We start from the raw sequence: 576,716 nt of genomic DNA on the forward strand, positions 1-576,716 counted from the left end.
AATAAAAGAAGGGGAAAAAGGGGCACATAATAAGAAAAGTGGAAAGATAAGGGGTCAAAGGGGCACCTCATAAGAAAGAAAAAGATGATAAAAAAGGGGACAACATATATGTAAAAAGGGTGCAAAAAAGGAGCACTTAATAAGAAAGTATTAAAAAGAAGGCAGTTATTAAGATGGGGGGCAAAAGTGAGACATATCCTTAAAATATATGCCATTAAACATATGGCCAGGCTGGTGGCAACATCCAGAAAATTATCTTTGAAGTTAGATGTTGACTGGTTGTATAAGGTTAAGGAGGTGGAGAGTTTAGCACTAAATTCAAGCTCTCTCTGTCTCAGAAAGCCTCCTTCACTGTAATTGATGATTCTGCACCCAGATAAATCACTAACCAGATCTCCTGACGTCTGGTGCATGATGTAAGTCACGAGAGCAGTTGTTGACAGGCGTGGAGAGCTTGACTTCACTGTTAAACTCTCCACCTCCTTGACTTTATACAACCAATTTACATTTCTCTTTAAAGTTGATTTTTTGGGTGATTGAACTACTCAGCCATGCATCCCCCAGCCGTGTATGAGCAAACTTCCCAAAACTCACGTCTTAGGGTGAAAATTTAAGGGGCCGCCAGGACGCAGCCATGGGATGCTTCTGTGTTGCGTGATGCTATTTTAATTTTATTCATTATGAATTATCGGCACAATTCCTTAATTGAAGCGTCCAGGCACAGGCACAGACGCCTGGTATGTTCACAACCTATATTCACATTCTAGTCCTGTGCCAACCTCCCATAAAGGTCTATTGTGCCATCTGTGTGTGGTCCGTATTTGCAAATCAGTTTCTAGGTAACATAATCATTTGACACTTCAAAGCGTTGGGACAAACTGGTAGCATCATTTACCAGAATTCTGTTCTTTTCATGTGGATCCGCAAAAACAGGTGACAAACAAGGGAGACATTTACTAAGGGATATTCAGACTTGGCAAGTTCTTTTTAGCGCAATCTGCGTGCTCAGGTATTTAAGAAGTTCCTGTGCCACATTTGTGTCGCACGCAACCGTTTTGTGGCGCAACTGCAGTAGGCATCATGCGACGCAAATTTCTCCACTGAAGGTTGTGTTCCAGTTCTCCATCAGACCGTGCGCCAGATTTAAAATGAAAAGTCCAACAGAAATGTGTTGCACGCCCTATGTTAAAGGTGCACCAAAAAAAAGGTGGTGCCCTTGTTATACATTAACAAGGGAAATTGTTATAAATAATTTACATCAATTACTTACATTAATTACTTAAATTAATTACATTAATTTATACAATTATTAGGTATTTCATGTCTGAGATTCTACTTATTATGCAGTATTTGGCAGGCATGTAGTAAAACAATGTATACATAATAATAATAATAATAATAATAACCAGCATTTGCAATCTACAGAATCCTGATATTTTCACTATTCTTCAATACATCCCGATGTAACCAATACAAGCAGTAGCTCCCAGTGAGGGCAGAGTGTGGCACCTCCTCTGTTGGTGGTGGGTGCCCCTGTAGTGCACACAAGCTCCCTCTGCCTGTACTACAGTGTGCACAGCTCTGCACAGTCTGTCTCTTGTGTGCTGCTCAGGATCAAGGTCTGCTCCTGTCTCTTCCTCTCTGTCTGTCTCTTCAGCTCTCTCTCTCTCTGCCTTGCACATAGTCTCTCCCACCCTTGACCCAGTATTATAGGCTCTGGAAAGCGTAGAGCGCACTGCTCGGCACAAGAAGAGGCAGCAATAGCAGCAGTGACCCAGGATCCAGGACCTCCTAACTCCAGGTGAGCACCCTGCCCCCCACCCCCTGCTCTTCATCCATCTCCCTGCTCCTGCCTGTGATGTGCAAGCTCTGAGCCCAGTTATCAGCTCATCTCTCACGGCTTCTTGTTGCACGAATTGAGTTTCAAGAGGAAGGAAGGAAATGGGAGTTAAAAATATCATGAAAAAAGAACTTTGACTTGAAGCTGCAAACTGAGCTCTGTAGACAAGTCGCTGCCTTGTGCATGTGCTGGATCCTACAGCTCTGTCTTCTTGGGTGCAAAGATCGTCAGTAAATTGTACAGATAAGATCGTTCTCTGCCCTAGGTTAAGGAGTATAGTTCTGCTTGCAGGAAGACAAGGGGTGAAGGATGACCTGTGTGGACAGGTAAGGACTGGCTTATGTCACTTGGGGGTTCAACATCTATAAAATCCAGTTGTAGAATGAAGAGTGCCTGGGATTAAAAGCAGGGGGCGCAGGTGCCTGGAGTGCACATAGGGAGCACTGGTGTCAATTGTGTTTTTATAAAAGGCGCCCTCTGTCGGAATGTGTGGGGTGGGGGACGAAATGACAGTAGATATTGTGTCTACTTTTCTGGTAGAGGGAATATTTCTGATGATCTGATATGATAGACATACAAGACTCCAATGTTAGATGAAAAAGCAGCTGTAACTTGTACTACTCAATACTGCAGCTAGGGGGCAAAAGTGTCCTCCTGATTAAGATACAAGTGGGCCAATCAGCTCAGAAAGCTGCTACACTTCCTGTGTGCACCTGATGTGGGTTATAATATCTGGTACATAGTTACAGTATACAGTATCAATAGAATCTATAGGGTTCCCTTGTACATTGTGTTTTCTCATTAGCCCTTCCGGAAGAATTTTGCTATTATTTTGCGGTTTTAAAAAAGAGTGACATATTAGATCTTCCCACACTATAGTGTGTGTATTAAAAGATTTTACTTAGTGTTACTTACTCTAGTTACCTCTCTCTCTCTCTCTCTCTCTCTCTGGGCAAACGTCCGGTACACTTGCGTGCTATGGGCCCTCTCCATAGAAAAGAGAGCCACACGGCCGTTCTTATGTTCTATCATGTTCTATCTTTTTTGCTTATTACATTGTGCTCATCGAGACCGTCTCCATAGTGTCTATGGGAGATGTATATTGCGGTCCTCATACGTTTGTGTAAATAATCCTCAATACTGAGGTGTAATGTAGTATAAAAAGTTATAGTATAACATAGCAGTAAAATAAAGGTATTAAATAGCAATGTAATATAGTAGGATATCATAACGATACAATATCCAAGCAGTATTTCAATGTACATTGAAACCTCTCTAAAAGAAGAAGACCCCTCCCTAAAGACTGAATTTTTTTCAGTGTCCAATTCCCCTACCCCCTCTCATTATATTCTATGAAAGATGCCCTCTATGAAAGTGGCACCACTTTATTATCATAATATAACATAAAAACGAAAGATTGGGGTATGATAAAGAAAAATAAAATAGCAGTGTAATATTGGTATGCGTTATGTAGTTATAAGAAACATTTGCTGTATAATAAAGCAATATAATGTAACAATATATAAATATATATACTTTTAATACAGTTCCTATTATATCAGATGACATGTGAATACATTTATAGCTTAGTATTATGGTATTGCAGCCTTCTGATATACTGAATGAGGTCACCTGAGGTCCCAATATCATTTTGCACTGATGTCCCATAATGAAAAAATATGTATTTTTTGGTGATTATAGAAGAAAGTAAGATTGTGGGGCCAACTACTTGCAAAATGGGTGCTGACATAGAGGCTACAGATGGCATTTTGGTTTAAAGATTCCTTTTTGAGAAGTATATGACCATTTGGGGAGTTTCTATTCCTTAAGACTAACACAAGTCTGTAAAATTCAAGCAACAACTTTCCATAAGAAGAGCTGCAATTCAGGAGTCAAACTTGGTTGAAATGAGTTTTTGGAACTGTAATGGAAACTTTTTTGATTGAATCAGATACAGTAGAATTTTATCTCTTTTCCATAGGTCCTTAAAAAGAAACTCCCCCTCCATTGGTCTCATGCTCTAGTCAGAGCACCAACAATTATGCAGATGTGCCCCCAGCAGAATATTTAGTGCAGCTTTGGTGAATGATAAGTAATATCAGGGGGCACATTTACTAAGGCACATGCCTCAGTTTTATGACAGACAAACACACACTTCTGCACTGAAGGGGAAGTGCCGGTGCTCAGTGGGACCGTGCGCCAGATTTAACATACACAGTCCAACAGAAATGTGTTGCATGCCCATGTTAAAGGTGCACCAGAACAAAATGATGCACTCTGTTGGAGCACTGCAGGGGGCGCCAGATTAATGAAGAACTAGGTCAGAAATCCTGAATCTGGTGCCCTCTGCACCACACACAGGTAACTGCACATAGTACAGATTGCACTATTCTTAATAAATGTGCCCCAATGTATGTACACAGTGGCCCAGCCACTGCAGTTTTCTGTCTGACTTTGCACTAGAAAGAACGTGCAAACTGCTTGCACATTTATTAATAAAGTGTCTCCACCAGTTTTGTGTTGCGGGTGCACTGTGTCCACCAAGACAGAAAAAATGTGCACCTAAAGGGCCGTGTTGGTGCTTAGTTGGACTGTGTACCACAATTCTGTCCGCTGTGGGCCACAATTGTGCCTGTGCCACAATTCTGCCATATAAACAAAGTGTACCAAAAAAAAAGATGCACACTACCTGAGCAGTGCAGGTTTGCGCCAGATTCATTAAGAATGTGCGCCACAATTTGTGAATCAGTCGCACACTTCACTGTTCTTGATAAATGTGCCAGTGACTCCACTAGCCGAATAGTTGGTGCACCTCTGTAGTATAATACAAGATGAAACTAAGGATCAGTACAGGATATGTTATTCAATATATGAATAGAGATTCATATATAGAGATTATTACCCCTCCGGAGCCAACAGATACATCAGGAGGCTTAGGCCTCTAAATTTATCTGGTGGGATGGCGATGCAGCATATATTTCTATGCCAGTGTAACGTTTGTGCCAAAACGTTCCTCTATCCGCAGTTGGCAGGATAGGTGGCGTTAATTTGTGTGTGAACTGTGGCTTAGTGTTTGTGTTTGACTCCGCTTGTCTGTCTGTATCTGTTGTTCTTCAGTATCATTCATCTCCTAGTGTGACCCACTTTCCTGTCTGTCTCTTGTCGGTTTCTGTTACCAATGTGAACACTGGTCTATACCTGTATTCCGGTTACCTGTCCACTCCACCATCCAGCAGCTGCCAGACGAAGTCAGTTTTTCCATGTCACCTTGTAGGGTCACTCAGGGACCGTCAGTTAGGTTCCAGATAGCGGGTTCAGGGTGGTTTATTTGCTGCAGGTAGGGCCTTAGCCTGCAGGGACATTGCAGGGCAAGTTCGCCACCACTTACCTATTCTGACAGCTAGCGCCACCCTGGTTGTAGTTGCTGGGGAGGCACTCACAGCCAGGTCCTACTTGCCGTACAAATATGTCACAGCCTGCAAATTTTCACTTGACATGGAGCTGGAATAAAAGGGATAATAATTGCGATACCTAGCAGTTCACAATGCATTGTGATTATTATAGGGCTTCTATTCCAGTTTTCTGGTGCAGAGGCCCTGATAAATCTCCCCAAGTGACTCTAACAGCGTAATAGTGAGTGCTGATCTGGTGTATAATGCAGGTTATAATTCAGGATCAGTAAATGCTAAGTAATGTTTATGTAGTGACTTCTCCCGGAGAATCAAGAGTACACCTAAATAACTTTTGTGTATGTAAAATCCATATATTACCAGTAAAATAGTGGATAAACCTGTAGTACACCATATACAATTTAAAGTCATACCCTGGTATTGGCCCTCCGATTAATGACATCACTACGTATCAGTCATTTGCTTGTTGAATAAGCACATAAAATGGCTGACTAGAGTGTCCTATGAGACAGACATTATATTTCCCATTCCCCCATGTTCCGCCCTATCTTTGGCATGTGCCTTGTCAGCACAGCTATTTCATATGTATGAGTCTAGCTCATCCCTCAGCTCCACATCCAGGCTATGAAGAGACTCTTTCTTGTGATAAGGTTACAGATATAGACAGACATTTTCCTGAGATAATAACTGGACTTGTACGGCTGCTCGGCAACTAGTGATTATTTTATCATAAAATATACATTTACTAAACTTACAACAAATGAAGTAAAACAAGACCAACATTAGACTATCCTCACTTCTGTAGAGTGCATTAGGCCTGACTCACATCTGCACTACAGGTTTCTGTACTGGAGCATGAGCATGGTCTTTCTATGCGAGGCTATACACTTTCTGTGTTTGTGTTATGTATAATGACAAAAATAATATGGCTGCTGCAGAAGGGCAGATGTGAACTTTGCCAAAGTCTATGCAAGCCCAAACCGTTATAAGTATTCACAGCATCTTATATGTAAAATGCCATTCTGTACACAACATTTGCTAATGATAGAATGCTGTTTTGTAACAATGAGGTCTAAAACTGTACATGCCTTATTAAAGGTAACCTGTCATCAGGATCACACATTTTCACCTAATGACAGGTTCCCATGGTCTTTTTAATAATAATTCCCATTTTCTTTTATAATCAACATTACTGGCTCCATTCACTTTTAAAGTTATTTAAAGGTATATCTGGCTCCCTGTTAGCAAACTTGCCCAAGTCATGGGGCGGCCAAATGCCTGTGTCGTTATCTTCATTATCTCCTCCCTGCTCTGCTAGCTCTTCCTCCCATCCTTCTACTTCAAGCAGTCATGAGCTGAGATTTGCTTTGAGCATGGAGTCAGCTCACTTCTGCAGGAGGGAGAGGGAAGGAAGAGTTAGCAAAGTAGAGAGGGGATAATGATGATGACGACGACACAGGGACATGGAAGCCCCCATAACTTGATGCAGTTTGCTGGCAGAGAGCCAGGTGTGTTTGGTTGGTTGACCCAAACAGGGTCTCTAGTCTCTAGTCCAATCACCAACCATATTTGCCATTATTTTTGGATCATAACTGTCAGATGGATGGGGTCAGACAGACTGTTCAAGCATAGGACCAGGAGCGTAACTTGAGGGGGTACATAGGGTGCGGTCGCAACCGGGCCCAAGAGGTTTAGGGGGCCCATAAGGTGTCAATTTCTCATATGAGAAGACTAGTACTATAAACCAAACATTATAGTCAGGGGGCCTTGCACAGACTTTGCACTGGGGCCCATCAGCTTCAAGTTACGCCACTGCATGGGACCACCCATCTGACAATATCTTCCCTTTCTACTTCACCCACTCACTGATCTAGACAGGCTAACAAACCCACTTTCACACCCACTTAAGAAATCTTAAATCTTGCACACTCCTGATGCAAATTAGCTCAACAGGCCACAAAACTGTACTTTAAGAAAAGTTATTATTTTGTTCACAGTCTGCAACTCTGCAAAAATGGCTGCCCATGAACGGCTAAATTGTAAATTGTAAAGTCCAATATTTCCGTAATGTTAGCAAACAGATTATAATTTCACGTACACCGGGGAAAGCTCACCACATCCTGTAAATAGGTCACTGTTTGTTCTATGGGTGTGAATGTGTTTTTCACCGGTCTACACTTTGCCAAAATTAACTCCCACAAAAATGTAGATTTTGTCTGTAACAAGAGAGTATTTTTGCTTGCACTCTTGGGGGTGGGGGATGTGTCTGAAGAGTTTATTTTTTGTGAGCTGTGGGGAAACGAATCGTCACCTCAAGATGGGAATATAGCCAAACTCGGCACAAAAATATCTGTAGTGAGACAATATGACTATTCAAGATGATTTCATGCACTTCTGCTTAAGGGGCGCTATATACAGACAAGGGGCAAATGGCAGAACACATGCAGTGTGCTGATCAGTTTGTATGACCCTCTGTTTGTAGATGTATGGTAAAGATCTTTCTAAACCTGATTAGTTACTATAGGAATTTCCACTTTGCTCTAGTTTGGTAGGTCTCCTCTAAGTGAATCTTAACCACTTCACTGCTGGGATATTTTTGAGCTTTGAAACTAAATTCTTGTTAAAACTGTGATTGTCCTAAGCATCCTATGGAGCAACTGAAGTATTTGAGCTTCATTCACACAGTTGTCACAAACTAAAGAATAACAAAGAATAATAGTCAAATAACAATGGATCTCACGACTGTCATAGAGAATATGGGGACTGAAATGCACTTAAATGGTTTGTCTACTTTAAGGAACTAATTGTTGTTGTTTAATGGAAATGATACATTTGTTCATTATACTTTCTGTATTAATTCCTCATCAGCTTCCTAACCTTGTACAGGATTTGTACCATTCCTTTATACCCCTCCAGCTTATACACTTGATTAGGCCACATTCACATTCATGTTTTATGTTCAATGTATATACCATAAAAGTTCCATAGACATTTACTGCACAGTATACATCCCCATCATACAGGAAATAAAGGATGGAAAGACGTCTTTCCATCCTGCTGAGCGACGTATATGCTTGGTGGAGGCCATAATAGCCTATGGAAGTGATGGCAAAGCTTATTGCTCCCTGTTCTTCAACAACGTTCAGGCATACTGGCCTTCTGAGGACACCAACACAGTAGAAATAAAGATGGAAAATTTGCATCATTGTAACTTTTTTCCAGTGTCCCTCTGTACACAGAGAATCATGGGTCCAGCAGGAGGTCCTCCAAAGATAATTTGGCCCTGTCTATACATTCCCCTCTTCCTTCAGTCCCATGTAGCCAAGTACGTATCACTTTAAAATATGACTGAAAGCAGTATCTTTTAAGTTGTTTGGAACTGCAGGAAAATTCTTTGAGTCCTGTCTGGTGTGCTGGGGCAATAGCCCGGGTGCCCACAGAAAGAGCTTGGAGTGCCACCTCTGGCACCTGTGCCATAGGTTTGCCACCACTGGCCTATGGGTAAATGGGTAATGGATGCAACAGTATAGCATCCATCCACTGCCTATACTAAGCGTAAACTCTGGGAGGACACCAGTGATGTAACACCCGAACATCAGCAGTAACCAGTGATTGTTTTATTCACTTCTCCTCCAGCTTTTAGGGAGGAGGAGTGAAACAGGAGGATGGATGAACATAAAGTGCTATATACTGTAGCCCTCCATTGTAAGGGCACGCAGAGGGCTGTGAATGCAGCCTTATATAAAATACATAAAAAAGTGAAGTTTCTGATCCAGCTGTGTTAGAAGCAACTTAATTCTTTATTCAGGCAAATTGTTACAATCCATGGTGTGAATCTGGCCAACGCGTTTCGAACGGACTAGCCGTTCTTAGTCATGGCCGTTCTTAGATTCACACCGTGGATTGTAACAATTTGCCTGAAAAAAGAATAAAGTTGCTTCTAAAACGGCTGGATCAGAACATTCAAGTTTATCGAGCCTCAGCAGAGAGGTGATCCGTGCCGGACTTGAGCACACCCAGTTGCTTACAGGTGAGCTGGATTTCAATCCTCTCTTCATTATATAAAATACACACATACACATACATGCACATACAAGTAAACTCTGGTTATGTCTGCATTGGCGGCTCACAGTGTGTAGATGGCATAGGAGGGAAAATAGCCAGGAACAGCACCTATTTTAGGGCTTGTATGTCATAAAACTTGTGCACTAGTCCAAATTTATTCGCCCCTATTTCCAGCATTATCCTTAACTTGCCCTATGTTTCTTTTGTCCAAACCATTTGAGCAATGGTGTCCGATTTAGGCGAGATCAAGGCCCCATCCAATCATAGGCCTTAGTGCTGACCTCGGCACAAATGGAATATGATACGTAGTCGTTCCTGGATAAACCATTTGATCGCATGTATACTCTATGACACTCAATGCTGAAGTTGGTTTCTTATTTACCAGATAAATGTCTTCCTCATCAATGATTACACAAATAAACATGTTGAATACAACATTTGGACCAGCTCTCCAGTTTGCTGCAAGACTTTTTGCTGTGTAACACAAGCCATCTTTCCTGTGGCTCCCCGTGGCCTGACATTGTGTCACGTCTGGGTTCTGGCTAGAAGTGATGCAACATGTCTCCTTGTCTCTAAATTCGCCTGTTAGGATTCTCTTTTCTGATGTTTTAAAAAGTAAATACATATTAATACAACAATAATCTCTTGTTGTTCTGCTGGCAGTGACCATCTAAAGTTTTTAGGTTAGCCCAGAAACCCTAAGCAAATCTTGTGAAGACTTGTTAGTAGATCACCAGCATTTCTATCCACCCACAAAACATACACATGTAAGATGCAAATTTATAACACATTCTATTTTTAGCTCTTTAAGAATAGCCAGTGCTCCATTGTGACCACCACAATGTCCCATAAATGTCACATACGTAGTTTTCCACATTTATCCCATTAGCGTCCGGAATCCCTTATATATATACATTATTGTTTTATTTGGTAATCTAATGGTTCACAATTAAAAAACTTTCTCTGCGTTCTCTAGCGTTTACATGGAGCCAATTTCCAGGATCTGAGCAATGAATAATTCAATCTGCTCTGACTTCCTCTTCCTCTGCTCTTTGCAATTAACAACAATTTTGCTTAGAATAACCGTATCGTCTGCTAGGATGTGAACACACGGAGGATATTGGTCTTATTGCGAGGTTACAAGACACCCACATGTGATTTTCCATTGAATTAATATTGTTAGTACTGTGGAGTGAAAATGAAACTTTTGTTATATGACACCATATAGCACTACTATTAGTGTACAGTATGGCAATTTTACAGTATGCAGGGACTGTATTTTACTGTAATTTTAGTACCATATGGAAATAGTTTTTAATGGTGGTATTGATAGGGTGGAATTAATATTATGGACATTACAATACTATTACTTACCGTAAGTTCTCTAAGTGTACAAGTACATGGAAAGTCTGCACCCGATGAACATGTAAAATCCATCCCAAAATCTGCTTATGACTAAATGAATTGGTGTTTTGGTTGGAATGTATTACTTCATGGTCTTAGATCTTCACAATGTCATATTTATAGCATATCCCAATGCTTTTAAAAATGGGTCTCCCAAAATTTTGTCTGTCCTGAGATGTGTGCTTCATTTCTTGGAGAAAATACACAATGGGGCACAATTACTAAGATTTCAGGATTTCTGGTGCACTTTTTGCATGAATTTGACCAGTGCACCACTTTTTTTTAACATGGGGCATGCAACACAATTCTGATGGACTTTGCACGATAAATTTGGCGAACGGTCTGACTGAGCACCAGAACGCCCCCTTCAGTAAAGAAATTTGTGTCACATCGGGTGTAGTGCACCTGCGCCAGAAAATGGTCGCAACACAAATGTGGCACGGACCCTTCTTAATTATATTATAAGCCGTCTGCACTAGAAAGAACATGCAAATTCCGACAGAAAACTGATGCAAGGTACCTAGTAAATGTGCCCCAATATGCCCTGACGGCACATACTGGTTTTACTAGTGCTGTACCTATACTTGGGAAATCCTCAGACTTACTCAGGCTATGTGCACCTGACCGTTATTGTAGGCTGGCTGGCTATATACTGGGGCTGGCTATATACAGGGGACCGGCTGGCTATATACTGTGGCTGGCTGACTAAATACTGGGGATTGGCTTACTATATACTGAGGGCTTGCTATATACTTGGGGCATGGGCTGGCTGGCTATATATTGGGGCAGGGGCTGGCTATATACTGTGGGTTGGCTGGCTATATACTGGGGGCAGAGAACTGGCTGTCTGTATACCGGGGCTATGGGACTGGGTGGTTATATACTGGGGCAAGGGGTTGTCTTTCTATATACTGGAGGCAAGGGGCTGAATAGCTATATACTATGACTGTGACCAATGCATTTCACCTTGTGCTGGTCAGTTTCCATTGAGCAAGCACAGTGTGTAAGGTGTGACTGTTATAGTTACGCCGGAAGACAGGAAATCCTTGCATCATTTTTCTCTACCATGAAGGACTCCCCTCTGCACTGGTATGGCACAGTACATGACATGGGTAGTTATGGTAATATAGTGAGGCCCAGGGCATGACATGGCAAGGTATGATTATATAGTATGGCACAGAGTATGATGTGGAAAGGTATGACTATATATAGTGAGACACAGGGCATGACATGTTAGGGTATGGTTGTATAGTGAGACAAGGGGCATGAAGTGGCAGGGTATTGTTATGTATCTATTGAGAGCTTATGGCTATAAAGAAATATTGCATTCAGTGCCCTAAACTGCAGGAAAAAAAAATCAAACTAAAATACTCAAAAAAAACCTTGATGGTCCTAATGGTCGGTACGAGTAAGGACAGCATGTTAGACTAGGACCATTGCGGGGCCTGGAGCCGTAGGTCCAATGTAGATTTAATCATGACTGTTGTGATTTTTACATGTTACAGGCCTCAATGGCCTTTTATTTGACACGTGTGCTGTAGGATACTAAATAGGATAGGATAAAGTAGGAGAGTGAAAGATATTGAATATCTAATGTCGTCGTTGAACAATCTGAAGGTATTGAGCCCCAGATAATATCAGGTTACACATCACACACATCTGGGTACTTGATCCGCTGCATGGCAACTGATTTTAACTGATGGATTCATCTGAGATACGACCATAATTATTGTGACAAAGGATCAGCAGCGCAGCCCACATCATTTCTGGGATGAATGAAATGGCAGTATACCGGGGAAGCACTGCGAGTCTCTCTGGAGGCTGTACCTCATGGTGCACGGTAATTTACATGTCTTATCTCTGTATTTCCAGTGATGATTGATATTAATATAACCAATACAGGATTCCTTGTGCAGTAATGGGAAGAGATTTTACACTAGGATGGTGTTAATGTTGACTTGTTGTTTTGGGCTGCCTCGAGGAATAAAAATATTCCTTAAAAATATTTTTCCTCACAACGCGGGTTGTTACATATATTGTGGCACTACTTAAAAGTTGTATTTCTGGGCAGAAGCCCTTTATTAAGTCACTAATTTTGTTCTTTTCATGAAGTGGTTATTCATATTCATCTTAATACCACAAGAAAAGAAGGAGCCAATCAGTTCTGAAATATAAAATTACACAGAGAATTTATGCAATTATCATATAAAAACAAAATGATTACAATGGACATCCATTGTAATCATTTTGTTTTAATATGATAATTGAATTAAAATTCTCTGTGTAATTTTATATTTCAGAACGGAGTGGCTCCTTCTTTTCTTGTGGTATTGACTATGTTTGAGAGTAGTTCCGTATTTTGAAGGTGGAGGGCTTGATGCCCAGTCCTATTATGTAGCAAGATGAAGATGTGGTTTTTCATATTCATCTTAGTTGTACCATTGGATGTATGGCATCTGTCTTATGTGACCTAAGATATGCATACTGTTGTAGTTTGTACTTGATTCACCAATATTGCTTTGAACCTTACCAATTTCAATAAAGTTTATTGAACAGAAAAGTTGTATTTCACATGTTGTCATAGGTCAAGTTTTAGCAATGTAATTGCTCAGATTCAGGCAACTTAGAATTTTGGTTCTGGCATAGGTGTAATTTAAAGCTGGGACCCACCAACTACAATGTATGGAAAACAGGCAAATTATGGGTACATACAACTCCTAGGCTCAAGTGCAACCACAGTCTCTGCACTCCTATAAGTTATGCTCTAGTTTCTGGCTGCTTGTCCTCTACTTACAGTCTTGAATGGGTGCTAGACAGAGTAGTGTCATGGCTTTTCTTTATAGTAGAGTCATGAATACTTTGTCGCATCTGTATTCTGGTAGGCCCCAAATGATGTCCATTAGAGTTTCACAGTATGCCATTTTTGGTTTTACACATTTTAAGACCCCTTGTTAAAATATAAATGAGAGTGAGCAATGCCTAATGGAGTGTATTAATTTGTTGGACCCCATTAATCACATGTCTGAGAAGGGTCCTTACTAATTATTTTGGGTATGCCCTATGGGGCTGGAGGGGAGGGCCTGCTCAAACCTCTTCCTCCATTTCCAACAAGCTAAAACCCTGATGGGGCACATTTACTAAGAGCTTTGGGCCAGTTTTCTGATGGACTTTGCACTTTCTTTCTAGTGGAAACTGCTTGCACAGGTATTTAAAAAAGTGTCTGCACCATAAGTGTGTCGCACACAACCTTTTTGTGGCGCAACCTCAGTCAGAGCATGCGCCAGATTTATCATGCAAAGTCTGTTGCAAGCCCTATGTTAAAGGTGCATCACAAAAACATTGGTGAAGTGTTGAGTCAGTGCAGAGAAGCACCAGATTCATGATTTCTGTCGCATGTTCGTAATGATTCTGCTGCACCGAACATTATACACAGGCAAAGCACTTTTAGTGCAGATTCCTACATTCTTAGTAAATGTGCCCGATATCTTTATGTGTTACACCAGTGATTTTCAACCTGTGTGCCGCGACACATGGTTGAGTGTGCCGCGGGGAAAGTTCCCCGAAGCATGGTGCCCCCGTATTTCTGCGCCCATACTTACCTACAAGCCCCGCGTCGGCGATCCGCCCATCTTCTGTAGCTCCTGCACCGCGTGGCCCATGTCACGTGACTGACGCGACCTGACGTCAGGTCGCGTAAGTCACATGACCAGAGGCGCGCAGTGCAGGAGCTACAGAAGGTGGGCGGATCGCCATTAGGAGTGAAGGTACGCGGAAGAAGACATCAAGGGTAAGTATATAAGGTTATTATTTGTATAGGGAAGGAAGCTAGGGTCTTTTTTTTAATTAGTAAAGGGAGGCCTCTAGGGCCTTTTAATTAGTAAAGGGGGGCCTCTAGGGCCTTTTAATTAGTAAAGGGGGGCCTCTAGGGCCTTTTAATTAGCAAAGGGGGCCTCTGGGGCCTTTTAATTAGTAAAGGGGGGCCTCTGGGGCCTTTTAATTGGTAAAGGGGGGCCTCTAGGGCCTTTTAATTGGTAAAGGGGGGCCTCTAGGGCCTTTTAATTGGTAAAGGGGGGCCTCTAGGGCCTTTTAATTGGTAAAGGGTGGCCTCTAGGGCCTTTTAATTGGTAAAGGGGGGCCTCTAGGGCCTTTTAATTAGTAAAGGGGGGCCTCTAGGGCCATTTAATTAGTGAAGAGGGGCCTCTAGGGCCTTTTAATTAGAAAAGGGAGGCCGCTAGGGGCTCTTAATTAGTAAAGGGAGGCCGCTAGGGGCTCTTAATTAGTAAAGGGAGGCCGCTAGGGGCTCTTAATTAGTAAAGGGAGGCCGCTAGGAGCTCTTAATTAGTAAAGGGAGGCCTCTAGGGTCTTTTAATTAGTAAAGGGAGGCCGCTAGGGTCTTTTAATTAGTAAAGGGAGGCCGCTAGGGTCTTTTAATTAGTAAAGGGAGGCCGCTAGGGTCTTTTAATTAGTAAAGGGAGGCCCTTTAGGGTCTTTTAATTAGTAAAGGGAGGCCGCTAGGGGCTTTTGATTAGTAAAGGGAGGCCGCTAGAGGTTTTTATTAGTAAAGGGAGGCCGCAAGGGGTTTTTTATTAGTAAAGGGAGGCCTTTTATGACTGTTTTAGTGTCATTTTGTGCTATTTTGGTTGGTGGTGTGCCCCAGGATTTTCTAAGTATAAAAAGTGTGCCGCGGCTCAAAAAAGGTTGAAAATCACTGTGTTACACTACTAGCAGGTTGAGCAAGGAGAGATTCCACTACCACCTAATGTTTTATTATGTATGTTTATTGTTTTATTATGTATTCCTGTCACCTGGTAGCAGGATGGTATTCTTATTGGCTGTTCTCCCAGAACCCTTTAGAAGGAAGTACCAGGAGTTTATAAAAAATTATTCCCCCCTGGGCCTGATGTTGGAGTGATGTAGTGGAGTTGAAGTTATTCTGAATTCTATCTGAATGATGGGAGGAATAACATAATCTTAGAAAAGGCCACAGTGACCACCCAGTTAGGCCTTAGACTAAGACTACTCTGATCCTGGACAATAGCTCCCTAATCTATGTTAACCCTGGCTGGCATGTTGTATATGTCATAAAATTGTGTCTTCAAAATTAGTAGAGGACCCTCACCAATTAACAGTTAACAGGTGCTTCTGGTGCCCAAACTATCACAAACACTGGAGCCAGAAGCAAAGCTCAATTAAAATATTGCAGCTTTTACATTAATAAAAGCTGACCTTGCTTGGCCATGACAAGAGAATGGCACCAATCTTAAATATGGCATTAGAGACAGCCGAGAACATCTAATTTGTGAGAGTGCTGGGTGTTGGACTCCCACTGATCTGAAATTGATGATCCATGATAAGGATAATATCTATTACCCAGAAAACCACTTCAGGGCATATTGTTATAGTAATATACAGAGTCCCATGACAGTAAGACTATTTTCACCAACTCTCTCAATTCTTCACTGCATGTTTGTGCCTCAGTAACATACAGAGACACATAAAGTACTATGAAAACTGCCTATTGTAAGAAAATAGAGGTTCCTTGATCTTGTCATTGGAAGTGTCTTATCTGTCTCATCTGTAAAGTGACATGTGTTCTGTGTGGGATGTCATCTCCCTACATCTGACAGACTGTTCTGGAGAACAGGAAGTACTCATTGAAATGGACATTACAATAAAGCATTATCTAGACAAAATTACTGTACAACGTGATGGCAATGCTGTATAACCCACAGGCACATTATCTATAAGTTTGGAATCTTGAACTGCATTTTTTGTACCTGGCCCTGTATGTATTTGCTGCAGGCATCTATTTAAAGGATAATTCCATTACTGAAGACATTTTGCTGTTACAGCTACAGAGGATTTTGTGTAACCTTGTAAACACTTTGCTTTACTGTTTTTGTATTAATCAAATTCATGTTGTTTTTATGTACACATCCAAGGTCGATTTTAAAATTCTTCTGGTCAGTCCTGGATCCAAAAAGTGTTATAGCCGCACTGTCAGTTCAGCTCCCACTAAGCGATAATCTCTAATAAATACTAAATTCTAAAAAATAAATACTCTACCTGAAGATTTAGGAATAAACATGCTAATATGAATATAAATCATTTTGTATTGTTATTGTGTGGCCAAGTATACACACACAAGCAGACTGCTGTGAGCTAACATGTTTTTTTTAAGTTTACAGAAACAATAAGGGGATGGTGGGATGGGGTCAATACTAGGAGAAGGGCTCCAGAAAGTGCGGTTATAAGAGGCAACTTCTTTCCCTTTTTCCCATTTTTGAAGCGTTTGGATGCGTGCAGCTAGAAAAATAAATCCAACCTCTCCTGTCTCAGCACAGTATCACTACAGCACTCCACTGTAACAGCAGAAGCTGCTGATCCTCCCTCCTGTAGGCACTCACTGAAACTGCTACCTTTGATGAGGGACAGCCTGGGAAGAAGATAACTTCATATCCTTTCTTTCACCCAGTTGTGCTGCACCCTAAACAGTAATATGATCCTACAAGAAGGTGCTGACTGTTTTCTCTTCACTTCCAGATTCTTTACAGGGGAATGACTAAGCCAGAACTCTGGTTATGGACATAACATTACATCAGCATCCAAAAGTTCTGCATATGCCCTTATATAAAAAAAAACCCCAACCCAGAAAACCTCATCTGTTTTTATATTTTCTAGACAACCCACATTCCTCAAAAACATAAAGTCAAGGAGGCAGGGGAGATCAACCATGCAGTCAAGCTCCTTTCTCCTCCTTAGAGCTGTTTACTCTCCAACGTTCTCCGCCTTTGTCACTCTACTCCTTGTACTTATTCTGGCACATGCGTGTTCCTGTCCAGCTATGGAGGCGCACCGCCTATGTGCCACTACAGTGTGCACCACGGGAGTGATTATTAGTTAGCCTGCATGCTGAACACGCTGAACTCACTGGTGCACTGCAGACGTAATACTAATGCACATGTCAGTAAGTGGTTTAAGCTAAATATGTGCTGTAAAAACATTAATTTGGAGCAAAAGTGAAAGTGAACAATTTTTTAATGGCCTCTCTTGTGGTTAAAGGGAACAGATGGTCAGATGTTGGTGCACTGATATTTTTCAGAATGTTTTCCTTTGGTTAAAACGTTCTCTCCTATTATAGAAGTGAGGAGTATAATCTTTTTGTCTGTACAAAGAATCCTTCACAGTGGCGGAGGCTGACACAGAACATACTGTGGTACAATAACACAGAACACCGTCTGCCCCCTTATGCGCTTTATTGTGGTGAGGAACATTTAAGAAACAATAAAAAGCAGATTATAATAAGACATAATAACAAACACTTCACTGAATGCGGAGGTTCAGCCACATAAGGGGATCAGTGACATAAAGGGGAACAAATCCTGACCTATTTTAGGAGTGATGGCATTCATTGATACACATACCTGGTGTAATAAAAAGGTTGGGATGGTGGGATAGCTTGGGGGAGGGGTGGGGGTCAACTTTAAAATCTTTAATGGTAACCCCATGGTTTTTTTTGTAGATTCGACTCCCCAGGGAAAATTACATTGATCATTTTCATTGACAGATGATGCTATAATAGCAGACAATTTAGTAAAAAATGTATAAAAAATGGGGATATCTTGAGAAATACACAATGTTTCGAAGAACAAAAAAAAATTCAATGATACTTAAGTTGACATTGTATTTTTAATCCTCCCCCCACCCCTCTCCGAAGTGGGGTTGGGGAAATCAAATTTTTAATGTAAAAACTACATTCAGCATAACCCAGGAACAACGATGTGAAAGTAGCACTAGTAGTTATGTTTTCTTTTTGGTGTGGGATTAATGTGAGATAAATAACTGAAGTCTTCTATCCTCTGAAGATGGGATTTTTCTTGTTGCCTACAAAGTTTTAAATTAGCAAATGCTCTACATTAAGTGTTCGAAGTTGGTAACAGTGGATAGCGTTAAGAAAAATATTGCATACGTCTATTTTCAGATTTTGGATCTGATGTGTATTTATTATAATATTTTTTTCAACGTTTTTGCACATAAATGTTCAATTTTTGGCTATAACAGTGTCTATTATCTGTCACCAAAATTGAAAAAGACCTCGGCCAAATTAATGTCAGTTTTCCTGGGGAATACGAATCTGCACCAAAAATGGTTGTTCCCATTTAAGAATTTTAAGCTGCTCTGCCCCACCCCCTGGAGTAGAGGGTTAAGTTTGATATAATTGGATAGATTTTTGAAAAACATTTTACATGTATTTTTTTAGTTTTTCAATCCGATGTTTATTTTGCAAGATATTCTACTGTCCCAACCTTTTTGTTAGACTCTTATAGAGGGTGTATCTATGAAACCTCTTAAAGAGCTACACATGAATAAATTGATAACTGAGTGTTACCATATGTAGAGATAACCCAGTCAATTAACCAGAGTAGGGGAGAATTGGTTCTGGTAGAGTTAGTCACTGCCAACTGGGGCACATATATCATAGTTTTTTGGGTGCCACTTTTTCAAGTTCTCTGAAGTTGGCCTACTTAATGATTGCAATGTATCTTAAGTTTTTCACTGATATATAATATGATATGATGTTGATATATGATATATCAATATCATATATGTTGACATATGTGATGAGTTGCCTCTTTAGTCTCACTTCTGCAACTTTTTGTGATGTGTGACTTTTTAGCCCTAAATAGTAGCTCCCAAAGGTAAGTCTGGGGGAACATGTATCATAGTTTTTCAGCTGTCACTTTTTCAGGTTTCCTGAAGTTGGCCTACTTAATCATTGCACTGTATCTCAAGTTTTTTGTAATACATGTGATGAGTTGCCTGTTTAGTCTCACTTTTAGGACTTTTTGTGGTGTGCAACTTTTTAGTCACAAGTAGTAGCTGCAAAAGTAAGTCTGGGTCTACAATGCTCTGTTTTGCAACTTATTAGGCACAATAATGGGACAATTCGAAGCCCAAAAGCTGCAAATGCTGAAAAAACATCTGGGCTACAAATATATATACGACCACTGCATTAAATCCTGGAGGAAGCTAACTTTGGTACACTGCTTTGATTCATTGATTTAAATGGTTGCCATGTGATACTACATCTGGCTGCTGCAGAAGAAATGTAAAAAAAACCCTCATCCGTCACCACCAAAAACGTAAATATAAAGGAAATCAGTACATAAAAGATAGGGATGGCACAGCTGCTCATGCTGTGAGAAGAGGGAACTAAGTTTTGAGACTTGCCTTGGAGCAAACAAATGATCGAATGAGGTGGTACATTTACAGAAACCAGTCAACTGGAGTGGGAAGACCCAAAATCTGCAGGTGTATTAGCACTTTGACTGCATTTCATCTAATAACTTTCCATAACTTACTATGAAGGTGCTGACATCTCTTTTTTATTGAATTTATTTAAATACTAGAACAGATAACTCCAGTCTAATAGAAGGGGTTATGAAACTGATGTACTGATGAAAATATGGATAGTTTAACTTTATCGGCCCTTTAAGAGATAAACTATGACTTTGTCGCAATTGTTAATATTGATCGCTGCTGACAGACCAAGAAAATCCATTTTCCGAGGACAAGGACTGAGAGCTGAAGAAATACTTTTCCATGAGAGGCATCGACTGGTTGTGTGTTTTTCTCCGTCTCAGTGGGAAGTAGATCATTGCATCGATTACAATAGTATTAAATGTTCACAAAATGGCAACATGCTGCACTCTCATTTTTTTTTCTCTACAGTAGTAACTTACAGACATCTTTGCACTGACCTAATACTTTTCACAACTGTTCGGTTGTTACAATTGTATACAGTTTTGAAAATTCCTGGAACTATTTTCAGGTCCTGATGGTTTTTTACAATGTATCAGTGCAGGGAAAATGTGCCAATTTAGAGCTCAGCGGGGCACATCTACTAAAAATGTGGGGCTTGCCAGTGTAAAATAAGGGGTGCACCAGATTCATAATTTCTGGCATTTGTTCTTCATGAATCTGTCGCTCCCTGAACTGGCCCGACAGAGTGCACCACTTTTTTCCCGATCTGTGTCGAACATGGGGCGTGCGACACAGAAACGTGAAGTGGGACCGTTTTTTCAGTGGCTAACACATGTCCTCATCTACTTCTCCATGCCCATGGGCGTAGATTTCATTGCCATGTTTGGGGTCAACTTCCTGGGCCGCAAAAGACAGAGTTGGTCCTACTGCTGCTCATGTTTTTGGCTTGGGCTGTATTTTTCTATTCTTATTGTTGTGAGCGGCACTGACGGGAAGCAGAGATATTGAAGATGTTGATAAAAATGCAAAGTCATTGCGGAAGTTTTCATCATATAGGCCCACATTCTGTGCGCCAGTTTTCTGTCAGACTTTGCCTGTTCTTTTTAGTGCAAACTGCTTGCAAATGTATTTAAAAAGTGTCTGAGACACATTTCTGGCGCATGCAACACAATTGTGACGCAAGCTGCACTATACTGGATGTGACACAAATTTCTGCACTGAAGGGGGTGTTCCAGTACTTAATTGGACCTTGCACCACATTTGTCATGCAAAGTCTGACAGAATTGTGTCTCGCGCCCCATGTAAGGGGTGCACCAAAAAAAATGGTGCACTCTGTCGGAGCAGCGCAGGGAGCGCCAGATTCATGAAGAATGTGAGACACAAATCATGAATCTGGCGCACACTGCACACTACACAGGCAGACTGCATTTAGTGTAGTTTGTACTGTTCTTAGTAAATGGGCCCTATAGGGATTTTACAGACAACAATTTCAAATATTCTCCTTAAACAATTTGTAGGGGGATATTTTCACGTCAGTGGTGGGGTCCAGCCAGCCGAGTGGAGGGTACGGCTGGCCGGGAGTGGGCCATCGTGAAGCGTTACTGCGTTCAGTTCTATGCCCGGAAGGGCTGAGCAGGACACCACGGGATCCATCAAGAGGCCAAAGCCTCTCGATGTTTCGGGCTGTGCGAGTGCAGCGGCAGGACTATCACACGAGCACCGGTGTATGATAAATAATCTATAACATAGCATAACTCTATGTCAAGCCATATGGGGAGTGCATTGATGGCCATGATATTTATTATATTGCTATGTATCTCACTGTATTACTTTGCTTTTTCAATTTGTCTCAGTATCATGTGATGTTATAACTGACAGCAGCACGTCTGCAGTGAAGATCATGGCAGCTATACATCTGCTGCCTAATAACCAGCAGATGATACGATGTTTACGAGATAGGTTTAGTAAATGAGAAGTAAATAAGATCTAATTGGCGGAGACCCATTTTAAATTAGTCATTAGATGAGAAAAAAATAGTATAGTAGCACAAGCACGCGGCATCTGACTGCATGAGTTCTAGATCTTATGCTTTGACCTATATACATTCTAATATGATCCTGAGAAATGTACATCCTAAAGTGAATGTGCCTTACAGAGAACTGCTCCAAACCAAGCAGACATCTGGCAGAACTGGCAGAATTATTATTTGGCTATAATCTTCTACGTGTAAGGCAGTAGAAGAATTATTTTATTTGCATATAGATGAAAGTATTTGGTAGTTATATTCTTGTATATTGGGCACAGTATTATAGTAAATATAAGCTGGTACATAAAAGCAGTTGTAAATAGAGATGAGCGAACATGCTCGTCCGAGCTTGATGCTCGGTCGAGCATTAGGGTACTCGAAACTGCTCGTTACTCGGACGAATACTTCGCCCGCTCGAGAAAATGGCAGCTCCCGCCGTTTTGCTTTTTGGCGGCCAGAAACAGAGCCAATCACAAGCCAGGAGACTCTGCACTCCACCCAGCATGACGTGGTACCCTTACACGTCGATAGCAGTGGTTGGCTGGCCAGATCAGGTGACCCTGGGATAGACTAGCCGCTGGCCGCGCTGCTCGGATCATTCTGTCTCTGGATGCCGCTAGGGAGAGAGCTGCTGCTGGTCAGGGAAAGCGTTAGGGTGTTCTATTAGCTTACTGTTAGGCAGGAGTGATTCTCAAAGAACCCAACAGCCCTTCTTAGGGCTACAATAACGTTCTACTTTTTTTATTTTAATTTGCATCTTTTACCATTTTGTGAGGAATTAGCAGGGGGACTTGCTACCGTTGTGTTTAGCTCTTAGTGGCACACATATCCATAGCAAAGACCGAAGTGGGAAAATTCAGTAGGGGTTGGATTTCTATTAGGCAATAACTCAGTGTCATCTCATCTGGCATAGTAGTGTGCTTCCTTTGATACTTGGCTAGAAAATAGCCATAGGAGAATACAAACAGCTTCTTGAAGCCTACAGTAGCGTTCTATATATTTGATTTCTGGTTGATCTGCTGGTGGCTGTAGTTTCTGCAGTGCATGTACTTGCCAATTCTGAGCAATTTGTAGTGAGACTTGCGACCGCTGTGTTCTGCGCTTAGTGGCGCACATATCCATAGCAAAGGCCGAAGTGGCAAAATTCAGTAGGGGTTGGATTTCTATTAGGCAATAACTCAGTGTCATCTCATCTGGCATAGTAGTGTGCTTCCTTTGATACTTGGCTAGAAAATAGCCATAGGAGAATACAAACAGCTTCTTGAAGCCTACAGTAGCGTTCTATATATTTGATTTCTGGTTGATCTGCTGGTGGCTGTAGTTTCTGCAGTGCATGTACTTGCCAATTCTGAGCAATTTGTAGTGAGACTTGCGACCGCTGTGTTCTGCGCTTAGTGGCGCACATATCCATAGCAAAGGCCGAAGTGGCAAAATTCAGTAGGGGTTGGATTTCTATTAGGCAATAACTCAGTGTCATCTCATCTGGCATAGTAGTGTGCTTCCTTTGATACTTGGCTAGAAAATAGCCATAGGAGAATACAAACAGCTTCTTGAAGCCTACAGTAGCGTTCTATATATTTGATTTCTGGTTGATCTGCTGGTGGCTGTAGTTTCTGCAGTGCATGTACTTGCCAATTCTGAGCAATTTGTAGTGAGACTTGCGACCGCTGTGTTCTGCGCTTAGTGGCGCACATATCCATAGCAAAGGCCGAAGTGGCAAAATTCAGTAGGGGTTGGATTTCTATTAGGCACTAACTCAGTGTCATCTCATCTGGCATAGTAGTGTGCTTCCTTTGATACTTGGCTAGAAAATAGCCATAGCAATAGGATAGGATTGTTTGGTTTTAAAAACTCAAAAAAAAACAAAAAACACAAAAAAAAAAAAAACACAAAAAAACACAAAAAAAACCAAAAAGAAGTAAAAAAAAAAAAAAAGTTATAACTCTCATTTTAAAAATGTTTAACCCGAGGGCTAGGGGTAGAGGACGAGGGCGGGGACGTGGGCGTCCAACTACTGCAGGGGTCAGAGGCCGTGGTCCTGGGCGGGGTGAGACACCACCTGCTGATGAGGGAGCAGGGGAACGCCGCAGAGCTACACTCCCTAGGTTCATGTCTGAAGTTACTGGGACTCGTGGTAGAGCACTGTTGAGGCCAGAACAGTGCGAACAGGTGATGTCGTGGATTGCTGACAATGCTTCGAGCAATTTGTCCACCACCAGTCAGTCTTCCACGCAGTCCACCCATGTCACCGAAATCCCCACTCCTCCAGCTCCTGCACCTCAGCCTCCTCCCCCCCAGTCTGCCCCCTCCCAGGAAAATTTGCCATTTGAACCGGCATACTCTGAGGAACTGTTTTCTGGACCCTTCCCACAGTCACAAACCACTTGTCCGGTTGCTGCTGAGCAATTTTCCGATGCCCAGGTTTTCCACCAGTCACAGTCTGTGGGTGATGATGACCTTCTTGACGTAGTGGAAGTGTGTAAAGAGGTGTCCGACGATGAGGAGACACGGTTGTCAGACAGTGGGGAAGTTGTTGTCAGGGCAGGAAGTCCGAGGGGGGAGCAGACTGAGGGATCGGAGGATGATGAGGTGACAGACCCAAGCTGGGTTGAGAGGCCGGGTGAACACAGTGCTTCTGAGACGGAGGAGAGTCCTCGACCTGAACAGGTTGGAAGAGGCAGTGGTGGGGCCAGACGGAGAGGCAGGGCCAGAGCTGGTGCATCAGCGCCACTGTCAACTAGTGAAGCTCCCGTGGTGAGGGCTCTTGCGGCGAGGGCTAGATCTTCAGAAGTGTGGAGGTTCTTTAAGGAAACACCGGATGACCGACGGACTGTGGTGTGCAACATTTGCCAAACCAGGCTCAGCAGGGGTTCCACCACTACTAGCTTAACTACCACCAGTATGCGCAGGCATATGAATGCTAAGCACCCCACTCAGTGGCAACAAGCCCGTTCACCTCCGGCCGTGCACACCACTGCTCCTTCCCCTGTGTCAGCTGCTAGTCAGCCCCCTGCCCAGGACCCTGGCACAAAAACCCCATCGTCGCCTCCACGATCCTCCACAGCATCCACCAGCGTTCAGCTCTCCATACCCCAGACGCTGGAGCGGAAACGCAAATATAGTGCAACCCACCCGCACGCCCAAGCCCTTAATGTGCACATCTCCAGATTGCTTAGCCTGGAGATGCTGCCCTATAGGCTAGTAGAGACCGAGGCCTTTCGCAACCTCATGGCGGCGGCCGCCCCTCGGTATTCGGTCCCCAGCCGCCACTACTTTTCCCGATGTGCCGTCCCAGCCCTGCACCAGCACGTGTCAGACAACATCATCCGTGCCCTGACCAACGCCGTTTCTGACAAGGTCCACCTGACCACGGACACGTGGACGAGTGCTGCCGGGCAGGGCCACTATATATCGCTGACGGCACATTGGGTTAACTTGGTGGAGGCTGGGACCGAGTCTGACCCTGGGGCTGCTCATATACTGCCGACGCCGAGAATTGCGGGGCCTACCTCGGTCCAGGTGTTTCAGGCCTACTATGCCTCCTCCTCCTCCCACCCCTCCTCCACCTCCTCCTCCGAACTACCATCCGTGGGCACGGCGCCTTCAGTCGGTAGCTCTAGGCACAGCAGCAGTGCCGTCGCTAAGCGACAGCAGGCGGTGCTCAAACTGCTGAGCCTAGGCGACAAAAGGCACACCGCCCAAGAGCTATTACAGGGCATCACGGCGCAGACTGATCTGTGGCTGGCACCGCTGAACCTCAAGCCGGGAATGGTTGTGTGTGACAACGGCCGTAACCTGGTGGCGGCTCTGCAACTCGGCAGACTGACACATGTGCCATGCCTGGCCCATGTGTTAAATCTGATAGTGCAGCGTTTCCTCAAGACATACCCCAATCTGTCTGATTTGCTCACGAAGGTGCGCCGCATCTGTGCGCATTTCAGGAAGTCCAGCCCAGATGCTGCCACTCTCAGGGCAGCGCAGCGCCGCCTCCAACTGCCCGCTCACCGACTGTTGTGCGACGTGCCCACGAGGTGGAATTCAACACTGACCATGTTATCCAGAGTTTACCAGCAGCGCAGAGCGATTGTAGACTGCCAGATGTCAACTTCCACCAGAACTGGTAGTCAGGTCAGTCAGCTTCCTCAAGTCTACAATGAGGAGTGGACGTGGATGTCTGATATCTGTCAGGTGCTGAGTAACTTTGAGGAGTCAACACAGATGGTCAGTGGCGATGCCGCCATCATCAGCCTCACCATCCCGCTGCTTGGCCTGTTGAAAAACTCTCTGGTCAGCATGAAGTCGGAAGCTTTGCGCTCGTCACAAGAGACGGGGGAAGAATATTCCCTTGTTGATAGCCAAAGCACCCTGAGGTCTGTTTCTCAGCGCATATCGGAGGAGGTGGAGGTGGAGGAGGATGAGGAGGAAGAGGAGGAGAATGTTGGCGAGACACAAGAGGGGACCATTGTTGAGTCCTTCACTGTTCAGCGTGTATGGGCAGAAGAAGAGGAGTTGGAGGAGTTGGAGGAGGAGGAAATGGACAGTCAGGCCAGTGAGGGGAGTGAATTCTTACGCGTTGGTACTCTGGCGCATATGGCAGATTTCATGCTAGGCTGCCTATCCCGTGACCCTCGCGTTCAAAGAATTTATTCCAGCAACGATTACTGGGTGTTCACTCTCCTGGACCCACGGTACAAGCAAAATCTTTCCACTCTCATCCCTGCAGAGGAAAGGAGTGTGAGAATGCATGAATACCAGCAGGCCCTGGTGCACAAGCTGAAACAGTATTTCCCTTCTGACAGCGCTAGCGGCAGAGTGCGTAGTTCTGCGGGACAAGTAGCGAGGGAGAGTAGGCGAGCAGGCAGCTTGTCCAGCACTGGCAAGGGTACGCTTTACAAGGCTTTTGCCAGCTTTATGTCACCCCAGCAAGACACTGTCACCTGTCCCCAGTCTCGGCAGAGTAGGGCTGATCTTTACAGAAAGATGGTGAGGGAGTACGTAGCTGACCATACCATCGTCCTAAATGATCACACAGCTCCCTACAACTACTGGGTTTCAAAGCTGGACATGTGGCACGAACTGGCGCTGTACGCCTTGGAGGTTCTTGCCTGCCCTGCCGCTAGCGTCTTGTCCGAGCGGGTTTTCAGTGCAGCTGGTGGCATCATCACCGATAAGCGTACACGCCTGTCGACTGACAGCGCTGACAGGCTGACGCTTATTAAAATGAATAAAGGCTGGATTTCTCAGAATTTCCAATCTCCACCAGGTGAAGGAAGCTCAACCTGAATAATTGATCCACTCCTCCTCCTCCTCCTCATTTTCCTCCTTCTCCTCCTCTTTGTACAGTAAAGCAGAGGAAAATGGCTATTTTTTGACAGGGCCCGCTGGCTCTTGCTATAGTACTTCATGCATTTAATTTTTCTGGAGGGCCACCTACCCGGTCCTCTGTTTGAAACAATTTTTGTGAGTGCCACATACAGGCACTCAATCTATTCCATTTTTCTGGAGGGCCACCTACCCGGTCCTCTGTTTTAAAAAATTTTTGGGACTGCCACATACAGGCACTCAATCTATTCCATTTTACTGGAGGGCCACCTACCTGCTCCTCTGGTTTGAAACATTTTTGGGACTGCCACATACAGGCACTCAATCTATTCCATTTTACTGCAGGGCCACCTACCTGCTCCTCTGGTTTGAACAATTTTTGGGACTGCCACATACAGGCACTCAATCTATTCCATTTTACTGCAGGGCCACCTACCTGCTCCTCTGGTTTGAACAATTTTTGGGACTGCCACATACAGGCACTCAATCTATTCCATTTTACTGGAGGGCCACCTACCTGCTCCTCTGGTTTGAAGAATTTTTGGGACTGCCACATACAGGCACTCAATCTATTCCATTTTACTGGAGGGCCACCAACCTGCTCCTCTGGTTTGAACAATTTTTGGGACTGCCACATACAGGCACTCAATCTATTCCATTTTACTGGAGGGCCACCTACCTGCTCCTCTGGTTTGAAACATTTTTGGGACTGCCACATACAGGCACTCAATCTATTCCATTTTACTGCAGGGCCACCTACCTGCTCCTCTGGTTTGAACAATTTTTGGGACTGCCACATACAGGCACTCAATCTATTCCATTTTACTGGAGGGCCACCTACCTGCTCCTCTGGTTTGAAACATTTTTGGGACTGCCACATACAGGCACTCAATCTATTCCATTTTACTGGAGGGCCACCTACCTGCTCCTCTGGTTTGAAAAATGTTTGGGACTGCCACATACAGGCACTATCCAAATTAAATTGTCTCCATAGCAGCCTCCACACGTTGTCTCCATTGCTACCTCCAAAAGTCGTCCATATAGCTGCCTCCATACATCGTCCCTTTATCAAACGAGGTGTGTCAGGCAGAAATTTGGGTTGTTTTCATGGATTCCACATCAAAGTTGTTAACTTTGTCGCCACCCTGCTGTGTTATCCACAAAATATACTGGCAAACTTTTACCATTTAGGGATATTATTTCAGCGCTTCTTGCGCATCTGTTTACATTCCCCTCACCCGGCATATCCTAAACTTATAAGAACGCTACTACACTTGATCTTATACAAAAGGTTCTTAGAAGTGCTGTTTGGGGAGTAGCCTAGAGACAGGGGCTTGGATTGGCGAAAGCTCGCCTGGCAGCGGAACGCCAGCTCCATGCGCATCATGCGCTTCTTGCGCATCTGTTTACATTCCCCTCACCCGCCATATCCCAAACTTATAAGAACGCTACTACACTTAACTTGGTGCAGGCTGGGACCGAGTCTGACCCTGGGGCTGGTCATATACTGCCGACGCAGAGAATTGCGGGGCCTACCTCGGTCCAGGTCTCAAAGGCCTACTATACCTCCTCCCACCCCTCCTCCACCTCCTCCTCCTCCGAATTACCATCCGTGGGCATGGCGCCATCAGTCGGTAGCTCTAGGCACAGCAGCAGTGCCGTCGCTAAGCGACAGCAGGCGGTGCTGAAACTGCTGAGCCTAGGCGATAAAAGGCACACCGCCCAAGAGCTATTACAGGGCATTCCACATCAAAGTTGTTAACTTTGTCGCCACCCTGCTGTGTAATCCACAAAATATACTTGCAAACTTTTACCATTTAGGGATATTATTTCAGCGCTTCTTGCGCATCTGTTTACATTCCCCTCACCCGCCATATCCTAAACTTATAAGAACGCTACTACACTTGATCTTATACAAAAGGTTCTTAGAAGTGCTGTTTGGGGAGTAGCCTATAGACAGGGGCTTGGATTGGCGAAAGCTCGCCTGGCAGCGGAGCGCCAGCTCCATGCCAAGATCCAACTAACATAGTTTTAACTGCAGCACCTTTAATCTACTACTAGTTCACTGCCTCCATACATGGTCCCCTTATCAAACGAGCTGTGTCAGGCAGAATTTTGGGTTGTTTTCATGGCTTCCATGTTAACTTTGTCGCCACCCTGCTGTGTAATCCACAAAATATACTGGCAAACTTTTATCATGTAGCGATATTATTTGAGCGCTTCTTGCTCACCTCCTTTGGTTCCTCTCTGCCACCCATTGGTTTGAAGCCTGAGTCCATTTAGGGTATGTCGCCATGCCACTCTCTAGCCTGCCGCTGCTGCCGCTGCCTCTGCATGCCGTCCCCTATAGTGTCAGGGTCAATTATTGGATGTTTTAGATGCTATCTAGCTTCATTCTGTCACTCTGTCATGGCCATGCTGTTGCCCATAATTTTGGCATAATGGTGCGATTAGGCAGCCTCAGAGGCATCCATGCATGCTGCCCCTGCTGTTTCCTGTCCATTTCCGTGGTGTTTCCATCCTTTTCTGAGGTTCCCAGGTGTTTGGCCAAGCTTCCCTGTGCAGAGCCTTGGTCCCCTTGAAAAATGCTCGAGTCTCCCATTGACTTCAATGGGGTTCGTTATTCGAGACGAGCACTCGAGCATCGGGAAAAGTTCGTCTCGAATAACGAGTACCCGAGCATTTTAGTGTTCGCTCATCTCTAGTTGTAAAGCATGTAACTTTGTACATATAGAATAGTGTTATAGTACATATATATATACTATATACTATAGTACATATATATGTTCGCTTCTGTGTATATATGTAGTATTATAGTAGTTATATTCTTGTACATAGGGAGCTGTATTATAGTAGTTATATTCCTGTACATATGGGGGGCAGTATTATAGTAGTTATATTCTTGTACAGAGGGGGCAGTATTATAGTAGTTATATTATTGTACATAGGGGGCAGTATTATAGTAGTTATATTATTGTACATAGGGGGCAGTATTATAGTAGATATATTCTTGTACATAGGGGGCAGTACAATAGTAGTTATATTCTTGTACATAGGAGGTAGTATTATAGTAGTTATATACTTGTACATAGGGAGCAGTATTATAGTAGTTATATACTTGTACATAGGGAGCAGTATTATAGTAGTTATATTCTTGTACATAGGGGGCAGTACAATAGTAGTTATATTCTTGTACATAGGAGGTAGTATTATAGTAGTTATATTCTTGTACATAGGGGGCAGTATTATAGTAGTTATATTCTTGTACATAGGGGGCAGTATTATAGTAGTTATATTCTTGTACATAGGGGGCAGTATTATAGTAGATATATTCTTGTACATAGGGGGCAGTATTATAGCAGTTATATTCTTGTAAATAGGAGGTAGTATTTTAGTAGTTATATTCTTGTACATAGGGGGGTAGTATTATAGTAGCTATATTCTTGTACATAGCAAGCAGTATTATAGTAGTTATATTCTTGTACATAGGGGGCAGTATTATAGTAGTTATATTCTTGTACATAGGGGGCAGTATTATAGTAGATATATTCTTGTACATAGGGGGCAGTATTATAGTAGTTCATATTCTTGTACATAGGGAGCAGTATTATAGTAGTTTATTTTTGTACATGGTAGCATTATTATAGTAATTATATTCCTGTATATATGAGCAGTATTGTAGTACCATAGTTTTATTCTTGTACATAAGGGGCAGTTTGATAGTAGTTATATTCTTGTAGGTAGGAGCAGTATAATAGTAAATAAATGCTTGTACATAGGAGTCAATATTTTAGTAGTTATCTTTGTACTTAGAAGATAATATTAGAGTAGTAGTACTAAATATAGTCTTGTACTTGGTGAATAATATAATGGAAGTTACGGTATATTATTTTACATAGGAGACAGTATTATAGCAGCGTTATTCTTCTCAATTGATTCCAATGGATTTCATACTTGTCTTAAGAGCTTTCACTGCCTTTTATAAATATCAAATAAAAGTATTTAATTTTCCCTTTTATTTTCACTGTATGCAGGGGACATAGGGTTTAGGGGAGTGTAAACTAAATAGTTTGTTAACTTTTTTTTAGATTGAATATATGTATATTGTGTTGGTTTTGCACTGTGAAAAAATGAAAAAATGTATCTGCAATTAGGTCCATAAATATTTGGACAGAGACAACATTTTCTAATTTTGGTTCTGTACATTACCACAACGAATTGCTTCCTCGCAATCAGTGGGGTCTCAGCCAGAGATCGCATTAACAACTCGACAAGCATCTATTACGCACGTAAAATCATTTTTACTCCCGTCTCCAGACAGAGAGGGCTCATAACCCCTCTGGAGGGCCCACACACTGCCGGGTGGCTTGACGCTGAGGGGAAGGGGCTTATGCTGCTCTCTCCGTTAGAGCAGTTTACGAACCGATAGAAGGTCACAAGACCGTAGAGCAAATTTCTGGTCACATGACCTTTTGCAGCGGAGGGGAGTGAGCTCTGCATGTCCCATGGCCCAGTGTGTGCCCCCCCATCCCCTGTATACAGCGCTCATACTGAGTACTCCCACAGCAGATGGCTGTGATTGGCAGGGTGACCCACCTGGTCAGTCATATCCATGGCTTGTTGCAGGGGGTGTCCGGGGGGCACATACTCCTCCTCGGCTAAAAATACTCCTCAAAAATGTTTAATGGAGTATTATTACCCTTCTGGAAAAATGTTAGTGCGACCTCTGGTCTCAGAACTGAGACCCCAATGATCAGCAAGTTAGGCCCTATTCTGTGGATAGGGCCTAATTTGCCTTCGTGGGAAAACCCCTTTGAATAAAAAGATTGCATAAAAATGTGAGGAACTAAAGCATTTTTAAATACCATTCCTTCATTACAGGGGCTCAAAAGTACTAAATACTTGAAAATATGCTAAAACTAATTTCTAATACTTTGTTAAAACCCTTTGTTGGCAATGACTTCCTGAAGTCTTGAACTCATGGACATCATCAAACGTTGTGTTTCCTCCTTTTTAATGCTCTGCCAGGTCTTTATTGCAGTGGATTTTAGTTGATGTTTGTTTATGGGTTGTTTATGTTGATGAGTCTTTGGATTATAAATTGTACAATACGATTCCTGGGGAGTTCAGAGCTCTCAAACCCGGATTGTGCGTGCTTTTAAGTGTTTTTAACAGATTTTGTTATGTTTAATAAAGATTAGTTTTCTTTTCCGTATACATCTGTCTTTTTTCTCTTTCTTTTGGTTATATAATTTACAGATGTGGAATTTAATTTACCCCAACCATCTAATTTTGAAATTGTACAATACAACACCTTCAACAATATTTTTTTTATCCATCATTCTTAGAGGTTGATCTAATGTAGCCTTTTATATTCTTGAGGTTTATGTGTGGCTTGCACTATGCAGTTAACCCTCTGGCCCAGATTTACTCTGCGTTTTCTGTCGGACTTTGCACATGTATTTAAGAAGTCTCCAAGACACAATAGTGGCACATGCGGCACTTTGTGGAGCGGCTGCACTATAACCGACACAACACAAAATCCTGCACTAAAATGGGTGTTCCGGTTCTCAAACAGACCATGCGCCACATTAAACAAAGTCAGACAGAAATGTGTCACATGCCCTATGTTAGGGGTGCACCTATGCAAGGAGTGGCAGATTCCAGAAGAACGTGCGCCACTAATCCTGAATCTGGCGCCATCTACACACTACACAGGCAAACTGCACATAGAGCAGTTTGCACCGTCTTTAATAAATGTGGGCCTTTGCAATATTCTCTTTATGGTAGATTTGGATATTCCTTCACAGAGAGTGTTGTCCATTGGTTGAATGTTGTAAAGGCGTTTCTCTTCATCATAGAAATTAGTCTGCCATCATCCACCACTGTTGTCCTCTGTGGAAGTCCAGATCTTTTTGCATTAATGAGTTTACCATTGCTCTCATTCTTTCTCTTTTACTGAAGAACTCGGCTTACAGTGGGATATATTCTGTATTTGTAGCGTTCTAAACCTCAACAGTATGTTTTCTGTAAAAATTATTCCATTAACAATATAGTTTTAATCCTTTTAGACACCACTTGAATTGTCATGCACAGATAATTCAAATACGTAAGAAAATCTCTCTCTGGTTACATTCTCTTCTGTCTGTTCTAAGGGAAGTCGTAGGTGGTAGAACTATGAAATCAAGGCCAAATCTGAGCAAATAAATGAAGCTAACCCTCCGGCTTGTACGGTATAAATATTGCTGTGAAATCCCAGCTGGAGACATTAGGAGTCATTTTGCAGTTGTACAAAATGACAGAAGCAGAGGAGGTATTGGGGTTAAAGGTCTGAGATGTCTTCAGGTGACATATGTCATTCCAGGCAACCCATTAGCTGGCCAAGTTTCTTCTTACTTTCCAGGGTGTGTCCCTAATAACCTGCTTATTGTTTTAAATCTTTTCAGCATGACGGAAGTGATGAAAACGTGTGAACCTGGGATGGAAGACTTTATGCTTAGTGCACCATCTGGAGCTGAAGGTCATGCTGTTCAGGTATGGTTGATGCTTCGGGTTGGAGATCGGTAGTACCTGCATATCAAATGTTATAAAACAAAACACAGACTTAGGTTAAGTAGATGATTCCTTATATCGTGACAGACATAGATTCCTTTTGTAAGTGTGTTCCATGGCCCCCTATGGCCCATCCAGGACATGAAGGACCTAAGTAGTTTTTGTCTACATTCAACATTTACTTTTAGCATTGTTTTGTGTACTAAAGTTGTAGTGCTATAAGAGGATCATCGATCAGTGGAAATGAAGCATACCCAAACAGGAACTCATGTCTATTAACCTATAGCGACTGCATGGGATTCTTGTTTGGAACATATGCCCTTGATCCATGGTGCAGATATAGATACCAGGTGAACGTATTCCTTGTTATAGTTTGGGTGGCTAGGTCAACATCATTGACTACCATGGACCCCCGTACTGTAGACATATGTTTGGTCAATTCTATATTACAGTTGTATTCCTTACATGCCTTATAGTTTTGTTTGCTAAAGAAGAGAACAGAAAGTGATATTTCTGTCTAGATTTTATTTCCTAAAAGATGGAAAAATGTAAGTACCTTACTTTATTCTAGATCTTCCCAGACTCCCATGACAAGCACCCTAAGTTGACAAAGCGGTTACCATCAATAGTGGTGGAGCCTACAGAATCTGGAGATGTAGAGAGTGGAGAACTCCGTTGGCCTCCAGAGGACATCTCACCTACAGATGACAAACGAGAGGCAAAGAAATGCCAAGGATGTACAGGTGTTGAAGGTCAGAAATATAGTCTTACACTCACTGTCTTATAACAAAGTGGCAACAGTCATGTCCAATGCATATTTTTGTTTTGCAGTACTGCTGAAATGCATTGATAAAAAAGAAGAGTGTAACTGGTTGAAAATTCCTGTAGTGGCATTGCAGAGGAATCAAACATTTACTTTGATCTGCTTATTGGAACCCCTAAGTACACTTTACATTCGTGATAATCTGCAATATGAACAAAGATTATCCAAACCAGACAACTTTTTGAAGGGTTATCCAGGATGAGTCTACTAAACAAGTACAGGATGAGAAAAATATACCGTATATACTTGAGTATAAGCTCAAAACGTAAAAACCTCTCCTCGGCTTATACTCGAGTCAAGAAAAAACCAGTGTACTTACCTTCCGACGCCCCCTGGCAGGTCCTCTTCTATACAGCAATGCATGTGTCCCTGTGCCGTCCGTCCCAGGGATCGTGACATCAGCCGCTAGCTGACATTCTACTATGTGCGCCGGCATCAGCACACACGATGATGTAATTGAGCGAGTGACGTCATGGTGCCTGTGATTGACGGCGGAGGGACACGGAGCCGATGCCGGAGCATCGATTTATAGAATGGGGGGGCGTCGGAAGGTGTACACTGTTTGTTTTTTTCTTACAGGCATTATATTGGGGGCAGGGGCTGCTGGCAATATACTTGGGGGCTGGCAGGCTATATACTACAGGGTGGTGGCAGACTCTATACTAGATGGTCTGGCAGGCTACATACTAGAGGGTTTGGCAGGCTATATACTACAGCGCACTGGCTATATACTACAGGGGACTGACAGGCTACATACTACAGGGGGGTGGCAGTCTATATACTAGAGGGGCTGGCAGGCTATATACTACTGGGGGCTGATGGCTATATTCTACAGGGGGCTGGCTGTATATATACTACAGGGGGCTGGCTGGCTATATGCTACAGGGAGCTGGCAGATTATGTACTACAGGGGCTGGAGGGCTATATACTACAGGTGGCTGGCAGGCTGTATACTACAGGGGGCTGGCTGGCTGTATACTACAGGGGGCTGGCTGGCTATATACTACAGTGGGCTTGCTGGCTATATACTGGGGAGGCTGTGACCAATGCATTTCTCACCCTCGGCTTATATTCCAGTCAATAAGTTTTTCCAGTTTTTTGTGTTTTTCCAGTTTTTTGTATACTCGGGTCGGCTTACACTCGAGTATATACAGTAGCTGCTTTCTTTCAACAACCGAACCACACCTGTCTGTGGCTTGTGTATGGTACTGCAACTCTGCTTCTTGAAGGCTCTATAGTACTGGGGGCTGGCAGGCTATATACTACTGGGGGCTGATGGCTATATACTATAGGGGGTTGGCAGGCTATATACTACAGGGGCCGCAGGCTACATACTAGAGATGCTGGCAGGCTATATACTACTGGGGGCTGATGGCTATATACAACAGGGGGCTGGCTGGCTATACTGGCTATAAACTACAGGGTGATGGCTGTTTACGACAGGGGGCTCGCTGGCTACATACTACAGGGGGCTTGCTGGCTATATACTGGGGAGGCTGTGATGAATTAATTTCCCACCGTTGGCTTATACTCCAGTCAATAGGTTTTTCCAGTTTTTTGTGTTAAAATTAGCGGTCTCGGCTTATACTCGGGTCGGCCTATACTCAAGTATATATGGTAGCTGCTTTCTTTCAACAACTGAACCACACCTGTCTGTAGCTTGTGTATGGTATTGCAACTTTGCTTCTTGAAGGGAATATGACTGAGCTGCCACTAAAATGCCACTAAAAATAGAGTGTTCATACCCTTGTGACAATACACAAACAAAGCAATGTAGAGATAATATTTTTATAGATATGCTAAGCAACCTGCAAGTGCATTGGGGGCAGACCCCATTTACATGATTTGCTTACAAAGCCATGATGCAATCAGAAGCTAAAAATAGGAAATAGGGACAGTAATTCTAGATGAGAGCAATTTAAGTGCTTGCTGTATGCCCATTGGACCCGACTCTGGTGTACTTTTAGATCTCTTTAGGTCCATTTTTACATTGTTTATTGTAAACGAAAACCCGGAAATTAAGTATAATGGAAAGATTTTTCTGTGTTCCGCCGCTTTGGCTCAAAATTGTAAACAATTAACATTTTTTAGTAAATTTACTAATTTTGCTTAAAGGCATCTTAAGATGTGCTAAATCTGCATGCAGCCGATGCTCTTTTTCGTTTTTTGGATTTCAATTTTTTGCTCCCCTCTTAGGGAGCTTGTGTGGGCATGTTTTCTGCTTCCTAGTGTCAGTATTTAAAGGGGTAGTCCGGGAATATGAACGTCTGACACAAAAACCAATGATGATATAAATAAATGAATATAACAAAACTCAATGTCAGTCACAAAATTGAGTTTAAATAGTTTGATTTTATGATTTGCAAAATGTATGGGCTCTCTAAAGTATGCTGAATTATCACCAATATGGCCGCCACTGGAAACTACAAGTCCCAAGATCCTTTAGTTGTCAGTAACTCCTCCTACCTGTTATGCTCTGCTCCCAGTGATGATGTAACAGACTGTCCTGCTCTGTTACCATAGTAATGATGTGTAACTGCCATCACTACACATCACCATAGCACTGGTCATACTGGATTAACTGCAACCAACTGACTACAGCCAAAATTAGTGGTGATCACATGACCTGCCCCGGCAGGTGCAGGACATGGGATGGGAACATGTGACCAGTGGCCATCTTCTGTCCTGTGTCTTCTCCGCGCGGAGGAAATCAACCGACTGATTAAAGGGCCAGTAGCATATTAATTCTTCATTACAGTATATGTCCACAGTATTTTCTGCTAAGGGGAGCAAAATTTTAAATAACTAATTACATATTAGCTTATATTTTGAGTACCCATTTGTATATGAATTATGCTTATTCCTGGAATACCCCTTTAAAATTCCATGCTTTATACTGAGATGCAGGAAAACAATTCCAAATGCAGTGAAATTGATGATAAACCACATTTCACCATTTTCGGGTGTGTACTGTTTTTACAGCTTCCGATTTGTGCCCCACATGACACCTCATTTATTCTCTGGGTCAGTCCAATTATGGGCATACTAAATTTACATTTTATTAGGTTTTATTAGGTTTTCATAGATTTAAAAAAATAAAAACCTTTTGTGTAAATGAAATTTCAGTTTCGCTATCTTCTGACATCAATAACTTTTTCATACTTTAGCGTACTGTGTAAGGAGTACATTTTTGCAAGCTGATGTTTTTATTGCTACCATTTTGGGGACTATACGACCTTTTGATAATTTCTTATTCCAATTTTTCTGAGTTACAGTAAACGGAAATAACCGATTTTACATTTTGGTAGATTGGGACTATCCATACTCCTCTTGCTTCCCATTGACATAGCAAGGGGTTTAAAAGGAGCACTTAAATGGGTTTTTCCCACAAAACAAGTTTGGCCTATATCCTAACTTGCTGATCGGTGGGGGTCTCAGTGATTAAACCCCCACAGATCACGAGAATGGAAGGACTGATGTATCCTGGTCAGACCCCTTATCGCTCCCCAAGATGAGCGAAGTTACCGGGCGCACATGGCTGGGCTCCCCCATTCATCTCTATGGAGCTGACGGAGATTGCTGCACAAAGGGGCATTAGACTATAAAAGGGCCACAAGGAAGCATTATGTAGTTTAGGGACCACAAGGTGGCATTATACAATACAGGGGCCACAGGTTGGCATCATATAGTGTAGGGGCCACAAGTTAGCATTATAATGTGTAGGGGCCAAAAGGTAGCATTACACTGTAGAGGGGTCACAAAGGGGCATACCACTGTGTTGGGGGTCACAAGTGGGCATTATACAGTGTAGGGGTGACAATGGGTCATTATACAGCGCAGGGGCCACAAAGGGGCATAATATATTGTGGGACTTAGAACCCAGAGGACAGGATACAAATAACGAGAGCAAACCCTGATTACTGAATATCAGAGATTTTGGTTATGATGTCTGCTGAATAGCTGCATTTAAATGGGGAACATTTTATCTAGAGGAATCCGATGCTGCTGAGACTATTGACATTACAGTAATTGTATATTTTTGGCCAGGAATATAATTGCAGCATTGTCATGCAGTATATGGCAGCACACTGTACTGCGAGTGGTGTGTTCTCTCCACTGGCTGGCTTGCCAGTTAACAGTAAAATCTCTCTTCTGTATAACATATCTTACAATCCCCTCTTGACCTCCTTTTTCAGGCCAAGAAGACAGACTGTTTTTCAGCAATCCCACATTTTGTGAAATCGTTAAATCCTATAATCAGTGGTGTTTCTGCAAATCTTTTTTTTTTTTGCCTGTTAAAACTCAGTTGCTTTAATCTTCACAAGATCTCCAGCTCAATCACCACCACCTAAACCTTTATATATTACATGGCTCCGAAAGGGACCAACACACTGCCTGATAGGGGCAGGAAATCACACAGTTATTACCTATATTTCAGGCGTAGCACTAGCAGTTTCTTACTTTAGTAAGCAGCTTCTAGTGCGTTTTTTTAGGGTAACAGGTCCTCTTTAAGCAACTTTATTGCATCCTATGTTTCTATTGATTTCAGATATGATCCCAGAGCAATAGGAAACAAAGCATAATTGATTGCGTCCTTGGTATAATATTTCATGTAATTAGAATACTATATGATATCTCTGGCATAATGTCACATTTAGTAAGTACAATACCCCATATTCCAATCTCTAGAGTTTTGTCTCAAATCCTTGTTATAATATGGATGTATCCTATCCCTGGGACGATATTTTCTGCATAGAATGTCATATCTCTGGCAAAATATATCATATCCCTGCAGAGTATCTCATATTCCCGCAGATGATGTCATAATCATATTTAGATATAATATCCATGTAGCATATCTCATAGCTTAAACATTTTATATTCCCATAAAATACCAGTGTGTGAGATGTTATATCCCTTGCTGAATATATACTAACCCTGCAGAATATGTCTTATTCTTAAAATACCTCCTATCCCTTCTAAAGACCTCATATTCCATAATGATTGTGTTCTGTACCCCTAGCATAATATGTCATATCCTTCTGAATATCTCCCATTACTGCATAAGAAAATATGTAATATCCCTTTAAAATATCTTTAATATTTAGTTGCGGGGAGGACCTATCACCAACATTTTATTATCAAACAGCACACAGAGATACACCCCCAAAGTAAATAAAAGTTTACCTGCCCATTAGCTAGGATGAACTTTTTCCCACTTCTGGGAGTCAGAGTTCTTGAACATGTGGACAGCCTTAACACCATAGTGATCAGGGTTACACTAGCATCTAAATGGTTCTTCATTGTGTACAGGGGGATAGGTCTACTAAAGGTATACAATTATAGCTCCTTTATCATTCTGTACTTGGTACTTGATGACAGGATCACTTTAAATTTCAGTGTAAGAATTGAATCTACACTAAAGCACATATATATATATATACCTATATTATATAGGTATATATATATACCTATATATATATATATATATATATATATATATATATATATATATATATAGGTATATATATATATATATACAGGCAGTCCCCTACTTAAGGATGCCCGACTTACAGACGACCCCTAGTTGAAGACAGACCCATCTGCCCACTGTGACCTCTGGTGAAACTCTCTGGATGCTTTCCTTTACTCCCAGGCTTCAATGATCATCTGTAAGGTATCTGTAATGAAGTTTTAGTGATCATCCTTGGTCCCATTATCCCATTACAGCAAAAAGTTTATGCGCATGTGTTTATCAATGTCCAATGCTTCCATTATCCTGAAAAATGTAGTTATATCAATGGACAGTAACCAGTCAGGGTGGCGGGGTTCGAGTAACAGTAGGGAAGCATTCATCCACCCTCCTGGCTGCCTCGTCAGGTAACCAGCGTGGAGCTGGTACTGGCCCTGCCTCCTTGTTCTTGGTCGCCTCCCCGTCCTCCTGTGGACTTGTCTCAAAACTCGCCTATGTGCAGTGCGCACGTCATCTCCTTTCTGGCTCTGCACAAACCCAAAGGGAGAAACGCACACTGTGCATGCGCGAGTTTTGAGACAAGACCGCGGGAGGAGGGGAACGAGACCAAGAACAAGGAGGCAGGGCTGGTACAAGCTCCACACTGGTAAGGAAACGGGAGTTACCTGATGAGGCAGCCCAGAGAGTGGATGAATGCTTGACTACTGTTCCCGTACCCCGCCCCCCTGACTGGTTACTGTCCACGGATATAACTATATTTTTCAGGATAAAGGTAGCGTTGGACATTGATAAACACATGTGCAAAAAACAACAAAGTGTCTATAACATACATTTGCTGGTTTATAAGCGGTTTCCCTCGTGACAGGTTTCCTTTAAGTCCCCCAAGAAAGCTGGTTTCCCTCAAAAGACGAATGCAGGAGAGGACAGGGTAATGTGGAGAATCTCCATAGATAATTGTTTCAGCATTGAAGCTGGAATTACTCACCAGTTCAGCACTGAACAGGGTAAGGATCTGTCTTGCCATACAGTGTCTTGATGTTTAAGAGCATTCAGTGAAAGGTGGTGGAGGGAGTGTCATGGTTTAGGGAATGTTTTCTGTATGCATGAGTTGGACCTTTCTTACAGCTACATGGCAGAGAGAATGCAAGTGTGAATCAGAACCTTCTTTACCAACATGTAGTTCCTTTCTTGTGTTCTTTAGCCAGCAATTTTCATCCAGGACAGCAAAACAAGTAAAGCAGTTCCTTGAGACAGAAAACATTGAAACAATGAAATGAGGACTCTAGAGTCCTCTAAATCAATAGAAAAATAGTGGAAAATCCTTGGTGACCTGTGTGGGACCACTGCAGAAGAAAAAAACCCAAAAGATCTAAATGACTTCTGACCTATTGCACTCACATCCCACGTCCCATTGCATTTGAAAGAATACTCCTGTTCCACATGGAGGGGGGCCGGGAAGGTAGACTGGACCCTTTACAATTTGCATATAACAATAAAATGGTTGTGGACAATGCAGTGTTGTATTTACTGCACAGGACCTGGAATGTATCTGGAACAAAGGGGCAACATTCGAAGAGTAAATTACTTGACTTCTTAAGTGCTTTCAATACCATTGACACCGCACTCATGAGGTAAAAAATGACAAACCTCAAGCTACAACCCACAATCATCAACTGGATACTCGATTATCTTACTAATATGCCTCAATTTGTTCAGCTGGGCAATGTGAGGTCAGGTACTGTGATCGGCAATTATGGCGTACCCCAAGGAACGGTCCGATCACCGTTCCTATTTACACTCTATACATCGGATTTCAGCCATAACTTAGACCGCTGCACTAAGGATGGCAGTGAGGAACACTACAAACTCCTTTGTGAAATGGAGCGAGGATAATAATCTTTTCCTCAACACTGGGAAAACCAAAGAAATAATATTCGACCTACGCAGGAACAAAACAGCCCCTAGACCAATCACCACAAAGGCCAAACCATTGAACAGGTCAGGACGTATAAGCACCTAGGTGTACAAATTGATGACAGGCTGGACTGTGCAAAAAACTGTGACCACTCGGTCAAAAAAGTTGCCTCGAGATCCTACTTTCTCAGGAAACTCAAATCATTCAACGTGTGCAATAAAATCCTGAGAATGTTCTATGAGTCATCAATGGCGAATGTACTTTTCTTCACCGTCACCTGTTAGGGGGGCAGTATCAAACTAGGGGATAAGTGGAAAATTGCAAAAATTATTGGAAGGGCACAGAAGACAATTGGCTTACCGCTTACGCGTTTTGATGATGTTTGGCATAATAGATGTTCCAACAAATTTGCCACTATTACAAGCACAAATCACACCCATTGTTCCCATTCATAGCGAAGCAACTGAGCACCTTTAGTGAATGATACCGCAAAACTGCCGTACCAATAGGTTTCGGAAATCCTTTGTCCCAATAGCAATCGAAAGGCACAACAAATCAATTAGCTCCAACAAGACCAGATCTGCATCCTGCCACCATTAGCCCATGATGAGGAGGACATCTACCCCTGCCCCCATCTTATCCACATCAATTATATGCTTGTTTTCTGTCGTTTATATGTAGTCCAGGCTCAGACAGTTTATGTACAACCCAATTTCCCGAAAAAAAATCAATAAAGTTATATTGTATTGTATTATGACCCAGAAACCCACAACAGTCAAAACTGTGTGAAAGAGACTGAAAGAAGAGTGGACCAAAATCCCGCCAGAGCAGTGTGAGAGGCTAGTGATGTCCTGTGACCACAGATGTGCTGAAGTCATTCAAAGTGGAGGCCTGTACACTGCCTCCTGATTAGTGTAAACTTCAGAAAATTTTGTTATAACCTTTCTCTGTGATACAGTCATTGCTGTTATTTAATTCTGATCATCAATTTTTTTGCAAAATAAAGGTTTTATGCTGATATACTTTGGTGATTATGTAAAACACTGTTCTAGTGGCATGGCGTCCCCCTTACAAAAATCCATCAAATGCTGATCAGTGGAAATTACATTATTTCAGAAAAAAATCAAGTGATCATATATTGGTGCAGATGTGTCAATTGTTTTGTTTTAGTGACTTTTCATTTTGTCGCAGTAGTTTTGCGCCTAAACACCAAACTAGACCCGCTTCAAAAATAACTTTTGTGTTTTTTAATTTATCCCATCAATCCAGATGTCACTGAATACAGGCCTCTCACGTGAGGCAAGGGGGCGTGCACATTTAGCAGCCCGGTGCACTGGACATCTTGTCCCCGAGCTCCAGGCTGCTAATTATAGGTTCTTTTCTATAACTTTCACTTTTTCGTGGTTGATTTTCTTTAAATTAGTCAATTCACTTCTCTTCCTGGCTTTCATTTGTGTCTTTTTATACCCTTTTTGTACCTTTTTCCTCCTTCCATCAAAGACACTTGCTAATGCCATGGAATTTCTGTCATAGTTGTGCATCTTTTTTGTGCAAATGATGGTTTAGCAATTAAAAAGAAAACTATACAAATAATATTTTATATGTATTTTATATTTATTTGATCAATCTAATATTTATAGCAGAATGGACATTGCTACAATGTCCTTCTATGATATAAGCAGCCAGCAGTCGATGCTGCTGCCACTCAGCCACTCTGTTTGCATATCGTTCTCTGTATGTACCGAGCGACTTGCCTGCTTTCACAATTTCCATTTATTCTCCAGTTCAAATATTCAGAGAACCCTGACTGTGCGGCTAATGGGATGATCTGTGATTTAGGACTCTGATTCCTATTCTTCTCTGAAGCGGATAAAATGTATTTTCAAACATCAAAGATGTTTATGGCGTAATGGAAATTGTGTTTTATTTAATTGTATGATTATGCAACATTGTAACATTATTCCGCCTAGAATAGATTATGTAAATGTATTTGAAGTTCTCTAAACAGATAACTGGCCAGTTGTGAAGTTCTACACTATGGGGAACATTTACTTACCCGTCCTGACACGTTCCCTTAAAGTGCATTGTCCGATGATCATGCACTGTGCTGCGATTCACTAAGATTGTGCACCCAATATCCTACATGTGTCACTTCCCAACTCAGGTCCACCAGAGTTCACTGTCTTCTTCCTGGTGCATGTAAGTGCTTGATCTTGCGTCACAATTTGAAAGTTAAATCCCGCACTCAGTCGGAATCAGTCGGATCGCGTGCGACACAATCCCAAGTTAAATACCTGTCACAATGGTGCAAATCCCAAAACGTCAGAAAGTCTGGTGAAAGTAAATAAGCCCCTATGTATGGGAAGCAGGGGAGAATTAGTCTGGCAAGCCGTGCTCATCAGAAGTAGACCTCTCTATCCTGGGTGTCAGAAGTATACATATTTTTTGCTGTAATAAGGTCTCTCAATGGTTATTGCAAATAAAGACTAATTGATTTATCTTGAAAAGTCTTCCAATTACACAAGATCTTGCTGTCAGTAAATGAAGCTAAAAACCGATGTGGCTTGATGCTTGTCACAGATGAGATTGGCCACATTTCTGTGCAGTATAGAATGGTTTACATGAGCTAAACTTTTGCTACAATGTATTCAGGCTGTTGGCTTAAAGAGGTCTGTCTAGTCTAGATTTTCATTCAGAGGAAGGGCAGAGACAACAGTCACATCCAGGCCATTAGACATACCTGCTTTATAGAGAAGATACCTCTCAGCTGTCCCAGGTTCATCCTTATAGTCTCTCTTGCTGTTTTGGGCATTGGGAGACATGTCCCAGATTTCAACCCTATCTGTATCCGGGGGGCTATCAGCTCCCTGCTCTGGCACTCAGCCTCGGCGTCTGCTGTGTGTAGGTGCAAAATCATTATATAGCAGTGAAAAAAATGTAGGGTGCTGTTGGAAACAAAGAAATGATTTTTAATTGTACAGCAAAAAAGGGAAAGGTGGCATTAAAGGTTTATGTGTGTATGTCTATGTGTGGGGGGATGGGCAAGTTAAAAGGGACTATAGAAAAGAGGGTATTATAAATGTGGAGGCATTATACAATAAGAAGAGTTTTACAGAAAAGGAAGCATAATGGGGAGAGGGGTCAGAAAATAGTGAGATTATAAGTGATGGAAAAAGGAAGGGAGCCAGTCTAAGTAGGGATTGCTTCATGGGGAGGCATAATTAGCGTAACAAAAGTCCTCTGGGCCCCAGAGCAAAATTCCTTATGGGGCCCTCTCTCATAATCAAACCCAAGGGAGATTGTTATGTAAACAGTCCACTATATAAACCCAAGTGCCCCCAGCAGTACACACATACATAGATATATATCAAGATAGATAGATAGATAGATAGATAGATAGATATGTGTATAGATATATACACATAGATGCATAACAGATATTTATATAAATATATATATATTATATATATGTGTATGTATATATCTTATGCATATGTGTGTATATGTCACATATACACACACTTATATGCATAGCACAGGTATATACAGACATATATGTATGTGAACTGTATAGACAACTTTTAGACACTGTCCACTTACAGTTACAGTTATCGATGCGGAAGGAACAAAGCAGACTCTGGATGTTTGGGGTCACTGCATACCCCACCCCCTCTTGTTGGAAGCAGAGGAGTACAAGCTTCCCCACACTGCTTCCTGCTCCCAGCGCTGCATGTGCACTTCTTTTAAACATTTAGAGTGGGTTGGCCTTCTGACAGGAACGCTGACACTGGCCTGCACCCAGCTGGGTGCTGCATCAGAGGGGCCCGCGGTGATCGTGGTAAACTTCCAGATGCTGTTCTTCTAAACTGCGGGCCTCTCTTGGGGGGCCCGGTCACGGTTGCACTCCCTGTGACCTCGACCACCTTGCGTTGGTGGTCAACTTAAATTAAATATAGAGTTGACAGGGAGACATTATAAAGTGAGGGCCACAGGTATGAATGAATAGAGCAGACCCAATTTCACTGGAGTGGATTCGGGATAGGGAGCTCCTACCCACAGCTCCACCACATATGCAGACAATCAGATATCCACAAAAACACTATGGGGCAGATGTATTATTGTATATGCGCCAAAAAATCGTCAGGAAGTCTTTTTTTTTTCTGCGCAAACGTGTTGCAGATCATTTATAATGCGTTTGTGCCAGAAAGAACAGATGTTTCCAACTATCCCGACCTTTCCGTCTTTTTTGGGGGCAAGTGGGCATGGCCTATATTTTCCACATCATCCGCCACATTTATGTTGAGTTTGTCAGATTTTTAGGCACAATTTTTGGTGCAGAACAGACCAGGAAAAAAACAGGCTGAGATCAAAAGAAAAACAGGCACAGCCCGTGTAAGATTTTGGCGCACATCTCATTTGTGTCGGTATTTTTATGACGCCCGACTGATTGGTTCCGTCTGCGCATTACTTACTTACAGCCGTGGTCTACTTTAATACATCGGTTTATGCTTTTTTGTTGTCAGATCTCAGATGCCGACTGTTGAGGTTGCAACAGAATTAATATATGTGATGCGAAATATCTTTCTTTATCAAAGCATTTATATACAAAATGACACATACCAAAAACTGATACTGTGCATGAATGTAAAGTCCATTAGTAGTCCTTCAAAAGTCCATTAGATTGTACAGCAACCCTCTCTGGCTCACATGCCGATCTCATCCATGTGACTAGGTCTCTGCAAAATGTTTGGAGTTGATTGCTGTACAATCTAATGGACATTTGAAGGACTTCTAATGGACTTTACATTCATGCACAGTATCACCTTTCGGTATGTGTCATTTTTGTATACAAATGCTTTGATAAAGAAAGATATTTTGCATCACATGTAGTATTTTTGTGGATATGTGGTTGTCTGTCAGTGCAATGTAGTTACATCATCATGCCTGCATCTCAAAATCACTGGTATCAGAGAGAGGCAAATGGGCAGGAGGAGACCACTGAAGGGGCATAGTTATTGGGGGGGGGGGGGTACAGCATAATGCAGTGTAGGGGCCACAAAGAAGTGTTGCACCCCAAAAACTATGTGAGGACCACAAGGGAGGCTTATACAGAATGGTGCCAAACGTGGCATTGTACCATGTTGCGGCCACTCACTCTTAAAGTTATGATGCATGTAGAGACCATTATTATTGGCACATTGTTAGAAATGTTGCACAGCAAGCACATATTATAATTGTAAAGAGTAATTTGAATCATAAAACATAAAAGAAAATTGGAAAACTTTTTGCTATATATTTATAGAATGGTAAAAATAAATAATGCTAGGCAGTTGAAGATTTTCTACACTGGAGAGCCATTATGCCTTTTTCCAACAGATCTCTGGTGGAGAAGACACATAAATTTCCTCCTCCTTGTAAGTTTCCTGGCTTCTCCTTCCAAAATACCACTCTAGGCGTGTCAGGGGGCGGGGATTTCTGGCGTGAATGCTCCGCCAGAAAACTGGAAACACTAAAGCAGAAAACTGCCAAATAAGACCTACTAAAAGGCCGATCTCCGCTGGGGGGGCTTTGGGGGGTTAATGGGTGGATTTTAAGACTGACGGTTAAATCACCACTCTTAATGGATTACCTCCATTATACCTGACTGACCAGGGGAATCTACCATACCATGCTCACTGCAGGGCTTATAAGAGAGTGTTGTCTCGGAGCGGCACCCTCACATGTATTGGCTCTTACAATTATTCCCTATTTACATAGATTTGTCTTGTTCATTTTGTGGAAAAGGAGGAAAAACACAATTTGCATGTTCATTATTTGCAAAGATTAAACCTTGTGTGTTCTGTGTGGGGGAGTGGGTAAGTTTTGTTTAAGTAGAGCTGAATCATCATTGCTCCAAAAATATGTAGAAAAACACATGTTTCTGCAGCTTTGGCTTCTACTCTTGAAAGCATGATAAAGCTGGAGGGATTTAAAGAGAACCCGTCATGCAAAATAACCCCCCTAAACTAAATATATTTTCATAAACTGCCATTAGAGAGCATTGCCTCTATCCCTTCATTGTCCCTCTACATGCCTGTAAACCTAAGCAATGAGGTCCTAAAGCTGTATGCAAATGACCTGTGAAATGTCCAATGAAGCATTAGCATATTCAAGCTGTCCACCTTATTCATGAGTGGGAGGCACAGCCACACCCCCAGTGCATGACTGACAGCCTGTATAATGATGTGAGGCTGTATAATGATGTGCTTCCTGGTGCTGGTGGCCACGCCCCCTGCAGCCTGTGTGTGTATAGGAGAGATGCTATACAGCTCCAGGCAGCCATGTTACAGCAGAACATGTCAGATTCATGTGTAGCTGATGTCTGTGTCTCTCACCTGTATATTAGGAGGATGCAGCATGTCAGCAGATGCAGCACACACTAGCCATGCTTTACTATACATTACACACAGACATGAGCAGGGGGAGGAGAGGGGAGGGGTAACAGGGGTGACATCACTGCCTCTGACCATGTGACCAGCCTCATTTACATGATAAAAAATAGATGATATTACAATGATTAATGTATGAAATAACTAGATAAAGGCTGGGATGGGATCCTTGTGAGCTGCTCCAACAGGTAGTAGTGACAGGACTAGTGACACAGACCTGATGACAGGTGTCCTTTAAAGGGAAAATTTACCCATTGCACAAAATGGACTGATATCTAGGGTTTGACACCAGATGATTAAGGATAAGGGGTGAAGAAGTAGCTCCACTGCCACACAAAAAAATATTATTCATTGGAAGCCACTCCTCCTCCATTTATATATTTCCCATGAATAAATCGAATCCTTTTCCTATGTAAAAGCATCTGATTGTTAAACATCCCACTGATGACAAGAATAGGGGAACCATGAACCCCCTTTTTAGTGTAGTGACCGTGAAGCTCTATTCATCCAGACAACAGAAAACTTTTATCTAATTTTGCCAAACATTACTGGCACCTGTACCTCCTCATCTCTGAAGTCCATAAGGTATTGTTATGGTTTTGGATTCATCCCAAGGACATTAGTTGGTTTTCACGCTTTAACCCCTGTAAGGGTATATGACAGGATCACATGACAGCTGCCTCTGGTGGGAGCTGCCAAAAGCAGGACATGATCAGAGAGCAAACCAGGTTCAAAGTCCAATCATTAGGGAAGAGAATTGAGGTTCAGCACATGACAGCTTAAAGGAAACCTACCACTTGAAGTGGCAGGTATAAGAGGGAATAACCGAGCACCAGCTCAGGGTGAGCTGGTGTCGGAGCTTATTTTTGTGTACCTCCGTGCGCCGAAGCAGCTTCGGCCATAAAGTTTAAAAAGTGTTTTAAACCACGATACTGCAGTTTAAAACACTAACAAAAATAAGCTCGGTAGTTCCCTCTTATACCTGCCACTTCAAGTGGTAGGTTTCCTTTAAAGGAAATCCACTATCAAGATCCATCATGATAAACCAGGGGCACTTACTCCTAGATCTAGGCACTATGACTGTGGTAATTTTCTTATATTTGTCATCCATGGCCTCCTACCTTCTTAAATCAATGTTGAAAATTATGTTTATGAGCCAAAAGTGCAGTGTGGGGTGTTACCAGAGCCCCTCTGTTTGTAGCTTCATGCTGTTACACTGTCTCACGTCCCCCCTTTTTTTCCCAGTACTTCGCCCCTCCTTCTGCCTCATATAATTTCACTGCAGCAGAGAAAGTTTCGGCAAAAAAGTGGAAAGTGCTCCTTGCACACTGTAACAGCCAGTGAATCTGCAACACAAAGGAACTCTGGTAACACAACCAGATCCCTTCTGGCTCATTAGCATAGTTTTAAAAGTTGTTTATAGAAGGAAGGAGGCCATGGATGACAAATATAAGAAGATTACCACAGTCACGGTGCCTGGATCTATGAGTAAGTGTCCCTGGTTTATCATGATGGATTTTGATGGTAGATTTCCTTTAAGAAAAAGTGAATCCTGAATGCTGCTCTGGTTGTAACTGGAGTATAATGTATTGGATGGATAGTGTCTGTGGGATTTTTAGTTGGAGGTCTGGCAGCTGATTACCTGTCAGGAAGGATGGATAAGGTCACACAGCCTGGAGGGAGCAATGACTGTCAGGAGTGCTCAGCCCAAGAATGTCTAAAACTTGTAAAGCGCTGTCTTGAATAGTGGGCTCACAATCTCTTATTTAAGAGTCAGTCTCTTTACAGTCTCTGCCTTGCAGCAGATTGCAGTTGAACTACCTCCCTGGGGAACCTCGGTGATATTTTTGGCATATGCTGGATGACAGAGTAAAAGTTCTCTGGGAAATGTAACTAAACAATTGAGTACACTTCTATGTCACATCTAGGTATGTTTTTTTTTTGTTCACTCATAAAACGTCAAGCTTTGGCTTCCTTGAATATTCATTCCTAAACTTGTATTGGTTTGCTATGAAATGGATGCAATCTGTTGCTCTCTGTAGCCATTTTAGAATAGATAGACCCTGAATATTCTGTGTTTGTTAGCTTTGACAGTATAATACATTAGCCAAGAAAACTTCCCAAGAGTGGTAATGTGCCTAAAATTAATAATTCTTTATTAAATCACATTAAAATTCGCATAAATCACATAAAAAATCTTGTGAAATAGGAAAAAGTTACGGCAAAACTGTCTTTTTTTCTTTGTTGCGACAGATCCACAGAGATATAATGAAGACTTAAAACATATTGTACCTTTACAGCCGCAGTCCAAAATTGGTGATCCAGTAGAAATCAGTCTTACCGTGATTCAGACGCGCTGTATTAACAGTATAAGCGGGATTAGGGTATGCTCAGAGGGATGCTTTCCCTAATGGGTCCCCGATAGCTCCCTCTCTTACAAGAGCAGTACCCAGACTGTCCCTATAGCTTTACGCTTTCACCCGTCCGCATACGCTTCCCTAACGCATCTCATCAAAAGTTCGAAGAGGGACTTCCATACTGAGGTAGCTTAAATGGAGAAAGTGCACTAGTTTAAAGTGCAGTATGCAGTATACAATAACAATAACTAATTACTTCGCTTACTGTATTGTTGTATAATACATTAAGTGAAATCACTTGTTTCGTGTTGCTGCGACCATCCATCCGATAGTGATGAAGTACCGGAGACCACCACAACACTGGACCCGGAAGCTGGAGCTGTGTTATTTTTTTGTCTGTTACACCTGCCCCCCGGGAGTATAATAAAACTCTTTTGTACCGTCGTTCAATATCCTCTTGTAAAAGTGAATGTGATATAATCTGCAGTTTTTAGCTCATTTTCTGATAAAATTCCATGAATAGCCTTATGACTACTTCTATTCACTGACAGCAAGCAGAAAGCTTGCAAATTGTTTACCGTTAACACAATGTATATTATAGCTGAAAACTGTCGATATATGAATTAATCGAATTTTTCTGCTTTATTGCAGGTGCCGCCCATTTGGCTCATGAAGGGGAACATTACGCCGGATGCAGAGCGGGGGGAAACAGCGCTAATTAAAAGCCTTAAATATTGTGTGTGTCCCTCTCTCTCTCTCTGTTTTTTTAAGTTCTCATCATTGTGAGAATATGCAGAAATAGAACAGAGATCCATTCAGTATCAGTGGAGTAGTTAGAGCTTGTGAGCAGCAGGACTATATACTGATCTGTTTCTCCAGATTTCCAGGAAAGTGCTGGGGTCGCTTGGCACCGTTTATTCCGCGTAGCTTCTCCCAGTTTTGGATTGGAGTTTCTAGCGAGCTGATTCATGAGCAGAAGATTCCAACATGTACAATCTTCAGCCAAGCTGCTGAAAAGGCTTCAAATAATAGCAAAGCCCTGTCCAAGGCACAGATTAACCCCCAACAGGAGCAGCGGCTTAATAAATCTAAAATCAATTCCGAATCCTCCTACTTGTTGTCATATGATGTAACCTTCCAAGAATTGGAATCTCGTTCCATATGTATATAGCTTTCCGTTTAGAAGTCTTACTGTACGATAATTTACATTGAAGATGTGACTAAATACATATTCATTCTGGTTGCAAATGTAATGGCGCGTGTTATTATTTTACAGAAAATTGCTATAGGACGTCAACAAACACAAGGGATGTTTCTGCAAAATAGGCTGTGAGAATAGCACATTTTTTGTCACACGGATTCTAAAGTGGTGAAGGCTCACTAACGCTTTTTAGGAAATACATAAAATATGATTTTATACATATTGACTATTGCACTTTGTTTTTAGGACAGATTGTAGTGCACATGACATTACATATATACAGTAAATGCTCATTTGGCGATTAAACTATGACCATGTTCTTTCATTGACAAATCAAATCTTATAATTTCATGTTCCACCACTGAAAATTGGCTGCATGGGGCTAACTAGGGGGAAAAGCTCCTATACAGCCTATCCAGTAACTGGGAACCCAGCCATTACTAGGTGTCTACATTAGTGTGGATATAAAATCATATGTCAGACCTATAGAAGCTAAATTTGTCAAAATTCGAAGTAATTCAGGGATCAAAGGGTATGAAGATAAATTAATTATTTCATCAATTTAAAACACCAGGTTGAAAGACGCCGACCAACGTGTTTCAGTGCTTTATAAGTGAAGATTATTATTATTATTATTAAAGCTCAAACGTAGAGTAAGGCCCCTTCCACACTAGCGTTGCATTTCACGTCAGGGTGCAATGCGTGAAAAACTGACGTTTTTGGCTGCGATTTTATTCCATTTTTCCTTGGAGTCATTAGCGTTTGGCGTGCTGTCGGACGGTCTGACTGATTTGGACCGAGCGCCATATTTAACTTTCAAATTGTGTTGCACGCCCTAATGTGCCCCATGAAAAAAAGATGGTGAACTCTGTCAGAGGTGAGCAGGGAAGCGACACATTCATTATTTTAGGCGCACGATCTTAGTAAATCGCCACACGCATTATAGACGGACAATGCACTTTTTGTGAACTTGAGTGACCGGGTAAGTAAATGTGTTACTGTGTAAATTGTGTTACTTTAATGTGGCAGAGGGACCTGTGAGCCTCCTCAGAAACCAAGTTCTAGTGACAAGGACTATTTATTCACCCCTGATGCTACTTTTATTCACCCATTGTCACAAAAAGTTGGCACATAGGTTGTACAGTGAAATCATATGATAATCAAATGGATGTAGCTTGATTTGACCTTGGCAGAACAACAATATGAAGTAATTTAAAATATCACACATGCTCTATAACTGTAGTGTATGTGTTCAGGAATTAAGCCACACCCCAAAATTTTAAAAAATTGTAGTCCATAAGGGAAATATGGTGTTGAGAACGTGTATTATTTAGTCAACAGATTATTTTGTGCTTTAGATAGCCAGCAATTTCTTAACTTTTTTTATAGTCTACATAGTATCCTGAAATATTTCAAAACACCAGTACATTAAGTTCTTTTTTTTTATTCCAGACACATTTTTCTGGTTACCTTTGGAATTTAAAATACTGTGGCAGATTTCCTTACCCGGTCCATTCGCGATCCAGCGGCGCGTTCTCTGCGGTGGATTCGGGTCCGGCCGGGACTCACTAAAGTAGTTCCTCCGATGTCCACCTGGTGGCGCTGCTGCGCTGAAGTTCCCTGAGGCCCGCCGGAATGCACTGAAGTTCACCGGCCTATTCCTAGTGAAGGTAAGCGCGATTCCCGCGACACTTTTTTTTTTTAAAATGCGTTGGTTTTTCTGAATCTGTCGGGTTTTCGTTCGGCCACGCCCCCGATTTCCGTTGCGTGCATGCCAGCACCGATGCGCCACAATCTGATTGCGTGCGCCAAAATCCCGGGGCAATACAGGGAAAATCGGCGCAAATCGGAAATATTCGGATAACACGTCGGGAAAACGCGAATCGGCCCTTCGTAAATGACCCCTACTGTGTTCGCATTTAGTTTTCACCCTTCATTATAAGTATATGTTGGGAGGATCCACAAGTTATTATTACAATGGAAGGCTACAACATATTCCAATAATGGCTTATGCTCATACAGCGGGATACGTCCTCCTGTTTAACTCCTCCCCCATGAAATAAGGAGGAGGAGCAAACCTTTGCAGCAGGAAGTGATTTTCTGCTGCCGATGTTCAGGGTGTCTCCCTAAATAAACAGGCTTGGGATGGATGTTATACAGTAGGCCTCTAGTAGGCTGTTATAGCCTGCACTGTACACATATTTTATTAGAGGATGCATAGAATAGTCTATTGCACTTTTTCATCCCGTGTTTCCTGCTGTGTATGACTTGTACTGACCAGAAGGAGGCCTCCTTCTGACAGCATTTATTTGTGGAGATGTTCAGTGTGAGTTTTTCTGGTGCACATTCTAAATATGTCCAAAAGGGAACTTTTCAGCATAAATTGTGTTACCTTATGAAGCAGAATAACACCTTCCAGATCATGTTTATCTTTCTTATGGCTCATGGTGGTGGCATCATCTAGAAAATGAACTTTGAAGTGAGGTGTAAATTAGTTGTCATTGAGTCATGAAGGCAGAGAGTTTATAACTTAAAGGGAACCTGTCACCAGGGACCTAATTTTTCACTAAAGACAGGTTGCAGAAGCTTATTACACCTGCAGTGTAAATCTGCCTTTCTAACTTTTCTAAGCATTTGCATTACAATATAATTGTGTGTTATAACTTAGTCTTGTATCCTGACAAAATCCTGGGGTAGTCACAGGGGCTGGGCTTTGGTTTGGATGCATTTCAAAAAACAACATGTGCCTTGCCTGTGTTGTTCCTCAGAGATTGGCCCCCACCTTTGTGCTCCTGTCTAGCTCCTCCTCCTGCTTCTTCTCAGAGGTCACAGCCTGGTCAGCCTGACATCAGTGGGGGAGGGACAAGCTGTACAGGAGCACAAACATGGAGGCAGCCTGCAGCTCAGACAAGTCACATATTGTTTTTTGAAATGCATCTAAACCAGAGTCCAGCCTCTGTGACTACCCCAGGATTTTGTCAGCATGCAAGAGTAAGTTATAACACACAATTATATTGTAATGACAATGCTTAGAAAAGGCAGAAAGGCCTGTGTGTACTGCAGGTGTCATGGGCTTTTACAATCTGTCTTTAGTGAAAAATGAGGTCCCTGGTGACAGGTTCCCTTTAAGTCAAGCTGTCCATACCTCAGAATGTAATTTATATAATCCATAAGACTTCTGGAGAGCTAGCCATGATGTCCTTGGACACTGGTCCATCAAATACAACAAATTAGGCATTCTGAGGTAAGAAGAACTTGACTTCAACACTGAGCTCTCTTGACTTTATAGAACCATTTGACATCTTCCCTTTAAATGGGTCCGCTACAAACCTGCAATTTGTCCCGTAGAGAAAAAACACTCAGACGCCTCTCAAAATGGAAAAATAAGAAAAAGTTATGGCATTTGAAAGGCAAGGAGTAAAATACAATAACTGAAAATTCAGAAGTGTTTAGGGGTTTATCATGGTGTTATGTATATATGTGTATGTTTATACCATGTCTATCGCAGCGTGAAGTTCTGTTGATTGCGTCCCTTTGTATCAGGAGATACAGCAGCTCCACGAAGACATCATGAGCTCACTGTTTCTTCCTCACCATAGACTGATATCATTGTATGCACAGATAGCAATCTGACACTAGAGAAGTAGATTTGACTACTCAATATTTGTGTGTGATTATCTGCTGCTAAATTTAGTTCTTTCAGAAATATATATATATATATATATATATATATATATGTATGTATGTATGTATGTATATATATATATATATATATATATATATACAGGGCCGGCGCTATGGGTAGGCAAAGGTGGCAATTGCCCAGGGCCCCAGGGAGAAAGGGGAGAATCTCTTCTTTCAAATTAATCTTGAATTTTGTTTCTAGGTGCTATGGATCCAGAGATATTCAGGTTTAAAGTGAGAATATCAGGTGCCATTTTTATATATAAAAATCACTCCCATGGCAGTTTAACAGTTAATATCTCCGTTTTCCTACATTTTAGAAACATATTTAGATTCATATAAAAGAGGAGACTCTCTTCTTTCATAGGAAAAAAGAAGTAAGGTTCTATGTGTCACAGAGCCAGAGATACAGCCCTCTGAAATTAACCACCCCCCCCCAATCCAGATTCTTAGCCATCAGGCTTCAGGGAGCATTTGCTGCACACAGGAGCTGCTGCACCTCACAGATAATGGAAATATTCACTTTATATGTTACTACATTTTGAGAAGGGATAATATCAACTAATATTCATGTTATTAGACCTTCTCTATGCAGAACTATCTAAGAACACACTTTGGGCCACATGTACGCCTCTTCATTCAGGCGCACCGTTTTTGTGCCATTTTTGTGACTAAACGCCAAACTAGCTGCGCAGCAAAAATAACCAGCTTTCCCTCATCTATCTTACCAATCCAGATGTTTTTCTGCGCCTAATGATATTCATCACTTGCAACGCTTTCATTTAAGCGCAAAAACGGGCGCAAAAACACTCCAGCCCGAAGGTGGCGTTATCTGAGAAGAAAGCACTGAGCCCCTTTGCAGAACAGCTCATTTCTAGCAGCAAAGCTCATCCAGACACTGCAGACACTAGAACAGATAATACAGACACTGCAGACACTAGTACAGATAATACAGACACTGCAGACACTAGAACAGATCATACAGACATGAGATACTCTGCAGACAGGAGCTGCAGACTCTATTTACAGTTCATCACCTTCTATTTACAAAACATTCTGCAGAATCCTGAGCTCACAGCAAGAGAGAAGAGAACGTTACAGAATGTTGCACATAGTACTGACAAGAGTCCCCCGTGTAATTCTGCAGAGTATCACCAGTGTGTCTGAGGGGGATACTGTGCAGAATTACAGGGGTGCAGCAGGAGACCAGCACTGGGGGATCCCCTCCAGGAGAAGCCCCTGCTGAGGAGGTCGTTGGGTCTCACACACCTGGGTGCTGTTGTGAGTGTTATCTTCATGCTCAGCTGTGGGAGAAGCAGAGAGGAGCTTGTAGCAGGATCACATGTAAGTGCCTAACATTGCGCCTAAACTGCGCTAAAATTGCACCTAAACTGTGTTAAAGTAAAGTGATTAATAAGAGACAGGAAATTAACTTATCACAGATGGTTGTAGCTTGTGATAATTCTGGAAAACAGTGCGCCAGAATTTAGGCGTAACTACTACACTTAGGCGCACAAAAGTGATAAATGTGGCCCTTTCTCTCTTATTCCCTTTTATTTTGTGATAGTTATTTTTTGTTGGGAAAATTGACTGATACGATGAACATTCAATCCTCTTCGCCTAATGTGACTACACCGCGACCAGAACATGTCCGAAAAGTTATATGTAACACCAAAAACACACACATGTCCTGGAATAAAGTTTTTATTTCCCACCATCCTCCATTATTTACACCCATGTTATGAGGTTCTCACTCTCATTCTTATGAAGCGCGGAGGGTTCTGTTATTGTGCAGCTAATACAATGGCGCACATCTAAACGTGACTTTTATTATCTCATTAGAGAGGTTTATGGATATATAGTTATGTATTTGGGTTACCATTGTCTAAGGAACAGACAATGATAGATCTGTGTGAATTTTCTGCAGTTTCCTTTGCTGCATATTTTGGTGAATATACACATGTGGGGTCTGTATCATCTCCTCTCATCTTACTGTTTTAGGAAAGTAGATTTGCTTTATATAAGTATTCTGGATTTGTACATATTTTAGAGGAAATTTTGAATGTTAATTGCCAAATGCGTCACCTGGTTGTCTGCTTTCAAAATTATATAGGTTTTATGGCGCCTTTACTTTTTATTCTGTTTTATTGATATATTTTGCAGGTTGTGACTATCTAAAAATGTCTACCGTATATTCCGGCGTATAAGACGACCTGGTGTATAAGACGACCCCCCTACTTTCCTGTTTAAAATATAGAGTTTAAGATATATTCGCCGTATAAGACTACCCCTTTTACAACGCATACAAAACACCGGTAAAAATTTTAAAAAAAACTGATTTGAATTTAACATGGTCCTTTTTTTAATGTAAATTCATGCAGGTATATAGCAGGAAAACTGTCACTCATAAACATAAGGCATACAACAACAACATTACCATTACAGCACAGCCCCCAGTAGTATACAGCACAGCCCCTAGTAGTATACAGCACAGCCCCTAGTAGTATACAGCACAGCCCCCAGTAGTATACAGCACAGCCCCTAGTAGTATACAGCACAGCCCCCAGTAGTATACAGCACTGCCCCCAGTAGTATACAGCACAGCCCCCAGTAGTATACAGCACTGCCCCCAGTAGTATACAGCACTGCCCCCAGTGGTATACAGCACAGCCCCCAGTGGTATACAGCACAGCCCCCAGTAGTATACAGCACAGCCCCCACTGGTATACAGCACAGCCCCCAGTAGTATACAGCACAGCCCCCAGTAGTATACAGCACAGCCTCCAGTAGTATACAGCACAGCCCCCAGTAGTATACAGCACAGCCCCCAGTAGTATACAGCACAGCCCCCAGTAGTATACAGCCCAGCCCAGCATTAAAAAAAAAAAAAAACTTATATACTCACCCCCCGATGTCCGCGCGGCTCGTCTTCAGTGTTCCGCGCCGTCTTCTTTCTTCTGCCGGGCGCCGCCATTGATCTTCCCCAGCAGGCGCCTAGTATGACGCGCCGCTGCTGACGTCATACTAGGCGCCGTCCCGGGGAAAAGCATGGCGGCACCCAGCAGAAGGAAGAAGACGGCGCGGAAGACTGAAGACTGAAGACATCGGGGCCAACGGAGGGTGAGTATGCGCCCCGATGTCTTTTTGAGGCTGCCGCAAGCTTTTTGAGGCTGCCGGCAGCCATCGCTGTGCAAACACCCGCGATCGGTGTTTGAAGATTTTTCTGTCTTCAAAAGTCGTCTTATATGCCGGTATATACGGTAGTTGAAAAGCAGATATCTAGTTATTACAGTTTTAGTGATATTATGTGGATTTTTTTTATGTGAACATATCAATAGGGCACATTTGTGAACTCTACAAATGTCCAGGTATTTCATTTAGGAGATGTGAAGGTAAACATTTTCTGTTTGGATCAAATTTTTTGCCATCAAAGTCAAATTTTAAGTATTTTTAATAAAATGTTTCAATTTGAATCAAAATTGCATGAAGGCGCCTATGTCTATAAAATCTTTGATGCAATTTTGAAAATGGGGCAAGTGTCTGCTTTCAGAAAATATCGGTCCCTCTCCCCAATGGGCCTCACAGTCTAATCAACCTACCAGTAATTTTTTGGAGTGTGGGAGGAAACCGGAGGACCCGGAGGAAACCCACGCAGACACAGAGAGAACATACAAAATCTTTGCAGATGTTGACCAGCGCTGCAAGGCTGTAGTGCTAACCACTGAGCCACCATGCTGCCCATAAATCTCCCTGTCCTTTATCTATCTCCTATAAAATTCTCCCATATTACAGTTTGTTTTACCATACTAAAGGAGCCTCTTGCTGATTGTGACTGGTCATAAAATAGTTTTATTTTGGGGCCCCATTTTTAGTTTTGCCCAGGGCCCCACTTTGTCTAGAACCGGCCCTGTATATATATATATATATATTCTAACCCTATGATATCAAGTGCAGGGGCAAACAGTAAAGAAGCCTGACAGATTTATCAACAGCTGCAGTGGGTTTGCTCATGAATATTTGAAAATGAAGGCAATTCCAGTGTGTAGGCGGAAATGAAACAGCCGAAATTAGGTTTTCTTTGCATGTGAAAGCCCCTGCCCTGGTTCACAGACTGAAATGCTGTATTTTATACACTAATTCATTTGCAGCTGAGAGGTGGAAAAATTTCTATTCTGTAGGTTTTTCATGGATTAAATGGTTTGGACACATTGGGCCACATTTATCACTTATTTTTTCTGTTGTTTTTGCGCCTTTTCGTTTAGGCGCACCGTTTTTGCGCCATTTTTGCGATTAAACGTCAAATTAGCCGCGCAGCAAAAATAACCACCTTTCCCTCATCTATCGTTCAATTCCAGATGTTTTGCTGCGCCTAATGATATTCATTACGTGCGACTTTTGCATTTAGGCGCAAAAACGGGCGCAAAAACACTCCAGCTCAAAGGTGGCGTTATCTGAGAAGAAAGCACTGAGCCCCTTTGCAGAAGAGCTCATTTCTAGCAGCAAAGCTCAGCCAGACACTGGAACATATAATAGATACAATTAGATACACTGCAGACAGGAGCTGCAGACTCTATTTACAGTTCATCACTTCTATTTACAAAATATTCTGCAAAACCTGAGCTCACAGCAAGAGAGAAGAGAAGTTTGCACAAGTTTGCAGTAGCTTGCAGATACTAAAAACAAGTGTCCCCCATGTAATTCTGCACAGTGTCTGAGGGGGATATTGTGCAGAATTACAGGGGTGCAGCAGGAGACCAGCACTGGGGGATCCCCTCCAGGAGAAGCCACTGCTGAGGAGGTCACTGGGTGCTGGATGTCACACACCTGGGTGCTGCTGTGAGTGTTATCTTCATTTTGGGCTGCGGGAGAAGCAGAGAGGAGCTTGTAGCAGGATCACATGTAAGTGCCTGAATCTAACATTGCGCCTAAACTGCGCCTAAACTGTGTTAAAGTAAAGTGATTAATAAGAGGCAGAAAATATACTTATCACAGATGGTTGTAGCTTGTGATAATTCTGGCAAAACAGTGCGCCAGAATTTAGGCGCAACTACTACACTTAGGCGCACAGAAGTGATAAATGTGGCCCTTTACCTCATGTTTTTTGTATTGTGTGTGTAAGTGTGGGGGACAGGATATTAGGGGATTTACCAATGTACATCTAATAATATTTCTGCACTGGTGTGGTGTGGTCTTTCACCTCATAAGCCAGACATTCCTGTTCATAAAATGGCTGCAGATGGGGGGTCAGGTGATCTCTATCTGTCCATGAACAATCACCCTGCCAGTACCTTAAAGTGGTACGTAATAAGACCAATTGGTGGCCGGGAGGGGGCTGATTAAAAAAGTAAATATTTACTCTCTGTAAATACCCTCTGCAGTCCCTCCCGGCATCCCGATCTCCCATCACTGTGGTCTGTGCCCCATGTAAACAAATAGGAGCCTGAAGCTGAATGCAGCGCGGCTTCCGTGCCCCAGTTTGTTTACATGGGGTAGGGACCAGAGAAATAGCAGCGCAGGAAATTGTAAGGGCCTGTGGAGGTAGGTATATGTTTGTTTGTTTTTTAAACCAGCCCCATCTCGACCACCAATCAGATTTTTTATGCCCTCAGACAACCACTTCAATCTTATGTTCTTGAATACTATCATAGGGTCTCACAGGGTGACCATTCATGGACAGATAAGATCACATGACTCTCCATCTCCAGTCATTTTATGGTCATTAATGTCCGGCTGATGAGGTAAAAAAAAACAGGAGGCTTCACTTTACATATCAAGAAAGCAGTGGAGAACTATTAATAGATGTATATTGGTAAATTACCTAATATCCTGCCCCCCACACTTACACTACATTACAAAAAATGTGGTAAATTGGCCGACCCCGTTAAAGAGATGGGCATGAAAGCTATTCTTTGCCTCCTTATCAGGACCATTACTTAACATACTTATTTTTGTGAAAACAAATGCAAAATACTTGCTTTTTAAAACTCTATTGGACCCATGACAAAGACAGTAATTTAACAATACACAATAGGTATGGAAAGTATTCAGACCCCCTTAAAATTTTTCAAGAAATACTGAAATATCACATGGTCATAAGTATTCAGACCCTTTGTTGTGACACTCATATTTGATATTGGTCGTTTTCTTCTGACCCTTCATGAGATGGTTCTACTCCTTTATCAGAGTCCAGCTGTGTTTAATTAAACTAATTGCAATTGATAAGGAAAGGCACACACCTGTCTATATAAGACCTCACAGCTCACATTGCATATCAGAGCACATGAGAATCATGAGGTCTAAGGAACTATCCAAGTAACTCAGAGACATCATTAAATATATATTTATGTGTCTTCCAATGACGTGAATATTATATAAAAACTATCTCCTCAACATCCACCCAAACTCACGAATTGCAAAACAAAATCCCCTCTGTGACCATTCTTGACTGGCCCAGCCAGCGTTCTTACCTAAACCCAATTGAGCATCTCTGGAGAACATTGAAAATGCCTTTCACCAACGTTTACTGTCCAAACTGAAGGAACTGGAGAGGATCTGCAAGGAAGAGGCAGAGGATCCCCAAATCCAGGTGTGAAAAACGTGTTCCATCATTCCCAAGAAGACTCATGGCTGTACCGATTTAAAAGCTGCTTCTACTCAATACTGAGCAAAGTGGTTGAATAGTTTTTCTTGTTTAATAAATTAGCAAAACTATCTACATTTCAGTTTTTTCTGTCAAGATGTGGTGCAGATTGTACATTGACGAGAAAAAAAAATAACTTTTTTGATCTTACCAATTAGCTGCAATGTAACAGAGTAAAAAATGTAAAGGGCTCTGAATACTTTCCGTATCCACTGTAGGAACGGAGTGACACCTACAATGAAGACTCTTCAAGAGTCAGCTTCTTCGATGAGATATCTGCTCTACCTCATCTCCCCACACTATGTTATCGTAGAATTTTTTAGTTAAACTATAATAATAATAAAACTTTATTTATATAACACCATCATATTCTGCAGCTGCTGTTATATCCACAACTGAGAGAAAGTAAAATAGATAATTCATCACTATTTAAAGGAAACCTACCATTTAGAATGGTAGGGGTAAGCTGTAAGTACCGAACACCAGCTCTGGGTGAGCTGGTGCCGGTACTTACTTTCGTTAGTGTTATAAACCGCGGTATCACGGTTTTAACACTTTTTAAACTTTAGAGCAGAAGGGGCTTCGGCGCTGCGCGCGACCGTGCGCCCGCAACATCTCCACTATTTCCTATGTAGGCGCGCGCACGATCGTGCCCACGCAGCGCGGAAGCCTCTTCTGCTCTAAAGTTTTAAAACTGTTAAAACCGCGATACCGCGGTTTATAACACTAACGAAAGTAAGTACCGGCAACAGCTCACCCTGAGCTGGTGCTCGGTACTTACAGCTTACCCCTACCATTCTAATGGTAGTGAGTACATGAGGAGTGCAGCAAATGGGAGCTCTTGATTTTCTGATTAGGCAAGAGGGGCTAGAGGAGAGAGATACCATTCACAGTTCATTTTCTAGATGTTTAGTTATCGGACCTTTGATTTCCAACCAACTCCATGAGATTTGTAACATCTTAAGTATGAAGTACATGTTTATTATTCTTCATTCCAATGTTTAGTAGGAGAGAGACCTTAAAAACTACATAATGGACAACATACCAGAGGATCAGTGGGACCCAGTAAGTCGTTTAATTGCAGACCATGGGGCAGATTTACTTACCCGGCCCATTCGCGATCCAGCGGCGCGTTCTCTGCGCTGGATTCGGGTCCGGCCGGGATTTATGATGGTAGTTCCTCCGTCGTCCTCCTCCGCCTCCGCTGCTGCGCTGAAGTCCGCTGGAATGCCTCGAAGTACACCGGCCTATCCTGGATGAAGGTGAGTGAAATTTTCGCGACACAACTTTTTTTTAAATGCGGCGGTTTTTCCGAATCCGTCGGGTTTTCGTTCGGCCACGCCCCCCGATTTCCGTCGCGTGCATGCCGGCGCCAATGCGCCACAATCCGATCGCGTGCGCCAAAATCCTGGGGCAATTCAGGTACAATCGGCGCAAATCGGAAATATTCGGGTAACACGTCGGGCCCTTAGTAAATGACCCCCCATGTGTGAAGGTAGTGCAGTGCCCGGGTAAGCGGTGGCCCCAACACTATGCTGGGTCTGCGAGGCACTGATGAGGTGTCACCATGTGTTGCTGCTCTCCAGAAAGGATAGTAAGGCGTAATGCACCCCAATAGTAAATAAGTCAGTGTCTGCAGTGAACAGTTACCTTCTTTACTGAAGAACCAACACAAACAAAGCATAGGGCTGACTTCTCCAATTCCCTTCCTCCCAGGAATGGCTGAGGAAAGACCTGGGCTAGCTGTCCCTCTCTTTTTCAGAAGGCTGGTACACTGGTCACAGGCTAGGAGCCCAGGGTCTATGCCAGAGTATCCCCATCTCAGCTTCTTCTTCTGGTTGTTCAGATAGACTGGTCTAAACTAGTCTTCTCCTCCAAGCTGTGTTCCCTAACTGCAAGACACTATGCACTGGGACTATTCTCCTTAAATACATTCTACCTAGAGTAACAATGATAAAACATTTTCCCATAGACTTTCATTGAGTCCTCATAATTTTTTATGGCAGCAGGGTTCTACTATAAACAACTTTCCGGAGAACACCTGTCATTCTAAAGGTCAGGCTGTCTGCTTGCCTGGTAAACAAGTTTGTTTTTCTTCTGCAAAACAATCCATGGAAATCCATGGTCAATGTTCATTATCCCTTTCTACTAGCCTATACAGATACAGTAGGAATAAACAGAATGTATATAACAAAACACCAGATTAACGCAAGTTAACCCTTGATGTAAAAGGAAGTATGAAGTGCATGTAGAGGAAATATTCAAATGTCCACAAATGTCCAAAGTTCAATGCTACAGGGCACTACGTTAGCAGATAAAATTTAATCTTCTACAAAATGTGACATCGTTCAATCTAATAAAATGTAATCTTGTCATGAAATGTGTTCTCATTGCTATTAAACTAATATTTGGAGAAAATGTCTTTATCAACACTTTTATTGACTTTATCATTCCCACTTGTGATGTCACCACACAGCTTTTCCTTTCCTTGAGCACAGAAGACCAAGAGAGTGGCAGGCCTTGGGCATGCTGTGGGCACATTGTGGTGCTTGGTATGGGGACCGAAGGGCTGGCAGGTCTCCAGCAGGTGGTGTGTGCAAGAAATATGGAGGGGGAAGCTGATGTGCTGGTTCTCCCTGGGGCAACCCCTGAGTGTCTGTAAGATAAGTCCCTGGGTAATGGATGGGGAAGCCATATCCAGGGATCAGACATTGTGCAAATCAACTCACGGTTCTTTATTGAACAACAGGTTGCAGGCAATGGGCCTTAATGGTCAACAGCAGATACTGGTACTGGAGTGCTCATGGACAGTGGTCCTCAGGAATAGTGCACCAGCCTGGTAGTATATGCAGGCTGGGACAATTGAGATGGAGCTGTGTCCAAACTGTGGAAGCTGCAGCTCTGGATTAGAGTCTCCTGACTCTGGTCATGTGATTGGGTTCTGTGTCAGTACTGAAGGTGTACTGAACACTGTCTCTCAGTACACTCTCAGACTCCTGTAGTCTGGACTGGACCATGTGCTCTCACTGCACAGGGGTTTTATACTCCCCCTGGTCAGGTGGTAGCACCTCTCCAATCACATTCCAGTTTACAATACATCCACTTAATTGGATAACATTTTACACCCACTTAACTATTGCCTTCTTAAGAAGAGGTTACAGCTGCAATTACATAATGACCCAGTGCTAGAAACTTACTAGAGAGTTCATGACTCCCTTTGACGGCTCCCAACCTGGAGAGGGAGCTATTCGCAACTACCAGCATGCCTATGTATTGGCAGGGAGGGGTGTTGCATAAATATATTATAATAGCACAGCTGGCTACAACAAGAGCCAGCCATGGCTCCTTTTTACTGGACAGTACAGAAAGTATAAGCTAATATTCAGTTTACAAGCAATAACCAGGAACAGATCAGGAGAGTTGGAACAGGTTCTGAGTCAAGTATCCAGGCTCAGCGGTAACAGCCTGTGAATCTGCAACATGGAGGGGCTCTGATAACACCCCCAGAGCCCTTCTGGCTCATTAGCATAAAGTTGATTTAATATAAGGCGATAACCACAGTCATTGGGGGGATTTATAAACGCACTTGCACCACAATTCTGGTGGTTTTGCACCAAAAACACTGTCTAAAATACCTTGCACCACAGTTATCAAGGCTTTTAGACCATTTTTTGGCACTTTACCGACTTGTCCAACTAAAGGGAGAGGTGGGCGTGTCCTCATGAGAAAGGGGCGTGGCTTACTGGAAATCGTCCGTGCGCCCAAAATTCTGGCGCACAGTTTAGACCAACTAAAAGTAGGTCTAAAGTTGTAACTGACAGTATTATCCTGCACCAGAATTCATCATCACATTGATACATGTGGCGCAGCAAAAGACAAGTGTTTTCCAGTTATAGATTGTCGGAACATGAGACACATTGTTAAATCCCCCCAGTGTGTCTGGATTTATGAGGAAGTGCTTTACTCTGGTTTATCATGCTTGATTTTTATGGTAGATTTCCTTTAAAGTGTAACCGTCAATTCAAAAAACTTTTGATATGTTGTAGGGCAGGTAAATTTAAGCCTTTTTGCAATTGGATTAGTTACCCGAATCTTGCTCGTTCCTCTTGTATTCTGCAGACTTCCCCTAGATGTCAGCAATCTCACATACGTCTGTTGCTAAGCTCATCCCGTCTTCAGAAAGAAGCCGAGTCTACGGAGGGGAGACACGCCCCCATCTCTCTCCCTCCAATCAGCTGATTACCTCATATGTCACTGCCCCAGCCATCAGTCATGTGCAGGGAGAAGCCCTAACTAATGTAATAACCAAACACCTACATTCTTATCTCTCCTCAGCTTTCTCTACACTTGTGTATAACAAATAATCCACACAGACAGAAACTGCAGCCCACTCCTCCCCCCATCATCTCACACAAGGAAGTGGCAGGAGACACTCTGCAAGTATTCATGCTGTGCCCTCATGTGCTGTGCTGGAGTGTAACTTAGATAGATAGGTACATAGATAGATGATAGATAGACAGTCTATACATAGATAAGATACATAGATGATAGATAGAAAATAGATATACACAGATAGATATGAGATGGATAGATAGATAGATAAGAAGGAGAGTCTGAAGCAGCACAGGCAGGCGAGGGTGCAGCAGCCGTAGGACCCTTGGCTGGGGTCCGTCAAGATATTTGTAGGAAAGAGGCAGCACTCCAAAGTACGTGGAAAAGGGTGAAGCGTTTATTCCATGTGCAACGTTTCGGCGTTGTGGCACGCCTTTTTCAAGCGGGTTCATGCTTGAAAACGGCGTGCCATAACGCCGAAACGTTGCACATGGAATAAACGCTTCACCCTTTTCCACGTACTTTGGAGTGCTGCCTCTTTCCTACAAATAGATAGATAGATAGATATTATATAGATAGGATATACATGGATGGCTAGGAGATATAAAGATATTAGATAGAGGATAGATATGAGTAGATAATAGACAGATAGATAGATAGATATTAGATAGATAGATAGATAGATAGGATATGCATTGATAGATAGCTCTGGTCTCATTGGTCAGGCGCTTGTGATGAGGTGACAAGAGGCAAAATAGTTTGAGGAATGATTCCCAGGGACACCTGGAACAGAATTATGTATTTTAGTTTTTGCTTAGAATGACGGTTACACTTTAAAGGTAAGCACTCCTTGCAGGCAAGGAGGAAAAATAAAAATATGGAAGCAATGGCTCTAGGCAGGGACCTAAAATGTAGAAGTAACATCTACAGGAGAGTATGTGGGGTACACCTGACTGTTTAAGGAAGGTACCACTAGTGTCACAGTCTATGGGGATTAGTCCCTTAGGACTAAGTTAGTGGACTCCCGGGAGCGGAGTCCAAGTGAACTCCTGGTTCTTCTCCAGAGCCCGCCGCAAAGCGGGATGGTCTTGCTGCGGCAGGAGTCACCAGGTGTCACCAGGGGAGTCCGCGGGTGTGAATAGGCCTGCGGCGGCAGCCAAGGTAGGGGCATGGGGCCACGGGAAGGCAGGCAGGGCCACGGGAAGGCAGGCAGGACCTCGGGAAGGCAGGCAGGACCTCGGGGAAGGCAGGACCTCTGAAGGACGGCTGGCAGGACCTCTGAAGGACGGCTGGCAGGACCTCTGAAGGACGGCTGGCAGGACCTCTGAAGGACGGCTGGCAGGACCTCTGAAGGACGGCTGGCAGGACCTCTGAAGGACGGCTGGCAGGACCTCTGAAGGACGGCTGGCAGGACCTCTGAAGACCACTAGGATGCAAGACCGCCACAGGATCGCAGGACCGCCACAGGATCGCAGGACCGCCACAGGATCGCAGCACCGCCACAGGATCGCAGCACCGCCACAGGATCGCAGCACCGCCACAGGATCGCAGCACCGCCACAGGATTGCGGGAATCACGACAGGAACACGTGAATCACCACAGGAACATGGGAATCACCACAGGAAAATAGAGGCGTATGGAAACGCTCAGGAAGGCTTTCACTCCAGTAGAATGACCTGAAGATCCGGCAGGGGATGCTTGTAGTCGCCAGGCTATATAGCCGAGCCAGGAATGCCAGAGCCAATAAGATGGACGCTGGCCCTTTAAGGCTGGGAGAACTCTGCTCGCCCCCTCTAGTGGCAGGAGCACGCGGCTGCAGGGAAGAGGCATACACGCCAGGAGCCAGAGTACAGGCCGGAGCCAGGAGAGGTAAGTGCGGACAGGGGGAGCGGGGACTGCGGCAGCAGGCACGGGTGCACCTGCGTTCCGTACCGAGGATCGCGGGGGTAACCGTGACAACTAGACTGCGGGCTGGCGTTATTGGACGCAATAGGGTAAACGTATGGGTACTATTGCACTTTAATAGGGTTGGTGATCTGTGCCTTTCAGATGTGTTCTCACCCCTCCCCCGTTGCTTACCTCATAATGTCCAACCCTACGTGGAGGTATATATGACTGATCACTGAAGGTGATACTCAAGCGGACCCCCCCCCCCCCCTTCCTATGTTATTAAGATTTTATGTAATTTTGTAATGTTTTTCCTTTGTTTTTTTAGTTAATTTCAAGTCACAGCAGGCGGAATGGTGGAAGATTTGAGATGGTGGTTGCTAGGTTGGGAGTCCAGCTGGCAAACAGCTTCCAAAGCTCAAAAATGTGTAATTCTATTCCAATTGCCTGATTTTAAATATTACGGGTTTAATATATAAAATAAATAAAGCTGTGACCTAATTTTCCACCCCGCAAGAAGTGTCTGTCATATTTTGGAAGGTACTTATATAGTTACAGTTTACTGATATTTGTGTTATGGGTAATCAATTAAAGTGCCCTTACAGGTGGTTTACATAAGGTGTTCTGTTGTATGCCCTCCAGTCTACCCATGAAACACCTTGCTATTGACTGACCATCCCTCTTGACTTAGAGTCACCCTTTAGAGCAGATAAAATATAAAAGTTCTTGCTTTAATTAAGGATAAATGGCAATTACACCCCCCCAAAAAGCAGTTATGATGTTGATAGGGTTGACACAGCCCCTGACACGTTCTCATATTAGCATTCTCATAAAAACTAAATATCTTCCACGCGTCAACAAAGAAATAAAAACATTTTTTTGTTCTCATTGACAGCTTCTTTGTAGGAGCCTGAAAATTACATTTCATAATATCTAGTTAAAACCCAGAAATATGCATTATAAAAATAAACCACTGTGGAACATGCTGTGCAATTTTGTTATTGGGCTACGAAATATGTTAAGCTGCCTGCATTTCCAAATTCAGAACAATTAGGAGATTGGAAGAAAGACATTTTTGACAAAAAGTTCAACAGATTTTTTTCAAAGAAAGAATGACAGTAATGCATCTAGAAGCTCTCCAGATTGGAGGCACTTGTTAGTGTTTATACCTCCAACCCGGATCTGACGGGCCAGAGATGTAACAGGAAGTTTCTGAGGTCTCAAAATGTACGATTATAACACTAGAAAAACGAAGATAACTCAGCACTCATAGGACAGACTGGGATCTCTTTTAATGGATCTTCTTTATTCCAATATTAAGAAGCATACACTATACATGGTGCAATATTTATCAATGCGTTTTGATGATCTGCGTCATAATACTACACACAAGAAAACAAATGCAACACAGAGATGGTGGATCCATAGACTGAGGGGCTCGGGGAGCTGGCTAATCACTAACAGGTGACTGTGCTTTGCTTTTGCAGTTATAACACTAGTGTCATTTTACATGGCTTATGGTATCCGATCCTCTCATAGACCAGCTCCTAGAAATGCAATTATATGCCCCTAAGCCAGACCACTAGAAGGCCCTCTGGTCTGCACAGGATCTAACACAGATCCGGTGGGATTTATTAACGCACTTGCACCACAATTCTGGTGGTTTTGGCTTTTAGACCATTTTTTAGCACTTTCCAGACTTGTCCTATTAGGGGGGTGTCGCCTTCGGGAGACAGGTGTGGCATCACTATAAAGGGGCGGGGCTTGTGGTAAATCAGCCGTGCACCCAAAATTTTGCCGCACATTTTAGACCAACTAAAAGTAGGTATAAAGTAGGAACCTACAGTCATATACTGCACCAGAATTATTATTATCACGGTGATAAATCTGGTGCAGCAAAAGACAAGTGTTTTCCAGCCAGAGACTCGCGAGACACATTTTTAAATCCCCCCAATATTGTGGTCCAAAAGACCACCAGTAAAAAAAACTTATTTGGAGCTTACTTTGGAGAGCCCCCACTTGGGGGGAATTGAGTAATGTGTCTCAGGCTCCGACAGTGCAGAGCTGGTCACCACTAGTCTTGTGCTGCACCAGATTTTATCCTTGTAATAATGAATGTTTCGCAGTATAAGACTGTCAAGTTCTACTTTTAGATCTGCTTTTAGCTGGCCCAAACTGTGAGCCACATTTGAGTGCACCCTCTTTCATTTTTTGGCGCACTAAATAATTCCTGTATAGCCACTCCACCACACTCATTTATTGAGGCCATGCCCTTTTGTCAGGCTTGTTGCAAAATGGCCAAAAAATGTTCTAAAAGCCTTCCTAAATATGTTTTGTCTAGTCTAACTTTACACTGTCTAACTTTAAGACACTTTTGATAAATCTGCCCCTATTATTGTAGGGGCAATAATCCGTAAAAAAACCCTTAGAAATCTTGGTCAATACAAAACCTATTTTAAAAGAGAAAAAAACGAAGTTCTTCAACCATCAAGAGAAGATGAGAGTGGCTCTAAAGGGTATTTAGACATAGGGCCTAATTATTGAAAGAATCTGCGCCAGTATTCTGGCGTGGACTGCACATAAATACATGTGCAAACTGCTTGTACATATATTTATCAAGTGTTTCTGCCAGTACTGTTTCACGGCTGCTCTATGCACGCTGTAACACAATAATGTGCAGCTAAAGCGGCGTTCCGGGGCACATTTGCATTGGCTGCCACATTTATGTTGGAAGTCCTTAGATGGTGTGCCTGATTAATTAAGACAGTGTGGTGGTGTTCATTAATACCTTGAACTCTGCACGCTAGTGAGGCATCACTTTTAATAAATATGGCCCATAGGCTGTTTACATGACAACACCGTAGAAGACACTACTTACAGAAGATCTTTCCATCCCAAATTGCATACGTTTAGTAACAACTTCATGTTCAGATTTATTAATGCAGTCTAGTGGAAATAAATCATTGTGTAATATGTTGATGTGTAGTCCAGGTTCTTTTATTCCCAATGTTGGAATAATTTTGCATTCAGACCTTTATTTTTTCCCCTACTACCAGCAATCTACTCCATTTGGACTAGGTGCTTTTAATAAGCAGGAGACTACAAATCAGGTGCTCCATTTATCACTATTTTGTTATTAAACAAAATAAGTTGTTATAGTAACTCATCATGTAGATGGCAGAGATCAAAAAATTGAGTCATTCATATTTTTATATCTCAATGTGTTTGTCCTACATACCTAATGTATATTTATTGACCATAATGTTGCAATGGTCCATTTGTATCTTGGGTGAAGAACACATTGCATTTGGCTCATTGAATAAACAAACTTCTATTTGATTCAGTTAATTTGGGGGGGGGCTGTCTGGCTGATCTTTTGACCTTTACAATCTTGTTAATATCTTCAAAACAAAAGCAGCACAAACAAAAATTTGAACAGCACAAACGTAGCAGAATTGATTGGCACCAGTTTTTTTATTTGGGTAATGTGGGGGAGGGGGAGGCTAGTTGACCTCTGATGGCCTCTGGAAACTTTTATTAATATCTTAAAAACACCAGCGGTACAAACAAAAATTTCTGCTGCACAAACCAGCACAAACATAGCACAAACGCTTGACACCAATTTTGTTAGATTTGAACAAGGTAAGAAGGGGGCCACTTCACTGAGGTGGTTTGGATTTATCAGAATTCTGACAGGTCTCCATATTTTTGCACCAAATATACATGTCCATAATTGCGCCATTTTTGATCAAAAGCATGCTCATCAGATTCATTAGAGTGCTGATGACCCCCCTTTGTCTTTGTAGAGACATTGGCATCAAGGTAAAACACTTGTCTAATTCTTTCTTTCCCAGGGCTGACATCCACTAATCTTCTAATTGTTGGTGATATGTATTGGTTATGGTTCACCAACACTCTTGAAACTGTGAATTGAATGGGGTATCCCAGCCTATAACACTTACTACCTCTACAAAGGGTAAATCATACTTGATAGATAAGGATATGTGTTTAATATTGAATTTTACCTTCAAACCATGAAGTACCAGTAGTTGTATCCCTCAGGGTTTAATATTAATGACATACCAATCAAATTCCTGGATTAGAATCCTGGAAATATCAAATTCTGTGTGTATAAATTTTGTGTTTTGTGTATAAAATTTTTGCTCTAACTATACTTTGACAGTTTATATATAATTTAGTCTAAACGGATGCCTCAAATGAGTTCAACTACTAAAACAAAGGAAGTTTTCTTATTTCCTGTCTACTTTTGTGAAAACAGTTACAGCATTGTTATGTTGTGATACAGATCTCGTTCCATCATATTGACGTGGATAATAAGTATATCCTTGGCTTGTAGTATTTGAGTAATGCCAACACCTTAAGCAAATAAGAACAGTATAGTTTCCTGCTGTGACATGTTTAATAGGTCAGTGCAGCTTGGTCTGGATCATTTATCGTTCATGTATTTGTATCTGTGTACTTAAAGCCTTCACTTAAAATTTGAAGGAAGTTTTTAAAATCAACAAGATTAAAATAGCAAACGGCAAGACATCTGTTATAATATATACTTTAGTTTCATGCATTTTTACATATTTTACAATTTTATAGGCTTAATGGGGAGACCATTGTTCTAGAATTCTCATTTAAAGATGTAGTAAAGTCACCAGAACCTGTGATCAGTTGATATGAGTCAAATGGCTACACCAAGTATAACTATCCCCTTTCACCAGATGTGATAGTACTAATACCTTATTCGACATGGTCTGGGAATGTGCATCCATTGTGGATTATTGAAAGGACATTCATTCCTACATTAATAAGCGTTTGGGTCTCCCTGGTCTCCCTCCTCCGGCGTGTATCCTGGGTCTGGTAGGCGACATTCTTCAAGCTAGGTTTGAAGTGGTTTTCTTTTGTTTGCTAATGTTCTATGGTATAAAAGGTGATCTTACTTAACTGGAAACCCCCTAAACTCCCTACTTTTGCTAAATGGATTGCTCTGATTAATACAGATCTTCCAGTTTATAAACTTACCTTTGCTGCTTGGGTTACCCCAGATCGATTCTCTTCGATTTAGGATGTCTGGCTGGCGGTCCAGATGACCGCAAACGCGTAGGGAGAGTAGCTTTTGCACAATTGTTTTGTGTGTGTGTGCGGTTGTTTGAGTGTGGGTCTGCCGCCCTAGGGAAGAGGTGACCTTTGCCAGGAGTATGCTCCTCTCATGATTGTATTATGTACTCCCTTGTGGCGGATATTTGCTGTTTGTATGTTTTGTTTTAAAACAATCCTACTAAACCTTTAACAAAATTGCAATAATCAAAAGTGCAGATTATAATAGTAATGTAATGCAGGTTGTGGGAATGGAAGGTAACACAGAAACAGTGGCCCTTCCCAGCTGTCCCTACTAACTTTACTTGCTTACCCTAAGCAAGAGGGGACAACTAATATAATAATCTTTATTTATATAGCGCCATCATATTCCATAGCGCTTTACAAATCATGTGGGATATTTACAAATAAAATACTACATTACAGAGTACAAACTGTCATATGGAACAATACGAGTGAGGGCCCTGCTCACAAGAGCTTACAGTATCCAAGGTCAATGGGACTGCAGAGAAGCCTGGAGCTTGGTATCTATTTGGGGTTTGCCAGATATAAGACGGGAGAGGGACACAGGATGGGTTAGTAAGGAAAGTGACATCCCTGGAGCCATAAGCAAAAGAGGACATGACTTTGGTATGGGCGACATATAACGCTAGCATTTTTATGTAGCTGTATTGATTTAATAGGGGTACGTCTTCTTTAAGAGGGCAGAGTATGTAAGGTCTAGGGTGGTACTGTGAGCTGGGTTGGATGGTATGTTGGTGAAGCACAGGAGTAAGGATCTTTAATAGGGTCATTGGTGCCCTTAAAGAGGACTGGCTTTGCTTGAGTGACAAGCCAGAACACACCGCCCCTTTATTGCTGTCTAGCTGGGAATCTCACAATATGGGTGAATCCCATTCTAACAATTCACCTGACTCCTCCTTTAACTGGCTTTTTCTTGTGATTTAAATAAAGCTGTGACAACATAAAAAAAGTTTGTTATATTTATTTATACCAGACAGAGTGTTTCCTCTTGAAGTGAGGGTTCATCCTATATCCAAATTTTTAATGCAGAGACAAATGAAAAAAAATGAAAAAAGGCAGCACACCAGATTGTAGTGAAAAATACCTCAGTGGATTTATTTTGTCTCCAAACAGTGAGCCTTTCTCAAGTTGAATATCCATGATTGTGTACAGATATATAAACAAAATGGAGGAGGTCATGTGATCATTACTGACCAGTATAGACAAAGTATTGCTGCTTGGATCTTTTCTTACTGCAAAATTTCATGCAGTTAGCGAGTGTGATAGGCCTGCCTAAAGAGATGGGTTTGAATGAGCATGTTTGAAACTTTGGAGGTTGGGTATTAGTGCAAAACACAAAGACAAGAAACTTCAAACAAAAGAAAAATAGTCATCAGAGCCAGGCAAGTACCAAGAGGGCAAACGCTTGAAAAAATCGTGAAGGAAAAAAGATAGCTTGAATACAATCTAAGGGTACCAAAATACCAGAATACAAACTAGAGAAATGCCAGGATACCAGAAGCTTACTAAGAACTAAGTTTATGGCAGGCAAAGAACTTAGAGCATGCAGATCTGTAATGTGATGTCCACATGTCCCACCCCAGGGAATAATTGGATCAAAACCCTGAAATTCAGAACAGCAGGGGAGTAATGTGGGAGGAGGGAGAGTCTGTTAACTATTGATGAACTGGAGCAGAGCTACAGGAGACGCATGGGTGTGGTGCGAATCAATCAAGGCAACCAGCAAGTATAAACCAGTGTTCACACCAGCAAGGTCAGAGCAAAACACAGTTTTGATCAGAGACATAACAGATTAATGTAAAAGCAGGTTATTGGTAGAGAAGTATATGGGGGTGCAGCAGCGCTGAATTTTATTCTAGATGAATTGTTACCTGTTAGAGAGATGGGACACAATGATTGTAAGCTGCAAAGCTAAGACTGTTTCTATCTTGTATTTTCTTAAGTCATTCCAATACATTACCATAAGTTACTGGCAGAAATCAGGAGCTTCAGCAGCCAAGAAGATTAGTAATGAATCATGAATGCACCTCAGCTTCTGCTCCCCATGATTGGCATCGTAAATCAAACATGGACACCTCCGGAGTTACGAAATCAAAGGACCAGTCATTAATTTGATTGACACTTCACTTGGTGACAGACTCGCTGCTCTGTAATCAATTAAACCACAATTCATCAACAATATATTTCAAGTAGATTTAACCAGTGTTTTTTCTTGAATGTTGACAGCATATAAATACCTATAATCACTGACTCTTCATGGAATTCATGAAAAGACACAATTTAAAACCAATTCGAAGCCTGCAGAAATGTTAGCCATGGATGAGTTAGCAGACCGTGGTATGAAGGCTGCCAAATTTACATGAAAAAATTGTAAGTCTCAGCAATGGTATACAGCGAAAATAAATAAGCATCACGGAATCCAATGGAAGATCCAAATATTTTGCTGAACAAGGTACAAGCTTATGTATAACAATAAAGGGGACATCATGATATTGGTTACATTCTTGAACATAGGGGCAGTATTATATAGAAAACAGAGATGAAGAAGCAGTATATTCTTGTACAGGCAGTCCCCGGGTTACGTACAGGATAGGTTCTGTAGGTTTGTTCTTAAGTTGAATTTGTATGTAAGTTGGAACTATATATTTTATAATTGTAGCCCCAAACAGAATTTTTTTGGTCTCTGTGACAATTGGATTTTAAAAATGTTGGATTGTCATAAGAACCAGGATTAATAATTAAGCTTAATTTCAGACACCTTTGGAGCTGTTCATTGTAGCCTAAGGCTAAAGTACAGTAAATTACAAACATCCAGAGGTCCGTTTGTAACCTGGGGTTGTCTGTAATTCGGTGTTTTTAAGTAGGGGACCACCTGTATATATTCTTGTATATAATGTTATCTCAGTTATATTATTGTACGAATGAAGCAGTTTTATAGTAGTTATATTCTTGTAAAAAGGGGGCAGTATTATAGTAGTTATATTCTTGTAAAAAGGGGGCAGTATGTAAGCAATTTCTCTGTACATAGTGGGCAGTATTATAGACGATATTTTGAAGTAAACAGGGGAGCATTATTATAGTAGTTATACTATTGTACATAGAAAGCAATTTTGGTTTAGTTATATTCTTATACAGAGAGGGCAGTATTATATTAATTATTTTCATCTACATAGGGGGCAGTATTGTAGTAGTTATCTTCCTCTACATAGGGGGCAGTATTGTAGTAGTTATCTTCCTCTACATAAAGGGCTGGATTATAGTAGTTATAGTCTACTATATATTTTTTGTATATATAGTCATGCGAAAAAGAGTATCTTGCAAATCTATAGTCTTAAATAACAGGGAATAATAATAATATAGACCAGAGGTAGTGGCCTTCTAACTCATCTGCTGCTATATCCAGATCCCTGTATAGGGGCAAAAACTGGAGAGGCTCTTGGATAATACACTTAGGGTATATGCACACGAAGAGACACCAAACCGTGGGTAGCTTGCGGCCTGTAGGAGGTGGGAGGGTGAGTGTTTCTCTCTCTCACTTTCCCATAGTAGCTGGAAAATCATGCTGCAAATCGGGCAGAAATGGGAACCGCTCTATAATTTGCAGCATGGTTACACAGCTCGGTCTCAGTCCGGTGAGACACAGTGAGCTCACTGCACTGTGACTGTGCATAGCGCAAGTCAATGGCGTAAAGAAACACATATCACTGGGCCGGGAAGGAACCCCATTATGGGAGGCAAAAGTAGCGCCCTTGGCGATCACCTAGCCTTGCCCCGGGCCCTGGTTGTGTCCATATATAGAGAGGATGGGAGTGGTATTGCAATGCTGTGCCCATATATACAGGATAGGTATACTGTATTGTAGTGCTTTATTGTAGTGTTGAAATATGGTGTAGTGTAGAATAGGTGTAGTAATATTGTAGATAGAAACAGCAAACACAAAGAAACGCAGATACACAGAAAATAATATTTACCTGAGAAATGTCCTCAGGTTTCCCGTGGAGCGCTGCACAACCAGGACCTGTGGATTAGTGGTGGCTCGTTCACGCCTATAGCTCACTTAACCCCCTAATCGACTCACCACGCCCCCTTAAAATTGGGTTAAAAGTGGAGTGATGTGGGGTGACTGACTGGACTGATGTTCCCTATTATATATTTAAAGGACATCTAGCACTTGGATTGACACATATGGAGCATGGAGCTCCTCAGGCTCATTTGCATACAGTCCTTCATCCTGATGGTAAATACCCTTTAAGAGGGAGCCGTTCAGGAGACAGAAGTTGGCTCTTCTTAGTGAGTGAAGCCTAATGAGCCAGCTCACTAAGAAGAGCCGGACTTCCCATCACTACTGTGGATGAAGTCATCTCACAGGTCCTGGAAGTTCAAAAGCAATATATGTGTGTTGGGAGCCGGCAAACATGTATCACTAGAGAGAGTAGGGCTGCACTATCTGTGTTCCTTCTAGGTACAGACCGCTGTATGCTCCTCAGTGGGTCCCTCAAAGTCCAGGGCCTTGGAGCCACTGATCCCCCTTCCCCCTTGGTAGCTATCCCTCTGGGTGGATGTAATGTGATCTTTTTTTTTAAGAAAAATATCAGAACCTTTGGCATCTTGTTGTACTTGATTTATGTATTTGATTAATCATTTATAATGTCTGTGACAGTTAAATTTAATCTTATGTCAGGCTGGTAGAAGAGTCTCTAATTAAGTTCTAATAGAACATGAAATTGACTCATTTAATATATAGATTCGGTTCCCTGAGTCATGTTTCAGGTTTCCTTGTCTGCTCGATCTGAGGCTAATGAGCATACAAACACATGGCTGCAAACTGTAGCAGAAACTTTAGCTTTCTGCTGTGGATCAAAAGTATCAAAAAGTTAGACAGTGAGTAGTAACACTAGACAGTGTGATACTGCATCAGATTTACCAAAGTGTTCATGAATGTGACATAGTTTCAGGCTGTCAGGTCAAACATCGCACTTCTTGTTAGTTGGTTTAGTTGGGGCATTGGCATAATTTTTTACCTCCTTCCTTCCCCGGTAAGACATACCACCTTTCAGAGGTCATGCTCCTTTTATCATGTATTGCAAATTTTGTCCAAAATCATGTATTAAGTACCATGACTTTTCTGAAAATGATGGAAACCATGGAGTAGGGCAGTTTGTAGGTCACAGGGCGAGTATCAGAAAAGCATCTTCTGCAGCTCCTGCTCCAAGTAAGCCTTGGTGCATGTAAGTAAGCTGCCTGGAACAAGTAAGCCTTGGTGCATGTAAGTAAGCTGCCTGGAACAAGTAAGCCTTGCCTGAATGTACAGGTACAGGTACATATACATGCAGAAACCTGTCTAATGGAAGAGATTCATTGAAATGTGGACAGAACCTTTAACTGGGATCCATTTCTGTCATGTGAAGGATACATCCCAGTCTAGCCTTATATTTTCTTGTTCTTATAATGGGACATTACAAAGTAATGACACACGCGCCTATGGTGCGCCCATAGTGCACAGCTCCTCATACTAGAAGGTTCTGCAGTCCAATGCGAAATCTTTAGCGGACTCTTTTCTATACTTCAATGTAAGGAAAGTTGACAAAAATGTTTATATAATTCTTTTCTTAAAGACACAGTTACATAAAATTGACAAATTCCAGAAAATTACATAATTCCTCAAGTGGGTACCCAACAAACTTACATGGCTGAGCTTGGGGCCCAACCTAAAATACTAAAACTGATCTCTGGTATTCCCTATAATGCATTTGTGATCAGATTTTCGGTTTGGGTATTTGTTTTAAGATCTCAATAACAAAGCTATAGGGGACCCAGACAGTAAAAATAGAGTTTAGATTTTTGATATTGTTTTGTATGGCAGCCTCAGAGCAAGTCTGGATTATCTGAGCATGTTTGGTTCCAACAAATTTTGTAATTACCATTCTATTTGGACAGGTATATACTTTCTGTCCATTGACATGTCTACATGGCTTACCACAATTCATATATGATGACTAATGCCTAAAGTTACCAAGTACAGTTCTATTAAGTCATCATCATTTGTCTGTAGCACATGTAGAAACCAAGAGTTATAGAGTAAGTGGTATCACAAAGTATTCAAGAACGGAAAGGTTTGCCTAGAGGGCGGCCATTAAATCAGACAAGCTTTTATCCTGGCACTGACAATTAAATTACTGTATTTAACTTTTATCTCAATATTCTACAATCTTGTCTAATTCTGTTCAGATTTAAGCACATGAATGTCCAATTATCATCAAACTACTAAATAAAATTGTCATGGAGAATTTGTTTCACAGTGCACATTCAGTGGAAATTTATTTGGTTGGGGGAAGGGTTGCTAAAGTCACAAAGAATATTCTACATGACTCAATAGTCCAGAAACAAATAATTTCCAATGGCAGGGAAGGAGAGATAGGAATGGGGTAGGGTGCTATGTGCCCCACATACGGGGCTCCAGCAGACAACTTCAAGCCACCTCGCTTCATTAGCCAATCTTCTTCAGGCATTAAAAACGCAAAGGACGTGTTCAGAACTGCATCTATCATACTAAAACAAATCAAACAGCATGTAAGGTTCCCACAATGATATATGAAGGGATCTGCATGGTATTATTGAGCCATTTGGATTCCTCCATATATCTGAGGTTATTAACTTTTAACCTGTGTTTTTTCTACTTAATTTTCCTGCTCTTTTCTACAGTGTAAAGTGTCCTCAGCTTGGTGAAAGGGGGTAATTGGGTCAATTTTCTGACCTAAGGCCCCCTGTCCCGGCCCTCCATAGTGATCATTGGTCTGTATCTTTAGACGCAGGCCTTGCTGATCACTGGACGCAGACAGCAATACTACCACTGCTTGCGTTCATTGTCCAACCCAGGCACCAACTTACTTGCTTAGGCGATGGCACATGGGTCATAGAGAGATCTCTGAAAATCCCAGGAGCACAGGCAAGTGAGTATCATTTTATTTTTTATTTGGCTGTGCTCGCATATATACTGCTGGGGCATGTGAGGGGGCTACTATATAATGCTGGGGCACATGTAGAAGCTACTATATAATGCTGGGGGAACATGTGGGGGCTACTTTATAATAATAGGACATGTGTCAAGGCCACTATATAATGCGGGTCATGTGTGGGGGCCACTATATAATGTTGGGGCATGTGTGGGGGCCACTATATACTGCTAGTGCATGTGTGGGGGCCACTATATACTGCTAGGGCATGTGTGAGGGCCACTATATACTGCTGGGGCATGTGTGAGGGCCACTATATATTGCTAGGGGATGTGTAGGGGTCACTATTTACTGCTGGGGCATGTGTGTGGGGGCCACTATATACTGCTGGGTCATGTGTGTGGGGGCCACTATGTACTGGTGAGTCATGTGTGAGTCCAAGACCTGGTAGGAGCGTGATTCTGTGTGAGGAGGAAGGGGACAGACCTGGGCTGGAATTCTTTTTGTGGAGGGAGGACTAGACCCAGGGGGCTTGCTTTGTGAGACCTGTGAGAAGGGGAAGCAGATATGGAGGGGGCTACTTGAGTGAGGAGAGAGACAAGACCTGGGGAGGGGGGCTAGCTCTATTATAGTACAGTATATACTCGTACTGAAAAACCTCACCTCGGCTTATACACGATTCAATAAAAAAAATAAACTTACATACTCACCTCCGGCGCCCCAATGCTTGTCGTGGCCGGAGCATAGTGTGCGCTTGCCGGCAGATCGCATGGACGCGTCTCTGTCCGCTAATACAGCAGAGAGAAGACCGGAGAGGAGTCCCCAGGAGCCGCGTCGAGGATCGGGAGCTGCGACGAGCATTGGGGAACCAGTACGTACTGCGGGCTGGCTAGCTGTATACTACATGGGGCTGGCTGTCTGGCTGTTTACTACATGGGGCTGGCAGGCTATATACTACATGGTGGCTAGCTGGTTGTATACTATTTGGGGGCAGGCTGTATACTACTTGGGGCTGGCTGGCTGTATACTACTGGGGGCTGGCTGGCTGTATACTACTGGGGGCTGACTGGATATATACTACTAGGGGCTGGATATATACTGCTGGGGGCTGGCTATATACCGGGAGACTGTGACCAATGTATTTTCCACCCTCGGCTTATACAGTAGTTATATTCAGGTACATAGGGAGCAGTATTGTAGTAGTTATATTCATGTACACAGGGGCAGTGTAATTGTAGTTATATTCTTGTATGTAGGGGGTAGTATTATAGTAATTATATTCTTGTATGTAAGGGGCATTTTTTATTGTAAAAAAATACAATAAAACAAAACTAAAACAAGTTCATTCTTCTGTATATACAATTATCGTTCCAAACCGAATAAACTTAAAATAAATTTAACTTAAAGAGACCATAGCTGCTGCTGGAAAGGAAAAATTAAAACACAAAAATCAACACATTCCTCTATAATTTCCACTTTCTCTGTTTTTTTTTTAACTTCCAGTGATTTTATTCACGGAGCTCAGAAATGACTTAGGAGACTACAACCATGTAATTTTAGGCCTCCCTGTTCTAGCATGCCAGTGATAATATTTAATCACTGTTATTATCAGGTACATGGTTCCTGGATCAATATTACCATGTGGAGATGGGACGCCATCGATGATGTCTGGGTACTAAAGGAATTGCAGCCTTGTGATGTTCTGCCACAATCACACACTTTAGATTCCCTCTCACAAATTACTTTGCATATAGATACAACAAGTAATATCAAAGAAGTTGGGGGGAAAATTCTTCCCATCGATGAACCTGAGACGTTTCTGTAATGTGGTGGTTACACAGTCTTTAAGTGCAAGTGGACACTAAAAGAAAGAACTCCATATTCTGAGGTAAATGTCTCTTCTGGTGTTACTCATAATGTAGGACTTCTCTAGATTCTACATCCTGACACACCTCAGACCATACTCCAGTTACTGGAGGAGGAAGCCAGGAGTCCATCAACCACTCTTGAGACTGCCGCCTTGCACCCAAGACATCCAGTCCCTGATACTACTTACCCACCAAGCACTGTTTTTTGAGTCCAGGTCACCAAAATTTACTTTCAGAAACATGAAGTCAAAGAAAACTCATGGATTTAACATATCCAGTCCACCCTCTCTCCTCTGCAGGTAGGCAATCCCTCTTTTTACTGGGTTTAACCCAGTAAACAAAAGTTGGACAAATAAGCTGAACGATTCTAGTAAAGGAAAGACAACAGAAACGTACAGGAAGACAGGGACCAACCAAGTCTTCAGCAGAACAACCATTTCTCTATAGGTCAGCCTCCAGTTCTTTCATCGCAGAACCTTTGCATTTTCAGTTTCCAACTTATCTTCCCAATTTAGTTTGGCATCATCTTCCCTCACAAATCAACAAGGATTGGAAAAAGGTTTCTAAATTTCTTATAGAATTCTTCTGTAATACCATCTGGACCTGGTAACTTATTAATGGCCTCTTTAACCTCCTCCACCATTATTTCTACGGTCAGAGTTCAAATGCTTAGTGTCAGTCCAAGAACTGAGCCATTTTCTTTTTATCCAAAACCTTTTTCTGAAATAATTCAGCATAGTAGGATGTCACCACCCCCAGGATATCCTCCTGAGATTCATACAAAACACCCTGGGAGTCAGTGAGACCTGTAATCGATTTCTTAGCCACACGTTCCCTGCAATTCTCATACGGATCAGGAGCCCCTAAGGTCCCACAATCAACAATGTGTATCGACTGTATTGATACTGTCTTATTTCAGATTTCAGTTGCTCAATCTTTTGTTTTTCATCCCCACCTGCAGTGACTCTACTTCTTTGCGCATCTTGAGATATTGGCTATACTTACTGTTACCCTTCTTAATTAGACTGATAGTCTTTTTAAGAGGGACCTGATCTTCTCCTTGACATCCTCCCAACAGTCAGCTATGTGGTTATAGAAATTCACTCTCTCAAGTAAGTAAATTTTGGTTTCCTACTACCCTGTACAAACACATCAGATAAACTTGACTGTGTAATGATATTGTTCAAGACCTTAGAGTCTCTTGGTAGTAGTCTACCAGTCAGTCTATCGGTTTCTCCAGTGGCATTAAAGTCACCCGTCATCACCTGTCATGATCACAGGACCAGAAGTGAAGAGGTAGGGCTTTACATTATTAAAAAGATTCACCTTTTCAGTCACTGTCTGTAGACCATAGATATTAATAAATTGGAGTCTCCCACCTCAGATGGTAACCTCCAGCACCAGATATCTTTCCATCAATACCTTGGTTAGTCTATGTACGGTGACATTGTGGCTATTAAACAGTTTGGAGACCCCAGAACAAGGTTCCACAGACAGCAACCAGAAATATGGACCAGGGCACCATTCCCTCTCTGCTTCTCGTAAGAGACTAAGAGTCTTGAGATATGTCTTCTGTAAGAAAAAGACATCAACATCTAGATAGTGGAGATGTTCATACACTACATGTCTTGTCTTCCTTTCCCTAATGCTATTCACATTACTAGATTACTTTAAGGTGAAAATTCACCCTTAGAGTCATAATAAGAAGCAGAGAGAGTAACCCCATCATCATAAATCTGAATCAGAGACTGCCTGCAGTCCACCCATCTCCATGTCTGATTCAGACTCTGATCCTACTGCAGGAGGTTTCCATTTTGAGGGGGGATCTGCAGCTGGCTCATCATGATATTCTGACACCATTCTCTGAAGTTTCATCTCTAGTTCCTCATCTGCATCTGACAAGACACCTTATCTCTTTACAGTTATTATCACATAGGCGGTTCTGTCCACTCTTATCTTAGATAATTTTTGGACAATGGTCCACTCACACTCTGGCTTACGGCTGGCTGGATGTATCTTTCTTCCTTCTCTTTGTAGAAGTTGGCACTGGAGAAGGAATGAGCACTGAGGGTGCTACAACCTGTTGGACAACCACCATGTTCCCCTCAATGATTTGTATCTAGGGCTGGTCTGGTACTTGTATGGTAGTGCTCTGAGGCTGGTCTGGTACTGGTTCCAGCCCAGCCTGAGCTGACTCTGACAACAAAGCCTCCTCCTCTCCCATGTCATCTGCCCTTGTCAGTACATCTTCATCAGGAAAGGACAGTTGTTATACCAGGCAACAGGACATGCCCCATCTCTCCACACAGGTTACACCAGATGTTCTGGAAGTCCACATGACCGATGTCCCCACACAGCCTGTCCGGTGAAATGCGAGCCAGAAGGAAATGATGGTGCATCCCGGCTCCAGGTGTTACCAGAAGAGGCCTGTCAAGACCAGTACCACACTGTGACTGGGGGGAGCTGCTGAGCACCTACACTAGAAGTGTCTGCACCAACATCAGTAACTAAAGGGGGAAAGTCCTGAGCTTTGGACTGTGCTACCTCCTCCACTCATTTTTGGATGGCGCCATCCACAAGCACAGACGTGCAATACCACACAGCGCTTCAGACACAAAAATGCTGGACTTCTTTCTTACTTCCTTCTTATAGCGGTAGACGTATTTGAGAAAGGCTTATTTTAGCCGAAACGTTATACTTTGGATTACCGCAATAAAGCTTTGTTCATTAACTTCAACTTAAACTTTGTGTGACTGGATATTCTTTATACTCTTCTGGTTCCTGTAAATCTCAGCGAGGGGTCCCATCTGCTCCACTACAGCCTCAGTCTTGGTGATGTTGACAGCCAGCTCCTTGGCCAGTGTGGTCAGTTTCTTATCAAGCAGCTCATGTTTCTCGGGGTTTGTGACCTTCAGCTTATAGGTACAGTTTATCTTTTTCTGTAGCAGCAGTTTTTATTGTTATAGATTTTCCAGCATTTTCACCAGTGCTGGTATCTGGTCGGCAAGGTGGAGTTCTGATGCATTCTCGGTCACAGTGTTGGGAGTTTACAGATTAAGTTTACTCACCTTAGATAATGGTGCTCTGCTGGGTCCTGGCCTCTGTGCCACTGGTGAGCTCTGGTACACAATAGCCTGAGCCCTCTCTGCTGGTCTCACCTTGGACTCCACAGATCTCACACCTTTGCTCCCACCACTCCCAGAAGTGTTCTCTCAGTCCAGATCAGGACAGGCTACTGCAGGTTCTCCAGGATGGTCTGCCTCTCCAGAGATGTCCTACTGTGCCTGGATGATGGAGGTGTAGAATGCTCACCTGAGGCCTGCAATGGAGGCTCCCTCTGTTCCTGCACAACTTGTTACTCCCCACTAGATCACCATACTGCAACTTACTGCTGCCGATTCTTTCTTAACCACATTCTTCACTTCTGACTGGATTGGAGCCACTAACACTCTGCACTCTATTCACTTAACTAGTGACTTTAGGATTTTCATCCATTGTTTTAGGTGTTTGGGAGTTTTCTCCCAGAGAAGGCCTTGGACCCTGGCCTCGCCCTGGGCTAGCTCCAGACATCAGCAGACTTCAGGAGCTCACACTACACACATCCTCACAGCTTGCAGGAAGTATTATATAGTTATTTTCTTGTTCATGAGGGCAATATTTTAGTAGTTACATTCTTGTACAAGGCAGTTTAATATTAGGGGGGGCCGCTTTTCAGTTTTTACCTCAGGCAGCAAAAAAGCAAGAATCGTCCCTTTGCAGGAGATAATAATTAGGAATAACTGGCTGGCTGCAGGCAGGGCACAATTCTGGGGTCTATTAGGGCCCCTGCATGCAGCCAGTTATTCACAATTATTACCTGCTGCATGGGTTCAGACAATTTCCATCATCATTATTATCATCTGCTTAGGGTTGTATGTTACTCATCCAGTAACAATGTAGTAGTGGTTTCTGGGGGCCATTTGCACTGTACTGTGGTTTTTGGTGCTTCTAGGGTTTTGGTTAATAGTGCGGCCCCCTGAACGGTAGCGGTATGACAATGCGGCCCCTGCACCGAAAAAAGTTGTGCACCTCTGTTTTAACAGAATACAGAGAGGTCACGTGTTAAAGCCAAAATGTGTGTCTTCAGCATAACAGTCCCTTTAATTTTCATGTTTTTCACCAAAAGTTACCAAATTACCCTTATACTTTCATGTATTAGTGGAGTTATTAGTGTTCTTCCTATCAACTTGCTGAGTCCCTTTCATTAATCTTATCTATTATTAGCATGTACTAGCCAAGAGAGGCGTGTGCGCTTCCAACAGTTTAACCTTCTGTTTGCTGCTGCAAAAGGTTTTTACATTTTCCAAGATGCTTGAAAATATTGGAATGAGACATCTGGTTCAAAGGTCCTAATGGTGAGTATTAATAAAATGAGTGTACAAGAGAGGAACTGGTAGACAGGTTACTGTCAGTATGCTGTATACCCTCCTCTTCATATCACAGCATTGTGCACCGTTTTATACTGCACAGGCTCATTTACATTTTCCAGCAAGATTGGACAATCACAATTATTTCCTTAAATAGTCAGGAGTAGTGGATTATAATAAAGGTGCTTTGGCCAGTAGCCCAGGGCCCAAGCCTTCTAGGGGGCCCATGGCCACCCAAACCACCCAACAAATTTTATACTCAGAAGGACCTTTACCCATGAAATCCTTGTACATCTGTTCCAGCTCAAGAGCCATTGCAGGATATTGGAAGGTCCTCCAAAGGTCCTGAAATTACCAATTGAAAGCCAACAGAGACACATCCGCCATTCGCAAGAAGCTTGGTTCTAGTATCATATGTAGGAAGTGAGTTATAATATTCTTACAGCCAAGGGCCCATGGTAGTCTTAGATGCTACGAGCATCTATTGTATCTCCTTATATTTCAGATTTAATTAGGATTGTATACAGATTGTTTTTTCAATTACATTGCTAGAGTAAAATGATGGTCTGCTCTATGATACTCTGAATTGCTTCCAAAATTGAACTTAGCTCTATGTTTGTCATTGCATTACTTTTCTGAAAAACTTTGTGCTGTCTACTCTCTTGTTTATTAATAATTAATTTATCTGTTTTTAGAAATTTACAGCAGAAAGATAACTTAAGAAAATTTATTTAATGATCTATGATAAATGTGTCAAAAATTACACATCAAGATCAAGCATGATAAACTAGGTATACTTACTTTACTTAGTTATAGATCGAGGAACTGTGACTGCTGTACTCTTCTTATATTTGTTATCCATGGCCTCCTTCCTTTTAAAATCAACTTTTAAAATCATGCAAATGAGTCAGAAAGGCAATGGACGTGTTATCAGAGCCCCTCCGTGCTGCGGATTCCCAGGTTGTTACATTTTTAAGGAGCACTTACCCTCTCCCACTGTATGCTCACTGCTGCAGAGATTACAGAAAGTGCAGGGGGTGAGACCTGCTGCTGCAGTCTAAAAAAGGCTTCTGTTAAATGGCCATAGCCCTTAAGGCTCATTAGCATAATTTTTAAAACTTATTTTAGAATGAAGGAGGCCATGAATAAAAAAATATAAGAAGATTACCACAGTTACCGTGCCTGGATCTATGCTTAAGCTCTCCTGATTTATCATGCTTGATACTGATATTAGATTCCCTTTAAGGCCCATACATTACTAGTTAATGCAGCTGAAATTTAGCACTTTCATGGAAGATTTTCTTTAATAGGCTACGTAGCAGCCAAATGATCTTCATTAATTGATCATCACCAAATGTGGCCACCTCTACAAATGCAGAAGTTTTGGCAATTGGTAACACTGTAGCTTTCAACCATGCAATACAATGCTACATAGGAAATACATCAGCAATCTTAGAAAAGCATTTGCTGCTATCCATTAAGATTAATGGAGAGGTTGTAAGGTAATCTCCAAACAATTTGAGGTCCAGCAATCTACAATGAGAAAATATTTTGTGCAATGCTCATTGAAATAGGAAAGAATCAAAAAGTAGACACAAATGAAAAAGTCCTTTCCTTGGGAAGGGCTTTTCCATTTTGGTTGAGTTTTTGGTAAATAAACATTTAATAAGATTTGTTGTGTGTGGTTATGCACCCATGGTTGTTCTTCCTTACTTTTTAGACCTAATAAGGACCAGATACTTTTAAATATGTTAATCCATAAAATTCAAGATTGCTGACCATATGTGTACCATGGTCATTGAAAACAAAATGGCAAAAGCACTTGATGGTCATCTTCAAGATTGTTACCTCCTCTGTCTTATTCCTCTTTGAGAACTTTGCTTAATATGAATTATCCTTTGCTATGTGAGCATTAAAGAATAATTTGCCTCTTTAATCATTCTTATTGTACTGAGCAGCTTGCAGCCCACACAATGTCAGGAAAACTTCCCAGTGATTTGATATGAGCAAGCCAGAACATACTCATTGATAAAGAGACATAGCAGGCAGACATGTTTCCTCCTGCACTTTTGGCCCGGAACAGTCAGACACAAAGCGAAACTGTTAATAATACAGTGAGGGGGATGGAAATTAGTGGAAGTGGAAGGAGCTCCAGTAGCACAAGGTGGTTAATAGAAAAGTAGGCTTATCTAGCTGATAGTTCATCTAAAGAGAAGGATGGTGACAAGTGGTTAAGTTAAGAGAGAGGGGGTCAAAGATGAGAATTAGTAAGGTCCTCCAGCAGCACAGAGATTTAGAACTGACAAATTTCATGCATTAAAGACATTGAATTATTTTGTGCTCTTCAGATAGAGCTGCAGGTGTCTGGGAACGATGGGAACGATGTGGAGTCATTTGGTGTTCAGCACTTAGCAGCCCACGGTTCACATGACTCCCCCCCTGTCTTCTCGGGCTCATCTGGAACATATTACAGTCACATCACATAATTTTTACTCAATTTGTTCTATTCTCAGTGGAGACCAACTCCACACCTTGTCAGTCTCTTTGAAGGAAAGCACTCTAAATCAGATGGCCAAACCTCAGCTCTGTTATCTGTCATGTATGACCACAGAGTCATTATTTCAGGGCACCATTAAGGAATTTTCTACAGCTGTCAGAAAATAATAGAATAAAACTCTAAGATAATGTAATATCAGGTGTTTCAGCCCCGGCACATAAGACCTTAGGATGGACATATATCTGTTGTGCCTGGTCAGTTGCTCATTGTACATTGGCAGTCTCAGTGTCCCCAATGGTAGTGGCAGGCGCTGGCCCTTGTGAAAAAGAAAAGCCATAGTACCCGCCTAGCAGTGACTACCAAACTGCCCCCCTAATATTAACATCCACAATAACCATTGCCAATAACACTGCCTTCTCGACCTATAGGATACCAAAAGATGTGGGAACCGGGGGTCAGAGGCCGGTACACTTGGGGCCACATTTATCACTTGTTTTTTCTGTTGTTTTTGCGCCTTTTGGTTTAGGCGCACCGTTTTTGCGCCATTTTTGCGATTAAACGTCAAATTAGCCGCGCAGCAAAAATAACCACCTTTCCCTCATCTATCGTTCAATTCCAGATGTTTTGCTGCGCCTAATGATATTCATCACGTGCGACTTTTGCATTTAGGCGCAAAAACGGGCGCAAAAACACTCCAGCTCGAAGGTGGCGTTATCTGAGAAGAAAGCACTGAGCCCCTTTGCAGAAGAGCTCATTTCTAGCAGCAAAGCTCAGCCAGACACTGGAACATATAATAGATACAATTAGATACATTACAGACAGGAGCTGCAGACTCTATTTACAGTTCATCACCTTCTATTTACAAAATATTCTGCAAAACGCTGAGCTCACAGCAAGAGCAAGAGAAGTTTGCACAAGTTTGCAGAAGCTTGCAGAATTTTGCAGATACTGCAAACAAGTGTCCCCCATGTAATTCTGCACAGTGTCTGAGGGGGATATTGTGCAGAATTACAGGGGTGCAGCAGGAGACCAGCACTGGGGGATCCCCTCTAGGAGAAGCCCCTGCTGAGGAGGTCACTGGGTGCTGGGTGTCACACACCTGGGTGCTGCTGTGAGTGTTATCTCCATTCTGGGCTGTGGGAGAAGCAGAGAGGAGCTTGTAGCAAGATCACATGTAAGTGCCTGAATCTAACATTGCGCCTAAACTGCGCCTAAACTGTGCCTAAACTGTGTTAAAGTAAAGTGATTAATAAGAGGCAGAAAATATACTTATCACAGATGGTTGTAGCTTGTGATAATTCTGGCAAAACAGTGCGCCAGAATTTAGGCGCAACTACTACACTTAGGCGCACAGAAGTGATAAATGTGGCCCTTGGTTTCTTTTTTTGCCTACCCTCCCTTGGCCCTAAGGATTTTAAGGAATTTACCTACACTAGTTAGACTCAATTAGGTCTTTTGGGTGTCTGTTAATTCACACTTCAGTGGGTTCAGTTATGTTTGTTTTCTTGGTCCAGAGCAACAACGCAAAATATCAGAAGGAACTAACGGTGTGTGCACAAAGTCTTACATATTCCATTATTTATATATTCTGGTAGATATATACTTAAGTCTACCCCTTCTACAGAGTCTTCATGGCAGGCTGTCATATTTCTGTGCATAATAAATCTTCACATGTTTATAGCCTGTGTCTTCATGGCTTCTGGATGTCACTTTGTGTTACACCTTCATAATTGCATTATAATTACAGTTTTAATTTATTCTATTATTAGGTTAGCCGCCACACACGACACTCTGTTCCCTGACGAGATGATTAAAGATTTGCTATTTAAAGACTTTGCATTTCTCAGAATTGTATACCCCGTGTCTTCAGATCTGTACCTACGTGCTGCTAATTTATTTATTCCCTGAATACAGGAACCTATATATCATTCGATTATACACAACACATATGACTATGTATTCTCTGTTCTGGATTGCCATAGAAATACAGTGGTATGTAAAAGTATTTGCTCCCCTCTGATATACCCTATTATTGCCCTTTTTCTCAAGAGAGATATTTTTTGTACAAATGTTATTATTGAGCACATCCAACATAAGTGATGAGTGGATCTGTTGAAATTCATATTTTAAAAAAGCAGTCCAGGTTTGGGTACCAAACCCAGTAATACCCAGCACCTTTACCGAACCCACACAGCTCAGCTCTATCCAACAACCAAAACTCACACATATCACCATGTGCTAAAGTAACTGCCCTCCAAAAATGAAAGGCTTTTCCAGATTTATTCAAATAATTCGATTTTGTACCTTTTGAATATAGTTTATGTTTTTAGCATTACAATACCTACCTGCAGACTTTAAGTTCAGACTCTTGCCTCTAATAGTTACACCACTGCTGGGGGCTGTATATATTCACTGCTGGGGGCTTTATATATTCATTACTGGGGGCTGTATATTCATTACTGGGAACTGTATATATTTCTTACTGGGGTTCATTTTTGGGGGGCTCACCTTAACCTTGTATCTACTATATACAATACAATTCTAACTCGAAAAAGGAAGAGATGATCAAAATATTGTATTATTTTGGTTTGTTATAAATAGTATCAAATAAACCTACTTTTACTGTGAAGGTGAATGGTTATATCACACTTGAATAAAACGAAAAGAGAAAATTGGAGCAACTATCTGGGGTGCGTTGTGTTTTCATACTCTATGTAGTTGAACATGAGCACCACCCACTATTGAGACTACGGTACCCCTGTTCTATAAATACAATCCTGCAATCAGGTAGCGGTCTGGGAGTGCTGTGTAACCATACCTTTGGGTATTTTATTAGCAGCCACACGACTGCATACTTGGTGTCCCTTAATTTTGGAGCTTTGCATTAGTATCCCTGGTAATAAGAGGTTTGAGCCCCTTCTCCACATAATCATTTTACCCCTGCAGCTGTTGTATGCAGGCGCAATGTGATGATGTCATTCTGCCTGCTGGCCTCATAGCTGCTCAGAGCTGTGACAGAAGAAGAAGCAGGACTGCTGCAGAGGACAGGTGAGTAACTGATGTTCATTTTTTTAAATTTCACAGCAACAAGAAGAAGAGGAGGGGATAATGGGGCCACAATATGAGGGGGAAGTGAGGGGTCAGCAATATAAGCAGGCAGTGAGGGGGATAGTTAAGAAAGGTTAGGTAGGGATCCGAATGTGAGGTGTGTGGGGCACAATGTGTGGTGAATATGAGGGGAAGCTGGGGGTACAATATAAGGAAGAGGTGGCAGGAGCACAATTTAATGGGCAGTTGGAGGGAACAATCTAAAGGGGGAGTTGTGGGGCCACAATATGAGGTGAAAGTGAGGGGGAAAAATATGATGGGAAGGGGGTGAGGGGATATGTGAGGGGATATATGAGGAGGAGATGAGGGAGGCATAACGTGAGCTGAGGAGGGGCACAAAGAATAATATAAGGGGGAGGTGGGGGCAATATATGAAAGAGGGTTGTACACAAAGAAAGGCAATTTAATTTGGTGGATGATGGATAAATACATTATTTGTCATGTGTCAATAGAAAAGAAGGAATTATTAATGGGAGACTTTAGAAATTTGGGTATTATAATGGGCACTAAAATGAAACAGGGGCATATACAGGGAGGGATATCACAGGAAGAAGGGATTATACTGTTTGGGAACCCCTAAGGGGACATTACATTGTGTTGGAATATGGGCTTTATGTTGGAATATGTGCAATATATCTTGTGCAAAGTTGGAAAGTATAGGATTATAAAAATGCATTTATATTTGTGTACTGTAGCTTCCCAAGTGCAGCTGGGTGAACCCTTACATTGCTGTTCTCTAGGTTGTGCAAGGCACCCATGGCTGGCATGCAACAATCACTTGCTTGTATTGGAGGTAAGTGGCTATAGTGAAGCAGTACATTGACAATATACTGCACTGCAATTATATTGCACATTATTGAATAAAAATACATTTTAAAAAGTAAAAACAATTAAAAAAAAATAAAATCATCTCTTTTCCCTAGATTAGGTACATAATAATAACAAAAACCAAAATCATTTAACATGACCAATGCATCAAAATATAAAAATAATGATTCTATATGGTGAACGTCAAAATGGAAAAAAACAACCAAATGTCTGAATCACTGCTTTTTGCTATTGTGTACAACCATAAAAATGTATCTCTTTTCATATCATGGGATACATATACAGACAAAATAAGACCTCACAGAGCAATAACATGGTCAGGTGAAACAATAGTCTTTATCAAAATCTTCATCCAAAGAATCAAGGAGATGTCCCATAGAAATAAGGGGAAAGCTGTAGTAATAAGAAGAAGAATCAGCGCTTCTCCCTGCTGTATATGCTCAGCGGAGGCCATCATGTGGGATGGATGTCACTGTATTACATCCATCCACAGCCTCAGCTGAGTGTGTACTGTGTGTACTCCATTGATGTAACTGTCTCTATAAGGACACTCTGGAGACGCCCAGAAATTTGGCAGAAGATAATCACTGGCTGTTGCAGATGTTCACTTCAGGAGGCAGGAGCTGAGTAGGAGGTAGCTGCTACCCTCCGCTGTTAGGACACATCGGGAATCCTTCCCACATGTACTTACCTTGGAGGTAAAAAAAGATACAAATATAACGCAAGGGGTTATGGAAAGATTCTATATGATCCTTGTTCTGCTGATGGATAGTAGGAAATATCACACATTTTAGATGCATTATCCTCTTTGTCGAGTAAGAATTTGGGCTGCTTTGATTCCATTGCGACATAGATATCATGTATTATGCTTTGTATTATTATTTTATAGAGGGAGAGATCACTGTGAAACTTCCTCTCCTGACTGATTTGTGCTATGTAATGATCATGCTGACAACTGATGGATCAAAAATAGCAGTCCCCGAGCATCTGCTTCTATTCTGCATGATTCATAAAGGCATAAGACTTTGAGGAGGCTGGGTAATATATATGTTCTCCGCCAGCCACACATACAAAGTCAATTTGTCATTTTCTTTGTTACAATCAGAATACAAATCCAGCACTTAGTGGATGTAATTATACAAAATCATCAGGAGGAGGAAGACAAGCAGGGAATGGATTAACACACTGTATGGCAGATACCAAGACATATCCACACAATTTATCTACAGTATAGGGGCAAGAATGGACACATTCACTGCACTTTATTCAAGCAACAAAGAATCGTTTCCCAAAAACTGGGGTTGTGAGAACCTTGAGACTCATTCACACTAGTGTTTTACAGATCTTTATTCATGCATTTTTTTTTATTACAGCAAGGCTAGGACAACACAGAGGACTGTATTGCTGCAGGTTGTCTGCAGTTAACCCATAGTCATTCACAGTGACAACACAGCGGTTTGTTTTTGTCCACTATAAAGAGTTTTCATATTTCCATTTTATACACACTTATATTGTTGGTATGATTGATTTCAGTAGTTTTGACCATACACAGCTACAGACAGTGAAAGGGAGCAGCCCTGGAGAACTTTGTAACCAAACCTTTGTGTGTGTTGTTAGCAGCAGAAGCAAGTGGACCCCGAAAAGCACATTTATATCCCTGGATTGTAGCTGGACTTAGGCCCGTTCCCCACTTGCGAGTGTGATGCGATGAACTCGCATCACACTCGCAACGCAAGCTGCCGGGAACGCACGGCCTGAACGCTGCACCGCGGGAGTGAACTGACATGCTGAGTTCACTCCCGCGGTGCAGCGTTCAGGCCGTGCGTTCCCGGCAGCTTGCGTTGCGAGTGTGATGCGAGTTCATCGCATCACACTCGCAAGTGGGGAATGGGCCTTAGATTTCAGCAGTAGATTTAGTTGGTTTTCTGGTGTAGGCTATAATAAATATGCCCTGCTCCTTGTTATTTTTTCAACAAATGGCACGAAGAGTGAAAAACCTTCAAAAAGTCACAATTCCAGACGCATGGTTTTCCACGCCACAAAACTGGGCACAAGCTGCACTGACATTGACATGAAATGAGAATATATCATATTATGAATATATCATATTTTCTGCTGCTGTATTGTAGAGGCTTGTTGCTCTCTCAATGGGAGAGAAAACTGAATGTGCAACCATTGGCTCCTAAACCAGCAGCGTGTATTCATGCAGCTGGGTTTTAACCCCTTAAGGACCAGGCCCTTTTTTGTTTTTGCGTTTTTATTTTTCACTCCCCACCTTCAAAAATCTATAACTTTTTTATTTTTCCATGTATAGAGCTGTGTGGCGGCTTATTTTCTGCGTAACAAATAGCACTTCGTAGTGGTAGTATTCAATATTCCATGCTATGTACTGGGAACTGGGAAAAAATTCTAAATGCAGTGAAAATGATGAAAAAACACATTTGCGCCGTTTCTTATGGGCTTGGTTTTTACAGCTTTCACTGAGCGCCCCAAATGACAGGTCTATTTCATTCATTGGATCAATACGATCATGGGGATACCAAATTTGTATAGGTTTTAAAATGTTTTCATACACTTACAAAAATTAAAACCTCCTGTACAGAAAAAAAATTCTTCATTTTGACATCTTCTTGCGCTTATAACTTTTTCATACTTTAGTGTATGGATCTGTGGGTGGTGTCATTTTTTGCAACTTTTTGACGTTTTCAATGCTTTTATTATTAGAACTGTATGACCTTTTGATCACTTTTTATAGATTTTTTTTCTATTTTTCATAATGGCAAAAAAATGCCATTTGCGACTTCGGGCGCTATTTTCTGTTACGGGGTTAAACGCAGTGAAAAACGGTTATTATATTTTGATAGATCGGGCATTTCCGGACGCGGTGATACCTAATGTGTTTATGATTTTTACTGTTTATTTATATTTATATCAGTTCTAGGGAAAGGGGGGTGATTTGAATTTTTATGTTTTTTTAATAATTTTTTTTAATTATTTTTCAGACTCCCTAGGGTACTTTAACCCTAGGTTGTCTGATTGATCCTACCATACACTGCCATACGTATGGCAGTATAAGGGGATTTTTCACACCATCTATTATAATGCGCAAATCGCACATTGTAATAGGTAGCCTCGATCATGATAGCCTCGGATCTTTGTGTGATCTGAGGCTGTCATGACAACGGATCGCCGCTCCCCCATGAAGTCACGGGGAGCGACGATCAGAGCCAAGATGGCGGCGCCCACTGTTCACAGCAATGCCCAGTGACGGGAGATGCACCAAACATTGGTATTCATTCATGTCACACCACCATCTTACCAAATGGAATCTTGGGAATATGACCCCTGAAAACCTTAAAGGAAATATACTAAGAATCGTAAGTGAACCACAGCAGTGAATAATAATAGAGCTAGCAAATGAATTTTACCAATTATACTAATAAGCAGAAGCAGTGTTACCAAAGTCCCTCTTTGATACAGCTATACAGGCTGTTACACTGTGCAAGGAGCCCTTCCCACTCCTATCGTGTGTTGAATCTTCCTCTGCTGCTATGAGATTTCATCAATCAGAGCGAGTGCTGGGAAAGCAGGTAGGAGGGGGAGACAGTGTAACAGCCTGTAAAGCTGCAGCACAGAGGTGTTCTGGTACCTCCTTCAAGAGCTCTTTGGGCTCATTTGCTTAATTGTAAAAGTTGATTTTTAGAAGGATGAACTGCATGGATAACAAATATAAGAAGATAACCTGGATCTATGAGTAAGTGTCCCTGGTTTATCATGCCTGCTTTTGATGGTAGATATCGGCCTACTAGCAGATTTAATTTAACTACAGACCAGTGACTTTGTACAGTGTTCAATTACCGTAAACCTTTATACCACCCATTGGTTTGACTAGTTTGTGACAGAATTTTGACAGAATTTTAAGCTTACATCTTGATGCAATGCTGCAAAATATATATTTTAAGCCACATCTTCTTGAGGATCTGAGAAAAATGTGTTCTAAAACTAGATGCAGTATAATGTGCCAGACAGACTCCACATTTTGCACTACATTTTAGACTCATTTAGACAGCATTGTGAATTATGTAGCAGGCATGTGTGAGAGGAACCTCAGGAAGGAGAGATTAGAAGCAAAGGGTAAATTCTGCATTTTCTGTAGTTACAACTGTTAAAAATGTTGTTATTCATCAATTCTATGGTGACTAAATCAACGGGTAAATGGAGTCCCTGCTTGTATTGTGTACTTAGTCTCAGTACCTGCAGCACACGCCTGAGTCATAGTTCGCTCTCTTTCATGTAAATAGCAATATTCATCAAAGATAAAGTGCAATGCAAACTGTGGAGGAGGCTGTTCTGCTGGTTATACTCCACACTGAATGTACAGGTTCTTACACAGCAGTTTATTAGACTTGTCACATGCAACCAAATTTTATAAAAGTGGTCATCTTTCCTTATCATATCTGCTTACATGATGACATCTCTATCTTTCAGTTTGGGTTCACACACTGCAATGAAAACCGTATCACAGTTCACATCAAGTACAGGAGTGTAACTATGAGATGCAGGGTCCATAGCAGGTTTCTGAATCAGACCCTAAAGAATATACATATTTGTATAATAACACATGTGTGTTACAATCACACACAGTATATACACACCATATATACATACATAAAGCATACACACACATATATGCAGTACAGCATATACACATCACATATGCACACATACATAAGGGGATATTTATCATACGCCACCGCTCATACTAAAATGACAGATCAATGGGAAACAGAACAACTATAAAAGTTGTGCATTGAATACTTTATACAAAAGTTGATGGTCTTAAAGGGGTTTTCCCATGTAATAAAATCCTCACATCTCAATCTCCTAGTGATGTCAATACAATAAAGATCATTTTAACCCCTTACTTTACAATGTTACTCAGTTTTATTGCTGTTTTAGCTCCTATCACTCACTAGGCTGCTCAGTGCTAAATCCCAGAGTGTGGGCGGGGAATCTCTAAGCAGCACATTACTGTTTTATCCATCAAGTTCTGTGGGGGTGACAATGTGGTTAGATTATCAGGGTACAGGTGTATATACACTTTCATCTGGCTTCGAACATTGTACTAACACACTGACACAGAGAGAGATGAGACAGATCAGAGATGATGAGATGCCTATTACACAGAGGCTGACAGAATTTTACACAGTCAGCACTGCTAGATCTGTGTTCTCACAGATAGGTGCATGCCTCCCATTTTCCCCGATAACATATCTGCTTGTAGTTTGCAGCTTCTTTCTGCTCGCAATGTGGTGCTGGCAGGAAGTGGATCAGTGAGTGTCTGTGAGCTCCGTGCTGTACTGCAGAGGGTGTGGCTACATGCTCTGACCAGAAAGACACATAAACTCAGCAAGCACGGCCTCACACAGAAATTCAAAATGGCGGCCCGACCCTAAGTCAGACATTACAGGGTTGTGTCTAGGGGCAACTGAAATTGTGTACAGTAGGACTGATAGAGACGAGTTGGAATTATATCTGTGAAATGCTGCATTTTTGTTAATAACAGTGAATAAGAGAATGTGTTATTTTGCTATCCTGAGTACATATAAGAAGCTTGTCTTCTTGGAAATACCCCTTTGATGATGCAAATGTGATCCAGGTTTAAAGGGAACTTGCCAGCAAAAACTGCCCTAATAAACCAGTATATTGTCAAGCAGCTTAACTCCTTCAAGATCATGTTTCTCTAAATTTAAACTCAGATGTAAAATAGCTGAAGAAAATTACAGGGGTGGAGAGTTTATCGCTGAAGTCAAGCTCTCCTTGCCTCATAATGCCTCCTTCCCTGTAATTGAATGGTGCTGTCAAGGCAATGCAAGTTCTGTGCATCAAAAGCATGCGCACAACACGTATGTGAAAAACGCAAGTGTGGAAGGGGCCTTAGTCAGTCTATTACCCAGTGCTACACAGCACATAACATCACACAATAATTTAAACCATGTGGAGCTGTCACTAAATGGTCAATGATAAACCATAGCAAGGATCCTAAAGTGTAAGTACTCACCACTGGTTATGAGATAAATGCGTTTTATTTGTAAGAGGCTGGCCCCCACCGTGCAGCAGAGTCGCTCCATATTTGTTCTCATATATTTTTTTTTACTTATCAAGTACAGAAATCATTGAAGAGATTTAATAGAAATCAGTTACAGACATTAGTTACAGCTTTCAATGTGTTAGTCTAGGCAAAGATTGAATTTGTCTCTGTTCAAGAGCCCTTGACTCACATTTCAATTGCAGGAGAATAAATGAGGACACCTATGTACACACTCCTGACATGGACAGCGATAAATGTGGAAGAGATGGCGGCTGATAAGAGCTCTTGTCCTTTTTTTTTCATTAGAATCAAAATGTAGTGCAAGCAAGAAATCTCTGCCCAAAAGCCCGGGGAGCGATTTTGGAGTCATTGCAGGATATGGCTCTCATACACTAAGGTTGTTACTCACTCTGTATTTAAAGTAGGCCTATAACCAACATGAGGCTTTACAATTTCACTTGAACTGCCACCAGGAAGCTGATGGGGGCCACAAATATTTTGTAAACCTTAGAGTTTAGATTGTACTGGCAGCACACGAGCCAGATGCAGGATAGGAGTCCCTGTTCTGTCACTATGCACAGCACCGCTTCCAAGGCCGGCGGCGTAATGACGTCACTGTGTCACCAGGGTCCGGTGCCTTACTGCAGGACTGAAGAAACCACCTGTACTGTCATTTAAAGGGGAGGATGGAATGGGGACAAAGGAGAGGGGGCACTATAAATGAGGGCATAATGGATGGGGCATTATAAAAGGGGGTGTAAAGAGAGGAGGCATTATAAACAGGGGCATAATGAGAAGAGGAATTATGAACAGGGGTATTATGTATAAGTTAAAGGGGTATTCCCATTTCAGCAAATACATCTTATTGTTTGCATATTAAAAAAGTTACACAATTTTCCAATATACGTTCTGTATCAAGTACTCACAGTTATCTAGATCTCTGCTTGCTGTCATTCTATAGAAAGCTTCTATGTTTACTACTAGTGGACAGAAATCTGACCATGGTCACACATGTGCACGGCTAGTTAGTCTCACAGAGAGTAATCAGAGCAGTGTGATATAACGAGCTGTGCACCTGTGTGACCATAGGACAGATTTCTATCCACTGGTAGTAAACATAGAAACTTCATATGGAAGGACAGCAAGCAGAGATCTAGAAAACCTTTAATAATTAATACAGAAAGTATATTGTAAAATTGTAGAACTTTTTATAAATACAAACATTTATATTAATTGGTTAAATGGAAGTCTGGGCCTGTAAAACCATTCTAATTTCTCATTGTACTGTGGGATCACTGTGTGTATTATCCCTGTACAGTGACATCACTGTGTTAAATATTATTGTACTGTGACAACACTGTGTGCATTATCCATGTACGATGACATGATGGTGTATTATACTGGTACTGTGTCATCACTGTGTGTATTTTCTCTATATTGTGACATAACTGTCTCCATTATTTCTGTACTCAATGTAAGCATTTTTATTATCCCTCAACATCACTTAATGTATTATCTCTGTACTGTGACATAACTGTGTTTATATTTTTTTTCCATGTCCCAACAGCACTAAAGAGCAATTAACAACTCAGCAGTCTATCAAATAAAATATACCATCAAAATCAAGCATGATAAACCAGGGTTACTTACTGAAAGATCCCTGGAACGTGACTGTGTTCAAGCCCCCCCATCCTTCCTTGGTGCTGATACCAAATGTCGGTGTTACAGGTGGGAGTTTTGGGTTTGGGTTAAAGTACAGGTTTTGACAGGTCTGCTCATCACTAGCCATAGATGTATTATCAAACGGCCTTGTTGTTGTGGGTTGTGCACCTGACTGTTTGAGGAAGGTACTCCTAGACTGGGGGCTGACGTTATTAGATCCAAAAGGGTTAAAAATTTGGGTACTCTTGCACTTTAATAGGATTAGCTTTGCTTATTATTACCGGTAGTTCATACCACATTTCTCTTCCCTCGTATCTACCATTTTGGCGCTAACCAAAAAGAAAGACAATCATAAACACTGGTCTCCGGTGGCTGAAGAAGTTTTCTCTAAGCTGAAATCTGCCTTTGCCTCAGCTTCCGTTCTCACCCGGTGTGATACTGAGAAACTGTTCCTGCTAGGTTGATGCCTCATCTGTTGGTGCTGGAGCCGCTCTCACCCAGAAAGGGCCCCAAGGGCCCTTCTCGGCCGCAGAGAGAAATTATTCCATAGGTGATTGGGAACTTCTGGCCAAAAAGCTTTGGAGGAATGGCATTATCTTCTGTATCTACACCGACCACAGCAATCATCTGTATCTCCAGACTGCTCAGCATCTCAACAGGCTCGCTGGTTCATCTTCTTTTCTTGTTTCGACTTCTTAATTCACTTTTGTCCAGCTGAGTAGAATGTCAAAGCTGATGCCCTCTCCCACGCCTCTGATGTTTCAAGTCAGCAGGTCTGCTCCTGCCATTGCCGATACCCAGTTTCCTGTGGACTCACATAGCCATGGATTTTATAACAGATCTCCCATCTTCTTAGGCTAATACAGTCATCTGGGTATTAAAGGGAACCTGTCACTAGGAGACCCATTTTTAGCACTCCCCCAGTCCCCACAGAGCATAGTACATACACTGCCAAAGTGTTTTTGTATTAAAAATTGGTTTTACAGAAGAAAAGATATGTTATATTGTACCTTTCATTAGCATGTTCATGTGTGACTAGGCAGTTGTCAATTGGGAGGGGCTGGAAAGGAACAGTTCCCCCCCACCTTTGGGGAACAGCTACTCCATGTGACCTTTTCAAATATATGAAAACACCCATCACTGGGCTTAGCGACGCCCCCTGCTCCTCTACAGCCAATCCCGAGTGTGGGAAGTTATTCATATATTTGAAAAGGTCACATGTTTCCCAAGGGTGGGGTGGAACTGCTCCTTTCCAGTCCCTCCCAATTGGCAACTGCCTAGTCACACAGCAGATGCTAATGAAAGGTACAATATAACATATCTTTTTTTCTGTCAAACCTATTTTTTATACAAAAACACTTTGGCAGTGTATGTACTATGCTCTGTGGGGACTGGGGGAGTGCTAAAAATGGTGACAGGTCTCCTGGTGACAGGTTCCCTTTAACAGATTGGATTTCCAACATGTCCCACTTTGTTCCTCTGCCAGATCTGCTGTCAGCTCCACACTTTGCCAGTCTGTTCTTCCTCTACATCTTCCGGCTTCATGGACTTCCTCAGCACATCATCTCAGACCATGGGGTTCAGTTTGTTTCCAAGTTCTGATGATCCCTGTGCAGTCATCTTCAAGTGAAGCTGGATTCCTCCTCAGCGCACCATCTGAAGTCCAATGGACAAGTAGAGATAGTTTACCAGACTCTGGGCTGTTATCTCCGGCATTTTGTATCTGCCCATCAGGATGACTGGTCCACTCTGTTGCCGTGGTCAGAATTCTCCTACAACTCTCTTCCAGTGCCACTCCTTTCTTTGTTGCTTATGGACGACATCCACACCCACCTCTTCCTCTCTCCATGTCTGCTTATGATCCTGCCATGGAAGAGTTGGTACAAGACCTTAAATCCATCTGGGAACAGACTCATCAATCTCTACTTCGGGCATCCGCTGCACCAAAACTCTGGCTGATAAGAAATGAAGACCTTCCCCAGTTTTTTCTCCAGGTGATAAAGTGTGGCTCTCCTCCAGAAATGTCAGGCTGAAGATTCCCAGCTACAAACTAGGCCCACGTTTCCTGGGTCCATTCGAGGTGCTGAAGCACATACACCGTGTAGCGTATAAGCTCCGCCTTCCCCCCACTATGCACATCCCGAACTCCTTCCATGTCTCTCTTCTGAAGCCAGTCATCCTGAACCCCTTCTCCCTGCATCCTGAACCCCTTTCTCCCGTGGCGGACTCTGCCAATGTCTTTGACGTTAAGGAGGTCCTGGATACGAAGAGGAAAGCGGTTTTTCATTGTCGACTGGAAGGGGTTCAGCCCTGAGGAGAGATCATGTGAGCCTGAGGATAATATACTGGATCGTATTCTCCTGAAAAGGTTCCTTCAGACCAAGAAGAGAAGGTGGCCAGAAGGCAAGAGGGGTTACTGTCACGGGTGCCCCTGCGACCACACCTGTGCTCCTCTGTGTGTCCCACAATCCAGTGTGTCCCCGACTCCTAGTGCACACACACACCGGCTCTGGGAGATTTAAAGGGCCAACGCACTGCTAAATTGGTGCTGGCCATCTGGTAACTTAATGAATAGCCAGCCTCTTCCCTTATACCCCGCTGGGTCTTTGTGCCTCATGCCATTGAGAAAACTTGTTCCTGTATGCTCATTGGTAATATTGAGATTTCCTGTTGTAACCCCGGTTCAGTTCCTGACTATGTTCCTCTGCTGCCTGCTCTGACCTCCTGCTGAGTTTACTAACCTCCCATTATTATCAAGTAGATATGCCAGAAACATCAGGGATCAACTGGCTAAAGCAGATGTGGGACCACTGAAAATACTCTCACAAAGAGGTATCGGTTGGACCCACACAGAAGAGATGTTTTCCATACCGTTCATGTATTAATTGTAGGTACTTGATTAAGGGAAAGACATTTACAGTCATGGCCAAAAGTTTTGAGAATGATACAAATGTAAATTTTTACAAAGTCTACTGCATCAGGTTTTATAATGGCAATTCGCATATACTCCAGAATGTTCTAAAGAGTGATCAGCTTAACAGCAAATAATTGCAAAGTCAATATTTGCCTAGAAAATCAACTTTTTCCCCCAAAAAACATTTCAACTTCATTGCAGGCCTGCCTTAAAAGGAGCAGCTAACATCGTTTCAGTGATTGCTCCAGTAACACAGGTGTGGCTGTTGATGAGGACAGGGCTGGAGATCAATCTGTCATGATTCAGTAAGAATCAAACCACTGGACACTTTAAAAGGAGGCTGGTACTTGGCATTATTGTTTCTCTTCTGTTAACCATGGTTATCTCTAAAGAAACACATGCAGTCATCATTGCACTGCACAAACCTGGCCTAACAGGGAAGAGTATCGCCGCTAGAAAGATTGCACCTCAGTCAACAATCTATCGCATCATCAAGGAATTCAAGGAGAGAGGTTCCATTGTTGCCAGAAAGGCTCCAGGATGCCCAAGAAGGACCAGCAAGCGCCAGGACTGTCTCTTAAAAGTGTTTTAGCTTTCGGATAGGGCTACCAGCAGTGCAGAGCTTGCTCAGGAATGGCAGCAATCAGGTGTGAGTGCATCTGCATGCACTGTGAGGCGGAGACTCTTGGAGCAAGGCCTGGTGTAAAGGAGGGCAGCAAAGAAGCCACTTTTACTGATATTCTGCAAAGGTACAGGGAGTGGGCTGCTGAGGACTGGGGTAAAGTCATTTTCTCTGATGAATCCCCTTTCCGATTGTTTGGAACATCTGGAAAACAGCTTGTTCAGAGAAGACAAGGTGAGCGATACCACCAGTCTTGTCTCATGCCAACTGTAAAGCATCCTGCATTCATTCATGTGTGGGGTATCTTCTCAGCCAAGAGAATCGGCTCTCTCACAGTCTTGCCTAAAAACACATCCATGAATAAAGAATGGTACTAGAATGTCCTCCAAGAGCAACTTCTGCCAACCATCAATGAGCAGTTTGATGATCATAATACTCACTGTACTGACTGTGCTGGGACATGTGGATGCTCTGTCACTCTAAAAAAGAAGTAGGCCATGGAGGCCACAAACACGGTCCCAGGGTCTATGAGTAAGTGTCCCTGGTTTATCATGCTTGATTTTGATGATAGATTTCTTTTAATGGAAAAATTCTAGCTGCTACATCTGCCATGAGTCCAGTTGAATCTTTTTCTTCAGGCAGTAGTGAGCAATAATAAAAATGGGCAGTGTAAGTCCTGCTAATTAAAGCCTGGATTTTTATCTCAAACTTGTGCTGCTGCCTTTAATATCTATGACTTCTTAAAAATCCCTAAAAGCTCCTGAATGGCTCCTTTTTAAATATAATATATGGAGTCTCCTTTTAGGGGAAGAGTTTTTTAGGAGGTTAGCTGACAAGTAAAGTATAATTTTATTAGAAATAGAGAGAGAGGGACCATTCAGGTGGGAGGAGGAGAGACGCCTTTAAAGGTCCCATGCTTTGTCCTCCTGTGCGGTTTACTCCTCTTTAGTAAATTGTTCATCAGCTCTGCTCTCAGGACCCGTCTCCCATCATTAACTGAAAAGTCGCAAATGGCTCATCACTAGTTTGAATGGAGAAAAAGTGGGCTGGGGAGAGCACCTGTAGGCTGTAAGTATGAGGAGTTGGTTCTCTTTTGCACAATTACTATCCCAGTTGTGATTATTGTTGGGTTGCCGTTTACAGAGACGCAAGTGTCTAGCTGTCTCTGTCCCCATTGTTCATCTTGCTGGGCTCTGCCACTTCCTCCTGCCCCATCTTTACTCGTTTCCTCCCCACTGAAGCTGCCTGAGCTTGACCTGCTTAAGACAGGTCCCTAAACGTAGATGATCCTTGCAGCCTATGTATATAAGTATATTCTTGTAAACAGCGGGCAATATTATAATAGTTATAGTCTTAAACATAGGAGGAAGCATTATGTTAACTATTATGTTAAGTATTATGTTAGTTATATTCTTATACATCGGAACAGTATTATAGTAGTGTCTATACTCGAGTAGAAGCCGACCCGAGTATAAGCTGAGGCCCTTAATTTTACCACCAAAAACTGGGAGAACCTATTGACTTGAGTATAAGCAGAGGGTAGGAAATGCATTGGTCACAGCCTCCCACTATATAGCCATCAAGCACCCAGTAGTATACAGCCAGCCACTGACGGCTTCTGTATACACATACATCACATGCAGCCAATACATTTAACATAACAGTTACCGTATTTTCCGGACTATAAGGCGCACATAAAAGCCTTGGATTTCCTTGGAAATCCAAAGTGCGCCTTATAGTTCGGTGCGCCCTATAGGAGGGCAGCGGACCCTACTTACATAGGTCCCCGCTACCGGAGACAGCAGATCTCCAGCGGGAACTGCAGACCACGCGGCACAAACAACTTCTGCCGCGTCGGTCTGTAGTTCCCGCTGGAGATCTGCTGTCTCCGGTAGCGGGGACCTATGTAAGTATGCCATTCTCCACCTCCCCGCTCACCTTCCCCGCGTTCTGCGTCTCGTCTCGGCGTCGCGTCTCGTCCCGTCGGGTCTCCGCTCCACCCCCGGCCCTCCGCCACGCCCCCGGACCCTGCGCCTTATATATGGAATTATTACATATATAAGGCGCATCGGACTGATGCGCCTTATATTCCGGTGCGCCTAATGGCCCGGAAAATACGGTACCTTAAGTCCCACTCCAATTTGAAGAACATCTGTCATATCGCACTTGGGATAGTGGCTTCTCCCATTTATATCTGAACATATTAAGTGTGGATTACAGTTTTTACAAATCTCAATTTGCTATTTCCAATTTAAAGCCAATAAACTTAATTAAATTAAACCTGATAAACCCCCCTCCCAAGCCTGTATCAACAGATGACATTATAAGGGTTTTCTAGTTATATATTTAAAATTTTATTAAAAACTATAAAGAAAGGAAAGGAAATGCAAAAAAGTAAAAAATAATGAAAACAAAAGAGTCAATTCTGAAACCTCCTTGAAAAAAAGGAAAAACAAAGTTCAATTTGTAAGCCGAGGGACATCAAAACAAATTATCCACACATTTCAAAAATTTTGAAAACGTAAAGCAGACACATGGGTTATGTCATTCAGCAACTAATTTAGGTGGTAAAATGTTAAAATTATCTGCTGAAAACTGGATAATTGATGATAAAATTGCTTTAACAAGTAAGTGTTCAAAAGTTATAACCCCTTAAAGAGAGGCATGTCAGAATACAAAAAGTGGGGCAGAGCCTTAAGCTATAAACTGGCTACATCCTGAAGGGGTTACATTTGGTAACATCATAGTGATGCAACAGTGGTAAGGTTTGTAATTACATGAGCTTTGAGAAACTCGCCATTTGGATGAGGTAACACCTTCCCAGTACTGAGAGGTACAAGTTTCTCCTCTTTTCCTATTCATGAATGATTTTCAGATGGTGGGTATCTTTGAAGTAACTTAATGAGAGAACACAAAGCATCATGAGACATATAGGCAGGATGTAATTCACTCAGCTTGGGACAAAGAGAGTGAAGACTCTGCATGGTTCACTGCTGCTGAGGAAGACTTTTAACAAGTAGCTTCAGAACAGAAAAATACCATGACCCTAGAAAGAAACTGGTGATAATCACAATATGGGCCTCATTTTATTTGAAAGGGGGATCACATATGACAATTTGATAAAAATCAATATGATTCCAGAGTTAAATTTTAAAAATATTATTAAATGTCATCTGTTGGTATATGTATAGTATATAATATGGGAGTAGGGGGAACCATTTGACTTTTTGCATCAAGCAATAGAAAAGCCTGGTGCAGTCCTAAGGGATATCTCTCATGGTTCTAGCTGTCAGAGCCCCTCTGTGTAATGCTGTAGTTATCTAATACGTTACTATAATGGACAGAAACACACCTATATGTTAGTAAAGGAAAAAACTGGTTATATTTTTTTACCCAAAGAACAGAGCCATTCTTGTTTGTGTCAGGACCATTCAAGTAAATGCAGTACTAGGCACTGTAAAGAATCCAAGTTGAATTATTTTACACTTCTTTCATACAAAAAGACAGGTCAACGATCCAGCTTGTCCTGAAAAAGTCAAATACTTTACTAAAATGTCTTCATAGTTACAAGCAGATCACACTCTAAAAGAACAAATCCAACACATTTCTGACACAATATGCGTGACAATGATGGACTGTGGCTTTGGCAAGAAGTGGAACCTTGCTCCATAAGTTATTAACGTTCTGATGGTGAACTGGAGTCTTTGATCTTTTTATAACCTAACCTTCCACTCTTACTTTCTACCATTGCATAGACTTAAGAAAAGATAAATTAACCCCTTGGCATCACTGGCTTCAAATAATGAAATCATCTTTGGCTACATCTGTGTTGCTGCTTCATCATCCATCCGTCAACTTTTGCTTGAAGTATGAATTTCCTTGAAATGAATGATCCTTTTAGCTGGAGGAGGAGAGAACACAACATTCATCTCATACACAAAGAGTTCTCTTTTTTTCCTTCACATCATTCAACTCCACGAATATGTCAAAATCCTTTTACAGCTAATGTGGGAAATGGATGATAATATAGCGAGTGTAAAAGCTAGAGGAACTATAGGGCATATTCAAGGTAAAGCAGAGGAGGCAGGGGATGGAGATGGGCTCTTGAAACCAAGTTCAGATTCATTAGTCATGCATATAAAAATGGTATTCAAAATGGAAGTATGACTCAGATAATGCCTGAGCACTTTGCAAGTAACAGGGCATGTTTCCTTGGGATACACATAACAATAAGTTGACAATGTAGACTACATACTGTCCATATCATACACATGGGATCACAAATGTGAAATAATATCAGCTCCACTTACCACAACCTGTTAATTTATCCTCTTTCATTCATCATATACCAAAAGATGGTAAATAAAAACAAGTTTTTAACGTATAACTATTCATAATCATCTTTATAAAATTGTGATATGTGATTCCCCCTTTGAAAACAAATAGATTGATGACCATATTGTGCTCCTCGTCCTTTTCTATTCGTAGTTATGGCATTTTCTGTTCTTAAGATACTTGTCAGTGATCTTCCTCAGAAGCAGTGATATGGGCGACTAACCTCCAACTGTAAATCCACTGACCAATGTATAATGTATATATAGAACTAAATAGTGACTAGCCTGGCAGCTTTAATCACATGGAAAAGTACAAAGCATGTAATAAGTAGTAGAAACCAGCAGTGAAATAGTTACATTAAGTGTATAGTCTGTGGTGTGTGCACTAAGTGGTAGCAGCTTTCAAGCTGTTTATAAACTGTCCAGAGAGAAGGTGGGGGAGGTGACAAGCAGAGGAGTGCATGACAAAGATAGAGGTGCATAGAGCCGCAGAGAAAGTCTTATAAAATCACAGACCGGGGATGGAGGGACTGATAGAGAACAGGGGTGATCTTATACCTCACTATTCTGTGTAGGGGGCACACACACACTCAGCTCTCCTTTCAATTATGCACAAAAAACATAACGTGACCTCCATCTCCCCCTTCCACAGGGAGCAGGAAGAAGAAGCCTCTTCCCTCTGTGAAACTGTATCTTTTTAACAACTCTACAATATTACAGGGAAAATCAGAAGAGCCAAGATACCCAGCTACTGCAAGATTAGGCTAAATTGAGGAGGATAGCAGAGAAACTGCTGGACATAGATAATCAAATTGATAAGTTATCCTACATCGATTTTTGAAAAAAAAAATACTGTTAATGAGCTTTAAGTGATTGAAATAGGACACATTTGCCTGTTCTCTTTCCCATCTTACACAAGGGCATGCAAGTGTGCAAAAGAAGGTCAGACTTTGGTTTAATTACTCAATATAGGAGGTATATATCTTCGGGAGCAGTATTCAATCAGTACTTTGCTGCCAATGGAAATGAGTCACACATAGAATCCCACCATTACAGGACATACAGCTCTGTTTCCTCTATGATATTGTGTTGCAATTTGAGGAATCCTAAAAGGGCAAGTCAAAGGTCCTGTAGGGTCTCCTGTATACATGTATATTGGTAGCAGTTGTGCAGAGCACTAGACTGTACTATTGCCACTACATTTAACTCTATTTGCACCTTGAGTAGTAAGGACTAACATCTAACATCACTTAAGGCTGTAAGGGGCATTGTTATATGTGTATCCAGCAGCACTAGTTGTAATGATTGATTGAGGGTTGCAGAAATTGCATTTGCACATAGCCATATTAAATAGAACCCTTGTGTTATGTAATGATATCATTGGTGACTTGTGGTGAGCCCAGCAGTTTGCATCTCAAATAAGGTAAACAAACAATAAAGGTGGTATAGGGATCATTCATTTTTGTCCTGTCCCCTTTTGCAACAATTGTCATATGTGATTCTCCATTTCAAAACAAACAGAGACAGACCAATTCCCATATTGTGCTGCTCACTTTTTTCTTTCCAGAGCTATTTCATTTTTCTGTTCTAAGCTATCTGTCAGAAATCCTGCTGAGAAGCAATGAAGTAGGTGGAGACTAATCTCTTCCTGTCCTTTCCCTGAATTATTATCGGCACTCACTTCCTATGATGCTTTGTGTTCTCTTGTGAAGTAAGCTATCAATAAATCCAGTTAGATTCCTATCGGTAATCCACTGAGCTATGCATAGTTTACATACAGGATATATATAGTGGCACATTTACTTACCTGGTCCTGGAGAGTTCACGAAAGTCAATTGTCCAACGATCATGCATTGTGCCGCTTTTCACTAAGAGTTCACCTTCTTCTTCCCAGTGTATGTAAGTGCTTGATCTTGTGACACAATTTGCAAGTTAAATCCCGCGCTCAATCCGAATCAGTCGGATCATCCAACACCTCGCCGCCTGATTTGTGACGCATGAAAGCCAGCGCAGCCGTGGCACAATCCGGTCGCGTACGACACAATCCCAGTTAAATACCTGTCCCTGCAGCGCAAATCCCGAAAACATCAGAAAAAACGACAAAAGAGTGTCCGCAGACCCTTAGTAAATAAGTCCCATAATGTTTAACCTGGCAACTTTCATCACATGGAATATGGAGCATAGAATAAGTAGAGGAAACCAGCAGTGAAATAGTAACATGAAGGGTAAAATGTTCTGTGTGAGCTCTAAGGGTTAACATATCTCAGCTGTGTCTGGAAAGCAAAAAGTGGGGTATGTTTGCTGCAAAGAAGTCTATGACAAAGCTTGAGACAGGGAACAGAGGAGACATTCTACCTCACTATTCTTTCCAAAAGACTTCTACATGGACAGAGCTACAAACACAAGACTCTCCTGCTAGCTACACACAGAGAACATCACATGACCTCCCCCTTCTTCCAGAGTGTATGGGGTGAGGGCAAAAGCCCATTCTCGCCAGGAGTTAGAACCTGTTCAGTTTCTTTTGTAGACAAGCTGTGGTCTCACAGAAATAATCAACACCACCAGAGGAGACAGCTACTGAGGAGGATAGCAAAGAAACTGCTGAAAACATGTTGAAAGTAATAGGCCAAGTTGCGTTTATTTGTGGAAAAAAAATATCAGATTTGCGCAATACGGGGTAAGAAGAAAGCAGCTGGGAATACATAAGATGGCAGCTGTATGGAGCCCCATTTTGTTTTTTATTTCCCCATCCTCCATTGCCATACTGTAGAAATGTATCCATGGGCAATTGTCATCTGCAAGAGTGTAACAAAGCTGAGGGGTTAAATATAAATATGAGCATCACCTTAGGGAGCTCCTTTTAACATGAATGTAGGCGCACAGAGATGCAATGAAAATGAGGTAATATATATGGTAATTTATCATGTATGTACTTACATAGTGGTCAGCCTCAACAGGGACATAACCAGTCTAGCATCATAAACTTAATATCAATGTCTAGAAGTCTAGAAGATGTTGAACTCATCCTTGGTAAAAAAAAAAAAAAGTCAACGTGTGTCATCCTCATTAAATCAAATTTGGGGGTAACTTGCAAACATAGGGTCACATTTTTCAAAACTAGTGCAGTCTGTACGATGTGCAGTTTTTCTGTGGAGTGTGCAGAGTGCACCAGATTAATTAAAACTGGTGGACTCATACCTTTTGATTCTATTCACAGGAATGGCTAAATTCTGTGAATAGAATCAAAAGGTATAAGTGTGCATATGAGAAATGGTACAGAGGAGGAAACAAATTAAAAATTATATGGGACCAATGGAATCTATAATTGTTACATGGAGTGTAAACAAATAAATAAATATGAAAAAGAAACAACTAAATAATAATAAGCAAATTTATGCTATAGCAGGCACCAGCACAGGGAAGAAGAAAAAACAAAAAAAAAAACTGGTGGACGGTCTTCATGAATCTGGTGCATCAACTTTTTTTTGGTGCACCTCTAACACAGAGCGCACGACACAATTCTGTCGAGTCTCACTAATAAATTTAGTGCACGCTCAAACTGTGCCCTTTAAGTGCAGAATTTGACTTCGCCCCCTTGCTGTCATTTTAGCAAACTAAATAAACCCAAGTGAGTCTTTGTTCGCTAATCCACCTATAAAATACCTAATGGGGCACATTTACTTACCTGTGCAATTTGCCATCCCCAAGGTGCATTCCCAGGCGATGGTGCACTGTGCCGCGATACACGTAGATCCTTTGCCCGATATCCTGCATGTGTCACTCCCCGCTCAAGTCCGCCGGAGTTCACCTTCTTCTTCCATGTGCATGTAAGTGCTTGGCTTGCGACACAAATTTGAATGTTAAATCCCGCGCTTAGTCCAAATCCGGCCCGCCATTCGATTTGTGTCATGTGAAAGCCGGTGCAATTGCAACACGATTCAATGGCGTGCGATACAATCCCCGGCGCGATCCCTGAAAAGTCGGGAAACCCGGTGAAAATGCGGCTGCGGGACCCTTAGTAAATAAGCCCCAATGTCTTTGTTATTCCCTTTGATACCCTCTTACACTAGTAGTCAGTCATTAGACACAGACATTAGTGAACTCTAGAATGCCCCTAGCGCAGCGGGCGTAGTGCAGCTGTGACACATAACTGGCAAAGAAACTTTATAAATACATGTGCAAGCAGATTGCACGTTCTTTTCATTGCAAAGTCACAGAGAAAACTGGTTGCAAACACTTTAATAAATGTTGGCCATAGTCATTCTGCAAATTTGGGTAAATATCTCACAGAACTGAAATATTCTTAGTGGGTACTGATGGGCATAAGAAATGTGTGGTGAGCTTAGGCCATCTTCACATCACACTTGGAAGAACCATAAAAGCAGAGACAAAGAGCTCCACAAGACATCATTGAGCGAACAATTTCTGCCGGTACTACATCAAACCAGCAAGGGCAGCAGCCCCCCAATGGGCATAGAGGGGGGGGGGGGAGTTGGAGTTCCCGGCTCTGTGCTGGGAATTGTGCCCAATGCACGGCCTGTATGCCTGTTTTTAGGCTTTAAGCTGTGATAAATGTGGTCCTCATTGTATTACCACAATAAAAATAATTCTATAGTGTTCTGCTTTAGATAAGGCTTCAATGCATTTATTTACCCTGCATGCATTTCCCATCACTGAAACTAAAAGCAATTTGTTTCTTAAAAGTCATGAGAGCCTCTTCTCCAGCTGTGCAAATAGATATATTTCGATGTAAGATGAGAGCAAGCGCCTGACGCCGCCGTCCAACAGTGCGGTTCACTGGGGTCATCTACATGGAGATCGGGGGAGGGTGATTGCATGTGACACGCATATCAAACATGTGTAATTAATAAGTAGGGGGAGACAGATTTAATAGTGGCATCTGGCTGTTATTCAAATGAGATTTTTTTCCTAGTCATATTATGTGACACTCATCAAGTGCATCTCTGCCTGGTAATTGCGTTGATTAGCAGGTGTGCCAAGATTTTGCATATTAAGGAAATAGGAAATGAACATGAAGCAGCACATTGGTTATATACAGGTATGTCCTACTTTCATTTTCTGGATGGGGGATGGTAGGGGCAGGTGATGGCCATGTGCTCTATGCATGGAAACTACACACCTATTTATTAAAATGATGCATAGAAAAGGAAAGTAGAGCAACCCACAGAGGTGTAACTTGCAAATCTGCAATATGGATTGTACCAGAATACATTCCAATATCCTGATTTCTACAATAGCATCCAGAATCCTCGAATCACAAAATGTCAGAAGAAAAGCAGTCCATGACAATGGTGAATCCATTTTTTCTGCAGTCTTAGGGAATGCCCACTTGCCACTGTTACAGACCTTTATATGCTATAAGAAAGATATTGGGGCAGATTTACTTACCCGGTCCGTTCGCGATCCAGCGGCGCGTTCTCTGCGGTGGATTCGGGTCCGGCCCGGATTCACTAAGGTAGTTCCTCCGCCGTCCACCAGGTGGCGCTGCTGCGCTGAAGTTCCCCCGGAGGCTCATTGGAATGCCCTGAAATTCACCTGCCTATACCTGGTGAAGGTAAGTGTAATTTTCGCGACACATTTTTTTTCTTAAATGCGGCGGTTTTTCCGAATCCGTCGGGTTTTCGTTCGGCCACGCCCCCCGATTTCCGTCGCGTGCATGCCAGCGCCGATGCGCCACAATCCGATCGCGTGCGCCAAAATCCCGGGGCAATTCAGGTACAATCGGCGCAAATCGGAAATATTTGGGTAACACGTCGGGAAAACGCGAATCGGGCCCTTAGTAAATGACCCCCACTCTGTCTTTGTGTATACATTGTAATTACATCGCCCCCTAGCTGTCATTTTACCAAACTTAATAAACCCAAGTGAGTCTTTGTACACAAATCCACCTATTTAATACCTAACGCGGCATATTTACTAACCCGCCTGGAGGAGTTCACAGAAAGTGCATTGTCCGTCTATAATGGACTGTGCGGTCATTCACTAAGATCGTGCACCCGAAATCATGAATGTGTCGCTTCCCGGCTCACTTACAACAGAGTTCACCTTCTGCTCCCTGGTGCATTCAAGTGCATTGTCTTGCAACACTATTTAACCCCTTAAGGACGGAGGGTTTTTCGGCTAATTTCTCGCTCTCCAACTTCAAAAATCCATAACTTTTTCATTTTTCCGTGTACAGACCTGTGTGAGGGCTTATTTTGTGCGTAACAAATTTTACTTTCCTGTAATGTTATTTATTTTAACATGCCGTGTACTGCGAAGCTGAAAAAAAATTCCAAATGTGGAAAAATTGAAAAAAAAACGCACGTGCGTCACGTTCTTGTGGGCTCAGTTTTTACGACTTTCACTCTTCGCTCTAAATAACATGCCTACTTTATTCTTTGGTTTGGTGCGATCGCGGTGATACCAAATTTATATAGGTTTTATTGTGTTTTAATACATTTTCAAAAATTAAACGAATGTGTACAAAAAAGAAAAAAATTTTTTGCCATCTTCTGATGCTAATAACTTTTTCATACTTTTGTGCACGGAGATGTGTGAGGGGTCATTTTTTGCGAAATGAGGCGACGTTTTCATTGCTACCATTTTGAGGTCTGTGCGACATTTTGATAATTTTTTATTTCATTTTTTATGTTATGTAAAAAGGTGTAAAAGTCGCATTTCGGACATTTGGGTGCCATTTCCCGTCTCGGAGGTGACCGCCGGCCGTAACCGCTTTTATATTTTGATAGATCGGGCATTTTGGGACGCGGCGATACCTAATATGTTTGTGATTTTTACTGTTTATTATGTTTTATATCCGTTCTAGGGAAAGGGGGGTGATTTGAACTATTAATATTTTATTAATTTTTTTTATTTTTTAAACTTTTTTTTTTCTTTTTTTTTTCACTATCTTTTAGACCATCTAGGGTACATTAACCCTAGATCAGTGATGGCGAACCTTTTAGAGACCGAGTGCCCAAACTACAACCAAAACCCACTTAATTATCGCAAAGTGCCAACACAGAAATTTATACTCCCTGCTCTGTCACAATTTTCATTCATCTCAGCACCTGAGGACACCAATAGAGCAGAAAATAGTCCCAGGTAGAGCTGTCACTTTAAAATAGCTCTGTGCACAGCAAGTCCTGGGCTCTCTGGGACTTCAGGAAGATACCTGGAGTCATCTCTGGTGATGGCCTGGGTGCCCACAGAGAGGGCTCCGAGTGCCACCTCTGGCACCCGTGCCATAGGTTCGCCACCACTGCCCTAGATGGTCAGATCGCTGCTACCATATACTGCAATACTTCTGTATTGCAATATATGGCATTTTTGCAGCACATTCATTACAATGAGCCACTGGCTCATTGTAACGAATCTGCAGCTGCCAGATAGCCTCGTGTCAAAAGAAGACACGAGGCTACGATGGCAAACGATCGCCGCCCCCCGATGACGTTCGGGGGCTTGGCGATCGAAAAAAAGATGGCGGCGCCCGCGCGCCGCCGTCTTTTAAATGCCGCCGGCGACTTTGCCGGCGGCAACGGGGGGGTTAATAGCCGCGATCGGTGCTAGCACCAACCGCGGTTATTAGCGGTGGGGGTTTTATGCATTTTGCAAAAACCCCCACCTTTGTATGAAGAGGACTCAGCCCGTGAGCCCTCTTCATACATCCCTTATACCTCTGCGCCGTAGAGCTACGGCGCAGAGCGTTAAGGGGTTAAAAGTTAAATCCCACGCTCAGTCCGAATCAGTTGGATCATCCAACAGCACTACCCCCAATTTGTGCTGCATGGAGGCCAGTGCAGCTGCGCCACAAAAGCGATCACGTGAGCCAAAATCCCAGTGCAGACACTAGTTACATACCTGAGCAAACCGTTTTAGGGCGCTGTCCCACGTTGCGTTCGCAAACGCAGACGCAGACCAAACCGCGCCCACTGGGGCGGTCCGCGGTCCGATCGCATCGGTGTTTTTCTATGGAAACGCCTGCGATCGGGAACAAGCCGCGCTGGCGTTTCCATTGAAAAACACCGATGCGATCGGACCGCGGACCGCCCCAGTGGGCGCGGTTTGGTCTGCGTCTGCGTTTGCGAACGCAACGTGGGACAGCGCCCTTAGCCATGAAGAACGTGCACAGTCTAACTAAAGTACACAGTGCAACCCTTAGTAAATGAGCCCCAATGTCTTCGTTATTCCCTTTAATACCTTCTTACAGTACAGTCATGGCCATAAGTTTTGAGAATGATACAAATGTTAATTTTTACAAAGTCTACTGCATCAGGTTTTATAATGGCAATTTGCATATACTCCAGAATGTTATAAAGAGTGATCAGCTTAACAGCAATTAATTGCAAAGTCAATATTTGCCTAGAAAATCAACTTTTTCCCCCAAAGCACATTTCAAATTCATTGCAGGCCTGCCTTAAAAGGAGCAGCTAACATCGTTTCGGTGATTGCTCCAGTAACACAGGTGTGGGTGAGGACAGGGCTGGAGATCAATCTGTCATATTTAACCCCTTAAGGACGCAGCCATTTTGTAGCTTAAGGCTCAGCCCGATTTTTTGGATTCTGACCTGCGTCTCTTTATACGGTTATAACTTTTGAACACTGTTACTTATCAAAGCGATTCTGAGATAGTTTTTTCCCCACATGTTGTACTTCATTTTAGTGGTAAATTTTGGCAGATAAGTTTTGCGTTTATTTACAAAAAAAAAGAAAATATGATAAATTTTTGGAAAAATTTGCCATTTTCAAAATTCAAAATCATTGCGTTTTCAGGCAGATCGATTTACCACCTAAATAAGTTGCTGAATAACATTTCCCATTTGTCTACTTTACATTTTCATAATTTCTGAAATGTTTGGATAATTTATTTTGATGTCACGCGGCTTACAAATAGAATATCGCTTTTCCGGATTTTCAGAATTGACTATTTTGGGGATAAATACAGTTTTGAATGAAATTTTACATATTTAGCATCAAAACCCCCTATATAACCAACCCATTTTCAAATCTGCACCCCTCAAGCTATCAGAAACAGCTTTTACGAAGATTGTTAACCCCTTGAAATCTTCATAGTAATTGAATCAAAATGGAGGTGAAATTTAGAATGGTCATATTGTTCCCTTATACGTTCATTTAGCCCTAAAATTTACACATTTCCAAAAGATAAAAAGATAAAACCCACCATACAATTTGTTCTGCAATTTCTCCTGAGTACAGAGACCCCCCACATGTGGCTGTGACTTGTGTTATGGGGGCACAGCGAGGTGCAGAAGGGAAGGAGGGCGCTGCAGCTGCCAGGATTTTAGTTTCCTCGTTGACCCCTTTTGAAGGCTATAAAATTTTCGCTTTTTCGTTATTGGGGCCATGTGATGCCATTTTTTTTGCGGGATGAGATGCTTTTTCCAATGTTACCATTTTGGGGTTTGTATCACCTATTGTTGAAAATTTAGGAACTTTTTTTGAGGACAGGAGTAGAAAAGCATCAATTCTGTACTGGATTTTTTACTTCTTTTTTTTTTGGTGTTCACCGTGTAGACTAATAATCATGTTATCTTTATTCTATGGGTTGATACGATTACGGGGATACCAGACATGAATATATTTTCTTACGTTTTACTAAATTTGTCAAACAAAACCCTAATGTGGGAAAAAATCTATCATTTATGTATTGCCGTCTTCCAAGTGGCATAACATTGTTACTTTTTTGGCTACGGAGCTGGTTGATGGCTTGTTTTTTGCGGGACATGTTGTACTTTGCACCAGTATCATGTCGCAGTACATATGGTTTTTTGATCACATTTTATAGCATTTTTTGTGGGATTGAAAAGGTAAAAATCATAATTTTTGGAGGGTTTATAACAGTTTTTTTTTACGGCGTTTATCGTGCGGGTTCAATAATGATTTACTTTTATTCTACGGGTTGTTACGGACGCGGTGATACTATATATGTGGGGTTTGTCTTATGATTTAGACTTTTTTTTTGAGTTATATGTCTCTTTATATGTTTTGGGGGTTTGGGGCATTTTTAGTGATTTATGACTTTATTTTTTTATTGAATAACTTTTTTTTTTACTTTTTCACTTTTTCCACCATGGGACATGAAGAAGCAATCATCTGATTGCTTCTTCATGATAATATTCTGCAATACTGATGTATTGCAGAGTATTATCAGTGTCAGCCTATACACTTGCATAGGCTGGCACTGTGCCAGTAAGATGACGTCACAGACGCCATCTTACTGGCAATTCTTGCAGGTAACTCTGGGGTCCAGATCGGACCCCAGAGTTACTATAGCAACGATCGGCGCACCCCGAAAACGGTTCGGGGGGGCCGATCGTGGGGGAAAGACCCCCCAGATACATGTTAGATGCCGCGGTCGCGCTGACCGCGGCATTTAACGGGTTAAGCACCCGCGATCGGAGACAACTCCGATCGCGGGTGTTACACTGGGGTGCCGGCTATCAGCCACAGCCGGCACCCCGTGTTTCCCGATGCCGGTTCGGCTCAGATCTTGAGCTGAACCGGCATCAGCTCAGCGTCCGATATATCGGACGCTGAGCGCTAAGTCACTGCGCTCAGCGTCCGATATATCGGACGCTGAGCGTTAAGAGGTTAAGTAAGAATCACACCACTGGACACTTTATAAGGAGGCTGGTGCTTGGCATCATTGTTTCTCTTCTCTTAACCATGGTTATCCCTAAAGAAACACGTGCTGTCATCATTGCACAAAACTGGCCTAACAGGGAAGAGTATCGCCGCTAGAAAGATTGCACCTCAGTCAACAATCTATCGCATCATCAAGGAATTCAAGGAGAAAGGTTCCATTGTTGCCAAAAAGGCTCCAGGGCGCCCAAGAAGGACCAGCAAGCACCAGGACTGTCTCTTAAAAGTGTTTCAGCTTCAGCTTCAGGATCGGGCTACCAGCAGTGCAGAGCTTGCTCAGGAATGGCAGCAGGCAGGTGTGAGTGCATCTGCATGCACTGTGAGGCAGAGATTCTTGGAGGAAGGCCTGGTGTCAAGGAGGGCAGCAAAGAAGCCACTTCTCTCCAGAAAAAACATCAGGGACAGACTGATATTCTGCAAAAGTCACAGGGAGTGGACTGCTGAGGACTGGGGTAAAGTCATTTGCTCTGATGAATCCCCTTTCCGATTGTTTGTAACATCTGGAAAGCAGCTTGTTCGGAGAAGACAAGGTGAGTGATACCACCAGTCTTGTCTCATGCCAACTGTAAAACATCCTGCAACCATTCATGTGTGGGGCTGCTTCTCAGCCTAGGGAATCGGCTCTCTCACAGTCTTGCCTAAAAACACATCCATGAATATAGAATGTTATCAGGATGTCCTCCAAGAGCAACGTCTCCCAACCGTCCAAGAGCAGTTTGTTGATTAAAAATGCCTTTTCCAGCATGATGGAGCACCTTGCCATAAAGCAAAGGTGATAACTAAATGGCTCAGGAAACAAAACATAGAGATTTTGGGTACATGGCCTGGGAACTCCCCAGATCTTAATCCCATTGAGAACTTGTGGTCAATCATCAAGAGACGGGTGAACAAACAAAAACCAACAAATTGTGACAAAATGCAAGCATTGATTGTGCAAGAATGGACTGCTATCAGTCAGGATTTGGTCCAGAAGTTGATTGAGAGCTGCAAGGGAGAATTGCAGAGGTCCTGAAGAAGAAGGGGCAACACTGCAAATACTGACTTGCTGCAATAACTCATTCTGTCAATAAAAGCTTTTGTTACCCATAATATGATTGCACTTATATTTCTGTATGTGATAAAAACATCCGACAAACACACATAACAACCAGAGGGCAACAGATCATGTGAAAATATAATATTTGTGTCATTCTCAAAACTTATGGCCATGACTGTAGTAGTCAGTCATTAGACACAGACATTAGTGACCTCTAGTACCTTACAGGTGATGATCTGCTCCATCAGAAAGAGGACTTATTTACAAATTTTCCTGGCCTTGGTTTATCTCTGCTGAATTCACAGTCTACAACACACTGTGCCCATAAAAAACCCACAGTCACTTACAATATAATGAAGCATGTTCCTAATATATATTATCCTCACAACATGGCTGAACACACATTTCCCACATAGAGCATCCTTTATATTCCCCAAAATAATTTATAGTATCTACAGCTCCCACAATTTGTTATATATACCACACCCCTTGAAATACAGCACCCTGCTAATTTATATACACACCCAATTTATATACAGTTTCTCTAATTTATTTATAACAGCCCCCATATACATACTCCCAAATTAAATGATATACTCCATATAAGACCACCCAGTTTCATTAAAATCCAGTCCCTATATACAGATTCCCCCATAGACAGTATATAGAGCTAAATGAAGAAATCAACCATGGTTGATAAAGGCTCATAGTAGGAGCCGAAAACGCGTTCCCACTGATGTTCCTGCATTGATGTATGTCTTTCCTCACCATTAAAACTTAAGCATCAGAATCTGCGAGTGCCGGGATTTCTTCATTTATATTTACTTGGCTCTGTCCGTACCCGGAGCACCGCATATCCCCGGACGTGCCATCCATCTATTTACCTAGTATATAGAGCTAAGCCAACCCCAGTACCACACAGCACCCCCAGTATACACAGTCTACCTTCTGTTATGCACAGCCTACCCGCCCCCCAGTATACAGAGCCTCACCCCCCCCCCCCCGGAGTATACACAGCCTGTCCCCCCAGTATAGACAGCCTGCCCCCCTAGTATACACAGCCTGCCCCCCCAGTATACACAGCCTGTTCCTCCCCTCAGTATACAAAGCCTGACCCCCAGAGTAGGATATCTGGTGCCTTCTTTTTCTTCTTGCAATGGGCCAAATATATTATATTAAAAACACAGTGCAAAACACTTCTAAAGAAAACAGACCTAGAGCCACAAATCTATAAATTCCCTCTGTTGTGTTTTCACCTCTAGATCTAAATTAGTACTATTTTCCCCTCACTGACATCAAGCAGAGGTCTTAAAAATAGAAAGCCTATATATATATATAAATGTGTTAGAAGGTTGCAGCTGACTCATCTGGCTGGAGTAAGGCAAATACACACTGGTTAATAGTAAAAAAGGCATGGGTATCCAAACAAAAAAATGCTACATTTTGGGTCATTTTGAGGTCATTTCCGTGGAACATTTCTGTTGAAGAAAATTAAAATCAAAATTTTCAGTGTACATATCTGAAGCGCATCCTATGACATAATAGAACAGCTCAAACTCATTTTTGTGCTCTTTTGATATACAATATTACCAAGTTGTCTGTGGTTAACAAAATCACGGGATTAATCATCAGAATTTTGTTACTTTTGAAAAAGACTGTGCCTTTAACATGACACGTACCTGTGAAGTTCATACAGCACATGCAGTCAGTACCACCTGTATATACTTTTACAGTCCTCCATTGCACATATTCTCATGCCCGCACTCTGGAGACCTCTTCCAGCCATTTATCGTGTTACTATATGCTTATTGATTCTCAGCTGGAGTGTTTTTTTCCAGGAGTACAAAAGATCATATTCAGGAATCTTTTGTCTCTTTGCATGCATTGGGCCGGGTAGAGTATTAATTATTTTCTGCATACCAATGCACAGTAAACCAATTACAGCAGAGTGTATCCATGTCGGCGTACTCCACTGTGTGCACTCCCCCTCAGTTACTTCACCTTGCAGAGCTGAATATTCCATCTCTACAGAAACACTCCACGTTGGAGGAATTGAGCTCTACAATGTGTGTTTTCTTTGTTTGCCTGCACCACCCCCAGAGATTCGAAAGAGCGTGCACTGAGCAGGGCTGGGGGTCTTTATGTTGGAACAACTCGCATCTGAACGTGGCTTATTATACATGATGGGAGCAAAAATCTTCCATTTTCCTGGTGACAAAAGGCTTTCAGATCACACAGCTTGTAGCTCAGAAAAGTCACACAGTGCCTCTTGTGTTTCAGGGATTTTGGACAGTTTCATATAATTATAAGATAATGATGTATTACATTGAATTTATTCTATCACATAATTATTTATCTACTGTTATTAGTCCAACCTGTTACATCATGTTCTGTGCCCAGTGGTGCTCCCACTATAGTATTTCAACACACAGCTCTTACTGTCTAAACCAGGGGTCCCCAAACTTTTTACACAGGGGGCCAGTTTGCGGTCCCTGGACTATAAAAAAAAAACCATACTCCCCCAGATGCCGGATGTGGTACAGTGAATTAGTTAATTCTGATGACTAAAATCTTTATGCCCAAAATCCCCCCCCCCCCCCCCCCCGACACATACATGTCATCTGGTGCGAGTCTGCTCTAGCCATACCTATGACACATAGTGACTAGCAGCCAAGGCACAGGTGTAGCTGGCCTGGCACTGCCCCCTGCACCCTATCTGGTCCCCCAGCGCAGCACTCCTGTCTCCAATCTGGGTTGGGTACTCACTTGTGTCAGCTGTAGCTCGGCAGGTATGGATGGATGCAGGAGTCCTGGGTGCCCTGGAGGGAGGCTGCATCCCGAGGACCCCCAGGAGTATGGGTAGAGGGTAGCTATGATTTCTCCTGCCCACTATTTACAGCGTTACTATCAAACTGGGAGACTCCCTCAGACTGGGAGGTAGTAAACATAACTTACCTAACTCCACCTATAAGGCACTTTAGGTAAACACAAATACCCGTAACATCAACCACAGAGTTGTAAACTCTAATAACTGTAATGAATAAATGACACAAGGCTTCCTGCTGGGCAGAAAAGGTCACAGCTATTTATTAAAGAATATTTAACAATTCTCCAAAACAATTAAACAATTAAACGCCACTGTTGGATCTTTTTTTTCCTCTTGGTGCAAACCGTAGCTGCCCGAAGCGGTTTGCTCTGCCGGACTCTCAACCAGCACTGCTTCTTCCGAGCAAATCTCAAAGCCTCCATCAAAACTCCATCATCCCCACCAGTTCTCCTTCTTTTAACGCCAGCTGGGACCTCAAAATTCGCTAAAAAACAGAGATATCAAAACACAAACCCCCCCCCAACAACAATAGGGAGGGAGGGCGGGACTGCTTTAATGATGGCGCGGGGCAAGAGGAAGTGCCTCGCTCCGCGCCCAGCCATATATAATACCGCAAAGGGGAGGGGTAAGCAGCACAGAGGGAGGAACAAAGCAGGGGCCCAAGACGCCCCTTAAAGTGCGAACGACCCTGTAATGGATACAAATTAACTCTGACACCCCCAGTCAGAGGGCACCCTCCCTATGCAGTCGGGGGCACCCTACATGACAAGAAAAAACAAAGCAACAGAGTTGCCTGGGACGTACAATGGAGGAGCGAGAGGGCAGGTAAGCTTCTCCCACTCACTTCTGGGGAACCGGGGTCTAGATAAATGGCCTCAACAGGCTGCATGTGGCCAGTGGACCGTAGTTTGGGAACCCCTGGTCTAAACCAAGAAAGTGAGTCCAACCTTAAGTGAAAAGGCTGCGTTTTAGTGCATTTCAACTAGGTCTGCACAATGTATCAAAACTTGTTTACTTGGTACTTGTTCGATATCTTTATGCTCATAACGGTTCAATGTCGGGTTTTTGTCATTTTTGCTACTGAATGACTTCTGCCATTCTATTGTGCTGTTACATGCAAACTTTCAGTCAAGAATTTCCTGCCTTGTCCCAGCCCACTCCATCTCCCCCTTCACACCCCTCCATGCCCACTTGATGTGGAGATGGAGTGAATGGGGAAGTAATCGCAATTACTGGTGGTTCGCTAGTAATTTGCAATTATTTCAGCTCTTGTGTGCCAGAAAACTGATGTACAAGAAGTACAATCTGAAAGATAAATATTTCACAGTTAGTGAATAATGAGTGCAGCTCTGAAATATAATCTAAGTTGTAAGTACAGGATAAGTAATGTTACATATGTACCCAGTGACCAGGGGCATAATGGCTGGTAAGAGAAGGAACCAAACTATTTTTGTCATGCACTGGGATGTGGGAAGAGTCTCTGAGGCTAAAGTCAGTGGACTCCCTGGACCACCATGGGGGATAATGATACTAGCCGCAACCCGGGAGCAGAGTCTAAGTGGACTCCTGGTTTTCGCCAGAGCCACCAGGTCGCTCCATGGGTGCGACTAGGCCCACGGTGGCAGCCAAGGTAGGGATACCAGGACCACGGGAAGGAAGGACCTCGGATAGGCAGGACCTCGGATAGGCAGGACCTTGAATGACCACTGGGATACCGGACCGCCACAGGAACACCGGACCACGTCAGGATCACAGGACCGCCACAGGATTACAGGACCACGGGAACACCACAGGAACACGGGAACACCACAGGAAACGGGAATACCAAAGGAAAGGCATCTGGAAACGTTCAGGAGGCTTTCACTTCAGTTAGAATGACTTGAAGATCCGGCAGGGGATGCTGGAAGCCGCCAGGCTATATAGCAGAGCCGGGAATGCCAATTAGGAGGATGCTGAGAGTCGGATGCCCGCGCGCCCTAGTGAGGGGGGGGGGGGCACACGGCCTAGTCAGACAACAGGAGCGCCGCCACGGGATCAGAACGGAGCCAGGAACCGTGAGAGGTAAGTTGCAGGTCCGGGATGAGGCCGCACGTATCAGAGCATGGGTGTACCCGGGATCCGCAACATGGATTGCGGGGGGACCCGTGACAGTACCCCCCCTTTAGGGTCCCTTTTCTCTTCTTCTTCAGCCCGCTCTTCTTCTTTCTCCGCCTCCTCCAATTTTTCTTGGTGATAAGACACCTGAGGAGGAGAGCAGGCACCGCGAAGACTGGAGAAACCATGTGGCGCTTGGACCTGGCATGGAACAAGCCAAGGGCATCTTGAGGACGTCTTGAACATCTTTTGGCCGCAGGCTGGAGCGGCTCTGGGGAAGACGCAGGATGGAGCGACTCTTGGGAAGCCGCAGGTTGGAGCGACTCTTGGGAAGACGCAGGCTGGAGCGACTCTTGGGAAGCCGCTAGGGCAGCACTGGGAAGCTGCGGAGGCTGGGGAGCCACTGGAGCAACACTGAGAAGCTTCGGAGGCTGATGAGCCGCTGGAGCAGCACTGAAAAGCTGCGGAGGCTGGGGAGCCGCTGGAGCAGCACTGAGAAGCTATGGTTACTGCACTGCTACTTTAATAAATGATGGGGTACAGGGTTACATATATATTAATGGGGTATTGCTATGCTAAATATTAATGAATGGCAGTAAAAGCAAATTAATAAGAGGATGTTGTTGCTGTATAAAAGTTAGTAGGCGCCGTACATGAATTAGGAGATAGGATTTCATATACCGTATATAAGCCAACCCGAGTATAAGCTGAGGCACCTAATTTTAACACCAAAAACTGGGAAAACCTATTGAAAACCTATTGACTCGAGTATAAGCCGAGGGTGAGAAATTGTCACAGCCTCCCAGTTTATAGCCAGCAAGCCCTCTATAGTATATAGTTTGCCAGCCCCCAGTAGTATATAGCCAGCCGGCCCCCTGTAGTATATAGCCAGCCAGCCCCCTGTAGTATATAGCCAGCCAGCCCCCTATAGTATATAGCCAGCCAGCCCACTGTAGTATATAGCCTGACAGCCCACTGTAGTATATAGCCTGCCAGTCCCTGTAGTATATAGCCTGCCAGTCCCCTGTAGTATATAGCCTGCCAGTCCCCTGTAGTATATAGCCTGCCAGCCCCGAGTAGTATATAGCCTGCCAGCCCTTGTAGTATATAACCTGCCAGCCCCCTGTAGTATATAGCCTGCCAGAACCCTGTATCATAGGATCATAGTGTATACAGTTTAAAAAAGACACTTGTCCATCAAGTTCAACCAAGGAAGGGAAGGGATTGCATGAGGAAGGGATTTAGGGGAAACAATTCTGTATAGCATAACCATCAATGTTATTTAGGTGTAAAAAGGCATTTTGACCCTTCTTGAATCTCTCTGCTGTTCCTGCTGTGATCAGCGCCTGAGGCAGGCTATTCCACAGATTGACAGTTCTCATATTAAAAATGCCCTGTTGCCTCTGGGGATTACACCTTGTTTCCTCCAGACTGAGACAGTGCCCCTCGTCTTTTGATTTGATTTAATCTGAAATAACTTACCACCATATTTTTTGTATGGACCATTCATATATTTATATAAATTAATCATGTCCCCTCGTAGTCTTCTCTTTTCCAGACTAAATAAATCTAGTTGTTTTATTCTTTCCTCATAACTAAGACCCTCCATAGCTCTTATCATTTTTGTGACTCTACGTTGAACCCTCTCCAGCTCCAGGGCATCCTTTTGATGGACTGGTGCCCAGAACTGGACAGCACAGTCCATACCACTTTTGATACACGACAAGATCCTACTTGCCAGCCCCCTTTAGTATATAGCCTGCCACCCCCTTGTAATATATAGCTTACCAAACCCCTGTAGTATATAGTTTACCAGCCCCTTGTAGTATATAGCTTGCCAGCCCCCTTTAGTATACAGCTTGCCAGACTCCGGTTGAATATAGCCTGCCAGCCCCCGGTAGAATATAGCCTGCCAGCCCCATTAGTATATAGCCTGCCGGCCCCCTGTAGTATATAGCCTGCCCGCCAACTGTAGTATATAGCCTGCCAGCCCCCTGTAGTATATAGCCTGCCCCCAGTAGTATATAGCCTGCCAGCCCCTTGTAGTATGTAACTTGCCAGCCCCCTTTAGTATATAGCTTGGCAGCCCCCTGTAGTATATAGCCTACCATCCCCCAGTAGTATATAGCCTGCCAGCCCCGAGTAGTATATAGCCTGTCAGCCCCCTGTAGTATATAGACTGCCATCCCCCTGTAGTATATAGACTGCCAGGCCCTGTAGTATATAGCCTGCCAGCCCCTTGTAGTATATAGCCTGCCAGCCCCCTGCAGTATATAGCCTGCCAGCCCCCTGTAGTATATAGCCTGCCAGCCCCTGTAGTATATAGCCTACCAGCCCCCTGTAGTATATAGCCTGTCAGCCCCCAGTAGTATATAGCTTGCCAGCCCCATGTGGTATATAGCCTGCCAGCCCCATGTAGTATATAGCCTGCCAGTCCCCTGTAGTTTATAGCCTGCCAGTCCCCTGTAGTTTATAGCCTGCCAGCCCCCTGTAGTATATAGCCTGTCAATCCCCTGTAGTATATAGCCTGCCCGCCAACTGTAGTATATAGCCTGCTAACCACTGTAGAATATAGAGCTTGCCAGCCCCCTGTAGTATACAACCAGCCAGCCCCCTGTAGTATACAGCCAGCCCTCTTTACTCTACAGCCAGCCAGCATAAAAAAATAAACTTGCATACCTTCCAGTGTCTCTGATGCTCGTTGCGGCTTCCGATGCTCGTCGCAGGTCCTCTTCTGTCTTCTTTCCGCTGTAACAGCCGGCAGAGACGCTTCCATGGGATCTGCCAGCCAGCAGGCTGTTACAGCGGAAAGAAGACAGAAGAGGACATGCAACGAGCATCCAGGATGCCGAAAGGTGAGTATGTAAGTTTATTTCTTTTATTGACTCGTAAAGCCAAGGTGAGGTTTTTACATTCATTTTTTTGTGCTGACAGACTGCACGTTTACACTTTTAAGTTTAAGTGTAAACTGATGCACAGGTATTGTGTCGCACACAACCGTTTTGTGTTGCAGCTGCATTAGCCTCCATGTGACACAAATTAGGGGGCATTCCGGTGCTCAGTTGGACCGTGCGGCAGATTTAACAGGTAAAGTCTGTCGCACGGCGTGTTAAAGATGCACCACAAAAAAGTTGGTGAACTCTGTCGGCTAATGCAGGGAAGCGACAGATTCATGATTTCTGGCGCACAATCTTAGTGAATCTGGCGCACCGAGCATTATACACAGGCAGAGCACTTTTGGTCCAGTTTCCCACATTCTTAGTAAATGTGCCCCATTATCTAGGTTATCACTTCTACTGTATAAGTCACATTACAAAGAAGCTCTTGAAACAACCAGATCAGCAAATCATTTTATAATGAAAAAATGTTTTACATATATTTAAAAACATTTCGTTTTCATTCAAATCAATAATTCTTATTTGAAAGGATCATATGAGCTGTACCAACAGGTTTATAATTCATGTATGCACTGAAGTCCTTGACCAGTAGTGAAACTTCTACATCACTGAATGATTCATTGCTGCATTATTCAGGGAACCTTTTCTCTGTTTGCATGTGATAACATGATCATATATTTCATATTAAGACACATTGGGCCACATTTATCACTTGTTTTTTCTGTTGTTTTTGCGGCTTTTCGTTTAGGCGCACCGTTTTTGCGCCATTTTTGCGATTAAACGTCAAATTAGCCGCGCAGCTAAAATAACCACCTTTCCCTCATCTATCGTTCAATTCCAGATGTTTTGCTGCGCCTAATGATATTCATCACGTGCGACTTTTGCATTTAGGCGCAAAAACGGGCGCAAAAACACTCCAGCCCGAAGGTGGCGTTATCTGAGAAGAAAGCACTGAGCCCCTTTGCAGAAGAGCTCATTTCTAGCAGCAGAGCTCAACCAGACACTGGAACATATAATAGATACAATTAGATACATTACAGACAGGAGCTGCAGACTCTATTTACAGTTCATCACCTTCTATTTACAAAATATTCTGCAAAACCTGAGCTCACAGCAAGAGAGAAGAGAAGTTTGCAAAAGTTTGCAAAAGCTTGCAGAAGTTTGCAGATACTACAAACAAGTGTCCCCCATGTAATTCTGCACAGTGTCTGAGGGGGATACTGTGCAGAATTACAGGGGTGCAGCAGGAGACCAGCACTGGGGGCAGTGGCGTAACAACCGCCGTAGCAGCCGTAGCGGTTGCTACGGGGCCCGGACGTCTCAGGGGCCCGGGATGGACGGCGCAGAATTTATCATTGAGTGCCGTTATCCCGGGCCCTCTCTCCCTGATGACCGATACAGCACAATAACAGGCGCCCGCTCTCCACACTGTAATGGGGCACCGCCTGCTGTGCTGGTCATGCCTGCCCACCTGTACGGACCGAGCCCACTCTCTCGCCCGCCCACAAACTTCTCCCGCCGCTGGAACAGAATCCTGCCCGCCCCCGCTGCCTCCGGTACTCCAGTGATAAGTCCATCTCCGTGCTTTCGGCCGCTGGCCGACACTCCCACGCGCGCATACCTCCGCTCCCGCCCCCCACACTCTGCCGCTGCTCTCGCTCTCGTAGCTCCACTCCACCCAACCTAAGCTCCCGGCTCCGACTCCGCTCCCGCGGTCCTCGCTGCACTCTCCCCAACGAAAGCTCCCGCTCTGACCCCGCTCGCGCGGTCCTGGCTGCACTCCCCCAGCTCAAGCTCCCAGCTCCGACCCTGCTCCCGCGGTCCCGGCTCCAATTCCCCTAACACAAGCTCCAGGCTCCAACCCCGCGGCCGCGGTACCTGCTCCACTCCCCCCAAACTAAGCTCACGGCTTCGACCCCCTCCCGCGGTCCCGGCTCCACTTCCCCTAACACAAGCTCCAGGCTCCGACCCCGCGGCCGCGGTACCTGCTCCACTCCCCCCAAACTAAGCTCCCGGCTTTGACCCCCTCCCGCGGTCCCGGCTCTCAAACCCCCCCTTCCTCGCTGCTGGGCTGCTGGTTCCCGGCTCCGACCTCGCCTTCCCCCGCTCCCGACTCTCCCCCCCCCAACCCTCGCTCCGGGCCTGAAACCTCCACCGATGGACAAGGCAGCAAACTTACCAAGACCATAAAAGAAAGTTAATGGTATTTTATCTTTGCATTATATATAGATGTATGTATGTATGTATGTATGTGTGTGTATATATGTATGTGTGTATATATGTGTGTATATATATGTATGTGTGTGTATATATGTATATATGTGTGTGTGTATATATGCGTGTGTGTGTATATATGAATGTGTGTGTGTGTGTATATATATATATATATATATGTATATGTGTGTATATTTGCTATATGTATGTGCAGTGTGTGTATATGCTGTATCAACAGTTTGTATATGTGTATATATGCTGCATGTATATACTGTATTTGTAATATTAACCAGGACTTCTATTTTGTACTACATGGCGGTACGCTGTATGCATTTTATATTAGATGGGGGGGGGGCCATGTATGCATTTTATACTACATAACGGTATGCTGTATCTTATTCTACATGGCGGCAGGCTTTATGCATTTTATTCTACATGGTGCTACCCTGTATGCATTTTATTCTACATGGGGGTACGCTGTATGCATTTTATACTACATGGTGGTACGCTGTATGCATTTTATTCTACATGGCGGCATGCTGTACGCATTTTATACTACATGGCGGTACTCTGTATGCATTTTATACTACATGGCGGTACGCTGTATGCATTTTATACTACATGGTGGTACGCTGTATGCAGTTTATGCTACATGGCGTCACGCTGTATGCATTTTATACTACATGGCGGTATGCTGTATCTATCTTATACTACATGGCAGTATGCTGTATGCATTTTATACTACATGGCGGTATGCTGTATGCATTTTATACTACATGGCAGTACACTGTATGCATTTTATCCTACATGGCGGTACACTGTATGCATTTTATACTACATGGTGGAACACTGTATGCATTTTATACTACATGGCGATATGCTGTATGCATTTTATACTACATGGCAGTACGCTGTATGCATTTTATACTACATGGTGGTACACTGTATGTATTTTATACTACATGGTGGTACGCTGTATGCATTTTATACTGCATGGCGGTACGATATGCTTTATCTATCTTATACTATATGGTGGCACGCTGTATGCATTTTGCATTTCTTTATTTTTACACCAAACCAATATGATGGATCTGGTCCTGACATTCCCTGATATAATACTTATATGGGGGGGGGGGGGGGGGGCGTCTCTCTATGGCTCGCCTCAGGCAGCAGACAGGCTTGGTACACCCCTGTGTGTATATATGCCTGTATGTATGCATATATTCCTTTAAGTATGTGTATATATGCCTGTATGTATGTATATATGCCTGTAAGTATGTGTATGTGTGTATATATGCCTGTATGTATGCATATATGCCTGTAAGTATGTGTATATATGCCTGTAAGTATGTGTATGTGTGTATATATGCCTGTATGTATGAAAATATGCCTGTAAGTATGTGTATATATGCCTGTAAGTATGTGTATGTGTGTATATATGCCTGTATGTATGAATATATGCCTGTAAGTATGTGTATGTGTGTATATATGCCTGTATGTATGTATATATGCCTGTAAGTATGTGTATATGCCTGTAAGTATGTGTATGTGTGTATATATGCCTGTATGTATGTATATATGCCTGTATGTATGTGTATGTGTGTATATATGCCTGTATGTATGTATATATGCCTGTATGTATGTGTGTATATATGCCTGTATGTATGTGGGTATATATGCCTGTATGTGTGTATATATGCCTGTATGTGTGTATATATGCCTGTATGTATGTGTATGTGGGTATGTATGCCTGTATCTATGTGTATGTGGGTATAAATGCCTGTAAGTATGTGATTTCTGCATGGCCCCCCTTCCCCTTCAAAAATATATACATATTTGTACAGACATGATTATAAAATCACATGCATTTACACAGTCATATATACACACATTTATATATTATACACACACTGGTGCACATTTACTAAGGGCTGTGCGCCACTTTTCTGTCGGACTTTTCTGTGGTGCATTCTGTCAGGACAGTGCAGGGGGCACCAGATTCATGAAGAAATCCTGAATCTCACACCCCCTGCACACTACACAGGACACTGCACATAGTACACACTGCACTGTGCTTAGTAAATGTGCACCAGTGTGTGTATAATATATAAATGTGTGTATATATGACTGTGTAAATGCATGTGATTTTATAATCATGTTGGTACAAATATGTATATATTTTTGAAGGGGAAGGGGGGCCCCATGCAGAAATCCGCTATGGGGCCCAGCCTCTCCTAGTTACGCCCCTGACTGGGGGATCCCCTCCAGGAGAAGCCACTGCTGAGGAGGTCACTGGGTGCTGGGTGTCACACACCTGGGTGCTGCTGTGAGTGTTATCTCCATTCTGGGATGTGGGAGAAGCAGAGAGGAGCTTGTAGCAGGATCACATGTAAGTGCCTGAATCTAACATTGCGCCTAAACTGCGCCTAAACTGTGCCTAAACTGTGTTAAAGTAAAGTGATTAATAAGAGGCAGAAAATATACTTATCACAGATGGTTGTAGCTTGTGATAATTCTGGCAAAACAGTGCGCCCGAATTTAGGCGCAACTACTACACTTAGGCGCACAAAAGTGATAAATGTGGCCCATTGCTTTGCATGATGGATTCCTTTCCAGAGGTATTACACCTATGTACAATTTAAGCTGCATTCCTATGGGCATCCAACGAAAAAACCACAACAGTTCTGCAATTGTATGATTTAATTATATGTCACCAGGAAGACATTTCCCAACCCCATACCCAGAAAATATTTGACAGATCAAAATCTTCCTGGGGGCAAAGATGATGTGCAAGCTGTAATGATGTAACCATATGACATGACTGGTCATGGTAAATAACGACTTACCCAAATATACACTGAAGATCAGTGGGCAATACAGAAAAATGTTCTTTTATTGGCACTACTGTATTGCTTTTATATTTATATTCTTTAACATAGGGGTCAGTATTATAGTAATTATATTCCTGTACATAGGGGGCAGTATTATAGTAGTTATATTCTTGTACATAGGAGCAGTATTATAGTAGTTATATTCTTGTACATAGGAGCAGTATTATAGTAGTTATATTCTTGTACATAGGGAGCACTATTATAGTAGTTATATTCTGTACATAGGGGGCAGTATTATAGTAGTTCTATTCTTGTACATAGGGGGCAGTATTATAGTAGTTATATTCTTGTACATAGGGGGCAGTATTATAGTAGTTATATTCTTGTACATAGGGGGCAGTATTATAGTAGTTATATTCTTGTACATAGGGGGCAGTATTATAGTAGTTATATTCTTGTACATAGGGGGCAGTATTATAGTAGTTATATTCTTGTACATAGGGGGCAGTATTATAGTAGTTATATTCTTGTACATAGGAGCAGTATTATAGCAGTTATATTCTTGTACATAGGGGGCAGTATTATAGTAGTTATATTCTTGTACATAGAGAGCAGTATTATAGTAGTTATAGTAGTTATATTCTTGTACATAGGGGGCAGTATTATAGTAGTTATATTCTTGTACATAGGGGGCAGTATTATAGTAGTTATATTCTTGTACATAGGAGCAGTATTATAGTAGTTATATTCTTGTACATAGGAGCAGTATTATAGTAGTTATATTCTTGTACATAGGGAGCACTATTATAGTAGTTATATTCTGTACATAGGGGGCAGTATTATAGTAGTTCTATTCTTGTACATAGGGGGCAGTATTATAGTAGTTATATTCTTGTACATAGGGGGCAGTATTATAGTAGTTATATTCTTGTACATAGGGGGCAGTATTATAGTAGTTATATTCTTGTACATAGGGGGCAGTATTATAGTAGTTATATTCTTGTACATAGGGGGCAGTATTATAGTAGTTATATTCTTGTACATAGGGGGCAGTATTATAGTAGTTATATTCTTGTACATAGGAGCAGTATTATAGCAGTTATATTCTTGTACATAGGGGGCAGTATTATAGTAATTATATTCTTGTACATAGAGAGCAGTATTATAGTAGTTATAGTAGTTATATTCTTGTACATAGGGGGCAGTATTATAGTAGTTATATTCTTGTACATAGGGGGCAGTATTATAGTAGTTATATTCTTGTACATAGGGGGCAGTATTATAGTAGCTATATTCTTGTACATAGGGGGCAGTATTATAGTAGTTATATTCTTGTACATGGGGGCAGTAATATAGTAGTTATAATCTTGTACATAGGGGGCAGTATTATAATAGTTATATTCTTGTACCTAGGGGCGGTATTATAGTAGTTATATTCTTTACATAGGGGGCGATTTTTATTAGTATAAAACAAACAAATACAGAAATTCTTTTCCCATCAAAATAAATCATAGATCATTCATACATCATATCATAGATACATGTTCATAAAGTAGTTATATTCTTGTACATAGGAGGCAGTATTACATTCTTGTAGTAAAGCAGCAGTATTATAATAGTTAAATTCTTGCACATGTTCTCATTTGCCTTCCTTGGTGAGATTGCAAATGGATGGATGCTTTATAAATAGATGGTCAGTAGAGATGATGCTCGTTCGAGTATTAAGGTACTAGAGACGGCTCGTTGCTCGGACGAGTATTTCCCCTGCTCGAGATCGAGCATTTAATTAAAAAAACACAGTGAAGAACAATGAAGAATAGAATAAAAACAGTGAACACAGTGAACACAGGATCATTTAAGTGAAAAACACAGTGAAGAACACAGTGAAGAATAGATTACAGATGTTCGGCACGTATCGGAAGATACGCGCGGAACGGTGCGAACAAAATAGTATGTGAAGAACAATATATATGTGTGAAGAACACGGTGAGCAGCACAGAGACATGGGGCAGCGGCAGCACGGAGACATCAGGGAGCGGCACGGAGACATCGGGGCACGGAGACATCGAGGGGCACGGAGACATCGGGGCACGGAGACATCGAGGGGCACGGAGACATCGAGGGGCACGGAGACATCGAGGGGCACGGAGACATCGAGGGGCACGGAGACATCGAGGGGCACGGAGACATCGAGGGGCACGGAGACATCGGGGAGACTTCAGTGGAAGAAGAGCAGCGGATCCCGGGACAGCGTATCTCCCGACAAGTAAGCAGATGTGCAGAACATCTGCAATCTATTCTTCACTGTGTTTTTCACTTAAATGATCCTGTGTTCACTGTTTTTATTCTATTCTTCACTGTTCTTCACATCTGTTAACTTGTCGGGAGATAATATACGCGCGGAACAGTGAAGAATAGATTGCAGATGTTTGCATACATCTGCTAACTTATCAGAAGACATTCTTTTTCAATTAATTAACACATTTTATTCCCGAACCATGGTCCCTTTGAAAAATGCTCGAGTCTCCCATTGACTTCAATGGGGCTCGTTATTCGAGACGAGCACTCGAGCATCTGGAAAAGTTCGTCTCGAATAACGAGCACTTGAGCATTTTAGTGCTCGCTCATCTCTAATGGTCAGCCAAACTAACCCAAAATCAGCTGATTTAGCATGTTTTATCTTATGTGTGGTCGGCTTAACAATCTGGTTAAAAAGTTAGATTAACATATGTAGCAAACTTTAACGATTTTATTATCCTCCTTAATGTCCGCATTTGTGAGGGGTTTTTTTTGTACCAGGCTTAGTGTTATAATAATCACATTCTTAGATCTGCTTAGTTTTGGGTGTATATGAGCAGGTTACATACATGAAAGCAGCACTGTATGGTCATATAGCTGCTGGGGCAGTGACGCAGTCATTACAAGGGACAGTGATTCACTCCTCGCCCATTGTCTGATTTCATCCTTGAGCATATGACTGCATATGATGCGATTGCTGATTGTAGACACTGCCATCTAATTCTCTGGGTGTCACGACAATCACCAGGACATTGAAAGCGCAGGGGGCGGCTTGGGCTCCACAGCATTAGCAGCTTCACACTTCATATCCGAGACATCACAGATGCGCTACATCAGATGTATTCCTGTCTGACATTCTGCTTTTCCTTCTATAAATAGGTCTGCAGGTTTGTCATCATATGGAGGATGACAGATTGATACATCAGTGCTATGTTTACATTAAGATCCAGGAATAGTTAGAGGTAAACCCCATGCAGCGAACGCTAACATTAAAAATACATTTCCAAAAATTTACCCTTTCAGTACAGCCAGCTAAAAATCAAGATTTTATGAAATCCAGTATAAGTCCTGTCATGACAGACATTTTGGTGCATATGGGGGAGATTTATTATCCTTGTGCCGGTGTATGACACAGCCCCACCCCCTGCAGGCACGTCAGGTACATCATAAGGCTTTGACCTTAGGCGGACAAAACTATGCCAGGATCGACATTCAGCTGGGCCCCTACACGTCCTATCCACGCCCACTCGGCGTGGAGGTGGCATAGTTGCATAATTAATCACAATTTCTTGCACGTTGATAATTGAAATTGATAAATCTCCCCTATATCTGAACCTAATGATTGGGGCCCAAATAGTAATGAATTCCGCCGCTAGGCCATATAGTATACCACATCATGGGATTAGACTGTCTCCCCCTTCTCCCTCAGCACTTCTCTCTCCATCTGCCTGATGTAATCTCACTCCATCAGAGGAAGTTTAACACACAGTGGAAAGCGGAAATGACACCCCCCAGAGCTCTTGTAGATCATTAGCATAATTTTAAAAGTTAATTTTAGAAGGAAGGAGGCTATGGGTAGCAAATAATGTAAAGATTACCACAGTCACAGTGCTTGCATCTATGAGTAAGTGTCCCATGTTATTGCTTGATTTCGATGGTAGAATTGCTTAAAGACCGTATTGTATAGCTCTGTGAGCATGTCACTGTGCCTGTCCACTGCAGCACTTCACTGAAAGCAGAAGAAAAATAAATTTAGGGAATAAGGAGTCAACTTTAGGAGTTATAGGAAGGGGTTACAGAGAGGGAAGCAGCAATAGTGGGGACTAAAGGGTTTTTTATTGCAGCAATGAATAATGCAGGTAGTATATTGTACTTCATTCAGTAAAAAAGCCTCTCAGTGCCTTTTTCTGCTTCTTCTTTCTCCTATGGAGAGCAGTTTATTTGAAGTACACAGAATAAAGATACGGAAAAGAGGTCAATATATCGATATATCTGGGGAATATTTCACTGGATGATTCAGCTCTCTGAGGAGATTCGACTATTCAGTGACTCTCTGTAAAGAGTAAAGTCATTAGGCACTTTATCAGGTTCCTCTATCTCAGCTGCCAGAGGATGTATACACACTGCTAAAATAAATAGAGGTAAGGAAAAAAAACACAGGAACATATTCCTTTAATAAAATATATTATAAAGTTGTCTATTATCATCTGCGCTATTGATGTATGGAGTGTCTAATGTTTTTGTTACATATTTAAATAAGTGAGAAGGCTGGAAGTACAGTATAGGTAAGTGGGACATTATATACTGTATGGATTCCACACAAGGGTGTATTTTACAGTGGGGCAGTGCAATTTTTTCATAATTTGAGGTGGCCTTAAAGGGGTCATTATACAGTGTGTGGAAAACTAAAATGTGTAGTTTTCCACACAATTATTTGGAATAATAAAGATTTATTATAAAAAAAAACCCTTACTTGCCAATTAAAATCTCTATTATTTCATGATTGAGGGCTTGTCGCAATCATTTACCACTGTCTTTGTATACGGTGGGGGAATGTAAAAGGTTAAAATGAACTTTGGGAGAGAAAAGAACTGGACCGCACATCCATACATCATACAAATTTGAGGTTCTTAGTTATATTTGTTGTAAAAGGTTAAAATGAGCTACCCACAAGAGCTGACAATCATGCAAGAACACTTAAATCAAATTGTGATAAGACGATCCCTGTGTTATATAATGGCACCTTGCACATTGCTCGCTTACCTCAAACACATCAGAAGAATCACAGGCTTAAAATGGCAATTTATGAAAGCGTAACCTTCCCTCCTGTTGGGATAAATTGCAGGACGTGGTATGTTGTAGCCATTACAGTGCCAGAACATAAGGCAAAGGCGGTGTGTTATATCCACCTTGTAATGCATTGATACAAATAGAAAACTGGTTAAAGAGGTTTGTCCCACAGGATAGGAGAAAAGTGTCTGTCGCTGTATTGCACTCTGTACGACTAATGGAGATAGAAAAGCTCTGTTATATTCATAGAGATGAATGGAGTCTTATACCGCTGGATCTACTTCTGTCACTCAAAACAACTGCACTTGAGATTTCAGCTTTAACAAGAAGATAAAGGCAATAAAATGATTAATAGGTGTGAGAAATACTGTCAAGGATCCGAAGGCTTGTGCCAAGCACAGGTGTCCCTCTGTAAGCCATTTTATTGCTATAAGTTACCTCTGGTGGCCTTGGTATAATGCAGGGGAGTGACATGTGCACACACAAACAAAGACTCCATGTAAATGTAATAATTATTATGGCAGGTGATGAACATGGTATGAAATGTTACTAAAAACAACGGTGCAATTTTTGTTTCTGACTACAATTAAACCCTGCCACCTGCTGGCCAAATATGAGGACTGCTATCAGATGACAAAGTCACTCCTAAAGCACATGTTATCCTTTAAGCGTGGATAATTTTTAGGTTAAATTCATGCTCACTATACACTGAAATATTTTACTGCAGGAAAGCTATGTTACATTGCAAGAAATGGAAAGTTTCCAAATATATTTCCATGATATGGATCACTTCATGACTTCTTCATTGCTGTATCTCTGGGAATGAGTCTTTGCAGTCCAATGAGTGAACAACTAAAGACATTGGGGGAGATTTATCATTAGTCCTATGGAACTTCTTGGCATATAATTGTCGCAAATGTTTGCAAACATCGTTTTCACGGTTTTTTTTAGCAAGAAAAAAATGCAACTCTAAAGTCACGCAATGGCAGAAAAATTACACTACAGATTGTGCAACACCACATTTATCAACGGAGAATTTTCAAAAGAACGCAAATTTAATCGCAAAACTACACCACATAGGAGGTGGTGTATGTGGGTGCATTCCTACTACAGGGGGAGATTTATCTTAAACTTGCATAATTTTGAAGTTTTTGCTCAATGTTATGTTTGAGGTATGTGAGAATTTTGTGTGCAAAACCATTGCAAAAAGGCAGAAATTGAGCAGATGTTAAACATACGTGCGACTGGTGCAGTCTTTTTGCATAGAGCACACACAACTGATTAACATTGGGGAACATTTACTTAGATAAGTAAAGTTCACAGTGCATTGTCTGTCTATAATGCACCGTGCTGCGATTCCCTAAGATCGTGCGGCCGATATCATGAATGTGTCGCTTCCCCGCTCACGTCTGACAGAGTTCACCATCTTTTTAGTGGAGCATCTAAGTGCTAGGGCTTGCAACACAATTTTAAAGTTAAATCTCGCACTCAGTCCGAATCAGTCGGACTGTCTGACAGCACGCCACCTAATTTGTGTCGCATGGAAGCCAGAGCAGCTGCGCCACAGAAGGAATGCGTACAACACAATCCCAGCCCAGATACTTCTAAAATACCTGTGCAAGCCGTGTAAACCCCCAAAAAACGGTGCACAGTCCGACGAAAGTGCAGAGCGCAACAATTAGTAAATGAACCCCAATGGTTCATGTGCTCTTACATCTCCATTGAGGACACACGTATGATGCAGCAGACACTTACCTCTTATAGCTGTGATCATTGCAGTTTGCAGCTGTAAACCTGTTATATCCCGCCACCTGTTGAATACAACAATTGACAGCCAGGAGCCTCTCTGAGGCCTAGTCCAGAATTTAAAATATATGCAACATCCCCCACCTGACCTTTCTCAGTGGCTGGAGGACGCTGGGGTCCTGAACACCGGAGTGGCTGGCTGATGTGGCCTTGGGCACTGCGATAATCACTGGGCTTGGTATCAGGGAACAGAGGCCTTATCCACAGCCTGCACGTCTCCTACAAGAAAATGTAGGGGAAGGCTGACAGAGTAGGTTTCTCCCTGGGGAAACCCTGGTGTATAGATAGGGATCCCTGGGGATTAAGGATGGGGTGCCCGTGATGGTGTACAGGCGGATCCAGGGATCACTCAGAGGCACGTTGGTGAAGTATAACTTACAGTTCTTTATTGGAACAGGCAATAGCAGCAAAACTTCAGGTGGATGGAGGTAGGTGGTTGGAGCTCAGGTCCTCAGGAAGGTGTGGACACAGCCTGGTAAAGTAGCTTTAGGCTGGGCTGGTTGTGTATGGGTGAGGCCCCTTCCACACTTGCGTTGCATTTCACGTCAGAGTTTGCTCAGGGTGCGATCAGGGTTTGGTCAGTGAAAAACGCGCGTTTTCAATGCAATTTCAATGCACTTACCTGCGCGTGAAAGGACTCAGGACTGAGCTCTATCTTTACTATGGCAATTGCTGCGTGAAAAACGCAATGTTTTTTTGATGCGTCTCCATAGACTTGAATGGTGCGTTTTTCACGCGCGTGACTTGCAAAAGTAGAGCATGCTGAGATTTAAACGCACGTTAAAAAAAAATGTGCGTGTGCGTGTGAAAAAAAAATGCAAGTCTGAAAAGACCCATTGATTACAATGGGTCAGAGTGCAATGCAAGTTCTGCGCGTCAAAAGCACACGCAGAAAACGCGCGTGAAAAATGCAAGTGTGAAAGGGGCCGAAGAGTCCTGATGGTGGAGCTCTGCTTTAGTCTGGTGTCAGGTCAGCTTGCCTCACGCACGGCTTCTTCCTGGACTGGCTTCTGGACTAAGCCTGACCTCCTGGTCAAAGACCTCAGAAGAAAAACACTGGGAAAGACCTGGAACTTTCCAGCCACCAGGGGATTTATAACCACCCCTTGTGAGCTAGCAGCTCCCTTTTCCAACCAGCTTGCTCCTACCATCTCAGTAACTAAGAGCATAAGATTGCACAGTACAATTAACACTTCATCTCCCAGGCAGAGACTGACAGTTGTAGCCACAAGTTTTCATGCTGAAGACCTCCTAGTGAGTTGATCAGGTTCACCAGACAGATCCTGAGAGGGCGTTATGTTCATAACATCTATTAACCCTTTTCATAGGCAGGGGTGTTGCATATACATTTGACTAACTGTATAAAATTGAGTACACAACTACCTGCATTGACTATTTAGATAAAGATCTATATGCTCTCATATACAATCCCTTTAACACTAGAGATGAGCGAACATGCTCGTCCGAGCTTGATGCTCGGTCGAGCATTAGGGTACTCGAAACTGCTCGTTGCTCGGACGAATACTTCGCCCGCTCGAGAAAATGGCAGCTCCCGCCGTTTTGCTTTTTGGCGGCCAGAAACAGAGCCAATCACAAGCCAGGAGACTCTGCACTCCACCCAGCATGACGTGGTACCCTTACACGTCGATAGCAGTGGTTGGCTGGCCAGATCAGGTGACCCTGGGATAGACTAGCCGCTGCCCGCGCTGCTCGGATCATTCTGTGTCTGGATGCCGCTAGGGAGAGAGCTGCTGCTGGTCAGGGAAAGCGTTAGGGTGTTCTATTAGCTTACTGTTAGGCAGGAGTGATTCTCAAAGAACCCAACAGCCCTTCTTAGGGCTACAATAACGTTCTACTTTTTTTATTTTAATTTGCATCTAGTACCATTTTGTGAGGAATTAGCAGGGGGACTTGCTACCGTTGTGTTTAGCTCTTAGTGGCACACATATCCATAGCAAAGACCGAAGTGGGAAAATTTAGTAGGGGTTGGATTTCAATTAGGCACTAACTCAGTGTCATCTCATCTGGCATAGTAGTGTGCTTTGATACTTGGCTAGAAAATAGCCATAGGAGAATACAAAGAGCTTACTTACGCCTACAGTAGCGTTCTATATATTTGATTTCTGGTTGATCTGCTGGTGGCTGTACTTTCTGCAGTGCATGTACTAGCCAATTCTGAGCAATTTGTAGTGAGACTTGCGACCGCTGTGTTCTGCGCTTAGTGACGCACATATCCATAGCAAAGACAGAAGTGGGAAAATTTAGTAGGGGTTGGATTTCAATTAGGCACTAACTCAGTGTCATCTCATCTGGCATAGTAGTGTGCTTTGATACTTGGCTAGAAAATAGCCATAGGAGAATACAAAGAGCTTACTTATGCCTACAGTAGCGTTCTATATATTTGATTTCTGGTTGATCTGCTGGTGGCTGTACTTTCTGCAGTGCATGTACTAGCCAATTCTGAGCAATTTGTAGTGAGACTTGCGACCGCTGTGTTCTGCGCTTAGTGACGCACATATCCATAGCAAAGACCGAAGTGGGAAAATTTAGTAGGGGTTGGATTTCAATTAGGCACTAACTCAGTGTCATCTCATCTGGCATAGTAGTGTGCTTTGATACTTGGCTAGAAAATAGCCATAGGAGAATACAAAGAGCTTACTTACGCGTACAGTAGCGTTCTATATATTTGATTTCTGGTTGATCTGCTGGTGGCTGTACTTTCTGCAGTGCATGTACTAGCCAATTCTGAGCAATTTGTAGTGAGACTTGCGACCGCTGTGTTCTGCGCTTAGTGACGCACATATCCATAGCAAAGACCGAAGTGGGAAAATTTAGTAGGGGTTGGATTTCAATTAGGCACTAACTCAGTGTCATCTCATCTGGCATAGTAGTGTGCTTTGATACTTGGCTAGAAAATAGCCATAGGAGAATACAAAGAGCTTACTTACGCCTACAGTAGCGTTCTATATATTTGATTTCTGGTTGATCTGCTGGTGGCTGTACTTTCTGCAGTGCATGTACTAGCCAATTCTGAGCAATTTGTAGTGAGACTTGCGACCGCTGTGTTCTGCGCTTAGTGACGCACATATCCATAGCAAAGACCGAAGTGGGAAAATTTAGTAGGGGTTGGATTTCAATTAGGCACTAACTCAGTGTCATCTCATCTGGCATAGTAGTGTGCTTTGATACTTGGCTAGAAAATAGCCATAGGAGAATACAAAGAGCTTACTTACGCCTACAGTAGCGTTCTATATATTTGATTTCTGGTTGATCTGCTGGTGGCTGTACTTTCTGCAGTGCATGTACTAGCCAATTCTGAGCAATTTGTAGTGAGACTTGCGACCGCTGTGTTCTGCGCTTAGTGACGCACATATCCATAGCAAAGACCGAAGTGGGAAAATTTAGTAGGGGTTGGATTTCAATTAGGCACTAACTCAGTGTCATCTCATCTGGCATAGTAGTGTGCTTTGATACTTGGCTAGAAAATAGCCATAGGAGAATACAAAGAGCTTACTTACGCCTACAGTAGCGTTCTATATATTTGATTTCTGGTTGATCTGCTGGTGGCTGTACTTTCTGCAGTGCATGTACTAGCCAATTCTGAGCAATTTGTAGTGAGACTTGCGACCGCTGTGTTCTGCGCTTAGTGACGCACATATCCATAGCAAAGACCGAAGTGGGAAAATTTAGTAGGGGTTGGATTTCAATTAGGCACTAACTCAGTGTCATCTCATCTGGCATAGTAGTGTGCTTTGATACTTGGCTAGAAAATAGCCATAGGAGAATACAAAGAGCTTACTTACGCCTACAGTAGCGTTCTATATATTTGATTTCTGGTTGATCTGCTGGTGGCTGTACTTTCTGCAGTGCATGTACTAGCCAATTCTGAGCAATTTGTAGTGAGACTTGCGACCGCTGTGTTCTGCGCTTAGTGACGCACATATCCATAGCAAAGACCGAAGTGGGAAAATTTAGTAGGGGTTGGATTTCAATTAGGCACTAACTCAGTGTCATCTCATCTGGCATAGTAGTGTGCTTTGATACTTGGCTAGAAAATAGCCATAGCAATAGGATAGCATTGTTTGGTTTTAAAAACTCAAAAAAAACCAAAAAACACAAAAAAAAACAAAAAACACAAAAAAAAACAAAAAACACAAAAAAAACCCAAAAAAAGTTAAAAAAAAAAAAAGTTATAACTCTCATTTTAAAAATGTTTAACCCGAGGGCTAGGGGTAGAGGACGAGGGCGGGGACGTGGGCGTCCAACTACTGCAGGGGTCAGAGGCCGTGGTCCTGGGCGGGGTGAGACACCACCTGCTAATGAGGGAGCAGGGGAACGCCGCAGAGCTACACTCCCTAGGTTCATGTCTGAAGTTACTGGGACTCGTGGTAGAGCACTGTTGAGGCCAGAACAGTGCGAACAGGTGATGTCGTGGATTGCTGACAATGCTTCGAGCAATTTGTCCACCACCAGTCAGTCTTCCACGCAGTCCACCCATGTCACCGAAATCGCCACTCCTCCAGCTCCTGCACCTCAGCCTCCTCCCCCCCAGTCTGCCCCCTCCCAGGAAAATTTGGCATTTGAACCGGCATACTCTGAGGAACTGTTTTCTGGACCCTTCCCACAGTCACAAACCACTTGTCCGGTTGCTGCTGAGCAATTTTCCGATGCCCAGGTTTTCCACCAGTCACAGTCTGTGGGTGATGATGACCTTCTTGACGTAGTGGAAGTGTGTAAAGAGGTGTCCGACGATGAGGAGACACGGTTGTCAGACAGTGGGGAAGTTGTTGTCAGGGCAGGAAGTCCGAGGGGGGAGCAGACTGAGGGCTCGGAGGATGATGAGGTGACAGACCCAAGCTGGGTTGAGAGGCCGGGTGAACACAGTGCTTCTGAGACGGAGGAGAGTCCTCGACCAGAACAGGTTGGAAGAGGCAGTGGTGGGGCCAGACGGAGAGGCAGGGCCAGAGCTGGTGCATCAGCGCCAAATGTGTCAACTAGTGAAGCTCCCGTGGCGAGGGCTCTTGCGGCGAGGGCTAGATCTTCAGAAGTCTGGAGGTTCTTTAAGGAAAAACCGGATCACCGACGGACTGTGGTGTGCAACATTTGCCAAACCAGGCTCAGCAGGGGTTCCACCACTACTAGCTTAACTACCACCAGTATGCGCAGGCATATGAATGCTAAACACCCCACTCAGTGGCAACAAGCCCGTTCACCTCCGGCCGTGCACACCACTGCTCCTTCCCCTGTGTCAGCTGCTAGTCAGCCCCCTGCCCAGGACCCTGCCACAAAAACCCCATCGTCGCCTCCACGATCCTCCACAGCATCCACCAGCGTTCAGCTCTCCATACCCCAGACGCTGGAGCGGAAACGCAAATATAGTGCAACCCACCCGCACGCCCAAGCCCTTAATGTGCACATCTCCAGATTGCTTAGCCTGGAGATGCTGCCCTATAGGCTAGTAGAGACCGAGGCCTTTCGCAACCTCATGGCGGCGGCCGCCCCTCGGTATTCGGTCCCCAGCCGCCACTACTTTTCCCGATGTGCCGGCCCAGCCCTGCACCAGCACGTGTCAGACAACATCATCCGTGCCCTGACCAACGCCGTTTCTGACAAGGTCCACCTGACCACGGACACGTGGACGAGTGCTGCCGGGCAGGGCCACTATATATCGCTGACGGCACATTGGGTTAACTTGGTGGAGGCTGGGACCGAGTCTGACCCTGGGGCTGCTCATATACTGCCGACGCCGAGGATTGCGGGGCCTACCTCGGTCCAGGTGTTTCAGGCCTACTATGCCTCCTCCCACCCCTCCTCCACCTCCTCCTCCGAACTACCATCCGTGGGCACGGCGCCATCAGTCGGTAGCTCTAGGCACAGCAGCAGTGCCGTCGCTAAGCGACAGCAGGCGGTGCTCAAACTGCTGAGCCTAGGCGACAAAAGGCACACCGCCCAAGAGCTATTACAGGGCATCACGGCGCAGACTGATCTGTGGCTGGCACCGCTGAACCTCAAGCCGGGAATGGTTGTGTGTGACAACGGCCGTAACCTGGTGGCGGCTCTGCAACTCGGCAGACTGACACATGTGCCATGCCTGGCCCATGTGTTAAATCTGATAGTTCAGCGTTTCCTCAAGACATACCCCAATCTGTCTGATTTGCTCACGAAGGTGCGCCGCATCTGTGCGCATTTCAGGAAGTCCAGCCCAGATGCTGCCACTCTCAGGGCAGCGCAGCGCCGCCTCCAACTGCCCGCTCACCGACTGTTGTGCGACGTGCCCACGAGGTGGAATTCAACACTGACCATGTTATCCAGAGTTTACCAGCAGCGCAGAGCGATTGTAGACTGCCAGATGTCAACTTCCACCAGAACTGGTAGTCAGGTCAGTCAGCTTCCTCAAGTCTACAATGAGGAGTGGACGTGGATGTCTGATATCTGTCAGGTGCTGAGTAACTTTGAGGAGTCAACACAGATGGTCAGTGGCGATGCCGCCATCATCAGCCTCACCATCCCGCTGCTTGGCCTGTTGAAAAACTCTCTGGTCAGCATGAAGTCGGAAGCTTTGCGCTCATCACAAGAGACAGGGGAAGAATATTCCCTTGTTGATAGCCAAAGCACCCTCAGGTCTGTTTCTCAGCGCATATCGGAGGAGGTGGAGGTGGAGGAGGATGAGGAGGAAGAGGAGGAGAATGTTGGCGAGACACAAGAGGGGACCATTGTTGAGTCCTTCACTGTTCAGCGTGTATGGGCAGAAGAAGAGGAGTTGGAGGAGTTGGAGGAGGAGGAAATGGACAGTCAGGCCAGTGAGGGGAGTGAATTCTTACGCGTTGGTACTCTGGCGCATATGGCAGATTTCATGCTAGGCTGCCTATCCCGTGACCCTCGCGTTCAAAGAATTTATTCCAGCACCGATTACTGGCTGTTCACTCTCCTGGACCCACGGTACAAGCAAAATCTTTCCACTCTCATCCCTGCAGAGGAAAGGAGTGTGAGAATGCATGAATACCAGCAGGCCCTGGTGCACAAGCTGAAACAGTATTTCCCTTCTGACAGCGCTAGCGGCAGAGTGCGTAGTTCTGCGGGACAAGTAGCGAGGGAGAGTAGGCGAGCAGGCAGCTTGTCCAGCACTGGCAAGGGTACGCTTTACAAGGCTTTTGCCAGCTTTATGTCACCCCAGCAAGACACTGTCACCTGTCCCCAGTCTCGGCAGAGTAGGGCTGATCTTTACAGAAAGATGGTGAGGGAGTACGTAGCTGACCATACCATCGTCCTAAATGATCACACAGCTCCCTACAACTACTGGGTTTCAAAGCTGGACATGTGGCACGAACTGGCGCTGTACGCCTTGGAGGTTCTTGCCTGCCCTGCCGCTAGCGTCTTGTCCGAGCGGGTTTTCAGTGCAGCTGGTGGCATCATCACAGATAAGCGTACACGCCTGTCGACTGACAGCTCTGACAGGATGACGCTTATTAAAATGAATAAAGGCTGGATTTCTCAGAATTTCCAATCTCCACCAGGTGAAGGAAGCTCAACCTGAATAATTGATCCACTCCTCCTCCTCCTCATTTTCCTCCTTCTCCTCCACTTTGTACAGTAAAGCAGAGGAAACTGGCTATTTTTTGACAGGGCCCACTGGCTCTTGCTATAGTACTTTATGCATTTAATTTTTCTGGAGGGCCACCTACCCGGTCCTCTGTTTGAAACAATTTTTGTGAGTGCCACATACAGGCACTCAATCTATTCCATTTTTCTGGAGGGCCACCTACCCGGTCCCCGGTTTTAAAAAATTTTTGGGACTGCCACATACAGGCACTCAATCTATTCCATTTTACTGGAGGGCCACCTACCTGCTCCTCTGGTTTGAAAAATTTTTGGGACTGCCACATACAGGCACTCAATCTATTCCATTTTTCTGGAGGGACACCTACCTGCTCCTCTGGTTTGAAAACTTTTTGGGACTGCCACATACAGGCACTCAATCTATTCCATTTTTCTGGAGGGACACCTACCTGCTCCTCTGGTTTGAAAACTTTTTGGGACTGCCACATACAGGCACTCAATCTATTCCATTTTTCTGGAGGGCCACCTACCTGCTCCTCTGGTTTGAAAACTTTTTGGGACTGCCACATACATGCACTCAATCTATTCCATTTTTCTGGAGGGACACCTACCTGCTCCTCTGGTTTGAAAACTTTTTGGGACTGCCACATACAGGCACTATCCAAATTAAATTGTCTCCATAGCAGCCTCCACACGTTGTCTCCATTGCTACCTCCAAAAGTCGTCCATATAGCTGCCTCCATACATCCTCCCCTTATCAAACGAGGTGTGTCAGGCAGAAATTTGGGTTGTTTTCATGTATTCCACATCAAAGTTGTTAACTTTGTCGCCACCCTGCTGTGTTATCCACAAAATATACTGGCAAACTTTTATGATTAACCGATATTATTTCAGCGCTTCTTGCGCAGCTGTTTACATTCCCCTCACCCGCCATATCCCAAACTTATAAGAACGCTACTACACTTGATCTTATACAAAAGGTTCTTAGAAGTGCTGTTTGGGGAGTAGCCTAGAGACAGGGGCTTGGATTGGCGAAAGCTCGCCTGGCTGCAGAGCGCCAGCTCCATCCCAAGATCCAACTAACATAGTTTTAACTGCAGCACCTTTAATCTACTACTAGTTCACTGCCTCCATAATAATAATAATAATAATCTTTATTTATATAGCGTCATCATATTCTGTAGCGCTTTACAAATCATAGGAAACAAATACAAATGTAATGTAACAGAGCACAACATTTGTATGGAACAACAGGAGTGAGGTCCCTGCTCGCCAGAGCTTACGGTTTATGAAGATGATGGGGTAACACGAGGTAAAAGAATATTTAATGGTCAAGCCATTCTTCTTAGGGAATAGAACAAAATATAATAAATGGAATTGCTGTCGCTTGAACCACTCAGCCGTCATCTTATATACCAGGTCCAGGGTGAATGGGACTGCAGAGAAGTCTGGTGCCTGTTGGTTGCTGGATAACAGATGGGAGGACGACACAGGACGGGTTAGTAGAAGAGTTAAAACTTCATGCAGTTAATGAGTGTTATAGGCTTGCCTAAAGAAATGGGTTTTAAGACCACGTTTGAAACTTTGGAGGTTAGGTATTAGTCTGATAGTCCGGGGCAGAGCATTCCATAGAATTGGTGCAGCTCTAGAGAAGTCTTGGAAACGCGAGTGGGAGGTCCGCACTAGGGTAGAGGTTAATCTAAGATCACTGGCGGATCTAAGAGCACGGGTTGGGCGATAGACTGAGATAAGAGAGGAGAGGTAGGGGGGTGCAGCATTATACAGAGCTTTATGGATGAGGGTTATTATTATTTTAAACTGTATTCGAAAGGAGACTGGCTGCCAGTGCAGCGACTGGCATGAACTGTAAGCATACATGGTCCCCTTATCAAACGAGCTGTGTCAGGCAGAATTTTGGGTTGTTTTCATGGCTTCCATGTTAACTTTGTCGCCACCCTGCTGTGTAATCCACAAAATATACTGGCAAACTTTTATCATGTACCGATATTATTTGAGCGCTTCTTGCTCACCTCCTTTGGTTCCTCTCTGACACCCATTGGTTTGAAGCCTGAGTCCAATTAGGGTATGTCGCCATGCCACTCTCTAGCCTGCTGCCGCTGCCTCTGCATGCCGTCCCCTATAGTGTCAGGGTCAATTATTGGATGTTTTAGATGCTATCTAGCTTCATTCTGTCACTCTGTCATGGCCATGCTGTTGCCCATAATTTTGGCATAATGGTGCGATTAGGCAGCCTCAGAGGCATCCATGCATGCTGCCCCTGCTGTTTCCTGTCCATTTCCGTGGTGTTTCCATCCTTTTCTGAGGTTCCCAGGTGTTTGGCCAAGCTTCCCTGTGCAGAGCCTTGGTCCCCTTGAAAAATGCTCGAGTCTCCCATTGACTTCAATGGGGTTCGTTATTCGAGACGAGCACTCGAGCATCGGGAAAAGTTCGTCTCGAATAACGAGTACCCGAGCATTTTAGTGTTCGCTCATCTCTATTTAACACCCCATAAATACAAAAATGTTGTAAAAATTCCAAAGATCCTGAAGGTAAAACAAATACAACACTGAAACCAAGTTAAATACAGCCCCGGAACCAATATAATACCATAAATGCAGCCCAAAGAGCAAGTTCTATGCATAAATACAGAACCAGAACCAAGCCCAGTTTGTACAGTAAATACAACACTAAAGCAAAGTTCAGTACATAAATGTAGCACACAGAAACAGTCTCAGAACTAAGATCAATGAATAAATTTGGGTAATGATTGGAGAATTGTCAGCTCAATTGTCACTGACACTTGATATGTGGCACTGAAACCTCTTAAATACATGCGCAATCAATTTGCACATAACAGAACATGCAAAGTCCGACAGAAAACCTGCACAGGGCTTTAGTAAACCTGAGCCATAGTGTCTATCTCCAGTAGCCAATAGTCACAATCATAATCATAATCATAGTGCCAATAGTAATATACCCCGCCCACTGTAGCCAATAGTCAAAGTGCCTGCCCTCACAGCAGCCAATAATCACAGCTCCTCCCTCTAGTAGCCATTAGTGCCTGCCTCCAGAAACCAATAGTCATAGTGGCTGTTCCCAGTAGCCAATTGATAAAACGTGTAACTCCACTTACACTGTTTTGAGCCTGAGAATTTATTAATAGGTTTACAGTAAATCTTAGTGACGTTTTGTTCATACAAAAAACCTTCATCAGACACAATGGCCCACATCTACTATAGGCTGTGTGACAGTTGTCTGGCAGACTTTGCATTTTTATTTCAGTGCAAACTGCTTGCACATGTATTTAGTCCGAGACACATTTCTGGTGCACTGTTCTTAGTAAATGTACCCCAATATTGTTGTTAGAAGAAAAGATAAGGTTGCATATAGCGATGCCAGGTGCTTCTGGCTCATGTGGCGTGCACCCCTTTTAACCCCTTAACTATCAGGCCCATTTTTCACTCCCCACCTTCAAAAATCTATAACATATTTATTTATATATTTTATTTTTACATTTAAAAAGCTGTGTGAGGGTTTGTTTTCTGCATAACACATTGCACTTTATAGTGATGGTATTAAATATTCCATGCCCTGTACTGGAAAGCAGGGAAAAAATTCCAAATGCAGTGAAATTGGCAAAAAAACCCCACATTTGCACCATTTTCTTGTGGGCTTGGATTTTACAGCTTTCACTAAGTGCCAAATGACATGTCTCCTTTATTCTTTGGGTTGGTATGATCAGGGGGATACCAAACTTATGTAGGTTTTATAATGTCTTCATGTATTTACAAAAATGTAAACCTCCAGAAAAAAAAATTCTTCATTCTGCCATCTTCTGGCGTCAATAACTGTTTATACTTCAGTGTACGGAGCTGTGTGTGGTGTCATTTTTTGCAACTTGCAACTTTTCAATGGTACCCTTTTGTAAGGCACTGTAACGCACTTTGATCACTTTTTATTGAAGTTGTTTTGCAAAATGGCAAAAATGTGATTTTTTCGACTGGGCGCTATTTTCCGTTACAGGGTTAAACATTGGGAATAACTTACCCCTGAGGAAGTTGTCTGGAGGACAACGATACGCGTGGGGAGCCATTCGCCCCTTATCCTGCCTCGTCTTTACCTGTATGCCAATCCTATATGGAAAACTTTTTGCACTGGTATTCGCATACTCCTAGTGAGACTTTTTGGTTTGGTGGTGTATAGATGATCCTGGTTTACTTAAGCACTTGCACTTTTTCATTTATTGCACATTGCACAATTCATGTATTTGATATTGTTTTCAATTGATGATCTTTTGATCCAATAGGGATTGTGTTCAGAACTTTACACTGTTATACCTGGACTGAGATTTTGACTCTGTGTCATATTTATAGAATGAGGATATTAGAACACATGAAGGGGGTCATTTACTAAGGGCCCGATTCGCGTTTTCCCGACGTGTTACCCGAATATTTCTGATTTGCGCCGATTTCCCCTGAATTGCCCCGGGATTTTGGCGCACGCGATCGGTTTGTGGCGCATCGGCGCTGACATGCACGCGACAGAAATAGGGGGCGTGGCCGTCGGAAAACCCGACGGATTCGGAAAAACCGCCGTATTTAAAAAAATAATAAATTGGTCGCCATACTCACATGCACCACGATGAAGACGATGAACTCCGGGGCAGCTCGGCGGACTTCGGCGCAGCAGCGACACCTGGTGGACATCGGGCGCAGGACCTTCATGAATCGCCGGAAGACCCGAACGCTCGTCGGAGAAGCCGCCGCTGGAACGCAAATGGACCGGGTAAGTAAATGACCCCAAAGTGTTTGGACTAGGGGCGAGACATGGTGGACCCTTACCTGGGTCCCCACCCATGACATTCTTTGTATATTATATTTTTAAATGTTTTTAAATGTGTGTCTTGTGTGTTTGATTCATCCTGGAATACTAATAAATTGATTTTGTTGCTTATATATTTGTGCCTTACTTTTGGCCACTGTCTGTGCATTGCTTGGTTTTTTGGAGTATACATTGGGAATAACTGTCATTATATTTTGATAGATCAGACATTTTGGGACGCAGCAATACCTAATGGGGCAGATTTACTTACCCGGTCCATTCGCGATCCAGCGGCGTGTTCTCTGTGGAGGATTCGGATCTTCCAGCGATTCACTAAGGTACTTCCCCCGATGTCCACCAGGTGTCTCTGCTGCGCTGAATTTCATCCGATTTCACTGAAGTTCATCAAGCCAGGCCGGGTGCAGGTAAGCGCGTGTCAAGCAACACATTTATTTTTTTAAATACGGCAGTTTCTCAGAATCCGACGGGTTTTCCGACGGCCATGCCCCCCCATTTCCGTCGCATGCATGCCGCTGCCGATGCGCCACAATCCGATCGCGTGCGCCATAATCCCGGGGCAATTCAGGGAAAATCAGCGCAAAACAGTAAAATTTGGGTAAAAACAAGATTCGAGCCCTTAGTAAATGATCCCCAATAAGTTTATGATTTTTACTGTATATTTATATCAATTCTAGAGAGAGGGGGCTGATTAGAATTTTTAAATAAAATTTTTTTTTCTATTTTTCAGGCACCCTTGGGTACTTTAACCCTAGGTTGTCAGATTGATCCTACCATATATTACCATACTACATTGTGGCAGTATATGGGGATTTTACTATTCATTTATTACAATGTGCCACTGGCACATTGTAACAACCTCAAGAGCAAACACTCCGGGTATGGAAAGGGCTCAGCCTCTCCAAATACCTGCAGACAATGTGTGACTTAAATATACGCCACATGACATTAAGGCGTTAAAATACTCTCTTATGAAAGTTATGTCGGGAATATTATTAGAAGTTGCCTTTAATGTAAGGGCACGACTACACAAACGATTACGAGTGAGCCCCCACAGTAAGATATTCTTGGCACAATCCAGTGACACAAAATTGTTACATATGTGGTGTACCCATAATCTAATTGTATCTTATATAAGATACATCTGGATAGCATGGTCAGTTATTATGTTCAATGTCAACGTGGTAACCTACAAGGCGATCTCTTTCATATTACTAATCTGCGGTTACACTCAGAACTTACTCTACATGAACATTTTGTAAAGGGAAATATATTAGAAAATTGCAGAGCAGCCAAAAGGATTGTAAAGGTCAACTTAATGGTTCCAAACATGTAAAAAGGTAAAAATCACTAGTAAAATACAGGTTTCTCCAGAATGCAATTCTATGCTGTAACATTATAAATTGCATAGAAGAAGCTTCCAGCTTGGCTGAACATATTTCCAGCTAATAAATCAGCAGTATGATTTGGATAATTTCCTACATACTTCACAGGCAAACCTCTTATACTTCAAAATATGAATTGCCTCTTACCACCACTAGGGGGGTAATTTGTACACAGCTCCTATACAGGATGAAAACCATAGACAACCATTACTTTTCTCTGTGTTTCTCCTTTTTTCTTGGCTTATCATTTGTTCTCTTTGTTTTGGGATGTTTTTAATATTTCTAGAAAACTGTGGATACTCAGTATGAGTTTATGTATTAAATACAGGAAATTATTTATTTCATTTACATATGTATGTTACCATATACAAATGGGGCATGACTAAGCTCGCGGAGATGGCTTAGATTATAACGTAGCTCAATAGAAACCATTGAAAAAAAGGTGAAAAGTTTGCTACAACTTTGTATTTAACAAGTTAAGAGTTAAATAGAATTTTACTAAATTGGTATATTAAAACTCCTGTGCAATAAGAAACATGGCTACACACTTATGTCCACAAGCTTTATAATAAGTAAGCTTTTTGAAGAGAGAGACTGATATCAGTGACATTAAAGGGGCCATCAGGTTTTGACCTATCACTTATTTCAGGTTACATAACTTACAACAGCCAGAAGCCATCCCTATTTCTTCTCTAAAATGTTTTCTACCCTGTTTAATAGAAATTAAAGCTTAAAAATACACCTGGCTGCCTGAAAAGATGACATCTAGTCATGGGGGTGATCCATGGGAACCCCTATGACTAGAGGTCATCTCTGAGTCATCTTAATTATTCCTAGCATATCCCTCCTACCCCCCTCCCTTCTAATGATGTACTTGGCCATGCAGAGTGAGACAGTGATACCAAGGTGTATACTCAGCTCACATGTCAGGCAACAGTTTTGAACATTGCTGAGAAAGCATACATCACTTGAAGGGAGGGAGTGAAGAAGGTGATTCTATGACTCAGGTTTTTTGTTGGAAAAGAACAAGGTGCATTTATAAAATGTATTTTCTACACAATGGAGCAGAAGACTTTTTGGAGAAAAACTGGAATGGTTTCTGGCTGTTGTAAGTTATAGGAATCTGTCATCAGGTTGATAGGTTAATACCTGATGTTCCCATGTTCCCTTTAACAGTGTGCACTCAAGTTAAGAAAATGTAAAAAATATGAACTTTAGGATTAGCGTCTCTTAAATTGCCTTGCACTAGTTAATGATTGAAGGTACTTCCCTAGGAAGGCAGTAATATTATACCTGGCTTCTGAAAACTGAAAGTGCAAGTAAAGGGCGCCAGGTTGGATGCATCTGTGTTGTAACCTTGTGTATCTGCGTTGTGGAACATATAGCAAAGGAGAGAAAACCTACAGGGGACAAAATCCTTCTCCTCTTCTAGCCAATGGTGAGTAAATGTGATGACCCTTATTTTATGCTTAGTAAACTTTAAGGGGGCATTGAAAAGGTTAATGCCTAAGTTTCCTGTGCCCGAATCTGCATTTGCAGAAAAAAAATGCAATAACTGTCTCTATGGAGGAACATGGAGTTGCTACATCTGCAGAGGAAAAAAAATGATGTTCAAGGTTTGTGCTTGTTGTGAATTACAACATACTTAAAGGGGTTTTCAGTACTAGCAATTGGGGGACTGGGCTTCAAAGGTTAAAAAAATCCATAAGAACTTGTACTCACCTCTACTAATCTCCCAACTGCTGCTGTGTACCTGGTATTCCCCTACAAACATGGCAGGGAATTGCTGCTAATCTCTAGGCTGAGGAGGGTCACCTTTCACCTTCCACAGCAGTGGGCTATAGGTGAAGGAGAGTGTAAGCTCTTTAGTTTTTTTTTATACCTATTTGAAACCCCCTTTTGAAACCTCAATGAATTCCAGTATGTAACGAAATGCCTTTTCCTAGTGGAAAATCCCTTTCGTTACTAGTATATTCCGTCTAGACAATCCTCAAATAGCTGGGACTCTAGTCTGCGACATTGAAAAGCAGTAATATTTAGCAGTGTTGTGCTTTTTACTGTAATGGTTAATAAACTTTCACCCTACATAGTACTCGATAACATAAAGCAAATGTCTGGACTTCTGATAAAGAGGCAGTTGGACACTGATAGCATTATTGGTACCTAGATGACAGGTTACAACATACAGAACCCATAATAATGCCTCCTCCCATGGTGATGGTCCATGCTATACTCCCAGAGGAGCAGAAGTGAGTGTTTGGTAGGTATTCCAGTGTCCTGCAACCTATCTGATATTAGGAAAACACGTAAACATTTGTAGAGTTCTGGTTCTAAGAAAAATCCCCTCTGTTTCCATGACTTTTGTTTTAGCAGGTATAGTCCTGGAATTTGTGGACAAGAATGGAGACGTCAGTTAACGGATCCAAATCAAAACCCACAGAAGACAATCCACCACATGATGTAGATAATCTGCAGAAGTCAGTGGAAAAAAATTCTGGTCTTCTGAAAAAATTTGAAAGTCTTCGATTAAGTAAAAAAAGTCTTAAAAAAACGAATGAAGTTGGGGAAACAACTTCCCCAGAAAGACATTCGCCTTTTGGAAAGGACCTGAATACAAGAGCATTCCTAAAAAGACAGCACCACATAGATGAACCTGAATTTGCACCAAAGATTGAACATTTTGGGTCATTGGTGTTGAGACTAAGTAAGAGGAGCCCACTCAAACTGGAAAAGAAAGAAGATCACAGATTGCCTGAGAGTAAGGAATCACCAGAAGGAACCAGTTCTTTGGTGGACAAATTGAGGAGAAGCATGAGAGCAAAGAAAAAAATAGACTTTATTGAAGCTGAGAAGATCTCTACACCAGAGGAACCAGTGCCTGAAGATCAAGAGGAGGAACCTCAGATGTTGTCAGGTAAGATGGATCCGGCCACCTATATTGCTAGGACTTTCTGATGGTGTAGTGATCTGTACCGGGACCCCACAGCTATATTGTATCCTTAATAGTACTGGTGTAGGGTAAGAAATACCTTATTGGGGTCTTGAAAGCTGCTGTGCCCACATACACACACACCTGATTTTATTTGATGTCATAAATGATGAACAAAGTGAATGGTGAGTTTGTATCTAAAACATACCTGTACTTCCTAACCATCCCAAATTCAGCAGGACAGTCCTGGATTTGGGCACCCTGTTGTTATATGAATCCAGCGTAAATTGAATTGGTGGAAAATGTGTTGGCCAAAGTCTACTGCTGAATAGAATGGGCCCCTAAATGCCAACATTTCTTTTGAGGCAGAATTTTATAAGGAAACCTGTCAATGGCTACCTAACTAGTCAAATGTCCCTTACCCCGCCTGTATTGAGATTTAAGAGCTAGTTTTGTGCTAGGTTGTTAGCTTTGACCTTGGTTAATAGCTGTTAAAAATACCTTTTTTTTACACATACTTTGCATTCCACATGTCTTTATAGCTATACAGATCTATGAAAAACACTGCCTTCCCCTATTTAAAAACAGCTCTTTAACATCTTACACAAAAAAATCAATAAAGTTTACCTTTGAACAGGATTTTTACTGATATAGTCGCAAATCTCAAATCAAGTAGCAGTATGTAACCACAGTAAAGATTCATGTAACTTTTTTATGCTAGTCTCATGTACTGAAACCTTTATGTTCTACCAGTTCAATCCATACCATTAACCCCTTAAAGACCAAGCCTGAAAAAGCTTTAATGACTGGGCATTTTTGGTTGAAGAGCTATAACTTCACATTTCACATTTAGATGTTTTCTTCCTGTGACACAAAGGGTTTGTTTAAAAAATCTTTTTTTCATTTTTTAGCAGTTTTTTTGCTGTGTTTTTTTCTGTGACACATAGGGTTCGTTAAAAATTAACTTTTTTTCATTTGTAGCTGTTTTTGGGGGTTAAAATTACAAAAAGTGTAATATATATGATATATTTTTTTATTTTTCGAATTAAAAACGACCAATATAAATTAATTCCCTAATTTGTGGCTATATAGTCTAGAGCCAATGGGGCGACTATGGCAATGTTTTTTATAGGGTAATAATAATATTTTGTCATGGGAGCCCCTGCGATCCATGTCACGCATTGCGGGCACACCCGTGCCCCTCTGTGTGGCACTGTGCCCCCCTGGCCCGCACTCCCCTCTCCAAGCTCCTGCTCCCATCCCGACTAGGCTGCGCGTACATCCCCGCTCCCTTGAGCGCACACTCGCCCGCACTCGAAGATTTAAAGGGCCAGCGCACTGCTGATTGGTGCTGGCACTTCCGGGTTTCCCATCACTCCCCACCAGATCTTTGCGCTCATTAGCCATAGTGAAAGCTTCCATGTGAGTTCCCCGTGTCCCTGTTCTTCTATGCTTGATTCCCTGTTGCTGACTTCGGACTACCTGCCTGTGCCTGACCTTGAGACTGGACGCTGATTCTGTACCTCGATCTTGTCTGCCACCATAAGCTAGTCGCACCTGTGGAAGGACCTGGTGACACCCTGTTGCAGCAAGACCAACATGCTTTTCGGCGGGCTCTGGTGAAGAGGAGGTGCCACTTAGATTCCGGTCCCAGGTGTCAGGTAGTACCATCCCCCGCAGTGGTTCTTGGGGTTCACTGACCCCGAGCCCTGACAGTAAGATACGGCCATGGACCTCACCAAGGTGCTGCTTCCGATACTGGCTGATCTTACCAGGGTTGTTGCCCAGAAGTCCCAGCAGTCCCAGCAGATTGCTTTGCAAGGAGAACTGCTTGGCCAAGTCACCGCCACTGAAACAGCGCTGCTGAACCTACATCAAGGGGACTCATCCGTAGGTGAATATGCTGTCAAGTTCCGTACGCTTGCGATTCATGGAGCATGCTGAGGAGTTGCGTCAGGAGCATGTACAAGCTCAGCTGCACAGTCTGCAGAGGAGCCTATGGAAGTGGACAAGGTCTCTGCCAAGGAATGTTCCAGACGTTGCAAGGAACATCTGTTCTAGTCCTAAGCACTTCATTGGGGTTTGTCATGGTGGTCTCTCTACCTGTTTTGACTTCCACTGTGACTCCCACGTCCCTGGAGGGCCTACCAATGTGTTACCAGGACTAAGCAGATGTTTTGCCTCCACACCCTACGATTGCCCAGTGGATCTCCTGCCGGGAGCCTCTCCTCCTAGAGGCTGTGTCTACCCTCTCTCTGTTCCTGAGATAGCTGCCATGTCCGAGTACATCAAAGAGAACCTGCAAAGCGGTTTTATACACAAGTCCTCCCCTCCGGCTGGTGCAGGGTTCTTTTTTGTCAAAAAGAAGGACGGCTCTCTGTGTCCCTGCATAGACTATCGTGGGCTGAGCAAGGTCACAGTTAAAAACCGCTACCCCCCTGCTGTTGATTACAGAGCTCTTCAACCGTCTTTGCGGTTCCAAAGTGTTCTCCAAGCTGGACCTTTGTGGGGCCTACAACCTTGTCCAGATCTGCAAGGGAGACGAATAGAAGATGGCGTTTTACATTCATGAAGGACATTTTGAATAGTTAGTGATGCCTTTCGGACTCTGTAATGCTCCTGCTGTCTTCCAGGAGTTTGTGAATAATATTTTCAGGGACCTTCTGTATACGTGTGTGTCGTGGTTTACCTGGACAACATCTTGGTGAATTCTCCAGACCTCGAGGCCCATCAATCACACATACGTCAAGTTCTTGGCCGTCTACGGGCTAATCATCTCTACGCGAAGCTTGAAAAATGTCAGTTTCACCAGCAGAGCCTTTCTTTCCTCGGCTACAATATCTCCGATAGAGGCCTCCAGATGGATCCTGCTAAACTTTCTGCAGTTCTACAGTGGCCATGCTCAGAAGGTCTACGAGCCATACAAAGGTTCCTGGGTTTTTACACTCTGTTTTCTCTCATCATGGCACTTACCAAGAAAGGTGCCAATCCCTGTGCCTGGCCCTCTGCAGCTGATGAGGCCTTCTCCAGGTTGAAATCCGCCTTTGCCTCAACTCCTGTTCTCGCTAGGTCTGACAGTGAGAAACCCTTTAATCTAGAGGTGGATGCATCCTCATTGGGAGCTGGAGCAGTGTTCACCAAGAAAGGACCTAAGGGCCGAACTCTTACATGCGGTTTCTTTTCCAAGACATTTTCTCCTGCAGAAATAAATTATTCGATTGGTGGTAGAGAACTGCTAGCCATCAAACTTGCTCTGCAGGAGTGGCGTTATCTACTGGAGGGTGCTCTCCATCCCATTTGTATGTACACCAACCAGAAGAACCCACTGTACTGGCAGAAAGCCCAGCACCTGAACCCCAGGCAAGCCCATCAGTCTTCTCACGCTTCAACCTGTTGAACAATTTCAAGGATGTCAAGGTTGACGCCCTCTCCTGTTCAGATGTCGTTGGAGAGGAGCCGGTCCCTCGACATATCATCCATCCTGAACAACTTGTTGTTGAAGCTCCGGTGGATCTTCGGCAGCTAACTCCCAGCAAGGTATGTTAGACCGGCACTCCGGAAGAGGATTCTGCCTTCGTGATTGGCTGGGTGCTCAGGGGTTAACGTTCCGTGGCCCTCATCTCTTGCTACTACTGGTGGCTAGACCTGGTCAAAGATGTTCGGGATTTCATGGGGTCCTGCTCCTCCTGTGCCCGTAACAAGGCCTCCTATCTTAAACCGGCTGGACTGTTGCTTCTGTTGCCAATACCCAGTCGCCTGTGGTCTCACGTGGCTATGGACTTTGTCAGTGATCTTCCTCTCTCCTCTGGCAATACCGTCATCTGGGTGGTGACGGATCAGTTTTCCAAGATGTCCCATTTTGTTCCCCTTCCAGGTCTTCCGTCTTCTCCATGGCTTGCCAGTTTGTTCTTCCAGCATATCTTCCAGCTGCATGGACTTTCCCTGCACATTGTGTCCGACTGTGGGGTTCAGTTTGTGTCCATGTTCTGGTGTTCTTTGTGTAACCAGCTGCAAGTTAATCTGGACTTTTCTTCTGCTTACCATCCTCAGTCGAATGGTAGTGTAGAAAGAGTGAATCAGACTTTGGGCTGTTACCTCCACCACTTTTTCTCAACCCATCAAGGTAACTGGGCTGATTTGCTTTCATGGGCTTTTCCTATAACTCTTTGGACTCTGGGTCTGCTGGGGCAGCTCCTTTCTTTGTGGTCTATAGATGAATCCCTCATCCTACTCTTCTGCTGCCCACTTCCTCCGCTGCTCTGGTGCAGGACCTCAAATCCATTTGGGAACAAACCCGCCTGTCTCTTCTCCAACCACTGATCGCACCAAGACTCAGGCTGATAAGAAACGTCGGACTCCTCCCGTCTTCTCTCTGTGGTTATCTTCCAGGTACGTCCGGCTGAAGATACCTAGCTACAAGCTTGGTCTCCGCTTCCTTGGTCCTTTTGAAGTAATCAAGCGCATCAGCCCAGTGGCCTACAAACTCCGCCTTCCTCTATCTATGCGCATCCCTAACTCCTTCTATGTCTCCCTCCTGAAGCCTGTCACCTTGAACCACTACTCTCAACATTCTCCTGCTCCTGAAGCTGACTTTACTGATGTCTACAAAGTTAAGGAGGTGTTGGACATGAAGACTGTGAGAGGTAAGCCGTTCTTCCTTGTAGACTGAAAGGGGTTTGGGTCTGAGGAGAGATCCTGGGAGCCTGAAGAAAATATCTTGGATCAAAGTGTTCTCCAGAGGTTTCTTGGGACCAAGAAGAGGGGGAGGCCGAGGGGGGCGTAGAGTGCCCCTCTCCATGACACTGCACCCCTGGCCCACACTCACCTATCCATGCTCTTACTCCCATCCCAGCTAGGCTGTGTGGGCGTCCCCGCTCCCTAGGGCGTGCGTGCACCGGCACTCAAAGATTTAAAGGGCCAGTGCACCGCTGCTTATTGCTGGCACTTCTGGGTTTCCCATCAAGACCGGTGGCTCCCATCACTCCCCGACAGATCTTTAGCAATAGTGAAAGCTTCCTTGTGAGTTCCCTGTGTTCCTGTTCTTCTACGCCAGATTCCTTGTTGCTGACCTCGGACCTGTACGCTGACCTTGCATTTATGCCGCCTTCCCTGATTACCTGCCTGTGCCTGACCTCGAGCCTGGACGCTGATATTGTACCTCGATCTTGGCTGCCAACATGGGCTAGTTGCACCTGTGGAACGACCTGGTGGCACCCTGCCACTTAGATTCCGGTCCCAGGTGTCGGCTAGTACCATCTGCCGTGGTGGTCCAGGGAGTTCACTGACCCCGAGCCCTGACATAATAATAATCTTTATTTATATAATGCCATCAAATTCCGTAGCACTTTATAAATCATAGAGAGGGATTTTTTAAATTTTATTGTGAAATATTTATTGGGTTTATTTCAAAATATTTATTAAGATTTTACGTGTGGGTGTTTTTTTACTTTACATGTACCCCATGAGGTCATAGGCTTTGGGTTTCCGAATAGTCAATGGACGCGTCAAGAGGTAATAGGAGTGGGAGGGGTTGTGTATAACATGCAATGACAATACAATGCAAAGGTTGGAAGACAAGATTGAGGGGCAAATGTCTGAGGCAGAGCTCTGCTTGCACCTTGCAGATCTGGTGATCACCTGGCTGCCGAGTCTATAGATCTACTGAATAGCACATCCTCAGGGTTATGCAGTAAAGAAGAAAGGAGAAGGTAGTAAATTACTTCTACCTTCTCCCTAGGGTTTGATCGAGTCCTGCTCCCACAATCATGTTTCCATGTACAAGAATACAACTACTATAATAAATGAATGAATCTTTCATGCAAATGATATTAATAAATCTGAATATTCTTTCTCCAGTGATGGAAATAAATGGTCTCATTCAAAGCAAAGAACTGAAGAAGGCATTTACAAATATAAAATTAATGGAAGAAAAACTGTTAGACGAATGTAGCACCAACAATTTTTATGAAAACGTTACAGAGTATACCATAAAGGCAAAAGATGTGGACCTGCTTTATGGATCCCTGTTCAACATGATAAGATCAATCGTAAAGGAATCTCTTGACTATGTGGATGAATCGTTGATCTCCTCCATAGTCTACATCATTAATAAAGAAACTGAAATCCACAAATATCCAATAGTGACCCCTGCAAATGCTGAAATTCCCCTTCTAGGAAAACCAAAATTATGGAAAAAATTATGGAAAGAGGCTGTAAAAGACAGTGTTATCAAACGAATAGAGTCGGTGCCCCTGGGAGAAGAAGATATTGGTTGGCTTGCTAAACATCTGGCAAGTCTTAAGTCAATAACTGTGGAAGACTTGAAAAAAGTCAAGAATTCCCTCAAATCTCTCTACCCTGAGGACTTTGATGTGTGTGGAACCTACGTGAGAAGCTTTCACAAAGCTCTGGCTTCGCACCTGCAGACACATTTGATACCTTTAGCCTTGGAGTTTAGTCAATTGTACTGTCTACTGGACTGGATAATGAATCAATATAAAAGGTAGGACAACAAACTCTAAGTATTGGCAGGAATCATATTAAGTTGAATAATGAAGATCAAATAATAGATGTCTTCTACTGTTGATATCTGCCTCTGAACAAAAACCTGATGATGTAGAGTATGCAATAAATCTACAAATAAAGGGATAAAAAGGGCAAGGGTGTAGCTATAGGGGTGTAGAGGTAGCAATTTCACCTGGCCATTGGTGACTGATATGGTCCCGCAATATCCCACTGCCACATTAGAAAATATCTGCATTGTAAATGACACGAGCAGGTGGAAGGCCATGTTACGTATTGTTTATTGGGACCAAGACGCTTCCTGTAATGTCTCTGGTGTCTGACATTACCTGTTTTTATAACCATTGTCAGAAGGTCAGGAGAATATTTTTTGGAATAAGGGTTGGTCAGACCAATGTTACATTGGCATCTTCTACCAACCTATAGACCACTCCACCCACCATGCAGGTTTTATAAATGTTCCACCAAAAATCCATCTAGTGTAAAGCAAGTAGTACAGGGGGGAAATAAGGAGAGAAGAGGGGGTGGTGCTGCAGAAAGTGTGGAGCTGTAAGATTTGCCCATAATGTAGAAGGAAGAAAGGATATTTTCAGCAAGAAGTCAAAGATATCTTCTTGTTACTACAATGGCAATGCTACTATTTATTGACAGGGTGTTTATTCTACACTACATTTCCAGCAGGACACAGGAAACATTAAATGAAACATACTATCGTAATTCTACCTAACATATTGTAGTCCTAGCTCTTTTTCAGCTAATAATTTAGTTCCCCAGAACATTAGAAATTTTTTATCTGATCAATATGCAAATTTTCTTAAGAGGCTCCTGGGTAGCCTCTTTGAATCCCTCCTATCCTTCTGTCATCAGTGCTTGTCTGCAAAGCAGGAGTTCTGCGCATACACAGTAGCTCCAGCTGCAGAGCTGAGATCGCACAGCCGCAAGCCTATGCTCTGTATAGACCGGCTTTGCAGACAAACTGAGGACAGGAGGGTACGAGGGATTCAAAGAGACTACGCCCCTGTAGCCTCTTAAGAAAATTTGCATATAGATCAGATAAAAGATTTCTTATGTCCTGGGGCACTAAATTATTAGCTGAAAAAGGGCTCGGACTGCAATATGTTAGAGGAACTTGTCACCGGATCTACCTCATTAGGTAGATCTATGATGGTAGGTTTTCTTTAAAGAGCTCTACAGTGAAGACTACATGCAGTAGTTTACCTAAATAATAACCCATAGTCGTTATGCGATGTTACTAGCTTAATATTATAAAGTGAGGGTTTAGAATTAGTAAGATATACAATATGTGAACAGCTCCTCCAGATTCCATTTGGCTGTTTTGTGTTACAGAACTTCAATTCCTCTAGTATAGTGACATAGTGATGACCTAATACATCATCTAGTATTGGCTTCATAGATAGTACACTGATCTATCAACACACTTTCTACTAAGTCAATAGTACAAGCAAATATAAGAAATTTTGCAACATTCTCATATAGGAGACTGACTTTAGGAGCTTTTCTCTTCACCTATAAGACTTTTCTTCTTCCTTCCACTTCCTAAGCTACTCACTTGCTAGTAATTCTGTGCAGGAAAAGTCAGTGAGTGTACATCTTACTTTACTGCGTAATGAAGCAATACATAATCTTCTTAACTTCAGTTACACACAAAGCTTCTACAAGACTCATGGCTCTTCTCTGGCACAATAAAAAGTAAATTAGAATAAATGATTAGGATTAGGATAAGCTGTTTTGTGTTCCTGAATATCAGCAGCATAAAGGGGATCCCAAATCTAGTGACAAGTTCACTAACAAGGATGACATGACTGATATAGACTAGTTTACGCTGTTACCCCTAATGGCATTATTGCATACTGAGCTTTAAGAAGCCCAAAACGTAGCTCACCTTTTATAGTAATTATATAAATTTATATGTAGCTCCCCCTAGTGGAGGCCACACCTGTCTAGAATTTTATTAATCAGCTACATGAGAGAGCACCACGAAAGCTCTGTAAAACAAAAATGGAGCTCTGAAAGACAAATTATGCAATTTAACTGTGAGTTCACCTAAAGATGTGGGTGTTTTTCACAGTTTGATATCAATGGCAGTAAATATAACAAGCATAACAATACATACTCCTCACATGAAGTACATGCAACCTTAACTTCTCCACCCCTAAGGAATTTCCTTCATTTCTTTGATGGATATTAGCAGTAGAAACCCAAATGTAGTAACGGAGGTATCGGATGTTAGTCGCGTTAGGGCATGCAAGATTCTTCAGTCATGCTTCCGTTAAGTAGTTTATTACAACGCGTTTCGGCTCAGGATCCGAGCCTAACGTCAAGTATGAATTACAATGTACAATCACTTTACTTAAATATATTAGGGATTTGTTCAATCAGGATGACTATTAAGGATTCAAAGGTGCAATTTTTCTCCATATGTAAGTGTTTGGAAAGACTGTGGGGGTCATTTACTAAGGGCCCGATTCGCGTTTTCCCGACGTGTTACCCGAATATTTCCGATTTGTGCTGATTGTACCTGAATTGCCCCGGGATTTTGGCGCACGCGATCGGATTGTGGCGCATCGGCGCTGGCATGCACGCGACGGAAATCGGGGGGGCGTGGCCGAACGAAAACCCGACGGATTCAGAAAAACCGTCGCATTTAAGACAAAAAATGTGTCGCGAAAATTACACTTACCTTCACCAGGTATAGGCCGGTGAATTTCAGGGCATTCCAGCGCCACCTGGTGGACGGCGGAGGAACTACCTTAGGGAATCCCGGCCGGCCCCGAATCCAGCGCAGAGAACGCGCCGCTGGATCGCGAACGGACCGGGTAAGTAAATCTGCCCCTGTGTTTCAGAAAACCATGTTAAGCCCTATGTCTATGGCCGTTCAAGCGGACTCTAAGGGTCTGTACCGTTCGTCCTATGTACTGTAGACCACATGTACCGGTTATCACATAGATAACAAAATCTGATTCACAGCAAAGATCTTGCCTAATCATAAATTTCTCGCCAGTGGAGGTAGATGTTAGCATCTTAGTTCCCGCACTGATATTCTCGCAACAAAGGCATTTTGCATGACCACATTTTCTTACACCCCTCTTCTTATTGTTAGATTTTGTTTCTGCATCCACCTTTCTTAGCTTGCTTGGGGCTATAATGTTTTTTATGGTGGTAGATAGAGATCGGCGAATTTGTTAAAATTCGTTTCGTCCCGATTTGCCGAATTTTTCGAAAAAATTAGATTCGACCCGAATCGAATCAAAACGAATCACGTTAAAAAACAGGCATTTCCTGGCTGCACAGAGACTGTAGGGTGTTGTAGAACGTTGTGCCATGCTTAAATATGCATAGGGAGCGTGGTTTGGTCTTCAAACAATGCTGTGTTTTAGCATGACACGCACATGACAGCCGCGGCTCTTAGAATCGCTTCACTCTTCACTTCCATGTGCACTTACAAAGGCCAACTTCCCCAAATAAGGAAAGCGGGAACGCAGCCTGACAACGTCTGTGCCAGCTCGAAAGGACTGAGCTGAGGGCCAAGATCCCACTATAACATCAAAGAGTGCACTCTTTTTACACTGAGTGGCACAATGATATAGTGTGAAGGTGGCATCAGAAGCGGCAAGAGCGGCAGAGTGGCACAATGATATAGTGTGTTGGTGGCATCAGTAGCAGCAGCAGCAGGAGCCCGCAGAGTGGCACAATGATATAGTGTGAAGGTGGCATCAGAAGCAGCAGGAGCCTGCAGAGTGGCACAATGATATAGTGTGAAGGTGGCATCAATAGCAGCAGGATCCCGCAGAGTGGCACAATGATACAGTGTGAAGGTGGCATCAGAAGCAGCAAGAGCAGCAGAGTGGTATAATGATATAGTGTGAAGGTGGCATCAGAAGCAGCAGGAGCCTGCAGAGTGGCACAATGATATAGTGCGTTGGTGGCATCAGTAGCAGCAGCAGCAGCAGGAGCCCGCAGAGTGGCACAGTGATATAGTGTGAAGGTGGCATCAGTAGCAGCAGGAGCCCGCAGAGTGGCACAATGATATAGTGTGAAGGTGGAATCAGAAGCAGCAAGAGCGGCAGAGTGGCACAATGATATAGTGTGAAGGTGGCATCAAAAGCAGCAGCAGGAGCCCACAGAGTGGCACAATGATATAGTGTGAAGGTGGCATCAGAAGCAGCAGGAGCCCGCAGAGTGGAACAATGATATAGTGTGAAGGTGGCATCAGTAGCAGCAGGAGCCCACAGAGTGGCACAATGGTAAAGTGTGAAGGTGGCATCAGAAGCAGCAAGAGCGGCAGAGTGGCACAATGATATAATGTGTTGGTGGCATCAAAAGCAGCAGCAGCAGGAATCCACAGAGTGGCACAGTGATATAGTGTGAAGGCGTCATCAGTAGCAGCAGGAGCCTGCAGAGTGGCACAATGATATAATGTGAATGTGGCATCAGAAGCAGCAGGAGCCCGCAGAGTGGCACAATGATATAGTGTGAAGGTGGCATCAGTAGCAGCAGGAGGAGCCCACAGAGTGGCACAATGATATAGTGTGTTGGTGGCATCAGAAACAGCAGGAGCCCACAGAGTGGTACAATGATATAGTGTAAAGGTGGCATCAGGAGCAGCAGCAGGAGCCCTCAGAGTGGCACAATGATATAGTGTGAAGGCGGCATCAGAAGCAGCAGCAGTAGGAGCTCGCAGAGTGGCACAATGATATAGTGTGAAGGCGGCATCAGAAGCAGCAGGAGCCCTCAGAGTGGCACAATGATATAGTGTGAAGGCGACATCTGAAGCAGCAGCAGGAGTCCGCAGAGTGGCACAATTATATAGTGTGAAGGCGGCATCAGAAGCAGCAGCAGCAGGAGCCCGCAGAGTTGCACAATGGTATAGTGTGAAGGTGGCATCAGAAGCAGCAGCAGGAGCCCGCAGAGTGGCACAATGATATAGTGTGAAAGTGGCATCAGAAGCAGCAGGAGCCTGCAGAGTGGCACCATGATATAGTGTGGAGGTGGTGGACAATTCCAGTCCCTGGTAAAGATGGTAGGAGGCAGATGGTGCAACTAGCAGCAGATGTGTGGCATCAGGGGGGTGGCAGCATCAGAATAGTAGCTGAGGCAGGTAGTTAGAACCCAGACTCATTTCTCAACGTTTTGAGGAGGCGTCATGGTTGATCTAATCTGATGCATTAGGCATTGGTGAGTTGAAATCCTGGCTGATCCAAGCCTGATTCATCTTGACAAAGGTCAGTCTCTCCACATTACGGGTGGACAAGCGGGTTCTCCTGGGGGTAACAATGGCCCCCGCCGCACTGAACACCTGCTCTGATGCCACACTACTGGCCGGGCAGCTTCTCTACTGCAAACTCTGCAAGTTGCGGCCCCGCATCAAGTTTGGCTGCCCAGTAGTCCATGGGATCCTCTACCTCAGGTGGTAAAGTGCAGTCCAAGTAGGCAACCACCTGCTGGTGCAGGGTTTGCTTCATGTTCTGCTGCTGCTGGTGGCGGCTACCCTCCTCACTAGGCGGGTGAAGGAAATTGCTCATTAAAGAATCCAGACTTAAGCGACTGTTGATGGAACTGCTACTGCTCCTACCCCCCCAGTTCCCCACAGCAGCCGTGTTAGTAGTACGTGAGCAATGACTGCCAGGAATCCCCCGATCAGACTTGACAGAGGATGGACAATGGCGCATATAGGCAGCGGCCAACTGTGTGCTTAGTATTTCTCTATAGTATGCCAGTTGTTCCTTCCTCTCAGCAGCAGGAAAAAAGTCACCCATTTGGGACCGGTAGCGAGGGTCCAAAGAGGGCGGAGAGCCAAAAGTCATCCGTATGCCGGATGTTGACTATTCGGCTGTCACTAGTTAGGCAAAGCAGCATGCTGCGGGCCATCTGCACAAGTAACTCTGAGGGTCTCCATATCCACAGTATACTGCCACGGTGCTTCTGGGTCATCTGCCTCGTCTTCTACCTCCTCCCGATGCTCCTGCTCCTCCTCTCCTGTCACCTGAGTAGGAAAACCACAAATTGCACCAGACTCTGCTTGTGCTCCAATGTCCTCCTCCTCCTCCAGTTCAGCCCCCAGCGGACTCATGTGGCCATGAGATGTAGTCTCCACTTCTCCATTGCCCTGACCAGACATATTTTGCAGCATGAGTTCCAGGACATGAAGCAGTGGAATGACGTTATTCATCCCGCAGTCCTGGCGACTGACAAATAAGGTGGCCTCTTAAAAAGGCCTGAGCAAACGGCAGGTGTCACGCATGAGCTGCCAGTGGCTGACATCAAAGTTACACAGGGGAGTACTACGGTCTGCTTGCATCATCAAAAAATCATTAATGGCTTTTCTCTGTTCATACAGGCGGTCTAACATATGGAGGCTGGAATTCCAACGGGTGGAAACATCACATATCAGACTACGTTGGGGTAGGCAACTCGAGGAGGGTTTGCTTGGCTTTGTAAGAATGGCTGAAGTGCGTGCACAGTGTCCTTGCCATTTTTAGAATGTCTTGCAGATGGGTGTAAGACTTCAGGAACTTGTTGACTACCAGATTGAACACGTGCGCCATCCCTCCTCGGTGCAGCGCGGACACCATGTTCCTCCCATTGTCTGTTACCATGGTTCTGATTTTTAGTTGTCGCAGAGAAAGCCACACATTGATTTCTTCTTGTATGACGCGGAGCAGTTCCTCCCCTGTGTGACTTCGTTCGCCCAGGCAAACCAGGTGAAGAACTGCGTGACACCGCTGTGCCCTGCACATGTGGTATGATGGAGCAGCACTTGTGGAGGATGAGGTGGTGGTGGAGAAGGAGGAGGCGGACACTGGCGCAGGAACAGCAGTTTGACAACGTGGAGGAGAAAGCGCTGTCTCTTGTTGAAGTTGTTGGTGTGGCTGGGCGGGAAGCACAATCACCCAGTGGGCAGTAAAGGACATATACTGGCTCTGACCATAATTACAGCTCCACACGTCCGCGCTGCCATGCACCTTGGAAGAAACTGATAAGCTGAAAGACTGGTCCACCGTCTGTTGTACATATTGGTGAAGGGCTGGCACAGCTTTTTGGGGAAAAAATTGCGGCTTGGAACTCTCCACCTCGGTTCGGCACAACCCATTAGTTCTCTGAAGGGTGCAGAGTCCACGACTTGGAAAGGGAGAGACTGCAGTACCAACAACTTCGACAAGAGCACGGTCAGCTTCTGCACCTTAGGATGGTTGGACGCATAGAGTTGTCTTTTTGTAATCACCTCGCTCAATGACTGCTGGCGCGATGCGTAGCGAGGAGCAGGAGCATCTGGACCGGGAGATGATGTCAAAGACAAACAGCTGGAGCCTTGACTTGCTGAAACAGCATGTGTGCCGCTAGGTGCTGCTGCTGTTACTGCGCCTGCAGGATGGACCGCATCTGACACCCGTTTCTCCCAGGCCATTGGATGGTGACGCTTCATGTGTTGGCGCAGGGCCGTGGTGCCAAGGTTAGCTCCCTGGCCACACTTCACTTTCTGCCTCCAGATACAACATATACCCACGCTCGGCTCCTCTGGTGTCTTTACAAAAAACTGCCACACCGCTGAGGTGATAATTTTACCTCCAACACAGCACTGAGCGACTACTACCGCCGCTGCCTCGCTGAGCCCATGTGCCACTGCTTATTTGGGCCTGCGAATCGGGATTTGTACCCCGCAGACGTTTGGCTCCCGTCCTCACACTGCTGCCACCCTGCTGACTCACAGCCACAGTAGCGACTTTCTGCCTGCTCTGCAAGCTGACACTCTCTTCGCCCGATATGCGTTTCCCGGTCACTGCTACTCTCCTCACCGATGTCAATATGCACAGCCTGCCTACTGCAGGAACCAGCGGAAGTCTGCCCCACCTCTTCACTGCAAAGCAACTGTCCTCAAACACTTCATCCTCACTGAATAGTGGCGCTGAGCTCAGACCACCTAGTAGCTCTCTGGCTGCGGGAAAGGAACAGGACAGACCCTGGTTGAGGACAGGTGAGGGCCGCTGACCTGCTCCTGGGCCATGCTAACTAATTGTTGTATCAGAGGAACCTACGGACTCTTGGCTGGGGTTGTCAGATGTTATATTTGAGGAATTGGATGACCTAGTCAACCATTCAACAACCTTTGGGTTGTTCATCAGCACACTGCCACTAGATGACAACGGAAGTTCTGGCCTCACAGAGTCACCCCTGCTGCGACATCCCCTTACTGTGCTGCCACCTCTGCCTGCTCCACCTGCCACCTTTCTGTCTGACATAGTGGTTTATAAACTATGTGGATTTGACACGTAAATCTGGCTGTAAACTAGAGCCCCCAAAAGGTATTAGAATGTGCGTTATACAGATACCCCACAACTGACAGTGTAATTTCAGCGAATATCACTGTATAAACTACGTGGATTTCACACGTAAATCTGGCTGTAAACAAGAGCCCCCAAAAGGTATTGCAATGTGCATTATACAGATAACCTACAACTGACAGCTCACTACTGCAGATGCATGAATGTCAAACAGATTTCTTCCTATTCGATTTTGTAACTAAATAGAACTGCTATTTGGGGTATACAGATCCCCCTTAATGAACAACCAGGGATTATTCCACCAATCGCTACTGCAGATGCATGAAAGTCAAACAGATTTCTTCCTATTCGATTTTGTCACTAAATAGAACTGCTATTTGGGGAATACAGATCCCCCTTAGAGAACAGCGAGGGATTGCAGCAAGAATCGCACAGTACAATAGCAGCAGCTGGACGCTACAACATGAAGTGTGAAGTGCTGAGATAGAAAATGCCTGGATTTTATAGGGCTGTATGACTGTGTGACTGTGCTGATTGGCTTACAGGTGGGGGGTGTTCCTTTCTCCTTCCCAGAGTTCTCTGCCCCATGTAACACGTTGTTCTCGTGCCCATTTAGCAGAAACATGAGGGGGAAAAAACAACTTCGTTCTCGCGAATCAGCATAAACTTCGGCTTCGTGGCAAATCGAATTTTTCCTGAAATTCTAACCGAAGTTAGAATCATTAGAATCGATTCGCCCATCTCTAGTGGTAGACTTTCGGAATATGATCATTGGCTTGTCAGGGATCACATCTTTGAGGAGGGGATCTTTGAGGAGGATTCCCCAGTGTTTGTTTAGGATCTTACGTATTGCTTTGTTCCCTTTATCAAAGGTGGTGATTAAATTAAAGCTATGGCATTTTGTTTTTTCCTCCTGTTTTCTCCTTTCTTGGTATTATCAGTTCTTCTTGTTGCCGACCCAAATTAACCTGATATGCCTTATTAATGAATTTTTTTGGGTAATTTTTTTTTGTAGAAACCTGTTCTTCAGCACGGATGACTGTGCCTTATAGTCCTCCACTCTCGTGCAGTTTTTTCGAATGCGGTGGTTTTGAATACGTTTTTGAGCCATTTTTGGTAATGGGCACTTTGATTTTCCAGGAAGCTATTCGTGTCTACTGGTTTAAAATGGGTTTTTGTTACCAGTCTTTCCCCTTCATGCCCAATTCCAGAAATTCCAGAAATACAATCTTTTCTTTACCAATATTCATAGTAAACTTAATCCTCCACTCATTGCTGTTCAAGAATTGTAAAAAATTAACAGCATCTTGTTCCGTCACTAGGGGGAAAAGGTTATCAATGTAACATTTATATTATTTGATCCAATGCGACCATTGGCTGGCTGTGGAGATGTAAAGGGACTCAAACCGCCCCATAAACAAGTTGGCATATCATGGGGCAGCCCAAGTCCCCATGCCCGTGCCTTTCTTTTGGAGGTACCATTTATCCTCAAAGGTGAAGGCGTTGTGTTCCAAGATGAATCTCAGTCCCTCCATGAGGAACGTTCTCTGTGGATTCGGAACAGAGCTTCTATGAGCCAAGTACCGTTTTATTGCTTCCAGTCATGTTGTGTGGTATATTTAAATATAACGATGTTATATCCAGCGTAAGGAACCATAGCTCTTCTTCCCATTTTATCCCTTTCAAATCCATGATGAGGCTGGTGAAATCCCGTAGGAAGGACGGTAGTTGGGCGACCATCGGTTGCAAAAACAGATCGATGAAGTGAGATAGATTACAAGTCAATGAATCTATTCCTGATATGATCAGTCGTCCAGGAGGATTCTTTACATGCTTATGCATTTTCGATAGATGGTAAAAAGTGGGAATCGCAGGATGGTTCACTGAAAGGAATATTTTTCTCCCATGTATATCTGATGAGTGTTATATTGTGCCAGATGTTCTTTTAAAGGACTTTCTTAAGGGGACATAGAAATTCTCATCCTTCAGTTTGTTGTAGGCTTTGTTTAGATAATCGGAACGATCCTAAACCACAATTCCTCCCCATTTATCAGACGATCTTATACCTATAGAAGTATTCTTCTTCAAGGGTTTCAAGGCCGCTTCTCTAGTTAAATTTTTTCCACAGGTCTGTGAGATCTTGATGGACTTCAGTTCTTCGGTGACTAGGGATGAGAAGGTCTCCAAGTAGTGGCCGTGGTGTTGTAGGGGATAGAAAGCAGATCTTAATTTCACGTCCTAATGTGTAAATGTTTCCTTAGGTGGAGGGGGACAAATTTCGGTATTCAAAGAGGATTCGATCCGTTTTTTTCCCCCGTTTCTCTCCCTTTTTTCGTGAAGTATCTTTGTTGTGTTAACTTTTTCACAAACATATTTACATCCACGAAGAGATTGAAATCATCTGTTACCTTGCTGAGGCAGAAATTCAAGCCAGAAGATCTGTGTCCTGTTTATTTATGACGGTGTCTTGTGTGTGAGAGAAGAATGTGTCGTGTATCGTGAGGTTAAAGGAAACCTACCACTGGAAATGGTAGGTGTAAGCTGCAAATACCGAGCATCAGCTCAGGGTGAGCTGGTGCCGGAACTTACTTTCGTTATTGTCCTAAACCGCTGTATCGTGGTTTAAACACTTTTTAATGTTTATATCTGAAGCACCTTCGGCGTACCAAGCGCACGACCACACACTTGGTGCGCCAAAGCTGCTTCAGATATAAACATTAAAAAGTGTTTATCCCCTTAATGACCGCCCTATCGGCTTTTTACGGCGGTCAGTAAGGGTACTTCTTCTGACGCGTACGCCTTTCTACGGCGGCGCGTCAGAAGAAGATTTCGGGACACCGGGTCAGTATAGTGCCGGTGTTGGGCTGTGATATCACAGCCCAGACCCGGCACTAACACCCGGGATCGGAAAAACTCCTGGGTGTTTAACCCCTTACAAGTGTGTGTCCCGTGGATCGGACCCCCCCGGTGTGCTTACCGGGGGATCCGATCCCTCCTGCCTCAGCCCCGGGTTCCGACGAGTGACCCGGGGCTGTCGGCTCCTCTCTGTGCCGGGTTCCGCCTCCTGGCAGGACCCGGCTGTGTGTAACTGAGCATGCTCAGCATGCTCAGTTACTTACAGTATACACTGCAATACAAGTGTATTGCAGTGTAAAGGCTTGAATAAGTGATCGGATGATCGCTTATTCAAGCCAAGAAGTAGAAAGTGTAAAAAAAGTTAAAAAAAAAATTAAATCTTTTTATAATATAATTAAATAAATAAAATAAAAGTCCCATTATCTCCCCAGTAACACATAAAATGCAAATAAAGTAAATAAAACACAAAAACACGTACATATTTGGTATCACCACGTCCGTATTAATCTGTACAATAAATCTAAATCAATATTGAACCCGCTCGGGGAACTACGTAAAAAAAAAAACTCGAAAAACTTCCCATAATATACAATTTTCCATCAAACACCATCACAAAAAATGTTCTAAAAAGTGATCAAAAAAAGTTATGTTCCCTAATATGATACGACTGAAAAGAACAACTGTTTTCGCAAAAAATAAGCCCTCAACCAGATCTGACAACAGAAAAATACAGAAGTTATGGCCCTGATTTTCTCCAATATTGGTTTTGCTCAGGAAAATTGAGCAAAAATAAGAAAAACTATATAAATTAGGTATCACCGCAATCGTAGTGAACCAGAGAATAAAGATAAAATATTATTTTTACGTTACGGTGAGCGGGGGGAAAAAAATGCTAACAATCCAAAATAAAAATTGATGATTTTGTTTGTGTCCCCCTTGAAATAGTTAATAAAATCTCATGAATAAGCTTTAGACTCCCAAAATAAATTATCTATACATTGTATCTCATCCCGTACATAATAAGCCCTCATATGTTCGCATTACCAAAAAAAAAAAAATGTATAGGTTGTACAATGTGACAATAGAAATCTGCTGTGAATGGCGCCTCCATTCATTCTATACTCGGCCGTGCGCCCCTACAGCAGTTTACCACCACATATAGGGTATCAGTAAACTCGGGAGGAATTGGGCATCAAGCGTTGCAGTGCGTTTCATCATTTAATTTATTCTGAAAATGTCAGTTTTGGCCTAAATGAATGTATTTTCCAAAAAAATTCTATAGTTTCTAAATCGCAGGTCCATATTTTTTAACCCATGTGAAACACTTAAAGGGTTAATAGACTTAATAGAAGTTGTTTTACATATGTTGAGGGGTGAACTTTCTATAGTGGGGTAATTTATGGGGTTTTACTATTATTTAGGCCTCTCAAAGTCACTTGAAAGCTGAGTTGTCCCTCAAAATGTGAGTTTTGGCAATTTTCATGAAAATAAGAAAAATCGCACCTAAAGTTCAGCACCTCATAACATCCTAGAAAAATGACCGGAAGCATAAATTATCATCCCAACATAAAGCAGATATTCTGTAAATGTTAATTATCAAACTTTTTGGGTAGTTTTACATCTTGTCTGGAAACCAGAACATTTCAAACTTGGAAAATGAAGAATTTTTACAAACTTTTACCAAATTTTCCCTTTTTTTCAGAACGAAACGCAAAACTTATCACTTAAATTTTATAACTAACATGAAGTACAATGTGTCACGAGAAAACATTCTCAAAATCACCCGGATATGTAAAAGCGTTCCGAAGTTATAACCAATTATCGTGAGACATGTCAGATTTGAAAAATCGAGTCTGGTCATTGAGCTGAAAACTAGTGTCGGTGATAAGGGGTTAAACCACGATAAAGCAGTTTAGGACAATAACGAAAGTAAGCTCCGGCACCAGCTCACCATGAGCTGCAACTCGATATATGCAGCTAACACCTACCATTTCAAGTGGTAGGTTTCCTTTAAGTAAACTAGATCAAAATTGATGGGACTGAGAGGGATTACTTTATCATTGGTGTGATTTGATACATTCTTCCTGTTATTTGTAGACATTCTATGTGGTCTATATTAAAGAGGACCCGTCATGCAAAATAACCCCCCTAAACTAAATATATTTTCATAAACTGCCATTAGAGAGCATTGCCTCTATCCCTTCATTGTCCCTCTACATGCCTGTAAACCTAAGCAATGAGGTCCTAAAGCTGTATGCAAATGACCTGTGAAATGTCCAATGAAGCATTAGCATATTCAAGCTATCAGGCTTATTCATGAGTGGGAGGCACAGCCACACCCCCAGTGCTTGACTGACACTATAATGATGTGAGGCTGTATAATGATGTGCTTCCTGGTGCTGGTGGCCACGCCCCCTGCAGCCTGTGTGTGCATGTGTGTGTGTTTAGGAGAGATACAGCAGCTCCAGGCAGCCATGTTATAGGAGAACATGTCAGATTCATGTGTAGCTGATGTCTGTGTCTCTCACCTGTATATTAGGAGGATGCAGCATGTCAGCAGGTGCAGCACACACACTAGCCATGCTTTACTATACATTACACACAGACATGAGCAGGGGGAGGAGAGGGGAGGGGGAACAGGGGTGACATCACTGTCTCTGACCATGTGACCAGCCTCATTTACATGATAAAAAATAGATGATTTTACAATGAATAATGTATGAAATAACTAGATAAAGGCTGGGATGGGATCCTTGTGAGCTGCTCCAACAGGTAGAGGTGACAGAACTAGTGACACAGACCCGATGACAGGTGTCCTTTAAGAGTTATGTATAATTCTCGAATTGTTAGGACTAGAGATGAGCGAACATGCTCGTCCGAGCTTGATGCTCGGTCGAGCATTAGGGTACTCAAAACTGCTCGTTGCTCGGACGAATACTTCGCCCGCTCGAGAAAATGGCAGCTCCCGCCGTTTTGCTTTTTGGCGGCCAGAAACAGAGCCAATCACAAGCCAGGAGACTCTGCACTCCACCCAGCATGACGTGGTACCCTTACACGTCGATAGCAGTGGTTGGCTGGCCAGATCAGGTGACCCTGGGATAGACTAGCCGCTGCCCGCGCTGCTCGGATCATTCTGTGTCTGGATGCCGCTAGGGAGAGAGCTGCTGCTGGTCAGGGAAAGCGTTAGGGTGTTCTATTAGCTTACTGTTAGGCAGGAGTGATTCTCCAAGAACCCAACAGCCCTTCTTAGGGCTACAATAACGTTATACTTTTTTTTTTTATTTGCAGCTAGTACCATATTGTGAGGAATTTGCAGGGGGACTTGCTACCGTTGTGTTTAGCTCTTAGTGACACACATATCCACCTCAAACACCAAAGTGGGAAAATTTATTAGGGGTTTGATTTCAATTAGGCACAGTCTGCCATTTACTTTTTATTTTACGTTTATTTTTTTAATAACTCAGTGTCATCTCATCTTGCATAGTAGTGTGCTTTCATACTTGGCTAGAAAATAGCCATAGGAGAATCCAAACGGCTTACTTACGCCTACAGTAGCGTTATATATATTTGATTTCTGGTTGATCTGCTGGTGGCTGTACTTGCTGCAGTGCATCTACTAGCAAATTGTGAGCAATTTGTAGTGAGACTTGCGACCGCTGTGTTTTGCGCTTAGTGACGCACATATCCATTGCAAAGACCGAAGTGGGAAAATTTATTAGGGGTTGGATTTCAATTAGGCACAGTCTGCCATTTCCTTTTTTATTTTACGTTTATTTTGTTTAATAACTCATCGTCATCTCATCTGGCATAGTAGTGTGCTTTCATACTTGGCTAGAAAATAGCCATAGGAGAATCCAAACGGCTTACTTACGCCTACAGTAGCGTTATATATATTTGATTTCTGGTTGATCTGCTGGTGGCTGTACTTGCTGCAGTGCATCTACTAGCAAATTGTGAGCAATTTGTAGTGAGACTTGCGACCGCTGTGTTTTGCGCTTAGTGACGCACATATCCATTGCAAAGACCGAAGTGGGAAAATTTATTAGGGGTTGGATTTCAATTAGGCACAGTCTGCCATTTCCTTTTTTATTTTACGTTTATTTTGTTTAATAACTCAGCGTCATCTCATCTGGCATAGTAGTGTGCTTTCATACTTGGCTAGAAAATAGCCATAGCAATAGGATAGCATCGTTTGGTTTTAAAAACTAAAAAACACAAAAAAAAACAAAAAAACACAAAAAAAAGTTTTAAAAAAATAAAGTTATAACTCTCATTTTCAAAATGTTTAACCCGAGGGCTAGGGGTAGAGGACGAGGGCGGGGACGTGGGCGTCCAACTACTGCAGGGGTCAGAGGCCGTGGTCCTGGGTGGGGTGAGACACCACCTGCTTATGAGGGAGCAGGGGAACGCCGCAGAGCTACACTCCCTAGGTTCATGTCTGAAGTTACTGGGACTCGTGGTAGAGCACTGTTGAGGCCAGAACAGTGCGAACAGGTGATGTTGTGGATTGCCGACAATGCTTCGAGCAATTTGTCCACCAGTCAGTCTTCCACGCAGTCCACCCATGTCACCGAAATCGCCACTCCTCCAGCTCCTGCACCTCAGCCTCCTCCCCCCCAGTCTGCCCCCTCCCAGGAAAATTTGCCATTTGAACCGGCATACTCTGAGGAACTGTTTTCTGGACCCTTCCCACACTCACAAACCACTTGTCTGGTTGCTGCTGAGCAATTTTCCGATGCCCAGGTTTTCCACCAGTCGCAGTCTGTGGGTGATGATGACCTTCTTGACGTAGTGGAAGAAGTGTCTAAAGAGGTGTCCGACGATGAGGAGACACGGTTGTCAGACAGTGGGGAAGTTGTTGTCAGGGCAGGAAGTCCGAGGGGGGAGCAGACTGAGGGATCGGAGGATGATGAGGTGACAGACCCAAGCTGGGTTGATAGGCCGGGTGAACACAGTGCTTCTGAGACAGAGGAGAGTCCTCGACCAGAACAGGTTGGAAGAGGCAGTGGTGGGGCCAGACGGAGAGGCAGGGCCAGAGCTGGTGCATCAGCGCCAAATGTGTCAACTAGTGAAGCTCCCGTGGCGAGGGCACTTGCGGCGAGGGCTAGATTTTCAGAAGTCTGGAGGTTCTTTAAGGAAACACCGGATGACCGACGGACTGTGGTGTGCAACATTTGCCAAACCAGGCTCAGCAGGGGTTCCACCACTACTAGCTTAACTACCACCAGTATGCGCAGGCATATGAATGCTAAACACCCCACTCAGTGGCAACAAGCCCGTTCACCTCCGGCCGTGCACACCACTGCTCCTTCCCCTGTGTCAGCTGATAGTCAGCCCCCTGCCCAGGACCCTGCCACAAAAACCCCATCGTCGCCTCCACGATCCTCCACAGCATCCACCAGCGTTCAGCTCTCCATACCCCAGACGCTGGAGCGGAAACGCAAATATAGTGCAACCCACCCGCACGCCCAAGCCCTTAATGTCCACATCTCCAGATTGCTTAGCCTGGAGATGCTGCCCTATAGGCTAGTACAGGCCGAGGCCTTTCGCAACCTCATGGCGGCGGCCGCCCCTCGGTATTCGGTCCCCAGCCGCCACTACTTTTCCCGATGTGCCGTCCCAGCCCTGCACCAGCACGTGTCAGACAACATCATCCGTGCCCTGACCAACGCCGTTTCTGACAAGGTCCACCTGACCACGGACACGTGGATGAGTGCTGCCGGGCAGGGCCACTATATATCGCTGACGGCACATTGGGTTAACTTGGTGGAGGCTGGGACCGAGTCTGACCCTGCGGCTGGTCATATACTGCCGACGCCGAGGATTGCGGGGCCTACCTCGGTCCAGGTGTTTCAGGCCTACTATGCCTCCTCCTCCTCCCACCCCTCCTCCACCTCCTCCTCCTCCGAATTACCATCCGTGGGCATGGCGCCATCAGTCGGTAGCTCTAGGCACAGCAGCAGTGCCGTCACTAAGCGACAGCAGGTGGTGCTCAAACTGCTGAGCCTAGGCGATAAAAGGCACACCGCCCAAGAGCTATTACAGGGCATCACGGCGCAGACTGATCTGTGGCTGGCACCGCTGAACCTGAAGCCAGGCATGGTTGTGTGTGACAACGGCCGTAACCTGGTGGCGGCTCTGCAACTCGGCAGACTGACACATGCGCCATGCCTGGCCCATGTGTTAAATCTGATAGTTCAGCGTTTCCTCAAGACATACCCCAATCTGTCTGATTTGCTCACGAAGGTGCGCCGCATCTGTGCGCATTTCAGGAAGTCCAGCACAGATGCTGCCACTCTCAGGGCAGCGCAGCGCCGCCTCCAACTGCCCGCTCACCGACTGTTGTGCGACGTGCCCACGAGGTGGAATTCAACACTGACCATGTTATCCAGAGTTTACCAGCAGCGCCGAGCGATTGTAGACTGCCAGATGTCAACTTCCACCAGAACTGGTAGTCAGGTCAGTCAGCTTCCTCAAGTCTACAATGAGGAGTGGACGTGGATGTCTGATATCTGTCAGGTGCTGAGTAACTTTGAGGAGTCAACACAGATGGTCAGTGGCGATGCCGCCATCATCAGCCTCACCATCCCGCTGCTTGGCCTGTTGAAAAACTCTCTGATCAGCATGAAGTCGGAAGCTTTGCGCTCGTCACAAGAGACGGGGGAAGAAGATTCCCTTGTTGTTAGCCAAAGCACCCTTAGGTCTGTTTCTCAGCACATATCGGAGGAGGTGGAGGTGGAGGAGGATGAGGAGGAAGAGGAGGAGAATGTTGGCGAGACACAAGAGGGGACCATTGTTGAGTCCTTCACTGTTCAGCGTGTATGGGCAGAAGAAGAGGAGTTGGAGGAGTTGGAGGAGGAGGAAATGGACAGTCAGGCCAGTGAGGGGAGTGAATTCTTACGCGCATATGGCAGATTTCATGCTAGGCTGCCTATCCCGTGACCCTCGCGTTCAAAGAATTTATTCCAGCACCGATTACTGGGTGTTCACTCTCCTGGACCCACGGTACAAGCAAAATCTTTCCACTCTCATCCCTGGAGAGGAAAGGAGTGTGAGAATGCATGAATACCAGCAGGCCCTGGTTCACAAGCTGAAACAGTATTTCCCTTCTGACAGCGCTAGCGGCAGAGTGCGTAGTTCTGCGGGACAAGTAGCGAGGGAGAGTAGGCGAGCAGGTAGCTTGTCCAGCACTGGCAAGGGTACGCTTTACAAGGCTTTTGCCAGCTTTATGTCACCCCAGCAAGACACTGTCACCTGTCCCCAGTCTCGGCAGAGTAGGGCTGATCTTTACAGAAAGATGGTGAGGGAGTACGTAGCTGACCATACCATCGTCCTAAATGATCACACAGCTCCCTACAACTACTGGGTTTCAAAGCTGGACATGTGGCACGAACTGGCGCTGTACGCCTTGGAGGTTCTTGCCTGCCCTGCCGCTAGCGTCTTGTCCGAGCGGGTTTTCAGTGCAGCTGGTGGCATCATCACCGATAAGCGTACACGCCTGTCGACTGACAGCGCTGACAGGCTGACGCTTATTAAGATGAATAAAGCATGGATTTCTCATAATTTCCAATCTCCACCAGGTGAAGGAAGCTCAACCTGAATAATTTATCCACTCCTCCTCCTCCTCATTTTCCTCCTTCTCCTCCTCTTTGTACAGTAAAGCAGAGGAAACTGGCTATTTTTTGACAGGGCCCACTGGCTCTAGCTATAGTACTTTATGCATTTAATTTTTCTGGAGGGCCACCTACCCGGTCCTCTGTTTTAAAAAATTTTTGGGAGTGCCACATACAGGCACTCAATCTATTCAATTTTTCTGGAGGGCCACCTACCCGGTCCTCTGTTTTAAACAATTTTTGGGAGTGCCACATACAGGCACTCAATCTATTAAATTTTTCTGGAGGGCCACCTACCCGCTCCTCTGGTTTGAAAACTTTTTTGGACTGCCACATACAGGCACTCAATCTATTCCATTTTACTGGAGGGCCACCTACCTGCTCCTCTGGTTTGAAAACTTTTTTGGACTGCCACATACAGGCACTCAATCTATTCCATTTTACTGGAGGGCCACCTACCTGCTCCTCTGGTTTGAAAAGTTTTTTGGACTGCCACATACAGGCACTCAATCTATTCAATTTTTCTGGAGGGCCACCTACCCGCTCCTTTGGTTTGAAAACTTTTTTGGACTGCCACATACAGGCACTCAATCTATTCAATTTTTCTGGAGGGCCACCTACCCGCTCCTCTGGTTTGAAAACTTTTTTGGACTGCCACATACAGGCACCCAATCTATTCCATTTTACTGGAGGGCCACCTACCTGCTCCTCTGGTTTGAAAAGTTTTTTGGACTGCCACATACAGGCACTCAATCTATTCCATTTTACTGGAGGGCCACCTACCCGCTCCTCTGGTTTGAAAACTTTTTTGGACTGCCACATACAGGCACTCAATCTATTTCATTTTTCTGGAGGGCCACCTACCTGCTCCTCTGGTTTGAAAACTTTTTTGGACTGCCACATACAGGCACTATCCAAATTAAATTGTCTCCATAGCAGCCTCCACACGTTGTCTCCATTGCTACCTCCAAAAGTCGTCCATATAGCTGCCTCCATACATTGTCCCCTTATCAAACGAGGTGTGTCAGGCAGAAATCTGGGTTGTTTTCATGGGTTCCACATCAAAGTTGTTAACTTTGTCGCCACCCTGCTGTGTTATCCACAAAATATACTGGCAAACTTTTATCATTTACCAATATTATTTCAGCGCTTCTTGCGCATCTGTTTACATTCCCCTCACCCGCCATATCCTAAACTTATAAGAACGCTACTACACTTGATCTTATACAAAAGGTTCTTAGAAGTGCTGTTTGGGGAGTAGCCTAGAGACAGGGGCTTGGATTGGCGAAAGCTCGCCTGGCAGCGGAGCGCCAGCTCCATGCGCATCATGCGCTTCTTGCGCATCTGTTTACATTCCCCTCACCCGCCATATCCCAAACTTATAAGAACGCTACTACACTTGATCTTATACAAAAGGTTCTTAGAAGTGCTGTTTGGGGAGTAGCCTAGAGACAGGGGCTTGGATTGGCGAAAGCTCGCCTGGCAACGGAGCGCCAGCTCCATCCCAAGATCCAACTAACATAGTTTTAACTGCAGCACCTTTAATCTACTACTAGTTCACTGCCTCCATACATGGTCCCCTTATCAAACGAGCTGTGTCAGGCAGAATTTTGGGTTGTTTTCATGGCTTCCATGTTAACTTTGTCGCCACCCTGCTGTGTAATCCACAAAATATACTGGCAAACTTTTATCATGTACCGATATAATTTGAGCGCTTCTTGCTCACCTCCTTTGGTTCCTCTCTGCCACCCATTGGTTTGAAGCCTGAGTCCATTTACAGTATGTCGCCATGCCACTCTCTAGCCTGCCGCTGCTGCTGCTGCCTCTGCATGCCGTCCCCTATAGTGTCAGGGTCAATTATTGGATGTTTTACATGCTATCTAGCTTCATTCTGTCACTCTGTCATGGCCATGCTGTTGCCCATAGTTTTGGCATAATGGTGCGATTAAGCAGCCTCAGAGGCATCCATGCATGCTGCCCCTGCTGTTTCCTGTCCATTTCCGTGGTGTTTCCATCCTTTTCTGAGGTTCCCAGGTGTTTGGCCAAGCTTCCCTGTGCAGAGCCTTGGTCCCCTTGAAAAATGCTCGAGTCTCCCATTGACTTCAATGGGGCTCGTTATTCGAGACGAGCACTCGAGCATCGGGAAAAGTTGGTCTCGAATAACGAGTACCCGAGCATTTTAGTGCTCGCTCATCTCTAGTTAGGACCTATTTGTTTCTTTTTCATATTTTTAGATGATGTGGTGTCTTGAGTGGGGCGACTCTTACTATCCCTTTCATTGGTGGTATTTTTATTCCTTCTTTTATCAGGTGTGTTGGGGTTTTCTTGTGATCAAAAAGAACCTCAACTCCCTGGACGTGATTTTAGTTTAGTTTTTCTTTTGTGCGATCTCTTCCTCTAGATTTTTTAGTCGGGTTTGTATGTTCTCATTAATTGTGTCAAAATCTGCATGATCCCTAATGTATCTAGTTTCCCTAAAATCTCTTGGATTACCCTAGTGAGCCTTTCGCATTCCGCTAACCTTTTATTCATAATTCTAGAGATTAAAGCTAGTGAGCAGTCTTGTAAAAATTGATGCCACTCAGTGGTGTATCTAGTGTCATCTGGAAAGGCTGAAGGTACCTTTTAAATCCAAACCCTTTGGTATCATATCATATTTAATATACAGCTCGAGGAACATAACATCTAAACTATGGGGCATATTTATCAGGACCTCTGCGCACCGCCAGTGGCGCAGAGGCCCTGAAATAATCGCAAATGCTAGCTTATTGCTAGCTTTTGCGATTATTTTCCCCAATCTGCCACCTTCACACCAGTGGGGCGTGAAGGGGGGGCGCGGCCGGACAGGAGTTACTGTCCCCGCGCCTGCGCACTCGCTGCTGCCGGCGACTTTTCATACATGAAAAGTCGCCGGCCGCGTCTTTTTCTACGCCAGGCCCTGCCTGGCGTAGGCTAAACGCTGCGCTACTGGCAGCCCGATACATCAAGAGGCAGAAGCCACTGAGGAGGAGACAGGCAGATCAGTGATAAAGTCCATTGCCACGTGAGACCATGGGCAACTGGGTATTGGCAACGAAAGTAACAGTCCAGCCGGTTTGAAATGAGAGGCTTTGCTGGCACAGGAGGAGCAGGATCCCACAAATTCCCGAACATCTTTGACCAGGTCTGGCAACCAGTAGTAGCGGGAGATGAGGGCCACAGAACGGAGAATGTCCCCAAAACAGAATCCTCTTCCGGAGAGCTGGTCTAACATATGTCTTGCTGGGAGGTAGCTGCCGAAGATCCACCGGAGCTGCAACAATAAGCTGGTCAGGGGAAATGATATGCCGAGGAACTCGTTCTTCTCCAACAACATCCAAAGCATGGGACAGTGCATCAGCCTTGACATTCATGTTTGCAGGACGGAAATTAATCAGCAGGTTGAAGCGAGAGAAAAACAATATGAAATAATTTCAGTCTGCGGGAGAAAAAGTCTTAGAAAAGACTCCGCATGTGAGAGTTTGGGGCTTAGGCCCTTTCTGGGTGAGCACCGCTCCAGCTACTACAGAGGATGCATCCACCTCGAGATGAAAGGTTTTGTCTGTGTCAGGCCTAGTGAGCACAGAAGCCGGGGAAAAAGCAGACTTCAGCCTGGAGATGGCCTCTTCAGCTGTAGGAGGCCAGACACGTGGATTGGCACCCTTCTTGGTGAGTGCCACGATAGGAAATGCAGAATAAACTGCTGATAATAGTTTGCAAAACCCAGGAACCTCTGTATGGCTCATAGATCTTCTGGGCATGACCACTGTAGAACCGCAGACAGTTTTGCAGGATCCATCTGGAGACCTCTGTAGGAATTCATGTAGCCAAGGAACGGAAGGCTGCGTTGGTGAAATTGACATTTTTCTAGCTTAGCGTAGAGATGGTTGGCACAGAGCCGGCCAAGAACTTGACATACTTGTGCCTGATGGGACTCAAGGTCTGGAGAATACACCAAGATGTCATTGAGGTAGACCACAACACACGTATACAGAAGGTCTTGAAAAATGTCATTCACAAACTCCTGAAAAACAGCAGCGGCATTACACAGTCCAAAAGGCATCACCAAATATTCAAAGTGGCCACGGGTGTTAAAGGTCGTCTTCCACTCGTCGCCTTTGCTGATCTGGATGAGGTTATAAGCAATACAGAGATCCAGCTTGGAGAACATCCTGGAACCGTGCAGGCGATCAAAGAGTTCTATAATCAACGGCAGGGGGTAGCATTTTTTAACCGCGACCTTGTTCAGCCTACAATAGTCAATGCAGGGATGTAGGGAGCCGTCCTTCTTGGTGACAAAGAAGAACCTTGCGCCATCTGAAGAGGAGGACTTGCGTATAAAACCCCTTTGCAGTGTCTCCTTGATGTACTTGGACATAGCAGCCGTCTCAGGAACAGAAAGAGGAAAGACACAGCCTCTTTGGGGAGAGGCACCTGGTAGGAGATCCACAGGGCAATCATAGGGACGGTGCGGTGGCAAAGTCTCTGCTTGTTTTTTGGAGAAAACATCCGCAAAGTCCTATCAACAAGCTAGCAGACCCTCCAGAGATTTGGGAGACACTGAGGAAGTCAAAACAGGTAGTGGTGCCACCATGCAACGTGAGTGGCATTCAGGGCCCCAGCACCATTTTTTCAGTTGAGGACCGGAGCATGGAGTTGCAGCCATTGAAGACCCAGGAGAAGAGATGATGTGGAGCATGGCAGGACATAGAAAACCATCCTTTCTTTGTGTAGGGCTACAATTTGAAGATGGTTAGGCTGAGTGCGGTACTGGACCAGATCGGAGAGAAGCTGTCTGCTGACCGAGGAGATGTGATGCTGGGAGACAAGAAAGGCATCCACAAAGTTCCCTGCGAAACCAGAGTCCAAGAATGCTGAGGAGCACTGGAACGGTCAGGCGTGGAGAAGCTGAATTCACACCAAGGGACAAGCTGGAGTGACTTGAGAAGTCGCCGGAGCCTGATGCCCCAGCAGTCTAGCAGCTGTGGAAGCATGGCAGCAACCTGTCCTAGTAGTTCTACTAGAGAAGCAATCTGTTTAGACTGCCAGGCGCCAACGCCGGAGAGATCAGCCAGTATCACGGATCACGGGAACACGGGTGGCAGAAACACGGAACAGGAAAGCAGGAACAGACTGGAACACGGGAACGGGAACACAGGAATGGGAACACAGGTACGGGAACACTGGAGCAGGATCACAGGAACACAGGAGCAGGAACACGAGAACACTGGAGCAGGAACTGGAATGCAGGAACACAGGAATTCAATGAGAGACTTTCACTTCACAAGAAGGACTTGAAGATCCGGCAGGAAATGATGGGAGCCGCCGGATTAAATAGCAGACCTGAAAGTGGCCAGTGCCAATCACCTTTGCGCTGGCCTTTTAAATCTCCATTTGGCGGCATGCGCGCGCCCTAGGAAGCGCGGACATGCGCAAGAACCTAGGCCAGACGGGAGTGGTAGCGTTTACTGTAGGGGTAAGTTGGGAGCGGGGCCTGAGGCATGACATGGCTCGCGGGGGCACCCATGACAAGTGGATGCTGATGTGAACAGGGGCTAAGGGGCATTCAGTGTGAATTGTGGGGCTGTTCTATATTTCTGACATTATTCCTTTTGATTTAAGATCTTTTTGTGGCTGCATTAATTTCCTGTTTTCCCCTCGCAGTAACAAATAACACAAAGGTTGGGTAACGCTGCTAATCCTACGCACTGTGACTAATTGTTCAGCCGAGGTACCTCATGTTCTACAAATAAAGCAATTTTCCTGAACGCTTAACTTGTTTTTCACACAGTTACCAGTTTGTGCTTCGTGTCGGCACTGTGATGTCACCCACTATTATGGGAGCCCGAGTATAGTATAATGTATACATTATCTAGTGTATAGATCCACAATATCTGCACGCAGTGGAGGACAAAAGGGTCATAGCAAAGCAATGAGTCAGAAATCTGTTCTATTAATCGAAGATGCATGACCTATAAATCCAATAGATTACATCTTTTCTCCAGGTAAAAATATAAAATATATCAACTAGACTGCTAAAATTCTGACCTAGGATTTTCCCTTTTCTACTTTGGATTTTTCAGGAATAAAATTAAATCTATCATAACTTCAGGAAAGACTTATAATAAAAAGAAATGTGTCACATAAAATACTCCAGTCATTTTTTATTGATGTGAATTGAGCATTTAGTACTCCCCAAAGGGTCCTTTGATATTTATTTTCTGTTTCTTAAAGGGGTTGTCTGAGTTTTGAAAATATTTATATCGGGCTAGGGGGCTGCGAAATAAAAAAAAAAACTAAGTGTACCTTCTCCAGTGCTCATGTTGTGTTGTGCTACATGCATTGATCTGAAGAAGGAGATGGTGCGTCTCCGAAACGTGTCATCAATAAAGCAACATTTAAACCAATACTCATCGAGTGTGGACACCTTTCCTGGGTGATTACCATCCAGCTAGCGCTGTTCAAGTCACCCCCCAAGTACTAGCCACCGAGTGCAGTTTATGAACGGTATCTGACTGTTGGGCAGCTCCTCCTGGATGTTACCAACATACAGGTAGGACGGCACTCCTCGTTTTTGGTTGTGGTGCACGAGGACAGGCAGGTATCCGCCAGGTAACGTAGAAGAAGGTATCCCAGCACTACCGTGAGTGCTGGGATACCTTCTTCTACGCCTCCTGGATGTTAAACCAAGACTTTTATAAAGTAAACCCCCACCCTAATAGGGATAAATAGGGGTCTACACCATTTGATTGTGTTTTATCTACCTTAGAGGAGCACAATCTCGCTTTTGTATTTCCTAATACTAGACTCTGTTTACAAAGGCAGGTGCTTCGATCCACTATCGATTGTCGGATACTGCATTGAATCTAATGCTGTCTCTGGTCTGTGGCAGTGGACGGGTGGCCATGTCTACCTCTGTAAACAAACAGGGACACGGCACTGTTGGGCAGCAGCTAGGAACCGCGGGAGCGCTAGAAAAGGTATGAATAATTTCTTTTTTGTTTTCTTAGCCCCCCCAGGCTGGATATATTTTTTTAACCCCAACAACACCCAACACCCTTAATACAGTACATAGATGATGCTCTCTCTAATTGCCAACAGTAGTATATATGCATCACCCCTGCCAATGCATGGGATCAGTAGGTGTTCCGTAAATGTCTTTTTTCATGCCAGTAGCTACCTGGTGAGATTGATCACCTCACTAGGAGTTCTGTAACATGGGAAATGAAGTAATTGCAGCGTGAAGCCACCGCCTGGTAAGGCAAGAGTTAACATGTGAAACTTTATTAACCAATGATATTCTTTGTACTATTGTGAAGCAAACTGGAAGCTGAGTGAAGAGTGTTACCACCTCACTAGGGGAGTATAAAACCCCTTGTGGGTGGGGGAGCACATGGTTCCTGACTCGGTCTTGGAGCACATGTTAGTTCCAGTAAGCAGAGTGAGAAGCAAGGTCTAATAGTAAATTTGTGGATCTGGTGTCTTTACATACATATTATCACAATGGCCCCAGTTTTATGTATCATGTTGCAATATATTTATTTAATCCCATTGTGTATACAGCTCCAGTGCAGGTTTTACTGTTCTCATGTTTAAAGGTCATATAAAGTATATCTACAAAAAGGTCTGCACGCCAAATCTGACCCATGGAGAAAAAGGGTCATCATAATTACTTTTTTTCTGTAGACCACTCCTTTTAAGGCCCCCTTTATGTGGCCTGTTCTTACAAGGATAGGGCTACAGAAAGAGGTCACTATAAGCAGGAGGATACAGAAAATACTATGACAATTGGCTACTGTGGTGCAGACACCATGACTATGGGTTATTGTGGGGCAGACAATGTAACTATTTGCTTCCGTGGGGCAGGCGCCATGAGTATTTGCTACTATTGGGCAGGCAAGGTGAATAATGGCTTCATTGGGCAGTCACTGGCTAATCACTGGCTAATGTGGGGCAGGCACCATGACTATTGGATACTGTGGGACTGGCACCATGACTGTTGGCTACATTGGGGGCACTTTGCCTATTGGTTTTTTAACAATATGTTCAGCTTTGTGGTTGCCCTCAAATGGCTTATTGTAATGTTAATACTGTATAAATGTAACCACTAAAGAGTTTGCATAACTATTAAGGATTAGATATATTTATACACCAATAAAACTACATTTGGCCCTTTTGTTTGATACACCTGCTCTACCCTTTCTTCACAGAAAATAGAAGACAAAGCAGGGGCAAGATACATAATTGCAGGACGAGCCTTCAAAAAGCTTGTTTGTAGTCTGTTACTATGGAGATACAGATTGGTAGAAATGTTTTAATCAGGATTATTAATTTATTATTTTAGATAAATTCAAACACCAAAATATGGATGTAAGAGTGTACACAGTCTGAGCTTTATTGGATTGTAGCTGTAGTCTTCTGTCTAGTTCCTCCTTTCCCCAATAACTTGAGGGTTAAGATCTGTGGGCTGGATGTGATTACATTGAAAATCTCTTTAAGGAATGTTTTAATCTGCATGTGTCATAGTTGTTACTTCTCTATACAGCAGCGCACGGCATCATATGCTGCATTAAGTGCCTTTCTCCATACCTGTAATCAAAGCCCTGGGGCATTCAACATTTATAACCTACCGCCGTGAGGAAAGTACATTTATCAGCATGGTGCTGTATCAGGGGTATATGAAGGAACCTTGAGAGCACACTTCCAATATTCGCATATTGGTTAAGTGTCCTTCTGAGAGAGCTTGTGTGTCTAAATCGGAGCGTAACCCTGAACGGTCACCATGGAAACAGATCTGCCTCCATCTCTGACAATTTGATATCTCAAGAGGATAATATACTGATGCAAAAATCAATTTACTTAAAGAGGACCTATCACTTCTGTGATGTGACTGCAGAGTGTTGAGAAGTTTCCTAGAGAACCCTTTCCTCTTGAAAGGAACTTCTGACATTGGAAATTTCAGTTATTTATAGTCCTAAGAAAATACTGTATAGGTTAATATAGTAAGGCTACTCCTGGAGGGTTAGTGACATCTTGTGGCTTTCCAGCTGAAACTATAACTCCTAGCATGCCCTAAAAGCTGGAGGGTTGCAGATAAGTGAAGACTGATGGGCCACTGAGCTTGGTGGGCACCATGCCCTGTATGAGCTGTGCAGATCGCTCACAGGATGTCATATAGATATTATTCATCATACAGCATTTCAATGACATATACTATAGGGCAGTGATGGCTAACCTATGGCACTGGTGCCAGAGGTGGCACTCAGAGCCCTTTCTGTGGGCACTCAGGCCATCAGAGATGACTCCAGGTATCTTCCTGCAGTCCCAGACAGCCCAGACTTGCTGTGTACAGAGGTATTTTAAAGTGACAGCTCAACCTGGGACTATTTTCTGCTTTGTTGGTGTCCTCAGGGTGCTGGTATCAATGAAAACTGTGACAGAGCAGGGAGTATAAATCACAAATTAAATTTCTGTGTTGGCACTTTGCGATAAATAAGCGGGTCTTTGTTGTAGTTCGGGCACTCGGCCTCTAAAAGGTTCGCCATCACTGCTATAGGGGGAGATTTAACATCGGGTTTCCAAAAAGTTGCAAGGAGTATTTCATGGTAATCAAACACAATCCGACAAAATCCGACAAATGTATCATTCTGTTGGTTAGTGCAAGGCAGATTGAAAGGAAATCAAAATCAAGCATGATAGACCAGGAACACTAACTCATAGATCCAGGTACTGTGTGTCTTCTTATATTTGTTGTCCATGGCCTCTTTTCTTCTAAAATCAACTTTTAAAATGATGCTAATGGCCAGCTGGGTTTTGGGGGAGTTGCCTGATCATCTCCAAGCTCTGGCTTAACAAGCTCTCACCCTCCCCCTGCTCCCTCGGCACTTTTTCCCTCCCTCCACCTGCTATAATTTTGAGTGGCACGAGGCACAGCCTACGCAGTTAAAGCATGGAAGCGCTCTGGTAACACCACTCATAGCACTTCTAACTCTTTAGCATAATTCTAAAAGATGATTTTAGAAGGAAAGAGGCCATAGATAATACATATAAGAAGATCAGGGCGGCACGGTGGCTGAGTGAGTAGCACTTCTGCCTTGCAGCGCTGGGGTCCTGGGTTCGAATCCCACCCAGGTCAACATCTGCAAAGAGTTTGTATGTTCTCTCCGTGTTTGCGTGGCGGTCCTCCGGTTTCCTCCCACACTCCAAAAACATACTGGTAGGTTGTTTACATTGTGAGCCTCATGGGGACAGGGACCAACTTGACATGCTTTGTGCAGCGCTGCATAATCTGTGTGCGCTATATAAATAAAGAATTATTATTATTATTAAGATTACCACAGTCGCCCTGCCTGGATCTATGAGTTAGTTTCCTGGTTTATCATAGCTGGGTTTTTATGGTGGATTTCCTCAGTTCTGTTATGTGCTTTTTTAAATGACGATATATTTGGAAAAGCATTACATATCATAACAATTTTTAATTTGTTTGTTTTTTATGCCACGTGAGACTTTTAACTTAGTAGGAAAATTTTATTAATCACATGTATTTTACTTTAGATGATAAAAAATTAGACAATAACTAACTATAAATGTGAAAAAATAAGCTTTTATATAATGTTTCTGATTACATTTTTTAATAAGTAGTAAAAGTGAATAAACCTTTATCAAATTATGTTATAAATATGTTTCAAATACTAATATCTTCTGAAGATTGTGTTTGGATGTTTCACAGAAGCAAGATATCCAGTGTTACAGTTGTAAATATAAAGCAGTATACTGTATAAAATCACTTTTTTTCCTGCAAATTTAACAGTGGATATCTCAGGTTCTGTGAAGCATCCACACACAATCACTATGTTATATGAAAGGGAAGATTATCCTGTTTAAAATTAGTTTCTATGTGCCAGGGTTTAGGGCAGTGATGGCGAACCTTTTAGAGCCTGAGTGCCCAAACTTCAACCAAAAGCCACTTGTTTATTGCGAAGAGCCAGCACAGCAATTTAAGCAGTAATTTATTTCTCCTTGTTCTTTGACAACTTTCAATCATTCAGCCTCCTAAAGACACCGACACATTTAAAAGGAGGAGGGCAAATTCGTCTATCATTGTAGGAAGATTCTGTAGGAAGATTCTTTGAGTCCTGTCTGGTGAACTGCATGCTGGGGTGATGGCCTGGGTGCCCACAGAGAGGGCTCCGAGTGCCCCCTCTGGCACCAGTGCCATAGGTTCGTCAACATTGGTTTAGGAGATATAGCCATTTGAGTACTGTCATGACATTTATAAACTTGCCATTTGTAAAGATCAAAAATGTTTTTTTTTTTGTGCTCTTAAATGTATACTCTGCAGCTTATCTTGACAGAAAAAACATACACGAAGATATTTTTGCAAGCTTATTAAACTAGAAAAACTGAATATGGTCATAAATATTCAGGTCCTTTGCTCAGTATTGAGTAGAAGCATCTTTTCAGCTAGTACAGCCATGAGGCTTCTTGGGAATGATGCAACACACACCTGTATTTGGGGATCCTTTGCCTCTTCCTTGCAGATCCTCTCCAGTTCCCTCAAGTGGGATAGTGAACGTTGGTGGAAGCCATTTCTAGTCTCTCCAGAGATGCTCAGTTGGGTTTAAGTCAGGGCACTGGCTGGGCAAGTCAGGAATGGTCACAAAGTTGTTCTGAAGCCACTGCTTTCCCATTTTAGCTATGTGCTTAGGGTCACTGTCTTGTTGGAAGGTGAACCTTTGGCTCAGTCTGGAAGAGGTTTTCTGGATTAATGTTGTCCTCAATCATCTTTTCCTCAATTGCTACCAGTCATCCTGTCCCTGCAGCTGAACACCACCCATATCATGATGCTTCCACCACCATGTTTCACTATTGGGATTGTTTTTGGCAGGTGATGAGCAATGCCTGTTTTTTCCACACATACGTTTAAAATTAACACCAAAAACTTCAATGGGTATGTGCCTTTCCTAATGAAGTCAAATGAGTTTAATTGAACACGGCTGGACTTTGATGTAGGAGTAGAACCATCTCAAGAAGGATCAGAAGGAAATTCACAGCATGTGAATTAAATATGAGTGTCACAGCAAAGCATCTAAATACTTTTGACCATGTGATATTTCAGTTTTTCTTGTTTAATACATTAGCAAAATATCTATTTTTCAGTTTTTTTCTGTCAAGATGGGATGCAGAGTGTACAAAGATGGAAAAATTATACTTTCCATACCCACTGAATAGCTGTAAGGCAGTTGTGAAGGGGTTAAGCTCTGCATCCAGGACCAATTAAAGGGAGGGCACCAGGGATATGTTCCCAGGGTCCCCATAAGTAAGCAGGAGGTGAGGGTCCCCACTAACCTGCTCACCCCCATTCCCGCAGTAGGATCAGCAGTACTGGTATCCTGAGGACACTGATACTGTTGATTCTGATGAAGTACAGAAAATCTCCCAGTACATCCTTCATCCTGTTCCCAGTCCAAGTCTAGCAGCTGAGTGTCAGGAAGGGGACAGAGCTTTGCGGGTTAAGGGGCTTGTCCTCCAAGGGCTGTCAGTACCATGGCAAAAGGACAAGTGGTGTGAGAGGTAAGAGAGCAGCTGCACTGTCTTAGTATTTATTTAATGAATGATTCGGGTCTGAAGAGACAGCTGGATCATGTCCTTGGGGAGGGGAAGGTAAGAGCATAGAGTGATTTTTCTTATGCATGGGCATGTTATTAGGCTATTTTAGCCTGTTATAAGAAAAGGAGTGTATTTCATTTGACCTATTCAGCATAGCATGCCAATATTGATGGCCTCTGTTTGTATACAGAGGTTGGCAGTGATGTCCTGTCCACAGTGAGTGAGATGGCTTCTGCCTGTAACTGCTGCTGTAGTGGGTGTACAGCAGTCTGTATACAAACAGAGACCAATTGTAATGGGCGTGACCACGCTAAATGGGAAGAGAGGGTGATGTGCTATTTTTTATTTTTCTAATCCATATAAGCCCATATATGTGAACAAAATACTATAAAAAAAACCCTTTTAAGAAGGCGTCTCCCGTCACTGCCGGTCTATCTGTATGCAGAGGCTCAGTGGTGATGTTGTATCAACAGAGTACTGACACTACAGTACAGGCCTCAGCCACCAGCTGTTGATATGACGTCAGCGATGAGTCTCTATATACAAACAGAGACCTTTGTTGAAAGAAGACACTGCACAGGACTGGAGATAAGTAATAAGATGAGTATAAGTTGTAATTTTCACTCCACTTCGGGCCCATAAATATAAAATTCTGAACCCCGACAATACTTTGAGGCTGCATTCACATGTTGCATTTCAACTGTGTTTCTAAATACAGTGTAAGCAGAAAGAGGAGGAGCTTTTCCCACTCACAGGCTAAAAGCCTTTGGGAACGCTAAACAGGTGTTTTGCTTGTAAACGATGCAAAACTTGTGTTGTTTGTTCTCGACTGCAAACATTTCAGTGGAAACATATCTGGGATCAGGACTAGCCCCTCTTATTGCCTTTCAATTGCATTTCAAAATTCAATACAAACTCTGCATGTGAACACAGCCTCAAAAAGCTGAGGTGTGCATTCTGATGCTCTACAGCAGCTGAGGTGTGCATTATGATGCTCTACAGCAGCTGAGGTGTACATTCTGATGCTCTACAGCAGCTGAGGTGTGCATTATAATGCTCTACAGCAGCTGAGGTGTACATTATGATGCTCTACAGCAGCTGAGGTGTGCATTCTAATGCTCTACAGCAGCTGAGGTGTACATTATGATGCTCTACAGCAGCTGAGGTGTGCATTCTAATGCTCTACAGCAGCTGAAGTGTGCATTCTGATGCTCTACAGCAGCTGAAGTGTGCATTATGATGCTCTACTGCAGCTGAGGTGTGCATTCTGATGCTCTACAGCAGCTGAGGTGGACATTCTGATGCTCTACAGCAGCTGAGGTGGGCATTCTGATGCTCTACAGCAGCTGAGGTGTGCATTCTGATGCTCTACAGCAGCTGAGGTGTGCATTCTGATGCTCTACAGCAGCTGAGGTGTGCATTCTGATGCTCTACAGCAGCTGAGGTGTGCATTCTGATGCTCTACAGCAGATGAGGTGTGCATTATGATTCTCTACAGCAGCTGAAGTGTGCATTATGATGCTCTACAGCAGCTGAGGTGTACATTATGATGCTCTACAGCAGCTGAGGTGTGCATTCTAATGCTCTACAGCAGCTGAGGTGTGCATTCTGATGCTCTACAGCAGCTGAGGTGTGCTTTATGATGCTTTACAACAGCTGAGGTGTGCATTCTGATGCTCTACAGCAGCTGAGGTGGGCATTCTGATGCTCTACAGCAGCTGAGGTGTGCATTCTGATGCTCTACAGCAGCTGAGGTGTGCATTCTGATGCTCTACAGCAGCTGAGGTGTGCATTCTGATGCTCTACAGCAGCTGAGGTGTGCATTATGATGCTTTACAACAGCTGAGGTGTGCATTATGATGCTCTACTGCAGCTGAGGTGTGCATTCTGATGCTCTACAGCAGCTGAGGTGGACATTCTGATGCTCTACAGCAGCTGAGGTGGGCATTCTGATGCTCTACAGCAGCTGAGGTGGGCATTCTGATGCTCTACAGCAGCTGAGGTGTGCATTATGATGCTCTACAGCAGCTGAGGTGTGCATTATGATGCTCTACAGCAGCTGAGGTATACATTATGATGCTCTACAGCAGCTGAGGTGTGCATTCTAATGCTCTACAGCAGCTGAGGTGTGCATTCTGATGCTCTACAGCAGCTGAGGTGGGCATTCTGATGCTCTACAGCAGCTGAGGTGTGCATTCTGATGCTCTACAGCAGCTGAGGTGTGCATTCTGATGCTCTACAGCAGCTGAGGTGTGCATTCTGATGCTCTACAGCAGATGAGGTGTGCATTATGATTCTCTACAGCAGCTGAAGTGTGCATTATGATGCTCTACAGCAGCTGAGGTGTACATTATGATGCTCTACAGCAGCTGAGGTGTGCATTCTAATGCTCTACAGCAGCTGAGGTGTGCATTCTGATGCTCTACAGCAGCTGAGGTGTGCTTTATGATGCTTTACAACAGCTGAGGTGTGCATTCTGATGCTCTACAGCAGCTGAGGTGGGCATTCTGATGCTCTACAGCAGCTGAGGTGTGCATTCTGATGCTCTACAGCAGCTGAGGTGTGCATTCTGATGCTCTACAGCAGCTGAGGTGTGCATTCTGATGCTCTACAGCAGCTGAGGTGTGCATTATGATGCTCTACAGCAGCTGAGGTGTGCATTCTGATGCTCTACTGCAGCTGCAGTGTGCATTCTGATGCTCTACAGCAGCTGAGGTTTGCATTATGATGCTCTACAGCAGCCGAGGTGTGCATTATGATGCTCTACAGCAGCTGAGGTGTGCATTATGATGCTCTACAGCAGCTGAGGTGTGCATTATGATGCTCTACAGCAGCTGAGGTGTGCATTATGATGCTCTACAGCAGCTGAGGTGTACATTATGATGCTCTACAGCAGCTGAGGTGTGCAATCTAATGCTCTACAGCAGCTGAAGTGTGCATTCTGATGCTCTACAGCAGCTGAGGTGTGCATTCTGATGCTCTACAGCAGCTGAGGTGTGCATTATGATGCTTTACAACAGCTGAGGTGTGCATTCTGATGCTCTACAGCAGCTGAGGTGGGCATTCTGATGCTCTACAGCAGCTGAGGTGGGCATTCTGATGCTCTACAGCAGCTGAGGTGTGCATTCTAATGCTCTACAGCAGCTGAAGTGTGCATTCTGATGCTCTACAGCAGCTGAGGTGTGCATTATGATGCTTTAAACAGCTGAGGTGTGCATTCTGATGCTCTACAGCAGCTGAGGTGGGCATTCTGATGCTCTACAGCAGCTGAGGTGTGCATTCTGATGGTCTACAGCAGCTGAGGTGTGCATTCTGATGCTCTACAGCAGCTGAGGTGTGCATTCTGATGCTCTACAGCAGCTGAGGTGTGCATTATGATTCTCTACAGCAGCTGAAGTGTGCATTATGATTCTCTACAGCAGCTGAGGTGTGCATTCTGATGCTCTACAGCAGCTGAGGTGTGCATTATGATTCTCTACAGCAGCTGAAGTGTGCATTATGATTCTCTACAGCAGCTGAGGTGTGCATTCTGATGCTCTACAGCAGCTGAGGTGTGTATTATGATGCTCTACAGCAGCTGAGGTGGGCATTCTGATGCTCTACAGCAGCTGAGGTGTGCATTCTGATGCTCTACAGCAGCTGAGGTGTGCATTATGATGCTCTACAGCAGCTGAGGTGTGCATTATGATGCTTTAAACAGCTGAGGTGTGCATTCTGATGCTCTACAGCAGCTGAGGTGGGCATTCTGATGCTCTACAGCAGCTGAGGTGTGCATTCTGATGCTCTACAGCAGCTGAGGTGTGCATTCTGATGCTCTACAGCAGCTGAGGTGTGCATTCTGATGCTCTACAGCAGCTGAGGTGTGCATTATGATTCTCTACAGCAGCTGAAGTGTGCATTATGATTCTCTACAGCAGCTGAGGTGTGCATTCTGATGCTCTACAGCAGCTGAGGTGTGTATTATGATTCTCTACAGCAGCTGAAGTGTGCATTCTGATGCTCTACAGCAGCTGAGGTGTGCATTCTGATGCTCTACAGTAGCTGAGTTGTGCATTCTAATGCTCTACAGCAGCTGACGTTTGCATTCTGATGCTCTACAGCAGCTGAGGTGTGCATTATGATGCTCTACAGCAGTTGAGGTGTGTATTAAAAGGATTTGCAACAGCAGAGATGTGTATTATGATTCCCTTGAGCAGCTGAGTTGTGTATTAGGAAGTTCTGCAGATGCTAAGGCATATATTATGAGATTTGGTAGTAGCTGAGTTGTGTATTATGAGGTTCTGCAACTGCTTTGGTGTGTATTAAAAGGTTCTGAAACAGCCCATGTGTGTATTACAAGGTTCTGCAGATACTGAGGTGTAGATTATGAGGTTGGCAGATGCTGAAATATGGATTATGAGGCTTTGTAGTATGTGTGCGGGTAATACTATAATCTGGGATGTATAAAGAAGCACTATTTTTTCTGGGGGCAACATTTACGTCATCAAAAAAAATTGTGGACCCCCACATATTTATCGCCCTTTTAGAAAGGTGGCATAAAAAGTTGTAAGCCCCATTCCGGTCCCCTTTTGGCAAATGTTAAAAGCTTAAGTCCCCCAAAATTTTCCTTTTTTATGGGACTTCTTTTAGAAATCACTGCACAAAGTGACAAAGCCACTGGAGCTAGAAAGACAGACTTTGATGGAGATTTATCAAGGCTTGTACAGGCTTAAAACAAATTCCACTCCCCTCTTTGACTACCTCCGCACCAATTGGTCAGGGAGGTGCGCCTTCCTGGCGCAGTTTATTGCACAATTCTATACCAGGCAGGAAAGGTGTAGAATTTGCTGAATGCAGGGATGTGTGCCTCATATTCTAAGAGGTTGGAGCACCCTGATATAGGTGGCATGACCTTTGGGTTAGGGATAGATGTAATTAGTAGTCCCAAGATGCCAGCCTAATGATAAATGTCCCCCCATAATGTCTGGCCAACTGCAGTCCTTCCTCACTGGGCACCTCAATCACATTGTTGCATCTTTCTACTGCCTGAGGCCTGCTACTTAATGAGCATGTTTTCCTGGCTGACAGAGCTAAGAGGGCAAAGGCCTGTCAGCACTTTACTGACAAGGCTCCAAGGACCACAACAATCCAAGTCAAGGGGTACAAAGGAAGCTGCGAGTCAGCTATGTTTAAGTAATTTGTCACAACTATCAGGTAACAATTGCAGGCAGCTGTACAGTGGTGAGCCCAATAAAAAGATTTCACTGGTGGGCCATAGGCCCAACACTCAATACATGCTGTGTATTTGGGTCCCCAGGAGGCTAAACAGGCTCTCTACTGTCAGACCTTGTAATGTACTATATCTTACAAAGATGTCTTATTACTATGTAGATCAATTATTGTATTTATACCAGAATAGATTGATACATCTTTCACATGTACCATATATACTCATGTATAAGCCGAGTTTTTCAGCACAAAAAATGTGTCAATAATAAAAAAATTAAACTTACATACTCACCTTCCGATGTCCCCGATGCTTTTCTCAGCTTCCCGATGCTCGTCGCAGGTCCTCTTCTGTCTACTCTCCGCTGTAATAGCTGGCAGAGCCGCGGCCATGCGATCTGCCTAAACGCTCATACTATGATGCAGCCGTGATGTCATAGTATGCGCCGGCCGGCAGATTGCATGGATGCATCTCTGCTGGCTGTTACAGCGGAAAGAAGACAGAAGAGGACCCGCAACGAGCATCAGGAAGCTGCAACGAGCATCAGGGACACCGGTTTATTTTTATTTATGTAAGTTTATTTTTCTATGCGGGCTGGCTATATACTAAAGGGGGCTGGCTGGCTGTATACTTAAGGGGGCTGGCTGGCTCTATACTTAAGGGCTCTGGCTGGCTGGCTGGCTGTATACTTAAGGGGGCTGGCAGGCTATATACTAATGGGGGCTGGCTTTATACTCCAGGGGGCTGTCAGGCTATATACTACTGGGAGCTTGCTGGCTACATACTGGGGAGGCTGTGAGCAATGCATTTCCCACCCTCGGCTTATACTCGAGTCAATAGGTTTTCCCAGTTTTTGGTGGTAAAATTAGGGGCCTCGGCTTATACTCGGGTCGGCTTATACTCAAGTATATACGGTGACATGAGTGATAAACTTGTCTGCCTGCAGACGCCACTAGGGGGAGCTGAATACAGATTTCACTGTATTCAGTGTAAGCTGTGAAATTATCTGTGTATTGAACTCTCCTAGTGGCATCTTCTCGGAGATGTAATACTTACTGTTGCCAAGAAATAAAATATTAGGGCAGGACCCCTTCCCCAAGCTGTCCAGTAACAGTTACTTGGTAGTTACACTTCTGCTTATATGTGTTGTACATCTATGGTTACTTGAAATTCCTGTCACTAAGTAGCATGTGCCATTTCTGTGTATGTACTTGTACAGCGCTTTTGTTGTGGCTTCCACTGAATAACCTTCACGGATGATTGCACAAATGTGTTTTACCATTTTATCATGTGAACACTACCTTATAATTACACTTCTGCCTGTTCCTCCTGCTATTCTGTATAGAAATGTAGAACTGATACACCTTGTCTATTTAACTCTTGCAGTGAGGATTTTCTGGGCAATCCTGATCTTCTAAGTGAAATGCACCCTCTAAGTCTTGAACCTCTGTTAGATGGAGAATGTCTTCAAACATTGATAACAGATTATAATCGCGCTTTGCAGGTAATAATTCCATTCCTTATGTATTGGGGGCTTCTATGTGGTTGAGAAGAATAGGCTCACTTGATTTTTTGGTACAAAGTTTACCTTTTCAATAGTCATGGTACCCAACAATGTAACTTAATGTAAGAATATGTATATAAAAGCTTCCTCTAGTGGTTGCTGCAAGGAAACCCCATGAGTACCTTACCCTAGTGGTAGTGTTACTTCCCCTAGCAGTGGCTGGAGTATCTAAGCTTCATTCTCAACAATGGCAGTGACCTCACTGAGACTGCTGTATCTCAGAAGCCAATGGTCCTACATTGAACAATAGGCCACACATGTGCTTCTTTTGTAAATACAGTCTTGGTCTATGCATTAATATCGCTACCCTATATAATTGACAAATTTGCCATAATTATATGATGACTCTAATCATGTCCTGAATGCCCTCCTAGAAAACAATCAGAATGTATCTGAACAATATACTAGAAATAGAGAAGAAGAATTGGGAAAAAGGAGAAGAGGTTGAAGAATCTGTCTTGGCTGACAGCTGCCACTTACCCATTTACACAGACATTGAGGAGGTAAGTCTCCTGACTATAATCATTAAGATGCCCCTTGACTAGATCAGGTCTTCACTGCTTTCTAAATGATGTGTTTTGAGACCATCTTTATTAGAACCAAGACTGATGTTAAGTTCTTGTTAAGGTCAGAGTTGCCTCTTGATCATTACGGTAAGGTGTACGATTTTTACCAGAGGAGATAGGGGATCCCTGTCAGAGGCATCTTGGTGCCCTGGGCAGACAAGCAAAGTTTCGCCCATCCCCCCAACAATCCTAACTGGAAAAATGAAATGTCCTCCATTAAAAATTATAAGAAAGAAATCTAAGTGGCCATTTGCCATGGGAACATCTACAATAAGGCCTCTCAGCTGTAAATATAGCGTAAATAGAAAAAAATGTCCCTCCAGTGGAAATATCTGCAATGCTTATACCAAAAAGAATGTAGCTAGCTCTTAAATATATATTGGAAATGAATATACCGAACACATACATACCGATGACTAGGCCGCACATATAAATAATGACCAGCAATGAATAAACAGCACTTCTCCATCAAGTAGGGGACATCATGAAAACTTCTCCTGGCCGTGACTTATCTCTGCAGAATTTGTCACCTGGGTGACTTTAGCCGCTGGGGAACATCTCCACACCCCATCCCAAAAAAAATCACAGTCAATATAATGTTCCCTAGATAACAGCTAAGTGCCCCCTGCATATACAGATAATGGTAATAATTCTTTATTTATGCAGCGCCTACAGATTACGCAGCGCTGCACAAGGCATGCCAAATTGTCCCTATCCCCATGGGGCTCCCAATATAAACAACCTACCAGTATGTTTTGGAGTTTGGGAGGAAACTGGGGACTTCCTTACACCAGACGCGGGCTGATCACTGACCATGGGTAGGTGCAATACACTCCTTCTTGCACTATGTATTTAGACACACAGCAATGATATTGGGCATGTGCAATATGTTATAGCACATTATTATGTAACAGATCTTACCAGATCTAAACATGTGTTCTGTCTACAAGTAACATATTTAACAGTGCAATATCGGTGGACGTTATCTGGGAACCATAGAATCTGTGCATATTCTCAGCACCTTATTCAAAGTACTAGTATAATCTCCCTGATATCGGTCCACTTACGCATCCTGCACTTTTTGAGCTGTCTTTGATGTCTTTTGCAGTCCCATGTATCACCCCGGATCATCTGGTTGTAATTTTGTATTTTTCTTGTAGTGTCCTTGTTTCCCTTAAACTATTATCAGCCTGCCAATAGTTTTTAAATGTATGTTTAATATGTGTTTTCTTAATAAAATAAAGTTACATTATCACATAGAAGTCGGGCAAAGTGGCTTTCTTTTCTAAATAGGTTTTGCATGTAGTTTTAGCCATACCGTATAATTGTAATTAGAGCATACCACATGGGTAGAGCACAGGCACGGTCAATTCCACCTGTATTATTAGTGTTGGAAACTGGAGGATCCAGAGGAAACCCATGCAAACACGGAGAGAACATACAAACTCTTTGCAGATGTTGACCAGGGTGGCCAGCCTGGGTGACCCCTGTAGTATATAGCCAGCCTTCCCCCCTGTAGTATACAGCAAGCCTGCCCCCCTATATTATATAGCCAGTCTGCCCCCCCCTGTAGTATATAGCCAGCCTGCCCCCTGTATTATACAATCAGCCTGCCCCCTATAGTATATAGCTAACCTACCCCCTGTAATATATAGCCAGACTGCCCCCCTGTAGTATATAGCCAGCCAGACCCCCTGTAATATATAGTCAGTCTGCACTCCCTGTAGAATATAGCCAGCCTGCCCCCTGTAGTATATAGCCAGTCTGCCCCCTGTGGTATATAGCCAGCCTGCCCCCTGTAGTATACAGTCAGCCTGCCCCCTATAGTATATAGCCAACCTACCCCCTGTAATATATAGCCAGCCTGCCTCCCTGTAGTATAAAGCCAGGCTGACCTCCTGTGGTATGTAGTCAGTCTGCCCTCCCAGTAGAATATAGCCAGCTTGCCCCCTATAGTATATAGCCAGCCTGCCCCCCTGTAGTATAAAGCCAGCCTGCCCCCCTATATTGCATAGCCAGCCTGCCCCTGAGTATAACCCGAGGCACCTAATTGTACCACACAAAACTGGGAAAACGTATTTACTCGAGTATAAGCCTAGGGTGAGAATTTCAGCCGCCACTCTCTAATAAAATGTCCAGTGTTCTCCCCTCATAAATGAAATGTCCACAGCAGCCCCTCCAATTAATAAAATGTCCAGCAGAGTGCCCCATTAATGTAATGTCCATCAAAATACCCGCATTAATGTAATGTCCAGCAGAGCGCCTCCATAAATGTAATGTCCAGCATAGTCCCCTCATTACTAAAATGTCCAGCACAGTGCCCCCCTTAAAGAAATAATGCTGAACCCCATCATCCTCTTTTCCTGGCAGCACCTGTTCAGGTTCCCAGCCAGGCCGCAGATGGACGTCAATGCGATAGACACTGCCGCGTCTTAGTTTCAGTGCCAGCAGATTGCATAGACACACCTCTGCCGACCATGCTGGGAATCTGAAAAGGTGCTTCCGGGAGAAAAGGACGCTGAGTCAGCGCTGGAGGGGGAGTACTATATTCACTTTATTTTTTTAACGTGAGTGAAGTACCCCACTCACTTTATAAGTCGAGTGGGAGCTTTTTTAGCACAAAAATTGTGCTGAAACTCTTGACTTATACTCACATATATACAATGGGGCAGATTTACTTACCTGGTCCATTCGCGATCCAGCGGCGCGTTCTCTGCGATGGATTTGGGTCCGTCCGGGATTCATTAAGGCAGTTCCTCCGACGTCCGTCGGGTTTTCGTTCGGCCACGCCCCCGATTTCCGTAGCGTGCATGCCAGCGCCAATGCGCCACAATCCGATTGCGTGCGCCAAAATCCCGGGGCAATTCAGGGGAAATTGGCGCAAATCGGAAATATTCGGGTAACACGTCGGGAAAACGCGAATCGGGCCCTTAGTAAATGACCCCCATTATCTCCATCAGTCCCATAGAAATGAATAGATCAATCGTATGCAATGCTATTTATTCACACAGGAGTTAATAGGAATTTCCCATAGCAAATGTGTATCAATTAACCCCAGTATAGGTGATAAATGGCAGATCACTGGAGGATCATGACGAGAATGCGAGTCTCCAAGGCTCATATGCAAATAAAGCCGCTTTGCATACATGTGACCACTTCTTTATTAATTTAATAATTATTATTAAATCATCAGGTGTGTTCCTATTTCAGCAAATCAATGTTAGGCCCGTTCCAATGTTAGGCCCGAACTCGCATTACACTCGCAGCGCAAGCGGGATTCGTTCCTGGCAGCAAGCGTTGCGAGTGCGATGCAAGTGTAGAACGGGCCTTATTGTCTGAATAATGAAAAGTTACCATACATACTTGAGTATAAGCCTAGTTTTTCAGCACAAAAAATGTGCTGAAAACCCAAACTCGGCTTATACTCGAGTAAAAAAAATATATCAAAACTCACCTTTCCCCCGCTGCTGGCTATGGTATACAATTTTCCAATAATCTTTCTGTATCAATGCCTCACTATTTTCTAGATCGATACAGAAACTATATTGAAAAGTTGTATATTTTTTCATAATACAAAAAATAACATTAATTTGCTGAAATGGGAACAACCCTTTAATTTCATGGTGCTAAACATATGAAATAAGGTTCACATACAAACCCAAATCAGTATAAGACACAAAACAAGACTAGAAAATTGAATGAAGTGCTAGTTACACATGTGCCCTAAGACTCCATGCACACAAGATTTCTCATAACAGCTATAATAATAATAATGCTAGAAATTTTACATATATCCACTATTCTGGTAAATGTAATAAATATTATTCAAGGGATGTTAAAACTTATTTAAAGGAACAATACACTTAATGGGATATTTCTGATATTTTCTAAAATAGAGTTTAAAATTCTATTCAAAGATTTACCTACAGTAAAGGTTAATATATCAGGACTGGCAATATCATGGATCATGTCCATTGAGACTTCAATGATGATGATACAACTTTGCTGACTATGCACCTTCTCTACTGAGATGACTCTATTATTGATGTCCCAGTCTACACAACACAGCTGACAAGTGATATACAGCCTGTGTGTGTAGAAGTGTAAAAACTGGGCTATTTTATAATTTTTTATGGATAGTGACACAAAATCTGAAAACATTCAAAATCACATTGTGATTATACATCAGTTTAAATAATGAGCATGGTAGTTATCCCCCTTTGCTTGCACTACATTGATGAGTTGCAACCAGGCTCATACCAGTCCTCATGCACAGAGCCGTCCTAGAATTTTGGTCTTCACACATGTAGCGTACAAATATTGTGTCTTTCCACAAAAAGCACAACACACAGTTTTTGTTTTACTGCAACATTGTGACTCATGTGAACGTTGGGAGCATTTACAGCCGCTTCCTGGCAGAACGTGATAGATGGGGGATTTTGAAACTGCCATTTCAGAACCATTTACATTTCAATGGCTGGTGCATTGGCATCACAATAGCGAATATGCCAGCGTACAAAGTGTTTTAATTGTTGGAGTCGAGGAATTTAAATATCTGACGCCAGATACACTTAACCCCCTCCGTGCAGCACTTGGTTCTGTGAAGGGGGCGGGGGTAGGGTGTTATGACTACTGTACTATGTAAGAAAATGCTGTTTTTACAGTATAAAAAATTAAGATCTCTCGTATTCTGTCAATGTATACCTATGTGTCTAAATGGTTACAGAAGCTCCTCTCTAGGCTGTCAAGAAGAAGAGGCAGATGAAGTGGAGTAGCACAGGACTGCAGGATTTGTTTGTAGTCTTTGAGCATGTAGCTATATAGCACTAAAGAGAAGCTTTAATTAAAGGGGTATTCCCACAAATGCAAGATTCTTCAGGATAGCAAAATAACACATTCTCTAATTCACTGTTAACAAAAATACAGCATTTCACAGATATAATGAAACCCGTCACCATCAGTCTTGATGTACACAATTTTGGCTGCTCTGGCATCCGACCGTAAATCTTCTGACTATGGTTGGGTAGGGCAAATTCTACGTATGAATAGCTTCTACTATCTGCACACTGCAGTGCTCTCTAGACACTGACACTTCAGCCAGCAAGCACAGTGCAAAGCCTTAGTCTACAAACTACAGATAAGATCTCATCATCTCATCGTATCTTTTCCCTGATCTGTCTCTTCTTCTCTATTTGTATGTGAATGTACTAGTGAATGTTCATAAGCTAAATGAAAGTGTATATAAACCTGGACCCTGATAATCTAAGCACATTGTCACTGAGTGATAGGAGCTAAAAAAGCAAGAGTAAAATTGTAAAGTAAGGGGTTGTAAATGATCTTTATTGTGTAAACATAACCAAAGGAATAAAAAGTTGAGAACTTGGACATGGACAAACTTCTTTAAAGGGAATTTACCACCAGGAAAGTCTGTATGCAAATGATCCTGCAGGATTGAGCAGCGCCATAGGAATGGGGAAAGAGCATGTTCTGTCTTTTCCCCGTGTATGATTTAGTACGGTGCCGCACGTGTGTGGCACGGTATTGCCACCAGGCACCTATAGCCTTCTGCGGGGACGTATATACGGCCACAAACTTGCATAAATGGGGCCTTAACAGCAAACTAATGTGTATTGTCCAATGTGACCATGTTGATGCCGTAACCTGACGTAGCAAGTTTGGCATAGACATATTGGGGCATATTTATCACGTCAGTGGCGCAGAGGCCCTGAAATAATCCCAAAACCTAGCCGGACAAGCGGAGGCCGTGGCCGGCTGGGAGTAGGCTAGCCCGGGGCGTTACTGTCCCCACTCCTGCGTACTCGCTGCTGCCAGCAGGGCCTGGCATAGAATAAATGCTGCTCAGCAGCCTGCCCGATACATCAAGAGGCGGAAGCTACAGGCGCACGAGCTCTGGCGAATGATAAATATCTCCCCATTACTTTATTAGCCGTTACATTCAAGTGATGGATACTCTGTATTATCTGCAACACCCCTGCCAATACATCGTCAGAGGGGTAGTTGCGAACACTGCCCTCTCCAGGTTAGGAGCTGACAGAGGGAGCTGCAAACCATCCAGGAAGGTTCCAGACCTGGTCATCATGGGTTAACAGCGGTAGATTCTGCTTGTGCAGGCAAGGGTTAACTATGCTAAAGTTATCATCCAATTGTATTCCTTCCTGTGAATTGGAGTGTGATTGGAGAGTGAGCCACCACCTGACCAGGGAATAACAAAACCCCTGGACAGAATGGGGCAAGCTCTCTTGGAATCTAGCTCCTGATATAGGAGCATCTCTCTTACCAGCCACCTCTTACCAGAGAAGTCAGCTCTCTTGAGTTCCAGAAACCTCTGAGAGCACAAGCTCTTGGAACCCTAGAGAGCACACCATCCATCAGAGCATACAGAGAGAGAGACAGTGTAATTACCCAGGAAGTATGGGTCAGAAGTAGAAAAGAACATCCAAAAGAGAATATGACAATATTAAAGGAAAGCGGATGCCCATAAGTAGGTGAGGAAGCCAGTTGGTGCAGGCGAAATGCGTGGGGATTATTGCCCCCAGTGCCCAACACTGACATCCTTTATCCAGGTAAAAGAGTGGCTATCCTAGCACCTTCTATATTATATACTTACCATACCAGATTTTATGTGATATATTGCATTGATGGTGCCTCATAGATGAATATTGCAACCTGAATACATGTATTGAATTGCTTATCATTGTGCACTGGGGACAAGGGTATATGTAGAGCACCTAGGGTGCTTTTTTAATTGTTTTTATCCTTTTTTGTATCTGTGAAACTAATAAAATTATTATATTCACCTACTTATGGGCATCCGCTTTCCTTTAATATTGTCAGAGACAGTGTGACGCACACCTTGAGTGCCACACACAGAACACCCAGGACAAAGCCTGGCTCTACCAGGCTGGTGAATAGTCTCCTGAGGATCACTCTCCATGACCACTCCAGTAATCCGGACTCTCCAGTAATCCGGCATCTGTATAAAATCGTTTGGCCCGTTGCCTGCAGTTGTTCTAATAAAGAACCGTGAGGTATTTTGCACAACGTTGCCTCAGTCTGTTCCCTGGATATGGCTGTATCACCATCACAGGCACCCCATTCCTTACCCAGGGACATATACTACGGACACCAAGGGGTTGCCCCAGGGAGAACCAGTACCTCAGCCTCTCTCTCTCATATATTTCCTTGCACACACCACCTGCTGGAGACCTGCCAGGCTGTAGGACAGCCCTCCGGTCCCCATACCAAGCACCGTGACATTAGCGTGCCTAGGCCGCAATTGCCAGCCACTCCAGTATTCTGGGCCCAGGCTGCCTCCAGGCCCCAAGAAAAGGCTAGGCCCCAGTGGGGGATGTTGCATATCTCTAGAGTTGTTATCAGGTTTTTACTCTTGAAATATTCAAATATTAGCCTTCCATTCACTGCCCTATACCACCAGGGTTTCAAACATCACCCCTCCACTGCCCAAGAATAACAAGGACTTTATGCTCAACTCCATTAAGGCTCAAGATCATCAAAAGCTTCACTGACAAAGACCATCATAAATTACTGTCTACAGTTTAGCTATAAGGGATTACTAAGTACTGGAATTTACTCTTGACTCATGCACTGACCTACATTGTCAGGAATGTATCCCTTACACTGCACTTGATCACTGTCATATTGTTTACAGGGAGTCTTCTGCCTCCACCGTTATAATCTACTAGCAAAAAGCAGTACAGAAAAGCCCTGTGATTTCAACATACTTTTACTAGTTCTGTCCATTTTGCTTCTTGTTTTTTGTTTCTGAGGTTGTCACAGTTTAATGATGTAGTTGTGGTGCAGAGGTCTTGTCTTCTGCACCCAGAGCGCTGCTTTTCCAACCGTTCTTCTTCTTCCAGTGTGGCCCAATACTTTTTTACAAGGCAAATCTCCTCCTTATCTGAAAGTCCAGAAAGGAATCGCAGTTTACCAACTACCTCATTAGCATATGGATTAAAATGTAGATTTATCAGAAATGGCATTATGAAAATAACCATAAAGGTATAATAGTAATCATAGTGCATTTCTCTATAATAGGATGCCGACAGATCATACTGCTGTGGGAGATGGTAGACCCCCATTAAGCATTGTATGATGGTATTAATTTGGGAATTAATGGATGTATCCAATAAGAGGATTATATGACAATGTATGGCAATATTTGAATGCTTGTATTTGGGTATTGTGCCAGTCTATACGTAATAGTGAGCAGAGGTCCTGCATAGCTTCTTGCACATGGATCCTTTTATTTGTTATGAACTGTCTTCCATTCTGCCTGCCACAATCACCCCCATTATATTTTCTCTTTTGTAGATTATAGGAACTCATGTCAGAAATTCTGCAAAACTATCTGGCGAACTGGAGATTTCTACATCCAATGCATGTATAGAGGAATTGGGAATGTTCATCACAAGGTAAGTCATTAAACAGAAATAACACAACGTCCATGTGTTCCTTAGTAATAATAATAATTCCTTTATTTATATAGCAGATTATGCAGCGCTACACAGAGCTTGCACATTCCTCCTAATTTACATCTGCATTTTACACCAAGATCAGCAGTTTGGCCCCAGACTAGCTCAGACTATCAAAAGAAGGACGAATCTGAGCTAAGGCTCCCTCTCTCTGGACACCTCTCTGTGTGCCTCAATTAAAATATGCCATCATTCACATTGCATGTTACATTGCAGGTTTCTCATGCATTTATATCAGTTTATCATCGATTATAACAGGTATCTGTCTTATTCTTAGACTGCAAGCGGCCTTTAAAGAATGTGTCGGCACCAATTTCAGCGAATTGATTGTTCAGTACACAGTTGTCTATGTGAATAGTTTCACCAAACTCAGGTGAGTGAAAGATCCATAGATTTCCAAGATCCATAAATGTATATATACAAATATATATATATAAAGCAGATATTGCATATACTGTACTATAGCCCTTGTACTGCAGTCTTCTTATGTGACAGATGGACATTTGGCAAGTTAAGCCCCTTAGGAACCAAGTTGTACAATTCTCGCAGGGCTTGTATCACAAACCAAATTGAGTGACAACTAGAGATGAGCGAACATACTCGTCCGAGCTTGATGCTTGTTCGAGCATTAGCGTACTCGAAACTGCTTGTTGCTCGGACGAATACTTCGCCCGCTCGAGAAAATGGCATCTCCCGCCGTTGTGATTTTTGGCGGCCAGAAACAGAGCCAATCACAAGCCAGGAGACTCTGTACTCCACCCAGCATGACGTGGTACCCTTACACGTCGATAGCAGTGGTTGGCTGGCCAGATCAGGTGACCCTGGAATAGACTAGCCCCTGCCCGCGCTGCTCGCGTCATTCTCTGTCTGGATGCCGCTAGGGAGAGAGCTGCTGCTGGTCAGGGAAAGCGTTAGAATAGGTGTTCTATTAGAATAGTGTTAGGCAGGAGTGATTCTACAAGAACCCACCAGCCCTTCTTAGGGCTACAATAACGTTTTATTTTCCTTTTTTTTGGTTTGCCTGTGGCTGGGCTTGCTGCCATTAGTAGTGCAGCTAGTACCATATTGTGAGTAATTTGCAGGGAGACTTGTGTTTAGCTCTTAGTGACACACATATCCACCTCAAACACCGAAGTGGGACAATTTATTAGGGGTTTGATTTGAATTAGGCACAGTCTGCTGATTTATTTATTTTTACGTTTATTTCTTTTTAGAACTCAAAGTCATCAGGCACAGCACAAATCCAGTTGTGTGCTGTCAGTGTAGGTTAGAAACTAGCCATAGCAATAGGATAGCATCGTTTTGTTTAAAAAAATAAAAAATAAACACTTTAATTTTACACTTTAATTTGGAAAATGTTTAACCCGAGGGCTAGGGGTAGAGGACGAGGGCGTGGACGTGGGCGTCCAACTACTGCAGGGGTCAGAGGCCGTGGTCCTGGGCGGGGTGAGACACCACCTGCTGATGAGGGAGCAGGGGAACGCCGCAGAGCTACACTCCCTAGGCTCATCATGTCTCAAGTTACTGGGACTGGTAGAGCACTGTTGAGGCCAGAACAGTGCGAAGAGGTGATGTCGTGGATTGCGGACAATGCTTCTAGCCATTTGTCCACCAGTCAGTCTTCCACGCAGTCCACCCATGTCACCGAAATCAGCACTCCTCCAGCTCCTCCACCTCAGCCTCCTTCCCCCCAGTCTGCCCCCTCCCAGCAAAATTTGGCATTTGAACCGGCATACTCTGAGGAACTGTTTTCTGGACCCTTCCCACAGTCACAAACCACTTGTCCGGTTGCTGCTGAGCTATTTTCCGATGCCCAGGTTTTCCACCGGTCGCAGTCTGTGGGTGATGATGACATTATTGACTTCGCCTCCACAGTATCCACCAGCATTCAGCTCTCCATACCCCAGACGCTGGAGCGCAAAAGGAAGTATAGTGCAACCCACCCACACGCCCAAGCCCTCAACGTCCACATCTCCAAACTGCTTAGCCTGGAGATGCTGCCCTATAGGCTGGTAGAGACCGAGGCCTTTCGAAACCTCATGGCGGCAGCCGCCGCCTCGGTATTCGGTCCCCAGCCGCCACTACTTTTCCCGATGTGCCGTCCCAGCCCTGCACAAGCACGTGTCAGAGAACAACATCCGTGCCCTGACCAACGCCGTTTCTGACAAGGTCCACCTGACCACGGACACGTGGACTAGTGCTGCCGGGCAGGGCCACTATATATCGCTGACGGCACATTGGGTTAACTTGGTGGAGGCTGGGACCGAGTCTGACCCTGGGGCTGGTCAAATACTGCTGATGCCGAGGATTGCGGGGCCTACCTCGGTCCAGGTCTCAAAGGCCTACTATGCCTCCTCCTCCTCCCACCCCTCCTCCACCTCCTCCTCCAAATTACCATCCGTGGGCATGGCGCCATCAGTTGGTAGCTCTAGGCACAGCAGCAGTGCCATCGCTAAGCGACAGCAGGCGGTGCTCAAACTGCTGAGCCTAGGCAATAAAAGGCACACCCCCAAGAGCTATTACAGGGCATCATGGCGCAGACTGATCTGTGGCTGGCACCGCTGAACCTGAAGCCAGGCATGGTTGTGCGTGACAACGGCCGTAACCTGGTGGCGGCTCTGCAACTCGGTAGACTGACACATGTGCCATGCCTGGCCCATGTGTTAAATCTCATAGTTCAGCGTTTCCTCAAGACATACCCCAATCTGTCTGGTTTGCTCACGAAGGTGCGCTGCATCTGTGCGCATTTCAGGAAGTCCAGCACAGATGCTGCCACTCTCAGGGCAGCGCAGCGCCGCCTCCAACTGCCCGCTCACCGACTGTTGTGCGACGTGCCCACGAGGTGGAATTCAACATTAACCATGTTATCCAGAGTTTACCAGCAGCGCAGAGCGATTGTAGACTGCCAGATGTCAACTTCCACCAGAACTGGTAGTCAGGTCAGTCAGCTTCCTCAAGTCTACAATGAGGAGTGGACGTGGATGTCTGATATCTGTCAGGTGCTGAGTAACTTTGAGGAGCCAACACAGATGGTCAGTGGCGATGCCACCATCATCAGCCTCACCATCCCGCTGCTTGGCCTGTTGAAAAACTCTCTGGTCAGCATGAAGTCGGAAGCTTTGCGCTCGTCACAAGAGACGGGGGAAGAAGATTCCCTTGTTGATAGCCAAAGCACCCTTAGGTCTGTTTCTCAGCGCATATCGGAGGAGTTGGAGGAGGAGGAAATGGAGAGTCAGGCCAGTGAGGGGAGTGAATTCTTGCGCGTTGGGACTCTGGCGCATATGGCAGATTTCATGCTAGGCTGCCTATCCCGTGACCCTCGCGTTCAAAGAATTTATTCCAGCACCGATTACTGGGTATTCACTCTCCTGGACCCACGGTACAAGCAAAATCTTTCCACTCTCATCCCTGGAGAGGAAAGGAGTGTGAGAATGCATGAATACCAGCAGGCCCTGGTGCACAAGCTGAAACAGTATTTCCCTTCTGACAGCGCTAGCGGCAGAGGGCGTACTTCTGCGGGACAAGTAGCGAGGGAGAGTAGGCAAGCAGGCAGCTTTTCCAGCACTGGCAGGGGTACGCTTTACAAGGCCTTTGCCAGTTTTATGTCACCCCAGCAAGACACTGTCACCTGTCCCCAGTCTCGGCAGAGTAGGGCTGATCTTTACAGAAAGATGGTGAGGGAGTACGTAGCTGACCATACCATCGTCCTAAATGATCACACAGCTCCCTACAACTAATGGGTTTCAAAGCTGGACATGTGGCACGAACTGGCGCTGTACGCCTTGGAGGTTCTTGCCTGCCCTGCCGCTAGCGTGTTGTCTGAGCAGGTTTTCAGTGCAGCTGGTGGCTGACTCGACTGACAGGCTGACGCTTATCAAGATGAATAAAGCCTGGATTTCTCCGGATTTTCATTCTCCATCAGGTGAAAGAAGCTCAACCTGAATAATGTATGCACTCCTCCTCCTCATTGTCCTCCTTCTCCTCCTCTTTGTACACTAAAGCAGAGGAAACTGGCTATTTTTTGCCAGGGCCAACTGGCTCTAGCTATAGTACTCTATGTATTTAATTTTTCTGGAGGGCCACCTACCCGGTCCTCTGTTTTAAACAATTTTTGGGAGTGCCACATACAGGCACTCAATCTATTTAATTTTTCTGGAGGACCACCTACCTGCTCCTCTGGTTTGAAAACTTTTTTGGACTGCCACATACAGGCACTCAATTTATTTAATTTTTCTGGAGGACCACCTACCTGCTCCTCTGGTTTGAAAACTTTTTTGGACTGCCACATACAGGCACTATCCAAATTAAATTGTCTCCATAGCAGCCTCCACATGTCATCTTTTTAGCTGCCTCCACACGTTGTCTCCATTGCTACCTCCACACGTCATCGCCATAGCTACCTCCAAAAGTCGTCCATATAGCTGCCTCCATACATGGTCTCCTTATCAAACGAACTGTGTCAGGCATAATTTTGGGTTGTTTTCATGGCTTCCACATCAATTTTGTTAACTTTGTCGCCACCCTGCTGTGTAATCCACAAAATATACTGGCAAACTTTTATCATTTACCGATATTATTTCAGCGCTTCTTGCGCATCTGTTTACATTCCCCTCACCCGCCATAACCCAAACTTATAAGAACGCTACTACACTTGATCTTATACAAATGGTTCATAGAAGTGCTGTTTGGGGAGTAGCCTAGAGACAGGGGCTTGGATTGGCGAAAGCTCGTCTGGCAGTGGAGCGCCAGCTCCATCCCAAGATCCAGCTAACATAGTTTTAACTGCAGCACTTTTAATCTACTACTAGTTCACTGCCTCCATACATGGTCCCCTTATCAAACGAGCTGTGTCAGGCAGAATTTTGGGTTGTTTTCATGGCTTCCACATCAAACTTGTTAACTTTGTCGCCACCCTGCTGTGTAATCCACAAAATATATTGGCAAACTTTTATCATTTACCGATATTATTTCAGCGCTTCTTGCGCATCTGTTTACATTCCCCTCACCCGCCATAACCCAAACTTATAAGAACGCTACTACACTTGATCTTATACAAATGGTTCTTAGAAGTGCTGTTTGGGGAGTAGCCTAGAGACAGGGGCTTGGATTGGCGAAAGCTCGCCTGGCAGCGGAGCGCCAGCTCCATCCCAAGATCCAACTAACATAGTTTTAACTGCAGCACCTTTAATCTACTACTAGTTCACTGCCTCCATACATCGTCCCCTTATCAAACGAGCTGTGTCAGGCAGAATTTTCAGGTGTTTCACCAGATACATAGTGGAACTCGGCCCATCTGTCGCCGCCATGCTGGAGACCTGAAGTTGCAATCATAGCAGCGCAATATGGATGCCCCATACTGTCGCTCTTAATCATGCAACCATTTCTGTAAAAACAATTAAAAATAGAACCACTATGCTATACCATTATTCCTAGGTGAAATATTCAAACGACCCGGCCTGCTTTGAAAATTATAATTTTTTCAAAGTAAACGCTTCTGGCCCCCAGGCCCATTTTGGGTGGGGAGGAGCCGAGAGACAGGGGCTTGGACAGGCGAAAGCTCGCCTGGCAGTGGACCACCAGCTCCATCCCAAGATTAGGCAGCCTCAGAGGCATCCATGCATGCTGCCCCTGCTGTTTCCTGTCCATTTTGCCTCCACGATCCTCCACAGCGTCCACCAATGTGTCATTTAAACTCTCTCTATACCCCAGACGCTGGAGCACGAGAGGATATGCAGCACATCATCCCCTTATCAAACGAGCTGTGTCAGGCAGAATTTTCAGGTGTTTCACCAGATACATAGTGGAACTCGGCCCATCTGTCGCCGCCATGCTGGAGACCTGAAGTTGCAATCATAGCAGCGCAATATGAATGCCCCATACTGTCGCTCTTAATCATGGAAGTCGTCTCCATGGCTGCCTCCACATGTCGTCCCCTTATCAAAAGAGCTGTGTCAGGCTCATTTTTCGGGTGTTTCACCAGATACGTTATGGAACTTGGTCACTATGTCGCCACCATGCTGTGTTATCGACTAAATATACCGTCAACCTTTTGTTCACATAGGAAATCATTTCAGAGCTTCTTGCTCACCTCCTTTGGTGAAGCCTGAGTCCATTTAGGGCAGGGGTCGGGAACCTATGGCTCACGAGCCAGATGTGGCTCTTTTGATGGCTGCATCTGGCTCGCGGCCAGGGCCGCATCCAGGGATCGTGTTCAAAAAATATACTCATTTAAAAAAGCCCCAAGTGTATACATGCGCTTGGGGCTTCTCTCCTCCCTCAGTCCTGGCAGACACTTACGGTGCATGGATGGTCATGTGACCGGAGCCAGTAATTGTGTACATACCGTTGTTGCTCTGGTCACATGACCACGAGGTCTGCCGGGATTGAGTCTCGCGCTGCTGTAGCTGTCCCTCACCCTCTCCAGCAGCCGACTGTGTGAGGAGGGGGGAGGGGCTGAAGCTCAGCTTCCTGTGCAGCCTCTGTACATATCCCTGCACTGATATCCTGGGGGATTTGGGATCTATTCAGAAGATGTAAGTGTGTAGAAGTAACTGTCAGTGTGTGACATGTATTGTACTGTGTGTGTGCAGTATCAGTGTGTCATATGTATTGTACTGTGAGTGTGTGTGTGTGTGTGCAGTGTCAGTGTGTCACATGTATTGTACTGTGTGTTTATGTGTGTGCAGTGTCAGTGTCTCACATGTATTGTACTGTGTGTTTATGTGTGTGCAGTGTCAGTGTGTCACATGTATTGTACTGTGTGTTTATGTGTGTGCAGTGTCAGTGTGTCACATGTATTGTACTGTGTGTTTATGTGTGTGCAGTGTCAGTGTGTCACATGTATTGTACTGTGTGTTTATGTGTGTGCAGTGTCAGTGTGTCACATGTATTGTACTGTGTGTTTATGTGTGTGCAGTGTCAGTGTGTCACATGTATTGTACTGTGTGTTTATGTGTGTGCAGTATTAGGCCACATGCACATGAACACGGGTGAATTTTGCAGTGGGTTGATAACATCTGATAACAGTGGGGTGAATGGTACTTATCTCGCCAATGTCCATTGTAAGTGACTGTGTGGGTTGCAAAGACAGCAGGTCTTACTCCTGCCGTCTTCGCATGTATGAGGAGGTTCTGCAGCAGCTGAGGCTTGTGCGTAACAGTGTTCCTCCCTGCTGTACTAAGCCACCACTGGACCAAAACAATGGTAATTACCTGTAAAATAAAAACTAGATAATTTACACTGGAACCTGTGATGCTTGAAAACTCTTTCAGGACTCTGGCTTCTTCTTTTTAATGGGCATAACTAGATTTGGCTTCTTCCCACCTGATGAGAGATGCCAGCTTTCAGGCGTGCGCAGAAGAAGGAAGAGTGCTGGACGAGATGTTATACATCACAAGCGCGAATGTAAATTATCTATTTTTTTAGTTTAAAGGGAATTACCATTGTTTTGTTCCAGTTGTGACTTAGTACAGGGGGGAGGAACACTCCTTGCTGTACTAATGACTACTGGAGCGATTGTTCTGTCAGTGTCCCTTTAAACATATTGTACGGCTCTCGCAGAATTATATTTTAAAATATTTGGCGCTCATGGCTCTCTCAGCCAAAAAGGTTCCTGACCCCTGATTTAGGGTATGTCGCCATGACACTCTCTAGCCTGCTGCTGCTGCCGCTGCCTCTGCATGCCGTCCCCTATAGTGTCAGGGTCAATTATTGGATGTTTTAGATGCTATCTAGCCTCATTCGGTCACTCTGTCATGGCCATGCTGTTGCCCATAATTTTGGCATAATGGTACGATTAAGCAGCCTCAGAGGCATCCATGCATGCTGCCCCTGCTGTTTCCTGTCCATTTCCGTGTTGTTTCCAACTTTTCTGAGGTTCCCAGGTGTTTGGCCAAGCTTCCCTGTGCAGAGCCTTGGTCCCCTTGAAAAATGCTCGAGTCTCCCATTGACTTCAATGGGGCTCGTTATTCGAGACGAGCACTCGAGCATCGGGAAAAGTTTGTCTCGAATAACGAGTACCCGAGCATTTTAGTGCTCGCTCATCTCTAGTGACAACCCATTATTGAATATTATGGCACCCAATACAAGGCAGTATTCATCGCCTCCTTTCAGATGGTTTGTATAAAATGTTTAGCTTTTTATGGCTGAAGTGGAGGTCATTTGCCACAATTCGACATGTGAAATGTTGACCTTGATAAATGCAGCGCACAACTTTTCCACCTAAAGGAAACCTACCACTGGTAATGGTAGGTATTAGCTGTAAACACCGGGCACCAGCTCAGGGTGAGCTGGTGCCAGAGCTTATCTTTGCTAGAGTTTTAAACCGCTATATTGCGGTTTAAACACATTTTGATGAACAGACCCGAAGCAGCGCAGCGCCGAAGCTACCTCGGGTCTGTTCTTCAAAATGTGTTTAAACCGCAATATAGCGGTTTAAAACACTAGCAAGGGTAAGCTCCTGCACCAGCTCACCCTCAGCTGGTGCCCGGTGTTTACAGATAATACCTACCATTAGCAGTGGTAGGTTTCCTTTAACAAGACAAAATGTACTTCCAGTGTAGCATGGTGCAGCTTCCACCCAAAATTGTCAAAAACGGCCCTAAAAACATCTGTTCTACGGCTGATGGCTGGTTCAAGTAGCAGAGTTTTTTTTTTAATTAAATTATTTTATACTGTTCCATTATAAAGAATGTCTGGACCATTATACAAGCTCTTATACCTCCTGCTCATAGGGGCATATTTATCAGGACCTCTGCGCACCGCCAGTGGCGCAGAGGTCCTGAAATAATTGCAAATGCTAGCTTATTGCTAGCTTTTGCGATATTTTCCCCAATCCGCCACAGGGCGTGAAGGGGGGGGGGGGAGCGCGGCCGGCCGAGCGGGGGGGGGGGGGAGTGCGGCCGGACGGGAGTGGGCTGGCGCGGGCGTTACTGTCCCCGCGCCTGCGCACTCACTGCTGCCGGTGACTTTTCATACGTAGGATAAACGCTGCGCCACTGGCAGCCCGATACATCAAGAGACAGAAGCCTCTTGATGTATCGGGCTGCGAATTTGCACGAGCGCCAGCGTTTGATAAATATCCCCCATAGACTGTAAGCTCTTGGGAGCAGGGCCCTCACTCCTATTGTTCCATATGACTGTTTGTATTCTGTAATGTAATAGTATATTTGTATATGTCCCCCATGATTTGTAAAGCGCTATCAAATATGATGGGCCTATGTAAATAATAATAATTATTATATACATTAATTATCCCTGCCCTGCAATCCATTGCACAGAGCCCCTTCCCTCATGTTACTGTTACCCCAAAGGCCCCATGGAAGATTTTTGGCCTCAGTAAAACATCCGTCACTGTTGGTTTGCAATAATGGCAATTGGCATTCCTTATAGGAATAAGTAGTTACAAACCTCTTTAAATGATCTGTATCGTTACATATATTATATATCTGTTTGCACTGGCTCCTTGTTAACAGGCAGTAATAGGGTGCTGTCACACATAGCACTTTGACTTCATTTAGAAACGAAAACAAAGGGGATGGGGACGTTCCTGGGCCTGATCGCATATCCCTTTCTATGGGATCATTAACCATCGCCCAGTGTCTTCTATTGTTTAAATACATGACACCTGGTGCTGGTTACCGATCTCATGCGTTTACATAGAAATGCATATGTGATCGTGCCGTGGCGTCAAAGTACTGCTTGTGACCGCACCATTATAAGAAGGGAACTTCTTATGGAAATTCTTGCTTACCATATTTATAGCCTAACCAAGGAGGACACCTAACCTCAGAAACATGCAACAGCTTGTAATGTCTTTTATGTTGGCTTTGTAGCATATCAAAATGCTACAGTGCCACACCAACACGTAAAAGAGAGGGGAAAACCTAATGTGACACAATTGAATATTAAAAGTCACTTTTTTGAGCCAAATCTGATCTTAATGAATTTAATTAGCAATATATATCTGTTAAATATCTACCAAGTGTGCTGGGAAGGAAGATATTCTGTGAATTAAAGAAAACCTACCATTTTATTTCATGCATTATGAACCAAACTTAGCCTGAGAATGCTGTAGCTACACGGATGCAGAAACATATCTTGTTTAATCCCTGTGCTGAGTGGTTTTGCTGAGAAAACAATTATAAAATAATGATAATGAAGCTCTCTTAGTTCTGTGCCTGGGCCCCATGCTTATACTTTCACATTAGTAATACTTTCACATTAGTTATGCACTACACCAAAGGATGATGCAATCACTGTTGTCCCTGACAGGCAGATTAATCAATTGCTGCACCATCCCCCAGCTGCTGTGAATGAGTGATCCAGCTCAGGATGATTAGTCCTGTCTTGGCTGTTCAGAAAGCTCAGGTGTTTATGTAGGTACCCTCCTTTCCCAAGGCCCTGAATATACACTGCATCAGTGTATATAGCGCATTCTCAAGGTATGTTTGGTTAGTAAAGCATGAAATCCAATGGTAGATTTTCTTTGATAAGCTTATACTGTATGAGAGCAGCCTGTCCATAGTTTGTCAGTGAGGACTCTTACTTCTATTGTTTTAAACCCCAGAGTTCTGTATCTCCAAGTCACATGCAACTAAAGCTATCCACGAATGTGGATTTAAAAGTGCACTCATGCAAACAGCCACCAGGTGGCACTAACAACCAAAGTTATAAACCAGTCCAAAAATCTAGAACTAAAACTAAAATTAGCATTTTCCCATCATAAAACTCAATCATACAATAGCACATAGCAAAGTATAGCACAATATATAACAGTCCGTAGCACTATATATATATATATATATAACACAATAGACAGCACAATATGTTACATGAGTTTGGGGAACATCTTTTCCCCTATTTTATCTCTTTGTACTCTTCAATCCTGTTTTGGATTGCCTTAGGGCAAGTCTGAACTTGCCTTAAGGCACATACCAAAAGCCCAATTTAAAGTAAATAATTTATTTAAGATTCTGTCCATCAGAAAGACTAAATAGCTAGCCTCTTACACCACAATTCTTGTACCATAAAGTCAAAAATATTTTAACATACGGTATATGGCCTGCTTGTGCAAATATTTAGCAACTTTCATTGACATCTCATTATCCCATTAGTTTACTGATAATAAATAAGAACATGACTGTGTACACTGCACATATGATCAAGCAGGTAAAACAGAAACATTTATACATATTGGGATTTTATAACGTTTTACACAACACTTTGTCAAAATGTGGCCTTGTATATTCCCTATATACCACATATATCATTGGGACTTTGAAAACATCACTAAATGTGTTGCTAGCTCATCTGAGTAAGAGGATGGCAGGGAAACTGGAGTCACATTTTAGAACAGGCTTATAGAAAAGACAAATGTATCATATTTATGTTATATCTCATTTATTATAGGGGATAAGTATATAGATAGATGCTAAGCATATTCCCGTGGGCATTTAACCTAGGAGTATTAAAGGAGCAATATATCCTATGCCCACAAAAGTCCACATGCAGGGGGCCCCATTAGGACAGGGGCCCTAAACAATTGCCCAGTTTGCCCCACCCCCATCCCCCTGACTCTGGGTGCAGCATTAGCATCATTAGGATCATTGCCTGACAGAACCCTAAAAATGTGGTCTTTTCCCTCCCCCTCTAAAATACATCTGCATTCGGAAATAGAATTTCAATAATACCTTATATACTCGAGTATAAGCCGACCCGAGTGAAAGCCAAGACCCCTAATTTTACCACCGAAAACTGGGAAAACCTATTGACTTGAGTCAATAAATAAGCCGAGGGTGGGAAATGCATTGATCACAGACCCTCCCAGTATATTGCCATATAGTCCCCAGTAGTATATAACCAGCCTGCCCCCAGTAGTAAACAGCCAGCTCAGCCTGCCCCTTGTAGTATACAGCCAGCCCAGCCTGTCCCCAGTAGTCTACAGCCTGCCCCCTTAAGTATACAGCCAGCTCAGCCTGCCCCCTGTAGTATATAGCCAGCCCAACCTGTCCCCAGTAGTATACAGCCAGCCCCCACTAGTATACAGCCAGCCCAGCCTGCCCCGTGTAGTATACAGCCTGCCCAGCCTGCCCCCTGTAGTATACAGCCAGCCCAGCCTGTCCCCAGTAGTATACAGCCTGCCTCCTTAAGTATACAGCCAGCCCAGCCTGCCCCCTGTAGTATACAGCCAGCCCAGCCTGCCCCCTGTAGTGTATAGCCAGCCCAGCCTGTCCCTAGTAGTATACAGCCAGCCCCCACTAGTATACAGCCAGCCCAGCCTGCCCCTTGTAGTAGACAGCCTGTTCCCACTAGTATACAGCCAACCCAGCCTGCCCTGTGTAGTATACAGCCTGCCCCCACAAGTATGCAGCGAGCCCAGCACTATAAAAAAATAAACTTATATACTCACCCTCTGGTGGCCCCGATGCTTAGCGCTGCTCCCCCGATGTCAGTGCGGGTCCTCTTCTGTCTTCTATCTTCTTATGTCTTCGGTAACATCCTGCAGGGCGCCGCCATGTTCTTCCTGGCCGGCAGGTGCTTAGTATGACGCGGCCGCTGCTGACGTCACACTATGCAGCGGCCGGGAAGAACATGGCAGCGCCCAGCAGGATGTTACCGAAGAAAGAAGACAGAAGAAGATAGAAGACAGACGAGGACCCGCGCGGGGGAGCAGCGCGGACATCGGGGGAGCAGCACTGCGCATCGGGGCCGCCGGAGGGTGAGCATATAATTTTTTTTTAAAGTGCTGGGCTGGCTATTGACTCGTGTATAAGCCGAGCTGAAGATTTTCAGCACATTTTCAGCTTATACACGAGTATATACGGTACATCTTTTTTTTAAAAGGCAGCATTGATAGAGGAGCTCGGTCTTTGTCAGGAGAATGCCTTAGCAGCTTAGTGAAGGCAACTTGGTTCTTTATAAGATGGATACCTATATAATGGCAGCTGTATGTATAGTAGATATCTCTATGATGACAGCTTCGGTATAATGGCTCAGCTCTCTATACAGTAGACACTCCTATAATATTTTGTTTTATACCAGCTGTACATGGTTAGAAGTGATTACTCTCGAGTAGTCTCAGTTAGTTTGGTTAGGTAAATTTTGGTCGGGCTCAGACTGGCCCACCGGTGTACTGGGTAAATGAATGGTCCCCTGACTCTTGTTGACACTGCCACCCTGACGCCACACTGTCTGGGGTGGCAAGAAGTATTTCCTGGCACTTGATAAATAATGATGACGCAGAGAGCATTTCCATGATCTCTAAGGGTCCTGCCTGTATATACTACCTATGGCAGTGATGGCTAACCTATTGCACTGGTGCCAGAGGTGGCACTCAGAGCCCCTTTCTGTGGGCACTCAGGCCATCACCAGAGATGACTCCAGGCATCTTCATGAAGTCCCAGGCAGCCCAGGACTTGCTGTGCACAGAGCTATTTTAAAGTGACAGCTGTACCTGGGACTATTTTCTGCTTTATTGGTGTCCTCAGGGTGCTGGTATCAATGAAAACTGTGACAGAGAAGGGAGTATAAATCACAAATTAAATTTCTGTGTTGGCACTTTGCGATAAATAACTGGGTCTTTGTTGTAGTTTGGGCACTCGGTCTCTAAAAGGTTCGCCATCACTGACCTATGGGGTGGGGGCTGTCTATATATACACTCACCGGCCACTTTATTAGGTACACCATGCTAGTAACGGGTTGGACCCCTTTTTGTCTTCAGAACTCCCTCAATTCTTCGTGGCATAGATTCAACAAGGTGCTGGAAGCATTCCTCAGAGATTTTGGTCCATAATGACATGATGGCATCACACAGTTGCCGCAGATTTGTCGGCTGCACATCCATGATGCGAATCTCCCGTTCCACCACATCCCAAAGATGCTCTATTGGATTGAGATCTGGTGACTGTGGAGGCCATTTGAGTACAGTGAACTCATTGTCATGTTCAAGAAACCAGTCTGAGATGATTCCAGCTTTATGACATGGAGCATTATCCTGCTGAAAGTAGCCATCAGATGTTGGGTACATTGTGGTCATAAAGGGATGGACATGGTCAGCAACAATACTCAGGTAGGCTGTGGCGTTGCAATAATGCTCAATTGGTACCAAGGGGCCCAAAGGGCGGCACGGTGGCTGAGTGTGTAGCACTTCTGCCTTGCAGCACTGGGGTCCTGGGTTCGAATCCCACCCAGGTCAACATCTGCAAAGAGTTTGTATGTTCTCTCCGTGTTTGCGTGGGTTTCCTCCGGGTACTCCGGTTTCCTCCCACACTTCAAAACATACTGTTAGGTTGTTTAGATTGTGAGCCCCATGGGGACAGGGACCAATTTGATATGCTTGTGCAGCGCTGCGTAATCTGTGTGCGCTATATAAATAAAGAATTATTATTATTATTATTATTAAAGAGTGCCAAGAAAATATTCCCCACACCATGACACCACCACCACCAGCCTGAACCGTTGATACAAGGCAGGATGGATCCATGCTTTCATGTTGTTGATGCCAAATTCTGACCCTACCATCTGAATGTCGCAGCAGAAATCGAGACTCATCAGACCAGGCAACATTTTTCCAATCTTCTACTGTCCAATTTCGATGAGCTTGTGCAAATTGTAGCCTCAGTTTCCTGTTCTTAGCTGAAAGGAGTGGCACCCGGTGTGGTCTTCTGCTGCTGTAGCCCATCTGCCTCAAAGTTCGACGTACTGTGCGTTCAGAGATGCTCTTCTGCCTAACTTGGTTGTAACGGGTGGCGATTTGAGTCACTGTTGCCTTTCTATCAGCTCGAACCAGTCTGCCCATTCTCATCTGACCTCTGGCATCAACAAGGCATTTCCGCCCACAGAACTGCCGCTCACTGGATGTTTTTTCTTTTTTGGACCATTCTCTGTAAACCCTAGAGATGATTGTGCGTGAAAATCCCAGTAGATCAGCAGTTTCTGAAATACTCAGACCAGCCCTTCTGGCACCAACAACCATGCCACGTTCAAAGGCACTCAAATAAACTTTCTTCCTCATACTGATGCTCGGTTTGAACTGCAGGAAATTGTCTTGACCATGTCTACATGCCTAAATGCACTGAGTTGCCGCCATGTGATTGGCTGATTAGAAATTAAGTGTTAACGAGCAGTTAAACAGGTGTACCTAATAAAGTGGCCGGTGAGTGTACTATCTAATGGAGGGTCATGTCTGTATATACTATCTATGGGGGGCCCTGCCTGTATATATTATCTATGGAGAGTCCTGTCTGTATATACTATCTATGGAGGGTCCTGTCTGTATATACTATCTATGGGGGGCCCTGCCTGTATATACTATCTATGGAGAGTCCTGTCTGTATATACTATCTATGGAGAGTCATGTCTGTATATACTATTAATGGGGTGTCCTACCCATATATTAGCTAAGTGTGTCCTGCCTGTATATACTATGGGGGGTCCTGTCTGTATATACTATCTATGGAGGGTCATGTCTGTATATACTATCTATGGGGGGCCCTGCCTGTATATACTATCTATGGAGAGTCCTGTCTGTATATACTATCTATGGAGGGTCCTGTCTGTATATACTATCTATGGGGGGCCCTGCCTGTATATACTATCTATGGAGAGTACTGTCTGTATATACTATCTATGGAGAGTCCTGTCTGTATATACTATCTATGGAGGGTCCTGTCTGTATATACTATCTATGGGGGGCCCTGCCTGTATATACTATCTATGGAGAGTCCTGTCTGTATATACTATCTATGGAGAGTCCTGTCTGTATATACTATCTATGGAGGGTCCTGTCTGTATATACTATCTATGGGGGGCCCTGCCTGTATATACTATCTATGGAGAGTCCTGTCTGTATATACTATCTATGGAGAGTCCTGTCTGTATATACTATCTATGGAGAGTCATGTCTGTATAAACTATTTATGAGGGAGGTCCTGCCTGTATATACTATCTATGAGGGTGGTCCTGCCTGTATATACTATCTATGGGGAGGTGTCCTGTCTGTATATACAAACTTTGGGGGGGGCGGCACTCTGCATAAACTACCTTTTGTGGGCTGTTTGTTTGTATGCCATCTATGGGGTGCCCTGTCTGTATTTACCATGGTGGGGTCCTGTCTGTATATACTATCTATGGGGGTCCTGACTGTATATGCTACCTATCGAGGGGGGCGTCTGTACATACGATGTATGGATGGGTACAAGCCTGTATATACTACCTATGGGGGTGTCTGTGGGGCTGTTTGTATATACTATATATGGGGGACTGTCTGTATATTCTAACTATAGGGGGAAATGCCTGCATATACTAGCTATGGGGTGTCCTGTCTGCATATACTAGCTATGGGGTGTCCTGCTAGCATATACTAGCTATGTGGTGTCCTGTCTGCATATTATTATTATTATTATGTACTAGCTATAGGGTGTCCTGCCTGTATATACTAGCTATGGGGTGTGTGAGGTCCTGCCTATATATACTGTGGAGTAGTCCTGTCTGTATATGGGGAAGGGAGTACTGTTTGTATATACTTTGTAATACTAATATCTGTCACTGACTAAACTCTTAGTGTGTAGCATCAGTATGTGTAGCGTCAGTCACAGGGTGTCATTGATCTGGTGGCTCTGTTTGGAGATGTTATCAATTGTTAGGTTGTAGATGCTTTTTATAGATTTGCCTGAAAGTTTGGTGAGCCAAAGCAGGGGATCGGGGGTGGGGGTGGGGGTGGGGCTCATTTCAGTTTTTGCCTCAGGCAGCAAAGAGGCCAGAATTGCCTCCGAATACCAATGCTTAGTTACAACGTGTCCTACAAATAAATGTATTTGTAATATTTCACTGTGGCAGTAGGTGGGCGCCAAGGCCTCCCCTGTTGTGTCATAAATCTCAGGGCACACGTATTGTTAAAGGTTGAGTAAAGCTGAACAAGGAATGTGAAAGTCAATTCCATGATATGCGAGGAAATACCGTATATACTCGAGTATAAGCCGACCCGAGTATAAGCCGAGGCCCCTAATTTTACCACCAAAAACTGGGAAAACCTATTGACTCGAGTATAAGCCGAGGGTGGAAAATGCATTGGTCACAGCCTCCCAGTATAAAGCCTTCTAGCCCCCAGTAGTACATAGCCAGCCAGCCCCCTTGAAGTATACAGCCTGCCAGCCCCCTTAAGTATACAGCCTGCCAGCCCCCTTAAGTATACAGCCTGCCAGCCCCCTTAAGTATACAGCCTGCCAGCCCCCTTAAGTATACAGCCTGCCAGCCCCCTTAAGTATACAGCCTCCAGCCCCCTTAAGTATACAGCCTCCAGCCCCCTTAAGTATACAGCCTCCAGCCCCTTTAAGTATACATCCTTCAGCCTCCTTAAGTATACAGCCTCCAGCCCCCTTAAGTATACAGCCTCCAGCCCCTTTAAGTATACAGCCTCCAGCCCCCTTATGTATACATCCTTCAGCCCCCTTACGTATACATCCTTCAGCCCCCCCATGTATGCAGTCTCCAGGCCCGTTCGCCAAGCACATTAAAAAAAAAACTTTCATACTCACCTATAGGCGGCTTCCTGATGCTCCGTTCCGCGTGGCTGGATTCCGGTCTCCGGTCTTCTCTGTGTTGTATCAGCCGGCAGACACGCGTCCACGCGATCTGCCGGCTGGTGCACAATATCACATGGCGGTGTCGCCGCTGATGACGTCATCAGCGGCGACACCGTCACGTGATATTGTGCGCAGCCGGCAGATCGCGTGGATGCGTGTCTGCCAGCTGATACAACACAGAGAAGACCGGAGACCGAAGACCAGCTGCAGGGAAGACAGAAGAGGAGCCGCTGAACATCGGGAGCCACGCGGACCATCGGGCCTCCGGAGGGTGAGTATGGAATTTTTTTTTTGTTTTATTGACTCGTGTATAAGCCGAGGGGAGGTTTTTCAGCACGTTTTTTGTGCTGAAAAACTCGGCTTATACACGAGTATATACGGTAGCTAACTTACTTCTTAATATAGCTTCTGTATACATATATGCAGCTTGTATTCAATGTAACATTTCCTGCTTAACTCTATAAACGTGCAGTAAGAGTTACCGTAATAACAAAACCTTTACATTACTTCTCTTCTGTACTTCCACTGGAAGTCTATCTAGGTCAGGAGACTCCAGAGAATTTTAGAATTTTTTCCAATAAATCTTGGAGAATATAAAACATGGCTAAGAATGTATTCTAGCTAAAAGTCATGCATTAGAGATGAGCGAGCACTAAAATGCTCGGGTGCTCGTTATTCGAGATGAACTTTTCCAGATGCTCGAGTGCTCGTCTCGAATAACGAGCCCCATTGAAGTCAATGGGAGACCCGAGCATTTTTTTAATAAAACTGAACAGTAAAAGAACAGTGCAAAAAAAAAAAATTCCAGATGTTTGCAGATGTTTTACTTGTAAGAACACATTGAAATAACACTATTCTTCACTTTGCAGGTGTTCGCGCGTGTCTCCCGCTAAGTTAGGAGATGTGCACGAACATCTGGAATGTGAAGAATAGTGTTCTTTCAATGTGTTCTGCACTTAAATGATCCTGTGTTCACTGTTTTAATGTTTTAATTCTATTCTACACATTGCAGGTGTGCGCGCGTGTCTCCCGATAGGTTCGGAGATACGCGCGCACAGCTGCAAAGTGAAGAATAGAATTAAAACATTAAAAACAGTGAAAACACGAACATTTAAGGGCAGAACACATTTAAATAACACTATTCTTCACTTTGCAGCTGTGCGCGCGTATCTCCGAACCTATCGGGAGACACGCGCGCACACCTGCAATGTGAAGAATAGAATTAAAACATTAAAAACAGTGAACACAGGAGCATTTAAGTGCAGAACACATTGAAAGAACACTATTCTTCACATTCCAAATGTTCGTGCACATCTCCTAACCTAGCGGGAGACACGCGCGAACACCTGGAAAGTGAAGAATAGTGTTATTTCAATGTGTTCTTACAAGTAAAACATCTGCAAACATGTGTAATATTTTTTTTTTTACAATAAAAATACTTTTATTCAATTTATTTTATTAATTTACTGCTCGATCTCGAGCCGGCGAGATACTCGTCCGAGTAACGAGCCGGTCCGAGTATACTAATACTCGACCGAGCAGTATACTCGGACGAGTATACTCGCTCATCTCTATCATGCATTTATTTTGCAGTTTTTCAGCCACTTAGTATGGGCCATGAAGAAAGACAGTTAACGTGTCATTAACCCCTTAAGGACGCAGCCAGTTTATAGCTTAAGGCTCAGCCCCATTTTTGTATTCTGCCCTGCGTCGCTTTATATGGTTATAACTTTTGAACACTGTTACTTATCAAAGCGATTATGAGATTGTTTTTTCCTCACATGTTGTACTTCATTTTAGTGGGGTTTAAAAGAATTTTTTTTAGAATTTTTAAATTATTGCGCTTTTAGGGAGATAGATTTACCACCTAAATAAGTTGTTGAATAACATTTCCCATATGTCTACTTTACATTTTCATAATTTTTGAAAAAACTGGATAATTTATTTTGATGTCACGTGGCTGACAAATCGAATATCGGTTTTCTGTATTTATAGAATTGACTATTTTGGGGATAATTTATCTTTTGAATGAAATTTTAAATATATATAACGTTTAAAAAAAACCTAATGGGGTCATTTACTATTAGCGTTTTTGCGAAGGGTTAACCGAATTTTTCAGTTTTGCAGCGATTTTCCCTGTATTGCCCGTAAAGAAACCAGACGGATTCGGAAAAACCGCCGCATTTAAAAAAAAAAGTGTCGCTCGACACGCGCTTACCTTCACCTAGGATAGCTTGGTGAACTTCAGTGCATTCCGGTGGTCTTCAGCGCAGCAGCGACACCTGGTGGACGTCGGAGGAACTACCTTAGTGAATCCTGTCCGGACCTGAATCCACCGCAGAGAACGCGCCACTGGATCGCAAATGGGCCGGGTAAGTAAATCTGCCCCTATATATCAACCCATTTTCAAATCTGCTCCCCTAAAATCAGAAACAACTTTTATGAAGATTGTTAACCCCTTGAGATCAAAATGGAGGTGAAATCTAGAATACAGTAATCAAATTTTGTCGGCTGTGTGTTTATTCAGCCCTAAAAGTTACACATTTCCAAAAGATAAAAAAAAAACCCATCTTACAATTTGTTATGCAATTTTTCCAGAGTACAGAGACCCCCCACATGTGGTTGTTACTTGTTTTATGGGTGCACAGCGAGGTGCAGAAGGGAAGGAGAGCCCTGCAGCTGCCAGGATTTTAGTTTCCTCATTGGGCCCTTTTGTAGGCTATAAAATTTTAGCTTTTTCATTATTGGGGTCATATTTTTATGAGGAATGAGATTCTTTTTCCAGTGGTACTATTTTGGGGTTGGTATCCCCTACTGTTGAAAATTTCTGAACTTTTTTTTGAGGGCAGGAGTAGGAAAGCATCAATTCTGTACTGGATGTATTACTGTTTTTTTTTGTGTTCACTGTTTAGCCTAATAATCATGTTACCTTTATTCTATGGGTCGATACGATTACAGGGATACCAGACATGAATATTTTTTCTTATGTTTTACTAAATTTGCCAAATAAAACCCTAATGTGGAAGAAATCTATCATTTGTTCATTGTTGTCTCCCAAGTGGCATAGTATTTTTACTTGTTTTTTTGCGGGACATGTTGTACTTTGCACCAGTATCATTCTGGAGTATATATGTTTTTTGATCACTTTTTATTGCATTTTTTGTGGGATTAAATAGGTAAAAATCATAATTTTTGGTGGGTTTTTAACAGTTTTTTTTACAATGTTCATTGTACGGGTTCTATAATTATTTACTTTTATTCTACGGGTTGTTACGGACATGGTGATATTCTATATGTGGGGTTTGTGTTATGATTTAGACTTTTTTGTGCATTATATGTCTCTTTATATGTTTTGGGGCTTATGGGCATTTTTATTCATTTATTAATTTATTTTTTATTTAATAAATTTTTTTTTACATTTCTTCCACCATGTGACATGAACAAGCAATCATCTGATAGCTTGTTCATGATAATACTTTGCAATACTGATGTATTGCAGGGTATTAGCTGTGTCAGCTTCCCTGGGAAAGGTGTGTGGTATAAGTTGCACTGAACAATTTGATCTACTTATTGATCCCCAAACTTGGACAGAAATGGCAGCTACTGTGTAATGTAAGGCTCAAGCAGTTGACTTGTACATGGGGATGTGGAAACCGGGGCTATGTGTATGAGCCCATAGAAATACATGGGTAGATGTGTAACCACTGAAACAACAGCTAGCACAAGGCCAAACACTCTCCTGATGTTGTTGAGAAAACTGTCTTTCGGAGAACTGAACTTGAGTTTTGCAAGAGTTTGATGAAAGTGAAGTAAATTTTTCTGTGAAGTATACATGACATCTCAGATCCTATTTTTAATGAAATGCCAGTTCTGACACCTTTTGACCTCATAGGTTTCTATCCAGACATAAAACTGTGTTCATAGTTGTATGGGCCATTATTGGAGAGGTGGTGTATGCTTATGTGCTGTTGCGATTATTTTACTCTACTTACAATTTAAAAAAAAAAAAATCCTAGAGAGATTTAGTAAAGGGCCACTTAAGAAATCTGAAAAGCAGCGGAACACCGAAGGCAGACATAGAACTATCACAAGGATCCTAGCTAATGATAAATCTCTCCCTATGTGTATATATACAATAGCAAGAGCAGCACTGCACTACATACATACACTTCTCACTACCAGGGTGCCAGCCAACAAATTAGAGCAGACTTGAACAGCTTTCGGCTTCAGTACTAAGAAGCCCGAAACATAGCCATGGAATAAACCCACCCACTGGAAACCACTTGACTATTAGGACGATCGGTTGTTTTTCACTGTCGGGCCTGGGATCACGTACTGTTCATCCCAGAGGACAATAGGAATGGGTCAAAGTGTACTCAAACGATTGGGATTAGCTTTTATTTTCACGGAACTCCAAAAAAACACTTTTTAACTTCTTGTTAGAGAAAGCAGAAATGCATATATGCACTGCAGGTTCTCTTTAAGTCCAGTACTTCTGTCTCGAGATGTTACTTCTCTTTTTCCCAAACCGAATTGCGATTGTGACAAGTACAGTAGGAATCAGATGTTTCTTCCGTATTGACACCAGTCATCATACCTTACACTGTAAAACTCACCCATTTTAATAAACCATCATGAATAAAGACTAAATATATTAAGCAATTACTAATATTTGATTGCTTCAGGCAGAGGCCTTACTGGTCTGAGCGTGGGGAGAAAGGAGCAGGTCTTAATTCTATACCTACACTAATAATCCATGGGAAATATTTAACAGCTTTATCTCAGTTTTCCCGAATGATAATTTGCATTTATTCCTTTCCTTTTCCTTTAATTCAGTGGATTCCTGGCAGACACCTTTGGGCAGCTTGTAAAAACTTGGTTTACTTTGATAAAACAAAGGCAAGTGTCTTAATCATGACTCACTGGGGAGGAAGAACTGCATAATAAACCTTAGCTGCCAGAGCAGGGCTCAACTTGGGAGCAGAGATTTAATATGTTAAACAAGAGATCATGCTGAGCTGGAATTCCCTGGATCTCGAAATCAGCTATTCCACCTAATACAGCAGGAGCAACAACTGAATATTACTGTTTACCCACAGCAGGCTTTTCCCGATCTTTAAATATTATATTAAAAATATGACATTTGCATCATTTTTCCATTGTGTTAAATTAGCATGTGTCTGGGAGACCCATGTGGCATCCATACACAGACATCCATGGTCTAGAAATACATGGTCTAGAAATTCCAGGAAGAAAATCAGCATGACAGTATTGAAGACAATCAGTGACACATATTACATATTAGTCCCATCTCGGGGATAATTTTGCTTTCTTACATCAATTCCTGACTGACAGATTGAAGGTCCATTCACCAATATTATGTGTAAAAGGACCCTTAGCTAACTTCTAGGACTCCTACTGATAATTAAAATTCTGAATCTCCTGACCTCTAGCGTTACAGTAAATGACAAAGGGTTGAGCATGTGCTCCGCCAACCTACAGAAAGTCTATACATTGCATTTGGAAACTTTTCAGATACTTTCATATTCATATTTTGGTATGTTTTAGCCTTATTTTGACAAAAAAATATATAGATATTGGGGGAGATTGATTATCGCTTCTATGTCAGTTTTTGACATGGGAGCACCAATATAATTAGCAGATTTTTGGGCACTGCAAGAATTTGAGACTATAACAGCGACTACGGCAGAGGGGCGTGGAGGGGCCATAGAGAGGAATGGCGGCTGGCTGAGTAGATGGGCACAGGGCATTCCTGCCCCATGCTTGCATACTTAACCTGTGAACAGTTTTGACCAGCGTCGCTGACATCCACCTGATACATCGAGAGGCGTAAGCCTGTGGTATCAGGGGGTGGCTAATGTCAAATTCATCTAAAAAATTTTAAAAAAATCATACCTCCCCAGTCTTAGTTGTTGATGCTGAACCCCCTAACCCAGTCCTTTCTGGTCTCTGCTCATATTCTTTGTACATGTCCACACAGAAAGGGCCAGTGTGTCTTACTAATGTGCAGAGTGTGCCAGATTATGGAATGCTGGTGGATAGTCTTCAATAATCTGGTGCACCCTGCACATGCTGATCATGTTTAAAAAGGGTTTTTTTGGTGCACTCAGTTAAACGGGGTTGCGCCACATTTCTGTCATGTCACTGTAGTAAACATGGTGCACAGACCGGATCGGCACTGGAGTGTCCCTTCATGTACAGAATTTTGTGGTCACAAAATTAGCGCATAGACTTCCTAAATACATGTACAAGCACTCTCCACATTCTTTTCAGTGCAAAGTACGACAGAAAACAGTAGCCCAAAGTATACATGACAGGCGGTTTCCCCACTGCATGCGCACCTTATCTCTCTCTCTCTCTCTCTCTCTCTCTATATATATATATATATATATATATATATATATATATAATGGAGAGTTCAGAGCAGCACAGCAACTTGGTTGGGTGCAAGGTCCATAAGCACTCTGGCTAGAGCGCCCTCAATATAGATCTCCACAAACAGGCAGCCCTCCGAGATAGTGTTCAAAAACGGTAGGGGTGTCTTTATTCCATCTGCAACGTTTCAGCTCACGTAGAGCCTTTATCAAGCAAGCCTTTATCAAGCCTTTATCTATATATATATATATATATAGTGTTGTGCCATGCTCAAATATGCATAGTGTGGTTTGGTCTTCAAACAATGCTGTGTTTTAGTATGACAAGCACATGACAGCCGCTGCTCTTAGAGTTGCTTCACTTTTCAATTCCATGTGCACTTACTGAGGCCAACTTCACCAAATAAGTGAAGCGGGAACGTAGCCTGACAAGGTAACGTCTGTGCCAGCTCGAAAGGACTGAGCTGATGGCCAAGATTCCACTATAACATCAACGAGAGGACTCTTTTTACACTGACATCAGATGATTCCATAGATAACGACAGAACCTGTTCTGTTAAACAGAGATACATGTAGAAACCCCCTAAAGGAGTGGAGAGGGTGTCGGCAGTAATTTTGCATTGACGTCACTGATCATTTTGCCCTTTTTTTCATCCGGCAGTATCCGCTTTCAATAATCCATCAGTATGGTTAAAGCGATAAACAAACAGGAGTGCATCCAAAACAGAGATGACCAGTAAATGGGATATTTGCATTTCCTCGGTGTTCTGTATCCACTCCTCCTTCTGGCTATCAATCCTGAGGCTTTTCATTCCTTCTGACAGATGAAATGAAGGGGAAAACCAAACATAGTGGCAACATCATAGAGTGGTGGAGGGTGAAAACAGAATTATGGAAATCACAGGGCGTTCCAGGGAGACAGCGGTCAGTTGGTAGCAGCATGAGTAGGCCGCAGAGTGGCACAATGACAAATTATGGAGGTGGCAGAAACTTGGTGAAACTAATTTGAAGTTTGAAACAAATTCAAAGTTTGAAATGAATTTGAAGTTGAAATTTTCAATTTAAATTTGAATTTGAAGACTACAGATGCCACATGCATCCTTCATTACAATTTTTCTGAAAATATCAAGTCATTGCCAAAAAAGAACTGCAAAGGTGGCAGGAGCATGAGGTCAGAGAGTGGCACAATGACAAATTCTGGAGCTGGCAGCAACATGGGAGGCCACAGAGTGGCACAATGACAGAGTGTGGAGGTTGCAGCAACATGGTAAGCCACAGAGTGGCACAATAATAGAGTGTGGAGGTGGCATCAGCAGACTTGCAAGAGCCCACAGAGTGGCACAATGACAGAGTGTGGAGGTGGCAGCAACATTGTAAACCACAGGGTGGCACAATGATAGAGTGTGGAGGTGGAGTCAGCAGCAGCAGCAGGAGCCCACAGAGTGGCACAATGACAGATTGTGGAGGTGGTGGACAATTCCAGTCCCTGTTAAGGATGGTGGGAGACATTTGTAGCAACTGGCAGCAGATTTGTGACATCATGCAGGTGGCAGCATCAGAATAGTGGCTGAGGCAGGTAGTTAGAATACAGACTAATTTTTCACTGTTTGGGGGAGGCATCATGGCTGATCTAATCTGATGCATAAGCCATTGGTGTGTTGAAATCCTGGCCGATCCAAGCCTGATTCATCTTAACAAAGGTTAGTCTCTCCACATTATGGGTGGACAAGCAAGTTCTCCTTGGGGTAACGATGGACCCCGCTGCACTGAACACCTGCTCTGATGCCACACTACTGTCTGGGCAGGACAGCTTCTTTACTGCAAACTCCGCAAGTTGCAGCCATGCATCAAGTTTGGATGCCCAGTAGTACAGGGGATACTCTACCGGGGGTGGTAAAGTGGTGTCCAAGTAGGCCACCACCTGCTGGTGCAGGGTCTGCTCCATGTCCTGATGCTGCTGGTAGCGGCTACCCTCCTCACTAGGTGGGTGAAGGAAGTTGCTCATTAAGGACTTCAGACTTAAGCTGCTGCTGATGGACAATGGTGCACAAAAGCAGTGGCCAACTGTCTTTTCAGTATTTCTCTATAGTACGCCAGTTGTTCCTCCCTCTCGGCAGCTGGAAAAAAGTCACCCATTTTTGACTGGTAGAGAGGGTCCAAGAGGGTGGAGAGTCAAAACGTATGCCAATGCCGTATGTTGACTATTCGGCTGTCACTAGTTAGGCAAAGCAGCATGCTGTGGGCCCTCTGTGCAAGTGACTCTGAGGGACTCCCGGCCTCCATCTCCACTGTATACTCCATGGTGCTTCTGGGTCATCTGTTTCGTCTTCTACCTCCTCCGGATGCTCCTGCTCCTCCTCTCCTGTCACCTAAGTGGAAAAACCACTGATTTCATTAGACCCTGCTTGTGCTCCAATGTACTCCTCCTCCAGTTCAGCCCCCATCGGACTCATGTGGCCATGAGATGTAGTTGCCACTTCCCCAGAGCCCTGACCAGACAGATTTTGCAGCATGAGTTCCAGCACATGACACAGTGGAATGATGTTATTCATCTCGCAGTAGTCCTGGCGAGTGACATCAAAGTAACACATGGGACTACTCCGGTCCGCTGGCATCATCAAAAAATCATTAATGTCTTTTCTCTGTTCATACAGGCGGTCTAACATTTAGAGGTTGGTGTTGTTGGGTGGCTGGGTGGGAAGCACATTCACCCAGTGGGCCTTAAAGGACATGTACTGGCCTTGACCGTAGTTACAGCCCCACACGTCCGCCCTGCCTTGCACCTTGGATGAAACCGATAAGCACAAGGACTGGCCCACCTTCTGTTCTACATATTTTTGAAGGGCTGGCACTGCCTTTTTGGAAAAAAAATTTCAGCTTGGAACTCTCCACCTCGGTTCGGCACAAGCCATTAGTTCTCTGAAGGGTGCAGAGTCCACGACTTGCAGTACTAACAACTTGGACAGGAGCATGGTAAGCTTCTGCACCTTAGGATGGCTGGATGCATATAGTTGTCTCTTTGTCTCTAGGCCTCGTGCAATGACTGCTGCCGTCATGAGTGGTGAGGAGCAGCAGCATCTGGACCAGGAGATGATGTCAAAGACAAACATCTCCCTTTGGCCTAAGTGCTGGAGCCTTGACTGGCTGAAATGGCATGTGTGCCACTAGGCGCTACCGCTGTTGCAGCTGCAGGATGGACCTCCACATCTGTTCCACCATTGGATGGTGACGCTGCATGTGTTGACACAGGGCCGTGGTGCCAACATTAGCTCCCTGGCCATGCTTCACTTTCTGCTTGCAAATTCTACATATACACACACTCTGCTCCTCTGGTGTCTTAACAAAAACTGCCACATTGCAGAGGTGGTGATTTTACTGCCAACTACTAATGCCGCTGCCTCGCTGAGCCACTTCTTATTTGGACCTGCGAAGCAAGGTTTGTACTCCGCGTCCATTTGGCTCCCGTCCTGACACTGCTGCCACCCTGCTGACTCACAGAGTAGCGACTTGCTGCCTGCTTTGCTGCCTGACACACAAGCTGACACTCTTTTCTCCTGACGATGATTAATCACTGGCTTCAACCGGCTCCCAAGTGCGACAGGCTAAATCATCATCGATTTTTTGTTTCCCTGTCATTGCTTTTCTCCTCAATGGTTTCAGTATTCACAGCCCGACTACTTGCAGCTGTAACATAACCCCCCGTGCCACTCTCCACATCTCTACTTTCCCACCTACTGCACAAGGCAGGGGATATCTGTCCCACCTCTTCTCTGCCAAGCAGCTGCTGACTGTCCTCAAGGAGTTCTGCCCCGCTGTATAGTGGCGCTGAGCCCAGACCAGAGTGAAATGAACAGGACAGAGGCTGTTTGTGGACGGGTGAGCGGCGCTGACTTGCTCCTGGGCCATGCCAAGTAAGGGTTGTATCTAACGAACCCACGGACTCTTGGCTGGGGTTGTGAGATGTCATCTGTGAGGAAGTGGATAACCTAGTCAACCAATCGCAAACCGTTGGGTTGTTTATCGACACACTGCCGCTAGATGGCAACAGCAGTTCTGGCCTCACAAAGTCACCCTGCCGTGATGTCCCCTTACTGTGCTGCGACCTCTGCTTGCTCCACCTGCCACCTCTCTATCTGACATACTGGTTAATCAACTATGTTGATTTGACACGGATCTACTTTATGCACCAAAAAAACTTTAGGGTATTTTTGAAATTTAGGGTATGCAAAAGCACAAGAACTGACGCCCTGGAATAGGAGCAGAAATCACTACAGAAAATATGTGGATTTTACACAGAATTCTTCCTATTCACTTCAGCAACAAAATAGAACTGCTATTTGGGGTATACAGATCGCCCAAAAACGGACACCTTGGGATTGAAGCATAAATCACTACAGAAAGTATGTGGATTTTACACAGATTTCTTCCTATTCACTTCAGAAACAAGAATGAACTGCCATTTGGGGTATACAGATCCCCCAAAACGGACACCCTGGGATTGGAGCAGAAATCGCTACACCACAGTACAGTACAAACAGCTAGATGCTGGAGACAGAGCATGCAGTGCCGTGATTGGAAATGGCTGCCTGTTTTTAAAGGGCTGTGTGACATCACATAAGCCTGCCGGTCGCTTATTGGCTAATAGGTCTGCACATGTGATCGAGGGTGTTCCTTTCTTCTTTGACGATTTAAAGCTTTCCTGAAATTCTAACCGAATTCCGATTTGTTACAATCGATTCGCCCCCATCTCTAATTGTAGCTGTTTGTAGTATTAGTCAATATGTCTGCATAGTCATACACATGTTGCTGATAGATTTGCTTATCCGGCTTCCTCTGCCTCTCCTTTATGATTTACCATCACAATGCCTATTTTCCTGTCTTCCTAAATGCTGTCAATGGGATTAAAAGAAACAAAAAGTCCTTGTGACTGTATATGTTGAAGTAATTGTTATATATTAAATCATTTCCTTTCCGTGGCAGGTGGTTCCATTTTCCCATGCTGCACGTTCTGCTTTTTTGCTAAATTCATTCTTCTGAAGGGAAATGTGGTTCATTTCTGCAGCAATATATGGAATGGTTTCCATCACTGTAAACAAATGAAGATATTCCATAGGGGATAGTAGTAAAGATGATTTGCAACCTTGTTGGAGATGACGTGTTGTCCATACGTGTTGTGTCTCATATTGATTTATTTGGAATTTTTAGTGTTTTAACCTAATTTCCTTCTGAAATACTTTCCTTCTAGACACAACACAACACAGTCTGATGCAGAGCAGTACAGATGCGCAGAAAACAAACTGGAGGAGGCGATTAAAAATCTAAAAGATCTTCTCCTTCATCTACTTACAAATGATACAAAGGTGAGGACAGAAACTCATGAAGCTTTTCAAAAGCTTCAATAATATGTGCATATAAAGGGGTATTTTGGCAATTACTAGTTATTCATTATACACAGGATATGGGTTTGACTTTCTGTGTGTGACCCCCAGCTTGTTCCTGTGCTACCTGGACCACCACATTGCCACCTCTCCGCAGCAAAAACAAGATCCCTGTACAGGGGTTAAAGGGGGAAAAAATCCAGCAAGTCCAGGGATAATGACCTTAGTGTGTGGCCCAAAGTCAAACCAGTGGGATAGCATAGTGGGTTCACCCATAAAGCACTCTATGGTGCTCACCGCAACTGCACAGTGATTTAACAAAGTCAGAGTGGTGCATACACCGTACCTAAAACACATGCACAATAAATCTATTTATGTACGACAGCGGCCTCAGGCATGGAGATTACCAAGATAAGTTTATGCGTTTGTTTTTTTTCTTTGCGGGCACAGAGGGAAAAATTAATGTGTGAAGTGGGAAACTACCAGGCCATAAGAACATGTCTGTGGTTTAGTGTCCAAAATGTCCGTGATAGGCTTCCTTTAATAAAGCTTGCCTGAGACCTATGTTGGTCCTTAAAGGCTCCACGAATGGGATTTTTAGCTGGTGACAGGTTCCAATAGCTTATGATATGCTGATTTTAAAAATGTCTTTGTCAGCATTCATTTCAGAATCATTTCGGTAGTTTATAATAGGCTTTTTTTACATTACCTGGTTTCCTGCAACAGCGTGTGGCGAATCCCAAGGGGGCAGTTAAATAAAATGCTAGTTCAAAACTGAACAACTCTAATATTTCTCTTTTCCATGTGTGTTTTTCATCTATAGCCACATTTTCAGAAGCTCATCACAAAAAAATGGCTTACAAAGAATACAGCGTTCAACACCATAATGAAATCAACAGGAATCCTGTGTCGATTTCTAAAATATTTGCTTCCACCACATGACAAGGTATTTTTGGTTTCCGTTTATGTGAACCATCAACCCCTTCACTACGGTTACAATTACAAAAATGTGTAAAAATAAAAGTTATGTAATGATAAAACAACATTAGGTGTTGGGTTTTGACTAGTGATGAGTGGACCCGAACCTGCAATGTTTGTATCTGTGCCGATGATCGCAGTCAGAAGTCCAGGTTCAGGTAGGGGTTCAGTCTAATCCCCTTAACACCCCTGCCCTGCCACAGATCCCATGATGTTTTCATTGGCACAAAAAAAAAACGCAAATGTTGAAATATACTTCTGAATGTCAAATAGTCTCAGATTCCATGTCTTCTGTGAGAGGGCCATGGTCGCACAGAAAATTAGGCAAGACTTTGTATCTGGCACAGTGGTACTGTATCTGCTACTGTTAGGAGAACACTGAAGCTGAAACTGTTATAGGGGTGGTGTTGCTGGCATGGCAAGACCAGTGAATCATGGACCGTTTACTGTACGGATTTCCCAGACTGACCACAGTGCTTAGGATAGGGCTCTGTACATTAATTTGATATATGATACAAGGAGTACCAGTGGAGTTCTTCATTAATGTTTACAGTTTGTAGCTGCTGTTCTGCAGGGAAGCAGGGACTCCATACATCATATATCACCATGAAAGGTGGCATCCCATTTTCGGCACTATGGTCGGCACAGCCAGGGAACAGTCCATGATTTATTGAAAAACTAGTTGACACTACTATATGGGCACTGGTTTTTGTTAAGGGAAACCCTTGAGCTTGCACCAAAGAAAAAGGTGATTTGTACTGTCATTGCGGCATCTGATGGTCTCTTATGGGGACACTGTAGATTGTCCATCTGGGCACCACTGATATTCATTTATGGGCATTAATAATGACATTTTATAGGATGCTATTTTATGTTAATCTGAATTTTTTAAGTCAACATCTGGCCAATCCACCATTATGTTTCCCAAATAGACGCTAATCTGGTATAATTGTGCCCCCTTCCCCTCTGTATGGTATGGATTTTGAATGAAGCTGAGAGCAGATTGATGGTTTTCTGCAGGTGTGCTACATTCATTTTCTCTTCCATATACAGTGTGCAAGGTTGTAGGGTATAGAGGATGCAGCTGTGGAGGGAGGCGTAAAAAACCCACACACTGTATTTGCCAACAAAAGCTATTTAGTATCTTAATGAATGTACATTTATCACACCCGCACGGTTCTTTTCAGATTGTGATTGCTTTTTTTCTACTTTTAGAAATGTATTTTACTGAATATTTTTTTTTATAATTTCCTCTTGAAAAGCTTGTCAGTGCAAGTTAGATGGAATATCCCTGGCTTATAATCAAACCAGTTCAGGTAGACCTAATACAGGGACAAGTAGGAGAGGCTGGGACCTCATAGCAGACTTCTGCATGGGGCCCCCCTTACCCTTAAAGGAAACCTACCACTTCTGATGGTAGGTATGAGATGTAAACACCGGGCACCAGCTCAGGGTGAGCTGGTGCCGGAGCTTACCTTAGCTAGTGTTTTAATATCGCGGTTTAAACACATTTTGATTCACAGCCCCGAGGTAGCTTCGGCGCTGCGCGCGGCCGCGCGCCCGTGACGCCTCCGGCACTTCGAATGGAGGCGCGCGCAGCGACGAAGCTACCTCGGGGCTGTAAATCAAAATGTGTTTAAACCGCGATATAGCGGTTTAAAACACTAGCTAAGGTAAGCTCTGGCACCAGCTCACCCTCTCATGCCTACCATCAGAAGTGGTAGGTTTCCTTTAAGCATGACATATGCCACTGTAACTAAATGCATTAAACAGAGTACCTGTGGAGCCCCAAACCTACACAATGGACATTGATATCTGCTTCCATCACATGCTCACCTATCTCATAGTGATTTCCTGTGCTAATATTAGTAATATTCTGTATACATTGCTGTATACACAAGTATACATTGCTGTCTATACACACATACACACATGTATACACTGCAGTATACACATACACACACTGCTATATGCACACATACAGATGTATACACTGCTATATAAACACACATGTATACACTGCTATATGCACACACACAGATATATACACTACTATACACTAGTATACAAAGCTGTATAAACACACACACGTATACACTGCTATACACACACGTAAACACTGCTATACACACACACATACACGTATACACTGATATACACACACAAATACTCACCTACTCTTCCCTGGATAGCTGACTATGGGGTCAGGTGTCCACATAGATAATAAAGCAGTAGCAGTAGGCTCATCGAGCAGGCAGAAAGCAGGACTCTATAGGAAGCTTTTTGGTCTTGCTGTGCTGCCATCCTCTTCCCCTCCCCCAGCATTTCTTCACTGAGCATTCTGCTCTGAGAATAGTTCAATAGAGGGCCCGGCCAGGCACCTGACATCCCACACCAAAGAATGGAGGATGTGCTGTGCAGTATCACATGTGCCCGCAGTCGCTTATACTGCGGGGCCTGGTAGCAGCTGCTATGGCTGTAGTTAGCCTCTGACCTAATACTTTTATTTCCTTTTAACAGTCAGGCAATCAGGCAGGTAACCCCACCTCCTTGCTCCATGCTAGGAGCCGCGTGAGATCTCCAGCTAGCCGGAGAATGACGTTGCACTTAGAAGGCAGGACTGGGATGCCAGTTGCATGGAGTAGACAGAGCAAACTGACTGCAGGAGGTGGGGTTACCTGACTGCATTGTACAAAAGAATAAACTTTCATTTTATTCATGCTGCAACCTAGAAATATGCCAACAAGACCTCCAGGGGATGCTACAGAAGGAGATACTATATGTGGGCTTGGGGGTTTAGTGTGATGACAGGTTTCCTTTAAGAAAGGAGAAATAAATGGTCATCCACAAAAGTTCTGACTATATAACCTGATTCTGGTGATAGTAATACAGCCGCATCATAGTATTTAAATTATAGCAACACAGCTTAGAACCAACCTTCCCCTGAGGTTCAGATGAACTCAATTTCGATTTCTATATTGGTCTTTCACACTGGATGATGTCTTGGTATAATTCTGGAGTAGATCTGGGTTGGATTAGCAAACTTTTTGGATCTTTTGAGGGTGCGCTAAATGACTTTTATTGTCTTAGAAAAACCATGAAAGAGCCCAGGACATGTAGACTTATTGTGTGGAACTAATTTTATTAGTTTTTTGCTTATTTTCTGCTTTATCCTGTTCCATCTGCTGCTGACTGAGCGGTAACATCACCAATTTCCTTTTCCCTGTGCTGAGTGCTCCATTTCCTTCCATAAAGTGTCAAATGCAAACCTTGTCCAACACATCAGAAAAAAGTATGTTGTAAGCATGTAATGGGTACTGGCTATAATGTGGGTCATAGCCGACACCTGCTAACTGTAAGAGGGACAGATGGGATGGTGTTTATGTTCAATAATAAGCAAGAGAGGCAGGAGAGTCAGGCTCACAGCTTAGTATACCTGGCAAGATTTATGATAAAAATATATGAAATTTGTGGAGACTGTGGGGGACATTTATCATATGCCGGTGCTTGTGCGATGTAGTGACACAGGGCAAATTTGAAAATTTTGTTGTGTCGTTAAGGCCAAAATGAATCCTGAAGGAGCAATAAGAAGGGTCCGAAAAAAATACCAGATACATAAGTATATCAGTTTCATCTTCCCCTTTTCTGAATGGCACCAAGAAAAGTTGTATGATCTATTTTATATGAAACATCACAGATTTTCCATTGGCAACAACCACAATAAAATCCCTATCCCATTGAAATCAAAGAGAAGCAGAAAACACAAGCAACATGCTCTATGTTGGGTGCTCTATAGGGTGGAAGGTGTCCCTCAGATATATAGATCATTTTGGTTAAAATCTTTACTGGAAAGCCCGGTCAAACAACACTGTGTGCACTGACCATTACTCAATGGTGAATTGCAGATACAATGGCCAATTTTGCTTTGTAACATCTATTTTTTTCTTGCTTGCTTGTTACAATTGTGATTCTTGCTCAGTGAGAGTGTTTACAAGGGGGGATACCTTATTGTTGGAAACTTTCCCCAAAGCCATATAAGCAGTTGTTACTATAGCTTTATACATTTTGTAATATTGAGGTTTTCTGAATTTGGGAAATTCCTTTCTGAAGCTTCCTCTAAATATATGGTGTTGATGTATTTGTGAATTTCATTCTTGGAACAGCTTTTTCTACATTTACTTTCATCATTCAGTGGCCAAAATGAGGCACTAGTTGGAAAGTGGAAGGTGAAATGGTTAGCGGGGATCTGTTTTTGATCAGAAAAATAGGTCACAGATTGCAGTGAAAAACAAAGTTCTTAGCGTTAAGTTTTTGTCTGCTGCCTATCATTCTTCATGTGTGATGTACACAAAATGTATTCACAAAACTCTTCTAATAAGATACAGTATGAAATAAATTCCCATGTTCCACTTTTCACTAGGACTTAGCACATGGAATTCACCATTACCTTGTGAAAGAATATATTACTCAGATTATGAAGCGGAAAATGCGTCTGAATAATTTAAGAAGAAAAAAAGCAGCGCAGAAAATGAGAGAGGAAGGAGATTTAATAAATAAGGCAGCAGATGACATGGTATGTATAAGGGGTTATACTAAGCTATTTGAAAGAGTTAAGGGTTAAAGAAAACCTGCCATGAGGATTCTATCATCAGAAGTAGATCTGATGGTAGATTCCTCCTGCCTGCCTCTGCCCTAATCTGTAATATAATAATCATGGAATATAAGCTAACTTGTTAAAAACTTTATTTTAGTAATATGTAAATTAATTGCAGAGGCTATTGGGGCTGGTCAGTACAGTAGCTTCTGCAGTTAATTTACATATTTCTAAAATAACATTTATAACTAGTTAGGTTAAGTTCCAGGATTATTATATTACTGATTAGGACAAAGGCAGGCAGGAGGATTCTACAATTAGATCTACTTCTGATAGCCTGAGTCATCATGGAAGGTTTCCTTTAAACTACAACACATTGCTAATTGAAGACTTGCAGAACCCTGCATAGAATTGTCTGGCAGCATAGCCGCCCACAGGATATTTCAGAAGACCCGAACCTCTTAATAAATGCAGCACATGCAGGGGGCGAGTTTAACATCATGCATTCACACATGATGTGCCAGTGTGTGATAAATCCCCTCCATACACTAAGGCAGTTGTATTCTGTGTGAGATGAAACAGTATCACCCAATGAGATAAACCTGGAATGGTCTAAGACTGTTTGTCTAATTTTACAGCACTTATTAGTTAGCTTAGTTTACATTGGAAAATGTACCAAATTTTGGTGCTTTGTGTCATACTAAACCCTATCCCTATTGAGTTTTAAATAATGTCTGAACCCATTAAAGGAAACCTACCACCAAGGATCTACAATAATAAGGTATATCCGTAGGTAGGTGCATCTAACGAATGTAAGGATAGTCCTTTTAAGGGCTAACCCCTTACTCCACTCTATGTCTTATAATCTTTAACATTTTCTAAAGAGGCTACTACTCCACGCCCCAGTAGCCTCTTTGATGCTCCTACCTATATATCTTCAGCGTGCGGCTAAGAGGACCTGCGCCTTTGCTGACAAGTGCGCGCAGCTCCTCGTTGCTGCACGATGAAGATATCTGGGTAGGAGGTTCAAAGAGGCTAATGGGGCGTGGAGTAGCTGTGCTGTGTAACTTTAGCTCGGCTACTCCACACCCCAATAGCCTCTTTAGAAAATGTGCATATTACCCACATAAAAAATTATAAAAGATAGTGTGGAGTAAAGGATTAGCCCTAAAAAGGGCTATCCTTACAAACGTTAGATGCACCTACAGCCAGATCTACCTTAATAGGTAGATCCTTGGTGGTAGCTTTCCTGTAATAAAGTTGTATACTGCATATAGGACCCTTTTTGGCACTAACTATTCCAGAATTGGCACAGTTGACATCAATGTTTTTTATTATTGGTATAGCAAAGGTCAACATTTTGTTTAAATGAATATACCTAAGCCATTATACTATTCCTGAATTTTGTATGCAAAACTAAAAGATTATCTTCATCAACTAGAACAGAGAACCCCACTTATTTCAATAGACAGTTAGTTAAGATGGTTCCATACAGACTCTCAGTATTCAGTTAATCATAGGCAAGTAAAAAAATTATTATTGTGTTGAAAATTATATATTGTGATATTTTTGTTTAAGGGATCTGAACTGAAAATTTTGCATCATGCAATTCATATAATTTCTGAAATCATTGGTGCCAAGAAGAAATATGACATTGAACCTAAGCTGGATGAATTGTTTAACCTGTATCCAGATATCAGGTACGGTGAATGTGAAAAATGCAATTACTACTACAAGCCATGTTCTCTTATACCTTTATTTATGATCAAATTTTGTCATCTTTCTAAGCTTTTGTATTGACATGTTGCCTTTTAAAGATATTGCTTATATATTTTATATAGTTTCTGGTTTTCTTAAATGAGCCTAGACTTTTTGGCAGGACAAACCATCATAATGAAAACAGTTATAATTTTTCTTGTTACATTCATGTGGTACCGCAGTGGGGTTTCCATCAATGCCATTGATGGTCACATAGCAATCATTATGCAACACTCATAATGGAATTATTACAGTATTATCTTCTTTAGTTTAAAGGGTGTAATACCGCCACTATGCACACTGCAAGCACATTTAGTGTTTTCCATGTGGTACTGCAGCGGGTTTATATAATTGCAGTTTCTGATGTTGTATGACAAATACATTGTGATACTCATAATCTGACTGTTACAATGGTTAGTGACATAAAAAATTGACAGGTGTTTACAGGAAAGAAGAACCAGCTTTGGATGGTAGAGTGCTTTTTTTTATATATCATTGATATTTATTAAAGATATTAACACTAATCATGAGGGACCCCCCAAACCCACCAAGACTTAACATCTACCCAACATTGTAGTGCAGATAACCTTGTTGAGAGTCATGAAATAGAATATTCCGAAGGGTTGTGATCAGAGATGAGTGAGCATACTCGTCCGAGCTTGATGCTTGTTCGAGTATTAGCGTACTCGAAACGGCTCGTTGCTCGGACGAGTATTTTGCCTGCTCGTGAACGAGCTTTCACTTAAGGAAACAGTGAAGAACAGTGAAGAACACAGTGAACACATGATCATTTAAGGATCATTAAGGATCATTTAAGTGAAGAACACAGTGAAGAACACATTGCAGATGTTTCCATACAGCTGCTAACTTATCAGAAGACATTAGTGCAGAAAGGTGTTCTTCACAATAGTATGTGAAGAACACATTGCAGATGTTTAACACAGGTCATTCTCCTTTTTGAAGTTCTACGAATATTCCATTGAATAAAAAAACTAAGAAACAGGACTGACTTCCTTATTTCTCAATAAAATGACACATTTTATTGGTCCCCTTGGTCCACTTGAAAAATGCTCGAGTCTCCCATTGACTTCAATGGGGTTCGTTATTCGAAACGAGCACTCGAGCATCGGGAAAAGTTCGACTCGAGTAACGAGCACTCGAGCATTTTAGTGCTCATCTCTAGTTGTGATCATATATGCCAGTTGATTATATTATATAATATGATTAGTAAGTTGAATGGTTTTAAAACACAGTATGCACTGATCCTGCACATAACTACCGTAATAAATAATAATTATGTTTTTATTCCTGCATTTTTTTTTTTCAGTGAGGATCACATTTTGTGCATCTTACATCTTCATGGCATTGGAAATAATAAGAAACTTCTTGAGCATTTTCAGAAATTGCAAGAAGACTCCTCAATATCAGACAGTTCGATACCAAGATTATTTTCAGAAATTCCATATTCAGCACAAGTGGCTTGTTTTAGTTTCTGAGATGGAGCCACATTTCAAAAGCTGCCTAATGGTTACTCTTCAATTTTTGTCTGCGAATATCGACCAAGTACCAGAACTTAGACTAAACTTTAATTAGTAGCAGCAATATGGTGCCTGAAATACCTGAAATATAATATAAATATATATAGGCTGCATATTTTACATGATTTCTTAATTCTTAGTATAATTGTCTTTTTCAGCCAAGTTGTTAAAAATTATATTCATTTCCTCCGCAATACAATGTCCAGTACTGGACAGGAGTGCCTTTTGGCCTTCCAGTAAAATCGTTTCGTGGGGCCACCACTGTGCAGCTACATGAAAATTGCAACATTTCTAGCCCCTGCCTTGGACTGTTATGATCCTAGGAGCCTTGTCAGTAACACACTTACTGTCCTTTGCCCTTTTAGCTCCTTGAGCCAGGAATACATTCCCATAAAGTACCAGGCATCAGGCAGTAGAAAAATGCAGCAATATGATTGGGATTCGGAGTGTTATTGAGAGGCTCAGGGAGGAAGAATACTGTCTTTCAATGCATCTACAGTATCTAAAATATACTGGGGAGTTTGGTAGATAATCTACCCATATTATGATAGGGTGGTTGAGATGCTGCATGCTGCATATCAGTACGACATAATGTCAGGATCCTGCAGAACTCATATAGGGTCTGTGGTCCACCAAGCTCAAGAGTCCTCCGGATTCACCTGTGGGACAATCCGAGCCTGGAAATGTCCCTCTTTAGTAGACCCTGAATTTCCGGTATCATAAGGCCACAAATCATTATAAATAATTTCAGTATTTTATATAAGTTTGATTCACATAACCTGGCTCCCTGTCTTTTCATGTATTCTTCCTCTCCTCCACACCGTTCCCCTACCCAAACATGGCAGGAAGTGGTGAGGCGTGAGGGAGCTGCATGAGTGTGGAGGAGAGAAGACTGACACAGAAACATACAGGCTACAGTGCCCCTTTTCCCCAGGACTCATCATACAAGGCTGGCAGGTAGACAGGTAAGTAAACTTACATAATGGGGCACATTTGGTAAGGGTCCGAATCGCGTTTTTCCGCCGGGTTTTCCGAATTTTACCGTTTTGCTCCGAATTGCCACGGGTTTTTGCCACACGCGATCGGATTGTGTCGCATCGGCGCCGGCTTGAATGGGGAAAAATGGGGGCGTGGCCGTTGGAAAACCCAAAGGATTCGGAAAAATCGTGCTATTTTTTTTAAAAAAAGTGTTGCTTGACACACACTTACATGCACCAGGAATAGGATGCTCAGTGGACCTCGGCGCAGCAGCGACACCTGGTGGACATCGGGCGCACGACCTTAGTGATTCGCCGGAAGACCCGAATCCTCGCCAGAGAACGCGCCGCTGGGTGTCGCGACAGGACCGGGTAAGTAAATGAGCCCCAATGTACTTAAATTATTCAGAATGATGACAAAGGAATTTAGAATTAAAATCAGCATAGCATAGGCTATTGGAACCTGTCATTCCTGGGGACAGGTTCACTTTAATGAGTTGTAGTTAAACCATGCTGTTTGAGTATCCAGTAATGAGAGCAATATTGCAGTCACCCAGTGTCTTCCCAACACTTTTTACACACTCTCCTGGTGCCAATACAAGGTTTTATAATGCACCCACCTTAGTTGCACACATCCGCAGCAGGTTTTATTTGTTTATAGAGTGCACCTGTTACACAATAAATGACTGTTCTTGTGTGGCAGTGTTCCCTGAGTTATCTCATGAATCCAGATGTAAAATGTAAAAAGGTCCAGTAGTAGAAATTAACTTAGAATGAGTTGCGAGTTTTGGAAACTTTCTGCGACTTTTGTTTTAAAAAGTTGCAAAATAACTAAAGACCAAATACCACATGTATTAATAAGGAAAACCCACTAATATACATGTGACCAGCAGAAAAGCCAAGAAAAGTGTCAAAAAACAGACGGACAAAGCCAGACTTATGATACATGTGCCACTGCACAGTTGCCATATACTGTTATTTGCCTAAAACTAATGACCTACATAGGTAATCAGTATATAAAAGGTGGAACCCCCATTAACAACTTGGTAAGATTAATTTTTTTATTTGCCACAATGCAAACACTGTGATGCACAAATTCTATGGACAACTTATGTCTAATGAGAATATAACTGTGAAAAGGGTTTAGAGCTGCTATATCGCAAAGTTACTTCACTGCCAAAGCTGAACTTCACTGCCAAAATGTTTGTAATTCTCTATTATAATAAAATATGTAATGTATATATTTATAACATTCCATTCAAAAGCTATATATGAGAAATAATAAACATCTGTGAAATGACTTGATGGAAATATAAATATTCTAACCCTAAAATACATCAAGCTCAGTATCTAAGGTTATGTCATTAGCTCGTTTTATTTTCTTAAAAATATTAAAGGGATTGGCTGGGCAATATCCATTAAGGCCATTCACAGGATTAGTTATTAATAGGTGATAATCTCACTGGAGACTCCACTGTTATTGAATTGAAAGAGGCACTAACACAGTGATGATGATTGGGCATTCTACCACTAGTTTACCAGGAACTTGGGAGATATCAAGAACAAATAATATATCCAGCAGAGAGTATGAGCCACTTGGACATCCTGAAAGATGCACAGAGAAAGAATGTGAATTCCCTACAGTGCTTCTCTGCTACCCCACTGTTTTTTTCATGAGTTGCATGAATTATTGGTCCCAAAACTGGCAAACAAACAGCAGTGAACAAAGTGGAGGTTTTTTATCACTTTACCACTTGGTCAACAGGGTTTCCGAGGAAATAAGAAGAACATTTGACTCAGTCCAGAGATATCAGTCATGCTCAACTAGTTATACCAGTCTGGTAAAATTGGTTGAAGCATAGTCTTGGGCAAGGGTCTTTCTAGCCACTTTACTGCCATTGGTGAGACTTTGTATTGGAAGAAGGGACATTTCCGATATATCAAACAGTCCGATTGTGGAGCAGCACAGCGAGTATAACGGATCAAGTCCAATGGTGGGTGCAAGCTTTCAACAAACCCGATCCATCGGTTTGTAAGGTCAGATATCCAAAAAAATGCAATGGGACAGCACTCCAGTAAGTACAAAGGTGATCTTTATTCACCCATAGCAAAATAAGGTGCAATGTTTCAGCTCATCCATAGAGCCATTACCATTATCATGTAATTCTTAATCATTACATGGATTGGATGCAGTGTCTTCCACTCGTGTCTTAAATGTTCCTGTATTCACTGTTTTTAATGTTTTAATTCTATTCTTCACATTGCAGGTGTGCGCGCATGTCACATCTGCAAAGTGAAGAATAGAATTAAAACATTAAAAACAGTGAATACAGGAGCATTTAAGTGCAGAACACATTGAAAGAACAATATTCTTCACATTCCAGATGTTCCGAACATCTCTGAACCTAGCGGGAGACACGCGCACACACCGGCAAAGTGAAGAATAGTGTTATTTCAATGTGTTCTAACAAGCAAAATATCAGGAAACATCTGTAATATTTTATTAAACACTGTTCTTTTACTGTTCTGTTTTAGCAAAAAAATGCTCGGGTCTCCCATTGACTTCAATGGGACTCGTTATTCGGTACGAGCACTCGAGCATCTGGAAAAGTTTGTCTCGAATAACGAGCACCGGAGCATTTTAGTGCTCGCTCATCTCTAGTGCTATTGCTTTGTTTGCTATTCTATGTATCCAACTTCAGCTATGTGTTTGATCCACCATTCTATTGCTATACGATTCTGTATGTTTGTCACCATCTTGGTTTTGACCTGGTTCTGTCCGACTCCGCTTTATGTAACTGTTGTTTGTTCTTTAGTATCGTGTATCTCCTGATGTGACCCGGTCTATCTTTGATTTCCTGATACTTGTCCGCTCCACCATTCACTGATTGCCATATGAAGTAAGTTTTTTCAATGTCTCCTTTCAGGATCACTGAGGGTCCATGAGTAAGGTTCCTGAAATCAGGGCGTTTGTATTTGCTGTAGGCGGGGCCTTAGCTGTCAGGGACGTTGCAGGGTTAGTTTGCTACCACACACCAGGTCTTACAACTAGCGGCAAGTTTGGTTGTGGTTGTGCTGTTGCTGGACTGATTCTTGTCAGTAATCTTAAACCCGTTATGACATTTTTACATATCAAAGTGACTCCACAGCAGTGGATAATGAATAATGACGCTCATAGTGCACCTGGTGTTGTTGTAAAAGCAAAATTATAAAGAAGATATTTATATGTAAATGTTTGGTACTGTACCTTGTACACTATCTCTGCCAGAAATCACACCCTTAAAGTGTTTCCTTTTCCTCACACTCATACTATGACCCCCTGTGCCCCCACTGTGGTTTATAACGGTGAAAAGTGTAAAACTGTGCCTAATTGAAAGTATAGACCTGCCCCCGATGCTTCATTAGGCTCATGACAGGTACAATCCAGATCCTGGGCAGGCATTCAGTAGCATAGGTGATTTTGTGGATATTACTTTAACATAAACTACAATGAGGACTATGCATTTTTTTTATAGAGAAGTATAGAAGTGGCTATGACGTATGTCTGAGTATTATTTAGCTCTTCAAACAAAGAGAGGGAAGTCCCACAATACTTAAGTGAAAGTAGAACTGTATTTTCCGACTTTCAATATTTTTCACAGATATGAGATATGATTATAATTATTAAAAAGGGGAAATGTAAAACTTCTAGTGAATTCATCCTTCTGGTATATAATGGAACTATCCACCATATTCTCTTGAACAATTGATACAGATTACAGCCCCCACTTCATACATCCAGTGTACACCACAATTCACAATTGTGCCCTGGAGCAGAGGAGCATTGAACTTTGGAAATATGTGGACATTAAAATTTTTTCCCTATGCAAAATCAGTACTTCTTACTTTACTTTACATCAAGGGTTAACTTGCATTAATCTATAGTGTTTTGTTATATACATTCTGTTTATTATTACCGTGTCTGTACAGACAATACAAAGACAATCTTTGAGACAATCTCAAAGAAGCCGGTCATTTTACACAGATTGTTTTGCAGAAGAAAAACAGACTTTCTTACCAGACAAGCAGGCACTCTGACCTTTAGAATGACAGGTGCTGTCTGGAAACTTGTTTAAACTTTCAAATCCTGCTACCATAGAATATTATGGGGACTCAATGCAAGTCTATGGGAAAACACCTTATCATTGTTTTTGTGCTAAAATGCAACCACTCTTCCCCTGGTAGAAAGTTTATAAGTAGAACGATCCAAGTTCTTAGTGTCTTGCAGTTAGGAAACAGAGAAGGCTGCTAGTCTGCCTGAGCAACCAGTAGAAGAAGCTGAGACAGGGATACTCCATGCCATAGACCCTGGGCTCCTAAACTGTGACCAGAGGAGAGCATAGCTTCTGCAGGGGAAGAGAGGTGTTTACTTTTTGTTTTTACTAAGCAGCAACAAGGAAAGGAGGAGGTGAGGGGCACAGGATAAGAGGTAACTGCTGGGGGAGCCATTATATGAGTTGGAGCTGCTGGGGACTTATTATGGGGGAGAGCTTTTGGGCAGCCACCATATAAGGGGGAGCTGCTTGGGGAGTATTTTGTGAGTGGGAGCTGTTAGTGAAGGAAATTATAAGAGGAAGAGCTTCTGGTTGGGAAGTATTAGGAGGGGGAGTTGCTGGGGATGGTCATTATATGAGGGGAAGGTGCTGGGGGTATTATATGAGGGGGGCTGTTGGGAATGGACATTATATGAGGGGAAGCTAGTAGCAGCTACAATATAAGAGGGAACTGCTGGGCATAATATGAAGGGGCCACAACACGACAGGTAGCTGGGAAGCAAAAAAAGACAACGCTGTGCACTATTCTCCATATTTGTCCCTTTTCCAACGCTGTGAAAGTTGGGAGGTATGCATCTATTTTGGTTCATTTGGAACTGACATTTTCTTCCTATTTGGCAACTTTTTATACTGTACTGTGATGCATATTGTTACTCCAAATTAAGTTTTTTATGTGTTCATCACAGATGAGGTTGGTTGTGGCCCATGCACACAGTCAAAACATGGTGTTGTACAATATCAGAGTTGCGCTAGGCTGAAAAATAGTGGTCATACAAGTGTTTGAGCCGTTCTAGAACCTATGCTGTATGTATGGAGGTAAAATATAATATTGCATTTAGAGAATGTGTAAATATTTAAAATATATAAACGAATCAAGCATTTTTCTTCTCAAGAAGAGCAGTTCTGGATTATTCATCCATCTTTATTTAATTGGATTTTTGCCCACAACCAAAGGGGGAAAAGGATCCTTGACCTCTTACAGAAAGTCTGATTGGAATTAAGCCACAGGTGATTTTTAAGGAAGGCAAGTCTGTTTTTTACAATTATCGGACTGAATGTATAGAATATATATCTATGTTTACAGCACTATGGCCATAAATTAGTGTCTTTGTATTGTGTTTTCCAGACTTTGTTGTGCATGTTTCCTAAAAAAGTTTGGAGAGATGTACTCCACTATATACACCCAAGATCAAGTAAGGAAGATGCAAACACATTGGGGGTCATTTATTAAGGGCCCGATTCGCGTTTTCCCGACGTGTTACCCGAATATTTCCGATTTGCGCCGATTTTCCCTGTATTGCCCCGGGATTTTGGCGCACGCGATCGGATTTTGGCGCATCGGCGCAGGCATGCACGCGACGGAAATCAGGGGGCGTGGCCGAACAAAAACCCGACGGATTCGGAAAAAACGCCGCATTTAAAGAACCGGAAGTGTCGCAGAGCTTGCACTTACCTTCATCCAGGAAAGGCCGGTGTATTTGAGTGCGTTCCGATGCTCTTCAGCGCAGCAGCGCCACCTGGTAGACGTCGGAGGAACTACCTTGATGAATCCCGGCCGGACCTGAATCCACCGCAGAGAACGCGCCGCTGGATCGCGAACGGACCGGGTAAGTAAATCTGCCCCATTTAGTTCCCTCTTATATTGTAGCTGCTACTAGCTTCTCCTCATATTTACTTACCCAGGTCCGTTCGCGATCCGGCGGCGCATTCTCTGCGGTAGATTCGGGACTTCCAGCAATTTACTAAGGCAGTTCCTCCGCCGTCCACCAGGTGTCGCTGCTGCGCTGAATGCACTGGAGTTCACCAAGCCGGGCCGAGTGAAGGTAAGCGCGAGTCCCGCAACACTTTTTTTTTTTTAAATGCGGCGGTTTTTCAAATGCGTCGGGTTTTTGTTCGGCCACGCCCCCCGATTTCCGTTGCGTGCATGCCGGTGCTGATGCGCCACAATGCTATCGCGTGCGCCAAAATCCCGGGGCAATTCAGGAAAAAACGGCGCAAATCAGAAATATTCGGGTAACACGCCGGGAAAACGCGAATCGGGCCCTTAGTAAATGACCCCCATTATCTATGCATCCAGTGATACCATCAAAAGAGCAGCTCACTCTACATCAATTTTTAAAGCCTAGCCTAGACATAACATGCGATAAAAGCTGAACTGGTGTATCTATTCCAAAAGAAAAAGACATTCAACTTCAGAAAAATGCTGTGTCAATATCATTGCAAATTTTTAAAAGTACAGTTTAGGACACTGTTTAGGTAGGTGAGAGCCGTAGATATGGGCAGGAAGGAATTAATTCTCTTTATGGAGATTGTCTGTGCAGCCCCCTGGAATCTACTTATTATTTATTGTGAATAGTAGAAAAAAGTTTTAATGCAGCTCACCCACTCGTCACACTTCTTAAGGAGGGAGTCCACACCGAAGAGATTCATTCAACACGTATAGTTTGCCACGTGTGATGGAGTGCGATCGCGTCCCACCGCTTGGACTACGGGTAAGGTTCACAAACTTGGGAAGAAGGAGCAGACGCGGCACATCCTCTAAAACGTTGATCTTTATTGGAACATGTTAAAAAGTTACGGCAGGTAGAGGTATTGCCAATACCTCTACCTGCCGTAACTTTTTAACATGTTCCAATAAAGATCAACGTTTTAGAGGATGTGCCGCGTCTGCTCCTTCTTCCCAAGTTTATTATTTATTGTATAAAGGCTCATTACAGCAGTAATGTTAAGGAATGGAGAATTTGCCTATGATATCATGAGATGCCTAAAAGAAGAAGTCTGAAATGTTGAAATTTCCATGTCTGGAAAGCTGGCTCAGCAGCGCTAGCACCCTCCTCCCAGCCTTCATATGCAGTCAGCTGACTTTTTAGAACTGAAGAGGTTGCTGCATATACATATTAGATCAGCTGTGGGCTGCCTCAGGGAGTGTGACATCTGACAACACCCACGAGCATAATTTGTTTTTCTTGTTCTAGGTCTGGCATTTGTCAGCATGCAGTCACGACTTTCTCTATGCAGAAGATGTGGGCAAGAGGGCAAACACTAAAAGACTAATAACATGGCTAAACAGGCTTAGTAATATTTAGCCTGCCATATAATGGAAAGCAAAAGGGTCACTAAGGCTCCTGGGTTTAAATGCAAAATGTTGATGTTTTCAGCTTAAATGCTCCCTCCATTATGCCCTTGATTTACAGAGCCCCTTCTCCTTATGTCCTCTTTTATAATGCCCCTTTTCCTTATGCCCCCTTTTATAATTCCCCCTTTCCTTATGCCCCCTTTTATAATGCCCCCTCTCCATATTCCCACATTTATTTTGCCCCCATTTATAGTGCACCCTCTCCTTATGCCCCAATTTATAGTGCCACCTCCACCTATGCCTACTTTTATTATACACCATTTATAGTGCCCCCTCTCCTTATGGCCCCAGTTATAGTGCCACCTCTCCGTATGCTGACTCCATTATGCCCCTTAGTACAATGCCTCCTCTCCTTATGCCCACATTTATTTGGCGTCACTTTAAAATGCAACCTCTCCTCAAGTCTGCATTTATTATGCTACCATTTATTGTGCCCCCTCTACTTATGCCCTCATTTATAGTTCCCCTTCTCCTTTTGCATCCTTTTATTATGCCCCCATTTATAGTGCCTTCACTCCTTATGTCCCCATTTATAGTGCCCCCTCTCCTTATGCCCCATTTAAAGTTCCCTCTCCTTATGCCTCCTTTTATTCTGCCCCCATTTATAGTGCCTCCACTCCTTATGCCACCACTGATAGTGCCCCCTCTCTCTATGTCCCCTATTCCATCATCCTCTTCCTAGAGCAATGCAATACTCACCTTTCCTTTTCCGTGTCTTCTGTCCTGGAGTAAGGTGCCCAGCTCTTATGACACAGTGACTCAATTGTGTTGGTTGCTGTGCTGTGCATAGTGTCAGTACAGGGGGTGTATTACTTTCTGCTCAGATACGGCACAAGCACAATCAGCTGTAGCAGCGCACAAGCCAGAAGCACGGAAACATGGAGCATGCATGTGGCTTGTGTGCTTTGTCACCCCTGCATGTAAGTATTTCTGACCAGTCAATGTGACAGTCCGACACGCTTGCAGTTGCAGAAGATGCTAGATGGCAGCCGGGGACTCGGGCCGGTCAAAAATCCATAATGTGGCAAATGTGGTCCATGGGCTGTATAATACCCCTGCACGTTAGCTTGACTGTACCTGCAATGCAATGTATAGTAAATACTAGAAAGTTCCTTCCCCGCCTCATGTGCTGTGTAGAAATATAATAATAAGGAAACATATAAAAGACTCTCTAAATCATGTATTTATTAATTATTGGCATATTTATTTATTTTGTTTGGTTGCTGCGCCATGCCTGCAATATTTCCGATCTGTTTTGGCGCCATAATTTTGCTTCTTTTCCAACACTCTGGCCTTTTTTTGTCGCATTTTTGGTGCAGCTTTTGAATCCCAACACTTTTTTTTGCAACTTTTGGCACATAATTAGACCAACAAAGTTCTATTTTACCTTCATGAATGTTTAGTCATTTAACGCAATTCTTGGTTATGCACCAATTTATTAATCCCTTGGGACACAATCTGTAATGCAGATTTACATTTAGGATTAGAGATGAGCGAACATACTCGTCCGAGCTTGATGCTCGATCGAGCATTAGCGTACTCGTAACTGCTCGTTGCTCGGACGAGTATTTCGCCCGCTCGAGAAAATGGCAGCTCCCGCCGTTTGGCTTTTTGGCGGCCAGAAACAGAGCCAATCACAAGCCAGGAGACTCTGCACTCCACCCAGCATGACGTGGTACCCTTACACGTCGATAGCAGTGGTTGGCTGGCCAGATCAGGTGACCCTGGGATAGACTAGCCGCTGCCCGCGCTACTCGGATCATTCTCTGTCTGGATGCCGCTAGGGAGAGAGCTGCTGCTGGTCAGGGAAAGCGTTAGGGTGTTCTATTAGCTTACTGTTAGGCAGGAGTGATTCTACAACAACCCAACAGCCCTTCTTAGGGCTACAATAACGTTATACTTTTTTTTTTTGTTTGCTTGTGGCTGGGCTTGCTGGCACTAGTAGTGCAGCTAGTACCATATTGTGAGGAATTAGCAGGGGGACTTGCTACCGTTGTGTTTAGCTCTTAGTGACACACATATCCATCTCAAACACCAAAGTGGGAAAATTTATTAGGGGTTTGATTTCAATTAGGCACAGTCTGCCAGTTTCTTTTTATTTTACGTTTATTTTTTTAATAACTCAGTGTCATCTCATCTTGCATAGTAGTGTGCTTTAATACTTGGCTAGAAAATAGCCATAGGAGAATCCAAACGGCTTACTTACGCCTACAGTAGCGTTATATATATTTGATTTCTGGTTGATCTGCTGGTGGCTGTACTTGCTGCAGTGCATCTACTAGCAAATTGTGAGCAATTTGGAGTGAGACTTGCGACCACTGTGTTTTGCGCTTAGTGACGCACATATCCATCGCAAAGACCGAAGTGGGAAAATTTATTAGGGCCCGGGGTTGGATTTCAATTAGGCACAGTCTGCCATTTCCTTTTTTATTTTACGTTTATTTTTTTCATAACTCAGCGTCATCTCATCTGGCATATTAGTGTGCTTTAATACTTGGCTAGAAAATAGCCATAGGAGAATCCAAACGGCTTACTTACGCCTACAGTAGCGTTATATATATTTGATTTCTGGTTGATCTGCTGGTGGCTGTAGTTGCTGCAGTGCATCTACTAGCAAATTGTGAGCAATTTGGAGTGAGACTTGCGACAACTGTGTTTTGCGCTTAGTGACGCACATATCCATCGCAAAGACCGAAGTGGGAAAATTTTTTAGGGCCCGGGGTTGGATTTCAATTAGGCACAGTCTGCCATTTCCTTTTTTATTTTACGTTTATTTTTTTCATAACTCAGCGTCATCTCATCTGGCATAGTAGTGTGCTTTAATACTTGGCTAGAAAATAGCCATAGGAGAATCCAAACGGCTTACTTACGCCTACAGTAGCGTTATATATATTTGATTTCTGGTTGATCTGCTGGTGGCTGTAGTTGCTGCAGTGCATCTACTAGCAAATTGTGAGCAATTTGGAGTGAGACTTGCGACCACTGTGTATTGCGCTTAGTGACGCACATATCCATCGCAAAGACCGAAGTGGGAAAATTTATTAGGGCCCGGGGTTGGATTTCAATTAGGCACAGTCTGCCATTTCCTTTTTTATTTTACGTTTATTTTTTTCATAACTCAGCGTCATCTCATCTGGCATAGTAGTGTGCTTTAATACTTGGCTAGAAAATAGCCATAGGAGAATCCAAACGGCTTACTTACGCCTACAGTAGCGTTATATATATTTGATTTCTGGTTGATCTGCTGGTGGCTGTAGTTGCTGCAGTGCATCTACTAGCAAATTGTGAGCAATTTGGAGTGAGACTTGCGACAACTGTGTTTTGCGCTTAGTGACGCACATATCCATCGCAAAGACCGAAGTGGGAAAATTTTTTAGGGCCCGGGGTTGGATTTCAATTAGGCACAGTCTGCCATTTCCTTTTTTATTTTACGTTTATTTTTTTCATAACTCAGCGTCATCTCATCTGGCATAGTAGTGTGCTTTAATACTTGGCTAGAAAATAGCCATAGGAGAATCCAAACGGCTTACTTACGCCTACAGTAGCGTTATATATATTTGATTTCTGGTTGATCTGCTGGTGGCTGTAGTTGCTGCAGTGCATCTACTAGCAAATTGTGAGCAATTTGGAGTGAGACTTGCGACCACTGTGTTTTGCGCTTAGTGACGCACATATCCATCGCAAAGACCGAAGTGGGAAAATTTATTAGGGCCCGGGGTTGGATTTCAATTAGGCACAGTCTGCCATTTCCTTTTTTATTTTACGTTTATTTTTTTCATAACTCAGCGTCATCTCATCTGGCATAGTAGTGTGCTTTAATACTTGGCTAGAAAATAGCCATAGGAGAATCCAAACGGCTTACTTACGCCTACAGTAGCGTTATATATATTTGATTTCTGGTTGATCTGCTGGTGGCTGTAGTTGCTGCAGTGCATCTACTAGCAAATTGTGAGCAATTTGGAGTGAGACTTGCGACCACTGTGTTTTGCGCTTAGTGACGCACATATCCATCGCAAAGACCGAAGTGGGAAAATTTATTAGGGCCCGGGGTTGCATTTCAATTAGGCACAGTCTGCCATTTCCTTTTTTATTTTACGTTTATTTTTTTCATAACTCAGTGTCATCTCATCTGGCATAGCAGTGTGCTTTCATACTTGGCTAGAAAATAGCCATAGCAATAGGATAGCATCGTTTGGTTTTAAAAACTAAAAAACACAAAAAAAAAAAAACACAAAAAAAAGTTAAAAAAAAAATTAAAGTTATACCTCTCATTTTCAAAATGTTTAACCCGAGGGCTAGGGGTAGAGGACGAGGGCGGGGACGTGGGCGTCCAACTACTGCAGGGGTCAGAGGCCGTGGTCCTGGGCGGGGTGAGACACCACCTGCTTATGAGGGAGCAGGGGAACGCCGCAGAGCTACACTCCCTAGGTTCATGTCTGAAGTTACTGGGACTCGTGGTAGAGCACTGTTGAGGCCAGAACAGTGCGAACAGGTGATGTCGTGGATTGCCGACAATGCTTCGAGCAATTTGTCCACCAGTCAGTCTTCCACGCAGTCCACCCATGTCACCGAAATCGGCACTCCTCCAGCTCCTGCACCTCAGCCTCCTCCCCCCCAGTCTGCCCCCTCCCAGCAAAATTTGCCATTTGAACCGGCATACTCTGAGGAACTGTTTTCTGGACCCTTCCCACAGTCACAAACCACTTGTCCGGTTGCTGATGAGCAATTTTCCGATGCCCAGGTTTTCCACCAGTCACAGTCTGTGGGTGATGATGACCTTGTTGACGTACTGGAAGAAGTGTGTAAAGAGGTGTCCGACGATGAGGAGACACGGTTGTCAGACAGTGGGGAAGTTGTTGTCAGGGCAGGAAGTCCGAGGGGGGAGCAGACTGAGGGATCGGAGGATGATGAGGTGACAGACCCAAGCTGGGTTGAGAGGCCGGGTGAACACAGTGCTTCTGAGACGGAGGAGAGTCCTCGACCAGAACAGGTTGGAAGAGGCAGTGGTGGGGCCAGACGGAGAGGCAGGGCCAGAGCTGGTGCATCAGCGCCAAATGTGTCAACTAGTGAAGCTCCCGTGGCGAGGGCTCCTGCGGCGAGGGCTAGATTTTCAGAAGTCTGGAGGTTCTTTAAGGAAACACCGGATGACCGACGGACTGTGGTGTGCCACATTTGCCAAACCAGGATCAGCAGGGGTTCCACCACTAATAGCTTAACTACCACCAGTATGCGCAGGCATATGAATGCTAAACACCCCACTCAGTGGCAACAAGCGTGTTCACCTCCGGCCGTGCACACCACTGCTCCTTCCCCTGTGTCAGCTGATAGTCAGCCCCCTGCCCAGGACCCTGCCACAAAAACCCCATCGTCGCCTCCACGATCCTCCACAGCATCCACCAGCGTTCAGCTCTCCATACCCCAGACGCTGGAGCGGAAACGCAAATATAGTGCAACCCACCCGCACGCCCAAGCCCTTAATGTGCACATCTCCAGATTGCTAAGCCTGGAGATGCTGCCCTATAGGCTAGTAGAGACCGAGGCCTTTCGCAGCCTCATGGCGGCGGCCGCCCCTCGGTATTCGGTCCCCAGCCGCCACTACTTTTCCCGATGTGCCGTCCCAGCCCGGCACCAGCACGTGTCAGACAACATAATCCGTGCCCTGACCAACGCCGTTTCTGACAAGGTCCACCTGACCACGGACACGTGGACGAGTGCTGCCGGGCAGGGCCACTATATATCGCTGACGGCACATTGGGTTAACTTGGTGGAGGCTGGGACCGAGTCTGACCCTGCGGCTTGTCATATACTGCCGACGCCGAGGATTGCGGGGCCTACCTCGGTCCAGGTGTTTCAGGCCTACTATGCCTCCTCCTCCTCCCACCCCTCCTCCACCTCCTCCTCCTCCGAATTACCATCCGTGGGCATGGCGCCATCAGTCGGTAGCTCTAGGCACAGCAGCAGTGCCGTCGCTAAGCGACAGCAGGCGGTGCTCAAACTGCTGAGCCTAGGCGATAAAAGGCACACCGCCCAAGAACTATTACAGGGCATCACGGCGCAGACTGATCTGTGGCTGGCACCGCTGAACCTGAAGCCAGGCATGGTTGTGTGTGACAACGGCCGTAACCTGGTGGCGGCTCTGCAACTCGGCAGACTGACACATGTGCCATGCCTGGCCCATGTGTTAAATCTGATAGTTCAGCGTTTCCTCAAGACATACCCCAATCTGTCTGATTTGCTCACGAAGGTGCGCCGCATCTGTGCGCATTTCAGGAAGTCCAGCACAGATGCTGCCACTCTCAGGGCAGCGCAGCGCCGCCTCCAACTGCCCGCTCACCGACTGTTGTGCGACGTGCCCACGAGGTTGAATTCAACACTGACCATGTTATCCAGAGTTTACCAGCAGCGCCGAGCGATTGTAGACTGCCAGATGTCAACTTCCACCAGAACTGGTAGTCAGGTCAGTCAGCTTCCTCAAGTCTACAATGAGGAGTGGACGTGGATGTCTGATATCTGTCAGGTGCTGAGTAACTTTGAGGAGTCAACACAGATGGTCAGTGGCGATGCCGCCATCATCATCCTCACCATCCCGCTGCTTGGCCTGTTGAAAAACTCTCTGATCAGCATGAAGTCGGAAGCTTTGCGCTCGTCACAAGAGACGGGGGAAGAAGATTCCCTTGTTGATAGCCAAAGCACCCTTAGGTCTGTTTCTCAGCGCATATCGGAGGAGGTGGAGGTGGAGGAGGATGAGGAGGAAGAGGAGGAGAATGTTGGCGAGACACAAGAGGGGACCATTGTTGAGTCCTTCACTGTTCAGCGTGTATGGGCAGAAGAAGAGGAGTTGGAGGAGTTGGAGGAGGAGGAAATGGACAGTCAGGCCAGTGAGGGGAGTGAATTCTTACGCGTTGGTACTCTGGCGCATATGGCAGATTTCATGCTAGGCTGCCTATCCCGTGACCCTCGCGTTCAAAGAATTTATTCCAGCACCGATTACTGGGTGTTCACTCTCCTGGACCCACGGTACAAGCAAAATCTTTCCACTCTCATCCCTGGAGAGGAAAGGAGTGTGAGAATGCATGAATACCAGCAGGCCCTGGTGCACAAGCTGAAACAGTATTTCCCTTCTGACAGCGCTAGCGGCAGAGTGCGTAGTTCTGCGGGACAAGTAGCGAGGGAGAGTAGGCGAGCAGGCAGCTTGTCCAGCACTGGCAAGGGTACGCTTTACAAGGCTTTTGCCAGCTTTATGTCACCCCAGCAAGACACTGTCACCTGTCCCCAGTCTCGGCAGAGTAGGGCTGATCTTTACAGAAAGATGGTGAGGGAGTACGTAGCTGACCATACCATCGTCCTAAATGATCACACAGCTCCCTACAACTACTGGGTTTCAAAGCTGGACATGTGGCACGAACTGGCGCTGTACGCCTTGGAGGTTCTTGCCTGCCCTGCCGCTAGCGTCTTGTCCGAGCGGGTTTTCAGTGCAGCTGGTGGCATCATCACCGATAAGCGTACACGCCTGTCGACTGACAGCGCTGACAGGCTGACGCTTATTAAGATGAATAAAGCCTGGATTTCTCATAATTTCCAATCTCCACCAGGTGAAGGAAGCTCAACCTGAATAATTTATCCACTCCTCCTCCTCCTCATTTTCCTCCTTCTCCTCCTCTTTGTACAGTAAAGCAGAGGAAACTGGCTATTTTTTGACAGGGCCCACTGGCTCTAGCTATAGTACTTTATGCATTTAATTTTTCTGGAGGGCCACCGACCCGGTCCTCTGTTTTAAACAATTTTTGGGAGTGCCACATACAGGCACTCAATCTATTCAATATTTCTGGAGGGCCACCTACCTGCTCCTCTGGTTTGAAAACTTTTTTGGACTGCCACATACAGGCACTCAATCTATTCCATTTTTCTGGAGGGCCACCTACCTGCTCCTCTGGTTTGAAAACTTTTTTGGACTGCCACATACAGGCACTCAATCTATTTCATTTTTCTGGAGGGCCACCTACCTGCTCCTCTGGTTTGAAAACTTTTTTGGACTGCCACATACAGGCACTCAATCTATTTCATTTTTCTGGAGGGCCACCTACCTGCTCCTCTGGTTTGAAAACTTTTTTGGACTGCCACATACAGGCACTCAATCTATTTCATTTTTCTGGAGGGCCACCTACCTGCTCCTCTGGTTTGAAAACTTTTTTGGACTGCCACATACAGGCACTCAATCTATTCCATTTTTCTGGAGGGCCACCTACCTGCTCCTCTGGTTTGAAAACCTTTTTGGACTGCCACATACAGGCACTCAATCTATTTCATTTTTCTGGAGGGCCACCTACCTGCTCCTCTGGTTTGAAAACTTTTTTGGACTGCCACATACAGGCACTCAATCTATTTCATTTTTCTGGAGGGCCACCTACCTGCTCCTCTGGTTTGAAAACTTTTTTGGACTGCCACATACAGGCACTCAATCTATTCCATTTTTCTGGAGGGCCACCTACCTGCTCCTCTGGTTTGAAAACTTTTTTGGACTGCCACATACAGGCACTCAATCTATTTCATTTTTCTGGAGGGCCACCTACCTGCTCCTCTGGTTTGAAAACTTTTTTGGACTGCCACATACAGGCACTATCCAAATTAAATTGTCTCCATAGCAGCCTCCACACGTTGTCTCCATTGCTACCTCCAAAAGTCGTCCATATAGCTGCCTCCATACATCGTCCCTTTATCAAACGAGGTGTGTCAGGCAGAAATTTGGGTTGTTTTCATGGATTCCACATCAAAGTTGTTAACTTTGTCGCCACCCAGCTGTGTTATCCACAAAATATACTGGCAAACTTTTATCATTTACCAATATTATTTCAGCGCTTCTTGCGCTTCTGTTTACATTCCCCTCACCCGCCATATCCTAAACTTATAAGAACGCTACTACACTTGATCTTATACAAAAGGTTCTTAGAAGTGCTGTTTGGGGAGTAGCCTAGAGACAGGGGCTTGGATTGGCGAAAGATCGCCTGGCAGCGGAGCGCCAGCTCCATGCGCATCATGCGCTTCTTGCGCATCTGTTTACATTCCCCTCACCCGCCATATCCCAAACTTATAAGAACGCTACTACACTTGATCTTATACAAAAGGTTCTTAGAAGTGCTGTTTGGGGAGTAGCCTAGAGACAGGGGCTTGGATTGGCGAAAGCTCGCCTGGCAGCGGAGCGCCAGCTCCATGCCAAGATCCAACTAACATAGTTTTAACTGCAGCACCTTTAATCTACTACTAGTTCACTGCCTCCATACATGGTCCCCTTATCAAACGAGCTGTGTCAGGCAGAATTTTGGGTTGTTTTCATGGCTTTCATGTTAACTTTGTCGCCACCCTGCTGTGTAATCCACAAAATATACTGGCAAACTTTTATCATGTACCGATATTATTTGAGCGCTTCTTGCTCACCTCCTTTGGTTCCTCTCTGCCACCCATTGGTTTGAAGCCTGAGTCCATTTAGGGCATGTCGCCATGCCACTCTCTAGCCTGCCGCTGCTGCCGCTGCCTCTGCATGCCGTCCCCTATAGTGTCAGGGTCAATTATTGGATGTTTTAGATGCTATCTAGCTTCATTCTGTCACTCTGTCATGGCCATGCTGTTGCCCATAGTTTTGGCATAATGGTGCGATTAAGCAGCCTCAGAGGCATCCATGCATGCTGCCCCTGCTGTTTCCTGTCCATTTCTGTGGTGTTTCCATCCTTTTCTGAGGTTCCCAGGTGTTTGGCCAAGCTTCCCTGTGCAGAGCCTTGGTCCCCTTGAAAAATGCTCGAGTCTCCCATTGACTTCAATGGGGCTCGTTACTCGAAACGAGCACTCGAGCATCGGGAAAAGTTTGTCTCGAATAACGAGTACCCGAGCATTTTAGTGCTCGCTCATCTCTATTTAGGATATATTTTTCTCCTTACTGATGAAGAACAAGTTTCCAGCTATGATTCTCCTTCTCAGGTCATTGTGAACACCCAGCTTTCCCAGATTTCTTTAGTATTGATTGATCTGAGTCTGAACCTGAGGATGCGTTAACACAAGAGCTACGTGACCACACCCTTAGTTGGAACAAGCAACCAGTTTACACCACAATTGGCAAGCTTTTACGACAGATGTAAAGCATTTCTAAAATGACATCAGCCAGCCAGTGTGCTGTATTTATATATCCCAGTACAGGTCTGTATAATTACATTTTGGAGAAATCGAAAGCTACAGAGTCTTACTGGAAATCAGATGCTCTATGTTATTCCCAGGATATTGGTACAGATGACTAAAACTAGACCATGCATTAGCTACAAAATTCAACATAACACTGCTCCACTGATCTGCATCCTGTGGCTCTCAGAACTTCATTGCTTGTAGTATCATGCTGGGAGTTGTACTTCTAAAAAGTAGACAGGTTCACAGGTTCACATAAGGCACTTATCTGCTCCTCAACATTCAGTAAAAGTACATAATTCAGGGAATTTATTATTGGCTTTCTGCCAGTATTTTGGCAGATTTTTTTTTGTTGCTTTCCCATGTGCTCAATATTTATGATGTGTAGATACCACAATTTAGCTTATTTTGCATACAGCTTTTGAATCTCAACATTTTTCCTGCAGTTTCTCACCTTACACTTTTTGGGGCATAATTAGACCAACAAAAAACTGGAAAACCAAGTTCTATTTCACCTTCATGAATTTTGAGTCATTTCAGACAATTTTAGTCATGCACAGCATCGGACTGGCCCATCGGAGGACTGGAGAACCTCTTGTGGGCCCTGACCCAACTGTGATCTTCAGGTCACAGTCGATTAGCCTAAGTGCTATTTTAATAATATGGCTACTATGGTAGAATGGGGGCACTTGACTTCATGTATGCTTGGGGGGACGGGGGTGGGGTATTACTATATAAGCTTTCATGGGAGAACTGAGAACTTTTTTGACTGCTGTGGGGGCCCCTGACTTTATGGGACTGTGACTATCTTGTCTACATAGGGGCTATATGACTATTTTAGCTACAGTGGGGCTCCTATGATATAATTGCTTTGGGAGTCCCTGTTAGTATATTGATAACTGTTGGGATTACTTTTACTACATGGGTCCTGTGGAGACACCATTAATATATTGGCTACAGTTGGGGCCATTGTTACTTTATTGGCTACTTGGAAGTATGCAAATAGGTTTTCCAAAGTGTTAAATGGAAAACAATGCCTCCTTTTGCCTCCTTGAAAGGAGGCATTGTTTTCCATTTAACACCTTGGAAAACGTATTTGCATACTTCCCAGAATTCCCTAGTGGAGCATCTATGGCTTTAAGTCTCCACATGCCTTCAAGGTGGCCTTAATTGGCAATCTCTTTATAAGGAGAACACCTACTGTCTGACCCTTGGCTATCATACATGATATATCTCAAGATCAGTACAGGAAACGTAATGTCATCTGTGTACAAAGTGATTCCTCCAGCAGAATAGGGAGTGCAGGTCCGAGTATAATACAAGAGGCATTTATTATTTTTGGCGCTTGGTGGTGTTTTTTTGTAGGGTACCCCCGACTGGATAGGGAGGGTGCACTCTGACTGGGGGTGTCCAGGAGTTGCACTTAAGAATTTTTGTGGCGTTTGCACTTTAAGGGGTGTAGTGCTCAGTTGTTGGGTTCTCCTCCCCCTCCCTGATGTTTCCCCTCCCCTTGGGTTTATAAGCTGGTGCCTGGGCGTGCTGCTTCCTCTTGCCCGCGCCACCGGTGAAGCTGTGGTGAGCGTGTATTTGGGTTGTGTGCCTGTGTACTCCCTGCCAGGTTTGCTCATGGGCGATCCCCTGATAGAGGCGCTTCGCGCCCGCATAAGGCTGGAGGGAGAGGGCTGGCTGTCTCAGGTCCTCTCTCCCTCCCAGCTGTCATCCCCCGCTCCCCCCCCCCGGCGCCTTCTCCTGTACATTCCCCGGCGCCGGGTTATCGTCCTCCCCCTCCTCCTTGTTCGCTCCCTCCCCCTTCTTTTCTCCCTCCCCCTTCACCTTCTTTCCTCCCTCCCCCAGCTGCACATGTAGTAAGCCGGCGGTCCGGACGTGTGTCACGGCCGCCGGCGCGCCTGAGTGAGGACTCAGCCCTGCTGGCTGGTCCTGGCTCGTGCGCCCGGGCAGGGGGCGTCCCTGCCTCTTCTGCTGCGGCGCGCGGCCTATCAGCGACTCGATCCCGCCCCCACACCGCACTTCCGGCCGCCCGCGCTGTGGAGGCCTTAGCTCCGCCCCTTCCTTCCTCTACAGCGTTTGCAGCACGGGCGGCTAACATTTCCAGCATGGGATGAACGCACAGCTCCCCTGCCTCCTCCTCCTCCGAGGCTTCGGCCTCCAGCCGTCAGGTTAGGGCTGCCCCGGTGTCCGAGGGGCGGCAAGAGCTCTTGGCACCGGTGGCAGCAGCTGCTGCGCCTATAGCAGCGGAGGCTAGTGTTCCTCTGCAGGCCCCCTCACAGCCTCTGATTGACCCCCCTCAGGCCTGTGTGTCCCAGCCTGTAATGGCCCCCGCACTGCCCCTGGTGGCCCCTTCTCAGCCCCTGGTGGCCCCTTCTCAGCCCCTGGTGGCCCCTTCTCAGCCCCTGGTGGTCCCCACACAGCCCTTTTCTGCTCCTTCTCAGCCATTTGCAGGGTTGTGTCTGCAGCCCGTTCCCCTTGTTCCATCTCTACCGCCTCCAGGACCGTCGGCTACTGCTGGGTCCAGGCGCAGCAGGTCCTATTCTTCCTCGCCCGCCCGGGATGCACGCAGGCGTCGCCGCCGCGGCTCTGCGGTGCATCGTGACAGCAGTGGAAGGTGGTCCCGCTCCTCTCATCGGGAGAGGAGATCCAGGTCGTCCAGATGGCGTTCCCCGTCTTCATCAGGCGGTTCATCGGACGCCTCGGCGATGTCTGGTCAGAGGAGTTGTGGACGACGTGGGAGCAACAGGAGCCGTTCTGCCAGGGAGACCAGCCTGGTTCCACCGCCGATGCCATCGGCCACCATTGCGACGCCTGTGGCTCCGGCCACAGGTGCTACTATTCCTGGCAAGTATCCTTTTGTGGGAGCTTGGGCGGGGGCGGGGCCTAGTGGGGTGGGTTCAGAAATATTGTCTTCCTTGAAGCAGATTGTGGATAAGTTGCCTTCTTCTGTTACTCCATCTGTAACGCCCCCTCAGGTTCCCGTCCCTTCTACTACCGCTGCGCCTGCGTTAGCTGGGGTCCATAAGGACGCTGTGTATTGTGCTGTCAGCCCCTTAGGGGATCATTTAGACATTGCGGTTAAAGAAAAGATTTGGTCTAATGCGTACATTGACATCTGGTCACTAGTAACGGTAGACCAGCATACAGTGGATAAGGAGCGTCGGGTTTGGTCTGAGCGGCCCCAGGATAGGAAGCCCCGGGTGGCCAAGACCATTAATAACTGGGTCCAGGCCTTTTTTGTTTTGGGGGGGGTCATGGGGCAAAAGCACCCGGAACGGTGTTCCGAGTTGTTTATGTACATGGACGGTATTTATTCTTCGTATAAGACACATGGCGGCTCCGCATGGTGGAAGTACGATGAGGATTTTCGGAAGCGGTTAGCTCTGCATCCGGAAATGGGTTGGGGTGTAAAAGCGACGGATGCGTGGTTACGGTTAATGGTATCACAAAAGCCCTCTTCCTTTCCAGCCGCGGCCGCCTCCCCCGGAGCAGTCAGTGCTTCAGGGGCGGTGGCCGTTAGGCGCCCGGGAGCCTGTTGGCTCTTTAATGAAGGACACTGCCGTTTTTTCGGCCTTTGCAAGTACAAACACGAGTGCTCGTCCTGCGGAGGTCCTCACCCCTTCTCCCGCTGTAACAGGGCGGCGGGCAAGCAGCCGCCTAAGCCCTCAGATCCAAAAGACCCCGGTGAGCGTGGACGCGATGCAGCCGTGGCTCGACGCTTACCCCAATAGGGAGGCGGCCGAATCCCTATCTCTCGGTTTCCGTGACGGTTTTTTCATCCCTTTTTCGCTGTCCTGGGAAGGGTTTTTCGCGGATAATTTGAAATCGGCCAGGGAACACCCCGAAGTTTTACGGGAAAAAATTGCGAAGGAGGTCGCTTTGGGCAGGATTGAGGGCCCTTTCAGTCACCCCCCGTTTTCTAATTTGCGTGTGTCCCCGCTTGGGGTTGTTCCTAAGAAGGAACCGGGCAAGTATCGCTTAATCCATCACCTTTCCTTTCCTAAAGGTTCGTCGGTCAATGATGGTATTCTGCCGGAGGAGTCCTCTGTCTCCTATGTTCCCTTCGATAGGGCGGTCGCGTTGCTGCGCGTTGCAGGTCCTGGCGCTCTTATGGCGAAGTCTGATATTGAATCGGCTTTTCGGCTGTTGCCTATACACCCGGATTGTTATCACTTGTTAGGGTGTTGCGTGGACGGGGGTTATTATTATGACACTTGTTTACCTATGGGATGCTCCATTTCCTGCCGTTATTTCGAGTTGTTCAGTTCCTTTTTGGAGTGGGTGGTTCGGTATGAAACGGGTTTCAATTCCGTCATCCACTACTTGGATGATTTTTTGTTTATTGGCCCGGGAGGTTCCCCTGTTAGCACCTTTTTGCTGAAGACTTTTCAGTATTTTATGCGTTATTTTGGTGTTCCTTTGTCAGCAGAAAAGACAGAGGGTCCGTGCACGGTTATCACCTTTTTGGGCATCGAGCTTGACTCGGTGGCTATGGTTTTTCGCCTTCCTCAGGACAAGTTGAGCAAGCTCATTGGTTTGGTTGAGGGGTTTTGCGCAGCGAAGAAGGTTACTTTGCGGCAGGTGCAATCTTTGCTGGGCATGTTGGTTTTTGCCAGCAGAATAATGCCCATGGGGAGGGTTTTTTCGAGGTGCCTTTCTTTGGCCACGCGGGGTGCCACTAAGCCGGCGCACCACATCCGGGTCACCTCTCAGCTTAGGGCTGATCTCCAGGTGTGGCGTGTTTTTCTGTCCTCTTACAATGGGCAGACGTGTTGGCCTTTTCCAGAAGTACCCAGCCATGAGCTGTCCCTTTTTACTGACGCGTCGGGGTCTATAGGTTTTGGGGCCATTTTCGGGTCAGATTGGTGCGCCGCCGAGTGGCCTTTGGCTTGGCGTGATGCAGGTTTGTGTAGGAACCTGACCCTTTTGGAGTTGTTCCCGATCGTGGTTGCAGTAGAACTCTGGGGGCCTTCTTTGATAAATCGTAAGATCTGTTTTCATACCGACAACCTTGCGGTCGTTTTTTGCATCAATAGATTGACGTCCTCATCTCTCCCCGTGTTGTCACTTTTACGTCATCTGGTCCTTTGGTGCTTGGAGTTTAACATTGTTTTTAGGGCTCAACACGTGCCTGGTTGTGTTAACATTGTTGCTGATGCTCTTTCCCGTTTTCAATGGCAGGAGTTTCGGGAGTTTCTTCCTTCGGCCGCCCAGGAGGGGCGGGAATGCCCCTCGTTCCTGTGGGACCTGATCCTCAATTGATGTCGCTGGTCCAGTCCTCTCTTGCCCCTTCGACATGGCGTCAATATGGTAAGGCGTGGGAGTCGTGGTTGGCCTTTGCCGGTGACAGGCCTGTTTTTTCTAGCTCGTCGGACAGGGTCGAAGTGACTTTAGCCTTTTTATCCTCTCTCCGCTCCCGTGGAGCTTCCGGGGCGGTTGCGCAAAAATGCCTTGCTGGCTTGGCATTCCATTTTCAGTTGCGGGGCTGGCCAGATATTACGAAGGGTTTTCTCATTAGACAGATCCTTAAAGGTTGGAAAAGGGAGGCGGTGACTACGGAGTTGCGACGCCCAGTCTCCTTCTCGCTTTTGGGGTCTCTGGTGTCAGCTTGCGGGTCGGTTTGCTTATCTGAGTTCGAGGCCTTGCTGTTTTCCTTGGCTTTCAGTCTTGCATTTTTTGGGGCTTTTCGTATCGGGGAATTATTGCCGGCGTCCGCCTCTTCATCTGGGGGTTTGCTTAGGCAGGACGTGGTTTTTGGCCAAGATGTTTTGCGGATTAAGGTCCGCAGGTCCAAGACGGACATTTATGGGAGGGGTTCATGGATTCGTTTGTGCGCTGTACCCGGTCCGTTTTGCCCTTTTATGCTGTCCCGTAGTTTCTTATCCCTTTCTCCTCAAGGGGATCGTTTTTTGGTGCATGCTGACGGTACGCCTCTTACCCGTTTTCAATTCTTGTCTGTTTTTCGTGCATGTTTGTCAACTTTGGGACTTGTCCCGTCTGAGTACGGTACTCATTCATTTAGGATTGGCGCTGCCACTGAAGCGGCCAGGGCGGGTTTACCTTATTCCGATGTTATGCGTATCGGGCGCTGGCGCTCTGGTTGTTTTGCTCGCTATGTCCGTCCTGATCTTCTTCAGTGAGTGTTTTTGCCAATAATTTCTTTGTTTTCTGTTACAGGTTCTTCTGCGCTGCGTTCGCGCCCGGCTGTGTGGATACTGGGGCGTCCCAAAGGGCGGAGAGTCGGCCGGGCGGGAGGACCCTGGGCTTCCATGGTGTGGATGTTTTCTGGCGCGGCATAAGGGGTTTGTTATGGTCCCAGGTCTTGACTGAGGTGGTGGACATCAGTCGGGTTTGCAATTCCCCGGTAGTGCTGGTGATACATGCTGGCGGTAACGACCTTGGTTCCCTTAGGGTCGCAGAGCTGCTCACGGTTATGCGATCGGATGTGGACAAGTTGTCTGCATTCTTTGCGGATGTTGTTATAGTTTGGTCGGAGATGGTCCCTAGGGTTGCTTGGCAGGGTGCGAGGGATGTTGGGGCTATTGACCGTGCTAGGCGGACTATAAATGCCAGGATGGCGTGCTTTGTGAGGTCCAAGTTTGGTGTGGTGGTTAGACACAGAGAACTGGAGGGGGATAATTCGGCTTTGATGCTGGATGATGGGGTCCATCTGACGGACATTGGGCTTGACATATTTTTGTCGGGCCTGCAGGACGGCATTGAGCAGGCGCTTTTCCTGTTGGGTGGCGGTCGGAGCTCCGTGTAGGGTTACACGGAGCTCCTGGTGGCGGTAAAAAGGAAGAGATTGGTGGAGATTTGAGAGATGGAACGAGATTTGCCCGGAAGACGCAGTGTTGGCCGGGAGTCCGGCCGAGCAAACCGCTTCGGGCAGCTGCGGTTTTGGCACCAGAATGAATATCATAACATTGCCATTTAAGTTTTGGAGTTTTGTTAAATTGTTAAAATGAATAGCTGTGACCTTTTTACACCCAACAGGAAGCCTCATTGCCTTTTATTCTGGTGGGGATGTTTGTTAGAGTTTATAACTCTGTTTTATATTATGGGTCTGTTTTAAAGTGCCTTATGGGGAAATTTAATGTGTTCAAGTTTACTACCTCCCAGTCTGTAGGGTACCCCCGACTGGATAGGGAGGGTGCACTCTGACTGGGGGTGTCCAGGAGTTGCACTTAAGAATTTTTGTGGCGTTTGCACTTTAAGGGGTGTAGTGCTCAGTTGTTGGGTTCTCCTCCCCCTCCCTGATGTTTCCCCTCCCCTTGGGTTTATAAGCTGGCGCCTGGGCGTGCTGCTTCCTCTTGCCCGCGCCACCGGTGAAGCTGTCCCTCCCTCCCTCCCTGTCCCTCCCTCCCTCCCTACAGTTACTGTTTGGTGTTTTTGATGTCTCTCTTTTGTATTCCATACTGTGAAGTCACAGCTGGCGGTAAAAAGGAAGAGATTGGTGGAGATTTGAGAGATGGAACGAGATTTGCCCGGAAGACGCAGTGTTGGCCGGGAGTCCGGCCGAGCAAACCGCTTCGGGCAGCTGCGGTTTTGGCACCAGAATGAATATCATAACATTGCCATTTAAGTTTTGGAGTTTTGTTAAATTGTTAAAATAAATAGCTGTGACCTTTTTACACCCAACAGGAAGCCTCATTGCCTTTTATTCTGGTGGGGATGTTTGTTAGAGTTTATAACTCTGTTTTACATTACTGGTCTGTTTTAAAGTGCCTTATGGGGAAATTTAATGTGTTCAAGTTTACTACCTCCCAGTCTAGCTGTGATTTGCACTGTGCAGTAATTAGATATTGTGATGCACGGCTTTAATTTTTGATGCGTCGTAAGGAACAAATGAATGTCAGAAATGACAAATCACATTGATGAAGGGGTTTAGAAGTTGTCAAAATTGTGTTAAAAAAGTGTCCAGAAATTAGGAATGCAGGAGAAGTGTTGGGATTCAATAGTTGCGCCTAAATTGAGTGACAGAAAAAAAGGCAGGTATCAGAGAAATATCAGAAAATGGCGCACACAGCACAGAAAGAACAAAAAAGGATTCCTGTGCCATTCTTGTCTTTTCTAGTTACAGCACTGATCCCAAAATTGCGGAGAGCAGCTGATGACATCCCCATCCCTCCCAGTCTAGATAGTACAGGTCAACTATTCCTTCCTCTCATAACTTTTATGTGGCAGCGCTCATTCAAGAGATGCTTTTTATCATAGGTATATGGAAGTGAGGTTCTTAAAGTGTGAGATCTGCATCATGCCCACCAGGGCTAAGTGTCCTGCACACAGCAGTGCCAGGAGGAGGGGGTGAATATCACTACAAGAAAATTTGTTAGCAAGATACATTTGTACATTACTGATGAATTTTGATTTCTAAGGCAACCTGTAATATGTTTTACCTTTAAAACAGAAGGCTGCATAGAAATGCCTTGGAAATCCATCACCCATTGATGCATATAATGAATCAACAAGTGATATTACTATGTTAATCTCGAACATTGATAACCTTGTACGATCCTAAATTACGTCCTGTATTTTGAAAACAAAGACTTTTTTTGACAGATTTTACAATTACTAGCATCATCGTATCCTTTCACATAATACTCAGCTGTGAGTTCACATCTTCCCTGACATTATTCAAGGATAGCCAGGGGCTTTCTATTCAGGATGAGTTGTACTGGGGAAGGAAAAAAAAGATCCAACACTGTCAAACTGCACTTGGAAGGCATCCGTATATACAAACCCTTAAAAAAACAAAAGTGTTTATACTGGAAACCGAAGTCACATCCCAGTTATAAGTTACAGAGCAAGCACCTCAGAATGAGACAATTGAATAGTCTTGTTTTCTAAAAAATTGAATAGCAAAGCCTTGACCATACAATCTGATACTGCATCTATGTGAAAGAATATAAGAAATATAATTGCCCCTTTTAAAGATCTTTATCTAGGGCTCAAACAGCAGTTCTACAATTGTAAGGTGATTGGCAAATTTGTAGATCTTGCCAGCCAGTGTGCAAGCTAAACATGTCCAAAACATAAGGTGTGCATGTAACCCATGGGAGTTGATGGTTCATAAAAGATGTTGTACACGGTCTGCAATGCATATGTACTGAATTCTCAGTAGAGTCAACTCTTTGTATCCCCCCCACATGGCAGTACATATCAAATATAGTACATATAACAGCACAGAAAATACATAGGAGATCCCTACTTGTTAGATCCAGTGATAGAAGATGCAGTGTCCTTGGATTGTTCTTCACACCCACCTAACAACGGCCTCTCAATGTGGCCTGAAATTAATACTGTTCATGAGAATACCCCTTTAAAACCCCTTCAATGTCACCCCCATTAATTCCCTATTGCTGTAACCCTCACCCAGTAATGCCCCCTGAATTTTACAACCGCACTGCATAATACCCCTGCACTTAATGTCCCAGGTTGTGGCCCCCACCTAATACCCACACTGAATAATGCTCCCACATTAGTAATGCCCCACAAAAGTAAAACCCCCACACTAATTATGCCACCATTCCAGTAATGCCTCCTTGCAAGTAACAACCCCACACAAGTAATGCCCTACACCTGTTTTCCGTCAACACCAGTATTACCTCCCCACTAATTGTGTGAATTATAATGTCAATTATAATGTCCCCACATTAAATTTGCACCATATCTGTATTTCCCCCACTTTAATTTTGCCCCATGCTAGTAATGCCCCAAACTAATTTTGTCTCCACACTAATTTTGCCCCCATGCTAGTACACTGACTTTGTGCTATGCCCCCTCACTATTAGGACCCAGTAATGATGTATCCATTGGAGGGCCACACCTGATGTAGTTTTGCATACCTCTCCTCTCCACAATATTTTCCACGCCCACATGCCGTAGAGGTGGCGTGGTCCCAAAATAATCACAATTTCTTACAGTGCTCAATAAATTGTGATAATTTCAGTGCTTCTGCATCAGAAAACCGGCGTAGAAGCACCGAGAAATGTCCCCCTTTTACGTGGTGTTTAGTATCCCCAATCCACAATTAGAGTGATGGAGCCAGCTACAGCCCTGAACATTTCAATTACAACATCTTTGATTGCAATCACTGTGACAGCAAAAATTGTAGGAGTGACAACATTAGAAAACATAATGAAACCACTAGCAAAAATAGTAACAAAAATAAACCCTTAACTAGAAAATTACATTTATCACGTGGGAAAGTCCTGTATGAAGACAGACAGACTGTTTATTACAGCTGGTTTAAAAAGGAAATTCTGCTTGTAAAAACACACAAACAACAAACAATAAAGTAAAAACAGAAACAAACAGTAACAGTGCCCAACATTGACCTTCCCATTGGGCCCGTTGCATGACCCCTAGTAGAAGTCACTGCTGATGAAATGGACCAGATGCACCTAATTCCATCAAGGCCCAATAGATATATCCGATTTTCTATTCTAATATGGACTCTCCTTTTTACATGCACTCTTTTACGTTAAAGGAAATCTACAATTTTTTTCATGCATTATGAACCAAACATACCTAGAGAATGTTGTTGCTACACTGAAGCAGAAACATATCTTGTTTAATCCCTGAATTGAGTGGTTTTGCGGAAAAAAAACAATTATAAAATTATGATAATGCGCTTTCCCCCTTAGATTAGTTATGCACTGCTTCAGAGAACGCTGTAATCACTGTGTGGACTGGCCCTAAGATGCACCACTGGATATCCTGGTGGGTCGACTAGTCTGGGGCTGGTCTTGTACTAGTGGGGCTCGGTCGAAAAATAATAACCCATGTTCTTAGCTTTCCGACAGTCCCCGGCAGCTCTTCTGATGCAGTCCGTCTGACAGTAACAGCTCTGTGTGCGCCGGCGTCCCACAGACTATGACTTCGGCAAGAGGCTGTTGTCATATCCTGTGAGCCGCTGGCGTGCATGGAGCTGTCACTGCCAGCTGGACTGGGGCAGCGGGGGAGCATCTCAAAGGTGAGCACATGGTTTATTATTTTTATGAGCTGGGCGGGGGACTGGCTGGCTGTATACATGGGGTGCAGGCTGGCTGTATACAAGGTGAGGCAGGCCGGCTGTATACGGCGGGGGGGGCAGGCTGGCTGTATATAGGGTGAGGCAGGCTGGCTGTATACAGGGTGAGGCAGACTGGCTGTATACAGGGTGAGGCAATCTGGCTCTATACAGGGTGAGGCAGGCTGGCTTTATACAGGGTGAGGCAGGCTAGTTGTATACTGGGGGGGGGGGGGGGGGGGTGATGCAGAAACACATGTTTGATCCCTGAATTGAGTGGTTCTGCTGAAAAAAAAAACATTTTCAAAATCATGATAATTCCTGGCTCCAGGGCTTTTCCTCTTACATTAGTTGTGCACTGCTTCAGAGAGCGCTGTAATCACTGTGTTGTCCCTGACAGGCAGAAGAAGTAAATCGCTGCACCATCCCCCAGCTGTACACAGGGTGAGGCAGGCTGGCTGTATACAGGGTGAGGCAGGCTGGCTCTATAAGGGGGGGGGTGTTGGGGGCTGGCTATAAATTGGGGAAGTGCTGGCTGGCTATATACAGTGGACTGGATGGCTATATACTGGGGGGGACTAGCTGGCTATTTACAGGAGACCGAGTGACAATGCTATATGGCATAGTAATTATATCTGTATTCCCTAGGAGGCAGTAATATAGTAGTTCTATTCTTGTACATAGGGGGCAGAATTATAGTAGTTCTATTCTTGTACATAGGGGGCAGTGTTATAGTAGTTCCATTCTTGTACATAGGGGGAAGTATTATAGTAGTTATATTCTTGTACATAGGGGGCAGTATTATAGTAGTTATATTCTTGTACATAGGGGGCAATTTTTGTTAGTAAAAACAAACAAAAATATACAAATACATTCTGGTCAGAATGAACAAACAATTATTTAACAGAGATCAAACACATCAGAAAATAATACATTTAGAATAACTTCAAATTAAAAAGTCCATCACTGGCAAAAAAGAAAAAAAAGGAAGAAATAAACAGAACCAAATAATTTTGCTGGGAGTCTTGGACTATTGAGGAACCATTTACTTTCCTGCATGGTAACTGTCGTGCAGTCCCTAGAGCTGGTTGTAAGACACTCGTATAGAGGTCCTTCCTCGTCTTACTCTCCAGATATGTCTTCTCTATTCTCCACTTTTTCATGCACCTGAGACCATACTCCAGATACTGGGAGAGGAAGACAGGAGTCTATCAACCCCTCTTAAGACTGCCGCCTCACACCCAAGACTCTGCAAAAGGCAATATCCAGTCCATGACACTACCTTGGATTTAACATATCCAGTCCACTCTCTCTCCTCTGCAGGTAGTTGATCCATCTTTCACTGGGTTCAACCTGTTCCCCCATAAAAGCTGGAAGAACGGGATAATAAGCCTAGCAGAGAAAGATTCTGGCAAAGCAAAGACGACAGTGACGAACAGGAAGACAGGTACCAGGTAAGTCTTCAGCGGAGTAATCCTTTCTCTATAGGTCAGCCTCCAGTTCTTCCATCACTGAACCTTTGCATTTCCAGTTATGAGCTTCTCTTCCCAATTTAGTTTGGCATTGTCTTCCCTCCGGAATTTGACCCCCAAGGATCTTAATATGGGGGGAGGCCTTGGCGAATTGTGGCAGAACAAAGCCAGGAACAGAACTCAAAGTCCAGAGAGCTTGACTCTTCTCAAGGTTGACCAGAGACCCGGTGGTTCCTGAGTAACTTGAATTGGTTTCAGATAACATCTCCACCTCACAAGGCTCAGATATCACCACAGTTACATCATCTGCATAGGCAACAACTTTCAAAGGCAAGCAATGGGGGACTGGCCCCATGTCTCTACTTCAAAAGTGTCACCCTGCCAACCATTGATGAGGGGAAAGTTATTTGGCTGAGAACTTTGTATTGAGAAGCAATCTATAAATTGTCCAGGAATACTGTACTTTGACAAAGTGGCCCATGTATAATCGGGATCAACCCTGTCAGCCTGATCCAGACCTACAACATATTTCCCACACCTCAGAGCTTTACCTCTCTCAATTATCTCTCTTATGGACTGAGAGACTGCTCCTGAGATGTTCCACCCTTTTACAGTGCCATTCTGACAGCCTGACTACAGTGCTGGGGACAAGAGGGTGATCCGTGTCCAGTTCTTGATGTCGCTAAGCTCCTTAACTTTAGACTGCAGAATAAGGGAGGACACTCTCATGGGTGGAGGCATCAGGTGATTCTCTAGACAATAAGTAAACACATCCACACGGATCGGGGCTAAGAGGTTTCTAAATTTCTTATAAAATTCAGGTGTCATCCCATCAGGACCTGGTGCCTACTTCAGACGTAACTTATCAATAGCCTCTTTAACCTCCTCTTCTGTTAGAGGAGAAAAGTCCACATTTTTTGTGTCAGGGCCTAGAGTTGCCTCCAAGATTTGAGCCATTTTCTCTTTATCCAAAACCTTTTTCTGAAATAATTCAGCATAGTAGGATCTCGCCACCCCCAGGATATCCTCCCGAGATTCCTGTTAAACACCCTGGGAGTCAGTGAGACCTGTGATTGATTTTTTAGCCACACGTTCCCAGCAATTTTTATACAGATCAGGAACTCCTAGAGTCCCTTAATCCCGTTCTACAAAGAGGGATGTGTAGCGACTGTACTAATACTGCCTTATCTCAGATTTCACTCAATCGTTTGTTTGTCATACAGTGACTCCAATTCTTTACGCAGCTTGAGATACTGGCTATACCTACTCTTACCCTTCTTCACTGACAGTCTCTTTACGAGGGACCTGATCTCCTTCACGTTCTCCCACCAGTCAGATATGTTGTCATAGAAGTCTGCTCTCTGGAGCTGGTCCTGAAAAAGGCAGTAGACACAGTTCTGAACATAGACATCATCCATGATGCTGGAATTAAGTCTCCAGCCAATATCAGTTAGAGGCTCCCATGGCAAACAATAGGGCCAGATGATCAGAATATGGGACAACCTTCTCCTCCAACCCTGGGATGGCTCCAAGGGTCAAGCTCCGAGGAGGGTCAAAAGCTCACACCACACACAACCTCACATCTAAGAGGCAGGATTATTGTAGTTCTATTCTTGTACATAGGGAGTAGTATTATAGTTATATTCTTGTACATAGGGGCAGTATTATAGTAGTTATATTCTTGTGCATAGGGGTAGTGTTATAGTAGTTATATTCTTGTAATAGGGGGCAGTATTATAATAGTTGTACATAGGGCGCAATATTATATTATTTATATTCTTGTACATAGGGACAGTATTATAGTAGTTATATTCTTGTACATGGGGGCAATATTATAGTAGTTATATTCTTGTACAAAGGGGCAGTATTATAGTAGTTATATTCGTGTGCATAGGGGGCAGTATTATAGAAGTTATATTATTGTATATAAAGGGCAGTATTATAGTAGTTATATTCTTGTACATAGGGAGCAGTATTACAGTAGTTATATTCGTGTACATGGGGCAGTATTATAGTAGTTATATTCTTGTACATAGGGGCAGTATTATAGTAGTTATATTCTTGTACATGGGGGCAGTATTATAGTAGTTATATTCTTGTACAAAGGGGGCAGTATTATAGTAGTTATATTCTTGTACATAGGGGGTAGTATTATAGTAGTTATATTTTTGTACATAGGGTGTAGTATTATAGTAATTATATTTTTGTACACAGGGGAAAGAATTATAGTAGTTATATTCATGTATATATAATGCAGTATTATATTATCTTGTAACAGAAAGAAAATACGTCACTTGCCGGCTTGTTAGTGGGAACATTTCTCTTATTCAACACAAGTGACATGCACAGGGAGGGTGCTCGCCAAGGCACGTCACTTCTATCGAATAAAAGAAATGTTCCCACGAAGAAGCTGGTGAGTGCCATATTTTCTTTTTGTTATGATATATACATGCTCGGATTTTCTATTGAGCACTGCACGTTGTGTGGATTGGGACTTTGTACCCGCTGATCGTATAATAGTATAATATATTTTACTTAGGGGCAGTATTATAGTAGTTACATTCTTGTTTATCGGAGAAGGTATTGTAGATGTTTTTTTTTTTTTGCTGGACCTTATCCTTACCAACAGACCTGATAGGGTATCAAAACTACAGGTTGGGGGGAACCTGGGGAATAGTGATCATAATATCATTAATTTTGTATTACGCTTTACTAAGAGCGTTAGTGAAGGGGCAACCAAAACTCTAAACTTCAGGAGGGCAAATTTTCATCAACTAAGGGAAGACCTTAAAGGCATAGACTGGGATAATGCTCTCAAAGACAAAAGCCCCCCCCAAAAATGGGACTTTTTCTCATATATTCTGAAAAAGTCCTGTGAGAAACACATACCTTATGGGAAAAAGCATAAAAGAAACAAGAAAAAGCCTATGTGGCTAACTAGTCTTGTAAGGAAAGCAATAAGCGAGAAAGATAAAGCGTTTAAGGTGCTAAAACGTGAAGGTAGCGATGAGGCATTACAGGATTATAGAGAGAAAAATAAATCCTGTAAAAAGCAGATAAAGGCCGCAAAAATAGAGACTGAGAGAAATATTGCCAGGGAGAGCAAAAATAATCCCAAATTATTTTTCAAGTATATAAATGATAAGAAATTAAAAACAGAGAGTGTGGGTCCCCTTAGAAATAACATGGGGGTCATGGTGGAAGGAGATGAGGATAGGGCCAATCTACTGAATGTCGCCTTCTCAACTGTCTTTACCCAGGAAAATCCCCTGGTGGAAGACACAATGAGGAATAATGTAAATTCTTTTTATAATGTCAACAGTTTAACCCAGGAAGAGGTACGGCGCCGCCTCGCAACCACTAAGATAGATAAATCACCTGGGCCAGATGGCATACACCCCCGGGTTCTGCATGAATTATGTACGGTGATAGACAGACCGTTATTTTTAATATTTGAAGATTCACTGAGGACTGGTTATGTTCCACAGGAATGGCGCATAGCAAATGTGGTACCAATATACAAAAAAGGATCAAATAGCGATCCTGGAAACTACAGACCCGTAAGTCTAACTGCTGTGGTGGGGAAAATATTTGAGGGGTTTATTAGAGATGCTATCCTGGAGTATCTCACTGTGCACAACCTTATAACCTAGCGTCAGCATGGGTTTATGAGAGATCGGTCCTGTCAGACTAATCTGATTGGTTTCTACGAGGAGGTAAGTTCAAGACTGGATCTGGGGGACGCTGTAGATGTTGTATATCTGGACTTTTCAAAGGCATTTGACACCGTGCCACATAAAAGGTTGGTATATAAAATGAGACTGCTGGGAATAGGAGAAAATCTGTGTATCTGGGTAAGTAATTGGCTTAGTGATAGAAAACAGAGGGTAGTCATTAATGGCACATTCTCAGATTGGGTTGATGTTACCAGTGGAGTGCCACAGGGGTCAGTATTGGGGCCACTTCTTTTTAATATTTTTATTAATGACCTTGTAGTGGGTTTACACAGTCAAGTTTCAATATTTGCAGATGATACTAAGCTGTGTAAAGTAATAAATACTGAGGTCGATAGTTTAGCATTACAGAGGGATTTGTGGAAGCTTGAGGGATGGGCAGAGAAATGGTTGATGAGGTTTAATGTAGATAAATGTAAAGTTATGCACTTGGGCCATTGAAACAAAAAGTATAATTATGTTCTAAACGGTCAATTACTTAGTAAAACTGAAGCTGAAAAGGACTTGGGCGTATTGGTGGATGGTAAACTTAATTTTAGTGACCAGAGCCAGGCGGCTGCTGCTAAAGCAAATAAAATAATGGGATGTATCAAGAGAGGAATAGATTCTCATGATAAAGACATAGTTCTGCCCTTATACAAATCCCTGGTCAGACCACACATGGAATATTGTGTACAGTTTTGGGCACCAGTGTATAAAAAGGATATAGTAGAGCTGGAACGGGTGCAGAGGAGAGCAACCAGGATTATTAGGGGAATGGGGGGACTAGAATACAATGACAGATTACAAAATTTGGGATTATTCAGTTTAGAAAAAAGACGACTGAGGGGAGACCTCATTACAATGTACAAATACCTGAATGGACAGTACAAGGATCTCTCCAAAGATCTTTTTATACCTAGGCCTGTGACCAGGACGAGGGGGCATCCTCTACGCCTAGAGGAGAGGCGATTTTACCATCAACATAGACAAAGGTTCTTTACTGTAAGAGCAGTGAGACTGTGGAACTCTCTGCCGCAGGAGGTTGTAATGGCGGACTCTATGTACATGTTCAAGAGAGGCCTGGATACCTTTCTGGAGAGAAAAAATATCACGGGTTATGGGGATAAAACATTTATTTAATTCTTGAAGGTTGGACTTGATGGACTTGAGTCTCCTTCCAGCCTTATATACTATGACTATGATACTATATATACGGCAGTATTAAGTCACTTTCTTTTAAAAAAAGAAGCTTTATTCCTGTATAAGGGAGGCAGTATGAGTCTCTTTCTTTGCGCTGTACATGTTGATTTAACCCATCTATAAACAGTTTGTGTGAAGTTTAGTAACTACACCCACATCACATGGTACCGCCTACTTGTTTTGACCCTATCCACAGAATTGGGCCACTTTTACAGTTTTTCCAGGGCCACTTTAAATTCCCAGTCTGCCCCTGGCTCTATGTAATGTGTATATGAATGGCAGTCTGCATGCAACCCAGCTTTCCCAAGCTCCTGAGTTTTATAGTTGTTTTTTTTAGCAAAACCACTGGAATCATGGATTAAACCAGATATGTTTCTGCATCAGTGTAGCTGCAGCATTCTCAAGGTATATTTGGTACAATTCATAAAACAAATGGTATATTTCCTTTAAACAACTTGTTTTCCAATAACCTAGTTGAGACACATGATAGACATGTAACCAGAGCCCCTGACCTTGATGGGAGCCACAACACAGCTGTCGCTTTCAGTTTCGACTGCACCAAATACTGCGTGTACCCAGTCTTCTCAAAAAAGTAAATACTTCCATGCGTGTAAGACAATGCTAACCACGTTCTTAAAAAGGTGAGTAAGATCATTTGAACAGTTTGGTGATCACACATACATATTTCACACATACCGGCTCTCTATGTAGCTTATGTTGCAAATTTCTTACACATCACCACATTTTTATTTGAGTTTAATGAAATGTATTTTTTATTTTTGTGCAGGTTTTTGTTACCTTGGTATGTTTTGTGTATACATGATCTGATATGAGTGGGGTTATACCTGCACAGCACTTCAGGGCACATAGTCTAAGGGTTATGTAGCCAATTTGAGATATTTTCATTGCTAGACATTGTTTTACACAAACCTCTTTTGTTTTAAAGTAAGTAGTAAGAATTATGCATCGCTTCCTCGGACAGGAAATACATGATGGTGCTTATCTTGGTGTTAGCGTGAGGACAACAACTTAGAAATAGACTGACACTTTACTTGCCGTGCCTGGCTAGGATTTCACGGTGCTGCTGCCTGCTATGATAGATCTGATCACAGGTGGTCATGTGGGCATCTGTATATTCACAATGGATATTAAGTGAATATGATTTAAATAAAATGCTTTTGAAACTTGCTTTCATAGATTGCAATACATGGCTGACACTATCAGGGAAATTTAACATGTGTGGCTGCCCTACCCCGCCATAGCTACTACAGTCTATTGCTAAAAAGCTACTGCCAGAAAGCTATCACTAAAATCTCCACCTGACCTTGTCTAACCTGGTGGAGAGCGACGGGGCACTCATCCATATATACACAGCTGTGGCATTCAGTTTGCAGTTAATACGTCATTCTTAATAGATTACCTCCATGTATTGTGTTTTTAAAGGACATCTACCACCAGGATCAAGGATAGTAAACCAAGCACACTGACATACTGGTGTGTGCCCCCAACTCTTCTTTTAGCTTCATATGCCCATAAATGTTAATGGAAGCCGGAGTCTCTCAGGCTCATTTGCATATTTCTTCTAAACTTTTTTTGTAAAAATAAAAACATAGGAAGCTAAAATAAGATCAGATCCTGCCAGAGGTTGCACACACCAGTATGTCAGTGTCCTTGGTTTACAATCCTGCATCCTGGCTTTATGGAAGGCAGTTTTCCAGGCAAACCATTCTAGCAATCTGTCACCTTAAAGAGAATTCAGCTTTTGTTTTGCAAATGAGCCGCTGGGTGCACCAGGGGTGTGGCAATGATTGCTGGTGCACACATTTGGTTTTTCTACCATACTTATACAGCAAACATTACTCTTGTAGTGTATCTATGTAGTCAGCTTCATTCTTGCATCATATCCATATAGTCATCTTGATTCCGGTACTTTGGTACTTTGCATATACAGTAATCTGGGTTATTGCATTGTATCTTCTTAGTTTGCTTCTTGCATCATATCTAGTTGGTACCTGATCTATGTAGTAAGTTTGGTTCTGCTACTATATCTCTGTAGTAAGCTTGGTTCCATTACTGTATCTATTCAGTAGGCTTAGTTTCTGTTCCGAAATTGACTTCATGAGAGATCAGCAGATCAAAGAAGCTACATCCGATCTACTGCAGGTCTTTCCAGCAGTGCCTGGCTCTTTGTCCCAGTTGCAACAGAAATTCTGCAAATCCGAAAATATTGAGATTCAATTCAGTACCTGGAAATCGCATTCATGCGTGTGTCTGATTTATAGTGTGAATTTCTCTTTTGTGGTATTTTATTTGAAACTGTAGTGCAATATACATTATCTTAAAGGGGTTGTCCGATTGTTTATAAAATCCTGCAGGCGGTCTGGGGAGGGATTTTTAAAAAAACAAACCTGTACTCACCTCCTCCAATGCAGCAGGTGTCTCACACTTCCATCTCGGCTGTCCATACCCCTGTTTGTTTACAGGGGCAAGGCAGCTGCTTTGAGGTCAGCTTCTGGCCTGCTGAGCGGTTGAGGTCTGCTAAGCCCTAATTTGTATCTTTTATATTGTTTTATCATTGTATTATATACCATGCTGTCCAAATTGGCTCAATAAGAATAGCATCTGCCTCCATAATAGCCATATATTGAGCCATATCATTTTAATTGCAAATGACAAATAATGTTTTCTTGCAAAAGTGGTTATTTTAAGGAGGTAGACAACAGAAAATATGCCATTTTAAGTGGTGGTACAACAGAAAAAGGGCTTTATAAGTAGAAGGCCACATCAACATGGGGTTATTGAAAGGTGGGTTATAAGTTTGGGTTAAAATGAAAGAGGCAATAGAAGGGAGGGAGACTACAGGTTAGTAGGCATGATTTGTCAAAGGGCACATTATTATATTAGTATTATATATGGGGGTCACAGGAAGGGCGTTGTACAATTTAGGGCAGTGATGGGCAACGTTTTGAGCTTGGTGTGTCAAAATTCCCCAAAAAACCGAGCATAACTCGAGTGGTGTGTCACCTTGACAAAAAAACATAATTTTGTTATATTTATAGTTTAAATAACTATATGTATGTAATATGTATAACTATTTAACTTCTAGGGTTCTTTAACCGTAGGTTGTCTGATTGATCCTACCATGTACTGCCATACTACAGTATGCCAGTATATGGGGATTTTCCACATTATCTATCGCACATTGTAATAGATCGGTTACAATCAGACAGGTGTGGAAATGCTTAGTAACCTGCAAACTTTCAGTCATGAAAGTTCACAGGTTATAGCGAGGGCGCAGGCGCCGCTGTCCACATCTCCTTCATAAGGAGCAAAATAATCACAATGTCTGGCGATTTGCAAGGCGTTGCGATTTTTCAGGGCTTGTACGTCACAAAACTGACACACAAGCCCTGATGACTGTCTTCTATCATACAGTGCACTGACCTTACTCACTGTATGATGGGAGTGGTTGTCCTCCCTCATCCCTGCTGTGGAGATGGTCAGTGTAGAGGTGGCAGAGGTACAGTGAGGTACACTGACAGAGGTGGCAGAGGTACAGTGAGGTACACTGACAGAGGTGGCAGAGGTACAATGAGGGACACTGACAGAGGTGGCAGAGGTACAGTGAGGGACACTGACATAGGTGGCAGAGGTACAGTGAGGTACACTGACAGAGGTGGCAGAGGTACAGTGAGGTACACTGACAGAGGTGGCAGAGGTACAGTGAGGTACACTGGCAGAGGTACAGTGAGGTACACTGACAGAGGTACAGTGAGGTACACTGACAGAGGTACAGTGAGGTACACTGACAGAGGTACAGTGAGGTACACTGACAGAGGTACAGTGAGGTACACTGACAGAGGTACAGTGAGGTACACTGACAGAGGTACAGTGAGGTACACTGACAGAGGTACAGTGAGGTACACTGACAGAGGTACAGTGAGGTACACTGACATTACTCACTGTATGATGGGAGTAGTTGTCCTCACTGGTCCCTGCTCTGGAGCTGGTCAGTGTAGAGGTGGCAGCTGCTGGGACATCACACATGGCAGCAGCAGTGTAGCCTCTGTCTGTGCTGCCACCCTACCCCCTCCACAACACAACTAGGAACTGCAGAGGAGTCTGCTATGGCCGGGTCACCTCTCCTGCTGTGCCCCGTTCTGATACCTGGAGACAGGAGGCACAGCTCACACAGGGGGGAGGGGCCAGCCGGGGGAGGAGGAGGAGGGGGGAGTGCTGACAGTCTCTCAGCCTCCGCTACTGCACCGCTACTCAGCTGTGTAGGAGCCGAGGATGAAACTCCCAGGCGGCCGCGTGTCAGTGAAAATGGCTACGCGTGTCATAGGTTCGCCATCTGTGATTTAGGGGGTGACCGAAGGACAGGATGTATTATTCAGTGGAAGCTACACTTAGAGTGGGTAACCCACAGTAAATTACAAAATTAGGAGGTACGGTGACCCTATGACTGTTATATTGGAGACATGGGCTATTAAGTTTATGAAGTAATGTGTCTATGTATATGTGATGTGTATAAGAAGGTAGTTTTTCTATAAGTAGGAGGACATGTTAGCTAAGGTTAGCATACTGCGCCCCCATGAGATCCCCTACATACGGTGCCCCCCCAGCAGTACCTCCCCTCATACTGTACTCCCCTCAGCTGGTAGCAATCTTGTTCTACCTTCTATTCCAAATGCTGGTGCTGCAAATCTGCTAGGAGGTGGGACACCACTAGTACTTATCTGAGCAGGAAGGTAGGTGCTGTTCCTGCACATTTCTGCATTCCACATTCTGGTCCTGAGTGTCAGCACCGGAAGGCAGGAAGCACTGGGGAAAAACCATGACAAACACCCAACCGTCCAGAACTGTTGGGAGCTATTTAGCGAATCTTATTTTGGCTGCACTCAGGCTGACAAGGTTATCGTGTTTAGAAGAAAACTGACATTTGTGTCGGCAAGCATAGACACAACACTTAAGAATACAGTTGTCTAAATAGCCAAGAAGAGAGGATGAAGCAGCACTCCAGGAGTAGTGAAAAAAGTGAATATTTATTCCACCATAAATGCAATGTTTCGCCTTGTCTATAAAGGCATTCTCAAGCATAGTGAGAGTCAGTGGTCAGCTGACTTAAATAGGCGGCGCAAACATCGCCGGTACACGTGACCTCACATAAGAGACATAAAGTGTATAAACATAAGTACAATAAGATAAAGAGTAGTGACTTGTATCCTCAATAAATATGGTATAAAATATTGAATACATAAAGTAATCCACATTTTAGCCCTAGGAACAGCCATAGCGCTGAAGTGGCGTATATTACAATCAATCAAATCGTGTCTAGTTAAAGTGCATAGTGAAAGTTAAAAACAAGGCATGACAAGAATCAGAAATGCAATACAAAAATATCAGTATAAGCGTATAAGTGGACTCAGGGGTAAAATAGTGAATCCGTCTGGTACAGACAATCAGAGTCCAGAATGTGCGCATGAGTATAGAGGGGAAAGTCCACATTGCGGCCATCTTTCTTAAGGGAAACCCAACATTCAACTCAGGCGCAGCTAGGACCTCACGATTGGACTATGACGAACCGAGCGGGACATTGCCGGGTGAAGTACGGGAGGATAACCCAGGGTCCAAGGTAAGTCAAGACAACAGGCTCAAGATAGCATTTCATGCCATATAACTTTAGCCCGTATTTGCGCACCATCCGGGATCATTTATCTCATCCGAGGAGTCCACCGGTTCCAAAGATTCCCGATCACCTAGTAGTCACCGCCAGCCGGAAAGTCAGATATGTCCACGTATCAGTCCAATTGCTGCTGTAGAGAACAAGAATGAGAGGATAAATTAATAATTGGCCAATGTGGTCCCCTTAATATAGCCTAAATAGTCACACCTTGTAAGATTCAAATAGAGCATTAAACAATAGCATAAAAATTTATTTCAATATGTCATACTTTGCGGAGCAGGTTATCAAATGAATCGGATCCCATAGGGGACATTGATTTCGGACACAATACATCAAATAAAGACATTGAGAGAAAAGTCTCTATTAAGACCTGAGGGGTGCAAAGAACTCAAATTGTGTATCCATTGCACCTCCCTACGTTTCAATAACAGTTCTCTATTGATTGTAATATACGCCTCTTCAGCGCTATGTGCTGTTCCTAGGGCTAAAATGGGGATTACTTTATGTATTCAATATTTGCACTGTTTTATACTATATTTATTGAGTATACAAGTCACTACTCTTTATCTTATTGTACTTATGTTTATACACTTTATGTCTCTTATGTGAGGTCATGTGTACCGGCGATGTTTGCGCCGCCTATTTAAGTCAGCTGACCACTGACTCTCACTATGCTTGAGAATGCCTTTATAGATAAGGCGAAATGTCACATTTATGGTGGAATAAATATTCACTTTTTTCACTACTCCTGGAGTGCTGCTTCATCCTCTCTTCTTGGCTATATCTGGTGGGTCATGTCGGACCCGCTGTGAAGACCTGCACCAGCTCCTCACACGGTGCCGTTCCACAACCTTTGTAAATACATGTTCTGATCAGTTCCCTCCCATGTAGGTAAGCACATGTCTTCACTGACTAAACAGCGCATGTCTTTAGGCAAAAATAAAGACAATAAAACGATAAGATATAAGTAAATAATTGCTCCACTTATGACTGGGGTTATCCTACATATTGATATTTTTACTTTCTGTGCCCGCTACTAATCCTGCGAAGTGGACCAGCAAATGAGAAGCACTGGGTGACTCACAGGGAAAACAAAGGATCAAGGTGAAAAGAAGAGCACTAAAGGAGAGGAGGCGAAATATAGGAAATTCCTGACCATACATAACTTGAAGAAACGATCTGAATGGAATAGATGACGGATAGCAGAGGGGGCTGCACCGTCATCTCTGGAAATTCCATAACTTTTTTCTGTCTCTTTAAGACTAATGGATATTAGCTAAGATGCACATTTATTTTAATAATTAACAGTAAACTTAAAAGCTCCTTCTACTGCCCAGTAGTTAATCATTGGTGCAGTTAATCATTGAATAAAAAAGGATTTTTAAAATATATTAAGGCAATGTGAAAAGCTATTTCCCTGTTCCCTGTTAAAAAAAGGCTAGAAACTGTCCAGTGTGAACTGAGTTTTATAGATATATAAATAATACACAGGCAGAACATTGCTGCTTTCTTCAAAACAGCATCTTACTGGGTAAAAGCATAGAATAATAGAAAAACATCTGTATAATACAGAATATACAATGTATAAATGTCATAGAACTTCCATTTATGCAAGTAAAATATCCAGCTACTGTATGAGGATCACTTGGAACACTTGTGTCCGATGTTTCTAGTTTAGGAGAGTGTAATGGAAAATAAAGAGCAAAAGTGAACAGAATGGGGCACATTGGGGCACATTTATCAAGCTTTCTGAAAGTCAGAATATTTCTAGTTGCCCATGGCAACCATCACAGATCAACTCTTATTTTACCAGTGCTCATGAAAATGTTAAAGGGGAGCTGTGATTGGTTACCATAGGCAACTAGAAATATTTTTTATGGCATTTGATAACGGATGATGTGAACTGAACCTAAGCCACTAAAATATTGTTCTTCACCTGCTCGGTTATTACAGCTGGATGGAGCCAGGTGTCCCTATCTGTCTTTATAATGATATACTGTACTGTAAATCTGTGTAATCATCCAGCAGGTGCATTGAATGATACATCAGTCCTGCAACATTGTATCACTGAACAAGAAGAAGGCTTGATCATCACTAGAGATGAGCGAGTATACTCGTCCGAGCTTGATGCTCGTTCGAGTATTAAGGTACTCGAGACGGCTCGTTGCTCGGACGAGTATTTCCCCTGCTCGAGATCGAGCATTTAATTAAAAAAACACAGTGAAGAACAATGAAGAATAGAATAAAAACAGTGAACACAGTGAACACAGGATCATTTAAGTGAAAAACACAGTGAAGAATAGATTACAGATGTTCGGCACATCTGCTTACTTGTCGGGAGATGCGCACGGAACGGTGCGCCCAAAATAGCATGTGAAGAACAATATATATGTGTGAAGAACACGGTGAGCAGCACAGAGACATGGGGCAGCGGCAGCACGGAGACATCAGGGAGCGGCACGGAGACATCGGGGCACGGAGACATCGAGGGGCACGGAGACATCGAGGGGCACGGAGACATCGAGGGGCACGGAGACATCGAGGGGCACGGAGACATCGAGGGGCACGGAGACATCGAGGGGCACGGAGACATCGAGGGGCACGGAGACATCGAGGGGCACGGAGACATCGGGGCACGGAGACATCGAGGGGCACGGAGACATCGAGGGGCACGGAGACATCGAGGGGCACGGAGACATCGAGGGGCACGGAGACATCGAGGGGCACGGAGACATCGGGGCACGGAGACATCGAGGGGCACGGAGACATCGAGGGGCACGGAGACATCGAGGGGCACGGAGACATCGAGGGGCACGGAGACATGGGGGAGACTTCAGTGGAAGAAGAGCAGCGGATCCCGGGACAGCATATCTCCCGACAAGTAAGCAGATGTGCAGAACATCTGCAATCTATTCTTCACTGTGTTTTTCACTTAAATGATCCTGTGTTCACTGTTTTTATTCTATTCTTCACTGTTCTTCACATCTGTTAACTTGTCGGGAGATAATATACGCGCGGAACAGTGAAGAATAGATTGCAGATGTTTGCATACATCTGATCACTTATCAGAAGACATTCTTTTTCAATTAATTAACACATTTTATTCCCGAACCATGGTCCCTTTGAAAAATGCTCGAGTCTCCCATTGACTTCAATGGGGCTCGTTATTCGAGACGAGCACTCGAGCATCTGGAAAAGTTCGTCTCGAATAACGAGCACTCGAGCATTTTAGTGCTCGCTCATCTCTAATCATCACCTTTCTACAAGAAGTAACAGATTATTCAAAAATTCCAGAGCAGGTTATGTTAGATTCTAGTAAATCTTTACTAATGAAGGTTTTAGGCTAATTACATCAATCTGTCCTTTAGTCATTTCTAACATTTCAACAACTTCATATTTCCCTTTTCTTTTCCTGCTGAGACACAGCGGTCAATATGAAACCACAGAACCTCTGATTAGACGATCCATCGATTTAAGACTGCTATAGCCATCAATAGGTTGTGCAGCTAAACAGGAGACGCTGATAGTAGGGAAGCGTCTCAGTGGAAATGTTGTCTGACCTACTGATTTGAGAACCCTCTGTTTATCTCATTCAGATTTATAAAGAAATGATCTACCGGTACTAAAGAAATTGGATTTTTGTGGATCATTACCAAATAATGGCCTGGTATTATTATGAGGTATTAATGAGGGTTATAAATAAATGTAATTTAGGATTTACAGTAAATATTTCTTGAATTAGGAATACTAGATCTATCCATTATACCCCTTCCTCCCCAGTAGCTAATCCACATCAGTTTCTATATATATATTGTATAAGTAGTAGGTCTTTATATCTTTTTTAAATAAAAGGCAACAGGCTATATGTCACTTTTTAGGGTGAGGACATTTTTTTAGTTGAGCCAATCCTGCACTGAAGCCAGCATAGTGGTATGGAAAGTAACACAGTAGATGGGTATGTCAGTTCATTCTCAGGCCCTCCTATGTAAGGTGGCACAATAGACAATTGGGACCTATAAATATGGTGACATAGTAACAACCACTTTGCACGCGGTGCGTTCCTTGTCCACACATCAAAGGTTGAAGTGGTTTCCATCCCATGTGTAAGTGAGTGGGAACATGTTTCCTGTAGAGCTCCAGTACAATGAAGTGTTAGATTGTAATATGCTAACAATAGACCTCCTTGCGGTAACCAGTTTGTTTCTTACGTGACTGTGATGGCACATGTGATTGGCTTCTCCTCTGTCTTCACTGTGCAGCCATGGAGTCACATGGAGTCTTATACCATGGATGGGCAGTACAAAATGCACAAAGAGTCCCAACCTTTGTCCTGAGCTGTTACTAAAGCATAAACTGAAAAACTCCACTGGGAATCGCTTTGGATATAATTTCTTATAGGGTTTGGTTACTTGTTCCTCTGTATCTAAAATTAAACATAACCAATGTCAATTCCATGTATCCAAGCACAGTTTTAAATCTTAGCTTTGGAGGTGCAATTTCACTATTCATCTTGGTCCTCCTGGTTCACAAATACAAGGCTATAAATATAGCCTACACTTGCAGTTATACAAATATAGGACAGTTTACAAAGGAACTTTCTTTAAGGACAAACATAGTATGGTGTAAGACAATTTCATAATCACTGTTATATTTACTCGCAACACAATACCACAAGCTTTATATAAAGTACATATTGGTTACTCAACCGTGGAAAGAAACTTCTTCTTTTTTGCTGTTATGTATTTCGTGGAAATTTAAACTATGTGGAAAAAACCCCAGCAAGGAATTCCTCAATATTAGTACATTCAGGGGCCCTAAAAATTATATACTCGTGTATAAGCTGAGTTTTTCAGCACAAAAAATGTGCTGAAAAACATCCCCTCGGCTTATACACGAGTCAATGCACAAGTGAAAAATACTTAAAAAATAATAAACGTATATACTCACCCTCCGGTGGCCCCGTTGTGCAGCGCTGCTCCCCCGATGTCCGCGTGGCTCGTCTTCTGGATTCCGTGCCCGTGTTCTTTCTTCTGCTGGGCGCCGCCATGTTTTTCCCAGTTTCGCCTAGTATGACGTCAGCAGCGGCGCGTCATACTATGCGCCTGTCGGCCGGGGGAGAACAATGGCGGCGCCCAGCAGAAGAAAGAAGACGGGTGTGGAAGCCAGAAGACGAGCCGCGCGGACATCGGGGGAGCAGCGCTGCACACCGGGGGCCACCCGAGGGGTCTCGGCTTATACTCTGATCGGCTTATACTCGAGTATATACAGTATGCACAATCAGACAAGGAAATCCTACTCAGGATATGTTTTTCTGCTGATATGTTCTCATAGACAACCCATTTTAATAACTACCCCTATTACAATGATATAATATTTTTGAGAATTATTAAAGCTGTCTTGTAATCAAGAATATAAACCTTCAGGGAAATCAATATCCCCAGTCCTTTCAGTTAAAGGTAGCCCTTCACTATAGCTACGCGGGTAAAATCACAGGTAACATCAGATTCAGACAGGGGGTTTGAGAGTTTCTTAATTGGAAATGCTGCAACTTTCCGCAGAAACCAAGGGGTCCAGTAACCAAGAAATGTGTCTGCTGTATAGTTGCTACTTACCTTGCTCGGACTGATTGATAGGTCTTTCCATGTTTGTGATAGTGTCATAACCTCTACCAAAACCTTAAAAGAAGACTCCCTGAGAGCATTAGAATAACGACTACGGTTAATGTGAGAAGAGAAGATCCTCTCATCTTTCTGCAGACTGAACATACCCATCAGGTTATTCTCAAAATTACATTTTCGGTTCATTCATTTTCTTTAGCTGTTACGTATTGGCCTTTCTGGATGGAATGTATATTAGCTGTTATAGGGGTAACACCTCATGCTACAGGAGTGCAAAAGATCAGCGGCACACAAGTAGCTGCTAATCCTTTCTGCCAGGTACCATAGTACAATGTAGAGATAAAGAGTGTAACTTTTCTCCTCTACCAAGGAGTGTTGTGGCTTTTTGTTTTTCATTAGACTTTGGGACCAGCATTGAGAGTTTTAAGGACGTGGATGCTTTTGGCATCTCTGGGTCATAAGGATCTATATAGATTGGTGGACATATGTGAATGACAGGAAGAATGATAACATGGACTATGCATTGTATTTCATTGCTCTCCTCCTAGTGCTTTTATCCTCTCTGTATAAGAATTCCTCTCTATGGAGACTATTTAACTCTTTCCTGCCATACTTCACTTTTAAACAAACATTCTTGAACTCCTGACAGTATAAAGTGGCTGGAAAATAAAAGTAAATTCCCAGAGTATCTAAACATGCAAGCTGCTTGGCAGTTATACATAACAATTGTTCTGTGTCTATTTTTGCTTCCAAGAATAAGGCTTTATTCACCCGAACGTGGCCACGCCATACCGTAGCATAGCAGGCACACGTCGGCACCCGGGAGAGGAGGAAGGAGGAAGGGCTCAGCCCCGTCCCTCTCTATAGAGAAACATGGTGCATGGTGCCGTATTACGGGGGAAAGATAGGAAGTGTTCTATCTTTTCCCCGGCAATGAAACTGTACGGTCCCGAATATGTGCTACTCTGTACGGCATTTAGTTTCAAAAGTTTTCCTAAGACTATAAGGGAATGTAAATCTTTATATAATGACAGGTTCCAATAGCCTCTGGCATTTTGATTTAAAAAAATCTTTTGTTGTAATAATAATTCCTTATAAATTCTTTCATATAATTTTTGTGCTTTGATTCCCAATTATTACCTAAAGAAGGTTTTTGCCCCAGTTGTCAGCATTGTCTGACTTTCTAGCAGAGATTTCGGTGTCTTTAATTGTGCCATCTATTGAACATAGTTTTCTAGTTACATTGGAAAAACCGATCAATGTAACTAACTATGCTTAGAAATGGAAATCTTAGACTAGAGCTTTAACATGCTATGAGGGCCTCCAACAAATGCAAGCTGCAGACGAGTTAAAGGAGTCATAACAAAAGTTTAATAAAGATGGACTCACACATATAAAATGAAACTAAGCTCTCTTCCCCTCCAGCTGTTTTGCAGCCTGAAGAAAGTATTATTTATATCTATTCTAGTATGGGATAACACATCACTTTCCCACTGCTGCCCCGGGTTACTGGAAATTCCAACAAATACTATCATTACTTTGTATTTCCATAAATTATTGGCTCATGTCTACGCTCTAGTGACTTGATGATAGCTGAAGCTGAAAACCTTCAACTAGATGTTAGATCTGGATTAATGTAGAATGTTAAAAACTTCAGATCCAGTTTTACTATTATTAAAAGAGGCTAGGGTGGTATCTAAAATACTTTAAAATATTATTTTAGAAGGAAGGAGGACAGATAACAAATATAAGAAGATTACCACAGTGCCTGGATCTATGAGTAAGTGTCCCTGCTGTATCATGATGGATTTTGATGGTAAATTTCCTTTAAAAGACATCTACCATCAGTTTGCACTAATTGGAACAGTTTATAGTGTATAAAAAAGGGCATATAAGCTCAGAAATATAAAAATAAAATATGTAAATGAGCTAGAGGTGCTCAGGCTGATGTCGCCCTGAGCACTTGTCTCCTTCCTGAGGTTTTAATTTATCCCCCCCCCCCCTTTCCTTTGCTGTAAGCCTCCTCCTGCTTCCCGCCGAGGAGCTAGAAGAGAGCGCGCCTATCCATGACCTGACTCTGCCATCACCGGCCAGCTCCTGGCTCCTCGGCTGGGAGCAGGAGGAGGCTTACAGCAAGGGCGGCGGACTAAATTAAAACCCGGGGAGGACGAGAGGTGCTAAGGCGACATCAGCCAGAGCGCCTCTGGCTCATTTACATATTATATTTTTATTTTCTGAGCTAATATGCCCTTTCTTTATACACTATAACGTGCTCCAATTGATGTATAGAGAATACAGCATCTATTTAAAGGGGTATGCTTATGAAGACAAGTTTCTTAAATGAGGCCTGGCCTCTCCTTGCATTCCAAGGTGGAGCTCTCACTGATTTTCTCTCTCTCTCTCATCTCAAAAATCTTATCATCTCATCTCTGATCTGTCATGTCTTTCTATGTGTCAGATACTAGTATAATTTTCAAAAGGTATATGAAAGTGTATATAAACCTGTACCATCATAATCTAACCAGATTGTCAGCTGATAAACCTAGATGAATTATGAAGTGTCTGTAATTCACTAGAGGATACAAATTTTCCTTCATGGGCAAACCCCTTTAAGTATTATTGGCTGTTTGAGTTATAAAGAAAAGTTACTAAAGTCTGTAGTCAAGTACCTTTGATGGGTAGATTTAGTTTGGTGGCTGCTGATTTGCCCTTGCAACATCATTAATTCTGCTATTACCTTAAGAGGCATTGTGAGGTTGGCCTTGTCTATGGCTCTTGCTGGGCACATAGCAATTCCTGCCTGATAAGAAATTCCATTGTATGAAAATACATTTAGCAGTTATACTACGTGACACTAAATATATCTTGTGGTCCATTACAAATCACATTCCATCTTGTTCTCACCCAATGATCTTTCTATTTAGGAAATGTCCCATAGAGATAGCTAAAGCATGAGAGGCCACATGCATGGTGTCAGTGGAATTCATAGCATGCAATTAAGCCTTCTATATTCAAAGTATGGATCCTCAAATCATCAAAGATCTGTTTTCCCATAGGAATTTTGTATGAATTTACTATTCAGGCAAATTATAAATTGATAATTGGAAGACATTACAGGTTTTCTATTGTATTAATAAAATATGTAAGCCCTCCATTAGAAGGTTCTTCCTTGCTTTTCTTGTCTTCCACTCACCTTGGGACATTTATCAGAATACTGGGGGTGTATAGTAGCCTAAGAGCGCTGTGGGAGAGAAGGCTACTCCACGCCCATAGTAGCCACTTCACACCCACCTCCAGGCTCGCCTTTAGATTCATTTTGTGCGCAAGCGCAGTAGCTCCTTCTCCTGTGCCGGAGACACACCTCTCTGCCTTCCTGCGGCGACTAATGGGGAGGCGGGTATGAAGAGGATACTGAAGGCATGGAGTAGCCTTCTCCCCCAGTAGCCTAATTTGCAAAGTATGCTATTAAAGTTTATTTTGCCAGCAGCTGCATCCAAGTTTAAGACAAAAATGGGCTGCAGCGGTTGCAGCCATAGGCAAACTTCATCAGGAACTACTTCACAAAGTAGTTTCCCGATAGTAGGTTTCTTTTAAGCTACTAGTTGCTTCATTTTGGAGCTCCTTACACACTTGGGGACAGACTTCAACTTCTGCAACTCCTAAAGTTTCTAAAGTAGTAGTCCCTTGTCTTCGTACATATTGCTTCTAGCTACAGGGGACATGATTAGCTGTTGAAGGGGTCCCTCTGCCCGTATCAGATACTAAAAGATGGGCATAAAGTAGTATGAACTAAGTGAGTTAACGTTTTAGTAAGGTAAAAAGGTCTTTTTAGCAAGTTTTGGGATTTTTTATTTCCTTCATAAAAGAACATAATGAATGGATTCCCTGTTGATATAAAATTAATGTAGAATCTTGGGCAAACTACTTTGATGTTTTGCATTACTGTGGGAGGCACATTTTTAATTTATGTTTGGCTAAATATTCAGTTATGTAAGTGATTGTCTTTTGTGAATGTATATGTCTACCATGAGGCCATAAAAGGTTGTTTGCACTATTCAGACTTACTTTGCTTTTTTTTTTGTGTAAAAATTACAAGAGGAAAACTGCCTCTTCTGGTGGTAGAGGTCTGGGGCAGAATTTTTCTGGGTCTGACCCAGTAGCTCAACTCTTGACTGCCAGCGATCATTTGATCCCAAGGTCGAATAATGGATGCTGCTGCATCTTTTACATAGCTCTAGTTCAGTGCTGTCATGGTTACACCCGCAATCCTCGGTACGGATCGCGGGTGCACCCGTGCCTGCTGCCGCGGTCTCTGCTCCCCCTGCCCTCACTTACCTCTCCTGGCTCTGGTCTGTACTCTGGCTCCCGGCGTGTAGGCTGCATGCTTCTTCCCTGCAGTTGCGCGCTCCTTCTCCCAGCCTTAAAGGGCCAGCGTCCTCCTTATTGGCTGTGGCATTCCCGGCTCGGCTATATAGCCTGGCGACTCCCAGCCTCCACTGCCAGATCTTCAGGTCATTCTACTGGAGTGAAAGCCTTCCTGAGCGTTTCCAGACGCCTCCGTGTTCCTGTGGTGTTCCCGTGTTCCTGTGGTGTTCCCGTGTTTCTTTGGTGTTCTCGTGTTCCAATCCTGTGGCGATCCTGTATACCTGTGGCGGTCCTGTAATCCTGTGGTGGTCCTGTTATCCTGTGGTGGTCCTGTTATCCTGTGGCAGTCCTGCAATCCTGTGGCGGTCCTGCAATCCTGTGGCGGTCCTGTAATCCTGTGGCGGTCCTGTAATCCTGTGGCAGTCCGGTATCCTAGTGGTCTTCCGAGGTCCTGCCAGCCGTCCTTTCGAGGTCCTGCCAGCCATCCTTCCAAGGTCCTGCTAGCTGTCCTACCGAGGTCCATTCATCCCGAGGTCCATTCATCCCGAGGTCCTGCCATCCCGAGGTCCTGCCATCCCGTGGTCCTGCCATCCCGCGGTCCTGCCTTCCCGTGGTCCTGCCTGCCCCGTGTCCCTACCTTGGCTGCCACCGCGGGCCTAGTCGCACCTGTGGATCGACCTGGTGGCTCCCCGCCACAGCAAGTCCATCCCGCTCTGGCGAAAACCAGGAGTCCACTTAGACTCCGCTCCCGGGTTGCGGCTGGCATCGTTATCTTCCAGGTTGGTCTAGGGAGTCCACGGACTTTAGTCCCAAGGGACTATTTCCCATAGACTGTGACAAGTGCCATGTTGTGTAGAAAGGTAAGGGCAGAAGAAGGGACAAAAGCTTCTGTTGTATTATCATGCCCTTCTCCTGTGCAGAAGAAGGAGAAACTGCAGTGACAACAAACTTTAAGATCCAAGTCCTGCACATTTAAATCCAGCACTTGACCAAGACTTGTTTGTGTTTCAGAGAAGATAACTATTTTCCCCTGTCTGTGGTGTTGGAGCAAATGCGGTTCTATCTTATTGCCTGACTTTGGAGTTTTCTATGTGTTACGGATAGAAACTGTCCCATCTGAGGTATGTCGGATGGTCAACTGGTTTGTGGTACAGTGATGTTTCAATCTGTTTGTTCTATCCAGAAAATTAATTTCACTGAATGAGTAGTTGAAGGATGAATTTTGTGAACCTTACCGCAGAATCGGGGAGAATGACGCCATGTGAGTTTACTGCAAAGGGGCCCACTAAGGCTCTGTCACCCAAAGACCTACAGGAACCTGGATCCGACTATGTCTTTCCTGTAGATAGCTGGTGTGCCCTTCACCAGAGGCTTGAGAATGCCTTCCACATATCCAGAAATAGGTTCTGTGAGGGTGCCAACTCATGAGATGATGGGTCTCCCTGGGTTACCAGGTTTGTGAATCTTAGGGAGCGTGTAGAATGTTGATCAGACAGACCCACTATTAGCTCTTTCAGCTCCTTGGTAATTTCTTTTTTTGGGTCAGCCTCAGAGATCAGGGAAAGCTGAGTCGTAAGTTGTAATAGAGCTGATGTTACCCATAGAACATATAGAAGGCTTGTATAGAATGTTAACAACTTGATAAACTGGGATAGAAATACACATATAAAAGAGCTTATTTTGTCAGATGTTTCTTGGCTGAGTTTATCATTTGGCACACGGTATTATTGTCTGTGGATTTCTAAAGAAACAGAACCCCCTAATACATTATCTCCTGAGGTTGTGCATTATTTTAGGGTTTTTTCGCTTTGCTAATGCTTTGGCTGCTTTTAGAGGAAATATAAATTCATGTGCAGAGGAACACATTTATCTGTAGACCCTTCATGTTGGGCTAGGACGAGACCTGTGGGGTTTTCCAAGCACATGGGAAGTTTTGAAAGTGATGATGATTTCTTCAGTGTGGGTGTAGCCAGAGGAGACTCGCATACATAAAAGCAGCAGCATACGGCATGGAGCTCAGTCAGCACCAAGCAGAGGGTAACTAGCGCAGCCACAACCCAGCAATAACTGCTCTCACAGGTAAGGAAACACATTTTGGACTTTACAATTGATAATAACACACAGACATCTTTTTGAAGGTATTTCTTTAAGCTGACGTAGTGATGCAGTAGAGCTGCACGTTCCTATGATAGCAATGAGTTGCAGTTTGCTGTTGCTGATGCAATACAATGGCTCTTGAACACACCACTTTTTCTTTCGTTTTAGTTTTTCTTTAATGCTTTGTCATGTAGTTACTTAGCTGGTAGAATTGCTATATGTAACAGTCCAGAAAGTCAGTCTGCTGTGCATGTTAAACAATCTATTATTCCCTGTTATCAGCCATTTCATAAAGGAATCTTCTAGCAGCAGTGATAAGAAATCCCAACCCCTGTGATCTGTACTGTATGTTTCATAGTTCCAGCGCTGAAAATGTCCAGATACATTTACAAGAAAAATCTGGCACAGTGACATAGTCTTTGTTTCCAAAATTTTTACCATTGCAAAATATTGTATATCTGCAAAACAAAGATCACATGCTTCAGTTTAATCACAGATATGTTGTAAGGACTCTAAAACATCATCTATTTAAAGGAACAACTTCTCTTTTGGACCTTTGGAAACTTTGGAACTTGTTTATAACTTTTTATTTGAGATTGCTTTAGTTAACTCTGTGCCATAATGAATAAAGATGTTTAGGTACCTGGAAACCATCAGCAAGCATGATTTGTTATGATGCCTTTATTCATATTGTGGAATGTTACATTAACAACAATGACCAAATAGAATTTGCAGTATAATGTATGGACACCTAATGCTTGAATTGGGTATTATGATAGAAATTATCCAAGTAGACCTTTAACTTATTTACAACAGCCCCCAGTGTAATATATCTATCTATAGCAGCTTGTTGATGGTTTCAGTATCTTTTTCAGAATTGTTAGATCTATGTAATTAAAGTGTTTTGTAGGTTGGTTCCCTTCAGGATCAGTCTCCCTACGCTGGCAGTGGACACTATCATATTTTAGGGCTTCGGTTAGCTATATTGCCTTGCATTATCCAGTAATTGCAGGATCACTATCTCCTGACTGTGGGGAGGGTGACCGAACAAGTGCGTCCACCAGCACTCAGTTCTATAAGTGGTTGTGCCCCCTGCTATACACCCTTAACACTAGGTGGCACAATTCTTCATAAGCAAATGTCATACTTAACTGTGCCATTGTTTAGCCTTAAAATAGACTGGAATTTTTATTTAGATTAATTATACAGTATTATATTCAGGATTAACCGGTTCCCCTACTTTCCAAATATCACATTAACTTAGATAAACATTTCGTAAAACATACTTTCATGTTCATCAATTGGTCTCCTACATCTGCAGGCAGCAAGCTATGAACATGTATCCTTTCATTAGAATAGATTCTGGCAAATTATTGCTATTTAATCACATTTTTGAAACAGGTTAGAGGTATTGGCAGATGTGCAAGTGTCAGACAGCCGCAGGTTATGTCAGGTGGTGGTGTGTATCCGGAAAGGAGACAGAACACATGTAATACTGGTGTATGAATAAGACTCCATAAAAGCAGAGGTCCAACATTGTAGCTTTGGCTTACACTCTCCCTACCACTGTATGCTTAGTATCCCAGGACAAGTGTGCACTTGGTGCCCCACACCCATGTAATTTGAAGTTCTGGTGGAGGCAGCAGCCCTGGAGGATGAATACAAAGTGATCTGAAGCTTTCTCCTCCATTGAAGTTATTATGGTATTTACATACTTGAGACATGAGGACATTATTAAGAGCATGCTAATGTTTGTTCCCAGCTGAAATGTTTATATAGAATAGCACGCAACAGTCACGCACATAACATCTAAATAAGGCATTTCTGTCCAAAAGAATCCATAGATAGAGAGACATTGAAAGACATAGGGGTTATATTTATCATTGATTTTTCTTGGCAAAAAGTCAAAATAACCAGCAGTGCAGCAGAAGACTGCAGACAGATTGGGCCAAAGCCACTTTAATGAATTTGCGGGGCGATAAAGCTGAAAAAATGGTCACATGGAGCCTGCCTAATATTTAATGAAACCCATAGTTGGAAATGCAGATAATGACATAGTGATAATTCCCAACTATTCATTTCAATACCTGCATCTCTGGATCTTACAGAACCAACCACTGCTGATCATTAATATGACACTAAAAGCATGTTTATAGATATTGTAGAACCAAAGAAAGGATTGTCTGAAGTGACACTCCTCCTGCAGCCTCTAAACTTGACTCATTTCAGGCGAAACTCGATTATTCTCATTTTTGCATGACTTTGGAAAACATTTGTTAAAAGTATATGAGTGAAATTTCACAATAAAGAAGGGATTTTAAGGGAGACTAGTAGTTTAATGGGGTAAAATCTGGTGACAGGTTCCCTATAAAACTCCAGTTCTGTCCTAATACAAATATAAAAAGCTTTTTGTAATACTGTTATTCTTTAAACATTGGGGCCTGGGTCTAATTGCTATTTGTGCATTTCCAGTAGCTATTCTCATATAGATATTGCTGTTTTTTGGCTCATATTGTGGAGGTCACATATTTGGTTCTGCTGTCTTATTAGATTGTAATGTCACCTATGCAGCACTCTATGGGAAGACTTGCTGTGGTTGAGTACACCCAGAGGAACATAAGTCCACAGAATAACATGGAATACAAGGTGGAGCTGACCATAAACTATGCAGGGTCCAACCACACAAAGATCTGATACCCAGGCCATAAGGGATCATCATCATATCTGGTTTCTCTAGTGAATACTTGGATTGCTTGGTGACAATTCAATGACGTTTGTGTAATACAGGGTGGGGTCTGAAAAAACAGCTAATTATATGAAAGAAACCTAAAATTTTTATAATCATAATGTATCAGCAAATATCTCCAGCATATCTGTAATTATCTGTATTTACTAAAGCTAAAATACTGTACTAAATATGAATCATAATTTAGATCTTTTCATCTCTATTACACACTTACACACACTGATACTGACACTTACAGAAATTTAGAACTGACCCAATCTCAGAATTCACATTGAAACTAAAATATCTGGTGGAAGAAGGAGCCAATCATGGTATTATACCTGATACTCAGGGTAGGTTCTTTTGTCCAGACTATCCAGTCACTATTTTCCATGGTCTTCTTAAAATCCATAAGCAAACTTTTCTCCCCACCCTAAAATCTATTATTTCTGGGATTGATTCCCTTAATGTGAAAATTTGTGAGTGGCTGGATGGGTCTTTACTAGAGATGAGCGAACACTAAAATGCTCGGGTACTCGTTATTCGAGACGAACTTTTCCCGATGCTCGAGTGCTCGTCTCGAATAACGAACCCCATTGAAGTCAATGGGAGACTCGAGCATTTTTCAAGGGGACCAAGGCTCTGCACAGGGAAGCTTGGCCAAACACCTGGGAACCTCAGAAAAGGATGGAAACACCACGGAAATGGACAGGAAACAGCAGGGGCAGCATGCATGGATGCCTCTGAGGCTGCCTAATCGCACCATTATGCCAAAATTATGGGCAACAGCATGGCCATGACAGAGTGACAGAATGAAGCTAGATAGCATCTAAAACATCCAATAATTGACCCTGACACTATAGGGGACGGCATGCAGAGGCAGCGGCAGCAGGCTAGAGAGTGTCATGGCGACATACCCTAAATGGACTCAGGCTTCAAACCAATGGGTGGCAGAGAGGAACCAAAGGAGGTGAGCAAGAAGCGCTCAAATAATATCGGTACATGATAAAAGTTTGCCAGTATATTTTGTGGATTACACAGCAGGGTGGCGACAAAGTTAACATGGAAGCCATGAAAACAACCCAAAATTCTGCCAGACACAGCTCGTTTGATAAGGGGACCATGTATGGAGGCAGTGAACTAGTAGTAGATTAAAGGTGCTGCAACTATGTTAGTTGGATCTTGTGATGGAGCTGGCGCTCTGCAGCCAGGCGAGCTTTCGCCAATCCAAGCCCCTGTTTCTAGGCTACTCCCCAAACAGCACTTCTAAGAACCTTTTGTATAAGATCAAGTGTAGTAGCGTTCTTATAAGTTTAGGATATGCCGGGTGAGGGGAATGTAAACAGATGCGCAAGAAGCGCTGAAATAATATCCCTAAATGGTAAAAGTTTGCCAGTATATTTTGTGGATTACACAGCAGGGTGGCGACAAAGTTAACAACTTTGATGTGGAATGCCCTGTAATAGCTCTTGGGCGGTGTGCCTTTTATCGCCTAGGCTCAGCAGTTTCAGCACCGCCTGCTGTCGCTTAGCGACGGCACTGCTGCTGTGCCTAGAGCTACCGACTGATGGCGCCATGCCCACGGATGGTAATTCGGAGGAGGAGGAGGTGGAGGAGGGGTGGGAGGAGGTATAGTAGGCCTTTGAGACCTGGACCGAGGTAGGCCCCGCAATTCTCTGCGTCGCCAGTATATGAGCAGCCCCAGGGTCAGACTCGGTCCCAGCCTGCACCAAGTTAAGTGTAGTAGCGTTCTTATAAGTTTGGGATATGGCGGGTGAGGGGAATGTAAACAGATGCGCAAGAAGCGCATGATGCGCATGGAGCTGGCGCTCCGCTGCCAGGCGAGCTTTCGCCAATCCAAGCCCCTGTCTCTAGGCTACTCCCCAAACAGCACTTCTAAGAACCTTTTGTATAAGATCAAGTGTAGTAGCGTTCTTATAAGTTTAGGATATGCCGGGTGAGGGGAATGTAAACAGATGCGCAAGAAGCGCTGAAATAATATCCCTAAATGGTAAAAGTTTGCCAGTATATTTTGTGGATAACACAGCAGGGTGGCGACAAAGTTAACAACTTTGATGTGGAATCCATGAAAACAACCCAAATTTCTGCCTGACACACCTCGTTTGATAAAGGGACGATGTATGGAGGCAGCTATATGGACGACTTTTGGAGGTAGCAATGGAGACAACGTGTGAAGGCTGCTATGGAGACAATTTAATTTGGATAGTGCCTGTATGTGGCAGTCCCAAACATTTTTCAAACCAGAGGAGCAGGTAGGTGGCCCTCCAGTAAAATGGAATAGATTGAGTGCCTGTATGTGGCAGTCCCAAAAATGTTTCAAACCAGAGGAGCAGGTAGGTGGCCCTCCAGTAAAATGGAATAGATTGAGTGCCTGTATGTGGCAGTCCCAAAAATTCTTCAAACCAGAGGAGCAGGTAGGTGGCCCTCCAGTAAAATGGAATAGATTGAGTGCCTGTATGTGGCAGTCCCAAAAATTGTTCAAACCAGAGGAGCAGGTAGGTGGCCCTGCAGTAAAATGGAATAGATTGAGTGCCTGTATGTGGCAGTCCCAAAAATGTTTCAAACCAGAGGAGCAGGTAGGTGGCCCTCCAGTAAAATGGAATAGATTGAGTGCCTGTATGTGGCAGTCCCAAAAATTGTTCAAACCAGAGGAGCAGGTAGGTGGCCCTGCAGTAAAATGGAATAGATTGAGTGCCTGTATGTGGCAGTCCCAAAAATGTTTCAAACCAGAGGAGCAGGTAGGTGGCCCTCCAGTAAAATGGAATAGATTGAGTGCCTGTATGTGGCAGTCCCAAAAATTGTTCAAACCAGAGGAGCAGGTAGGTGGCCCTGCAGTAAAATGGAATAGATTGAGTGCCTGTATGTGGCAGTCCCAAAAATGTTTCAAACCAGAGGAGCAGGTAGGTGGCCCTCCAGTAAAATGGAATAGATTGAGTGCCTGTATGTGGCAGTCCCAAAAATTTTTTAAAACAGAGGACCGGGTAGGTGGCCCTCCAGAAAAATGGAATAGATTGAGTGCCTGTATGTGGCACTCACAAAAATTGTTTCAAACAGAGGACCGGGTAGGTGGCCCTCCAGAAAAATTAAATGCATGAAGTACTATAGCAAGAGCCAGTGGGCCCTGTCAAAAAATAGCCATTTTCCTCTACTTTACTGTACAAAGAGGAGGAGAAGGAGGAAAATGAGGAGGAGGAGGAGGAGTGGATCAATTATTCAGGTTGAGCTTCCTTCACCTGGTGGAGATTGGAAATTCTGAGAAATCCAGCCTTTATTCATTTTAATAAGCGTCAGCCTGTCAGCGCTGTCAGTCGACAGGCGTGTACGCTTATCGGTGATGATGCCACCAGCTGCACTGAAAACCCGCTCGGACAAGACGCTAGCGGCAGGGCAGGCAAGAACCTCCAAGGCGTACAGCGCCAGTTCGTGCCACATGTCCAGCTTTGAAACCCAGTAGTTGTAGGGAGCTGTGTGATCATTTAGGACGATGGTATGGTCAGCTACGTACTCCCTCACCATCTTTCTGTAAAGATCAGCCCTACTCTGCCGAGACTGGGGACAGGTGACAGTGTCTTGCTGGGGTGACATAAAGCTGGCAAAAGCCTTGTAAAGCGTACCCTTGCCAGTGCTGGACAAGCTGCCTGCTCGCCTACTCTCCCTCGCTACTTGTCCCGCAGAACTACGCACTCTGCCGCTAGCGCTGTCAGAAGGGAAATACTGTTTCAGCTTGTGCACCAGGGCCTGCTGGTATTCATGCATTCTCACACTCCTTTCCTCTGCAGGGATGAGAGTGGAAAGATTTTGCTTGTACCGTGGGTCCAGGAGAGTGAACACCCAGTAATCGGTGCTGGAATAAATTCTTTGAACGCGAGGGTCACGGGATAGGCAGCCTAGCATGAAATCTGCCATATGCGCCAGAGTACCAACGCGTAAGAATTCACTCCCCTCACTGGCCTGACTGTCCATTTCCTCCTCCTCCAACTCCTCCAACTCCTCTTCTTCTGCCCATACACGCTGAACAGTGAAGGACTCAACAATGGTCCCCTCTTGTGTCTCGCCAACATTCTCCTCCTCTTCCTCCTCATCCTCCTCCACCTCCACCTCCTCCGATATGCGCTGAGAAACAGACCTCAGGGTGCTTTGGCTATCAACAAGGGAATATTCTTCCCCCGTCTCTTGTGACGAGCGCAAAGCTTCCGACTTCATGCTGACCAGAGAGTTTTTCAACAGGCCAAGCAGCGGGATGGTGAGGCTGATGATGGCGGCATCGCCACTGACCATCTGTGTTGACTCCTCAAAGTTACTCAGCACCTGACAGATATCAGACATCCACGTCCACTCCTCATTGTAGACTTGAGGAAGCTGACTGACCTGACTACCAGTTCTGGTGGAAGTTGACATCTGGCAGTCTACAATCGCTCTGCGCTGCTGGTAAACTCTGGATAACATGGTCAGTGTTGAATTCCACCTCGTGGGCACGTCGCACAACAGTCGGTGAGCGGGCAGTTGGAGGCGGCGCTGCGCTGCCCTGAGAGTGGCAGCATCTGGGCTGGACTTCCTGAAATGCGCACAGATGCGGCGCACCTTCGTGAGCAAATCTGACAGATTGGGGTATGTCTTGAGGAAACGCTGCACTATCAGATTTAACACATGGGCCAGGCATGGCACATGTGTCAGTCTGCCGAGTTGCAGAGCCGCCACCAGGTTACGGCCGTTGTCACACACAACCATTCCCGGCTTGAGGTTCAGCGGTGCCAGCCACAGATCAGTCTGCGCCGTGATGCCCTGTAATAGCTCTTGGCCGGTGTGCCTTTTGTCGCCTAGGCTCAGCAGTTTGAGCACCGCCTGCTGTCGCTTAGAGACGGCACTGCTGCTGTGCCTAGAGCTACCGACTGATGGCGCCGTGCCCACGGATGGTAGTTCGGAGGAGGAGGTGGAAGAGGGGTGGGAGGAGGAGGAGGCATAGTAGGCCTGAAACACCTGGACCGAGGTAGGCCCCGCAATCCTCGGCGTCGGCAGTATATGAGCAGCCCCAGGGTCAGACTCGGTCCCAGCCTCCACCAAGTTAACCCAATGTGCCGTCAGCGATATATAGTGGCCCTGCCCGGCAGCACTCGTCCACGTGTCCGTGGTCAGGTGGACCTTGTCAGAAACGGCGTTGGTCAGGGCACGGATGATGTTGTCTGACACGTGCTGGTGCAGGGCTGGGACGGCACATCGGGAAAAGTAGTGGCGGCTGGGGACCGAATACCGAGGGGCGGCCGCCGCCATGAGGTTGCGAAAGGCCTCGGTCTCTACTAGCCTATAGGGCAGCATCTCCAGGCTAAGCAATCTGGAGATGTGCACATTAAGGGCTTGGGCGTGCGGGTGGGTTGCACTATATTTGCGTTTCCGCTCCAGCGTCTGGGGTATGGAGAGCTGAACGCTGGTGGATGCTGTGGAGGATCGTGGAGGCGACGATGGGGTTTTTGTGCCAGGGTCCTGGGCAGGGGGCTGACTAGCAGCTGACACAGGGGAAGGAGCAGTGGTGTGCACGGCCGGAGGTGAACGGGCTTGTTGCCACTGAGTGGGGTGCTTAGCATTCATATGCCTGCGCATACTGGTGGTAGTTAAGCTAGTAGTGGTGGAACCCCTGCTGAGCCTGGTTTGGCAAATGTTGCACACCACAGTCCGTCGGTCATCCGGTGTTTCCTTAAAGAACCTCCACACTTCTGAAGATCTAGCCCTCGCCGCAAGAGCCCTCACCACGGGAGCTTCACTAGTTGACAGTGGCGCTGATGCACCAGCTCTGGCCCTGCCTCTCCGTCTGGCCCCACCACTGCCTCTTCCAACCTGTTCAGGTCGAGGACTCTCCTCCGTCTCAGAAGCACTGTGTTCACCCGGCCTCTCAACCCAGCTTGGGTCTGTCACCTCATCATCCTCCGATCCCTCAGTCTGCTCCCCCCTCGGACTTCCTGCCCTGACAACAACTTCCCCACTGTCTGACAACCGTGTCTCCTCATCGTCGGACACCTCTTTACACACTTCCACTACGTCAAGAAGGTCATCATCACCCACAGACTGTGACTGGTGGAAAACCTGGGCATCGGAAAATTGCTCATCAGCAACCGGACAAGTGGTTTGTGACTGTGGGAAGGGTCCAGAAAACAGTTCCTCAGAGTATGCCGGTTCAAATGGCAAATTTTCCTGGGAGGGGGCAGACTGGGGGGGAGGAGGCTGAGGTGCAGGAGCTGGAGGAGTGGGGATTTCGGTGACATGGGTGGACTGCGTGGAAGACTGACTGGTGGTGGACAAATTGCTCGAAGCATTGTCAGCAATCCACGACATCACCTGTTCGCACTGTTCTGGCCTCAACAGTGCTCTACCACGAGTCCCAGTAACTTCAGACATGAACCTAGGGAGTGTAGCTCTGCGGCGTTCCCCTGCTCCCTCATCAGCAGGTGGTGTCTCACCCCGCCCAGGACCACGGCCTCTGACCCCTGCAGTAGTTGGACGCCCACGTCCCCGCCCTCGTCCTCTACCCCTAGCCCTCGGGTTAAACATTTTTAAAATGAGAGTTATAACTTTTTTTTTTTTTTTACTTCTTTTTGGTTTTTTTTGTGTTTTTTTGTGTTTTTTTTTTTTTTTTGTGTTTTTTGTTTTTTTTTGAGTTTTTAAAACCAAACAATCCTATCCTATTGCTATGGCTATTTTCTAGCCAAGTATCAAAGGAAGCACACTACTATGCCAGATGAGATGACACTGAGTTAGTGCCTAATAGAAATCCAACCCCTACTGAATTTTGCCACTTCGGCCTTTGCTATGGATATGTGCGCCACTAAGCGCAGAACACAGCGGTCGCAAGTCTCACTACAAATTGCTCAGAATTGGCAAGTACATGCACTGCAGAAACTACAGCCACCAGCAGATCAACCAGAAATCAAATATATAGAACGCTACTGTAGGCTTCAAGAAGCTGTTTGTATTCTCCTATGGCTATTTTCTAGCCAAGTATCAAAGGAAGCACAGTACTATGCCAGATGAGATGACACTGAGTTATTGCCTAATAGAAATCCAACTCCTACTGAATTTTCCCACTTCGGCCTTTGCTATGGATATGTGCGCCACTAAGCGCAGAACACAGCGGTCGCAAGTCTCACTACAAATTGCTCAGAATTGGCAAGTACATGCACTGCAGAAACTACAGCCACCAGCAGATCAACCAGAAATCAAATATATAGAACGCTACTGTAGGCTTCAAGAAGCTGTTTGTATTCTCCTATGGCTATTTTCTAGCCAAGTATCAAAGGAAGCACACTACTATGCCAGATGAGATGACACTGAGTTATTGCCTAATAGAAATCCAACCCCTACTGAATTTTCCCACTTCGGCCTTTGCTATGGATATGTGCGCCACTAAGCGCAGAACACAGCGGTCGCAAGTCTCACTACAAATTGCTCAGAATTGGCAAGTACATGCACTGCAGAAACTACAGCCACCAGCAGATCAACCAGAAATCAAATATATAGAACGCTACTGTAGGCTTCAAGAAGCTGTTTGTATTCTCCTATGGCTATTTTCTAGCCAAGTATCAAAGGAAGCACACTACTATGCCAGATGAGATGACACTGAGTTATTGCCTAATAGAAATCCAACCCCTACTGAATTTTCCCACTTCGGCCTTTGCTATGGATATGTGCGCCACTAAGCGCAGAACACAGCGGTCGCAAGTCTCACTACAAATTGCTCAGAATTGGCAAGTACATGCACTGCAGAAACTACAGCCACCAGCAGATCAACCAGAAATCAAATATATAGAACGCTACTGTAGGCTTCAAGAAGCTGTTTGTATTCTCCTATGGCTATTTTCTAGCCAAGTATCAAAGGAAGCACACTACTATGCCAGATGAGATGACACTGAGTTATTGCCTAATAGAAATCCAACCCCTACTGAATTTTCCCACTTCGGCCTTTGCTATGGATATGTGCGCCACTAAGCGCAGAACACAGCGGTCGCAAGTCTCACTACAAATTGCTCAGAATTGGCAAGTACATGCACTGCAGAAACTACAGCCACCAGCAGATCAACCAGAAATCAAATATATAGAACGCTACTGTAGGCTTCAAGAAGCTGTTTGTATTCTCCTATGGCTATTTTCTAGCCAAGTATCAAAGGAAGCACACTACTATGCCAAATGAGATGACACTGAGTTATTGCCTAATAGAAATCCAACCCCTACTGAATTTTCCCACTTCGGCCTTTGCTATGGATATGTGCGCCACTAAGCGCAGAACACAGCGGTCGCAAGTCTCACTACAAATTGCTCAGAATTGGCAAGTACATGCACTGCAGAAACTACAGCCACCAGCAGATCAACCAGAAATCAAATATATAGAACGCTACTGTAGGCTTCAAGAAGCTGTTTGTATTCTCCTATGGCTATTTTCTAGCCAAGTATCAAAGGAAGCACACTACTATGCCAGATGAGATGACACTGAGTTATTGCCTAATAGAAATCCAACCCCTACTGAATTTTCCCACTTCGGCCTTTGCTATGGATATGTGCGCCACTAAGCGCAGAACACAGCGGTCGCAAGTCTCACTACAAATTGCTCAGAATTGGCAAGTACATGCACTGCAGAAACTACAGCCACCAGCAGATCAACCAGAAATCAAATATATAGAACGCTACTGTAGGCTTCAAGAAGCTGTTTGTATTCTCCTATGGCTATTTTCTAGCCAAGTATCAAAGGAAGCACACTACTATGCCAGATGAGATGACACTGAGTTATTGCCTAATAGAAATCCAACCCCTACTGAATTTTCCCACTTCGGCCTTTGCTATGGATATGTGCGCCACTAAGCGCAGAACACAGCGGTCGCAAGTCTCACTACAAATTGCTCAGAATTGGCAAGTACATGCACTGCAGAAACTACAGCCACCAGCAGATCAACCAGAAATCAAATATATAGAACGCTACTGTAGGCTTCAAGAAGCTGTTTGTATTCTCCTATGGCTATTTTCTAGCCAAGTATCAAAGGAAGCACACTACTATGCCAGATGAGATGACACTGAGTTATTGCCTAATAGAAATCCAACCCCTACTGAATTTTCCCACTTCGGCCTTTGCTATGGATATGTGCGCCACTAAGCGCAGAACACAGCGGTCGCAAGTCTCACTACAAATTGCTCAGAATTGGCAAGTACATGCACTGCAGAAACTACAGCCACCAGCAGATCAACCAGAAATCAAATATATAGAACGCTACTGTAGGCTTCAAGAAGCTGTTTGTATTCTCCTATGGCTATTTTCTAGCCAAGTATCAAAGGAAGCACACTACTATGCCAGATGAGATGACACTGAGTTATTGCCTAATAGAAATCCAACCCCTACTGAATTTTCCCACTTCGGCCTTTGCTATGGATATGTGCGCCACTAAGCGCAGAACACAGCGGTCGCAAGTCTCACTACAAATTGCTCAGAATTGGCAAGTACATGCACTGCAGAAACTACAGCCACCAGCAGATCAACCAGAAATCAAATATATAGAACGCTACTGTAGGCTTCAAGAAGCTGTTTGTATTCTCCTATGGCTATTTTCTAGCCAAGTATCAAAGGAAGCACACTACTATGCCAGATGAGATGACACTGAGTTATTGCCTAATAGAAATCCAACCCCTACTTAATTTTCCCACTTCGGCCTTTGCTATGGATATGTGCGCCACTAAGCGCAGAACACAGCGGTCGCAAGTCTCACTACAAATTGCTCAGAATTGGCAAGTACATGCACTGCAGAAACTACAGCCACCAGCAGATAAACCAGAAATCAAATATATAGAACGCTACTGTAGGCTTCAAGAAGCTGTTTGTATTCTCCTATGGCTATTTTCTAGCCAAGTATCAAAGGAAGCACACTACTATGCCAGATGAGATGACACTGAGTTATTGCCTAATAGAAATCCAACCCCTACTGAATTTTCCCACTTCGGCCTTTGCTATGGATATGTGCGCCACTAAGCGCAGAACACAGCGGTCGCAAGTCTCACTACAAATTGCTCAGAATTGGCAAGTACATGCACTGCAGAAACTACAGCCACCAGCAGATCAACCAGAAATCAAATATATAGAACGCTACTGTAGGCTTCAAGAAGCTGTTTGTATTCTCCTATGGCTATTTTCTAGCCAAGTATCAAAGGAAGCACACTACTATGCCAGATGAGATGACACTGAGTTATTGCCTAATAGAAATCCAACCCCTACTGAATTTTCCCACTTCGGCCTTTGCTATGGATATGTGCGCCACTAAGCGCAGAACACAGCGGTCGCAAGTCTCACTACAAATTGCTCAGAATTGGCAAGTACATGCACTGCAGAAACTACAGCCACCAGCAGATCAACCAGAAATCAAATATATAGAACGCTACTGTAGGCTTCAAGAAGCTGTTTGTATTCTCCTATGGCTATTTTCTAGCCAAGTATCAAAGGAAGCACACTACTATGCCAGATGAGATGACACTGAGTTATTGCCTAATAGAAATCCAACCCCTACTGAATTTTCCCACTTCGGCCTTTGCTATGGATATGTGCGCCACTAAGCGCAGAACACAGCGGTCGCAAGTCTCACTACAAATTGCTCAGAATTGGCAAGTACATGCACTGCAGAAACTACAGCCACCAGCAGATCAACCAGAAATCAAATATATAGAACGCTACTGTAGGCTTCAAGAAGCTGTTTGTATTCTCCTATGGCTATTTTCTAGCCAAGTATCAAAGGAAGCACACTACTATGCCAGATGAGATGACACTGAGTTAGTGCCTAATAGAAATCCAACCCCTACTGAATTTTCCCACTTCGGTCTTTGCTATGGATATGTGTGCCACTAAGAGCTAAACACAACGGTAGCAAGTCCCCCTGCTAATTCCTCACAAAATGGTAATAGATGCAAATTAAAATAAAAAAGTAGAACGTTATTGTAGCCCTAAGAAGGGCTGTTGGGTTCTTTGAGAATCACTCCTGCCTAACAGTAAGCTAATAGAACACCCTAACGCTTTCCCTGACCAGCAGCAGCTCTCTCCCTAGCAGCATCCAGAGACAGAATGATCCGAGCAGCGCGGCCAGCGGCTAGTCTATCCCAGGGTCACCTGATCTGGCCAGCCAACCACTGCTATCGACGTGTAAGGGTACCACGTCATGCTGGGTGGAGTGCAGAGTCTCCTGGCTTGTGATTGGCTCTGTTTCTGGCCGCCAAAAAGCAAAACGGCGGGAGCTGCCATTTTCTCGAGCGGGCGAAGTATTCGTCCGAGTAACGAGCAGTTTCGAGTACCCTAATGCTCGACCGAGCATCAAGCTCGGACGAGCATGTTCGCTCATCTCTAGTCTTTACAACCCATAAGGGCACATTTACTTAGCCACTCCCTGCGCGATCCCCGATCCAGACTGTCTGACGAGGATGAACTCTGCCACGATTCATGAAGATCGTGTGCTCGATATCCTGCATGTGCCGCTTTCCCGCTCAGGTCAGGCGGAGTTAACCTTCTTCCTCCCGATGTATGTAAGTGCTTGGCTTGCAACACAATTTTTAAGTTAAATCCTGCGGTTTGACCGAATCCTTCGGATCGTACTACGGCCCGCCCCACTATTTGTGTCGAATGAAAGCCGGCGCATGCACCAAAAAACACTTTTAAATCCAAAAAACATTGATGCTAACTTTATTATTGTCAACATCATTTTCAACAGGACGGAGTTATTTTTATGAATGTAACTGCCCTGCCCTCACCTATCTGGATATATATCATTATTCAGCAATACTGGGCGCATGGAGCCCCCCCCACTAATATATACTGGATATCAGCCAAACAATGCTACAGGTTCAGAGGCTATAATCTATTTTCTTCAGTCATTTACTGTTTAGGTTACAGACACACAAGGGGTACACTTCCTTAAGTTACTGTAATCAATTGTATTGTCCTTTTGTTGTAGTTGCACTCCTATACATGAAGAAAATTAAATCCACAATGGCTGCTGTGGCACAACTAGCCACACCTGATAATATAACTATGAAAAAAAGAAACAGCGAAGATAAAGGTCAAAAGAAAAATGGCATCTTAAAGGGCATGATCAAAACCTTTTTGCCCAATAGATCTAAAGGACATCGTCCTGAACCAGTTGAGACAAAGAAGGAGCCAACAGGTAGGTCAAAGCCAAATACCTGGTCTATACCAGCAGGCAAAGTTTTCTGGATTTCTTTGGGGGTGGTATTCTAAAGTTTAATAAAATAGGATATGAACCCACAAAGATGGTAGGATGCGGGCATTCGCTTACTTTCTGCTATATACACAGATGGAGTGCTATTTTCCAACAGGGAAAATATGATATAGACAGACATTAGTTTTACCGATACCTTCAGCTACCACAGGCTCTGTCAGCACAATTCCCTAATGAAACCTTCCCCATTTCTAAGTATGCGCTGATAGGTATATATAAAACACAAGTGCCAAGAGGTCTGGTCTCAATAACATTCACACATCTGATATCAAAGAGGGTTGAGCATACTCCACTGTGGGCAAAGAGTTAATGGAAGGAACTCATCCCTACTCTTCAGGATGAGATGGATGAAGATATTCTTTCCTCTCATCTTAAAGTATCCCCATCAGTAAACAACAGGATGACACAACTTTACATAGTGGACCAGGCTTATATAGCCACAGTACGTTTACACAGAATGGGACGCGCACCCAACACGGCCTGTCCGCGATGCGGCTCCCTGAAAGCCAACTTCTAACACATGTACTGGGTGTGCCCTCCTATTGCGCTCTTTTGGGAAAGGGTATAAACCTTCCTATCGGACTTGCTCTCACTGAAAGTGCCTTGCACACCTGAGATATGTTTACTAGGGCCACTGTCTGAAGAAACCTGGTCTCACTACCACATAATATTCTCACAAGAATCAATATTTATGGCCAGGAAATGTATCGCTTTTAAGTTGTATGACCTCAATATGCCCACACTGAGGATGTGGAAATCCAATATTAATCAGATGTTGCCTTACAAAACCCTGATATTAAAACACAGAAATCCCCAGTTCAATCATATATGGAGAGTGTGGTGTGAATCTCCCCGTACCAATTACTCTCCTCGCAGGTACCAAGATTCACTCTCTAACCTCAGTTACCACAAAGACCAAATGTACACTAAATCACCTTGCTCACATATCCCTTGGGGCCCAATGGCATTGCCGGAAGTGGGGTGGGGTGAGGTTACCCCAGGGTAGTTTTCAGGAGGAAAGGTGACATAACATCAATGTAACTGTTTGTTGAACACATTTATTTTAGTTGTTAATCAAAAATCTGAAATACTATCAGTTTCACAATACACAGAACTTCCATCAAAACATATATTTAAGGCAACAATTTTGAGAATACATTGATATTTGGAACAAGGGCTGATTATATACTTGTGATACTGGAATGCTAATTATGACTTGATTGCCCTGTGTAATGTTTGTACTTTAATAAAAATAGTTAAAAAATTATGACCAGAAAAAGGTTATGATCTACAGGTATTTTTCTTGAGAAGTTTTCTGGGACATATTTTTATTTTCCTCTTATGGTATAACTCCAACTCTTTTGTTGTTTCAGTCGAAGACATAGCAGAACAAATTGCGAAATGTCAGTTAATGGAAGCAAGCAAAAACTTAATTGATCTGGAACAGAAGATAAGCAGAGATCCTCTATTACAGGACAAAACTGAGGACCTTGAAACTCTATATAAGAAGTTAGAGAGTTCAGTTTTTCAAGTAATTAAAGACTCAATCACTGAAAAAAATGGAGATTTGCTGGGTGAAGCTGTAAATGTCATTGTGGAACAAGAGAAAGAAGACGCTAAATGTGTTTCAGACAATGACCCAACGAATGGCTTACGGCCAAAGCGATGGAAGACAAAATGGGAGAGCTACGTCAGTTTGTCTGTGGCTGAACGAATCGGTAATTTGTCTGATGTTTCAGCCAATGTTTCTACTTCTTCTACCTCATCTTCTACTTCATCTTCTTTGTCTCAAAGTTTTATTACTGTGGGAAAGACTTTCAAGAAAGACTTAATCCATGTGGTAACACACCTGAAAGAGCATTACCCTGAGGACTTTGATGTGTGCAATACTTATGCCCAACATTATCATCGCTTCCTGGTATCACAGATGGATTTTGCAGCAGAATTTCAACTGGGAGATGAAGATAATTATTATCTCCTGTGTTGGATACATAACTACTATCCAAAGTAAGTAAGGCAATAATGGTTTACATTAGTCTATTTCAGTGGTGGTAAACCTATAGCAAAGGTAAACCTATGGCACTGTTGGCACTCAGAGCCCTTTCTGTGGGCACCCAGGCCTTCACACCAACACAGATTTTGCTAGACGGGACTTAAAGCTTCCTCATGTGGTCTAAGACAGCCCAGGACTGCTGTGTTCAGTGCTTTTATAAAGTAACACATCCTTGGTCCAATTACTCACCTCGTTTGTGCTGAGATGAGTCCAATAACAGAAAGTGAATCATTTCTGTTAGGCTGAAGAGGATTTCTGAGGAGTGAGGAGCAGGTGAAAGAGAGGCAATATCTTGACTCCCCTACATCATTAACCAGTTCCTCAGGAAGGTGGCAGTTGAGAAAGAGGCTGGCTATATGAAGATTAATCAACCTTCCTTCTCACCCATCCCTCAGGAATTCTCTTCAGCCAAATTAGTGGTGTCAGCTCCAGTGAGGAGGGTTGGGTATCTTGACTGTATGCTACAGCTGCCCATCTCCATGACTGGAACAGCGGACATCAGTAAAAGTTCATTTTTTAAGAATGGTGGCTCTAATCTAGTGGATCGGGGAAACATGAAGACATCTTTAAAGACATCTTAAAGGTTTGTGGGGGGTTGCCAGTGACATATTCCCTTTAATATTGACAATAACCAAAGCATCCTTGAAGTCACTGGAGATAGAAGAACTTCCTGATCTAGTCACCAAAGAAATGACTTGTACAAATGGGCAGACTTAGATTTTCATGGCTATCCTCAGTAAATAAATTATAACTATAACATGAACTTCTAAACCAATCCTTGGTAAAGACAACTAATATGACCCTCTCCTTTTCAGCATGATTCTAAAGAACCCAACACTGGCTGGACATATTGATGACTTCTACCTAAACAATCTTCTATCTCCTGATGTCATCCGTCAACTTGAAGTCAATTATGTTTTGCATGAAATAGTAAGTACAAATGTATTTTCCCCCTTTGATGTATTATTAACAGATCTTCTGGTATGTGTGGTTATACACATTAAAGAAAAGCTTTGTATGCATATTTAGGACCTTGATTAATTACATTAAAATGAGATTACTTTTGTTTGTTTAGCTTAAATCCTTATACATGAGGACCCTCAACTTAAATAACCCTTCATGACTCCCCACAGGACCACTGGTATTGTCACCCCCCCCCCTACTCTTATTTTCACTGTCTACAGATTACTTGGTCTAAGGGTGTTACGATTGTATGATGATCCAAACTGGATAGAACTGAATAGCATTCATTCATCAATATTTGCATTTCTGGTCAGTAATATTCATTATGCATCAATGAAGGTAACCTTACTTTCTATTTATTCTGTAAGGATTCTGTGAGAAGATATATGAACAAAAGTTTGGACGTTGAAGTGGAACGCTGGAGAAGTGAGAAAGAACCGGAGATACTGGGAGATTGCTACCATTCTGAATTACACATTGATGTAATCCAGGTAAATAGAGTCTCTTTGTAACTTTAAAGGAAACCTACCATGAGAAATCTACCTCTTAAAGTAGATCTGATTGTATGTTCCCACTACATTCTAAACCCTAATCTACACTGAACACAGTTTTTCTAACTAATATGTTAATTTGTGTCAGAGGCTACTGGGGCGTGGATTAGCCTCTCTGGGCTTTGGGAGCAAAGGCTACCCGACACCCCAATAGCCTCTGCTGTCCCTGGCTACTTGCTCACCCCTGGGCTCTGACTCCCTGTTTCCCCATCCACGGCACTTCAGGAGATGTTATGCGTGTGCGCAGACTCATATCTATGCAGAGCACATGTGTACATGGTGCCCTGTCGGTTCTGAGGCTAGATATGAGTCTATCCCCCTCCCTTTCCTGCTCAATACATATGATCAGAAGTGAGGAGGGGGAGGCAACTGGATGAGTATGGAGGAGAGGAAGTATTCATGAGGAGACTGAGCCACAGGCAAACAGGCTGCTGCAGATGTTGCCTCCCCTTTCCTGGGACTCGCCACATGCTGCTGGCAGGGAACCAGGTAACCATGATTCTGAATGCTCAAAGGCATTTCTACAAATCAGCATAAGCTATTGGAACCTGTCACCAGCTAAATTTGACATTCCTGGTGACAGGTTCCCTTTAATGATTGGGTGCATTTATTACCAGATCTACAACGGAGGAATCAAGAAAGCGCAGGAGATAAAGAAGGAGATGGTTGAAAAAATATCTTGCTTACTTCCTCATGAGATAAAGGAGTTTTTCAAGAGGTAAAGATTTATTAAAAAATAGCGAAAAATCAACTTAACCTTTAAGAAACTGGAGGCCCTACTACTCATAATCTAAGTACTGAACTTGTTGGGCAGTTTTGGTGGCTATGCCCACCAGGACACTTTATCTAAAGATCATTACTATTTTTTTTCTATACTTAGATATAATTCCAATCTTGAGGAATTCCTGGAGAAAAATAAGACTCATCCCTATTATAGAGAAATAGTTATCACCCACCTAAACTGCTGCTTTCACTTCAGGTACAATTAATATTTTTTATTTTATTTTATTATTATTATTCATTCTGATCATTGTAATTATTATTGGTGTATTTTACTAGAAATAAAATTGTATTTCTTATTAGTGGTATTATCTATTTTACTTTTAAAAAATTATCAATGTTTTAATTCCTTTTGCTAAATTAAACTTTCTGAACTTTTTGACTTCCTAGACAAAGTCAAATAGTGTTATGCTTATAGTCTTATGTGCAACGCAGGTACAAATGTACCAGTATCACGGACGCTACTACATATTTTTCAGTTTAGCCTAGGAATGAGTTGTCTACCAAATTAGATTTTTCTTGAGTCCTAGCATACTAGCAGGAAGTTATGGCTGGCAACCACTTGTCATAGTTATAGTACCAGACTTTATCTCAATGTTAAATTTTTGGCTTATTTTTTAATTTATTTCAGGGAATTTATTGAAAGAAAAGGCACCAAGTTTGATGTAGCGATGCAGCAGCAGATGTCATCCATCATTCTCCAGTGTGAAGATCTTCTGTATGCTGCTTTGTTTCTGGAACTTTTTGTGGAGTTAAAGGTAGAAATCGACGAAAGCATGATAAATTAATAAATTATAATGATTTATTTAAAACTTACATTTTGAATTTATAATTTGTTTTTGTGCAGGCACAATTCAGAAAAATGTCTCAAAGCAGCTCTCTGTTTAGCCACCAGGCCATGCAGGACATTATAAAGATAGTCCAGATAACTGTGTCTGGCTATAAGATGTTGTGTTCATCTAGCTACAAGGTAGGATATTCTATCCTTTCTACCCATTGTACTCTTTAAAATTACTGAACATATTTAAAGGGATTGTCCAGCTTGTGTATCAGTTCTCAGTTTTCTAGATTTTTGGTTGCTGCCATTCTATAGGAAGCTTCATTGTTACTTCCTGCGGATAAAAATCTGCCCTGGTCATGTGATGTCACACAGGTGCACAGCTTGTTATATCACACAGCTCTGATTACTGTCTGTGATATAAGGAGCTGTGCATATGTGTGACATCACATGATTGCTACACACTGGAAGTAAACAATGAAGCTTCCTATAGTATGCAAGCAGAGACAGCAAGCAGAGATCTACAATGATCAACAGCGAGGGATTGTGAAATTTTACATTATACCAGCAAAAGCATTTATTCGATTAAAATGAGCAACCCCTTTAAACATTACAAAAGAGTTTTCGACAAACCGAAGCCAATGACTAATTCTGCCAAGTTTTTAAATCCTCCAACTATTTCTGAATGCTCGATGAGAAACCATATACTGTAGTCTATTACTGAGCGAAGTTTCCTAGCATCATACTGATTGGAAAAAAATGCAATGTCCTCACCTGAGTTTTTAGATTGCTGCAGTATTTAAAATATTAATTATTAATCAAATTATTAGCGGGAAGTAGTCCAGTCATATAATGTGACCATCATCATTTCCTACACAGTGATAAGCTACAGCCAAGGGTACACTGCCAAAAGAACACTTGCCATTTTCATACACCAACCAATTTCATATTGATACAAATTATGATACAAAATCACTTTAAGTTGCAATCTACATCACGCTACCCACTGTAACAAACTATTTTCTTGGCTAATGGTTTTCCTTATTCATCTTAGGATATGATTGGGAGGATTCATAAGCATCTGGTGAAAGAATATCTTATAAGGCTCCTAAAAAGAAAAGTCAGTTATAAAACTTCATTACAGCTGCAGGCCATTGCCCATCAGATCAGAGAGAATGGCAATCTCATCAATGACTTCTGTCATGCTCATGTAAGTAATGTATCCATATAAAGTTATTCCTTTTCCAAGAGAATACAGACTTGGAAACAGATTATTATTACTGCTCCTGCACATCTAAAACAATAAAATAAGCAATTTTTCAAATAGCCCAGTAGAATACGCATCTATTCTTTGGCTTGTAGTCAAGTCCTATGTTTGTATGTACCCCTTAATAACTGGCAGGTAGTAGAGGATGAGGCAGAATGAAGAGGGTAACACACAACATTGATTCAGCTATTTAAGACATGTTTGTAGCCCTTTAGCATTCTAACATATATTTGCATAGGAGCTGTGTACACAAAAAAAGTTGGCCAGATTTATCAGGGCTTGTAAGCAATGAAAATGCAGCAAGTAGCCATGAATGGGGCGGCCTGGCAGAGATGGGGGTGTTCCAGTCCTGTGACTGGCGCAGGCTATAGCCTGTAACTATTTAGGTACAGACTAGGCTGTGATTCTACAGCAAGTAGGACTTTCTCATAAATCTTGTGGGTATCAGGGGGTGGGGTGCCAGCATATGATAAATGTGCCCCAGAGACTTGTAATCAAGACTATCTGAAAAGTTGCTTCTTTATTTTTTTAGGCACCGAAGTAGTACAAGAAAATGATTGAAGGGGTTTTCACAGTGTTTTGAGGGGTTTTGGGTAAAATATATTGAAACCTTGTGATAGCCCCTTAAATCAGTGTGTATCCCTATTGTGACCCAATCCCATTCCCAGGCTTTGATACAAGGCGACACACCTCACGTCTGCCAAATCTATCGGAAACTGCATAGTATCTAAGACATGTGGTGCAACTTTACGTGTAGCAATTTCTATGGCACTTCTTACTGGAGTGAGATCGCCACAGTGTTTGCAACATTTTTATAGTCGTTTTTGATAGTTTGGTTGACATTATCTCCCCAACTAACAATGTTCCCTTTATGTATTTTTTAATTATTAATCTATCAAATCACCTCCAGATAATGTGAAAAGTCATTTTGTTTAAATTAACCCAAAAAGTCAAAATTGTAAAGTGCAGGGCTAGGCAGCAGGCAGGGATCTTGGAAGGTGATAGGAAAATAGAATATTATACAGCAATTGGTTGTATTTGTGCAAGACTGCATTGCTCTACTACCATTTTCCTGACTTACATTCCATTCATGATTGTCATTCTTTACTCAACAAAGAGACACTCTAAGTATGCAAGTGTTCCCCCTGCTTCCCTGCCAGTCCGAATTTATGAAAGGCTTTAGCCTCTTGATAAATTTGACAGGCGGCTATGCTACATCAGAGGGGCAGTACTACACCAGATCCGGATGGATGTAGAATTGCACTATAGCCTGCGCCTGAACGGGTGCCGGCTATAGCGAGTGCGCAGCCCACTCCGCTGCTGGCCATGCCCACTTCTCTTGGAGGTGACATAAGGTGGGGAAATAAGATGGCTGTGTGCCAGGAATTCCACCTATTTTACAGTTTTACACTAAATTTCATAAAACTCTTGATAAATCTCGCCAACCGGGTTCTGAGTGTCAGACAGTACGAGCTCTGATCAATGATCTTTACATAGGCCACTACTACCATTGTCATTCCTACTTCTCCAACTAAATACAGTAAAGTTTTCCTAATCCAAATTAATGTATTCCACGTTATCAAATATTCCAGGTTATTCTGTTTTCTATTTTGTGAGGTTACAAATTCAGGGTTATTGGATTTCATAAAGAATGAATTATTTCTTATGGCTATTCCATTAAATGTAATGTAACAATGTTTCCATCTATGTATCCAATACACTGTAATGTAATGAATATTTATTTCGGTCCTTTACAGAAGTCAGAAGAGGAATGGTTAAAACCAGTAATACCCAAGGTGGCAGAAATTATACGGCTCCAGGACGTGAGCGCCATTCAGCTTGAAATAGCGACGCTGGTTAGAGACTATCCTGATATACGGTGAGAATAAAATGCCATGATACTTGCTGATTAATGTTATTTAGGAGTATTTCAGAAGAAATGTGCATTAACAATACTCACAGCAGCAGCACAGAGTATTTCATAGAAGGAGTACAGCCAGGCAGGATAACCAGCGCTACATCTTGTGAGGGAGCCTTTAGTAGCACATAACATTTCTGGAGTGGGGTCTACAGATCAGTTAGGAGGTGACTCTCACAAACTGACATTAAGGCTACATTCACACGGCCGTATAGGGGACGTATATACTTCCCCCATTGACGGCAATGGGCACACGGCGCCATACAGGATCAGTACGGTGCGACACACGTGTGGCACCGTACCGTAGCCGGGGAAAAGTTACGACATGTCCTATCTTTTCCCATAATACGGCGTTGTGCGCCATATATCGCTATGGAGAGGGAAGGGGCAAGCAGCGCTCACCCCCTCCTCTCTCCGGCGCCAACGTGTGCCCGGCTTGCTACGGTACGGCGGGCACAATGTTGTGTGAATGTAGCCTTAGGCTGCATTCACATGGACTTATGCCCGACCTGCTCTCTCAGGTGAATGGAGTGGGGGAGAGGTTGAGTGCTGTTCACCCATCCCCTCTCCACAGAAAACAATGCAGCACAGCCATTATTATGGTCGTAGATAGAGCATGTTTTTTTTTTGCAGCCACGGCATGGTAACAGTGAGTACTGTATTTAATAGTAAGAGAGTGTAAATCGTGTAGGATGTCACAGACTAAAAGTGAAAGTACATGTGCTGGAGCTTTTTGGGAATATGGTCACTCCTGATAATGTTCACACAAACAAGACTGTTCATACTTGTGTAAATCTGTAAAAACAGTAGCACAGAGTATTTCAGGGGAGATGTCTGCCACTAATATCAAAATCTTCTCCCTTTAGATTACAGCGGTTACAATGTAATGTGCTGTATATTAACCTCATATAAGAAAGTCTTCCAAGTGGCCACTGGAATGAATACAGATTATCTGGAATGCCTGTAAGCTGTTCCAGATGGTTTTGCAATCACACAATGCAGAAGCTAAGCTTTTTCCGGAAGTCGTTCTCTTGGAAGTAAAACATGAAGCAATATTCCCAGGAATTTGTAAATGACTCTCCTCCTCCCTAGCAAATAAATCATATCCAAACTAACCATCACATTTGCATTCATGCATTACATCCAGAGCTCACGTCTACTGCTGCTTGCCCAATTCTCAATTAAGAAATTGTAAGGTGCGGCTCCGCCAAGTTGATGACAGGAAATTCCAATGACCTTCAAAAGACCTTGGAGCCTCTGGCTGAGATTTCCAGTTTTGATCACTATTGAGTTCTTGAACCCTTGGGATTGAAATGTGCAAATATTTTTCCAGGGTTACTTTTCCCTTTGGAAGAGATGTATTGCATTTTGAAGAGACTATCTGGTCATGTGACTAGGGTTCTTGAAAGTCGCCACTGATTTAGAGGGATTTGACCTATTTAAGGTGACATTTTAGGCATAGTTTTCCTTTTTGTCACCCTAGAAGCCTTATTGCATATTCCTTAACCAGAATCCTAGTCCTAAACCAACCATTGGGATTAGTAGCAAAGGACTCACTGGTTGTCACCAAGTTTTCTCAGAGATAGATATAATTAAAGTAATTAATACATATGAACAATTTAATAGGAAACTTGGTATAAAAGGAATATTCAGTATATAACATAATACATAATACAATAATCATCTCTGTATCATTTACAGGAACAAGCAAATTGAAGCTATTTTATATATCAAGGGGAACCTTTCCAGACACGACATTAAGTCTATACTGAAGGTGGTTGATACCATTGAACGACAAACTTCTAGTAAACCTAAACTTTTTGAATTAATCAAAGCTTCGTGATACAAGCAACAACCATATCTGATATGACAATGAGAGACTTTTCTTTGAGGTATCCAGTTTACATGGCTCGGGCAGGGGGCCTGAGATGTCTTCCTCATTACCTTCATGGTCAGAATTTCAGTCTGGTACTGGACATCAATCACATCTCTTATTGGACCTTTTACATTTCAATGTATTGGCCTCTTCCTGAGAGTACCTAACTCCATATACTGTACAGGTCACTGCATTGTCTCAATGGGACCTAGGAGGCACTGAAGAAGAAGCTAATTGGACAAATATTATTTCATTGGTGTTTTTATTACCTAGTTTTGTTAGATTTTTATAATTTTTTTATATATTATCTTAATGATATGTACTGTAAGCATGTAAGACTGCAAACATGTTCATATGGGTTGCATAAATAGTACCCCCTACTTGAAATAGTACAATGGTTTTGATTTCTAATATTTGCACTTCTTCTTAGTTGTAGCTTTTATACATTTGTATTGAACCAACTATGCATTGTGCTGTAATCAAGGAATGGTTAAATCTAATGTACAGTATTTAGAACAAAGAACACAGTCAAAGTAAATGTAATATAAGGATCTATAATACAAAGTCATTGCAGCAAGCAGCATTAAGTTTATCATTGTGGGCCAACAGTACTGTGAGATCAAGTAGCCTAAATCCCAGGCAAAGATCTTCTTTCCTTTAAGTTAACATTAAGTTTGTTGTTCACAGTACACCCAGGGTTTGATGATTTGCTGGATATTTCTACTATATAAAAATGTAAGAATTGTTACTTTTAGGACAATTAGCATTGCAAATGCCTTAGGGTATGCTGCATAAGACAACGGGATACTGTAATGCTGATGTAAGGGGACAGAAACACATTCAAAAGTAGAACAGGTACAGACAATGAGACTTAAAGCGAGACCCCCCAGTGATCCCTATCTAATTCCACATCCTACCCTGCGCCAAAGTGAAAACACTAAGACGCCAGTAGGACAAAACAAACACAGAAGAATAGAGGTATAGATAGGGATAAAAAAGAAGAGGACAATGCAGTACAGAATCGAGAGACAAATGGATAGTCAGAATACTATCCAAAATATAAAATAAAAAGAAGACATAACAAGCACTGGGAAATGGGTAAACAAATCTCTTCTAAGATATCAGGCTTCCTGTCCATAAAGTGATTGGCGGAGGCATCTGTCCATCATACCTAGCTTAGACAGAATGCAAACTAGATATAAAATTACAGTCAGCAACGCTCCTTCTGTCATACTTTATGGGCAGAGGATGGTGCTGAAGCCTGCACAGGAACAGGTCTTTTGGATCCTTATAATATGCAGTGGGAAAAACCTTCTTGTACAGGTAACATTTACAAAGTTGAGTGTAATATTATTATGCTATTCCGCATGTATTTTATGTGTGTTTTGGTTGTGTGCTGTATTATTTTTTTATTTTAATTTCATTCATATTGTATGGTTTTTATGAATTGTTTTGCAATAAACTTAATTGTTTTTAACTCTTTAGGTATTTATGTATCTTATGAAAATGTGTTATAATTAAAAATAAACGTAATATATAAGTAATAATACTATATAGTTATCCAAAGATAACTGGAGAAAGTTGATTTTTAACAAGATTAGGCTTATAGGTTTCACTGGGTATAGTATATGATTAATGGTTTCAGGTCCTAAAGTTGTGTCTGAATCTTAAGTTATAGGTTCCCAGAAGCAGCAGGTGAAAGCCCTAGCACAGAGATCAGCAAAGAAATTTTATGAAGCCAAAAGGGCTACCGATGTTCCGGCCAGCAGGACCTAAAGAGAAGGTCAACAGGACCCAGAGGGAATTATGATAGGGTCTGGAGAAGATAGAGAGCACAGGCAGGAAGCATGGAGTGTGACACCAACCTGAGCCATGTCTGTATGTGTATTGTGATACTTATCACAAGTCTGTCAGCTTTGTGCTTGGCCCGTAGAGGTACAGGGCTGTATCTGCAGTAGGTTATCAAAACTTACAAAGGTTCTATTATACATCATATTCATAAAACAATGGATATAATTATTCTCCTGAGAGGAAGTGGAAATTACTCCTGGTGAACTGGACTGTCTAGGCTTTATGTTTCTGTGTCATAAATTGATGGTTATTCTGCAAAATATTCAGTAAATACAATTCCCCAAGGTCTAATACGGGAATCTCCAGGACTTTTTTTTTGGCAAGAACTATTATTGACTTTCAGATAAAAGACTCAGGAACAAGCGGTGAATTAAGTTTATTTACATGGCAGTGAGCAGGAAATAATACACAAGTTATTATGACTATGTAACTAATAGAAAGCATCTAGTGGCGCTATAGTCTATGCCACATAATACCAGGATGGAGGTGGTGGCCAGCTTCAGGGAAAAAGACTTGACACACTTCCCTCCAGTTTCTATAAACTTCCCAGTTAAAAAGTTAATGGTCATGGAAAATTAATTGTTGTGAGGAAGTGCCTTGAATAAGATACACAGATGGGAATAGCTAGCATTCAGAATGGATGAAACATGAAGGTTTTGGAGTAAACAAAGAAGTTGAGATGGGCTGAGCATAGACTCCCGGGACTAGTTGACAAAGGTTTATCAATCAGCCACAGTAAAAAGAAGACCTGTCTACTCTCTTGACATGGTTCTTTTAGTTAATTTGTATATTTCTTATGCAGAAACATTTATAGAGCATCTTTTCTTAAAGCACAACTGTATTTATGTTCATGCTATAACTTTTACTTAAAGGGAACCTGTCATCACCTCCTCTCACCCCTAAAAGTTCCTTATTGATAAGTATTCAAGTATTCATAACATGTTTTTCTAGATGGCCAATGTTGTAGCATGCCTCCAAAAAGTACTTTGATTCATCTCCTCTTCTCCGCATGATAAAGTCAAAGTGCAGGGGAAGCTCGCCTATGAAGTTACACAAGCACATTAGGGGCGGTGCAACTTGACTGTATTGTCGAGCTTTCCCACTTCCTTGACTTTATCTTATGGAGGAGAGAAGTCGAATAAAAGTACTTTCTGGTTATGGGATCCAAAACCTGTCTCTTAAAGGGGTATTCTCACAAAGACAAGATTCTGAAATATACTCAGGATAACAAAATAACACATTCTCTAATTCACTGTTAACAAAATTACAGCATTTCACAGATATAATTCCAACATGTCTCTATCAGTCCAGATATATACAATTTCAGTTTGCCTGGGATCCATCCGTGAGTTTTCTGACTTTAGGGTCAGGCAGGACAGAATCTTCTCATGAATAGTTTCTCCTGTCTGTGCAGTGTCTTTGCATTGCCCCTCCATTCCTGCATTCCAAGATGAGCTCAGACAGACACATAGGGGCACATTTACTTACCCGGTCTCTGCTCGATCCCCGAGGTGCGATGTATGACCAGGATGAAGTTTGTCGCGATTCACTAAGATCGTGGGCCTGATATCCTGCATGTGCCACTTCCCCGATCAGGTCCGCCAGAGTTCACCATCTTCCTCCCGATGCATGTAAGTGCTTGGCTTGCGACACAATTTGTGTCGCATGAAAGCCGGTGCGATTGCGCCAAAATCTGATGGCGTGTGCCAAAACCCCTTTTAAATCCCTGTTCCAGCCACGCAAAATGGAAAGGAAATCGTCGGGATGTCTGAAGAAAGTGCGGTCCACGGGGCCCTTAGTAAATGAAGCCCATTGTCCCACATTTCCTGCTGGCAAACAACAGCGTGAGGGGAGTAAATCTGCAAGCTACCGGTAAAATAAGATCTTTATATCAGGGGAAGGAGGTACAGCAGAGCTGACTGTGTACATAATATAGCCGGGTTATAGCAGCGCTGGAGCAGTGCTTGAGAGTTTCATTGTGTGTTATATCCATCTCATGGATCTCATCATCTCTTCTCTGATCTCTCTTTCTATGTGTCATATACTAGTGAATGTTCCAAAGCTAAATAAAGTGTATATAAACCTTTACCCTGATTATCTAACCACATTGTCAGCACACAGCATCTCATATCACAGAGGAATCATGAAGTGTCTTAGAGAGTCCCCACTCAAACTCTGAGCATCACTGAGTTATAGGAGCTAAAACAGCAATAAAACTGAGTAAAATTGTAGAGTAAGCGCTAAAACTAATACCTGTTGCCTCTACAAATTCCCCCTCAATGTGACCTGCCCTAAATCATACCCCTTCTACACCCCTACACTTAATGTAATCTAATTTCTCCAGCTTGTTAGGGTGATATCTTCAAGTCGTTCTCGTTCATTGATGGATTAACAATTTCATTATTATCATGTTCTTATACTAATAGCTGTAAAACTTATTTAGGACAATTATAGTATAGTTACAGGAACATTTATCCCCATGTGCCCTATCTCTGCAATAATGCTGCCATCTAGTGCTCAAATAATGGAATTGACAATAAAATAGCATTTTCCTTTCTTCATTAAAGACTATGGGCCACATTTATCACTTTTGTGCGCCTAAGTGTAGTAGTTGCGCCTAAATTCGGGCGCACTGTTTTGCCAGAATTATCACAAGCTACAACCATCTGTGATAAGTATATTTTCTGCCTCTTATTAATCACTTTACTTTAACACAGTTTAGGCGCAGTTTAGGCGCAGTTTAGGCGCAATGTTAGATTCGGGCACTTACATGTGATCCTGCTACAAGCTCCTCTCTGCTTCTCCCACATCCCAGAATGGAGATAACACTCACAGCAGCACCCAGGTGTGTGACACCCAGCACCCAGTGACCTCCTCAGCAGGGGCTTCTCCTGGAGGGGATCCCCCAGTGCTGGTCTCCTGCTGCACCCCTGTAATTCTGCACAATATCCCCCTCAGACACTGTGCAGAATTACATGGGGGACACTTGTTTGTAGTATCTGCAAAATTCTGCAAGCTTCTGCAAACTTGTGCAAACTTCTCTTGCTCTTGCTGTGAGCTCAGGTTTTGCAGAATATTTTGTAAATAGAAGTGATGAACTGTAAATAGAGGCTGCAGCTCCTGTCTGTAGTGTATCTAATTGTATCTATTATATGTTCCAGTGTCTGGCTGAGCTCTGCTGCTAGAAATGAGCTCTTCTGCAAAGGGGCTCAGTGCTTTCTTCTCAGATAACGCCACCTTCGAGCTGGAGTGTTTTTGCGCCCGTTTTTGCGCCTAAATGCAAAAGTCGCACGTGATGAATATCATTAGGCGCAGCAAAACACCTGGAATTGAACGATAGATGAGGGAAAGGTGGTTATTTTAGCTGCGCGGCTAATTTGACGTTTAATCGCAAAATGGCGCAAAAACGGTGCGCCTAAACGAAAAGGCGCAAAAACAACAGAAAAAACAAGTGATAAATGTGGCCCTATGGACACAGTGGGGTAATTTATCATCAGGTTTTTTGTCTATGTTTGTCGTTTTTGTGCATTTGTGGTACGAATGCACATAGGACTTTGCTAAGTCACTTTGACATAGATCCTGCTTGCGCCAAATTCATTATTTGCATTGACTAGTTTTCACAATAGGACTGAATTCATAATATGTGACTTTCCGTTTAGGCGCAGATTTACGCCACTTAAGGACACAGCCTAAAATGGCCTTCAGAACACGAGCTTATTTTTCAGACCTGACATTTATCATTTTGTTTGGTAATAACTTCAGAACACATTAACTTATCTATGTTATTTTGAGATTGTTTTTTCATGACACATTGGGCCATATTTACTTATTTTTCATTACTTCATATTTACTTATTAATTTAAAATGTAAACATTCTTACATTTTACTAGGATGTTAGCAGACTTACAATAGCAATTTTTAGGAAAATTTTGAAAACCGTGTTTATGGACTATAACAATTAAGAAAGGGCTTTTAAAAAGACTTTGCAATAAGAAACCATCATAAATCACTCCATTCTCAGAAATGGGCCCCCATCCAGCTTTTCAAAACCACTTTTAGAAGGTTTGTTTACCCTTTCAGTGTTTCACAGGAATTAAAGCAATATAGAAGTAATATTTTGAATTTTTTTTTTCACTAATATGTTAATTTAGGCCTAAAATAAACAAATTTACAATGGGTTGTAGGAAAACACACCCCCTAATGTATTGCACAATTCCTCCACATGTGGGTGTAAACTGCTTTTAGGGCATATAGCAGGGCACAGAACAGAGTGAGCACCATTTGGCTATGAGTGGGTAGATTTTCCTGAAACTGTTTTATGCCACCATCATTCATTTACAAAGACTCTGGGGAATGGGAATAGTTAAAAACCCCAACAAGTGACCCCATTTTGGAAACTAAACCCTTCTAGGCTTCCAGGATAAAGCAATAGTGACTTATAGGTCCTATTCCACACTTATAGTAGATTTGAGCAAACAGAATAATTTAACACCACCATAAGTGAACCTTATTGAAAACAACACCCAGAAAGCTGAAATTATTCATCTAGGGCAGTGATGGCAAACCTATGGCACGGGTGCCAGAAGTGGCACTCGGAGCCATTTCTGTGGGCACTCAGACCATTGCTCCATAACAGAGTTCAACAAAATGACCAAATCCACCAAACCTTCCTGCAGTCCCAGGCAACTTAAGAGATTTGCTCTCAATGCTATTTTAAAGTCACACTTCATTGTCTGTTTTGAAATGCGGGAAAAGTGAGAAGGTGTGGACAGGGCTCCATAATCTTTGGAGGTCCTCCTGCTGGACCCACTGTTTTTCCTGTACAGAGTGACCCTGGAGAGAAGCTATAATGAGAGTCTGAATTTGCCCTCCTTCTTTCAACTGTATTGGTAACCTCAGGGGGCCGATATGATTGAAAGATGTGGAAGAACAGGTAGCAATAAGTTACTTCTTAAAAGCCATGTTGGCACTTCATGGTTATACGTGGATCTAGCTTGTAGTTTGGGCACTCGGTCTCCAAAAGGTTCGACATCACTGATCTAGGGGTATAATGAAAGTTTTTGGGGCTAGTAAAATCAAATCCAGGCAAAATCTATTTGCACATGTTGTGAAGAACACTTGTTCCTTCTGTAATCATCTAGGGCAGCGGTGGCGAACCTATGGCACGCGTGCCAGAGAGGGCACGCAGAGCCCTCTCTGCAGGCACGCGTACCATCTCCCCGGTCTCATCAAAGTCGGAGCTCCGGCAGCCTGAAGCTGATCGGCTCTGCTCTCACTAGTGATGCCTTAGTGAGACAAGAGCAGCCGATCAGTGTCAGTGCCCGCCCCTCCTCCTCTTCAGCCCGAGAAACAGTGGGAAGAGAACGGAGCTGACAGCAGCAGAGCAGTGATAAAAGGTCAGGAGCTGCTGGGGCTGCTCACACACATGTGCACACTTACAGAGTTCCTGGCAGGTGACACTAAACCAACTATACATACTTGTGGTTTAGTGTCCCAAATCCCCCTGTATGACAGCTGTCTGTGTCCACATTGCCTGTACCTGAAGTGCTCATCACCTGCACAAGGCGGCCAGTGAAGCCAGGACAACCCCACAGTAAGCACCCTGTGCACAATGTAACCGGGTGCTATGCTGCATCACTGGCCGGGTCGTGCAGGTGATGAGGGCTGTGGGCAGAGGCAAGTGTATATGTGGCCACGGACAGCTGTCATATGGGTGATCCCAAATCCACCTGTGCCTCCACCCCACAACAACCACTTTGCCCTTCAAACCACCACTTTTTTGCCATTATGCAACATGTAATAAAATGTTATGAAAAGTGGTCAAATGGTTGTACAGTCCTCAAAATGGTAGCACTGAAAGCGCATCTCATACCACAAAAAATCACACCACACACAGCTCCGTACACCAAAGTATGAAAGAGCGCCCAAAAAATTCGCACCAGAAGATGGCAAAATGACTTTTTTTTTTTTTAGTACATGAGGTTTTAATTTTTGTAAATGTATACAAACATTATTAAACCTATATAAATATATTATCCTTGTGATCGTACTGACCTACAGAAAAAAGTAGACATGTCGTTTGGGGCGTAAAATCCAAACCCACAAGAATATGTTCCAAAGGCATTTTTTTAACCAATTTTACTGCATTTGGAATTTTTTACCACTTCCCAGTACAGGGAATTGGATACTAAATACCATCACTATGAAGTGCAATTTTTTACGCAGAGCTCTTTCACGGTGGGGAGTAAAAAATGGAAACGCAAAAACAAAAAGGGGGTAAAGATGGCAATATTTGGTCCACGAGCAAGCTAACTTATCACAGTCCCCCAGTCCCTGCATCTACTCAGGACTACTGTCACTGTATGGGGGTAATGATAATCAGTATATGGCGGTAATATTCCTCACTGAATGGCAGTAACATGATATTCATCGCTATATTTGTATAGCATAGTATAGCAATATTATTGGAAACATTGGCCTTTCTATAGTCTTTATTACCAGAATGATGCTATTCATGTGGTTGTAAAGGTGGCAGCATCATATGGCAGTATTATTTGTCTTATTGTTAGGTGGTATTGTGGTACCATTGGGCTAAATTTCTGTGTTGGCACCTCGTGATAGAAACGTTGGCTTTGGTTTGCAGTTTGGGCACTCGGTCTCTCAAAGGTTTGCCATCACTGATCTAGGGTTATAATAACATGAAATGTGGTTTTAGATTTTAGGTATAATATCAATTTGTAAATGGCCAACATTGCAATGAAATTTTGGGCATGTTTGTTCAGGATCATGTAAAAATAACAAAAATGACAAAATAACAATAAAATTAATGTTCCAGGGAAGTATGGTAAACACAGAAAAAGTCTTTGATGCACAACCCTGGCTTATCTGGGCAAGTGTCTCATTGATAACCCGTATCCTTGCGTGTTCCCTAATTGTAGCACACACAGCATTTTTTATTTATTTATTTTTTTTAAACATTTTTATTGAATTTTCATACCATAACAAAAGTATTAACATACAAGGTACACGACCCAGTGGGCCACAATTCGTTATCTACAAATGAGCTGCAAACGAAATTCAGCCGGGGTATACAGTTCACAGTTTTCTTGCTAGTTAATGTTGCTCATTTGTTCCAGTCCCAATAGGGTCCCTTTCAGGTCATGGGCAAAGGGGCCAGTGAGACTGCAAGAGCTGTAATCACATGTTCTTCTTTAGCCCAAGGGGCTTATGGGTTACATTGTTGTTAACCTAAACCTTAACTTAATTAGACAGTTAACAGTTTTTAAACACGTAAACAAACAACAAGGTCTAAAGACAATTACATGTTATACCTCATTCTTGATAATATGGACTTTGTATCCACTTGTCCCATTGAAGTTGGAATGTTTTTGTTTTGTTTGTTTGGGTAGCTATAGCCTTTTCATACCCACAAGTCCTATTCACTTGGGTGGTCGCACACGGCATTTTTTGTATGGTCGTCTTTTCTTTTCCGTGGGGGGATCTCAGATGGATAATGTTGTCCCGGTACAATTCTGCTGGCGTGACTAGCATGGGATGTGCTCGCACCCTCTTCACCCTCTGGGAACAGTAATTGCTTTATTACTTGTTCTTGGTATGCCAAGTATGTTACTTGTTGGCAGGTCTTGCGGTAAATGATAAAGAAATTATACAATGCAGTTTGCACTAAATGCACTGCAACCTTTTTGTACCAACTGCGGGACTTGCGAATCGCATTATATGGCTGTAGTATTTGATCGGCTAGATCATCCCCTACCATGTGTTGGCTGCACTCCTGTATGCAGACTGGCTTGAGGACTGTGGCGTTGATTCCTCTAACAGAGACAGGGGTGCTGTAATATGCATGGATAGATGGGAGGACAAACACAGCTCTCTTGTCCTTATATTTTGTCAGCATGATGTTACTCTGACACAAGGACTTGCTTTCACCCCGTCTCAATTTAAGGTCCACCAGATTTTTTGGAAGGCCTCTTTGATTCCTCCTTATTGTTCCGCAGGCCACTGTTCCTTTTTCAAGGAGGCACTGAAAGAGAGGGACACTTGTATAGAAATTATCGCATCAGGGGGAATAAAAGATCCCATACAATTTTACCGCTTGTGGTTAGGACAGGGAGGCACTCAGGTGGACAGATCTGGGAGTCCTTTCCCTCATAGATACAGAATTTGTAGGTGTATCCGCTTTCACTTTCACAGAGCTTGTAAACTTTGATCCCGAATCTAGCTCTTTTGCTTGGCAGATATTGCCGAAATTTAAGCCTACCTCTAAAAAGTACAAGTGACTTGTCAATGGCTATATTTTTGTGGGGTGTAAACTTCCATAAATTTCTCATTAACCCCTTAACGCTCTGCGCCGTAGCTCTACGGCGCAGAGGTATAAGGGAAGTATGAAGAGGGCTCACGGGCTGAGTCCTCTTCATACAGAGGTGGGGGTTTTTGCATTTTGCACAAAACCCCCACCGCTAATAACCGCGGTCGGTGCTTGCACCGATCGCGGCTATTAACCCTCTAAACGCCGCCCGCAAAGTCGCGGGCGGCGTTTAAAAGACGGCGGCGCGCGGGCGCCGCCATCTTTTTTTCGATCGCCACGCCCCCGAACGTCATCGGGGGGCGGCGATCGGTTACCATGGTAGCCTCGGGTCTTCTCTTGACACGAGGCTACATGGTTTATGCAGGTTCGTTACAATGAGCCAGTGGCTCATTGTAATGTAAGACCTGCAAAAACGCCATATATTGCAATACTGTAGTATTGCAGTATATGGTAGGAGCGATCTGATCATCTAGGGTTATTGTACCCTAGATGGTCTAAAAAATAGTGAAAAAAAAAAGAAAAAAAAAAGTTTAAAAAATAAAAAAAATTAATAAAATATTAAAAGTTCAAATCACCCCCCTTTCCCTAGAACGGATATAAAACATAACAAACAGTAAAAATCACAGACATATTAGGTATCGCCGCGTCCCAAAATGCCCGATCTATCAAAATATAAAAACGGTTACGGCCGGCGGTGACCTCCGAGGCGGGAAATGGCGCCCAAATGTCCGAAATGCGACTTTTACACCTTTTTACATAACATAAAAAATGAAATAAAAAATGATCAAAATGTCGCACAGACCTCAAAATGGTAGCAATGAAAACGTCGCCTCATTTCGCAAAAAATGACCCCTCACACATTTCCGTGCGCCAAAGTATGAAAAAGTTATTAGCGTCAGAAGATGGCAAAAAATTTTTTTTCTTTTTTGTACACATTCGTTTAATTTTTGAAAATGTATTAAAACACAATAAAACCGATATAAATTTGGTATCACCGCGATCGCACCGAACCAAAGAATAAAGTAGGCGTGTTATTTGGAGCGAAGAGTGAAAGTCGTAAAAACTGAGCCCACAAGAACGTGACGCACGTGCGTTTTTTTTCAATTTTTCCACATTTGGAATTTTTTTTCAGCTTCGCAGTACACGGCATGTTAAAATAAATAACATTACGGGAAAGTAAAATTTGTTACGCACAAAATAAGCCCTCACACAGGTCTGTACACGGAAAAATGAAAAAGTTATGGATTTTTGAAGTTGGAGAGCGAGAAATGAGCCGGAAAACCCTCCGTCCTTAAGGGGTTAAAATGAGTCACTACTGGCCTAATTTTTTACAATCGGTCTTGGGCATGGTCACCAGCAGCAGGACATTGACTATTATCACTGTAATGCAGAAATTTTAACAGTGCCTTAAAATGTGGTCTTGTCATTACAGCCCTGTACATTGGAGTGTGGTATAAAACATCACTGGACCAGAATGACCGGATGAAAGGCTTTTTAACAAGTCCCATATTAAGAAAGAGTCCCCAGTTTTTTAATTCTGTGGCATTAGTGGGGTGCCAACTCTGGCTTCTAGCATAATAAGATATGGGGTGACCGGCCAGACACTGTTCAGCAGGCAGATTTGTCTGTGTAACCATTAGGTCAGTGGTGGCGAACCTATGGCATGGGTGCCAGAGGTGGCACTCTGAGCCTTCTCTGTGGGCACCCAGGCCATCACCCAGCACAAAGGTCACCATTCAGGACTCCTCCTCCTGCAGTCACAGGGAGCCCAGAACGTGCCATGTTCAGCACTATTTTAAAGTGACTTGAAGTACAGGAGAAGCAAGGAGGAGTGGGCAGAGCTGGATTATCATTGAAGCCCCTTCTCAGGGCCTGTGATTCATCCTGTCAGAGGGACTTTAGAGGGAACCTACAATAATAATCTGCATTGCTCCATCTTTGTACTGTATTGGTGTCTTCAGGACGCCAATACATTCGAATCTGTGACAGAGCTGGGAGCAATAAGTTACTTTAAATTGGCATTTGGCACTTTGTGAAAAATGTGTCGCTTTTGGTTGTAGTTCGGGCACTCAGTCTCTAAAAGGTTCGCCATCACTGCATTAGCATACCTCCCAACCGTCCCGCTTTCGGCGGGACTGTCACGCTTTTTAACCCCAGTCCCGCCGCCCCGGGAGGATAAGGGAATGTCACGCTATTCCCCGCATTGTCCCGGGCCAGGAGACTGAGTCCCGTCTCCTGGTCCCGGGACCAGGGTCCGACTTGCCTGGCTGAGAGTAACCGCGGTTACCGCGGACGCGGTGACCGCGGTAACCGCGAGGGGGGGGGGCGGGGGGTTCGGGTGGGCAGGGCACACCTGCTGGCTGCAGCACACACTACCTCTGGGGATCATCACAGCAGTGAATGTGGTCAAGGACCTTCGATGAGGTCATGACCATGTGATGCCTATGTGGGAGGAGCTACTGAAGACCCCGGTAGAGGTTGCTGCCATGCATGCCGAGGTATGTATGAGAAGTTATACAGAAGCAGTGCAAGGAGGTGAGACAGGTATATAATGTGGGGGTGGGGGGCAGTGTGACAGGTATATAATGTGGGGGTGGGGGGCAGTGTGACAGGTATATAATGTGTGGGGGGGGCAGTGTGACAGGTATATAATGTGTGGGGGGGGCAGTGTGACAGGTATATAATGTGTGGGGGGGGCAGTGTGACAGGTATATAATGTGGGGGTGGGGGGCAGTGTGACAGGTATATAATGTGTGGGGGGGCAGTGTGACAGGTATATAATGTGTGGGGGGGGGCAGTGTGACAGGTATATAATGTGTGGGGGGGGCAGTGTGACAGGTATATAATGTGTGGGGGGGGGCAGTGTGACAGGTATATAATGTGTGGGGGGGCAGTGTGACAGGTATATAATGTGTGGGGGGGGGCAGTGTGACAGGTATATAATGTGTATATATGTGATCTAGTGAAAGGGGGTTGCTTTAAAATTTTTCTTTTTTTTCAATTTTTAAAAAAAAATGTTACCATTATTTTAGACTCTCTAATATAATATACTGGAATACTAGTGTATAGCAATATTACTGCTGATCTCTAATAGCCTCTCATCTGCTATTAGAGATCATTACACATGGCAGGCCTACTAGTCTCAATGGGACTTTAGGCTACCATGACAGCCGATCACCAAGAGGAGGAGTTTGGGAAATCAGGAGGCTGCTGGAGGAGGAGGCTGGGGACAGGAGGAGGAGGAGGCTGGGGACAGGAGGAGGAGGAGGCTGGGGGACAGGAGGAGGCTGGAGCAGGCTGGGGAGCAGAAGGAGGAGGCTGGAGGACAGCAGGAAGATAGAGGATGGAGGGGCTGGGGGACAGGAGGATGCTCGAGGCGGCTGGGGGACAGGAGGAGGCTGGAGGACAGGAGGAGTATGCTGGAGGAGGAGGCTGGAGGACAAGAGGAGTATGCTGGAGGAGGAGGCTGGGGGACAGGAGTATGCTGGAGGAGGAGGCTGGGGGACAGGAGGAGGAGGCTGGGGGACAGGAGGAGGAGGCTGGGAAATCAGGAGCAGGCTGGAGCAGAAGGAGGAGGCTGGAGCAGAAGGAGGAGGCTGGAGGACAGCAGGAAGATAGAGGATGGAGGGGCTGGGGGACAGGAGGAGGATGCTGGAGCAGGCTGGGGAACAGGAGGAGACTGGGGGACACGTGGAGGAGGCTGGAGGACAGGGGGGCTACAGGAGGAGGCTGGAGGACAGGGGGGCTACAGGAGGAGGCTGGAGGGCAGGGGGGCTACAGGAGGAGGCTGGAGGACAGGGGGGCTACAGGAGGAGGCAGGGGGGCTACAGGAGGAGGCTGGAGGACAGGAGGAGGCTGGAGGACAGGAGGAGGCTACAAGAGGAGGCTGGAGGACAGGAGAAGGCTGGAGGACAAGGGGATACAGGAGGAGGCTGGAGGACAAGGGGATACAGGAGGAGGCTGGAGGACAAGGGGATACAGGAGGAGGCTGGAGGACAAGGGGATACAGGAGGAGGCTGGAGGACAAGGGGATACAGGAGGAGGCTGGAGGACAGGGGGATACAGGAGGAGGCTAGAGGACAGGGGGATACAGGAGGAGGCTGGAGGACAGGGGGATACAGGAGGAGGCTGGAGGACAGGGGGATACAGGAGGAGGCTGGAGGACAGGAGGCTACAGGAGGAGGACAGGAGGCTACAGGAGGAGGACAGGGGGCTGGAGGCTACAGGAGGAGACTGGAGGACAGTCTATATGTTTTACATGTTACAGAGTTGCATTAGGGGATATTATATTGGTCCACGGGAAGGGGGGCAAATTAAGGGGCGTTGTAGCATTTGGGGACCATCAAGTTCGATATTATACTATGCTTGAGGGTTGGACAATGGGCGTGGCTTAGAAAAAGGGGGAGGAGCTTTGTGTCCCTCTTTCTCTTCTCCAAAAGTTGGGAGGTATGCATTAGGTCTACAAATTACTCTGCAAAAATAAAAAAAAAATCAAGTTCCTTGTACCCATCTGTATTTATATTTATTCCTGATTTGGAACTGAATGCTGGAATTTGGGGAGAAAACATATTTTCTCCCCAAATTCAGTCACTTGACTGCTCTTCACTCTGTCTGCTGCACCTTTGTGAGGGTTCATCACTATCACTAGAGGAGGACATTAGAAAGTGTTCTTCATCACTTGCAGTGTCTGTATCTGAACACATGTAGGCATAGGCCTCATCCGCAGAATACACCCGTTTAGCCATGCTAGAAACTATATATTTTTTTTAATGTTTTTTTTAGTATTTTTTCAGTATTATTATAAAACAAAAAACAGTAACTGCAACATCAGCGCAGGAAGGGATACAAAACTGAAGATCTGTGTAGGTGTAAGTATATGTAATAATGTAGCCTTAATCAGCAGCACTGACCACTATCCCTAATCAATAACCCTAATTACTAGCCCTAATCACTAGACCTAATCGCTATATATATATTCAGCAGCCCTGATGACTAGCCATGATCACTTATATTCAGTAGCCCTAATCACACATACACACACGCAAAAAAAAAAATTCCACAAAAAAAATGACAGCTCCGGCTGTCACACTGAATAATGATGAGGAACAGGGGTGTGGAGGGGTTGGTGGGTTTTGGGGGGTATTTGGATGTGAGGGGGCACTCTGAATACACTCAGGGGACAGAACTTTGGTTCACGTCTCTGATCCTGTCACTTCCGTCACGAAATATGACAGAATCAGACCCAGCTCTCCCCTCCCTCTTGAACTGGGATTGGTAAGGCTGGATTCGCTGACCAATCATAGTGATCATCGGGCAGGGATGGCTGTGATTGGTCCCTGGTCCGATGTCAGTGACGATCAGCTGTCGGTGATAGCTGTTGTCACAGACTTGTCACCCTGTGTTTACACATGGTGAACCTTTCAATGTATGACGATATAGATTGTCTTTTTGCGCAAGGTACCCGCTGAAAAAGACGATCTATATGGCCTTGCGATGCTAACGTGTTAATAACTGTAAAACTTATTTAGGACAATAATAGTAGAGTTACAGAAACATTAAAGGAAACCTACCATTTAGAATGGTCGGTGTAAGCTGTAAGTACCGGGCACCAGCTCAGGGTGAGCTGGTGCCGGTACTTACTTTCGTTAGTGTTATAAACCACGGTATCACGGTTTTAACACTTTTTAAACTTTAGAGCAGAGGAGGCTTCGGCGCTGCGTGCAAACGATCGTGCGCGCGCCTACATAGGAAATAGCGGAGATGTTGCGCGCACGCACCCTGAGCTGGTGCCCGGTACTAACAGCTTACACCAGTGATGGCTAACCTATGGCACTGGTGCCAGAGGGGGCACTCAGAGCCCTTTCTGTGGGCACTCAGGCCATCACCAGAGATGACTCCAGGCATCTTCCTGCAGTCCCAGACAGCCCAGGACTTGCTGTGCACAGAGGTACTTTAAAGTGACAGTTCTACCTGGGGCTATTTTCTGCTTTATTAGTGTCCCCAGGGTGCTGGTATCAATGAAAACTGTGACAGAGAAGGGAGTATAAATCACAAATTAAATTTCTGTGCTGGCACTTTGCAATAAATAAGTGGGTCTTTGTTGTAGCTTGGGCACTCGGCCTCTAAAAGATTCGCCATCACTGGCTTACACCGACCATTCTAAATGGTAGGTTTCCTTTAATCCCCATGTGCCCTATCTCTGCAATAATGCTGCCATCTAGTGCTCAAATAATGGAATTGACAATAAAATAGCATTTCCAAATCTTCATTAAAGACTATGGACAAAGTGGGGTAATTTGTCCCCGTTTTTTTTTCTATGTCTGTCGTTTTTGTGCATTTGTGGTACAAATACACATAGGACTTTGCTAAGTGACTTTGATATAGACACTGCTTGCACCAAATTCATTATTTGCATTGACTAGTTTTCACAATAGGACTGAATTCATGACATGCCACTTTCTGTTTATGCGCAAGTTTTTGCATAGATTTACGCCAGTCCCTACCCTGGTCTATGTGTTGCGACTTTTTATGTTTTGGGGACAAACTAAAAAGAATGAAGAAAAGGAATAAAGAAAATGAATGAACATTTCTGCATGCTTCCTAGATGGGGAATGAACATGTTTTATATGAAGATTATATTGGAATGAAGATATATCACACATATTAACTTGTTTACAGGATTCCCTGAGCTTCCTAGATGGAGAATAAAAATGTTGTATGTGTAGATAATAGGCTAATGAACATATATTACACATATTTAGATGTGTACAGGATTTCCTTAGCATTCTAGATGGGGAATGAACAGGTTATATATGTAGATTAGTGTGGAATGAACATATGTTACACATATTTAGCTGTGTACAGGATTTCCTGAGCTACCTAGATGGGGAATGAACAGGTTTTATATGTACATTATAGTGGAATGAACATATATAACACATATTTAGCTGTATACAGAATTCCTTGAGCGCCCTAGATGGGGAATAAAAATGTTGTATGTGTAGATTATAGTGAAATTAACATTTTTATTCTGTTATTCTGTGCACAGCTAAATCTGTGTTATATACCTTCACTCCACTATAATCTACATATATAACCTGTGCATTCCCCATCTCGAACACTCAGGGAATCCTGTACACAGCTAAATATGTGTAATATATGTTAATGCCACTATAATCCTCACATATAACCTGTGCATTCCCCTTCTAGAGTGCTCAGGGAATCCTGTACATAGCTCTTTGTGTGTAATATATATAAATTAAAATATTACCCACATATAAAACATGTTCATCCCTCTTCTAGGAAGCATGGGAAACTCATTATAGCTCTTTATTTTTATTAATTAGTTTTAATGTTCATTCTTTTTCTTCATTCTTTTTAGTATGTCCCGATGTTTTTTGCAACTTTTCATGCGGCTGTCACAAACAACCCACATGGCATAAGACACCTCCGGCAGATCTATCAAGGGCTAAAGCAATTTCAACGAATCTGACAGCAACGAAACTCCAAAAACAGACCAACCTCCAAAAAAAGAGAACCTTTATGTCACTCTCCTACACTGCCCTTGGGCACTCACACACTGCCCTGTCCATCGCTATCTACCAAACAACCTTTGCCTCTTTGGAATGGGTTTTGCAAACCATGCACCTTTTTAGACAGCAACAAGCCCACATTTTCTGGGATTGTCTCTGAGAATTATAGAATGTCTTGGCTATTTTGGAAAAGTTGGAAAGCATTTTTGTGGGGGGAGGACATGCAGGTAGCCCACAAGATGAGAGGCCGGAAGAAGTACAGCTAGCATGAAATGGCCATAGCCTCTTGTGGGCTACCTGCATGCCCCCCACCCAGCACCCAGGTCCTAATTGTGAGTCTAATTGGAATTGCCAGTCTCTTTTCCTCTTCTCTACTTTGCCATTACTGAATGCTGGTTTTCAAGATTGGAGCACCCCATACGACAATTTATATTTACTAGTTGAAGCAACCCATTGAAGATATAGAACGTTTGTTTTTTCAAGCAATTAAATATATAGTTAGTGGTAGTGCCACTATTCTCTCTCATGTTCTCCTTTATATATAATATAGACCCGGCTGTGGGAGGTGGGGGGGCGACCTTGCCGCTCTGCTGTCTGAGGTAAACTACAGATAGAAGCCTCCAAGCTTCCCCTTCCCCCACCTACGGTCAAGTATAATTATATACTGTGCAAATATTCAATTGAGACCCCCACAGATCTAAAGGATGGGGTTCGTTTTATTGCAGATTAAAAGAGCAGCTGGTCACACATGCTCCCTGCTGTTTTTCCCATCTCTATGGCAGTGGAGGAGACAGCTGAGCACCATATTTGTGTGTCTCCATCAGTGTCATAGCCTCCTGATAAGTTCTGGGTGATGGAAAAATCGTAAGGATGATGGCCGGCTGTTAAGGGGCAAAGGTCGAGCTCAGATTTTTTATTAATATATAGAAGTATAAGATGTATACACTATAGTAGTGTATACAGGGCCGACGTCAGCAATTGGCATACCCGGCAGGTGCCGGGGCCCACAGCTGCTGGGTGGACCCACATTTCCGTCCCTGGCTGTGCCTGAGTGCTGGCACCGTAAAGCGGCTGTCACGGGTGCTCCCGCGATCCATGTTGCGGATCGCGGGTACACCCGTGCTCCGCTGCCTGCCGGTCCCTGTCTCCCTGCCCTCACCTCTCCTGGCTCCTGTCTGTGCTCCGGCTCCCGGCGTGTAGGCCGCACGCCTCCTTGCCTGCAGTCGCACGCTCTCACCACTAGAGGGCGCACGTGCGGACTTCTCTAGCCTTAAAAGGCCAGCGTCCACCTGATTGGCTCCTGCTAATCCGGCTCGCCCTTATAATCCGGCACCTCCCTTCTCTCCCTGCCGGATCTTCTCCTAGGATCTCCTATGGTTTCCATGCCAGGCTTCCCTAAGCCGTTCCTGTGGAAGAGAAAGCCCATTAGCGTTTCCAGACGCTTTCCTGTGTTTCTTTGTGTCTCCAGTGTTCCCATACGCTCCTGGTGTGTCCTGTCTTCCAGCGTTTCCAGACGCCTCCGTGTCTCCTGTCTCCAGCATTCCCATACGCTTCCTGCTGTGCCTTCCAGGGTTCCAGTCCAGCGGTGTCTGCAGTCCGTGCCAGCGTTACCAGTGTTCCTCTGTGTTGCTGCTGTCATACCAGGCTTGGACTGTTCCCTGCACATCCCTGTACCTTGGCTGCCACAGCGGGCCTCATACCATCTCCTGCGGTGGTCCAGAGGGTCCACTGGTCCACAGACTCCTCCCTCCGGACTCTTCCCATAGAGACTTTTAGTTCCGTTGTCTGTGTGACCCGTTACAGCAAGATCCGGCCATGGACCCCGCCAAGGCCATGGATCCTGTCAAGGACATGGATTGTTCTAATGACTCAGACCAATTGCTGGCAGAGGTCCTCACCCAGCAGTCTCAACTGATTTTTTCTTGGAGAAAGGATCTGAGCGGGGTTACCACCCTGCTCCGACAGCTGCTAGACTCCCGGCTACCGCAGACTCTACTTCCGCAGCTTCCCAGTGCTGCTCCGGCTTTCCAAGGGCCACTCCAGCTTGCCTCCATGCCTCTGCTGCTGTTTGATTGCCAGCAACCTCAACTCCGGCTTCCATGTTGGCCTCGCTTGGCTCCGGTGTTCCAAAGGCCGGCCGCCGTGCTTCCTCAGCTTCCAAGCTCTATTACGGTTTTCCAAGAACCACTCCAGCCGGCCGCCATGCTTCCACCGCTTCCAAGTTCTCCTCCGGCTTTTCCAGAAGCCACTCCAGGGCCTCCGGCCTTCCCAGAGGTCGCTCCAGTGTCTCCACCGGCCTTCCCAGAGGTCGCTCCAGTGTCTCCGCCGGCCTTCCCAGAGGTCACTCCAGTGTCTCCGCCGGCCTTCCCAGAGGTCTCTCCATTGTCTCCACCTGTCTTCCCAGTGACCTCTCCAGATTCTCCGGCTTTCCTAGAAGCCACTCCGGCCTCCGGCTTCCAAGAGCCGCTCCAGCCTCCGCAGCTTCCTAAAGCTGTTCCAGCTTTCCAAGACACGCTCCTGCCTCCGCGCACGGACTTCTCTAGCCTTAAAGGGCCAGCGTCCTCCTGATTGGCTCCTGCTAATCGCCCTTATAATCCGGCACCTCCCTTCTCTCCCTGCCGGATCTCCTCCTAGGATCTCCTATGGTTTCCATGCCAGGCTTCCCTAAGCCGTTCCTGTGGAAGAGAAAGCCCATTAGCGTTTCCAGACGCTTTCCTGTGTTTCTTTGTGTCTCCAGCGTTCCCATACGCTCCTGGTGTGTCCTGTCTTCCAGCGTTTCCAGACGCCTCCGTGTCTCCTGTCTCCAGCATTCCCATACGCTTCCTGCTGTGCCTTCCAGGGTTCCAGTCCAGCGTTGTCTGCAGTCCGTGCCAGCGTTACCAGTGTTCCTCTGTGTTGCTGCTGTCATACCAGGCTTGGACTGTTCCCTGCACATCCCTGTACCTTGGCTGCCACCGCGGGCCTCATACCATCTCCTGCGGTGGTCCAGAGGGTCCACTGGTCCACAGACTCCTCCCTCCGGACTCTTCCCATAGAGACTATATGAAAATATGTTTTCTACAACTCTAGGATAGTATAATAATTACTATTAGAACTACTATATAATAAAAATTATATGAAGTACAAATATTTTTAACAACAAAAACTAAAATTGTTGGAGATGTTGTGCAACCCAATTCTTCTCCCTCTGTCCCAGTCAAATGGTCTATATTATGACTGCTACCTCTGTACTCCCCCCATAGTTATGACTCCGTCCCAACTTCATCCAACAGCTCTAAGGGTACATTCACACGCGGTATGCCCCCCCCCCGTGCGGGCATACCGCGGCCGCTGGAGGTGAGGAGGAGGTGACCCCTCCTCCCTCCATAGGAAATAGCGGCACACGGCCGCACATCCGCCAAAAGATAGAGCTTGCCGATCCCCGCCGTGCCGCTATTGCCGTCTATGGGGACGTACATGCGGCCCCAAATTTGGCGGCCGCATGTACGGCCCCGCAGACAGCAGTGTAAATGAGCCCTAAATCTGCATATCAGGTCATTATTAGCATATATTATTTGACACAGATTTATTTTCTGTCTGGAAAACCCAAGATTCCGCTCCCATTGTCAGATACTTTCTGGTCTTTTTTAACATTAGTGAATTCTGCTAGAAATATAAGGTATGTTATTCAAAATCCAGGTCCTAAAGCCCCACAGTGGATTATGAGAATTTGACTTTTCTGCGAGAAAATCCATATGAAGTGTGCATATACACTTATAATAACCTGACCTCTTCACAATAAGATCTGCACTGTAACTACTGGATGCACACATACCCTTACAGTTAGCTCCTATAATACATTGCACTCTGTAGCAGAGCGTTGTTAGGCCCGTTCCCCACTTGCGAGTGTGATGCGATGAACTCGCATCACACTCGCAACGCAAGCTGCCGGGAACGCACGGCCTGAACGCTGCACCGCGGGAGTGAACTCAGCATGTCAGTTCACTCCCGCGGTGTAGCGTTCAGGCCGTGCGTTCCCGGCAGCTTGCGTTGCGAGTGTGATGCGAGTTCATCGCATCACACTCGCAAGTGGGGAACGGGCCTTAGAAATGTAGCTGTAAGTTATGAATATAGATTGAGTCCTGCCATAGTGATGTTACATTCTGCAAACTAATCTTCATAACTAATGAAGATTCACCAATAAACTGCACTGAGCCTTTTGATCACTGGATGTCAGTAGAGGCTCAGGATTCAGACCACATAGGTCCATTTCCACAATTACCAGTTACAGAAACTAAGAGAAGAGTTTTGCTTGAATTATTTTTACTTTTCTAATGGAAGAAATAGGTTTAAAATGTAATGTATAAAGCTATGTGTATGTATAAATATGTGCGTGTGAGTATGTCGGCTAAAGGAATCTGCACCGTTGCATTTACAATGATGAAATTCTTCACCGCGGTCTGCTGTGTTTCAGGGAAGATAATTGACTATGGGGCACATTTACGAAGTTTTCTGACGGACTTTGCACATTCTCTCTGATGGAAACTGCTTGCACAGGTATTTAAGATGAACCAAAGGTAAATTTGCAGCATTGGCTCTGTAAAGTTTAACCAGCTGCAGTTTCCTGCTTACAGACTGAGACAAAACTAGGAAAGCCTTGGCCTCGTACCAAAATTATGGCTAGGCCCCCTCCAGCCTGAACTTACAAAGAAACTGATATCTACATCACTGCATGTGGGTTTATTGCAGTCGAGACACAATTGCGCAGACCCTTTATAAATACATGTGCAAGCAGTTTGCAATGAAAAGAACTTATAAAGTCAGACTGGTGCCAATAAATGTGGGCCACTAAACTAAAACATGTTAAATAGAAAGGATCATCGGATCAAATACCTTGAAGCTGAGTGTGGACAATGACTTAGTTTTAGTAGTATTTTCAGTTTATGTCCTACATTTTGGTGGACATGGATTTGGGGGTGCAGTATCATCTTGTTTTGAATTTGCTGTTCATGGTGGATTCTCAAGAATAAGATGTTTGTGGACATCAAAATAGGGTATTTTCAACACAGACCATAAATTGATACCACTGTAGATGATATCAAATATGAGTTTGCACATTGGAGTTTCTCTAGATAAAAATAGGGATTCCACAAAGAATCATAGCAGCTTTACAGTGTACAGTAGAGAACATCATTTGGCTCCATTGTGCATTATACAGCATTCCAACTAAACTAGAACTCATGGACTAAAAGTCTATTAATGGAAGGAACTGAGTGGCCAAGCATTAGGTAGAAACTGGAGAATGTCTCTTGTGTTGGTATAAAATGTCATAATATTGAGACCTAGCAATATCCCTCCTCCATATCTTGTATACTTAAAGGGGTATTCCCACTTCAGCAAATTAATGTTATTGTTTGAATATTGAAAAGTTATATAAATTTCCAATATACTTTCTGTATCAATTCCTCACTGTTTTCTAGATCTCTGCTTGCTGTCATTCTATAGAAAGCTTCTATGTTTACTTCCAGTGGACAGAAATCTGACCATGGTCACACAGGTGCACGGCTTGTTATATCACATAGCTCTGATTACTCTCTGTGATACTAACGAGCTGTGCACCTGTGTGACCATGGTCAGATTACTGCCTACTGGAAGTAAACATAGATTTGTATAGAATACAGCAAGCAGAGGAAACTGGAGAGGAATTGATACAGAAAGTATATTGGAAATTTGTATAACTTTTCCTTATTCAAACAATAGCAATTACTTGTTAAAATGCGAACACTCCTTTAAACTAAGTTTTTTATTTTTACTAGATTATTGGAGCCCAACTTCTCTGGACACCCCCCCCCCCCTTAAATTTTCTTAATTGCAGTCATTACCAGGCATAAATACCTCTGTCTATTATCTCCAGTCTTACTATGGTTCCAAGTCCCCTATAGCAAAGGTTTCATTATCGACTTTAGTAATATACACTAATTATGTTGTCTTTTTAATGTGTTTGCATCACCCTGGGCTCCTTGTGCTGCATAATACGCTGGAAGGAGCCTTTTAATGAAATGCTTAACATTTGCTCACACATATGGAAGATTTTGGCTTTGGATTTGTAGACACAAAGTCTGCAGGCATCGACAGTTGCTCCAAAGCCAAATTAAATCTGTGTTCATTGAAGATAAAAATTTCTGGAGTACCCAAGTATCCTGGTTTTCAATAAATGACAGCTATAATTAGCAGTGCGGGGAGGCCTATTGGTTGCTAAATGTACATTGTCCCTGCGGCCACACTGCACCAGCAAGGTAATGCGGGGCCTGACTGTTTGCAGATGCTACATTTCTTTGACTGCAGGAAAAGTGGCTTTCCAGCTGTTCATTATATCACTGTGATTATTATTGGCATTAACATGTATTTGCCAGTCGGCATTGGAATAAGTTATAATTCCACAGATAAACTACCAGGAGGACGTAGCATTTGTTATACTTAACATCTCCTACATAACCAGCTTGCAATATTCTCTGTACTCTGTTAATTGTATTGTCACTGCAGATCTTATAATAGTTGCCATTTACGTAAAGGGAACCTGTCATTAGAAATTGGCCAAATAAACCACCACCAGTATTTTATCAAGCAGCTGAGAAGCTTATAGGTTATGTTTCTTTTTTGGCCTTGTGTGGTTACATCAACCAGAAAATCAACTTTGAGGTGAGGTGTAAATCGGTTTTATGAAGTCGAGGAGATGGAGAGTTTAACAATGAAGTCAAGCTTTCCCTGCCTCAGAATTCCCCATTCACTGTAATTGATGATCCTGTGTCCACAGACATCATTAACCAGATCTCCTTGGGGAGCTTCTGGCCGGCATGGATATGGCGGCAGATGGGAATGGCCAGGTCGTCTGGGACATAAGTACAGACGGAGGAGGTGAGTACATGTCTATTATTTTTTTAAAAAGCCTGCCCCAGCCAGTCCCTCATTTATTTATTAATCTGGGATAACCCTTTTAAACTCCCTCCCTGACGTTGAACACCTATGTTCAAAGTTAATAATAATAATAATTCTTAATGTATATAGCGCACACAGATTACACAGCACTGAAGAGATTGTCAGATCAGTCCCTGTCTCCAATGGGGCTCACAGTCAAATTGATTTTCTTGATGATGCCACCGCATTGGGCCATGAAATAAATATGATCGAGAAGCTGTTCAGCTGGTTGACAACATTCTGGTAATAGTTTAGTAGGCCAATTTCTGATGACAGGTTTCCTTTAAAAGAACAGTAAAGTAAAGGATTAAAGTAAATGAAATATAAAATATGTTATGTCCTAGATTAAGGCCATAGCGAATACACACCTGGTGTTCAATGCTAAAGGGACCCAGTGGAACTGACCACTCCACTGAGGTTATCAGCAACTTAAGTTCACCAGTAAGTTCACCAGTACACCAGTAAGTTCACCAGTAAGTTCACAAGTCCACAAACGTTATGGCCAAAACTCGGGTAATTATTGCATTTTCTCCACTCTAGTGAGGCTGCATGGAGCAACACCATCACCTAGTGATGGAAATGGGTATACACCTATGCAATGCTTTTACATATACTGCTGTGACCTGAAAGAGTTAATATTTTTACAAAATATATCATCTCTATGGTAACTCAGACTGTCATTGTTTGTAACATCAGAGTATGTAACTAATGACCAAAGTGATATAAAGACCTGGTCTGCATTGTTAGCCAGAACCAAGTTTATCTGTGGAGACACTGCTACAGACTGCTGCTACAGACACTATCCAGACATTACTAAATTGCTGATGCAGCAGAGCCAAACAGGCTCCCAAGGCCACAAGCCTGACTAATGGAAGCAGGGTTGTGGAATTAAGCTGTTCACTCAGGCCACCCTAAACGCCGGTGGGGTAACGTTATACATATATGCAACCTTTCATCTTCATCTGGCAGTAGGTCTCCATGAAGAGGTAGCGTTTGGTATGTCTCGTCTGGACTTCGTTGCTTCGGCTGCAACCAGTTTTCTTACAACCATGACTGATCTTAGGTTTAGGTTAAATGAAAAAGCTGACTCATAAATTCAATTAAATAAGAAAAATGTAAAATGAAAAAGTGTTGACTTCAATCTGGAATAGATACAGTCATCTAAGAGTTGGCAACTGAATGAATGCCTCAGCAAAAATGTGTTATGCACACAGGCAACTTATAGACAACAACTTAGATATTTTCAATATCTCTTATGATCCCTTTACTGAGCCTTGATGTTAAAGGGGTTGGTCATGAGTAGAGATGAGCGAGCACTAAAATGCTCGGGTGCTCGTTACTCGAGCCGAACATTTCCAGATGTTCGAGTGCTCGTTTCGAGTAACAAACCCCATTGAAGTCAATGGGAGACTCGAGCATTTTTCAAAGGGACCATGGTTCGGGAATAAAATGTGTTAATTAATTGAAAAAGAATGTCTTCTGATAAGTTAGCAGATGTATGCAAACATCTGCAATCTATTCTTCACTGTTCCGCGCGTATATTATCTCCCGACAAGTTAACAGATGTGAAGAACAGTGAAGAATAGAATAAAAACAGTGAACACAGGATCATTTAAGTGAAAAACACAGTGAAGAATAGATTGCAGATGTTCTGCACATCTGCTTACTTGTCGGGAGATACGCTGTCCCGGGATCCGCTGCTCTCCGTGCCCCGCTGCTCTCCGTGCCCCGCTGCTCTCCGTGCCCCGCTGCTCTCCGTGCCCCGCTGCTCTCCGTGCCCCGATGTCTCCGTGCCCCGATGTCTCCGTGCCCCATGTCTCCGTGCCCCATGTCTCCGTGCCCCATGTCTCCGTGCTGCCGCTGCCGCTGCTCTCCGTGCTGCCGCTGCTCTCCGTGCCCCGATGTCTCCGTGCCCCGATGTCTCCGTGCCCCGATGTCTCTGTGCCCCATGTCTCCGTGCCCCATGTCTCCGTGCCCCATGTCTCCGTGCTGCCGCTGCCGCTGCTCTCCGTGCTGCCGCTGCTCTCCGTGCCCCGATGTCTCCGTGCCCCGATGTCTCCGTGCCCCGATGTCTCCGTGCCCCATGTCTCCGTGCCCCATGTCTCCGTGCCCCGATGTCTCTGTGCCCCATGTCTCCGTGCCCCATGTCTCCGTGCCCCATGTCTCCGTGCTGCCGCTGCCGCTGCTCTCCGTGCTGCCGCTGCTCTCCGTGCCCCGATGTCTCCGTGCCCCGATGTCTCCGTGCCCCGATGTCTCTGTGCCCCATGTCTCCGTGCCCCATGTCTCCGTGCCCCATGTCTCCGTGCTGCCGCTGCCGCTGCTCTCCGTGCTGCCGCTGCCCCATGTCTCCGTGCTGCCGCTGCCCCGGTGTCTCCTAGCTGCTCCCCGGTGTCTCTGTGCTGCTCCCTGGTGTCTCCGTCCTGCTCACCGTGTTCTTCAATGTGTTCTTCACACATATATATTGTTCTTCACATACTATTTTGTTCGCACCGTTCCGCGCGTATCTTCCGACAAGTAAGCAGATGTGCCGAACATCTGTAATCTATTCTTCACTGTGTTCTTCACTGTGTTTTTCACTTAAATGATCCTGTGTTCACTGTGTTCACTGTTTTTATTCTATTCTTCATTGTTCTTCACTGTGTTTTTTTAATTAAATGCTCGATCTCGAGCAGGGGAACTACTCGTCCGAGCAACGAGCCGTCTCGAGTACCCTAATGCTCGACCGAGCATCAAGCTCGGACGAGCATGTTCGCTCATCTCTAGTCATGAGTTTTTATAATCAGCACATACTCAGGATACGCCATTAATAATGGATTTTTGGGGGTGACACACAACCCCCACAACAAGAGCTGTTCAGTGCAAGCAGTGGGCCCAATGTCTCTGTCGGAGATGTCAATGCAGCTGGCAGTTATCATTAAAAGTTAATAGGAGCTGAAGATTTAGTATCAGCTACAGGTTACACCACATACCTAAAAGCAACTACCTCCGAATCCCCACCAATGCTCATTTAATTTTGGTGTTTCCTGCATTTGAATAGTAAATCCCCCTTTAACCCTGCTGCTTTTGATAAAACACAATGCATAAAGATTTCCAGAAGGAACCCACCTATACCAACTCTTTCTTTAATAGACTAATAGACATCACTTGATTGATCCCTCTACACTTTTGCTCTAGTTCCTGCCATCCCTGAGAAATAAGTGTGTATATTGTCAGGTGGGTGATCTTGGGTTGGGGTAGACACCCCGAAACCGCTTAACTGGCAGTAGACAATATTAGGTGTCGAAACTAACAACTTTGGAGAAAAAAATCCAACAGTGCTAAAATCAGAAGGAGACAACTACTAAGCAATGCAAAGAGTTTTAGGTGGAGTTGGTTAAAAGTCCTCTAGGGGGGAAGATACCATTTTTTGGAGGTTTCATTGATGTATGCTGGCTATTATACACCCTTAAGCAAAAGGTTGAATGAAACGGATAGATTTTTAGTTTCTTGCATAATGCACACCCTTTTGGCCATGCATTATGTCCTAGCTAGAGATGAGCGAGCACTAAAATGCTCGAGTGCTCGTTATTCGAGACGAACTTTTCCAGATGCTCGAGTGCTCGTCTCGAATAACGAGCCCCATTGAAGTCAATGGGAGACTCGAGCATTTTTCAAAGGGACCATGGTTCGGGAATAAAATGTGTTAATTAATTGAAAAAGAATGTCTTCTGATAAGTTAGCAGATGTATGCAAACATCTGCAATCTATTCTTCACTGTTCCGCGCGTATATTATCTCCCGACAAGTTAACAGATGTGAAGAACAGTGAAGAATAGAATAAAAACAGTGACCACATGATCATTTAAGTGAAAAACACAGTGAAGAATAGATTGCAGATGTTCTGCACATCTGCTTACTTGTCGGGAGATACGCTGTCCCGGGATCCGCTGCTCTTCTTCCACTGAAGTCTCCCCGATGTCTCCGTGCCCCGATGTCTCCGTGCCCCTATGTCTCCGTGCCCATATGTCTCCGTGCCCATATGTCTCCGTGCCCATATGTCTCCGTGCCCCGATGTCTCCGTGCCCATATGTCTCCGTGCCCATATGTCTCCGTGCCCCGATGTCTCCGTGCCCATATGTCTCCGTGCCCCGATGTCTCCGTGCCCATATGTCTCCGTGCCCATATGTCTCCGTGCCCATATGTCTCCGTGCCCCGATGTCTCCGTGCCCATATGTCTCCGTGCCCCGATGTCTCCGTGCCCCGATGTCTCCGTGCCCATATGTCTCCGTGCCCCGATGTCTCCGTGCCCATATGTCTCCGTGCCCCGATGTCTCCGTGCCCATATGTCTCCGTGCCCCGATGTCTCCGTGCCCATATGTCTCCGTGCCCCGATGTCTCCGTGCCCATATGTCTCCGTGCCCATATGTCTCCGTGCCCCGATGTCTCCGTGCCCCTATGTCTCCGTGCCCCGATGTCTCCGTGCCCCGATGTCTCCGTGCCCATATGTCTCCGTGCCCCGATGTCTCCGTGCCCCGATGTCTCCGTGCCCCGATGTCTCCGTGCCCATTTGTCTCCGTGCCCCGATGTCTCCGTGCCCATATGTCTCCGTGCCCATATGTCTCCGTGCCCATATGTCTCCGTGCCCATATGTCTCCGTGCCCCGATGTCTCCGTGCCCATATGTCTCCGTGCCCCGATGTCTCCGTGCCCCGATGTCTCCGTGCCCATATGTCTCCGTGCCCCGATGTCTCCGTGCCCATATGTCTCCGTGCCCCTATGTCTCCGTGCCCCGATGTCTCCGTGCCCCGATGTCTCCGTGCCCCGATGTCTCCGTGCCCATATGTCTCCGTGCCCCGATGTCTCCGTGCCCATATGTCTCCGTGCCCATATGTCTCCGTGCCCATATGTCTCCGTGCCCATATGTCTCCGTGCCCATATGTCTCCGTGCCCCGATGTCTCCGTGCCCATATGTCTCCGTGCCCCGATGTCTCCGTGCCCATATGTCTCCGTGCCCCGATGTCTCCGTGCCCATATGTCTCCGTGCCCATATGTCTCCGTGCCCCGATGTCTCCGTGCCCCTATGTCTCCGTGCCCCGATGTCTCCGTGCCCCGATGTCTCCGTGCCCATATGTCTCCGTGCCCCGATGTCTCCGTGCCCCGATGTCTCCGTGCCCCGATGTCTCCGTGCCCATTTGTCTCCGTGCCCCGATGTCTCCGTGCCCATATGTCTCCGTGCCCATATGTCTCCGTGCCCATATGTCTCCGTGCCCATATGTCTCCGTGCCCCGATGTCTCCGTGCCCATATGTCTCCGTGCCCCGATGTCTCCGTGCCCCGATGTCTCCGTGCCCATATGTCTCCGTGCCCCGATGTCTCCGTGCCCATATGTCTCCGTGCCCCTATGTCTCCGTGCCCCGATGTCTCCGTGCCCCGATGTCTCCGTGCCCCGATGTCTCCGTGCCCATATGTCTCCGTGCCCCGATGTCTCCGTGCCCATATGTCTCCGTGCCCATATGTCTCCGTGCCCATATGTCTCCGTGCCCATATGTCTCCGTGCCCCGATGTCTCTGTGCCCCGATGTCTCTGTGCCCCGATGTCTCCGTGCCCCGATGTCTCCGTGCCCCGATGTCTCCGTGCCCCGATGTCTCCGTGCCCATATGTCTCCGTGCCCATATGTCTCCGTGCCCATATGTCTCCGTGCCCATATGTCTCCGTGCCCCGATGTCTCCGTGCCGCTCCCCGATGTCTCCGTGCCGCTGCCCGATGTCTCTGTGCTGCTCCCCGGTGTCTCTGTGCTGCTCCCCGGTGTCTCCGTCCTGCTCACCGTGTTCTGCAATGTCTTCTTCACACATATATATTGTTCTTCACATACTATTTTGTTCGCACCGTTCCGCGCGTATCTTCCGACAAGTAAGCAGATGTGCCGAACATCTGTAATCTATTCTTCACTGTGTTCTTCACTGTGTTTTTCACTTAAATGATCCTGTGTTCACTGTGTTCACTGTTTTTATTCTATTCTTCATTGTTCTTCACTGTGTTTTTTTAATTAAATGCTCGATCTCGAGCAGGGGAAATACTCGTCCGAGCAACGAGCCGTCTCGAGTACCTTAATGCTCGAACGAGCATCAAGCTCGGACGAGCATGTTCGCTCATCTCTAGTCCTAGCTCAACCTGGTATAACAGTTCTTGTATTCCGCAGAAGATAATCTGGCCACTTGTCGCAGAGGAAGGTTATTATGATTGTAGATTGCATTGTGTAAATGGAATGTTCCTGTATTATTATGAACAGTATATTAAAATCTAATCTCCGTGGCTTCACAGCAAGTTTGCAGCTTGTAATCTGTCATATAACATCGAGCACCAACTGTTATTACTTCATGATTACATGTTTAGATTGGGCGATGATGGCAGCGCCAGCGGAATTAGCTGCCATTTATATAACACAGATGAGTTAGAAGACCGCCTGTTCTGCATCTGCAGGAGATATACCTTTTTTTTTTTTTAAAGGAAACCTACCACTTGGAATCATGCTAAGCCGCATCTAAGCCACAAATACCGTGAACCAGCTCAGGGTGAGCTGATGCCGGCGCTTATCTTACTTATGTTCTTAAACAGATGTAAAGCGTTTAAACACTTTATTAAACTTTATATAGGAAGTAGCTTCACCACACCGTGGTGTGCGTCTGAATAGAAAGTGGTCCCGCGAATGGTGCGCCGAGCGCGGACCACAGTGTGGTGAAGCTACTTCATATATAAAGTTTGATAAAGCGTTTAAACGCTTTGCATCTGTTTAAGAACATAAGGAAGATAAGCGCCGGCATCAGCTCACCCTGAGCTGGTGCACGGTATTTGTGGCTTAGAAGCACGATTCCAAGTGGTAGGTTTCCTTTAAGGAATATATTTCAAAAGAGGGGTAAGTACCCTTCCTATGTTAACGTATACTGTTACTTATTTCCCCATAACACCTTTGGGGGAATTTATCACAACTTTAACAGGTTTGATGTACATGTTTTTCGCAGCAAAAACAAGAACATCAGATACATCAATTATAAGCTTTGTGACTGGTTCTAGTAATAACCACCCGAATAGTGAATGCAGCTCTGGAGTATAGTGTAAGATGTTATTCAGGATCAATACGGTATAAACAACGCAATGTATGTATACAGTCACTCTACCAGCAGAATAGTGAGTGTACTTCTGGAGTATAATACAGACTGTAACTAAGGATTAGTAGAGGATCCAAATTTATTGATGTTGTATATAGGCAGATCACAAAACGAGGGGTCCGATGGGGTCCCACTTTTCGGGAGAGTAATGGAGCAGACGACCATGCTTGAACGTTCTGCTCCATTCACCTCTATGGGGCTGATGGAGATCGCCGAGCACCACACTCGGCAATTTCCATTGGCTCCATTGAGGTGTGCTAACAGATTCCAGATGGTAACTAGTAAAATTGTGAATGCACTTCTGGATTTGACTAGAGGATGCAAATTAAAGGGGTTGTCCACTTTCAGCAAATAATTGATATTGTTGTATAATAAATAGTTCTACAATTTTCCAATATACTTTCTGTATATGTTCCTCATGGTTTTCAAAATTTCTGTTTGCTATCATTCTATAGGAAGCTTCATTGTTTGCTTCCAGTGCATAGGAAATAGACCATGACCAACAAGCAGAGATCTAGAAAACCACAATGAATTGTTACAGAAAGTATATAAGAACATTGTATAACTTTTCACTACACAAACAATATCAATTATTTGCTGAAAGTGGACGACCCCTAATATACAGTAACTTCAGATAAAGGCAAGCAAAGCAATCACAAGGTAACTACGCTAAGATCATATGTAGGTAAGTTGTAAATTGATATTTAACAGCAGTTTACATGAGTTTACTTCCAGCGACTGGATAAAGCTATGTACAGATAGAAATATTCTCATGAAATGATTTGTGGTTTCTCTTCCGATCCTCATTGTATCTCAGCCACATATCAGGTCACTGCTGCTAATGAGAATCCAATACTTCATTACACTCTGCCGCCCTCTTCCATGATGACATGAGGTGATGCACAATATTTTATTGACTGATCAACTATGTATTATTATGGAAATGTCTCGCCATATTTCATCCCTCCAGAAACAGATGTCCAATAAGAAAGCAAGGTGACAAACATTATGGCTAATACTAAATCTCTTAGATAGCTTGTCAGATACAGATAAACCAATATGAACTCCACTTAAATACTGCAATGGATTTCCCATTGGTGGGGTCTCCAAAGTGTTGCTTCATTATATGTAAATTAGTCAGTCTCAACCCCAGATGTGCCAAGAGGGACCATGTGACTGCCATAGAATACAGAATAAGTTTATCATTTGGAGAATAGTGGAAATTAAAGTTGAAAAAAACTAAAGTTTTTAAAGGGGTATTCCCACAAAGAGAAGTTTCTTAAATATACAAAATAACACATTCACTAATTCACTATTATTAACAAAAATACAGCATTTCAGAGATATAAGTCTTACCTGTTCTATCAGTCCTGGTGTATACTATTTGAGTGGCCCCTGGTTCCCGACCATGGATCTTCTGACTTTAGGGTTGGCAGCCATCTTGCCTGACACTGTGGAGCCGAGCTCTTCTCTGCTCTCTGCAGCGTCCCCTCCGCTTGCAGTCCAGGACAAGCTCACACTGATACACACTGACCTCTTTCCAGCAAACAACAGCAGCAAAGAGAGGAAAGCTACAAGCTACTGGCAGATAAGTCCTTTATTCGGGGAAGGGGGGGGGGCTTATCTGAACAAAGATGTAGCAGAGCTGACTGTGTAATATGCATTCCATGGACTTCATTATCTCATCTTTGATCTGTCTCATCTCTCTTCCTATGTGTCATATACAAGTACAATGTTCAGAATGTAAATGAAAGTGTACATAAACCTGTACCCCCTGATAATCTAACCACATTATCAGCACACAGCATATCATAGCACTACAGGGATCATAATGTGTCTGCTTAGAGAGTCCCCACCCACACTCTGGAATCTTACACTGACCTAGTGATAGGTGCTAAAACAGTAAATAAAACTGTAACTGTAAGAGTAAAATTGTAAAGTAAGAAGTAAAACATTTTCTTTATTGTGTAAACATTGCTAGGGGATTAAAATTTGAGAATTTTTTTTGTGGACAAACCCCTTTAAGTCTTTACCATGGTGCCATGAACTTTTTTTTTTACTATTATGAAATAAAGTATGTTTTTAATCATCAGGGATATTTTTCTAAGGACTTGGCCCACTGCTGGAAATTTTGTCTGTGCTTCTCGAAATGAAAGAGGGTGGTTGCAGTCTTTCCTATGTTCTGGGTGGTACATGACCATAACAGTTGCTGGAAGATGACGTTCCTTTGTCACTGGCTTGATGCCTACATGATGGAAACCATCAGGTAAGTGATTACATCATCTATCTACACCGTCAAAATAGAATAAAAAAAAGAGATTAAAAGTGAAGTATGTAATATAGTTTAACGTTTACAACTGTATGTTTCTGAGTGCATTTTCTACAGGGGTTTGGCATGACTCATTACAGTCTGCAGATGAATAAAGTTCCCTACAGAGACATTAATGGAACTGAAGAAAAGGGGAATTGTGACATCATTGCTCTCAGAGGAGGCCACATCAATGCAACAGTAGACGTGAAGGCCGACCAATATCTTCCCTAGTGATTCTACAAAGTATAGGAGAGCTGTAATGGTTGACAACAGGGCCTCATGTCCCTCATGTTTCTGGGGAACAATATTCTTATTATCTCCCTATATTTTTTCCAGGTTTATATGTTAACTCTTATATGCTGGTAAATCATTTATATTCCTTCCGATACTCTAGACTGATACCTTGGAATCTGCTGTATATACGGGGGTGTTACAGTTAAAAAGGAGTCCCAACACCCTGGGGGCCATGGTCTATCTATTTGCATAAGGAAAAAAATTCTGAAAAAAACATTAAAACTTTAGCACCTTGCAAATGTTCCGTGAATAGACAGTGTTTTATAAGTGACTCCGTTGAGATTCAGCCAATCTGCCCATTAGTATTCAGAACGTACAAGGCAAACATCTCAAGTTTAGCTTCATCTGCCTTTTTTAATGGATATTTTTTAGTCTCCGCTACTATAAACTCCCCATTATATGCTTATCCCTGATTTACTTCCTCTGCTTAATACTATGAAGCTTGTTTAAGACTTGGCTTAATTCAGAACACGGCATTTGCTGCTCCAGCCCCGTATTCATCTGCTGAAACTATCTTTTGTCTGGATGAATAGCTGAACTTTAATGAGATAACTAAGGAGAACTGGTCTTCAGGCGCCAACTTGTTACTTAAAATGGCCTTGAAATGTGAATGTATCCCTGCAGATTCCTGCCTTATAGGGATATTACTATTCCAGGAAACAAATATAATTCTTTGTATGATGAAAATGTCCCAATAAATTAACCTTTTAGTTCACCCTTTAGAGCTGCCAAGGTTACATACATAATTTAATTCCAGTCTGTCCTAAGCCAGAAAAAAATCCCATGGGTCAGACCTAAAATATAACTTTTTTTCTATATAATGAAGTGATCTTTAGTAGATTGTCACTCCAATAAATTAAAAACAACGGGGCTCATTTACTTACCTGGGCCCTGTCGTGATCCCACGGTCCGCCTGTGTTCCTGCATCCCTCGCTTCTGCGCTGAGGTCCGCCGGAGTTCACCTTCTTCTTCCTGGTGCATGTGAGTGCTTGATCTTGCGACACAATTCTGCAGTTTATCTGAATCCGTCGGGTTATCCGACGGCCCGCCCCCTGATTTCTGCCAGGTTCAAGCTGGAGCGATGCGCCAAAATTCGATCACGTACACCAAAATTCCAAGGCAATTCCGTGCAAAAAGGAAGTCGTCGGGAAACCCAACGATTTTGCGTCCGATGGACCCTTAGTAAATGAGCCCTTTATGTGAAAGAAACTGCCTCTAACTGTCTCACATGTCTTACTGTCCCTAAATTTACTCCCCAGTATAAAATGAAAGTGCATCTCTGCAGCGCTTACACTTTAAATGAAAGTAGCTCTGTATGAACATTTTTAAAAACTTTTTCCCTAGAAGTAGCTTAACATGTAAACTTTTTAAAACTTTTTCCCTTAAAGCCCGCTAGAAGGGCGACTGCACAGATTTCACAGTATGCCAGTTCTTGCATCATGCAGAAATACATATTACAAGAACTAGCTGCCTGCTGGGCGAACTTCATCACTGATACCAATATTATTTTTTTGCATAATGTTTTTGTATGATGCAAGGACTCCCGTCCTGTGCAATGTGTGCAGTCTGTGGGATCAGGTCAACATACGGGCTACTTATGTTCATAGCTGCCGGCCTTAAATTGTAAAGGAAAATCTAGCTCTGGCTTCCTGGTATAGAAAAAGAATCTCAGAACTGCAGCTGACATTTTATTTGAAATGACAAGGCTACCTACGGTAATTTTGTTGTGAATATACATGAAAGCATTTGATTGGACACTGAATAGTTAATCACTTAAGAAGAATGTTCTGTACCTTTGCTTTTAGTAAGAGTACTGGTGTGATGGTAACTGCGGGTAAGTGAACCCCCCTGCACCCGTTGCTTAGCAGTTCTCAACCTTATAAGGGTTTTATAAATATACACCATTGTCTTAAAGCGATCTACCTGCAGCACCTACCCAGCTCACTAATACCCTGCAGTGATGCTGAAAAGGCTGTAACATACATTAAAGGCAGTGTAATCAAGTCTAAGCTACAGATGCTGCCCCCGGTGCCAGTGTGTGCCCCCATACACTAGCACACAGACCTCTCACCCACTGTTTAACCCTTCGGTGCTACAGCTGTTAGCTGGAAATCTTGTTTTTCGCTTCCTTTCATCCACTATGCTGGATGCTCTCAATTCCTGATATTTCATCTGCCGCAGTGTTTTTGCCTCTGGTTGAATAACAGGAAAACGCATGTTTTAGATTATTTATAATTAATCTGATCATCTTGTTCATTCATTATCTTTTTTTTTAGATAAACTGATGGATAGATCTTTTCAACCATCATAACCTACCTACCACATTCTAGCTACTTGTAAATCATATATATCCATCTCTTACTATATGTATCCATCAATCTACCTCAAATTCATATGGCATATAAAAGTTCTTACATAATAGCATGCACATGAACATTAACACCAACTTGAACCCGAGCCCCATGGGAATCAATGGGGACCCAGATTTTAACACACAGAAATGGCCGTAAAATGCAGGTAGTAAGGAACGGGGGGATTTAAAAATTGTGGGAATAACAGGGAAGATGCCCTTCCAAAAATAGGCAATGCAATGTATTTAAAATAATGTAAAAAAAAATTATAGAAAAAATTGGGCCGAGTGGGCCAGTGTGGGGCGTTACTGTCCCTCCGCTGGTGCACTCGCTGCTGCCGGCTACTTAAAAGGCCCTGCCAGGCATAGAATAAACGAGAAGCAGCCTCCTGCCCCGATACATCAAGAGGCCTCTGCCTCTTGATGTATGCAGCTGCAAACATGCACGAGCGCCAGCGTATGATAAATATCTCCCAGTGTGTCTATGTTGGAATTTGCGGAACCACAGTAAAGGGAGAGTCAAGCTATTTGTTCCAGATGGCATGGTATATGACAGTCTCTTTAAGATTTTGATGGAAATTCAAGCTATACTGCTACAGCACCCTTAAGATTTTGTTGGAACTGCAAACTATACAGCAACAGCACCTTTAAGATATTTCTGGATTATGCTGTAAATGCTAATAGTCTGGTCCTGCACTGTAGCAGTAGCTTAACCCCTTCCCGACGCGCACCGTACTAGTACGGTCCCATGGTCCCAGTGCATGGAGAGGGCTCGCGGGCCGAGCCCTCTTAGCCAGTAAGCCTTTGCTGCATATTGCAGAAAAGGCATACCTGTAACACCCGCGATCGGTGCTAGCACTGATCGCGGGCGTTTTCACCTGGATCGTCACCGGCAATGCTGCCGGCGGCTTCCAAAAGACGGCGGCGCACAGGCGCCGCCATCTTGCCGCGGATCGTCGCTCCCTGATGACGTCAAGGGGAGCGGCAATCCGTCGCCATGGTAGCCTCGGGTGTTCCGAATAGCCGAGGCTACTTCGTTTTAACCAATTCATTCACCAATGTGTTAATTGCACATTGTAATGCATGGGCAGTAAAATCCACATATACTGCCATACTGCAGGGGGTGCCAGATGGTGGAAGAAATAGGCCTGGTATCAGGATATGTGATTCTGCCTCTTATACAGCAAATCATAGCCTTCCCAGTATGTGAAAAGCTGTTTTCCCACAAACCTAGATCTTTATGTCTAACTAAAGTTCGGGTTGGGTCCATGAACCCTGAACTTTTAAGTTTGCATTCGCTCATCACTACCAACCACACATCAAACAGGTTTGTGTATCTTTTAAAAAAATGGCAAGGCTTAATTTTATCCCATTCCTAGCCCCAATAGTTATATGCAAACCAATTTTAACAGTAAAAGTAACACTGACTAATATTCTATATGCTTGGTTTATAAGGGATCAAATCATCAATTGATCGAATTATCAAAGATCAACTTATCGACTTACCGTATATACTTACCGTATATACTCGTGTATAGGCCGAGTTTTTCAGCACAAAAAATGTGCTGAAAAACGTCCCCTCGGCTTATACACGAGTCTATAACAAAAAAAATTACCCACTTAAAAAAAAAATAAACTTAAATACTCACCCTCCGATGTCAGCACAGCTCCCTGATGTCGGCACGGCTTACCTATGTCCCCGATGTCAGCGCGTCCTGTCTTCTTTCTTCTCCGCGGCTCCTCTTCTTTCTTCTATCTTCCGGCATGGAGGCGGCCATGGTTTCTTAGTGGCCGCACATACTATTACGTCAGCAGCAGCCGCGTCTTAGTATGCGCCTGCTAGAAGAAGAGATGTCCGCGTCCATGCCGGAAGAATGAAGAGGAGCCGTGGAGAAGAAAGAAGACGGGACGCGCTGACATCGGGAACATCGGTAAGTCGCGCCGACATCGGGGAGCCGCGCTGACATCGGAGGGTGAGTATATAAGTTTATTTTTTTAAGGGCCGTGGGGGCAGGCTGGCTGTATACTACTAGGGGATGATGTATACTTCTAGGGGCTTGCTGTATACTACTAGGGGCTTGCTGTATACTACTAGGGACTTGCTGTATACTACTAGGGGGCTGCTGTATACTACTAGGGGGCTGCTGTATACTACTAGGGGGCGGCTGTATACTACTAGGGGGCTGCTGTATACTACTAGGGGGCTGCTGTATACTACTAGGGGCTGCTGAATACTACATGGGGGCTGGCAGGCTGTATACTACTGGGGGCTGGCAGGCTGTATACTACTGGGGGCTGGCAGGCTGTATACTACTGGGGGGGTTTGACCAATGCATTTCCCACCCTCGGCCTATACTCGAGTCAGTAGTTTTTCCCAGTTTTTGGTGGTAAAATTAGGGGTCTCGGCTTATACTCAGGTCGGCTTATACTCGAGTATATACGGTAACTAAAATCCCAGTGGGGCTAATTGGCACCCCGTATGGACAGCTGGTGGTTTAACTTCACATGGATGTGACATGGAAAGATGTGCTGTCTTTGGCAGCTTTGTGTGTATTGTGGGTTATGTTGGTGGTTCATTTACAGGTGGGGTTGGTTTTCTTTGTAGTGCATTACAATGGTTTAAGGAACCTGCATACCAGTAGTAACATTGCAATAGATTGTGAAGATTATTACATTGCAAGAAAATACAAAAGTTTACAGGTTGATATTAATGATATGAATCACATATAGAAAAACTTTTCCTACAATCAGTTGGTGGGTTTCAATTGGATAAACTGGTGATTTTCAGAACACATGAAAGCTTCTTTGACTGAGAAGTCCTTACAAAGTGTCTGAATTGCTTCATGTTTATTTTGGATATTTTGTTGGAGACAAGCTTAAGTGCCTTTATTGTAAGGTTTATGTGAGTCACCTCACTCATTCTATAAGTAGTTATTTGTGCTTTGTTCCCACTTGTTACAATCTATAACAATGTCTCTTAAGTGGTCTGGCTGCTTGGCAGCTTTATAAATTCCTATATATAAGAATAGAAAATAGACTCCAGATGGTCACTGTACATCCTGCACATCAAGAAATCATTGTACAACCTATATTTTTCTTAGGCTTAATATACAGTTGAATATTCTTTGTACCTTTTATACAATATAATGTATGTTATCATCCATTCTTTGTTGAATGTACCTAGGGGTAGTAGGCTCAGACATAGGGCAGCAAAATCTTCAGCTGTGTTTATGAACCCATAAAAATACATGAGGACTAGAGATGAGCGAGTATACTCGTCCAAGCTTGATGCTTGTTCGAGTATTAGCGTACTCAAAATGGCTCGTTGCTGAGTATCTCGCCTGCTCGAGATCGAGCATTTACTTAAGGAAACACAGTGAAGAACTGTGAAGAATACTATGAAAACAGTGAACACAGTGAACACAGGATCATTTAAGTGAAGAACACAGTGAAGAACACAGTGAAGAACATATTGCAGATTTTCCGTACATCTGCTAAGTTATCCGAAGACACGCGTGCCGGACGGTGTTCTCACATAAAATACTCGAGTGCTCGTTACTCAAGTCGAACTTTTCCCGATGCTCGGTACTCGTATCGAATAACGAACCCCATTGAAGTCAATGGGAGACTTGAGCATTTTTCACTGAAAGAACACATTGAAAGAACACCGAAGAACACATTGCAGATGTTTGCAGATGTTTTCACTGAAAGAACATAGTGAAGAACACATTGCAGATGTTTCTTCACACATATTGTTCTTCACATACTATTGTGAAGAACACTGTATGTACACTCACTGGCCACTTTATTAGGTACAACATGCTAGTAACGGGTTGGCCCCCTTTTGCCTTCAGAACTGCCTCAATTCTTTGTGGCATAGATTCAACAAGGTGCTGGAAGCATTCCTCAGAGATTTTGGTCCATATTGACATGATGGCATCACACAGTTGCCGCAGATTTGTCGGCTGCACATCCATGATGCAAATCTCCCGTTCCACCACATCCCAAAGATGCTCTATTGGATTAAGATCTGGTGACTGTGGAGGCCATTTGAGTACAGTGAACTCATTGTCATGTTCAAGAAACCAGTCTGAGATGATTCCAGCTTTATGAAATGGCGCATTATCCTGCTGAAAGTAGCCATCAGATGTTGGGTACATTGTGGTCATAAAGGGATAGACATGGTCAGCAACAATACTCAGGTAGGCTGTGGCGTTGCAACGATGCTCAATTGGTACCAAGGGGCCCAAAGAGTGCCAAGAAATTATTCCCTTATTAGTCAGGCCTAAAACATAACTTCTTTTTTGCTTATAAAAGATTCAATCATAAATTTGTGACACACTTAGTTAAAAACCGCAAGTGTGAGGCTGTAGACTGTCCTAGTCTAATAAGTAATCCTGGGTGTGAACTCAGCCTATAAGTATCTATCTCTGGGTCCCTGCAGCGGCCCGTTGATTAAACAGCCTCAGACTTAGCTAGCCCCGATCCCCTGATGACGCTGGTTCTCCGGCGAAACATGTCGGGGGGGCTATTGTTTGGCTTTTAATTTGCTAAGTCTGAGGCTGTTTAATCAACGGGCCGCTGCAGGGACCCAGAGATAGATACTTATAGGCTGAGTTCACACCCAGCGTTGGACCCGGGAGAAGCCTCTCCAATGATCCACTGCTAGCATTAGAGACATAAACTGGTTCAGGTTGCATTCACGTGATGCATTTGCATTGTGTTTTTGAATGTATTGGCCAAAATGTTTAATCACATGTAAATACATTTTCTTAGTTGCAACATGCTTGTAGTGTGACATTGTTAGTCATCATTATTAATATTAAAAGACAAAACACATGTTACTACTTACTATACACATACATGTTTTGTGCATTATACCTAATGCATTAGAATTGCAAACACATTTTTAGAATGCGGCCTCCGGCTTTGTTCACACTCTGTACTTGAATTACATTTAGGAAGGCAATTCCAGCAAAGTAGGGCTACCGACCCATCAACATATACAGAGTGCCATCCATAATTAAAAGGGTTGTCCTAACTGAGGGAATGGGGGGCATCAAAACAAGAAAGCAGTTGTACTTACCCCCTCCGTTGCTCCGGTCCAACACTATGCCTCCCATCAGTGACATCACAACCAGAGCAGCAGCCACATACTTCCCAACCTTGACTAGAGAAAAAAGGATAAAAAGCCCCTCTCTTTCTTCAGAAACAATGGCCATTATCTTGCTTCTTGCCACTCCCTACATAGTATAATGACCCATTTCTTTGCCCCGCCCCCTCTCAAGGACCTATGTAATACTACCTAATGCAACTCAGCCAGCAACATATGATACCCCTCTCTAATTTTATCATCTCTTTACTTTTGTGTCCTTCTGCCCTCTTCCATTTCCCCTCATATTGTGGCCTGCTGTCCCCCTTCATCTCCCCTCATGTTGTGGCCTCCTCTCCCAGTCTATCTTCCCTCATATTGTGGCGTCCTGTCCTTGTCCATCTCCCCTCATATTGTGGCCTCCTGTCATCATCCATCTTGCCTTATATAGTGACCTCCTATCTTCCTTCATCTTCACTCCACTCATATTGTGGAATCCTGTCCTCCTTTATCTCACCTCATTTAGTTGCCTCCCTTCCTCCTCCATCTCCACTCATGTAGTAGCCTCCTGTTCTCCATCTCCACTCATAAAGTAGCCTCCTGTCCTCCTCCATCTCCCTTCATAAAGTGTTCCTAGGTATTAAACAAAAAACTTTGCTACTTACCTTTCCTCGTTCTCTCACAGTCTTATCCAGTCTCCCTAGAGCTCTGAGATGATGTAGGAGGGAGGCAGGACCAGCCAGAGGAGGTGCTACCTCCACACATCACTGCTGTAGCATAGCAGAGACGTTTTGAGGTAGCAAGAGCTGATCCCGCTTCCTGGTGCCTGTTCTGCGGCTTTATACACACGTATAAATACATGAGTACATAAAAACAGAACCAAAACTAAGCTTGGTGTTGTGTATTGAGTGGACATTTGTGAGCTAATGTGTAATACCAGCACTTACTGTAAATCTGGCAACACACACATGGTTTCTTGGGTTACATGAATTCTCTTTCTGCTTCTTCTATCTGGAGGATATGGAGAAATAATAAAGAGAGAGATTGCGCTCCCAAGAAGTAGTAGGTGAGAGTAAAATCTGGTGTACTAGCCCACAGATGTGCCGAATCCCAAGGCGTGGGGAATTACCTGAATTAGGCTAAACAGTATGCCTAATTGCCTATAGTTGTGGCTGCACTCTGTCCTTTTTCCCAAATACTTCATAGAATAGGGTACAAAAAAGGACTTATTGTACATATACAGAGGCAGGAGTATTTAATAAAATAAAAGTGTACTTATACAAAAGTGACAAGTGTATGATAAAATTTGAAAATCATTATAATAAAGTCATGATTAAATAAAAAAAAATAATGAAAATACTTATAGTGGTGGAATAATAAATATTGGATTAAAGGGGGGAGAATAGAAGATAGAATTATCGAATAATGGAGGGTATGAAAGAGTTCATAATTAAGAATATATACTGTAATTGATTCAAAGTTAATACTGTATAAGTTTATCGTATATATAGTTATCTATCATAGGGAAAAGGGATAAGGATTTGTTACTGGTTAGAATATATATTAAATTACAAGTTTGTATAAGTTTATAAAGTATATATTTCTTATAGGAAATAAGGGGAAAAAATATTAACCCCTTAACGCTAAAGCCACTTTTCACCTTCCTGACACGGCCCATTTTTTCAAATCTGCCCTGTGTCACTACAAGTGGTTATAACTTCGGAACGCTTTAACATATCCAAGTGATTTTAAAATTGTTTTCTCGTGACACATCGTACTTCAGGTTATTTGAAAAATTTTGGTGGTATGTTTTGCATTTATTTATGAGAAAATCAGATATTTGGTGAAAATTTGGAAAAATTTTTGATTTTTGAACTTCAAAATGTTCTACTTTTTCCATACATAGTCATAACCGCAAAAAAACGTAATAACTAACATTCACTAAATGTCTAATTTATGTGGACATGGTTTTTTATGCATACTCTTATTTTTGTAGGATGTTATGGGCCTTTGAACGTTAGGTGCGATTTTTCACATTTTCATATAAAACGCAAAATCCTGCTATTGAGCGACCTGCTCAGGTTTCAAATCACTTTGAGAGGCCTAAATAAAAGTAAAACCCCATAAATTACCCCATTATAGAAACTACGCCCCTCAACGTACGTGAAACAACTTTTATGAAGTTTGTTAACCCTTTAATTGTTTTACAGGGGTTAAAACAAAATCGGATGCAATTTTGAAAGTAAAATTTTTTTGGCTAAATTAATGTTTTTCAAAAAATGTACAAATTCTCAGTGGATAAAATACCAAAACGCTCCACAAAATTTGATACCCAATCTCTCCTGTGTATAACAATCCCCCATATGTGGTGGTAACCTGCTGTATGGGCACACGCCAGGACATCGAAGGGAAGCTGCGCCATTCAGAGCAGATTATGCATTGTCACATTATAATGGCTATACAATCTTTATTTTTTTGGCAATTTGGACATACAAGGGCTTATTTTCTGCTACATGAGATGCACTTTACAAATACTTCATTTTAGTGGGTCATTAGCTTATTGATGAGATTTTATTAACTCTTGAATGTATGGGTGAAAAGAAAATTGTCAATTTTGGTTTACTTTCTTTTCGTATTTTTTGGGGGTCGTACACCGTACACTAAAAATATTATATTATCTTCATTATATAGGTCACTACGATTACGGTGATACCTCATTTATATAGTTTTTCATTTATTTTTACAATTTTACTGGATAAAAACTAATATAGAGGAATTCTCATTTGTTTTTGCATCGCCATATTTTCGGAGACGTAACTTTAATATTTTTTTGTTGACAGAGCTAGTTTAGGGCTTATTTTTTACGTGTTGAGTTGTTCTTTTCAGTGATACCATTTTGGCGCACATAACTTTTTTTGATCACTTTTTAGAACATTTTTGTGTAGAGATCCTGGGTCCAATAATGTTTCTGAGTTATTGTACGGATTGTTACGGACGCTGCGATACCAAATATGTGGGGTTTTTTGGCGATTTTGTGTTTTTTTCACTTTATTACATGTGTATAGGGAATATTTGTGTTTAGGGGACTCTAACTTTATTTAATTAATTATTTTTATTAAAAAATTATTTTATGTAATGTTTTTAACATTTTTATTAACTTTTACAGGTTAGCTTGAACAATTGATCCACTGATCACTTGTTCAAGCTTGTGCTGCGCATGCTCAGTGTGTTACAGCCGGGTCCTGTCAGGAGGCAGGGACCCGGCTACAGGAAGGAGGATCGCGCAGCCCCGGGCACCGGCAGTCCCGGGGCTGCGATCGGAGCAGCGGACCCCCAGCTCCGTTCAGGAGCCGGTGCCAGAAGCATGACGTAATAGTACTGCATTTTGCGGGAACGCACCTCCCGCGATGCAGTACTATTACGTCAAATGTCGGGAAGGGGTTTAGGTAATGAGGGGCATATTTTGCCCATACCGACATGTGAAGTACTATTACATCACATGTTGGCTGCTGATGTATGGCGAGGGCTCATGGGCTTGAGAGATGGTCCTGGAATGGTCAAAGGTTCTTGAAATTAAAGAACAAAGATATTTTTTTTTGGCTTGGAAATGTGTTTTAAGGAATGAGGACTGTGTTTGAAAATCTTTGTCTTTTGTACAGTTTTTTATCACTCTTTGAAATTGATTAAAAGGGATATTGGTTAACCACTGATGGTAGTGGGCACTGGGGAATTCTTTGGTGAAAATGTGTATGGAATCATGAAAGAGGGAGAGAAAATCAATGGAAAGTTGGGACCAGGTGGATGTAAAAGATAAACCTAAGTTATTTGAGTTGAGGGATTTTACAAAAGATTGTATTGCTCCTTCATCGCCACCCCAAATGAGTATCACGTCGTTGATCTACCAATTATAATAGATAATATGGTGGTGAAAAAGAGGTTTTTAGAGGCAGGTCGCGGGTGTTAGAGGCAGGTGTGGGCTATAATATATAGCTGACACCTGCAGCTTCTGGCACGAGCTCCGTTCAGGAGCCGGTGCCAGAAGCATGACGTAATAGTACAGCATTTTGCGGTATTGCTCCTTCATCGCCACCCCAAATGAGTATCACGTCGATGATGTACCAATTATAATAGATAATATGGTGGTGAAAAAGAGGTTTTTAGAGGCAGATCGCGGTTGTTAGAGGCAGGTGTCGGCTATAATATATAGCTGACACCTGCAGCTTCTGGCGCCAGCTCCGTTCAGGAGCCGGTGCCAGAAGCATGACGTAATAGTACTGCATTTTGCGGGAACGCACCTCCCGCGATGCAGTACTATTACGTCAAATGTCGGGAAGGGGTTAAGGTAATGAGGGGCATATTTTGCCCATACCGACATGTGAAGTACTATTACATCACATGTTGCCTGCTGATGTATGGCGAGGGCTCATGGACTCACGTGCTGCTTGAGAGATGGTCCTGGAATGGTCAAAGGTTCTTGAAATTAAAGAACAAAGATATTTTTTTTGGCTTGGAAATGTGTTTTAAGGAATGAGGATTGTGTTTGAAAATCTTTGTCTTTTGTACAGTTTTGTATCACTCTTTGAAATTGATTAAAAGGGATATTGGTTAACCACTGATGGTAGTGGGCACTGGGGAATTCTTTGGTGAAAATGTGTATGGAATCATGAAAGAGGGAGAGAAAATCAATGGAAAGTTGGGACCAGGTGGATGTAAAAGATAAACCTAAGTTATTTGAGTTGAGGGATTTTACAAAAGATTGTATTGCTCCTTCATCGCCACCCCAAATGAGTATCACGTCGTTGATGTACCGCTTATAATAGATAATATGGTGGTGAAAAAGAGGTTTGTCATGGATGTTAAATGATTTAAAAGCTCCTATATACAAGTTTACATAACTTGTAGTGAATGTAGTCCCCATTGCAGTACCGCAAATTTGGTGGTAGAGTTTTTGTTCAAAGCAGAATAAGTTCTGGGTTAGAAGGGAATGGCATCAATGATAAAGGAGATATGGCAGTGTGGCAAGGTAGAGTCAGATGTAAGGGATTGATGGCTTTTAATCCAAGATCATGAGGAATGTTAGAATATCATGCTGCAACATCCAATGTGAGAAAGTAATAATTTTCTTTCAATGGCAAGGTGCTGAGTTCTCTGAAAAATTGAGTTGAGTCTTTTAGTTAAGGAATTGGTACCGATGATGAGAGGTCAGCCAGGAGGGTCATTTGTTTTTTTATGGATTTTGGGCAAGTGGTAAATAGAGCTGTTAATGTATCAGTATCTAAAATGTAGTTATGCTCATCTTTGGAGATAATATAGTTTAAGAAAGCAAGTTTTATGAGAAATATACTTACCTCTCTCCTCTTAGATTTGGCGGACATGTCATCACATGTTGTCTGAGCCACATGATTACTCCATGTCTCACACACTCTACACCCCCACATAACATCCATGTCACACTGCAACCCCATATTATATCCATGTCACACAGCAATCCATATTCTCCCTTGCACCCCAACATTACATCCATGTAACACTGTACCCCACATTCTGCTCCCCTGCCCTCACATTACATACATGTCGCACTGCACCCCACATTTACATCCCCCTTTACATAGGCTGCCTCTGCATAACTTCCAATACATTGTTTCAGCGACACATCAACCACACTTTACTCAGGATCTTCCTTGGGACCACTACCAGCCTACGCCGACTCCAGTGTAAGCAGGCCCAGTATGGACTTTAGCAAGGGTCCATGCTAGCTAAACTAACATGAACAATCAGAATACTTCTACTTACCATATGTCTGCTTTAACCCATAGGCTACTGCAGACAAATCCAGGGTTTTTACCAAACACCCTTCAACTGCCTGTACGACAGAAAGCTGTCCTTCTAAACTACGCCCCTCATTTTGTCACACACCATAACTCTACCCTCCAGTCTTCCCACACAGTATTATATCCTCCTTAGTATAAAGCCATCCTTACTTGCCCCAACATGGTCTAATGCCCTTTTGTCATGTGTTTCCTTTTCCCCTTGCCCCGTCTACCTATAATATCCTCCTTCCTGTGACCCAGCAACTGAATGTAATCTTGATTTTGACTCCCATACATATAGTGTACCCCTATTATGACCCAATCCCCTCTCTTTTAATGTCCAACATTTGTCCCCCACACTGATGAATCCAGTGGCAGTCACAATCTGAATGGTGGATGGAGCAGGGAGCTGATGGTCCTGTCTAATCACTATGTTCCATGCTATATATGTCCTCTGTACTCAAATTTCGTTGAATTCAGGAATGTACCACTGGATTTGGAAGTTTTATTGTGGCCTGGATTCATTTAGAAGGGAACTGAATGGGGACTATGCCAGGAATAAGTGAGTTTTCATTAGAATTTCTCACCCGGTTAGACTGCATACCCATTTAAATCTTTACTACTCTATAGCAGGAGGTATATGTCCTACCCCTCTGTTCCCTTTTACTTATTGCTTTAGGAGAGTCTATAGTTTTATTACCTGTATCTATTTTTCCCTTCTTTTTTCATCTTTTTTATCAGTTTGCTACAGCTTCACAAATTGCTTTTACTGAAAGCAACCCGGAGCTTGTTATGACCTGACCCACACGTCCTCTTAACATAGTAATCGAAAGTATGTGGGCTTTTTTTCTCACCTGGGAAAAAGAAACATAAAGGAATAAAGCTGAAAATAGATCAGTGTTATCTGTGAAAGAACCAAAGGAAAAATATCATAAAATTCAGCTACAAAAATGTGAATTGTATGTTGCTTCCCCATCAGTTAAATTTGTTGATCTAATTAAAGGGATAACAGCTACAGGTGCCCTATGCCGACAAAAAATATTGTAGTCTTAGTTATGTGTTCAAGAAGGGATTGCTTTCCTCATATAACCTATGATTTGTAAAGGGCTACATAATATGATGGAGCTATATAAATAAAGTTTTTTTTTATTATTATTATTATTAATGACAGCACTGTGTGTCCATACAACATCATCCAGTCAATCACTGGCAATGGAGCACATTTACTTACATGCCCGCCGGAGTTCACTGAAAGTGCATTGTCCGTCTATAAAGCACCGTGCCGCAATTCACTAAGAACATGTTCCCAATATCATGCATTGGTCGCTTCCCAGTTCAGGTCTGATAGAGTTTACCATCTTTTTATTGGTACATCAAAGTGTTAGGGCTTGCGACACAATTCGAAAGTTAAAACCCGCGATCAGTCCGAATCAGTTGGATCATCCGACGGCACCCCCTTAAATTGTGTTGCATGGAAGCCAGTGCAACTGGACCAAAAAAGGATTGCACCAAAATCCCAGTGTAGATACTTCTTAAATACCTAGTTAAGCTGTGTAAGCCGTGAAAAAGGTGCACAGTCTGATGAAAGTACGTAGCGCGCCCATTAGTAAATGATCCCCAATGTCCTCAAATATCCAGTAAAGACATAATTTCTTAGCTGTATTCTTCTGTTGCTCATGGAAACCCAACAATTTTGGCTAATTCTAATACTGACCATTGGTTACCTATTGTTATGTGTTATGTGTCATATATTTCATGTCAGTCATTATAAGAAAAAGCATGTAGTTGCTTGGAACATATCACGCTCTCAAAAAAGTGTATGATTGCTACATCATGAAGATGAAAAGTCTTAAACAGATTATAGCCATTTAGAACTATGAAGATGCCAAAATGAACTAGGGCTGAGTGTGAGTGAATTCTGAGCTCAAAACGCTTACATTAATTATTAGTTTTCAAAGTAACAATGTAAGCAAGTATGTAATGTCCCGCAGTAGGGTTCATTACTAAATTCAGCTCTGATTAGTTTTCTAGTTTGTTGTAGAGGGTCTGGCAAGGTTCCATTGGTTTAACAACTAATTCCTGCTATTGCTATCCATTGGTGATTTTTGTTGCCATCTACTGCCCAAAAAGAATGTTTCTGTATTCTATCATGCTTGCCAATGAGCAGTTAATGTGATATTTATATTGTGTGAAACAATTGTACTATGCAGAATCCCAGGCTGCAATTGTTTGGCAGTTCAACATGCTTTGAAATGTGCTCTGAATCTATAAAAGGAGCTCATTGCAAAGTTTGCAAGGTTTTGGGTCTCTTTCTTGAGCTAAGGGTCAAACTTTTGAGGGTTCGTCAGTGAGATACATTTTTGCAAACTGATAGCCTTATAGCCAACCTCGCACCTTTGGATATAACTGCCAGTCTCCTGACCTCTGGTTCAAGGTTGTGGTACTCCCAAACTCTTGCTTCACAACGGAATCAGGGCCGCATCTGCCATGAGGCGAGATGAAAATCTCGCCTCAGGCGGCAGAATGCGGGTCCCTGTAAAGGGCGGCGAAATTTGCCACTCTAAAGTGGGCGATTCGGGCGTCCATTAACGCCCGAATCGCCCACCAGCTACATAAATCGCGCCTGTCTCTTTAAGACACAGGCGCGATTTATATGCGGAGCGACGCAGCGCCTTTCCGGCAGCTGCGTCGCTCCGTCCTAAGCAGTGACACGCGCCTGTGTCACTGTGCGGAGCCGCGGCACACAGGAAGACCGGAGTGAAGGCCGCGTGAAGACGGGACCGCGCGCCGAGGGAGCAGCTGCCTGCAGGTGAGTATGATTTTATTATTTTTCATGTACTTTAATTAAATGTGGGGAGGTTTTATGTTATACTGGGAGGGGGGGGTATTATATAGGGCTAGAAAACGTTTACTACTGGAGGAGGGGGGGGACGCTATAGATATCATATGGGGCCATAATTATTTTATACTAGGGGGGGGGGGTGCTATATGTATTATTTGGGGCCATAATTATTTTATACTAGGGGGGGATGCTATATGTATTATTTGGGGCCATAATTATTTTATACTAGGTGGGGGGATGCTTTATATTATTTGGGGCCATAATTATTTTATACTAGGGGAGGGGATGCTATATTTTATTTGGGGCTGTAATTATTTTATACTAGGGGGAGGGGATGCTATATATATTATTTGGGGCCATAATTATTTTATACTAGGGGGGGGGGATGCTATATGTATTATTTGGGGCCATAATTATTTTATACTAGGGGGGGATGCTATATATATTATTTGGGGCCATAATTATTTTATACTAGGGGAGGGATGCTATATATATTATTTGGGGCCATAATTATTTTATACTAGGGGAGGGGATGCTATATGTATTATTTGGGGCCATAATTATTTTATACTAGGGGGAGGGGATGCTATATTTTATTTGGGGATTTGGGGCTATAATTATTTTATACTAGGGGGGGATGCTATATATATTATATGGGGCCATAATTATTTTATACTAGGGGGGGGGATGCTATATGTATTATTTGGGGCCATAATTATTTTATACTAGGGGGGGGGATGCTATATATATTATATGGGGCCATAATTATTTTATACTAGGGGGGGGGATGCTTTATATTATTTGGGGCCATAATTATTTTATACTAGGGGGAGGGGATGCTATATTTTATTTGGGGATTTGGGGCTATAATTATTTTATACTAGGGGGGGAATGCTATATATATTATATGGGGCCATAATTATTTTATACTAGGGGGGGGGGGATGCTATATGTATTATTTGGGGCCATAATTATTTTATACTAGGGGGAGGGGATGCTATATTTTATTTGGGGATTTGGGGCTATAATTATTTTATACTAGGGGGAGGGGATGCTATATTTTATTTGGGGATTTGGGGGTATAATTATTTTATACTGGGGGGATGCTATATATATTATATGGGGCCATAATTATTTTATATTGGGGGGGATGCTATATATTATATATCACTAAGCTGGGGGCTGTATATGGGATATATGGGTATATGGGATACAGTATATTACTAAGCTGGGGGGATGTATATGGGATACAGTATATTACTAAGCTGGGGGATGTATATGGGGTACAGTATATTACTAAGCTGGGGGATGTATATGGGATACAGTATATTACTAAGCTGGGGGGCTGTATATGGGATACAGTACATTACTAAGCTGGGGGGATGTATATGGGATACAGTATATTACTAGGCTGGGGGGCTGTATATGGGGTACAGTATATTACTAAGCTGGGGGCTGTATATGGGGTACAGTATATTACTAAGCTGGGGAGGATGTATATGGGATACAGTATATTACTAAGCTGGGAGGGCTGTATATGGGGTACACTATATTACTAAGCTGGGGGGCTGTATATGTGGGGCAAGATTTTATTTAAGCTGTAGGGGATCTGTATATGGGAGCTGTATATAATTTAATTGGGTGGTGAATAACGAGGCCTTTAAATATATGAGAGCAGGGATAATGAAGGGATGTTTTATGTGTGGAGTGTGTGGACAGTTGTGTTGTGAGGGGTATATATTATTTAGGAGCGCAGTGTTGTTATCCAGAAGACTTCATACTGTAAGTGACTGTGGTATTTTTAGGGACGCCGGGTGGAGATGCTGCACAGAGCTGAAGATATCTGGTAGTGAATTCAGCAGTGATACGTCATGGATTGGAGAACCCGGAATAAAGTCCTCCTGATGGAAGAGATTGTCATCTATAAGGTAATAGATTCCACTAATGCCTCTCAGATCCTGTAGTCAGTCACACAGTGTCAGGGAGCTGCCTGTAGGGTTGTTAATTGTTAGTAAAGTTTAAGGATTTACTTAACAGGGAGCGGGGGGGGGGGGGGGCAGCATTTTAATATTCGCCTCAGGCAGCAAATATGCTAGAATCGGCCCTGAACGGAATCATCCCCAAAGGCCAACCAATCCACTACCTTGTGTGCCTACGGGAAGGAAAATGTTACTTGCTGCTATGTGGACTGTGTCTGCCATGAAATAAACATTCACATTGTCCAGTGTGGTCCCTGGCCTGCTTCTGACATCACAGGCCTCCCTTTCACCATCTGCCTGGGATCTGTTACCCCACACATTGGGAGTACCGTAGGGGGATCCCTATTTACATCGTGGCCTACCCCTCTTCTTGCTTCTCCCTGCTGGCCCTGATGGTCATGATCAAGGCATGTTCCCGTGGACCAAGCCACTGCAACACATTAGGGCTCATTTACTAAGGGTACATCGGACACATTTTCGTTGGGTTTCGTTTTGCGCCGAATTGCCCACGCAATCGGATTTTGCCACATCGACGCCGGCTTGCATGTGACAGAAAACGGGGGGGGGGGGGAGGGGCAGAGGGTTACTGTCGGACAACCCGACCGATTCGGACAACGAGCGGGATTTAAGGATTAGAAATGTGTTGCAAGACACGCAATTACAAGCACTGGAAGAAGTGAAGGATGCAGGAACTCGTTGGCATGAGCTACGTGAATCGCGCCGGACCCAAATCCTCTTTGGACATAGCACCACGGGATCGACAGGACTGGGTAAGTAAATCTGCCTCATTATGTTGCTAGACCACACTACAGTTAATAATACAGTAAGGAAGTGGTAACCAATCTTAAATTGGTATCTTTATGTATTGTGATAATGGAGGAGAGGGGGACCTAGTCATCTGTCCCACATGAGTGATGGTTTATATGCATTTGATTTATTCAGTTATCACATCTAAAATGACACAGTCTCTGCAAATTAGGGCTCTTTCACATTGGCGTTGATGTTCAGCTTCAGTTGCGCATCCGTTTTGGCTTCCGTTTAGTCTCCATCTCTGCAAAAATAACTGAAGGTCTAACTTTGCTTTTAAAACATCACACCTGGTTTTTAAAGCCTCATCAGTAAAAAAAGCGGATGTTTCACCCGTTTTTTTTTACAGACCCATATTGCCTTTTGTGATCCTCATCCATTAAAAAAAATAGGACAGTTTAATTTTTTTTCAACGGACAACGCCAATGTAACAACATTCATAGAAATCAATGGCTTTGTGAGGCATCCATGGAAATAACTGTCCACAGGCCTGATAAACAAAGCAAATGTGAAAGAGCCCTTATATTAAAGGGGTATTCTCGTCTGGACATTCACATTCAGTTTCATTAATCTGCCATACATAAACATTTCTTCGATTAGATGTAATAAAAAAAAATGTTCCTGTGTGAAGATAAATTTCCCTTAGAAACAAGACTGTGTCCTAAGGTACGGCCACCTCTGCTAGAGTAATTCCTCAAAGAAACAGAAGGTTTTTGTATATGAAATGTCCAGGAGATACTGCAGGTCCCACAGCCGTCCTGTGGTAATGAATCCAGGAGGTCAGACAGGGCTCAATAGCACATGTCTGGCCACCGCTGCCAGAGTGTGACGTGGTCGTATCCGAGGAAGCCATCTAGCCAAGGGACAAAATGGCTACATTTATGAGAAATTATCTTCACACAAGAACATTTTTTTTAATAACATTCAATTGAAGGAACATTTACTTTTGGCATATGTATTAAATTAAATGTGATTGCCCAGATGGGAAAACCCCTTTAACTTATAAATATAACATAGCTATGCTACATAATATTTAGGAAATAAGTATGTAGGAAAAAGATATATACTTGCCTTTCTGGATGATCTGTGCACTCCAGCTGTCTTAACATGGTACATGATGTCACTTCAGGTTTTTTTTCCTCCTAAAATGGAAAACCCACTTATCTGCTTATCTCAGAATGCGGATAGTGGATGCCTGCACAGATCCTTAAACCGTTGCCATTTGACAACACACCATATAAAAACATGATTTATCACACTGTTCAAAGGAAATCTACCATCAAAATCAAGCACGATAAACCAGGGACATTTAGGCCTAAAACCCACGAATGAGTCTGATGCGAGTAACTCATATCAAACTCGAATTTTGTGCTGGCTGTAATGGCCAACCAGAATGCTCAGAGACCTGAACTGAACTGACGAGCTGAGACGCTCGTGGGTTTTAGCTCTTACTCAAAGATCAAGGCACCATGACTGTGTCAATCTTATATTTGTTATCCATGGCCTCCTTCCTTCTAAAATCAACTTTTAAATTTATGCTAACAAGCCTGAAGTGCTATGGGTATGTTACCAGAGCCCTCAATGTGCAGATTTGCCCTCCCCACCTGCTTCCTCAGCAATCTCCCTTCCTTCACCTGCTGTATTCTAACAGCGACAGAGGAAGTTTTAGCACACAGAGAGGAAAGTGTAACAGCCTGTGAAGCAAGAGCATGGAAGACCTCTGGAAATTTCACCCCCAAGCCCTTCTAGAAAATGTGATAATTAAAAATAATTAATAAACTAAAAGTTATTTTACAAGGAAGTGTGTAAGTGTCTCTGGTTTATCATGATGGATTTTGATGGTAGCTTTCATTTATTGTCTTTCTTGACACTGAATAAAGGTTTTAGACAGTTTTTAGACAGTTTTTGAAAAGTGGTATAGTGTTGTAAAAGGGGACATGGATTTGCAGGAAAAAGAATGTGTGGCAAAAATTTGGAAAATTAACCCCCAATTTTTGCCCAGTTTTCTGGCCTAAACAAAGAGAAATTAATAGGAGTTGTAAAGTACAACAAGACTAGACAAACTTATCTGGGTACTTACTTTGTGACACTTTTGATAAACCTTAATAGTGTACTATGCACCTGGAGACATGTAATCCTTTTTTAAGAAACTAGAGAAAGATTTGAAAGGCAGCCCAGAACACTCCATGTAGTAGAAGAGTGTCCGCTCACACTCTATATCAACCTGTGGCCGGATCTCCTCTCTGCATGAGGTATTAGATTCCAAAAAAGAAATGAACCTCAATCCAGCATCGGTGAAAACTGTGCCTTGCTTTATTTTTAAGTGCATGTTCAGCATATAGAGATGAGCGAATGGATTCTAACGAAGTGAAAATCGTTTAGAATTTCAGGAAAACTTCGGTTCTGCACAAATCCAAAGTTTACAGGGATTCGTGGGAACAAATCCCCCCCCCTTCCTTTATTAGCAAAATGGCCACGAGCACAACGTGTTACATGGGGCAGAGAACTATGGGAAGAAGAAAGAAACACGATCATATGTGCAGACATGTAAGTCAAACAGTGACCGGCAGGCTTATGTGATGTCTAAGCCCAATAAAAATAGACGTCTACTTGCAATCTCATAATTTCACACTGCTTGTGCTGTTTCTAGCATCTAGCTGCTTGTACTCAGTAGCTGATGGAGTGATTTTTTCTCAAAGTCCAGGGTGTCCGTTTTGGGGGATCTGTATACATTGCTAAACTTGATTTCAAGAAATCTGTGTCATATCCACATAGTTGCTGCACATTGTGCCACTCTGTGGCCTACCATTTTGCTGCCACCTCCAGAATTTGTCATTGTGCCACTCTCTGACCTCCTGCTGCTGCTGCCACCTCCACACTCTGTTATTATGCCACACTGTGGCCTACCATGTTACTGCCATCACCAGAAATTGTCATTGTGCTACTCTCTGGCCTCATGGTGCTGCTGCTGCCGCCACCTCCACCCTTTGTTATTGTGGCACACTGTGGCCTACCATATTGCTGCCACCAACAGAATTTGTCATTGTGCCACTCTCTGGCCTCATGCTGCTGCTGCAACCTCCACACTCTCTCATTGTTCCACACTGTGGCCAACAATGTTGCTGCCAGCTCCATAATTTGTCATTGTGCCACTCTGCAGCCTTCTCATGCTGCTGCCAACTGACCGCTGTCTCCCTGGAACACCCTGTGATTTCCATAATGCTGTTTTCACCCTCCACCACTCTATGACGTTGCCAATTTGTTTGGTTTTCCCCTTCATTTCATCTGTCAGAAGGAATGAAAAGCTTCAGGATTGATAGCCAAAAGCAGGAGTGGATACAGAACACACAGGACATGCAAATATCCCATTTACAGGTCATCTCTGTTTTTGATAAACTCCTGTTTGTTTTTGGCTTTAGCAATACTGATGGATTATTGACCGATTGAAAGCAGATACTGATGGATGAAAAGAAGGGCAAAATGATCAGTGACGTCAATGCAAAATTACTGTTGAGACTCTCTCCACTCTTTTGGGGGATTTCTACATGTATCAGCTTTTAACAGAACAGGTTCTGTCGTAATCTATGGAATCATCTGATGTCCGTGTAAAAAGAGTGCACTCTTTGATGTTATAGTGGGATCTTGGCCCTCAGCTCGGTCCTTTCGAGCTGGCACAAACGTTACCATGTCAGGCTGCGTTCCCGCTTCGCTTATTTGGAGAAGTTGGTCCCTGTAAGTGTCCATGGAATTGAAGAGTGAAGCGATTCTAAGAGCGGCGGCTGTCATGTCATACTAAAACACAGCATTGTTTGAAGACCAAAACACGCTCCCTAAGATTTTTGAGCATGGCACAACGTTCTCCAATACCCTACAGGTTCTCTGCAGCCAGGAAATACCTTATATACTCGAGTATAAGCCTAGTTTTTCAATACAAAATTTGTGCTCAAAAACCCTAACTCGGCTTATACTCGAGTCAACTAAAAAAATAAAGTCAAAACTCACCTTTCTGACATCACCTGTAGGTCCTCTTCTGTCTGGGACAGTCTGAGACAGAAGAGGACCTATGGGGGACGTCGGAAAGATGAGTACAGTGTTATCTTTTTTCCTACTACAGGGGCTGGGCAGGCTGTATGCTACAGGGGTTGGGCAGGCTGTATGCTACAGGGGCTGGCAGACTATATACTGGGAGGCTGTAACCAATGCTTTTCCTACCCTCGGCTTATACTCGAGTCAATAGGTTTTCACAGTTTTTTGTGTTGAAATTAGGGGTTTCGGCTTATACTCGGGTCGGCTTATACTCGAGTATATACGGTACCTGTTTTTAAATGTGATTTGCCAAAATTCACCATGTCATGATTAAGGGTGGTTGCAGTGCCTGAAACGCGTAGACCCCAAATCTGTGTGTATATGCTGAACATTCACTTTGAAAAATGAAGCAGAGTTTTCATCGATGCTGGATCGTGGTTCATTTCTTTTTTGGAGCCCAGAACACTCTCATGACTAAATCTGTATTACAGATGAGGCTGGACATAATAGTCCTTAGACTTGTCGGAGTGGTAAAGGCTCTCCAGTGCTAGTTTAGCATTACGAGTGAGGTCACAGAAGCAGGGAATTATATTTTCAGCTTAATCCATTTACATTTTTCAGTAATAAGCTTTTAAAATGATGGTATTTTGGGCAAAGGATTTACTCTGTGAAACTTAAATGCAATAAACCCTCAAGACTGATTGAATTCATCTTTAAGGAGGGCATATAGATTCTTTCATCTGGACTGCCAGAGTTGGTGTTCTAATTAAGAACAGATTTGTTTGTAAAACTCCTCAATGTAATGCACATTAAAATCATTTACATGAATGATATAAAACCAGCCATTGTATGTTGTTACTCACTGCACTCATTAGAAGCTAATTAGCGGAATTGCCAGCTAAAAACAGCCGCACCGCATGCAATAAACCGACGTCATTGATTCTTGTACAAATGGTAATTACATTGTAAATAATGACACTAATAGGTGGTAGAGCTGCAGTAGTTCAGCAAAATAGACCATTGAGAAAAAAACAGGAGGTTGATTGTAACATTGTGAATGCCGGGGGTATCGCCATGTGCGCTCCACTCCGAAGACTGGTAATTTGATCAATTATTTAATATAGGAGATAAGGCATAAGGGCATGCATTGGCTGCCATGGGCTACAAAAATAATTATAACAAATTATAGAATTCTTCTTGGTGGTGTGGGGAATCGCTCTGGTAGACAAAGGTAGTAGTGCAGGAACACACACAGGGTATATCCAAATCAAGTGTTTTACTTGAACATGTAAGTCAAACAACCTAAATTCAGCCTCAGCATAGGCATAAAAAAACTAAACCTACCCGTCTGAGTACTGTCCAATACAATTACAGGACCCTGTCTATATACACCTGGCTGGGACACCCTCTTGGCCAGCGATATGTGAAGTTACATTCGCTGTATGAACACAGTCCAGCCTTCATCTCTCCAGGTAGAGCCTCCCCTTTTGATTCAGGCCTGCAGTCTAAATCAGGCTATAATGAGTCCCGTGACCTGCACCTGTGGGCGATACAAAAACCAGGAATGAAGCCTGAATGGAGTCGGCGTTCCACTACCAGACAACCCCTACTCCATAACAAGCAGGCCAAGGACGGACTTTACAAAGATGTCTATGCTAGCCAGACCAATATAGACCAAACCAACTACTCCTGCTTACTACATGTCTGCATTAACCCTTAGGTTGTTGCACTCTTCATCTGTCCGTATTACTGATACCGGTCCTCCCAAATAACACCTCACACAGTGGTTACATACAGAGTAGGGATGCAGTCAATGAAAGGTAGGGCCTAAATTAACGAAAGGATCTCACTTGGTGTGAACTTCCCTAAAAACCTTGAATGCTCCTGTCAGAGCTGCTGCAAGGGCTTGCTCTGCTAATTAAGTTTCTTTGGTTGAGCACCATGCCTGATTTTAATGCTCATGGAGGGCTGGGTGATTGACAGCAGACTTTCTCAGCTGGGAATGCGTGTTCACAAGGTCCTGTGACAGTGCTTTAGCATCAGCATCTGGGCCAAATTCAAGACACTCCATACAACTTAATAACTTCATACACATGTATGTTATAGACTTGATTCTGTGTATACTGCTGTGTGTGTTTGTCTGTCTCTCATTTTGTGCACTAATCCATGGTAGGGACCGCCACCCAGTTGTTACCCTTGATTTAGTGCAGGGTCAGCAAGTAGACGGGATAGGTATTGGGGGAAGCGTAGAAGTCGTTTCCTGTATTCGCAAATCCATCTCATAAACCATTACATGGGTTGCAAGACTTTACCATATTTCCACTAAGCTTAAACCGAAAGACTGTGTTATTTTGTTGGCTCTTCTTTCAAGTAACCATTTTGGAGTCAAGTAACGTCATTTGGAGAAGTCATTGGTCCCCACCACCCACAAATTAAGTAGTGACTGCAATCTTGCTTGTAATGGTACTGCCAACATGGGCTTCATCCAGTTAGAGTTATCCATTACCCTTTGAAACATCTTCCTTAGTAGACTACCTCAAATGTCTTGTTGGTGATTTTATGTAGACACTGGGAATTGTATGGCACTATGATGTGTAGGTGTTGACCATATAATAAGACTAATATTTTCATCACATTTATTGATGCTTTAATTTGGATACATTTCTTTTGACCCTTATCTGCCATGCAAACTAGAGCACTCCTAGGTTCCAGGTATTTTGTGGGTGCTCTTACATCATAATGCCTGATCTGCCATGCAAGCATTCAAGCACTCAAGCATCTTATGGGTGGTCTTATATTTATTCAAGTGCACTAGTTGAGCGCTAAGAAGAAAGCAAATTCATGCATCCATGGAAGTACATGATTTTACATCCGCTTTAGTATACAGGGAGACTGATTTCTAAGGGCTTCACTTTTTGGTCTGATCTCATACAGCAAAAAGGTTTTTTGGTACTCCTTATGCTTAGTTTCTTGACCCCAATATCTCTAACTAAAGCTTATATTATTTTTTAGTGCTGTTACTGTATTTTGAATATATCAAATTTTACAATGATGAAGTCACAGATCCATCAGAAAGGAGCAGATTTCCGAAGTAAAGGTCTTTGATTTAGTGCAGCATGCACAAAACATTCCAATGAATCTGTGATGACTTGGTCCTTGCAGAGAAATTGGATTAGTGACAACAGCAGATTCCATCTCCATTTTGTTGATGGAGACCTCACAGATGCTTCATGGGTGCTTCAATTTTCTGCATATACTTTCTCCAGAGCTGCCAAATTATATTTGCTGATATGATTATTCCTGGATGAAAGGTACAAGATTGAAATCAAACAACATAATAAGAAATCAGCTGCTAAAATGTAAATACAGAATGAGAAGAGACATCTGACCTTGTTACTGTAGGACTGGAACATTCTGCAGATGAATACCTAAAATGTGGTACTGAAAGAAAAAAACAGTTTGGTACACAGAAATAAGTTTACACATCATCTCTCAGTATTTAACAGGTTAATGCCACCCAATATAAAAATAAAAATTCTCCTTGTAGTCTTGTATCAGTTTTGAAACTGTCCCCATCTACTGTATTTGTTTATCCCTGTAGCTCACTGTATAAACGTTCCCAGTCTTATCAGCTGTGAATACTAGTTTGTGCACAGGCGTATGATAAAGATCATGCCCCCCTTTGTCCCGGTGAATATACCCAGAGGCTTATTCTGCCATATATACACACAGAAAGTATGTATACACTGCATACATGCAAAGGAGGGAATTTATCACATGCTAGCACACAATAATGGCCATGCTGCCGCATGTCCCGGTGGTTCCATCAAGAGGCTTAGGCAAAACTATTTTCATGAGCAGAAATTCCACTCAGTCTGAAGTTTTGTTCAAAGAAGGATGCGATGCATAATATGTGATGCTGCACATCCTACATTCTTCTGCGTCTCTGCCAGGTTGGGTGGCTGGGCCCCCTGATACTGCGGACCCCGTAGCAGCTGCTGTGGATACTACAGTGGCAATTACGCCACTGTGTAGTTTGCAAATCTGTTCACCATATTAGCCTTGTGTATGGTGTTTGTTTAGTGTATCCTGAAGGCAATTAAATATCAGAATTTAGCCTGTGCTGTTACTTGCATCATGAATCCATTCATCTGTGTTCATGGTTTGGCTTCTGGCCCGACATAATCCCTTTACAGACCAGGCTTGTATCTAACAAGGATTAGCTTCTAAAAGTCAGTCCTTTGTATATGTCATTTATTCTTTGATCATTCAAGGCTTAGAAGTCCAATTGATAGCCTTATTCAGTGGTTGACATCTATGGCTTCATAGAGTATGGAAACACGACTCACACCTAATCGCTTTAACTCTTTTTCTTTTGTTTTATTCAATAGGGCACATTTACTTACCCGGTCCAGTTGCGATCCCGCGGCGCGTTGTCCGACACTGATTCGGGTCTGCCTGGATTCACTAAGGTTCGTGCACCCGATATCCAACAGGTGTCGCTGCTGTGCCGAGGTCCACCGGAGTTCATCTTCTTCGCCCCGGTGCATGTAAGTGCTGATCTTGCGACACAAATTCCTTTTTAAATTTCCTTTTTTCCTTTTTTCTTCCGAATCCGTCGGGTTGTCCGATGGCCACGCCCCACGATTTCTGTCGCGTGAAAGCCGGCACCGATGCGACACAATCTGATAGTGTGCGCCAAAATCCCGGGGCAATTCGGCGCAAATCGGAAATATTCAGGAAACCTGATGAAAGTGTGGTGTTCTGACCCTTAGTAAATGAACCCCATTATTTAGCTTTCACTGAAACAAGTTGTTTATATGTTTATTAGAGATGGGCAAATTTTTCGAAATTCGGTTTGACTCAATTCACCAAATTTTTGATATTTGCATGTCCTCTGTTTTCTGTATCCACTCCTGCTTCTGTCTATCAATCCTGAGGCTTTTCATTCCTTCTGACAGATGAAATGAAGGGGAAAACCAAACATAGTGGCATCGTCATAGAGTGATGGAGGGTGAAAACAGCATTATGGAAATCAAAGGGTGATCCAGAGAGACAGCAGTCAGTTGGCAACAGCATGAGTAGGCTGCAGAGTAGCACAATGACAAATTACGGAGGTGGCGGAAACATGGTAGGCCACAGAGTGGCAAATTGACAGAGTGTGGAGGTGGCAGCAACATGGTAGGCCCCAGAGTGACACAGTGACAGAATGTGGAGGTGCCAGCAACCTGGTAGGCCACAGAGTGGCACAATGTGCGGAGGTGTCGGCAGAAGCATGAGGTCACAGCTGACATAATGACACTTTCTTTAGGTGGCAGCAACATGGTAGGCCACAGTGTGGCAAAATGACAAAGTTTGAAATGAATTTGAAGTTTGAAACGAATTTGAAGTTTGAAATGAATTTGAAGTTTGAAATGAATTTGAAGTTTGAAATGAATTTGAAATTTGAATGACAGAGTGTGGAGGTGGCGGCAACATGTTAGGCTATATGGTGACACAATGACAGAGTGTGGAGGTTGCAGCAACATGGTAAGCCACAGAGTGGCACAATAATAGAGTGTGAAGATGGCATCAGCAGGAGCAGCAGGAGCCCACAGAGTGGCACATTGTGGAGGTGGCAGACAATTCCAGTCCCATGTAAAGATAGTGGGAGGCAGATGGAGCAACTGAATAGTTGCTGAGGCAGGCAGTTAGAATCCAGACTCATTTCTCAATGTTTGGGGGAGGAGTCATGGACAATGTAATTTGATGTATAACACATGGGTGAGTGGAAATCCTGGCCGATCCAAGCTTGATTCATCTTGACAAAGTTCAGTCTCTCCACATTACGGGTGGACAAGCGGGTTCACCTTGGGGTTACAATGGCCCTCACTGCACTGAAAATCTGCTCTGATACCACACTACTAGCCGGGCAGGACATCTTCTCTACTGCAAACTCTGCAAATCTGGCTGCCCAGTAGTCCAGGGAATCCTCTAACTGGGGAGGTAAAGTGCTGTCCAAGTAGGCCACCACTTGCTGGTGTCTGCTCCATGTCCTGTTGCTGCTGCTGGTGGCGGCTACCCTCCTCGCTAGTGAAGGAAGTTGGTCATTGAGGACTCCAGACTCAAGCTGCTGCTGATGGAGCTGCTACTTCTCCTACACCCCCATCTCCCCACAACAGCCGTGGCAGTAGTACATGAGCGATCACTGGCAGGAATCCCCTGATAGAGGATGGACAATGTCGCACAAAGGCAGCGGCCAACTGTCTTTTCAGTATTTCTCTATAGTATACAATTTGTTCCTCCCTCTCAGCAGCTGGAAAAAAGTCACCCATTTTTGACCAAGGGTCCAAGAGGGTGGAGAGCCAAAATTCATCGCTATGCTGCGGGCCATCTGCGCAAGTAAATCTGAGGGACTCCTGGCCTCCTTCTCCACTGTATACTGCCACGGTGCTTCTGGGTCATCTGCCTCATCTTCAACTTCCCCGAGTGCTCCTGTTGCTCCTCTTTTGTCACCTGAGTGGAAAAACCACTGATTTCACCAGACTCTGCTTGTGCTCCAATGTTCTCCTCCGGCGCGTTCTCTGCGGTGAATTCTGGTCCGGCCGGGATTTATTAAGGTAGTTCCTCCGCCGTCCACCAGGTGGTGCTGCTGCGCTGCAAAGCATCGGAACGTGCTGGAGTTCAGCGGGCCGGGCTGAGTGAAGGTAAGTGCAAGCTCCGCGAAAGATTTTTTGTTTTAAATGCGAATCCGTCGGTTTTTTGTTCAGCCACGCCCCCCCCCGATTTCCGTTGCATGCATGCCAGCGCCGATGCGCCACAATCCGATCACGTGCGCCAAAATCCCGGGGCAATTCAGGGGAAATCGGCGCAAATCGGAAATATTCGGGTAACACGTCGGGAAAACGCGAATCGGGCCCTTAGTAAATGACCCCCCATGTTCCACCCATTGTCTGTCATCATGGTTCCGATTTTCAGTTGTTGCTGTGAAAGCCACAGTTCCTCCCCTGTGTGACTTTATTTGACCAGACAAACCAGGTGTAGAACTGCATGACACCACTGTGCCCTGCACATGTGGTGTGATGGAGACTTGTGGAGGCTGAGGTGGTGGTGGAGAAGGAGGCGGCGGACACTGGCGCATGAGCAGCAGTTTGACAACATGAAGGAGGAAGTGGCGTCTCTTGTTCAAGTTGTTGGTGTGGCTGAGCGGGAAGCACATTCACCCATTTGGCCGTAAAGGACATGCACTGGCCCTGTATGTAGTTACAGCTCCACACATCCGCGATGCTGTGCACCTTGGAAGAAACCGATAAGCTCAAGGACTGGCCAACCTTCTGTTCTACATATTTGTGAAAGGCTGCCACTGCCTTTTTGGAAAATTAATCTTGGAACTCTCCACCTCGGTTCAGCACAAGCCATTAGTTCTCTGAAGGGTGCTGAGTCCACGACTTGGAAAGGTAGGTACTGCGGTACCAACAACTTGGACAGGAGCATGTTTAGCTTCTACACCTTAGGATATCTGGATGCATACAGTTGTCTCTTTGTAATCACCTTGTGCAACGACTGCTGCCACCATGAGTAGCGAGGAGCAGGAGCATCTGGATCGGGAGATGATGTGAAAGACAAACAGCTCCCTTCGGGAGAGGTGCTGGAGCCTTGACTGGCTGAAATGGCATGTGTGCCACTAGATGCTGCTGCTGTTGCTGTGGTGCTAGGTGCTGCTGTTCCATGTTTCTCCCAGGCCATTGGATGGTAGCGTTGCATGTGTTGACGCAGGGCCATGGTGCCACCATTAGCTCCCTGGCCACTCTTCACTTTCTGCCCGAAGATTCTACATATACATACGCTCGGCTCCTCTGGTGTCTTAAACTGCCACACCACCGAGGATGGTGATTTTACTGCCAATCCTCTGCACTGAGTGACTACTAACGCCGCTGCCTCACTGAGCCCCTGTGCCACTGCTAACTTGGACCTGGGAGCGGGGTTTGTACCACGCGGCTGTTAGCTTCCCGTCCTCACACTGCTGCCAACCTTCTGACTCACAGCCACAGAAGCGACTTGCTGCCTGACACCCTCTTCTCCTGATGATGATGAGGAATTCCTGGCTTCACTCGGCTCCCAAGTGTGATCGGCTACATCTTCATCCATTTGTGTTTCCCTGTCACTGCTATTCTCCTCAACGGTCTCAGTATGCACAGCCCGGCTACTTGCAAGTGCAACATAACCTCCCGTGCCACTCTCCACATCTCTACATCCCCACCTACTGCACAAAGCAACGGATGTCTGCCCCACTTCTTCACTGCCAAGCAGCTGATGACTTTCCTCAAGGAGTACGTCCTCGCTGTATACTGGCACTAATCCTAGACAACCTAGTAGATCTCTGGCTGAGTGAAATGAACAGGACAGAGGCTGGTTGAGGACAGGTGAGTGCCGCTGACCTGCGCCATGCCAACTTAGGTTTGTATCCTAGGAGCGCACGGACTCTTGGCTGGGGTTGTCAGATGTCATCTGGGAGGAAGTGGATGACCTAGTCAACCAATTGACAACATTTGGGTTGTTTATCAACGCACTGCCTGGATGTCCCCTTACTGTGCTGCAACCTGTGCCTGCTCCACTTGCCACCTGTCTGACATATTGGTTAATCAACTATGTTGGATTGACACAGATCTACTTTATCTACAAACCCCCCCTGAAATTAAGGGTATACAAAAGCACAAGAACTGACACCCTGGAATAGGAGCAGAAATCACTACAGAAAATATGTGGATTTTACACAGATTTCTTTCTGTTCACTTCAGCAACAAAATAGAATTGCTATTTGGGGTATACATATCCTCCAAAACGGACACCCTGGGATTAAAGCAGAAATCACTACAAAAAGTATGTGGATTTTACACAGATTTCTTCTTATTCACTTCAGCGACAAAATAGAACTGCTATTTGGGGTATACAGCTCCCCCAAAACGGACACCCTGGGATTGGATCAGAAACCACTACAGAAAGTATGTGGATTTTACACAGAATTCTTCCTATTCACTTCAGCAACAAAATAGAACTGCTATTTGGGGTATACAGGTCCCCCAAAACTGACACCCTGGGATTGGATCAGAAACCACTACAGAAAGTATGTGAATTTTACACAGAATTCTTCCTATTCACTTCAGCAACAAAATAGCAACAAAATAGAACTGCTATTTGGGGTATAGAGGTCACTGACACCCTGGGAATGGAGCAGAAATCGCTACAGCACAGTGCTGTACAAACAGCTAGATGCTTGAGAAATGTTGTAATTGGAAATGGCTGCCTGTTTTTATAGGGCTGTGTGACATCACATAAGCCTGCCGGTTGCTGATTGGCTTACAGGTCTGCACATGTGATAGAGGGTGTTCCTTTCTTCTTTCCACAGTTCTCTGCCCCATGTAACACATTGGGACAGATTTACTTACCCGGTGCATTCGCGATCCAGCGGCGCATTCTCTGTGGTGGATTAGGGTCTTCCGGCAATTCACTAAGGTAGTTCCTCCCACGTCCACCAAGTGTCGCTGCTGCGCTGAAGTCCGCCAAGGTCCGCCGGAGTTCACGATCCGTTGCTGGGTGCAGTGTCCAGCATCACTTTTTAAAAAAAGCGGCGGTTTTTCCGAATCCGTCAGGTTTTCGTTCAGCCACGCCCCCAATTTTGCGTGCATGCCAGCGCCAATGCGCCACAATCCGATCGCGTGCGCCAGAAACCCGGGGCAATTCATGGAAAACTGTCGCAAAACTGAAAAATTCGGGTAACCCGCAGTAAAATTGCGATTCGGGCCCTTAGTAAATTACCCCCATTGTGCTCACAGCCATTTTGGTCATAAAAGAGGGGGAAAAAATTTGTTCCCACGAATCACAGTAAACTTCAAAGTTTTCCTGAAATTCTAACTGAATTCCAATTCGTTAGAATCAATTTGCCCATCTCTAATGTTCATATATAGAGATGAGCGAACATGCTCGTCCGAGCTTGATGCTCGGTCGAGCATTAGGGTACTCGAAACTGCTCGTTGCTCGGACGAATACTTCGCCCGCTCGAGAAAATGGCAGCTCCCGCCGTTTTGCTTTTTGGCGGCCAGAAACAGAGCCAATCACAAGCCAGGAGACTCTGCACTCCACCCAGCATGACGTGGTACCCTTACACGTCGATAGCAGTGGTTGGCTGGCCAGATCAGGTGACCCTGGGATAGACTAGCCGCTGCCCGCGCTGCTCGGATCATTCTGTGTCTGGATGCCGCTAGGGAGAGAGCTGCTGCTGGTCAGGGAAAGCGTTAGGGTGTTCTATTAGCTTACTGTTAGGCAGGAGTGATTCTCAAAGAACCCAACAGCCCTTCTTAGGGCTACAATAACGTTCTACTTTTTTTATTTTAATTTGCATCTAGTACCATTTTGTGAGGAATTAGCAGGGGGACTTGCTACCGTTGTGTTTAGCTCTTAGTGGCACACATATCCATAGCAAAGACCGAAGTGGGAAAATTCAGTAGGGGTTGGATTTCAATTAGGCACTAACTCAGTGTCATCTCATCTGGCATAGTAGTGTGCTTTGATACTTGGCTAGAAAATAGCCATAGGAGAATACAAAGAGCTTACTTACGCGTACAGTAGCGTTCTATATATTTGATTTCTGGTTGATCTGCTGGTGGCTGTACTTTCTGCAGTGCATGTACTAGCCAATTCTGAGCAATTTGTAGTGAGACTTGCGACCGCTGTGTTCTGCGCTTAGTGACGCACATATCCATAGCAAAGACCGAAGTGGGAAAATTTAGTAGGGGTTGGATTTCAATTAGGCACTAACTCAGTGTCATCTCATCTGGCATAGTAGTGTGCTTTGATACTTGGCTAGAAAATAGCCATAGGAGAATACAAAGAGCTTACTTACGCGTACAGTAGCGTTCTATATATTTGATTTCTGGTTGATCTGCTGGTGGCTGTACTTTCTGCAGTGCATGTACTAGCCAATTCTGAGCAATTTGTAGTGAGACTTGCGACCGCTGTGTTCTGCGCTTAGTGACGCACATATCCATAGCAAAGACCGAAGTGGGAAAATTTAGTAGGGGTTGGATTTCAATTAGGCACTAACTCAGTGTCATCTCATCTGGCATAGTAGTGTGCTTTGATACTTGGCTAGAAAATAGCCATAGGAGAATACAAAGAGCTTACTTACGCGTACAGTAGCGTTCTATATATTTGATTTCTGGTTGATCTGCTGGTGGCTGTACTTTCTGCAGTGCATGTACTAGCCAATTCTGAGCAATTTGTAGCGAGACTTGCGACCGCTGTGTTCTGCGCTTAGTGACGCACATATCCATAGCAAAGACCGAAGTGGGAAAATTTAGTAGGGGTTGGATTTCAATTAGGCACTAACTCAGTGTCATCTCATCTGGCATAGTAGTGTGCTTTGATACTTGGCTAGAAAATAGCCATAGGAGAATACAAAGAGCTTACTTACGCGTACAGTAGCGTTCTATATATTTGATTTCTGGTTGATCTGCTGGTGGCTGTACTTTCTGCAGTGCATGTACTAGCCAATTCTGAGCAATTTGTAGTGAGACTTGCGACCGCTGTGTTCTGCGCTTAGTGACGCACATATCCATAGCAAAGACCGAAGTGGGAAAATTTAGTAGGGGTTGGATTTCAATTAGGCACTAACTCAGTGTCATCTCATCTGGCATAGTAGTGTGCTTTGATACTTGGCTAGAAAATAGCCATAGGAGAATACAAAGAGCTTACTTACGCGTACAGTAGCGTTCTATATATTTGATTTCTGGTTGATCTGCTGGTGGCTGTACTTTCTGCAGTGCATGTACTAGCCAATTCTGAGCAATTTGTAGTGAGACTTGCGACCGCTGTGTTCTGCGCTTAGTGACGCACATATCCATAGCAAAGACCGAAGTGGGAAAATTTAGTAGGGGTTGGATTTCAATTAGGCACTAACTCAGTGTCATCTCATCTGGCATAGTAGTGTGCTTTGATACTTGGCTAGAAAATAGCCATAGGAGAATACAAAGAGCTTACTTACGCGTACAGTAGCGTTCTATATATTTGATTTCTGGTTGATCTGCTGGTGGCTGTACTTTCTGCAGTGCATGTACTAGCCAATTCTGAGCAATTTGTAGTGAGACTTGCGACCGCTGTGTTCTGCGCTTAGTGACGCACATATCCATAGCAAAGACCGAAGTGGGAAAATTTAGTAGGGGTTGGATTTCAATTAGGCACTAACTCAGTGTCATCTCATCTGGCATAGTAGTGTGCTTTGATACTTGGCTAGAAAATAGCCATAGGAGAATACAAAGAGCTTACTTACGCGTACAGTAGCGTTCTATATATTTGATTTCTGGTTGATCTGCTGGTGGCTGTACTTTCTGCAGTGCATGTACTAGCCAATTCTGAGCAATTTGTAGTGAGACTTGCGACCGCTGTGTTCTGCGCTTAGTGACGCACATATCCATAGCAAAGACCGAAGTGGGAAAATTTAGTAGGGGTTGGATTTCAATTAGGCACTAACTCAGTGTCATCTCATCTGGCATAGTAGTGTGCTTTGATACTTGGCTAGAAAATAGCCATAGGAGAATACAAAGAGCTTACTTACGCGTACAGTAGCGTTCTATATATTTGATTTCTGGTTGATCTGCTGGTGGCTGTACTTTCTGCAGTGCATGTACTAGCCAATTCTGAGCAATTTGTAGTGAGACTTGCGACCGCTGTGTTCTGCACTTAGTGACGCACATATCCATAGCAAAGACCGAAGTGGGAAAATTTAGTAGGGGTTGGATTTCAATTAGGCACTAACTCAGTGTCATCTCATCTGGCATAGTAGTGTGCTTTGATACTTGGCTAGAAAATAGCCATAGCAATAGGATAGCATTGTTTGGTTTTAAAAACTCAAAAAAAAAAAAATAAAAAAAAAATAAAGTTATAACTCTCATTTTAAAAATGTTTAACCCGAGGGCTAGGGGTAGAGGACGAGGGCGGGGACGTGGGCGTCCAACTACTGCAGGGGTCAGAGGCCGTGGTCCTGGGCGGGGTGAGACACCACCTGCTGATGAGGGAGCAGGGGAACGCCGCAGAGCTACACTCCCTAGGTTCATGTCTGAAGTTACTGGGACTCGTGGTAGAGCACTGTTGAGGCCAGAACAGTGCGAACAGGTGATGTCGTGGATTGCTGACAATGCTTCGAGCAATTTGTCCACCACCAGTCAGTCTTCCACGCAGTCCACCCATGTCACCGAAATCGCCACTCCTCCAGCTCCTGCACCTCAGCCTCCTCCCCCCCAGTCTGCCCCCTCCCAGGAAAATTTGCCATTTGAACCGGCATACTCTGAGGAACTGTTTTCTGGACCCTTCCCACAGTCACAAACCACTTGTCCGGTTGCTGCTGAGCAATTTTCCGATGCCCAGGTTTTCCACCAGTCACAGTCTGTGGGTGATGATGACCTTCTTGACGTAGTGGAAGCGTGTAAAGAGGTGTCCGACGATGAGGAGACACGGTTGTCAGACAGTGGGGAAGTTGTTGTCAGGGCAGGAAGTCCGAGGGGGGAGCAGACTGAGGGATCGGAGGATGATGAGGTGACAGACCCAAGCTGGGTTGAGAGGCCGGGTGAACACAGTGCTTCTGAGACGGAGGAGAGTCCTCGACCAGAACAGGTTGGAAGAGGCAGTGGTGGGGCCAGACGGAGAGGCAGGGCCAGAGCTGGTGCATCAGCGCCAAATGTGTCAACTAGTGAAGCTCCCGTGGCGAGGGCTCTTGCGGCGAGGGCTAGATCTTCAGAAGTCTGGAGGTTCTTTAAGGAAACACCGGATGACCGACGGACTGTGGTGTGCAACATTTGCCAAACCAGGCTCAGCAGGGGTTCCACCACTACTAGCTTAACTACCACCAGTATGCGCAGGCATATGAATGCTAAGCACCCCACTCAGTGGCAACAAGCCCGTTCACCTCCGGCCGTGCACACCACTGCTCCTTCCCCTGTGTCAGCTGCTAGTCAGCCCCCTGCCCAGGACCCTGCCACAAAAACCCCATCGTCGCCTCCACGATCCTCCACAGCATCCACCAGTGTTCAGCTCTCCATACCCCAGACGCTGGAGCGGAAACGCAAATATAGTGCAACCCACCCGCACGCCCAAGCCCTTAATGTGCACATCTCCAGATTGCTTAGCCTGGAGATGCTGCCCTATAGGCTAGTAGAGACCGAGGCCTTTCGCAACCTCATGGCGGCGGCCGCCCCTCGGTATTCGGTCCCCAGCCGCCACTACTTTTCCCGATGTGCCGTCCCAGCCCTGCACCAGCACGTGTCAGACAACATCATCCGTGCCCTGACCAACGCCGTTTCTGACAAGGTCCACCTGACCACGGACACGTGGACGAGTGCTGCCGGGCAGGGCCACTATATATCGCTGACGGCACATTGGGTTAACTTGGTGGAGGCTGGGACCGAGTCTGACCCTGGGGCTGCTCATATACTGCCGACGCCGAGGATTGCGGGGCCTACCTCGGTCCAGGTGTTTCAGGCCTACTATGCCTCCTCCTCCTCCCACCCCTCCTCCACCTCCTCCTCCGAACTACCATCCGTGGGCACGGCGCCATCAGTCGGTAGCTCTAGGCACAGCAGCAGTGCCGTCGCTAAGCGACAGCAGGCGGTGCTCAAACTGCTGAGCCTAGGCGACAAAAGGCACACCGCCCAAGAGCTATTACAGGGCATCACGGCGCAGACTGATCTGTGGCTGGCACCGCTGAACCTCAAGCCGGGAATGGTTGTGTGTGACAACGGCCGTAACCTGGTGGCGGCTCTGCAACTCGGCAGACTGACACATGTGCCATGCCTGGCCCATGTGTTAAATCTGATAGTTCAGCGTTTCCTCAAGACATACCCCAATCTGTCTGATTTGCTCACGAAGGTGCGCCGCATCTGTGCGCATTTCAGGAAGTCCAGCCCAGATGCTGCCACTCTCAGGGCAGCGCAGCGCCGCCTCCAACTGCCCGCTCACCGACTGTTGTGCGACGTGCCCACGAGGTGGAATTCAACACTGACCATGTTATCCAGAGTTTACCAGCAGCGCAGAGCGATTGTAGACTGCCAGATGTCAACTTCCACCAGAACTGGTAGTCAGGTCAGTCAGCTTCCTCAAGTCTACAATGAGGAGTGGACGTGGATGTCTGATATCTGTCAGGTGCTGAGTAACTTTGAGGAGTCAACACAGATGGTCAGTGGCGATGCCGCCATCATCAGCCTCACCATCCCGCTGCTTGGCCTGTTGAAAAACTCTCTGGTCAGCATGAAGTCGGAAGCTTTGCGCTCGTCACAAGAGACAGGGGAAGAATATTCCCTTGTTGATAGCCAAAGCACCCTCAGGTCTGTTTCTCAGCGCATATCGGAGGAGGTGGAGGTGGAGGAGGATGAGGAGGAAGAGGAGGAGAATGTTGGCGAGACACAAGAGGGGAGCATTGCTCAGACCTTTACTGTTCAGCGTGTATGGGCAGAAGAAGAGGAGTTGGAGGAGTTGGAGGAGGAGGAAATGGACAGTCAGGCCAGTGAGGGGAGTGAATTCTTACGCGTTGGTACTCTGGCGCATATGGCAGATTTCATGCTAGGCTGCCTATCCCGTGACCCTCGCGTTCAAAGAATTTATTCCAGCACCGATTACTGGGTGTTCACTCTCCTGGACCCACGGTACAAGCAAAATCTTCCCACTCTCATCCCTGCAGAGGAAAGGAGTGTGAGAATGCATGAATACCAGCAGGCCCTGGTGCACAAGCTGAAACAGTATTTCCCTTCTGACAGCGCTAGCGGCAGAGTGCGTAGTTCTGCGGGACAAGTAGCGAGGGAGAGTAGGCGAGCAGGCAGCTTGTCCAGCACTGGCAAGGGTACGCTTTACAAGGCTTTTGCCAGCTTTATGTCACCCCAGCAAGACACTGTCACCTGTCCGCAGTCTCGGCAGAGTAGGGCTGATCTTTACAGAAAGATGGTGAGGGAGTACGTAGCTGACCATACCATCGTCCTAAATGATCACACAGCTCCCTACAACTACTGGGTTTCAAAGCTGGACATGTGGCACGAACTGGCGCTGTACGCCTTGGAGGTTCTTGCCTGCCCTGCCGCTAGCGTCTTGTCCGAGCGGGTTTTCAGTGCAGCTGGTGGCATCATCACCGATAAGCGTACACGCCTGTCGACTGACAGCGCTGACAGGCTGACGCTTATTAAAATGAATAAAGGCTGGATTTCTCAGAATTTCCAATCTCCACCAGGTGAAGGAAGCTCAACCTGAATAATTGATCCACTCCTCCTCCTCCTCCTCATTTTCCTCCTTCTCCTCCTCTTTGTACAGTAAAGCAGAGGAAAATGGCTATTTTTTGACAGGGCCCACTGGCTCTTGCTATAGTACTTCATGCATTTAATTTTTCTGGAGGGCCACCTACCCGGTCCTCTGTTTGAAACAATTTTTGTGAGTGCCACATACAGGCACTCAATCTATTCCATTTTTCTGGAGGGCCACCTACCCGGTCCTCTGTTTTAAAAAATTTTTGGGACTGCCACATACAGGCACTCAATCTATTCCATTTTACTGGAGGGCCACCTACCTGCTCCTCTGGTTTGAACAATTTGTGGGACTGCCACATACAGGCACTCAATCTATTCCATTTTACTGCAGGGCCACCTACCTGCTCCTCTGGTTTGAACAATTTTTGGGACTGCCACATACAGGCACTCGATCTATTCCATTTTACTGGAGGGCCACCTACCTGCTCCTCTGGTTTGAAAAATGTTTGGGACTGCCACATACAGGCACTCAATCTATTCCATTTTACTGGAGGGCCACCTACCTGCTCCTCTGGTTTGAAACATTTTTGGGACTGCCACATACAGGCACTCAATCTATTCCATTTTACTGGAGGGCCACCTACCTGCTCCTCTGGTTTGAACAATTTGTGGGACTGCCACATACAGGCACTCAATCTATTCCATTTTACTGGAGGGCCACCTACCTGCTCCTCTGGTTTGAAAAATGTTTGGGACTGCCACATACAGGCACTCAATCTATTCCATTTTACTGCAGGGCCACCTACCTGCTCCTCTGGTTTGAACAATTTTTGGGACTGCCACATACAGGCACTCAATCTATTCCATTTTACTGGAGGGCCACCTACCTGCTCCTCTGGTTTGAAAAATGTTTGGGACTGCCACATACAGGCACTCAATCTATTCCATTTTACTGCAGGGCCACCTACCTGCTCCTCTGGTTTGAACAATTTTTGGGACTGCCACATACAGGCACTCAATCTATTCCATTTTACTGGAGGGCCACCTACCTGCTCCTCTGGTTTGAAAAATGTTTGGGACTGCCACATACAGGCACTCAATCTATTCCATTTTACTGGAGGGGCACCTACCTGCTCCTCTGGTTTGAAACATTTTTGGGACTGCCACATACAGGCACTCAATCTATTCCATTTTACTGGAGGGCCACCTACCTGCTCCTCTGGTTTGAACAATTTTTGGGACTGCCACATACAGGCACTCAATCTATTCCATTTTACTGCAGGGCCACCTACCTGCTCCTCTGGTTTGAACAATTTTTGGGACTGCCACATACAGGCACTCAATCTATTCCATTTTACTGGAGGGCCACCTACCTGCTCCTCTGGTTTGAAAAATGTTTGGGACTGCCACATACAGGCACTCAATCTATTCCATTTTACTGCAGGGCCACCTACCTGCTCCTCTGGTTTGAAACATTTTTGGGACTGCCACATACAGGCACTCAATCTATTCCATTTTACTGGAGGGCCACCTACCTGCTCCTCTGGTTTGAAAAATGTTTGGGACTGCCACATACAGGCACTCAATCTATTCCATTTTACTGCAGGGCCACCTACCTGCTCCTCTGGTTTGAAACATTTTTGGGACTGCCACATACAGGCACTCAATCTATTCCATTTTACTGGAGGGCCACCTACCTGCTCCTCTGGTTTGAACAATTTTTGGGACTGCCACATACAGGCACTCAATCTATTCCATTTTACTGGAGGGCCACCTACCTGCTCCTCTGGTTTGAAAAATGTTTGGGACTGCCACATACAGGCACTATCCAAATTAAATTGTCTCCATAGCAGCCTCCACACGTTGTCTCCATTGCTACCTCCAAAAGTCGTCCATATAGCTGCCTCCATACATCGTCCCTTTATCAAACGAGGTGTGTCAGGCAGAAATTTGGGTTGTTTTCATGGATTCCACATCAAAGTTGTTAACTTTGTCGCCACCCTGCTGTGTTATCCACAAAATATACTGGCAAACTTTTACCATTTACGGATATTATTTCAGCGCTTCTTGCGCAGCTGTTTACATTCCCCTCACCCGGCATATCCTAAACTTATAAGAACGCTACTACACTTGATCTTATACAAAAGGTTCTTAGAAGTGCTGTTTGGGGAGTAGCCTATAGACAGGGGCTTGGATTGGCGAAAGCTCGCCTGGCAGCGGAGCGCCAGCTCCATGCCAAGATCCAACTAACATAGTTTTAACTGCAGCACCTTTAATCTACTACTAGTTCACTGCCTCCATACATGGTCCCCTTATCAAACGAGCTGTGTCAGGCAGAATTTTGGGTTGTTTTCATGGCTTCCATGTTAACTTTGTCGCCACCCTGCTGTGTAATCCACAAAATATACTGGCAAACTTTTATCATGTACCGATATTATTTGAGCGCTTCTTGCTCACCTCCTTTGGTTCCTCTCTGCCACCCATTGGTTTGAAGCCTGAGTCCAATTAGGGTATGTCGCCATGCCACTCTCTAGCCTGCTGCCGCTGCCTCTGCATGCCGTCCCCTATAGTGTCAGGGTCAATTATTGGATGTTTTAGATGCTATCTAGCTTCATTCTGTCACTCTGTCATGGCCATGCTGTTGCCCATAATTTTGGCATAATGGTGCGATTAAGCAGCCTCAGAGGCATCCATGCATGCTGCCCCTGCTGTTTCCTGTCCATTTCCGTGGTGTTTCCATCCTTTTCTGAGGTTCCCAGGTGTTTGGCCAAGCTTCCCTGTGCAGAGCCTTGGTCCCCTTGAAAAATGCTCGAGTCTCCCATTGACTTCAATGGGGTTCGTTATTCGAAGACGAGCACTCGAGCATCGGGAAAAGTTCGTCTCGAATAACGAGCACCCGAGCATTTTAGTGTTCGCTCATCTCTATTCATATACAATAAAAGATATACAATGCACAATTTAAGAAAAGTTACAATGTTCTTGTCATCCCAACCAGATGTGATGAATATCCATTTCTACTGCCTCCAGATCATGGTCTACTGCCTCAGCTGGCAGTATTGTTTCATTGAATAGTACTTTGTGCAGGACCTGAAGGGAGCAGCATGACTCCAGGTTCTAGCAAGGTTCTAGGAATACAACATGAGTACAACATGAACCATTCACTGAATTACCTTTGACTGGAGCATTCCTTTAATGTTACAGGCTAGGTTAAAAGAGGCTACAGCAAAATTATATACAAGATTAACCATTTACTGAATTACCTTTGAATGGAGCATTGCTTTATTGTTACAGGCTAGGTTAAAAGACGCTACTGCAAAATTATATATAATTTAGCTTCTGACTATATACTGGGGCAGGGGACTGGCTATAAACTGGGGAAGGGGAGTGTTATATACTGCAAGATATGGGCTGGAAGGCTGTGTACTGGAGGGCAGGGGCTGGCAGGCTATATACTTGGGAGGCTGTGACCAATGCATTTCCCATGCTCGGCTTATTCTCAAGTCAATAGGTTTTCCCAGTTTTTTGTGGTAAAATTAGTGACCTTGGCTTATCCTCCGGTGGTATAATCTGCCACCGGTATATGAGGTTTACTTACAGGTGGTGTGCTGCTGATCCTGGAACATATTGTGGTAAGGCACAAAAATCTTTGCTTTTATCAAAAAATCTGCATTAGATGACATTCATATGAACCTCAGATGTTACCTCTCGCACTTCTTTCGCATGTGCATTATGTACTACACTCAGACGGCTGTACGAGTGTAGTATATAATGCGCATGCGCGAGAAGTGCCGAGATGTGCCTGGCTAACATGGCTTGCCTTCTTCTGCATGTTCTGGACTGGATTGGGGAGAAATCCTTATCTTCTCATACAGAACTTGAGAGGGGACTGGTATGACCTAAACTGCTCAGGGGAAGTCTACTCGTGACTGATACCCTAGCCATGTGGAAGGCCTGCGGGAAACTGCTGTGCCTGCGTTTTTTAGCAAGTAAACACCTGCCCCCATGGAACCATTTGGAATTCCCTGAAGATAGGGACCATGCCTTTTTTAGACTCTGGAAGGCCAAAGGGATAAATGTAGCTGGTGACCTCTTACACCTCGAGACCCGAAGACTGTTAGCATTCCAAGAACTGGCAGTTAAATATGATCCAACCTCAGTAAACTTGCTAGCATATGAGCAGGTAAAGAATTTCTTACTTGACAAACTTAGGGAATGAACGAAATAGCACAGTCAAACCTTAATAATAATAATAATTCTTTATATATATAGCGCACACAGATTACGCAGCGCTGCACAAAGCATGTCAAATTGCTCCCTGTCCACATAGGGCTCACAATCTAAACAACCTAACAGTATGTTTTGAAGTGTGGGAGGAAACCGGAGTACCCGGAGGAAACCCACGCAAACACGGAGAGAACATACAAACTCTTTGCAGATGTTGACCTGGGTGGGACAAACCTTAGATGATTTTGCTGAATCCCCTAGGGCGGTGTATTCCATTTCCTCCCTGTATTCTAAATTACATAATAGACAGGTAGGACAGCAAGATAAGGTATTATTTCTGAAATAGGAGTAGATTCTTGATTTCCCCCCAGATTCTGTATGGATGGGGTAGGGTGAGAAAAGCTCTGATTTCAGAAAGATGGAGGGACACCCATTTCAGATTCATCCATAGGCTGTGATATATTGACCAGTAATATTGGCACTGTGTTGTATACTATTTTTGGGGGTTCAAAGTGAAAAATTGTTTTTTTTTTTAAATTTATTGTATATATATATATATATATATATATATATATATATATATATATAATTTTCAAATTCACTCAAAATGAACATTGTCAATGAATTCCCTGTTTTGTTTTGGTCATTTTGATATATAATATGTATAGCCTGCACCAGTAGCAATTTCTGCCCCCAAGTACTCATAGTGCCGCCCTCATGCCCCAGTAGTCACTATGCTGCCCCATTGCCCCAGAAGTCACTGTGATGCCTACAGGAGCAAGTAATTAAAAAAATCAAAACATACTTACCTTGCTTCTCACTGCAAACTTCTTTGGAGCTCCATCGCAGGGTAAGGGCAGGCTCCTCCTTCCCCTTGTCTCCTGATCACTGTAGTTTTGTATTTGCACTTGTCTTCATGTAATGTATGTGACCCCTTACTGATCGTACAGCACCCTGGTATTAATGGTGCTCTATAAATAAATATATGCATTACATGTAAATATATACATTACAACCATTAAGCTGTTTGTCACTTGCACATTTTTTGAATCCAATGAGATAATTGCTTCTTCATGGGTGAAGCCTTGTTGAAGTTCCTCTGCTGTGTGTTAACCCCTAGGGGACTCAGCCTCTTTTGGCCTTAAGGACGCGCTCCCATTTTTCAAATCTGGCCTGTGTCACTATAAGTGGTTATAGCTTTGGAACGCCATGAGATATCCAGGGGATTTTGAGATTGTTTTCTCGTGAAACATTGTACTTCAAATTAGTTTAAAAATTTGGATGAAATCTTTTGCGTTTAGTTATGAAAAAAAACAAAAATTGGCAAAAATTTGGAAAAATTCTTTATTTTCAATGTTCTAAATTCTCTACTTTTGATGCAGATAGTCATAGCACCCAAATTAATTCATAACTTACATTTCCCAAATGTCTGCTTTAGGTTGGCATGGTTTTTTAAGATTCCACATATTTTACTAGAATGTTATGAGGCTCAGAATTTAGGTATCATTTTTCACATTTTTTGTAAAATCACCAAAACCCGTATTTAGATGGACCTGCTCTACTTCTAATTGACACTGAGAGGCCTAAATAATAGCTAGACTCATAAATTACCCCATTGTGGAAACTACACCCCTCAACGTATGAAAAACCACTTTTAAGAAGTTTGTTAACCCTTTAGGTGTTTTATAGGGGTTAAAACAAAATGGAGGTGCAGTCTGCAAATTGTAATGTTTTTTCACAATACACTCATTTTGGGTGGAAAATTAAACATTTACAATGGATTAAATGAAAAAAGGCTCCACAAAGTTTGATACCCAATTTCTCCCGAGTACACGGATACCCCATATGTGGTGGTATCCTGATGTATGGGCGCACGGCCGGGCATAGAAGGGAAGGAGGCGCCATCCAGATCAGATTTGCTATGTCACATTGTACAGGCTATAATTTTTTTCTTTTTTTAATGAGGACCTATAGGGGCTTATTTCTTTTGCCACATGAGATGCACTTTTCTGGTACGTAATCTTGGGGAATCTATAGCTAATTGGTGAGATTTTATTAACTCTTTGTTGGTGGAGGAAATGAAAATCATCAATTTTTGGGAATGTTTTTTTTTTGGCCGTTAACCATACCATAAAAATAGTATATTATTTTTATTCTATGGGTCACCACGATTACGAAAAGACCTCATTTATATAGATTTTTTATTTTTTCCGATTTTTACTGAATAAAAAGTAATTTGGCAAAAATTTTGTTAATTTTAGCATCACCGTCTTTCATATGCATAATTTTTTTATTTTTCGCCTCACAAATCTGGTTAAGGGCTTATTTTTTGCTAGAAGGATTGTTCTTTTAAGTGGTCTTATTTTATAGTGCATAACATTTTTTAAATTACTTTTTATAGCATTTTTTATAGGGTATTAATTGAAAATTATCTTTTTTTTGGAGCTTTTTTGGGTTGTTTTTTTTACGGGGTTCACTTTGCAGATCTAATAACAATTCTGTTCTATTATGCAGATTGTTACGGACGCAGGGATACCAAATATGTGGGGGTTTTGTGTATTTTATTCAATTGTACTGAATAAAAACTAATTTGGAGAAAATCTTGTTCATTTTAGCATCACCATCTTTTCATATGCATAACTTTTTTATTTTTTGGCTGACAAATCTGGTTAGGGGCCTATTTTTTGCAAGAAGAGTTGTTCTTTTTAGTGGGCTTATTTTAGAGTGCATAAAATTTTTTAAATCACTTTTTAGAGCATTTTTTTATAGGGTATTAATTAAAAATGATCTTTTTTCGGAACGTTTTTGCAGGTTTTTTCCTCCGGCGTTTACCGTGTGGGTCCAGTAATGATTCTGTTTTATTATACAGATTGTTACGGACGCGGCAATACCAAATATGCGCGGGGGGGGGGTTGCGTTTTTGTGGTTTTTATACTTTATTAAGTGTTTTTATGGGAAAGTGACATTTTAGGGGCTTATATTTTAATGTATTTATTTTTTATTTATTATAATGTGTAGTGTTTAGTGTTTTTCACTTTTTTTACTTATACTTACTTGAACTTGAACCAGTGATGCTCTGATCACTGGTTCAAGTTCAATACACTGCTCTACAATACTATTTTATTGTAGAGCAGTGTAAACTGTCTGAGCATGCTTGCGCATGCTCAGACACTTTACAGTCAGACCCGGAAGGGGTCTGGCTGCCATGGAAACCGGGCAGCTCCGGGGCACATGCCAGTCCTCGGAGCTGCCCAGAAGTGGATCGGATCCCCCGGTAAGCGGCACGGGGGATCCGATCCACAGCGCAAACACCCTTACACGCCGCGGTCATGCTTGACCGCGGCGTGTAAGGGGTTAACACCCGCGATCGGAGTCGGCTCCGATCGCGGGTGTTAGCGCAGGCTGTCAGCTGTGATAGACAGCTGACAGCCGCTGCTTCTGGTGCCGGCTCCGTTCGTGAGCCGATGCCAGAAGCAGGACGTTATAGCACGTCCCCGTGCGTTTAACATGTAGCCACGGGGACGTACTATAACGTCCTGGTGCGCCTAGGGGTTAAAATATTGCATATTGTACATTATGGATTCTCTTTGGACCAATCCAACCTTTGTAATAATACTTTTTTTAAGCACATCTACCACCAGTATGAAGCACGGTATGCAAATGAGCCTGAGGGGCTCCAGAAACCATTAACACCTATGCTCATTTGCATACAGTCCTTCATCCTGGTGGTAGACGCCCTTTAAGTGTGGTAAATGAGCTAAGTTATAGCTAGAAGCATCACCTGAAGCCCCTTTAACATCTTTGGCGGCACATCTTAATCACAGCTGGTTGTGTCAACCTGTGCTTTACGGGCTAATTGGCATTCTGTGATTGTGCAGCTCTCAGGGTCAATCTACTATGTATATAATATGTCTTCAGCAGTCAGGATTCATTCATGTGATCCACCAAAGATTCCCCTGAGGTCAGCACCAAAAAAAGCAACAGGGATTTTCTCTTTGAACAAGGCAAAAAGAATATTTTCAAAGATAAAGCTGCAGACGCAGGAATGAATAGAAAAGAGTTTAAAAATCATCAAGGTTATGTTTAGGAAAAAGAAAGGTCAGATTGCTGTCTTTTGTTATTGCCAGGGAGTCTGACCCTCTGCATATGTTGTAGGAATATGGAAGATATCAAAGGGAACACTATTCAAAATGAGGAAGTTTCCACAGCAGCACAGAGTAGTGCAGCAATTTCAGGGATAACCTCGGCAACGTAGCATTGTAGAACAGTGACTCCACACCTGAGTTAATGAAATTCCACTTGATTGAGCAGATGATTTGTTACATGTCCTGCTTCTGCAGCCAGTTGTCTCTCGGGACACTGTACCAAAATGCTCTGCTTTGCTGATTTTTCCAGTTGCTTATTTTCAAAGTGCCACCGAGAAGGCAATTACATGAAATCGATATATCACAGGAGTTATATAAAAGGAGCGGGAAGAAGTGGCAAAGGCCATGCATTTTAGGAATACTTGATAGCTCCACTTAGGTCATCCTAAGACATAAGTGCACAATGAAGAGGCAAGACAAGTTAATGTTCTTTTTGTTTAGTTCAATTTCATTTACTTTTTGCTCTTCTTTAAACTTCTTGTGCCCTGTTTTTTTAAAGGACATTTAAAATTATGCAAATGAGCCTGAGGGGCTCTGGGCTCCATAGGTGTTAATTGAGCCTGGAGCTCCTCAGGCTCATTTGCATAAGTTTAACAGTCTTTTTTTGTAAGAAACCAGGGCATAAGCTAAAATAAGAGCAGATCCACACGAGCATGTCTGTGTGCTTGGTTTACAAGTCTTCATCATGGTGGTAGATGTCCTTTAAATGAATTGTTTTCCACAGAAGAGGGATTTTTCTGGTATGATATTTAGTAACAAGGGTCATGGTTATTGGATTCAAGCAATAGCCTATTGTTCTTCATCGGGAAAAATTCTTAATTAATCAGATAATATCTGTATATCAGTACATGTGACTGGATGTTGGCATTAGATACACACATAGCATATACAGGGAAGACAGACATTGTCTTCTTGGAACCTGCTTTGCCTGTTGCTTCTCTGTAGGTAGAAACTGACAAGTCACAGTTGCTGGATGCCAGGGCATGGGATTGTTAACAAATCATTTTACCATGGTCAGAGAATTTAGAAACAGGACAAGGATAATGACTGATAGTGTCTCAAAGATGCCAATTTATCTTTTGACATGTGGTGGCCATCTTTGGCTATTGGTGGTCCAGCAGGTTCCAACTTTAAGACCCAAAAATAAAATAAAATGTTTCATATTAAATGAAGTTACAAAAAACAAGGGTATGGGAAACATGGGGCTCACAGTGCATTGGATCATAGGCTCTTTGGTGACATGCATCTCACTTGGAAGGTATTTTACAAGTGAATAAAATATTCATGTAAAGATACTTAACATAGGTACCTAACATTACAAAATGTTTCTTACCAGCCTCACCCCTCCACCATGCCCCACTGTTCTGGTCTGGAAATGCTTACATAAACCTAACTCATACTGAGTGGTCGCCTGTGATTGCCACGGTTGGCATCTCCAACCAAGAAGTAAACTTCATTGGGGACAAAGCTGTCAACTTGAATGGACCAACAGGTATAGAGGGTATGTGAGTAATGATTTATTATGTAAGAGCCCTGAGTTTGGCCATTATAGGAATTTGTTTTTTAAACACACAGACATTTTCCAAGTTTGATCAAAAATGCAGTAGGATTGCTATATATCAGGCTAAAAGTGCCACAACACCATTTTCTCCAATATAACTACATAGGAAAATACACAGAAGCCCCTCCAAGGGGGAGATTTACCACAATAATTCCCTTCTACAACATCCACATAACCACTGGGTCATGAGTAAATTCATCTTGAAGAGTCTCGTAGAAGGCTTGGATACACTCACATGATTACAGATTTTTTAATTTATGGCATCTTCTAGCTTCTTTCTTCAATAGCATACAATACTTGACTCTTAAAAACTTAGACTTGAGATGTCAAGACTCCATTGTGTCTCTGGCCAACGCACGTTACACATGAAATGAGATACAATAATGTTTATTGGGCAAGGTCTACGGCAAGCATGGTGTATTGTAATTATAATGTGGTAATTGGCTGTCAAAGTTATTGCCCATGTTATTGCTGCTATTAAACACAAGACAAGTCTTAAAAAAAGGAGGACATTGATCTGTTTATTGTTATGCACTAATTAACACCAAACCGACAGAAACAGAAGTTTATAACAAGATTAGGTGGGTTGTGATTTTCAATTATCTTTGTGTTCGTGGAAAATAGCTGAGAAGTAAGGATGGATAAATTCTTCTAGGGGAATGCGTAAGCTATAAAAAATGAGAGGAAGAAATTGCATTCCCTCCTGTAAACCAATTTGGGTAAAATAAAGGAGAGAAAGTAGCCATTATTCCACAATTGTATCACTGACAAACAACGCTTCTACGATTTTCTAGAGAATGTGAGAAAATATTCTGATGATTCATTACCGGAGTAATAACGAAAAAAGCCTTCTTTGTTACTAGTTTTAGATTGTCACTATAGGCCCAAAGCAAATATTTCTCCATATATATCAGTTGAGGCAATGTTGTAGAACATAATCATAAAGATAGGTTTGGAATCAATATCAAAATAATTTAATTAAGAGAACTTGAGATTTTGGGTGAAAATATTTGGAGACTTCCATCTTTAAAGCGTAACTGTAAAGTTATAATGATTTTACCAAATTATTAAATGTGATTCACCCTTTAAAAACAAACAGAACAATGCCTACTTTGTGCTGCTCACCCTTTTCTTTCCCATAGTTTTGGCATTTTCTGTTCTGAAACTGTTTGACAAAAATCATTCTCACTAGTGGTGAAAGGGGCGTAGATTAATGTCTGTCTGTCTATGCCCTCAAGCTGAGGCCAGTTAGCTTGCCCATAGATCCCATGATGCCTTGTGTTCTCTCTCAAAGTTTTTTAGCATTAAATTCATTTGGTTCTCTTCAAGTAAATCCACTGAACATATTTTTACTAAAGAACTCTATATTATTCTACTATTTTCACTGCACTTATACTGACTTTTTTTTTTTTTTTTTTAAAGATCCCTCTTAATAAACTAAGAAAAAGCCTAGTCACTGGTATAATCCCATATTCATACTCCCTATGTGACTATAAGTTTGAATTGCCTGCCTGTTCTTCTCCATCCAATCGCTATCTTAGAACAAAGACACCCATTCATTTTCCATCTATGGGTTAGTCACATGATGTTTTGCAATGGTGTTTTAAGGGACAGTGGAGGCACGGCATATAGCTATATAAAAAGAAATATATATTAGTGTTCATCTACTGTAATTTAAACAATAAATAAGAATTTACAAGTGCTTCCCAATAAATCAGAAAAATATATACACTCACCGGCCACTTTATTAGGTACACCTGTCCAACTGCTCAATAACACTTAATTTCTAATCATCCAATCACATGGCGGCAACTCAGTGCATTTAGGCATGTAGACATGGTCAAGACAATCTCCTGTAGTTCAAACCGAGCATCAGTATGGGGAAGAAAGGTGATTTGAGTGCCTTTGAACGTGGCATGGTTGTTGGTGCCAGAAGGGCTGGTCTGAGTATTTCAGAAACTGCTGATATACTGGGATTTTCATGCACAACCATCTCTACGGTTTACAGAGAATGGTCCGAAAAAGAAAAAACATCCAGTGAGCGGCAGTTCTGTGGGCGGAAATGCCTTGTTGATGCCAGAGGTCAGAGGAGAATGGGCAGACCGGTTCGAGCTGATAGAAAGGCAACAGTGACTCAAATCGCCACCCATTACAACCAAGGTAGGCAGAAGAGCATCTCTGAATGCACAGTACGTCGAACTTTGAGGCAGATGGGCTACAGCAGCAGAAGACCACACCGGCTGCCACTCCTTTCAGCTAAGAACAGGAAACTGAGGCTACAATTTGCACAAGCTCATCGAAATTGGACAGTAGAAGATTGGAAAAGCGTTGCCTGGTCTGATGAGTCTCGATTTCTGCTACGACATTAGGATGGTAGGGTCAGAATTTGGCGTCAACAACATGAAAGCATGGATCCATCCTGCCTTGTATCAACGGTTCAGGCTGGTGGTGGTGGTGTCATGGTGTGGGGAATATTTTCTTGGCACTCTTTGGGCCCCTTGGTACCAATTGAGCATCGTTGCAACGCCAACCTACCTGAGTATTGTTGCTGACCATGTCCATCCCTTTATGACCACAATGTACCCAACATCTAATGGCTACTTTCAGCAGGATAATGCGCCATGTCATAAAGCTGGAATCAGCTCAGACTTGTTTCTCGAACATGACAATGAGTTCACTGTACTCAAATGGCCTCCACAGTCACCAGATCTCAATCCAATAGAGCATCTTTGGGATGTGGTGGAACGGGAGATTCGCATCATGGATGTGCAGCCGACAAATCTGCGGCAACTGTGTGATGCCATCATGTCAATATGGACCAAAATCTCTGAGGAATGCTTCCAGCACCTTGTTGAATCTATGCCACAAAGAATTGAGGCAGTTCTGAAGGCAAAAGGGGTCCAACCCGTTACTAGCATGGTGTACCTAATAAAGTGGCCGGTGAGTGTATATATATATTTTTTTGTAATCAATTCTAAAAGGAAACGCATATATTTTCTAGAGTCATTGCAAACAGAGTGAACTTTTTCAAGTGGAAATGTCCTAAAACAGGACTTTTAAATTGTGGTCCGGACAAATTTAATGGGTTTGCTCATCCTTAGTTATAGTACAAATCTACCCATGGAATAATATATATCTACTACTTAACACTAATTCTTCCATCCAATATAAACTCAGCCTGTATTTTATACATGCAGATACCTAATGATCGGCCAATCATATTCATGCCTACTTGTCTCAATGATAGAAACGGTGCATATACAAGTTACCTCAATATCCCACTTTAACCAACTTCTAGCAGAAACAATAATTTTATATAATTATTGAACTAAACCACCTTGGTTTTCTGATTTTTATATTTCCTATATTATATACAACTGTATTCTGTAGAAATTTGCACATATTTGTGCAAATATTCTGTGCTCCAAATGTAATTTTTTCCTTTATTCTTTCGGTAAGTATGATCACAGAGATACCAAATTTATATAGGTTTTAGTAGATTTAAAAATATAAAGATTTTGGTGTACGGACCTTTGTAAGGTGTCATTGAATGGATACATGGATACACTGAAATTTTAAATTATATCAATTTGGGACCTATATGACTGTTTGATATTTTTTATTCATATATATATATATATATATATATATATATATATATATATATATACAGATGGAAAAATGGTGAAAAAGTGGGGATTTGGATATTTGGCATACTATATGCTGCAATACTACTGTATTGCTGATCTCTAATAGCCTGCCAGAGCAACCAATCGGTGGCCTATGATAACATCACGGGGGCTGTGATCAGCCATTCAAGATGACGATGCCTATCAGCATCTCTGTTAGGTGCTGCAATCGAACCGACAGCGGCAGTGTGTCAGCTGTGTTATACAGACAACACCTGCGGTGTATGGGGAGAGTTCTGGGGTTAAACATCCAAATGGCCACCTTCACAATGTTTTCAGAAAAGAGTGGTAAAGAAGTTCAGTAGATTATATTGGAAACTCCATCTACCTATCTGTGTATCTAAATTGCACCTAATGCCTATCTATCTCTCTGGCTATCTAAATATTATCAGTAAACTTATCTGCTTACCCCATAATCTATTAATATGTTTATCCATCCATCTATATGTTATATACCAATACTTTCACCCACACATCATCCATGTTTTTTATCATTTGCATCTATCTACTATATATTCATCTATTCCTCCATTTACCCAATGACTGACCTTTCACCCTTCCATTTCCATATCTTTTTTCTTTGTTCATTAATCTGTCTATCCTGTATCTAATTACCCCTCCCCATTATTTATGTATATATATATTCATTCCATCAATCTCTCTAAGTGACTATTTTTCTTTACATTTATTCATCCAATTATCCATCCACTTACTCATTGACTATTCCATACAACAGTTACCAATCCCATGTATCATCCATTCAGTTTTTTGCATGATATATAGAATATGTAGGTAATAAATAGTTGTCATGTAACACAGAATACTCATGGAGGTAGGTGCATGTATAACACACAGAGGCTCTTTAGTCAGATTAAGATCTCCACGACGGAATCTCAATCACGGCATGGCGTGCATGTCTTGCTTGCTCAATATTACACATACAAAGCTCTAGGCATTTCAACCATTTACAAAGTATAATTAATTTTTGTTTTGCATTTTCAGGACAAAATAAGCCATTTCTACATAGATAAAAATAAATATGAATTAATCACTTGCTTTATATACTAAAAGCGCCTGGAGGATTCTCTGCCGCAATCTGATTGACTGCATGGACACTGCAACGTCTCAGCGGGTTGCCCTTGATATGGAAATGTGATTTATTTTACTCTGTACATATTGTGTTGTTCTTAACCACCTTCTTTTGTTCTTCTGGAAAAAGATCAGAGAGTTTTTATCATTCAGAATTTCCAGCAAAGATTCTGGCTATCTCCTTTGTGTTACTGAAAAAAGAAGTGATCTCAGATTTATAAATGTATTAATCACTATGATAAGAAATATGTTCTGAAGAAATAGCAGTATCAGACATATAATAATGATGTGTACAGCGTATATGGGTGGCAGAGTTCAAAAAGTAGAGACATCCCTCTAGTAAATTGTGTGAATTGCAAGTTATAATTACAATATGGCATTGTGTTGTATACATGTATTGCTATGTAGAAGCTGTAAACTAAATAGGAACTGGGAATCTTAATGGTTTATTCATAGGATTTGGCATAAATGTCCAATAGAGGTGGGTCTTACCTTATCTTGACAATGGTGATACCTACCTACATGCCTTGCAGATGCAGTGAATGGAGAGGTGACCTTGTGAGATGACTGGTTTGGCTATGATGTGACTACCCATAAAGGTGAGTGGAGAGAATTGTAACAGATTGATTCATGGTCAGGTGTGTTTTGGAACTTTACCAGGACAAACCTTCAGCTTTTGGAATAGTGCATTTTGAGTTATTTTTCTTTTTCTCATTTTGCTTTTTTACAGGACACAAGTATCTTTTTAATAAATTAGCATTGGTAATAATATTGGTTAAATTTGTAGGGAAATTAGGTTTTGAATGTGCTCACAGCATATCCTCTTCAGGATTTGCGCCACTGGGACAGGGATTTGGAAGGGGATTGTGTCACACGTGATTCGATTTTGGCGCATCCGCGCCTGCATTCATGCAACCGAAATTGGGAGGCGGGCCGTTGGATGATCGGAATAATTCGGACAGAGCACAGGATTTAACTTGAAAATTGTGTCACAAACCATGCACTTGCATACATTGAGAAGGAGATGGTGAACTCCGGCGGACCTGAGCGGCGAAGTGACACATGCAGGATATCTGGCGCACAATGTAATTGAGTCGCGGCGCAGTGCATTCTCGTCAGACACTCCGGACAGGACCAGGTAAGTAAATGTGCCCCTATATTTCTGATTGCAGTCAACCCTTCTCAAAACACTTCAATTTCTTTGTATGTCTGTAAGTTTAATTATCATAAATCCTTTCCCCTGTGCTCTGCACTGAGATTTATGATAAATTGATATCCAGTCATGCCGCGCTCTTCTTTTAGAAAAGCTTTAACTTTTTGATATTTAAAGTTACAGATGAGCTACTATATACTGGACATGTCACTCCATTCTCATTATGTATCACAAGTGTAACTATACCATATTGATATTTCAATAGGTAGAATGGATATCTAAAGATTATTATAGTAGTACTAACCATAAATAGAGTTGAGCCACTATATCTAAGCTGCCGTAGTTTGGTGCACATTTTTCAACATTGCATCGAAGAACTGATAGAGCTAAGTGATGCTTCTTTCATGTCTTTAGCTATACCTGCATCTATCTGTTTTATTTCTATCTATCTATTTGACTGCCTAGCTATGTGGATTGAAGTTTTTCCTGCAAGTTTGTTGTAATTTCCTTAAAACTAGAATAGCACTCCAACTCAAGTGTTTTTCTGAAGAGTGATCTCCACCTCCATTCCATACAAATAATAACACTGACTGACAGGCTTTGTTAATATCCACAGAACGGAATAACAGGACCATCTCATTAATATCCCCAGAACCTCATAAGCATGAAAATTAAACCAGCAACAACAAGCAACGCTAAATAATTTACTGGCGAGGTATGAAGCCATATTTAATTTTAATGGCGTAACCTATAAGCATTAAAGTGCTAATGTACAAAGATGTTGCAGCCGGGCGTCTTAATTAAAATAATAATTCAAATGTTTTTGCAGCATTGTATTGTAAGAAGATGATGTTTATTATTTAGTACAACTATTATACATGCGTCATAAGCTTTTAATTATTTTAACATTGAACTAAATACTATAGTGTTTTAAGGAGCAGGTACACAGAAGGGAAGATGCAGAAAGGAAGAGAGGAGGGGGATGGGAATGTATCCGTATTACTGAAATTTCCAAACTTTTTAGAAGTTTTTAGAAATCAAAGGGGCATATTTATCAGGACCTCTGCGCACCGCCAGTGGCGCAGAGGCCCTGAAATAATCGCAAATGCTAGCTTATTGCTAGCTTTTGCGATTATTTTCCCCAATCCGCCACCTTCACGCCAGTGGGGCGTGAAGGGGCGTGAAGGGGGGGGGCGCGGCCGGCCGAGCGGGGGGCGTGGCCGGACGGGAGTGGGGCGGCACGAGGCGTTACTGTCCCCGCGCCTGCACACTCGCTGCTGCCGGCGACTTTTCATACGTGAAAAGTCGCCGGCTGCGTTCTTTTCTACGCCACGCCCTGCCTGGCATAGGATAAACGCTGCGCTGCTGGCAGCTCGATACATCAAGAGGCAGACGCCTCTTGATGTATCGGGTTGCGAATTTGCAGCGGTGGGGTAATCATACCCTGGCGCACGAGCGCCAGCGTATGATAAATATCCCCCAAAGTTTTTGTTTGAATAAGTGGAGGATGGAATGGAAATGGTGACTTTTATTGAGAAAACAAAACAAGAAAAAAATTAAGGTCATACATTTACCACTCCCCCTTTAAAATTGTTTTTTGATGAAGGTCAATCTCTATGCGATCTATTTCTTTGTGCTACTATTTGGTTCTATCCTAGTCTGCACTTTAAAGAGGAGTTTGACCCTAAAGGACATCAATCAGCTCCTTGTTCTTGCACACAGAAGCCAATAAGAAGAATTTTATAAATAGGTTGTGGTATTAGATTACTTTAATTCTTCTAAATAGGAGCAGTATTATAGTAGTTATATTCTTATACATAGGAGAAAGTATTATAGTAGTTATATTCTTGTACATAGGGGGCAGTATTATAGTAGTTATATTCTTATACATAGGAGAAAGTATTATAGTAGTTATATTCTTGTACATAGGGGCAGTATTATAGTAGCTACTTTCTTGTACATAGGGGCAGTATTATAGTAGTCATATTTTTGTACACGGGGCAGTATTATAGTAGTTATATTCTTGTACATAGGGGCAGTATTATAGTAGTTATATTCTTGTACATAGGGGGCAGTATTATAGTAGTGATATTCTTGTACATTGGAGGCAGTATTATAGTAGTTATATTCTAGTACATAGGGGGCAGTATTATAGTAGTTATATTCTTGTACATAAGGAGCAGTATTATAGTAGTTATATTCTTGTACATAGGAGGCAGTATTATAGTAGTTCTATGCTTGTACAGAGGTTGTTAGGGTTGGGTAACACAGGGGATAGTGTGCCCTAAGCTTGCCCCAACCTCTGTCCCTTCCTAAAGATCCCCCATGTTAAACTGTGGAGCGACTACTTGAAGACTCGAAATACACTGGATAGGTGTGGGAAAGGAAAACACAAACAGACTGACTAACATAAAACACAAAAGAGTGGTAAACTAGCCGGAGTCACAACGAGAGGGTACGTCAAGAGCAAAATCAGTAAACAAAGAGTCAATGTCAAAAACTAGCCGAGGTCACAACAATTCAGACACAGAGCAGGTCAGACCTAATGCAGAGAGCGAGTGAAGAAAGGGATTTCAAACACTGGCACAGGAGACTAGTGAGGCTGCAATTTATGCAGCCTGAACCCCACCTCCAGAACCTGATAGGAGCTGGACAGCTTCTGGGAAATAACAAAGCACAATAGCAGACACCATGCAGAGGTACCACAAGTTCCAGCAGTTCATAACACAACTCCTAGGCAGCGCGAGATCTTAGCAGCCGCAGCCCGGTAGCGGATGAGAGGTGGAGATTGAGCGGATACGCACCGGAGGTCGGAGAACGCTGCTAGCACCACCAGAAGAACCATAAGTCCCAGCATTCTCCGCAGCGAACCTGACAGGGGCGGTATTATAGTAGCTGTATTCTTGTACACAGGAGCAGTATTATAGTAGTTATATTCCTGTACATAGGAGCAGTATTATAGTAGTTATATTCTTGTACATAGGGGGCAGTATTATAGTACAGGCGGTCCCCTACTTAAGAACACTCGACTTACATACAACCCCTAGTTACAAACGGACCTTTTGGATATTGGTAATTTATTGTACGTTAGTCCTAGGCTACAATGATCAGCTGTAACAGTTATCAAATGTGTCTGTAATGAAGCTTTATTGTTATTCCTGGTTCTTATGACAACCCAACATTTTTAAAATCCAATTGTCGCAGAGACCAAAAAAGTTCTGGCTGGGATTACAATGATAAAATATACAGTTCTGACTTACATACAAATTCAACTTAAGAACAAACCTACAGACCCTATCTTGTATGTAACCCGGGGACTGTCTGTAGTTATATTCACATAGGAGAAGTTATATTCCTGTACATAGGGGGCAGTATTATAGTAGTTGTATTCTTGTACATTCAATGTAGTATTATAGCTATATTCTTTTACATAGGAGCAGTATTATAGTAGTTATATTCTTGTACATGGGTACATGGGGGCAATAAAATAGTAGTTATATTCTTGTACATTGGAGGCAGTATTATAGTAGTTATATTCTTGTACATTGGAGGCAGTATTATAGTAGTTATATTCTTGTACATAGGGGTAGTATTATAGTAGTTAAATTCTTTTACAAAAGGGGCAAAATTATAATAGTTATATTCTTGTACACAGGAGCATTATTATAGTAGGTATATACTTGTACATAGGATCAGTATTATAGTGGTGATATTCTTGTACATAGGGGAAGTGTTATAGTAGTTATGTTCTTGTATATCAGCCCCAGGGCCATATTGTCTTACCGATCAACTTCAAGGGGTCACACTAGTAACCAGCACCAACAAACACAGTACAGCACAAATGCCTCCCCAAAAATGATAAATACCACAGTATAGCAATAAATGACACCCCAGCAACCAAAACTTGCATATTTAGAATAACTAAAACAGACCCAAAACTAAGCAAAATATAATAATAATAATAGTAATAAACACAAAGCAGACAATAAATACAAACCTGACTGTAAAAGAGGTGATCACCCGAAGCAGATAATAATGGAGACCCCTGAACAGATATATAATACTAAAGAACCCAAAGAGCATACAGTATAATAATACTGACTGAATAACAATAAGACCCTAGAGCAGATAATAAAAATACCAGACACAGTAGAGTATACTAGCAGAGTCCCCAGAGAAGACTATAATACCAGAGACACCAGAGGAGGTATGTAACAGAGAACCCCAGACATGTAAAACTGTAGATCTCGGAGCAGACATGTATAATTCTGGAGACCTCCAGAGTAGTATAACACTGGAGACCCCAGGTCAGCATTTAGAGAAAAAAAATACTCACCTCTCCTGACTCCTCTTCTGTGTCACGGGTGGTCCCGCAATCCCCGTCGCGGGTCGCGGGCTCACCCGTGCCTTCGGTCCCCTGCCAGCGCGCCGCAAGCGCCACTCACAGGTCCCGGCTCCTGTCCCGCCTGCATCGGCTCCGTCCGCGGCTGCTCCGTCCCCTTCGGCTGTGCGTGCGCGTCCCCGACAGCTAGGGCGCGCGCGACAGGTTCTGCAAATTTAAAGGGCCAGCGCGCCACTAATTGGTGCTGGTCTTCCCCCCTTAAACTATTTAACCCTGCCTCTTCCTGTTACCCTTGCCGGATCTTTGTGCCTTGCGCCCTAGAGAAAGCTGTATTTGATGCCTTGTGCTGTTCTTGAGATTTCCTGTTGTGACCCCGGTTCCTTTTCTGACTACGCTCCTTTGCCGCCTGTCCTGACCTGTTGCTACGACTCTGACTACGAACCTGTGCTGCCCGTCCTGACCTCCTGCCTGACCCCGACTACGAGATTGCCTGCCGATTCTGTACCTTGACCTTGGCTGTCACTGCGGACAAGTCACGCCTGTGGAACGACCTGGTGGTACCACGCCGCAGCAAGTCCAACCCGCTTTGTGGCGGGCTCTGGTGAAAACCGCGTGCCACTTAGACTCCGGTCCCAGGTAGTGGCTTGTGCCATCGTCCGCAGTGGTTCAGAGGATCCACAACCTCTAAGCCTGACATTCTGCTTCCTGCAGCATACTGGAGCTTCTTTCTTTGTGCTGCTCTGATCTTTGTCCTGACGCTAGTTGTTTGAGCAAGCCCCAGGCCCAGAGCACTACTCTGACACTGTATGGCAGTAGTGTTCCTCACTGTATGGGGGTAGTGTTCCTCACTGTATGGCAGTAGTGTTCCTCACTGTATGGCGGTAGTGTTCCTCACTGTATGGGGGTAGTGTCCCTCACTGTAAGGGGGTAGTGTTCCTCACTGTATGGGGGTAGTGTTTCTCACTGTATGGGGATAGTGTTCCTCACTGTATGGTGATAGTGTTCCTCACTGTATGGGGGTAGTATTCCTCACTGTGTGTCTGTATTCTTCACTGTATGGAGGGAGTTTTCCTCACTTCAGTTGAACTGACTTAAAGGAAACCTACCACTGCTCGCATGATAAAATCATGCGAGCAGACCACCTGGTAGGCTATTTAATACTGATGCTGGCACATAGCTTAGTTAGGCACGGCGATCGTTAGTTTAGATAAAATAATGTTTTACTTACATTAGCCCTCCGGTGCTACCCCTACGTCATCTTCGGAAGGGAGATGCCTTCCGATCTTTAATTATTCACGCCTCCTTCATTGTAGCCGTCCTCCTTCGGGTGCCGAGAGCCATGACGTCACCAAGCTCTCGGCACCTATCGCACATGCGCAAATACTAACTCTCACACAGCCGGACAGCGATAGGTGCCGAGAGCTTGGTGACGTCACGGCTCTCGGCACCCGAAGGAGGACGGCTACAATGAAGGAGGCGGGAATAATTAAAGATCGGAAGGCATCTCCCTTCCGAAGATGACGTAGGGGTAGCACCGGAGGGATATTTTCATATGTAAGTAAAAAAATTTTTTATCTAAACTAACGATCGCCGTACCTAACTAAACTATGTGCCGGCATCAGTATTAAATAACCTACCAGGTGGTCTGCTCACATGATTTTATCATGCGAGCAGTGGTAGGTTTCCTTTAAGTTAGAATAAACAGAGCATAAATCAACCCTTCGCTTAGATAGCAGTACATACAAAAGCATAGTACAGATGTATACAAATTTCCACCACTTTGTAGTGTTGTTCCATGCAGCCTGGATAGAGGTCATTATTGTGAGATTACTTGTATAACCTCAATGGAGTGATCAGTTCCACTGGATCACATTAGCATTGAATGCCAGGTGTGTATTCATAATGTCCTCTGGAACATTACACATGTCCACCTATCCGCATCAGTGATCAGGGCAGTATGAGCTGCAGTACTAAGCAAGAGATATTTGATGGTCAGAAACATTTAAATACACTTCATGAAGTTTATCAAGATCCCTTCAACCACCCTCACTTTTGGATCACTTTATTAGTTTGAGTTATTAATGTGAAAGGTTTATATACAAGCCAACATGACTCTTTGTGTTTCATATCAACCTTAAGGTGTCTCATTTCACCCCATAGAGGTGCTTTTTTCCAAAGCCTGTGGCTGATCTCAGTAGTCATGTGCCATAGATGAAGACGTGACCACTAAGGCTGGAAATCATTGCAGCAATGTGCTGGGAAGCTGGAAAAAGAAATTGCGATTACAGTGAAATTAAAATTTAGAAAAGCAGAGGGATTAGTATGATTCTTTTTTTTTTCAATCTTCCAGGACATCAGGAGGCAGACAGCAGGAATAATTACATTAAAATGGTATTTAATGCATGTGTTCATGAACATTACCTTAAAATTGTTATACCACATGAATCTCCTATGATGAATTCACAGCTAGTAACCTAGTACTGAATCACCTGGTTATATAGTTTTGGGAACCAGAAGCACTAGGGAATTAAATATACTTTATTTATTCAGAAAAAATTGGGAGAGGCAGTACAATTAATGTTGTATTCAATTCATATGGTTCCTTAATAGAGATGAGCGAGCACTAAAATGCTTGAGTGCTCGTTACTCGAGTCAAACTTTTTCCGATGCTCGAGTGCTTGTTTCGAATAATGAACCCCATTGAAGTCAATGGGAGACTCAAGCATTTTTCAAGGGGACCAAGGGGAGCAATAAAATGCGTCATTTTATTGAGAACTAAGGAAGTCAGTCCTGTTTCGTTTTTTTTATTCAATGGAATATTCTTGGAACTTCAAAAAGGAGAATGACCCGTGTTAAACATCTGCAATGTGTTCTTGACACATATTGTTCTTCACATACTATTGTGAAGAACACCGTTCTGTACTCATGTCTTCTGATAAGTTAGCAGATGCATGGAAACATCTGCAATATGTTCTTCACTGTGTTCACTGTGTTCTTCACTTAAATGATCCTTAATGATCCTTAAATGATCCTGTGTTCACTGTGTTCTTCACTTAAATGATCATTAAGTGAAAGCTCGTTCTCGAGCAGGCTCTGACGAGTATGCTTGCTCATCTCACTTCCTTACCAAGGATCTTGCCATGGAGATCTTTGCCCAGAGAATGAGCTGGCAAGAGAACATTAAACATTTATGTAGTGCAATTAGAAAAGTTGTAATGTCCTGCAAGACGGGTCATTACTAAATTCAACACCTGAAGTCTATATCCTCTTTAAAGCTGTAATTTCCTCCTGGGTCTCATCTACTTTATACCCAATCAAGATCTTTTGCTGCAGTCTACTGCCCAAAAGGAATGTTTACATTGGTATTACATTTCGCCTGCCACTAAGGAGTTATGTGCTAACTATTTATGTTATGTTTAAAATTAATGTAATTAAGAAAGCAAGGCTGTGATTGGTTGGAAGGCTCAAAATATTTCAGGACTGTCTAGACAGAGTAGGTCTAGACATTCTGGCTCTGTATGGGCTTCTGCATCTCTCTCATGAGACTTTAGCGTTTCTGCATCTCTGCATACAGATTGCCCCCCAAGCAGTAGAGCCAATCTGGCTCATATTGTAATCCTTCTAACACCAATGTCAAGGACTCTTTTTCATTTTTGCGTTACTGTATTTTACTTCCCTCATTCCAAAAGCAACAAATTTTTACCTTTACAGAGATGTGTTAGGGCTTGTTATCTGTGGGACAAATTGTACTTTTTAGTGGCACCATTTATTATACCATGCAATGTACTGGAAAGCTCGAAAAAAATTCCAAGTGCAGTGAAATTGACAAAAAAAAACACATTTGTGGCATTTTCTTGTGGGATCTCTTTTTACGGCTTTTTTTCTGCACTCTAAATAACACTTTCTCTTTATTCTTTGGGTCGTTAAGATCACAGGGATACCAAATTTATATACCGTATATACTCGAGTATAAGCCGACCCGAGTGTAAGCCGAGGCCCCTAATTTTACCACAAAATACTGGGAAAACCTATTGACTTGAGTATAAGCCGAGGGTGGGAAATGCATTGGTCACAGCCTCCCCAGTATATAGCCAGCAGCCCCCCAGTATATAGCCTGCCGGACCCTGCCCCAGTGTATATAGCCTGCCAGACCCTGCCCCAGTGTATATAGCCTGCCAGACCCTGCCCCAGTGTATATAGCCTGCCAGACCCTGCCCCAGTGTATATAGCCTGCCAGACCCTGCCCCACTGTATATAGCCTGTCGCCGCTGCCGGACAGATCGCACAGAAGATATACAGGGGTCACGGGAAAGTTGAGTTTAGATATATTTATTTTTTTGACTCGAGTATAAGCCGAGTTTGGCTTTTTCAGCACATTTTTTGTGCTGAAAAACTAGGCTTATACTCGAGTATATAAGGTAGGTTTTATAAGGTTTTAATAGATTTTTTAAAAATTTTAATATTTTGTACATGAAAAATATTTGCCATTGTGCCAAATTCTGAGGCCATAGACTTTTTCACACTTTGTTGTACGGAACTATGTAATGTCTCATTTTTTTCAGTAGTAGCTGGCATATTAATTTATATCAATTTAGGACCTATATGACGGTTTGATCATTTTAATTCAAGTGTTGATGGATGGAAAAATGGGTGAAGAGTGGTGATTCATGATGCCTATTATGTTACACTGTACACTGGAGGCAGCATTAAAGTGGTTGTGTTCTTTCGCAGGAAGGGGTAGTATTATAGAAGTTATATTCTTGTATATGGAGAAGTATTATAGAGGCTAGATTATTTACATTAAAGACAAGTATTTGCTGTGTTATACATTAAGGAGGCAGAGTTATATCCTTATATATGGGGCAATACTATAGTAGTTATATCTTTGCACATAAGAAGCAACATTATAATACAGATAGTCCCCTACTTAAGGACACGTGACTTACAGAAGAAAGCTAGTTACAGACAGACCCCTCTGCCCACTGTGACCTCTGGTGAAGCTCTCTGGATGTTACTATAGTCCCAGGCTGCAATGATCAGCTGTGAGGTGTCTGTAATTAAGTTTTATTGATAATCCTTGTTCCCATCACAGCAAAAAATTTTGAAAATCCAATTGTCACTTGGACAAAATAAAATGTTGTCTAGAGCAACAATTATAAAATATACAGTTCAAGGCTAACATACAAATTCAACTTAAGTACAAACCGAAAGAACCTTTCTTGTATGTATCCTTGAGACTGCCTGTATTTATAATGGTATCTACAGTATGTATGTACATATGAACCAACTCAGTAAAATGTCTTTATCATCAGGTACTTTTCTTATTATTACTATGAATTCTACATAGTTGATGCTATGAAGAATACACCATGATGGAGATGATAGTACAAATCCTAAAAATTTCTCAATTTACCCTCAATTTACCCATCTTTTCATTTATGTTTTTCTCTTTATTTCTACAGCCTTGTCTTTTTATAAAGCTTTGCTGCCTCTGATGTTTAGTCAGGTTGATGGTTGTGTCCCTATGAGATCTTCTATCATTTATAAGGCATTAGGTGGAGACAGCATCATAATAATTGTATTTATATTTTAATTCCCAGACTAGAAGCTTGTAATACACAAGGATCTAGCAAGATTTTCACTTGTCATTCATGCCCTTCAGTAAAGTAGTTGAAAATACATTGCCAATATATTTTAATTAACCCCTTAACACCCAGGCACTTTTTGCATTTTTATTTTTCACTCCCCCCTTCAAAAATCCATAACTTTTTTATTTTTTAAATTGTAAAGAGCTTTGTAAGAGCTTTCTGTGTCACAAATTGCACTTCACAGTGCAGGTATTATATATTCCATGCCGTGTCCTGGGGAGTGGGAAAAAAATTCCAAATGCAGTGAAATTCGGTGAAAATATGAATGTATTTTCTTGTGGGCTTGGATTTTAAGGCTTTCATTCTACGCCACAAATGACATATCTACTTTATTCTTTGGGTTGGTGCGATCACTGGGATACCAAATTTATATAGGTTTTATAATGTTTTTATATATTTACAAAAATTAAAACCTCTTGTACAAAAAAAAAAATCTTCATTTTGCCATGTTCTAGCGCTAGTAACCTTTTCATACTCCAGTGTACAGAGCTGGAGTGTGTGGTGTAATTTTTTTGTGACTTTTGATTATGTTTTCAATATTATTATTTTGAGGACTATTTGGCTTTTTGATTACTTTTTATTTATTCTTTTATAATTTGCAAAATGTAAAAAAAGTGGCATTTTTTACTTTGGAGCGCCATTTTCCTTTACGGGGTTAAAGGCCAGGAATAACCATTATTATATTTTGATAGAGCGGACATTTTGGATGTGGTAATACCTAAATTGGTTATCATTTTACTGTTTATATTTATATGAGCTTGACGGGAAGGCAGTTGATTTGAAATGTAATGTTTTTTCTTTCATTATTTTTCTCGTCTTTTAATTAATTTTTTTTTTTCAGACCCCTAGGGTACTTTAAGCCTAGGTTGTCTGATTCACCCTACCATATACTACCATACCATACCATACAGCATCGAAGTATAGGGGATTTTCCACAACATATATTACAATGTGCAAATCGCACATTGTAATACTTGGTGTGAAACAAAACAGCCTTGGGTCTTTGTGTGACCCGAGGCTGTCCTAGCATCACCCCGATAACGTCACGGTGCCCATGCCCCACTGGCTTTTTAACGCTGCAGATGTTACCGGTGGGTGTTTGCTGCAATATACATTAAACATTCACCGGCTATGGAGAGGGCTCAGCCTGAGCATTCTCTAAACACCCACAGTAAACGATTGACATAGTAATATGTGCCTCGGGTGCGCCTGTGACCCACAATCGTGGTCGCAGGCGCACTTGTGTGCTTGTGTGCTTCCCCCAATCCCCTGCTGGTTCACTCACCACGCCGCGATCCAGAGCTGGCTAGGCGGTCCGGCGTGCGACCCAGCCCCCTATGGTGCGTGCCCGCATCAGCTTCTGGAGATTTAAAGGGCCAGCTCAACGGCTTCTGAAGATTTAAAGGGCCAGTGCACTAATAATTGGAGCTGCCCAGTCGCCCTTTCTGTTTAAATTCCAGCCACTTCCTGTGTCTCCTGCCAGTTCTTTGTACCTCACAGTCTTAAAGAAAGCTTGTCTGATGTCCTTTGCTTGCATTTTGAATTCCGACCACGAGTTTGTCTTACAATTCTGTTCTTCGCTTGACCGCCACTGCGGACAAAGTCACCCTTGTGGAATGACCTTGTGGTACCACGCCACAAAAGTCCAACCTGTTTTGCGGAGGGCTCTGGTGAAAACCAGGTACCAATTACACTCCGGTCCCGGTGTCGGCTAACGTCATCGTCCATGGTGGTCCAGTGGGTCCACTACCCCTGGTGCCTGACAATATGTTATATGTCGTTAAGTGGTAAAGGTATTCTCTAGCATTCAACAAACAACCTCTTTTTCCTGATCTTTTTCCTTTAAGCAGCACCACTCTTTTGTATTACCTGTGTCTGGGATTGAAGCTTCTTGCTAGTGTGTCAAGTTTCAATTCCAACCTCCAACTTGTTTTGAAATAGTGGAGTTTGGAGTTGTTAGGAGGCTTTTGATATTTTATAAATTTGCCATACCTTACAATGGAACATGTAATGACCATTAATAATTTCTGACAGGTAGTCCTGCTGGAATGGACATTGTAGATCTGATCACCCTGCTTCTGTCTATAACTCAATTTAAATCTTGCTTTTCTAGATAATCTCCTGTATGAGATGAATATATGTATAACATCAGTGACTTCTGCCAAAATAGGTATCTATTGTGCAATGTTGCTCATTTAAATATGTTATGCTGCATTTGTTATGTTTATTATTCTATGTCACCTGGTTGTATGCAGGCTGTTCTCATTGGCTGGCTCCTCAGAACAATGCACAGGCAGACTCAAGTAGTTCATAGGGTTCTTCCCAGGGTTCTTTCCTTAGATTGTATTTGGAGAAGAGTTTTTTTGTCAACTTCATCTTAGCAGAGCCAAGATAGCTCCCAGCTCCTTCAGACTTTTGCTGCATGGTTTCAGCTCTGGCATTAAAGTGGAAGTCTGCACCTAAAGCCAGCCTAGCACTAGCAGCCTTTGCCTGATGGACCTGCCTCTTTTTTTAAGTTTCTCTATAATAATTACATTTTTAACATTCCTAATGCAAACATTGTAAATGTAGGGAGAGTTACATCAAAGCTATAGCGAAAGTAAAATGAATTCTATGTAGATTTTTTGGCAAAGGGGTCAAAAATCCTTTGCTGAATTGTGGAGAATAAATCAGAGAGACACCTTGCAACTGTTGTTAGATTGTCGTAGAAGCCCATATGCACATCAGATTTTTCATAGTGTCTTAGACTGCCTGATAAACCAGGAATAGGAGCTGTTAAGGTCTGTAGTGTCATTTCACATAAAAAGGAACACAGAAGTTTCAGATTTTTGTGTAACTAGTTGTAAACTATTTCCTACACCAGGAGGAGTCTGGAGTGGATTTGCACCAGAATTTGGGGACTTTCTAAAAAAATCTGACTTGCAAATCTGACTGGATTAGATTGATAAATCTGCCGTAAAATGGCATAGGTTAAAAGTCATAGAAAAGGCACAAATATGGGGCAGATCAGCCAATGTGACAATTCTGCTATACATGGCCAAAAACAGCATACAGTAACTGTAATGATAAATTCCCCAAAACAAGTGTCTAATCTTTTTCCTAAAAGTTGCTCCATTCTATTGACCCTATCTATCATTCCATATTTTATACCTTCCTATCTGCAGTATCTGTCTTCACATCTATCCATCCATCACATATCTATTGTCTTTTCACAGCCTTTCCAATACAGTCTAGATATTTAATGCGTTCACAATATTTTGGAGCTGTGCTACCACATCACAGGAGGACTACATATTCATTAGAAATAAATACAATTACAGCCCGTCATATGAGAACTATTACCACATAATAGGGGCAATTATACAAGAATTGTACCTTATATCTGACAAATATAGGATACATTTACATGTCCATGCCTGGATTCTCATTCCATCTCTCACTTTAATCTGATGTACTCGAGCGCTCATTTGAAACCCTCATCTGGTGATAATCAACTGGAATTATTCATTGAGATGAAGCTTTAATTTATTTGCAACTTGGACTTGTGCCAGAATGGATGTGATCTTTTTTTGACTTTGCCAGGGGAACATTAGCCTGCCATTGGCAGACAGTACAGCAGAGGGCAGCAGAGGACCACACACCAGTAGTTAAAAAATAAAGCAATTTTATTTATTTTTTCTTTCTGTAGCAGAATAGGACCCAGTAATTATCTGCTTTATAGATTTCACTTTGATACAGCTCAGCCACTGGTAAAACTGCGGTAATTCACCAATATTTAGGCCACGTCCAGATTAGGCGGTGTATGGTTAACAACTGAATTGAGCAGTTTTTTTTTATTTTTAATCCGTCGCTAATGATGGACCTGGTGAAGTTACATTCTGTGCGTGGAGAGAAGCTCAAGCTGCACAGCTCGTTCACGGATTCACAAAAAGGATATTATGTTCCAGCACACCCAAGGGTGAAATCTTTTTCTTTTATGATACATGGCATGCTGCTGTGACTTAGTAAATATTCTTCTGTAGAAGAAATTTTCGAGCTTATGTCCCCGATAGACTGTAGATAAAAGAGATGGGTTCTACTGGAGATTAAAAAAAAAATAATAATAATTAAGGTTGAAAATCTGTTACCTGGAAAAATATCTCCTCCTCCCATTCACATTGATGCACATTTTTAGCGCCATAGGAAATAATGTTCCACTTTTCCAATGGGGGTTTAGTCACATGTAGTAGTAATTCTGACCTTGCTTTAACAGAAATTCTCCATGTGATGAATTACCACTGAGAAGTCAATTTGAACAAAGATTCAGAGCAAAGTATGGTGGGCAGAAAACTCTGAGCCCCTATGGAAACAAGGTTGGTTCCCAGGAAACAGTTCAGCTAAGCAAAGGATCGACAAATTCCACAATGTGTGCTTCAAGTATACGTCAACAACAAAACCTTCAGAAAGCTGCAGCCAGTATTAGGGATCAGCTCTGGAGATACCTTTGTGTAGGTTGCTATATATTATATTGTCATTGTAGCTGCACTGGTGGAGTGTTCTCACACTCTGCTCTGACTAACTGCCATAGGATCCAACAAGAAGCCTGCGATCAGTAGTGGTTTAGAATATAGGCTGTTTGGGCAGTAGCCCAGGGCCCAAACCTTCTAGGGGGCTCATGCAGGGCCGGCTCCAGGTTTTAGTGGGCCCCTGGGTGACAGAGCCTTAGTGGGCCCCTCCGTGGACCGCCCTCCAGTGGCCACACTGCGCCCCCTCCCCCTGCGGACACACTGACCCTTGGGACACACTGAACCCCCTCCCCTACGGACACACTGAACCCCCCCCCCTCCCCTACGGACACACTGAACCCCCCCCCCCTGCGGACACACTGAACCCCCCCGCTCCCCTGCGGACACACTGAACCCCCCCTCTCCCCTGCGGACACACTGAACCCCCCTGCTGACACAATGACCCCCTCCAGACACATTGACCCCCCCCCCTCCCCCTGTGGACACAATGACCCCCCCTGCTGACACACTAACACCCCCCCCCCTCCCCCTGTATACACACTGACCCCACCTCCCACTCCCCACGGACACCCCTCGGAAAAGAAAAAAGAAAGAATTTACCTGTCCTGGTTCCCCCGGAGCAGCGCCTGCAGCTGTCTTCGGCCTGGGCCTCCCGTACGCGCCGGCTCTGAAGCCGGCACACGTGATCCGATGACGTCATCATGTGCGCCGGCTTCAAAGCCGTCGCATACCCTGCGGAGCGCCGCATCGTTGGAACCGGGACAGGTGAGTTTTAGATTCTGCTTCTATGCTGCGCTCCCGACCAGCGCAGCATAGATGCAGAATAGTGATCCATCCGGATGGTGATCAATTGTACCAGTGTCTTATAGCGACACTGGTACAATTGATCCGGGGGCCCGAGTGGGCCCCTCCAGTACCCCGGGGCCCCGGCACTTGCCCGGGCTGGCCGGGTGCTGGCGCGGGGCCTGGGCCCATGGCCACACAAACCACCCACCAAATTTTATACTCAGAAGGACCTTCACCCACAAAATCTTAATATGTATGTTCCAGCTCTCAATACACAAGATCTCAATGTACACAAGGTCTTGAAATTACACATTAAACACAGACAGAAGGGACACATCCTGCATTTCCCAAGAAGATTGATTCTTGGGGAAGTAAATTCCGGACTAGTAGGGGCTGTAATATTCATACAGCCTGCTATATTCATCACTCCTGCCTGCTATAGCTCCACCGTTGAAGCAGGTCCCATAGAGGTTTTACAACACAGCAGTGCTAGCTCTAATATCCTGCTACAATCCTGGGACAGGGGTGTAACTTGAGGAGGTGCAGAGGTTGTGGTCGCACCCGGGCCCAAGAGGTTTATGGGGCCCTTATGGTGTCACTTTCCCATATCAGAAGACTATTACTATAAACCATACATAACAGTCCTGCTGTTACTAACAACACACACAAGGTATGGTTACAAAGATCTCCAGGACCAATACCTAACGCTGTCTATAGGTTTGCTTGATCAAAACAGCTGACAGATTCCCTTTAGCTTTTTTCCTGGATGGACAGATATGTGCTATATGAAACAAGCAGCCTATCAATATCGATAATATTTTAGTGCAGTATTGTGTAACAGTGGATACCCCATATGTGTGTATGTGTAGCCATCTGGTGGTTGTGTTGTGGATTGCAGCATTGCATTGCTGGCATATTGCAGTAATACACTGAAATGGTTTAATGAGGAATTATAGGGTGGATGTTTTAGGGGAGATTTAGCACCAGTCTATGGAAACCAATCAGAGCTCAGCTTTCATTTCCCTGCAACTTGATGAAAAATCTCCCCCTGTATTTTAATGGTAATTCCATTTTCAATTTGCTCTTTTTATTTTTTCTATGGCTTTTTCAGCCATATATGTGATAACAGCCATAATAAACACACCTGTGTGTTGTTACACAAACTCTTCATGCACATAACCATGGGCTCATGGCACACAGGTGAAGCACATGGCCAGATGGAGAAGGTAGGGGGAGTAAGTGCTCCTCACTCCTCCCATTTCTAACCTGGTGCCATAAAGCTCTATGGGCCTGTGATCACAGGGCCCCCAAACAGATCGGGTAATGGTGATTTTCAAATAGGATATGGATACAAAGATGCACAAAAATAGGCCAAATAACACACAAGGAAAGTGAAGTAAGTTTAGTTTAACCCTTTAGGAAACACAGCTGATTTGATGCATATTAAATTAACTTTGTATAACTGGGAAATTATTTGCCACATGTTTTCTGTGGACTTCTGAATCCTAAGTGGAAGACATCCTAAGTGGCGTCTGCAGCCGTTTGGCGATTCCACATGTATTACATGGAAATTCACTGCTGATTTCACTGGGATTTAGAAGTGATCTGTGTATAAATACCCTTAGATTTTTGTATTGTTTGGCATAACTCATTGTAACCATTCAGGTAGATCCAAAATCTCAGAGAAAATGGCTACAGGACAAGACAAAAATGTCATTTACACTAAGGCTCTGTTCACACTTCTTTATTGAGCTACAATCAACATTCAATTTACTAGCATTGAAAGCTTTTGGACAATGCTGTGAACATCTTTGCCAAAAGCCATATACCACAAGTAGTTTATTTCTAGTGTTGTGCATGGCTCTACTCCATGCTGACACATCCAGTACATTACATATTACCATTCACAGCACAGTGTATGTTTCTTTTGGAGGAACAATATTTGTCAGTACTTACACCTGACATATAAGAATGAGAAAACAAAGAGATAACAGTGCGTAATACACCGGGATGCTGAACGCAAAGAGACCAAAGTCCTACAAAATCCAGTTGTACACATCAAAGGATGCTGAGAGGTCGCTCAGATTCTCCATTGTTACGTCCTACCCCTTAGAACTGTACTGTGAGGATACGTGCTATACGCTGCTTCATTAGTGTAATTGTATGTCATTGTCATGTTGAAATAGAACCTTTTAGTTCCTTTCTGCTGGAAAACACTTCAGTGCCATGCGAGCACTTACAAGGACATTACAATATACAGGAATTATGTTAAGCGCTATTATTGAATTTTCATTAGCGAAATTTGAGAAAGAGACACGTTGGCGGTTTGTGTTTGAAATAATAGTTAAAGTAGATTTTGTTTGCAATTAAGAACCTCCATTTACACAACGTGACTGTGTTATTTTGCATTTCAAAACGTGTTTGCACTTTAATCCATTGATGGAAACCTGCAATATTTGTCATTCAAGAAGCAGACGGGAAAAAAAACATCCAGTCTACAGTCTTACTGGTTTGCGTATGTCCCTGGTACAAAAATATTGAACGTGATAAATGATTGACAGGGGATTTGTGGGTTGAGTTGTCAGATGGTACAAGTCGAGGGCCTGTTGCTATGAAACGTCTGGAAGGCATGACACACAATTAGGACAGGAAGCTTTAGAATGAACATTTTGGTATTGGAGTTCTTCTTGCTGAGCTCTGACTTTAGGAACAGGGCTGCTGTTGTCGAATTCATATTTTCTTTTAAAATTGTTTTTATAGCGTTTTAAAGTTTTCTTCTCAAAATACACACAGCTCACACATTTTACTATAAACAATCTCTCAAAAATATCAAGTCTGCATGTACTTTGTTGGCTTCTGGTAGTTTATGAGCAATTTTTAACGGAAGAGGGAAGAACAACATAAATAATAATAATTAATGATAATAATAATAATAATTCCTTTATTTATATAACACACACAGATTACACAGCACTGCACAGAGCTTGCAAATACGGATATAGTAAAGATCCTATAACAAAATAATAGTAATAATATAAGTAGTAGAGAAATGAACATGACTGAAGCCATGGGAGGACATATTCCCCCTAGGGCAGTGATGGGCAACCTTTTGAGCTTGGTGTGTCAAAATTCGCCAAAAAACCAAGCATAACTCGGGTGGTGTGTCACCTTTCCTAAAATGCCTTAACCTACTGCACAATCCCTTTAAGAACACAAAATTTAACTTGGCAGAAGAGGTCGGTTCAAGGACTTCTTTTTGCCAATGTCACTTCTTTTTACAGTAAGTCAGGTAAAGACAGGACAGGCAGGACAGGCCACCAGGCAGACAAGCCTCTGCCAACTACCTATAGTATCAAATTTGGGCCTTAGTACTGCGAGTAAGCCAGATCCCAGAAGAAGAGGTTATACTGGGGCTCATGCATACTCTCTGCCAGGAGAAATGGGAGTTCCCAAAATAGGACAGATCAGTACAGGCCGAGAAGAAGCGGCACAGCGCAGAGGCAGCACTTACATCAGACACCTCGTCTGCGTCGCTGCCTGAGCCCGCTCCAGAGGACAGCACGGCAGCGTGTCGCTACAAGCCGGCAGGTCGTCGATGAAATGCACCTTCTTCTCCAGTAGGAAAACTTCAGCCTCAATGCCTCAAGTCAGTGAGGAAAAAAATCCAAAAGCGTCTCCCTATGAACTTCATTGCGATCCTGCTACTGACATTCCCCTCAGACCGCTCCCCTCAGACCGCTCAGCCTGCGTGTCACTGAAAATGGCTACGCGTGTCAGTGCTGACATGTGTGTCATAGGTTCGCCAACACTGTCCTAGGGGGATTTTGTAGGTCCGGTAGAAAAGGAATATTTGTAATAAAGAACACTATACAGTATAGAGATTTTATGGGCATCATCTTGGTACAGCAGGTATCTACTACAAACCCATAAAGAGTTAAGGGGCGTTTACATATATCACTGTGAAAGAAATGGAAACAAGGAGCCTACAATTTCCATTAAATTCTTCGTGTCTGACTAGTTGTGGTTCCATTTCAATCCTTTAGCTTATTCATGGGATGTCATCTTTTGTAAAATGATGCAGAATCAAGGTTTTTGCAGGTAGAAACAGCTGAGGCCATGACAGTCTATTCAGAAACCTGACCAGCGACAGGAGAAAGAAGGCAACACAGTGGAAAGCATTGTAACGGAGTAAGCCCATGACTAGGGCATCTAATTAAGACAGTGCCAAGGGGTGAAGAAAAGTTTAGATGGGAGGGGGTTTGTTTATAGTTGAGACAGTGGTGTACGTGCAGAGAGGTGGAGCAGGTTATCAAAAGCAAATACAGTGTGGAACAAAGAATCATTTGCTGGAAGAAGGACATCTGGAAGGTTTTTCTTACCTGTCTATCACCTGCTGTGATGGCATCAGAGTTGGATGATTTGATTCAGAGAGTGCTCCAGGCGGTGGCTCAACGGGGCAGGCTGGAGCGTTGGGTTTTACTAGGGACGGTTTGCAGAAGGTGTTTAGCAGCGTACAGGAGCTGTTTGGGATGTGAGCTGGGGGGCCAGTGGGGTCCCCGGCGCAGGTATGGGGTGGCGGGCCGGTTGTGGGGAGGCCTGGAGCGGGGGCGTCTGTGGGCAGCGGGCAGATACCACAGGGAGGGGAGGGGGCGGTGGCCATGATGGTTCCGCCGCCGTTACCGTCGACCGCCCCGGCGCCGGTGCCCCCGGGCATTCCGGCGCCTTTGCCCCCAGTAGTCCTTGTGCCCGCGCCCCTGGTTGTTATGGCGCTTGCCCCCACAGTCATGTTGGCTCCTGTTCCCCTGGTTTTGCCTGCGCCTGTCCACCCAGTCAACCCGGCGCCGGTGTCTGCGGTCGTCCCAGTGGCTGTGCACAGCCACCCGGACGACCGCAGACACCGGCGGTCTCAGAGGCCCCGGCCCCGGTGACTAAACCAACAGAGGAGATCCGTTTGGTGGACAAGGCGAAGGGGGAGGTTTACTTGTGCTTCGGGGGCCCATTAAGGGAGCACCTGAAGCAGGAGGTACGTGAAAAGATATGGAAAGGGGAATATATTGATTTATTTTCGTTGCTGCCCCTTAATAAATTTAACTTGGATCGCGGGAAACCGGGCGAGAGTAAGAAGGAGGAGGAGCGCAGGCGCTATAGACTTATCCCTCGGACCTTTTCCAATTGGTTTCAAGCGTTTACGCTTTTTGCGTCGGTGATTGGGGAAAAGTCACCTGAAGAATGCGCAGCGTTGTTTAGATATATGGACACTATTTCCGTGGCGCAGTGGGAGTATGGGGGGACGGCATGGCTGCGCTATGACGAGCAGTTTAGGCAGCGGAAGGCGATTCGTCCTTCCCTGGAAGGGGAGCACAAAGACATCTATCTCTGGATGCGAGTGATTTCTGTGCCGCAATCCAGCCAGTCCTTTCGGGAGGCAGTCGGGGGTTTTGGGTGGACGGCTAGGACAACAGCAACGGGAAAGGGTTGCTGCTGGCAATTTAATGAAGGGCAATGTAAGTTCGGCGGGGACTGTCGTTTCAAACATGAGTGCTCAGGCTGCGGAGGGGCGCAAGGATCGTTCAGGTCTTTTAAGAAAGGAAAGGGTAAACAAGGGGAGGTTGAGCAGAAGAGGGGAGACACCAGTGAGAGTGGAAAGGATGCGTCCATATCTTGAGGTGTATCCCGACAGAGATTGGCGGCGCAAATGCTAACTGAGGGTTTTAGCGGGGGTTTTCGTATCCCGTCGGTTGCGATAAGGGATGGGAGGGAACCCTGTGATTTAGTGTCAGCCAGGAGACATCCTGAGGTGGTGAGGGATAAGTTAGCGAAGGAGGTGGAGTTATGTAGGATGGCGGGTCCGTTCCCGGACCTGCCAATTTGTAACTTGAGGGTCTCCCCATTAGGGGTGGTCCCCAAGAAGGAGCCTAACAAGTATCGGTTGATACATCATTTATCTTATCCCAGGTTCGTCGGTTAATGATGGTATACCGGCTGAGTTATGCTCAGTGCTTTATATGTCCTTTGACGTCGCGTTGGGATGGGTCTGCCGACACGGCAAGGGTTCCCTTATGGCCAAAACCGATATCGAGGCGGCGTTTCGCCTGTTACCGGTTCATCTGGAGAGTTTTCACTTGTTGGGATGTGAGTGGGAAGGGCAGTATTTTGTGGACCTTTGTTTGCCCATGGGATGTTCCATCTCTTGTTCATATTTTGAAAAATTCTGTAGTTTTTTTGAATGGGTGGTGAAGTAGGAGGCTATGGTAGATTCAGTGTTACACTATTTAGATGATTTGTTGTTTGTGGGCCCCCCGGGGACGTGGGTTTGCTAGCAGTTGCTGCACACAATGGAAAGGGTGGCTTCCAGTTTCGGGATCCCGCTGGCACCAGAAAAAACAGAGGGCCCAAGCACAGTGATCAAGTTTCTGGGCATTGTCATTGATTCTGAGCGTATGGAGTGTAGATTGCCGGATGACAAGGTGCAGGAAATGCGTGCAAATCCCGAAAGATAAGGCTGAGGGATTTACAGTCAGTTTTGGGGAAGTTGAATTTTGCCTGCAGGGTAATGCCCATGGGGCGGATTTTTTGTAGACAGTTGACTCTAGCAACTGCGGGGTTCGCCATCCGGATCATTTTGTTACACTGAAGGCTATGGGATTTTCTTTCAAGGAGAATGGTGTGCGGGTGGATGGCCGGAGTCATGGAAGGAAAGAGGGCTGGTGTCTAATCTAGCCTTGCTGGAGTTGTTCCCCATCGTGGCGGCCACTGAGATTTGGGGAGACAAGTTAAGGGACATGAAAGTAAGGTTTAATTGCGACAATATGCAAGTGGTGCAGGCCATTAATCGGCAGACGCCAATTCCCCTCCTGTGATTTGTTTGCTGCACCACCTCGTGTTAAGGGGTTTAGTGTTGAATGCACATTTTATAGCTGCTCATGTACCGGGAGTGACGCTTCTCGATTCCAGTGGCAGCGGTTCCGGGATCTGACGACGGAAGCAGATGAGTGAAGGCGGGAATTCCCGGAACATCTATGGAAGCTGGTGTGAGTGTGGGTTGGTCTTTGGTTCGGCAGTCGGTGAGTGAGGTTACTTGGGGTGCATACGTCGCAGTGTGGAGGGAGTGGGAACAGCTGGTCGATTGGTTGGGGGTTGGAGAATTTCAGGATGAATGGGAGTCATGTTTGATGTTATGGGTAGGGGAAGCCTTTAATGAAGGTAAATCAGTATCGGTGGTTGCAAAGAAAATGGGGGTTAAGGTATTTTACAAAGACTTTTGTAATTAGACTAGCTCTAAAAGGTTTTCAGAGGTCAAGGGTATCCCGGGACGGGAGAAGGCCGGTGACATTTCAGTTAATGGGTGCTTTAGTGGGGGTGCTGGATAGTTTTTGCAGATCAGAGTTTGAGGTGCTATTGTTTAGGTTAGCATTTTTGTTGGCAACTTTTGGGGCTTTTAGAATTTCGGAATTGGTTCCCCCAAGCAGGAAAGTGAAAGGGGGACTGGGGGTGGAGCACGTCGTTATACAGGATAGGGTGTTGCGCTGTTTTTTGCCAAAATTGAAAACGGACCAGCAGGGGCGCGGAGCATATGTGAACCCTTTATTGGGTTCAAGGGTTTGCCTGGTTTCTGTGTTTATGGATTACCAGATTATATGGCCTGGGCAGGAGGGCACGTTGTTGATTCATGAGGATGGGTCGTATTTATCTTGTTTTCAGTTTACACAGGTGTTCCGGAGGGTGGTGGGTTATTTGGGTTATGAGCCGGGGGTTTTTAGTTCGCACTCTTTCCGTATCGGGGCTGCTACAGAGGCGGCCAGATGGGGTCTTAGCGCCGAGCGCATTAAATTGCTGTGGAGGTGGGAATCGGAGCGATTTAGGTTGTATGTTCGCCCGCATTTAGCGTTGTGAAGGTGTGGGGAAGGTTTTTTGTTAATGATGTTTTTTCTCTTTAAGGTGCAGGTCCGTGTCTGGTGTGGATTGTAGGCCATTCATATGTGCACAGGGGAGCGTGCGACCGGCAGGCCGACAACTTGGTTTTACAAGTTCCCAGGTTCAGGTTCGGTGAATGGGGGTTGTGGTCTAGGTTGCTTTGCGATGTGCAGTATCATGTGAATTTGGACCGGGCACCTGATATTTTAGTTTTTCATGATGGGGTAATGATTTGGGGGTTTGGCATGGGCCCTTGTACGGGATATAAAGTTGGATTGTTTGAGATTGTTGAGGAATTTTCCAGGTCTGCTATTGGTATGGTCAAACATGGTGCCACGGGACAGTTGGAGACAGGCTCGGTCAGTAAGGAAGATTAATAAGGCAAGCGAACAAGTCAGTGGGAAAGTTTGTGGCACTAACGGGGGCATGGTAGTGAGGCATCGGAAATTGGAAGAAGGTGGTGGTTTGTATCTAAGGGACGACGGGGTCCATTTAAACAATGTGGGTTTGGATCTGTGGTTGTTAAATATTCAGGAGAGTATTGAAAAGGCGGGAGGTGTGTGGCGGGACGGCAGGGTGTAAGGAGGTTACACATGCTGTCATGGCAGGGGAACGAGGGGTGCTCGAAGGTAGCCCAGTAAGGTAATTGGACTGGAAAATGGGCCAGTCATTAGTAAAAGGGGAATTGCAGTTAAGCTGGGTAGCTTAACAGCTTTGTCAGTTGAATCCCTGCGGGCAAGGCCCCCGGGATTGGGAGTGAAGTCTCCAAGGTGGTGTCTCCAGGCTTAGTGTCAGACGGCTGGTGGCAAGTAGAGACTTAGAACAATAATTAAGGGTACACCTTCGAGGACTCCTTAAGTTCTTTTTGGTTTATTATTAAATAACTTTTTGAATAAATTAGGCCACTGTGGCCTTTCCACCACCTAAGCAGCAGTGTTGTCTTTATTTACAAGGGGTTTTAAAAAGGGGTTTTACAAGGATTTTTACAGTATATAGAGCGCAGTTATGAATTTAGTGTCCCTCAGTCAAGCTTTGAAGGAATAGATGGTTGTGGCTTTGTGGTGGTTCCACCAAATCTGTGTAGGAGCCAATATCATTCTTGCATGTCTTGAAAACAGCAAAAATATTGACATCTACAGTATCTTATGCAAGACAGTAGGAGTCTTGTACCACCTGGAGGATAGATTAATATTCTCCTTATTAGCATATTTTATGGAGAGCTAAAAGTAGCAAAAACAGAGAGAAAACAACAAAGATAGCTCTTGCTTATTTTTCATGTGAGCGTTCTTGCCCCACATTTATGTATAAAAGTGGGAAATCACACATAGCAATATGGCTGCTGTCAGCACCTGGCACTATTTATCTAGGCACAGCATGATGTTTTTAAATGTTTTGCAAAGGGCTCTCCAAAGATTTTGGAAAAAGAAACGAACTTTCTCATGACATTAGAATTTGCCCTGATAGTCAAAAGCTCCTCACACACCTAAATCAGTTCCCTAAGTTGTACTGAAGAGAAGCACACAAGTCAAAACACTGCAGTCTACCCTTAGGAATCTGTTGCTTCTGGAATCGATATACTGGTTTGGCTTTAATCCCACATTATGTCATTAGATAACTACCCTAGATAGAAATAGATTTAGGGTCAGAACATGTATATGTGAAATTCCTTTTTCTATGTTAATAACAGCGAAAGTGATATTTTGTTATCCTAAGTATATTTAAGATTATTGGGGAAGATTTACTTACCCGGTCCATTCGCGATCCAGCGGCGCGTTCTCTGTGGGTCCGGCCGGGATTCACTAAGGCATATTTTATGGAGAGCTAAAAGTAGCAAAAACAGAGAGAAAACAACAAAGATAGCTCTTGCTTATTTTTCACGTGAGCGTTCTTGCCCCACATTTATGTATAAAAGTGGGAAATCACACATAGCAATATGGCTGCTGTCAGCACCTGGCACTATTTATCTAGGCACAGCATGATGTTTTTAAATGTTTTGCAAAGGGCTCTCCAAAGATTTTGGAAAAAGAAACGAACTTTCTCATGACATTAGAATTTGCCCTGATACTGGGATGGCTATACTAGCAGGATGGCTATATACTGGGAGGGAGGGCAGGGGGCAGGATGGCTATATGCTGGGGCAGGGGGCTGGATGGCTATATACAGAGGGGCAGGGGGCTGGCTGGCTGGCTATATTCTGGAGGGCAGGGGGCTAGATTGCTATATACTGGAGAGGGTAGCGGGCTGGATTGCTATATACTGGAGGGAACAGATGGCTGGCTGGCTATATACTGGGAGGGAGGGGGCTGGATGGCTATATACTGAGGGGGCAGGGGACTGGATGGTTATATACTGAAGGGGGCAGGATGGCTATATACTGGGAGGGATGGGGTTGGATGGTTATATACTGGAGGGGGCAGGATGGCTATATGCTGGGAGGGAGGGCAGGATGGCTATATGGCTATATACTGGGAGGGAGGGCAGGGGCAGGATGGCTATATACTGGGGGGCAGGGGGCAGGATGGCTATATACTGGGAGGGAGATTAGGGGGCTGGGTGGCTATATCCTGGTGCACAGGAGGATGTATAGCTATATGAGGCTGTGACCAATGCATTTCCCATCCTAGGCTTATAATCGAGTAAATAGGTTTTCCCAGTATTTTGAGGTAAAATTAGGAACCTTGGCTTATATTCGAGTTGGTGTATACTCAAGTATATACAGTATATGATATATATCCCTCACACCACAACTGACCACACTGTGCCCCTGTGACATTACTGGGGCTCATTTACTAAGGGTCTGAACGCCGCACTTTTTTCCCGGATATTTCCCGAATTGCCCCATGATTTTGGCGCATGCAATCAGATTGTGGCGCATCGGCGCCGGCTTTCACGTGACATAAATCGGGGGGCATGGCCATCTGACAACCCGACGTATTCAGAAAAACCGCAGAATTTAAAAAACGATTTGTGTCGCAAGATCAAGCACTTACATGCACCAGGAAGAAGGGGAACTCCGGCGGACCTCGGCGCAGCAGCGACACCTGCTTGATATCGGGCACCCGAATCCTCATCAGACAACGCGCCGCGGGATCGCGACTGGACCGGGTAAGTAGATGTGCCCCACTGTGTAAATCTTCTTATATTTGGTATCCATGGCCTCCTTAAATCTACGCTAATGGCTAACCCCTCTGCGATCTGACTTCACAAGTTCTTATACTGTCTCAATCTTCCCCTGGTTCCCTCAGCAATTAAGTGAGAAGGAAAAGTTAGGGTGGAAGTGCTGAGGAAGAAGAGGGAGGATGAGACAATGCAACAGCCTGTAAAACCTGATCACAGAGGGGCTAGGCTCCTCAGGCTAATTAGCATCATTTTAAAAGCTGATTTTATAAGGAAGAAGGTCATGGATAACAAATATAAGAAGATTACCACAGTCACAGGCCCAGATCTATGAGTAATGTCCCTGGTTTATCTTGATCAATTCTGATGATAGATTTCCTTTAATTCCTTATGCAGTACTACTTCTTACTCGTCCATTAGGCAGGGCTCCCCCTTTTTCATCCATTAGGCAGAGCTCCCCCTTATTCATCCATGAGGCAGAGACCCTGTTAGTTTATTAGGCAGGGACCCTGTTCATTCATTAGACAGGGACCCGGTTAGTAATTCATTAGGCAGGGCTCCCACTTAATCATCCATAAGGCAGGGACCCCCTAAATTCCTTAGACTGGGACCCCTTCATTCATAAGGCAAGGACCCCCTTAATTCCTTAGGAAAGGCTCCCCTTAATCACTCATGAGCCAGGGCGTTCCCCTTAATTTCTTGGGCAGGGACCCCATTATCCCATTAAGCAGTGACCCTGTAAATTCATTAGAATGGGACCCCATTAATTCATTAGACAGGACCCCGTTAATTCATTAGATAGGACCCCATTAATTCATTAGAAGGTCCAGATTGCGGGGCCCGGCAGTCATGCTCCAAGAGCACCAGGTTAATCCGGCTCTGAATGCAGGCATTTTTTTGTACAAAAGATTTACATTTTAAAAAAGTTATATAAAAAACCTACATAAATTTGCTATCTCCCTACTCATATGGACCCAAAGAATGAAGGGGATATATCATTTGGAAAGCACAGTAAAAGCTAGAAAAACAGAACCCACAAGAATTCGGGCCAAATTTATAAAAGTGTTTGCACCAGTTTTCTGTCTGACTACTTGCACATGTGTTTATAAAGTGTCATGCGCCAGTTTTGCCAGATGCACCCCAAAAAAGGTGTTAATGGTGCAGACTCGGAACCGTGTGCCACATTAATTACTGTGGCTCGACAGAATTGTGTTGCATGCTCTTTGTTAAAGATGCACCAAAAAATAATTCATTCCCACTTCCAGAGAAGTGCAGGGGGGCCAGATTCATGAAGACCGTGCGCCAGTTTTGATTAATCTGGTGAACCCTGCAATCCACAGGCAAACTGCACATAGTCACTAGGAAGTACAATTTGTTGTGTAGAAAACAAGCCCTTATATTGCTCTGTAAACTTAAAAATGGGGGGAAAAAAAGACTTTTGAAGGTGGGGAGTGAAAAATGGAAATAGACAAAATCCCAAAAGCGCTGTGGCATTAAGGGGTTAAACCTTTATATTTTCTATATACACTTGGAAAAGTAAATTTCCCTCATATCTGATTGACCCTCTGTCAATCCTTAGAGTAAATGGCGATTATATGCTAGTTGAGTATAATATACTATAAAGATGTTCCAAAAGAAAATGCAAACTGACATAAATGAGTTGTCTGAGAAAATAAAGTTCCTCTCACACAGAACGCTATAATTTTAATCACAAAAATGTGCAGATTGAAGAATAGTTTCCAAGTAGCCCTCGTTCCAGCCTCCATTTTGTGGATAATACAGTATCAACATCAGCCACCATTTACATAATCAACTTGATTTCTAGCAACTGATTTTCCCTGCAATTTCTTCTCTGGTAAACAATAGAGGGTTTTCAGAGACTTGGCGGGGAAACGCTCGTCCGTCAATCAAATTAACTTTTTGATAACAGTAATTACATGTGTGATGTGCGGCTCTGATTACTTTCCATGTCTGTGATGAGGCACTTAGATCTGGAATATCATTGAGGAGATTTCCCAAGAACATATCGGATGGACTGTACAGCATACAGTGAGATTTGGAGTATAAAGGATTGAATATGTCACTTATAGGTAGAAGGACATTGCTAAAGGAGAACTTTAGTCACATGACTGCGAGTTACCATGCATTTAGGAACTTGTGTACCGGACTATAAGGTGCACCGGATTATAAGGCGCACCTTCAATAAATACCTGCTAAGATATCTATGTTCATATATAAGGCGCACCTGATTATATGGCGCACCTGATTATAAGGATGAATGACCAGCAGGTGGCAGACCTGTGCACAGTTCAAGGCAGCTGTTATCTGTAAGTGCGGTTCATATATAAGGCGCACTGGACTATAAGGCGCACCTTTGAATTCTGAGAAAATCAAAGGATTTTTTGTGCGCCTTCTAGTCCGAAAAATATGTTACTTCCTTTTGCTTTCTTTGTTGTATAACAATTTATTTGTATTCAGAGGCAGCAGATTTAAATCATTTGCATAACACGTTGGATAACCAAAAGTCCATAAAATTACTGGACATTTATACGATAATTAACACCTAGTCCCTAGACAAACAGCCCCCCCTATGATTTTCCTGTCCCATAAATAGAAAATGTTAATTGATACAGACTTTCCTCTGTCCCAAATAAGTCTACATTCCAATATATGTATAATTTTTTTGTTCAAAAAAGTCTCAAAGTTGGTTTTCCTGCTTCTTCCTGCCAAGTTCTCCACCTGAGACCTCTCAAACTTTTGCATCATTTTCTGTGACAAAAGTCGAAGAACAATGCGGAAAAACATCACTGCGCAAAAATGTGCTACTTTTCTGCACTAACATTTAAAAGAAAATGATAAATCTCCCCCAATATGTCTTGCAGATATCCAAAACTGTTTTTTTTTAGCATAATCTTAGGTATTTTTAATATTGCACTGGAATTGGATCTATGGATGGGAGTTTTAAGATATGTAATTAAAGAAAATAAAAAGGTAAAATCTGATGTTCTGTTTTGCGTAAGGAAAATCATATTGAAATATTTGATTTCAGAAAACCCTCCAATGTCACCTATGTGGAAAAATGAGATGAATCCGGTAGTTAAACTAGTAAAGATCTGTTATCATGCCAGGAAAAAAAGAAGAAATTGGTGATAAATGGGAGAAGTGATTGAGATAATGGCAAAAAGGGGCAATAGTGTGTTCTACATATCTCAGATTGGGTGCATGAGGAAGGAAAGGGGATCCATATAGATAAATAGTTCCTGAGAACAGATTTGTAATAGTGAATAATTCTAATTGTGCTGTGTATAAATGTATGTCATTATAAATAAATACCGTATATACTCGTGTTTAAGCTGAGTTTTTCAGCACAAAAAATGTGCTGAAAAACGAACGTCCCCTCGGCTTATACACGAGTCTATTACAAAAAAAAAAATTACCCACTTAAAAAAAAATAAACTTAAATACTCACCCTCCGATGTCAGCGCGGCTCCCCAATGTTGGCGCGGCTTACCGATGTCTCCGATGTCAGCGTGTCCCATCTTCTTTCTTCTCCGCGGCTCTTCTCTCTTCTTTCCTCCGGCATGGACGCGGCCATGTTCTCTCCGTGGCCGCGCATACTATGACGTCAGCAGCGGCCCCGTCATAGTATGCGCATGCCAGAAGAAAGAAGAGAGAAGAGCCGCGGAGAAGAAAGAAGACGGGGCGCGCTGACATCGAGGACATCGGTAAGCCGCACCGACATCGGGGAGCCGCGCTGACATCGAAGGGTGAGTATTTAAGTTTATTTTTTTAAGGGCCGTGGGGGCAGACTACTAGGGGCTTGCTGTATACTACTAGGGGCTGCTGTATACTACTAGGGGCTTGCTGTATACTTCTGGGGGCTGCTGTATACTACTAGGGGCTTGCTGTATACTACTAGGGGCTGCTGTATACTACTAGGGGCTTGCTGTATTCCCACCCTCGACTTATACTCGAGTCAGTAGTTTTTCCCAGTTTTTGGTGGTAAAATTAGGGGTCTCGGCTTATATTCGGGTCGGCTTATACTCGAGTATATACGGAAGTAAAAAAAAAAAAAAAAAAAAAAAGAGGAATAAAGAAAAAATAATTTCTAGAACCATGCTCACCTATGTGCTTTTTGTTGTATTTGTTTTTTTGTGTCATACTACATCTGCTATTTTGTTGATGTCCGTAACCCTCTATTTTGTGTTCCTATTTCAATAAAAGTAAATTTATTGTGATAAATACACAAGGTAATATCTCACTGTACATCTCTATGAAGTCTGTATATCAAAGCCCAGAGATTTCTTCTCCTCTGAGCTCTACCATTTGATGACATCACTTTATGTATTTTTAATAAAGAACCAGAGGAAAACTTTCCATTCTGTGAAAAGTTCTCAGCCTTAACTCGCTGTTCCTTGAAAGTGACAATCACCAGGACGTTTCTTGTTTAAGATGCTTTTGCTATTTGTGTTCTGTTAAACGTCTTTGAAATAGTTTGTATCCAAGTCTACAAAGTGACATCAAGATCGAACCTCTCTGCGGGGAATATTTCATGTGTAGCAATTTTGGCAAGACTAAGAAGTCAGTAAAGTATAGTGTAGAAACCTTTCCACTCTTTCGGAATCCTCCTTCTGAAGTCTTTCAGTACATTGTCACAAACACTTTACAAAGTCCCCTGTGTCGGAGGAGACAGTCACTCTCACCAGATAAAAATGAATAATGGGAGTACAGCATTGACACTGCACACAGTGCTAAGGGCTTGTAGACACAACATATAACATACTATAACACACAGAACTACAACAAATGACGTTGCTGTATAAAATTACAGGCATTGTCCAGAGTATTAATATCATTTAAACCTTTACAAATAACCTAAAATAATATAAAATGAGTACTTATCAGTCGGCCTATCCACCATTTCACCCGTTGTTATATACATGCATACAGCATACAAAGGCCACAGCCATTTAGTGGAAACATCGTTCATCTGCATTTTTACTTGACTAGTAGAATATTGACTGGAGTCATGTTGCCGTTGATAGGGGATGTGACTTAGATTTGTTTGACGTCAATGTGGACTTGCTGTATCCATATGCATGGCTCCCAACCATCCTAGATTTACTAAGACAGACGGGTCTGTCTTCAGACGCAGACATGGTTTAATGCAATGGTGAGGAAGAGAGCCATCAGCTCCCCACTACACTATTATGCCTTTGCCACTGCTGTGTCTGTCACACGTGAAATGTGATGATTTCATCCGAGTTGTGCAAGCAGCTGCAGGGAAGGGAAGAGAAAACCTGTTGTCAAAGAAGGGGGGTCAAATTAATAGTAATAGGAGCATTCTTAACATGGGGGCTATAAAATGGGGGTAGGAATTGAGGATATAATAAATGGGGTTGCTTTAGGAAAGGCTGCATAAATCAGGGGGCTACAGATAGGGCCATTAAAAGGAATGACTACAGAAGAGGGGGCATTATTCAGTGTGGACGGACATGGGCTGGGCCTACAATTCTACTTGGGTGCCACTAAGGGTGACATTTTAGAATTTTGGTGTTCATAATATACTTTGTGGAAATACTAGGGGTGGGTTTACTGGCAATAAATACATAAGACCTGTAAGCTCAAATTTTTCTATACTTTGAATTCATAGACTGAGTCTTTCTCATAGTCCTTGTGATCTGTCTTAACATTAGGATGTTATCATTAGCCTCTTCATTCCTGTTGATCACTCCCTGCTATCACCCTCATCATCAGGGCCGGATTAAGGTTGGTGGGGGCCCTTGGGCGCAAAATCTGGTGGAGGCCCCCACTAAGTGTAGCGTACACACACGTCCTCCTGCTTCCTTTCCACTATCCCAGCAGTAACACAGCTACATACAGCCGCCTCCCCCCCAGTAACACAGCTACATACAGCTGTCTCGCCCCAAGTAACTAAGCTACATACAGCCGCCTCACCCCCAGTAACACAGCTACATACAGCCGCCTCATCCCCAGTAACACCGCTACATACAGCCGCCTCGTCCCCAGTAACACCGCTACATACAGCCGCCTCGCACCCAGTAACACAGCTACATACAGCCGCCTCGCCCCCAGTAACACAGCTACATACAGCCGCCTCATCCCTAGTAACACAGCTACATACAGCCGCCTCGCCCCCAGTAACACCGCTACATACAGCGGCGACAGCACAAAACATATATATATGTATATATATATATAGAGTATATACATACATTCCAAATACACAGTATATACAAAAACCACATCATTCACATATATATAAATGTACACACATATATGTGTGTATATACACAGTAGATATATAAATGTACACACATATATGTGTGTATATACACAGTAGATATATAAATACACAGTATATACATATATATACACAGTAGATGCATAAATACACAGTATATACATATATATACACAGTAGATGCATAAATACACAGTATATACATATATATACACAGTAGATGCATAAATACACAGTATATACATATATATACACAGTAGATGCATAAATACACAGTATATACATATATATACACAGTAGATGCATAAATACACAGTATATACATATATATATACACAGTAGATGCATAAATACACAGTATATACATATATATATACACAGTAGATGCATAAATACACAGTATATACATATATATATACACAGTAGATGCATAAATACACAGTATATACATATATATATACACAGTAGATGCATAAATACACAGTATATACATATATATATACACAGTAGATGCATAAATACACAGTATATACATATATATATACACAGTAGATGCATAAATACACAGTATATACATATATATATACACAGTAGATGCATAAATACACAGTATATACATATATATATACACAGTAGATGCATAAATACACAGTATATACATATATATATACACAGTAGATGCATAAATACACAGTATATACATATATATATACACAGTAGATGCATAAATACACAGTATATACATATATATATACACAGTAGATGCATAAATACACAGTATATACATATATATATACACAGTAGATGCATAAATACACAGTATATACATATATATATACACAGTAGATGCATAAATACACAGTATATACATATATATATACACAGTAGATGCATAAATACACAGTATATACATATATATATACACAGTAGATGCATAAATACACAGTATATACATATATATATACACAGTAGATGCATAAATACACAGTATATACATATATATATACACAGTAGATGCATAAATACACAGTATATACATATATATATACACAGTAGATGCATAAATACACAGTATATACATATATATATACACAGTAGATGCATAAATACACAGTATATACATATATATACACAGTAGATGCATAAATACACAGTATATACATATATATACACAGTAGATGCATAAATACACAGTATATACATATATATACACAGTAGATGCATAAATACACAGTATATACATATATATACACAGTAGATGCATAAATACACAGTATATACATATATATACACAGTAGATGCATAAATACACAGTATATACATATATATACACAGTAGATGCATAAATACACAGTATATACATATATATACACAGTAGATGCATAAATACACAGTATATACATATATATACACAGTAGATGCATAAATACACAGTATATACATATATATACACAGTAGATGCATAAATACACAGTATATACATATATATACACAGTAGATGCATAAATACACAGTATATACATATATATACACAGTAGATGCATAAATACACAGTATATACATATATATACACAGTAGATGCATATATACACAGTATATACATATATATACACAGTAGATGCATATATACACAGTATATACATATATATACACAGTAGATGCATATATACACAGTATATACATATATATACACAGTAGATGCATATATACACAGTATATACATATATATACACAGTAGATGCATATATACACAGTATATACATATATATACACAGTAGATGCATATATACACAGTATATACATATATATACACAGTAGATGCATATATACACAGTATATACATATATATACACAGTAGATGCATATATACACAGTATATACATATATATACACAGTAGATGCATATATACACAGTATATACATATATATACACAGTAGATGCATATATACACAGTATATACATATATATACACAGTATATACATATATATACACAGTAGATGCATATATACACAGTATATACATATATATACACAGTAGATGCATATATACACAGTATATACATATATATACACAGTAGATGCATATATACACAGTATATACATATATATACACAGTAGATGCATATATACACAGTATATACATATATATATACACAGTAGATGCATATATACACAGTATATACATATATATATACACAGTAGATGCATATATACACAGTATATACATATATATATACACAGTAGATGCATATATACACAGTATATACATATATATATACACAGTAGATGCATATATACACAGTATATACATATATATATACACAGTAGATGCATATATACACAGTATATACATATATATATACACAGTAGATGCATATATACACAGTATATACATATATATATACACAGTAGATGCATATATACACAGTATATACATATATATATACACAGTAGATGCATATATACACAGTATATACATATATATATACACAGTAGATGCATATATACACAGTATATACATATATATATACACAGTAGATGCATATATACACAGTATATACATATATATACACAGTAGATGCATATATACACAGTATATACATATATATATATACACAGTAGATGCATATATACACAGTATATACATATATATATACACAGTAGATGCATATATACACAGTATATACATATATATATACACAGTATATACATATATATATACACAGTAGATGCATATATACACAGTATATACATATATATATACACAGTAGATGCATATATACACAGTATATACATATATATACACATATACACACACAGAAAAACACATATGTATATACTTACCTGTTAGGGTTGACCGGGTGCCTGTTTGTTCGGGCGGGGGGTCTTGCCAGTGCTCGTTCGCCAGGGGGGGGAAGTCGGTCGGTTGTTGCTTATTCGGCCGGGAAGGAAGGGGGGGTCGGGGTTGGCGGGTGCATGTTTCGTGCGGGGGACGGGGGGCGGGGGGGGTGAGCGAGCTGAGCGGGGGGTGGTGAGCGAGCTGAGCGGGGAGCAAGGGGTGGTGAGCGAGCTGAGCGGGGGGTGGTGAGCGAGCGGAGCGGGGAGCGGGGGGTGGTGAGCGAGCGGAGCGGGGAGCGGGGGGTGGTGAGCGAGAGGAGCGGGGGTTGTTGAGCGAGAGGAGAGCGAGCCGGGCGGGGAGCCGGGGGCGGTGTTTAGCCGGGATTGAGCGGGAGCGGAGAGCGAGTGAGCGGACCAGGGGGCGGGTAGCCGGGGGCGGTGTTTAGCCGGGATTGAGCGGAGCGGAGAGCGAGTGAGCGGACCAGGGGGCGGGGAGCCGGGGGCGGTGTTTAGCCGGGATTGAGCGGAGCGGGAGCGAGCGGGGTTGCTTGTCACCTGTGCCGGAGGGGGGGAGTGGCGGGGGGCGGCTCCCCATGCAGCAGGATGAGTGGGCGGCCAGTTTATGCAGGGGCTGGATCGCCAGGGAGGCGCTCACCAATGCCCGGAGGCGGAGGGCGGCGTTCGGCTCATGAGGGGGGGCACGGGAGGTGCGATCTGGTGGGGGCCCCTAGGGGGGGCAAGATGGTGGGGGCCCCGGGGCTAGAGCCCCGGGAGCCCCGCCTATAATCCGGCCCTGCTCATCATCATCTGTTGTCACTCAAATAAGTAGTCCATACTTAAGTAGTCCTTTTAAGTAAACTGCTACTCTTCTTACTTGCTGTAATCACCCCTTACTCTGTCACTGTGTAAGTGGCAGTGTAGCTTATCTAGATTGCTTTTCTGTGTAGCACACTTCCCTTTAAGTGTGCTGCTGCATTAGTGTTACTACAGCTTAGTATAATTATCATTCTGCCTAGTAACCTACCTATTTTCACTAATAACCCCAATAGCAGGTTCCCATAGCCCTATACTAGTTCTTACCCACACTGCTTTTAGGTTAAAAAATGCAGGGTTTATACCCCAAAAAATTAACTTTGTAAGGTTACCTGGCACCCTGCCAGATGGAGCATCAAGCCACAAGGGCATTTGTTGTTCAAGTGTGTCTCTTAGCTCATGTTTTCTGGCATGTCCTTAAATCCCCTCCCCTCGGAGGGGACAGTAGAACAGACAGGCAAAAGTAGGGAGAAGAAGGGGTTGAGGGACCTGCCAACAGACATGAGCTGAGAGAGATCCTGCATCTCGTTAATAATGCATACCCTTGGGACACACTGCTCCTTCTGGCAGGGTGCCAGGTAAGCTTACAAAGTTTATTTTCTGGGCATAGGTGGGAAATAGTTAGTAGAGTGGTATGGAAACCTTTCTTTAAGTTTAGTACAGAAAATCTGGTGACAGGTTCCATTAAAGTTCAGCTTAGTGTAATCTCTCTCTACAGTTGCTGAAGGTTGTTAGAGCACTCCTGCAAAAGCAGTAGGATGCATTAACATGAATTACTTGAATTTTGCTTTTTAATTTGTATTTCTACTTCATATTAATACATTATTTAATATTACATATTTTCCACAATGAAGGTGTAACACCATGTTTTTCTTGAATACTTAGGAATCTATTCTTTTTGACACAAGTAAACCATTCACAGATTTGGTTTCCAGTATCCTCTCTATGCTGATGATACCCAGCTGTATAATTCTGCACATAGCATCACCCCTACCTTACTCCAGAACACTAGTGACTGTCTCTCTGCTCTCTCTGTCTCTCTCTAAAATCATGTCCTCTCTCTTTTTGAAACATAATTGTTCCAAAACTGAACTTTTTGTTCTTTTTATCAACTATTAACCAAACTAACCCTGAATTCTCCATTTCTGTCTGGGATGTTATCATAACCCGGTGGCAGCAGACCCGCTGTCTTGGGGTTGTGCTGGACTCTGACCTCTCCTTTGCACAATATATTCAATCTGTTGCTCGCTCTTGCTGGATGCACCTTCAATACATTTCTAGAATCCAACCTTTTACAATTTACTTCTCTAAAACACTAATGTAGCTCTGATTCACTCTCGTCTAGACTACTGTAACTCCCTACTTATCGGACTTCCGCTTACTAAACAGATTCCTCCAGTCTGTGCCAGTCACTGCACTGGCTGCCAGTCTCCTTCCGAATACAGTTTAACTGAATAACCACAATCCACAAAGTTCTGCATAAGGCTGCACCTCCGTATTGTCAAACCTGTGCTCTTCAATCCACCAGTGATCTTGAATTATTCTCTTTCTTAATTCCAACCTCCCACTCAAGTCCCCAGTACTTGTCCCAAGCTGCACCAATTCACTGGAATGCCATACCCTGGTCTATCAGACTAAGACCCTCAAAGCTTTAAACGTGCTCTTAAAACCCACTTATTTAGGCATACCTATCACACTCCCTAACTGCATGCAACTTTGACTCTTTATAAACCAATTCTGGGTACTCCCCCTGTCTGTTATCCGGAAAATGCTTCTCTGCAGTCCCAGTGACTTTTGACTTTGTATATAAGATGGCGGCTGATGGCTGGTTCAAGCAGCAGCAATTTTATTTATTAAATTATTTTTATTCCTGTATGCCTGAATGTACAAGTAAGAGGCATGATGCGCCTGGTACATCATGCTTGATTTTGACGGTAGATTTCTTTTAAAAAACCGTCTAGATTCTTGCATTCTCATCCATTCTCCTTTGCTCCTAGTGGTGCATGAAAACTATTTTTTTGGATTTTCAATTTGGTGCTGCTTTTTGTAATTACTTGGCAATACTGAACTATTCTACTGAAACACGAGCACAAAGTTAATAGAAAACCTTCTAGTACTTGACCCAGTCAGTGGCAATACAATTGATGGGACATTGCAGGTCCTTTCTGATCTCCCTTCGTTTTCATTGCTGCCTCTCCAGATCCTCTCACCACCTTATGTGTCATTTTCCACCAGAAGAATCTAGATGATGACTGCAACATTTTCAATGCAATTCATGTGTACGAGATAAAATAAAGGAAATTGCCTGTCTGGTACAGTGCGGATGAAGTGGATGGACACAACTGTATGTGCTTCCTCTTATCTCTACCGCTGGCCCTTGCAATTTACAGACCCTTAATACAAACCTCTGTGTTTCTGCAAAATGTAATTGTGGATTTTCTAGAAAAGAAAATCTCATCTCAGCAGCAGGCAGGAGAATACAACTCAAAGAAATGGCACAAATAACTGAGCATACCGAACCTCTGATCTTGAGGCTGCTGGTCAGTCTTTCAGATGTAACATTCTCTATCCAGCACAACCATCTATATATCTATCTATTTTACAACTAACTGAACTAACCCTACATTTCTCATGCCTAGAGGACCAGGGGAAGGGGGCACTCAATGGCCCACATTTAGTTTAACCCCTTAACGACTTGGCCTTTTTTAGTTTTTTCACTTCCATTTTTCACTCCCCACCTTCAAAAATCTATAACTTTTTTATTTTTCCACATAAAGAGCTCTGTTATGGCTTATTTTCTGCATAACAAATTGCACTTCGTAGTGGCGGTAATTAATATTCCATGGCGCATACTGGGAAGCGGGAAAAAAATTCCAAATGCAGTGAAAATGGTGAAAAAACACATTTGCAACGTTTTCTTGTCAGCTTGGATTTTACAGCTTTCACTGTGTGCCCCAAATGACAGGTCTATTTTATTCTTTGGGTTGCTACGATCACAGGGATACCACATTTGTACAGGTTTTATAATGTTTTCATACATTTAAAAAAATTAAAACCTCCTGTACAAAATTTTTTTTTTGATTTTGCCATCTTCTGGTGCTAATAACTTTTTCATACTTTGATGTACAGAGCTGTGGGGGGTGTCATTTTTTGCGACTTTTGATGGCGTTTTCATTGCTATCATTGTTAGGACTGTACGACCTTTTGATCACTTTTTATTATTTTTTTTATATTTTCCAAAATGGCAAAAAAATGTCATTTTTGACTTTGGACGCTATTTTGCGTTACGGGGTTAAACGCAGTGAAAAACCGTTATTATATTTTGATAGATTGGACATTTTCAGACGCGGCGGTACCTAATGTGTTTATGATTTTTACTGTTTATTAATATTAATATCAGTTCTAGGGAAAGGGGTGATTTGAATTTTTAGGTTTTTTTAACATAATTTTTTTTTTTAAAACTTTTTTTTACTTTTACTTTAACTATTTTTCAGACTCCCTAGGGTACTTTAACCCTAGGTTGTCTGATCGATCCTACCATATACTGCCACACTGCAATATGGCAGTATATGGGGATTTTACTCCTCATTCATTACAATGTGCTGATAGCACATTGTAATGAATGGGTTAAAACGAGACAGCATCGGGCCTTTGTGAGACCCGATGCTGTCATGGCAACGGATCACCGCTCCCCGTGACGTCATCGGGGAGCGGCGATCCGCGGCAAGATGGCGGCGCCCATGCGGCGCCATCTTTTTGAAGCCTCTGGCAGCATTGCCGGCGGCGATCTCTGTGAAAGCACCCGCGATCGGTGCTAGCACCGATCGCGGGTGTTACCGGTAAGCCTTTGCTGCAATATGCAGCAAAGACTTACCGGCTATGGAGAGGGCTCGGCCCGCGAGCCCTCTCCATGCACCGGGACCCGGCGCGCGCCGTACTAGTACGGCGCGCTTCGGGAAGGGGTTAAAGTCTGACTTTGCACTGAAAAGAACGTACAAATTTTATATTTGTTAAATTGTATATTTGTATTTATACACATGAATCTGAGGGCACCAGATTCTTGAAGAACGTGCAGCAGTTTTGATGAATCTGGTGCACTCTGCACTATACACAGTCAAACTGCACATAGTACACACTGCACTAGTTTTCATAAATGTGGGTCAATAACTAAGGCTATCTGCACATGTTGCAGATTCTGTGCAGATTTTATGCATGGATTTCAGAGCAGAAAATCTAGAGCGTTATAGAGTAGCATTTAAATCAATCGATTTGGAAAAAGTAATGTAGGCATTGGTGTGCATTTACAGTGCAGAACAGTGCAGTCTGTATTATGTGCAGTGACCTGTGTATAGTGCAGAGGGCGACAGATTCTGGTGCATATTCTTCATGAATCTGGTGCCCCTGCATATCTCCGACAGAGTGCACCCCTTTTTTTTGGCACACCTTTAAATGGAGTGTGCGACACACTTCTGTCAGACTTTGCATGATAAATCTGGCACACAGTCAGACTGAGCATCAGAACGTCCCCTTTAGTGCAGAAATTTGTGTCCCGTGAAGAATAGTGCAGCCACGGCACTAAACGGTTGCGTGCGACACAAATGTTTGCAAATACATGTGCAAGCTAAGAATGTGCAAATTCCTCCAGAAAACTGTCGCACGGCCCTAAATAAATTTGACCCAATGGGACTTATTTACTAGGGGTCCTACAGATCACACTTTCATTGGATTTTAGAAATTTACAGGATTTGCGCCGCTGTGACTGGTATTTAACTGGGAATTGTGTGTGACACGATCGGATTGTGTCACAATTGCGCTGGCTTTCATGCGGCAGAAATCAGGGGGTGGGCCGTTGGACGATCTGACTGATTTGCACTGAGCGCAGGATTTAATATTCAAATTGTGTCGCAACCAATGCACATACATACACCGGGAAGAACAAGGAGAACTCAGGCGAACCTGAGCGGGGAGCGAAAGATGCAAGCAGGGCCGGCACTATGGGTAGGCAAAGTGGCCATTTGAAAGAGGAGAATCTCTTCTATCAAATGAATCTAAAATTGTGTTTCTAGGTGCCAGGGATCCAGATATATTCAGGTTTAAAGTGAGAATTACAGGTGCAATTTTTATATATAAAAATCACTCCCGACGGCATTTTAACAGTTAATACTCCATTTTCCTGGCACTTAGAAACACATATTTATATTCAAATAAAAGAGGAGACTCCTTTCTTTCTTTAGAAAAAAGAAGTGAGGTTCTATGTGTCACAAAGCCAGAGAAGTGTAGCCCACTCCAGATTCTTAGTCGGCAGCTGCAGGGAGAATTTGCTGCACACAGGAGCTGCTGCACCTCACAGATAATGGAAATACAGGCAGTCCCCGGGTTACGTAGAAGATAGGGTCCGGAGGTTTGTTCTTAAGTTGATTTTGTATGTAAGTCGAAAGTGTATATTTTATAATTGTATATCCAAGGATTAGCAATAAAGCTTCATTACAGACACTTTACAGCTGATCATTGCAGTCTGGGACTATAGTAAGGCATCCAGAGAGCTTCACCAGAGGTCAGAGGGGTCTGTCTGTAACTATGGGTTGTCTGTAAGTCGGGTGTCCTTAAGTAGGGGACGACCTATATTCACTTTATATGTTACTACATTTTGATAAGGCATAATATCAACTAATATTCGTGTTTTTAACCCTCTCCTATCCAGAACTATCTAAGAACACACTTGCTCTCTTATTGCATTTTATTTCGTGATAGTTTTTTTACGAAAATTGACTGATACGATGCACCTAATGTCGCTACATATTAACACCGCAACCAGAACATTTCCATAAAGCTATATGTAACAGCAAAAATACACACATGTTTTGGAACAAAGTTTTTTTACTTCACACCATCCTCCATTATTTACTCCTATGTTATGGTGTTCTTACTCAAATTCTTATGAAGCATGAAGGGTACTGTTCTTGTGCAGCTAATACAATGACATCTAAAAGTGACTCTTGTTATCTCATTAGCTTGGTTTATGGATATGTAGTTATTTATTTACCATTGTGTAAGGGAGCAAACAATGATAGATCTGTGTGACCTTCAGTGCAATTTTCTGCATAAATAGTTTGGTGTCCCCTGTGGATTTAACATTCCCTTTACTGCATATTTTGGTGAATTTACACATGTGGGGTATGTCTGATCTCCTCACATCTTGGGAAAGTATATTTTTTTATATAAGTATTCTGGATTTGTACATATTTTATAGGAAATTTAGAATTTTCATGCAATTTTTGGATTTTATTGCCATTCCTGCAAAGTTGCATGAAGGTGGCAGTGTGTATGAATTTAAACGTTATTCTTGTTTACATGGTGATTTCTGGAAAAATAGATATTGACAGAATAGGAGCTTTTTATTTTGTGTGTGTTATACAGTATTTTTAAACACATTTGTGGATAGCAACCAAGTATGTCAGGGTTTTTGTTTTAACATTTTTGGGAGTGTAAATTGTTGATGTTGTGTATTGTGCTATATATAAATCTGCTCACTTTATTATTTTAAAATACCTATTTGTGCGTAAACCTCTACTTCAATGTGAGTTTTATGTAAAAACGTACGTTATCAAGGCATTCTCAATGGACTTTTTGTTTAATAATTTGTGTTTGTCAGAAAGTTACATGAGAGTGGTCAAATGTTAATTGCAAAATGCATCTTTTGGTTGTCTGCTTTCCAAAATATTTACGGTTTTACTTTTTAATCTGTTTATTGATATATTTTGCAGGTTGTGACTGTCCATCTATTACATTTAGGAGTTGTGAAGATAAATATTTTCTGTTTGGAGCACATTTTTTTCATCAACGTCAAATTTTAAGTATTTTTTATAAAATGTTTCAGTTTGAATCAAAATTGCACGAAGGTGCCTATGTCTCTAAACTCTTTAATTCAATTTTGAAAATGGGGCAAGTGTCTGCTTTCAGAAAATATGCGGTTTGTTGCAGCTTACTTTAGTTCTTTTTTCCGTAACTTCAATTTTATTTGTAAACGTAAAAATTCTAAAAATTCCTCTGGCCAATAACGTGACAAAATACTCAGAAACGCTTGGCAGTGGAAGGATTAATACCCCTTGGTCGAATTCCCAGGTGAAGATGCTTCTTATCTATCTCCTTTCTATATATCTATCTGTCTAGTTATCTGTCTCATATAATCAGACCATGTATATATCTCAGTTTTTCTCTATTTTTAAATCAATCTTCTATCTCTCTTTTATCAATCTTTTATCTATCATAACTTTCAATTGTATATATCATCTACTTTATAGTTATGCCTCTAGACATCTCTATCATCTTTCATATTTATCTCCTATCATAATAATTATAATTAATAATTGCTTTATTTATATAGCACACACAGATTACGCAGCGCTGCACTGTGCTTGTCACATCAGTCCCTTTCACTAATGGGGCTCACAATCTAATCAACCTAACAGTAATTTTTTGGAGTGTGGGAGGAAACCGGAGGACCTGGAGGAAACCCGCACAAACACGGAGATAATATACAAACTTTTTGCAGATTTTGGCCAGTGCTACAAGATTGGAGTGCTAACCAATGAGCCACTGTGCTGCAAGTCTGTAGTGCTAACCACTGAGCTGCCCATCAATCTCCCTATCATCTATCTGCTATGAAATTCTCCCATATTACAGATTGTTTTACCATACTAATGGAGCCTCTTACTGACTGTGACTGGTCATAAAACTGTTTTATTTTGGTGCCTCAATTTTAGCTTTGCCCTGGGCCTCACTTTGTCTGGAACCGGCCCTGGATGCAGGAAATTGGGCACACGATCTTTGTGAATCGCAACACAGTGCATTGACATCGGACAATGCCCGTCGGCCGGGTAAGTACATGTGCCCCAATGTGGTTTTTTTCATGGAAATTGTTGCTTAGTGCAGAAAATAAAATAATGACCATGTAACGACATCCTTGTCGATTTTTGCATGTATCTGAAATTACTTCAGATCAGGTGAAACAAAACATGTAACTGGATTCCTAATCAAAGGAAGAGTAGAGATCTCAATCCATAGGTTACATGTTAAACTGCTCTGCTCCTCCTGCTCTATAACATTGTACATGATAGATAGATGTATTTTAATGGCCACATAAAAAATTCGTATTTCTTTCAGCAGGATGAGCAACATGTGTGATTGTTTTTTCTGCAATTTCTATTTCTGTAACTGAAAAAGTAGTCTTTTACAGTCGGATGGTCATTGGTAGCATGGAAAGCAGCTTCTCAATTTAAAATGAAAAGGTGTTCTTTCAAGTGGAAAAAATCAGCACTTATTGAAATGCAAGAACTGGAAGCAGAAAATGTTTCTATTTCTGTTAGGTAACTGCTTTATCCACTTTACTAATGAAGCTTACATTTCACAATCAATACTTTCTACCGCTTTAAAGGGGTTGGCTACATTACCTCATGTTTTTGTAATGTGTTTATGTAAGTGTGTGTGGGGGGGGCAGGGTATTTGGTAATTTACCAATAAACGTCTATTAAAAGTCATGTGATCTCATATTCATGAATACTATCAAGGGATCTGAGTGAAGTTGCCCTTCCCCCCACCTTGTTCAAATTAAACAAAACCAGTATCAAATGTTTGTATAACGTTTGTGCAGTAGAAATTTTCATTTGTACCACTATCACTTTTAACTTATTTATAAAAGTTTCTAGAGGTCATCAGAGATCAACCAACCTTTCCCCTCCACATTACCCAAATCAAACTTAACTGGTGCAAATCAATTGTATATGTTTGTGCAGGTTTACGCTGCTCAAATTTTTGTTTGCTGCTTTTGTTTGAAGATATTAACAAAATTGTAAAGGTCAAAAGGTCAGCCAGCCCCCCACATTAACCGAATCAAACAAAACTGTTGTCAAATGTTTGTGCTACGTTTGTGCTGGCTTGTGAAAGCTTAATGTGCTTCAGATCAAAAAGCCAGAAGAAGCACATTACGTGTGAAACGGCTGTTGCTTGTTACCCAGAGCACCGCTGCAACACTCCCTTCACTTGAAAATGTTTGGTAACTAATAAAGCCAATAATAGCATGAAGCTGCAAATTGTTGAGTGCCATTCTTTCACTTTTGCTTTTATAATAAAGTTTGGACTATCTATACCTGGAATACAGCACCCCTATAGCAGAACACTTGTTTGACTGAATGGTTCCTCTTCACCCTTTGTACCATACACCCCATATAGCCGTATCGGATATAGCAGGTAGCAGGAGTAGCCATCTTGCATACTTTTTCTACATACGCAGCTTTGATTATATACAAAGATCACATGACCCTTCATCTCCAGCCATTTTATGGTCAGGAATTTCGGACTGATGAGGTAACAGTTAGGTGGCTTCAATTTACATATCAAGAAAGTGGTGCAGAAATTTTAATAGATGTATATTGGTAAAATTACCTAATATCCTGCCCCCACACTTACGCAGACATTACAAAACACACGAGGTAAAGTGGCCAACCCATATAAAAGTGGACCTTTTTTATGTCAGTTTTATTAAATAGATATACCCCCCTAAAAATGTAATGAAAAGTGATCAAAATGTCGCACAGTCCTCAAAATGGTAGCAAAGAAAATGTTGGCTCATTTCACAAAAAATTACATATCAATAAGCTCCGTGCACCAAAGTATTCAAATGGCAATTTTTTTTTCCTTTTTCATACACATTCGTTTCATTTTTGAAAATGTATTAAAAAACAATAAAACCTGTATAAATTTGGTATCACCGTGATCATAATGAACCAAAGAATAAAGTAGAGGTGCTATTTAGAGTTCAGAGTGAAAGTCGTTAAAACTGAGGCCACAAGAATGTGACGCATTTTTTCCACATTTGGAATTTTTTTCCTGCTTCCCAGTAAACGGTATGTTATGATAAATAACATGATGAGAAAGTAAAATTTGTTACGCACAAAATAAGCCCTCACACAGGTCTGTACACTGAAAAATGAAAAAGTTATGGGTTTTTGAAGGTAGAGAGCGAGAAATGAGCGAAAAAACCCTGTGTCCGTAAGGGGCTAACACCTGGATTGATGCTAGCAAGTGCTACTGGTGAGTCCTCTCCATACACTAGCAGCTGACGTGTGATGTATAGATATTAGAGATGAGCGAGTATACTCGTCCGAGCTTGATGCTCGTTCGAGTATTAAGGTACTCGAAACGGCTCGTTGCTCGGACGAGTATTTCCCCTGCTCGAGATCGAGCATTTACTTAAAAAAACACAGTGAAGAATAGAATAGAACACAGTGAACACAGTGAACACAGGATCATTTAAGTGAAAAACACAGTGAAGAATAGATTACAGATGTTCGGCACATCTGCTTACTTGTCGGAAGATACGCGCGAAACGGTGCGTACAAAATAGTATGTGAAGAACAATATATATGTGTGAAGAACACATTGAAGAACACGGTGAGCAGGACAGAGACACCGGGGAGCAGGACAGAGACACCGGGGAGCAGCACAGAGACATCGGGGCAGCGGCAGCACGGAGACATCGGGGCAGCACGGAGACATCGGGGCAGCACGGAGACATCGGGGCAGCACGGAGACATCGGGGCAGCGGCAGCACTGAGACATCGGGGCAGCGGCAGCATGGAGACATCGGGGCAGCACGGAGACATCGGGGCAGCACGGAGACATCGGGGCAGCACGGAGACATCGGGGCAGCACGGAGACATTGGGGCAGCACAGAGACATTGGGGCAGCGGCAGCACGGAGACATTGGGGCAGCGGCAGCACGGAGACATCGGGGCAGCACGGAGACATCGGGGCAGCGGCAGCACGGAGACTTCGGGGCAGCGGCAGCACGGAGACATCTGGGCAGCACGGAGACATCGGGGCAGCACGGAGACATCGGCGCAGCGGCAGCACGAAGACATCGGGGCAGCGGCAGCACGGAGACATCGGGGCAGCACGGAGACATCGGGGCAGCGGCAGCACGGAGACATCGGGGCAGCGGCAGCACGGAAACATCGGGGCAGCACGGAGACATCGGGGCCGCACGGAGACATCAGGGCAGCGGCAGCACGGAGACATCGGGGCAGCCACACAGAGACATCGGTAAGGGCAGAGAGATCGGGGAGACTTCAGTGGAAGAAGAGGAGCGGATCCCGGGACAGTGTATCTCCCAACAATTAAGCAGATGTGTCGAACATCTGCAATCTATTCTTCACTGTGTTTTTCACTGCGTTTTTCACTTAAATTATCCTGTGTTCACTGTGTTCACTGTTTTTATTCTATTCTTCACTGTTCTTCACATTTGCTAACTTGTCGGGAGATAATATACGCGCGGAACAGTGAAGAATAGATTGCAGATGTTTGCATACAATTAAATAAAATATTTTATTCCCGAACCATGGTCCCGAACCATGCTCGAGTCTTTCATTGACTTCAATGGGGCTCATTATTCGAGACGAGCACTCGAGGATCTGGAAAAGTTTGTCTCGAATAACGAGCACTCGAGCATTTTAGTGCTCGCTCATCTCTAATAGATATTGGGGCAGCACAGAGACATCGGGGCAGTGGCAGCACGGAGACATCGGGGCAGCGGCAGCACGGAGACATCGGGGCAGCGGCAGCACGGAGACATCGGGGCAGCATGGAGACATCGGGGCAGTGGCAGCACAGAGACATCGGGGCAGCACGGAGATATGGGGGCAGCACGGAGACATCGGGGCAGCGGCAGCACGGAAACATCGGGGCAGTGGCAGCACGGAGACATCGGGACAGCGGCAGCACGGAGACATCGGAGCAGCGGCATCACGGAGACATCGGGGCAGCGGCTGCACAGAGACATCGGGGCAACCGCACAGAGACATCGGGAAGGGCAGAGAGATCGGGGAGACTTCAGTGGAAGAAGAGGAGCAGATCCCGGGACAGTGTATCTCTCGACAATTAAGCAGATGTGTCGAACATCTGCAATCTATTCTTCACTGTGTTTTTCACTGCGTTTTTTTCACTTAAATGATCCTGTGTTCACTGTGTTCACTGTTTTTATTCTATTCTTCACTGTTCTTCACATTTGCTAACTTGTCGGGAGATAATATACGCACGGAACAGTGAATAATAGATTGCAGATGTTTGCATACATCTGCTAACTTATGAGAAGACATTCTTTTTCAATTAAATAACACATTTTATTCCCAAACCATGGTCCTTTTGAAAAATGCTCGAGTCTCCCATTGACTTCAATGGGGCTCGTTATTTGAGACGAGCACTGAAGGATCTGGAAATGTTCGTCTCGAATAACGAGCACTCGTTGCATTTTAGTGCTCGCTCATCTCTAATAGATATGTCCCACATCTGGAAGAGGTTAAAAGTATGGTAAAGTGAACTTAATGAAAGAAAGATTATCCCAGTACACCAGTATTCCATTTGCTCCCTAAGGTGCATAAAAAGACCCCCCGCTCCCATCTGTCCCTTGGTGGCAGGAATAAGGAGCCTGGGGCAACATCTAGGGGAGTTGCTGGATGCATACTTACAGCCCCAAACTATTTCAGAGACACCAAGTATTTACTACAAATTTTAGAAAAAAGTGGAATAGTTATTACAGCTTAGCCACATACGATGTAGTGGCTCTATATCCATCTATGACTTATGAACCCTACACCTACATGGGTCCCAAGCCTCAGGAAGAGACATCCCTATGGTTAATGTGTGAAGATGTAGCTGAAGTCTCACATACACAGGCTTCTCTATGGGTGAGGTCCTATGCTGAGTGCTCCTCGGCATCTGGCAAGTTATATGATTCAAGAAAGAAGTGAGGGAGAGCCGGGGAAGATACACACTGCTAGTGTGCATGGTCGGTGTAGGTACAGAACACCTAAACGTTTCGGCTTAGCTTCAAGCCTTAGTCATGGTATAATACAAATGGCTTAACAAACACATCTTTAAAACAAAAGAGTACACCTGACCAATTAGCAATAATACGTCATATCCAGACCAGTGAATAACTACCGTATATAGTCGAGTATAAGCCGACCGAGTAAAGGCAGAGACCCCTAATTTTACCAGCAAAAACTAGGAAAACCTATGGACTTAAGTATAAACTGAGGCTGGGGAATGCATTGGTCACAGACCCTCCCAGTATATAGCCAGCAAGCCCCCAGTAGTATATAGCCAGCCCCCTATAGTACATAGCCAGCCCAGCCTGCCCCCTTGTAGTATACAGCCAGCCCCCTGTAGTATACAGCCAGCCCAGCCTGCCCCCAGTAGTATACAGCTAGCCCAGCCTGCCCCCAGTAGTATACAGCCAACCCAGCCTGCCCCCAGTAGTATACAGCCAGCCCAGCCTGCCCCCAGTAGTATACAGCCAGCCTAGCTTTTCCCCTGTAGTATACAGCCAGCCCAGCCTGCCCCCAGTATTATACAGCCAGCGCAGCCTGCCCCCAGTATTATACAGCCAGTGCAGCCTGCCCCCAGTAGTATACAGCCAGCCCAGCTTGCCCCCTGTAGTATACAGCCAGCCCAGCTTGCCCCCTGTAGTACACAGCCAGCCCAGCTTGCTCCCTGTAGTATGCAGCTAGTCCAGCCTGCCCCCCAGTAATATACAGCCAGCCCAGCCTGCCCCCCAGTAGTATACAGCCAGTCCAGCCTGCCCCCAGTAGTATACAGCCAGCCCAGCCAACCCATGTAGTATACAGCCAGCCCAGCCTGCCCCCAGTAGTATACAGCCAGCCAGCACTAAAAAAAAAATAAACTTATATACTCACCCTCCGGTGGCCCCAATGCGCAGCGCTACTCCCCCCGATGTCAGCGCGGCTCCTCTTCTGTCTTCTACGTCTGTCTTCTTTCTTCTGTAAAATCCGGCAGGGCGCGGCCATGTTTCTTCCCGGATGGCAGGCGCAAACTATGATGTCAGTATGCGCAGAGAAGAAATATATATTTCATCAGGGCCACCCGAGGGTGAGTATATAAGGTTTTTTTTTGGGTTTTTTTTAGTACTGGGCTTTAGTACTGTATTGACTCGTGTATAAGCCGAGTTGAGGATTTTCAGCACATTTTTTGTGCTGAAAAACTCGTCTTATGCACGAATATATACGGTAATGAGGCAAATGAAAAGATATATTTACAACATACTTAAAATCCAAACTATATTAACAACAATTTAATAAATGCATGTAAAATCGTTTTTTGGAGTTTAAACCATTCGGATATATAGAATTTAATGATAGGATCCAAAAAGCTTCTCTTCTAAGGAGGACTTTCCTCCAATCCCCTCCCCTAGTTGGGCAATTTACTGCTTCTATGCCAAACAAACGTAGTGAGGATATGTCCTTATCATGAACCTCAATAAATTTTCTAGCATTGCCTGAGGCATTAACGTCACCATTTTTGATGCCTGTAATGTGTTGGCCAATACGGGTTTTAACTTTTTGTATAGTGCAGCCAACATATATTTTAGCACAGCATGTGCACATGATATGAATCCTTAGGATTGGTTCCTTCACTTCAGATATGGGCTTTGGTAACAAGCATTTGGTCAGTGCTCATGTCACTCACTAACTTTTGTTAGCTGAAGTCAGGGAAAATATTTAAAAAAATGCATTCTAGTCTTTCTTTCTTCTTCTTCAATGTGTCTGGAATAATTTGAAATTGAATATTCAGAAATGCTATGAAAAAACCAGTTATCCAGGTATAAAACGTTTAATGAGGCAGAGATATACAGTGAGCAAATTGCTGGTCAGGATCTGTCTGGTGGGAAGGTTACAGTTATGCATACTCAGTGTATTGTTGAGGACACCAGGCTTCTGATAAAGACTTTGGCCAATCTGAAGAGAAGTACCTCAGTCTTCTTATTGTAGACAGTGCATTTGGCCTTGTATAATAAGTCCCCCTGTTTTGAGTTAAGTGGCTTTTTCCCTACTCAAGGACCCTGTGTACTAAGTTGATGTCTGGGAACGACAAACTTTTCTGATCCTCCTGAATTCTTGAGGTTTTATTTCTTGTAAATGACAGGACCTAAAGCCACGTTGTCCAACTTGGAAATTAATGCTTTAGACTGGCAAAAACACTGTGAACATTCAAATAATCTGTTTGCTGGAGCCTCCTTATTCTGGAGTTTTGTCCGTACAACTCTTCTTGCCATACTTAAAGAAACCATGACTTCAGAGGAATCCTTTATGATGGTAATAGAAGCGTCAAAGAGCAATTGTGACACATTACATGGACAGTAGTGGCAAAGACTGTAGGATTTCATCCCTTGGTCACTGGACCTCTAATGCTGTTGTCAGGTCTGGTCCATCAATGCTAAACAAATATAGACAGGACTGGGTGAGTAGGGAAGACATCATCATCAGTGACTGGAAAGTAGAATCATTTTTTCCCTCTCGTTTCCCTTCTGTGTCTTTAATGGATTCCACTGGTGGTTACATTCTCCCTCCTCAGCAGGAATATCTGGTCTGGGTCATTTAATATCTGTGAGATATATTCTTCCTATAAGTGAGAATCGGCAGTAGAGGATGTCTGTAGAGATCTAGAAGAAAAGGAGATGATCCATGATAGGAAGGCTTTGGCCTGGGATCATTGTGGATCTCTACATCTGTATCCTGGGATAAAACACAGGAGAATAGATACAAGACTCATTATCAATAGACAATGGGTGAGGACATAACCTCTGCCTAGTTTTATTCCTCTTTCCACCGCTCATATGGGTCTGTCACAGCAGCTCAGGAGTGGACGTCTAGTGAAATCACAAAGGACACATTAGTATGAGGTAAAGATGTGTACAAACAAGCCATATGTTGCCAACATCACTGTATCCAGATTTTTGCTGTCTGGTTCTAAGAAGCTCACTGTCCAATGCCATTCATCTAGAGCAGACTATGGAGAACATACATATAAGCAGAACTTAGAGATTCTGGTATCAGTCTGCTCTGTATTATTTCTTCATTATGTATACAGATTATAGGTTTTTACATTTTACATGATGGAAGCCATGGGTACAGTGTATAACACACAGGCCATACTCATTACTAATCATTGCTTACTGGAGGCCGAGTCCACGCTCATTATATACCTGAGGCCAAGTGAACGCTCCTTAAATACCTGAGGCCGAGTGCATGCTCATTACATACCAGAGGCCTAGTGCATGCTCGTTTATTACATGTAAGAGCAGAGAAAAATAGTTAGTAAATTCAAAGTGTAAAGATCACAGATTATACACATGAAATACCGGTAAGAGAGTTGTCAGTCAAGCAGAGCTCGCAGACCATGGGGAAAGAGCACACGAGTGACTTGAAATGCAGATATACATCAGCAATGAAGATCTATGCATTCAGCAAGGTAGACATTAGACCTGAGCATTCAGCAGATAGATATTACGCCAGAGCTTTCAGCAGGTAGATATGAGACCTGAGTATTCAGCTTACCTTGTCTCGCAGGTTATTTGGCAGTGGAGACCTGCTGTGAGGTTGCATGATATTATGACTGTAAAAGGTGAATGCAAATTTAAAATGCACAAATACATATCAATCACTGACACATCTGGACAACCAGGTGCTCACAATCATCTATATCACAGGAGCTGCAATGTAGCGCTCTCTGTACAGCAGGTGATAGCAGGGTATAACATGCAGAGATCTCTGTACAGCAGGTGATAGCAGGGTATAACATGTAGAGATCTCTGTATAGCAGGTGATAGCAGGGTATAACACGTAGAGATCTCTGTACAGCAGGTGATAGCAGGATATAACATGTAGAGATCTCTGTACAGCAGGTGATAGCAGGGTATAACATGCAGAGATCTCTGTACAGCAGGTGATAGCAGGGTATAACATGTAGAGATCTCTGTACAGCAGGTGATAGCAGGGTATAACATGTAGAGATCTCTGTACAGCAGGTGATAGCAGGGTATAACATGCAGAGATCTCTGTACAGCAGGTGATAGCAGGGTATAACATGTAGAGATCTCTGTACAGCAGGTGATAGCAAAGTATAACATGTAGCGCTCTCTGTACAGCAGGAGATAGCAGGGTATAACATGTAGAGATCTCTGTACAGCAGGTGATAGCAGGGTATAACATGAAGAGATCTCTGTACAGCAGGTGATAGCAGGGTATAACATGCAGAGATCTCTGTACAGCAGGTGATAGCAGGGTATAACATGTAGAGATCTCTGTACAGCAGGTGATAGCAGGGTATAACATGCAGAGATCTCTGTACAGCAGGTAATAGCAGGGTATAACATGTAGAGATCTCTGTACAGCAGGTGATAGCAGGGTATAACATGTAGAGATCTCTGTACAGCAGGTGATAGCAGGGTATAACATGCAGAGATCTCTGTACAGCAGGTGATAGCAGGGTATAACATGCAGAGATCTCTGTACAGCAGGTGATAGCAGGGTATAACATGTAGAGATCTCTGTAAAGCAGGTAATAGCAGGGTATAACATGCAGAGATCTCTGTACAGCAGGTGATAGCAGGGTATAACATGCAGAGATCTCTGTACAGCAGGTGATAGCAGGGTATAGCATGTAGAGATCTCTGTGCAGCAACTAATAGCAGGGTATAACATGTAGAGATGTCTGTACAGCAGGTGATAGCAGGGTATAACATGTAGAGTTCTCTGTACAACAGGTGATGGCAGGGTATAACATGCAGAGATCTCTGTACTGCAGGTGATAGCAGGGTATAACATGTAGAGATGTCTGTACAGCAGGTGATAGCAGGGTATAACATGTAGAGTTCTCTGTACAACAGGTGATGGCAGGGTATAACATGCAGAGATCTCTGTACAGCAGGTGATAGCAGGGTATAACATGTAGAGATCTCTGTATAGCAGGTGATAGCAGGGAATAACATGCAGAAATATCTGTACAGCAGGTGATAGCAGAGCATAACCTGCAGAGATTTCTGTATAGCAGGTGATAGCAGGGTATAACATGCAGAGATTTCTGTATAGAAGGTGATAGCAGGGTATAACATGTAGAGATCTCTGTACAGCAGGTGACAGCAGGGAATAACATGTAGAGATCTCTGTACAGCAGGTGATGGCAGGGTATAACATGCAGAGATCTCTGTACAGCAGGTAATAGCAGGGTATAACATGCAGAGATCTCTGTACAGCAGGTGATAGCAGGGTATAGCATGTAGAGATCTCTGTGCAGCAACTAATAGCAGGGTATAACATGTAGAGATGTCTGTACAGCAGGTGATAGCAGGGTATAACATGTAGAGATCTCTGTACAGCAGGTGATAGCAGGGAATAACATGCAGAAATCTCTGTACAGCAGGTGATAGCAGAGCATAACCTGCAGAGATTTCTGTATAGCAGGTGATAGCAGAGCATAACCTGCAGAGATTTCTGTATAGCAGGTGATAGCAGGGTATAACATGCAGAGATCTCTGTACAGCAGGTGATAACAGGGTATAACATGCAGAGATCTCTGTACAGCAGGTGATAGCAGGGTATAACATGCAGAGATCTCTGTACAGCAGGTGATAGCAGGGTATAACATGCAGAGATTTCTGTATAGCAGGTGATAGCAGGGTATAACATGTAGAGATCTCTGTACAGCAGGTGATAGCAGGGAATAACATGCAGAGATTTCTGTACAGCAGGTGATAGCAGGGTATAACATGTAGAGATCTCTGTACAGCAGGTGATAGCAGGGAATAACATGTAGAGATCTCTGTACAGCAGGTGATGGCAGGGTATAACATGCAGAGATCTCTGTACAGCAGGTAATAGCAGGGTATAACATGCAGAGATCTCTGTACAGCAGGTGATAGCAGGGTATAGCATGTAGAGATCTCTGTGCAGCAACTAATAGCAGGGTATAACATGTAGAGATGTCTGTACAGCAGGTGATAGCAGGGTATAACATGTAGAGATCTCTGTACAGCAGGTGATAGCAGGGAATAACATGCAGAAATCTCTGTACAGCAGGTGATAGCAGAGCATAACCTGCAGAGATTTCTGTATAGCAGGTGATAGCAGGGTATAACATGTAGAGATCTCTGTACAGCAGGTGATAGCAGGGTATAACATGCAGAGATCTCTGTACAGCAGGTGATAGCAGGGTATAACATGCAGAGATCTCTGTACAGCAGGTGATAGCAGGGTATAACATGCAGAGATTTCTGTATAGCAGGTGATAGCAGGGTATAACATGTAGAGATCTCTGTACAGCAGGTGATGGCAGGGTATAACATGCAGAGATCTCTGTACAGCAGGTGATAGCAGGGTATAACATGTAGAGATCTCTGTACAGCAGGTGATAGCAGGGTATAACATGTAGAGATCTCTGTACAGCAGGTGATAGCAGGGTATAACATGAAGAGATCTCTGTACAGCAGGTGATAGCAGGGTATAACATGCAGAGATCTCTGTACAGCAGGTGATAGCAGGGTATAACATGTAGAGATCTCTGTACAGCAGGTGATAGCAGGGTATAACATGCAGAGATCTCTGTACAGCAGGTGATAGCAGGGTATAACATGCAGAGATCTCTGTACAGCAGGTGATAGCAGGGTATAACATGTAGAGATCTCTGTACAGCAGGTGATAGCAGGGTATAACATGCAGAGATATCTGTACAGCAGGTGATAGCAGGGTATAACATGCATATATCTCTGTACAGCAGGTGATAGCAGGGTATAACATGCAGAGATCTCTGTACAGCAGGTGATAGCAGGGTATAACATGCAGAGATCTCTGTACAGCAGGTGATAGCAGGGTATAACATGTAGAGATCTCTGTACAGCAGGTGATAGCAGGGTATAACCTGCAGATATTTCTGTATAACAGGTGATAGCAGGGTATAACATGTAGAGATCTCTGTACAGCAGGTGATAGCAGGGTATAACATGTAGATATCTCTGTACAGCAGGTGATAGCAGGGTATAACATGTAGAGATCTCTGTATAGCAGGTGATAGCAGGGTATAACACGTAGAGATCTCTGTACAGCAGGTGATAGCAGGATATAACATGTAGAGATCTCTGTACAGCAGGTGATAGCAGGGTATAACATGCAGAAATCTCTGTACAGCAGGTGATAGCAGGGTATAACATGTAGAGATCTCTGTACAGCAGGTGATAGCAGGGTATAACATGTAGATATCTCTGTACAGCAGGTGATAGCAGGGTATAACATGCAGAGATCTCTGTACAGCAGGTGATAGCAGGGTATAACATGTAGAGATCTCTGTACAGCAGGTGATAGCAGAGTATAACATGTAGCGCTCTCTGTACAGCAGGTGATAGCAGGATATAACATGTAGAGATCTCTGTACAGCAGGTGATAGCAGGGTATAACATGCAGAGATCTCTGTACAGCAGGTGATAGCAGGGTATAACATGTAGAGATCTCTGTACAGCAGGTGATAGCAGGGTATAACATGCAGAGATCTCTGTACAGCAGGTGATAGCAGGGTATAACATGTAGAGATCTCTGTACAGCAGGTAATAGCAGGGTATAACATGCAGAGATCTCTGTACAGCAGGTGATAGCAGGGTATAACATGCAGAGATCTCTGTACAGCAGCTAATAGCAGGGTATAACATGTAGAGATCTCTGTACAGCAGGTGATAGCAGGGAATAACATGCAGAGATCTCTGTACAGCAGGTGATAGCAGGGTATAACATGTAGAGATCTCTGTGCAGCAACTAATAGCAGGGTATAACATGTAGAGATGTCTGTACAGCAGGTGATAGCAGGGTATAACATGTAGAGATCTCTGTACAACAGGTGATGGCAGGGTATAACATGCAGAGATCTCTGTACAGCAGGTGATAGCAGGGTATAACATGTAGAGATCTCTGTATAGCAGGTGATAGCAGGGAATAACATGCAGAAATCTCTGTACAGCAGGTGATAGCAGAGCATAACCTGCAGAGATTTCTGTATAGCAGGTGATAGCAGGGTATAACATGTAGAGATTTCTGTATAGCAGGTGATAGCAGAGCATAACCTGCAGAGATTTCTGTATAGCAGGTGATAGCAGGGTATAACATGTAGAGATCTCTGTACAGCAGGTGATAGCAGGGAATAACATGTAGAGATCTCTGTACAGCAGGTGATGGCAGGGAATAACATGTAGAGATCTCTGTACAGCAGGTAATAGCAGGGTATAACATGCAGAGATCTCTGTACAGCAGGTGATAGCAGGGTATAGCATGTAGAGATCTCTGTGCAGCAACTAATAGCAGGGTATAACATGTAGAGATGTCTGTACAGCAGGTGATAGCAGGGTATAACATGTAGAGATCTCTGTACAGCAGGTGATAGCAGGGAATAACATGCAGAAATCTCTGTACAGCAGGTGATAGCAGAGCATAACCTGCAGAGATTTCTGTATAGCAGGTGATAGCAGAGCATAACCTGCAGAGATTTCTGTATAGCAGGTGATAGCAGGGTATAACATGCAGAGATTTCTGTATAGCAGGTGATAGCAGGGTATAACATGTAGAGATCTCTGTACAGCAGGTGATAGCAGGGAATAACATGCAGAGATTTCTGTACAGCAGGTGATAGCAGAGCATAACCTGCAGAGATTTCTGTATAGCAGGTGATAGCAGGGTATAACATGCAGAGATTTCTGTATAGCAGGTGATAGCAGGGTATAACATGTAGAGATCTCTGTACAGCAGGTGATAGCAGGGAATAACATGTAGAGATCTCTGTACAGCAGGTGATGGCAGGGTATAACATGCAGAGATCTCTGTACAGCAGGTGATAGCAGGGTATAACATGTAGAGATCTCTGTGCAGCAACTAATAGCAGGGTATAACATGTAGAGATGTCTGTACAGCAGGTGATAGCAGGGTATAACATGTAGAGATCTCTGTACAGCAGGTGATAGCAGGGAATAACATGCAGAAATCTCTGTACAGCAGGTGATAGCAGGGTATAACATGTAGAGATCTCTGTACAGCAGGTGATAGCAGGGTATAACATGCAGAGATCTCTGTACAGCAGGTGATAGCAGGGTATAACATGCAGAGATCTCTGTACAGCAGGTGATAGCAGGGTATAACATGCAGAGATCTCTGTACAGCAGGTGATAGCAGGGTATAACATGTAGAGATCTCTGTACAGCAGGTGATGGCAGGGTATAACATGCAGAGATCTCTGTACAGCAGGTGATAGCAGGGTATAACATGTAGAGATCTCTGTACAGCAGGTGATAGCAGGGTATAACATGTAGAGATCTCTGTACAGCAGGTGATAGCAGGGTATAACATGAAGAGATCTCTGTACAGCAGGTGATAGCAGGGTATAACATGCAGAGATCTCTGTACAGCAGGTGATAGCAGGGTATAACATGTAGAGATCTCTGTACAGCAGGTGATAGCAGGGTATAACATGCAGAGATCTCTGTACAGCAGGTGATAGCAGGGTATAACATGTAGAGATCTCTGTACAGCAGGTGATAGCAGGGTATAACATGCAGAGATCTCTGTACAGCAGGTGATAGCAGGGTATAACATGCAGAGATCTCTGTACAGCAGGTGATAGCAGGGTATAACATGCAGAGATCTCTGTACAGCAGGTGATAGCAGGGTATAACATGTAGAGATCTCTGTACAGCAGGTGATAGCAGGGTATAACATGCAGAGATATCTGTACAGCAGGTGATAGCAGGGTATAACATGCATATATCTCTGTACAGCAGGTGATAGCAGGGTATAACATGCAGAGATCTCTGTACAGCAGGTGATAGCAGGGTATAACATGCAGAGATCTCTGTACAGCAGGTGATAGCAGGGTATAACATGCAGAAATCTCTGTACAGCAGGTGATAGCAGGGTATAACATGTAGAGATCTATATACAGCAGGTGATAGCAGGGTATAACATGCAGATATTTCTGTATAACAGGTGATAGCAGGGTATAACATGTAGAGATCTCTGTACAGCAGGTGATAGCAGGGTATAACATGTAGATATCTCTGTACAGCAGGTGATAGCAGGGTATAACATGTAGAGATCTCTGTACAGCAGGTGATAGCAGGGTATAACATGTAGATATCTCTGTACAGCAGGTGATAACAGGGTATAACATGCAGAGATCTCTGTACAGCAGGTGATAGCAGGGTATAACATGCAGAAATCTCTGTACAGCAGGTGATAGCAGGGTATAACATGTAGAGATCTCTATACAGCAGGTGATAGCAGGGTATAACCTGCAGATATTTCTGTATAACAGGTGATAGCAGGGTATAACATGTAGAGATCTCTGTACAGCAGGTAATAGCAGGGTATAACATGTAGATATCTCTGTACAGCAGGTTATAGCAGGGTATAACATGTAGAGATCTATGTACAGCAGGTGATAGCAGGGTATAACATGTAGATATCTCTGTACAGCAGGTGATAGCAGGGTATAACATGCAGATATCTCTGTATAACAGGTGATAGCAGGGTATAACATGTAGAGATCTCTGTACAGCAGGTGATAGCAGGGTATAACATGCAGAGATCTCTGTACATCAGGTGATAGCAGGGTATAACATGTAGAGATCTCAGTACAGCAGGTGATAGCAGAGTATAACATGCAGAGATCTCTGTACAGCAGGTGATAGCAGAGCATAACCTGCAGAGATTTCTGTATAACAGGTGATAGCAGGGTATAACATGTAGAGATCTCAGTACAGCAGGTGATAGCAGGGTATAACATGCAGAGATCTCTGTACAGCAGGTGATAGCAGAGCATAACCTGCAGAGATTTCTGTATAACAGGTGATAGCAGGGAATAACATGTAGAGATTTCTGTATAGCAGGTGATAGCAGGGTATAACATGCAGAGATTTCTGTATAGCAGGTGATAGCAGGGTATAACATGCAGAGATCTCTGTACAGCAGATAATAGCAGGGTATAACATGTAGAGATCTCTGTACAGCAGGTGATAGCAGGGTATAACATGCAGAGATCTCTGTATAGCAGGTGATAGCAGGGTATAACATGTAGAGATCTTTGTATAGCAGGTGATAGCAGGGTATAACATGTAGAGATCTCTGTATAGCAGGTGATAGCAGGGTATAACATGTAGAGATGTCTATACAGCAGGTGATAGCAGGGTATAACATGCAGAGATCTCTGTACAGCAGGTGATAGCAGGGTATAACATGCAGAAGTCTCTGTACAGCAGGTGATGGCAGGGTATAACATGTAGAGATCTCTGTACAGCAACTAATAGCAGGGTATAACATGTAGAGATCTCTGTACAGCAGGTGATAACAGGGTATAACATGTAGAGATGTCTGTACAGCAGGTGATAGCAGAGCATAACCTGCAGAGATTTCTGTATAACAGGTGATAGCAGGGTATAACATGTAGAGATCTCTGTACAGCAGGTGATAGCAGAGCATAACCTGCAGAGATTTCTGTATAACAGGTGATAGCAGGGTATAACATGCAGAAATCTCTGTACAGCAGGTGATAGCAGGGTATAACATGTAGAGATCTCTGTACAGCAGGTGATAGCAGGGTATAACATGTAGAGATCTCTGTATAGCAGGTGATAGCAGGGTATAACATGCAGAAATCTCTGTACAGCAGGTGATAGCAGAGCATAACCTGCAGAGATTTCTGTATAACAGGTGATAGCAGGGTATAACATGTAGAGATCTCTGTACAGCAGGTGATAGCAGAGCATAACCTGCAGAGATTTCTGTATAACAGGTGATAGCAGGGTATAACATGCAGAAATCTCTGTACAGCAGGTGATAGCAGGGTATAACATGTAGAGATCTCTGTACAGCAGGTGATAGCAGGGTATAACATGTAGAGATCTCTGTATAGCAGGTGATAGCAGGGTATAACATGCAGAAATCTCTGTACAGCAGGTGATAGCAGAGCATAACCTGCAGAGATTTCTGTATAACAGGTGATAGCAGGGTATACCATGTAGAGATTTCTGTATAGCAGGTGATAGCAGGGTATAACATGCAGAGATTTCTGTATAGCAGGTGATAGCAGGGTATAACATGCAGAGATCTCTGTACAGCAGGTGATAGCAGGGTATAACATGCAGAAAACTCTGTACAGCAGGTGATAGCAGAGCATAACCTGCAGAGATTTCTGTATAGCTGGCGATAACAGGGTATAACACTGTATAACATGCAGAGATCTCTGTACAGCAGGTGATAGCAGGGTATAACATGCAGAGATCTCTGTACAGCAGGTGATAGCAGGGTATAACATGCAGAGATCTCTGTACAGCAGGTGATAGCAGGGTATAACATGCAGAGATCTCTGTACAGCAGGTGATAGCAGGGTATAACATGCAGAGATCTCTGTACATCAGGTGATAGCAGGGTATAGCATGTAGAGATCTCTGTACAGCAGGTGATAGCAGAGCATAACCTGCAAAGATTTCTGTACAGCAGGTGATAACAGGGTGTAACACTTTATAATATGCACAGATCTCTGTACAGCAGGTTATAGCAGGGTATAACACTGCTTCCTGCACACATAACATATCATAGGTGTATTATGGCTCTTCAGGATGATACCTGGAGCAGAACTGCAGAAGAGATTCAGGGGCAATCTCATGTGCCAGGTACATGGTGCCCGATACACACCACAGGCTGAGCTATTACCCCTGTAAAGACAGGAAAGCTGTACAGGCTCTTCCTTAGGCTGCAGCCTATGCAGGAGATAATACATGTGTCCGATGGTGAGGCACCCAGGCTTAATGAAACACAAGGCCCAGGAGGTAGGAGATACATGAGCGATCTCATGTGCCAGGTACATGGTGGTCAATGTACAGCACAGCCTTAGTTATTACCCCTATTAAGACAGGATAGCTGTACAGACTCCTGCGGACGAGGACATCAGGTGATAGCAGGGTATAGCATGTAGAGATCTCTGTACAGCAGGTGATAGCAGAGCATAACCTGCAGAGATTTCTGTATAGCAGGTGATAGCAGGGTATAACATGTGGAGATCTCTGTACAGCAGGTGATAACAGGGTATAACATGTAGAGATCTCTGTACAGCAGGTGATAGCAGGGTATAACATGAAGAGATCTCTGTACAGCAGGTGATAGCAGGGTATAACATGCAGAGATCTCTGTACTGCAGGTGATAGCAGGGTATAACATGTAGAGATCTCTGTACTGCAGGTGATAGCAGGGTATAACATGCATATATCTCTGTACAGCAGGTGATAGCAGGGTATAACATGCAGAGATCTCTGTACAGCAGGTGATAGCAGGGTATAACATGCAGAGATCTCTGTACAGCAGGTGATAGCAGGGTATAACATGTAGAGATCTCTGTACTGCAGGTGATAGCAGGGTATAACATGCAGAGATCTCTGTACAGCAGGTGATAGCAGGGTATAACATGCAGAAATCTCTGTACAGCAGGTGATAGCAGGGTATAACATGTAGAGATCTCTATACAGCAGGTGATAGCAGGGTATAACATGCAGATATTTCTGTATAACAGGTGATAGCAGGGTATAACATGTAGAGATCTCTGTACAGCAGGTGATAGCAGGGTATAACATGTAGATATCTCTGTACAGCAGGTGATAGCAGGGTATAACATGTAGAGATCTCTGTACAGCAGGTGATAGCAGGGTATAACATGTAGATATCTCTGTACAGCAGGTGATAACAGGGTATAACATGTAGATATCTCTATACAGCAGGTGATAGCAGGGTATAACATGCAGAGATCTCTGTACAGCAGGTGATAGCAGGGTATAACATGTAGAAATCTCTGTACAGCAGGTGATAGCAGGGTATAACATGTAGAGATCTCTGTACTGCAGGTGATAGCAGGGTATAACATGCAGAGATCTCTGTACAGCAGGTGATAGCAGGGTATAACATGCAGAAATCTCTGTACAGCAGGTGATAGCAGGGTATAACATGTAGAGATCTCTATACAGCAGGTGATAGCAGGGTATAACATGCAGATATTTCTGTATAACAGGTGATAGCAGGGTATAACATGTAGAGATCTCTGTACAGCAGGTGATAGCAGGGTATAACATGTAGATATCTCTGTACAGCAGGTGATAGCAGGGTATAACATGTAGAGATCTCTGTACAGCAGGTGATAGCAGGGTATAACATGTAGATATCTCTGTACAGCAGGTGATAACAGGGTATAACATGTAGATATCTCTATACAGCAGGTGATAGCAGGGTATAACATGCAGAGATCTCTGTACAGCAGGTGATAGCAGGGTATAACATGTAGATATCTCTGTACAGCAGGTGATAACAGGGTATAACATGTAGATATCTCTGTACAGCAGGTGATAGCAGGGTATAACATGCAGAGATCTCTGTACAGCAGGTGATAGCAGGGTATAACATGCAGAAATCTCTGTACAGCAGGTGATAGCAGGGTATAACATGTAGAGATCTCTATACAGCAGGTGATAGCAGGGTATAACCTGCAGATATTTCTGTATAACAGGTGATAGCAGGGTATAACATGTAGAGATCTCTGTACAGCAGGTAATAGCAGGGTATAACATGTAGATATCTCTGTACAGCAGGTTATAGCAGGGTATAACATGTAGAGATCTCTGTACAGCAGGTGATAGCAGGGTATAACATGTAGATATCTCTGTATAACAGGTGATAGCAGGGTATAACATGTAGAGATCTCTGTACAGCAGGTGATAGCAGGGTATAACATGCAGAGATCTCTGTACATCAGGTGATAGCAGGGTATAACATGTAGAGATCTCAGTACAGCAGGTGATAGCAGGGTATAACATGCAGAGATCTCTGTACAGCAGGTGATAGCAGAGCATAACCTGCAGAGATTTCTGTATAACAGGTGATAGCAGGGCATAACATGCAGAGATCTCTGTACAGCAGGTGATAGCAGAGCATAACCTGCAGAGATTTCTGTATAACAGGTGATAGCAGGGAATAACATGTAGAGATTTCTGTATAGCAGGTGATAGCAGGGTATAACATGCAGAGACTTCTGTATAGCAGGTGATAGCAGGGTATAACATGCAGAGATCTCTGTACAGCAGATAATAGCAGGGTATAACATGTAGAGATCTCTGTACAGCAGGTGATAGCAGGGTATAACATGCAGAGATCTCTGTATAGCAGGTGATAGCAGGGTATAACATGTAGAGATCTTTGTATAGCAGGTGATAGCAGGGTATAACATGTAGAGATCTCTGTATAGCAGGTGATAGCAGGGTATAACATGTAGAGATGTCTATACAGCAGGTGATAGCAGGGTATAACATGCAGAGATCTCTGTACAGCAGGTGATAGCAGGGTATAACATGCAGAAGTCTCTGTACAGCAGGTGATGGCAGGGTATAACATGTAGAGATCTCTGTACAGCAACTAATAGCAGGGTATAACATGTAGAGATCTCTGTACAGCAGGTGATAACAGGGTATAACATGTAGAGATGTCTGTACAGCAGGTGATAGCAGAGCATAACCTGCAGAGATTTCTGTATAACAGGTGATAGCAGGGTATAACATGTAGAGATCTCTGTACAGCAGGTGATAGCAGAGCATAACCTGCAGAGATTTCTGTATAACAGGTGATAGCAGGGTATAACATGCAGAAATCTCTGTACAGCAGGTGATAGCAGGGTATAACATGTAGAGATCTCTGTACAGCAGGTGATAGCAGGGTATAACATGTAGAGATCTCTGTACAGCAGGTGATAGCAGGGTATAACATGCAGAAATCTCTGTACAGCAGGTGATAGCAGAGCATAACCTGCAGAGATTTCTGTATAACAGGTGATAGCAGGGTATACCATGTAGAGATTTCTGTATAGCAGGTGATAGCAGGGTATAACATGCAGAGATTTCTGTATAGCAGGTGATAGCAGGGTATAACATGCAGAGATCTCTGTACAGCAGGTGATAGCAGGGTATAGCATGTAGAGATCTCTGTGCAGCAACTAATAGCAGGGTATAACATGTAGAGATGTCTGTACAGCAGGTGATAGCAGGGTATAACATGTAGAGATCTCTGTACAGCAGGTGATAGCAGGGAATAACATGCAGAAATCTCTGTACAGCAGGTGATAGCAGAGCATAACCTGCAGAGATTTCTGTATAGCAGGTGATAGCAGAGCATAACCTGCAGAGATTTCTGTATAGCAGGTGATAGCAGGGTATAACATGCAGAGATTTCTGTATAGCAGGTGATAGCAGGGTATAACATGTAGAGATCTCTGTACAGCAGGTGATAGCAGGGAATAACATGCAGAGATTTCTGTACAGCAGGTGATAGCAGAGCATAACCTGCAGAGATTTCTGTATAGCAGGTGATAGCAGGGTATAACATGCAGAGATTTCTGTATAGCAGGTGATAGCAGGGTATAACATGTAGAGATCTCTGTACAGCAGGTGATAGCAGGGTATAACATGTAGAGATCTCTGTACAGCAGGTGATAGCAGGGTATAACATGTAGAGATCTCTGTACAGCAGGTGATAGCAGGGTATAACATGTAGAGATCTCTGTACAGCAGGTGATAGCAGGGTATAACATGTAGAGATCTCTGTACAGCAGGTGATAGCAGGGAATAACATGTAGAGATCTCTGTACAGCAGGTGATGGCAGGGTATAACATGCAGAGATCTCTGTACAGCAGGTGATGGCAGGGTATAACATGCAGAGATCTCTGTACAGCAGGTAATAGCAGGGTATAACATGCAGAGATCTCTGTACAGCAGGTGATAGCAGGGTATAGCATGTAGAGATCTCTGTGCAGCAGGTGATAGCAGGGTATAACATGTAGAGATCTCTGTACAGCAGGTGATAGCAGGGAATAACATGCAGAAATCTCTGTACAGCAGGTGATAGCAGAGCATAACCTGCAGAAATCTCTGTACAGCAGGTGATAGCAGAGCATAACCTGCAGAGATTTCTGTATAGCAGGTGATAGCAGGGTATAACATGCAGAGATTTCTGTATAGCAGGTGATAGCAGGGTATAACATGTAGAGATCTCTGTACAGCAGGTGATAGCAGGGAATAACATGCAGAGATTTCTGTACAGCAGGTGATAGCAGAGCATAACCTGCAGAGATTTCTGTATAGCAGGTGATAGCAGGGTATAACATGCAGAGATTTCTGTATAGCAGGTGATAGCAGGGTATAACATGTAGAGATCTCTGTACAGCAGGTGATAGCAGGGTATAACATGTAGAGATCTCTGTACAGCAGGTGATAGCAGGGTATAACATGTAGAGATGTCTGTACAGCAGGTGATAGCAGGGTATAACATGTAGAGATCTCTGTACAGCAGGTGATAGCAGGGTATAACATGTAGAGATCTCTGTACAGCAGGTGATAGCAGGGAATAACATGTAGAGATCTCTGTACAGCAGGTGATGGCAGGGTATAACATGCAGAGATCTCTGTACAGCAGGTAATAGCAGGGTATAACATGCAGAGATCTCTGTACAGCAGGTGATAGCAGGGTATAGCATGTAGAGATCTCTGTGCAGCAACTAATAGCAGGGTATAACATGTAGAGATGTCTGTACAGCAGGTGATAGCAGGGTATAACATGTAGAGATCTCTGTACAGCAGGTGATAGCAGGGAATAACATGCAGAAATCTCTGTACAGCAGGTGATAGCAGAGCATAACCTGCAGAGATTTCTGTATAGCAGGTGATAGCAGAGCATAACCTGCAGAGATTTCTGTATAGCAGGTGATAGCAGGGTATAACATGCAGAGATTTCTGTATAGCAGGTGATAGCAGGGTATAACATGTAGAGATCTCTGTACAGCAGGTGATAGCAGGGAATAACATGCAGAGATTTCTGTACAGCAGGTGATAGCAGAGCATAACCTGCAGAGATTTCTGTATAGCAGGTGATAGCAGGGTATAACATGCAGAGATTTCTGTATAGCAGGTGATAGCAGGGTATAACATGTAGAGATCTCTGTACAGCAGGTGATAGCAGGGTATAACATGTAGAGATCTCTGTACAGCAGGTGATAGCAGGGTATAACATGTAGAGATCTCTGTACAGCAGGTGATAGCAGGGTATAACATGTAGAGATCTCTGTACAGCAGGTGATAGCAGGGTATAACATGTAGAGATCTCTGTATAGCAGGTGATAGCAGGGTATAACATGCAGAGATCTCAGTACAGCAGGTGATAGCAGGGTATAACATGTAGAGATCTCTGTACAGCAGGTGATAGCAGGGAATAACATGTAGAGATCTCTGTACAGCAGGTGATGGCAGGGTATAACATGCAGAGATCTCTGTACAGCAGGTGATAGCAGGGTATAGCATGTAGAGATCTCTGTGCAGCAACTAATAGCAGGGTATAACATGTAGAGATGTCTGTACAGCAGGTGATAGCAGGGTATAACATGTAGAGATCTCTGTATAGCAGGTGATAGCAGGGAATAACATGCAGAAATCTCTGTACAGCAGGTGATAGCAGAGCATAACCTGCAGAGATTTCTGTATAGCAGGTGATAGCAGGGTATAACATGCAGAGATCTCTGTACAGCAGGTGATAGCAGGGTATAACATGTAGAGATCTCTGTACAGCAGGTGATAGCAGGGTATAACATGTAGAGATCTCTGTACAGCAGGTGATAGCAGGGTATAACATGAAGAGATCTCTGTACAGCAGGTGATAGCAGGGTATAACATGCAGAGATCTCTGTACAGCAGGTGATAGCAGGGTATAACATGTAGAGATCTCTGTACAGCAGGTGATAGCAGGGTATAACATGCAGAGATCTCTGTACAGCAGGTGATAGCAGGGTATAACATGCAGAGATCTCTGTACAGCAGGTGATAGCAGGGTATAACATGTAGAGATCTCTGTACAGCAGGTGATAGCAGGGTATAACATGCAGAGATATCTGTACAGCAGGTGATAGCAGGGTATAACATGCATATATCTCTGTACAGCAGGTGATAGCAGGGTATAACATGCAGAGATCTCTGTACAGCAGGTGATAGCAGGGTATAACATGCAGAGATCTCTGTACAGCAGGTGATAGCAGGGTATAACATGCAGAAATCTCTGTACAGCAGGTGATAGCAGGGTATAACATGTAGAGATCTCTATACAGCAGGTGATAGCAGGGTATAACATGCAGATATTTCTGTATAACAGGTGATAGCAGGGTATAACATGTAGAGATCTCTGTACAGCAGGTGATAGCAGGGTATAACATGTAGATATCTCTGTACAGCAGGTGATAGCAGGGTATAACATGTAGATATCTCTGTACAGCAGGTGATAACAGGGTATAACATGCAGAGATCTCTGTACAGCAGGTGATAGCAGGGTATAACATGCAGAAATCTCTGTACAGCAGGTGATAGCAGGGTATAACATGTAGAGATCTCTATACAGCAGGTGATAGCAGGGTATAACATGCAGATATTTCTGTATAACAGGTGATAGCAGGGTATAACATGTAGAGATCTCTGTACAGCAGGTGATAGCAGGGTATAACATGTAGAGATCTCTGTACAGCAGGTGATAGCAGGGTATAACATGTAGATATCTCTGTACAGCAGGTGATAACAGGGTATAACATGCAGAGATCTCTGTACAGCAGGTGATAGCAGGGTATAACATGCAGAAATCTCTGTACAGCAGGTGATAGCAGGGTATAACATGTAGAGATCTCTATACAGCAGGTGATAGCAGGGTATAACCTGCAGATATTTCTGTATAACAGGTGATAGCAGGGTATAACATGTAGAGATCTCTGTACAGCAGGTAATAGCAGGGTATAACATGTAGATATCTCTGTACAGCAGGTTATAGCAGGGTATAACATGTAGAGATCTATGTACAGCAGGTGATAGCAGGGTATAACATGTAGATATCTCTGTACAGCAGGTGATAGCAGGGTATAACATGCAGAGATCTCTGTACAGCAGGTGATAGCAGGGTATAACATGTAGATATCTCTGTATAACAGGTGATAGCAGGGTATAACATGTAGAGATCTCTGTACAGCAGGTGATAGCAGGGTATAACATGCAGAGATCTCTGTACATCAGGTGATAGCAGGGTATAACATGTAGAGATCTCAGTACAGCAGGTGATAGCAGGGTATAACATGCAGAGATCTCTGTACAGCAGGTGATAGCAGAGCATAACCTGCAGAGATTTCTGTATAACAGGTGATAGCAGGGTATAACATGTAGAGATCTCAGTACAGCAGGTGATAGCAGGGTATAACATGCAGAGATCTCTGTACAGCAGGTGATAGCAGAGCATAACCTGCAGAGATTTCTGTATAACAGGTGATAGCAGGGAATAACATGTAGAGATTTCTGTATAGCAGGTGATAGCAGGGTATAACATGCAGAGATTTCTGTATAGCAGGTGATAGCAGGGTATAACATGCAGAGATCTCTGTACAGCAGATAATAGCAGGGTATAACATGTAGAGATCTCTGTACAGCAGGTGATAGCAGGGTATAACATGCAGAGATCTCTGTATAGCAGGTGATAGCAGGGTATAACATGTAGAGATCTTTGTATAGCAGGTGATAGCAGGGTATAACATGTAGAGATCTCTGTATAGCAGGTGATAGCAGGGTATAACATGTAGAGATGTCTATACAGCAGGTGATAGCAGGGTATAACATGCAGAGATCTCTGTACAGCAGGTGATAGCAGGGTATAACATGCAGAGATCTCTGTACTGCAGGTGATAGCAGGGTATAACATGCAGAGATTTCTGTATAGCAGGTGATAGCAGGGTATAACATGTAGAGATCTCTGTACAGCAGGTGATAGCAGGGTATAACATGTAGATATCTCTGTATAGCAGGTGATAGCAGGGTATAACATGCAGAGATCTCTGTACAGCAGGTGATAGCAGGGTATAACATGTAGAGATCTCTGTACAGCAGGTGATAGCAGGGTATAACATGTAGAGATCTCTGTACAGCAGGTGATAGCAGGGTATAACATGAAGAGATCTCTGTACAGCAGGTGATAGCAGGGTATAACATGCAGAGATCTCTGTACAGCAGGTGATAGCAGGGTATAACATGTAGAGATCTCTGTACAGCAGGTGATAGCAGGGTATAACATGCAGAGATCTCTGTACAGCAGGTGATAGCAGGGTATAACATGCAGAGATCTCTGTACAGCAGGTGATAGCAGGGTATAACATGTAGAGATCTCTGTACAGCAGGTGATAGCAGGGTATAACATGCAGAGATATCTGTACAGCAGGTGATAGCAGGGTATAACATGCATATATCTCTGTACAGCAGGTGATAGCAGGGTATAACATGCAGAGATCTCTGTACAGCAGGTGATAGCAGGGTATAACATGCAGAGATCTCTGTACAGCAGGTGATAGCAGGGTATAACATGTAGAGATCTCTGTACAGCAGGTGATAGCAGGGTATAACCTGCAGATATTTCTGTATAACAGGTGATAGCAGGGTATAACATGTAGAGATCTCTGTACAGCAGGTGATAGCAGGGTATAACATGTAGATATCTCTGTACAGCAGGTGATAGCAGGGTATAACATGTAGAGATCTCTGTACAGCAGGTGATAGCAGGGTATAACATGTAGAGATCTCTGTATAGCAGGTGATAGCAGGGTATAACACGTAGAGATCTCTGTACAGCAGGTGATAGCAGGATATAACATGTAGAGATCTCTGTACAGCAGGTGATAGCAGGGTATAACATGCAGAAATCTCTGTACAGCAGGTGATAGCAGGGTATAACATGTAGAGATCTCTGTACAGCAGGTGATAGCAGGGTATAACATGTAGATATCTCTGTACAGCAGGTGATAGCAGGGTATAACATGCAGAGATCTCTTTACAGCAGGTGATAGCAGGGTATAACATGTAGAGATCTCTGTACAGCAGGTGATAGCAGGGTATAACATGTAGCGCTCTCTGTACAGCAGGTGATAGCAGGATATAACATGTAGAGATCTCTTTACAGCAGGTGATAGCAGGGTATAACATGCAGAGATCTCTGTACAGCAGGTGATAGCAGGGTATAACATGTAGAGATCTCTGTACAGCAGGTGATAGCAGGGTATAACATGCAGAGATCTCTGTACAGCAGGTGATAGCAGGGTATAACATGTAGAGATCTCTGTACAGCAGGTAATAGCAGGGTATAACATGCAGAGATCTCTGTACAGCAGGTGATAGCAGGGTATAACATGCAGAGATCTCTGTACAGCAGCTAATAGCAGGGTATAACATGTAGAGATCTCTGTACAGCAGGTGATAGCAGGGAATAACATGCAGAGATCTCTGTACAGCAGGTGATAGCAGGGTATAACATGTAGAGATCTCTGTGCAGCAACTAATAGCAGGGTATAACATGTAGAGATGTCTGTACAGCAGGTGATAGCAGGGTATAACATGTAGAGATCTCTGTACAACAGGTGATGGCAGGGTATAACATGCAGAGATCTCTGTACAGCAGGTGATAGCAGGGTATAACATGTAGAGATCTCTGTATAGCAGGTGATAGCAGGGAATAACATGCAGAAATCTCTGTACAGCAGGTGATAGCAGAGCATAACCTGCAGAGATTTCTGTATAGCAGGTGATAGCAGGGTATAACATGTAGAGATTTCTGTATAGCAGGTGATAGCAGAGCATAACCTGCAGAGATTTCTGTATAGCAGGTGATAGCAGGGTATAACATGTAGAGATCTCTGTACAGCAGGTGACAGCAGGGAATAACATGTAGAGATCTCTGTACAGCAGGTAATGGCAGGGTATAACATGCAGAGATCTCTGTACAGCAGGTAATAGCAGGGTATAACATGCAGAGATCTCTGTACAGCAGGTGATAGCAGGGTATAGCATGTAGAGATCTCTGTGCAGCAACTAATAGCAGGGTATAACATGTAGAGATGTCTGTACAGCAGGTGATAGCAGGGTATAACATGTAGAGATCTCTGTACAGCAGGTGATAGCAGGGAATAACATGCAGAAATCTCTGTACAGCAGGTGATAGCAGAGCATAACCTGCAGAGATTTCTGTATAGCAGGTGATAGCAGAGCATAACCTGCAGAGATTTCTGTATAGCAGGTGATAGCAGGGTATAACATGCAGAGATTTCTGTATAGCAGGTGATAGCAGGGTATAACATGTAGAGATCTCTGTACAGCAGGTGATAGCAGGGAATAACATGCAGAGATTTCTGTACAGCAGGTGATAGCAGAGCATAACCTGCAGAGATTTCTGTATAGCAGGTGATAGCAGGGTATAACATGCAGAGATTTCTGTATAGCAGGTGATAGCAGGGTATAACATGTAGAGATCTCTGTACAGCAGGTGATAGCAGGGTATAACATGCAGAGATCTCTGTACAGCAGGTGATAGCAGGGTATAACATGTAGAGATCTCTGTACAGCAGGTGATAGCAGGGAATAACATGTAGAGATCTCTGTACAGCAGGTGATGGCAGGGTATAACATGCAGAGATCTCTGTACAGCAGGTGATAGCAGGGTATAGCATGTAGAGATCTCTGTGCAGCAACTAATAGCAGGGTATAACATGTAGAGATGTCTGTACAGCAGGTGATAGCAGGGTATAACATGTAGAGATCTCTGTACCGCAGGTGATAGCAGGGAATAACATGCAGAAATCTCTGTACAGCAGGTGATAGCAGAGCATAACCTGCAGAGATTTCTGTATAGCAGGTGATAGCAGGGTATAACATGTAGAGATCTCTGTACAGCAGGTGATAGCAGGGTATAACATGCAGAGATCTCTGTACAGCAGGTGATAGCAGGGTATAACATGCAGAGATCTCTGTACAGCAGGTGATAGCAGGGTATAACATGCAGAGATTTCTGTATAGCAGGTGATAGCAGGGTATAACATGTAGAGATCTCTGTACAGCAGGTGATGGCAGGGTATAACATGCAGAGATCTCTGTACAGCAGGTGATAGCAGGGTATAACATGTAGAGATCTCTGTACAGCAGGTGATAGCAGGGTATAACATGTAGAGATCTCTGTACAGCAGGTGATAGCAGGGTATAACATGAAGAGATCTCTGTACAGCAGGTGATAGCAGGGTATAACATGCAGAGATCTCTGTACAGCAGGTGATAGCAGGGTATAACATGTAGAGATCTCTGTACAGCAGGTGATAGCAGGGTATAACATGCAGAGATCTCTGTACAGCAGGTGATAGCAGGGTATAACATGCAGAGATCTCTGTACAGCAGGTGATAGCAGGGTATAACATGTAGAGATCTCTGTACAGCAGGTGATAGCAGGGTATAACATGCAGAGATATCTGTACAGCAGGTGATAGCAGGGTATAACATGCATATATCTCTGTACGGCAGGTGATAGCAGGGTATAACATGCAGAGATCTCTGTACAGCAGGTGATAGCAGGGTATAACATGCAGAGATCTCTGTACAGCAGGTGATAGCAGGGTATAACATGCAGAAATCTCTGTACAGCAGGTGATAGCAGGGTATAACATGTAGAGATCTCTATACAGCAGGTGATAGCAGGGTATAACATGCAGATATTTCTGTATAACAGGTGATAGCAGGGTATAACATGTAGAGATCTCTGTACAGCAGGTGATAGCAGGGTATAACATGTAGATATCTCTGTACAGCAGGTGATAGCAGGGTATAACATGTAGAGATCTCTGTACAGCAGGTGATAGCAGGGTATAACATGTAGATATCTCTGTACAGCAGGTGATAACAGGGTATAACATGCAGAGATCTCTGTACAGCAGGTGATAGCAGGGTATAACATGCAGAAATCTCTGTACAGCAGGTGATAGCAGGGTATAACATGTAGAGATCTCTATACAGCAGGTGATAGCAGGGTATAACCTGCAGATATTTCTGTATAACAGGTGATAGCAGGGTATAACATGTAGAGATCTCTGTACAGCAGGTAATAGCAGGGTATAACATGTAGATATCTCTGTACAGCAGGTTATAGCAGGGTATAACATGTAGAGATCTATGTACAGCAGGTGATAGCAGGGTATAACATGTAGATATCTCTGTTCAGCAGGTGATAGCAGGGTATAACATGCAGAGATCTCTGTACAGCAGGTGATAGCAGGGTATAACATGTAGATATCTCTGTATAACAGGTGATAGCAGGGTATAACATGTAGAGATCTCTGTACAGCAGGTGATAGCAGGGTATAACATGCAGAGATCTCTGTACATCAGGTGATAGCAGGGTATAACATGTAGAGATCTCAGTACAGCAGGTGATAGCAGGGTATAACATGCAGAGATCTCTGTACAGCAGGTGATAGCAGAGCATAACCTGCAGAGATTTCTGTATAACAGGTGATAGCAGGGTATAACATGTAGAGATCTCAGTACAGCAGGTGATAGCAGGGTATAACATGCAGAGATCTCTGTACAGCAGGTGATAGCAGAGCATAACCTGCAGAGATTTCTGTATAACAGGTGATAGCAGGGAATAACATGTAGAGATTTCTGTATAGCAGGTGATAGCAGGGTATAACATGCAGAGATTTCTGTATAGCAGGTGATAGCAGGGTATAACATGCAGAGATCTCTGTACAGCAGATAATAGCAGGGTATAACATGTAGAGATCTCTGTACAGCAGGTGATAGCAGGGTATAACATGCAGAGATCTCTGTATAGCAGGTGATAGCAGGGTATAACATGTAGAGATCTTTGTATAGCAGGTGATAGCAGGGTATAACATGTAGAGATCTCTGTACAGCAGGTGATAGCAGGGTATAACATGTAGAGATGTCTATACAGCAGGTGATAGCAGGGTATAACATGCAGAGATCTCTGTACAGCAGGTGATAGCAGGGTATAACATGCAGAAGTCTCTGTACAGCAGGTGATGGCAGGGTATAACATGTAGAGATCTCTGTACAGCAACTAATAGCAGGGTATAACATGTAGAGATCTCTGTACAGCAGGTGATAACAGGGTATAACATGTAGAGATGTCTGTACAGCAGGTGATAGCAGAGCATAACCTGCAGAGATTTCTGTATAACAGGTGATAGCAGGGTATAACATGTAGAGATCTCTGTACAGCAGGTGATAGCAGAGCATAACCTGCAGAGATTTCTGTATAACAGGTGATAGCAGGGTATAACATGCAGAAATCTCTGTACAGCAGGTGATAGCAGGGTATAACATGTAGAGATCTCTGTACAGCAGGTGATAGCAGGGTATAACATGTAGAGATCTCTGTATAGCAGGTGATAGCAGGGTATAACATGCAGAAATCTCTGTACAGCAGGTGATAGCAGAGCATAACCTGCAGAGATTTCTGTATAACAGGTGATAGCAGGGTATAACATGTAGAGATCTCTGTACAGCAGGTGATAGCAGAGCATAACCTGCAGAGATTTCTGTATAACAGGTGATAGCAGGGTATAACATGCAGAAATCTCTGTACAGCAGGTGATAGCAGGGTATAACATGTAGAGATCTCTGTACAGCAGGTGATAGCAGGGTATAACATGTAGAGATCTCTGTATAGCAGGTGATAGCAGGGTATAACATGCAGAAATCTCTGTACAGCAGGTGATAGCAGAGCATAACCTGCAGAGATTTCTGTATAACAGGTGATAGCAGGGTATACCATGTAGAGATTTCTGTATAGCAGGTGATAGCAGGGTATAACATGCAGAGATTTCTGTATAGCAGGTGATAGCAGGGTATAACATGCAGAGATCTCTGTACAGCAGGTGATAGCAGAGTATAACATGCAGAAAACTCTGTACAGCAGGTGATAGCAGAGCATAACCTGCAGAGATTTCTGTATAGCTGGCGATAACAGGGTATAACACTGTATAACATGCACAGATCTCTGTACATCAGGTGATAGCAGGGTATAACATGCAGAGATCTCTGTACAGCAGGTGATAGCAGAGCATAACCTGCAAAGATTTCTGTACAGCAGGTGATAACAGGGTATAACATGCAGAGATCTCTGTACAGCAGGTGATAGCAGGGTATAACATGCAGAGATCTCTGTACAGCAGGTGATAGCAGGGTATAACATGCAGAGATCTCTGTACAGCAGGTGATAGCAGGGTATAACATGCAGAGATCTCTGTACAGCAGGTGATAGCAGGGTATAACATGCAGAGATCTCTGTACATCAGGTGATAGCAGGGTATAGCATGTAGAGATCTCTGTACAGCAGGTGATAGCAGAGCATAACCTGCAAAGATTTCTGTACAGCAGGTGATAACAGGGTGTAACACTTTATAATATGCACAGATCTCTGTACAGCAGGTTATAGCAGGGTATAACACTGCTTCCTGCACACATAACATATCATAGGTGTATTATGGCTCTTCAGGATGATACCTGGAGCAGAACTGCAGAAGAGATTCAGGGGCAATCTCATGTGCCAGGTACATGGTGCCCGATACACACCACAGGCTGAGCTATTACCCCTGTAAAGACAGGAAAGCTGTACAGGCTCTTCCTTAGGCTGCAGCCTATGCAGGAGATAATACATGTGTCCGATGGTGAGGCACCCAGGCTTAATGAAACACAAGGCCCAGGAGGTAGGAGATACATGAGCGATCTCATGTGCCAGGTACATGGTGGTCAATGTACAGCACAGCCTTAGTTATTACCCCTATTAAGACAGGATAGCTGTACAGACTCCTGCGGACGAGGACATCAGGTGATAGCAGGGTATAGCATGTAGAGATCTCTGTACAGCAGGTGATAGCAGAGCATAACCTGCAGAGATTTCTGTATAGCAGGTGATAGCAGGGTATAACATGCAGAGATTTCTGTATAGCAGGTGATAACAGGGTATAACATGTAGAGATCTCTGTACAGCAGGTGATAGCAGGGTATAACATGAAGAGATCTCTGTACAGCAGGTGATAGCAGGGTATAACATGCAGAGATCTCTGTACAGCAGGTGATAGCAGGGTATAACATGTAGAGATCTCTGTACAGCAGGTGATAGCAGGGTATAACATGCAGAGATCTCTGTACAGCAGGTGATAGCAGGGTATAACATGTAGATATCTCTGTACAGCAGGTGATAGCAGGGTATAACATGTAGAGATCTCTGTACAGCAGGTGATAGCAGGGTATAACATGTAGAGATCTCTGTACAGCAGGTGATAGCAGGGTATAACATGTAGAGATCTCTGTACAGCAGGTGATAGCAGGGTATAACATGCAGAGATCTCTGTACAGCAGGTGATAGCAGGGTATAACATGTAGAGATCTCTATACAGCAGGTGATAGCAGGGTATAACATGCAGATATTTCTGTATAACAGGTTATAGCAGGGTATAACATGTAGAGATCTCTGTACAGCAGGTAATAGCAGGGTATAACATGCAGAGATCTCTGTACAGCAGGTGATAGCAGGGTATAACATGTAGAGATCTCTGTACAGCAGGTGATAGCAGGGTATAACATGCAGAGATCTCTGTACAGCAGGTGATAGCAGGGTATAACATGCAGAGATCTCTGTACAGTAGGTGATAGTAGGGTATAACATGTAGAGATCTCTGTACAGCAGGTGATAGCAGGGTATAACATGTAGAGATCTCTGTACAGCAGGTGATAGCAGGGTATAACATGTAGATATCTCTGTACAGCAGGTGATAGCAGGGTATAACATGTAGAGATCTCTGTACAGCAGGTGATAGCAGGGTATAACATGTAGATATCTCTGTACAGCAGGTGATAACAGGGTATAACATGTAGATATCTCTATACAGCAGGTGATAGCAGGGTATAACATGCAGAGATCTCTGTACAGCAGGTGATAGCAGGGTATAACATGTAGATATCTCTGTACAGCAGGTGATAACAGGGTATAACATGTAGATATCTCTGTACAGCAGGTGATAGCAGGGTATAACATGCAGAGATCTCTGTACAGCAGGTGATAGCAGGGTATAACATGCAGAAATCTCTGTACAGCAGGTGATAGCAGGGTATAACATGTAGAGATCTCTATACAGCAGGTGATAGCAGGGTATAACCTGCAGATATTTCTGTATAACAGGTGATAGCAGGGTATAACATGTAGAGATCTCTGTACAGCAGGTAATAGCAGGGTATAACATGTAGATATCTCTGTACAGCAGGTTATAGCAGGGTATAACATGTAGAGATCTCTGTACAGCAGGTGATAGCAGGGTATAACATGTAGATATCTCTGTATAACAGGTGATAGCAGGGTATAACATGTAGAGATCTCTGTACAGCAGGTGATAGCAGGGTATAACATGCAGAGATCTCTGTACATCAGGTGATAGCAGGGTATAACATGTAGAGATCTCAGTACAGCAGGTGATAGCAGGGTATAACATGAAGAGATCTCTGTACAGCAGGTGATAGCAGGGTATAACATGCAGAGATCTCTGTACAGCAGGTGATAGCAGAGCATAACCTGCAGAGATTTCTGTATAACAGGTGATAGCAGGGTATAACATGTAGAGATCTCAGTACAGCAGGTGATAGCAGGGTATAACATGCAGAGATCTCTGTACAGCAGGTGATAGCAGAGCATAACCTGCAGAGATTTCTGTATAACAGGTGATAGCAGGGTATAGCATGTAGAGATCTCTGTACAGCAGGTGATAGCAGGGAATAACATGTAGAGATTTCTGTATAGCAGGTGATAGCAGGGTATAACATGCAGAGATTTCTGTATAGCAGGTGATAGCAGGGTATAACATGCAGAGATCTCTGTACAGCAGATAATAGCAGGGTATAACATGTAGAGATCTCTGTACAGCAGGTGATAGCAGGATATAACATGCAGAGATCTCTGTATAGCAGGTGATAGCAGGGTATAACATGTAGAGATCTTTGTATAGCAGGTGATAGCAGGGTATAACATGTAGAGATCTCTGTATAGCAGGTGATAGCAGGGTATAACATGTAGAGATGTCTATACAGCAGGTGATAGCAGGGTATAACATGCAGAAGTCTCTGTACAGCAGGTGATGGCAGGGTATAACATGTAGAGATCTCTGTACAGCAACTAATAGCAGGGTATAACATGTAGAGATCTCTGTACAGCAGGTGATAACAGGGTATAACATGTAGAGATGTCTGTACAGCAGGTGATAGCAGAGCATAACCTGCAGAGATTTCTGTATAACAGGTGATAGCAGGGTATAACATGTAGAGATCTCTGTACAGCAGGTGATAGCAGAGCATAACCTGCAGAGATTTCTGTATAACAGGTGATAGCAGGGTATAACATGCAGAAATCTCTGTACAGCAGGTGATAGCAGGGTATAACATGTAGAGATCTCTGTACAGCAGGTGATAGCAGGGTATAACATGTAGAGATCTCTGTATAGCAGGTGATAGCAGGGTATAACATGCAGAAATCTCTGTACAGCAGGTGATAGCAGAGCATAACCTGCAGAGATTTCTGTATAACAGGTGATAGCAGGGTATAACATGTAGAGATCTCTGTACAGCAGGTGATAGCAGAGCATAACCTGCAGAGATTTCTGTATAACAGGTGATAGCAGGGTATAACATGCAGAAATCTCTGTACAGCAGGTGATAGCAGGGTATAACATGTAGAGATCTCTGTACAGCAGGTGATAGCAGGGTATAACATGTAGAGATCTCTGTATAGCAGGTGATAGCAGGGTATAACATGCAGAAATCTCTGTACAGCAGGTGATAGCAGAGCATAACCTGCAGAGATTTCTGTATAACAGGTGATAGCAGGGTATACCATGTAGAGATTTCTGTATAGCAGGTGATAGCAGGGTATAACATGCAGAGATTTCTGTATAGCAGGTGATAGCAGGGTATAACATGCAGAGATCTCTGTACAGCAGGTGATAGCAGGGTATAACATGCAGAAAACTCTGTACAGCAGGTGATAGCAGAGCATAACCTGCAGAGATTTCTGTATAGCTGGCGATAACAGGGTATAACACTGTATAACATGCACAGATCTCTGTACAGCAGGTGATAGCAGGGTATAACATGCAGAGATCTCTGTACAGCAGGTGATAGCAGAGCATAACCTGCAAAGATTTCTGTACAGCAGGTGATAACAGGGTATAACATGCAGAGATCTCTGTACAGCAGGTGATAGCAGGGTATAACATGCAGAGATCTCTGTACAGCAGGTGATAGCAGGGTATAACATGTAGAGATCTCTGTACAGCAGGTGATAGCAGGGTATAACATGTAGAGATCTCAGTACAGCAGGTGATAGCAGAGCATAACCTGCAAAGATTTCTGTACAGCAGGTGATAACAGGGTATAACATGCAGAGATCTCTGTACAGCAGGTGATAGCAGGGTATAACATGTAGAGATCTCTGTACAGCAGGTGATAGCAGGGTATAACATGCAGAGATCTCTGTACAGCAGGTGATAGCAGGGTATAACATGTAGAGATCTCTGTATAGCAGGTGATAGCAGGGAATAACATGCAGAAATCTCTGTACAGCAGGTGATAGCAGAGCATAACCTGCAGAGATTTCTGTATAGCAGGTGATAGCAGGGTATAACATGTAGAGATTTCTGTATAGCAGGTGATAGCAGAGCATAACCTGCAGAGATTTCTGTATAGCAGGTGATAGCAGGGTATAACATGTAGAGATCTCTGTACAGCAGGTGATAGCAGGGAATAACATGTAGAGATCTCTGTACAGCAGGTGATGGCAGGGTATAACATGCAGAGATCTCTGTACAGCAGGTAATAGCAGGGTATAACATGCAGAGATCTCTGTACAGCAGGTGATAGCAGGGTATAGCATGTAGAGATCTCTGTGCAGCAACTAATAGCAGGGTATAACATGTAGAGATGTCTGTACAGCAGGTGATAGCAGGGTATAACATGTAGAGATCTCTGTACAGCAGGTGATAGCAGGGAATAACATGCAGAAATCTCTGTACAGCAGGTGATAGCAGAGCATAACCTGCAGAGATTTCTGTATAGCAGGTGATAGCAGAGCATAACCTGCAGAGATTTCTGTATAGCAGGTGATAGCAGGGTATAACATGCAGAGATTTCTGTATAGCAGGTGATAGCAGGGTATAACATGTAGAGATCTCTGTACAGCAGGTGATAGCAGGGAATAACATGCAGAGATTTCTGTACAGCAGGTGATAGCAGAGCATAACCTGCAGAGATTTCTGTATAGCAGGTGATAGCAGGGTATAACATGCAGAGATTTCTGTATAGCAGGTGATAGCAGGGTATAACATGTAGAGATCTCTGTACAGCAGGTGATAGCAGGGAATAACATGTAGAGATCTCTGTACAGCAGGTGATGGCAGGGTATAACATGCAGAGATCTCTGTACAGCAGGTGATAGCAGGGTATAGCATGTAGAGATCTCTGTGCAGCAACTAATAGCAGGGTATAACATGTAGAGATGTCTGTACAGCAGGTGATAGCAGGGTATAACATGTAGAGATCTCTGTACAGCAGGTGATAGCAGGGAATAACATGCAGAAATCTCTGTACAGCAGGTGATAGCAGAGCATAACCTGCAGAGATTTCTGTATAGCAGGTGATAGCAGGGTATAACATGTAGAGATCTCTGTACAGCAGGTGATAGCAGGGTATAACATGCAGAGATCTCTGTACAGCAGGTGATAGCAGGGTATAACATGCAGAGATCTCTGTACAGCAGGTGATAGCAGGGTATAACATGCAGAGATTTCTGTATAGCAGGTGATAGCAGGGTATAACATGTAGAGATCTCTGTACAGCAGGTGATGGCAGGGTATAACATGCAGAGATCTCTGTACAGCAGGTGATAGCAGGGTATAACATGTAGAGATCTCTGTACAGCAGGTGATAGCAGGGTATAACATGTAGAGATCTCTGTACAGCAGGTGATAGCAGGGTATAACATGAAGAGATCTCTGTACAGCAGGTGATAGCAGGGTATAACATGCAGAGATCTCTGTACAGCAGGTGATAGCAGGGTATAACATGTAGAGATCTCTGTACAGCAGGTGATAGCAGGGTATAACATGCAGAGATCTCTGTACAGCAGGTGATAGCAGGGTATAACATGCAGAGATCTCTGTACAGCAGGTGATAGCAGGGTATAACATGTAGAGATCTCTGTACAGCAGGTGATAGCAGGGTATAACATGCAGAGATATCTGTACAGCAGGTGATAGCAGGGTATAACATGCATATATCTCTGTACAGCAGGTGATAGCAGGGTATAACATGCAGAGATCTCTGTACAGCAGGTGATAGCAGGGTATAACATGCAGAGATCTCTGTACAGCAGGTGATAGCAGGGTATAACATGCAGAGATCTCTGTACAGCAGGTGATAGCAGGGTATAACATGCAGAAATCTCTGTACAGCAGGTGATAGCAGGGTATAACATGTAAAGATCTCTATACAGCAGGTGATAGCAGGGTATAACATGCAGATATTTCTGTATAACAGGTGATAGCAGGGTATAACATGTAGAGATCTCTGTACAGCAGGTGATAGCAGGGTATAACATGTAGATATCTCTGTACAGCAGGTGATAGCAGGGTATAACATGTAGAGATCTCTGTACAGCAGGTGATAGCAGGGTATAACATGTAGATATCTCTGTACAGCAGGTGATAACAGGGTATAACATGCAGAGATCTCTGTACAGCAGGTGATAGCAGGGTATAACATGCAGAAATCTCTGTACAGCAGGTGATAGCAGGGTATAACATGTAGAGATCTCTATACAGCAGGTGATAGCAGGGTATAACCTGCAGATATTTCTGTATAACAGGTGATAGCAGGGTATAACATGTAGAGATCTCTGTACAGCAGGTAATAGCAGGGTATAACATGTAGATATCTCTGTACAGCAGGTTATAGCAGGGTATAACATGTAGAGATCTATGTACAGCAGGTGATAGCAGGGTATAACATGTAGATATCTCTGTACAGCAGGTGATAGCAGGGTATAACATGCAGAGATCTCTGTACAGCAGGTGATAGCAGGGTATAACATGTAGATATCTCTGTATAACAGGTGATAGCAGGGTATAACATGTAGAGATCTCTGTACAGCAGGTGATAGCAGGGTATAACATGCAGAGATCTCTGTACATCAGGTGATAGCAGGGTATAACATGTAGAGATCTCAGTACAGCAGGTGATAGCAGGGTATAACATGCAGAGATCTCTGTACAGCAGGTGATAGCAGAGCATAACCTGCAGAGATTTCTGTATAACAGGTGATAGCAGGGTATAACATGTAGAGATCTCAGTACAGCAGGTGATAGCAGGGTATAACATGCAGAGATCTCTGTACAGCAGGTGATAGCAGAGCATAACCTGCAGAGATTTCTGTATAACAGGTGATAGCAGGGTATAACATGCAGAGATTTCTGTATAGCAGGTGATAGCAGGGTATAACATGCAGAGATCTCTGTACAGCAGATAATAGCAGGGTATAACATGTAGAGATCTCTGTACAGCAGGTGATAGCAGGGTATAACATGCAGAGATCTCTGTATAGCAGGTGATAGCAGGGTATAACATGTAGAGATCTTTGTATAGCAGGTGATAGCAGGGTATAACATGTAGAGATCTCTGTATAGCAGGTGATAGCAGGGTATAACATGTAGAGATGTCTATACAGCAGGTGATAGCAGGGTATAACATGCAGAGATCTCTGTACAGCAGGTGATAGCAGGGTATAGCATGTAGAGATCTCTGTGCAGCAACTAATAGCAGGGTATAACATGCAGAGATCTCTGTACAGCAGGTGATAGCAGGGTATAACATGCAGAGATCTCTGTACAGCAGGTGATAGCAGGGTATAACATGCAGAAATCTCTGTACAGCAGGTGATAGCAGGGTATAACATGTAGAGATCTCTATACAGCAGGTGATAGCAGGGTATAACATGCAGATATTTCTGTATAACAGGTGATAGCAGGGTATAACATGTAGAGATCTCTGTACAGCAGGTGATAGCAGGGTATAACATGTAGATATCTCTGTACAGCAGGTGATAGCAGGGTATAACATGTAGAGATCTCTGTACAGCAGGTGATAGCAGGGTATAACATGTAGATATCTCTGTACAGCAGGTGATAACAGGGTATAACATGTAGATATCTCTATACAGCAGGTGATAGCAGGGTATAACATGCAGAGATCTCTGTACAGCAGGTGATAGCAGGGTATAACATGTAGATATCTCTGTACAGCAGGTGATAACAGGGTATAACATGTAGATATCTCTGTACAGCAGGTGATAGCAGGGTATAACATGCAGAGATCTCTGTACAGCAGGTGATAGCAGGGTATAACATGCAGAAATCTCTGTACAGCAGGTGATAGCAGGGTATAACATGTAGAGATCTCTATACAGCAGGTGATAGCAGGGTATAACCTGCAGATATTTCTGTATAACAGGTGATAGCAGGGTATAACATGTAGAGATCTCTGTACAGCAGGTAATAGCAGGGTATAACATGTAGATATCTCTGTACAGCAGGTTATAGCAGGGTATAACATGTAGAGATCTCTGTACAGCAGGTGATAGCAGGGTATAACATGTAGATATCTCTGTATAACAGGTGATAGCAGGGTATAACATGTAGAGATCTCTGTACAGCAGGTGATAGCAGGGTATAACATGCAGAGATCTCTGTACATCAGGTGATAGCAGGGTATAACATGTAGAGATCTCAGTACAGCAGGTGATAGCAGGGTATAACATGCAGAGATTTCTGTATAACAGGTGATAGCAGGGTATAACATGTAGAGATCTCAGTACAGCAGGTGATAGCAGGGTATAACATGCAGAGATCTCTGTACAGCAGGTGATAGCAGAGCATAACCTGCAGAGATTTCTGTATAACAGGTGATAGCAGGGAATAACATGTAGAGATTTCTGTATAGCAGGTGATAGCAGGGTATAACATGCAGAGATTTCTGTATAGCAGGTGATAGCAGGGTATAACATGCAGAGATCTCTGTACAGCAGATAATAGCAGGGTATAACATGTAGAGATCTCTGTACAGCAGGTGATAGCAGGGTATAACATGCAGAGATCTCTGTATAGCAGGTGATAGCAGGGTATAACATGTAGAGATCTTTGTATAGCAGGTGATAGCAGGGTATAACATGTAGAGATCTCTGTACAGCAGGTGATAGCAGGGTATAACATGTAGAGATCTCTGTATAGCAGGTGATAGCAGGGTATAACATGTAGAGATGTCTATACAGCAGGTGATAGCAGGGTATAACATGCAGAGATCTCTGTACAGCAGGTGATAGCAGGGTATAACATGCAGAAGTCTCAGTACAGCAGGTGATGGCAGGGTATAACATGTAGAGATCTCTGTACAGCAACTAATAGCAGGGTATAACATGTAGAGATCTCTGTACAGCAGGTGATAACAGGGTATAACATGTAGAGATCTCTGTACAGCAGGTGATAGCAGGGTATAACATGTAGAGATCTCTGTATAGCAGGTGATAGCAGGGTATAACATGCAGAAATCTCTGTACAGCAGGTGATAGCAGAGCATAACCTGCAGAGATTTCTGTATAACAGGTGATAGCAGGGTATACCATGTAGAGATTTCTGTATAGCAGGTGATAGCAGGGTATAACATGCAGAGATTTCTGTATAGCAGGTGATAGCAGGGTATAACATGCAGAGATCTCTGTACAGCAGGTGATAGCAGGGTATAACATGCAGAAAACTCTGTACAGCAGGTGATAGCAGAGCATAACCTGCAGAGATTTCTGTATAGCTGGCGATAACAGGGTATAACACTGTATAACATGCACAGATCTCTGTACAGCAGGTGATAGCAGGGTATAACATGCAGAGATCTCTGTACAGCAGGTGATAGCAGAGCATAACCTGCAAAGATTTCTGTACAGCAGGTGATAACAGGGTATAACATGCAGAGATCTCTGTACAGCAGGTGATAGCAGGGTATAACATGTAGAGATCTCTGTACAGCAGGTGATAGCAGGGTATAACATGTAGAGATCTCAGTACAGCAGGTGATAGCAGAGCATAACCTGCAAAGATTTCTGTACAGCAGGTGATAACAGGGTATAACATGCAGAGATCTCTGTACAGCAGGTGATAGCAGGGTATAACATGTAGAGATCTCTGTACAGCAGGTGATAGCAGGGTATAACATGTAGAGATCTCTGTACAGCAGGTGATAGCAGGGTATAACATGTAGAGATCTCTGTATAGCAGGTGATAGCAGGGAATAACATGCAGAAATCTCTGTACAGCAGGTGATAGCAGAGCATAACCTGCAGAGATTTCTGTATAGCAGGTGATAGCAGGGTATAACATGTAGAGATTTCTGTATAGCAGGTGATAGCAGAGCATAACCTGCAGAGATTTCTGTATAGCAGGTGATAGCAGGGTATAACATGTAGAGATCTCTGTACAGCAGGTGATAGCAGGGAATAACATGTAGAGATCTCTGTACAGCAGGTGATGGCAGGGTATAACATGCAGAGATCTCTGTACAGCAGGTAATAGCAGGGTATAACATGCAGAGATCTCTGTACAGCAGGTGATAGCAGGGTATAGCATGTAGAGATCTCTGTGCAGCAACTAATAGCAGGGTATAACATGTAGAGATGTCTGTACAGCAGGTGATAGCAGGGTATAACATGTAGAGATCTCTGTACAGCAGGTGATAGCAGGGAATAACATGCAGAAATCTCTGTACAGCAGGTGATAGCAGAGCATAACCTGCAGAGATTTCTGTATAGCAGGTGATAGCAGAGCATAACCTGCAGAGATTTCTGTATAGCAGGTGATAGCAGGGTATAACATGCAGAGATTTCTGTATAGCAGGTGATAGCAGGGTATAACATGTAGAGATCTCTGTACAGCAGGTGATAGCAGGGAATAACATGTAGAGATTTCTGTACAGCAGGTGATAGCAGAGCATAACCTGCAGAGATTTCTGTATAGCAGGTGATAGCAGGGTATAACATGTAGAGATCTCTGTACAGCAGGTGATAGCAGGGAATAACATGTAGAGATCTCTGTACAGCAGGTGATGGCAGGGTATAACATGCAGAGATCTCTGTACAGCAGGTGATAGCAGGGTATAGCATGTAGAGATCTCTGTGCAGCAACTAATAGCAGGGTATAACATGTAGAGATGTCTGTACAGCAGGTGATAGCAGGGTATAACATGTAGAGATCTCTGTACAGCAGGTGATAGCAGGGAATAACATGCAGAAATCTCTGTACAGCAGGTGATAGCAGAGCATAACCTGCAGAGATTTCTGTATAGCAGGTGATAGCAGGGTATAACATGTAGAGATCTCTGTACAGCAGGTGATAGCAGGGTATAACATGCAGAGATCTCTGTACAGCAGGTGATAGCAGGGTATAACATGCATATATCTCTGTACAGCAGGTGATAGCAGGGTATAACATGCAGAGATCTCTGTACAGCAGGTGATAGCAGGGTATAACATGCAGAGATCTCTGTACAGCAGGTGATAGCAGGGTATAACATGCAGAAATCTCTGTACAGCAGGTGATAGCAGGGTATAACATGTAGAGATCTCTATACAGCAGGTGATAGCAGGGTATAACATGCAGATATTTCTGTATAACAGGTGATAGCAGGGTATAACATGTAGAGATCTCTGTACAGCAGGTGATAGCAGGGTATAACATGCAGAGATCTCTGTACAGCAGGTGATAGCAGGGTATAACATGTAGAGATCTCTGTACAGCAGGTGATAGCAGGGTATAACATGCAGAGATATCTGTACAGCAGGTGATAGCAGGGTATAACATGCATATATCTCTGTACAGCAGGTGATAGCAGGGTATAACATGCAGAGATCTCTGTACAGCAGGTGATAGCAGGGTATAACATGCAGAAATCTCTGTACAGCAGGTGATAGCAGGGTATAACATGTAGAGATCTCTATACAGCAGGTGATAGCAGGGTATAACATGCAGATATTTCTGTATAACAGGTGATAGCAGGGTATAACATGTAGAGATCTCTGTACAGCAGGTGATAGCAGGGTATAACATGTAGATATCTCTGTACAGCAGGTGATAGCAGGGTATAACATGTAGAGATCTCTGTACAGCAGGTGATAGCAGGGTATAACATGTAGATATCTCTGTACAGCAGGTGATAACAGGGTATAACATGCAGAGATCTCTGTACAGCAGGTGATAGCAGGGTATAACATGCAGAAATCTCTGTACAGCAGGTGATAGCAGGGTATAACATGTAGAGATCTCTATACAGCAGGTGATAGCAGGGTATAACCTGCAGATATTTCTGTATAACAGGTGATAGCAGGGTATAACATGTAGAGATCTCTGTACAGCAGGTAATAGCAGGGTATAACATGTAGATATCTCTGTACAGCAGGTTATAGCAGGGTATAACATGTAGAGATCTATGTACAGCAGGTGATAGCAGGGTATAACATGTAGATATCTCTGTACAGCAGGTGATAGCAGGGTATAACATGCAGAGATCTCTGTACAGCAGGTGATAGCAGGGTATAACATGTAGATATCTCTGTATAACAGGTGATAGCACGGTATAACATGTAGAGATCTCTGTACAGCAGGTGATAGCAGGGTATAACATGCAGAGATCTCTGTACAGCAGATAATAGCAGGGTATAACATGTAGAGATCTCTGTACAGCAGGTGATAGCAGGGTATAACATGCAGAGATCTCTGTATAGCAGGTGATAGCAGGGTATAACATGTAGAGATCTTTGTATAGCAGGTGATAGCAGGGTATAACATGTAGAGATCTCTGTATAGCAGGTGATAGCAGGGTATAACATGTAGAGATGTCTATACAGCAGGTGATAGCAGGGTATAACATGCAGAGATCTCTGTACAGCAGGTGATAGCAGGGTATAACATGCAGAAGTCTCTGTACAGCAGGTGATAGCAGGGTATAACATGTAGAGATCTCTGTACAGCAACTAATAGCAGGGTATAACATGTAGAGATCTCTGTACAGCAGGTGATAACAGGGTATAACATGTAGAGATGTCTGTACAGCAGGTGATAGCAGAGCATAACCTGCAGAGATTTCTGTATAACAGGTGATAGCAGGGTATAACATGTAGAGATCTCTGTACAGCAGGTGATAGCAGAGCATAACCTGCAGAGATTTCTGTATAACAGGTGATAGCAGGGTATAACATGCAGAAATCTCTGTACAGCAGGTGATAGCAGGGTATAACATGTAGAGATCTCTGTACAGCAGGTGATAGCAGGGTATACCATGTAGAGATCTCTGTATAGCAGGTGATAGCAGGGTATAACATGCAGAAATCTCTGTACAGCAGGTGATAGCAGAGCATAACCTGCAGAGATTTCTGTATAACAGGTGATAGCAGGGTATAACATGTAGAGATCTCTGTACAGCAGGTGATAGCAGAGCATAACCTGCAGAGATTTCTGTATAACAGGTGATAGTAGGGTATAACATGCAGAAATCTCTGTACAGCAGGTGATAGCAGGGTATAACATGTAGAGATCTCTGTACAGCAGGTGATAGCAGGGAATAACATGCAGAGATCTCTGTATAACAGGTGATAGCAGGGTATAACATGCAGAGATTTCTGTATAGCAGGTGATAGCAGGGTATAACATGCAGAGATCTCTGTACAGCAGGTGATAGCAGGGTATAACATGCAGAAAACTCTGTACAGCAGGTGATAGCAGAGCATAACCTGCAGAGATTTCTGTATAGCTGGCGATAACAGGGTATAACACTGTATAACATGCACAGATCTCTGTACAGCAGGTGATAGCAGGGTATAACATGCAGAGATCTCTGTACAGCAGGTGATAGCAGAGCATAACCTGCAAAGATTTCTGTACAGCAGGTGATAACAGGGTATAACATGCAGAGATCTCTGTACAGCAGGTGATAGCAGGGTATAACATGCAGAGATCTCTGTACAGCAGGTGATAGCAGGGTATAACATGCAGAGATCTCTGTACAGCAGGTGATAGCAGGGTATAACATGCAGAGATCTCTGTACAGCAGGTGATAGCAGGGTATAACATGCAGAGATCTCTGTACATCAGGTGATAGCAGGGTATAGCATGTAGAGATCTCTGTACAGCAGGTGATAGCAGAGCATAACCTGCAAAGATTTCTGTACAGCAGGTGATAACAGGGTGTAACACTTTATAATATGCACAGATCTCTGTACAGCAGGTTATAGCAGGGTATAACACTGCTTCCTGCACACATAACATATCATAGGTGTATTATGGCTCTTCAGGATGATACCTGGAGCAGAACTGCAGAAGAGATTCAGGGGCAATCTCATGTGCCAGGTACATGGTGCCCGATACACACCACAGGCTGAGCTATTACCCCTGTAAAGACAGGAAAGCTGTACAGGCTCTTCCTTAGGCTGCAGCCTATGCAGGAGATAATACATGTGTCCGATGGTGAGGCACCCAGGCTTAATGAAACACAAGGCCCAGGAGGTAGGAGATACATGAGCGATCTCATGTGCCAGGTACATGGTGGTCAATGTACAGCACAGCCTTAGTTATTACCCCTATTAAGACAGGATAGCTGTACAGACTCCTGCGGACGAGGACATCAGGTGATAGCAGGGTATAGCATGTAGAGATCTCTGTACAGCAGGTGATAGCAGAGCATAACCTGCAGAGATTTCTGTATAGCAGGTGATAGCAGGGTATAACATGCAGAGATTTCTGTATAGCAGGTGATAACAGGGTATAACATGTAGAGATCTCTGTACAGCAGGTGATAGCAGGGTATAACATGAAGAGATCTCTGTACAGCAGGTGATAGCAGGGTATAACATGCAGAGATCTCTGTACAGCAGGTGATAGCAGGGTATAACATGTAGAGATCTCTGTACAGCAGGTGATAGCAGGGTATAACATGCAGAGATCTCTGTACAGCAGGTGATAGCAGGGTATAACATGCAGAGATCTCTGTACAGCAGGTGATAGCAGGGTATAACATGTAGAGATCTCTGTACAGCAGGTGATAGCAGGGTATAACATGCAGAGATATCTGTACAGCAGGTGATAGCAGGGTATAACATGCATATATCTCTGTACAGCAGGTGATAGCAGGGTATAACATGCAGAGATCTCTGTACAGCAGGTGATAGCAGGGTATAACATGCAGAGATCTCTGTACAGCAGGTGATAGCAGGGTATAACATGCAGAAATCTCTGTACAGCAGGTGATAGCAGGGTATAACATGTAGAGATCTCTATACAGCAGGTGATAGCAGGGTATAACATGCAGATATTTCTGTATAACAGGTGATAGCAGGGTATAACATGTAGAGATCTCTGTACAGCAGGTGATAGCAGGGTATAACATGTAGATATCTCTGTACAGCAGGTGATAGCAGGGTATAACATGTAGAGATCTCTGTACAGCAGGTGATAGCAGGGTATAACATGTAGATATCTCTGTACAGCAGGTGATAACAGGGTATAACATGTAGATATCTCTATACAGCAGGTGATAGCAGGGTATAACATGCAGAGATCTCTGTACAGCAGGTGATAGCAGGGTATAACATGTAGTTATCTCTGTACAGCAGGTGATAACAGGGTATAACATGTAGATATCTCTGTACAGCAGGTGATAGCAGGGTATAACATGCAGAGATCTCTGTACAGCAGGTGATAGCAGGGTATAACATGCAGAAATCTCTGTACAGCAGGTGATAGCAGGGTATAACATGTAGAGATCTCTATACAGCAGGTGATAGCAGGGTATAACCTGCAGATATTTCTGTATAACAGGTGATAGCAGGGTATAACATGTAGAGATCTCTGTACAGCAGGTAATAGCAGGGTATAACATGTAGATATCTCTGTACAGCAGGTTATAGCAGGGTATAACATGTAGAGATCTCTGTACAGCAGGTGATAGCAGGGTATAACATGTAGATATCTCTGTATAACAGGTGATAGCAGGGTATAACATGTAGAGATCTCTGTACAGCAGGTGATAGCAGGGTATAACATGCAGAGATCTCTGTACATCAGGTGATAGCAGGGTATAACATGTAGAGATCTCAGTACAGCAGGTGATAGCAGGGTATAACATGCAGAGATCTCTGTACAGCAGGTGATAGCAGAGCATAACCTGCAGAGATTTCTGTATAACAGGTGATAGCAGGGTATAACATGTAGAGATCTCAGTACAGCAGGTGATAGCAGGGTATAACATGCAGAGATCTCTGTACAGCAGGTGATAGCAGAGCATAACCTGCAGAGATTTCTGTATAACAGGTGATAGCAGGGAATAACATGTAGAGATTTCTGTATAGCAGGTGATAGCAGGGTATAACATGCAGAGATTTCTGTATAGCAGGTGATAGCAGGGTATAACATGCAGAGATCTCTGTACAGCAGATAATAGCAGGGTATAACATGTAGAGATCTCTGTATAGCAGGTGATAGCAGGGTATAACATGTAGAGATCTCTGTACAGCAGGTGATAGCAGGGTATAACATGCAGAGATCTCTGTATAGCAGGTGATAGCAGGGTATAACATGTAGAGATCTTTGTATAGCAGGTGATAGCAGGGTATAACATGTAGAGATCTCTGTATAGCAGGTGATAGCAGGGTATAACATGTAGAGATGTCTATACAGCAGGTGATAGCAGGGTATAACATGCAGAGATCTCTGTACAGCAGGTGATAGCAGGGTATAACATGCAGAAGTCTCTGTACAGCAGGTGATGGCAGGGTATAACATGTAGAGATCTCTGTACAGCAACTAATAGCAGGGTATAACATGTAGAGATCTCTGTACAGCAGGTGATAACAGGGTATAACATGTAGAGATGTCTGTACAGCAGGTGATAGCAGAGCATAACCTGCAGAGATTTCTGTATAACAGGTGATAGCAGGGTATAACATGTAGAGATCTCTGTACAGCAGGTGATAGCAGAGCATAACCTGCAGAGATTTCTGTATAACAGGTGATAGCAGGGTATAACATGCAGAAATCTCTGTACAGCAGGTGATAGCAGGGTATAACATGTAGAGATCTCTGTACAGCAGGTGATAGCAGGGTATAACATGTAGAGATCTCTGTATAGCAGGTGATAGCAGGGTATAACATGCAGAAATCTCTGTACAGCAGGTGATAGCAGAGCATAACCTGCAGAGATTTCTGTATAACAGGTGATAGCAGGGTATAACATGTAGAGATCTCTGTACAGCAGGTGATAGCAGAGCATAACCTGCAGAGATTTCTGTATAACAGGTGATAGCAGGGTATAACATGCAGAAATCTCTGTACAGCAGGTGATAGCAGGGTATAACATGTAGAGATCTCTGTACAGCAGGTGATAGCAGGGTATAACATGTAGAGATCTCTGTATAGCAGGTGATAGCAGGGTATAACATGCAGAAATCTCTGTACAGCAGGTGATAGCAGAGCATAACCTGCAGAGATTTCTGTATAACAGGTGATAGCAGGGTATACCATGTAGAGATTTCTGTATAGCAGGTGATAGCAGGGTATAACATGCAGAGATCTCTGTACAGCAGGTGATAGCAGGGTATAACATGCACAGATCTCTGTACAGCAGGTGATAGCAGGGTATAACATGCAGAGATCTCTGTACAGCAGGTGATAGCAGAGCATAACCTGCAAAGATTTCTGTACAGCAGGTGATAACAGGGTATAACATGCAGAGATCTCTGTACAGCAGGTGATAGCAGGGTATAACATGCAGAGATCTCTGTACAGCAGGTGATAGCAGGGTATAACATGCAGAGATCTCTGTACAGCAGGTGATAGCAGGGTATAACATGCAGAGATCTCTGTACAGCAGGTGATAGCAGGGTATAACATGCAGAGATCTCTGTACATCAGGTGATAGCAGGGTATAGCATGTAGAGATCTCTGTACAGCAGGTGATAGCAGAGCATAACCTGCAAAGATTTCTGTACAGCAGGTGATAACAGGGTGTAACACTGTATAATATGCACAGATCTCTGTACAGCAGGTGATAGCAGGGTATAACACTGCTTCCTGCACACATAACATATCATAGGTGTATTATGGCTCTTCAGGATGATACCTGGAGCAGAACTGCAGAAGAGATTCAGGGGCAATCTCATGTGCCAGGTACATGGTGCCCGATACACACCACAGGCTGAGCTATTACCCCTGTAAAGACAGGAAAGCTGTACAGGCTCTTCCTTAGGCTGCAGCCTATGCAGGAGATAATCCATGTGTCCGATGGTGAGGCACCCAGGCTTAATGAAACACAAGGCCCAGGAGGTAGGAGATACATGAGCGATCTCATGTGCCAGGTACATGGTGGTCAATGTACAGCACAGCCTTAGTTATTACCCCTATTAAGACAGGATAGCTGTACAGACTCCTGCGGACGAGGGGCCCACATACAGCCAGGCCGCTCCAAGGGTTGTATGTGTGCTCCAGCCTTGTATAGGTGGAGTCAGCCAAGACACTAATGGTTTAACTGTCTACTACTGCTTGTTGACTTGTTTTCTTTTAGTTGTACCTAGGTGAAGAGTTCCTATGTGTGCTGCCCAAAGGCTGAAAAGGAAAGTAAAATATAGCAGGAATATAAAAGGAATAAAAAATATTGGGAAAGTCTTCTTAGGAAAGCCACATGACCAATGTAAGAATATGCTCCACAACAGCTTAATTATCATGGACAGAGAGGAATCACACAGAATGGATAGGGAGTATCCTATTAACTTAAAGCTTGAAATAGTTGAAACTTCACTATAAAATAATAACTGTTCATCTACTACCCTACACATAGATACAGACAACAAAATACAACACTTTGTACTCAAGCTGTACTCGAAACTATAAATACTTATTTTTAGTGAACAATTCAAAATTAATGAGTGTAATTAATCCCAAAGTTAAAAATCTAAAGGAGAAAATGATTCAGATGCTGAGTGGAAAGATGTCATTGGCACATAACACACATTTCATTGATCTGCACCTTGTTAGTGGTCTCTTTACAGAAGTGTTAAATGGCTTCTTATAATATAACATTTTAATTAGTCACCAGAAAAATAGGAACATTATGTTGTTCTTGCTTGGGAAATATTATTTTTTGACGTAAACTTTGTATTTCAAGTAACATGTTTGAATTTTATATAAGGTTTCCAAAAAAATCTAAACCAACCAAAAACCAAAAATAATCTTTTTACTTCATCTTTGAAATGTTAATTCCGGTGACTAATTAAGAGCTATATTCATACAGCTGAATGACAATAAAAAAAAGAGCCTGAAGATTGTTAAAGTACTAACGTGTCGTACTCTCAGATTGCCGGTAGAATCATTAATATTTTAAAGGTGACATCATAAAATATTTACAACCTGCGAAATTAATGTAAACATTTTTATTTATCTGCATCTCCGACACGATTATCTGCGTTTCATAGACCCGGTTTTAATTAAAGCCATAAACAAAGCTGTTTTGTTTAACTTGTGCAGTCTATAAAAGTCTGCAGCTCTGGACATTTATTGCATTTAACTTTTTCTAGGTGGTGAATATGCAAAGTGAAGAGAAATAATTTGCTTTGAATGGAATATCCATTGTAGCAGAGAAACTCTTGGTAAAAGGTCTAATCATGTTCAACTAATCTTCTAATTTTGGTTTAAAAGATGTTGTGCTAATACAAACAGTTATGTCCTATTCACAGGATTGTGGGGGTCCAACAGTCAAACACAGAATGGGTAACTTCAACTTCAAGTTCCCCAGAACTACTACATACCAGCAATACTTTTCAGAAGTCCCCTAGAAATCACTTCTGGGTTAACTTTTATGGGATAAAGGTTTGATCATGGTGGTTCCTACAGATGCATCTGGGTATAAAAGCATTGATAATAGCTACAAGAACATTAAATGTTTAAGACTATGGGCTATATCTTGCAATAAACTATATTTTCTGTGATAGAACTTGTTTAAAATATTTGGTAGACATAATCAATAGATGGCAGGCCAACCAAGGTGTCTTCTTTACAGGACTGCCCATTTCAGAAGCCCTAGAACAGTGGTGGCGAACCTATTTCACGGGTGCCGGAGGTGGCACTCGGAGCCCTCTCTGTGGGCACCCTGATCATCACCCAGCACAAAGGTCCCCATTCAAGACTCAAGACCTCCTTCTGCAGTCATATACAGCCCAGGACTTTTAAAGTGACTTGAAGTGCATGAGGAGCAAGGAGGTGTGGCCCCTTCTCTGGGCCTTTGATTCATCCTGTTAAGTGGACCTTAGAGAGAAGCTACAATAATAATCTGAATTTCTTCTTTTCTACTGTACTGGTGTCCTCAGGATGCCAATACGTTTGAAACCTGTGAGTTACCTTAATTTGTCACTTTGTGAAAAATATGTGGCATTTGCTGGTAGTTTCGGCACCCAGTCCCTAAAAGGTTCGCCATCCCTTCCCTAGAAAACAGATTGACAACCTCTATAAGATCCTGTAACTGTGGTCACATTGGGCATCACCCAACTTTCATTGACAAATATACTGTAGCCCCCAAATGTTAAAGTTTTTCTCTCACTGTGCCATATTATTATGTATTTCTTTCTCCATGAAGTGTAACCATTTGCCAGCTGTGAGCTTCACAATATCCCACTGTTTTACTTGTAGCTTATGGCAAGTGCAAGGCTCTATATACTGTATGTGCTGCATTTGGATGGTAATTGATCAGTGCAAACATTTACATTTTCATTAATATATTACGCAACATACTAACAAGCCTGTATAATTGTCCTTGTCTGAATAGCAGCCCTCAAAGACTTTCCAAAACGCTGTTTAATCGGCATATGTTTTCAGCTACTTGGAGGCGAGGAGCCATTGCTGCATAGCGTCCTTCTTGTTACCATTAATATATGAATTAAACTTTTAGAACATTAGAAACTCCACTTTACTTTTCCTTGTACATAAAGCTTTTCTCATATAGAAATACATTCAGGAATACAATCAGCAATGCAGAGAGTGGCCATCTGGTTCAGTATTTGCAAACATCGATTTAGCCAGAGAAGGTTTTGTGGGACTCATTTAGTTTTATTCATTTAATTTGAAATGCATTAGACGGGATCAAGGCGTTTGCTAGAAGAGCAGATGATTTGTGCACAGAAATTTATTTTTTTGTGGGGAAATCTTAATTTCTTATGATTCAATCATTTTTTTTTCAGCAAAGCCTTAATCATGGAGCAATATATATATATATATATAAAATGTATTGTCAGTTATTAATTATTTATACAACATGGGTGGGTATCAATTTATTATGGAGATGCCATATACAATACAGTATATGGTATTTCATGATGGAGCACCAGTTATATATTATAATTCATCATAAGGGGGTACTATACATATTATAAGACATTATGGTGTGCTCTATTGATATAATAATAATAATAATAATAATAATAATAATAATAATAATTAAAGAATACTGAATAAATTTTTTTCATGATAAATAACACAATAAAATGGGGATGAAGGATAAGGCATTGCTTGTAACCTCATTATTTCCAGGGAGCAACAAGATATTAAATTTATAAATATAAATTTATTCAGAACAGGGCTCTCTATAGAATGTAATTAATTTAGGAGGTTGCTTTTTTATAGCATAATTTCAGTGTGTGTGTGTGTGTGGGGGGGGGGCTTTGTGTTTAATATAATTGTTTTAGAGATACTGGGGTACACTTACTGAAAATAGCGCAGCCACATAAAAGAATTTGAAAAGTCCAACAGTATGCCCCACTCATTATATTATAATGAATTATTCAGGGGAACATAATATTTCTTATATTTAATGTAGGACTCACAGTGTTTTTTTGATATTGAGAGAGATAAAGAGGTTTGAATCTGTGGGCAAGCATGGTCAACTATGTAGTAAGAGCTAATTTTATATTTTCAGGATTATAATGTGAACATATGTGATTTAACTAGTATATATTATTTAGGAACACAGTGTGGGACATAATTTTTATCCAGGGGACATTATTCAATAACCAATGTAACTTGCATGTAGCCAAAACATCTGGAAGGTAAATTCAGCAGCGTTAAGTCAGCTTGGAGAAGTTGGCATGACATTTTGTACCTAAAGGAGCAGCATCATCATGTGAGTCACTCTGCAAGTCGTTTAAACTAGCATCTTCTATTTTTTTCATTTTTCCCCCATTATATCACCTTTCTTTGATTATATCTATTCTTAGTCTCTTTATCTTTTCTTTTGAAAATAGATGATACTCTTTTCTCTCTCCTTTTTCAATCATTGCTAGTATCCGACACTTACCTTGGTTCTGTGGACAGTCGGATGTGGAGGTGGGGTGATGGACGAAGAATACATATAATGAAAGAAAGGTGATATAATGGAAAAAAAAGTGAAGTACATAGAAGATGCCAGTTTTACCGATTTTCTGAGCAAACTTTTTAACAATAACAATGCAAAAAGTTAGGTATGAATCCCAATAGGATCCTATTCACTTTTATTTTACATTATAAACATTTACATTTTACTTTTAATGTTGTATAAAAGGACATGATATTTTTTTTAGAGACTATTAAAATAATAATTACTTATAGTACTCTATACACTTTACGTAATCACCGGAATCTATCATATTTTGTAGATATAATAGAGACTTATATATATTGTACTTAAAGGGGGCACATTAATGAAGTTGAACACAGTAGAGACACTCCTAAAAATTCATGCATTTTTATTCCAAACTCACACTAAAACTAAAGGTTTTTTATCTCACACCCAGACACATGGAATTACTCGGACTATAGGAACGGCCCTCTGACTGGCTAGCTATATCCTTAATAAGATTCCCCTCAGACACGCTTCCAAAAGCACCAGCAAAATGCACGATGGGGAGAGGGGAACTCAAGGCTTACTTCTATCTGCTACAGGTATGATCCATCACATTTAAACGTAAGGCGCTTATGCTTCAGTTACAATTGTATTTAGAATCAGTTGCACTAGACTATACATAGAGTAATAGTACATCATAGTGGTATAAACAATGGATGAATATTCCTGCTGGTGGTTTAGCCTAGGTTCCCTTCTTGTCTCAATAATCATGCTTATGTATTTTATTGTTTTTTAGAATGTTATTAAATAAAGATTGTATTTTATTTATTTTTTGAGTTAAACAACTCTCTAGGTGGTATATTCCTCAATTCATAGGGATACTGACCCACGTTTACTAGAAACAGTGCATAGTGCAGAGAGCACTAGATTCACGATTTCTGGATTCTTCATGAATTTGGCGCCCTCTGCACTTTTTTGGTACACCTTTAACCTGGGGTCTGCAACACAATTCTATTGGACTTTGCATGTTAAATCTGGCGCGAAGTCCGACTGAGCACCGAAATTCCCAATGATTTGCGTTGCATGATGCCTAGTGCAGCTGCGCCAGAAAAGGGTCGCGGGCAACACAAATGTGGCGCAGGCACTTCTTAAATACCTGTGCAAGCAGTTTGCACTAAAAAGAACGTGCAAAGTCCAACAGAAAACTGCAACATGGCCCTTAGTTAATGTGCCCCACTGTGTTTTACCTGTACAGTAGTCTCTGACTCTTAATTTGATAGATGATAATATGGTTGTGATATGGTGCATAAGAATAAGCTGTAGCGTGTTTCAAAATGGAGATGGGGCTGGCAAAGAATTGCCTTGAAATTACTGATGGCAGTACAAACAAGGAAATTAAAGAATAAAAAAAGCCAAATCTTAGAGAAGGGAATACTTTGCTCCGATAGGATATATTTTGAAGTTTCATGTAGCCATTTGCATGACTGAATTCTAACAATTTTGTTGAAAAGTGAATGACTGTTACAATTACATAAAAACAAAATTTTAACCGTGAGACATTGACCTTTTTTCTTCTCTTAACAGCTGAACCAACAATGTGGACTATATTTTCTAGGGCATGATCCATTTTAAATAACTGAAATACACATGAAGAATGATTAAAGCTGTAGATAGATGAAAAGTTAAAGCAACAGAGAATGTGAAACCCTGCCAGTAATTTTATAGCAAGGAGTAAAAGTTCTGTGCACGTCATTGTAGTAGAATCAATGAAAGAGAATAAGAGAAGATGATCCATCTAATTGACTTTTCTGCTGTGAATTGCTCCTATGTTCTTTTACAAGACAATACACTGATATTTAGGAAATGAGTGTCATTGGTACATATGTAATTTTATACAATGTTTCAACTGGTAAAACTGGTAGCTCCATACAAGTTCCCCATACAAGTACCCTACCCCATGCATCTTCACCTATATTTTATCAATATCTTTTAACATTAATTTGACTATACTTTGACGTTGACTGCAGATGATGCTAGAGTCACTCAATGAGGCACATATATCATAAGTCTAGCTTTTTCTTCTGTTTTTTTGAGACATTTCTTGGCTTTCCTGCTGGTCAGATGAATCGTAACGTTTTTTCCTTATTGATACATGTGACGTTTGGTTTGTAGTGAACAAGTCGCAAAAAGTCGCGGGCAGTTGTAGATTTGAAAAAAGTTGCAACTTTCACACCTGGAATAAGGTTATAACTCTGCAGGAATCTAGACAATGGCAAACTTTGAAAAGAGTCATTTTTAGGCACAAAAAAAGGTCACAAGTGAGCACAAGAACCTTGAAAAGTCTCAAAAATTAAAGAAGAAGGCTTGCCAAAAGTTTGATACTTGTACCCCAATGACTTGTTTGAAGATAGTAGAAGCCCCTTGTGACTTAAGTGAGCTTTTTGTAAGGGTAGCAGATACTGATTATATTTACATAAAATGTGTTTAATCTATGGATTTTTAATATAAAACAATTTTGTAAACAATTTAAAGGCTGCTGAAGGAACCTATCATTAGGTTTAAACCAACTTCAAAGTAAGGGGTGAATACTATAACGAAAACAAAAAAAAGGAAGTAAGAAGTAAGGGGTGAACATATGTATGGGCGCTGTTACAACTTCAAGCTATCTATCAATATCCTCCATATCTATATATTTATAATTTTTACAATATCTATTATTGTACTCATTCAATCTGTTTTGGATAAGTTTGGAAATATTTCTCATATCATTGACTCTATGGATATTACTAAGGCCCTACTGCATACACTTGTTGTAGAAGTTCTTGAATATTCTTTATTATTATTTATTTGAGTAATTTATCCTCATTTTGACTGCAAACCCTCGCCACCAGTTTCCACTACAGTCCAGTACTGACATGTATGTGTATTTCTCTTTTTTTATTTCAACAGATTATAGTGGTAAATGACCATATAAATCTTAACTAGGCATCTAATAAGCATGAAGAAAAGAAACTCTACAGTCTGTCATAAAACACGTCTACATGACTGATAAAGCTGTTTTTTTCCAAGCCACTGCATGCAACTGCATTTTTCTTCATTAAGCTAAGTAACGCAGCATGGCAGAACCACAAAAACAAGTGAAAATGATTTTCTTGAATAGTATATCACGTAAAGAATTAGTGCAGAAACCTTCCAGGTAATTTCCAGATGGACAGTTACTTTGGAATTTTCCTTGTCTTATCTAATGAGCAGGTAACATGATTACTTAATAAAGTGTTATGCTTCAGGAAACAGCAGTGATTTGTCAATTTTCAGCTACAGTACTTCACAGTCCAGCTAAAAGCTGACAGAACTCAGTAAATCATATTAGCCCAATCTCTGCTTCTTTGCTATAAAGTCATACAATAGAAAGCAACAAAAACTGTATAAGCCAAATGACCAAATAAAATTAATCCTGCAAAATTATGGAAAGCATATCAAGGACTTGGCAGCATGTATAATAATCAAAATACGCCCTATTTATATGTCCATCAAGATTCAGATTTAGATTTTACTGATCAGTTTCTCTTTTTCGGCAGATCATTTTTTTAATGATGCAAGTTTCGGTTTCCATGGAGGTTATACTTTTGTTTCCTGAAAAAAGCTCTCCTGACAATAAGCGACTTTTTGGTTGTAGCCCATTGTTGACTTTAAAGGAAACCTACCTTTTGATGCATTATCAAGCAAAACATACCTTGAGAATGCTGTTTAGACACTGATTCAGGATGGTTTAAATGGTTAATCCCTGTGCTGAGTGGTTTTGCTGATAAAACAATTATAAAATTATGTTAATGAAGCTCTGTTGCTTCTGTGGCTAGTTCAGCGCTTCTCCTAATACATTAGTTATTCGCTGCAGAATAGGATGATGTAATCCCTGGGTTGTGCTTGAAGGCAGAATAATCAATTGCTGCACCATCGCCCAGCTGCTGTGTATGAGTTATCCAGCTCAAGTTGATTTGTCATGTCTTGACTAACCCCCATGTCCAATAAAAATCTCTGTGTGTAATGTGTTTATGTAGGTAGCCAGCCTGACCAAGCTTTCCCAAGGTCCTGAATGTTATAATTGTTTTTTCAGCAAAACCACTGAACTCAGGGATTAACCAAGATGTGATCCTGCATCATTGTAGCTATGGCATTCCCAAGGTATGTTTGCTTCATAATGCATCAAATCAAATGGAAGGTTTCCTTTAATAACATGAAGGATGTCTGCAGAATAATTCAGCTCATATCCGAAGAATTCAAAAACCGATAAAAAGGATCAGTAAAGGCCTGAGCTTGCTAAGGATGAGAACAGAGAATCAATCATATTCACAGTTTCCAATCACAAAGCAGATATCAAAATACAAACAAGGCCAAAACCAGTAGTAAAATGGACATCTTTTTTAACCCAGCCACACCACAGAAGAAGCCCAACATATATGATGTCATTATTTCATACTTCTGGTACTTCTGTTATTTTCAGTGTTCCTCCTCTAAACTCAGCAGAAGTGAAAAACCTAAAGGGTTTGTCCTGTTGCATAGAAACTTATGCCACATGTTTTAGGGCAGTGGTGGCGAACCTATGGCACGGGTGCCAGAGGCGGCACTCAGGGCTCTTTCTGTGGGCACCCAGGCCACCACCCCAGCACATCAGACAGTACTTAAAGAATCTACTTGCAGTTCCAAGCAACTTGAAATATGCTGCTTTCAGTGATATTTTAAAGTGATACTTACTTGGCTGCTTGTGACTGCTAGCTCCACAATTCTCCATGTACAGTGCGACAATAAGTTACTTCTTTAATTTTTGGTTGGCACCTTGGGATAAATAAAGGGGGCTTTGGGTTGCAGTTTGGGCACTTGGTCGCTAAAAGGTTCGCCACCACTGTTTTAGGGGTTCTAAAAATAATAAAGTAGTAATACAGGCAGTTACCGGGTTACATACAAGATCGTTTTTTTTTTAGGTTTGTTCTTAAGTTGAATTTGTGTGTAAGCCGGAACTGATATATAATTCTAATTCCAGACCTAAGTCCTTGTGACAAATGGATTTTCATAATTAAGTGTTGTCATAAGAACAAGGACTATCAATAAAACTTCATTACAGACATTTTACAGCTGATCATTGCAGTCCTAGACCATCCAGAAATCTTAACCAGACGTTACAAAGAAGGATGTCTGTACATAGAGGTCGTCTGTCTAGTGGCCTTAAGTTGGGAACCACCTGTACTTACCTCTTTAAATGGCAAATTTCAAGTTTCGCACGCCTCTTAATAGTCTGTTCTGAATTTTTTTTTTAGACTGTAACGGGTGCATAATGTGGAATACAGACAAACCCTTTAATAGTAGTGTGTACTTAAAGGACACCTGTCATCAGGTCTGTGTCACTTGTCCTGTCACCTCTACCTGTTGGAGCAGCTCACAAGGATCCCATCCCAGCCTTTATCTAGTTATTTCATACATTAATCATTGTAAAATCATCTATTCTTTATTATGTAAATGAGGCTGGTCACATGGTCAGAGGCAGTGATGTCACCCCTGTTATCCCTCCCCTCTCCTCCCCCTGCTCATGTCTGTGTGTAATGTATAGTAAAGCATGGCTAGTGTGTGTGCTGCATCTGCTGACATGCTGCATCCTCCTAATATACAGGTGAGAGACACAGACATCAGCTACACAAGTACCTGACATGTTCTGCTGTAACATGGCTGCCTGGAGCTGCTGTATCTCTCCTATACACACACACATGCACACACAGGCTGCAGGGGGTGTGGCCACCGGCACCAGGAAGCACATCATTATACAGCCTCACATCATTATACAGGCTGTCAGTCATGCACTGGGGGTGTGGCTGTGCCTCCCACTCATGAATAGAGTGGACAGCTTGAATATGCTAATGACTCATTGGACATTTCACAGGTCATTTGCATACAGCTTTAGGACCTCATTGCTTAGGTTTACAGGCATGTAGAGGGACAATGAAGGGATAGAGGCAATGCTCTCTAATGGCAGTTTATGAAAATATATTTAGTTTAGGGGGGTTATTTTGCATGACGGGTTCTCTTTAACATACCCACCAAACGTTATGATTATGGCCCACGCACAGAACAGCATCCCAGCACAGTCCAGTTCGTGATGTTGTGCAACTGATAAAGCAATTCTATAGTTATCAAATTATGATGTCTGGTGGTTTGAATTTATTTGTACACAATAACTAATAAAATAGTTTAACCCTTAATTCATTTGTTAGAATGAAATAATAGCTCCAGATTATTCTGCGCTATGTATTTCTTGAATTCTTGATCAATCAGTGACTTTCAATAGATTTAATAAAACAGTAACAGTAATATGAACGGTAGGCTATTCATTTGTATACACCGAGAGCCCAGAACCACAATTTTGGATATATCTACGCAAAGGCAACATACATTTGTACCCTTCCTTAGTATTTCGCTTAGGTTGATATATGTCTATGATGTATGTATGATACATGATGTATGGTCAAGATCAGCTGAAAAAAATTTTGTGTTTTCATAATATTACTTTGGGAGATGTATATGCTTTCTATACTGTAACAACTTTGAGTAAAAGGGCTTATTCAGACGGGCGTGTCCACTGTTCACGTGTCTGTTTTTTGTCCGTGTTCAGTCCGCATTGCTTCTGCATCCATTTCATTCACATCCGTATGTCATCTGTTTTTTTCACATCCACAAATGCGGATCCATGCAGGTATAAACATGACCTGTAAATGAAAATCAGGCAAATCACCTCTCCTCAACTGTTGTAATGTGTTTAAAAACGCAATGAAAACGCAAACAAAACACAACATGTAACAGAACCCTTAACTCCACGTGTGACTAGAGTGCTTAATAATTCAGGACACGGCTGCAAATCCAAAATTTACAGTAGTGTCCACTCCTTCATATAACCCCCTCACAAGGCTTGTATCCATTTGGATTTGAGACATTTGCAACAAAAAGTTTCAAATAGATGCCAAAATTCGCACCTGCCAGGATAGGAAAAACTGAACATGTATCACAAGTAAAAAGTCATGATCATACATGGATGTGAACAGAGCATCATATTCAGTTTCCAATTACAAAGCAGATATCAAAATACAAACAAGGCCGCAACGAGTAGTGAAATGGACATATTTTTTAACCCAGCCACACAACAGAAGAAGCCCAACATATATGATGTCATTATTTCATACTTCTGGTACTTCTGTTATTTTCAGTGTTCTTCCTCTAAACTGCAGAAGTGAAATACCTAAAGGGTTTGTCCTGTTTCATAGAACCGTATGCCACATGTTTTAGGGGTTCTAAAAATAATAAAGTAGTAATACAGGCAGTCACCGGGTTACATACAAGATAGGGTTTTTTTTTTAGGTTTGTTATTAAAGAGGACCTGTCACTCAGAAAATTACACCACCAAATGTGCCTCCCCCATAATCCTCTCCCTAGCCCAGTGATGGCAAACCTTTTGGAGACAGAGTGCCCAAACTACAACCAAAATCCACTTATTTACAGTAAAGTGCCAGCATGGCATTTTAAGCAGTAAATTCAGACTGGCAAATTCAAACTCTCATTGTAGCCTCTCTCCAGGGTCTCTCTGTAGAGGAAGAATGGTGGGTCCAGCAGAATGACCTCCAAAGAGAATGCAGCCCTGTCCGCACCTTCTCACCTTTCCCACAGTTCCAATGAAGTGTCGCTTTAAAATAGCGCTGAGAGCACCATCTTTTTAGTTGCCTGGGACTGCAGGGAGATTTGGTGGATTTGGTCCTATTTGGTGAACTCTGTCCTGGGGTGATGGTCTGAGTGCCCACAGAAATGGCTCTGAGTGCCACCTCTGGCACCCGTGCCATAGGTTCGCCACCACTGCCCTAGCCCCTTTCTCCCCAGCCAGTTTTTAAAAAAAATTATTTGTGATAAGTAGATTTAAACTGATCCGACCTCTTACTAAATAAGAGGTCGGATTCTCGTATCTTGTGTCAGCGGAGTCGACCTTATTCATAAGGGTGCCGGCCGACACACCCCCTCCACGCCCCCTGTCAGCAGGGACCTGTATACACAGCGTGGCCGTGCCACACTGACAGTGGCTGCGGGATACACACTACGGGGGATACCACCGCGGGATACACACAGCTGGGACCTGTATACACAGTGCGGCAGTGCCGCACTAACACCGGCTGCGGCCGCACCGGGCTTACACACAGCGGAGAGCCGGCAGCAACTCCAGACAAGTCCTTGTGACAAATGGATTTTCATAATTAAGTGTTGTTGTAAGAACAAGGATTATCAATAAAACTTCATTACAGACATTTTACAGCTGATCATTGCAGTCCTAGACCATCCAGAAATCCAGAAAAACCAGACGTTACAAAGAAGGATGTCTATACATAGTGGCTTTAAGTTGGGGACCACCTGTACTTACCTCTTTAAATGGCAAATTTCAAGTTTGGCACGCCTCTTAATAGGCTGTTCTGTATTTTTTTTTAGACTGTAACGGGTGCATGATGTGGAATGCAGACAAACCTTTTAATAATAGTGTGTACTTAACATACCCACCAAATGTGGCTTGTATCCCTTTGGATTTGAGACAAAAAGTTTCAAATAGAAGCCAAAATTTGCACTTGCCAGGATAAGCAAAACTGAACATGTATTACAAGTAAAAAGACATGATCATACAAAAGGCGCAAAAAGACCTTCCAAATGTCTCAATTGTGCATAAAAAAAAACCCAATGATACATGTCCCCCAATGAGTCAGTATGCCATCTGCAAAAAATGGATAGCGTACAGACCTCAAAAATGCTTGTCTGAATGACCCCTAAGATTGTACATACAGTATTATCAATGTGCTAAGCACCCTACATTTATTCTGGAGTAGGGTTACATGGCTAAAGGTTTTTCTTAGGGTTCCTGAGGAAGTATTATGGGGAATGCTTAGTATGGCTTAATTTTATAACTAATAACTTATAGCTAAGTTTTACAATAATCTAAGTTCATAACCATCTACACAGGTAGGAATAAATTTCCAACACACTAAACTACATGTACCTATGCTTTTAAGACAAGAAGTGTGATAAACTAGTCAATAATGAAATTGTAATAAATAAAGCTTTATTGTAACATCTGAGTATGCTTCCAAACACTGTCATACATGTGTATGTACACCAACCAACATAATTATGGAGATAAAGAAAGTAGGAACACAAACCAGGGAGAAGTGAGCAGACACCTGTGGCACAAATCAGAACAAGTAGGAGCAGGGTAGGATCGGGGAGGGAAGCCATCTACGCATATCATCACAAGTTAAAATTTATATACATAAGTGGTGAATTAAAAAACTGTACTATTCTCATGCCCATGTATGGAATGGACAAAGATAGAAAGTTAGGACGCACACAGACGGTGAACCCTTAAGCTGGACCCCCTTGCTGTCCTCACCTTTTGCCCATTCAATCCTAAGCAGTAGGTGACACTGGTCACCCTATTTTCTAACCTGCATTCACTATTCTACCCCTTAGATTACGTGCAATGACTTAACCATGTTGCATTTCCATGGGTTCTGTCCAATCAGGGAGTTTTTAGAAAAAGTGATATACTAAGTGATTTAAATGGATACATGTACGGAATTTTGTTAGAATTGTAGACTTTTAGATGGTCTGCAAACCCACAATAGAAACCCACATTAATTTTAATAAGACTTTAACCTGTCAGAAGTATCAAAAAGAATTTCTTAGTGGACGGTCATGCTGAATATTTATAAAGTACATGTTGGTTTAATTAACTTTTTAGCAAAATTCACATAATACATTCTGAACTTCAGAATTTTTCGTCTCAAATCTCTTTCCTCCTAAGGCTGTGAATTTTATAGGCATAGGTATAAAACACATTAGAAGACATTAGAAGGACATGAGTACACGTGGGAAAACTTAATGCAGAATCCCTAGCAAAGCACACAGATGCAAAATGACTTAGGATTATGCAGCAGGAGAGGAGGGAATGCAAAATTATAACCGAATTAAGGCAGCAAGAAATACTGGGAAATTGTCTTTACACAAGTACAGTTTTAATAATCATTATGTTAAAGCTACTCCAGAGAATTTTTCTGTTACTGAGGATTAGGAAACTATTAGTGATAATGAGACCAGAGACAGTTTCCAAAGTCACTACATCATAAAGCAGATGTAGGAAGAAGCATAACTTAGTTTAGTACGATGCTATAATTATTATTATGTAGGCTGGAATTTTTTATAGGTTTATCTTTAGCATACACTATAAGATGGGAGATGTTTTCAGACTGAAACATATATTAGCATACCATTAAAGAGAATAATGGTGGTTGTTTGTTTTTGTTTAGGCAGTGGCTATGTGATGGAATTTATTGGATGCAGCTCTAAAGACATTATATATGATAATGTGGGAACGGGGTTCCTAAAGCACACCAGTCAAAATAAAACTGGGTATCCACCACCTAGAAAATAGACTATTGCAGCCTTTAATGGAATCTGTCATCAGGATTTCACAATTAAAGGAAATCAACCATTTAAAAAAAAAAAAATCTAAGGATACTCACCTGCTCATTTTGATCCCAGCGCTGTCTTTTGCTAAGATTGATATGTCTAGGATCACCTAGAAAAGAAAGTTATAATTACCAGCCTGGAGCACGGGTACAAGATGTTCCGCAATACATAGGGAAGAAAGTTGAAATGAATTGAATTTGCATAGCGCAAGAAATATTGGTATTTTAAAAATGGCTTTACTCCGGCAAATATTGTATTATGTGACCAAAAGCCCAATTTGGATCAAGATGAAAATAAAAATGCTTACATTTATTAATATGGAGTAGAAAACTTGTTAGATGAAGCCAGAGGAGGCTTATCTATACCTAACTTCTACATATAGTTTCTGGTATCAAATATAGCCTGTATAATAGATTGGAGAAAAATATTTGGAGAAAAACATATTAGAGTATAGTAAAAAAGCATATGATGGAATATATGGAGGCAGTTTATTATGAAAAAGGGAAAGAGATGATAGAAGTGTTGTGTGAAAGATGGAAGGGGTGGAAGGAAGATCTAGATTAGTAGATCTAAAGGGAATATTAGAGTATACATAAATGATTGGAAACAACGCACAAGGGGATTATATGTAGTATAAAGACAAACATTTTTGGGAGAAATAAACACTAAAGATATGCAAATAAATTTTTTATTCAAGGAGCACTTAAATATTGAAGAAGACTTTGTGAGGAGATAGGAAAAGATATATGTTTATATAGGTATTTTCAATAAGAGACCATAAGCATCAAATGTAAGGAGTGAAATATGGAATATGAAATACAAAAAAGTACAATTTGATTACAATATTGGGAAAAATGGAAATTATTAAAAATATATACCTTATATACTCGAGTATAAGCCTAGTTTTTCAGCACAAAATTTGTGCTCAAAAACCCTAACTCGGCTTATACTCGAGTCAACTAAAAAACAAAACTCACCTTTCTGACGTCACCCGTAGGTCCTCTTCTGTCTGAGACAGTCTGAGACAGAAGTGGACCTATGGGGGACGTCGGAAGAATGAGTATAGTGTTATTTTTTTTCCTACTACAGGGGTTGGGCAGGCTGTATGCTACAGGGGCTGGGCAGGCTGTATGCTACAGGGGCTGGCAGACTATATACTTGGAGGCTGTAACCAATGCATTTCCCACCCTCGGCTTATACTCGAGTCAATAGGTTTTCCCAGTTTTTTTGTGTTGAAATTAGGGGTCTCGGCTTATACTCGGGTCGGCTTATACTCGAGTATATACGGTAAGTACACTAGAAATAATTTAAGAGGGGTAAAAATTACCTCAGTGCAGAAATGATCACAAATGTTAGGTCTGAAAGATGAACATTTTTGGTATAAGTTTGGAGAAATGGCAATTTATATCTTACATCGGGAACACATAGGATTATACAATTTTTTTATAAATGGGGTATAGTATTGTAGAGGTAATAGTAGATATATATCAGTTGGAAGTTCCAATAGAGAGGGAAACTATATTATCGGGCTATCTATATATAACTTGGAAAAACAAGCATATAACAAGTATGATATATTCTTTTATTTGATGCCAGACTTGCTCGGAAATGGATATCAAAAGGTGGGATGAAAGGTTAAAGAGGAAATGTCACCCATACAAAAGGCACTAGGAGGTGCTTACTAAAGTAAGCAGCTCCTAGCTCAAGTGCATTTTTAGCAGTGATAAACTGCCAGCTTTATCGGAATCCGAACAGAACGCAGGACTGAGCTTAAAGCGGTCCGGCGTATTCATGAGGGGGCGGGACTAGGAGGTGGTGCAGCATGAAGCTCAGTAGTCTATACCCTAAAATGCAGACTGTTCGCTGGAAATGCAGTCATGCACTAATAGGTAAAAATACTATTTACATTAACAACTGCAGACAATTTTCTCAAATAGAGATGAGACTTAGGAAATAATCAGCCTCAAAGCTCCAAAAACGTGTAAATCACGATTCATTGTGCTAAAAGAATAGCTGAGCGCTCACTATCCCTACCCACTTTCTATACGGATAAAAGTGGATTGAGCGCAAACACTATTAACTTTTTATTGTGTCCAGAAATAACTGTTTTTAATACTTGTAAATAGTACTCCACACTACACTACATTAGTGTATTAATTTAATCAATTAAAAGTGAAATTTTATCCATATCAGATCAGTTCTAAAGTTTTCCAGTGTTGCTGGTTTTATACTATTGTGGCTCCAGTAGAACGAACTTTGTTGGCCTAGCGGCTCCATCTATTGAGATCTTTGTTTCTGGAGACATCCTTTGGAAGTTGCAAACACGTCAGATCACATCACCTGGGGAGTGAAGGCTGGCGGCAACATCCAGATGCAAATGGATTGAATACGTAACCCTACTCTTTTCTCTGCTTGTGGTACTGTGGCTCTCTAATATTGCTCATCCTAAATTGGGGCCTGTTGTAAACGCTCATCCTCCGCATTATTCAAAACCAACAAACTCCTCCCTCCCCCTCTGCCTAATCTCACTGTCCCTAGAAAGCAAATCTTGTGCTTTAATATTCAGCTACTTCTAGTTGCCATGTGCAGGGAGCAGTGAAGACCGGCTGCCATGTCTACTATACTGCACATGCCTTACGTATCACAGCTGATTGTTAGGCAGTAAGCTGGAGAGTGCAAGATTTGCTTGCTGGGGTCAGTGAGATTGGTAGAAATCCTATTAATAGTTAACAACATACTTTACTTCTTAAAGGACACCTACCATCAGGTAAAGTGATGGTAGACACCTATTGCTTACCAGTCGCTGCCTTCTGCACTTTCTAAAACTTATTTTTTTTCTGTTTTTTATTGTCTATGTTGAAATATAACTTATATTCTATATGCTAATGATCCAGAGGCACGCAGGCTCAGGTTACCTGAGTGCCTCCTAACTCCTATGGCCGATAATTTATTCCCACCCTGTATATTTTAATTGTAGCCAAGTCCACCCCAATATCACTCAGACTGATGGTGACGTCACCCGGCAGTCTGTTAGTCTCGTGTACACACGCGGAGACTTAACATTAGAGACGGAGTGCGGCTGCGTGAATAAATTAATTGTAGCCGGGTCCGCACCTATATCATTCAAACTGTGGGTGACATCACCCTGCAGTCTGTAAATCTCGCAGCCCCACTCCAGCTTTCATGCGTGTGTGCGCGACACTTACAGACTGCTGGGTGACGTCACCATCAGTTTGAGTGATATCGGGGTGGACCTGGCTACAATTAAAATATACAGGGCGTGAATAAATTATCTGCCATCTGAGCTAGGAGGCGCTCAAGTGACGTAAGCCTGAGTGCCTCCGGCTCATTAGCATATAAAATATAAGTTTATATTTCAACAAAGACAGTACTCTATGTTGCAGAAGGCGGAGACTGGTGAGTAATAGGCGTCTACCATCACTATACCTGATGGTAGATGTCCTTCAAAGGTCTGACTTGATGGACTTGCATCTTTTTCCAGCCTCATATACTATGATACCTCCCCTATCTCGCCTTTGCTAAAATGGCTTCTGATATCTTCAGGTAAGTTGGCTGTAAGTCACAACCATACCCTCATCATTATCAACAATACAGTACAGCAACAATACAACAATACAGTATTTTAGATATATTTTGTTTTCATTAAAGAGAAGCTATTTCAAACTGAACTGGTATATTAATAGTCCTGGTGAATGTAAAAAAAACCTTACGAGAGAAAGATTCCTCCTTATAATGCTGCACCATAGAAAAGTGTTTAATCAGATTTCTAGCAGTTCTATAGAAATGTTCCAGAAGGTTGAAATTGTAGTATATTGTAAATAGGAATAAAGTTCTGGTAAGAAAAAACATTTAGTGTTTTATCATTTACCCTCCCGCCCATCCATAAAAATCCAAGGGTCAGTGGAACCTCAATGTCCAGGTAATGTTCTGTGATTCTGTTTTGCTCTTCTTTAAATGACGATATCTTTAAAACAGCTTTACATATCATAATGTTAGAATAATGTTTTAATATCATGTTTTATTTTGCTTTTCTTGTAATGCAATAGGATAGTTTTATTAATTACTTCCTTTTTGTTTAGATAATTAGCAGACAGTTGACTAAAAATGTTATTTTTCTGTTACATCTCTGCCTGTCATCCTCCGTTTGTGAGTTACAGCCGAGGATGTGCTGATAAGTACCAGCTTGTTTAATATCTTTTGCTAGTGTGAACACTGGTGTATTTCCTTTCTTCACAGCCTTGATTGATTTCCGCCACATCCATCTGTCTCCTGCAAATTCTGCTCTAGTTCATCAAAAGTTAATCAGCTGTCATTGACAGAATCTCTCCCGACTCTCATTGCTGCACTGTGATATCAATGAACTGGCCCTATCCCTTACTGGACCGGGGCTTTGGCATCTCATATAAGGTTTTCTGGACTAGTATTCTTTCCTGATACAGTATTGTACTTATTAGCTGTGTTTATTCTGTATTCTGGTATCTTTGATCCTTTTGCCTGATTCTTTGACTATATGTTGCCTAGGGATTGTGTACCCTATTGTCCTCTTGGTTCTGACCCATATTTGGTGTTTATCCCTCTCTGTTTTTATTGTCTTATCTTTGTCTCTGGAAAGGAACATTGACCAGTTGTATGTTACTGCTTTGGGTAGATAGAGCAATTGGGTAGGGATATCTGAGAAGGGATTTTGTCTCAAGATCTACTCCCAGGCCATCCATTTTGTTATCTTACCCTACATAACATTTTCTTCTGAAAGCTTTTTTTGATCAGCAGTAAAACCTTAACCAAAATATGTTGAAAATATTTATATCAGTCATGTCCACATCGAGCTAGAGATGCAGAGAGGGAACGTATTCTGCAAGCTATCAATTTAACTTATTTAGAAATCCACATAGCTAGAAATATTCACAGTTAAACTTACACTCAGAAGTTTAAGCTTTATATAAAAATCACATTTCCAAATGTAATTTTAGCAGTGAATATGATACTTAGAAATTAAAGATAATGTGCAGTTAGGAACTATATAACTGTATGGCATTTGTGAAAGGGTTAAAAAGCACCATGGATAAGAGCTAATAACTAGAGATGAGCGAACACTAAAATGCTCGGGTACTCGTTATTCGAGACGAACTTTTCCCGATGCTCGAGTGCTCGTCTCGAATAACGAACCCCATTGAAGTCAATGGGAGACTCGAGCATTTTTCAAGGGGACCAAGGCTCTGCACAGGGAAGCTTGGCCAAACACCTGGGAACCTCAGAAAAGGATGGAAACACCACGGAAATGGACAGGAAACAGCAGGGGCAGCATGCATGGATGCCTCTGAGGCTGCTTAAACGCACCATTATGCCAAAATTATGGGCAACAGCATGGCCATGACAGAGTGACAGAATGAAGCTAGATAGTATCTAAAACATGCAATAATTGACCCTGACACTATAGGGGACGGCATGCAGAGGCAGCGGCAGCAGGCTAGAGAGTGTCATGGCGACATACCCTAAATGGACTCAGGCTTCAAACCAATGGGTGGCAGAGAGGAACCAAAGGAGGTGAGCAAGAAGTGCTCAAATAATATCGGTACATGATAAAAGTTTGCCAGTATATTTTGTGGATTACACAGCAGGGTGGCGACAAAGTTAACATGGAAGCCATGAAAACAACCCAAAATTCTGCCTGACACAGCTCGTTTGATAAGGGGACCATGTATGGAGGCAGTGAACTAGTAGTAGATTAAAGGTGCTGCAGTTAAAACTATGTTAGTTGGATCTTGGCATGGAGCTGGCGCTCCGCTGCCAGACGAGCTTTCGCCAATCCAAGCCCCTGTCTCTAGGCTACTCCCCAAACAGCACTTTTGTATAAGATCAAGTGTAGTAGCGTTCTTATAAGTTTAGGATATGCCGGGTGAGGGGAATGTAAACAGATACGCAAGAAGCGCATGATGCGCATGGAGCTGGCGCTCCGCTGCCAGGCGAGCTTTCGCCAATCCAAGCCCCTGTCTCTAGGCTACTCCCCAAACAGCACTTTTGTATAAGATCAAGTGTAGTAGCGTTCTTATAAGTTTAGGATATGCCGGGTGAGGGGAATGTAAACAGATGCGCAAGAAGCGCATGATGCGCATGGAGCTGGCGCTCCGCTGCCAGGCGAGCTTTCGCAAATCCAAGCCCCTGTCTCTAGGCTACTCCCCAAACAGCACTGTTGTATAAGATCAAGTGTAGTAGCGTTCTTATAAGTTTAGGATATGGCGGGTGAGGGGAATGTAAACAGATGCGCAAGAAGCGCTGAAATAATATCCCTAAATGGTAAAAGTTTGCCAGTATATTTTGTGGATTACACAGCAGGGTGGCGACAAAGTTAACAACTTTGATGTGGAATGCCCTGTAATAGCTCTTGGGCGGTGTGCCTTTTATCGCCTAGGCTCAGCAGTTTCAGCACCGCCTGCTGTCGCTTAGCGACGGCACTGCTGCTGTGCCTAGAGCTACCGACTGATGGCGCCATGCCCACGGATGGTAATTCGGAGGAGGAGGAGGTGGAGGAGGGGTGGGAGGAGGTATAGTAGGCCTTTGAGACCTGGACCGAGGTAGGCCCCGCAATTCTCTGCGTCGGCAGTATATGACCAGCCCCAGGGTCAGACTCGGTCCCAGCCTGCACCAAGTTAAGTGTAGTAGCGTTCTTATAAGTTTGGGATATGGCGGGTTAGGGGAATGTAAACAGATGCGCAAGAAGCGCATGATGCGCATGGAGCTGGCGTTCCGCTGCCAGGCGAGCTTTCGCCAATCCAAGCCCCTGTCTCTAGGCTACTCCCCAAACAGCACTTCTAAGAACCTTTTGTATAAGATCAAGTGTAGTAGCGTTCTTATAAGTTTAGGATATGCCGGGTGAGGGGAATGTAAACAGATGCGCAAGAAGCGCTGAAATAATATCCCTAAATGGTAAAAGTTTGCCAGTATATTTTGTGGATAACACAGCAGGGTGGCGACAAAGTTAACAACTTTGATGTGGAATCCATGAAAACAACCCAAATTTCTGCCTGACACACCTCGTTTGATAAAGGGACGATGTATGGAGGCAGCTATATGGACGACTTTTGGAGGTAGCAATGGAGACAACGTGTGGAGGCTGCTATGGAGACAATTTAATTTGGATAGTGCCTGTATGTGGCAGTCCCAAACATTTTTCAAACCAGAGGAGCAGGTAGGTGGCCCTCCAGTAAAATGGAATAGATTGAGTGCCTGTATGTGGCAGTCCCAAAAATTCTTCAAACCAGAGGAGCAGGTAGGTGGCCCTCCAGTAAAATGGAATAGATTGAGTGCCTGTATGTGGCAGTCCCAAAAATTGTTCAAACCAGAGGAGCAGGTAGGTGGCCCTCCAGTAAAATGGAATAGATTGAGTGCCTGTATGTGGCAGTCCCAAAAATTCTTCAAACCAGAGGAGCAGGTAGGTGGCCCTCCAGTAAAATGGAATAGATTGAGTGCCTGTATGTGGCAGTCCCAAAAATTGTTCAAACCAGAGGAGCAGGTAGGTGGCCCTCCAGTAAAATGGAATAGATTGAGTGCCTGTATGTGGCAGTCCCAAAAATTCTTCAAACCAGAGGAGCAGGTAGGTGGCCCTCCAGTAAAATGGAATAGATTGAGTGCCTGTATGTGGCAGTCCCAAAAATTCTTCAAACCAGAGGAGCAGGTAGGTGGCCCTCCAGTAAAATGGAATAGATTGAGTGCCTGTATGTGGCTGTCCCAAAAATTGTTCAAACCAGAGGACCGGGTAGGTGGCCCTCCAGAAAAATGGAATAGATTGAGTGCCTGTATGTGGCACTCACAAAAATTGTTTCAAACAGAGGACCGGGTAGGTGGCCCTCCAGAAAAATTAAATGCATGAAGTATAGCAAGAGCCAGTGGGCCCTGTCAAAAAATAGCCATTTTCCTCTGCTTTACTGTACAAAGAGGAGGAGAAGGAGGAAAATGAGGAGGAGGAGGAGGAGTGGATCAATTATTCAGGTTGAGCTTCCTTCACCTGGTGGAGATTGGAAATTCTGAGAAATCCAGCCTTTATTCATTTTAATAAGCGTCAGCCTGTCAGCGCTGTCAGTCGACAGGCGTGTACGCTTATCGGTGATGATGCCACCAGCTGCACTGAAAACCCGCTCGGACAAGACGCTAGCGGCAGGGCAGGCAAGAACCTCCAAGGCGTACAGCGCCAGTTCGTGCCACATGTCCAGCTTTGAAACCCAGTAGTTGTAGGGAGCTGTGTGATCATTTAGGACGATGGTATGGTCAGCTACGTACTCCCTCACCATCTTTCTGTAAAGATCAGCCCTACTCTGCCGAGACTGGGGACAGGTGACAGTGTCTTGCTGGGGTGACATAAAGCTGGCAAAAGCCTTGTAAAGCGTACCCTTGCCAGTGCTGGACAAGCTGCCTGCTCGCCTACTCTCCCTCGCTACTTGTCCCGCAGAACTACGCACTCTGCCGCTAGCGCTGTCAGAAGGGAAATACTGTTTCAGCTTGTGCACCAGGGCCTGCTGGTATTCATGCATTCTCACACTCCTTTCCTCTGCAGGGATGAGAGTGGCAAGATTTTGCTTGTACCGTGGGTCCAGGAGAGTGAACACCCAGTAATCGGTGCTGGAATAAATTCTTTGAACGCGAGGGTCACGGGATAGGCAGCCTAGCATGAAATCTGCCATATGCGCCAGAGTACCAACGCGTAAGAATTCACTCCCCTCACTGGCCTGACTGTCCATTTCCTCCTCCTCCAACTCCTCCAACTCCTCTTCTTCTGCCCATACACGCTGAACAGTGAAGGACTCAACAATGGTCCCCTCTTGTGTCTCGCCAACATTCTCCTCCTCTTCCTCCTCATCCTCCTCCACCTCCACCTCCTCCGATATGCGCTGAGAAACAGACCTCAGGGTGCTTTGGCTATCAACAAGGGAATATTCTTCCCCCGTCTCTTGTGACGAGCGCAAAGCTTCCGACTTCATGCTGACCAGAGAGTTTTTCAACAGGCCAAGCAGCGGGATGGTGAGGCTGATGATGGCGGCATCGCCACTGACCATCTGTGTTGACTCCTCAAAGTTACTCAGCACCTGACAGATATCAGACATCCACGTCCACTCCTCATTGTAGACTTGAGGAAGCTGACTGACCTGACTACCAGTTCTGGTGGAAGTTGACATCTGGCAGTCTACAATCGCTCTGCGCTGCTGGTAAACTCTGGATAACATGGTCAGTGTTGAATTCCACCTCGTGGGCACGTCGCACAACAGTCGGTGAGCGGGCAGTTGGAGGCGGCGCTGCGCTGCCCTGAGAGTGGCAGCATCTGGGCTGGACTTCCTGAAATGCGCACAGATGCGGCGCACCTTCGTGAGCAAATCAGACAGATTGGGGTATGTCTTGAGGAAACGCTGCACTATCAGATTTAACACATGGGCCAGGCATGGCACATGTGTCAGTCTGCCGAGTTGCAGAGCCGCCACCAGGTTACGGCCGTTGTCACACACAACCATTCCCGGCTTGAGGTTCAGCGGTGCCAGCCACAGATCAGTCTGCGCCGTGATGCCCTGTAATAGCTCTTGGGCGGTGTGCCTTTTGTCGCCTAGGCTCAGCAGTTTGAGCACCGCCTGCTGTCGCTTAGCGACGGCACTGCTGCTGTGCCTAGAGCTACCGACTGATGGCGCCGTGCCCACGGATGGTAGTTCGGAGGAGGAGGGGTGGGAGGAGGAGGAGGCATAGTAGGCCTGAAACACCTGGACCAAGGTAGGCCCCGCAATCCTCGGCGTCGGCAGTATATGAGCAGCCCCAGGGTCAGACTCGGTCCCAGCCTCCACCAAGTTAACCCAATGTGCCGTCAGCGATATATAGTGGCCCTGCCCGGCAGCACTCGTCCACGTGTCCGTGGTCAGGTGGACCTTGTCAGAAACGGCGTTGGTCAGGGCACGGATGATGTTGTCTGACACGTGCTGGTGCAGGGCTGGGACGGCACATCGGGAAAAGTAGTGGCGGCTGGGGACCGAATACCGAGGGGCGGCCGCCGCCATGAGGTTGCGAAAGGCCTCGGTCTCTACTAGCCTATAGGGCAGCATCTCCAGGCTAAGCAATCTGGAGATGTGCACATTAAGGGCTTGGGCGTGCGGGTGGGTTGCACTATATTTGCGTTTCCGCTCCAGCGTCTGGGGTATGGAGAGCTGAACGCTGGTGGATGCTGTGGAGGATCGTGGAGGCGACGATGGGGTTTTTGTGCCAGGGTCCTGGGCAGGGGGCTGACTAGCAGCTGACACAGGGGAAGGAGCAGTGGTGTGCACGGCCGGAGGTGAACGGGCTTGTTGCCACTGAGTGGGGTGCTTAGCATTCATATGCCTGCGCATACTGGTGGTAGTTAAGCTAGTAGTGGTGGAACCCCTGCTGAGCCTGGTTTGGCAAATGTTGCACACCACAGTCCGTCGGTCATCCGGTGTTTCCTTAAAGAACCTCCACACTTCTGAAGATCTAGCCCTCGCCGCAAGAGCCCTCACCACGGGAGCTTCACTAGTTGACAGTGGCGCTGATGCACCAGCTCTGGCCCTGCCTCTCCGTCTGGCCCCACCACTGCCTCTTCCAACCTGTTCAGGTCGAGGACTCTCCTCCGTCTCAGAAGCACTGTGTTCACCCGGCCTCTCAACCCAGCTTGGGTCTGTCACCTCATCATCCTCCGATCCCTCAGTCTGCTCCCCCCTCGGACTTCCTGCCCTGACAACAACTTCCCCACTGTCTGACAACCGTGTCTCCTCATCGTCGGACACCTCTTTACACACTTCCACTACGTCAAGAAGGTCATCATCACCCACAGACTGTGACTGGTGGAAAACCTGGGCATCGGAAAATTGCTCAGCAGCAACCGGACAAGTGGTTTGTGACTGTGGGAAGGGTCCAGAAAACAGTTCCTCAGAGTATGCCGGTTCAAAAGGCAAATTTTCCTGGGAGGGGGCAGACTGGGGGGGAGGAGGCTGAGGTGCAGGAGCTGGAGGAGTGGGGATTTCGGTGACATGGGTGGACTGCGTGGAAGACTGACTGGTGGTGGACAAATTGCTCGAAGCATTGTCAGCAATCCACGACATCACCTGTTCGCACTGTTCTGGCCTCAACAGTGCTCTACCACGAGTCCCAGTAACTTCAGACATGAACCTAGGGAGTGTAGCTCTGCGGCGTTCCCCTGCTCCCTCATCAGCAGGTGGTGTCTCACCCCGCCCAGGACCACGGCCTCTGACCCCTGCAGTAGTTGGACGCCCACGTCCCCGCCCTCGTCCTCTACCCCTAGCCCTGGGGTTAAACATTTTTAAAATGAGAGTTATAACTTTTTTTTTTTTTTTACTTTTTTTTGTTTTTTTTTGTGTTTTTTTGTGTTTTTTGTTTTTTTTTGTGTTTTTTGTTTTTTTTTGAGTTTTTAGAACCAAACAATCCTATCCTATTGCTATGGCTATTTTCTAGCCAAGTATCAAAGGAAGCACACTACTATGCCAGATGAGATGACACTGAGTTAGTGCCTAATAGAAATCCAACCCCTACTGAATTTTCCCACTTCAGCCTTTGCTATGGATATGTGCGCCACTAAGCGCAGAACACAGCGGTCGCAAGTCTCACTACAAATTGCTCAGAATTGGCAAGTACATGCACTGCAGAAACTACAGCCACCAGCAGATCAACCAGAAATCAAATATATAGAACGCTACTGTAGGCTTCAAGAAGCTATTTGTATTCTCCTATGGCTATTTTCTAGCCAAGTATCAAAGGAAGCACACTACTATGCCAGATGAGATGACACTGAGTTAGTGCCTAATAGAAATCCAACCCCTACTGAATTTTCCCACTTCAGCCTTTGCTATGGATATGTGCGCCACTAAGCGCAGAACACAGCGGTCGCAAGTCTCACTACAAATTGCTCAGAATTGGCAAGTACATGCACTGCAGAAACTAAAGCCACCAGCAGATCAACCAGAAATCAAATATATAGAACGCTACTGTAGGCTTCAAGAAGCTGTTTGTATTCTCCTATGGCTATTTTCTAGCCAAGTATCAAAGGAAGCACACTACTATGCCAGATGAGATGACACTGAGTTAGTGCCTAATAGAAATCCAACCCCTACTGAATTTTCCCACTTCAGCCTTTGCTATGGATATGTGCGCCACTAAGCGCAGAACACAGCGGTCGCAAGTCTCACTACAAATTGCTCAGAATTGGCAAGTACATGCACTGCAGAAACTAAAGCCACCAGCAGATCAACCAGAAATCAAATATATAGAACGCTACTGTAGGCTTCAAGAAGCTGTTTGTATTCTCCTATGGCTATTTTCTAGCCAAGTATCAAAGGAAGCACACTACTATGCCAGATGAGATGACACTGAGTTAGTGCCTAATAGAAATCCAACCCCTACTGAATTTTCCCACTTCAGCCTTTGCTATGGATATGTGCGCCACTAAGCGCAGAACACAGCGGTCGCAAGTCTCACTACAAATTGCTCAGAATTGGCAAGTACATGCACTGCAGAAACTACAGCCACCAGCAGATCAACCAGAAATCAAATATATAGAACGCTACTGTAGGCTTCAAGAAGCTATTTGTATTCTCCTATGGCTATTTTCTAGCCAAGTATCAAAGGAAGCACACTACTATGCCAGATGAGATGACACTGAGTTAGTGCCTAATAGAAATCCAACCCCTACTGAATTTTCCCACTTCAGCCTTTGCTATGGATATGTGCGCCACTAAGCGCAGAACACAGCGGTCGCAAGTCTCACTACAAATTGCTCAGAATTGGCAAGTACATGCACTGCAGAAACTAAAGCCACCAGCAGATCAACCAGAAATCAAATATATAGAACGCTACTGTAGGCTTCAAGAAGCTGTTTGTATTCTCCTATGGCTATTTTCTAGCCAAGTATCAAAGGAAGCACACTACTATGCCAGATGAGATGACACTGAGTTATTGCCTAATAGAAATCCAACCCCTACTGAATTTTCCCACTTCGGTCTTTGCTATGGATATGTGTGCCACTAAGAGCTAAACACAACGGTAGCAAGTCCCCCTGCTAATTCCTCACAAAATGGTAAAAGATGCAAATTAAAATAAAAAAAGTAGAATGTTATTGTAGCCCTAAGAAGGGCTGTTGGGTTCTTTGAGAATCACTCCTGCCTAACAGTAAGCTAATAGAACACCCTAACGCTTTCCCTGACCAGCAGCAGCTCTCTCCCTAGCGGCATCCAGAGACAGAATGATCCGAGCAGCGCGGCCAGCGGCTAGTCTATCCCAGGGTCACCTGATCTGGCCAGCCAACCACTGCTATCGACGTGTAAGGGTACCACGTCATGCTGGGTGGAGTGCAGAGTCTCCTGGCTTGTGATTGGCTCTGTTTCTGGCCGCCAAAAAGCAAAACGGCGGGAGCTGCCATTTTCTCGAGCGGGCGAAGTATTCGTCCGAGCAACGAGCAGTTTCGAGTACCCTAATGCTCGACCGAGCATCAAGCTCGGACGAGCATGTTCGCTCATCTCTACTAATAACCCTTAATATTTTTGAATTATTCTGGAAATACACTTTCATTTCATGTGCTTGTACGAGTCACCTCCAAATGGGTTTCTTATTTGCTGGATTTCGGGGACACATTATTCTGTGTTGGAACCACCAGAGGATTCCATTGTACTCCTAGGGGCAGTCTTATCAGACTGTTATATGCTTTAAGAACTTTGTTTCTGTGTCTGTTTCTCTTTCCTCAATCCTCTGCTACTCTTTGAAGATGGCTCCAAGTAACAGACCAAAAAGTTAAGAAAGTAGAAGACTCACAAACTGGTTCCAAAGTGTACAGAAGAGTGGAGCATTGTTACAAGCCATTTTTCAGCCCCTAACAAGGGCTATGTGAGATCTCTTGATGTGTCTTTATTTCATCATATTTCATATTTTATTTTTCTTTAAAAAAGTAAAAGATAAAACCAAAAATAATAAATGAATAAAGCAGCAATAACACTTTGTATAATCTTTTTTTCCCCTGAAATAATGTATTCAAATTAAAATGAATATTTTGCCTTATTCAGGTTACAATTATGTTCACAGTGTATTAATTATCATGTAATATCTTGTAAGTATTAGTCTGTTAATTATATGTTTAATTTCATGAGATCTGCAGGAAATATTAACTATAATTAAAGTCTTCGCTGACCAGATCCATGGCAACTCGTGAAGTCATTCACGGCAAGTCAGATTCTGAAAAAAAATTGTCAGTGATAACTTTTATAGTTGATATTTTTGGGGTTAAATGAAGTAAAGGTGTTATAGGAGACAGGCATTGTGGTCAGAGGAATGGTGCACATTGTCCGTATGCAAATCTGGTTTCCCAAAGAAGTTCACAGCTTCTTATTTTTGGATTTCTACTGTCAGAGGGGTGATCCAAACTGTGCTCCCTACCCTAGGACCCCCATATGACAGAAGAGAGCCTGGATGGCATAGTGGGTATAAAAACTATGGTAATATAGATCTCTTCTGTTAGATGGGTGGTCAGGAATGTAACAGCTGCCTCCACCCATCTCAAAGTGGAGATATAAAAAACCTCTCTAATAATAGGTGGAAAACTGCCTTATAAAAGAAGCAAAGAGTTGAATGCAGTGAAGGTGGGGAAAGATCCACATTAAATTAGCTATTTTCAGTATTGCTGCAAAGATAACAATTCCAGCAATTCCGTAAAATCCATTTGTTTATTTTGTCCATATCAAAAACAATAACCATATTACATTGAGCATAAACTAAGTCCTTATTCTCTTTTGCATTGCCAGTCCTAGGGACTAAGGTGGAGCTGATGAAAACTTTTTCTCTTTTGATTGACATGTGATATATCACCAGAAAGCCGGGAAATGAAATGTACACTATCGATGTCAAGTCTGGCTATGAAGTTCTTTCTTATGTCACATAGATCTTCAAAACTACCAGCTGAGATTTAGCATCAAGAAATTTGATGTTAAATGGGTTGCCAGTAATACAAAGCCAATACCACAGAACAAAGCTGAGAGCAGTGAATGGGGGGAGTGGGAGCCAGGAGCGGATAGGTGGGTCTGTACTTTGGGCTGGAGAGGATGTGCCAGCCAGTGTGTGGTAGGTTGTGCCCGTGGGTAGGAGGGAAGTGAATGATTTGGGGCGCACGTGAGGGGATGGGAGAGTGCGGGTGCGGCGCAGGTGTGCAGCTCTTCTTCAGCACAGCAGGCGGAGCCCTGTTACTGCTGTGCTGTTAGCAGGTAGAGAAGGGCACCTGTGCAGCACAGGCCCTGTGGCAGGAAGTAATTTTTTCTTTCCCAAAGACTGAATAGTTTTTGCACTAACAGGGGTCACATTTTATAAAATGTATTTAATGCTTGATTTTAGGACTGACATGACATTGAATCCTTAATGGTCTCATTTAAAGGTTGAAAATTTCTGTATAAAGAATTTGCAATTCAGAATGTTAATAGAAATACCCGAAAAAAACCCAGTTTATTTAAAGGAAATCTACCATCAATATCAAACATGACAAACCAGGGGCAATTACTTATAGAAGCAGACACTGTGATTGTGGTAATATTCTTATATTTGTAATCCATTGCCTACTTCCTTCTAAATTCAACTTTTAAAATGAAGCTTTGAGGATTGTAACTAGAGGCCCTCCATTCTGTAGCTTCACAGCCTGTTACACTGCCCCTCTCACTATGTGGTGAAACTAAAGCTGTGATATTACATCAGGCAGAGGGAGGGAGAAGTACTAAACAGGTGCAGAGGGCAGTGGGAGACATTGTAGCAGTAAAGCTACAACACAAAGGTGCTTTGTTGCCACCCTCTAGAGCCCTTCAGGTTCATAAGCATAATTTTAAAGGTTGATTTCAGGAGGAAGGGGGCCATGGGTACCAAATATAAGAAGATTACCGCAGGAATTAGGAGATAAAATACCATAAGTATAAAATAACTCACAAATTTAACAAATTAATTTTCAGGCATCTTGCAATGTATAATTACATCCCTATATTTTCTAGAATGTCACTATTTCAAGCTTATAGCTTTACTGAAAGATTTTTCGTTCTCAAGTCTGTGGAATAATAAATGCTTCCCTGGTGCCAAATAATAGAATTGTAGATTATGCATGGAAATATATGATTTTGACCACAAAACCCTTAGTGTAAGAGACGAACTGTCAATTCACAATAGCATTAAAATACCATTGAAGGATAATGCAGGCGCTTGACTCAGGCAATTAACTTTTGAGCCCCGAACAAACACAATCAATTGTTTGTGCGGCTTTGGAGAGGATAATTCATATTTTGTCTCTCTTTATGGCTAGACCTGCAGTAACCTCTCACAGCCCCTTATTCTAATCCAATATGAATCACAGAGGCAATAAAATTATGAGCAGATTAGGTTCAACCTTTTTTGAAAGATATGATTAGAATACATTTGCATAAGGAAAAGACTGAATTTTAATTATTTTTACCGTTCACCCGTCGTCATAATAAAGTTTCTTTAGAGAACAATTAGAAATGACAAAATATTTTGTTGTCTGGTTATGTTGGGTTTTCTTTTTTTTGGGGGGGAAAATCGGGTAACATTTTTGTGCTAATCGTCTTGACATTATATGAGAGATAGGTGAATTTATGTAAATTCGATTCGACCTGGTTCACCGAATTTTCAGAGAAAATTTGATTCGAACCGAATCGAACAGAATTGAATCACGGCATGTGATCACGGCACGGTACGTCACATGCCAGGTGCGGGTACATGGAGAGGGCTCAAAGGCTAAGCCCTCGCCATAGCTGGTAAGTCTTTGCTGCATATTGCAGCAAAGGCTTACCAGTAACACCCGCGGGTGCCGCCATCTTGCCGAGGATCGTCGCTCGCCGCAATGTCATCGGGGAGCGGCCATCCGTCGCCATGACAGTCTCAGGTCTTCCGAAGACTCGAGGCTGCCTCAGCTTAACCCCTTCATTACAATGTGATCCCCATATACTGCCATACTACACTGTCATACAGTGAAGAATACAGCCTTGCAGTGAGGAACACTACCGCCATACAGTGAAGAATACCGCCTTACAGTGAGGAACAATACCACCATACAGTGAGGAACACTACCCCCATACAGTGAGGAACACTACCTCCATACAGTGAAGAATACAGCCTTACAGTGAGGAACACTACCACCATACAGTGAGGAACACTACCCTCATACAGTGAGGAACACTACCCCCATACAGTGAAGAATACAGCCTTACAGTGAGGAACACTACCCCCATACAGTGAATAATACAGCCTTATAATGAAGAACACTACCACCATACAGTGAGGAACACTACTGCCATACAGTGATGAACACTACCGCCATACAGCAAGGAACACTACCCCCATAGAGTGAGGAAAACTACGGCCATACAGTGAGAGACAATACCGGCACACAGTGAGGAACACTACCACTATACAATGAGGAACACTACGGCCATAGAGAGAGGAACACTACCACCATACAGTGAGGAACACTACCACCGTACAGTGAGGAACACTACCTCCATACAGTGAAGAATACAGCCATAGAGTGAGGAACACTACCCCAATACAGTAAGGAACACTACCGCCATATAGTGAGGAACACTACCGCCATACAGTGAGGGACACTACCCACATACAGTGAGGAACAGTACCTCCATATAGTGAGGAACACTACCTCCATACAGTGAGTACACTACCTCCATACAGTGAGTACACTACCTCTATACAGTGAGGAACACTACCCCCATACAGTGAGGAACACATTCTTAATGAATATGGAACACCCAGCATTATACTCGGGCAGAGCACTTTTAGTGCAGTTTCCCACATTCTTAGTAAATGTGCCCCTGTATGCAATGAAAGAGCTGAGGCGGAGTTGTCCACAAAGAGTTAACTGGAGATGATTTTTAGGTGCTCTTCCACCTCATGATCTGCTTCAAAACAGGCTCCATTCTGGTACATGGCCATACATAGAGTAGCACCATTGTATGAGGCTAATCCATGAGCATACCTAAAGAAGAAGATATCTGAGGCAGTATCCAATGCAGAAACTTTAGACTCTATTACAATTTCTATTGGGGCATTTTTCTTTAGCTAAATATGAGGCAGAACCAAAAACACCAATGTAAATGAGGGTCAGAATGAGAGCTTCAGGCACAGTTCCCAACTGCATCTGTAACTTCTGATATCACTTTTGTAGTAGCACCATGGGTTTAGTTTTAAATATGAGAAATATATCTCTGTTTCTACAGTAGGTACCACAAAGTTGGTAGTTGCAATGTATTACATATTTCCTCGGCTACTGAAGTGTCAAACTGACAGGATTTGAGATACATCCTTGGCAGCAGAATGGTAAATATTGTATTGTTTTTTATATTATTCATCAGAATGTTCATTCTTGTACACTATTTTTAGCTATACTCTATCAAATATACCTTCCTTAACTCTATTTAAGGAATGATCTTAGACTTCATCTCTTTTATAAAAAACGCTAAATACATGTAAAAAATTACCACTTTAAATTTCCACACAAGAGAATTGAATGTGGTACTTAGTTTCAGGTATGGAGCCACCTGTGAAGGATGAAACAGAGCAAAGGTTCAATTATAGAGAGAAATTTACTGAATGGGGTGATCCGGATTGTAACAAAAACCTTGAGAGTCATATCAGTTAGTGAGTAGCATGATACTAAATTGAAGAAGGTTAATGATTAAGGAAACGGAGAAGAAGCAGAACATACAGAACGGACAAAAGAAGGTGAATTACCAGGTAACTAGAGAACGGGACTGCATGAAAGGAGGTGACGAGGTCTAAAGTCTCTATTGATAGTTGAAGAGTTGTATTGAGGTAGTAGGAGTGCATTTGGCAAAGCGCTTCTCTAATTGGTCTTTATACGAAGAAACTATATTTTATGAGAGTTTATGGCTGGATTTAACTATTATAACATGGTCGTGGAGGAATTTGGAACTGATCCATTCATTTTAGCAGGGTAAACTATCTTATCTCTCAAATTCAAAAGTCTGGGAGTTGAAAATATGAAATGTGGAAACCCCTGTTAGGAACTTCCATTAATCCAACTATGTATTAAATCCATAGTCCAGTAATAATGTACCTGGATATTTATAATTGGAGGATCTAAACAAGGACGAATTATTGCAAGCCTTGACGCCTGTGACCTTTGAGAGCAGGGACGCCATATGGGGGGGCCTAGCGGGACTGTGTTAACGCTCCCCATTTTCCAATCAAGGGGGGCCTGAAGGGCTCACAGTACCCACAAACCCACCATACCTGGGCCGAATATGATCAATCATCAATGTGACATTCCATTAAGGGGGGCACCTGGGGTGGACATTTCATTAATGAAGGGCATCTGCTGTGAACTGAGGGGGGTGACTGTGGATTGGGAGAGGCTGGCTGTGGACTGGGGGGACTGACTGTGGACTAAGAGGGGTGACTGTGGACTGGAGGGATGAATGTGGACTGGGGAGACTGACTGTAGACTAGGGGGGTGACTATGGACTGGGGAGAGATGACTGTGGACTGGGGGGTTGAATGTGGTCTAGGAAGGATGACTATAAACTAGGGGGAGATGACTGTGGACTGGGGGCTGTCTATGCACTGGGGGAGATGACTGTGGACTGGTGGAGATGACTGTGGACTGGGGGATGACTATGTACTGGGGGGAAATGACTGTTTACTAGGCAGGTTGACTGTGGAATGGGGGACTGACTGTGGACTGGGGGGATTGCTTTGACTTGAGGGTGGAAATTACTATGGACTGGGGGCTGTCTATGGACTGAGGGGGGCCCTGTTTGAGAGTATCAAATCTGACTGCAGAATGGAAAAATGATTTGACAAAAACAACATGGCAAAACCAGATAGCCTCATTCTATGAAAATTAGTCGCATCATTATCAGGAGTAGAAAAGCTGAAATAGAATATAAAATACTCAATACTCAATCATTTTCAACTTTACAAAAAAAAAATCTTTCGGAATTCTTTTACATAGATTTGCTGGTATTTTAGAATATTTGCTGTGTGCCCCTGTCTATTGTTACACATTTTAAAGGACCAGCATGAGAAAACTTTTAGAGTAAATTACAGAGTACACAGTTCTACAAAGCCAAACACCATAACTGTACAGCACAAGATGGAACCTGTGGAGCTGTAAATGCTGGGCTCTGTAATTTCTCCTTAAATGTTCTCTTTTCCTCAGAAAGATAGCCCTATCTTTAATTTTACTGCAACTTGAAACACGGGGGTTTACCTTAAACTGGGAATCTTATTTATTTTTGTAGGAAAGAATTGTATTAAAGAGATTCTTGTTTGTTGTTTCAATAATGGATAGTAATTAGAGATGAGCGAGCACTAAAATGCTCGGGTGCTCGTTACTCGAGCCGAACATTTCCAGATGCTCGAGTGCTCGTTTCGAGTAACGAGCCCCATTGAAGTCAATGGGAGACCCGAGCATTTTTCAAAGGGACCATGGTTCAGGAATAAAATGTGTTATTTAATTGAAAAATAATGTCTTCTGATAATTTGCAAACATCTGCGATCTATTCTTCACTGTTCCGCGCGTATATTATCTCCCGACAAGTTAGCAGATGTAAAGAACAGTGAAGAATAGAATAAAAACAGTGAACACAGTGAACACAGTGAACACAGGATCATTTAAGATAAAAACACAGTGCAGAACACAGTGCAGAATAGATTACAGATGTTCGGCACATCTGCTTACTTGTCGGGAGATACGCGCGGAACGGCGCGAACAAAATAGCATGTGAAGAACAATATATATGTGTGTGAAGAACACATTGCAGATGTTTAAATACAAGTAAGCAGATGTGCCGAACATCTGTAATCTATTCTGCACTGTGTTCTGCACTGTGTTTTTATCTTAAATGATCCTGTGTTCACTGTTTTTATTCTATTCTTCATTGTTCTTCACTGTGTTTTTTTTAATTAAATGCTCGATCTCGAGCAGGGGAAATACTCGTCCGAGCAACGAGCCGTCTCGAGTACCCTAATGCTCGACCGAGCATCAAGCTCGGACGAGCATGTTCGCTCATCTCTAATAGTAATATTTTAGTTGTATTCCTATAAATAGGGCAATATTATAATAGCTATTTTTGTGTACAAAGGGAAGGTATTATATAGGCAGTGTGATTCCACAGGAAAATCGACTCGACATTAGAGATGAGCGAACATACTCGTCCGAGCTTGATGCTCGTTCGAGCATTAGCGTACTCGAAACTGCTCGTTGCTCGGACGAATACTTCGCCCGCTCGAGAAAATGGCAGCTCCCGCCGTTTTGCTTTTTGGCGGCCAGAAACAGAGCCAATCACAAGCCAGGAGACTCTGCACTCCACCCAGCATGACGTGGTACCCTTACACGTCGATAGCAGTGGTTGGCTGGCCAGATCAGGTGACCCTGGAATAGACTAGCCGCTGCCCGCGCTGCTCGGATCATTCTGTGTCTGGATGCCGCTAGGGAGAGAGCTGCTGCTGGTCAGGGAAAGCATTAGGGTGTTCTATTAGAATAGTGTTAGGCAGGAGTGATTCAACAAGAACCCAACAGCCCTTCTTAGGGCTACAATAACGTTATACTTTTTTTTTTTTTGTTTGCTTGTGGCTGGGCTTGCTGGCACTAGTAGTGCAGCTAGTACCATATTGTGAGGAATTTGCAGGGGGACTTGCTACCGTTGTGTTTAGCTCTTAGTGACACACATATCCACCTCAAACACCAAAGTGGGAAAATTTATTAGGAGTTTGATTTCAATTAGGCACAGTCTGCCAGTTTCTTTTTATTTTACGTTTATTTTTTCATAACTCAGCGTCATCTCATCAGTGTGCTTTCATACTTGGCTAGAAAATAGCCAAAGGAGAATCCAAACGGCTTACTTACGCCTACAATAGCGTTATATATATTTTATTTCTGGTTGATCTGCTGGTGGCTGTCCTTGCTGCAGTGCATATACTAGCCAATTGTGAGGAATTTGGAGTGAGACTTGCGACCGCTGTGTTTAGCGCTTAGTGACGCACATATCCATCGCAAAGACCGAAGTGGGATAATTTATTAGGGGTTGGATTTCAATTAGGCACAGTCTGCCATTTCCTTTTTATTTTACGTTTATTTTTTCATAACTCAGCGTCATCTCATCAGTGTGCTTTCATACTTGGCTAGAAAATAGCCATAGGAGAATCCAAACGGCTTACTTACGCCTACAATAGCGTTATATATATTTTATTTCTGGTTGATCTGCTGGTGGCTGTCCTTGCTGCAGTGCATATACTAGCCAATTGTGAGGAATTTGGAGTGAGACTTGCGACCGCTGTGTTTAGCGCTTAGTGACGCACATATCCATCGCAAAGACCGAAGTGGGATAATTTATTAGGGGTTGGATTTCAATTAGGCACAGTCTGCCATTTCCTTTTTATTTTACGTTTATTTTTTCATAACTCAGCGTCATCTCATCAGTGTGCTTTCATACTTGGTTAGAAAATAGCCAAAGGAGAATCCAAACGTCTTACTTACGCCTACAATAGCGTTATATATATTTTATTTCTGGTTGATCTGCTGGTGGCTGTCCTTGCTGCAGTGCATATACTAGCCAATTGTGAAGAATTTGGAGTGAGACTTGCGACCGCTGTGTTTAGCGCTAAGTGACGCACATATCCATCGCAAAGACCGAAGTGGGATAATTTATTAGGGGTTGGATTTCAATTAGGCACAGTCTGGCAGTTTCTTTTTATTTTACGTTTATTTTTTCATAACTCAGCGTCATCTCATCAGTGTGCTTTCATACTTAGTTAGAATATAGCCAAAGGAGAATCCAAACGGCTTACTTACGCCTACAATAGCGTTATATATATTTTATTTCTGGTTGATCTGCTGGTGGCTGTCCTTGCTGCAGTGCATATACTAGCCAATTGTGAGGAATTTGGAGTGAGACTTGCGACCGCTGTGTTTAGCGCTTAGTGACGCACATATCCATCGCAAAGACCGAAGTGGGAAAATTTATTAGGGGTTGGATTTCAATTAGGCACAGTCTGCCATTTCCTTTTTATTTTACGTTTATTTTTTCATAACTCAACGTCATCTCATCAGTGTGCTTTCATACTTGGCTAGAAAATAGCCAAAGGAGAATCCAAACGGCTTACTTACGCCTACAATAGCGTTATATATGTTTTATTTCTGGTTGATCTGCTGGTGGCTGTCCTTGCTGCAGTGCATATACTAGCCAATTGTGAGGAATTTGGAGTGAGACTTGCGACTGCTGTGTTTAGCGCTTAGTGACGCACATATCCATCGCAAAGACCGAAGTGGGATAATTTATTAGGGGTTGGATTTCAATTAGGCACAGTCTGCCATTTCCTTTTTATTTTACGTTTATTTTTTCATAACTCAGCGTCATCTCATCTGGCATAGCAGTGTGCTTTCATACTTGGCTAGAAAATAGCCATAGCAATAGGATAGCATTGTTTGGTTTTAAAAACTAAAAAACACAAAAAAAAAACTAAAAAACACAAAAAAACAAAAAAAAAAGTTAAAAAAAAAATTAAAGTTATATAACTTTCATTTTCAAAATGTTTAACCCGAGGGCTAGGGGTAGAGGACGAGGACGAGGGCGGGGACGTGGGCGTCCATCTACTGCAGGGGTCAGAGGCCGTGGTCCTGGGTGGGGTGAGACACCACCTGCTGATGAGGGAGCAGGGGAACGCCGCAGAGCTACACTCCCTAGGTTCATCATGTCTCAAGTTACTGGGACTCGTGGTAGAGCACTGTAGAGGCCAGAACAGTGCGAACAGGTGATGTCGTGGATTGCCGACAATGCTTCGAGCAATTTGTCCACCAGTCAGTCTTCCACGCAGTCCACCCATGTCACCGAAATCGCCACTCCTCCAGCTCCTGCACCTCAGCCTCCTCCCCCCCAGTCTGCCCCCTCCCAGGAAAATTTGGCATTTGCACCGGCATACTCTGAGGAACTGTTTTCTGGACCCTTCCCACAGTCACAAACCACTTGTCCGGTTGCTGCTGAGCAATTTTCCGATGCCCAGGTTTTCCACCAGTCGCAGTCTGTGGGTGATGATGACCTTCTTGACGTAGTGGAAGAAGTGTGTAAAGAGGTGTCCGACGATGAGGAGACACGGTTGTCAGACAGTGGTGAAGTTGTTGTCAGGGCAGGAAGTCCGAGGGGGGAGCAGACTGAGGGATCGGAGGATGATGAGGTGACAGACCCAAGCTGGGTTGAGAGGCCGGGTGAACACAGTGCTTCTGAGACGGAGGAGAGTCCTATAGCAGAACAGGTTGGAAGAGGCAGTGGTGGGGCCAGACGGAGAGGCAGGGCCAGAGCAGGTGCATCAGCGCCAAATGTGTCACGTAGAGAAGCTCCCGTGGCGAGGGCTCCCGCGGCGAGGGCTAGATTTTCAGAAGTCTGGAGGTTCTTTAAGGAAACACCGGATGACCGACGGACTGTGGTGTGCAACCTTTGCCAAACCAGGATCAGCAGGGGTTCCACCACTACTAGCTTAACTACCACCAGTATGCGCAGGCATATGAATGCTAAACACCCGAATCAGTGGCACCAAGCCCGTTCACCTCCGGCCGTGCACACCACTGCTCCTTCCCCTGTGTCAGCTGATAGTCAGCCCCCTGCCCAGGACCCTGGCACAAAAACCCCATCATCGCCTCCACGATCCTCCACAGCATCCACCAGCGTTCAGCTCTCCATACCCCAGACGCTGGAGCGGAAAAGAAAATATAGTGCAACCCACCCGCACGCCCAAGCCCTTAATGTCCACATCTCCAGATTGCTTAGCCTGGAGATGCTGCCCTATAGGCTAGTAGAGACCGAGGCCTTTCGCAACCTCATGGCGGCGGCCGCCCCTCGGTATTCGGTCGCCAGCCGCCACTACTTTTCCCGATGTGCCGTCCCAGCCCTGCACCAGCACGTGTCAGACAACATCATCCGTGCCCTGACCAACGCCGTTTCTGACAAGGTCCACCTGATCACGGACACGTGGACGAGTGCTGCCGGGCAGGGCCACTATATGTCGCTGACGGCACATTGGGTTAACTTGGTGGAGGCTGGGACCGAGTCTGACCCTGGGGCTGGTCATATACTGCCGACGCCGAGGATTGCGGGGCCTACCTTGGTCCAGGTCTCAAAGGCCTACTATGCCTCCTCCTCCTCCCACCCCTCCTCCACCTCCTCCTCCTCCGAACTACCATCCGTGGGCATGGCGCCATCAGTCGCTAGCTCTAGGCACAGCAGCAGTGCCGTCGCTAAGCGACAGCAGGCGGTGCTCAAACTGCTTAGCCTAGGCGATAAAAGGCACACCGCCCAAGAACTATTACAGGGCATCACGGCGCAGACTGATCTGTGGCTGGCACCGCTGAACCTGAAGCCAGGCATGGTTGTGTGTGACAACGGCCGTAACCTGGTGGCGGCTCTGCAACTCGGCAGACTGACACATGTGCCATGCCTGGCCCATGTGTTAAATCTGATAGTTCAGCGTTTCCTCAAGACATACCCCAATCTGTCAGATTTGCTCACGAAGGTGCGCCGCATCTGTGCGCATTTCAGGAAGTCCAGCACAGATGCTGCCACTCTCAGGGCAGCGCAGCGCCGCCTCCAACTGCCCGCTCACCGACTGTTGTGCGACGTGCCCACGAGGTGGAATTCAACATTAACCATGTTATCCAGAGTTTACCAGCAGCGCAGAGCGATTGTAGACTGCCAGATGTCAACTTCCACCAGAACTGGTAGTCAGGTCAGTCAGCTTCCTCAAGTCTACAATGAGGAGTGGACGTGGATGTCTGATATCTGTCAGGTGCTGAGTAACTTTGAGTAGTCAACACAGATGGTCATTGGCGATGCCGCCATCATCAGCCTCACCATCCCGCTGCTTGGCCTGTTTAAAAACTCTCTGATCAGCATGAAGTCGGAAGCTTTGCGCTCGTCACAAGAGACGGGGGAAGAAGATTCCCTTGTTGATAGCCAAAGCACCCTCAGGTCTGTTTCTCAGCGCATATCGGAGGAGGTGGAGGAGGATGAGGAGGAAGAGGAGGAGAATGTTGGCGAGACACAAGAGGGGAGCATTGCTCAGACCTTCACTGTTCAGCGTGTATGGGCAGAAGAAGAGGAGTTGGAGGAGTTGGAGGAGGAGGAAATGGACAGTCAGGCCAGTGAGGGGAGTGAATTCTTGCGCGTTGGGACTCTGGCGCATATGGCAGATTTCATGCTAGGCTGCCTATCCCGTGACCCTCGCATTCAAAGAATTTATTCCAGCACCGATTACTGGGTATTCACTCTCCTGGACCCACGGTACAAGCAAAATCTTTCCACTCTCATCCCTGGAGAGGAAAGGAGTGTGAGAATGCATGAATACCAGCAGGCCCTGGTGCACAAGCTGAAACAGTATTTCCCTTCTGACAGCGCTAGCGGCAGAGTGCGTAGTTCTGCGGGACAAGTAGCGAGGGAGAGTAGGCGAGCAGGCAGCTTGTCCAGCACTGGCAAGGGTACGCTTTACAAGGCTTTTGCCAGCTTTATGTCACCCCAGCAAGACACTGTCACCTGTCCCCAGTCTCGGCAGAGTAGGGCTGATCTTTACAGAAAGATGGTGAGGGAGTACGTAGCTGACCATACCATCGTCCCAAATGATCACACAGCTCCCTACAACTACTTGGTTTCAAAGCTGGACATGTGGCACGAACTGGCGCTGTACGCCTTGGAGGTTCTTGCCTGCCCTGCCGCTAGCGTCTTGTCCGAGCGGGTTTTCAGTGCAGCTGGTGGCATCATCACCGATAAGCGTACACGCCTGTCGACTGACAGCGCTGACAGGCTGACGCTTATTAAGATGAATAAAGCCTGGATTTCTCATAATTTCCAATCTCCACCAGGTGAAGGAAGCTCAACCTGAATAATTTATGCACTCCTCCTCCTCCTCATTTTCCTCCTTCTCCTCCTCTTTGTACACTAAAGCAGAGGAAACTGGCTATTTTTTGACAGGGCCCACTGGCTCTAGCTATAGTACTTTATGCATTTAATTTTTCTGGAGGGCCACCTACCCGGTCCTCTGTTTTAAACAATTTTTGGGAGTGCCACATACAGGCACTCAATCTATTCAATTTTTCTGGAGGGCCACCTACCTGCTCCTCTGGTTTGAAAACTTTTTTGGACTGCCACATACAGGCACTCAATCTATTTCATTTTTCTGGAGGGCCACCTACCTGCTCCTCTGGTTTGAAAACTTTTTTGGACTGCCACATACAGGCACTCAATCTATTTCATTTTTCTGGAGGGCCACCTACCTGCTCCTCTGGTTTGAAAACTTTTTTGGACTGCCACATACAGGCACTCAATTTATTTCATTTTTCTGGAGGGCCACCTACCTGCTCCTCTGGTTTGAAAACTTTTTTGGACTGCCACATACAGGCACTCAATCTATTCCATTTTTCTGGAGGGCCACCTACCTGCTCCTCTGGTTTGAAAACTTTTTTGGACTGCCACATACAGGCACTATCCAAATTAAATTGTCTCCATAGCAGCCTCCACACGTTGTCTCCATTGCTACCTCCAAAAGTCGTCCATATAGCTGCCTCCATACATCGTCCCCTTATCAAACGAGGTGTGTCAGGCACAAATTTGGGTTGTTTTCATGGATTCCACATCAAAGTTGTTAACTTTGTCGCCACCCTGCTGTGTTATCCACAAAATATACTGGCAAACTTTTACCATTTAGGGATATTATTTCAGCGCTTCTTGCGCATCTGTTTACATTCCCCTCATCCGCCATATCCCAAACTTATAAGAACGCTACTACACTTAACTTGGTGCAGGCTGGGACCGAGTCTGACCCTGGGGCTGGTCATATACTGCCGAAGCCGAGGATTGCGGGGCCTACCTCGGTCCAGGTCTCAAAGGCCTACTATACCTCCTCCTCCTCCCACCCCTCCTCCACCTCCTCCTCCTCCGAATTACCATCCGTGGCCATGGCGCCATCAGTCGGAAGCTCTAGGCACAGCAGCAGTGCCGTCGCTAAGCGACAGCAGGCGGTGCTCAAACTGCTGAGCCTAGGCGATAAAAGGCACACCGCCCAAGAGCTATTACAGGGCATTCCACATCAAACTTGTTAACTTTGTCGCCACCCTGCTGTGTAATCCCCAAAATATACTGGCAAACTTTTATCATTTACCGATATTATTTCAGCGCTTCTTGCGCATCTGTTTACATTCCCCTCACCCGCCATATCCCAAACTTATAAGAACGCTACTACACTTGATCTTATACAAAAGGTTCTTAGAAGTGCTGTTTGGGGAGTAGCCTAGAGACAGGGGCTTGGATTGGCGAAAGCTCGCCTGGCAGCGGAGCGGCAGCTCCATGCCAAGATCCAACTAACATAGTTTTAACTGCAGCACCTTTAATCTACTACTAGTTCACTGCCTCCATACATGGTCCCCTTATCAAACGAGCTGTGTCAGGCAGAATTTTGGGTTGTTTTCATGGCTTCCATGTTAACTTTGTCGCCACCCTGCTGTGTAATCCACAAAATATACTGGCAAACTTTTATCATGTACCGATATTATTTGAGCGCTTCTTGCTCACCTCCTTTGGTTCCTCTCTGCCACCCATTGGTTTGAAGCCTGAGTCCATTTAGGGTATGTCGCCATGACACTCTCTAGCCTGCTGCCGCTGCCTCTGCATGCCGTCCCCTATAGTGTCAGGGTCAATTATTGGATGTTTTAGATGCTATCTAGCTTCATTCTGTCACTCTGTCATGGCCATGCTGTTGCCCATAATTTTGGCATAATGGTGCGATTAAGCAGCCTCAGAGGCATCCATGCATGCTGCCCCTGCTGTTTCCTGTCCATTTCCGTGGTGTTTCCATCCTTTTCTGAGGTTCCCAGGTGTTTGGCCAAGCTTCCCTGTGCAGAGCCTTGGTCCCCTTGAAAAATGCTCGAGTCTCCCATTGACTTCAATGGGGCTCGTTATTCGAGACGAGCACTCGAGCATCGGGAAAAGTTCGTCTCGAATAACGAGTACCCGAGCATTTTAGTGCTCGCTCATCTCTACTCGACATCCATAGTTATTCCAACATAGTAAAAAAAAATCCAACAAATGCGATGCATTTTAGAAAAAAACACTTATTTGTGGCTATCTTTGTTACAAATTAGCTTTATTAATAAATTACAAATCAAATGGGCGGGCACACAATGTTAATTACCTAATTTTCCCGAAACAGGGATATCAAAAGCAGAATACTTTTTTGTGTACTGACAACATAATTAAATGATACTACAGAGCAAACATTAGTGATGATAGCTAAATATATTCATAAAATTATCATGAGATCCTCTATATTTCGATAGTGAACCTCAGCCACCAGAGTGAGACGGGGTGCACGCTTCGGTCCAGTAAGTGGAGGCGGGGAGAAGGACGCTGAACCCAGGAGACCTCTATTCCTAACCTGAAGAAAAGGGATGGTGAGATTCCTCATGACCGAATGTGAACAGGAGCCTATTGTGGAGTAGAGCACTGACACTTCCTTGCTTGTTCCTTATGACGGAATGTGAATAGGAGCCTATGGTGGAGGAACCTTAATACAAACAGAAATAGAATATTATACTTTGGGGTCTAAAAGATTTGTCCGGTCCCTAACAGTAAAACACCCTTTTTTTGAAACCAAGACAGGAACTTCTGAATTACCATCTTAAATGAGAAGGACCAGATCAAATTATTTTGAAAATCTAAACCAAAAAGATTGATTCCACCAAAAAATAATCTTTAATAATAATCAATAATCAATTTTTATTGTAAACAATCATAAAAATACATTTGTATTAGACACCAATGCACAGGAAAATTTTGCTTGGCACAATACAGTGTGGGCATATTAAATATCATCTAGTTAGAGATCGTAAAGGGACATTATATTCACTGCAGTTTTAAAATATTCTGATACAGACAATGGGTAGCAAAACAGATGTCAAATATGCACAGGATTCAAGTAAAAAGAATGAACAAAGTATATTATGCTAAATCATCCTGCAGGCAATGTAGCTTGTATCACATCATGATGTTAGTATTAGAATCACCTAAAAGCACATATGCCCTTATTTGCTCTGGGGGACCCCCAGATGAAGGCTTGACAGCTGAAATGTGCGTCGGGGTCGGTTTGTGGCTCCTTTACATGGTTAAGGGCATATGTGATATTAGGTTATACACTAATCATCTTACTTTTTGGAATACAAAAATTTTTTATCCAATAAACTAATTTTCTCCAGTTATGGATAAAACTGTAAAAATCTGTACACTGTATAACTATAGGCCACTTAGACAAAGGCTCTCCATCATAATATTGGATAAAATGCTATAAAAAACAGAAGTACAAAAATGTTGTGAGATGAGACCCCAACCGGGCCTAGACTTTTGCAATGCATGAAGGAAGCTAGGGGCCCTGAATACCTGAGTGGCTGTGGTGTGTACAAGAAAATAGAGGCAGAGGTTGATGAGGTTGGGTTCTACCTGGGGAAGCCCCGATGTGTTGATAGGGATCCCTGATGTTGGTGAGAGGGCGCCCTTGATGGTAGACAGGCTGGCACAGGGATCACTCAGAAGCAACATAGGTAAAGCATATAACTTACAGCCCTTTATTGTAGACTGGGCAATGGCCACAACCGCAGCAAACTTCAGCTGAATGGAGATGGCTGGTTGGATGTGGTTCCTTAGAAGCCTGGATAGGTATCTCCAAGCTGCAGGAAATAGTTTGCTGCTTCAGCAGCAGGTTGTTACAGAGTCCAGGCCGTGGATGTCTGCTTGGGTCTGGTGTTTTCTCACAGGTCTGATGTGCTAGGGCAGCATGCTACCGACAACTTTTCTTCAGCAACTCTGCAACACCTCTAGAACACCTCCTGGACTGACCTCTAGTCAGAACACTATTTTCAACTGGAACTTTCCAGCCACATGTGGTTTTATAACAAGAACCATGCTTACTACATAAATAGAACCAAGTATACTACAGTACAAAAAGTACTGGAAAAAGTTGCACTATGTGAAACCGAAACCAGAACCAAGCTGACAACTTTGATATGGTACTTGTCAAATAAGGTACTTGAATAGTTATTTTATATTGTTTTCTTTAATTGTTCAACATTTATGAGCCATAAACAATAATAGGTGCTGGGGAAACTGAGGTCATGTATTTGAGTTATAGCACCACATGTTGTAAACCACTAGACCACTTTTTTCCATAAACAAAAATGCTGAATGTTGCTAACCTTCTTAAGCTGTGTTCAGATATTCATAGAGGTTAACATTTTTTACACAATACTTATAACATAAGATCTCCTGCTAATTTTTTTTCATAAAAAGTTAAATATCCCATTGTTCCCTTAATATGATTTTACATATAAAAACCCATCCAAAAAGTTGCAATACAGGGGTTTTCCCACAAAAGAAAATTCTCGAATCTCAATCCCCTAGTGATATTAACACAATAAAGATCATTTTAACCCCTTACTTTACAATTTTACTCAGTTTTGTTACTGTTTTAACTCCTATCATTTAGTGATGGTCAGTGCATAATTCCAGAGTGTGGCGGAGGACTTTCTAAGCAGACATGCTATGATCCATCTAATTCTGTGAGCTGACAATGTGCTTAGATTATATACAGGTTTATATACACTTTCATTTACCTTCGGAACATTGTACTAGTATATGACACATAGAAAGAGAGATGAGACAGATCAGAGATGATGAGAACCATGAGATGCATATTACACATTGTCAGTTCTGCTACATATCTGTTCTCACACTATGAGATCTCTTGTGCCTCCCTCCCCAGATAAACTTATTATCCTGTAGCTTGTAGTTCTCCTCTCGTTGCTGCTGCCAGCAGGATGTCAGTTTATGTGTCAGTGTGAACTCCATCCTGGAATGCAGGGGGATGGAGCTAGCAGAGAGAGAGAAACTCTGCTCCACGACCATCACACAGAAATCCAAGATGGCTTCCCCAACCCTAAGTCAGAAGTTACAGGGTCGTGTCTAGGAGCAACTGAAATTGTATACACCAGGACTGATAGAGACAGGTTGTAGTTATATCTCTGAAATACTGCATTATTGTTAATAACAGTGAAATACAGAATGTGTTATTTTGTAATCCGTAGTATATTTAAGTAACTTGTCTTCATGGGAACAACCCTTTTAATCATTGTACAAAGGCGATTACATAGTTATTATACCCTTGCACTTAGAAAGCATAATATAGTTATATTAGTGAAGATACAAAGAAGAATTAGTTATATTCTTGTATATGTGAAGCAATATTATAGTAGGATCATTTCTGGGCATCATAGATGGTAAGGTTGAATTAAGATGGAAGTCTATCAATCAAAGCTATAATTCTACAGTGTTAAGCAAGAGCAAATTGAGTAACTAGCAAATTCTGCAATACCAACTAATAATCATTAAAAAAACATCTCATTTCATATTTTTACTTTCAATGAAAGCATCCAAGCACCTCTTAAAAATGATCCAGTGTTTCAGCCCCCACAATGATCGCTCAAGGGTGGAACCATGTCCTTATCATGAGCATCTATACATCTCATTCCTATGATATTATTTGCCTTAGCAGCAGATTCTACCACTTTTATATGGTTGTACACGCAGAGTAGTACCTTACATGTACAGAAAAGCAGGATTGCAGTATTTACCTATATATTTTGTAGATAGGGGGTAATACTGTTGTAGTTCTAGAAAAGTACCAGAGGAGCAGGTAGGTGTCCCTCCAGAAAAATGGAATAGATTGAGTGCATGTATGTGGCAGTCCCAAAAAGTTTTCAAACCAGAGGAGCAGGTAGGTGGCCCTCCAGAAAAATGGAATAGATTGAGTGCCTGTATGTGGCAGTCCCAAAAAGTTTTCAAACCAGAGGAGCAGGTAGGTGTCCCTCCAGAAAAATGGAATAGATTGAGTGCCTGTATGTGGCAGTCCCAAAAATGTTTCAAACCAGAGGAGCAGGTAGGTGGCCCTCCAGGAAAATGGAATAGATTGAGTGCCTGTATGTGGCAGTCCCAAAAAGTTTTCAAACCAGAGGAGCAGGTAGGTGTCCCTCCAGAAAAATGGAATAGATTGAGTGCCTGTATGTGGCAGTCCCAAAAATTTTTCAAATCAGAGGAGCAGGTAGGTGGCCCTCCAGTAAAATGGAATAGATTGAGTGCCTGTATGTGGCAGACCCAAAAATTTTTTAAAACAGAGGACCGGGTAGGTGGCCCTCCAGAAAAATGGAATAGATTGAGTGCCTGTATGTGGCACTCACAAAAATTGTTTCAAATAGAGGACCGGGTAGGTGGCCCTCCAGAAAAATTAAATGCATAAAGTACTATAGCAAGAGCCAGTGGGCCCTGTCAAAAAATAGCCAGTTTCCTCTGCTTTACTGTACAAAGAGGAGGAGAAGGAGGAAAATGAGGAGGAGGAGGAGTGGATCAATTATTCAGGTTGAGCTTCCTTCACCTGGTGGAGATTGGAAATTCTGAGAAATCCAGCCTTTATTCATTTTAATAAGCGTCAGCCTATCAGCGCTGTCAGTCGACAGGCGTGTACGCTTATCTGTGATGATGCCACCAGCTGCACTGAAAACCCGCTCGGACAAGACGCTAGCGACAGGGCAGGCAAGAACCTCCAAGGCGTACAGCGCCAGTTCGTGCCACATGTCCAGCTTTGAAACCCAGTAGTTGTAGGGAGCTGTGTGATCATTTAGGACGATGGTATGGTCAGCTACGTACTCCCTCACCATCTTTCTGTAAAGATCAGCCCTACTCTGCCGAGACTGGGGACAGGTGACAGTGTCTTGCTGGGGTGACATAAAGCTGGCAAAAGCCTTGTAAAGCGTACCCTTGCCAGTGCTGGACAAGCTGCCTGCTCGCCTACTCTCCCTCGCTACTTGTCCCGCAGAACTACGCACTCTGCCGCTAGCGCTGTCAGAAGGGAAATACTGTTTCAGCTTGTGCACCAGGGCCTGCTGGTATTCATGCATTCTCACACTCCTTTCCTCTGCAGGGATGAGAGTGGAAAGATTTTGCTTGTACCGTGGGTCCAGGAGAGTGAACACCCAGTAATCGGTGCTGGAATAAATTCTTTGAACGCGAGGGTCACGGGATAGGCAGCCTAGCATGAAATCTGCCATATGCGCCAGAGTACCAACGCGTAAGAATTCACTCCCCTCACTGGCCTGACTGTCCATTTCCTCCTCCTCCAACTCCTCCAACTCCTCTTCTTCTGCCCATACACGCTGAACAGTGAAGGACTCAACAATGGTCCCCTCTTGTGTCTCGCCAACATTCTCCTCCTCTTCCTCCTCATCCTCCTCCACCTCCACCTCCTCCGATATGCGCTGAGAAACAGACCTGAGGGTGCTTTGGCTATCAACAAGGGAATCTTCTTCCCCCGTCTCTTGTGACGAGCGCAAAGCTTCCGACTTCATGCTGATCAGAGAGTTTTTCAACAGGCCAAGCAGCGGGATGGTGAGGCTGATGATGGCGGCATCGCCACTGACCATCTGTGTTGACTCCTCAAAGTTACTCAGCACCTGACAGATATCAGACATCCACGTCCACTCCTCATTGTAGACTTGAGGAAGCTGACTGACCTGACTACCACTTCTGGTGGAAGTTGACATCTGGCAGTCTACAATCGCTCTGCGCTGCTGGTAAACTCTGGATAACATGGTCAGTGTTGAATTCCACCTCGTGGGCACGTCGCACAACAGTCGGTGAGCGGGCAGTTGGAGGCGGCGCTGCGCTGCCCTGAGAGTGGCAGCATCTGGGCTGGACTTCCTGAAATGCGCACAGATGCGGCGCACCTTCGTGAGCAAATCAGACAGATTGGGGTATGTCTTGAGGAAACGCTGAACTATCAGATTTAACACATGGGCCAGGCATGGCACATGTGTCAGTCTGCCGAGTTGCAGAGCCGCCACCAGGTTACGGCCGTTGTCACACACAACCATGCCTGGCTTCAGGTTCAGCGGTGCCAGCCACAGATCAGTCTGCGCCGTGATGCCCTGTAATAGCTCTTGGGCGGTGTGCCTTTTGTCGCCTAGGCTCAGCAGTTTGAGCACCGCCTGCTGTCGCTTAGCGACGGCACGGCTGCTGTGCCTAGAGCTACCGACTGATGGCGCCGTGCCCACGGATGGTAGTTTGGAGGAGGAGGTGGAGGAGGGGTGGGAGGAGGAGGAGGCAAAGTAGGCCTGAAACACCTGGACCGAGGTAGGCCCCGCAATCCTCGGCGTCGGCAGTATATGACCAGCCCCAGGGTCAGACTCGGTCCCAGCCTCCACCAAGTTAACCCAATGTGCCGTCAGCGATATATAGTGGCCCTGCCCGGCAGCACTCGTCCACGTGTCCGTGGTCAGGTGGACCTTGTCAGAAACGGCGTTGGTCAGGGCACGGGTGATGTTGTCTGACACATGCTGGTGCAGGGCTGGGACGGCACATCGGGAAAAGTAGTGGCGGCTGGGGACCGAATACCGAGGGGCGGCCGCCGCCATGAGGTTGCGAAAGGCCTCGGTCTCTACTAGCCTATAGGGCAGCATCTCCAGGCTAAGCAATCTGGAGATGTGCAAATTAAGGGCTTGGGCGTGCGGGTGGGTTGCACTATATTTGCGTTTCCGCTCCAGCGTCTGGGGTATGGAGAGCTGAACGCTGGTGGATGCTGTGGAGGATCGTGGAGGCGACGATGGGGTTTTTGTGGCAGGGTCCTGGGCAGGGGGCTGACTATCAGCTGACACAGGGGAAGGAGCAGTGGTGTGCACGGCCGGAGGTGAACGGGCTTGTTGCCACTGAGTGGGGTGTTTAGCATTCATATGCCTGCGCATACTGGTGGTAGTTAAGCTAGTAGTGGTGGAACCCCTGCTGAGCCTGGTTTGGCAAATGTTGCACACCACAGTCCGTCGGTCATCCGGTGTTTCCTTAAAGAACCTCCAGACTTCTGAAGATCTAGCCCTCGCCGCAAGAGCCCTCACCACGGGAGCTTCACTAGTTGACACATTTGGCGCTGATGCACCAGCTCTGGCCCTGCCTCTCCGTCTGGCCCCACCACTGCCTCTTCCAACCTGTTCTGGTCGAGGACTCTCCTCCGTCTCAGAAGCACTGTGTTCACCCGGCCTCTCAACCCAGCTTGGGTCTGTCACCTCATCATCCTCCGATCCCTCAGTCTGCTCCCCCCTCGGACTTCCTGCCCTGACAACAACTTCCCCACTGTCTGACAACCGTGTCTCCTCATCGTCGGACACCTCTTTACACACTTCCACTACGTCAAGAAGGTCATCATCACCCACAGACTGTGACTGGTGGAAAACCTGGGCATCGGAAAATTGCTCAGCAGCAACCGGACAAGTGGTTTGTGACTGTGGGAAGGGTCCAGAAAACAGTTCCTCAGAGTATGCCGGTTCAAATGCCAAATTTTCCTGGGAGGGGGCAGACTGGGGGGGAGGAGGCTGAGGTGCAGGAGCTGGAGGAGTGGCGATTTCGGTGACATGGGTGGACTGCGTGGAAGACTGACTGGTGGACAAATTGCTCGAAGCATTGTCAGCAATCCACGACATCACCTGTTCGCACTGTTCTGGCCTCAACAGTGCTCTACCACGAGTCCCAGTAACTTCAGACATGAAACTAGGGAGTGTAGCTCTGCGGCGTTCCCCTGCTCCCTCATAAGCAGGTGGTGTCTCACCCCGCCCAGGACCACGGCCTCTGACCCCTGCAGTAGTTGGACGCCCACGTCCCCGCCCTCGTCCTCTACCCCTAGCCCTCGGGTTAAACATTTTTAAAATGAGAGTTATAACTTTAATTTTTTTTTAACTTTTTTTTGTGTTTTTTGTTTTTTTTTGTGTTTTTTGTTTTTTTTTGTTTTTTTTGTTTTTTTTTGTGTTTTTGAGTTTTTAAAACCAAACGATGCTATCCTATTGCTATGGCTATTTTCTAGCCAAGTATGAAAGCACACTACTATGCCAGATGAGATGACACTGAGTTATTAAACAAAATAAACGTAAAATAAAAAAGGACAAATGGCAGACTGTGCCTAATTGAAATCCAACCCCTACTAAATTTTCCCACTTCGGTCTTTGCTATGGATATGTGCGTCACTAAGCGCAAAACACAGCGGTCGCAAGTCTCACTACAAATTGCTCAGAATTGGCTAGTACATGCACTGCAGCAAGTACAGCCACCAGCAGATCAACCAGAAATCAAATATATAGAACGCTACTGTAGGCGTAAGTAAGCTGTTTGGATTCTCCTATGGCTATTTTCTAGCCAAGTATCAAAGCACACTACTATGCCAGATGAGATGACACTGAGTTAGTGCCTAATTGAAATCCAACCCCTACTAAATTTTCCCACTTCGGTCTTTGCTATGGATATGTGCGTCACTAAGCGCAGAACACAGCGGTCGCAAGTCTCACTACAAATTGCTCAGAATTGGCTAGTACATGCACTGCAGCAAGTACAGCCACCAGCAGATCAACCAGAAATCAAATATATAGAACGCTACTGTAGGCGTAAGTAAGCTGTTTGGATTCTCCTATGGCTATTTTCTAGCCAAGTATCAAAGCACACTACTATGCCAGATGAGATGACACTGAGTTAGTGCCTAATTGAAATCCAACCCCTACTAAATTTTCCCACTTCGGTCTTTGCTATGGATATGTGCGTCACTAAGCGCAGAACACAGCGGTCGCAAGTCTCACTACAAATTGCTCAGAATTGCCTAGTACATGCACTGCAGCAAGTACAGCCACCAGCAGATCAACCAGAAATCAAATATATAGAACGCTACTGTAGGCGTAAGTAAGCTGTTTGGATTCTCCTATGGCTATTTTCTAGCCAAGTATCAAAGCACACTACTATGCCAGATGAGATGACACTGAGTTATTAAACAAAATAAACGTAAAAAAAAAAGTTAATGGCAGACTGTGCCTAATTGAAATCAAACCCCTACTAAATTTTCCCACTTTGGTGTTTGAGGTGGATATGTGTGCCACTAAGAGCTAAACACAACGGTATTATTCCTCACAAAATGGTACTAGATGCAAATAAAAAAAAAAAAAGTAGAACGTTATTGTAGCCCTAAGAAGGGCTGTTGGGTTCTTGGAGAATCACTCCTGCCTAACAGTAAGCTAATAGAACACCCTAACGCTTTCCCTGACCAGCAGCAGCTCTCTCCCTAGCGGCATCCAGACACAGAATGATCCGAGCAGCGCGGGCAGCGGCTAGTCTATCCCAGGGTCACCTGATCTGGCCAGCCAACCACTGCTATCGACGTGTAAGGGTACCACGTCATGCTGGGTGGAGTGCAGAGTCTCCTGGCTTGTGATTGGCTCTGTTTCTGGCCGCCAAAAAGCAAAACGGCGGGAGCTGCCATTTTCTCGAGCGGGCGAAGTATTCGTCCGAGCAACGAGCAGTTTCGAGTACGCTAATGCTCGACCGAGCATCAAGCTCGGACGAGCATGTTCGCTCATCTCTAATAATAAAGTTATAAAAAAAAAATTCAGCAAAATCTCCAAAATGTGAGGGTGAACAAAATGAAAATGACCGTTATCAGGGTCTATAGACAAGAATAGCGTACTGGATATTATAAATACAACTTAAAAGGAGAGGCCAGTAGAAAGTAAGTGTATGGGTCTCATTTAAGGGCCAATTGTTCTCTTGATCCTTTTACAAGGTTATTTTGTTTTTTTTTTTAACATTAATTTTTATTGATTTTCCAGGGATAATGTCACATACAGATGTAATAAATTACATTGAGAAAGTATGTTTTCCATTTGTCTGAGTTCAATCATTACAAGAAATATCAATATGGCATGGAAAGAAAGGAAATATAAAACAAATAACTAAGAGAACTGTAACTTGGGACAAGTGTGATTGTACAAATAATGGGAAGGCATATAGATATTACATAATATTTTGGCATTTTTTTTAAACAATACTAAAAAAAAAAAAGTTATTTTTTAAGCGTCTTTAATCTACTCAGTGAAAATAATAAACTTCTGGAGGGACGTAAACTTGATCAGCTTAGGATAATCAGTGCTACAGCACTAATATCTGTTGCTTCCGCCACATAATGCTCTTTCCTCATGATGCCACCTATTTTGTAAAGCCCACCACTCCCTCCCGCAGCAAAAAAACCTGACAACATGATGCTGTCACCTCCATGTTTCATAGTTGGGATGGTATGCACAGGCTTGCAAGCTTCTCCCTCTATCCTCCACAGTAACAATGGTCATTATGGCCAAACAGTTCAATTGTAGATTCATTAGACCACAGGGCATGTGTCCAAAGATGAAGGTCTTTGTCTCTGTGCATTTGCAAACATTAATCTGGCTTTTTTATATTTCTCTTGGAGTAATAACTTCTTTATGGCCAAGCAACCTTTCAGCTCATGTCAATATAGCACTCATTTCACTGTGGATAATGACACACTTTTGCAAGTGTAATGGCCCAATGGACAGGGCATTAAGAACTAAACTGACTCCTGGTAGCTCATTTTTATATAGTATCATTATGACAACAATTAAAGACACCATAAGCAGCATGTGATAATTGTAATTGAACCATACCGTACCATAGAAAGGAGTTTCAACTCCATATTAATACTAAAGTAAAATATTACCAACATTAAGACTAGAGATGAGCGAACACTAAAATGCTCGGGTACTCGTTATTCGAGACGAACTTTTCCCGATGCTCGAGTGCTCGTCTCGAATAACGAACCCCATTGAAGTCAATGGGAGACTCGAGCATTTTTCAAGGGGACCAAGGCTCTGCACAGGGAAGCTTGGCCAAACACCTGGGAACCTCAGAAAAGGATGGAAACACCATGGAAATGGACAGGAAACAGCAGGGGCAGCATGCATGGATGCCTCTGAGGCTGCCTAATCGCACCATTATGCCAAAATTATGGGCAACAGCATGGCCATGACAGAGTGACAGAATGAAGCTAGATAGCATCTAAAACATCCAATAATTGACCCTGACACTATAGGGGACGGCATGCAGAGGCAGCGGCAGCAGCGGCAGGCTAGAGAGTGGCATGGCGACATACCCTAAATGGACTCAGGCTTCAAACCAATGGGTGGCAGAGAGGAACCAAAGGAGGTGAGCAAGAAGCGCTCAAATAATATCGCTACATGATAAAAGTTTGCCAGTATATTTTGTGGATTACACAGCAGGGTGGCGACAAAGTTAACATGGAAGCCATGAAAACAACCCCAAATTCTGCCTGACACAGCTCGTTTGATAAGGGGACCATGTATGCTTACAGTTCATGCCAGTCGCTGCACTTGCTGCCAGTCTCCTTTCGAATAGTTTAAAATAATAATAACCCTCATCCATAAAGCTCTGTATAATGCTGCACCCCCCTACCTCTCCTCTCTTATCTCAGTCTATCGCCCAACCCGTGCTCTTAGATCCGCCAGTGATCTTAGATTAACCTCTACCCTAGTGCGGACCTCCCACTCGCGTCTCCAAGACTTCTCTAGAGCTGCACCAATTCTATGGAATGCTCTGCCCCGGACTATCAGACTAATACCTAACCTCCAAAGTTTCAAACGTGCTCTTAAAACCCATTTCTTTAGGCAAGCCTATAACACTCATTAACTGCATGAAGTTTTAACTCTTCTACTAACCCGTCCTGTGTCGTCCTTCCATCTGTTATCCAGCAACCAACAGGCACCAGACTTCTCTGCAGTCCCATTCACCCTGGACCTGGTATATAAGATGACGGCTGAGTGTTTCAAGCGACAGCAATTCCATTTATTATATTTTTTTCTATTCCCTAAGAAGAATGGCTTGACCATTAAATATTCTTTTACCTCGTGTTACCCCATCATCTTCATAAACCGTAAGCTCTGGCGAGCAGGGACCTCACTCCTGTTGTTCCATACAAATGTTGTGCTCTGTTACATTACATTTGTATTTGTTTCCTATGATTTGTAAAGCGCTGCAGAATATGATGACGCTATATAAATAAAGATTATTATTATTATGGAGGCAGTGAACTAGTAGTAGATTAAAGGTGCTGCAACTATGTTAGTTGGATCTTGTGATGGAGCTGGCGCTCTGCAGCCAGGCGAGCTTTCGCCAATCCAAGCCCCTGTTTCTAGGCTACTCCCCAAACAGCACTTCTAAGAACCTTTTGTATAAGATCAAGTGTAGTAGCGTTCTTATAAGTTTAGGATATGCCGGGTGAGGGGAATGTAAACAGATGCGCAAGAAGCGCTGAAATAATATCCCTAAAAGGTAAAAGTTTGCCAGTATATTTTGTGGATTACACAGCAGGGTGGCGACAAAGTTAACAACTTTGATGTGGAATGCCCTGTAATAGCTCTTGGGCGGTGTGCCTTTTATCGCCTAGGCTCAGCAGTTTCAGCACCGCCTGCTGTCGCTTAGCGACGGCACTGCTGCTGTGCCTAGAGCTACCGACTGATGGCGCCATGCCCACGGATGGTAATTTGGAGGAGGTGGAGGAGGGGTGGGAGGAGGTATAGTAGGCCTTTGAGACCTGGACCGAGGTAGGCCCCGCAATTCTCTGCGTCGCCAGTATATGAGCAGCCCCAGGGTCAGACTCGGTCCCAGCCTGCACCAAGTTAAGTGTAGTAGCGTTCTTATAAGTTTGGGATATGGCGGGTGAGGGGAATGTAAACAGATGCGCAAGAAGCGCATGATGCGCATGGAGCTGGCGCTCCGCTGCCAGGCGAGCTTTCGCCAATCCAAGCCCCTGTCTCTAGGCTACTCCCCAAACAGCACTTCTAAGAACCTTTTGTATAAGATCAAGTGTAGTAGCGTTCTTATAAGTTTAGGATATGCCGGGTGAGGGGAATGTAAACAGATGCGCAAGAAGCGCTGAAATAATATCCCTAAATGGTAAAAGTTTGCCAGTATATTTTGTGGATAACACAGCAGGGTGGCGACAAAGTTAACAACTTTGATGTGGAATCCATGAAAACAACCCAAATTTCTGCCTGACACACCTCGTTTGATAAAGGGACGATGTATGGAGGCAGCTATATGGACGACTTTTGGAGGTAGCAATGGAGACAACGTGTGGAGGCTGCTATGGAGACAATTTAATTTGGATAGTGCCTGTATGTGGCAGTCCCAAACATTTTTCAAACCAGAGGAGCAGGTAGGTGGCCCTCCAGTAAAATGGAATAGATTGAGTGCCTGTATGTGGCAGTCCCAAAAATGTTTCAAACCAGAGGAGCAGGTAGGTGGCCCTCCAGTAAAATGGAATAGATTGAGTGCCTGTATGTGGCAGTCCCAAAAATTCTTCAAACCAGAGGAGCAGGTAGGTGGCCCTCCAGTAAAATGGAATAGATTGAGTGCCTGTATGTGGCAGTCCCAAAAATTCTTCAAACCAGAGGAGCAGGTAGGTGGCCCTGCAGTAAAATGGAATAGATTGAGTGCCTGTATGTGGCAGTCCCAAAAATGTTTCAAACCAGAGGAGCAGGTAGGTGGCCCTCCAGTAAAATGGAATAGATTGAGTGCCTGTATGTGGCAGTCCCAAAAATTCTTCAAACCAGAGGAGCAGGTAGGTGGCCCTGCAGTAAAATGGAATAGATTGAGTGCCTGTATGTGGCAGTCCCAAAAATGTTTCAAACCAGAGGAGCAGGTAGGTGGCCCTCCAGTAAAATGGAATAGATTGAGTGCCTGTATGTGGCAGTCCCAAAAATTGTTCAAACCAGAGGAGCAGGTAGGTGGCCCTGCAGTAAAATGGAATAGATTGAGTGCCTGTATGTGGCAGTCCCAAAAATGTTTCAAACCAGAGGAGCAGGTAGGTGGCCCTCCAGTAAAATGGAATAGATTGAGTGCCTGTATGTGGCAGTCCCAAAAATTTTTTAAAACAGAGGACCGGGTAGGTGGCCCTCCAGAAAAATGGAATAGATTGAGTGCCTGTATGTGGCACTCACAAAAATTGTTTCAAACAGAGGACCGGGTAGGTGGCCCTCCAGAAAAATTAAATGCATGAAGTACTATAGCAAGAGCCAGTGGGCCCTGTCAAAAAATAGCCATTTTCCTCTGCTTTACTGTACAAAGAGGAGGAGAAGGAGGAAAATGAGGAGGAGGAGGAGGAGTGGATCAATTATTCAGGTTGAGCTTCCTTCACCTGGTGGAGATTGGAAATTCTGAGAAATCCAGCCTTTATTCATTTTAATAAGCGTCAGCCTGTCAGCGCTGTCAGTCGACAGGCGTGTACGCTTATCGGTGATGATGCCACCAGCTGCACTGAAAACCCGCTCGGACAAGACGCTAGCGGCAGGGCAGGCAAGAACCTCCAAGGCGTACAGCGCCAGTTCGTGCCACATGTCCAGCTTTGAAACCCAGTAGTTGTAGGGAGCTGTGTGATCATTTAGGACGATGGTATGGTCAGCTACGTACTCCCTCACCATCTTTCTGTAAAGATCAGCCCTACTCTGCCGAGACTGGGGACAGGTGACAGTGTCTTGCTGGGGTGACATAAAGCTGGCAAAAGCCTTGTAAAGCGTACCCTTGCCAGTGCTGGACAAGCTGCCTGCTCGCCTACTCTCCCTCGCTACTTGTCCCGCAGAACTACGCACTCTGCCGCTAGCGCTGTCAGAAGGGAAATACTGTTTCAGCTTGTGCACCAGGGCCTGCTGGTATTCATGCATTCTCACACTCCTTTCCTCTGCAGGGATGAGAGTGGAAAGATTTTGCTTGTACCGTGGGTCCAGGAGAGTGAACACCCAGTAATCGGTGCTGGAATAAATTCTTTGAACGCGAGGGTCACGGGATAGGCAGCCTAGCATGAAATCTGCCATATGCGCCAGAGTACCAACGCGTAAGAATTCACTCCCCTCACTGGCCTGACTGTCCATTTCCTCCTCCTCCAACTCCTCCAACTCCTCTTCTTCTGCCCATACACGCTGAACAGTGAAGGACTCAACAATGGTCCCCTCTTGTGTCTCGCCAACATTCTCCTCCTCTTCCTCCTCATCCTCCTCCACCTCCACCTCCTCCGATATGCGCTGAGAAACAGACCTCAGGGTGCTTTGGCTATCAACAAGGGAATATTCTTCCCCCGTCTCTTGTGACGAGCGCAAAGCTTCCGACTTCATGCTGACCAGAGAGTTTTTCAACAGGCCAAGCAGCGGGATGGTGAGGCTGATGATGGCGGCATCGCCACTGACCATCTGTGTTGACTCCTCAAAGTTACTCAGCACCTGACAGATATCAGACATCCACGTCCACTCCTCATTGTAGACTTGAGGAAGCTGACTGACCTGACTACCAGTTCTGGTGGAAGTTGACATCTGGCAGTCTACAATCGCTCTGCGCTGCTGGTAAACTCTGGATAACATGGTCAGTGTTGAATTCCACCTCGTGGGCACGTCGCACAACAGTCGGTGAGCGGGCAGTTGGAGGCGGCGCTGCGCTGCCCTGAGAGTGGCAGCATCTGGGCTGGACTTCCTGAAATGCGCACAGATGCGGCGCACCTTCGTGAGCAAATCAGACAGATTGGGGTATGTCTTGAGGAAACGCTGCACTATCAGATTTAACACATGGGCCAGGCATGGCACATGTGTCAGTCTGCCGAGTTGCAGAGCCGCCACCAGGTTACGGCCGTTGTCACACACAACCATTCCCGGCTTGAGGTTCAGCGGTGCCAGCCACAGATCAGTCTGCGCCGTGATGCCCTGTAATAGCTCTTGGGCGGTGTGCCTTTTGTCGCCTAGGCTCAGCAGTTTGAGCACCGCCTGCTGTCGCTTAGCGACGGCACTGCTGCTGTGCCTAGAGCTACCGACTGATGGCGCCGTGCCCACGGATGGTAGTTCGGAGGAGGAGGTGGAGGAGGGGTGGGAGGAGGAGGAGGCATAGTAGGCCTGAAACACCTGGACCGAGGTAGGCCCCGCAATCCTCGGCGTCGGCAGTATATGAGCAGCCCCAGGGTCAGACTCGGTCCCAGCCTCCACCAAGTTAACCCAATGTGCCGTCAGCGATATATAGTGGCCCTGCCCGGCAGCACTCGTCCACGTGTCCGTGGTCAGGTGGACCTTGTCAGAAACGGCGTTGGTCAGGGCACGGATGATGTTGTCTGACACGTGCTGGTGCAGGGCTGGGACGGCACATCGGGAAAAGTAGTGGCGGCTGGGGACCGAATACCGAGGGGCGGCCGCCGCCATGAGGTTGCGAAAGGCCTCGGTCTCTACTAGCCTATAGGGCAGCATCTCCAGGCTAAGCAATCTGGAGATGTGCACATTAAGGGCTTGGGCGTGCGGGTGGGTTGCACTATATTTGCGTTTCCGCTCCAGCGTCTGGGGTATGGAGAGCTGAACGCTGGTGGATGCTGTGGAGGATCGTGGAGGCGACGATGGGGTTTTTGTGCCAGGGTCCTGGGCAGGGGGCTGACTAGCAGCTGACACAGGGGAAGGAGCAGTGGTGTGCACGGCCGGAGGTGAACGGGCTTGTTGCCACTGAGTGGGGTGCTTAGCATTCATATGCCTGCGCATACTGGTGGTAGTTAAGCTAGTAGTGGTGGAACCCCTGCTGAGCCTGGTTTGGCAAATGTTGCACACCACAGTCCGTCGGTCATCCGGTGTTTCCTTAAAGAACCTCCACACTTCTGAAGATCTAGCCCTCGCCGCAAGAGCCCTCACCACGGGAGCTTCACTAGTTGACAGTGGCGCTGATGCACCAGCTCTGGCCCTGCCTCTCCGTCTGGCCCCACCACTGCCTCTTCCAACCTGTTCAGGTCGAGGACTCTCCTCCGTCTCAGAAGCACTGTGTTCACCCGGCCTCTCAACCCAGCTTGGGTCTGTCACCTCATCATCCTCCGATCCCTCAGTCTGCTCCCCCCTCGGACTTCCTGCCCTGACAACAACTTCCCCACTGTCTGACAACCGTGTCTCCTCATCGTCGGACACCTCTTTACACACTTCCACTACGTCAAGAAGGTCATCATCACCCACAGACTGTGACTGGTGGAAAACCTGGGCATCGGAAAATTGCTCAGCAGCAACCGGACAAGTGGTTTGTGACTGTGGGAAGGGTCCAGAAAACAGTTCCTCAGAGTATGCCGGTTCAAATGGCAAATTTTCCTGGGAGGGGGCAGACTGGGGGGGAGGAGGCTGAGGTGCAGGAGCTGGAGGAGTGGGGATTTCGGTGACATGGGTGGACTGCGTGGAAGACTGACTGGTGGTGGACAAATTGCTCGAAGCATTGTCAGCAATCCACGACATCACCTGTTCGCACTGTTCTGGCCTCAACAGTGCTCTACCACGAGTCCCAGTAACTTCAGACATGAACCTAGGGAGTGTAGCTCTGCGGCGTTCCCCTGCTCCCTCATCAGCAGGTGGTGTCTCACCCCGCCCAGGACCACGGCCTCTGACCCCTGCAGTAGTTGGACGCCCACGTCCCCGCCCTCGTCCTCTACCCCTAGCCCTCGGGTTAAACATTTTTAAAATGAGAGTTATAACTTTTTTTTTTTTTTTTACTTCTTTTTGTTTTTTTTTGTGTTTTTTTTTTTTTTTTGTGTTTTTTGTTTTTTTTTGAGTTTTTAAAACCAAACAATCCTATCCTATTGCTATGGCTATTTTCTAGCCAAGTATCAAAGGAAGCACACTACTATGCCAGATGAGATGACACTGAGTTAGTGCCTAATAGAAATCCAACCCCTACTGAATTTTGCCACTTCGGCCTTTGCTATGGATATGTGCGCCACTAAGCGCAGAACACAGCGGTCGCACGTCTCACTACAAATTGCTCAGAATTGGCAAGTACATGCACTGCAGAAACTACAGCCACCAGCAGATCAACCAGAAATCAAATATATAGAACGCTACTGTAGGCTTCAAGAAGCTGTTTGTATTCTCCTATGGCTATTTTCTAGCCAAGTATCAAAGGAAGCACACTACTATGCCAGATGAGATGACACTGAGTTATTGCCTAATAGAAATCCAACCCCTACTGAATTTTCCCACTTCGGCCTTTGCTATGGATATGTGCGCCACTAAGCGCAGAACACAGCGGTCGCAAGTCTCACTACAAATTGCTCAGAATTGGCAAGTACATGCACTGCAGAAACTACAGCCACCAGCAGATCAACCAGAAATCAAATATATAGAACGCTACTGTAGGCTTCAAGAAGCTGTTTGTATTCTCCTATGGCTATTTTCTAGCCAAGTATCAAAGGAAGCACACTACTATGCCAGATGAGATGACACTGAGTTATTGCCTAATAGAAATCCAACCCCTACTGAATTTTGCCACTTCGGCCTTTGCTATGGATATGTGCGCCACTAAGCGCAGAACACAGCGGTCGCAAGTCTCACTACAAATTGCTCAGAATTGGCAAGTACATGCACTGCAGAAACTACAGCCACCAGCAGATCAACCAGAAATCAAATATATAGAACGCTACTGTAGGCTTCAAGAAGCTGTTTGTATTCTCCTATGGCTATTTTCTAGCCAAGTATCAAAGGAAGCACACTACTATGCCAGATGAGATGACACTGAGTTATTGCCTAATAGAAATCCAACCCCTACTGAATTTTCCCACTTCGGCCTTTGCTATGGATATGTGCGCCACTAAGCGCAGAACACAGCGGTCGCAAGTCTCACTACAAATTGCTCAGAATTGGCAAGTACATGCACTGCAGAAACTACAGCCACCAGCAGATCAACCAGAAATCAAATATATAGAACGCTACTGTAGGCTTCAAGAAGCTGTTTGTATTCTCCTATGGCTATTTTCTAGCCAAGTATCAAAGGAAGCACACTACTATGCCAGATGAGATGACACTGAGTTATTGCCTAATAGAAATCCAACCCCTACTGAATTTTCCCACTTCGGCCTTTGCTATGGATATGTGCGCCACTAAGCGCAGAACACAGCGGTCGCAAGTCTCACTACAAATTGCTCAGAATTGGCAAGTACATGCACTGCAGAAACTACAGCCACCAGCAGATCAACCAGAAATCAAATATATAGAACGCTACTGTAGGCTTCAAGAAGCTGTTTGTATTCTCCTATGGCTATTTTCTAGCCAAGTATCAAAGGAAGCACACTACTATGCCAGATGAGATGACACTGAGTTATTGCCTAATAGAAATCCAACCCCTACTGAATTTTCCCACTTCGGTCTTTGCTATGGATATGTGTGCCACTAAGAGCTAAACACAACGGTAGCAAGTCCCCCTGCTAATTCCTCACAAAATGGTAATAGATGCAAATTAAAATAAAAAAAGTAGAACGTTATTGTAGCCCTAAGAAGGGCTGTTGGGTTCTTTGAGAATCACTCCTGCCTAACAGTAAGCTAATAGAACACCCTAACGCTTTCCCTGACCAGCAGCAGCTCTCTCCCTAGCGGCATCCAGAGACAGAATGATCCGAGCAGCGCGGCCAGCGGCTAGTCTATCCCAGGGTCACCTGATCTGGCCAGCCAACCACTGCTATCGACGTGTAAGGGTACCACGTCATGCTGGGTGGAGTGCAGAGTCTCCTGGCTTGTGATTGGCTCTGTTTCTGGCCGCCAAAAAGCAAAACGGCGGGAGCTGCCATTTTCTCGAGCGGGCGAAGTATTCGTCCGAGTAACGAGCAGTTTCGAGTACCCTAATGCTCGACCGAGCATCAAGCTCGGACGAGCATGTTCGCTCATCTCTAATTAAGACCTTAATACTAACAAAAAGAAAAAAAAACATATATATATATATATATATATATATATATATATATATATAATCTATTTGGCACTATGTGCTTCAACATCAATTTTGGACCTCACAGACATATATTACAAACTTCACAAAGTAACAATTTCAATGTTTTAGTAATAATCAATAATTCAGCATTTTCACCGTATGGGGACCATACGTTGTTCAGTGTTGAGTTCTGGTCCACATGAGTATGTTTATCAAACCTGTCTCCACGACCTAGCTACCTGTGACCCAACTATCGCTAGGCTGTGCATCAAGCCAGCCACTAGGGTAACAACTCCTACACCTACGGATAGGCCCCAGTGGGTGGACATTCTACAACCTTCAGACAGTATTTTTACAAGATCTTTTGCTTTTGTTCTTGGGTCAATATGCACCCATGTTTACATTATGTAAACTTCTGGTTTCAACTTTACCTACCTTGCTATTTATCTATAATTATATTCTGTAGAAATCTATGCCACCCTAACATGTCTCCCATGATGTATTCTACCCCATCAATGTAGGTGTTAAAAGTGTTAAAAAGTTACAGTCACAAAAAAGGTACAATATCATTACCCCCACCAGGGTTATGAATTATTCATAGTAATAACAAAGAACATGAAAAGGACAACGGGGTAGTGATATCATCTCGAGAAAGGTGCTGTTGTATATACAAATGAAACATTCTCCAGCTTGACATGAGAGACGTCTAAATGCACTCTAGGGCTAAGCACGGGAACACGTGAAATTCCAGAGAATTGACTGAGACCTATATTATAGAACTATTCTCCTCCAAAGTCTCCAAAGAGGCAGTCTCTAGTGTTGAAGAAAATATTACAAATATATTACAGAGAAAACTCAACAGCTGCGCTAGAACATTGAATGAGATTTACTGCAAACTCCCAGGACCCATTTGAAAACAAAAATAGAAAAAGTGGATAAAAGAATAGGAAAGATACAAATCCCAACATCACAAAGAGCTGTTATTCATCTCATACAGAAGGAGCGCAGGTCACTAGTTTGCAACACAACCAGATGTGTACTGAAAAGTTTATTGTGCCTTCAGGGAGCAGAACGTATGGCGCACAACCTGATTATAGCACCACTTTTGTATGTTTTAAAAAAAAATTCTGTGACCTCTTTGCTGTGGCTTCAGATTCAAGAGATATTTGTTTCATGGGAAGATAAAATTGATTTTATGTCAAGGCTGTATATGTAATCAATAAAACTAAATAATTTTAAAGCCTTTTACCTTTTAAATTTACAGAGAATATTCTGGAACTTTGTATTTATTAACTAGTTGTGTCATACACCCATTGCTGCTTAACACCATAATAGTAT

General features: G+C 43.4%; 3 protein-coding genes and 1 long non-coding RNA gene across 11 annotated transcripts; all 4 read left to right on the forward strand.

Annotated features, from left to right (window-relative positions):
- Nucleotides 1–1,538: 1,538 nt before the first annotated feature.
- LBHD2 (LBH domain containing 2) lies at nt 1,539–52,132 on the forward strand. Of its 4 annotated transcripts, none has more exons than XM_072116237.1 (4): nt 1,539–1,801; nt 33,778–33,865; nt 34,455–34,635; nt 51,531–52,132. In XM_072116237.1, the coding sequence occupies exons 2-4, from the start codon at nt 33,779–33,781 to the stop codon at nt 51,599–51,601; spliced, it is 339 nt and encodes a 112-aa protein (XP_071972338.1). In that variant the 5' UTR covers nt 1,539–1,801; nt 33,778; the 3' UTR covers nt 51,602–52,132. The 4 variants fall into 4 exon arrangements, with proteins under 4 accessions (XP_071972338.1, XP_071972337.1, XP_071972336.1 ...); XM_072116236.1 differs by lacking the exon at nt 1,539–1,801 and adding an exon at nt 1,918–2,166; XM_072116235.1 differs by lacking the exon at nt 1,539–1,801 and adding an exon at nt 11,771–11,808.
- Nucleotides 52,133–155,592: 103,460 nt separating this feature from the next.
- EXOC3L4 (exocyst complex component 3 like 4) lies at nt 155,593–251,471 on the forward strand. Of its 2 annotated transcripts, none has more exons than XM_072116238.1 (12): nt 155,593–155,713; nt 156,646–157,189; nt 163,061–163,706; nt 201,715–201,832; nt 202,267–202,395; nt 210,811–210,911; nt 211,249–211,344; nt 240,194–240,308; nt 241,150–241,272; nt 245,725–245,877; nt 247,477–247,598; nt 248,984–251,471. In XM_072116238.1, the coding sequence occupies exons 2-12, from the start codon at nt 156,676–156,678 to the stop codon at nt 249,150–249,152; spliced, it is 2,286 nt and encodes a 761-aa protein (XP_071972339.1). In that variant the 5' UTR covers nt 155,593–155,713; nt 156,646–156,675; the 3' UTR covers nt 249,153–251,471. The 2 variants fall into 2 exon arrangements, with proteins under 2 accessions (XP_071972339.1, XP_071972340.1); XM_072116239.1 differs by having other exon boundaries at nt 156,649–157,189.
- A 34,272-nt stretch (nt 251,472–285,743) lies between these two features.
- Nucleotides 285,744–329,690, forward strand: TNFAIP2 (TNF alpha induced protein 2). 4 transcript variants are annotated; one of them, XM_072116242.1, is made up of 12 exons: nt 285,744–285,839; nt 317,671–317,880; nt 319,329–319,962; nt 320,824–320,938; nt 321,340–321,462; nt 322,140–322,240; nt 322,403–322,501; nt 322,934–323,060; nt 323,150–323,272; nt 324,135–324,290; nt 326,105–326,226; nt 327,967–329,690. In XM_072116242.1, exons 2-12 carry the CDS (start codon nt 317,685–317,687, stop codon nt 328,106–328,108), a joined length of 1,938 nt encoding a protein of 645 aa, XP_071972343.1. In that variant the 5' UTR covers nt 285,744–285,839; nt 317,671–317,684; the 3' UTR covers nt 328,109–329,690. The 4 variants fall into 4 exon arrangements, with proteins under 4 accessions (XP_071972343.1, XP_071972342.1, XP_071972344.1 ...); XM_072116241.1 differs by lacking the exon at nt 285,744–285,839 and adding an exon at nt 302,815–302,946; XM_072116243.1 differs by lacking the exon at nt 285,744–285,839 and adding an exon at nt 302,815–302,946 and having other exon boundaries at nt 324,135–324,284.
- Nucleotides 329,691–335,148: 5,458 nt separating this feature from the next.
- Nucleotides 335,149–417,020, forward strand: LOC140068799 (uncharacterized). Its single transcript, XR_011848566.1, has 3 exons — nt 335,149–335,388; nt 362,040–362,212; nt 416,955–417,020. It is a non-coding gene; the product is annotated as an uncharacterized lncRNA (long non-coding RNA).
- Nucleotides 417,021–576,716: the final 159,696 nt, after the last annotated feature.

Source organism: Engystomops pustulosus, chromosome 7, assembly GCF_040894005.1.
Source record: "Engystomops pustulosus chromosome 7, aEngPut4.maternal, whole genome shotgun sequence".
Classification (NCBI taxonomy): domain Eukaryota; kingdom Metazoa; phylum Chordata; class Amphibia; order Anura; family Leptodactylidae; genus Engystomops; species Engystomops pustulosus.

Excerpts from the sequence above, each read along its gene's own strand:
- LBHD2 (XM_072116234.1), top strand. The coding sequence starts at position 12,495 with ATGAAATGGCAGTATACCGGGGAAGCACTGCGAGTCTCTCTGGAGGCT. Across the intron at positions 33,866-34,454 it reads CTGAAGGTCATGCTGTTCAG|ATCTTCCCAGACTCCCATGA; the intron begins GTATGGTTGATG and ends ACTTTATTCTAG. Across the intron at positions 34,636-51,530 it reads AGGATGTACAGGTGTTGAAG|GTGCCGCCCATTTGGCTCAT; the intron begins GTCAGAAATATA and ends GCTTTATTGCAG.
- EXOC3L4 (XM_072116238.1), top strand. The coding sequence starts at position 156,676 with ATGGAGACGTCAGTTAACGGATCCAAATCAAAACCCACAGAAGACAAT. Across the intron at positions 163,707-201,714 it reads ATAATGAATCAATATAAAAG|TGAGGATTTTCTGGGCAATC; the intron begins GTAGGACAACAA and ends TAACTCTTGCAG. Across the intron at positions 245,878-247,476 it reads ATAAGGCAGCAGATGACATG|GGATCTGAACTGAAAATTTT; the intron begins GTATGTATAAGG and ends TTTTTGTTTAAG.
- TNFAIP2 (XM_072116242.1), top strand. The coding sequence starts at position 317,685 with ATGAAGAAAATTAAATCCACAATGGCTGCTGTGGCACAACTAGCCACA. Across the intron at positions 319,963-320,823 it reads ATACATAACTACTATCCAAA|CATGATTCTAAAGAACCCAA; the intron begins GTAAGTAAGGCA and ends TCTCCTTTTCAG. Across the intron at positions 326,227-327,966 it reads AGAGACTATCCTGATATACG|GAACAAGCAAATTGAAGCTA; the intron begins GTGAGAATAAAA and ends TATCATTTACAG.